At 37.8% G+C, this 576,716-nt stretch overlaps 1 protein-coding gene across 1 annotated transcript; it reads left to right on the forward strand.

The window, feature by feature from the left end:
- The first annotated feature begins 39,448 nt into the window (after positions 1-39,448).
- On the forward strand, positions 39,449-442,017 carry smid (nuclear valosin-containing protein-like smid). The gene is made up of 20 exons (XM_090375537.1): positions 39,449-39,596; positions 59,944-60,067; positions 70,058-70,170; positions 90,013-90,249; positions 127,324-127,378; positions 140,848-140,912; positions 161,069-161,203; positions 211,008-211,227; positions 245,659-245,803; positions 271,705-271,842; positions 278,564-278,760; positions 298,027-298,106; positions 331,806-331,928; positions 346,343-346,447; positions 357,097-357,159; positions 394,937-395,059; positions 411,956-412,162; positions 431,698-431,774; positions 436,817-436,991; positions 441,924-442,017. The coding sequence occupies exons 1-20, from the start codon at positions 39,453-39,455 to the stop codon at positions 441,963-441,965; spliced, it is 2,568 nt and encodes an 855-aa protein (XP_090231663.1). The 5' UTR covers positions 39,449-39,452; the 3' UTR covers positions 441,966-442,017.
- The last annotated feature ends 134,699 nt before the right edge of the window (positions 442,018-576,716 follow it).

Raw genomic sequence — 576,716 nt, forward strand, 5'->3', positions numbered from 1 at the left:
AACTTAGCTTCAGAAACGGATGTTACACTTTCAGCTAACAATGAACATTCACAATAACACCAGATGTTTTACATTATGCACCACCCATTTCAGCTTAATGGAAAGGAATATAGGCTTGATTCTTATTTAATGGACTTCTGTGAAAATTTTGTTCTGTACCTGCAAACTTAGCAAGAGCTGTACACTGAATGTAATTACGCCACATTAAGTGCACAGCATGGCCTGGATGCATTGTAACAAAAGGTGCCAGAGGGTATCTACAAGTGTGGTAATCAAATTTAATGTAACCTGCTGACAACCTATTAGATGATGCCCCACATGTTTGGTTGGCCTGAAATGTCTGTACGGTGGTGTTCTGAGGACAGAACTCTCATGAATGCCTGTCAGAGTCTAACACCATTTCAGCTCTGTGACGTATAGCACTTCCTTATTGAAAGGTATCTTGGTGCTCCAGAAGACTATCAGCACCACAGACAGGTGCATTTGGTCAGAAATGATAAACCTGCATAAGTCACCAGTGAGAAGAGGTGATCAGTAGATAATCAGGGTCTCCCATCTGAACATATTCCCAGTTGCACTCCACTTCATACAGCAGGACTTAAATTAAGTACACAACCCCCAGATTTCCAGTCATCCATTGGATCCCTTCATGTCTCCACTGTGGGCACAGTTTACTTGTGGTAAACTTTCAGCAGGTGATGGTCCAACTGCACTAGCACCTGTTGCATAGTCATTCGTTGGAATGAGTCATGTAACCCCCTGTTGGGTTTCACAGTGTCAATAGCAACAGATTCTATGCAGTATGCCACATGCATTCCCACAAAATACAAGGTTCTCTCTCTCTCTCTGTCTGTTAAATATAATGTAAGAATGTGATTGCTGAAGTGTTTAGGTAAACATATAATTGATAACTGGCAGGCAAAACATTATGCAAATTCATGCATGCTAAAAGTCTGTTTAAACATACTTTAGGTTAGGTTTAAGGTGGTTAAAGCTAATCTGACACACAGTAAATTCCTATTATGGTGCTTTTGAAGAGACCAGCCTCAAAGAACACTTAGTGGAAAAACATAAATGCTGCACAGCTTCACTGGATTGATTATGGGAGTGTATTAACTGATCATGGGACAGAAGAAAAGTGTACTAAAATCAGGATGTAGTTTCTCATTTCAAGTGGTGAAGAAACGTGTAAGCATATGTGCAGTGTATGGAAAGAAATGCAGAAAAAAGAATAGGTAGCATTTCAAAATGAAGATAATGCTGTCATGTGTGCCGATTGTTTATTCATTTATCATAGAATATAATATTTCTCTGGACTATGTTCAGAAATATGTTTTCCACTAGTGAAATGGGAAAAAAAAAGAGGATATAGAAGAACAAAAACAGCAAGAATTGTTGTGACATTGAACTGTAGAGAGGGACTAAAGAGATGGTGACTTTGAAAAATGTGTCATTCTAAATTAGTGCATATGCAGTAATCAAACTAATTTCAAGCTATATCCCATTGGTGATAAACCTTCCAAATTTAACAAAAAAAAAAAAAAAAAAAAATTGAAAGTGGCTTTCTGTCATTACCAATATGATTATACAGGGTGCAATATTGAGCATCTTCTGAACAATGAAAGTACAGTAATATGGATTAAATGGGGGGGAGGTCATCCAGATTAAGTGATAATCTAGATTATTGAACCATAAGATAGCATTAAAAGAACAAAAACTTAGAACACAAATAAATGGAAAATATAATAAATAGCTGATGAAAATAAATAAAAAAAAATCACTGTAGAGCCTTTATTTAAAAGCTATAAAAAAGACAATACATTTATCCATCTATTGATGGATAAATATAGTGTATTTTTATACATTTATCAGGTGGCGTTGGCGTCTCATGCCACTTGACCATTGCTGCAAATACCACTTAAATACAGCTTCTTCCAGCAACACTTCTTTTGACTTTTTTAATGTCTGTCTATTTGGTTTTTTTTTTTTTTTTTTTTATGGACTGCTTTTATCACTTCTCACATTGAATTTTAAAGAAAACGTCTTTATAGATTCTTTTTGTTTTTTAATATCGACAGTCTATTGGCCGATACAAAATTCTTCAGCTTTTTTTTTTTTTTTTTTTTTTTTTCCCAGGAACACCATTTTCAAGTTGTTCTATCACTTTCAGCTTGTTAATGATATTTAGAGTAACATGTTTTCTTTTTATTTTATTTTCAATTCTTTAGAACCCATAATTATATAAAATATGTTAACTTATGTACATATAAAGAAGTACACAGGTGAAGCGATATAAGCAACAATATCCTTCCGACTCGCAGTCAACAACGATACTGAACAACACGCAAGACAATGTAATGTTTGTTCCGTCTCTCTCTGCAAAGTCAGTGACTCATCTGCCTTCCTAAATCCAGTGTCTTTCAAAGTACTCAACTGTGAACAGAATTTTTCATATTTCGATCCAGGTTAATTGTAACCAGATTAGCGAGAGTTTACTGTATGTGGAAAACTTGAGAAAACTCATGTACTCTACTCTGTTATCGTAAGCTTTTTTCCATGTATTATAGAATCTGGATGTGACTTTTCATTTTAAATTGGTGTGGAATACACTGGATACACGCTTGACAAACCTTGTTCATTTGGTATATTTCACTGATAGCCAATCCTTTGGTTCTTATCTTAACCTGTTCACAAGTACATATATATAGATTTTTGTTTTTCAGTGTCACTTCAAGTATAGTTGAACTAGTTCAGTGCTTTTGTCTTATGAATTGTCTTTGGATTTGTTCAGTACATGCTGCCATCTGTGTGTCCAAGAAACAGATGACATGGTTTTAATATATGGCAGCACAAAAATATCTTTGATATTCAAAGGATATTGCACCTGTCAACCATTCTTCCCCAATTTTGGCATACAAAAGCCAAAATTTAAGAAATTTTTTGGAATTCAGATTCAGAAGTAAATAAAATCCAATTATGCAACATGTAAATAGATGTGAAAAATTGTTTCAAAAGGGGGGTAATTATGAGGTGTGTGTGTGTTTTTTTTTTTTTTTTTTTTTAGTTTGATCTATGACTGGCTTTACTCCAATACTCAAAAATCAAGTCAAAAAAGAAGGGAATATTTAAAGGCATATGTATGTAATGAATTTTTCATCATCATGAACTTGATCCGGATATGGTCTTTTAAGGCTGGTTCTGCTGTAGCTCTTGAAGGTGGTCTTGTTTTCACCATCCTTGTTTTAGTCTGCCCACATCTCTCTTGCCTGTAGGTGTATAGTTAAATGCTAATTTTGAGATCCAGTTTGGGTTCATTCTTTCTGTGACTGATTCATTTTTTGGATACCTTTTTACGTAATCTTATTATCTTATCTACTTTTAATTTCTCACGAATACCTGAATTTCTTTGATGGTCTAGCCTTGTAAAGCCTAATAATGATCTTAAAAATCTCATTTGTGCTGCTTCTAGCTTTTGTGCATCTTTCTTATTTATTACCCAAATCACAACTGTAAAAGAGGGCTGATTTTGAAGTAATGTTGTTGCAATCTTAGTTTTGTAGTTTAGTGTGGATGTCTTTCCCTTCACTTGATATTAAACTTCCCAAATTGGTGAAATCCGATATTTGTTCTATTATTTTGTCATCAATAACAATTTACTGTTTGTATGTTTTTTCCACATATCCCATTGAATTTGTTTTTGAGGTGGAGATCTTCATCTCATATTTTTTTTGCCTATTTTATTTAGTTCATTAACTGCTGTCTGTAGTTCATCTTCCAATTTTGCAATTATAACTTGATCCTCAGCATATAATATGGTTTGGATTTTCTTCCAAGATAACTCTTTTATCACTCAAAGTTTTTACTGACACCACTCTGGTATCTTTAAGAACTATCCTTACAGACATCAGCAACTCTTGTTTGACTTTGTTGCTGGAACTGCTTGAGCCTTAATGATTAAAGTCTGAGTCTTAGGATGTTCATCCAGTTCCACCAAATGAACCAGTTCAGCAAAGGATCTGCCCAGAGGAGTGTCTCTACCCAGAGTAACCTACTTAAGCTGCCCCTTTAATATCTGGTTCTTCCAGTACATCTTCAAAGTTAAATGTTCGAGCTTATCCTAGTAGGACAGGATTTTCACATATTTCTAAAGTCTAAGGACTGTGCTTCTGCCACCACGTTTTCTTGTACCGAACCTTCACTTGGTTCAAAAGCAGTCAGTGACCCCTTGTGACTCTGAATGCATCTGCAGCTTGAGCCATAGTCCTTTGCTGCACATTAGGTCCAGTGTCAAATGTATTAGGATCCTTAGACTTTGTCTTGGTCCTTGTTTTCTGTATCCTCATCTTCTTAGAGCCAAACCTAGCAGTTCCATAATACTCCATCACTTAACTCCTCTGTCTTCTCTCTCTCTGCTGCCGTGAGCCGGAACTCTTCCTGTTTTGGAGAAACTCTTCTTCTTCTTCTTCTTGCATCAACCCCACAACGTTTTGCCTAATCAAACTCTCTGCTCAAGAGAGATAAAAGGTTCTTCCTCATATTGAGAGAGAGAGAGAGAGAGAGAGAGAGGGATTCTCGACATTTTACTAAATCTGCTGCTTAATATGACTGAAGTACTTAGCACAAAATCAGTAAATTAGTCTACAGAAGAATGCTAGGACAAAATACCAAAATTATGCAGAATTTAGACAAATTTTGCAAAAACAGCTCTCTCTCTGTCTGCTGGGGGAATCACCCCCCCCCCCAGTCCAGACCACATGAAGGCAGAGCTCTTCAGCAGGCTGATCCCATAGGGGAAAGGCAAAAATATTCGAGTTTTAATCAAAACTCGAATAATCAAAAAGACCTGTTATTCACAAAAATCAACCTCAGTGACATTGGCACTTGGGCCAATGCTAGGGAAAAAAAAGTTAATTGGCCTAATCTGTGTACGTGAAGGTATGGTTATTTATTCAGCAACCCACTTTTTTGCTGAATGCCATGACTAATGATATCCATAAGTGTAACTTCTAGCAATTTACAATGTTTGTCAACTTCACTGCCAGTTCTTCCATGAATCTTAAAGGAAAACCTTTTGTAAAGGTTATAAATATTATTTTATTAATCTTACAATGAAACCTCTCCCCATAATTATGAGGAGATGGTGTTTGGAATGTTAAAAAAATGTAGTTTTCCTGATGAGTTATTCTGTAATTTCAGCCCACAGAACATGCATATTGGCCTCCAAACACACTTGCATAATAAAGACAATGCATGATAATATGCAGACCATGCAGATAATACACAATAAAGACATGTTAACCAATGATCATATGGGCAGGTGCAAAGAAACCAGTGTACCAGAAGCCCCTACGTATACAACTGTAATACTCCCATTCAAGTGTCATTTTTTAGAATGACACTTGAATGGGAGTATAAATTTTTACAATGAAAAAAATGTTAAGTTATATAACAATTGTTAAATGTAATTGTTATATAACATGAATTCTATCACTAAATCCCACTTGTAACATTTTTCTGACAACTCCCTGCCACTTTCATTACGTAATTTGTGAATGGCCTCTAAGATGGTACAGTAGTTTCATTTGCCATCAGTGTTAGAATGGTATTTTTTTCACAAGCTACAGGGGATTTTCCACTCCCTTTTCTTTAAGCAATATAGCATCAATTTTAGACAACTTTTAAAATATGTTAAATGAAACATTAATACATTCAGGAATAATAATTATTAAAATGTCTTCCTCTCTCTCATTTCATATATTCATCATCACTTAGAGATTATATTAAGAGGTCAAGGTTTTGTTCAAATGTCATCAGTTTACACCTTTTCGGGGGAAGGATACAAAGGTAATCTTTAAAGTTTTTCACATAAAATACACATTGTATTACATTACTTTCTAACCAAAAATTGTTAAATGTTATTTATTAGGAAAATTTTAACAAATGGATTTTTGTGATAACTGTTTACCCGTATGGATTTCTAATTTCCATTATAGAACCTTATCAATGCCATTGTTTAAAATGGATTAGCAAATTCTATTGCTGTGCATAAAAATATATAATTTTATGAAGCCCGTTAATGCCAGAGATCTCTAATTATTCATCTGGTTTAGTTTTTATTTGACTTCAAGTTTATGTATCTGCTTGCGTAATGAGTCTTTTTAATAATAATGCTACAACTTGCACATTATATTTAAAATAATGTATGCTTATAAAAAAATTGTGCAAGGTCAATCTTGATGACTTTTTGAAGTAGCTGATATCATTGTAATACATGATAGAAATATTATATGCCTTACAAAGTCTCACAAATTATACATCTTATAAAAAAATAAAACATGTAACATATAATATCACACTCTCATCATAATGGAGTGGAACTTTTATTTTTCCTCTGCCATTCTATACCCCACAAATTACAAATAAGAAAGAAAAAAAAAAAACAGCTTTGTCTGCTGTGAATTTTTCAATTTAAAAAAAAAAAAAAAACTTGTCTTCAAGAAATTACTAAATTGAAAGTATGGCTTCAATAAACAAATCAGCTACTGAAATGAATAATTGTCTCAAATTCCTATATAAATGGTTTGAGCTATCACAGTGGCATAATTCCTTGCTAGACTGATTAATTTGACTTCCTGTTTGTGTGCACTTCCAGGAAATAGAGAAATATTTGAAAACTTAAGAAAAATTTTTGAAAAATATTTGAAAATATTTGTTTTAAACTTAAGAAAAATTTAGTTCATTACATATATTTATCTGTTTCAGGATGTAAGCAAAAATGATCAGTCTTTTTAATAAATAAATAAAAAATTTATTTTTTAACCTCTGTTATAATTTCTTTCCAGGAAAAATATAAAGCAATACTACAAACCTATAAATAATTTTTGTAAGCTGTTCTAACATGTGAACTCATCCTGAATTGATCTAAATTCTCTTTCTCATATGTGAAGTCTTGTGTGTGTTGATTTTTGAGAAAAATAATCCTGTAGAAATGCATTTGATGGATGTAACGTCTATTAAATTTAAATACTTCACTGAAGGATGGTGTGATGCTCTGCTGCATTTTGTAGCTGACATAAATGGAATGCTGCCAGGTATTCTTATGGGGCATGCTTTATTGTCAATAGTCTCGCATCTCGCCACTTTAGAACAATTCCATTTTTTTTCTTCCTTGGTCCATCCTCCCCTTTATCTAGTTTTGATTGTGTGACTTCTTTAGGCATAAATTTTTTGCTGACTCATAACATACTAGTAGCGTGAGTTTTTTGGTGAAGAAATGGTAATGCCAGATTGTAGCTTGTATAAAAATTCTGTGTACAGGGTGTGAGCTTTATTTAGAAGTCCTTGTGATAATTCTTCACAGACCTTTACAACTCAACTCACAGATTTGCTATAAATTTCAGATTTACCTGAATAAATCTTGCTGAACTTGGTATATCCTTCAGTGGAACAAAAGTTGGAGTTGATTCCATATCTACAAGCTTTATTTGGTATATATTGTAAGAATATTAGCCCGCAAGGAATGAGTTTTTGTCAATGACGTATCTTGGCCAGGGAAAAACATTTTCCCTGGTTCTATCCAGTGGCATTTTAATTTTTTTTTTAATTATTTTGTGATATAGTAATGATCTAATTAGCATTATTTATACCCCATTTAGTTATTAGTAGTGGCAAATAATGCAAGAAAGCAAGCTTATAAGGCATCAGACCACCTTCCACAACAGCAGATGCAAGTTTGTCCCAACAATCAGACACCCACTGGTTGAAGGCAAACTTTACATACTGCACATTAGCATTAGCAAGGGCACATGATGCAAAAAGCAAGCTTATATAGCATCAGCCAAAAAAAAAAAAAAAAAAAAAACACACACACACACCCTTCTCATTTCACCCATCCACTTGCTCCAAATGTTTGTCTAGTTCTGCCTTGAATCTGTTTAAGCTATCAACTTCTAAAACGACAAATGGAAGTTTGTTCCAGCAATCAACCATCCGCTGGCTAAAGGCAAACTTCCACAAAAACTTCTGCACATCTATCCTACAACTGTCTTTCCCGTCTATTGTGCAACCATCATTCCTCAACTTGAATTTGTCCCCATGAAAGCCCTACTAAATTTTATTCTGATTAGTAGTTTACCACATGAAGATGATCTGGAAAATATGCATTTGTTATGCTGTATTGCTACACCAAATTGTCCATATACATTTTATACTTGTATCTCTAGGCGCCTCTGTAGCCAGGTGGGAAGGAGCAGCAGTGCATAGCACACGCTTCTTGATTAGACCGGGGTTCGAGCCCGTCACCACCAAATACGGAGGATGCGGAAAGGTCAGGGAATGACCACCGCATATTCCCTGAGCAATATGGCCTTAGTTGCTAATGCTCCTAAAAACCAAATAACAAACAAACAAACTTGTATCTCTTCAGTTATCTTTACCTCATTATATATTGCATTTTTCAACTTGCTTTCCCACACTGACATCTGTTGCATTTTTTTCCCTTACCCTAAGCTACCATTGCATATTGTCATGTGCATATAGAATCAGCAGCAGTGGTGAATATTGGACATATGTTGCATAAATTTAATTTGTGTAAATATTAATGAAATTAAGAATATTATCTCTCACAATAATTTTTCTTAAAGTTATTAAAAAACTATTTACTTAGTCATACCTGTATCCATATAAACCTAATTTTTGACAAAAAAAAAATAGATTGTGTAACTTGTACATGAGATCTGAATATATGTTTATTTCAAGTTGGAAATTATATATAGATGGGAATCAGATGTTTTTTAGCATTAGTAGAGGCATATGATGCAAGAAAGCAAGCTTATGCAGCATCAGCCAAAAAAAAAAAAAAAAAAAACACTTCCATTACACCCCTCCATTCGTTTGAAATACCTGTCCAGCTGAGCCTTAAATTTATTTAGGCTATCAACTTCCACAACAAGGGATGGAAGTCTGTTCCACCAACCAACTACCTGCTGGCCAAAGGCAAATTTCTGCACATCTATCCTACATCTTTCTTTCCTCAATCTGAATTTATGCCCTATCAGGTGATTATTCTGAGCAAAAGGAAGAATCCCATCAGCACTGAACATGCTCAAACCATTCAAGGCTTTATACACCTCTATCAGATCACCTCACCAGTGCCTACTCTCCAGACACTGTAATTTGCAAAACTTAAGCCTTTCTTCGTAAGAGCAACCCTTTGTTCCATTCACTAATCTTGTTGCCCTTCCCTGCACTTGTTCCAGTAGCTCTACATCCTTCTTGAAATGAGACCTCCAGACCTGTATACAGTACTTAAGGTGTGGCTGACCATTGCCTTATACAAGTGAATAATCACCTCCTTATCCCTGCTAGAAAAAATTCCTCTATATCATTGACAAGACACCATGAGCTACTCTTGCAGCCCATCTTCACTGCTCAGAGAACTTCGTATTTACCTGCACAATTACTCCCAGGTCCTTTTCATTCTTTACCACTGTCAGTGTAGTACCACAGTGTTGATACGTTGCTCTGGGGTTGCTGTTTCCCATATGTAGTACTTTACATTTGTTAATGTTAAACTTCATTTGCCACCTCTCAGCCCATCTGCTCAACCTTTCCAGATCCTGTTGCAGCAGCATAGCATCAGTAGTGTCCTTAACAACCCTGCCAACCTTTCAATCAGATGAGTGACTGCAAAGACAGCATATAAAAGGAGAAAATAAGAGTTACTTCCTTTCTGACGATGAAATCTATTTGATATCACACTTTAAAAAACTAGATATCTCCAAAATCTCATTTCTAGAATAGTAAAATTTATGAAAAATTCTCCAGCACTTCTCCTTATAATCTTCCAGAATATGGTAAACAATTCACAGCCATTCCCTATGCACTTCAAATTAGCAAAGAAATTGCATAAATTGTAAAAAAAAAAAAAGTAATTTTGTCTAATTTTCAAAACTTTAAGCAACACCAAAAACATTTAGAAATGTACTCTAAAAATATACGAAAATAAAAAAATAATAAAAAAATACACTTTGTAAGAGTTAAAAGAACATAAATAAAGGCATTAATAATTGTTTTGTATCCAAATCAGATCTAGCCTTTCACACTTGGTTAAAAATCATAAGTGGTTCTTTAGAAAACCTTAGTCCTATCAACAGACAGATATCACCACTGAAGACTATAAAGAAGCATTTTTAATAAGAGCCATGGATAACAGTATTAATTGTAAAGGACCAATCAAAAATAGTCATTTTCACATTTTTGTGAATAGTGTTATCCCAAATTAAAAATAGGTATCTGTTTGACAGATACGTTGACCACAACAACTTCTCCAACTAATTAAAACTCAAAAACTTAAGTTTTTGGGTTTTAATTAGTTGGTTGCTAAAGTGCTGAACTTGAGCAACGAACTTGAAAGCAGATCTAAACTGAATGGTGACTAATACTTAACCAAACCTTATCTACAGTACTATTATAAAATCAATGTAGCTATTATTATTTGACAAACCTCTCATTAAAAAGTAAAGTGCAGCCATTATCAACCCACTGCAGGGTGGAAGCCTCCTCAACAATTCATGCTGAGGGAAATGGACCATAATCTGCCACGCTGGTCCAGTGCGGGTTGGCAGATCGACCGTATTCAGCAGTCAGGGGCTTGAACCCCGGTCTACTCAAAGAGCGTGTGCTACTGCACTCCCGCTCCTGCCCACTCGGCTACGGAGACCTCTCATTATGAAGTATAAAATGATTAATTCTCTGGAACAACCTGGTAATGAGATTAAAAATTCACTGTAGTTATGCCTTCCAAAATCCATGTTAAATTAGACAATGTAAGTCAAACCTTTGGCCATTCTGGTCTTTTTAACAGTGAAATAGTAATGGCAACAGGTAAGTAATATATTTTCTCAAGTTCCTAAATTTAATTCAGATTTAATCATAAGACTGATAATATTATCCTACGTAACTTAAAGTAATTTAATGTAGTAGCTTTTTAACAATTTAACTATATTCTCTTTTCTTTGCTGTCACTGATGAAATGGTATGAACATACCATGAACATCTGATTTCTATCTGCATGTAATTTCGAAATAGAAATAAACAGATAAAACTTCATTCCTCTTTTAATATATTTACATTATTACCTATGCACCATACCACTAAAGCAACATATATGATCTAATTGCATTTAGCTAATTTTTCCCTCCAGAACTATACCTATACCAAATGCTGCTTTTGGTGTTTCTGTTATAAATTTTATATGACAAATGTAGTAGTCAACCACTAAAGGATTTTAAAATGCCTAACTAAATATGGCAGATCATAATAAAGGGAAGCTAGGACTGTTTTCTGAGAAACAAGAAAATGGACAGTTCTGTATAATATCTTATACTTATTATTTTGTTTATTTCCACTTTTTTTAATCATGTAAAATCTGTAATAAATTGGAGCTGATTTTGAAAAGGACATTAACCTGTAAATGATTTTTCAAAGTCAGATTCTTTGTCTGAAAAATTTCCTGTTTAAGTTGTAAGATTTGTTTTGTTCAAGTTGTAACATTTGCTGCTACTTTTTAATTTTATATATTTTGGTGGTCTGCTTATGTATTTATTCAGTTCATTCATGAATATTGTAAAATCATGTTAAAACAAAATCCTCCACGATCTGTAAATTTTTGTAATTGTGAGGTGAGAGAAGTTATAACCAAATAGTGTAACATAGGATGATTTTCATTTTATTTTTACAGGTGCAATCTTTTTTTGTATTAATTAGAATATTTTAGTGTATTGTCAAATAATTCCTGTTTTTTTGTAGTAAAATTTTCCAGTTCATTTTGTACTGCTGCCCTTTTTTCATTAGTATGCCACAATCAGTTATTGATCTGCCTTTTCTTGGTATGATTTATTGTGGTCATGTATAATATGACATTTTTTAATGCTGTGTTATAAATAGTTGTAACATACAGTTTGGTGTATTTATTTTGTTTATAATGCTTAATTTTCATAATTTGCATGACATCAAACACAGAAATAGCCAACAGAAGAATACAAATGTGTTGTAATTCTGGTTTGTTATTTACCAAAAATACAGTGAAACACACATTCTTATTTCTCTTTAACTTAAATAGCATAATAAATTTAACTTAAATTGTAGCTGGGAATAAAAAAAAAACACCTGGTCCATGAATAAATAATACTTAATACTGTTTCCTTTTAAGGGGAATGACTCTTCCCAACCCAAAAAAAAAATTTTGAAAATTGAGAGAATGTTCATATATTTAAACATTTCCTTCAAAGTTAGTCTCCAATAAGCAGCAATTTGTATTATTACTAATTACAAAGTTTTTGGAAACAATCCATGAAACTGTGTAATGTGAGTGATTAAGTTTGTTTTTTAGCAACTTTCAACTATTTAACAAATGTTTTAAAGTTGGAAAAAGGAAGATGTATAGAGCAATATCATGTTTACTAAGGCATTATTAACCCAAAAGGGCATGTGTACAGGTGCAGTGTCAGCCAGCAAAATCTATCCCCTCCCCACCTTGAACCTACTCCTTCAGTCTTCTGATTGGCCCTTTGAAATGAAGCACTTCACTGTGCATCTCTCTTTTTTTTTTTTTTTTTTTTTTCCATGCCTTCTTTTATGAATGTGAAATATACTATTGATTGACGACCAAAAACAATTCCAACATCATTTTGCTTTTATCTGTCCATTCAGAATGTATTACCTTGTAATGTTCTTAACTTCGGCTCTTGAGATTTAACATTTTTGTTAGTAGATCTCTCACACTGTTTTTTTTTTTGTTGCAGCATGTTAGGGTATGCCCATACCTGTATCGGCAGGATGACACTCCATGTTAACATTTGCATTGTGATGAACTGGTTTGAGGATGTAACCGTTGAAAAGTTGGACTTAGCATTAGTAGGGGCATACGATGCAAGAAAGCAAGCTTATGCAACATCAGCCAAAAAAGAAACCCCATTTCACCCCTCCATTTGTTCCAAATGACTATCCAGCTCAGCCTTAAATTTGATTAGGCTATCAACTTCTACAACAAAAAATGGGTCTATCCCACCACCCGCTGGCAAAAGGCAAACTTCCGCACATACATTCTACAACTGTGTTTCCTCAATTTGAATCTAGGCCACCTCACGTTCTTAATCAGAGCAAGAGGAAGAATTCCATCAGCATGCAGCTTGCTCAACCCATTCAAGGCCTTATACAACTCAATCAGATCACCTTGCAGGTGCTTACTCTCCAGGTGCTGCAATTTGCAGAACTTATGCCTTTCTTGGTAAGAGCATCCATTTGTTTCCCTGACCAATCTTGTTGTCCATCTTTATACTTGTTCTAGCAACTCTACATCCTTCCTAAAATGAGGCCTCTAGACCTGTACACAGTACTCTAGGTGTGGCCTGACTATTGCTTTGCACAATGTGATAATCACCTCCCTAGCCCTGCTAGCAAAATTCCTATATATCATTGACAAGACTCAATGACCTGCCCTGGCAGCCAGTCTGCACTGCTTAGCAAATTTCATATTTGACTGCACAATTACCCTCAGGTATTTTCCACTTCCCTGAGTGTAGTACAACACAGTTGGTACGTTTTTCTTGGGCTATCGCTACCCATATGCAGTACTTTGAATTTGGAACGTTAAACTTCAGTTGCCACTTCTCAGCCCATTTGCCCAACTTAACTAGATCCAGTTGAGTAGCATACTGTTTTTACTAACCTTAACAACCCTGCCAACCTTTGTATCATCTGCAAACTTGGACATTAATCCTGATTAATTCCTTTCTAACATAATAATCTGTTTATTATGTTAGAAGGGATCAGTGTATAATACAAGGGAAATGAAGGAATGAGTAATAAAGAGAAAGAGTCCAAATAAAATAGATTAAAGAGATAGAAAATAGGATAGGTACTGGGTTAAGAAATGTGTTAGTGGGAAAGTGATAGAAATATTGTGTATAGGGGAACATTGAGAGAGTTGTGAATGTATATAATGTATTAGAAGGGAAATAAAGGGTTTAAAGAAAGATTTTGAATATGTTTAAATGATAGATAAATAAGGGCCTCCGTAGCCAGGTGGGAAGGAGCAGCAGTGCGTAGCACACGCTTCTTAATTAGACCTGGGTTCGAGCCCATCACCACCAAATACGAGGGATGTGGAAAGGTCAGGGAATGACCACCACATATCACGGGGCAATATGGCCTTAGTTGCTAATGCTCCTAAAAAAAGATAAGGTATATGAGCAAAGCGGAATATAGTGTTTTAATTAGTGTAAAGGCAGTTTATCTGAACTATTAGTAACAAGAATGGAAATTAGGACAATGAAGATTTGTGTACAAATATATTGTAACAGTGTAGAGTGAATAAAGATGAATATAGCATTTTGAATATTGCTGTATGAAACAGTATTGTATCAAGCAGTGAAGAAAATATGTATAAGTATTAGGAGTTAATTAGGAAATAACACAAGAAGAATGAATCATTTTTTATTTAATTGTCTAATCAGATTAACTTTCATTTCAAATAATTCCTATAATAAAGACACAACCCAGGGGAATGCATCTGGTTATCCCCTGGGTTTTGTCTTTATTATTATCTTATATTATTTCTCCCTGCTTGGGGGTTCTACTTCGTGATGGGTATTGCAACCAAGTACACACGGTGGTTATGTCTGGAGTTACTGTTGGTCGAGGAACTCTCCGACTATCCTACAGGTGTTCATGATTTCGACTTTCTCGGGTTCCTTGTAGGTGTTCGCTGGGAGACCTACTGCTGCTAGGCTGTTATGTAGGGTCTCTGGCACCATACATGTGGTAGACGGGATGGTCGTTACTCGTTGATATGCCACATGGATTTTCTGCAGGTAGCCAGTGTTGGGTACTGCTGTGTCAATCAGATATGTAGCCTTTTCCTTCTTGTCCACAAGGGTGTTGTCTGGTCTGTTGTGTGGGATTCTCCTATCCGTTATTATGGCGCAGTCCCAGTACAGCTTGTGGGTTGGGGTCTCTAGTACTGCCCGGGGTTCGTGCTTGTAGTACGGTACACTTTCTATGACCAACTGGTATTTCCTTGCTAGCTTCTGATGTATTATCCAGGCTACCTGGTCATGTCTATGTGTGTACTCAGTCTGGATCACCTTGCATCCCATGGATGTGTTGGATCGTTTCTGAGAGCAGGTGGCATCGTCGCCATGTGTCATCTTACACTCCAGTCTCCTTGGCAATATATTTTCCATTGTTCCTGGTGTAGATTACCTGGTCTTGAATGGCGAGCATAAATCTTTCAGTCTCAGGGAAGAGCGTCCTGCTTGTGAGCCATGCATTGGAAGCAATTTTATCTATGTAACCCTGATGGAGATCATTGTAGCGTCTGCCGTGGAGTGTCTTCTCTGCCCATCTTTCTTGCTTCGTTTGTACCTCCTGTTTGGGGGGAGGAATCCTCGCTTAGGTTGAGTGAGGTATACCGCTTGTCTATCTTCCTTATGGCCTGGTGGAGGGCTGCTGTGTGTTTCTGGAAGTAATCCTTTAGGTTAAGTGTCGCTGTCTTCTGTTCAATGAGGTCTATCATGCCCCTTCCCGGGCAATTGTCAGTCTCTCCATGGCAGCTCTCGGGTGGTGTTGGCCACTCTTGGTCATCATTGTTCTTGTCTTTCTCATAATATATCCTCCAGCTCGGTGTTAGTCCAATCTATGATCCCGAAGGAGTATGTTAGCACTGGGACTGCATAGGTGTTTATGGCTTTAACTGTGTTCCCTCTTCAGCTTTGCTTCCGGCAGGCTCTGAGTATCTAACGATATTTTCACACCTTAATTTCCTTGAACTGTAACTGCTGAGCCTGCATCATCCCCAAGTATTTGTAGGCTTCTCCCTCTGCCATGGCTTCGATCTCTTTACCACTCTGCAGCTGGTAGTTTTGGTTGACTAATTTTCCCTGATGCAATCTGTTGGTCTTGCATTTGTCTAGACCAAATTCCATCCTAATTTCCTTGCTGAATTCTTCTGTGATCTGGAGTAGTTGCTGAAGGTGCTTCTCAGTTCCCGCATTGAACTTGATATCATCCATATACATCAGGTGGGTGAGGGTGTACAGATTCTTTCTTCCTTTGAGGTTATATCCCTACTTGCTACTGTTGAGCATGGTAGATAGCGGGTTAAGTGCTAGACAACCACAATGGGCTCAGGGCATCTTCCTGAAAGATTCCTCTCCTGATGGGGATTGACCTGGTTATGATGTTTTCGACCTTAATGGTGGTACTCCGTTTCTCCTAGGAAGTTTGTCACTATCGAATTGACTAGATTTTCAGCGCCTATTAGCCAGCTATGAGGCACCGAGTCGAAGGCTTTGTGGTAATCGATGTAGGCTGGGTACACGTTGCGGCGCTTCTTGCATGCTTGTTCCATAACCGCATCATGTATGGTTAATTGCTCCTTGCATCCTTTCTGCTGTTCGGCCCTTATGCTGTGGCTCTCCAAGTGATTTGTTATCTTCCTGGTTATGCAGCTGGTCAGGATCTTGTACATTGTTGGGAGGCAGGTGATTGGCCTATATTTCGGCGGGTTTCTTGTATCTTCGTCTTTATGCTTCAAATATGTGATTCCTTGAGTGAGAAATTTTGGGATTGTCTCTGGATGCCTTATCATTTGGGTGAACTGCTCTGTCAGGTGCATGTGTGTGCAAGTGAGCTTCTAGTACAAGTAGTTGTGGATGTTATCTATTCCTGGAGTTCACTAGTTGTGAGAGTTCTTGATCGTCTGTTTTACTTCCCAAATCTCTCATTTCTTGTACGTCCTTGGTTTTCTTGCATTCTAGGTCCAGGTGGTTCGGCTGTTATGTTTTACTTCCCTGCTCCATGTTTCCCCAGAAATCGTCTTCTCGGGTGGTCTGTTCCCTTGTTTCCCATCTTCTCCGAGATTCCTGTAGAAACCTCTTTGGTCCTCATCAATGATTCAGTTGTTTATTTTCATCTGGGAGCTCTTTGCATCAGCTGAGTGCAAGGAGGTTGTTTCAATGTGTCCAAGTACTCTCCTATTCTCTGATTTTTTTGTCTCATATTTGTTGTGGACACTGTCTCTTGAGGATCCTCTTCACTTTTCTATTTAATTTCTTACTCCTATTGCCCCCGTTGGTACTGGATCAATTGGCCTATCTTGACTTAATTCTATCTTCTGCTAAAATCTTTCCCAAGTTGGTAGTTCCTTCTGTTTTCGGTTCTTCTGCTGCTGGCCTCTTGCTTCTCTTCCATTAATCCTCGTGAATGCTACCGCAGCACAATACACAGCTATGTTGGCCTCCAGTGTTGCACCATTGCTGTCTAGATAATGTGGTATTATGTGCCAATTCAGGTGGTTGTGAATCCACAAGGTTCCATATTCTTTATCCTTTTTAGTTACTCAAGTCCTTGATTTTTTCCAAGATTGCAGGGACTATTAGGTTCTTCATGAGGTTGGTCCTTCTCTGGTCCACTTCACTATTCGGTAACCTGAATATCTGGGAATTGTTCCAGGTGTAGTCTCGCTCTGTAAGTTGTCATATCGGACTCCAGCTTCATTATTTCGTAGTATGCTTGCATGGTGTACGTATTCATTTCGATGCTCCACTTCATGCGTTGGCGTTTTCCCTCTTCCTTGGTGGTCACTAGCACAGTTGTGCAGGAAGCACTTCCAGTTGGTGGGGCTGAATGGTCTTGCCATACAGGGGACCTCCACTGTCTTCTTCGGGAGACCGTCTGATTTTTCGAAACCACCCCTCTGCCTAAGGCAGGAACATGAGTGACTATCCTGTACCACACTTAATGCAGTATGATTAATATATCTCTGTGTTATCATCCATTAATTTATTCTAATTTATTACTATTATTATTATACTCATCTCCCATCATGATGGAGCCGCGTTCACTCCCGCAAAGGCGCTACTCGAACCTGGGTCCATCAGGCTCGTAGTCCTCTATCATAACCACTGGTCCATCGTGCCCCTTGTTATTATTAATAATAATAATAGTAACAAGAAATGAGGATGTGAGATTTGGGAAGAAGTAAAAGAGACGGTCAAGAACTCTCACAACTGGCGAACCCCAGGAACAGATAACGTCCACAACTACTGGTATAAGAAGCTTGCACACACAACACCTGGCAGAGAAGTTCACCAGAATGATAAGGCACCCAGAGACAATCCCAAAGTTTCTCACTCAAAAAATCACATCTGAAGCCTAAAGACGAAGATACAAGAAATCCAGTGAAATATAGGCTAATCACCTTCCTCCCAACAATGTACAAGATCCTGACCAGCTGCATAACCAGGAAGATAACAGATCACTTGGAGAACCAGAGCATAATGGCCGAACAGCAGAAAGGCTGCAAGCGGCTGAGCAAAGGATACAAGGAGCAATTAACCATGCATGCTGCGGTTATGGAACAAGCATACAAGAAGCGGCGCAACATGTACACAGCCTACATTGTTTATGTAAGGATTCGACTCGGTGCTTCAGCTAGCTAATAGAGGCGCTGAACATCTGCAAAGTTAATCTGATAGCGATAAACTTCCTAGGAGAAACGATGGCGAAATGGAGTACCACCATTAAGGTCGAAAACATCACAACCAGGCCAATCCCCATCAAGAGAGGAATCTTTGAGGGAGATGCCCTGAGCCCATTGTGGTTCTGTCTAGCACTACTTACCATGCTCAACAGTAGCAAGTACAGATATAACCTCAAGGAAGGAAGAACCTGTACACCCTCACCCACCTGATGTATATGGATGACATCAAACTCTACGTGGAAACCAGAAGCACCTTCAGCAACTACTCCAGATCACCGAATAATTCCACAAGGATATCAGGATGGAATTTGGTCTAGACAAATGCAAGATCCACGGATTGTGTCAGGGAAAATTAGTCAACCGAAACTACCAGCTGAAGAGCGGTAAAGAGATCGAAGCTGTGGCAAAGGGAGAGACCTACAAATTCCTAGGAATGATGTAGGCTGAGCAGTTGGAAGACAAGAAAATAAAGAATTGCCTCGAAAAATGCCATCAGAGACTCAGAAGCCTGCTGAAACAAAGCTGAATGGAGGGAATACAGTTAAAGTATTCCCTCCATTGAAACGTTAGAGGATATCTTGAGAAATACAAGGACAATGAAAACCAAGGGCCTCAAACACCACCTGAGAGCTGCCGTGGAGAGACTAACAATTGCCCGGGGAGAAGAAGGAAGGGGCCTGATAGACCTCGAGCAACAGAAGACAGCGATAGTTAACCTGGAGGATTACTTCCAGAAACACAGCAGCACTCCACTAGGCCATAAAGAAGATAGAAAAGCGGTATACCCCACTCAACTTAAATGAGGAGTTTCCCCCCAAACCAGGAGGTATAAACGAAGCTAGAAAGATGGACAGAGAAGACACTACAATAACCTCCATCAGGGTCACAAATAAAACTGCTTGTTCTCTAAGACTGAAAGATTCATGCTTGCCATCCAAGACCAGGTAATCAACACCAGGAACTATTGAATTGTTGAGGAGGCCTCCATCCTGCAGTCGGTTGATAATAGCTGCACTTTACTTTTTTACTATAGAAAATACATTGCCAAGGAACCTGGAGTGTCAGATGACACATGTCAATGAGGCCATCTGGTCTCAGGAACGATACAACACTTCACTGCGGGATGGAAGGTGATCACCCAGACTGAGTACACTCAGAGACACAACCAGGTAGGCAGAATAATACATCAGAAGTTAGCAAGAAAATATCAGTTGATCGAAAAAAGTGTATCACACTGCAAGCACGAACCCCAGGCAGTACTAGGGAACTGGGACCGCGGCATAATAACAGGACAGTCCCACACATCAGGCCGGACATAACACTTGTGGACAAGAAGGAATAAGCTACCTATCTGATTGACATAGCGGTAGCCAACTGGTCTGCGCGGGTAGCACAGTGGTATCGTCACCGTCCTCCCCACACCTGTTGGAAAAGGCCTGGGTTCGAATCCCGTCGATGACGCGAGGAACTTTAATGGGCTTTTTTCACTCCGTGGCTGAGTTAGTTGGTCTCAGGCGTAGATAGCAAGGTTTTTCTCCCCAGTAAATGGGTTTTTTTCGTCCAGCAAAACAGGCAAATCGACCATAGAACATACGCAATTTACAAACACAAATACGGATTAATGTATTTAATTACGGGAAACCCTAAAAAATAATAAAAATAATTTAAAAAAAAATAGCGTTAGCCAACACTGGAAACCTGCAGTAAATCCATTGGGAAAAAATCAGGAAGTACACAAACCTAAGACAGGAGATCAAAGAGATGTAGCATATACAACAAGTAACGATCATGGAGTCAACCACAGGTATGGTGCCAAAGACCCTCCATAACAGCCAAGCAGCAATAGGTCACCCAGCGAACCCCTACAAGGAACCCCAAAAAGTCGCACACATCTAAATTTCTCTAGAAAACACCGTCGATTGAAGTACAGTAAGAAACGTTCCTGAGAAATGTTGCGAATACCGAAAACGCGAATACTGAGTTATGGCTCCCATCGTAATAAAGGGGTTCTGTTCCAAAGTATGAAATATATAAGAAAAACTAGTCTAAAATTTTGTCTATGTATGTACTATATGTACTTTCATAATATGACTATGTACATAGACAGTACATAGTGAAATGCAAGTATATGGCATCGAAATGAAAATAAGAAACTATTTAATATTAAATGTAATATTTATTAGAAATATCAAGCAAATCTTTCAAACCAGCGTCGTTGCTAGCTAAAAAACTTATCCTGCCAGTGCTATCACCAGTTTCGCTAAAGTGTTGATAAAGGAGTTTTGCCTTTTCACGAATGATGAGTGAATATGGTTAACGGAATTTTATTTTGAGTTCGGTCTTCTATCCACAGATTTAAAGCTTTTTCCATTTTTTTCCAATTTAACATCACGAGTTACTGAGCAAATTTTTGAAGCAATTAACGCGTTTTCACGGACACTACGGAGGATTTTTTCTTCCGATTTTTTGATTGATCGTACCGTTGACTCATTGATTTTATGTTTTGCCACTGAGGAGACACTTTCACCATTAGAAATTTTATCTAATAACTCAATTTTATTCGTTAATGTCATCACCTTCTTTGATATTTTCACATTTCTCTTGTTATTCGTAGCCATATTTTTGTAGGGGTTAGAAAGAACTTGTCCACAATAAAGTCACTTTCTTCCGTTAACACACTCGAAAAAAGTCTGTTTTACACTGCAAAACGGTAGATTTATCACTTTTGTAAGCATATCAATTTATAAATTGATAAATTTATTCAATTTATAAGCGTATAAAAACAAACGACGAAACCTCCCATGGCAAGCGCATAACACATACTGAATAAGGATTAGAAAGAAACATCCACGCTCGTGATATTGTCACCCCCCCCCCCCCCACTGTGAGCTGTTTTGACCGGGAAAGATAATTTTAGCCACGCCCATGCTTTTTTATGGCGGAAAATGTTCACGGCGCTTTAAAATTCACATTTTTTTAGATTTCATTTTATATTAAATCGGCGATGGCGAATACACGAAACCGCAAATACAGATACCGCGAATAGCGGGGGTTTACTGTACTGATCTTGTAGTTGAAACGACATACGCAGCTGTTAGGGCCACCTAACAATGGAATGTAACGAAAATGCGAGACGAAAAAAAGAAATTGTTAACAAATATTTGTATCGTTGCAATCATATAATAAACACTTGTATTCTCACAGTCATATGACAAATGCTTGTAATGTTGTAATCATACTTACTGCAGTAGTAACTTCAGAAAGTACGAGTGTGACGTCATATTATTCAAAAATTCTAAAAAGAACTCCAGATTCTATCCAATACAGGTATTATCGTAAGGGGAGGCATGACGACCAGACTTTTACGGGGTTTTTTAGATAGACCTTATACACATACACTTATACGCATTGTTAAGGGGGTAACAAGCTCCATCTATCCATCCCCACCCCGGAATCCGCTCCTGACTCGAGATCTCATCATACCGGCAGCACGAAAAATACGTCACGTGCACTAATCGCACTACTAGAAGTGCAAGCGTGGGAGGCGCGTCTGGTGCAAACTGTGGATGACGTCACTTCCGTGGCCAATCAATTTACTCGGTAGAAAGTCGGAAAAACTGCGAGCCTATTATTAAAATATTCACAGCTCCCCACTGCACAGAACGGAATAGAATATATGTCAGAAATATAAATGAATCACAATTTTACTGTAAAAAGACAAATGGTACAAAGGAGAAACGAGAATGGCTATTTTTTTCGGAAACGAGCAAATCAATTTGCCTCCGTAGCCGAGTGGTCAGAGCGGGACTGCAGTAGCACACGCTCTTTGAGTAAACCGGGGTTCAAGACCCTGACTGCTGAATACGGTCGATCTGCCAACTCGCACTGGACCAGCGTGGCAGATTATGGTCAATTTCCCTCAGCATGAATTGTTGAGGAGGCTTCCATCCTGCAGTTGGTTGATAATGGCTGCACTTTTTTGCAAATTATTTTCTAAGTCAAATAATAACTTAATGAACGGTTTTTAATGACTGGAGAAATATAACGCAAACTTTATGTGATCACGAGCGTTCTACTGAGCACATACGAGCGATGTGCACATATCGCAAAAAAAAGTCAAGTTCTTCAAATAGTCGTATTATGAATTGATGATGATAATGAATTGATGAAAAATACAATCTGAAGAAAATTATTGGAGAGAGGTTTTAAAAGGAATAATAGCTACCGTTAAGTTACTGAGTAAATTGGGACTATCGTTTAGAGGCAATAAAAATGATATTTTTTTCTGATTCTTGCAGAAATTATTTATCGTGTCTACATTATTTCAGTGAATTTGATGATTTTTTTTAAAACATCACATTAAAATGTACTGTGGTTCTGGCGGATCAAATTATCTTTCTTTACCAAACGTATGATGAATTCATAGAGTTAACAGCTAATAAAACAAGAGAAATATTAATATCAGAAATTAACGAAGCTGCTTATTTTGCAATAATACTCGACTCAACACCAGACGTTGCCCATATTAACCAATAGTTATTATAATTAGGTACGAAACAGCAAATTCTCACATTAGAGAAACTTTTATTGGGTATATCAGTATTACACAACATAATTCATTATATTTAGAAGAGGAAGTATTAAAAAATTTAGAAGAATTATCTTTGGATATAAAAATATGCAGGATGCAAAGCTATCATAACGCTGCCAATATGAGAGCTTGAAGAACAGGGTGGATGCCCTCGAAGGATTAAAAGTGAGGGCCCATCAAGCTCTCAGCTGCCCACACCAATGCCAGAGCTTGCACTTGGTCATCGCGCAATACAGCGCAGCCCCCAAGACTGAATGCGCTTGTCCCAAAGGAACTAGTAGTTGTTGGTGACTCTATTGTCAGGGAAACGGGAAACATGCTTTGTGAAAAGGATAGGTGGAAGAGGACCAGGGTATGTCTACCAGGGGCAACGGTTGATGACGTTGTAGAGCGGATATCATCTTTTAAGGGCACAAAAGGTGATATAGTTGTACAAGTTGGCACTCATAATATTATCAGTAGGAGATCCGCGTAATTACTTAACAAGTACAGGTCACTGTTGAAAAAAAGCCGTGAATTCGGGTTGAATTTGAAAGTGTCTGCAATTCTGCCCAGACACGATAGGAGGGAGTATATGATGAGAGCCCTGTCGATCAATTCGGTCCTGGAAAGATTGTGAAAGGCTCAAGGGATAGAATTTTTTCAGCCTGGTCTATACTTTTAACAGGAGAGACTGCTTCTACAGGGATGGGATACACTTAAATAGAAAGGGTGCAAGAATGTTTGCTGATGCCATCGAGGCAGTGTTAGGTGGGTCGGAAAACTGCTAGATTAAGGGGATACAAGGACTAATAGATTAACAGTAGCCACTGGCAGAGGTGAAAGTGATTCTAGCACTGCTTCTATTGGAATGAGCAGCGGCCTGGAAAATAAGATGCAGGATATTTCAGAGACTGCTGGGAATCATTGGGGTACAAGTAAACACATGGGTTGTGCTAGGGTAGCTAAGAATAGGAACAGGGGCATGTATACTTGCGTGCACACCAATGCTAGGAGTTTAGTGAATCAATTTGATGAATTTGAGGTATTGCTCAAAACATCAAAGGCATATATTGTTGGGATTTCAGAGACGTGGTGTCACACAGATATAAGGAATGCAGAACTGGAATTGGGGGGAGTACAATGTCTACAGAAAGGATAGACAGGATAGGAAGGGAGGAGGGGTTATGCTATTAGTTAAGAAATACATAAAATCCAATGAAGTGAAGCCAGTCGACATCGCTGGACAGTGCAGTGTCGAGTCAGTTTGGTGTGACATAAGCATTGGGAGATCAAAATTGAGAGTAGGAGTGTGCTATAGGCCTAATGACTCTGATATGTATAATTAGAAACTGTACAGGGAAATAGAGTGAGCCAGTAAATCAGAGAGCCTTATCATGGGGGATTTTAATTTCCCAGATATTGGCTGGAATTTGTGGTTTGGTCACTCACACACTAGCAAGGCTTTTGTGGATTTATTGGATGATTGCTTTCTACATTAGCAACGGGAGGCAACTAGAGGGAGTAATACTCTTGATTTGATTATCACTAGTGATTCTTCATACATTAAGAATCTGCAGATAAAGAAACCACTAGGTTGCAGTGATCACAGTGTGCTGAAGTGGTATTTACTCAAAGAGGTAACTACCATTAGGGGTAAAGGGAAGGGTTATTGCTTTCGTAAAGGCGACTACGATGGACTGAGACAGTATTTAAATTCTATACAGGGGGACCAACTGATGATGTTACCAACAGCAAATTCAAAATGGGAAGCATTCAAAGAACTTTTCTTGGAAGCTACAAGGCTTTACATACCAACTAAGAAATATTTTTCAAAGTTTAGGCCTAAATGGATGTCAGATGAACTAATGAGACATATGGCACAGAAGAAAAATGCATGGGATAGATACAAATTAACACGTGACACAGAAGACTATGATAGATACAAGTTGATCTGTAACCAAGTTACAAAGGAGGTTAGGCAGGCGAAGGCAGATTATGAGATATCTTTCGAAAGGGATGTAAAGAAAAACAGCAAACAGTTCTTTACTTATGTAAACTCTAGAAGGAAGGGGATGAATCACATTGGTCCACTTGATATCGATGGGTCAACTGTTGATGATCCTGCTCAGGTAGCTAACAAACTAAATGAATATTTTGCATCGACATTCACACATGAGGAGTTATTCAGCGAGGGGAATGCCAGAGGTGTATTCAACTCTGGCAGTAAGCTAGAGAACCTTGTAATCTCTGAGAGTAAAGTGGAGGAGAAATTGTTGAAGATAAGCACAAGAAAGGCATCTGGGGTGGATGGGATATCCAGTTATATTAAACGAGGCAGCAATGGAAGTAAGCAAACCCTTAGCCATAATTATGAGAGCTTCCTTGGACTCAGGGGAAGTACCCATGGACTGGACATCTGCAAATGTGACCCCAATTCACAAAGGAGGATCAATGGCTGACACAAGTAATTATAGACCTGTGAGTTTAACTTCTGTTCCCGGAAAATTAATGGAGGCACTGGTTAAAGAAGCACTGCAGTATCATCTAGACAAGACTTCAGTTATAGCTCGGACACAGCAGAGTTTTGTTAAGGGGAAGTCTTGACTGACCAATTTGATTGGATACTTTGATGCAGTCAGAAAAGAACTGGATGCAGGGAATAACTTTGATATTATATACTTAGATCTTAGAATGGCTTTTGATACTGTTGCACTTGGAAGACTGCTGCACAATTTGGAGCAGTGTGGCTTTGGAGGCAAATTGCTGCTATGGATAAAGGAGTTGTTGAGGGGGAGAAGACAGAGAGTGGTAATCAATGGACACTGCTCATCGTGGACTAATGTTATTAGTGGTGTCCCTCAGGGTTCAGTATTGGGTCCATTATTGTTTTCTGTATTTATAAATGATATTGATGATGGTATATCAAGCTGACTGTCCAAGTTTGCAGACGACACGAAGGTTGGCAGGGTTGTCAAGGACACTACTGACACTGTGCTGCTGTAACAGGATCTGAAAAGATTGAGCAGATGAGCTGAGAGGTGGCAAATGGAGTTTAACCTTGACAAATGTAAAGTACTACATATGGGAAACAGCAACCCCAGAGCAACGTATGAACACTGTGGTACTACACTGACAGTGGTAGAGAATGAAAAGGACCTGGGGGTTGGTTGTGCAGGTAGATATGAAGTTCTCTGAGCAGTACAGACGGGCTGCAAGAGTAGCTCATGGTGTATTGTCAATGATATATAATAATTTTTCTAACAGGGATAAGGAGGTGATTATTCCCTTGTATAAGGCAATGGTCAGACCACACCAAGAGTACTGTATACAGGACTGGAAGCCTCATTTCAAGAAGGATGTAGAGCTGCTGGAACGAGTACAGAGAAGGCCAACAAGAATAGGGAATGGAACAAAGGGGTGCTCTTACGAAGAAAGGCTGAAATTTTGCAAATTGCAGTGTCTGGAGACTAGGCACCAGCGAGGTGATCTGATAGAGGTGTATAAAGCCTTGAATGGTTTGAGCATGCTCAATGCTGATGGGATTCTTCCTCTTGCTCAGAATAATCACCTTAGAGGGCATAAATTCAAATTCAGGAAAGGCACATGTAGGATAGACGTGCGGAAATTTGCGTTTAGCCAGCGGGTGGTTGGTTGGTGGAACAGACTTCCATCTCTTGTCGTGGAAATTGATAGCCTGAATAAGTTTAAGGCTCAGCTGGACAGGTATTTCGAACGAACAGAGGGGTGAAATGGAAGTGGTTATTTTTTATTTATTTATTTATTTTATTTTATTATTATTATTTTTTTTTGGCTAATGCTGCATAAGCTTGCTTTCTTACATCAATACTCCACGAGGAGGGTTCCAAGTTGGATGAATAGTGAAGTTGCCACATTACTTGAGCAGAAAAAGGAAGCATGGAAAGGTTACAGAGCAATAAAGAGTACTGAAGCCTATAACAGCTACAAGGTGATGTGTAATAAAGCCACAGAAAATGTTCGACATGCAAGGTCAGTTTATCAGAAATCACTAGCAAACAGAGTAAAGAGGGGGATAAAGAATTCTTCACATATATAAATGCCAAGAAGAGCAGGACAAACCAGATCGGACCTTTAAGTAAGGGAAAGGGGATAGTATTAAGTACACCAGCTGCCGTTGCAGATGAACTCAACAGTTATTTTGCACGATATTTACCGAAGAAAACCTTTTGAGGCAATTGGGAATTGTGGGACCGAAGGTGAAAAATATGTAATTAATGATATTGAAATTTCGCAAGATTATTTAATTGAGAAAACTTTCGAGACTACAGGCCAGTAATACTCCTGGAGTTGATGGCCTATAATCTTAAGAGAGGTGGCAAGTGAGTGCATTGAACCATTGAGGCTAATTATGCGAGCATCACTGGACCCTGGAGAGATTCCATTGAATTGGAAAAGTGCCAATGTATCTCCCATACATAAGAGGGAAGTGTGAAATTATCGACCTGTCAGTCTGACTTCAGTGGTAGGAAAAATCATTGAGGCAATGATCAAGAGTGGAATTCAGGATCATTTGGATAGAATTGAAATTCTCGAGGATACTCATCATGGTTCTGTAAAGGGAAAATCATGTTTAACAAATCTGGTTTGCAATTTTGAATGGGTCACTCATGAACTGGATTTAGGGAATAATTTCGATATTTTTTATTTAGATTTCTGCAATGCTTTTGACTCAGTTCCGCATGAGCGGTTGCTTTATAAGCTGGAACAGGTTGGAATCTCTGGGAAATTCCTTAGATGGATATCAGGATGGCTTCAGGGCAGGAGGCAGAGGGTTGTGATAAATGGCGATTCTCAGATAGGGTTGATCTAAGTGGTGGGGTTCCCCAAGGATCAGTATTAGGACCATTGTTGTTTTTAATTTTCGTAAACGACATTGATGAAGGGACAGACGGCGTGATGTCTAAATTTGCAGTTGACGTTAATATTGGTAGAATAGTAAATGATCAATGTCAAGCTGAGCTTCTTCAGAGAGACCTCGACTTCAGGAACGCTTAGAAAATGGCAGCTATGCTTTCATCGAGCAAAGTGTAAGGTATTATATCTAGAAAACAGTAATTCCAAAATAACTTATTCACTTGGTGGAGTTCAACTAAACCCAGTACTGGAGGCAAGGGACTCGGGTGTTACGATACAGTCAGACATAAAATTTTCCTTGCAATCTGTTTACAGGTTGCAAGGAAAGCCCGTGGTGTCCTATTGATGATCTATCTAACTTTTGCAAGGTAGAGATAGGGACGTGATAATTACATTACATAACACTTTTGTTAGACCACACTTGGAATACTGTGTTCAAGTATGGAGACCGCACTTAAAGAAAGACATCAAGCTTCTTGAAAGGGTGCAAAGACGGGTAACTCGCCTGGTGAGATCGGCAAAATGGCGTTCTTATGAAGATAGACTTCGAATATGTGGGTTCCAGAGTTTGGAAACTATACATCTTAGAGGAGATTTGATTGAGGTGTTTAAGGCTCTGAGAGGCATCAGTAAAATGAATGAGGACGAAATTTTCAATATTATAAATGATGCTAGAACTAGGGGACATAAATTCAAGTTCTGGGGGAAATGTTTAGATTGGACTGCAGGAAGTTTTATTTTAGCCAGCGAGTTGTAAATTACTGGAATAACTTGCCTTCATGGGTGGTAGGGGCTGATAGTTTGGGGAAAGTCAAAGGTCATCTGGATAGTGCCTTCGGGTGAGGGAAACGTATAGGATGATAGGTTTAATTTCCTTTTCTTTTATTAATTATTATTATTTTTTTAATAATAGTTTTATACCGTTTTTTTTTTTTTTTTTTTTTTTTTGACTGGTGCAGCATAAGCCATAGGCTTTCTTGCATTACTAATACTAATACGGCGATTACTAATACTAATACGGCCATTACTAATACTAAAACTAATACTAATACTCTGTTACTACAAAATCACTCATCTCCCTTTTAGAGTTTGATTAACTTCTGTCATTCTTCTCCTTGAGTAACTCCAGATGTGTGAATGTAGATGCAAAATACGCATTCATTTTATCAGCTACTTGAGCAGCATCATCAACAGTCGATCCATCTATGTTAAGTGTACCAATCTGATTCTTCTCCTTCCTTCTAGAGTTTACATAAGTAAAGACTTTACATACGTTGATTGGTTATTATGTTGTGGTTACAAAGGAACTGGATGCAAGAAATAATTTTGATATCATATATTTGGATTTCAGGAAAGCTTTTGACACTGTTGCGCATGGAAGACTATTGTACAAATTGGAGCAGAATGGTATTAAGGGTAATTTGCTACAATGGATAAAAGGATGGTTAAGTGGGAGAAGACAGAGGATGGTTAAGTGGGAGAAGACAGAGGATGGTTAAGTGGGAGAAGACAGAGGATGGTTAAGTGGGAGAAGACAGAGGATGGTTAAGTGAGAGAAGACAGAGGATGGTAATAATGGGTGCTGCTCTTCGTGGGCTAATGTTATTAGTGGAATCCCACAGGGTTCTGTGTTGGGTCCACTGTTGTTTTGTATATTTATCAATGATATTGATGAAGGTAATCAGGCTTAATGTCGAAGTTTGCAGATGACACAAAGGTTGGCAGGGTTGTTAATGACAGTAATGGTAGTGTGCTACTGCAACAGGATCTAGATATTTTGGGCAGATGGGCTAAGAAGTGGCAACTGAAGTTTAACCTTGACAAATGCAAAGTACTGTATATGGGTAGAAGTAACCCCAGAAAATGTACCACATGTGTGGTACTACACTTAAGGTGTTAGAAAATGAAAAAGACCTGGGAGGAATTGTGCAGTCAGATATGAAGTTTTCTGAACAATGCAGACAGGTTGCCATGGGGTTTGTGTCAATGATATATAGGAATTTTGCTAGCAGGGAAAAGGAGGTGATTGTCCCTCTGTATAAAGCAATGTTCAGGCCACGCTTTGAGTATTGCGTACAGGTCTGGAGGCCTCATTTTAGGAAGGATGTAGATTTGCTTGAGCCTGGAGTGAGAAGGGCAACAAGACTGGTGAGGGAAATGAAGGGATCCTCTTTCCAAGAGAGGCTTAAATTTTTGAAATTGCAGTTGTTGGAGACTAGGCACCTGCGCGGTGATCTGATTGAGGTGTATAAGGCCTTGAACGATTCAGCACGCTGAATTCTGATGGGAACCTTCCACTTGTTCAGATTACCAAACTAACGGGGCATAAATTCAAATTAAGAGAGGACAGATGTAGAATCTATGTGAGGAAATTTGCCTTTAGCCAGCGGGTCGTTAATTGCTGGAACAAACTTCCATCTGTCGTTGTGGAAGTTGATAGTTTGAATAAATTTAAGGAGGAACTGGACAGGCATTTGGAGGGAATGGTGTGATTTTTTATTGGCTGATGCTGCATAAGCTCATACACTTGCTTTCTTGCATCACATGCCACTACTGCTACTACCACTACTAGAACTCTTTGATGTTTTTCTTTCCATCGCTTTAAAAAGATTTCTGTTAATCTGCCTCCGCATGCCTAACCTCCTCTGTGCTTTATTAGAGACTAGCTTATATCTGCCGTTGGCTTCTGTGTCGGTTGATAAATTATATGTAACACATGGATTTTTCTTTTTGCCAAGTGCCTCATTAATTCATCCGAAAACCATTTATGCCTGAAACTTGAACAGTATTTCTTAGATGGTATGTAAAGCCTAGTAACCTCCAAGATTAAGTTTCTGAAGGCTTCCCATTTAGAATTGAACGCTGGTAACATCATTAGTTGATCCCACTGTATAGAATTTAAAAACTGCCTGAGACCACTGAGACCTGACACCACCTTTACGAAAAAAAAAAAAATCCCCTCCCTTTATTTAACCTTGATAGTAGTTACATCTTGAAGTAAACCTTACATCAGTACACTGTGATCACTGTCACCTAGTGGTTTCTTTATCCGCAAATTCTTAATGCATGTATGATCACAGCTGATAATCAGATCCAGGGTATTACACCCTTTGGTTTCCCCTCGAACATGGTTCGGTAGAAAACAGTCATCCAATAAATCCACAAAAGTCTTGATAGCATGCGTGTGCCCAATCCACAAGTTCCAGTCGATATCTGGAAAGTTAAAATCCCCCATTACCAAACATTCTGATCCATTTTATTCTCTGCTCAACTGTTCGCTGTACTCATCACAGTCATTAGGCCTATAACATACTCTTACTATCATTTTTCCTTTCTAGCGTTTATGTCCCACCAAACATACTCAAAATTTCGCTATCCACCCGTGTCAACTGGATGCACCTAATTAGATTTTATGTTTCTTAATTTTATGTTTCTTAATTTTATGTTTCTTAGATTTTATGTTTTTCATAGGCAGCCATCAGAACGCTGAGTTGGCGCCTAATTTCTTGACACTCTAGGCATATAGCACACACAAAGATATCCTCCTTGATTAGATCATATCTTGTTCTAGAAAGGTCTGGAATCATTTCACATTTCACGCATTGTTTTAGACTGTAATGCGTTGGAGAATCGTCCCTTTCGGTTCCCCTGCAAGCCACAGCACTCTGGCTATTCTGTGAACGCTGCTTTGCTGCACTTGTCTGGGTTATGAATCCGTTAAGTATAATTTAATTAACAATGAACGTTAATAAGATTAATAAATTTTACTGATTAATTGATAATACTATATTAATCGAACAGATTTCTAATACAGTGCTACGTTTTTCGCTAAGTTTTACGTTAACCTAATGCTATTCCGTATTGTATAACAATGACGGCAAGTTACGAACGTAAAATCGTAGCTTTTACGTTACGATTTTACTAAGTATTAACTTTGAAAATCGCTATCTAATTTAAAAAATAAACCACAGAGCTTGGCTAGAACTAAAAAGCTACTTTTAGAAAATTATTTTGTATAACAATTAAGGAAATAAAACGACTAAATATGAATGAAAACAGCGTTCGTCGGAGCTGCAAAAATCTTGGTGAACGTGGTAATAACTTCGTACCCAATTCTTGAAGAGTCATCAGTACATTGAACGGTCATCAGGAACATGGGGCTCCCGGTTATAGTGGATGCGAAATTTGAATATATTGAGTACAATGCAGGGAACACTATTACACTACACTTATGATTTACAAAACATGGATTTTTTTTACTGTTTGTGATGAACAAAAGCTTAAATTCCTAGAAGCACTGCTTTACACCACTTTAGAAATTTCGGACCGCATTTGGTACAATGTGTATATAGAGAACAGAAAGGATATTGTTATCATTATAAGCCATGTGGTGCAAGGAAGCCTGGGGCTTATGTTGCACCAGCCAAAACAAAATTCCCGATTTACCCTGAGAGAGAGAGAGAGAGAGAGAGAGAGAGAGAGAGAGAGAGAGAGAGAGAGAGAGAGAGAGAGAAGATATCCAGCTGAGGACCCTGGGTGTACCAAGCCCATACTCACCAGACATGAGCCCCTGGGGTGTGAATTTTCTATAAATGTTAATAAGCACAGAAGAGACGTGGAAGTTGATTCATTTGAAGTACATTGGCAATTTGCTATTCAGTCCGTCGGTCAGTTTGATGTGACACGAGCTCTGCTAAACGATGCAATTGCATCGTTTGCAATTGCACCCCAAAAGAGACCAATTACCCACCTCGTCTGTCAATCCCTTCTAATTATTTCTCTAATACTTCCTTAAAATTTTTAATGGGTCAGATAATGAATTACTCCTACCTAAAAGCGAAATTTTTGTACATCAATCCTACAGCCATCGTTTGTCAATTTAAGTTTCTCTTGCTTTATGCGTGTTGTCTCACAACGAGTAAGGATACTATTAGCACTTAGTTTTTAATTTACGAGTATTTAAAACCTTAAACACTTGAATATAGTACTCCTTGCAGTTTCCTAATTCCCAATCGCTGCAGTTTGCTTATCTGAAGTCATTCATGGTAAGGGTACCCTTTTGTGTCTTTGCTCATTTCTGTACCAGTTCCAGGAATTCCACGATCTTCATAAAATAAGACATGTATTCATTGTTCACGTTGTCACCTAGCCACTGCTTTATTCCATGGGATAATTACCTCCTAACAGACCTACCCGATATCATTTACAAAAATTCCTGAGCTATTCAGCAGACTACATGCAGTTCTCTTTCGTTCTCCAAAAGCTTGAATGTAGCACCACCTAAGTGATAAATTATTTCAGGATTAACACTGCCGATTTATAGTACCTAGCAATTATCAATGTTAAACTTCTATTGCCTGAAGGATTCCACTAATAACATTAGTCCAAGAAGAAGAAATAAAAATTAACTGTCATATTAAGGATTTAATTTGTATGCCCACGTAAATTAAGTTCATAAATTGCCTGTGTTTTCTGGTCGATAAGCCTTTTTTTTTTTCTAGACTAAAAACCTGGTTTTCGGGGAAAACATCTTGCTATCTACACCTGAGATCGACTTATTCAGCCTTTTAATTAGAAAATCCCATGAAACTTTCTAGCATCATTGACGGTGTTCCAACCGTGCCTTTCCCACCAGGTGTGGGGAGGTCGATTATATAACCACTGTACTACCGCGCACAGTCCAGGAAGGAAAGTGTCTATTTATAATCACAATCTCTTTTCTGCACATACACTGTCCCTTTATCCGTAGCAGTTACTTGTCCCTAGTGCCAAACTGCTTAAAAGTTAGAAATGTAACATGTGGAAGTGTGCAGAAGCTTCACTGAAATCTAAGTATACGATGTGAAATTTTTTTGTTGAATTTAGTTTATTGGTTACTAAAATATTGTCTGTACTCAGATTGACCTGAAAAGGATCTCCCAATCACAAAACCTAAATATGATTTCCATATAACTCCATTCATGTTAAGATGATCCTACTCATCCATCATTTGACCAACGTTCCTTCGGTGAGGTCTACCGGCAGCTCATAAAAGACCATATGCACCAAGGAGCGCTGCATTTTTTCCCAGACCGAAACGAGATATCCCAGGAGAATAATTTCCCCGTGTCATCAGGCCCGCACCATTCACTAATGGTTCGAGGAACACAGTGAAAATATCATCCAACTAGATTGACCGCAAAATTCATTTGAACTGAATCCAACTGAACACCTGTAAAATGTTTTAGAATGGAAAGTGAAGCGTATGGACATGCAACCGTCATATATTCCGTCACTTTTGAAAGCATTGCAGCAGCACGGCTGCAGATTCCTACGGATGTGTTCAGTCATCCAGTACTGTACAGCCAATGCTTAGGCGAAGAGTTGTTGTTATCCATGCTAACTGTGGCCGGTATTAGGGAGGTGGTAATAATCGATTGATCAATGATGGTACATCTTAATAAAGTGCTCTCTCGAGTAGTACAGCTGTTACTCGCTGTCCTCATTATACACGGCTGAAAGATACCCGACTTCGATTCCTGTTTATGACGTCAGGAATTTTTGTTTTTTTTCAACGTGGCTGAAGTAGTTGGTCTCAGCAGAGTAAGTTTGTTAGTTGGGATCAGGCACACTCATGCCTGAAAGTTTGCAATCAGCATATAGCAGCAGTTTTCGTTAATGCTTTGGAAATTAACTATCAAAATGTAAAGTTCAATAGAAAACAATAATCCACTACAAAATATTTAACGATTTTTTATTAAGCACTGAAAAATTTACAACAAAAAATAGTGAAATGGTTAACATTACCAACTACACTAGATTTTTCTACCAAAAGTCCTCCACGATATTTTATCATTGCCTTACACAGACTTGGCATTATGGCGATTAATCTGATAATATTATCTTGACTAACATTATTCCAAGTGATCTGCAAGGTTTCCTATAAATTTTGAGTAGACAGTCAGATCTGATGTTCTAGCTGATCCATAAAACTCTATTGAGGTTAAGTCAGGATTAGAGTGGCCACATGATAATTTGCAATTTCGCCTGCTGTGGCTTGAGAGTACCTGCTTAGCATTTCCTCTGGTAGGTACGGGACTTCCCCCTCTTCAGTTTAAACAAAGATTGTAATGGTCTATCTCCACTTGGCTAGGGACATATCTAGTTGTGGCCCACCTCCTTGTGGTGTAGACGGGCACCAGGCACGCTTACCAGGAGATCGCCTGCCCAGTGGCAAAGGGTCAGAAACAAGTAAACAACACAACAACACATAATAATAATAATTATTATTATTAGCCGTATGGTGCAAGGAAGCCTGAGACTTCCTGAGCCTGAAGAAACCTTCACCAGCCAAAAAAATTCCCAAGTTACCCTGAGAGAGAGAGAGAGAGAGAGAGAGAGAGAGAGAGAGAGAGAGAGAGAGAGAGAGAGAGAGAAGAATCACCAAGAAAGAGAAGAATGATGATATCCAGCTGAGGACCCTCGGAATGCCAAGCCCATACCCACCAAATGTGAGCCCCTGGGGTTAAATAATATATACAAAAATTAAAACTACACATTTATGTCCGTTCTACAGAGATTTGTATCATCACCGAGTAACATGAGGAGATGAACTGATGTTCCGGGTGCCGCTGTGCAGAAGATGCTATTATCTTCTGCACAGATACTATTATCTTTTTCCAATATTTAATTGCTAAATCCAATGTTGAGGTTAGCCCAAGTCGTAGTGGTTTTGAAACACTACATTGCCATGAAATCCTGCTTGATCAAGATTAAGTTTAAATATACACGGCAGTTTCTCCGTTCCTATGAATTCAATAAGGTTCAGTAAGTGGCTCAACATTCAGTTTCAATAAGGTTCAATATTTCAGGTTCAATAAGGTTCAATTGCGTTTTGAAATCAGTATTATCTTGTGCTTCCGTTGCTACTCGTGATTCTCCTGAACGTCGTTTGTCTTTTAAACTACCAGTTTCCTTGAATTTTCGAATTATAGTTTGTATTGCTATAAATGTAAGGCCCAATTTTTTTTCCCAATACTTCTCATGGAATAACTTTGTTTATACAGAGTTATAAAGTAGAATTTTTATTTTTAACACTCAGTTTCTTATTTCTCGCACCAAAACTTTCATTAAACACTCATTTTGAGAATCGGATATTCATTTTTTTATAGTACAGCTCTTACTACTCAATTTGCATTATTGCAAAATACTCCAGAATCTACTACAATCTTCTATAACATTGAAACACTCCCACTTTCTAGAACAGTATTATTATTATTCTTAGTAGTAGTAGTGGTGGCAAAAGATGCAAGAAAGCAAGCTTAAATAGCATCAACAAAAAAAAAAAAAAAAAAAAAACCACCACCCTTCTCCCGTCCATATCCTTCAAGAAATTTGTCTAGTTTTTCCTTGAATTTATTCAAAGCATCCTCGTCTACAGCAGCGTATGGAAGTCTGTTCTGACAAGCAATCCCCTGCTGGCTGAAGGCAAACTCCCGTACATTTAATCTGCAATTCTTCCTCAAATTGAATATAGATCCCCCTCATGTGTGTGTAGGCTCGGCAGGAGGAAGAATGCCGTTAATATTAAGCCTACACAATTCATTCTAGGCCATAAACAACGCAATGAGATATCCCTTTAGGTGGTGTCTAGTCTCGAAATGCAGCATTTTGTAGAACAAGCCTTTCTACATATGAGGACCCTTCTGTTACCTTCACCAATCTGTTTGCCTTTATCTGCACCCATAATAGTAGATCTATATCCTTCCTAAAACGAGTTCTCCAGATCTGTATACCTTACTCAAGATACGGCCTAATCATGGCCCTGCTCACAGGTGTAATCACCTCCATTTCTCTGCTGGCAAAGTTTCTGTACATCATTGACAAAATCCTATGAGCTGTCGGGGCAGCATGTCTGCACATTCCTATCGAATTTCATATCTGACTGCACAATAATCCCCAGATCTTTTTCATTTTTCCTTATCCTGAGTGTACCACACAGTTGATTGGTTACTCTGGGATTACTGATACCCATATGCAGTACATTGCATTTTTTAAATTGTAGTAGTAGTAATGCAAATAATTAGCATTAGCATTAGTAGAGGCAGATGATGCAAGAAAGCAAGCTTATGCAACATCGGCCAAAAAAAAAAAAAAAAAAGAAAGAAAAAAAAAAAACACTTCCACTTCACCCCTCCTTTTGTTCGAAATACCTGTCCAGCTGAGCCTTAAATTTATTTAGGCTATCAACTTCCACAACAAGGGGTGGAAGTCTGTTCCACCAATCAACTACCCACTGGCTAAAGGCAAATTTCCGCACATCCATCCTACATGTGTCTTTCCTCAATTTGAATTTATGCCCTCTCAGGTGATTATTCGGAACAACAGGAAGAATCCCATCGGCATTGAGCACGCTCAAATCATTCAACGCTTTATACACCTCTATCAGATTACCTCGCCAGTGCCTAGTCTCCAGACACTGTAATTTGCAGAACTTAAGCCTTTCTTAGTAAGAGCAACCCTTTGTTCCATTCACTAATCTTTTTGCCCTTCTCTCTACACGTTCTAGCAGCTCTACATCCTTCTTGAAATGAGGCATCCAGACCTGTATACAGTACTCAAAGTGTGGCCTGACCATTGTCTTATACAAGGAAGTATAAGGCAATGGTCCCTTATCCCTGCTAGAAAAATTCCTGTATATCATTGACAAGACACCATGAGCTACTCTTGCAGCTCGTCTGCATTGCTCAGAGAACTTCATATCTGCCTACACAATTACCCCCAGGTCCTTTTCATTCTCTATCACTGTCAGTGTAGTATCACAGAGTTGACACTTTGCCCTGGGGTTGCTGTTTCCCATATGTAGTACTTTACATTTGTCAATGTTAAAATTCATTTGCCACCTCTCAGCCCATCTGCTCAACCATTCCAGATCCTGTTGCAGCAGCATAGCATCAGTAGAGTCCTTAACAACCCTGCCAACCTTTGTATCTTCTGCGAACTTGGACATTAAGCTTGATATATCATCATCAATATTATTTATAAATACAGTTGAATACACCTCTGGCATTCCCTCGCTGAATAACTCCTCATGTGTGAATGTCGATGCAAAATATTCATTTAGTTTGTTAGCTACCTGAGCAGGATCATCAACATTTGAACCATCGATATCAAGTGGACCAATCTGATTCATCCCCTTCCTTCTAGAGTTTACATAAGTAAAGAATTCTTTGTTGTTTTTCTTTGCATCCTTTGCCAAAGATTTCTCGTGATCTGCCTTCGCCTGCCTAACGTCCTTTGTAACTGGGTTACAGGTCAACTTATATCTGTCATAGGCTTCTGTGTCACATATTAATTTATACGTATCCCATGCATTTTTCTTCTCTGCCATATGTCTCATTAGTTCATCTGGCATCCATTTAGGCATAAACCTTGAACAGTATTTCTTAGTTGGTATGTAAAGCCTAGTAGCTTCCAAAATAAGTTCTTTGAATGCTTCCCATTTTGAATTTGTTGTTGGTAACATCATCAGTTGGTCTCACTGTATAGAATTAAAAACTGTCTCAGACCATCGTAGTCGCCTTTACGAAAGCAAAAATGCAAGAAAGCAAGCTTGTATAGCCTCAGTCAAAAAAAAAAAAAAAAAAAAAAAAAATACCCGCAGTCAATGTTAAACTTCAGATGCTTTTTCTCAACCCATCCACCTAATTTTTTTAGATCTTGTTGTCAGAGTGTACCATCATTCTGTAATGTCTACTGCATTCAGGAGACTTTATACCTTTATGGGATATTCTTCTAATATTCTTAAATATTATTTAAGTTTTTTGATTTTTATACATAATAGAAAATATTTCAATAAAAATTTGTACCCAATTTGGTTCTATTTTAAAAAAATTTGAAAATGAAAATAAATTAAAAGCCATTCTAAACTTTTAAGCTGTTGTGTATATTGGACTACGGAGAGGGTAGCTTGGTTTCTTCTTCTGGAAATTTGATTTTCGTCCAGCAAATAGGCAAAATTGATCACACAACCCCCATTTTATAGACATGATATGTATGGTGTAATATGGTAAAGTTGAGGATGCGCCTAAAACATTCATTCAACAACGAAAACCAATGTTCTATGATACATTTATAGCCTAACCTACGTTTTTTGCCATTTTTATTTTATCTAATTTTGCTAATCTGTCACGTTGCTATAAGAAAAGCGCTCTCTCGGCCACCTATTTCCAAAATAATTTAGTTATATATTATAAAGAAAATACTGAAAGTGCATATTTATGTATAAAATTGCTGGGTTTGCTATAATATTTGGGTATTTGTAAATTAATTCATTGTGTACTTATCTTATACCTCTCTCATTGTATTTTATGTATATCTTTATATTGGATTGTAATAAATCGAAAACCACGTGTGCGGCAGTTGTGTTATAATAATATTGCTTATTTTTTATTATGAAACCAAATGGATTATATTCCATTGAAACACGGTCGTTGTAAACGGCCACTATTATGTGAGGAGAGCAAGAAGTTTAGATTAAAAAAGCAAAAGATGTCCAGACGACCGGTGTTTATTGGAGATTCAAGGCTGCTGTTCAGAATTAAAGAGGTATGTTTCGTTTTCCTAAATCTGGAATATTCAACTATAAATAACACTGGTCAGAAAAATTAAAATTTTTTTTTTTTCCATTAAAGATGAGAATACACTTTTGTAAACTAGTTTTGTGCACCAATTTCAAATGTATTCTCTGCCATCAAAGGCAGATATTGTTGAGATATCAAAGGCATGGTGTCACACAGATATAAGCAGTGCAGAATTGGAATTTGAGGAGTACAATGTGTACAGAAAGGACAGACAGGGTAGGAAGGGTAATGCTGTTAGTTAAGAAACATAAAATCTAAGGAAGTGCATCCAGTTGATATGGGTGGATAGTGCAATGTTGAGTCTGTTTGGTGTGACAAACATTGGGAAAGGGAAAATGAGAGTAGGAGTATGTTAAAGGCCTAATGACTCTAATGTGTACAGTGAACAGTTGTGCAGAGAAATAAAATGGGCCAATAAGTCAGAATGTGTTGTAATGGGAGGTTTTAACTTTCCCGATATCGATCAGAACTCGTGAGTTGGTCACTTGCACGATAGCAAGACTTTTGTGGATTTATTGGAGGATTGTTTTCTACAGTAACATGTTTGAAGAGCAACCAGAGGGAGTAATTGATCTGATCTGATTATCAGTAGTGATTAATCATGCATTAAGAATTTGCAGATAAAGGAACTACTAGTTGGCAGTGATCACAGTGTACCGATGTGGGATTTACTTAAAGATGTAACTACCATCAAGGGTAAAGGGAAGGGTTTTTGTTTTCATAAAGGTGACTACAGTGGTCTCAGACAGTTTTTAAATTCTATACAGTGGGATTAACTGATGATGTTACCAATGGAGAATTTTAAATGGGGAGCCTTCAGGGACTTAATCTTGGAGGCTACTAGGCTTTTCATACCAACTAAGAAATACTGTTGAAGTTTCAGGCCTAAATGGTTGTCGGATGAATTAATGAGGCTCGTGGCAGAGAAGTAAAATGTATGGACTGCATATAAATTATCAGGCTGCACATAAATTATCAGAAGCCTATGGCAGATATAAGCCAGTCTGTAATCAAGTCACATAGGTGGTAATGCAGACAAAGACAGATTATGAGAAATCTTTGGCAAAGGACACAAAGGAAAAATAGCAAAGAGTTCTTTACTTATGTAAACTCTAGAAGGAAAGGGATGATTGGTCCACTTAACATAGATGGTTTGACTGCTGATAATCCTGCTCAAGTAGCCGATAAACTGAATGAGTATTTCAAGGAGGAGAATGACAGAAGTTTATGAAAATTTTAATGGAGATAAGTGGTTTTGTAATAACCAAGAGCAAAGTGGAGGAGAAATTGTTGAAGTTAAACATAAAAAAGGCACCTGGGGCAGATGGAATCTATCCAGTTATAATGAAGAAGGCAGCAAGGGAAGCAAGCAAGCCCTTAGCCATAATTATGAGAGCATCCTTAGAGTCAGGGAAGGGTCCCCATGGACAGGAGATGTGCAAATGTAGACCTAATTCACAAAGGTGGTTCATAAATAATTATAGACCTGTTAGTTTAACACTGTTCTGGGGAAAATATTGAAGTCACTGGTTAAAGAGGGGATACAGAATCACCTAAGGAAGACAGCAGTAATAGCTCAGACACAGCATGGGTTTGTTAAGGGGAAGTCTTGTGTGACCAATTTGATTGGATACTAAAATGTGGTCAAAAAGGAACTGGATGCTAAAAACAATTTTGATATCATATACTTTTATTTCAGGAAACCTTTTGATACTGTTGCACATGGAAGGCTGCTGTACAAATTGGAGCTGTATGGCATTAGGGGCAAGTTACTGCAATGGATAAAGGGATGGTTGAGATGGCAGAGAGTGGTAATAAATGGCTACTGCTGTACATGGACTAATGTTATTAGTGGAGTCCCCCAGGGATCGGTGCTTGGCCCATTGTTGTTTTGTGTATTTACCAATGATATCGATGAAGGTATATCAGGTTTAATGTCCACATTTGCAGATGATACAAAGGTTGGCAGGGTTGTTAATGACAGTATGCTACTGCAACAGGATCTAGAAAAGTTAGGCAGATGGGCTGAGAAGTTTAACATTGACAAATGCAAAGTACCCCATATGGGTAGCTGTAACCCAAGAGAAAGAAACGTACCAACTGTGTGGTACTACTCTCAGGGAGGTATAGAATGAAAAAGACCTGGGGGGGGATAATTGTGCAGTCAGATATGAAGTCTCTGAGCAGTACAGACGTGCTGCCAGAGTAGGTCATGGAGTTTTATCAATGATATATAGGAATTTTGCAAGCAGAGACAAGGAGGTAATTATCCCTTTGTAAAGGCAAAGGTCTGGCCACACCTTGAGTACTATATACACTCAATGAGGACTAGAGGCCTTATTTTAGGAAGGATGGAGAGTTGCCATAAAGAGTACAGAGAAGGGCAACAAGTAGGGTGGGGTAAAATGTAATAGTATGAAGTGATGACATTTTTGGATATGGTGTACACATGATAAGAATATACCCAGATCCCAGACATAACATGGCCTCAACAATGACTCATGCATACACACTACTCAGACTCCCTCCAGTCACTATCTGGGGCAGAGTAGAGGTAGCACGATTTTCACTAGCTGATCTGGAAGCCTCCTAAAGAGTTACCAATACCTTTGGTCCAGTGTACTAACTAGCGGCTGGTCTGCGAACACCGTTTTTAGAGCTGTACCCTCTAAATGTAAGGAAGAATGGATCTCGCCATGATGTCCATCATAACCCTAAAAGTCGTCAGTCATACTGCATGATGGAAGAGATGGGAAAGGTTGACCGGAACTTAGCTGTGGAGACTAAACATGGGTTCCACACTTCAGGCCTCCAATAAGCAAAGTGGTGGTATTGCATCGGTTGATGAGAGTCATCTACCACCTAGTATTGCCTGGTAACACAGAGGGATAGCATTCCTTCATGTGGTGTGGGTGCCACACCTCGACACTTGCTTACTTAGGTTCACACCTACGTGGTTACCCACAGTGTGCTTTTGCATGGGGGTTATACCCAGGATTACTAACAGTTCCACCATTGTGAAGGTGCAAGCAGAGGATTTAGCTGTCACAAACTGTGTGGACTTTGCCAAAATTGGGTCCACTTGACTTGAGTGTCACCCAAATATTAAAGGCAAGATGCCTTTGATTGTTATAGTGCTAGTGTTTTTAAATTGGAGGGTGCATTATGAACACAAAAATGTTACTGAAAATTATGCTGTATTGTAATGATAGGTTTGCTTCCTAAAAATCACTGATGAGATATTATGTTGAATGCTCTATGATCATTTATAAGCTGAGCTTCCTAGAAAGTTGCATAATTTTACTAAAAGCAGAAACACTGATGAAATATGCTATTTATTTCTGACAGGCCCAACAGACAAGCAAAGGGAAGAAGAAAGAAGAATGAAATACAGAGATGAACTAGTAGTTCATCTTTTGAAATGGAGGTCTACATGGACCAAAAATTTTGAATTCTATCCTGCTCAGTTTGATGACTCTTTGGTCTGACCCAGGTTGAGGATGATGAATGCAGTGTTATCCATACTCAACTGAAACTCAACCGTTTTTTTTTTTTCCTCCACAATACCTGGCGAAAGTAAAGAAAGCCAACACGAGAACCACGGGAAACTTCCAGAAAACTTATTTCCCCACTACTGCAGTTTCTCCCAGCATTCTCAGTAAACAGATGGTACGTGCTATCAGTTGTAGAAGACGATAATGATGTATTGATTAGTTTTTTCTCATTGATTCTTGGTGAGTGAATTGACAAATTTTGATTTGTGATATTGTTGATTATTCACATTTCTGCTTCACTTACTAATTTTGTTGCACGAGTTTGCGCTAATCAGCTGAACCGGTCAGCTGCCCGACTTCCTCGGAGTCTAGGGCAGTTAGGGTGAAACACTAAACATGTAGTTGGAGCAGAGGGCTGAAATTTACTTACCTGTACACCCTTCAGACTGTCTCAGTCCTAGGGTGTTTAACCCCACTTCTTTGGTGCCTCCGTAGCCAGGTGGGAAGGAGCAGCAGTGCATAGCACATGCTTCTTGATTAGACCGGGGTTCGAGCCCGTCACCACCAAATACGGAGGATGCGGAAAGGTCAGGGAATGACCACCGCATATCCTGGAGCAGTATGGCCTTAGTTGCTAATGCTCCTAAAAACCAAATAACAACAACAACCCCCACTTCTCACTGTTTTTTTAAAATAGGAAAGCGCTTCTACAGACGGTGCGTGTTATTGGTAGTAGCAGTAAAAGTTCATTTCTTATTGGAAAAACAGCGGGGAGGGGGAGATGAACACCCTAAGACTGAGGCAGTCTGGAGGGTGTACCCGTAAGTAAATTTCAGCCCACTCATGAACTCTGCTTATAATAACGAGAAAAAGACTAATCAATCGTTATCGACTTCTACTGCCACTACTGATAACATGCACCATCTGTTTACCGAGATTGCAGGGAGAAACGAGTTTTGCTAGTAAGTTAAGCAAAGTTTCCCGTGGTCTTACTCAGGTCCATTTTTTGATGGGGGGGGGCAGTTTTGAGTTTCTTCCCAGACAACTAAGGTCATGAAGCATTCATATATTGTTAATATAAATCATGTATTATGTGGTCCATTTTCCTATTTCTTTGGATGAAAAATTCAACTATCAGGAAAGTGGGGGGCATGCAGCCTTCCCCCGAGACTAACTAACTTGGCAGTAAAATGAATAAATAAGCAATCTTTGTGACACAGAAAATTCAGCAGCCATTATGGAAATAGACTCCAAATCAGGCATTACTATAAGCAAGCACACATCAGAAAATTTCATCTTTAACCACGGTGATGTCATCATTAATTAGGTTGACCATATTTTTTTAATATTAATTTGGAGACTTATGTTATAACAGATATGATACTGCTACATGCTATGGCAAACTTTGCTTCTTGCTGTGTGCTCATCAGAGAGAGTCACTTTCATTGTAATAAACTTACCTGTCCATCACTTTTACAGGTCAGGGTTTTATTTTTCTGGAATTTTAGCTGCAAAGAAATTATATTTTTGAGTTTGTTAGGCAATTTTCATTGAAAAAAAAAAAAAAAAAAAAAAATATATATATATATATACACAGGGTGTCTCAAAAATATTGGTACAAATGTTTAGGGGAGGTAGGTAACATCTAAAGGAATGTGAATCGCATAGGAACCCATAACCGGAAACGTCACCCTAAGTCAGTACACGGCACTGTTCATCAGTTAGTGAGAGGGAAAATTTCTGGTTTTCTCATTCAAGCAGTAATCACCGCACACAGTTCATGCATTGATATACGAACTGTGAGCTGGCAGACATGCACCTAGTGTATGGATTAGTAGAGGGCCCACACGTTGTGTGCCCCCATGCGTCACAACATCACTTCGCAATAAATGTGTGGGTAGGTATAGTCAGTGACTGCTTAGTCAGCCCATACCTGTTACCATCCCGCATGAACTCTGCTAAATATCGGATCTTTCTTGAACAAGTTCTACCAGGGTTACTTGACGATGTTCCAGCAAATGTGAGAAGTAACATTTGGTTTCAGCATGACGGGGCACTTCCCATTATGGAAGGCATGTTTGTGACCATTTGAACAGACGTTTTGGGCGTCGATGGATTGGCCGTGGTGGACCCATTGCCTGGCCCCCCATGCTCACCTGATTTATCGATCCTTGATTTCTTTCTGTGGGGGCCCTCAAATCTATCGTGTATGAATCGCCTGTGGAGACGGAAATAGATCTTGTGGCGAGACTTGTCTGCGCTGCTGCTACTGTCAAAGGAACTCCAGGTGTGTTCGACCATGTCTGCCAGTCCATGCTGCGTCGGTGTCATGCATGCATCGTGTCTCATGGTGGAACCTTCGAGCATCTGTTGTAACCTCATGAAATGCATCCATCTTGTACTCCATTGTTAATATTATGTCAAATAAATGTTTGCCGCTAATTACTGTCTTGTGTCATTTCTGCTTCTTGTGCCTCTGCTACTACTTTCCCATGATGTTTCCGGTTACGGGTTCCTATGCGATTCACATTCTTTTAGATGTTACCTACCTCCCCTAAATGTTTGTACCAATATTTTTGAGACACGTGTGTGTTATTGGTAGTAGCAGTAGTTTATATATATATATTAACCCAGTTTTGAGTGAAAAAGGCCGAATTTATTTAGCTATGTATTGCTCTTGGGCCAAAAGTCATCATGACAGTGTCATTATATCAACCACTGACAAATGGTTCAACTTTTAGATAAGAAACAGCTTCTGTTAAATTACAAGCTGTTATGCTGTAGCTAAGAAGAAATTACCACCTGTCACAATGACAGCTTGGTAATATCACTCAACTGCAAGCATGCCTGACTTTTATGTAAAACACTTCTGATTGATATTACACTTGGAAATTTTTAAACAGTGGCTCAAGAGGATACTTTGCATAGAGGAACTGAAGTCAAAAGCTATTCTTGTGATATTGGTAAATAATTGGCTGTGTTCAGAGTGTCTATCAGTTTTCCATTGCTGATGAGCATGGTGAGTTGAAAACAATTTTCTGTGAAACACTGCCATAACATATGTGACAGGAAAAGCAACTCCATTAACAAGTATGCAGAACTTGCAGCTTTTGCATGTAAAGCAGTTCAAATCGAAATTATAATCATGTATTGCTTGTAAATTTTTTTTTGCAACAGCAGCCCAAAGGGATACCCCATATCAATGAACAAAAGAAAGACGCTAGGTAACTTTTTGTGTTATTGATAAAAGTTTGATGATGTTCACCCTCACTTTGCCATTACTGATGAGTATAGTGGGCTACAAAACACTGTGAAACACATCCAATGGCATGACAAAGTGCTGCTCCTAACTTTTGCATGCAAAGTAGCCGCAATCAGAATTCCTAAGTCAAGTATTAGAAATTTTTTACACAACGAAAGAGTTGACATGGTTATGCGTCCCGAAAGAGCATAGACACTGATGATGATATTGAAGTGTCAAATGAAGAAAATTTTAGTTGACAAATGCAGTACTTTAAAGCTGAAAAATTTATTAAGGGATTGTGAAAAAGTGTCATTTTCAAGCATCATATTATATGATTGTATAAAATTGAAGGGGTTTGCAAAATATAGCCTAAATACATGAAATAGTTAACTTTACAGGATATGTTTAATAAAATTATGGAACAAACTGCTGACAAAAGTGGTAATTCTGGCTCTTATTGGTCAGCATCAAGCAAGGTGTAATCTTGCTTGATGCTGACTTTTGTAATATAATAATAATAATCAGACTTTTTTATATAAAGTTGCATTGCATATCGTAAAGCACCTGAAAACATTCAAATTTGCATTTTGTAACACTTTTTTTAGATAATGCAAATTTTAATGTATGCCTTTAAGTATTTATTTCGCAAGTGTTCACAAGTGTTCTAATTTTGCTTGCTGAGAACCTGAAATCCAGATAGCCTTTGGTTCCAAGTTTTATGGATAAGAGGTCCAGTACTATACCTATAATTCAGCAGACAAATACTCATTATTATAAGTTAATACAACATTATCCACATTATATTTATGTTATTCATCTATGATGAAAGTGTTAGAGAGTTTTTTTAAAACACTTGTGTTTCTTTGAAGAACTCAGCTTATATAATAGCTCAGTGTTCATTTTCTAAAACATTTTGTGGTAGGTCTCTGAGTAATTCATGGTTTTGTTAAGGGAACACAGCATGGTTTTGTTAAGGGAAAGTCTTGCCTGACCAATTTGATTGGACACTAGGATGCAGTCACAAAAGAACTGGATGCAGGGGATAACTTTGATATTATATATTTGGATCTTAGAAAGGCTTTTGATACTGTTGCACATGGAAGACTGCTGCACAAATTGGAGCAGTGTGGCATTGGAGGCAAATTGTTGCTGTGGATAAACGGGTGGTTGAGGGGGAGAAGACAGAGAGTGGTAATCAATGGACACTGCTCATCGTGGACTAATGTTATTAGTGGAGTCACTCAGGGTTCACTGTTGGGTCCATTATTGTTTTCTGTATTTATAAATGATACTGATGATGGTGTATCAAGCTTAATGTCCAAGTTTGCAGACAATACAAAGGTTGGCAGGGTTGTTAAGGACACTACTGACGCTATGCTGCTGCAACAGGATCTGGAAAGGTTGAGTATATGGGCTGAGAGGTGGCAAATGAAGTTTAACATTGACAAATGTAAAACAGCATGACAAATATGGGAAACAGCAACCCCAGGGCAACGTATCAACTCTGTGGTACTACACTGACAGTGGTAGAGAATGAAAGGGACCTGGGGGTAATTGTGTAGGCAGATATGAAGTTCTCTGATTGAAGTTCAGATTGGCTGCAAGAGTAGCTCATGGTGTCTTGTCAATGATATACAGGAATTTTTCTAGCAGGGATAAGGAGGTGATTATTCCCTTGTATAAGGCAATGGTCAGGCCACACCTTGAGTACTGTATACAGGTCTGGAGGCCTCATTTCAAGAAGGATGTAGAGCTGCTGGAACGAGTACAGAGAATGGCAACAAGATTAGTGAATGGAACAAAGGGTTGCTCTTACGAAGAAAGGCTTCAGTTCTGCAAATTACAATGTCTGGAGACTAGGCACCGGCAAGGTGATCTGATAGAGGTGTATAAAGCGTTGAATGGTTTGATCTGATAGAGGTGTATAAAGCCTTGAATGGTTTAAGCATGCTCAATGCTGATGGGATTCTTCCTCTAGCTCAGAAAAATCACCTGAGAGGGCATAAATTCAAATTGAGGAAAGATATGCAGGATGGATGTGCGGAAATTTGCCTTTAGCCAGCGGGTGGTTGGTTGATGGAACAGACTTCCATCCCTTGTGGTGGAAGTTGATAGCCTAAATAAGTTTAAGGCTCAGCTGGACAGGTATTTTGAACGAACAGAGGGGTGAAGTGGAAGTGGGGTTTTTTTTTTTTTTTGGCTGATGCTGCATAAGCTTGCTTTCTTGCATCAAATGCCTCTACTAATGCTAATCCATTCAAGACCTTAAACACCTCAATCAGATATGCTTGCAGGTGCCTAGTCTTAGACGATGCAATTTGCAAAACCCTTTTCTGATAAGTGCACCCATTTGTTACATATGTTACATTATCAGAGATGACTGAACGCCCAGTCCTTGAAGATTTCTATCTTCAAGGACTGTGCATTCAATCATTTCATCCTCTCTGGCAGACACAAATATTAAACAATGTCATTTTCACTTATTATCAATTTTTGGAGAACATCATAAGTGATAACAATTGAAACTAAACTCTCTATTGATACTCTGAAATTCAGGACTGTCAAACTAGCAATTAGTTTTGTGTACCCCTCAAAAGCCTTTCATTTCCCAAAACGTGTTAATATTTTCTTCCTCTTTAAAAATAACAGCAAATCTTGTGGAAAACACTGTCTTACTAAATTTTGTGTGTAATTTTTCAATTAATTTCATTTGACACATAAAATAACTTTTTATCAGAAGCAAATTCATTAAATTTTTCTCATTTTAGTATGTAACATTACATTTTATTAAATTTAAATAAAGAGTTTTGAACCTTCTGTTAATTCTTATTTATGTGTGTGCAATTCATCAAGCTAATCATTGCAAGATAAATATTTGTATCAATATATTGGAATAAAATTGTTTTATAAAATGTTTCCTCAAGTGAATGAGTTGGTAGCAAAAGGCACTACGTGGTCCTCAAAGTGACTCGAATTTGGACAGGCCTAATCCAAATGAATTTGCATTAGCATTAGTAGAGGCATATGATGCAAGAAAGCAAGCTTATGCAGCATCAGCCAAAAAAAAAAAAAAAAACTTCCACTTCACCCCTCCGTTTGTTCGAAATACCTGTCCAGCTGAGCCTTAAATTTATTTAGGCTATCAACTTCCACAACAAGGGGTGGAAGTCTGTTCCACCAACCAATTACCCACTGGCTAAAGGCAAATTTCCGCACATCCATCCTGCATGTCTTTCCTCAATTTGAATTTATGCCCTCTCAGGTGATTATTCTGAACAAGAGGAAGAATCCCATCAGCATTGAGCATGCTTAAACCATTCAAGGCTTTATACACCTCTATCAGATCACCTCGCTGGTGCCTAGTCTCCAGACACTGTAATTTGCAAAACTTAAGCCTTTCTTCGTAAGAGCACCCCTTTGTTCCATTCACTAATCTTGTTGCCCTTCTCTGTACTCGTTCCAGCAGCTCTACATCCTTCTTGAAATGAGGCCTCCAGACCTGTATACAGTACTCTAGGTGTGGCCTGACCATTGCCTTATACAATGGAATAATCACCTCCTTATCCCTGCTGGAAAAATTCCTGTATATCATTGACAATACTCCATGAGCTACTCTTGCAGCCCATCTGCACTGCTCAGAGAACTTCATATCTGCCTGCACAACCACCCCCAAGTCCCTTTCATTCTCTACCACTGTCAGTGTAGTACCACAGAGTTGATACGTTGCTCTGGGGTTGCTGTTTCCCATGTGTAGTACTTTACATTTGTCAATGTTAAACTTCATTTGCCACCTCTCAGCCCATCTGCTCAACCTTTCTAGATCCTGTTGCAGCAGCATAGTGTCAGTAGTGTCCTTGACAACCCTGCCAAACTTTTTTATCGTCTGCAAACTTGGACATTAAGCTTGATATACCATTATCAATATCATTTATAAATACAGAAAACAATAATGGACCCAACACTGAGCCCTGAGGGACTCCACTAATAACATTAGTCCACGATGAGCAGTGTCCATTGATTACCACTCTCTGTCTTCTTCCCCTCAACCACCCCTTTATCCATAGCAGCAATTTGCCTCCAATGTCACACTGCTCCAATTTGTGTAGCAGTCTTCCAACAACAGTATCAAAAGCAACAGTATATGCAATATGTGCAACAGTATCAAAAGCCTTTCTAAGATCCAAGTATATAATATCAAAGTTATTCCCTGCATCCAGTTCTTTTGTGACTGCATCATAGTATCCAATCAAGTTGGTCAGGCAAGACTTCCCCTTAACGAAACCATGCTGTGTCTGAGCTATAACTGAAGTCTTGTCTAAATGATCCTGCAGTGCTTCTTTAACCAGTGCCTCCATTAATTTTCCTGGAACAGAAGTTAAGCTCACAGGTCTATAATTACTTGTGTCAGCCTTTGATCCTCCTTTGTGAATTGGGGTCACATTTACACATTTCCAGTCTATGGGTACCTCCCCTGAGTCCAAGGAAGCTCTCATAATTATGGCTAAGGGTTTGCTTACTTCCTTTGCTGCCTCCTTTAATATAACTGGATATATCCCATCCACCCATCAAGCCCATCATATAAGCCCATCAAGCTCTCAGCTGCCCACACCAATGCCAGAGCTTGCACTTGGTCATCGCGGAACACAGCGGCAACCCCCAAGGCAGAATGCGCTGGTCCCAAAGGAACTAGTAGTTGTTGGTGACTCTATTGTCAGGGAAACGGGAAACATGCTTTGTAAAAAGGATAGGTGGAATAGGACCAGGGTATGTCTGCCAGGGGCAAAAGTTGATGACGTTGTAGAGCGGATATCATCTTTTAAGGGCACAAAAGGTGATATAGTTGTACACGTTGGCACTAATGACATTAAGAGTAGGAGACCGGCGGAATTACTTGACAAGTACAGGTCACTGATGAAAAAAAGCCGTGAATTAGGGTTGAAATTGAAAGTGTCTGCAATTCTGCCCAGACACGATAGGAGGGAGTATATGATGAGAGCCCTGTCAATCAATTCAGCCCTGGAAAGATTGTGCAGGGCTCAAGGGGTAAAATTTTTTTCAGCCTGGTCTGTACTTGTTAACAGGAGAGACTGCTTCTACAGGGATGGGATACACTTAAATAGAAAGGGTGCAAGAATGTTTGCTGATGCTATCGAGGCAATGTTAGGTGGGTCGGAAAACTGCTAGATATTGGGGGGATACAAGGACTAATAGATTAACAGTAGCCACTGGCAGAGGTGAAAGTGATTCTTGCACTGCTTCTATTGGAATGAGCCGCAGCCTGGAAAATAAGATGCAGGATATTTCAGAGACTGCTGGAAATCATTGGGGTACAAGTAAACACATGGGTTGTGTTAGGGTAGCTAAGAAAAAGAACAGGTGCATGTATACTTGTGTGTACACCAATGCTAGGAGTTTAGTAAATAAATTTGATGAATTTGAGGTATTGCTCAAAACATCAAAGGCAGATATTGTGGGGATTTCAGAGACGTGGTGTCACACAGATATAAGAAATGCAGAACTGGAATTTGGGGAGTACAATGTCTACAGAAAGGATAGACAGGATAGGAAGGGAGGAGGGGTTATGCTATTAGTTAAAAAACACATAAAATCCAAGGAAGTGAAGCCAGTCGACATCGCTGGACAGTGCAGTGTCGAGTCAGTTTGGTGTGACATAAGCATTGGGAGATCAAAATTGAGAGTAGGAGTGTGCTATAGGCCTAATGACTCTGATGAGTATAATAAGAAACTGTTCGGAGAAATAGAGTGGGCCAGTAAATCAGAGAGTCTTATAATGGGGGATTTTAATTTCCCAGATATTGACTGGAATTTGGGGGCTGGTCACTCACACAGTAGCAAGGCTTTTGTGGATTTATTGGATGATTGTTTTCTACATCAGCATGTTCGGGAGGCAACTAGAGGGAGTAATACTCTTGATTTGATTATCAGTAGTGATTCTTCATGCATTAAGAATCTGCAGATAAATGAACCACTTGGTGGCAGTGATCACAGTGTGCTGAAGTGGGAGTTACTCAAAGAGGTAACTACCATTAGGGGTAAAGGGAAGGGGTATTGCTTTCGTAAAGGCGACTACAATGGACTGAGACAGTATTTAAATTCTATACAGTGGGATCAACTGATGATATTGCCAACAGCAAATTCAAAATGGGAAGCATTCAAAGAACTTATCGTGGAAGCTACTAGGCTTTACATACCAACTAAGAAATATTGTTCAAGGTTTAGGCCTAAATGGTTGTCAGATGAACTAATGAGGCATATGGCAGAGAAGAAAAATGCATGGGATACATACAAATTAACACGTGACACGGACGCCTATGATAGATACAAGTTGATATGCAACCAAGTTACAAAGGAGGTTAGGCAGGTGAAGGCAGATTACGAGAAATCCTTGGCAAGGGATGCAAAGAAAAACAGCAAAGAGTTCTTTACTTATGTAAACTCTAGAAGGAAGGGGATGAATCAGATTGGTCCACTTGAGATCGATGGGTCAACTGTTGATGACCCTGCTCGGGTAGCTAACAAACTAAATGAATATTTTGCATCGACATTCACACATGAGGAGTTATTCAGCGAGGGGAATGCCAGAGGTGTATTCAACTCTAGCAGTAAGCTAGAGAATCTTGTAATAACTGAGAGCAAAGTGGAGGAGAAATTGTTGAAGATAAACACAAGAAAGGCACCTGGGGTGGATGGGATCTATCCAGTTATATTAAAGGAGGCAGCAAAGGAGGTAAGCAAACCCTTAGCCATAATTATGAGAGCTTCCTTGGACTCAGGGGAGGTACCCATTGACTGGAGATGTGCAAATGTGACCCCAATTCACAAAGGGGGATCAAAGGCTGACACAAGTAATTATAGACCTGTGAGTTTAACTTCTGTTCCCGGAAAATTAATGGAGGCACTGGTGAAAGAAGCACTGCAGGATCATCTAGACAAGACTTCAGTTATAGCTAGGACACAGCATGGTTTTGTTAAGGGGAAGTCTTGCCTGACCAATTTGATTGGATACTATGATGCAGTCACAAAAGAACTGGATGCAGGGAATAACTTTGATATTATATACTTGGATCTTAGAAAGGCTTTTGATACTGTTGCACATGGAAGACTGCTGCACAAATTGGAGCAGTGTGGCATTGGAGGCAAGTTGCTGCTATGGATAAAGGGGTGGTTGAGGGGGAGAAGACAGAGAGTGGTAATCAATGGACACTGCTCATCGTGGACTAATGTTATTAGTGGAGTCCCTCAGGGTTCAGTATTGGGGCCTTTATTGTTTTCTGTATTTATAAATGATATTGATGATGGTATATCAGGCTTAATGTCCAAGTTTGCAGACGATACGAAGGTTGGCAGGGTTGTCAAGGACACTACTGACACTATGCTGCTGCAACAGGATTTGGAAAGGTTGAGCAGATGGGCTTCGAGGTGGCAAATGAAGTTTAACATTGACAAATGTAAAGTACTACATATGGGAAACAGCAACCCCAGAGCAACGTATCAACTCTGTGGTACTACACTGACAGTGGTAGAGAATGAAAGGGACCTGGGGGTGGTGGTGCAGGCAGATATGAAGTTCTCTGAGCAGTGCAGACGAGCTGCAAGAGTAGCTCATGGTGTATTGTCAATGATATATAGGAATTTTTCTAGCAGGGATAAGGAGGTGATTATTCCCTTGTATAAGGCAATGGTCAGGCCACACCTAGAGTACTGTATACAGGCCTGGAGGCCTCATTTCAGGAAGGATGTAGAGCTGCTGGAACGAGTACAGAGAAGGGCAACTAGATTGGTGAATGGGACAAAGGGGTTCTCTTACGAAGAAAGGCTTAAGTTTTGCAAATTACAGTGTCTGGAAACTAGGCACCAGCGGGGTGATCTGATAGAGGTGTACAAAGCCTTGAATGGTTTGAGCATGCTCAATGCTGATGGGATTCTTCCTCTAGCTCAGAAAAATCACCTGAGAGGGCATAAATTCAAATTGAGGAAAGACAGATGTAGGATAGATGTGCGGAAGTTTGCCTTTAGCCAGCGGGTGGTTGGTGGGTGGAACAGACTTCCATCCCTTGTCGTGGAAGTTGATAGCCTAAATAAGTTTAAGGCTCAGCTGGACAGGTATTTCGAACGAACAGAGGGGTGAAGTGGAAGTGGTTATTTTTATTTATTTATGTTACTTTTTTTTTTTTTTTTTTTTTTTTTTGGCTGTTGCTGCATAAGCTTGCTTTCTTGCATCAAATGCCTCTACTAATGCTAATGCTAATTAGTTAAAAACCCCGGGTGCCTTTCTTGTGTTTATCTTCAACAGTTTCTCCTCCACTTTACTCCCAGTTATTTCAAGATTCTGTAGCTTACTGCTAGAGTTGAATACACCTCTGGCATTCCCCTTGCTGAATAACTCCTCATGTGTGAATGTCGATGCAAAATATTCATTTAGTTTGTTAGCTACCCGAGCAGGATCATCAACAGTTGACCCATCAATATCAAGTGGACCAATCTGTTTCATCCCCTTCCTTCTAGAGTTTACATAAGTAAAGAACTCTTTGCTGTTTTCTTTGCATCCCTTGCCAAGGATTTCTCGTAATCTGCCTTCGCCTGCCTAACCTCCTTTGTAACTTGGTTGCATATGAACTTGTATCTATCATAGGCTTCTGTGTCATGTGTTAATTTGTAAGTATCCCATGCATTTTTCTTCTCTGCCATATGCCTCATTAGTTCATCTGACATCCATTTTGTCCTAAACCTTGAACAATATTTCTTAGTTGGTATGTAAAGCCTAGTAGCTTCCAAGATAAGTTCTTTGAATGCTTCCCATTTTGAATTTGCTGTTGGTAACATCATCAGTTGGTCCCACTGTATAGAATTTAAATACTGTCTCAGTCCATCGTAGTCGCCTTTACGAAAGCAATAACCCTTCCCTTTACCCCTAATGGTAGTTACCTCTTTGAGTAAATCCCACTTCAGCACACTGTGATCACTGCCACCTAGTGGTTCATTTATCTGCAGATTCTTAATGCATGAAGAATCACTGCTGATAATCAAATCATGAGTATTACTCCCTCTAGTTGCCTCCCGAACATGCTGATGTAGAAAACAATCATCCAATAAATCCACAAAAGCCCTGCTAGTGTGTGAGTAACCAGCCCCCAAATTCCAGTCAATATCTGAGAAATTAAAATCTCCCATTATAAGACTCTCTGATTTACTGGCCCACTCTATTTCCCTGTACAGTTCCTTATTATACTCATCAGAGTCATTAGGCCTATAGCACACTCCTACCCTCAATTTTGATCTCCCAATGCTTATGTCACACCAAACTGACTCGACACTGCACTGTCCAGCGATGTCGACTGGCTTCACTTCCTTGGTTTTTATGTGTTTCTTAACTAATAGCATAACCCCTCCCCCCTTCCTATCCTGTCTATCCTTTCTGTAGACGTTGTACTCCCCAAATTGCAGTTCTGCATCGCTTATATCTGTGTGACACCACGTCTCTGATATCCCAACAATATCTGTCTTTGATGTTTTGAGCAATACTTCAAATTCATCAAATTTATTTACTAAACTCCTAGCACTGGTGTACACGCAAGTATACCTGCACCTGTTTCTATTCTTAGCTACCCTAACACAACCCATGTGTTTACTTGTACCGCAATGGCTCCCAGCAGTCTCTGAAATATCATGCATCTTGTTTTTCAGGCTTCTGCTCATTCTAATAGAAGCAGTGCAAGAATCTCTTTCACCTCTGCCAGTGGCTACTGTCAATCTATTGGTCTTTGTCTCCCCCTAAGCTAGCAGTTTTCCGACCCACCTAACACTGCCTCGATAGCATCAGCAAATATTCTTGCACCCTTTCTATTTAAGTGTATCCCATCCCTGCAGAAGCAATCTCTCCTGTTAACAAGTACAGTCCAGGGTGAAAAAAATTCTTCCCCTTGAGCCTTGCACAATCTTTCCAGGGCCGAATTGATCGACAAGGCTCTCATCATATACTCCCTCCTATCGTAAGTAAGTAAGATTGAGTAAGCTCAATGTTGATAGAATCCTTCGTGCTCAGACTACACACAAGGGGGAATAAATTCAAATTGAGGAAGGATGATTGTAGGTTGAATGTGCAGAAATTTTTCCTTCAGCCAGAGAGTAGGTGATTGTTGGAACAAACTCCCATCTGGTGTTGTAGAGGTGGGTAGTGTGAATAAATTCAAAGAACTAGATAAATCATTAGAGGGGACGGACAGGTGAAATGGGAAGTGTAGACTTTTTTTTTTTTTTTGCTGTTGCTATATAAGCTTACTTTCTAGCATCATATGCTACTACTAATAATATCGGAGATAAATAATTTCTTCTTCTTGTCCCATTTGACTATAAAGCTCTCATTAATATATGCATTCAGGTAAATAAAAAAGAAAAAAAAAAAGAACTCAATAAAAAAAGATCTTCCTTATGACAAAGTAGGAAAATCATTATGACAACTTAGGAAAAGCAGTGAAATGTTCCTGAAATATTCTGAAATTAAGTAGAATGTCAGGATATTTCATTGATGTATGGAAAACAACAGGTGAATTCTCAAAATCTGGACTCTCCAAAAAAAATTTGGGACTGTTGGTCCTTACATCAATAATAAATATAGTATTTATTATTGATGTAATGACCAACAGTCCCAAATTTTTTACTTGCTTAGAATAACTATTATAGTTTATTCCTAAATTTGACTTGGGATTTCCTTTTGTGGCCATAGCTGCAGATAATAACACAATAATAATAAGCTTTCAGCAAAAAAATATTGTTTTTACTAAATAATATTACAATTTTCATCTTAAAATAAGTTTGAAATTTTGTAATAATATTTAATTAATATAATCTGAACCAAATCCAACCTGAGCCTGAATGTTAGTTTTTCCCAGCCTCTGAGCTAAGCTAAGCCCTGTCCCATGCATACCACTAATTTGTAATATACATTATACAACTTACTGAAATTCCATACATTTATTCCTGTTTTTTTGATAAGTTGGATTGCTGTATCAAGTTTGTTGGGTTTAAAAGTGAATTTTTTTTATGTCATAAATGATGATATTCATTAAGGATATTTGAAAATAATTGTGTCATGTAATTCATTTGTGAAAGTAAAACTTCTTGAATGAACACAGTAACACAGGATAAGTGTAATGTCAGTAATATGTTTAAAAAAAGAAATTCTCTATACTTCTGTTGTACCATATTTTTAATTAGTCTTTTGTTTTTTTTTTTATAAAAGAAAGTGGCTATTTAAAACAGGGCCCGGCAAACTATGGTCTGCAGGCCAAATCCGGCCCTTTGCCTGTTTTTTTACTGCCTGCAAGCTAAGGATGGTTTTTACATTTTTAAATGGTTGAACAAAAATCAAAAGAAGAATAATATTTCATGACAATGTCAAAATTTTATGAAATTCAAATTTCAGTGTCCATGAATAAAGTTTTATTGGAACACAGTCATGCTCATTCGTTTACATATTGTCTATGGCTGCTTTTGTGCTACAACGGCAAAGTTGAGTAGTTTCAACAGACACCGTATGTGGTGCTCGTCACTTTGCTATGCTGCTCGATGCACTACAAATCGCAGTGATAACTTGACAGCGTTTCGAGTGCCACACATTTTGCCATACCACAACATTTTATTTTTATTTTATTACCAGTGCGTACCCATCATGTCAAAACAAGAAAAGAAGAGAAAAGTGGACTTTATATGAATGTCTCACTTTTATGCTCTGTGGAGTGTGGATTATTTTGTTATCAAATTAAATGCCAAAGCATTATGCAATGACACTATAGTGGTGCTAAAAGAATACAATATACGTCAACATTACCAAACTAAGCACTCATCACAATATTCCTAACTTGCAGGAAAGCAACAATAAGAGAATGAATGTAGTCAACAAAAAATGAGGAAATTTATTTTCTCTCTTAGTGTATAAGTACCTACATAATATCCTTGACTTTGCTATTGGCCCACAAAGCTTAAAATATTTACAATCTGGCCCTTTACAGAAAACGTTTGCCGACCCGATTGAAAATATTATGTTTAAATTTTCTAAAAGTAATTTTTAATTAAATTGATTGAGTGATGAGTGGAACAAAGTCACAGCTTGATATCTAAAATTTGCTAATTTGAAGTAAAAATATGAGGGTCTTTCTATAAATTATCTACCTAAGATAGTTCCCATAGTTATATTTCAATGATTCAGGATTTATCATGTTCCGGCATATCTCAACTTGAATCATACTAATTTTAATCCCACTATGTTCTTAGGTTGTGCTGCACTAGTAGAAAAAGAAGGAAGACACCTATATCAAATTATGGATTTGCCAAAATTGGAGCATCGTTCAGTTGTCATGTTTCTCACCAAAGAAGGAAATGGGTCAAAGGCCATTCATGAAAGTATGGTGGCTGTGTATGGCAACAATGCAGGTGAAATACCAAGCGAAATTCTGGTCAAAACAATTCAAGTGGGGGTAGAGAGTCCATCGAAGATAATCTGTGTCCAGGAAGGCCTATGACAAAAAAACCACTCCAGAAATGTGTCAAGCTGTGGAAACCCCTGTGTTGAATGACAGACATTTAAAGGTGTCCCAAATCTCTAGGAGACAGTTATAACCATCTGAGGGAACAGTTATAACCATCCTCCATGAACATTTGGTGGATGACTAAGGTCAGTGCAAGGTGGGTACCCAGGTTTCTGACCCCCGTGCAGAAGCAATTCAGTTGGTGTTGTGAGGAGAATTTAGAGCTTTATGGAAGGTATCCTGAAACTTTCATCTCCAGAATTGTTACTGGTGATGAAACATGGGTTCATCACTGAGATCCTGAGACCAAGCAAGAATCAATGCAATTTCCATTGCATTGATTCTTGCTTGGTCTCGGGATCTCCCCCAAGCACAAAGATTCTCCCCCACCCAAAAAATTTAGGACACAACCTTCAGCTGGCAAGATTATGGCCATCATTTTTTGGGATGCTGAGGTGAATTTTGTACATTCACTACTTGGAACACAAGCGGAGAGTCACTGGGGAGTCATATGCATCTGTATTGTACAACCTAAAGATGTGATAAAGGAAAAATGCCCTGGGAAACTTTCCAGAGGTGTGCTGCTTCCTCAGGAGAATGCACCAGTGCACACAGGTCACATGCTGTTGCTGCTGCTTTGAGAGACTGTGAGTTTACAGAACTTATTCATCCACCTTACACTTCGGGTCTGGCCCCCCAGTGACTATTTCCTGTTTCGACACCTCAAGAAAAATGTAAGTGAACATCGCTTTGTTGATGATAATGAACTGAAGTTTGCTGTTTCTACATTCATTGCTGGACAGGACAGAGAATTTTATTTGTCTAGTTGGTCTCATTGCCAACAAAATGGAACAAGTGTATTGAAGTTCAGTGGAGTTACATTGAAAAATAAAACCAGATTTTTTGCCTCAATCTCATTTCCTTCATAGGTAGGTAGATAATTTATTGAAAAACCCTCATTTTAATTTGAACTTTATGATGTATGTTTCTTAAAAATATATTTAATGATACTGTTGATGTTTAATATAGCTTCTTGGTGTGAGAAAGATTACTTCTGTAGTGGATGTCGAACAGCTGCTGCTGGATTTACAACAAACTTATCCTGAATACAGTCGCAGAAAGAAAACAGCTTTTAAACGTTTTGTTTACAAAGGTATAAATCATTTCCATCATTAAAACTATATACATAAGTTAAAATAAAATTGCTTTAGAACTTCAAAGCCCAGAAGAGCTTTAAAAAGTGAATCTTATCAAAACCTGCATTCTTTCATTATACTGGAGTGAATATAAATCAGAGATTCCCATGGGTTGATATAACTGTTCAAGATATTACATGGGAGACTAAGGGTTTAATAGGGAGGAACACAGACTATACAGTGTTTGCATTTTTATGAGCCTGAGCTACAAAATTGTAATATTATAGCTAGTGTTTATTTTCTGCTTAATGTTTTAGTATTTATTATTTAACAGTCTCATCAAAACTGTAATGTTTCACTTTTCCTCAATATAAGTAGTTCCTTGCTACTGATAGATATATAGCAAGCAATAATACACACCACAATTTAGAGATTATACTCATTATATAATTTTGGTTTTAATATGTGCTTTCTATATAGCTATGAACTGTTATATTGTGATTTATTTTTATTAGTATTTATGGTTGAATGTTTTCAGCAAAAATAAGTTAGTTTTGTTTACTTGGGATACACTGAGTTAGCTTTGCATTAGCAACACAAACCTAATACCTTGTGAGGCCACCTTTTGCTCATAATACCACCTGTGCATGCCTTGGTATGAACTTCACAAGGTATTGCAGGGTGTCCTGTGGTACCCACACATTGCACAATATGTCCAGCAATACCTGCATAATGTCAGGTGGATGGTCATAGCATTGAATATCTTTTCCAGTAGGTCCCAAACCTGCTCAGTTGGGTTGAGATCAGGTGAGTTGAGTGGCCAGCCAGCCAGCCATTGGAAGACAGAGAATTCATTGTCATGGTTCTTAAACCAGTTATCAACCTGCCAGGCCTTTGGCATGGTGTGTCTTGTTCATAGATGCTGGAGTTGTCTGGATACGCTGTCATCAGGAAGAGGTGTATTTGGTCACCAAGGATAGAAACATTTCCCAGCAAGCCATTGATTAACAGTGATCAGAGGACCCAGGACATGCCATGAAAACAGTCTCCAAACCATAAAACTTCCAACTTGCTGAACCCCAATAGTGCATCCAGGTGGCATGGCCTAGTGTTGCATTTTTTAAATGCTAATAAACCCATCAGCACGATAGCGTTGGAAATAGGATTCATCAGACCAGGCAGCAGATTTCTACATGTTGGTGAGCCATTATTGATGCTGTCATGCCCATGCAAGTTGCAGTTTCTTGTGTCTCACAGTGAGCACGGGTACTTGTTACCGCTGACTGTCATAGCCTCTATGAGCTAATGTCTGGCACATAGTCCATGTGTATTGGTCTTGCTATTTGTATTTTGTTCTAGGTGGTTGGCCACCATGCTGCATCACTCCTGTGTTATGAGACGAGAATCAACACTCACCGTGGATGTCAGCTGCACGTGACAACCCCACGTGTGATGTTTGGCTGGTCATTTGGTCGCTGTTGAGTTAGTCACAGTAGACTCACAACACCACAGAACAGGAACACTTAACCATGTTCACTGCTATTGAGGTACTGGTGCCTATACATCTTGCTCCAACAATCATTCCACATTCAAAGTTGGAATGATCTTGACATAGACTCATTCTTCCTTACAGACAAAAACTGATTGCTCTGTGTGTGAATTACAACCTTATATCACCCATTCCCAACTTTGAGCTTTCATGAGTTCATTCCTATATAAGGCAGTGTTATCAGTGCAAAAAAATTTCGGTGTAAATGGAACTATAGGTTACTGGATTAGCCACTGCTGCTTCATGTTGCCGATCAGGCTTGTTCTGTTGGATTAGATAAACTTTTTATGGGTTATTTTCCAAAAACAGATCAGTTAGTGTCTCTGGTGAAGATTGCAGGGTTTTCTCTATAAATTCAGGATTTTTATCCTGATTTTTAATGGCTGCCCATTGGATACATGCAGTTTACATGAAAAACATTTATGTAGGATGACATGATACTCTTGTAGTTAGCACAGTTGTTGTGACTGCTGTTCTTCCATACTATGTTGGAGCATTTTGGCTCAATTCAGATTTTCATGGAGGAACTTTTGTGGTCTTTTTTCTTGCTTGAATAGGCTAGATAGTCTTTGTTGGTAGATACAGGTTTTTTCCCTATATTGAAATCTGATTTTTTATCTACAACCTAGGCATACTTACCAGTGGTGGCAGTTAGATATACCAAAGCTGAATTGCCCTGTAGACTTGGTATTCCTAAATTGCTTTGTGACACATTGACAACTTAGGTAGCCACCCATCCCACTTGCTCTTAATTCTGACTCACTCCTAATCCAACTGCAGATTACAAGCAATTTATAGCAGTGTCTCATGGCTTCAGCTACTTTGAGACTTATTTTAACCTTTGATTTGGCATGTAAGGCATATGGTATCAACCAACACAGAAAATGGCACTTCCGTAGCCAGGAGGGCAGGAGCAGCAGTGCATAGCACACGCTTCTTGATTAGACCGTGGTTCGAGCCCGTGACCACCAAATATGGAAAGGTCAGGGAATGACCACCACATATCCCCGGAGCAATATGGCCTTAGTTGCTAATGCTCCTAAAAACCAAATAACAAACAACACAGAAAATTGTCAGTTTTTAAAAAAAAAAAAATGAAAATTTCAGTTCCTCAAGTATAGCAAAATCTCTCCATTTGCGCAATTAATTATTTTCTTTATTGGAGATGTAAAATTCTTTAAGCTCATTTTTGGAGAAAATATTTAAGCTTAATAAGATAATAGTATTAAATTTCCATAGATTTGTCAGCTATCCATTAGGAAGTGAGTGAAAACTGTCTTGAGGCAGTTATAGGAAATAATTTGTTTGGATCACTATAATTATATTAAATCACTGTAGTAAATTGAATTCACTTTCTGAATTCCTCTAACTATTTCTGCGTAATTCTGGTGCATCCTCTTGGAAGAATGCATTTGCAGATAGATACACTACAGCCATAAAGGAATGTGCCTAGTCAGAAACAATTCCCAGCTAACATGTGGCATCCAGTGTTGCTCCACTGGTATCATGGGGGGGGCCCCACTGTGTGTCACAAAATCACATACCATTATACCATCACCAACCTGTTGTTGATATGGACTTGTACCTGTCAGTACGAGTCCATATTTTAGTGCAGGCATAATTGTAAACTTTTCTTCTATAAACTACTTAGCCGCTTCACAGACCAGCATATATTGACTAATAGAAGTCACACACCCTCTGAGGAGAGGCCAGTAAGTCCAGAAACAGCTACCATATATTATCACAATAGCATTAAATTGATCTAATACCTTGCAGGCTATTATATCAGTTGACTGCAGGTTGCCTTAACCTTACATTACAGATAACCACCATTTATTTGAAAAAAAAAAAAACCAGGATTATTACAAGACTTTACAAATTAAAAATTTATCGAAGCAATTGCATGTAATAGAATAGTGTTTTACATATCAGTGTTAAAGAAACATCTTAAAATTTTACTTATCTACTTATTTTACTTATTAACTAACTACAGATTTAGGTTTTGTTTTTAACTCTGCAGGCATACATCTGATATTCCAACTCCTTCCACATTTTATTTTGTTGTGTGTGTCTTAGTATCAGTAGTGGTAAATGATGCAAGGAAGTAAGCTTATACAGTATCAGCCAGGAAAAAAAAAAAAAAAAAAACACTGATCAAGTCATCTGTCCGTTCCCTCTAATAATTTGCTTAATTCTTAACTAAATTTATTCAAACTACACACCTCCACAACACTAAGAGGAAGTTTGTTCCAGTCACACTATTGCCGAAAAAAAATTTTCAGCATATCCAGCCTACAGCCATCCCTTTTCAATTTAAATTTATGTTCCCTTATGTGGGTCATCTGAGTTTACTTAATCTTTTGAAAGCCTTAAAAAAAAAAATAAACACTTCAATTGGGTATCTTTGCAGGTTCTTAGTTTCCGAGTGCTACAATTTGTGGAACTGAAGTCTTACTTGGTAAGGGTACAATTTTGTGTCCTTGACTAAACTTGTTACTCTTTCTGTGCCCATTCCAATAGATCCACATTCTTCTTCTTCTTCTTCTTCTTATTTCTAAAATGAAGTTTCTACTATATGCAGTACTCAGGATGCAGCCTAACCTTTGCTTATACAATAGGACACGCGCCTCCTTGTCCCAATTGTCAAAATTCCTGTATATGATTGGCCTAAATCTTACTAAATTTATGTCAGAGTTCCCCATTATAACACATTCTAATCGATTGGTCTACTCTATTTGTCTGTATAGCTCTTCATTTTACTAATCACAACCCTATGACTTGCCACTACTTTTCTTTACTCTAATTTTTTGTTTTTCCAGTGCTTATGTCAACAAGATGCACTGTTGCACTGTCTTGGAGTCTATATGCTTTCTAGCCAAGAGCATAACTCCTCCCACCCCATCCTCTCTGAACTCTTCAGTAAAAGTACTCTACATATGCAAATTTTGAATCCCATACAAGGTGTGGCTATTAAATAATGAGACGGTTGCAACAAAATAAATATAATGAAATATTTCATACCTTACAAGTTTCACTTTAAAATAATTGCCTTCGGCTTGCACACACTGCTCCACATGTTTCTTCCAAGCACAGAAGCATTTGTGGAAGTCATCTTCTGTAAGTCCTTTTAACATTTCAGTCATTTTTTTTCTGAATGTCTTCAGTGGACTGAAAATGGATTCCCTTAAATACATTTTCAGTTTAGGGAAGGGAAAAAAGTTACAAGGGGCTAGGTCTGGCAAGTAGGGTGCATGTTCATACACAGGGATTTGTGTTTTGTCAGAAACTGGCAAAATTTTGTGTAGTGAGTAGACTTAAATAATTCAGTAACCCTAGATTTTGTTGTAAATTCACACATTTCCAGTTTAAACTGAGCCTCATCTATTTCAAACCATTTTTTTTATTTCCTGCATCAAATCAGACGTGATTTCTACTAATAGACGATTGGTAGCAAAATGTAGCACACTGTTTTCTTTCTAGATTTTTGAATCTATGATCAAACTCACTTTTCAGTTTACTTAAGAATTCTAATATTATATCAGTTTCATACATATTTGTTACTTCATCTTGAAAATTTTTAACAGTGGGGCTAGAAAATACAGGCACTCCTTCACTTACATACAAACGACTTACGTACAACTCGCAGATATGTACAAAGTACAAAGCTGTTGTTCTGTTCGGTTATAAGAATCAATTTTGAACACCTTCGTGATATTTTTCTAAAGCAGATATCTGGAGGTCACCACCATAAAACAATAAAAACAATTAGCAGTTTCCGGTTTATTGGGCTTATCTGTTAGTGCAATCTATTAAAAACAGGTAGTAAACTCGATCTTATTGCATCTGCAATGATACCAATAGCTGGAATTCTGTGGAATTATGTGTTATTATTATTAATTCTAAATAAATTTTCAGAATCTTCTCTTCATTCCTATTTTTTGAGCTTCATAAAGTTGTTACTCCATATCTCACTTGCCCTTATCGTGTTAGTTGCAGTTTGTGCGTGCCGTGTTCTTTTTTTATTGATTGCTCATCTTTTTTACTGTTTTAAATTTTAAACCATCCCTAAAATGTCAGTGAACAGAAACATCAACTGTTACTATGTACATATTACAGTACGTACTAATTAAGCTATGCACATAAGCGTAAATTTATTTTTATTTTGCTAACCTGTGGGAAATATTCTTCCGATTTTAATGCATTATTTAATTTTGTTAATTGGAGGAAGTAAAGTGTAAATTTGTGCTCTATCTTTACTTTTATAGCCTGTGGATAATATTTCTCCTATTTTTGCTTATTAGAATAGCCTTTTAATACAATTAAAATTCAGTTCTTAATCGTGTTCACAATGACTGCCGCTTACTACTATCGTATACAATAGTGAATGGTATTTTATTTTGGAGAGTCCATCATAAAGTGATTTGATCGTAGATTAAATTAAATTATGTATCGTATTTAGATTAAATTAAATTATGTATCGTATTTAGATTAAATTAGTTTTGAATAAATACTGTACTCTGAATTATTATTCATTGTATGTTTTTTCAGCCTCATTTAACTCGGTTACAAATCGTAACATGCTGTACATGGTAAAGTTTGTTGGAGGTTATAATCGTAGTGCATTGTACTGTACTGTACATGTATTTTGTATCTACAAGACCGAAGTTGGACTTACCTACAAAACAGATTTATGTACATGAAAAAATACCGATTAAGTGCGTAAGTCGAGGAGTGCCTGTAAATTCATTACTTCTTGAATGAAAAGCTCAAGTTTCTTTTTGAAACTTAAGATAGACTCATAGAGTTCAATTATGTTTTTATCTTTTCCTTGTAGGCAAATGTTTAGATCATTAATGTAAGAAAAAAATATCAACTAAAAATGCTAGACTTGAAAGATGGTGGGTGTCCTTCAAAATGTCAGCAAAAATATTTAGTTTTATCACTCTCTTCAATCTACTGCAAAAAACTCATAATTTCATTTCTTAAATCCCATATCTTTTTCAGCATTCTTCCCTTGCTTAACCACCTCATGTTGTAACCAGCTAGGTCAGGAAACTCAGCATCAACATCTTTTAAAAACTGTTTTAGTTGCCCGTGTGACAGTGCTGATTTTCATTGCATAAAATTAAATTATTTGGTCATTGAGTTTGGAGAAAGTGAAAGGCTCCACTCAGTTTTGAACACAGTGTTGCAGTATGTATAATACAGTGATAGGAAATTTTTTTTTTTTTTGTTCTTTAAGCCTGCCAGCTTTCACCTATCATGGCTGGAGCTCCATCTGTTGTAATGGAAAGCAAATCTTCAGTTTTAAGTTCTTTGAAAGTTAATAAGTTAATAATTTTAAAACTTCATTACAAGATTATTTCTCTTGTTGTCTGTCAGTGTAGAACTAGTAGTCCCAATAAATCTTTGACAAACATATTACCATATACAGAACTCACAAAAACTGCAAGCTGGGCTGTATCTGTGCAATCCAAAGTTTTATCCATGGCTAAAGAAAAGTATTTGTATGTAGACAGTTCAGCAAGTAATTAAGCTACATTGCAAATTCATAACAGTGTCAGAAACATCAGCAGTTCATGTAGCCATATAATTTTACAGAGATACTCTAGTGTTGAAAATTTTTAACTGTTTCTTCTCTCTCTAATATTTTTACTGTTTCTGGTATTCATTGTTTCACCACTTCAGCATGAGTGAAGGGTAGCATTTTCTTAGCTAGAATCCATGATACTCTCAAAGAGGCTTATGTACTTTTTTTTTCTGTGATGCAGAAAAAAAAACATATGCCTGCTTGTATGATGCTTTTAGGTTATCTATTTTACTTTCTCTGGATTTTGAGTGTGGGGGAAATTTTACTTGAAAATCATTAAGCTTGGTCTCTCATAATGTCTTTTCAGATTACGTACTTTAACAACTGACAGGACTTAATTATAGATTAAACACAAGGGTAAATTATTATTAAGTATTATGAAACAAAATTCATTTGTCCATTCTGCTTTAAACTGATGGTTTTCACTGTCAACTTTTCTTTGTTTGGGGAAAGACATTTTTGGCTAAAATCATATAATAAAAACAATGTTAAAAAAAGAATAAAGGAAGTACATAATTAAATTGGAAATTTCATGTAAAATGCATCTCAGTCACAGCTTGTTGAAACACAATGTCACCATCTGATAAAGTTAAAAAAAAAAAAAAAAAAAAAAAATAGGCTTAATTCATTCTTTTCCATTTATATGAACAGTTATTTTTAAAAGCAGCTACCATGTAAATGATACAAATTCAGTTATTCTAAAACAGATTTTCCATTTTTTTTACAGAGATACTCTAGTGTTGAAAAACAGTTGGTAATAATATGCTCTAGTGATAATATCAGTAATAACAGTAACTTAGCTGTTCTCAGCTTGGTGGTAGATTCAAAATAACTGCTATGAAAACAGATTCATATTTATTCAACTTGTACTGATTTTTTTCTGCAATTTCCACACTCTTCAGCTACTAATTGGGGGGCTAGTTTAAACATACTGGTGGGCTGGAAGTGGCCCACGTGCTGCCATTTGAGAAGTCCAGGTCTAGAGGATTATTTTGTCTCCCATTGAATTGACTGTCTTTTAGTTTCTGGGTTGTACTGGAACAGTCAACTTTCATCGAAAGTCTGGATCTTCAATTTTTTTCAAAACATCTCTACAAACCTGGAGTATTCCCAATCTTTGATCATTCAAAATTTTTGGTGCCATCTTGGCACAACTTTTCTCATTCCTAAATTTTCATTTAAAATTTGTGTAACTGTTTCTTTGTCCATGTTGAATTCTGATACAACCATTCTAATGCTTAAATGATGATTACTTCTAATAAATGAATTTGTGGTCCACATTTTCATCAGTTTTCTTGGATACTGGATGTCCTGGTCATTCATCATCTTCCATATTCTCCCTTCTTTCTAAAAATCTCTTATGCCATTCAAACATGCAAGTTCTTGACAGTATCTTTTTATTTTAATTATCTTTTTATTTTAAGTTGGTGTTTTCTTTAGTTTTGTTAAAAATTCGAGGTTGATTCTTTTGTCTGTCATTTTTCGGGCAAATTGCAAAAACACAAGGTAATGAAAACCTGTCTCACTACGAAGTGAATGAACATGTTGGAATGTGACTTAGCACATAACTAGGGAAGGGATCAAGATCAACTATGCTTTTATTTTACAGTTGGCATGGGTGTGTAGTTCAATCTCAATATTTAATAATCGCATCTCATATGTCTGAGTGGCACCATGTTTCTGATATCCCTACGATGTGCACATTTGATGATCCAATAAATGCTTGAAGTTCCTCAAATTTATTTACTGTACTCAGCATTAGTGTACATGCAAGTGTACACTAAATTTCTAATATCCTAATATGTACCAGTATTGCTAATCCAATGATGGCCACCAGTAGAGTAGGCCTTGTAACCTCCTTGTTTTCTAAGTTGCATGTATCCCAATAGAAGCAACACAAGAATCAATTTCATTTCTGCCTATGGCTGCTGTTAAACTATCAATTTTATCCCCCCCACCCCCCCAAGTGTGCAGTTTTATGTTTAATTTTGTCTCCATATAACATCAGCAGATATATTTGAACCCCTTTTAAGTGTATCCTATCCCTGTAACAATAGCTCTTCTGTTATCTATCACAGACCTTGCTTAGAAAATTCTACCCCATGAGCATTGCACAGTCTCAACAGGGCTGAATTCATTATCTCTAGCATCTGCTTGACAAATGCACTCAAAAAGAATAATCTGAATATTTCAATCATTGATTTTGTATGAGAGAGTGAGTTATATGAGCCTTGTGAAGAACCTACATGATTATTTCAGTGGTTAGGGAGCTTCTCATATAGCATGTTTTTCATACCATCCTTATGGAAGTGTAGATAGTTGCTACCCTGTGTAAATGCCATATAAGGTCATCCCTAAGTTCTGGCATCAAGTAGCTGTCTAACAGAACCAGATGAGTGACACTGTCTTCATTGAATCAGCACAAAATGCATGACCTTAGGACTGTTTCAAGTAGTCAATATTTAGAAATATTCAGTATTTAGTCATAGTTGATATTTAGGACTTAGGAATTTAAAGAGCACTAGTGAAAATTCTTCTCTTTTTTTTTGCTTGTTGAGAATATCTGGTTTCTTCTGCTAGTCCCTTTCATCCACTAATGGTTTTGGTAACTGACATAATGGAAAACTACTTGAAATCTGCTTTGTAAATATTTTGAGAATTTATTTTTAACCCACATTCAGGTTTTTGATTTTGGAAGTTTATTTTTCAGATTTTTGTACTTTGCATGGTTGGCAGAAGAGACAGGATAGTCTCAGTGAGCAAAAGTGACATGTCATGGTACTTCTGAATTCCTTTCAGAATAGTGCTGTGCTAAAAAATTTTTTTGATAAAAAATATAATTTATTTTTATACTTATTTGATATATAGCTCTCAATTATTTGGAGAGAGATGAAAAGAAGGCCAAGGTTGCTGTTGCAAGTGATGTGATAGATATCGATAGTGATATTTCTTCTGACGTGGAGAGTTACATTGCATATGAGGTATGAAACTTTCACTTATTATTTGTGTTCCTGTTGTAAATTTCTGAAATAAAATAAATAAATTTTCTGTTTTATACTTTGGGATGATCACACAATAGAGGGGGGCGGGTTCTCAGAATAGAATACAAGAAACAGCACCCTATTTAGCAGTCACATGGGCTTGAGCCACAGGCACTCAGAGCATGTGTACATGCACACTTGTGCATGTCCATTTGACTACACAGCCTATTTATTTATACAAAGTTAAGTAGGTCTTTTTTTTTAAATATTATTACACAAGGAATTTATACTATAAAGCGTTTAGGGTGTAAGCCTCAAGCTATGGAAAAGTCTAGACTATGTATAAGTATAGTGCGAAAGCATCAATAATACATAGCCAAATCTGAATGAACAGAATATTAGCAAAGCGGCATTGTTTTAAGTTATATTTCATATTTAGGCACCTCCAAGGCGATCTGATTGAGGTGTATAAGGCCTTGAATGGATTGAGCAGGCTTAATGATGAGGGAATTCTTCCTCTTACTCAGATTACAAACCTGAGGTGGCATAGATTCAAACTGAGGAAAGACAGTTGTAGAATAATGTGTGGAAGTTTGCCTTTAGCCAGTGGGTAGTTGATTGGCTGGAACAAACTTCCATCTGTTGTTGTGGAAGTTGACAGCTTAAATAAATTCAAGGTGGAACTAGACAAACATTTGGAATAAATGGGTCAGTGAAATGGAAAGGGATTTTTTTTTTTTTTTTTTTTTTTGGCTGATGCTGTATAAGCTTGTTTTCTTGCATCATGTGCCTCTACTAATGCTAATGCTATTGTGAATACCTTCACAACGAGTTGCCATGATATTGCACTACTTTGAATAAGTAACGCTTCACCTGAGGAGAAGACTAATGTTACTTATTCTCAGATGGATACCACCACCACCCAGATGGAACCGTTACAGGACTATTTGGCCCTTCTTTGGTGGGTGGGTGGGTAGGTACCCGAGTGATGCAATGATGGCAAAACAGTTATGAAGTATAACTCCACAATATGAGAGATGCCTGATGGTGTATGATGTATTTAGACTATAAAGCGTTTAGGGCGTAAGCCTCAAGCTATGGAAAAGTCTAGACTATGTATAAGTATAGTGCGAAAGCATTAGCATTAGTAGAGGCATATGATGCAAGAAAGCAAGCTTATGCAGCATCAGCCAAAAAAAAAAAAAAAACCACTCCCATTTCACCCCTCTGTTTGTTCGAAATACCTGTCCAGCTGAGCCTTAAATTTATTTAGACTATCAACTTCTACAGTTGGTTGGTTGGTTGGTGGAAGTATGTTCCACCAACCAACTACCCGCTGACTAATTGCAAATTTCCACACATCTATCCTATATCTGTCTTTCCTCAATTTGAATTTTTGCCCAGCATTGAGCATGCTCAAACCATTCAAGACTTTATACACCTCTATCAGATCACCTCGCCGGTGCCTAGTTTCCAGACACTGTAATTTGCAAAACTTAAGCCTTTCTTCGTAAGAGCAACCCTTTGTTCCATTCACTAATCTTGTTGCCCTTCTCTGTACTCGTTCCAGCAGCTCTACATCCTTCTTGAAATGAGGCCTCCAGACCTGTATACAGTACTCAAGGTGTGGCCTGACCATTGCCTTATACAAGGGAATAATCACCTCCTTATCCCTTCTAGAAAAATTCCTGTATATCATTGACAAGACACCATGAGCTACTCTTGCAGCTTGTCTGCACTGCTCAGAGAACTTCATATCTGCCTGCACAATTACCCCCAGGTCCTTTTCATTCTCTACCACTGTCAGTGTAGTACCACAGAGTTGATACATTGCTCTGTGGTTATTGTTTCCCATATGTAGTACTTTACAGCCACATCTTAGCCCATCTGCTCAACCTTTCCAGATCCTGTTGCAGCAGAATAGCACCAGTGGTGTCCTTAACAACCCTGCCAAACTTTGTATCGTCTGCAAACTTGGACATTAAACTTGATATACCATCATCAATATCATATATAAATACAGAAAACAACAATGGACCCAACACTGAACCTTGAGGAACTCCACTAATAACATTAGTCCACGATGAGCAGTGTCCATTGATTACCACTCTCTGTCTTCTCCCCCTCAACCATCCCTTTATCCCTATCAGCAATTTGCCTCCATTACCACACTGCTCTAATTTGTGCAGCAGTCTTCCCTGTGCAACAGTATCAAAAGCCTTTCTAAGATCCAAATATATAATATCAAAGTTATTCCCTGCATCCAGTTCTTTTGTGACTGCATCATAGTATCCAATCAAATTGGTCAGGTAAGACTTTCCCTTAACAAAACCATGCTGTGTCCGAGCTATAGCTGTAGTCTTGTCTAGATGATCCTGCAGTGCTTCTTTAACCAGTGCCTCCATTAATTTTCCTGGAACAGAAGTTAAACAGGTCTATAATTACTTGTACAAAGTCAGTGTTAGTTGTGTCAGCCTTTGATCCTCCTTTGTGAATTGGGGTCCCATTTGCACATCTCCTGTCTATGGGTACCTCCCCTGAGTCCAAAAAAGCTCTCATAATTATGTCTAAGGGTTTGCTTACTTCATTTGCTGCATCCTTTAATATAACTGGATAGATCTCATCCACCCCGGGTGCCTTTTTTTATGTTTATCCTCAACAATTTTTCCTCCACGTTCCTCTCAGTTATTACAAAATCATCTAGCTCACTTCCAGAGTTTACTTCACCTCCGGCATTCCCCTTCCTGAATAACTCCTCATGTGTGAATGTAGATGCAAAATACTCGTTTAGTTTGTTAGCCACATGAGTGGGATCCTCAACTGTTGAACCATCAATATCCAGTGGACCAATCTGATTCATCCCTTTCCTTCTAGAGTTTACATAGGTAAAGAACTCTTTTCTATTTTTCTTTGCATCCTTTACCAAGGATTTCTCATTACCTGCCTTTGCCTGCCTAATCTCCTTCATGACTGGGTTAGAGACCAGCTTATATCTATCATAGGCTTCCATGTCACCCATAAAAAATACATGTATCCCATGCATTTTTCTTCTCTGCCATATGTCTCATTAGTTCATCTGACATCCATATAGGCCTAAACCTTGAACAATATTTCTTAGTTGGTATGTAAAGCCTAGTAGCTTCCAAGATAAGTTCTTTGAATGCTTCCCATTTTGAATTTGCTGTTGGTAACATCATCAGTTGGTCCCACTGTATAGAATTTAAATACTGTCTCACACCTCCGTAGTCGCCTTTGCGAAAGCAAAAACCATTCCCTTTATCTGCAGATTCTTAATGCATGAAGAATCACTACTGATAATCAGATCAAGAGTATTGCTCCCTCTAATTGCCTCCCTAACATGCTGATGTAGAAAACAATCATCCAATAAATCTACAAAAGCCTTGCTAGTGTGTGAGTGACCAATCCACAAATCCCAGTCAATATCTGGGAAATTAAAATCCCCCATTATAAGACTCTCTAATTTACTGACCCACTCTATTTCCCTGTACAGTTTTTTATTATACTCATCAGAGTCATTAGGCCTATAGCACACTCCTACTCTCAATTTTGATCTCCCACTGCTTATGCCACACAAAACTGACTCGACACTGCACTGTCCAGCCATGTCAATTGGCTTCACTTCCTTGGATTTTGTGTTTCTTAACTAATAGCATAACCCCATCCTCCCTTCCTGTCCTGTCCTGTCTATCCTTTCTGTATACATTGTACTCCCCAAATTACAGTTCTGCATTCCTTATATCTGTGTGATACCACGTCTCTGATATCCCAACAATATCTGCCTTTGATGTTTTGAGCAATACCTGAAATTCATCAGATTTATTTAACAAACTCCTAGCATTGGTGTACACGCAAGTATATATGCACCTGTTCCTATTCTTAGCTACCCTGACAGAAACCATGTGTTTACTTGTAACGCAATGACTCTAAGCAGTCTCTGAAATATCCTGCTTCTTGTTTTCCAGGCTGCTGCTCATTCCAATAGAAGCAGTGCAAAAATCACTTTCACCTCTGCCAGTGACTGCTGTTAATCCATTAGTCGTTTTATTTCCCCAAGCTAGCAGTTTTCTGACCCACCTAATACTGCCTCGATATCATCAGCAAATATTTTTGCATCCTTTCTATTTAAGTGTATCCCATCCCCGTAGAATCAGTCTCTCCTGTTAACAAGTACAGATCAGGCTGAAAAAAAATTCTGCCCTTGAGCCTTGCCCAGTCTTTCCAGGGCCGAATTGATCGACAAGGCTCCCATTATATACTTCCTCCTATCGTGTATGAATTGCAGACACTTTCAAATTCAACCCTAATTCAGGGTTTTTTTTTTTCAACAGTGACCTGTACTTGTTAAGTAATTCCGCCGGTCTCCTACTCTTAATATCATTGGTGCCAACATGTACAACTATATCACCTTTTGAGCCCTTAAAAGATGATATCCGCTCTACATCATCAACCTTTGCCCCTGGCTGACATACCCTGGTTTTCCACCTATTGTTTTTACAAAGCATGTTCCCTGTTTCCCTGAAAATAGAGTCACCAGTAACTACTAGTTCCGTTTAACATTCTGCCATGGGGGTTGCCGCTGTGTGGCGTGATGTCCAAGTGCAAGCTCTGGCATTGATGGGACCCTCAATTTAGATCCTTCGAGGGCATCCACCCTGTCCTTCAAGCTCTCATATAGGCCCATAACAATGCTGAGTTGTCGTCTGATTTCCTTACACTCCTTACATCGCGCACATACAAAGACACCCCCCATGGCAATATAATGTTCCGTACCCGATTGCTCCACAAACATCAAGCAAGCAGTGCATTTTAAAAGGCTGTGATTCAGAGGGCAACTGCGCCCCTCAGTTCTCCCCTGAGCCATAGCACTCCCATTAGTTGTAGTCTTTTGCTTTGTTGCTCTGGTCTGAGTCATGATTTTGATTTAATTTCAATATAATTTCAATTTCAGTACAAAATTATAACCCTAAACTTGAATCTCAACACAGTTATAATGCTATATATATTTTTCAGTATTGAGTATTATCTACGAGTTCCGTTTATATAACTTCCGTTTCAAGTTATGTATTAATTAATTATGTTATGTTTGTAATCTAAGTCGTTATATACGTATTTAGTTAAAAAGTACAATTCAATTGACAGTGAAGTTTAATAGATTTTACTGATTAATTGACAATATTACATAATCTATGGACACTTAATTATTAATTAACTTCCAAATCTCGCTGTCTCAATTCAGAATAAACTACGGATCCTGACTAGGTCTATAAGGTACTTATAGAAAATAATTTAATATAACAATTGGTCAATAAAGCGGCTAAATAACTTCTCGTTCAGCGGAGCTGCAACTTGTAACACGTGGATTTGATACCCTTACCGATACTAAGTAATACTTACAAAATCTCTATCTAAGTTAAACTTAAACTAAGTATCGTAACTAGGAATATAAAGCTACTCTAGAAAGTAAGTTAATATGCCAATTTAAGCTAATAAAACAGAAAAAACTTCTCTATTCCAGGAGCAGTAAAAACTTCTTCTGCACAAGTCTACTCTCGTTCTCCCCTCTCATCAATAATACATAGCCAAATCTGAATGAACAGAATATTAGCAAAGCGGCATTGTTTTAAGTTATATCTCATATTGTAAATACCTTCACGAGTTGTCATGATATTGCATTACTTCGAATAAGTAACTCTTCTCCCGAGGAGAAGACTAATGTTACTTATTCTCAGATGGATACCACCACCCAGATGGCACCGTTTCAGGGCTATTTGGCCCTTTTTTGGTGAGTGGGTAGGTACCCGAGTGATGCAGTGATGGCAAAACAGTTATGAAGTATAACTCCACAATATGAGAGATGCCTGATGGTGTATGATGTATTTTTGACTATAAAGCATTTAGGGCGTAAGCCTCAAGCTATGGAAAAGTCTAGACTATGTATAAGTATAGTGCGAAAGCATCAATAATACATAGCCAAATCTGAATGAACAGAATATTAGCAAAGCGGCATTACTCGGGTACCCACCCACCCACCCACCGAAGAAAGGCCAAATAGCTGCGAAACAGTGCCCGTCTGGGTGGTGGTATCCATCTGAGAATAAGTAACATTAGTCTTCTCCTCAGGTGAAGCGTTACTTATTCGAAGTAGTGCAATATCATGGCAACTTGTTGTGAAGGTATTCACAATATGAGATATAACTTAAAACGACGCCGCTTTGCTAATATTCTGTTCATTCAGATTTGGCAATGTATTATTGATGTTTCGCACTATACTTATACATAGTCTAGACTTTTCCATAGCTTGAGGCTTATGCTCTAAACGCTTTATAGTCTAAATACATCATACACCATCAGGCATCTCTCATATTGTGGAGTTATACTTCATAACTGTTTTGCCATCATTGCATCACTCGGGTACTTATCCGCCCACCGAAGAAGGGCCAGATAGCCCTGAAACGGCACCATGGGGAGCCTGATGATGTCCGGAGTTTCTAAGAACAGGTAACAAGTCTTCCCCACTGGGGAAGCACCTATTCAAGGAGTTTTGAGTTTTTGAGTGGTGTGAGTTGAAGGAGTTACTGTCCCTTTCATTCTTCTACACTGTTTCTTTTCCTTTTCCACTCTTACTATTACTTTCCCTCTACCTTTTTGCTTTTCTAAGTCTAATAGGGACAAGTGGTCCTGAGCTGGATATTATCATTCTTCTCTTTCTTGGTGATTTCCTTCTACTTCTCTCTCTCTCTCTCTCTCTCTCTCTCTCTCTCTCTCTCAGGGTTACTCGGGAATGAATTTTTTTTTGGCTGGTGCAGCATAAGCCTCAGTCTTCTTTGCAACATTCTTCTCTTGAACAGCCTTAGCACATTTATTGGAAAACCAAGGTTTAGATAAAGGACGAGATTTTAAAGTGGAGTGTGGGATAAAGGATTCCATTCCTGCAAGAATAATTTCACTGACATGATCTGAGCAAACATTGACATCAGAAGTTTTGAAACAATAATCCAACCAAGGGAAAGAAGAAAAGAAGTCTCGCAGGTCATCCCATTTTGCATTCTTGTAATGCCAAACAATACGAGGTTGGGAATAGCCATGAGATAAAGGTTCCATTGGAGAAGAGACAATCACCAAGTTGTGATCTGAAGTGCCTAAAGGACCTCTCACTTCGACTGTGTACTTGGAAGGGTTGTTTGTGAGAAAAAGATCAAGCGTATTGGCTGTATGATTAGGATTGTCCAGTATTCTTGTAGGTTAATGAACAATCTGTGCTTGGTCATTAGTAATTGCAAAAGCCTTAGCATCTCGACCTGCTGGGTCGGTGTGACTAGGAAACGGAAGCCAGCTGGAGTTGTGAACATTAAAATCACCAAGGAAAATTACCTCACTGTTAGGAAAGTTGGACTGGAGAAAGTCAAGTTTCAAAGAGAGGAAGTCAAAGAGCTCCAAGTGATTAGTGGAGTTGGGAGAACGGTAGAGACAACAGATGAATTTGACACAATGAGGTAGAGAGATTTTAAGCTAGAGAAGATCAAAGAGAGGAGATTCCAAATTGCCAAGACTCTGACAGGGAATATCAGGAAGGACATATGCACAAGTACCACCTTTGAGGCAAAAGGGATCGTACAGCGAATAATTTGGGCATCTGAGATGAGCAGTAGTTGAATCAACCGATAACTGAGATTCTGTCAGAAAAAGTACATGGGGTTTGGCAGACTGCAAGTGGAAATGGACATCGTTGAGATTAGAATTGAGACCACGTATATTTGTGAAATGAATTAGGAAATGCTTGGGAGGTTTAGATCTTTTCGCAGATAAGCTTGCTCTATTAGTTTGACAATTCATGGTGTATTCAATAGTAAGAAAAAGTGGGTTGGACATGCTGTATGAAGTAATGAAATTTTTGGATATGGCGTACACGTGGTAAGAATATATCCAGATCCTTGACATAACGTGGCCTCGACAATGCTCCCCGCATACACACTACTCGGACTCCCTCCAGTCACTATCTGGCAGAGTAGAAGTAGCAAGATTATACACCAACTGATCCGGAAGCCTCCTAGAGAGTTACCAATAGGTTCGATCCGGTGTACTAACTAGCAGCCAGCCTGCGAACACCATTTTAGCCTAGAAACTGTTGGAAACTGATCACTGCAACAAGATAAGTACATGAAAACAAAATATCTTGTGAACTGAGAAAAAAATAAGACACTAGATAAAAATAGGCTGCACATTCTAAATCAGCATTAAAAATATGTGAAGTCCACCATATTTCTATCGAAAAAGATTGTTCATTATTTTTAGTTATCCATGTCACTTCTTTATAAAATCAAACACACTGATGTGATGCATAAATGCATTGCTAAAATAAAATAATAAAATGTGTATAATAAATTGAATATTGCATCATTTTTATATTCAGTAATTTATGTAATGATGAATTTGTAGGTCTTTCTTTTTCTATAAATGAAGGTTTTACACATTATATCATGTGGTTGTATTGCACAGAAGTAAAGTGGATGAAATTTACTTTCTTTGTTTCATTCATAATTCTGTTTTACATGCAGATGGAATAGGCAAAGCAAGCGTGAATGTCTTAATGTGAGTGATTTCAAATTTCCCCCTTTTGATTGGATCAAGTGGGAGAGATGCTCACTGAGGGGACAGAATTTTTAAATATACTACATAATTATTATTTGTATCACCACGTTAGAGAAAATATTAGGGGTAAGAATATTCTAGACTCAATTATCATCCAAGGACAAGATGACTTCATAGTATAGGAATCGTTATCAGGAAGTGAATATGCAGTTATAAGTTGGAAGATAGTATTAGTAACGGCCGCATGGTGCAAGAAAGCCTATGGCTTATGCTGCACCAGCCAAAAAAAAAAAAAAAAAAAATCCGAACAAAACAATGATAAAAACAAAAAAAAAAATAAATAAATGAAATAAATAACTAAATAATAATAATTAAAAAAAAATAAAATAAAATATAAATAAAAAGGAAATTAAACCTATCATCCTATGCGCTTCCCTTACCCGAAAGTACTATCCAGATGACCTTTGAATTTCCCCAAACTGTCGGCCTCTACCACCCGTGAAGGCAACTTATTCCAGTAATTTATAACTCGCTGGCTAAAATAAAACTTCCTGCAGTCCAATCTAAACATTTCCCCCCCGTAACTTGAATTTATGTCCCCTAGTTCTAGCATCATTTATAATCTTGAAAATTTGGTCCTCATTCATTTTACTGATGCCTCTCAGAGCCTTAAACACTTCAATCAAATCTCCTCTAAGGTGTCTAGTTTTCAAGCTCTGCAACCCACATACTCGAAGTCTTTCTTCATAAGGACGCCCTTTTGCCGATCTCACCATGCGAGTTACCCTTCTTTGCACCCTTTCAAGAAGCTCGATGTCTTTCTTTAGGTGCGGTCTCCATACTTGAACACAGTATTCCAGGTGTGGTCTAACATAAGCCTTATATAATGGGATTATCATGTCTCTATCTCTACTTGCAAAAGTTCGATAGATCATCGATAGGACATCATGGGCCTTCCTTGCAACCTGTTTACAATGCTCAGAGAATTTCATGTCTGACCGTATCATAACACCCAAGTACCTTTCCTCCAGTAATGGGTTTAGTTGAACTCCACCAAGTGAATAAGTTATTTTGGGATTACTGTTTCCCAGGTGTAATACCTTACACTTTGTTGGATTAAAGCATAGCTCCCATTTTTCTGACCATTCCTGAAGTCTATCTAGGTCTCTCTGAAGAAGCTCAGCTTGACAGTGATCATTAACTACTCTACCAATTTTAACATCATCTGCAAATTTAGACATCACACCTTCTATCCCTTCATCAATGTCGTTTATGAAAATTAAAAACAACAGTGGTCCTAATACTGATCCTTGGGGAACCCCACTTCTTACATCAACCCAATCTGAGGAATAGCCATTTATCACAACCCTCTGCCTCCTGCCCTGGAGCCATCCTTCTATCCAGCTAAGGATTTTCCCAGTGATTCCAACCTGTTCCAGCTTATAAAGCAACCGCTCATGTAGGACTGATTCAAAAGCTTTGCTGAAATCTAAATAAACAATGTTGAAATTATTCCCTAAATCCAGCTCGTGAGTGATCCTTTCGAAATAGCGAACCAGATTTCTTAAACATGATTTTCCCTTTACAAAACCATGCTGAGTATCCTTGAGAATTTCAATTCGATCCAAATGATCCTGAATTCCACCCTTGATCATTGCCTCCGTGATTTTCCCTACTACTGAAGTCAGACTGACAGGTCGATAATTTCCAACTTCACTTTTAGAGCCACCCTTATGTATGGGAGATACATTTGCACTTTTCCAATCCAAGGGAATCTCCCCAGAGTCTAGTGATGCTCGCATAATTAGCCTCAATGGTTCAATGCACTCGCTTGGCGCCTCTCTTAAGATTATAGGGTATATTCCATCAACTCCAGGAGCCTTACTGGTCTGTAGGCTCGAAAGTTTTTTCATTAAATAATCTTGCGAAATTTCAATATCATTAATTACATATTTTTTAACTTCGCTCCCACAATTTCCCATTGCCACAAAAGGCTTTTCATTTGTAAATATCGATGCAAAATAACTGTTGAGTTCATCTGCAACGGCAGCTGGTGTATTTATTACTATCCCCTTTCCCTTACGTAAAGGTTCGATCTGGTTTGTCCTGCTCTTCTTGGTATTTATATAAGTGAAGAATTCTTTATCCCCCCTCTTTGCTCTGTTTGCTAGTGATTTCTCATAAACTGCCTTTGCCTGTCGAACCTTTTCTGTGGCTCTATTACACATCACCTTGTAGCTGTTATAGGCTTCAGTACTTTTTATTGCTCTGTAACCTTTCCATGCCACCTTTTTCTGCTCAAGTAATGCGGCAACTTCACTATTCATCCAACTTGGAACCCTTCTCATGGAGTATTTTTTTAATGGTATATACGCATTCAAGGCATCTGTGATTAATGTTTTAAAAGCGTACCACAGTTCAATTGTATTCATTCTCAGCGCGATATCTACCCAGTTAATAGAGGCCATGGCATCGTACCTTAATAGTACCTTAAGGGTTAATAGTACCTTAAGGCATCGTAATTTCCTTTTCTGAAATTAAAACCCATTCCTTTGCCTTTTACTTCTGCTACCTCTCTCGTCATCATCCACCATAGAACTCCGTGATCACTTCCTGCTACTGATTCCTCTACTGTCAGCCCTGTTATGTCATCTGATTCATATGTGATGATGAGGTCTAGGATATTCTTTTCTCTAGTACTTTCCCTGACATGTTGATAGAAATAACAGTCATCTAGTTGATTTAAAAATTTTGTTCCCCATGTCGAGTTTCCTTCCCATTTACTCCAATCAGTTAGAGGCAAATTGAAATCACCCATAATAAGGAATTGACGCTTACTTGCCCATTCCATTTGCATGTAGAGGCTTTTGTCATAATCTTCACAATCACCTGGTCTGTAGATTACTCCTGCTCGCATTATACCTTTGTTTCCAACTATCTCACACCATACAGACTCTATACTAGCATGTGAAATGTCTGAATCCGGGAAAGCTATCATCGCACTCAGGCTGCTTCTGATAAGAAGCAATACCCCACCACCCCTTCTATCTACTGTATCTTTCCTAAATACATTATACAAGCCGTACCGGAACTCATCATCCCCAATTTCCGGGTGGCACCACGTCTCTGTAAACCCTATTATGTCCGCGTTACTTGTTTTAACCAGCAGTTCGAATTCGCTCATTTTATTGACGACACTTCTAACGTTACTGTATAAACAATTAAGATTTACTGTTCTTGTATATTTAACAACCCTCACACAACCCTTGAAGTTTTTTAGGCTCTTTTCCCTGATATTAGCTACCCGCTCACGTGAAACGTCTTTTCCCCTAGAACATCTAGATAATAGCATTAGTAGAGTCATTTGATGCAAGAAAGCAAGCTAATGCAGCATCAGCCAAAAAAAAAAAAAAAACCCACTGCTACTTCACCCCTCTGTTCGTTCAAAATACCTGTCCAGCTGAGCCTTAAACTTATTTAGGCTATCAACCTCCACCACAAGGGATGGAAGTCTGTTCCACCAACCAACCACCCGCTGGCTAAAGGCAAATTTCCGCACGTCTATCCTACATCTGTCTTTCCTCAATTTGAATTTATGCCCTCTCAGGTGATTTTTCTGAGCTAGAGGAAGAATCCCATCAGCATTGAGCATGCTTGAGCCGTCTCTTTCTTCATTGAGATGAAGAAAGAGACGGCCGGTTGTTAAAGTTAAATGCTTGGTTTTAATTTCAGGAACGGGGACTGACAGTTTAAGATGCTGCATAGCCTCTCTCAACTGGGCAGTTAGCACAAGGAGGGTGAGTACATTAGAATTATGGAATATCTTTAAAGCAATAATCACAGAAGATATGAATGCATATTACCATTTAGAAAATATAACATGAGAAGGATACTGAGATGGATAGATACAATGTTAGCCAGTCTAATATAGCATAAAAAGATGGTGTGAGACAGTTACAGAGCAATGAAAAGTACTGAAGCCTATGACAGTTACAAGTTAATCAGGTAGCACAGAAAATGTGAAGTTGGCAATGGCTCAATATGAGAAATTAGTGGCTAAGAGGGCAAAGAATGGAGACAAGGAGTTTTTCATGTATGTAAATATGATGAAGAGGATGATGAATCAGAACAGACCCTTGCATAATGAGTGTGGAAAAGGTTTAGATAACCCAGCTGACTTAATATCAGTCTTTACAGACAAAAGAATCTCCCCCTGTCCGCAGTAAGGACAGGCTGTGCAACTGAGCAGTATATGAAGGCAGAGTTGTATGAAATTAGTACTATTGAAATTACAGAAGATTGTTGTTTATTAGAACTTTCCAGCCTAAAGGCAAGTAAGCCTCCTAGGGTTGATGGTATATACTTAGTAATTTTGATGGCGGTAACAAAAGAGTGCATCAAATCTTTAAGATTAATTATATGACATCATTGGACTCGGGAGAGATTTATTAGGGACTTGGGAGAGATTTATTAGAGATTTATTAGCGACTTGGGAGAGATTTATTAGGGACTTGGGAGAGATTTATTAGGGACTTGGGAGAGATTTATTAGAGAAATGCCAGTACATCAATGTAGACATTTGCAAAGGCAAAATGGGTAACTATAGGCTGGCTACTCTGACTTCAGTGGTAGGGAAAATCATTGAGACAGCATTAAAATGTGCAGGTACAAGTTACACAAACACGGTTTTGTTAGGAAAAAATCACATTTAATTAATTATATTTGGTTAGGTGTTTTGACACACTTGCCCATGAGCTGAATGTAGGAAATAAGTTTTGACATTGTTTATTTGTAATTTAGCAAAGCAGTTGACTCAGTCAATGTATAATGATTCAGTTAGTATATAAGCTGGAACATATTGGAATCACAAGTAAGATTCTAAGATTGATCACAGGATGGCTGTAGGCAGAGGGTTATGATAAATGGTTACTCTGTGGATTGGATTAACATTAGCATTGGGATTCCCCCTCAAGGATAGCTTTTGGATTCTGGGACCACTTTTGTTTCATAAGTGACATTGACAAATAGAAAGAGGGTGTGATGTCAAAATTTGCAGATGTGAAGATTGCGAGAAAAACACAAAGTTGTTAATGATCATTCCCAAATAGCTTTCCTTCAGGTTGACTTGGATAGACTTCAGGGACGGTCAGAAAAGTGGCAGCTATATTTTAATACAGCAAAGTGAAGGTCTTCCATTTGGGGAATAGTATCCTGAAAATAACTTATTATACTTAGTGGGTTTGAATCAAAAACAGTAGAAGAAACCAGTGTTTTGGGAGTCGTAGGATGAGCATCCTGCTTGGTGAGAAGGGGTACCCATATGAGAAAAGTTCTGGACATTTTGAAAATAAATGAAGACAAAATTTTCACTGTTGTAAATGATTCCAGAACTAGTGACCATAAATGTTGATTATATGGAAAGAGGATTAGAAAGGATTGTGGGAAGTTTTCTTTAAGTTGCTGAGCTGTTAATTAATGGAATATGTTACCTCCATGAGTAGTTGAGGCCGATTGCTTAGGGAAGTTATTATTATTAGTAGTCATCATCATCAGCCATTTTCAATCCACTGCAGGATGAAGGCCTCTCCAGCAACTTTCCAGTTCCTTCTGTTTTGAGCACTGGCCATCCATTTACTACTCAAAAACTCATGAATTTCATCTATCGATCTCCGCCTTTGTCTTCCAGGTTTTCTTCTAGCTCCTCTTGGGTACCATTCTGTTATTTTCTTAGTCCATCTGTCATCATGTCTTCGAGCTATGTGTCCTGCCCAAGACCATTTTAGTTCTTTAGTTTTGATAAGAATGTCCTTTACTTGAGTTTGCTGCCTAATCCATGTGTTTCTCTTCTTATCTAACAGTCTGATTCCCAATATAATTCGTTCCATTCTTCGCTGTGTAGTTCTTAGCTTCTCTTCCATTCTTTTGGTGAGTGCCCAAGTTTCACTTCCATAAGTCATGGTGGGGAGTATACATTGATTCATTATTTTACGTTTCAGACAAACTGGGATATTGCTCTTCAGTATGTAACTATATTTCCTGAATGCTATCCATCCAAAATTTATTCTTCTCTTGACTTCCAGCCATTTATCATTATTACAGCTAATAACTTGTCCCAGATAAGTATATGACTCCACCTTTTCAATTACTGCTCCTTCAATCATTATTTCCCTTTCCGTGGCATACTTGTTCATCATTACTTTTGTTTTAGCCATATTCATCTTTAGTCCAAAATCCTTACTAACTGTGCATAACTGATTAAGATTTTCCTCTAATTCTTTGGGATCGTGGCTTATGACACAATGTCATCTGCAAATCGTAAATGGTTTAGGTACTCTCCGTTCACATTGACTCCTTTCTGCGACCAGTCTAATCTTCTGAAAGCTTCCTCAAGGGCAGCAGTAAACAGCTTCGGAGATATTGTGTCTCCTTGTCGAACTCCTTTCTCAATTTTAAATTTCCTACTGTCTTTGTCTAGTCTAATAAAGGATGTAGCACTCTCATATATTTTCTTCAAAATCATAATATATGGAGTATCTATGCCTTGTCTTTCCAGTGCCCGAAACATTGCCTTATGCTGTATGGAGTCAAATTCCTTTTCATAATCCACAAATGCCAGGCACAATGGTGTTTTATATTCATTTGCTTTCTCCATTATCTGTGATATTACGTGAAGGTGATCCATAGTTGAGAATCCTGTCCTAAAGCCAGCTTGCTCTTTCGGTTGATTCTCATCAAGTATTCTTTCTAATCTGTTAGTAATGACCCTTGTGAACAACTTGTAGATATGGGATAACAAGCTAATTGGTTTATAATTTCCAATTTCTGATTTATCTCCTTTCTTATGCAGCAAAACTATGATTGCATTATTCCACTGCTTAGGCATCACATCTTTTCTAATGCACTTTGTGAAGAGCCTTGCCAGTTTTTGTGTTATGTCTCTTCCTCCCAATTTTAACAACTCTACAGTAACTTCATCTTCCCCCGGGGCTTTCCGATTCTTCATTTTCTTCAATGCATGTTCTACCTCATCGGGAAGAATATCGGGTATGTCGTATGTGTTGCTACTTTGCAATCCATCTTCCCCACTGCTGGTATCATTCCCTCGCTCCTTGTATAATTCTCTATAGTAGTCTTCTGCTATTTGAATTATGCCTTCTCTGCTGTTTATAAGTACACCATCGCTATTCTTCAGTTTCAGTATCATTTGTCTTCCTGTATTACTGCTCATGGCTGCTGATTTAAATCCTTTGTTTTCCCTTAATGCTTGTTCTACTTTTCTTGTGTTAAATCTTCTTATGTCCTCTCTGAGTCTCTTTCTAATGGCTTTGCATAACTCAGTATACTCAATTTTCTCCCTGTCAGTGTTTTTCTTGCTCTTCATTTGTCATCTTTGGTTCATCATGACAAGTGTTTCTTGACTAATTTTTTCTTCTTTGGATTTCTGTTTCCCTATAGGTTTCTTGGGCTTTATCACTTTCAGAAAGTTGTAATATTCCTCGTCCATATTCTTGGTCCTGAGAAGTCTGTAAAAGCTCAAACTTGTTCTTAAGTTCCAGTACATACTGCTTTTTCTCCTCCTCTGCTATTTCAAAGACCTTTTGTATTATTTACTCGAGTCAGTTTTTTCCTTTCCTTTCCTACATCTATATCAAGTGTACATCTTACCATTCTGTGATCACTTCCAACATTTACCTTATTCAGGACGGTAACATCATTCACAATATATCTTCTGTTAGTGAGGATGAAGTCGATTTCATTAGTTGTTAATCCATTTGGACTCTTCCATGTCCACTTTCTGTTCACCCTTTTCTTGAAAAAAGTGTTCATTATTAGTAGTAGCGACATATAATACAAGAAAGCAAGCTTCAAAAAAAGAGAAAAAAACATCCTCTCACATTACCTGTCCATCCTGCCAATAATTTATCTAGTTCTTCCTTGAACTTATTCCAATTACCCAGTTCCACAGCAACTAATGAGACTTGTGGCAGAGAAGAAAAATTCATGGGATGCCTATAAATTATCATACCACACAGAAGCCTATGGTAGATATAAGTCTATAAAGTCTGTAAACAAGTCACAAAGGAGATTAGACCAAATGAAGGCAGATTACATGAAATCATTGCAAAGGATGAAAAGAAAAACAGCAAAGACTTCTTTACTTATATAAACTCTAGAAGGAAGGGGATGAATCAGGTTAGTCCACTTGATATCGATGGTTCAACTGTTGATGATCCTGTTCAGATAGCTGACAAACTGAATGGGTATTTTGATTTTTACATTCACACATGTCTGTAGGGTAGTGGAGGACAGAAGCTTATTAAACTCTAACAGGGAGCTAGATGATTTTGTAATAACTGAGAGCAAAGTGGAGGAGAAATTGTTGAAGATAAAGATAAGAAAGGCACCTGGGGTGGATGGGATCTATCCAGTTATATTAAAGGAGGCGGCAAAGGAAATAAGCAAACCCTTATCCATAATTATGAGAGCATCCTTGGACTCAAGGGAGATCCCCATGGACTGGAGTTGGCAAATGTATCCCCAATTCACAAATGGTGACACAAATAATTTCAGACCTGTTAGTTTTACTTCTGTTGTGGGAAAAATAATGGATTCACTGGTTAAAGAAGCATTGGGATCATTTAGACAAGATTGCAGTAATAATTCAGAGACAGCATGGGTTTGTTAGGGGGAAGGCTTTAGGCCAGTTTGATTGGATACTGCGATGTGGTCACAAAGGAACTGGATGCAAAAAATAATTTTGATATCATATACTTGGATTGCAGGAAAGCTTTTGGTACTGTTGCACATTGGTTGAGTGGGAGAAGACAGAGTGGTAGTCAATGGACACTGCTGTTCATGGACCATTGTTATTAATAACTAATGTTATTAATTTCGTTGTTAGACCCATTGTTGTTTTGTACATTTATCAATTATATTGATGAAGGTATGTCAGGCTTATTGCCTAAGTTTGCAGATGATATGAAGGTTGGCAGGGTTGTTAATGACAGGATTCATGCTGTTCATGCTGTTCAATCTTGCAGGATCTAGAAAAGTTGGTGGACAGATGGGCCGAGAAGTGGCAACTAAAGTTTTACATTGACTGATGCAGAGTACTGCATATGGGTAGCAGTAATCCCAGAGAAATGTTCCAACTGTGTGGTGCTACACTCAGGGCAGTGTAGAATGAAAATGACCTGGGGGTAATTGTGCAGTCAGATGTGAAGTTTTCAGAGCAGTTCAGTAGGTCATGGGGTCTTGTCAATGATACATAGTAATTTTGCAAGCAGGGATAAGGAGGTGATTGTCCCCCTTGTATAAGTCAGTGATCAGGCCACACCTTGAGTAATGCATACAGGTCTTTAGGCCTCGTTTTAGGAAAGATGTAGAGTTGCTGGAACAAGTACAGAGAAGGGCACCAAGATTGGTGAGGGAAACGAATGGGGTCCTCTTACCAAGAAAGGCTTAAGTTCTGTAAATTGCAGTGTCTGGAGACTAGGCACCTGTGAATTGATCTGATTGAGGTATATAAGGCCTTGAATAGTTTGAGGAGGCTCAATGCTGATGGGATTCTTCTGCTTGCTCAGATTACGAACCTGAGGGGGCATAAATTCAAATTGAAGAAAGTCAGTTGTAGAATAGATGTGTGGAAATTTGCCTTTAGATAGTGGGTAGTTGATTGCTGGAACAAACTTCCATCTGTTGTTGTTGTGGAAGCTAATAGCTTAAATAAATTCAAGGCAGAATTAAACGAATGGATGAGTGAAATGAGATTTTTTTTTTTTTTTTTTTTTTTTTGGCTGATGCTGTATAAGCTTGCTTTCTTGCATCACATGCTTCTACTAATGCTAACAGATAGAAGTTTGTTCCAATAATCAACCACCCACTAGCTGAAGGAAAACCTCCACACATCTATTCCTGCAACCACCCTTCCTCAATTTGAAATTATGCTCCCTTGCATGTTAGTCTGAGCAAGAGAAAGAATGCCATCATTGAGCTTGCTCAATCCATTCAAAGCCTTAAATACCTCAATCAGTTTGTCTCACAATTACCTAGTCTCTAGAAGTTACAGTTTTCAAAACTGAAGTCTTTCTTGGTAAGTCCACCCTTCGGTTTTTTTCACCAGTATTGTTGTCCTTCTCTGCGCCTGTTCCAACAGATCTATGTCCTTCCAAAAATGAGGCTTCCAGACCTGTATGCAATACTCAAGATGTGGCCTTATTGAATTGTTGCATTAGCATATAATGTACTTAATACTATGCAGGCTATTTTTACCTCTTCATAAACCATCATTATAAATTAGGATGAACTGTAAGTTTTAGCAGATCATCTCAGCAAGTATTTTGAGTTTTTTCACACTTACATCATTTGTAATTTCTTCTTGGCAGTCTATTTTTGTTGATAATAGTCTGCATTAACTGAACACAGACAAATAAAAAAGTTTTCAGCATTTTTTTTTTTTTTTTTTCTTATCCAAGTGGTCATGAGTGGGAGTGCTGTAGGACCCACTTTTTGAGTAGATCGGGGTTCAAGCCCCTGACTGCTAAATACAGTTGAACTGCCAATCCACAGTGGACCAGCAATGCAGATTATGGTTCATTTCCCTCAACATCAACCATTGAGGAGGCTTCAATCCTGCTGTATATTGATGACTGCAGTTTACCCATTTTTTATCTTTTATGTCTAAATTGTAAGTTAACTCACTGACTCCATTAGTTTCTTTATTTTGGTTTATTTCAATGTTTTGAAGTAATGAAATAGTGATTTTGCAGTATTTTATTTTGTTATAAATAAGAGGGAAATCTTGTAGCATATTATTTGATTATAAATTGTGATATACCCACCTAATAATAGCTTCATAGTAAATACATTATGGAGTAAAGCCCAGGATTATCCGCATCCAAACTGAAGAGGCTTCTGTTTTTTAACCCTAGACACCATGACTGATTTGGCCAAGGGATTGCACAATATTTTTTCCTGTAAACACTGCTTTTTCATCCCACAGAATATGCAAATAAACCATAGAATTCATAACCTACAGACTTTATATACTGATGCCTTTAGCTACCTAAGCACTTATTCCAATAACTCAGCCCAAGTTATTAGTAGACTACCCATTGGAATAATTTTGTGGCTTTCACTTGAGCTTTAATGCAAATAATAAAAGGTAATTTCTTTAGGATAGAGTTTTATATTATCACCTGTGAGATCTTAATGTCCAAATATATTTTGTAGGATACAAACATGGTTAATAACTCGATTGCAGATCTTTATGCAAAAATTCCAGTTACCAGTGAAAGGGGTAAACACAGTTTGGGAAACAGCAAATCAAGAGAAGTCATCCATTGTGAATCTGGAGTTAGCCAGGGAAACGCACAAGTAACACATTTGGTTCAAAAACAAGATGTTTCTATCCAAAAGGAGAAAAGGCTTTCTCTGTTACAAGATAGTGAGTCACCACTTCCAAAACAGGTAAGAAAACAGTTGAAATTTATTTTTGCCAACATGGAGTGAAATATCATATTTTTCTTCATTTGTTTGCTGGAAGTAATACAGGGTGAGTAATACAGGGTCTTTCCCTGATTAAGAAAAAGTATAACTTAAAAACTATGCTAGATAGAAACTTGCACTTTGTGTCGTAATGAAGGCTAATGCTTAGTTTTTTTCGCACTGTATAGTTGCACAATCTGTAGACGATCTAGGTACCGCTGCAATCGCAGCGGTACCTAGATTTGTGACAGTGATCACAATGTACTGATATGGGAATTACTTAAAGAAGTAACTACCATCAAGGCTAAAGGGAAAGGCTTTTGCTTTCGTAAAGGTGACTGCAGAGGTCTGAGACAGTTTTTAAATTCTGTACAGTGGGACCAACTGATGATGTTACCCATGTTGAATTCTAAATGGGAAACTTTCAAGGTTATAATCTTGGAGGCTACTAGGCTTTTCATTCCAAATAAGAAATACTGTTCAAGGTTCAGGCCTAAATGGTGGGACTGTTAGTAATCCTGGGTATAACTTGCACAAGCACACAGAGTGTGAACCCATGTGTGAACCAACGTAAGCAGGGGTTGAGGTGTGGCGCCCACACCACATGGAGGAATGCCATCCCTCTGTGTTACCAGGCAGTACTAGGTGGTAGATGACTCATCAACCGGTGCAGTACCATCACTTTGCTTATTAGAGGCTTGAAGTGGTGGAACCCATGTTTAGTCTCCAGAGCTAAGTTCCGGTAACCCTCCCCATCTCTTCCATCATGCAGTATGATTGATGACTTTTGAGGTTATGATGAACATTGTGGTGAGATCGAATCTTCCTTACATTTCGAGGGTACAGCTCTAAAACGGTGTACGCAGGCCTGCCGCTAGTTAGTACACCGGACCGAACCTATTCGTAACTCTCTAGGAAGCTTCCGGATCAGGCTAGTGTATAATCTTGCTACCTCTACTCTGCCAGAGAGTGACTGGAGGGAGTACGAGTAGTGTGTATGCGGAGGCTCAGCACCAAATGAGGGACTCTGCTAATAACATTAGTTCAAGAGCAGTGCCCATTAATAACCACTCTGTGTCTTCTTCCACTCCATCCCTTTGTCTATAGCAATTAACTTATCCCTGATGCCACACTGCTCCAATTTGTACAACAATCTTATGTGGAACAGTTACTCTTATTACTTCTACTGAAATCAGAGTATATGATAAAATTATTTTTTACATCCAGTCCCTTTTGTTATTGTATTATAATAGCTAATCAGATTAGCTAGACAAGATCTCCCATTAACAAGTCCATGCTGTGATTGCAATATAAGTGCATTCCTGATAAGATAATCCTGCATTACTACTTTAACCATTGACTCCATTATTTTTCCTGGAACAGAAGTCACGCTTACAGATCCCTAATTGCTCACTTTACTCTGATTCCCTTTTGTGAATAGGGGATACACTTCTACATTTCCAATTTGTGGGGATCTCCCCTGAACTCGATACTCTCAGTGTCTATATTTATACGAGGTGTGACCTTGAAAGTGAACTAACTCAGCGAAGAAAATCACTAAACTTGAGTGGGTGTGATCACCTTTAAAGTATTCTCCTTCTGATTCTGTATGATTAATAAAGGTTCACTTACCTCTTTTGATGGGCTTATACTGTAATTGGATAGATTCCATCAGTCCCAGATGCCTTATTTCACTTTTAGCTTCAATAATCTCTTCCATTTTCCTTTCAGTTATAACATGGTATATTTCTGGTTTCCCCATCTTTAAAAACATTCACACATGAATGTGGATGCAATATATTTATTCATTTTGTCAGCAGCTTGAACAGGATCATCAATTGTTATTCCATTCATATCTAGTGGACCAATCTGGTTCATCCCTTTCCTTCCAATGTTGCCTCTAATAACATTATAGCTTTGTCTCACTGAAAAGAATTTAAAAATGAAGACTTGTATAAGGGTGATTTGAAAAGTTTATAGCCTGAGTATGAGAGGGTAGTGTTAAAAATTTCTCTACTTAGTGTATAACACAAATAGTAACCCACCAAGTTTCATGCAGTTTCACTAATGTCTTTTTTTAATAATAGTTCCTGATGTCAACAAAGTTGTGTGAAGAGGAAAGATGGAAGAATTGCTCACCATGCAGTCATTCAGTGTTTGGGAAAAAATTAACTAACACCAAAGGCAATTTGTTAGGATATGGTTATGTCATTAGGGGAGGATGCTCCATCCTATTCCATGGTTAAGAAATGGGCAGCAGAAATTAAACAATGGAGAGGGAGCGTGGGAGATGGCCTATGCTGTGGAAGACCTACAATGTCCATCACGCCAGAAGTTGTAGACAGTGTGCATGATCTGGTGATAAGAAATTGACAAATGACAGATATGCCAGCACCATGGGCATCATTTGAACATGTGCACCATATAATAACAGAGGTTCTTGCCATGAAAAGGTGTCAGCACGATGAGTCCCAAAGTTATTGACAGCAGATCAAAAATGCACAAGAATTGTTGAGTCAAGTGAATTTTTGCATGGTTTTCAAGCATATCTAGCAAATTTCCTTGCAAGGTTTGTGACCATAGATGAGATCTTTTGTTTCTGACTGAAAGTAGTATCCATCACTGTCAGCCAAAAACAAAAGAGCAGCCCAAACAGTGGAAACACAGCAATTTTCTCTATCACCAAGGACAATTTTTATTAATGACATGGTCTTGGCGCATTATAGCCCTAGTAGCTAATGCGCCAATAAAACCAAAACCAAACCAAATCTATCACCAAGGAATGCCAAGTTCCTTAATTCCTTCTGCTGGCAAGGTTTTTGGGATGCCAGTGGAGTGTTGCTAGTGGATTACCTTCAGAAAGGCCAGACAGTCACAGGGGTATATTATGCAGACTTTGTGAGGCATTTGGATGACAACATCAAAGACAAATTTTGAGAAAAACTCAGCAGAGCAGTCTTGTTTCACTAGGACAACATGCCTGCTTACAAGTCTATCATTGCCGTGGCTGTACTGCGTGAGTGAGTTTGGCTCTGAAATCTTGGACCATCTCCCATATTCACCTGATATAGCACTATTGGACTTTCACCTATATCCTAATTTGAAAAACACCTTGCTGGCATCCATTTTTCCACCAACGTCGTTGCTGTTATGGATGCATTCCTGGATGCCCAAGAGAAAACTCTTTGCAGCTGGAATCAGTGCATTGCAGCATTGGTTTAAAAAGTGTATTTCCAAGTGGACTATGTTGAAAAGTAATGCATTACTGGTTTTGCTCTAACATGGTTAGAGAATTTTGGTAAACCTCGCATAACAGGGTGTTTTTCAGCTTTTGTGCGAGGAAATCCTGCTATTATGTTGGATGTAATTTTTCAACATTTCCACTCTTTTTGAATCCCCGCTGTTGACTCGCTAGTCAAAAAAAAAATTATTCGGAAATCCCTGTATTTTATTTTTTGGGAAATTCCCTTATGTTCTGTGCTTGAACTTATACTTGTTGAACTTGTGGTATATATCTAGATTTCAAAGTTTTATTACTATTGGATGGCACACCAGGCCATCCTAACGTTGAAGTTATGTTCCTACTGCCACAACTTGAAGTTATGTTTCTACAGCCTCAGTTGTACTGGTTAATACAACTTCTTTCATTCAGCAATTAGATAAATTCATTTTATCCACCTTTAAAACTCATTACATCAGAAAATCGTTACAACAGATTTTTCAAAAAAATTGATTCCGAATCTATTGAAGTAATGGAGACATGGAAACATATCTCAATTGTGGACTGTATCAGAATCATATAGCTTTATCGCTGAAATAAGTAAAACCATCAACATCAAGTGTGGAAAAATGTATGGCCAGAGTAAGTTCATTCAGGAAATATGATCAAACGGGCAGAAAACAGAATCGGTGTGATAGTAGACCTTACTACATCGGTAAGAGGGGAAGATTTGAGGATACGACTACCGAAGCCCTTGTGGGTAGCACAGTTGATAGAATCGCCCTCCCCCCCACACCAGGTGGAAACGACCTGAATTCAAATCCCATCGATGACGGGAGGAATTTTTATTGGTCTTTTTCACAACGTGGCTGAGTTAGTCGGGCTCAGGCGAGGGTAGTATGGGTTTTTCATCCAGCAAAACAGAAAATCGACCTGAGGACACACGCAATTTTTCGACAGTATACACCGAGTAACATGGCCTTAGTTGCCGATGCTCCTAAAAAAAATAAAAAAGATATGATTACTGAAGACATTCAAGAATTGCTGGTAGAAAAAGAGGCTGGCATAGCAGATTTGGTGCAAATGGCATTGGAGGTAAAACCAAATCAATTCAGATGATGATAGCAAAGATGAAAATTCTAAACTTCCAAATTTTACACTAAAAAGCATAGGAGAAGGCATAAAATTACTTGAGCAATTAGAATCTTATTTTTTTGAATGAGATTCTTGAATGAAAGGAGCTCAAAGTTCAAAAGGGAGCTTCAAAAATGCTTAGTTCCATATGATGAAATTCACAAAGATTTATCAAGCAGAAGCAAACAAACCCAGATTACTGATTTTTTTAAAGAGAGCAGAAGATACACAAAATCTAGAATGGTGTAATTTTGTTAGTTTTGTTTATGAAATAGTGTATTTTTGTTAGCTTTTGGAATGTAACCTCCCTTTTTATACTTTTTCTTAGTCCCGTATAACATGATTTCGCACAACACATCATTTTATAGGAATGTAATAACCGTGTTATACGAGGGTTACCTGTAATTGAAAATAAACTTCACAAGGGAAGTAACACTACTAGAGAAAAACACTAATTCAGTAACAAAATGTGGATGAAAACAGGCATGCAAACAGATAGTGAACACAGAACAAAATTCTCCCACCTGCCATGAGCTGAGACTATGTTGGTAAATGAAACTGCTGGTATAACTGTGCAGCATGTAGAAGAAAAAGTAATTACTTCAGCTGATAAAATAGCCAACTGTAAGTAAGAAGTTAAAAAATTGTCTATTTGAAAGATCCTAAGGGGAGTCACAAAATTGTGCCGAAAACAATATATTAAAATTATGGATTTTATTGGAAGGATCCTCACAAAAATGATAGTGAAAAATGTGTGGTTTTAGGTGAAAAATGCAAAAATGGAAAACAGAATAAAATTTTTGCAGAACTTCATAAAATCAGGTAACATTCAGTAATGTGAGGCTGCCAAAAAAAATTCCCTACTAATTCTGCTTCTAGTACATAGCCTATCAGTGCTGTTACAAATACTAAAGTAAATAATATTATAATTCTAAAAGCTAATAATACTAGAAACCAACCAAATCTGGCAGAAATGGGATTCTCCTTATTCTGGAAGTTTTTTCCAGAATAAGGAGGATACTAACAGCTGAGGGCAACATTTTTATCAGTTGGGCCTTCTACCGATGCAGGGAATTTTGTGCTCATTGCAAAATGTTATACTTGTTTGGGATATGGACACACTGCACCAAACTACTCCAAAAAATAAAAAGTTTGTGGTAATGGCATACAGACTGGTCACTACTACCAGGACTTCAGAAACAAGGAACAACTACCAAAATGTGCTAACTGTAGGTTTAAAAAGAATGGCAGCCACTCTATGAGAGAGAGAGAGAGAGAGAGAGAAAGAGAGAGAGAGAGAGAGAGAGAGAGAGAGCGCTTCCCAGAGTATCAGCATGCTCTAGAGCAGCCTGATTGTTTAAGATTACTGGCTACTCCATTCCCTCTCCTCAAAGATAATTTACACTGTAAGCTACGATGGAAGGACAGCTATTTGGACTTTGTTTCTTAACTAAAATTAATTTTTTATGTCATCATAAGGCCATCTGTGTCAATGTCACATGCCCCTTTAGTATCCTTTTCATTATTTACCTGTATTCTCAACCAGGCATGGATATAGAACAATATCTTAATTATATGGGACAGGCAATGGATCTTTACTGCTCCAACTAATATAATAATAACTTTGGATACAAATGCAAATCTGCAGTCTAGTACAATATCAGGGCAATGGCTGAAAACTGGAAGAATTCATAACTGCAAAAAAAGTCTCATAATACTGATCCTGCTTAACAGCCCTAAGACATAAGCTGTGTGCATGGTGAATCAAATATTGATATCACCATCATTTCTTCATTTTTAAAATGGTGGATAGAAAGCGTGAATGCATAAGTAGGGCTGGCCAGTCAGTGATCATAGCTCCGTTTTTCTAACACTTAGCACTGATTACTAACCCCCCTCTACCCAATAGCATGCTCAGATTTTCATTGACAATCATTAATTGGGATAAATTTGAAGAAAAGACTTCTTATAAGCAAACTGATACAATTACAGCAGAAACCAGCCCTATGTTACGGCTCAATATGTACAAAACTCCTTCTACAAAGCTTCCAACCTGTCATGAAGAAAAAGAAAGATGTGTACATGAGACATTTCTATGATGGATGACTGAAATAGCCAGTCTCAGAAAACAAATTGCATAAATATTGTAGGAAATATCAAAGGAAAAGACAAAGCTGGTGCACTAAAGAAATTGAACAACTAAAAAATAATTTACTCAGGAACCAGGTTAAAATATGCCAAAGCAATAGAGCTACAAAAACAAAAAGCCTAAAGAGAACTAGTCACGATGGCAGAGAATGATGAACCGTTTTTTTTTTTTTTTTATGAAAACCCCAAACATGAAAAGGTATCAAAACCTATAGTACTTAGTACAGTGCATGGGTTGAAGAGAAGTATGGGCGGGGGATGCCGGAAACTTTGCTCTAGAGACTAAACATGGGTTTCACCACTTCAAGCCTCCAATAAGCAAAGTGGTGGTATTTCACCAGTTGATGAAAGTCATCTACCACCTGGTACTGTTCTAATGTCATGCAGTTGTATGGAATAGTGAAAAGGTTGGTTATACGGAAGGAGGAGAGGCAGTTTGGAAGTTAATAGGATGCTGTTCTGTTTTTAATTTTTTGAAATTTAGTGAATAAGCTGATGCTGACTTTAGCAAAAGCACTACTCAAAGCACTGGCTATAAGCAAGGGGCTTGGGATAGAGCCTGTGTTTTTATGAAAGCCATATTGGTTATGAGTCATTAAATGTTGTGAATCAGTGAACCAGAAAAGTCTGCTATGGACAATATTTTCAAGGATCTTTCAAGGATTCGAGGCATTCTTGCCCATTATCCAGGAGATTAATGGAAACTTGTCAGAATGCTGTTTAATTTTTTTTCATATTATTCTGGAGTCAGTGTTTCTTTTGGAATAAAATGGATCCATGATTCCTTCTTGGCTTGCCTTCCAGGTCTGACATGCTATTGCCTGTAACTTCTTATAGTTGATGAGATTTAACTGTGGTTAATTTCATCACACGAAACAAATTCCATATGTTATTTTTCATCTTTGCTTGTGCATTTTTCATTCCACCAATAATTATAAGGTATCTGGTGCAAGAGATTTGATAATGGAATTTAGCCTTTTGCCACATTTATGAGGTGCAATATGATGTAATCTGTGACATTATTAATAATGTCACGAGATGGCTGCAGGTGATTATGTTCTCATCAAGGGAGATAGATGATTGAACACCTTGGTCAGTTAGCTAGGAAAATTTCCATTTCCTGCAAAATTGAACTAAATGAGGCTGTGCAATCAACAGGTTATAAACAATAGGAAGGCATATCACTGACCATGGGATCATTTATAATGGACCACTCTATGATTGGAAAAGTACTGGAGACAAATCAAAAGGATATATTGCAGAGATATGTCCAGTTGAAAGTGTGTGTGCACCAGTATTGAGCATGGTGAGGTTTTGCATCTCTAGAAGGCTTTCAATTAGTCGGCCACATCTAGTTTTGGCCCTATAAAGGGTGGTGTCCATTAAAATCCCCTAATACACAGAAAGGTAGAAGTAGCTGCAGGGGTCTGGTATACAAATTTTCCACCAACAAGATTCAGCATCGAGAAATATTTAGTTCCATACAACATGCAACCTCCCAGGAAACCACCACTTGGAAAGCCTCTGTAGATAAAATATTAAGTAGAATCATAGCCATGGATGAGAAAGAAAACTAAACTGGTCAATATAAATTTATTCATTGAGGGAATCAGAATTAAAAAACACCTTCCAGACAGAACCAGAAATGGACAAAGCAGTTGGGAAAATTAAAAACACCTGTTCAGATGAAGAGCTAATTAGCATTAGCATTAGTAGAGGCATTTGATGCAAGAAAGCAAGCTTATGCAGCATCAGCCAAAAAAAACCCACTTCCACTTCACCCCTCTGTTCGTTCAAAATACCTGTCCAGCTGAGCCTTAAACTTATTTAGGCTATCAACCTCCACCACAAGGGATGGAAGTCTGTTCCACCAACCAACCACCCGCTGGCTAAAGGCAAATTTCCGCACGTCTATCCTACATCTGTCTTTCCTCAATTTGAATTTATGCCCTCTCGGGTGATTTTTCTGAGCTAGAGGAAGAATCCCATCAGCATTGAGCATGCTTAAACCATTCAAGGCTTTATACACCTCTATCAGATCACCTCGCTGGTGCCTAGTCTCCAGACACTGTAATTTGCAAAACTTAAGCCTTTCTTCGTAAGAGCACCCCTTTGTTCCATTCACTAATCTTGTTGCCCTTCTCTGTACTCGTTCCAGCAGCTCTACATCCTTCTTGAAATGAGGTCTCCAGACCTGTATACAGTACTCTAGGTGTGGCCTGACCATCGCCTTATACAATGGAATAATCACCTCCTTATCCCTGCTGGAAAAATTCCTGTATATCATTGACAATACTCCATGAGCTACTCTTGCAGCCCGTCTGCACTGCTCAGAGAACTTCATATCTGCCTGCACAACCACCCCCAAGTCCCTTTCATTCTCTACCACTGTCAGTGTAGTACCACAGAGTTGATACGTTGCTCTGGGGTTGCTGTTTCCCATGTGTAGTACTTTACATTTATCAATGTTAAACTTCATTTGCCACATCTCAGCCCATCTGCTCAGCCTTTCCAGATCCGGTTGCAGCAGCATAGTGTCAGTAGTGTCCTTGACAACCCTGCCAACCTTTGTATCGTCTGCAAACTTGGACATTAAGCCCGATATACCATCATCAATATCATTTATAAATACAGAAAACAATAATGGACCCAACACTGAGCCCTGAGGGACTCCACTAATAACATCAGTCCACGATGAGCAGTGTCCATTGATTACCACTCTCTGTCTTCTCCCCCTCAACCACCCCTTTATCCATAGCAGCAGTTTGCCTCCAATGTCACACTGCTCCAATTTGTGTAGCAGTCTTCCATGTGCAACAGTATCAAAAGCCTTTCTAAGATCCAAGTATATAATATCAAAGTTATTCCCTGCATCCAGTTCTTTTGTGACTGCATCATAGTATCCAATCAAGTTGGTCAGGCAAGACTTCCCCTTAACAAAACCATGCTGTGTCTGAGCTATAACTGAAGTCTTGTCTAAATGATCCTGCAGTGCTTCTTTAACCAGTGCCTCCATTAATTTTCCTGGAACAGAAGTTAAGCTCACAGGTCTATAATTACTTGTGTCAGCCTTTGATCCCCCTTTGTGAATTGGGGTCACATTTGCACATTTCCAGTCTATGGGTACCTCCCCTGAGTCCAAGGAAGCTCTCATAATTATGGCTAAAGGTTTGCTTACTTCCTTTGCTGCCTCCTTTAATATAACTGGATAGATCCCATCCACCCCGGGTGCCTTTCTTGTGTTTATCTTCAACAGTTTATCCTCCACTTTACTCCCAGTTATTTCAAGATTCTGTAGCTTACTGCTAGAGTTGAATACACCTCTGGCATTCCCCTCGCTGAATAACTCCTCATGTGTGAATGTCGATGCAAAATATTCATTTAGTTTGTTAGCTACCTGAGCAGGATCATCAACAGTTGACCCATCAATATCAAGTGGACCAATCTGATTCATCCCCTTCCTTCTAGAGTTTACATAAGTAAAGAACTCTTTGCTGTTTTTCTTTGCATCCCTTGCCAAGGATTTCTCGTAATCTGCCTTCGCCTGCCTAACCTCCTTTGTAACTTGGTTGCATATGAACTTGTATCTATCATAGGCTTCTGTGTCATGTGTTAATTTGTATGTATCCCATGCATTTTTCTTCTCTGCCATATGCCTCATTAGTTCATCTGACATCCATTTTGGCCTAAACCTTGAACAATATTTCTTAGTTGGTATGTAAAGCCTAGTAGCTTCCAAGATAAGTTCTTTGAATGCTTCCCATTTTGAATTTGCTGTTGGTAACATCATCAGTTGGTCCCACTGTATAGAATTTAAATACTGTCTCAGTCCATCGTAGTCGCCTTTACGGAAGCAATAACCCTTCCCTTTACCCCTAATGGTAGTTACCTCTTTGAGTAAATCCCACTTTAGCACACTGTGATCACTGCCACCTAGTGGTTCATTTATCTGCAGATTCTTAATGCATGAAGAATCACTGCTGATAATCAAATCAAGAGTATTACTCCCTCTAGTTGCCTCCCGAACATGCTGATGTAGAAAACAATCATCCAATAAATCCACAAAAGTCCTGCTAGTGTGTGAGTAACCAGCCCCCAAATTCCAGTCAATATCTGGGAAATTAAAATCTCCCATTATAAGACACTCTGATTTACTGGCCCACTCTATTTCCCTGTACAGTTCCTTATTATACTCATCAGAGTCATTAGGCCTATAGCACACTCCTACTCTCAATTTTGATCTCCCAATGTTTATGTCACACCAAACTGACTCGACACTGCACTGTCCAGCGATGTCGACTGGCTTCACTTCCTTGGTTTTTATGTGTTTCTTAACTAATAACATAACTCCTCCTCCCTTCCTATCCTGTCTATCCTTTCTGTAGACGTTGTACTCCCCAAATTGCAGTTCTGCATCCCTTATATCTGTGTGACACCACGTCTCTGATATCCCAACAATATCTGCCTTCGATGTTTTGAGCAATACCTCAAATTCATCAAATTTATTTACTAAACTCCTAGCATTGGTGTACACGCAAGTATATCTGCACCTGTTTCTATACTTAGCTACCCTAACACAACCCATGTGTTTACTTGTACCGCAATGGCTCCCAGCAGTCTCTGAAATACCATGCATCTTGTTTTTCAGGCTTCTGCTCATTCTAATAGAAGCAGTGCAAGAATCTCTTTCACCTCTGCCAGTGGCTACTGTCAATCTATTGGTCTTTGTTTTCCCCCAGGCTAGCAGTTTTCCGAGCCACCTAACACTGCCTCGATAGCATCAGCAAATATTCTTGCACGCTTTCTATTTAAGTGTATCCCATCCCTTTAGAAGCAATCTCTCCTGTTAACAAGTACAGTCCAGGGTGAAAAAAATTCTACCCCTTGAGCCTTGCACAATCTTTCCAGGGCCGAATTGATCGACAAGGCTCTCATCATATACTCCCTCCTATCGTGTCTGGGCAGAATTGCAGACACTTTCAAATTCAACCCTAATTCTCGGCTTTTGTTCAACAGTGACCTGTACTTGTTAAGTAATTCTGCCGGTCTCCTACTCTTAATATTATTAGTGCCAACGTGTACAACTATATCACCTTTTGTGCCCTTAAAAGATGATATTCGCTCTACAACGTCATCAACCTTTGCCCCTGGCAGACATACCCTGGTCCTGTTCCACCTATCTTTTTTACAAAGCATGTTCCCCGTTTCCCTGACAATAGAGTCACCAACAACTACTAGTTCCTTCGGGACCAGCGCATTCTGCCTTAGGGGTTGTCTCTGTGTCACGCGATGCCCAAGTGCAAGTTCTGGCGTTGATGTGGGCAGCTGAGAGCTTGATGGGCCCCTCAATTTAGTTTCTTCGAGGGCATCCACCCTGTCCTTCAAGCTCTCATATAGGCCCATTCTCATAATTGAATATGAGGTGGTCAAAAGTTTACACAAATTACTTCTCCCCTCCCCAACATCGACAACTTTTTATAAATATGTCTCTGAGAGCACCTTCCCAAAAATCTGGTGCAAAACACTACTCAAAATTATGCATAAAGCATGATAAACCAGAAACTGACCTCTACTGGTATTGACCAATTGCTCTTCTTCCAGTGTGCAGAAAAATATATGAAAGAATAATAGCCCAAAGAACAACAGAAACTGTTGAGCAGGGTGGGATCACGCACTGAAGATGCCCTCTACAGGATCTGAGGAATGGTCTGCAATACACAACAGAAATATGCGCTAGGCATTTTAAAAACCATTCAGGAATATTTTACTGCTCAGTAATTGTGAAAAATATTTACCATAGCATTGAAAGAACTACCATCAGTGTGCTCTGTTTTGGATTCCCCTTTCCTTCAGAATCTGGCACTTGATGAATGGCTTAATGAAAACTTTGCTAATAGCAGTATGGTTGCATATGCAGATGATTTGATACTCCTTGTTGCTGGGAATTCCACAAGAGAAATAGCAAAAGCCTCAAATGAAGTTTTAAAATAATTCATGATATGATGTGTGATATACATAAAATAACAGCTTCCCATGACAAAACTAAAGCCATGTTAATTAAAGGTAATCTGAACCCAATCCCCAGTAATAAAGTATCGTAATCACTCTGTACCTAAAGTTCTAAAGCACTTTGGTATTATATTAGATCATAAACTATTCTTCAGCTGCCCAACTTAACTCATTCAGCAGATAAAGTTAAAAAAATTCACAGGTGTAATACCAAAATCGCACATACTGATTAGGGCATCAAGGGTAAAGCATTGCTGCTTATTTAGAAATGTGCTTTCATCTCTATTGCATATGCAACTATCTGCTACCATAGAGCCCCCTTGTGCAATGAACAAGACAAGCTGGGCTCCATATAAAGGTAGACGCTACTTCTCATCACCTATTCCTATTACACTCTCCCCACACCAGAACTTTTAAGTGCTTGCTGGACCTTATGGTTATAGTTCATGGGCTTGGTTTCTATCCCCATAGGCTAGCACCTACTTGAATTCTTGGCATTGAGTTGAACTTAGCCACTGATATCAAAAAGGAAAGAGTAATGAATGGCCTAATAAATATTTGGCAATGAGAGTAATGATGTCATAACCAAAATATTTATTCCAAATGTGTACAGAGTCCAAAATCAGAAGTGGTTTCAACTTGGTACTTAGGTTACATTCCTGTTGACTGACCATGGCTCCTTTAAAGCAAAATTGAATGCTGTTGGCATCACTGATAAAAAAAAAAAAAAAAAAAAAAACTTGCCACTGTGAGAAACTGTAGACCTTTTTTCATGTATATACTCCTGCTCCCTATATGCAGTACACGGGCATGAGCTAACAGTTCAGCTGGGCACATTTGTTGCTAACCATGAAGGTTTTCTTCGTGATCAGCAGCAAATAAAAATCATAAGGTGATCCTGCATTGCTTCTCTAACCATTGACTCCCCGTTATTTTTCCTGTTATTATTATTTTTTTCCATTATCCATTCTCTATTTTTTTCTACTTACCATCTACTATTCAAGACATATCGAAGGAAAAGAGGCATGTGATGCATTCAAAAATTTGCCAGTGCTATATTTAACAAATGTAAAACAATAGGCACAACATTGGAGATAACCAGAAGAACTGAAATAATACTGTCCCATTGCTGACTCATCATCCAACTGATCCAAATTAGAATCTCTCCTCGTTCTGATGGTGCCATCCCTTTGCAAGTTGTCACCTGTCTATTGCCACCATGAGACTTTGAATGCCCCAATATTTTGTTCCTTGCATCATGACTAAACCCCCCCCCCATCAGGTGGGGTAGCTCATTTGGCATAGTTACCCTACATTTTGCTTTGTGCTGCTGGTGATAACCTTTTGAGGTTTGCTGCCAGGGGTGACTAGTGGTCTCTGTTCGCATCCTCTGTACACTAGGACCATATGTCTATAGATGATCAGATGCAGCTCTTGCTGCCCTATATTCTGCGCTATCCTAACTACTACTGTGACAGTTCCATTGCAAACCCTGTCAAATTTGGGTGCAACCAAATTTGACAGGGCTAGCATGGACAAAACCATTAACTAAGATGACTGACACCCTTTAGGGTGTGGGATTATGGAAATGTCTTCTAGTTTCATTTTGACTAACCAAAACACCCTAAACCAGTATCCTGCACTAACACCTTATGTGGAAATAACCAAATCCTTTGACATGTCCTATGTATGGTATAATTAAAAAAAAAAAAAAAATCCTACCACTCTTCTCTTCCACTCCTACTACTCTCAAGGAAGTAGCCTGTTTTCCCAAAATATAATAAATAAAAAAATAAATAATAATAAAAATATATAATGCGTATCCCTTTTCTTGTTAACTCCTGTCCTGCAGATTTGGGTTGTAAAGAACGCGTGCTGTCTAAGCTCTGGGCAAACTGGGTTGGTTGCAGCCTTTCCTGAACATGGAACAGCCTCAATGATGTAGACATGCTTGACCTGGTGATCTGGACAGCATACACAACACTTGGCATATCCAGTAAACAGTATTGCACTGCTTATACCTTCATAGCAGCGACTGTTAAACATGGTGCCTGCTGAAACGCTTGCCCTACAGTCCTTTCCTGACTGGAGATGCTACATCCATCATCCCATGATACTACTCACCCCCCTTGCCGACCGGGCTAGCCGAGTGGGTAAAAGTACCTGCCCGGCAACCCAAAGGTCGCGGGTTCGATTCCCGCCTCGGGCTTGGATCAAAGTACTGCAAAAACCTTGGGAGGTGCAATATGGCCACAGAAGCCGATGCGCCAACAACTACCAAATCAAATAAATAAAATAAAACTACTCACCCCATACCATTAAATTCAATTCATGTCCCCCGAAATATCTTTCCTATTCCAGTCTTTCATTTTATATTACATTTTATTCAATTTTTTATACAGGTAACCCTCATATAACACAGTTATTAGGATCCTCTAAAATGTCATGTTGTGTGAAACTGTGTTATATGGGTCTAAGAAAAAGTACAAAGAGGGTGGGGGGTTACAATCCAAAAGCTAACAAAAATACACCATTCTAGATTTCGTTTATATCTTCTGCTCTCTTTAAAAAATCAGTAATCTGTGTTTATTTACTTTTGCTTGATAAATCTTTGTGAATTTCATCGTATGAAACTAAGTATTTTTGAAGCACCCTTTTGAATTTTGGGCTCCTTTCATTCAAGAATCTCATTCAAAAAATAAGATTCTAATTGCTGTGCTAACTTTATGCCTTACCCTATGCTTTTTAGTGTAAAATTTGGAAGTTTAGAATTTTCATCTGCATTTATCATCATCTGAATTGATTTGATTTTACCTCCGATGCCATTTGCACCAAATCCGCTACGCCAGCCTCTTTTTCTACCAGTAATTCTTGAACGTCTTCAGTAATCATATTTTTTTTAATTTTTTTAGGAGCATTGGCGACTAAGGCCATGTTACTTTGTGTATATTGTCTATAAATTGCGTGTCCTGAGGTCGATTTTCTGTTTTTCTGGGAGAAAAACCCATGCTACCCTCACCCGAGCCCGAAACCTAAAAAATTCCACCCATCATCAACAGGATTCGAACTCAGGTCTTTTCCACCTGGTGTGGGGAGGAGGGCGATTCTATCAACTGTGCTACCCATGAGGGCTTCATTAGTCATATCATCAAAACCTTACCCCTCCTACTGACATAGCAAGTTCTACTATTGCACCGATTCCGTTTTCTGTCGGTTCGACCATATTTCCTGAATGAACTGACTATGGCCATACATTTTTCCACATGCATTTAACATTGACGGTTTTACCTCTTTCAGCAATAAAGCTACGATTCTGATACAGTCAATAATTGAGAAATGTTTCCATGCCTCCATTACTTCAATAGATTCGCAAAATCCATTCTAACAATTTTTCTGATGTAATGAGTTTTAAAGGTGTATATAATGCCTTTATCTAACGGTGAATGAAAGAAGTTGTATTAACCCAGTACAACTGTGGTGGTAGGAACATAACTTTGATGTTTGGATGACTTAAATATTTTGGATGACCTGATCTGCTATCCAGTAGTAATAAAACTTTGAAATCTAGATTTTTCCATAAGTTCAACAAGCACAAGTTCAATATCATAGAACATAACAAGGAAATTTCCTAAAAAAAAAAAAAAAAAAATTCAGAACTTTCTCAATTTTTTTTTTGACTAGTGAGTCAACAGCTGGGATTCAAAAAGAGTGGAAATGTTGAAATATTACATCCAACATAATAGCGGGGTTCCCCCTGCACAAAAGCTCAAAAATACCGTGTTATGTGAGGTTTACTGAAATTCTCTAACCTGTTTGAGCGAAACCGTGCTGTGTGAGGATTGCTGCAATTTATCAATCATATTAGAGTAAAACCATGTTGTAGAAGTACCATGTTATACGGGTTTGCCTGTATTTAATTTTTTTCATTATATTTTATTTTTTCAATTTAATTTTTTTTCATTTTATTTTATTTTTTCAATTTAATTTTTTATTTATATATTATTATCTCTCTCTCTCTCTCTTTCTGCTTTGATGTACCTGTCTGCCATCCCTTCCTTTCCTTTATGGACTCTCTCACTGCAAACCCAGAGTTGTGACAAGAGACCCAAAAACAGTGATATTTTGTTCAGCAGATGGTTAACCTCTTCATGGCAAGAGTGAGAGTCGGCCAACAGATTTCCTGACAACTTTTGCTGGCTGCTTGCTAAGATGCCAGTCATACAACACAACATAAATTACTGGCTTTGCAGAGATGCTCAACACAGAGAAGACACAAGGTGGATTTAAGTGAATTTTGGAACTGAGAAACATAATACAAAGCAGTATATACATGTTTCTGTACAAATTGTATTCACCATATGCAAATTCTGTATCTATGTCTAAGTGGCACCATGTTTCTGATAGCTCTACGATGTCTGTATTTGATGGCGTAGCCAGTTTTTCAAATTTATTTATTATTCTCCTAGCATTAGTGTATGAGCAAGTATATGTGTGTCTGATTTTCTCTTAGTAATCATAACACAGCCCATATATTTGCTTGTCCCATTAGGAATCCCAGCAGGATATTTATTTATTTATTATTTCTGTGCATCACCTGCTAAGCAGTGGCATCTTCACCAAGCAGGCATTGTAATCCTTTGAACTTTGCTTTTCAGGTTGCTGCATGTTCAAGTAGAAGCAGTTCAAGAATCAGTTTTGTCTTTGCTTGCAGCTGTTGCTAAACTATGTCTGTCCTCCCCACCTCCCAAACTAGTAATTTTTGAAACTGTCTCAATAGCATTAGCAAATATTTTTGCACCCCTTCTATTTAAATGTATCCCATACCTTAGAAAACAGTCTCCCCTGGAACTTATTATGATGAAATGTGATGGTAATATGTGATAAACTTTATGCATGTGATAAAGCTAGAATAACGTTTGTGGACTGATGACATAAAAAGAATGTGGACTACAGGGCACATTTGCTGTAGTAGATTTTGTAAAGAGCATAATACATTTATGTGAGTGGATTAGATAATCTTCCACTCACATAAATGTGAGTGGAAGATTATCTAATCCAATTTTTAAAAATTTTTTTTTACATTTAAGTTGTATATGCTTGTGTTATATTTTAATTTTAATTGTGTTTTAAATAAATTATGCTTATTTTAACTTTCACACACACACACACATATATATATATATATATATATATATATATATATATATATATATATATATATAATTATTGATAAAAATAAAGAAAGAAAGTTAAAACGACAATAACTGTAACTAATATGTAAATAAAATTTATGAGTCAATGCAGTTGCAAGCAATCATGCAATACACCCATAATGTCTATAATATTAAGGATAATATAAAGAACCATTGGAATAAGTAAATCAATCCAATAATAATACCATCAGGGATCTAAGAAAACGCAAAAAAAAAAAAAAAAAAAATATTATATATATATATTATTGCTTTTTACCGACAATCTAGATGACTTCAACTGGGGCCAACCACCCAGAATGAAGGCAAAAAATGACAAGAAGTTCTCTGTTTCTGTGATGATCAATATATGCAAAGTAATTTAAATCTAACCAAATATAAGCCAGTATAGGCCGGATGTAAATCGAATATAAATAAATCGAAAGAAGATAATAAAAGTTAAAAAAAAAAAAATTTAGAAATATTAGAATCAAAGGTAAGAAATATAAGTAAAATATAAATGTAAGCATATATTAATCATCGTTGACCCGGCAGAGAATGTAATTTAATGAGTACAATAAGATTAAATATATAATACATACTACATATTGACCGTATCTAGGACATATTGTAATAGTCGTCAAAATAATATGTGGTGCCCCCCTATGTGATGGATACGGTAAAAATAAATAATTAAATTAACGCATAGAGAAACATGCAGATAGTAAGAAGAAAAACTAAAGGAGTAGGAATAATAGAACCTGAACTCCATAAAGGCAAAAAATAGTAGTATAGATAAGAAATAGTTTCTCCAACGTCCTCGGATTGCCCTAATAATTTCGGAGAAATAAAAGTAAAGAGTGTAGGACAGTTTATAGACATTACAAGATATAAGTTGTGGCTCGGGTATGCCTGGGATCGCAAACCCGTTCCTATAGTAGGACCATGAGCTGAATTTGCATGTTATCTCAGCGTGAACTTAAGTAAATTTAAATGAATTTAACTATATATATTAAAAAAAAAAAGAAGTTTTCTACAAGTTTTCTACACCGTAAGACACCAAGAATGCAAAGTGTATCCTATTTACATATATACATGGCACTAAATATAACAATTATATTGAAAATTATATTAAAACAATAGGTTCAGAAAACAAATTTTTGAAATTAATTATGTTTATCGCTTTCCTGAAATGATATTTCAGGTAAGCGATAGGGAAATTATTATTGATCAACCTGCCGTACAACGCTGTTAAGCCAGCTGAACAATTTTTATTGCTATTGCAGATATAAGCAATCCTTAGACATTGCGATAAAATTATATTAGCATGCACTGATTTTGATATATTAGATTTCCAGTTTGTAAGGCTGACTACGTTAAAATTAAATGCATCTCTTTTATTATATATGTTTACGTCTATATTATTATTATGGAATATTTCTATATGAAGATCCAGATAATTTGCTATAGTATCGGAATTATTAGTTTTTTCCAATACTAGTTCTAGTGGATATAATTTACTGTAATCCTGGACAAAATGTGGACAATTAAAAACACATATATCATCTACGTATCTATATATAAGTAGGTTATCTTGGAATTCTCTTTCTGTATAATGTAGATAAAGGTTTGCGATTATGCTTGATGCTGGACTTCCCATAGGGGTGCCAGTCACTTGTAGGTATAATGATGTTCCGTCATATACATAATTATTAAAGATGCATAATTTTATTGGAGAATCCCAATAGGTTAATTTTTTTTTTTTTTTTTTTTTATGAAAACCCCAAACATGAAAGGTATCAAAACCTATAGTACTTAGTACCGTGCATGGGTTGAAGGAGAAGTATGGGGGGGGGGATGCCGGAAACTTTGCTCTAGAGACTAAACATGGGTTTCACCACTTCAAGCCTCCAATAAGCAAAGTGGTGGTATTTCACCGGTTGATGAAAGTCATCTACCACCTGAATCAACCTTTATAGCATTTTTATTTTCTAAATATAGTTTCTGGAGGACGACTTTTAAGTTATCAAGATTAATGCTCGTAAATAGACTGTTAAAGTCAAATGTTTGTATTTGATGAATATTGTTATTTTTTAGAGCATTTATAATAGGTAAGTTATTATTTATTATAATAGTTTTATTTAAGTTATTTAATATAATTTTAAGTAACTTTTCTAACATTTTTCCGGGAAATTTAGCATAACTATCTCTACATGATGTTATGAATCTAAAAGCAATCGGTGTTTTATGAAATTTGGGTATGCCATATATAAATGGATATTTTAGGTTATTATACTTTAACTTTAATTTTTTATGTAATGCAATTAATTTTTTGATTATTATATTAGAAGAAGATGTTATCTGTTTATATGTATGGCTAGACTGTAGTTCATTTTTTAAAATTTCTATATAATATGATTTACATATTATATTCTGTATTTACTGTATGTGTATATATATACAGTAAACCCCCACTATTCGCGGTTTCACGTATTCGCGGTCGCTGATTTAATATAAAATGAAACATAAAAAAATGTGAATTTTAAAGCTCCGTGGACATTTTCCGCCATAAAAAAACATGAGCGTGGCTAAAATTATCTTTCCCAGTCAAAACAGCGCTCAGTGGGTGGGGGGAGAGGGGTGACAAAATCGCAAGCATGGATGGTTCTCGCTAATCCTTGTTCAGTATGTGTTATGCGCTTGTCATGGAAGGTTTCGTCGTTTACTTTTAATTTATATGCTTATAAATTGAATAAATTTATCAATTTATAAATTGATATGCTTATAAAAGTGATAAATCTACCGTTTTGCAATATAAAACAGACTTTTTTTGAGTGTGTTAACGGAAGAAAGTGACTTTATTGTGGACAAATTCTTTCTAACCCGTACGAAAATTTGGCTACAAATAACAAGGGAAATGTGAAAAGATCAAAGAAGGTGATGACATTAGCGAATAAAATTTTTAATTTCTAATTGTGAAAAAATTTCTAATTGTGAAAGTGTCTCCTCAGTGGCAAAACATTATAAAATCAATGAGTCAATGGTACGATCAATCAAGAAATCGGAAGAAAAAATCCGCTGTAGTGTCCGTGAAAACACGCTAATTGCTTCAAAAATTTGCTCTGTAACTCATGATGTTAAATTAGATAAAATGGAAAAAGCTTTAAATCTGTGGATAGAAGACCGAACTCAAAATAAAATTCCGTTAATCGTATTCACTCATCATTCGTGAAAAGGCAAAACTCCTTTATCAACACTTTAGCGAAACAGGTGATAGCGCTGATGGGATAAGTTTTTTAGTTAGCAAAGGCGCTGGTTTGAAAGATTTGTTTGAAATTTCTAATAAATATTACATTTAATATTAAATCGTTTCTTATTTTCATTTCGATACCATATGCTTGCATTTCACTATGTACATAGTCATATTATGAAGGTACATATAATACATACATAGACAAAATTTTAGACTAGTTTTTCTTATATATTTCATACTTCGGAACGGAACCCCTTTATTACTATGGGAGCCATAACTCAGTATTCGCGTTTTCGGTATTCGCGGCATTTCTCAGGAATGTAACCCCCGCGAATAGCGGGGGTTTACTGTATTTAGATGTAAGTGATATTTTGTATTAAAACTGTTTTTCCAATTTGCTTTGTATTCATTTTTTTTTATTCTGTCCACAACATAATTCTTTGAAATGATTGTCTTCTGCATTTGTAACAGTAGCATGCGTCAGTTTTTGTCACATGCTCTCCCTGTGGTATTTGCACAAGTATGTCTCTTATGTAGCTATAAGCGTAATATAAACAACTGAAACAGTTGGTTTATGCTTGGTTGCTGCACATACATCGTTACTACCAAGGTAGCATGAATGCATCATTTAATTATATCTCATATCACGAATACCTTCACAATGAGTGGCCGAGCACTGCTTTAAATAAGTAATGCTTCACCGGTGGAGAAGATTGTTACTTATTCTCGTCGGATATCAATGATGTATGTGCATTAACTATGCATAAACCAACTGTTTCATATCTTAGGCATTTAGGCAAGAAATATTTTTTGATTAAACTATGCACAACCATCAAGCATCTTTCATATTGTGGACTTATACTTCATAACTGGATTGTCACTATTGCAACAACAGGGTACCTGCCCACCCATCAATGGGTAACCCAACAAGCATCGAAACGGTGCTGTCTGGGTGATGGTATCCGCTGAGAATAAGTAATATTAGTCTTCTCCACTGGTGAAGAGTTACTTATTCAAAGCAGTGCAATACCTCAGCCACTCGTTGTGAAGGTTGATTCACAATATGAGATATAATTAAACAATGCACTCATATACTACCTTGGTAGCAGAAATGATATTTGTGCAGTAACCATGCATAAACCAACTCTTTCATACTCTTAGGCATTTAGCCAAGAATTATTTTTGTATTAAGAACTGATGTAGATTTGCTAAAGCTCCATAAGCATATAAGTTTCAGCAGACGGATGTACCACCAGTGGAACATAATACCTTAAGAACAATATGAAAATATACCACACGTGGCACATATCATCAAGAACATGTTCAGTATGACAGTAAACTTGCTAATACGTACAACAGAATACAGAGTTTTCTATAAAACAGTCAATTTTAAATAAACACTTTTTACTAGGCTAACAAACTCTGACAGCAGTGCAGTTAGTATTAGTAATGGCCGCATGGTGCAAGAAAGCCTATGGCTTATGCTGCACCAGCCAAAAAAAAAAAAAAAAAAAAAAAAAATCCGAACAAAACAATGATAAAAACAAAAAAAAAAAATAAATAATAATTAATAAAAAAAAAGGAAATTAAACCTATCATCCTATGCGCTTCCCTTACCCGAAAGTACTATCCAGATGACCTTTGAATTTCCCCAAACTGTCGGCCTCTACCATCCATGAAGACAACTTATTCCAGTAATTTATAACTCGCTGGCTAAAATAAAACTTCCTGCAGGCCAATCTAAACATTTCCCCCCGTAACTTGAATTTACGTCCCCTAGTTCTAGCATCATTTATAATCTTGAAAATATCGTCCTCATTCATTTTACTGATGCCTCTCAGAGCCTTAAACACCTCAATCAAATCTCCTCTAAGGTGTCTAGTTTCCAAACTCAGCAACCCACATATTCGAAGTCTTTCTTCATAAGGACGTCCTTTTGCCGATCTCACCAGGCGAGTTACCCGTCTTTGCACCCTTTCAAGAAGCTCGATGTCTTTCTTTAGGTGCGGTCTCCATACTTGAACACAGTATTCCAAGTGTGGTCTAACATAAGCCTTATATAATGGGTTTATCACGTCCCTATCTCTACTTGCAAAAGTTCGATAGATCATCGATAGGACACCATGGGCCTTCCTTGCAACCTGTTTACAATGCTCAGAGAATTTCATGTCTGACCGTATCGTAATACCCAAGTCCCTTTCCTCTAGTACTGGGTTTAGTTGAACTCCACCAAGTGAATAAGTTATTTTGGGATTACTGTTTCCCAGGTGTAATACCTTTGTTGGATTAAAGCATAGCTGCCATTTTTTTGACCATTCCTGAAGTCTATCTAGGTTTCTTTGAAGAAGCTCAGCTTGACAGTGATCATTAACTATTCTACCAATTTTAACATCATCTGCAAATTTAGACATCACGGCCTCTATCCCTTCATCAATGTTGTTTATGAAAATTAAAAACAACAGTGGTCCTAATACTGATCCTTGGGGAACCCCACTTCTTACATCAACCCAATCTGAGAATAGCCATTTATCACAACCCTCTGCCTCCTGCCCTGAAGCCATCCTTCTATCCATCTAAGGATTTTCCCAGTGATTCCAACCTGTTCCAGCTTGTAAAGCAACCACTCATGTGGGACTGAGTCAAAAGCTTTGCTGAAATCTAAATAAACAATGTTGAAATTATTCCCTAAATCCAGCTCGTGAGTGACCCTTTCGAAATAGCGAACCAGATTTCTTAAACATGATTTTCCCTTTACAAAACCAATGCTGAGTATCCTTGAGAATTTCAATTCGATCCAAATGATCCTGAATTCCACCCTTGATCATTGCCTCCATGATTTTCTCTACTACTGAAGTCAGACTGACAGGTCGATAATTTCCAACTTCACTTTTAGAGCCACCCTTATGTATGGGAGATACATTTGCACTTTTCCAATCCGAGGGAATCCCCTCCCCCAGAGTCTAGTGATGCTCGCATAATTAGCCTCAATGGTTCAATGCACTCGCTTGCCGCCTCCCTTAAGATTATAGGGTATATTCCATCAACTCCAGGAGCCTTACTGGTCTGTAGGCTCGAAAGTTTTTTCATTAAATAATCTTGCGAAATTTCAATATCATTAATTACATATTTTTTAACTTCGCTCCCACAATTTCCCATTGCCACAAAAGGTTTTTCATTTGTAAATATCGATGCAAAATAACTGTTGAGTTCACCTGCAATGGCAGCTGGTGTATTTAATACTATCCCCTTTCCCTTATGTAAAGGTCTGATCTGGTTTGTCCTGCTCTTCTTGGCATTTATATATGTGAGAATTCTTTATCCCCCCTCTTTGCTCTGTTTGCTAGTGATTTCTCATAAACTGACCTTGCCTGTCGAACCTTTTCTGTGGCTCTATTACACATCACCTTGTAGCTGTTATAGGCTTCAGTACTTTTTATTGCTCTGTAACTTTTCCAGCCACCTTTTTCTGCTCAAGTAATGTGGCAACTTCACTATTCATCCAACTTGGAATCCTCCTCGTGGAGTATTTTTTTTAATGGTATATACGCATTCAAGGCATCTGTGATTAATGTTTTAAAAGCGTACCACAGTTCAGATGTATTCATTTTCTGCACGATATCTACCCAGTTAATAGAGGCCATGTAGTACCTTAAGGCATCGTAATTTTCTTTTCTGAAATTAAAACCCATTCCTTTGCCTTTTACTTCTGCTACCTCTCTTGTCATCATCCACCGTAGAACTCCGTGATCACTTCCTGCTACTGGTTCCTCTACTGTCAGCCCTGTTATGTCATCTGATTCATGTGATGATGAGGTCTAGGATATTCTTTTCTCTGGTACTTTCCCTGACATGTTGATACAAATAACAGCCATCTAGTTGATTTAAAAATTTTGTTCCCCATGTGGAGTTTCCTTCCCATTTACTCCAATCAATTAGAGGCAAATTGAAATCACCCATAATAAGACATTGACGCTTACTTTCCCAGTCTATTTGCATGTAGAGGCTTTTGTCATAATCTTCACAATCACCTGGTCTGTAGATTACTCCTGCTCACATTATACCTTTGTTTCCAACTATCTCACACCATACAGACTCTATACTAGCATGTGAAATGTCTGAATCCGGGAAAGCTATCGTCGCATTCGGGCTACTTCTGATAAGAAGCATTACCCCACCACCCCTTCTATCTACCCTATCCTTCCTAAATACATTATACAAGCCGTACTTAAACTCATCATCCCCAATTTCCGGGTGGCACCACGTCTCTGTAAACCCTATTATGTCCGCCTTACTTGTTTTAACCAGCAGTTCGAATTTGCTCATTTTCTTGACGACACTTCTAATGTTACTGTATAAACAAAAGATTTACTGTTCTTGTATTTTTAACAACCCTAACACAACCCTTGAAGTTTTTTAGACTCTCTTCCCTAATATTAGCTACGCTCACATGAAACGTTTCCGCCCCCAGAACATCTAGATAATACGTCCAGTTGGGGTAACAGATAAGAACTCTTAAGGTATGTGCAAGAGTTACTTTGACCAATATTATCAGATAAACACGTGTCAGTATTACCCACATCTCCCCTAACTAGCAGTTTCCCTGAACCTTTAAGGTGTCCTCAATAATACTGGCAAAAACCTTTGCACCACCTTTGTTTAAGTGTATCCCGTCTCTACAAAACAAATTTCTTCTACCTACAAGTGTGGGCCATGCTGATAGAAATTTCCCCCTAAAGCCTTGCAGATTCCTTCAAGTCTTGAGTTAATCCACAAGGCTCTTAACATATAATCCCTCCTATCGTGTCTGGGCAGAATTGCAGACACATAGACATTGTGGCCTAGCTCGTGGCATTTCCTCAGTATGGTCCTGTATTTTTCCAACAAATCGTCAGATTGTGTACGTTTAATATCATTAGTCCCCACATGAATAATAATATTCTCTTTACCCCCTTTAAAATCTGACAATCTGTTGGTGACATCATCAATAGTTGCTCCCGGTAGACATACCCTGGTTCTACTCCACCTATCCTTATTACAAAAAATATTCCCTGTTTCCCTGACAGTGGATTCTCCTAATAAAACAATGTCCTTTTTAACCAGAGTAGTTTGCACTTGGTTTTTCTGTTTTGAGGCTCGAATCGGGTGTGCATCACTTGGTAGATTGCTGAAGTGTTGAGTCCCTGACAAGCTGCTAGATGCATTATTCTCGAGGGCAAGCACCCATTTTTTCAGGGACTCAAATTGTTCCATCAGTGCACCAAATTGTAATTTATGATCGGTGCACTCCTTACATCGATCACAAAGAAAAGAATCCCCAGGTGAGGTAGGATTAGTCACCAGGTCAACGTTGGAAAACATTCCACAGGTTCCACAATGGATTAAATCATTACTCACCCGTAAATCGCCATCGGCTATTTCCGTGTGAGTCACGATACCCTGTGACGTGTTTAAGGCAGATCTCGTAACTACCATTATAAAATTAAATAAATATCAATGAAAGTTAACTTTAAAAAATTATGTCTATAATATTATTAAAATCGAACTGTTACAGGAAAACCTATAACAAAATAATCCAACAATATCTAATTAAATCAAATATTTAAAAGCACTATCCAAAAGTAAACCACTTAACTGAGGAGCCCTGACTAAGCACGTCCGCTCACCTCGAATGCCAACACTGAACAGTTAGGTTGACTCTCAAGATAAGATAACTTGGAGATGCAAGCAATGAAGAAAGCGATAGCAAGTTTCACTATCCTACATCTATTAGTAAAATAATAAGAGGAGTTTACCTCAATATAGTACGTAGAACACTTCCATGTTCTACGCACGGAAGTGTTCTACGCACTATATTGAGGTAAACTCCTCTTATTATTTTACTAATATTATTATCAACGTAGAACATATTGAGTAGTACAGCTCTGATTCATACTTTCTAATTAATTTTTAAACTCTTATTGACTTTTTCATTCACTTCCTGTCTCTCCAGCAGTAAACAGTCGATACACACACAACTATGGGAGATTTTTTGAATGGCTTGGTACAAAATTACATTAAATCTACACTGAGGTGCTCGGCCCAAAGTTACCATATTTCTTTTCTAAAATATTGCCTTCAAAACAACATCGTTCCGAAGTTTGCCAGGGTGAATTTAAATCAAAAAATTTCAGGCATAAAACAACTAACACTGGCAACATCGCATAATATTGTAAAGCTTGCCTTAAAATCTCGATATTCGAATAAACAAAAATACCTTTCTCAGGTTAGGAAGCTTCGCGATAAATTAAAAAATTATCTACATCCGAATGTGGAAGTGTTCTACGCACTATATTGAGGTAAACTCCTCTTATTATTTTGCTAATATTATTATCAACGTAGAACATATTGAGTAGTACAGCTCTGATTCATACTTTCTAACTATCCTACATCATACCATCTGGTTCCAAACTCTGCATTTTCCGTTATGGTATAGTACCCTCATTACTCATCTTCACTTGGAAAGGGTCTCTTTGCTTTTTGTTGCTAAATAAATGAATAAATATATATATATATAATAGTAATATTAAACTGTTAAGAAGCAAAATAAGCAGTAAATAAAAAAATTAACATGTCTAATGCTCCAAAATGCACAGCGCAGCAATAAAGGAAGCAAAAGGATATAAATGTGTGGTTTGTAAACATAAATAGTATCTATGGAAATGAAAAATACACAGTGCCTGAACTAAGAGAAGTTTAAGGGATAGTAGAAATTGGAAGTGAAGTGGTGAAAAAGTGAAAGAATTTGAAAAACCTAGTGTAAAAATGAACTCGGACTGAGGAAGCAAACAATATACAAAAATAATTTTATACAAATAAATAAAAAATAATAAATAACAAATAAATAAATAACACTGTATTCAGATATGGGAGGGCAATTTTAGCAAGAGGTCAAATCAAGGGATGGCAAATATGCAAAATCTGAATACAGTAAATGAAAAGATGATACATAGCCAGGAATTTCATCAGGAGACTATTCCTGACCATGTATCAGGCACTGCGTTTCCAAACTTGTGTATAGTATTAGAAAACGGTTGGGAGCAAATATGTGGCCTTTATTGTAATACTAACAGAACAAAGTAGTCCCTACGCGGTGTAAAAAGTAAGTTAATAATGTAATTTTTAAATTTAATACAAATTTACAAAAGTGTAATGTGAAATATAATACAAATGTTTGTACCATGTGGAAGAGGTAAAAAGTAATTAAATTAACATGGTTAAAAAATGTAAAAATTCAAATATACAGCAGAGAAATTTGATCAAAAAGAAGCAAATAGTATAGGGAATGGTAGAATTCTTGGGGGTGGGGAAGGGGAGAAAAAGATAGGCAAAAGAAGGTGAAAATAGCGATAGGATGCAGGATAGGTGGATCGTTTGTATCACCCTCGTATTACACTAATAGTTTTAAGAACGGCAAAAAAAATAGAAAAAGACAGTATAAAGATAAAAAGTGTAGAAAAAGTTATTAAAAATACTGAACTTACTGGGTGTGTAAGGCCCAACCTTATAGAAAGGGTTCTGGTATAAGCAAGCATTAGTAAAAATTGGTGTTAATACCATAGGCTTGTAAAGAAGGAGGGAAGTCAAAACTAAAAGTGGGTGTTACCTGGAGTCATTAAGTTAAGCCGAGGAGAGATGTACATAGCCAAGATGCAAAAGGGGAAACAATGTCAAGTCACTGAGTTATATAGATTTAGAGATATAGATAGTGATGACCTCTATCGTAAAAAAAAAATGTGGGAAAGATGGCTTAAAAACATGAAATGCCAGAAATGCCATGAAATAAATATGTAAAGGAACGTGTGAAACAGAAAGTAAAACAAGAATAATTGCAATCTACAGGGCGCCTCTGTAGCCAGGTGGGAAGGAGCAACAGTGCATAACACACGCTTCTTGATTAGACCAGGGTTCGAGCCCGTCACCACCAAATACGGAGGATGCGGAAAGGTCAGGGAATAACCACCGCATATCCCGGAGCAATATGGCCTTAGTTGCTAATGCTCCTAAAAACCAAATAACAAACAAACAACAAACAGCAATCTACAGGAGAAGAAAATCTAGGAGATGAAATTCTGGTGAAATTTTAGATGATCAAGGAAAAGGATCTATAGATCACAGTTCCAAACTTCCAAGTTAACAAGCTGCTGGAAGTTTGGAGCCGTGATCTATAGACCCTGTTCTCTGATCATCTAAAATTTCACCAGAATTTCATCTCCTAGATTTTCTTCTCCTGTAGATTGGAATTATTCTTGTTTTACTTTCTGTTTCACATGTTCCTTTACATATTTATGTCTGGTGTTTCATGTTTTTAGGCCATCGTTCCAACATTTTTTTTTTTTATGATAGAGGTCACCACTATCTGTATTTCTAAATCTATATAACTCGGTGACATCATTGTTTCCCCTTATGCATCTTGGCTGTGTATGTCTCTCCTCCGCTTGACTTAATGACTCCAGGTAACACCCACTTTTAGTTTTGGTTTTGATTTCCCTTCTTCTCTACAAGCTTATGGTATTAACACCCATTTTTACTTACGCTTGCTTATACCAAAACCCTTTGTATAAGGTTGGGCCTTACACACCCAGTAAGTCCAGTATTTTTAATGACTATTTCTACACTTTTCATCTTTATACTGTCTTTTTCTAGTTTTTTTCCCGTTCGTAAAACTATTAGTGTAATATGAGGTTATAGTGTCATTAGTGTCATACGAACACACCACCTACCCTGATCCTATCACTATTTTCGCCTTCTTTTGACCTCTTTTGCTCCTCTTCCCCACCCAAGAATTTTACCATTCCCTATACTATTTGCTTGTCTACACTTTTTGATCAAATTTCTCTGCTGTATATTTGAATTTTTACATTTTTTAACCATGTTAATTTAATTACTTTTTACCTCTTCCGCACGATACAAACATTTATATTATATTTCATATTACACTTTTGTAAATTTGTATTAAATTTAAAAATTACATTATTAACTTACTTTTTACACCGCGTAGGGACTACTTTGTTCTGTTAGTATTACAATAAAGGCCACATATTTGCTCCCACCCTTTTTTTAATACAATAGACAAGTTTGGAAATGCAGTGCCTGATAAATGGTTAGGAGTAGTCCCCTGATGAAATTAGCATTAGCATTAGTAGAGGCATATGATGCAAGAAAGCAAGCTTATTCAGCATCAGCCAAAAAAAAAAAAAAAAACCCACTCCCATTTCACCCCTCCGTTCGTTCGAAATACCTGTCCAGTTGAGCTTTAAATTTGTTTAGGCTATCAACTTCAACAACAAGTGATGGAAGTCGGTTCCACCAACCAACCACCCGCTGGCCAAAGGCAAATTTCCGCACATCTATCCGACATCCGTCCTTCCTCAATTTGAATTTATGCCCTCTGAGGTGATTATTCTGAGCAAGATGAAGAATCCCATTGGCATTGAGAATGCTCAAACCATTCAAAGCCTTATACACCTCTATCAGATCACCTCGCCTGTAGGCGCCTCCGTAGCCAGGTGGGAAGGAGCAGCAGTGCATAGCACACGCTTCTTGATAGACCGGGGTTCGAGCCCGTCACCACCAAATACGGAGAATGCGGAAAGGTCAGGGAATGACCACCGCATATCCCGGAGCAATATGGCCTTAGTTGCTAATGCTCCTAAAAACCAAATAACAAACAACAACAACAACCTCGCCGGTGCCTAGTCTCCAGACTCTGTAATTTGCAAAACTTAATCCTTTCTTCGTAAGAGCAACCCTTTGTTCCATTCACTAATCTTGTTGCCCTTCTCTGTACCCGTTCCAGCAGCTCTACATCCTTCTTGAAATTATTCCTCCAGACCTGTATACAGTACTCAAGATGTGGCCTAACCATTGCCTTATACAAGGGAATAATCACCTCCTTATCCCTGCTAGAAAAATTCCTGTATATCATTGACAAGACACCATGAGCTACTCTTGCAGCTCGTCTGCACTGCTCAGAGAACTTCATATCTGCCATCATCATCAGGAATTTATGAAGATATCTTCATATCTTCATAAATTCCTGGCATTTACTGTATTCAGATTTTGCATATTTGCCGTCCCTTGATTTGACTTGACCTCTTGCTAAAATTGTTCTCCCATATCTGAATACAGTGTTATTTATTATTTTTTATTTTTTTGTATAAAATTATTTTTGTATATTGTTTGCTTCCTCAGTCCCAGTTCATTTTTGTACTAGATTTTTCAAATACTTTCACTTTTTCACCACTACTTAAATTCCAGTTTCTACTATCCCTTAAACTTCTCTTAGTTCAGGCACTTTGTGAATTTTTCATTTCCATTTTCACAGACACTATGTTACAAACCACTCATTATTTATATATGTATATATATAAAGTGCATCACCTAGAAATTTCACATTTCTAACCCTTTTTTGCAATGGTATGTTACATTAATGACTAGCATCACAAATAGAAATATAAACAAAAGATATTTATTAATAGTTAAGGCAGTAATATTTGACAGATGCTCTCAAAATATTCCAAAATGAGCATTTGCAACCTTTACACAACGGTTTTGGTAAATATGACAATTACGGCTGAAATGTTATTAGAAGCCCTCAGTTTGCTTCAGTTTATCATTTTAAATGGAAAACAAAATGAAAAGTTCACCTGATGCAAACTAATATTTAATTGAACTGCCTCTGGCCCCTGATGACAGCAGCGCACCGTCGAGGCATTGACAAGATCAATTTCTGAAGATAATCAACTGATAGTTCATGGATCCAAACACGAGTTATGGCTTCCTGAATTTCACGATGGGTCTTTAGTTTCTTTCTGTCACAGCAGATTCCACACTATACCAACAGTTCTCTATAAGATTCAGGTTCGAGATGTTTCCTGGCCAGCTAAGAGTTGTACTGAATCATTCTTCCAACCATTTTTTCACCTTTAACAAATGTAAACACATTACTGTCGAACCTCTAATGCAGAAATGAAGCTAAAGTAACTACAGAAGTGCCTACTTACGCTTTTCACCCGATGACAAGCAGCAGAGTCGTCCTTAAAGATGTAGTTACTTGGCAGGTTGAAATAGTATCTAATGGTTGCCTTCCATTAGAGACCATTTGCCTTCCAATATAGCCAGGTATCCATTGGCATTTATGGAACCTTTTATAAACTGCAGGTGACCTACACCATGATACAAAATGCAACCCTATATCATTTGGCTGGTAGGGAATTTTACTGTAGACACCATACAGTCTGAATGGTATTCTTAACGTCTACAGCGGATCATTTGTCTCCCATCAGAGCCATGCAGGTTGAATTTCTTCTCATTCGAGAAAATAACTGACTTTCACTGCTCGGGGCCCATTTGACATGCTCCTTACAACAAATTAATCGGGCCTTTTTCATTTTTTGTGTGAGGAGGAGCTTCTTCTTAGGATGACGGGCTACAAGTCCATTTTTGAAGAGGCGTCTTTTGACTATTACTGCACTTGCTACCACTCCTGTATGTTCTTCCCATTCTCTTTTCAGCTCAGACGTAGTAGCTTTACAGTTTTTAAGGCATATGTGCTTCAAAACGTGGCCCTGTTTTGGCGTAGAGACTGGTTTGTGTCCGGTTCCTTTTTTCCTATCAGCAGAACCAGTATTCTTGTGTTCGGAAAGAAATCTACTCACTCTCGACTGATTTCAAGACAACACTCTATAAGCAATATGACGGGAAGAACATCCTTGCTTATATAAAGCAACAATAGCACTCTTTCTTCGTGGAATTAACTGCATGTAACTCGCCATTCTGACACAAGCAAGGAATGACTGCAGCTCTTGCAGATCATGCTTATATAGCTGAAAGTAACAGCTGATGCAATATTATGTAATAACCTACGCGTGTTAGTCTTATCTGATGCAATCTGTAAGAAATATTGCCATATACTTATGTTATTCAGACGACAATTTCAATTTTAAGGAGTGATGCACTTTCTTTGAACACTTGTCTATATATATTATAGTATTTATTGAACCATATACCAAGAGAATCAAATGACAAATGAAATTTAATAATATGGAATATACAGTGGCAGACAAAAAAACTGCATCACCTTTAAAAAAGTAATGTGTTTTCATTGTAATGAAACGTATAAGATATTTTGATTAGTCATTTTGTTTGTCGCAAAGCAAAGGTATTGGGTCAGATAATGCTCTCTTTCATCAGACAGTAATTGCAAGGTATTGCATTAGCTGTTTCCATAAATACGGCTTTGGAAGGGTATACACGCTCGTTAGGATCCTGTTTTGTGGAATTGTAAGCATGGCTCCATATTTTCAGTTGACACCAAGAAAAAGTGTAGCTGTTGTTCTGTCCCAGGAAGGGACAGAGCAACAGCTACACGTCCTATCGCTGATAAAATAAGCTGCCACCAGTCAACAGTGTTCCGGGTGCTGAAATTAAAGCGTGAAACCAGTGATGTGAAGAGAAGACCTGGATCGGGCTATAAGAGAGTGACTACGCCTTCCCATGATCAATATTTGAAATGGCTATGCCTTCGTAATCGCCATGCTAGTGCTCCTGATCTAAAACTGGACTTTGAGATGGCCTCTGGTGTTGAACAAGTGTGAAAACAAGTGTGAACTATCCAAAGATAGCTTTTGGAAGGTGGTGTACATGCCTATCGGCCCAAGAAGCAGCCTTTGTTGACCCACAAATGAGGAAGAAGCAACTTGCTTAGCTAAAACGCATGTTTCATGGACAAAACAGCAATGGGACACTGTCATCTTTTCTGACAAATTGAAATTTAACCTGCATGGCTCGGATGGGAAGCGATCTGTCAGAAGATGAAAATGGGACGCATACCATCCTGACTGCATAACACTGACTGTAAAGTTCTGCGCCGGTTAGAGGGTCTGGTGATGCATAACAAGCAAAGGGGTGGGGTGAATTCTGTTTATTAACGGAACGGTGAATGCAGAAATCTACACTGCTATCTTGGAGGAGTGCCTGAAACCCGTTATTAGAGATCACCACACAGACGTCTAAAAATGCATTTTTCAACAGGACTCAGCACCTTGCCATACAGCAAAATTGGTAAGTTTTATGCTATTTAGATTTAATGATGAGGTTGTCTTGTCTCACAAGGCTTAAAACATACTTACACCAATGTTTTCCCTCATTTTTCTCCCTTAAAGTGCAGGCATACCACAAAAATGCTGGCATTACAGTGTTGAACTGGCCCGGCAACAGTCCAGATTTGAACCCTATTAAAAATTGCTGATGTATAATGTCATTTAAAATTGCTCAGAAGAAGCCAACAAGTAAGATTCAGCTGCAGGAGAGCATTGTAAGGGTGTGGTACCACGAAATTGGGCAACCGTATATCCAGAAGTTGATTAACTCTATGCTAGATCGTTGGAAGGCTGTTATTGCAGCTCGAGGAGGTTCAACAGAATATTAAGGATGTATTTTGCTGATTTACAGTACTTAATACAGGTCGACCATCACTAATCTGGCCACCATTAATTCGGTTCCACCGCTAATTCGGACATAATTTCCACGAACGTAATTGCAAATTTCCCAGGTCGGCACACTGACCTGCCGATACTGTTTTGGTGGCATTGGTTGCAGCATCAACTGTTGGTGCGAACTTGTAAAAACTGGCAAGCCATTTCTACTTGTTTTTCTGCATTCATTATTATAATCTGCTCATATTTAGCCCCAGCCATGGTTCCAATGCATAAAGGAAGTCCTTCTCATGGTGTAAAGTGCAAACACCGTACATTGTCCATAACAGATAAAGATGAACCTCTGAAAAAACTCGATAGTGGTGTGTATGTGAGAAGTTTAACTTTGCTTAGTTGTAAATTCCAGCAATTTCTCTCAGTTTCTCTTATTTTAGTAATTTTCTTTTAGCCATTCCTTTTTAGCTTTTTTTTTTTTTTTTTTTTTCTTTTTTTTTCTTTCTTTTTTTTTTTTTCACAACACACTTGAACAAACTTGCGGAAAAACACAACACAATATGATGGATAATACAGTGTGCTAACTAACTTGTTTTCACAGAATCTCTAACAATACTGACAAAAGATTTGGCAGTGTAGACTCTACACTGTCAAATCTTCGACCCTTCAGCTTGATTTTCATTCTTGGGAAGAGGAAGGAATCGCAGGGGGGTTAAGTCTGATAAATAAGGGAGTGGGGGATGATTGTCATGTTTTTGGATGCCAAAAACTGTGCCACAGTGAGAGATGTGTGGGCTGGCGCATTGTCATGATGAAGGACCCAGTTCTTTAGTTTTTTGTGTGCCATTTCTCTCCTGACGGCTTCCCTTAACTACCTTGGGACGTCACAGTAGAACTTTGCATTGACGGTCTGGCCAGGAGGGATGAATTCCTTATGGATAATCCCATCAACATCCAAAAAAGCAGATCAGGGTGGACTTTACATTGCTCTTCACTTGTTGGGCTTTCTTCGGTCGGGGCAAAGATGGGCTCTTCCACTGGGATGATCGTTGCTTGGTTTCTGGGTCATATCCAACTCTCTAGTAACCAGTAATAACAATAGAAAGGAAGTTTTGATCCCTCCTGGTCCATTCTTGAAGATCTCTGCTAACTTCCATGTGATTCTACTTTTGGTCTTCACTCAGTAACCATGGCACGAACTTAGCTGCAATCCTTCTCATATTCAACTCATCTGACAAAATCCACTGACACGTACTTTACGATAGTCCTACAATGCCATAAATTTTGTGGATGGTCCACCTGTGGTCTTCATGGATTGGCGCCCAAACTTTTTTGACATTTTCCGAGGTGGTGCTCGACAGTGGGTTGCCCAAAGCGATTGTCATCATTAACTGACATTCAACTGTTTTTAAAACGGTTAAACCAGTAGTAAGTCTGCATCTGGCCTAAAGCATTGTCACTAAAAGCTTGTTTCAACTTATGGGTTTCTGCTGCTGTATCGTTAAGAAGGAAACAAAACTTGACTGATGATGTAAGCACGTTGCTCTTTCACATCAGCCATTGCAACAGTTGCAAACTACGCGAAACACACCCCCAAAGAACTGCGCATAAATATTCAATCACTCTATCCAGCCTGATGCCACGTGGCACACTGATTCACAAAGGATGCATGCAGTGTTACCTAGTGTCACACGTCTGTACTAGACAGGTCCTGTACAACATTGAAATTTGGGAACATTTGGGTAGCACCTTGTATATAGAAGTATTATGAGAAAATAAAAATTTTTTTTGTTCCTTGCTTTGTTTGTCCTATATCTATTTTTCTTTGGGTTTATTGTCTTATTTTAGTGATATTTCATACTTTTTTTGGCCTCTGTGTGGTCAGGTGGTGCCAGTCTAAATTTATTATTTATTGGCTTATATCTTTGACTGATTTGCCCCAAACTTAAAATAATTTTCAAAATTTTTAGATACATAATCCTTCCACTTTTTTTTCCCATTTCTACTTCTGTCTTTATTATTTATTTGTTTCTTCGCTCATTTTCCACCTTTTTTTCCCTCTCATATTGCTTCTAACAAACTTCATATTTACATGAGTTTTTTGGTATATTATGTTAGTATTAGTATCAGCAAAATGATGAGGCATGTTGTTGGATATCGGTTATGCTGCCACTTATTCCCAGTCATCTCTTTCTTTCTGCTATTAAACATATTTTTATAGTTTTACATATATATTTAGAGTTTTTTTTTCCTTTTGTAGTCTGCATAGTTGCTTTAAGTATTCTCTGAGTGGTTTACCACTATGGGCTACTAAGTGACTCGAGACTGTTACATTGTTATATTTGAAAATAAAATAACTAAAGGAAATTGGAAATATAAAATGTATTGGGGTATAGACCTCTGAGAAGCAGTGTATGCCACAGTGGAGAATTAAGGAATGGATTGCAAATTGAAAAAATTTGGAGTGAGGGAGAGTGAGTGAGTGTTGGTAGCTTCTACCATTTTTTAAAATTGTGATGCTAAACTAAACATATTAAATTACTAAATTCTTTTGATTGATGTGTTCTGTAAGTTCAATTTGCAAATTTAATTACTTACAAAAATTAATTAAAACTTAATTTGTTTCACCATCAGAAAAGAAAGAAAGAGACTGTAATAGCAGAGGAAAAGAAACGAGTCAGGAGAAAAGGTAATTTTATAAATAATTCCAAAATTTTAAAATAACTGTTGCTATTTTGCCTATTCAAAATGATTAAAGTACAAAGATTTTGCTTTTTACAGCCAGAAAAGAAATTTAAATGCCCATTAAATGTAGTGTTTTTAATTTAAAGCTCATAGTAGAACAAACTTTGTATTTACATGAGTTTCTTGGTATATTACATTAGTATTAGTATCATTAAAATGATGCATGGAAGCAAACTTATCTTGTTCCTTCCAAAATATATATAAATTAAAATAAAAATATATCAGTGAATTAAATTTAAAAAAAAGTAACCAGTGTCATCTACTCTCCTTTGATTTACATATTTCTTTCAAGTATTTGTTCAATCCCTCCTTAAGTTTAAATAAAATTTCAACCTCCACAAGAAGTTTAAATAAAATTTCAACCTCCACAAGAATAATGGGAGTTCATTCCAACAATTATTATTCACTTTTTACTGAAAGGAAAATTTTCCGTAATACAGTCTGTGATTATCTCCTCTCATTTTAAATGTATGTTCCTTTGTGTAAGTCACCTGATTGAGCACAAAAATTCCCATGGCATTTAGATTACTGAAACCTTTCAAGGCCTTAACCACTTCAATTAGGTTACCTCACAGAAGCCTGGTTTCCAAACACACTAGTCCACAAGCTCGTCTTTCTTGATAAGAATATCTATTTGTGCCCTTTAACAAACCTTGTTGTTCTTGTCTATACAATTTCCAAGAGATACATCTGTTTTCTGAATTGGAGTCTCCAAACCTGTATGCAGTATTCAAGATTTATATAATGTAATAATTACATCTTTATCTCTACTTGAAAAGTTTATGTATATCATTGAAATACATAAATTTGGATACTACCAGGACCCATAAGCTGTCCTGGTAGTGAGGATTAGTGAAGAGATGAAAGGGTGCCCTTTCCTGCTAAACCACCCTTTTTTGCAAAAAAAAAAAAAAAAAAAAAAAAAGCTTCATTTCTACCAATTGTAGTGTCTGGAGACTAGGCACCTGCAAGTAGATCTGATTGAGGTGCTTAAGGCTTTGAATGGATTGAGTAAGCTCAGTAATGATGGAATCCTCCCTCTTGCTCAGACCATAAACATGAGGGGAGTAAATTCAAATTGAGGAAGGATGGTTGCAGGACAGATGTGTCAAAATTTGCCTTCGGCCAGCAGGTAGTTGGCTGTTAGAATGAACTTCCATCTGGTGCTGTAGAAGTGGGTAGTTTGAATAAATCCACGGAAGAACTATTAGAGGAGATGGATGGGTGATGCAAGTTTTATTTTTATTTTTTATTATTATTATTGTTACTGTTATAAGCATGCTTTATTGCCTCGTTTGCCACTACTAATATCTCCAGATATAGGAACCATTAAGTGGCAGCAATAATAATATTTTTATGCAATTTACTTAAAGCTATAACTATTGTCAATGATAAAACAAAAGGATTTGCTTTCTTAAGGATGACTGCAATGGCCTTAGTTTTAAATTCTTTTCATTGGGATAAACTGATGATATTACCAACTGAAAGAGCATTAATGGAAGTAATCATTGAAGTCACTAAGCTTTTTATACCATGGTATAGTGTTCAAGTTTTAGATCCAACTGGATGCCAGTTGAACTGTTAAGACTAGTAGCAGAGAAGAACAATGCACAGGATGATTATAAATTAGCAGATGGCTATAAACTTACAGTAAGTACAACTGTTCTGCAGTTGAGTCACTAAAGGGGTTAGGCAAGCTAATGCAGATAATGAGAAATCTTTGACTAAGTATACAAAGAAAAGTAGCAAATAATTCTTTGCTAATGCTAGAAGGAAATGGATGAACCACAAATGACCCACAATTTTTTTGCTGTTGCTCACTCAATCACTCACCCACCCACCGCATGAGTGATATCCATTAATGTTATTATGATATTAAAACCACTTTTGTACCACGAAAATTGAAAATTAATAATATAGTTTATTAGGCTGTTCACCTACGTTACTATCCATTAAGGTGACATTTCGGATATCTTACTGATACACATTATCATTGGGAAACAAAAAATAGAAAGGGTTACAAATTTGAAGATTTTAGAATATTGCAATTACCAAATTACAATTGTAATTGTAAATTGCTAATTGTAATTGTATTATTGGTAATTGTATTATTCTAAAATATTCAAATTTGTAACCCTTTCTATTTTTTGTTCTCCCAACAGCTTGGTCTGATGATGGGTATCAGTAAGTTACCTGAAACGTCACCTTCATATATAGTAATGTAGGTGAACAGCCTAATAAACTATATTATTAATTTTCACGTGGTATAAGAGTGATTTTAATATACTAATAACTTTAATGGAAAACAACCACATAGCATCCTTCTTTAGCTATATTGGATCTAGGTACGGACCAAGCACAGTCCATCTTATTCACTACTCCTTCCCACTACTTCTTCACAAAAATGATCGGGACCTCAGCAAGCAATAGGAAACAGCGAATTCAAATAGAAGAGTATGAATGAAAACCAGGGGGAAAAAGAAAATAGACCAGATACATCTACCTCCAGTCCATCTGAACCAGTAGCATGGTCTGATGATGGTATCAGCAAGATCTCAAACCAGCCTGCACACCAGTCCTTATGTTTAGAGTATGGGAACAAAGGTCACCCAAGGCTTCCACTACAATCTTGGATCCAGGATAAAAACTTGGCACCAGCAGCACGGTCTGATGATAGTATCGGTAAGATCTCAAACCAGCCTGCACACCAGTCCTTATGTTTAGAGTATGGGAACAAAGGTCACCCAAGGCTTCCACTACAATCTTGGATCCAGGATAAAAACTTGGCACCAGCAGCATGGTCTGATGATAGTATCGGTAAGATCCTGAACCAGTCTGCACACCAACCCTAATGTAAAGAGTATGGGAGCAAAGGTCACCCCAGGCTTCTAAGAACCCTGGATACAGGACTATCCTATTGGCTAATAGAGTCAACCCTCTCTCCTATAAATTAACTGCTGGCAGTGCCTCTTGCCTGTATGCACATCAGGTCTGGAAGCATTGGCAAGAGGAGTCTTTCAGAAGGTAAGAATAGAATTTAATCCCTTTTAATTACCTTTAATTTCCTGTTTTCCATTGTAATGGCAATTCAAAACAATACTTTAGATCCATAATTTGCAAATTGTAATTGTAATATTGTAAATTGGTAATTGTGATTGTATTATTGGTAATTGTAATATTCTAAAATATTCAAATCTGTAACCCTTTCTATTTTTGTGTCCCCAACAGCTTGGTTGGGTATCGGTAAAATACTCGAAACGTCACCTTAATGTATAGTAATGTAGGCGAACAGCCTAATAAAATATATATTATTAATTTTCACGTGGTATAGGAGTGGTTTTAATATAATAATAACCTTAATGAAAAACAACCACATAGTTTCCTTCCCTAACTATATTAGCATAAGTGATAGTTTTTAATGATCTGTAAAAATGATAAAAGTATTATTATTTTATAATAATAAATTTAATTATCTGTAAAAATTATAAAAATAATCTGTATTAATTAAAAACTAAGTGCTCACTTAGTTTGTGCACACCTTGATACACTGCAGACCATTATTTGCTGTACATGACCCTGCATTACTATGGTACCTTCCATTGTTTAAACATAGACAGTTTGTCTACACATTCCACGGAAGAAATGGTATCCAGCTAATTGTTGGTGGTATTTGCCAATATAACATAGTGCAGAGGTTCCCAAACTTTCTCGGTTCACAGCGTCCTTAGTGCCTCAGTAATTTTCTCACGGTGCCACTAGGCCAAAAGAAATACTTAACTGTTAGGTATTTCTTTTACTACTTATTTTTCTTAGGTGCTATTTAGTAAACGGAACTCAGTTCTTGTTAGGTCCTAACAGTTCCATTTATTAAGTAGTTAGGTCCGAACGACTTAATAAGTATTTGTCTTAACAACTTAGTAGCCATTTTAAAAAAATAATAGAATAACCACACTATAATAATAACAAATAATACAGTACACATAAATAATAGCATAACCTACAATAGAATAACCACAATTACTTACTAATGGGGTGCCTCCGTAGCCAGGTGGGCAGGAGCAGCAGTGCGTAGCACACGCTTCTTGATTAGATCAGGGTTCGAGCCCCTGACCACGAAATATGGAGGATGTGGAAAGGTTAGGGAATGACCACCGCATATCCCCGGAGCAATATGGCCTTAGTTGCTAATGCTCCTAAAAACCAAAACAACAACAACTTACTAATGGGATGTGTATGCCTGTTGGGCACTACACAACTTTTCAAACCTTGTAATAAGATTGGACACCACTACCCTCATTTCCTGTTCCACATTGATTTTTGTGCGGTACTTGCTTTTTATCACAGCAACTGCTGAAAGACCAGCTTTGCAAAGATATGAAGTCACAAATGAAATTAGGATTCACTGAGCTTTTGGACTTAGCTGCAGATATTCATCTTTTGTTGATTTTTTTGTTGATATCCAAAACTCAGTTCCATGCTGCCAAATTTTGTTTTTAAAATTTTGTCACAAGAAAGTTCAATAAAATTTTCTCCTTCAGAGGTAAATTTCAGATGGGGCCTTAGCCTTGAATGGGTCTTAAATTCATGCAAACTTATCCATATCTTCTGGAAATTATTTTTCAAACCAGTCACTGAGCTGTGTTAGATGCTCTTCAAAAACAGATTTAAGTTTGTGGGTCAAATAAACATTATTGGATGCAACAAACTGCGGCAACATGGGGAAACAGTCTTTGCAACCATCTTCATTTAATTTTCTTCTCCCTAGTAGTAACTTTAGTAACTTTTTTCCGAAGGCTGAAACCTTCTCTGCAAGTTTCAGAATGTGCATGTTGCTACCCTGCAGCAAGAGATTCAACACATTCAGTTTTTTGAAGAGTTTTTTAAAAAACCTTGCCTTCTGTTGCCAAGTTTTTATAAAGTTCACCACTTTCAACACACTTTTCCTGACAAGGTTCAGTGGAGAACTCAGTTGCTTTAATGCAAGGGCTTCCCTGTGGATTATGCAGTGGGTCCACAGTGGATCAATAGCTTTGCTTCGTATGAGTGCCCGCAGTTCTCCATAACAGCCAGACATAGAACAACCACCATCAGTATAGATGGTGGTTGTTCTATATACCTGCAGTGATACTTTTACAAAAGAGAAGGTCTTCCACAATTTTGTCACTATCTACGAACTGTGGGTAGCAAATCAAATGAGCATCATTGTTACTGTCCGTCTAAATTCGTTCCAATTTATTTTTTCAATTAGCTGATCGTTGAGGTCTTCGGTCACATGTTGGATTCTACAACTGATAGTATTGTTGGATAAAGGTACCTTTGAAAGCAGTCTTTCCACAGATTCACAAACCATAATGTTGACCGCATCCACTGCAGCCGGTAAAACTCAGTTCTTGTGTGATGGTGCGAAGCTTTTTACACTTCACAACTCTATATGCCATCTTGTAGGATGCTAGCAAAGCATTGCTTGGTATAGTGTTCAAGGTCTAACGGCACCAGGGGTTTCCCCCATCTCTACATAGTTTACATTGTTGTGTGATACAGTACATTGTTAAAGGCCAGAGATTTAAAAGTGTATGGATATTGTGGTGCGTAGTATCGTGTACCGTTGTTCTTCTGGCCATTTAGCCGCTGTGACCCTGGTGGGTCCCAATGTTGCCCACACTAAGCTCCGTGGAGGCAGACCAGGTATGCCAGTAATTTGTTTTACTCTGGCAGGCCCTACCACCCAATTTCCTGAGATTTCAGTGGCTAGGGCCTAAAAAAAAAAAATTGGGGAGATAATGCAAGAACTGGAAAAGCCAAGTGAATGCGGTTTAATTTTGTCAAATTTAAATATGGATGTGTGGGACATGCACTAGTGTACAGACAGAGTAGGGGAGAGAGACTTAAGTCTGGGAGGAAAAGTCAGAAGCATGGAGACGAAAGAGAAGATGACTCCAATGATATCCATTGGGGCATGCCCCTGCCCCACCAGGAGAAAGTGGGGGGGAAGGAAGGAGAAAACAGAACGTCCTCTCCTCTCCCCCCACCAGGATAGGGAAAGAAAGTGGGTGAGGCTAGGTGCCCTACCCAGATCGCCAATTGGCAAGGTGGCAGCTTAGCTGCATTCAAAGTCTTGGTTTTCACAATGTGTCCAGCCAGGGCTGCTCAGGCTGAGTTTCAGTGCAGGGTTCTTAGTGATGAGGTTGTTCTGGTCATGCTAAGTGGTTGCGAAGTTTCTTGGTTGCGGTAGGGTTCTACGCCTTGTGAACAAGTCTTGGGCAAACTTTGTGAATGGTTTGTAGTTCTGTTCGTCATCAAGTAAGCAGTGTTCCTGGTTCCATACTGGAGCTGAGTGATGCGAAGGGCTCGGAGATCTTCGTACAGATGGCAGTCGAACATCAAGTGGTCCCAGGTTTCTTGGGAGCCACATGCACATAGGGGGTTGTTTTCGATGCCTAGCATGGTGAGTTTGCTGCAGATGGTGCCATGTCCAGTTAGAAGATAGGTAGTTTGTAGTCTTGGTGAAAATCAGGTCGAGGACTGGGGAAATACTCTGTCGATGCCCAGTGTAAATTTGCATTGCTTGGTATTGATGCTTGTGTTAAAAATGTACCTTTTTGTTCTTTCAGTTCTTTTAACTTTCTAGTAAAATGATCACAGGATTTACTTACTAGCCATGTTAGGATGATTAGTCTCTGTGGCATTTTAGTTTACTTGGAAGCATGCCCTCTGGAGCCAAACTTTCAGACATAATACACCCTGTGGAACCTCTTCATGCATAAGGATTAAAAATTAACAAAATAATTCACTGAATTTTTCTAGACCTCACAGACACTTGATCAAAATACCCTTCAGTTATTTCAATTACTGAAGGATTCGGAGCATCAACAGGTATTTATATACAAAATCCAAGAAACAAGAAAGTACGAGAAGTTATTAGTGTAGCCAAAAGTACAAGTAAACAAATACATATCTCAAACATTCAAGAATGTCATCGAAAGGAATGTAGTGCAATCTGATGTTGAAACTATGAACTAACTCGAGCAAGTAGTTCGTGCAGTGTCCGACAGATTTTGGGTATTGCTGTTTCCCTCGAAAATATCCCATGTCACCCCTGTGAGTTTGCTGTGGTGCAGTGCCCCGGTGCACCACACAGTTTGGGAACCACTGACATAGTGTGTTAATGTGTTGTAAATTTTAATAACTCTGCAAAAAGATTTGATATCTCAAAAAAAGCAAAAACTTGTAAAAAAGTGAGCCAAGTTCTTTTGCAAGCTTTTCAAAAATCTTCACTGTGAAAAGGTTTGTCATCATAACCTCAGCCATGAAAAACATTGATATCAAAACGATTTGCCAAATTTGTTATAGGCTCATCTGTGAAAAGCAGTGTGATGAAAAAGTTATGCTAAGTTTGCTATTGGCCAACCAGATTAAAAGTTTGTCATACAGTTGTCAGATGTCAGGATCAGTAGAGTAAATAACCAGTGCCAAGCATACCTTTTTCAGGACAGCTTAGATAGACTTCAATGATAATCAAAAAAAGTAGCAGTTATGTTTTAATGAAGCAAAATGCAAATTTTTAAATATGTCAAATCATCATCATCAGCCGTTTTCAATCCACTGCAGGATGAAGGCCTCTTCACCAACTTTCCAGTTCCTTCTGTTTCATGCAATGACCATTCATTTACTACCCACAAAATCGTTAATTTCATCTGTCCATCTCCGTCATTGTCTTCCAGATTTTCTTCTAGCTCCTCTTGGGTACCAATGATATACAGGAATTTTGTGAGCAGGGATAAGGAGGTGATTATCCCCTTGTGTAAGGCAATGGTCATGCATGCCACACCTTGAGTACTGCGTACAGGTCTGTTAGAATCATTTTAGGAAGGATGTTGAGTTTTTTTTTTTTTTTAAATGAAACTCCCAAACACGAGAGGTATTAGAACCTATAGTACTCAGTACCATGCTTGGGTTGGAGGTTGAGAAGATGAAAGAAGATATTTGTTGACATTAGACTTGAACTCCTGTAGACTGTAATTTTCAGAAAATACTTATGAAGGAAGGTTGTTCCCGAAAACGGCAGTTGAAGGAATAAACGAGGAAGATTAAAAGTTGGCTCTCTGAGTTTGAAGTTGAACAGTAAATGGATGTTGGCTTCTGCTGGCATGCATTCAGACCGCTTTGAAAGAGAGAGCAGGAATTATAGAAACCAGTTCAGAAGAACAGTGCCCATGGAAGTATCTGTAAAAAAGGCATGCAGCAGAAACAGTACGCTTATGAGACAGTGAGTGGAGAGATTCTGTTAGAGAGGAGTCATTAATTAACCTAACTGCCATCTTCTGAATGGAATCTAGAAGCCTGAGAAAAGTTTTGGGGGCACCACCCCAGATGTGGGAACAATATTCTATGGTAGGGCAGATTTGTGATTTGTACAGAGTGAACAGCTGTTTGGAAGAAAAGTAACGTTCGAGAGCAAAAGAGAAAACCAAGTTTTTTAGATGCAGAGAAGCAATATTTGTAATGTGCTTGTGCCAAGAGAGATTAGAAGTCAGGGTAATCCCCAAAAGAGATGTATCATTTTGCCTAGAAATCGGAGTGTCACCAAAGATAAGCATAGGAGCAGAAGAATCCTTTTTGCGAGATATAAGACAAGACTGAGTTTTAGAAGGATTGAAATCAACTTAGTTGTCTTTGCCCCACTGAAGAATTACCTGGAGATTTAAGGAATTGGCAGCAGATATTCGAGAAGTTGAAGCTGATTGAGCAGGGCAAGGTTTCTCAAAATGGAAAGTGGAATGCAATGTGCTATCATCGGCAAAACTGTGGATAGGATTTCCAGTCAATGGAAGAAGATCATTAATATACAAGAGGAAAAGAGTGTGAGGGAAACCTTGGGGAACACCAGCATTGTTGGGAAGTTAGAAGACAGAGCCATCTACCATCACCCTCAGTGAGTGATCAGAGAGAAAACTGGATAACCGATTACAAAAAACAGTTGGCAAACCATAAGATGGAAGCTTCTTTAGAAGACCTTTATGCCAAAGACGATCAAAAGCTTTTGAGATGTCAAGAGAAGCTGCTTGTATTTCACTGAACTTTTCCATTGAATTAGTCCACAAATGGGTAACATAAGCCAGAATATCACCAGCGGATCGACAGTGACGGAATCCATACTGGCAATCGTTGATCAGACGGAAGGTTTCTAGGTAGTTTAAGAGTTGGCGGTTAATTGATTTCTCCATTACTTTAGAAAAAGTAGAAGAAATTGCAGTTGGATAATTTGATGGGAGGGATTTGTCACCCCCTTTTTAGGAACTGGCTGGATATGAGCAAATTTCCAAGCAGAAGCAAAAACAACTTTGGAATATGAAAATGAAAAAAGGCAGCAAAGAACAGGAGTAAGTTCAGGACACAGGTTTTGAGAAAAAGTGGAGAAATACCATCAGGACCTGGAGCTTTCTTAGCATCAAGATTTGTCAAAATCCTTCTGACATCCATTTGATGGAAGACCACAGGAGGCATTGAATGGATCCTGTTGGAAATAGTGGGAGATGTTTTACCAAGGTCATTAATACACAAGTTGGAAGGAAAATGGGATGCTAGCAGGTCAGCTTTATCCTTGGCTGAAGTGACAATAGAACCATCTGGTTTTGAGAGAGGTGGGAGCAGAGAAAAGCAAAATTTGTGACCAAATGGCAAGAGACCAGAATGCTCTGCTACCATTAGGGCAAGAAGCAAGTTTTCTACTCTTAGCCTGTTCAAAATCTAGTTTGGACTGATTAATAACTGCTTTACAATTGTTACGAGCTTTGGTGTAAGCAGAAAATGAAACTGAAGAATTGGAAACAAGCCAATTACGATATGCAACGTTCTTCTCTTGAACAGCCTTAGCACATTTATTAGAAAACCAAGGTTTAGATAAATGACGAGATTTTAAAGTGGAGTGTGGAATAAAGGATTCCATTCCTACCAGAATAATTTCACTGACTCGATCTAAGCAAACGTTGACATCAGTAGTTTTGAAACAGTAATTCGACCAAGGAAAAGAAGAAAACAAATCTCGCAGGTCATCCCATTTTGCCTTCTTGTAATGCCAAACAATATTAGGTTGGGAATAGCCTTGAGATAAAGGCTCCATTGTGATCACCAAGTTGTGATCTGAGGTGCCTAAAGGACCACTCACTTTGACCGTGTACTTAGAAGGGCTGTTTGTGAGAAAAAGATCAAGCGTGTTGGCTGTATGGTTAGGATTGTTCAGTATTCTTGTAGGTAAATGAACTATGTGTGAGGTCATTAGTAATTGCAAAAACCTCAGCATCTCGAGCATCTGGGTCGGTGTGACTAGAATATGGAATCCAGCTAAAGTTGTGAACATTAAAATCACCAAGGAAAATTACCTCACTGTTAGGAAAGTTGGATTGAAGAAAGTGAAGTTGCAAAGACAGGAAGTCAAAGAGCTCCAAGTGATTAAATGGATTTGGGAGAACGGTAGAGACAACAGATGAATTTGACACAATGAGGTAGAGAGATTTTAAGCTAGAGGAGATTCCAAATTACCAAGTCTCTGACAGGGAATATCGGAATGAACATATGCACAAGTACCACCTTTAAGGCGAAAGGAATCATACAGCGAATAATTTGGGTAACTGGATGAGCAGTAGTTGAATCAACCAATAACTGAGATTCTGTAAGAAAAAGTACATGAGGTTTGGCAGACTGCATGTGGATATGGACATCGTTGAGATTAGAATGGAGACCACGTATATTTATGAAATTAACTAGGAAGTGTTTGGGAGGTTTAGATCTTTTCGCAGATAGGCTTAATCTACTAGTTTGACAATTTGTGGTGTATTCAATAGTAAGAAAAGGAGGGGATGGACATGCTGTATGAAGTAATGAAATTTTTGGATATGGCGTACACATGGTAAGAATATACCCAGATCCTCGACATAATATGACTCCCTCCAGTCTGAGGGAGTCCAAGTAGTGTGTACGTGACAGTACTCCTGATACTCGGGTGTCCGTGTATCTGGCAGAGAAGAGGTAGCAAGATTATACACAAGCTGATCCGAAAGCCTCCTAAAGAGTTATCAATAGGTTCGGTCCGGTGTACTAACTAGCGGCTGGCCTGTGAACACCGTTTTAGAGCTGTAACCTCGAAATGTAAGGAAGATATTGGATCTTGTCATGATGTTCATCATAGCCTCAAAAGTCATCAGTCATACTGCATGATGGAAGAAATGGGGGAGGGTTACTGGAACTTAGCTCTAGAGACTAAACATGGGTTCCACCACTTCAAGCCTCCAATAAGCAAAGTGGTGGTTTTGCACCGTTTGATGAGAGTCATCTACCACCTAGTATTACTTGGTAACACAGAGGGGCGGCATTCCTCCATGTGGTTTGGGCGGCACACCTTGACCCCCTGCTTACGTTGGTTGGTTACGTTGGTCACCCACCAGGTTATTACCCAGAATTAAGGTGCAAGTGGAGGATTTGGCTGTCACAGACCTTCCGGACTTCTCCGAAATTAGTTCCACTTGACTTGAATGTCACCCGAATATCAGTTCCATCAGCGTTTTAGACTCCCAAGTACAAGTACAGCTTGTCTGGTATATCTGAGAGAATGTCTGTAACAACCTCAAGCACCAAAGTAGTTGCTAGAATGAGTACAGAGAAAGGGAACAAAGGGGGATGCTCTTAGAAGAAAGGCTTCAGTTCTGCTAATTGCAGCTTCTGGAGACTAGGCACCTGCGAGGTAATCTAATTAAGGTGTATAAGGCCTTGAAAGAATTGAGCAGGCTCAGTGCTGATGGGATTCTTCCTCTTGCTCAGATTATAAACCTGAGGGGCCATAGATTCAAACTGAGGATAGACAGTTGTAGAATAGGTTTGTGGAAGTTTTCCTTTAGCCAGCAGGTAGTTGATTGCTGGAACAAACTTCCATCTGTTTTTGTGGAAACTGATAGCGTAAATAAATTCAAGGCAGAACTAGACAAACATTTGGAATGAATGGATTAGTGAAATGGGAAGGGTGTTTTTTTGGCTGGTCCTGTATAAGCTTGCCTCCTTGCATCATGTGCTAATATGCCATTAAGGGCAAGTTATTTCTGTGCATAAAGGGATAATTGAGTAGGAGAAAACAGTGAGTAGTTATCAGTGGGTACTGCTCTTTCTTCATGGACTAATATTATTAGCGATGTTTCACAGAGTTTAATACTAAATCCATTGCTGTTTTCTGTGTTTATTAATAATATCATGAAGGCATATCATGTTTGATCTAGGTTTGAAGATGACACGAAGGTTGGCAGTAATCAGGAAATGCTACTGCAACAAGGTCTACTAAAATTAGGCAGATGGATTGAGAAGTGACAATTGAACTTTAACATTGACAAATGCAAGGGATTGCATATAGTTAGCAGTAACCCCAGATTAACATACTAGTGATGTGGTACTATATTGAATGAAAGAATGAAAAAGACCTGGGCATAATTGTGTAGTCAGATATGTTCTCTGAGCAATGCAGATTGGCTACCAGAACACCTCATGGGGTTTTTTCAATGATATATAGAAATTTTGTCAGCTGGAATAAGGAGATTGTTATCCTGTTTTACAGGGCAGAGTGGTTAGGCCACATCTAGAGTACTGCATACAGGTCTGGAGTCTCCTCATTTTAGGAAGGATGTGGATCTGTTGGAACAGGTGCAGAGAAAGGCAACTATATTAGTGAGAGTATCAAAATGGTGCCCTTACTAGGAAAGGCTTCAGTTCTGCAGATTGCAGTGTCTGGAGACTATGCACCTGTGTAGAGTGATTGAGGTGTTTAAGGGTTTGAAGGGATTGAGTAAGCACAATGCTGATGGCATCCTTTGTTTGTCGAGGCTACATAAATGCATGAGGAGGCATAAATTCAAATTGAAGAAGGATGGTTGCAGGACAGATGTGTGGAAATTTGCCTTTGGCCAGTGGGTGATTGATTGTTGGAACAAACCTTAGGTGTTGTGCAAGTAGGAACAACCAGACAAGCTGTTGAATTGGGGTGGATAGGTGATATAGGAAAGTTTTTTTTTTTTTTTTTTTTCTCTGATGTTGTATAAGAATATGCTCTTGTATCATTTGCCATTACTAATACTAATTATTAAATTTTATTTTTTATAATTTCATTTTAAAGTTGAACATTCAACATAAAATATTTAAAAGCATTTATTTACAAAGTTTTCATTTAAAAAAAAAAAAAAAAAAAAGACTCTTTCATTAGAAAATTAGGTACAAAATAAAATGAATGTCTTTTTCACATAAATACAATGCTCCTTTTAATCCGTATTGGTTATAATTTCATGTAATATCTTTTCTGATGTTTATTCTTTATTCTCTCATTCATTTTTTGCTCCTTACTAAGTGCAGTTTTGTTTTTTACTTATCTTCATTTACTAGATATACCCTTGCAACAGTCTAATGTCACTTTTAATGATATAGGTGGTATTGAGAAAACTCTTGATGTAAGTATATTTGTATTCTGGTTTACTACTAAAGAATTCCTTTCAGAATATTAAGTTAAATATATGTTAAAAGTTAAATTTGTATACCTGTCCTCATCAGATCTTTCTACTGATAGATACCTGAAACAAATGAGAAAGAATATTTCCACTTACAGAGCTGTAAAGGGCCAAAATGTTAATTACAGTAGCAATTGTGCCCTGTTCAAACACAGTGTTTGTCACATAGTTATGGAAGGCAGCTTCATCATGTGAAAGAGTGATTGGAATTGATCACTGCTCACTCCTGATTAACTGTGTTTGGCAGTCAGACAGGTGGTGAGAATGATTTTACAAAATGTGATCACAAACCTTTTTGTTATACCTAATGGAAATAAAACTTTTCCATCACAGTGGAAATTTTATTCATTAAATAAATTAATATTAACTTGTTGTTAATTAAAAAAAAAAATTCTAAATGTGCAGAAATGCTTACGCTCTGAATTGAACACTTGCAGTTCTTCAGTATGGTGAACTTCTGGAACCTATGGAAAAGACCTGGGGGGTAATGGTGCAGTCAGATATTAAGTTCTCTGAGCGCAAGGCTGCCAGGACAGCGCATGTGGTTTTGTCTGTGATATACAGCAACTTTGCTAGCAGGGATAAGCAGGTGATTATCCCATTGTATAAAGCAATGAGATAATCACCTTAGGCTGCATACATATCTGAAAGCCTCATTTTAGGAAGAATGTAGATCTGCTGAAATGGGAGTAGAGAAGGGCAATGAGATTGGTGAAGGGGACAAAAGGGTGGCCTTACCAAGAAAAGCTTCAGTTCTGGAGACTAGGTACCTGTGAGGTGATCCGATTGAGGTGTTTGTCTTTGAATGAATGGATTGAGCAAGCTCAGTGCCAATGACATTCTTCCTCTTGCTCAGACTGCATACATAAGGTGGCATAAATTCAAATTGAGAAAGGATGGTTACAGGATAGATGTGCAGAGGCTTTCTTTCATCCAGCAGGTAGCTGATTGTTGGGAAAAACTTCCATCTGTTGTTGTTGTGGAAGTGAGTAGTTTGAATATATTCAAATAAGTAGACAAATTACTGTGACATGGGAGGTTTTTTTTTTTTTTTTTTTTTTCCCCTGATGCTTTATAAGCTTGCTTTCTTGCATTATATGCTGCTGCTAATAATAATCTTAAAATTCCTGAAATGAGGTGAATAGGATTGTAGTCCGACAGGAATTTCATGCCAGTGGTTGTATTGCTGGACTCTGATATCACAGATTAAAATCCTATTGTCTGGTGACAAGAGATTGAGATCATTTTTATAAATGCTCTCTGTTTTGTGTGCTTTTATTTTGACGACATAATTTTTTCTTTAAACATGTTCATCCATGCTGAGTTAGTTTGGAAGCAGAGATTTTTACTTATGGTGGATTCATAATATGATGGAATTAAAATACCTTCTTTAACTTGGCAATGGTGGTGGCTCACGTGACAGGTGAGCTGCCACCACTCAAAAGTAACTTTAACTGTTAATGAATGATTACAAATCTGAAATTTTTTACCTTCCTAAATATGGTCATACTTTTGCTGCAGTAGTTTATGAAGTGATTTTTTTTTTTTTTTTTTTTTGTCGTTTTTGTACAAAAATTGTGTGCAGTAGTCTCAGGTAACCTTCCACCATCTTTGCAACTGTTTAACTTTTTGGTCGAAGAGTGTTGTGGTATTGGAAAAGTGCCAAGGATGTGTTTGTTTATAGATTCAAGGTACTTGCTTTTCTTTTTTCCATTGGTTAGGTAAACTTTTGCTGCAGTAGTTTATGAAGTGATTTTTTTTTTGTCATTTTTGTACAAAAATTGTGTGCAGTAGTCTCAGGTAACCTTCCATCATCTTTGCAACTGTTTAACTTTTTGGTCGAAGAGTGTCGTGGTCTAGAGTCTTACCCTAGTTGTTTTTGAAAGATTTATTATTCTTTTCAAAAAGTGAAAATAACAATAAATGAAACCTGAATAAACAATGAAACCCAATATTCTCTCAAGATGGCAACTGCATTGCAGGAAGTAGGATGTAGTTTCAAATTTTGAAATAAACCTGAAAATGGTTGTCTTAACATGCTTTATATTATGGTAATTTTGTAAGTAATTAACAGTATCAAATACATGTAATTTTTTTTTTAATAATATTTATATACAAAATAAACAGAAATATATGCACCTGCACATGTTTGAAATTCATACAATTAAATAGTCTTTTAAAACCTGGCAAATGGAAGAGCATAAGAGGCTGATATTTCTATTTTCAGTATAAAACAATTTTTTTTCAGGTTTCACCAGAATTATTTTATTATTGTTGTTGTTGTTATTATTTTTAATAAAATGTGTAGAACACAGCATGTTTTAAACTCCTTAATTTTTTATATTAAAACTTAAAAAGTACATACAGCAAGGCCCTGCAGTCCATTAATAATTAATACTCTTTTAAGGCACATCAACCTTTTTGATGCAGTTTATTTAAAAGTGGTGCAATCCATGGTAAAGGCAAAGTTTGTACTGCCATGAGCTTTAAGACAATTCCATTTACTAGACAGCTTAAGTCCTGCTGGTCACAAAAACATGAGAGCCCAAGATAGTCCTACTTTTCAGTTCTTTGAAAACCAAAATAATTATATTATCTATTTTATAGATAATAGCCTATGACAGTTGTTGCTGTATGGTTTAGGGTGCAACAGTGACTTAGACCATATTACACCATTGTATATTATGTCTATACATAGTATGTGTTCATAGGCCAATTTGCATGTTGCACCAGCTGATAAAACTGGAATAATTAATGGGGGGGGGAGCTCTACTCCCTCAGCCTGAGATCAGCTAATTGCAGCCTCAATTAAAGAGGATTTAAGAAATTCCTCCAGTCATGGGTGGAAGTATTGAACCTAGACCTCTCTAAATAACTAAAAAGTGGCAAAATCCCTATACTGTCACAGAGGATCCTACTACAGTGACTTCTGGCTTAATGTAATGTTAGGTTGTTATTAGCCACATTCATATATATAATGCATAAACATCTATTTATTGTCTTCATCATGTCCATCAATCTTTCTCCATAAAATAATTTATGGCCACTGTGCAATGTAGCCTCAGTTGCTTTTGCACCAGAAAAACAGAAACCAAACCAAACCATAAAATAATGTGACTTCCAGTGGTTAGATTTTCATGAAATTTTAAAATTGGCTCTTTTAAAAATATTTGTTGATCCACCTAATTTCAATAAAATCGAAAAAATAAAAATTCAGCAATAATTCTTTCTTTTTTTCATTTAAGAAATCAAATCTGCCTGAATTGTAATGCAATATGTATATTGCCTAATTTTTCATATATTTGTTTGCAGCATTTTCAGAAACATCAATGTTTTGAATGGATAACAATACTATATCATGCCTCATTGGTTCATGTGAGATGTGCCAGCACACATTGGCCACCATTATTAGCCCATGATTTGTTATCTTATTTCCCTGTAATAGTTGGTGTTGTTACTTCTTGCATCACACACACACACACACACACACACACACACACACACACACACACACACAATGATATAGTAATTTTGTGAGTATAGTCACTTGTTTGCCAATATTAGATGGTGGTACTTAAGATTGTGAGTGTTCTACTAGTGCTTTAGTGCTTGAACATTCTTTTGTATTTCTGTTGACTGTGAATAATATCAGTTTGTGTTTTAGTTGTGTATGCTATGGAAATGACTGACTGAATGGAATTAATTAAAATAACTGAATCAAAAAATCAACTTGTGTCTTTGCAGGATGTCTTATAAGTGTACCATTACTCCTGAATCAAGTGTGAAAAATTTAATTGAGAAGAAAATCAAAAACAAATATTGTCTGGTCAAAAAGGCATGTGAATTGTATTTTTGATGCAAATTTGCAGCTCAGTAACAATTGCTCATTTTAAATATGAGATGAAACATAAAGAACCTTCTTCAAAACGTACTAATTCAGACTGACAGATAAACAAGTGATTCATACATTGCTATGCCTAGATGAGCCACTGAACAAGTTTCAGCAATGAGCAACTTGCTGTGACACCACAATTTCAAGACACAGGCTCTAAACTTTTTTATCACACCTCATGTATAGGTGCCTCCATAGCCAGGTGGACAGGAGCAGCAGTGCGTAGCACATGCTTCTTGATTAGACCGGGGTTCAAGCCCGTCACCACCAAATACGGAGGATGCGGAAAGGTCAGGGAATGACCACCACATATCCCCGGAGCAATATGGCCTTAGTTGCTAATGCTCCTAAAAACCAAATAACAATAACAACAACAACCTCACGTATGTATAACATTCTTCTTGACAATAACAAAACAGAGAAACAACACTGGAAAAGTAAACCAAGGTGATATATCTCTGTATGCTGAGAGATTTTAACTCCTGAATGTGCATTTAAAGAAATAATATAGTCTGTATATATATAAACTACTAAAGTATAAAGGATGACTGGAAGGAATTTTTAAAAGTGAAAAACTGCAGACTGTTGGTGAGATGGTATGTTTCCTTTACCAGCTTAAACAGAAGAAATTTCAGTGGTAGAAAAAACAGAAGAAATTTCATTGGCGAAAAACTGCAAGATGTCAATAAGACAGCAGGCCTTCTTTCTCATCTACAACAACCAGTGGTTAATATATTCCTGACCAGTGAAACATATGAAGCCATGAGCCAAAAAATACGAGCCCAAATACGCACACTGGCAAAAAAAATACAAACATTTATTTTTCTATTGAATCAGGCCACCATAGTTTTAAATAACAAGTGTGGCATGGATTCTGTAAGGTGTTTTAGTGCATTTTGGTCTAATTGTAACCATTCTTCCAACAAAATATTGCACAACCATGACAGTGTTGAAGGAAGAGAACTTCGTTGCTGAATAGTTCTTTTTGGGTTAGGCCATCTTCGGGTTAAAAATGTAACATAACATTGTAGGGTGTAGTAGATATGAAACAAAATCCAGTTACTCCCCGGATAACATTCGACCTTATGCCCATGTTGTGGATCCAGTCTGTGCCAACAAAATATTCCCCACACCACGAGACCACTTCCAGATGCTTGGGTTGTCTTAACAAGGTGAGCAGGGTCTATCGCTTCATGAGGTTTTTGCCACACTCTACCTACCAAAACAAAATGTATCATGATTCGGCTGACCACATGATTTTCTTTCATTGTTCCACTGTCCAATCACAATGTTCTCAGCACCACTGCAAGAGGATTGTTCTGTTTTTCTCTGAAACAGGTGACTTACGAATAGACAGGTGACCCAATACCCAATTTATTCAATTCTCTGCCCATGGTGTGGGTTGAAAATGGGCAGTTCTAGGCTTAGTTTAAGTCAGATGTTATTTGATGTCCTGTCTTTTCTGTACAGTCCTACTTAGAGTAAGACAACTTCATTCTCGAAGTATTGTTTTTCTGCCAAGTTTATGCCTTTGAGATGTGGATGAAATGCTTGTGTTCCAGTCATTAAAAACCTTTGAGATGGATGCTTTTCAGAAATTGATTGTCTTTTGTTTCTTGAATCATGGCTTCTGCTAAGCATGCACCCAAAGTAAGACCTTTTATAAAGTCTAATACGTCATGTGTATTCTCCATTCTGGTTTCAGATTTCTGCAGTCAAACAGCCTTTATACTCAATGAGGTGACATGTCATCACCCCATGACACAGTTTCCTTTGCATTTATTCACCTTTGTTTGCATTTCTTCTGACTGTGACTGTCTTAATACAAAGGTTCGTATTTTTTTTGCCAATGTATGTATGTGTATAAATAGTTGCAAACATTGCCTTTTGTGAGGACAAAATATATCATAATTCAGCTTCAAGTTTATGGTAAATATTAGAATCTAAATTGGCTAAAATTATGTAAAATTTTACAAGAAAGAAAAATCAAGAATGTGAAATTTTGAATGCAATAAAATATCAGAAGAAAAGCACACTAGGCTGTTGTTGTTTTTGGTTTTTAGGAGCATTAGCAACTAAGGCCATATTGCTCCAGGGATATGCGGTGGTCATTCCCTGACCTTTCTGCATCCTCCGTATTTGGTGGGTCACGGGCTCGAACCCCGGTCTAATCAAGAAGCATGTGCTACGCACTGCTGCTCCTGCCCACGTGGCTATGGAGGCGCCTAGCACACTAGGCAGCAGGAAACAGCTAGGCAAGAAGCAACGAGGTTCTGAAAAATAAGATTACAATCACATGGTAACTTGGAAAAAAGCAAGATGACTAGGCTAGAAGACCATTATACTGAAATGAAATACTATCAGACTTACTAAATTTAAACAAGGCAGTCCTTTTAAACCTATTTCCATTTTTTACTGGTTATTCTTATTATTATTTGAAAGTTAAAATCCTTCCCATTTTGTTTATCCTGGCATGTTTTTGCCACTTCTCCTACCATACCACTGCATTCATTAACAAAGCCTGTTTTTCTCTAGTTTTTGGGATTTTAACTTAAATCTTCTTCACACTTTTTGTGATATCATGTGTTAGAGTTTACATCTTTTCTGTCTTGTTTTATTTGATTTCACCATTGTCTATTCTTATTCTTCTAGTATTCTCTTCCCTTGTATTTTCCTAGTTTAAGTTTAGTCATGTTAGAATATTAAGAGTATATCAGTGGACTGACTTAAAAAGGCAGTTCTGAGAAAAAGTTGCAAGTTAGGATTAAATTTGCAAGTGTCGGCAGTTGTGTCCAGACATAATAGGAGTGAGTATATGTTGAGAGCCTTCTCAATCAGTTTGGCTGTGGAGAGATTGTGGGTCAGGGGTAGAATTTTTTCTAAGCATGGTTTGTGCTTGTTAACAGAAGAAACTTTTTACAGGGCTGAGAAGGGATGTAAGGATATTTGCTGATGCTGTCAAGGCAGTGTTAGGTGGGTCAGAAAACTGCTAGCTTAAGGGGATACACAGGTTAATAGATTAACTAGAGCTGTAGACAGAGATGAAAGTGATTCTTTCACTGCCTCTATTGGAAAATGCAGCAGCCTGGAGAGCAAGGTATTGAGGATTTCAAGCACTGCTGTGGATCGCCATGGAACAAGTAAATACATGGGCTATGTTAGCATTAAAACAGGTGCTTGTATACTTGTGCTACACTAATGCTAGGAGCATAGTAAATAAATATGATGATTTTGAAGTACTGATTAAGTCATCAAATGCAGACATTGTGGGGATATTGGAAATGTATCACTCAGACATAAGGGATGCAGAAATTGAATATGGGAAGTACAATGTGTACAGAAAGGACAGACTGAACAGGATTGGATTGCTTAAAAAGCATATTAAATCTAAGGCAGTGCATCCAGTTTCCATGGGTGGCCAGTTCAACATTGAGTTCGTTTCATATCACATAAGCACTGGTCTAACAGAAATGAAAGTTGGAGTTTGTCATAGATCTAATAACTGTGATGAGTACAATGAACAGCTGTACAGAGAAATAGAGTGGCCAGTAAATCAGAATGTCTTATAATGGAGGATTTTAACTTTCCAGATATTGACTAGCACAGACCAGCAAGACTTTTGTGAATTTATTGGATGACTCTTTTCTATAACAGCATGTTAGAGAGGTAACAAGAGGAATCAATATTCTTGATCTGATTATCAGCAACAATATTTTCATGCATTAAAGTCAGCAGATAAAAGGTACACTGAGTGACTGATCACAGTGTGCTGATGTGGGATTTATTTAGACATAACCACTGTCAGCAGTAAAGGGAAGGGCTTTCGTAATGATAATTTCGTGACTACAGTGGTCTCAGATAATTTTTAAATTCAATACAGTTGGACCAGCTGATGATGTTACCTACAGCAAATTCTAAATGGAAACCATTCAGGGAAGTAATCTTAGAAGTTACTAAGCTTTTAATGCCAACTAAGAAACTGTTCAGCAGATAAAAGGTACACTGAGTGACAGTGATCACAGTGTGTTGATGTGGGATTTATTTAGACATAACCACTGTCAATAGTAAAGGGAAGGGCTTTCGTAATGATAATTTTGTGACTACAGTGGTCTCAGATAATTTTTAAATTCAATACAGTTGGACCAGCTGATGATGTTACCTACAGCAAATTCTAAATGAAAACCATTCAGGGAAGTAATCTTAGAAGTTTCTAAGCTTTTCATGCCAACTAAGAAACTGTTCAAGGCTTAGACTTAAATGAATGTCAGATGATCTGATGAGCTTGTGACAGAGAAGAAAAATGCATTTGATGCATACAAATCACCAGGTGATACTGACGCCTGTTGTAGATATAAACTAGTATGTAATGAAGTTGCAAAGGTGGTTAGGTAAGCTAAGGCAAACTATGAGAAATCTCTGGCAAAGGATGGCAAGAAAGCAACAGACTTCTTTTTTATATTAACAGTAGAAGGAAGGGTTTGAGTCACATTGGTCCACTTGATGTTGATGGTTTAACCATTGATGATCCTGTTCAGGTTGCTGACAAACTAAATAGATATTTTGTATCTACATTCACATATGAGGAATTCTTTAGATGGTGCCAGAAGTTCATTAAAATCTAACAGGGAGCTAAATGATGTTGTGATAACTGAGAGGAAAATGGAAGAGAAATTGTTGAAGTTAAAGATATAAAAGGCACATGCTGTGAATGGATCTATCCAATTGTATTGAGGTAGACAGCCAAGGAGGTAAGAAAACCCTTAGCTATAATTATGAGTAGGGTTCTGATTTTTATGACCTTAAAAATGTCAAAACATGATGAAAATATGTCATTAAATTTAACCAAATATGACCTTAAATATGACAAAATAATTTACCTTTACATACCGTATAAATGATATTATTTACTTTATTTATTCTTTTAAAGTTGTACAACGACTTGTTATACAAATTTCTTACAAGTAATATAATGAAAATATCACAATTTGCAAGTTTTTTTTTTAAATATAAACATTAAAATAAAATTTTTTAAACATACAAAAACCAAAATGTATAGGCTAAGGTACTAGGCTACTAACACTTAAATTGCTAAGTACTTTCCATAGCATTGCAATTCTTGTATCCACTCCAAATGTTTTGGAGTTAATCACCTTCTATCATCTGCTGATATTCGCTTGCGAGCAGAGAAGGACCTCTCAACATCACAAGATGTGATCGGGGCAAAATTAAACACCTTAATGACACCGGGAGCTAGAGGAAGTTCCTCAATGGCCCTATCCTCTGAAACTTGGAAAATTTTGCATATGGTGGGATAAGCCAGGTTTATAGCGAAAACTGCATCTAATTTATTAACAGTTTTCTCTACGATCTCCCCGGAACTTTTGTCTTGTCCTCTGGATCTCCCCAGAACTTGTTTTTTCATCTTGTCCTCTGGTTTTCGAATGATCTCTATAGCCTTAATTAGAGGCATATCTTTCGCCTCCAGTTTAGTAATCGAAGAAGATAGGGAAGAGAAATTACTGTCAATATAAGCGATATCGTGGGATACCTTCTCCTTAGCAAAAATTTCCTGTGCTTCAGATATAGATTTAGCTTCCTCGGGTACCAAGTTGTCAATTACCTGCAATTAAAATAAAATTATTTATGGCTTTAAATACCATGTGTTTATAAATTTTATTTAAAATGGTAACTAACCTTGATTGCTGTAAAATGTTGGCCGTAATACAACACAGCATTGAGCCAGGTCCCCCACTTGCTCTGGTGGAAGTGGCAGATCAGGGTGTATTTCTTTTATGGGCTGTACTCTTGAGGGTGCCTTAAAGAAGACCTTTTTATTCAGTGATATCAGCTTGTCAACATCTTTAAATTCTGAATGCACTTGTTCTGCTATATGGTGGAGACCGTGGTCCAAACAAATAAGATGTATCATGTTCGGAAAAAATATCTACAATGCTTTCCCGGCTTTGAGCATGTAGGCTGCTGAATCTGTTAATAAAAGAAGAAAACAATCAGCTTTTACACCATCCAGCCACAGAATATCTGAAACAAATAAGTAATTGTATAAATTATAAATTATAAATGTATAATTTATCATTTTATAAATTATACATTTATAATTTTAAATAATTAAATAATAAGTAAAAATACAAAAAATGTTATTTTTTAGTTTAATTTTAACCGCATAGACTCCCATTTCAATGTAGCAGCAATCAGTCGATCACAGAGATACTGTACTTACCGAGAGAATCATTAAGAAATCTAGCAAAAGTTCATTATTAGTTTTATCCAGACCCTTTGATGCAAGGATATACGATTTAGATGGTCCATCTGATTCAAGCATTCTGACAGTAAAATTAGCTACATATCTGCCTTCACAATCCGTGGTTTCATCAACTGAACCCCACACACAGCTGCTTCCAATATCTTCTCGAATATTGTTTAGACACTGCAAGTAAGTAAATAAATAAACTAATTAAAATATTGTCTACACAGAATTTTGTGGTCATATAATTTAATAAAATCATTGAGAGCATACTGATTTATTGCAGTCCTCAAGGTAATTTTTCCGTAACGTTGATTCGTCAGGAATTTTTCAGGAGCAGTATTTTTCCAAGAAGCTTTTGAAGACCGGATTGTTCACTTTGTTCCAAGGAATGTTTGCAGCAACCATTGCTTGGCATAAATCAGCAAATAATGGATCTGGTGTTTTTTGGTTTTCTGCAGTAAGCAGTTGCTGTGTAGTACACACCCCTGAAATTCTCCTTCTCCTTACATTTGCTTCATGCAAAGCAGTAACATTATGCTGTTGTAATTGGGATACTTTCATGCACGGAACCTTAAAAAAGTATTTATATATTTATTTAAGATTATTTATAAAAATTATTATTATTTTCTGATTTATATGAAAAAACTAATATGCATGAGCATTAAATTTGGAATGTCCATATATCGAAGCATCCAAAAATAAAAATTATGATAGATCTTTTACCAGGTAATTAATTAATTTACATACCTCTTTATTGCACATGTTACAGTATATTATTTTTCCATCTGTTTGGTATGTGTCTTTAGACTTCTTTAACCACAGAAGAAATCTGTTTTCTAAAAAGCTCAATTTTGGCTTCATTTCACCAACAGCTGAAGTTTCTACTGTATAAAATAAGTTAAACGAATAATTCGTTGAACTCAGTATAAGGCTAACTACTGTAAAGTTTTAAATTATAGCTAAAATTACGCTAATATGTCATTGTGAGTGACTAACCAGCCAATCAAAAAAACTTTGGGATATAGCCGCTCCTGCCCGCCCACGCTGGAATGTGAAATGATTAAATATAAATTCCCATGGTTTTTTAGAAATATATTTTAAATCACTTTGATAAATAATTTGTCGATTATCGTAAGATGAAATATGAAAATTATGTCGACAAGTATAAAATATGCTATTAAATATGATACTTCATATTTTTTTGAAATTATTACCTAATGTGTAAAATATGATGAAATATGAAATTATGAACATGCTTCTTTAGGATTCTCAGACCATGTAACATCAACGCACTAAGTTTCTTGCCTTTATCTAAACGAAAAATGAATATGATAATACATAAAAACCTGAACCCTAATTATGAGAATATCTTTGAATTCAGAGACGATCCCTATGGACTGGAGATGTGCGAATGTGTCTTCAATTCACTAAGAGGAATCACAAGGTAACATAAGTAATTGCAGACCTGTTAGCTTAATTTCTGTTCCAGGGAAGATAATGAAATCACTGGTAAAAAAAATAGTGCAAGACCAACTAGACAGAAATTCAATTATGCTGCAGTCAGCATGAATTTGTTAAGGGGCAATGTTGTCTGACTAATTGGATTGGATACTGCAATGCAGTAACAAAGGTACTGGATGCAAAAAAATAATTTTGATATCATATACAGTAATACCCCGAATTACGCTAACTCAGAGTTACGCGGTTCTTGATTTTTTTCGATTGGTGTATATTTAAAATTAGCTTACCAGTGATTTGGAAGTCAAATCATAAAGCTTGGATGACAGCTTCCATTTTTGAGGACTGGTTTGGTCACCACTTCATACCTGAAGTCGAATGTTATTGCAAGTCTAAACAGATTCCATTTAAAGTGATGCTTCTTATTGACAATGCACCCTGTCACCCTCCTACCACCCTAATTAATTTCGACCCACGTGTGAAAGTTGTGTTTTTGCCTCCAAACAACCAGCTTGCTTCAACCGATGGACCAGGGAGTCATCAAAACATTCAAGGCTTACTACATGAGGCGTTCGTTTGCACGTCTGAATGAAACTATGAGACAAAATAGTGAGATATCTGTTAAAGACTTTTGGAAGCAATTCAATGTTTTAGATGCCGTAAGAATCATTGAAGAATCTTGGGATGAAATTCACAAAAAAACATTGAATGGTGTCTGGAAGTAACTTTGTCCATTTTTTTTTTTTTTTCAAAACCGATATGAAAACAACGCCAGAAAATGATCATGTCGCTCATGTGATAGAAGAAGTTGTTAATCTTGCCAGGCAATTAGATTTGCAAGTCAATGGTGATGATGTCAATGAGCTGTTGGATTCCCATAGTCAGGAGCTGACAATGAATGAGCTCATAGAGATGCGTGAGCAAAACGTCACTGAAGTATCTGACACTTCAGGCCCAGTTCCACCAGAAAAGCACATGACAATTGACAGAAGGTCTCAGCTGAATTGAAAAGGGCTTAAAAATTTTAGAAAACAAGACTCCAACGAAGAACGCGTTATAGCTACAGAGCAAGGAATAAAAAAATTATTAGCTTGCTACGAAGAAATTCTGCGTGAAAAAAAGAAGGCGCTGTGTCGTCAGACGAATTTGTTAGATTTTATGAAGCCATCGAAATAACTTTTTTACGTAACTCATTTATTTTTTAATACATATTTTGTATTAATATGTATAAAGAACTGCAATTTTATTAAATATTTTTCTTCGAAACTAGTGTTTTTGTTAGTCCTTGGGTCCCAATTAAACAAAATATATATGTATTTATATGTAAAGTTGTACCCCGACTTACGCAAATTCAACTTAAGCGATTTTTGTCGGACCCACCTATCACGTAACTTTGGGGTATTACTGTACTTGGATTTCAGGAAAGCTTTTGATACTGTTGTACATAAAAGGCTGCTATATAAATTGGAGCTGTGTGGCACTAAGGCCAAATTACTGCAATGGATAAAGGGATGGTTGAGTGGGAGATGACAGAGGGTAGTTATTAATGGACACTGTTCTTCATGGACTAATGTTATTAATGGAGTCCCCAGTGTTCAGTACTGTGTTGTTTTCTCTATTTATTAATGATATTGATGAAAGTATATCAGGCTTAATGTTTAAATTTGCAGATGATACAAAGTTTTGTATCATCTGCGAAAGACGGAGAAAAATTAGGCAGATGGGCAGAGAAATAGCAGTTGAGGTTTAACGTTAACAAATGCAAAGTATTGTAATATGGGTAGCAGTAATTGCAGATTAGGCCCCAGGTGCCAAGCGATTTTGTGATCAAGTGTCTTTGCCAGTGAACTGCGCTCTCTTGAATAAGTAAAATCGTCTTCTTTATTTACAGCGTTACCCTAACAATCAATTAAATAAGCTTCAGTAAAGAAATCACTTTACTTGAACAGGAGGAAAAGTAACCTTCTTTCTTTTTTTCCCCTTTTTTCTTTGCATATTACTGCTAACCTACTACCGCTTGGTCACAAAGATGGCACTGCTCCTGCCTCCACGTGGCGGGGCCGGTAACCTGGAGGGGAAAAGGTCTCCCTTCCAGGGCGAAATGGAGCAAGAAGTCCATAAAACCCAGAAAAACACTGGGTACACAGAAGAAACTCTGACAAGGCAAGAAAAAGAGGAGTCTGGTTCTGTCGCAGCAAAACGTCAAAAGACTGACGTAGGCAGAATCCGAACCCCAACCTTTTTGGTTATACATTCAACTCAAGAAGAACCAGTTGGAAAACTCTCCCCTTTCCTAGTGCAAAAATGCCTAGAAAGCTTAATAGGTACTCCCAAGACAGTTCGTCGATTAAGATCTGGAGACCTACTGGTTGAAGTTGTCACTGCCAGACAATCTGAACAACTACAAAAATTACAATCCTTTGGTGGAATTTCGGTCAGCGTTTCACCGCACGTTTCCTTGAACACATCAAGAGGTGTCATCACTGAGTGGGACCTTCTCAATTTGTCAGATGAAGAACTCAAACAAGAATTATGAGAAGAAGGAGTCATCAATGTAAGGCGAATTCTCACGAAGAAGGATAATGTACTAGTTCCTACCCAGAATATAATCCTTACTTTTGATAATCCTAAACCACCAACATTGATCAAAGCCGGTTACCTTAACTGCCGAGTTAAACCATACATACCAAATCCATTACGCTGCTATAAGTGCCAGAAATTTGGGCACTCACAGACGGTCTGCAGAGGAGCAGCTGCCTGTGCCACATGTGGATCCAATGAACATTCTACAAATGACTGCACTAACACAACTCCAAACTGCATTAACTGTAAAGAAGCCCATCCGGCGTATTCAAAGGAGTGTCCCTTTGGAAACGCGAAAAACAGATACAGCGATACAAAACCGAACATAATGTAACCTACCAAGAAGCTAAAAAATCCTTACCAGTTCCAAATACTAACAAGCCAAGTTATGCCCAAATAACCAAAAATCACGTATCAATTGCTACCCAAACAGAGGTAACCATACCACCAACAAAGTCACTAGCTGAATGGGCAAAGTCAGTATTGTCCTCAGTGCCAACACCCCAAACAAAAAGCAAACAAAGCAAAGCAATAAATACGCCGATCACAATACAACCAGATGCCACTCAACAGCAAAATACTACAGTGTCTACCACTCCCGACTCAAACCAAACAGACTACATGGAGTCAGAAGATAATTCAAACCAAGATGGACAGATCTTAGAACTGTTTACTGAAGAGGAGATGGATACAGCGAAACCTTATTTCCCAAAGAAGGGAAAAGGTAAACTTGAGTGATCTAAACCTTCTGCACCTCGAAAACAAATCGAGGGCTCCACTAAACCAAAATAATGCTTACTTTCTTACAATGGAACTGCAGAGGCTATCGCAGTAATTTGGCTGACATCCGAGATCTCCTTTCGCAGTATGATCCTATTGCCTTCTGTCTACAAGAAACCAATCTAACACCAAATATAATTGTTTCCCTTCAGAAATACATAATACATCGGCAAGATTGTGTTGCCCACAATCTGAACAATGTTGCACATGGAGGAGTAGCGCTGATCATCAACTCCCAGATACCCTCAAAAGCAATCCCACTAAAGACAAATCTTGAAGCAGTTGCTGCACGAATCAATGTCAACTTTGATTTAACCACAGTCTCATTATACTTACCACCTAACCAAAACATAAGCTACGCTGAATTAGAAGAACTAGTGATCCAGCTTCCCAAACCCTACTGTATCCTAGGAGACCTGAACAGTCACCATCCGCTATGGGGAAACCACAACCTGGACAAGTGTGGAAAAACTATCGAAAAATTACTTGATCAACACAATCTGATAACTCTCAATAATGGAGCTCACACTTATACGCATCTTCCTACAGGATCTACCTCAGCTATTGATGTCTCTTTATGCTCAGCAACCATATACCCTCTGTTCGGATGGACTATTCACAGCAACCCACTGGGCAGTGGTCATTACCCTGTGATATGCCGCATTGATACAAGCGTTCCCCATATTTTTTACCGAATTCCAAAATGGATATTCTCCAAAGCTGAATGGGATATGTACAAGCAGCTAGCTACACTAGAAGAAAAACAAGTTCAACAAACACCCATAAACTTGGCAGTAGAACATATATCTAACAAAATACTGCAAGCAGCGGACAAAGCAATTCCGAAACGATCCACTAAAATATCGGCCCGCTCTAAAGTGTGGTGGAATAATGAATGTAGTGCCGCAAAAAAAGAGAAGAACAGAGCATGGAACATCTTCAGAAAGTTCCCAACAACAGAAAACCTCATCTGCTTTAAAAGGGCAAGGGCAAAAGCAAAACGAGTTAGACAGACCAGCAAAAGGGAAGCATGGAGGCGTTTCGCTTCCACAATTACAAAAACGACAAAAACTCAAAACAGTTTGGGCTAAAATACAGCGTATGTATGCAAAACATCCAAGTGTCAACTGTCCCATGCTCAATGTAAATGGCTCTGATATTTCAAAACCAGAGGAGATTGCAAACGCTCTAAGTAGATCTTTCAAGGAAATATCAACTGTGACATCATACTCGCCACAATTCCAGACACTCAAAGCACAAGCTGAAAAACACTCAATTAATTTTGAATCAACATCCAGTGCTGCATACAATCTCCCTTTCACAATGTCAGAATTGCATCATGCTCTAGCCTCTACTAAACTCAGTGCAGCAGGTCCAGATGGAATACATTACATAATGATAGCAAAACTCACTGAATCTGCACTCAAGACACTATTATTGCTCTTCAACAGAATATTCAAAGAAAACACTTTCCCTGACAAATGGCGGCATGCTTATGTTTTGGCTTTTCCAAAACCTGGAAAAGATTCTTCAAATCCGCAGCATTATCGACCTATTGCACTCACCAGCTGTCTATGCAAGGTAATGGAAAAAATGATCAACGCTCGGCTATCCTGGTTTCTAGGTCGAAATAACCTTATGAATCCAGTGCAGTGTGGCTTTCGTGAAGGTAGATCCACTCTTGACCTTTTGATTAAGACAGAATCCGTGACGCCTTCGTACGCAAAGAACATCTTGCGATGGTCCTATTTGACATTGAAAAAGCGTTTGACACTGCTTGGAGATACGGTATAATGCGAAATCTATACGATCTGGGATTACGCGGACACCTACCACAGTTTATAAGAAACTTCCTACAACACCGCTCATTTCAAGTTCGATTTCACAACCACTTATCTTCAAAATTCATACAGGAAGAAGGAGTGCCACAAGGATCAGTGCTAAGTGCCACCCTCTTTAATATAAAAATGAATTCAATAACACAGGACCTGCCACAAACAATATCCACTACCCTGTATGCCGATGACTTTAGTATCGCCTGCCATTCTCCTAATATGCGAATGGTAGAGAGACAGCTGCAATGTGCAATCAACAAAATAGCAAAATGGGCCCAAAACAATGGTTTTCCCCTGTCAAACCAAAAGACTGTCGGTATACACTTTTGCAGGAAGCGTAACGTACACCCACACCCAGAACTTCGACTAGAAAATCAAATCATACCAGTTGTCCCTAGTGTCCGCTTTCTTGGTGTGATACTTGACCAAAAGCTCACCTTCCTGGAACATATAAAAACACTCAGGATCACCTGTCTTAAAAAGCTAAATGTCTTAAGAGTTCTATCAGGCACAACATGGGGAGCTGACCGATACACACTATTACAGTTGTACCATGCGCTAATACGTTCACGTCTAGACTATGGTTCTGTAGTTTATAGCTCTGCTAGACAAAGTGCTTTATGCTGGCTTGATCCTGTGCACCACAGTGCTCTACGTCTTGCACTGGGGGCGTACCGAACATCACCTGTCCATAGCCTATATGCTGAAGCACATGAAACCTCCCTGCAGCTACGCAGACAAATGCTTCTATTACAATATGCAGTAAAACTCAAAGGGCATCCAAACCATCCCACTTGGAACGGACTTTTCTCCCCTAAATGGATAAACCTATACCGAGCCTATCCATCAATAAATCCACCAACTGGGATACGTCTTTGCTCATTGCAGGCCGATTGGCAAATCGACTTTAGTAAGATACAGCCCACTGCCTCTCATACAGTCCCACCTTGGACATACTATATACCACCGTGTGACTTTTCATTGACAGCCTGGGGAAAACACACCTTATCCCAACAGAATGTACTGCAAATGTACGCCGCACTGAGAACCCAGCACGGCCAGTACACACCAATTTACACAGACGGGTCTAAAACTAACAATCATGTTGGCGGAGCAGCAGTATTTCCCAACACAACTATATCCAAGAAACTCCCTGCAGAACTTTGTGCTATCCACATAGCCTTAAACTATGCACTCTCAAAAACCATATTGCACAGTGTTATATATACAGACTCCATTAGTGCTATCCAAGCCATACAACGCAATACAAAAAATGATAACCCCTTACTTAGACAGATCTGGAATACTCTGACTAAGTTAAACCAGAAGAAACAACAAGTTCTGTTATGTTGGATCCCTGGTCATGCTGGAATTTCTGGAAATGAACAGGCCGACCTAGCTGCCAAAACTGCTACCGACCCTATAGCCCAAGCCTTTACTACACCTGCATCTGACTACAAGTACATTATAAAGAAACAATGTATGGAACAATGGCAACGCATCTGGCAGAGTCAGGCCAATAACAAATTACTCGGCATTAAAAAAGATCTCAAACCATGGAAGTCTAGTATTCGTGAGAACCGTCATGAAGAAGTTGTATTAGCCCGATTACGAATAGGTCACACACACCTGACACATCTCTATCTACTTACAGCTGCTGATCCACCACATTGCACAAACTGCAAAGCCCAACTTACAGTCCAACACATACTCATTGACTGCCCGATTTATAAAAATGAGCGTCAAACTCTATTTGCCTCTTTTTCAGCAACGAATCCTCCGAGCATTGCCCATCTTTTAGCAGATACGCCACATGTAGACAAAATCTCCACTTTCCTTAAAGAGATAGAACTGTATAACACACTGTAAACGTTAACTGCAATAAAAAAAAAAAAAAAAAAGCACTAAACTTTACCAGAGTTAGGCGCATTATGGCCATGTTGCTCTTGCGCCGTAAAGCCCACACTCAAACAAACAAACAAACAAACAATTGCAGATTAATGTACTAATTGTGCAGTACTATACTCAGGGTAGAGAAAAATAAAGATAAAAGACCTGTGAGTAAGATGAACCTGAATTCCAGTTACAAAATGGCAAACTGTTGAAGCTATAGCCGTCCCGAGGAGAGTCTCGGAAGAAACTGGTGCAAGTGACCATGAATATAGACTGTTATGCAATATTAAAAAATCTATAGACTTTGTAGTGATCATTTAAAGCAATCTAAAATAAATGATTATTTAAATTATAATCATATTACAAAATGCTATGTTAATTAAACTATGTATGTAAGTATAAATTTATTTTTATTTTGCTAACCTGTAGAAATTCAATTTTCATGTATCATTTAATTGGCAATAAACTTTTGGTAATAAAGTATGATTTATATCTCTATTTTTATGGTCTGTGGATAATATTCATCGATTTTCGCTTATCAGAATTGCCCTTTATTAGAATCAAAATTCAATTTGCAAATGTGATCAGTGTAACCGCCACTTACTGTATTTGTTTATTGAAAAATAAATAATATTTTAAAATTTGTAACAACAGCATCCATCTTCAAAACAGAACAGTGCATTATGCACATTTAAAAACATGATAAGAAATGTTTGATTGAATTCTTCTGGTGAAAACAGGAATACATAAAATAATTTAAGTCCAGCCCTGGGGCTGGACTTAAATTATTTTATGTTTCATTTATCATTTATCATTCATAAAATTATTTTATGAATGATAAATGCTCCCTCAGCTTAGACAAGTGAAATTTTGCCATATTGTATTACTCACAAGTGTTTAATAAAAATAAAATAAATTTTCTGTTTATACTCTGGCACGACAACCAAGTCAGTAGAGTTTACAATAAATCGCCAATACAAATATTTATCGTATTTAGTAGTCACGGGCTTGAACCCCGCTCCACTCAAGGAACGCGTGCTATGCACTCTCGCTCCTGACCACTGGGCTACGTCAGGCCTTATCTTGTTTGATTCCCCAGCTTGTCACTATGTCATTCAGAACTCTCACTTGAAAGTGAGTATGGAAAGACACAGTGATGATAATAAATTTTTATGAAAGTATATTTCAATAGTAATAAATATGCTTACAGTAACACGAGCATGATATTTCATATTTTACCACTGAAAATTTGCCCAGAAAAGGTTGACCGATATTTGAATCAATACAATAATTTTAATGTAAGCATATTATTTACCTGTAGATAATTTGGATATTTAAACATTTTATTTACCTTTAGATAATTTGGATAAAAGAAATATTTTTATACTTATAGGAAATTTGTAAACTTTTGATTCATATGAAACATCCTGAGGTGTATCAACAGTTAGGAGTTATACCACCGAGAGGTTTTCTTCTCCATGGACCTCCTGGATGTGGTAAAACGTTATTAGCACACGCAATTGCTGGGGTAAGTGAACAGTATTCTGAATTCTATCTACTTTTATGATGCAAAATATATTTTTCCTCTATTTTTTTTTTTTAATTATAATGCTGTCCTACAAATCTTAAAAAAATATTTCATAATTTTTATTCCAACATGTTATCTTTCAGTATTCTGAAATGTTGATTTCAAAAACATGCATTTTGTTCCTTCACATCAGGACTTATTTTTGAACTGAAATTTATTCATTCATGTAAGTAAAAGTGATAAAGTAGCAGTTATGGGATATAATGAAGATATCACAGCATTTCAAAAGGGCACTATTGTGGAGCTTGTGTGTCGGGTGCTCCCATACTGTTGGGATCTAACAATAATCGAAAAATAAGTTATAGCTACACTAAAAGAGTTGAATATATACACTATCCTCCCATGTGTTAAGATATCTCACCCTGGGAAGTAATGGATAATTTCATCAGTATCACATAACATATAGATGGCAGTAAGAGTTGACATGTGTGCCCTTAAATGTTAGTTCATCTCTGCCATGGTTCTCTGTGATGATATACAAAACTGCACAATGGCCAGAAATGAGTGTAGTGCTGTGTGTGTGTGTGTGTGTGTGTGTGTGTGTGTGTGTGTGTGTGTGTGTGTGTGTGTGTGTGTGTGTGTGTGTGTGTGTGTGTGTGTGTGTGTGTGTGTTGTTTCTGACCACTTTGCTACCAGAAGCAGCACTCACCAGGAATGCTGCTTCCCAGTACCATACATGCCCCAAGGAGGCGGGCCCAACTATACATGTACTAAACTAAATTTAATATTTCCAGCACCCATAGGAAGAAGCACAAGTCCTATGGTTGCAGCAGTCTTCTATAATCATGTACGGTGGTGAATACCACAAAGAATCCTGCATCCACTGGAGGAAGTGTAATAGCAGTGGGTGCCAGCAATTCACATACCCAGGAAGCCCAATTCTGGGCACATGCAGGTGAAAATCCTGTTTCTAATAAACTGGAGACCAATGAATCCTGCCTCTGAAGGGGCCAGCATTAAAAAAAAAAAAAAAAACTGTTCCCAAAGGGACTAGCATAATTAACAATTTTAGAAAAAGAAAAAAAATTTTTTTAATAGACAAGTTCAAAAAGAAAAAAATAAAATAAATAAATTTAATTGGATAAAATGTTAAAAAATAATAATTATTATTAAAGAAAAAGAAATAAAATAATTAAGGAGGAAAAAAAAAAAGAGAGACAGAGAGAGTAATAAAGGTTAACACTATCCTAGGGAAATAGTTTTGTTGAATACAGTAATCCGTGTCATCTGTTAAAAACCTGTGTAGCAAATTCCTGTAGAACTGAGAAGGCATTTTGATTTGCAATAAGTTATCTTTCATTTCCTGGAGAGAAATTATGTACTGTTCTAGCTAATATTTGTCTTAAATCTTGGTAAACTGGTCAAAAGAATAAGACATGACTCCAGTCTTCAAAGGCACTGCAGAAACAGGTATCTGACATAGCTAGATTGAATTGAAGAAGACGAGCATTCAAAAGCCGTGGCCAGTTAGAATGCATGATGTAAGAAGGCTTGGATAGAACCAAAGCTGATTACTTTTTGAGGAAGTGAATTTAATATCAGGTATAAAACATCTGGTCACTGCTCCTTTGGCCGACTGGGCTAGCCGGGTGGGTAAAGTGCCTGCCTGGCAACCCAAAGGTCGCGGGTTCGAATCCCGCCTCACACTTTGATCAGAGTAGAAAATGCAAAAACCTTGGAAGGTGCAATATGGCCACAGAAGCCGATGCGCCAACAACAACAAAAAAAAAAAAAAAAAACTGCTCCTTTGGTTGAGAAATTCCATTTCACGTGGCATCTTTTATGAAGCTCTGTCCAACATTTCAATTTTTCATTTTTTGGTTTGGCTGTGGGTCATAGGTCAAATCGGAAATAGTTAGAGGTTATCCTTTACGAATATAGTAAGCAAAGCCTTTGTACGTAACATACAGATACAGAGGTAACAACAGCCTGCAATAGCTTGCAAAGCTGCAGTTGAAACTGTTCTACAAGTTCTCAGGAAAGCTAGCAAAATGGTCCGTTGGACACTGTGTAGTTTGGTTTGAATTGTAATAAGTTTGGTTCTGTGGAACCATATGCTGGCTGCATATGTAATGATTGGAATAAACACTGTGTATTATAGAATTCTGAGGGTTCCCTTTTTTAAACCCCAGTCCTGCCGAGAGATTTTGAATAAAATAACATGGCTATAAAAGTTTTCACTTTTTTGGAAAGATTCTGGATGTGTGGTAAGAATGACAATTTTTTATCAAAAATGATACCAAAATGCTTATGAGTGGTAACAAGTGGCAGAGATACTCCATTAAACTCGACAACCAGAGGTCTGTTTTGGTCTAGTTTTCCATGAAATATCATCTTGGTTTTAGATGGTGACACTCTTAATTTATTTTTCAGAGTCCAGTTCAGCAAGTTATCTGGTATAGAGTTAGCCTGTTGTTCCAATTGGGACCTGGAGTTACCATGTACTAAGATGGAGAGATTGTCGGCAAAGGCAATCATTTGTGTATCAGCCACATCGGAGGGAGTAACCAGTCATCAAGGATGAGGTTTCACACAAGGGGGCCAAGAATGGACCCCTGGGGACACCCTCGAGAAACAACTTTAGATGCTGACTGACGTTTGGTTTGGATGTAGAGAGTATGTTCAGCAAAGATAACTTTTGAACAGAAGGAAGAGATGTCTAGAACAACGAGCGATTCTAAGGCACTGTAGGACACTCTCCCACCAAACATTGCCAAGGCACCTTTGAAATCAAAAACTGCCAGTGTATATTTGTAAGTAGAGCTATCAATTAACTTTTTCAATTCAAAAAGTTCCTTTACAACTACAACCAGGCTTAAATTCATACTGAAAAGAGGAAATAGATTACTTTCCAAAAGAAGTCGATTACATCTGTATGCCATGAGTTTTTTTAACTTGCCTAAGTTGGATGATAAAGCGATAGGCCTGTATGATTGAGGATCACTTGGTGGTGTTCCTGGTTTTTGGATTATTTTAATGAGAGCTGACTTCCAAATAACAGGGAAATTCCCAGCTTCAAGACACTTGTTGTAGAGCTTCAAAAGATGGTTTGTCTTAATAGAGAAGAATCTTTTTATGAAAATGGTTTCCAGTAGATCAGTTCCTGGGCATTTGTTATTACTCATAGAAGAAACTTCATTTTTAAGCTCTTACATAGAAAATAAAGGAGTAGAAAAGGGAGAATCATATTGCTCATTTTCTTTCTTAACTCCAGAATGGTAGGCAGAATCAAGAGTTCTGTCATCATTGGGAAAAAAAGTCTCTCAAGTATTTGATTGGCAGTTTGCATCCAGTTCAGAGTTTCAGTATTATTGCATTAAAGATATCACTAGGAGTTAATTTATTTCTACTGATTTTATATATAAGACCCCACAGATCTTGGTTTCCAGTTGTATGTACAAAATTCTGCCAAGATTTCAACTTGCTATTATATATTGCTTTAGTATATTCCTCTTCTCATTTTTATAATTTCAATGTAACCTACTGACCTCAAGTAAAGACTGTCTATTTTGTTTTGCTCTTTGATAAAGGTGCCTAAGCGTGGTGAACCTTGCGACGTTGAATTGTTAGCTCATTTGTCCACCACAGGGTACATTTTGTATGGATTTTGTGATAGCTGTAAAGATAGTGTTTTTAACAAAATTTGCCAAATGATTATCGTCAGGATGGTCCACAGAGTCTGTAGAATCAGACTGAAGATCTTTAAAGATTGATTCATCAAAGTTTTCCCAAATTATATTTTGTAGAGAAAATCTGATCAGATCATTAGGGGGAGCTGTAGTAGTTTTAGAAGAACATAGGTCAAAAGATATGTCAATGGTCGGAAACTGTCAAATCTGTATGTACATCCCACTCAGAAATTAGAGAAGAGATATTGCACGTTGCCAGAATGACGTTGATGTTAGACTGCCCCAGGGTGCTAAGAAAGGTAGAAGGCTTATTTGGGAGATTAAGAATATGCAATTGATGAGCAAAAATTAAATCTTCTAATAACTGCCCTGTATGGTCGGTAGTTGCGCTATGCCACAGAGAGGATTTGGAATTCTCATCCATTAGCATAATAATAGGTTCTGGTAAAAGTTTAAGAAGAGCAGTTCCTAGGTATTCCAGAAATGATTTATATCTGAAGGTGGCAGACAGTATAAAGAAATCAAGTAGAAGGACATAATTTTATTAGTGGCTTGTATACAGTTAGCATGCTGTGAGCAGAGAGAAGTGACAGTGAGAATGTCCAGAGATTTCTATTGAATACAATAATAGCTGTTTTTGGAACTTCATGAGGGGATCTTTTTATTCTGATGGATAAAGGATAATCTGTGATAGCGATACAGTTCATGTAAATAAACAATATCTGAAGAAAGGATATCTGCAGGTCTTCGAATTTCATCAGTTACTGTCTTATATCTATGGGCATTTAATTGGCTGATTTTCAATTTGGTGGTCAAGAGTATAGATTCTTCAGCCTCATCACTATTAGCATTAGTAGAGGCATATGCTGCAAGAAAGCAAGCTTATGAAGCATCAGCCAATGAAAAAAAAAAAAAAAAAAAAAACCCATTTCATCTCTCCGTTCATTCAAAACACCTGTCCAGCTGAGCCATAAATTTATTTAGGCTATCAATTTCCACTAAAAGGGATGGAAGTCTGTTCCACCAACCAAATACCCATTGGCTAAAGGCAAATTTCCGCACTTCCATCCTACATCTGTCTTTCCTCAATTTGAATTTATGCCCTCTCAGGTGTTTATTCTGAGCAAGAGGAAGAATCCCATCAGCATTGAGCATGCTCAAACCATTCAAACCTTTATACACCTCTATCAGATCACCTCGCCGATGCCTAGTCTCCAGACACAGTAACTTGCAAAACTTAAGCTTTTCTTTGTAAGAGCAACCCTTTGTTCCATTCACTAATCTTGTTGCCCTTCTCTGTACTTGTTCCAGCAGCTCTACATCCTTCTTGATGTGACGCCTCCAGACCTTATACAGTACTCAAGGTGTGGCTTGAACATTGCCTTATACAAGGGAATAATCACCTCCTTATCCCTGCTAGAAAAATTCATGTATATCATTGACAAGACACCATGAGCTACCCTTGCAGCCCATCTGCACTGCTCAGAGAACTTCGTATCTGCCTGCACAATTATCCCCAGATCCTTTTCAATCTCTACCACTGTCAGTGTAGTACCACAGAGTTGATACGTTGCTCTGGAGTTACTGTTTCCCATATCTAGTACTTTACATTTGTCAATGTTAAACTTCATTTCCCACCTCTCAGCCCATCTGCTCAACCTTTCCAGATCCTATTGCAGCAGCATAGCATCAGTTGTGTCCTTAACAACCCTGCCAACTTTTGTATCGTCTACAAACTTAGACATTAAGCTTGATATACCATCATCAATATCATTTATAAATACAGAAAACTATAATGGACCCAACACTGAACCCCGAGGGCCTCCACTAATAACATTAGGCCACGATGAGCAGTGTCCATTGATTACCATTCTCTGTCTTCTCCCCCTCAACCATCCCTTTATCCATAGCAGCAATTTGCCTCCAATGCTGGTATTCCATGTCCACCATGTGTGACATGGAAGAGCAGCAGTCTTCCATGTCACACATGGAAGACTGCTGCTCCAATTTGTGCAGCAGTCTTCCATGTGTGACAGTATCAAAAGCCTTTCTAAGATCCAAATATATAATATCAAAGTTATTCCTTGCATCCAGTTCTTTTGTGATTGCATCATAGTATCCAATCAAATTGGTCAGGCAAGACTTTCATTTAACAAAACCATGCTGTGTCCGAGCTATAACTGAAGTCTTGTCTAGATGATCCTGCAGTGCTTCTTTAACCAGTTCCTCCATTAATTTTCCTGGAACAGAAGTTAAACTCATGGGTCTATAATTACTTGTGTTAGCCTTTGATCCTCCTTTGTGAATTGGGGTCACATTTGCACATCTCCAGTTTATGTGTACCTCCCCTGAGTCCAAAGAAGCTCTCATAATTATGGCTAAGGGTTTGCTTACTTCCTTTGCTGCTTCCTTTAATATAACTGGATAGATCCCATCCACCCCAGGTGCCTTTTTTAAGTTTATCCTCAACAATTTTTTCCTCCACTTTCCTCTCGGTTATTACAAAATCATCTAACTCACTGCCAGAGTTTACTTCACCTCTGGCATACCCCTTCCTGAATAACTCCTCGTGTGTGAATGTAGATGCAAAATACTTGTTTAGTTTGTTAGCCACCTGAGCAGAATCCTCAACTGTTGAACCATCAATATCCAGTGGACCAATCTGATTCATCCCTTTCCTTCTAGAATTTACATAAGTAAAGAACTCTTTTCTATTTTTCTTTGCATCCATTGCCAAGGATTTCTCATAATCTGCATTTGCCTGCCTAATCTCTTTTGTGACTTGGTTACAGACCAACTTATATCTATCATAGCTTTCCATGTCACCCATTAATTTATATGTATCCCATGCATTTTTCTTCTCTGCCATATGTCTCATTAGTTCTTCTGACATCCATTTAGGCCTAAACCTTGAACAATATTTCTTAGTTGGTATGTAAAGCCTAGTAGCTTCCAAGATAAGTTCTTTGAATGCTTCCCATTTTGAATTTGCTGTTGGTAACATCATGAGTTGGTCCCACTGTATAGAATTTAAATACTGTCTCAGACCCCCATAGTCACCTTTATGAAAGCAAAAACCCTTTCCTTTTACCCTTGATGGTAGTTACCTCTTTGAGTAAATCCCACTATAGCAGCACACTGTGATCACTGCCACCCAGTGGTTCCTTTATCTGCAGATTCCTAATGCATGAAGAATCACTACTGATAATCAGATCAAGAATATTACTCCCTCTAGTTGCCTCCCGAACATGCTGATGTAGAAAACAATCATCCAATAAATCCACAAAAGCCTTGCTAGTGTGTGAGTGAACAACCCAATCAAGTGAACAACACAAATTCCAATCAATATCTGGGAAATTAAAATTCCAAATTAGCATTAGCATTAGCATTAGTAGAGGCATTTGATGCAAGAAACCAAGCTTATGCAGCATCAGCCAAAAAAAAAAAAAAAAAAAAAAAAGTAACATAAATAAATAAAAATAACCACTTCCACTTCACCCCTCTGTTCGTTCGAAATACCTGTCCAGCTGAGCCTTAAACTTATTTAGGCTATCAACTTCCACGACAAGGGATGGAAGTCTGTTCCACCCACCAACCACCCGCTGGCTAAAGGCAAATTTCCGCACATCTATCCTACATCTGTCTTTCCTCAATTTGAATTTATGCCCTCTCAGGTGATTTTTCTGAGCTAGAGGAAGAATCCCATCAGCATTGAGCATGCTCAAACCATTCAAGGCTTTGTACACCTCTATCAGATCACCCCGCTGGTGCCTAGTTTCCAGACACTGTAATTTGCAAAACTTAAGCCTTTCTTCATAAGAGAACCCCCTTTGTCCCATTCACCAATCTAGTTGCCCTTCTCTGTACTCGTTCCAGCAGCTCTACATCCTTCCTGAAATGAGGCCTCCAGGCCTGTATACAGTACTCTAGGTGTGGCCTGACCATTGCCTTATACAAGGGAATAATCATCTCCTTATCCCTGCTAGAAAAATTCCTATATATCATTGACAATACACCATGAGCTACTCTTGCAGCTCGTCTGCACTGCTCAGAGAACTTCATATCTGCCTGCACCACCACCCCCAGGTCCCTTTCATTCTCTACCATTGTCAGTGTAGTACCACAGAGTTGATACGTTGCTCTGGGGTTGCTGTTTCCCATATGTAGTACTTTACATTTGTCAATGTTAAACTTCATTTGCCACCTCGAAGCCCATCTGCTCAACCTTTCCAAATCCTGTTGCAGCAGCATAGTGTCAGTAGTGTCCTTGACAACCCTGCCAGCCTTCGTATCGTCTGCAAACTTGGACATTAAGCCTGATATACCATCATCAATATCATTTATAAATACAGAAAACAATAAAGGCCCCAATACTGAACCCTGAGGGACTCCACTAATAACATTAGTCCACGATGAACAGTGTCCATTGATTACCACTCTCTGTCTTCTCCCCCTCAACCACCCCTTTATCCATAGCAGCAACTTGCCTCCAATGCCACACTGCTCCAATTTGTGCAGCAGTCTTCCATGTGCAACAGTATCAAAAGCCTTTCTAAGATCCAAGTATATAATATCAAAGTTATTCCCTGCATCCAGTTCTTTTGTGACTGCATCATAGTATCCAATCAAATTGGTCAGGCAAGACTTCCCCTTAACAAAACCATGCTGTGTCCTAGCTATAACTGAAGTCTTGTCTAGATGATCCTGCAGTGCTTCTTTCACCAGTGCCTCCATTAATTTTCCGGGAACAGAAGTTAAACTCACAGGTCTATAATTACTTGTGTCAGCCTTTGATCCCCCTTTGTGAATTGGGGTCACATTTGCACATCTCCAGTCAATGGGTACCTCCCCTGAGTCAAAGGAAGCTCTCATAATTATGGCTAAGGGTTTGCTTACCTCCTTTGCTGCCTCCTTTAATATAACTGGATAGATCCCATCCACCCCAGGTGCCTTTCTTGTGTTTATCTTCAACAATTTCTCCTCCACTTTGCTCTCAGTTATTACAAGATTCTCTAGCTTACTGCTAGAGTTGAATACACCTCTGGCATTCCCCTCGCTGAATAACTCCTCATGTGTGAATGTCGATGCAAAATATTCATTTAGTTTGTTAGCTACCCGAGCAGGGTCATCAACAGTTGACCCATCGATCTCAAGTGGACCAATCTGATTCATCCCCTTCCTTCTAGAGTTTACATAAGTAAAGAACTCTTTGCTGTTTTTCTTCGCATCCCTTGCCAAGGATCTCTCGTAATCTGCCTTCGCCTGCCTAACCTCCTTTGTAACTTGGTTACAGATCAACTTGTATCTATCATAGGCGTCCGTGTCACGTGTTAATTTGTATGTATCCCATGCATTTTTCTTCTCTGCCATATGCCTCATTAGTTCATCTGACAACCATTTAGGCCTAAACCTTGAACAATATTTCTTAGTTGGTATGTAAAGCCTAGTAGCTTCCACGATAAGTTCTTTGAATGCTTCCCATTTTGAATTTGCTGTTGGCAATATCATCAGTTGATCCCACTGTATAGAATTTAAATACTGTCTCAGTCCATTGTAGTCGCCTTTACGAAAGCAATACCCCTTCCCTTTACCCCTAATGGTAGTTACCTCTTTGAGTAACTCCCACTTCAGCACACTGTGATCACTGCCACCAAGTGGTTCATTTATCTGCAGATTCTTAATGCATGAAGAATCACTACTGATAATCAAATCAAGAGTATTACTCCCTCTAGTTGCCTCCCGAACATGCAGATGTAGAAAACAATCATCCAATAAATCCACAAAAGCCTTGCTACTGTGTGAGTGACCAGCCCCCAAATTCCAGTCAATATCTGGGAAATTAAAATCCCCCATTATAAGACTCTCTGATTTACTGGCCCACTCTATTTCTCCGAACAGTTTCTTATTATACTCGTCAGAGTCATTAGGCCTATAGCACACTCCTACTCTCAATTTTGATCTCCCAATGCTTATGTCACACCAAACTGACTCGACACTGCACTGTCCAGCGATGTCGACTGGCTTCACTTCCTTGGATTTTATGTGTTTTTTAACTAATAGCCTAACCCTTCCTCCCTTCCTATCCTGTCTATCCTTTCTGTAGACATTGTACTCCCCAAATTCCAGTTCTGCATTTCTTATATCTGTGTGACACCACGTCTCTGAAATCCCCACAATATCTGCCTTTGATGTTTTGAGCAATACCTCAAATTCATCAAATTTATTTACTAAACTCCTAGCATTGGTGTACACACAAGTATACATGCACCTGTTCTTTTTCTTAGCTACCCTAACACAACCCATGTGTTTACTTGTACCCCAATGATTCCCAGCAGTCTCTGAAATATCCTGCATCTTATTTTCCAGGCTGCGGCTCATTCCAATAGAAGCAGTGCAAGAATCACTTTCACCTCTGCCAGTGGCTACTGTTAATCTATTAGTCCTTGTATCCCCCCAATCTAGCAGTTTTCCGACCCACCTAACATTGCCTCGATAGCATCAGCAAACATTCTTGCACCCTTTCTATTTAAGTGTATCCCATCCCTGTAGAAGCAGTCTCTCCTGTTAACAAGTACAGACCAGGCTGAAAAAAATTCTACCCCTTGAGCCCTGCACAATCTTTCCAGGGCCGAATTGATTGACAGGGCTCTCATCATATACTCCCTCCTATCGTGTCTGGGCAGAATTGCAGACACTTTCAATGTCAACCCTAATTCACGGCTTTTTTTCATCAGTGACCTGTACTTGTCAAGTAATTCCGCCGGTCTCCTACTCTTAATGTCATTAGTGCCATTATAAGGCTCTCTGATTTACTGGCCCACTCTATTTCCCTGTACAGTTTCTTATTATACTCATCAGAGTCATTAGGCCTATAGCACACTCCTACTCTCAATTTTGATCTCCCAATGCTTATGTCACACCAAACTGACTCGTCACTGCACTGTCCAGTGATGTCGACTGGCTTCACTTCCTTGGATTTTATGTGTTTCTTAACTAATAGCATAACCCCTGCTCCCTTCCTATTCTGTCTATCCTTTCTGTACACATTGTACTCCCCAAATTCCAGTTCTGCATTCCTTATAGCTGTGTGACACCACGTCTCTGATATCCCAACAATATCTGCCTTTGATGTTTTGAGCAATACCTCAAATTCATCAAATTTATTTACCAAACTAGCATTGGTGTACATGCAAGTATGCATGCACCTGTTCCTATTCTTTGCTACCCTATCCCAACCCATGTGTTTACTTTTACCGCAATGACTCCCAGCAGTCTCTGAAATATCCTGCATCTTGTTTTCCAGCTGCTGCTTATTCCAATATAAGCAGTGCAAGAATCACTTTCACCTCTGCCAGTGGCTACCGTTAATCTATTAGTCCTTGTATCCCCCCACGCTAGCAATTTTCCGGCCCGCCCACCTAACACTGCCTTGATAGTATCAGCAAATATTCTTGCACCCTTTCTATTTAAGTGTATCTCATCCCTGTAGAAGCAGTCTCTCCTGTTAACAAGTACAGTCCAGGCTGAAAAATATTCTAACCCTTGAGCTTTGCACAGTCTTTCCTGGGCCGAATTGATCGACAAGGCTCTCTCATCATATACTCCCTCCTATCGTGTCTGGGCAGAATTGCAGACACTTTCAAATTCAACCCTAATTCACGGCTTTTTTTCAACAGTGACCTGTACTTGTTAAGTAATTCCGCCGGTCTCCTACTCTTAATATCATTAGTGCCAACATGTGCAACTATATCACCTTTTGTGCCCTTAAAAGATGATATCCCCTCTGCAATGTCATCAACCTTTGCCCCTGTCAGACATACCCTGGTCCTATTCCATCTATCCTTTTTACAAAGTATGTTCCCTGTTTCCCTGACAATAGAGTCACTAACGACTACTAGTTCCTGTGGGACCAACGCATTCTGCCTTAGCGGTTGCCACTGTGTTGTGTGATGACCAAGTGCAAGCTCTATCATTGACATGGGCAGCTGAGAGCTTGATGTACCCCTCAATTTAGATCCTTCGAGGGCATCCACCCTGTCCTTCAAGCTCTCATATAGGCCCATAACAATGCTGAGTTGTCGCCTGATTTCCTTACACTCCTTACATTGCGTGCCCACATACAAAGAAATCCCCCATGGCAATATCATGTCCTGTACCCAATTGCTCCAGAAACATCAAGCAAGCAGTGCATTTTAAAAGGCTGTGATTCAGAAGGCAACTGCCCCTTTCAGTTCTCCCCTGAGCCACAGCACTCCCATCAGCTGAGTCACGATTTCGATTTAATTTCAATAAAATTTCAATTTCAGTATTATAACCCTAAACTTGTATCCCAACACAGTTATAACGCTATATATATTTTTCAGTAACGAGTATTATCTACGAGTTCCGTTTATATAACTTCCGTATCAAGTTATGTATTAATTAATTATGTTACGTTTGTAATCTAGGTCGTTATATGTATTTAGTTAAAAAGTACAATTTAATTGACAATGAAGTTTAACAAGATTAATAGATTTTACTGAATAATTGACAATATTATATTATATACTATACTATACCAAGCTTACGCTATCGAGGTCGGGATATAACGTATTGTATAACAGTGGCGGCAAGTTGCGAACGGTAAATCTACAGACACTTAAGTATTAATTAACTTCCAAATCTCGCTGTCTCAATTCAGAATAAACTAAGGATCCTGACTGTTATGATCATTAGAACTGGATGGGAATAGTTCTTCGTCTTACTGTTTCCACAGCTCTCTGGTATTCTGGACACAAGACATCTTTAACAGATTGATTGGCTGTCTTCTTTCGTTTACAATTTGCACATACTGGAGGGTCACTTTTGTTGGGACACTCCAAAAATATGTGCCCCGAATGAGCACAATGTCCGCAAGTCAGTACTTCATTTTTGTAAGAGTTAGACGTGTCTGTATGATAAATAACAAAAGCATTTGGTAACTATTGTAAAGGCCCTAAATTTTTGAGACATTAACCCTATATATATCATATCTAGAGTGGAGATTTGTGAATAAATACGTGGGGAAAGAGCAAGCACCCAGTTTGATTTCATTTTGAATTTAAATACAGTCTCATTTCTTATCTGGTCACATGTAAACCCGAGGTCTTTTAAATTTTTGAAATACAAATCATCCAAAACTTCTTCCTTAGTTAAATTGTTATCTAGATCATAAAAAGTATTGTAGGATTTAGTTCCTTCTGTGCCTCTGAAGACAGACCATATTCAGAAATAAATTTAGAGGATGCAATAGCGTTTATATCCTCCTTAGAGTTTGTCTCTATTATTATCCCATTGTTCTTGATAACTCAAAGTGCCTTGATTTTAACCTCCTTCAGATCACTTTTTAATAACATGTTCCCTAATCACTTGTTTAGTAGTGAGTTGCGAACCTTAGGTAGCCTTTACAATAATGAGGTTCTGAGGCCTCTTTGTAAGCTGTGTTTCAACAGGCACTGAACTTGAAGAACTGGAAAAGGAACACGTATATTGTCTGTGTTAGTTACTGTTTCATTTTTAAAAATAGAAGTAGGTGTGACTGTATTATCAGGTAAGGAGTCCATTAGAACACTGATATAAGACATTTTTTCGGGGATGTTTTGTACTTTTAGTTCTTCAACATTTTTATTTTTTTAAATCTATTCAAACCTTCAGCATTTTAATTTCTACAATAAGTGACTGAGCAACTGGTTCCAAGCCACTCCAGGACTTTAGAATGATCTTGGTCTGCTTTTTCGGTTACCTTTGCATTGTCATTGAGCAGGTACCTCTCTAATTCTTTGCGTAGTAAAATAACAGCATCTTGAGGTGGAAGTTCGTTCAGCATCACAGTATCCTTCCTATCTGAAGATATAGTTGCAGAAGGCCTAATTAGATAAATAATAATTTTGAAAATTAACTTAGAAGAAGCAGAAGAATTTTTAGAAGAAGCAGAAGGCGATAACAATATATCAGCAAGCAAAGAGGTATATAACTCGTAAATTCGAAAATAGCTCCCTAATCCTCCTAAATGTAGGTTCTGGTAGTGGAGCAGGTGTTACACTAATTATAGATATTTATAGAACCACTGGACAATAAAGATCGGGGAGCAACGCTCATGCGTATAACTGAGGGCGATGAGTTGTGTGGCAGTAAGAGTTATAAGTAGTATATAAAAGGCACATAGTGGGCGTTTGTCATATAGCAGGAGGGAAAACACCCAAAATTAACTGCTAAAATATTGTGCGCTGATGGAAAACAAGGTAATGCAACCATTCATCCCCAAGTGATGTAGACTTCATTAAAGACACCCACCCAGCCAACACAGAGAATGACAACAATGAAATGGATAGTGAGAGGAAATTGTAAAATAACATGCTTAATGAGCTGACTCAAAAGATAGCTAGCAGAACTGGGATAAGTGTGGAGCAGCATTTCCCAAACTGTGTTCCATGAGATGTGAAAAAGTATTCTGCAAAAATTCATAATTAATAATTAAAAAAAAAATTTTCCATATTTGTAGCATACACTACTTTTGTATCATTATAATTTTTAACATTTTTTTTTTTTTTTTTTTTTTAAATTTTCGGTTATTAATATACTGGCATAGACTAATAATCAATTAGACTGCGGAACACTTTATTTTGGCAGGCTTTGCGTAGCAAAATATGCAGAGTTAATGGCATCTACGAAAAAGTAGCAATGTAGTGGTCTAATATGCCATTTGTATGCACTTTAGCCTGGAGTACATGGATTGAAGGACGGGGGAAGCGAATCAATATCTTAACTAAACTGGCTTCCTTGTATAAACCTTTTTTGATAATTTCAGTATTTTTTGATAATCAGTATTTCTAAATATTATTATTAAAATAATATTTTAATAATAATAATGCTAAACATGGATTTGTGATTGAAAAAGGAACTTTAAAATGAGAAACATTTTAGTATTGTATTGCAACTGTAGTCAAAGAAAACAAACACAATATTGTCACACTTCAAAGTGAGGATGAACAATCAAAATATTATTATTAAAATAAATGACAATGGATTTGTGGTTGAAAAAAAGGAACTTTAAAATGTGAAGCAAGTACTTATAGTATTGCAACTGTAGTCAATGAAAACACAATATTGTCACACTTCAAAGTGAGGATGAGTAATCGCAGCCTTTTGTTCCCCAAAAATCCGAAGTAAAAAAAAAAACAGGAACCAACTAGTAAAAGACGAAAACGAAAGTATGATGACAGTTATTTGAATTTTGGCTTTACATATGTTGGAAATAAAGATGCTCCTGATGCATAGTGCATCGTATGTAATAAAATATTAGCAAATAGTTCTTTGGCACTTCCGCTAAACTTTTGTTTCGTAAGTGTTCCATAAATATATTTTGAGATGAAAAGTGTTCCGTGACTAAAAAAGTTTGGGAAACGCTGGTGTTGAGGAACAAACAGTAATCTGAAAAACATTTTGTAAAATGGATTTCCATATGGTTATGAATGAAAATTACTATTTATAGGCCAGAGCCATCTCTCGTCAGTTCACATCACTGGCTAAACTGGTGCAGGAATCGGAAGTGCTAGACATCACAGTAGTGACAGAACATGATGTTTTGCGATGAATCATACTACACTGACATCTGATGGGCTTACCTGGGCATGGCATATGTTCAAAGAATAGTGTGACTCATGTTGCATCAACAGTGCAGTTCAGTAACAGTAGTGTGATGATATATGCCTATTTTGTATGGTTTATGCCTGGTCTACTGGTTGTCTTAATAAATTATGAATGCAGCTATTTGAGTTGTGGCATTGTTTGGAGAGGCGGGGCCATATTTTTATCAGCATGACAGTAATGATAAAATATGGCCCATGCTCCATGTTACAAAGCTCAATCAGTACAACAGTGGTTTCAGAAGAATAATGTAGTGAACCTGCCACTTATAGCTGAGAACTCAGCACTGACTTAATTTGAACACCTTTAGTATGTTTCAGATTGACATTTGAGAGCCAGGACAGGACATCGTAATTTGGGCAGAGAACTAGTTGAAGCCATACAAGAGAAGTGGATCAAGATTACATGTTTTTGGTATGTGGATCAGTCTCCACATACCAAAAACAAAAACATGTGTAAATTATCATTAAAGCCCATGGGATCTTTTCTAACCAGATATTTTTCATTTAGTGTTCTAATAGATGTTGAATGAGGGAGGGATATGTGTTTTTTTTTTTATTTAAGACAACTTCGCCAAACCTAGGCCGAAGCCTATCCATGGTTATGGTCAAAGTATTAACTAATTACAGAGCTTCAAGTTCAAATTTGGTTAATATAAAAGCGTTAATATAACACAACACATAATTTAAACAAACAAATATTTCAGCCACTTAGCCTCTAAGTAAAATCAGGTCTTAAAGATTCTGCTTCCATCAATCTTAGTGAGAAGAGTTAGTTCCACTACCTACTTGAATCGAGGTACGTCTTCTAAAAGCTGCGACATAATTATTAAAATAAGTAAATAGCCTTCTTTCGGTGAACATGATCCAAAGTCTCTCCCTCACCAGAGGGCCTACAGACAACTCCAAATTCATTCTTAAATCAAGATATTGATTGCAATCTAACATAACATGTTCCGCGGTCTCATCTTCACCACAACTGCAGATACTTTGGTCCAAGAGTCCAAACTGGCCTTTTATTAAAAAGGTAGCATTCAACCCAAATTGCAATCAAGTTCTTTTCGGAGTATCTACTATAACCACATTTGGAAAGAACATATAGGTTTTCCTACCTTTTTCAGGTTCTTGCCAGTTTATATGCCACTTAACTTTGAGCTCCTCACATATTCGTTTTTTTCCTCTTACTTTATATCAGCTCTGGTGTAAAGCCTTCCTTCCATAAAGAAAACCATTATGGGCAAGATGTCATGCCCATAATGGTTTTCTTTATATTCTTTTTTGTATAATACATAAATCCAGACAGTAAAACTTTATACTGAACTGGCAGCCTACAGATATAATTTGCATGGCCTCTGTCCAGACAGTTTGGCAAGCACGAGTAATACTAAGCAGGGCAAATCTTTGTGCATGTAATAAATACTTATTAATAATCACCTTATCAATTCAATGCATCCGTGCTCCGGAGGCATAAGTTATGATCGGGACAAATAGGCACTTATAAAGTAAATTTAGGGCGCAGCCTTTAATGCCGCAGTCCCTTCTTACAACCCGCCTGAGCTTGACATAAAGTGTCCTAATTTTTGTCTTTAAATATGTTGCATGTTCCATGAAGAACAATCGTTCTTCAAGAATTAGGCCTAAATATTTTGTCACTCTAACATACCAAACTGAATTGCCCAGGGCCTCACAGTCGGTGCTTTGTTCATACTTAAACGGCCTTTCAGCAACATCTGGACTGTCTTGTCCTGAGATATCTGCGCTTGTAGAGTCTGTTCCAATTTTCCAATTCAGTTAGAATTTCTTCAGATCGTTTCTCCAATACAGAACGAGAATTACCAAATACTAAAATTGCTAAATCATCACCATTTGCAATCTTTTTTATTCCTTCTTTCTCCCAAAGTAAGAACTCATCAAGAACTATGTTCCATGCAAAGGGACTGATAACCAAACCCTGAGGACAACCTCTTTGTACCACTTTTTCAACTTTTGTATACATAGTTTCTACTCTAACTTTCTATCATTAAAATAGTCTCTAAATATTTTATATAACATAACAAAGCACTCTGTTGCTCTTATACAAGCAAGAATGCTGTCCCACCACAACCTTTCAAAGGCACCCTAGAAATCTATAAAAATTCCTAGCACATACCGATCCCCACAGCTCTCCACTGCCCGAATCAAGCTATATATGGCATGCTCTGTTCCATAACCTTTTTTGAAACCAAACTGGTTTTCCGAGAACATAGCCTTCTTATTATAACTAATCATTAAGCGATTGTAATGATTGTTACAATGATACACAATCGTTCATAAGTCTTTCCCAGTACAGATAGCAGAGCAATGGGGCGATATGAACCAGTTTCATTTAAAAGTTTGTCAACTCCTTTCAAAATCAACTTCACATGTGCCTCCTTCCAGGCCTGCGGGAAGACACCCTCCACCAAACACTTGTTATATGTATCTAAATATATTCTTGTCATAAGTTAAGACTTCTTAAGGACATCAGCTTCAATTTAACAGGGCCTGGCAACTAGCCTGTCTTTGCACAGTCTACAGCCCTGGTAACTTCCTCCAAAGTAAATATTTCTTCTCTGCTTACCATATTATATATAGCGTTTTCTTGCTTCATAACAAGTTGTTCCAGTGTGTCCATAGTATTTATATCCCCTGGAAAGAGATCATTCAAGACCATGTTCATGGAATCAGCCCAATTTAAGGTAGCATTATTTTCATTGAAGATGCGTTGAAGAAAATGAAGAATCAGAAAGCTGAGGGGGAAAGATGAAGTTACTGTAGAGTTGTTAAAATTGGGAGGAAGAGACATGAAACAAAAAAGACATGACACATCAATGCTAAGGTTGGAAAGAGACAAAACAGAAATGTACACCAAAATTGAGTCTTCTAGATGAACAGAAAACTCACTACATTATCATTATGGGGGACTTCAATGCTAAGGTTGGAAAGAGATAAAACAGTGCAAAAAGGGGAACTATAGGAAATTTTGGAATTGGTGAAAGAAATGAAAGAGGTGAAAGACTTGTGGAATTTGCAGAATCTAGAGGAATGTCAGTAATGAACCCTTTTTCAAGAAAAGGGTGAACAGAAAGTGGACAAGGAAGAGCCCAAATGGATTAACGACTAAATAAAATCGACTTCATCCTCACTAACAGAAGATATATTGTGAATGATGTTACTGTTCTGAACAAGGTAAATGTTGGAAGTGATCACAGAATGGTAAGATGCACACTTGATATAGATGTAAGAAAAGAAAGGAAAAAACTGACTCGAGTAAATAATACGAAGGTCTTTGTGATAACAGAACAGGAGAAAAAGCAGTATGTACTGGAACTTAAGAACAAGTTTGAGCTTCTGCAGACTGTTCAGGACCAAGATATTGACGAGGAATATTACAACTTTCTGAAAGTGATAAAGCCTAAGAAACCTATAGGTAAAAAGAAATCCAAAGAAGAAAAGATCAGTCAAGAAACACTTGTCATGATGAACCGAAGACAACAAATGAAGAGCAAGAAAAACACTGACAGGTAGAAATTTGAGTATACTGAGTTATGCAAAGCCATTAGAAAGACTCAGAGAGGACATAACAAAATTTAACACAAGAAAAGTAGAACAAGCATTAAGGGAAAACAAAGGATTTAAATAAGCAGTCATGAGCAGTAATACAGGAAGACAAATGATACTGAAACTGAAGAATAGCGATGGTGTACTTATGAATAGCAGAGAAAGCATTATTCAAATAGCAGAAGACTATTATAAAGAGTTATACAAGGAGCGAGGGAATGGTGCCAGCAGTGGGGAAGATGGATCACAAATTAGTAACACTTACGACATACCCGATATCCTTCCTGATGAGGTAGAACATGCATTGAAGAAAATGAAGAATCATAAAGCTCCAGAGGGAAGATGAAGTTACTGTAGAGTTGTTAAAATTGGGAGGAAGAGACATAACACAAAAACTGGCAAGGCTCTTCACAAAGTGCATTAGAAAAGGTGCGATGCCTAAGCAGTGGAATAATGCAATCATAGTTTTGCTGCATAAGAAAGGAGATAAATCAGAAATTGGAAATTATAGACCAATTAGCTTGTTATCCCATATCTACAAGTTGTTCACAAGGGTCATTACTAACAGATTAGAAAGAATACTTGATGAGAATCAACCGAAATAGCAAGCTGGCTTTAGGACAGGATTCTCAACTACGGATCACCTTCGTGTAATTTCACAGCTAATGGAGAAGGAAAATGAATATAAAACACCATTATTTGTGGATTATGAAAAGGAGGCATTTGACTCCATACAGCATAAGGCAATGTTTCGGGTATACTGGAAAGACATGGCATAGATACCCCATATATTATGATTTTGAAGAAAATATATGAGAATGCTACCTCCTTTATTAGACTAAGACAAAGACAGTAATAAATTTAAAATTGAGTAAGCAGTTCGACAAGGAGACATAAAAACCTCCGAAGTTGTTTACTGCTGCCCTTGGGGAAGCTTTCAGAAGATTAGACTGGTCGCAGAAAGGAGTCAATGTGAATGGAGAGTACCTAAAGCATTTACGATTTGCAGATGGCATTGTGGTCTTAAGCCACGATCCCAAAGAATTAAGAGGAAAATCTTAATCAGTTATGCAGTAAGGATTTTTGGTTGAAGATGAATATGGCTAAAACAAAAGTAATGATGAACAAGTATGCCACAGAAAGTGATATAATGATTGAAGGAGTAGTAATTGAAAAGGTGGATTAATATACTTATCTGGGACAGATCGTTAGCTGTAATAATGATAAATGGATGGAAGTCAAGAGAAGAATAAATTTTGGATGGATAGCATTCAGGAAATATAGTCACATACTGAGGAGTAATATCCCAATTTGTCTGAAATGTAAAATAATGAACCAATGTATACTCCCCACCATGACTTATGGAAGTGAAACCTGGGCACTCACCAAAAGAATGGAAAAGAAGCTGAGAACTACACAGCAAAGAATGGAATGAATTATATTGGGAATCAGACTGTTAGATAAGAAGAGAAACACATGGATTAGGCAGCAAACTCAAGTAAAGGACATTCTTATCCAAACTAAAGAACTAAAATGGTCTTGGGTTGGGCAGGACACATAGCTCGAAGACATGATGACAGATGGACTAAGAAAATAACAGAATGGTACCCAAGAGGAGCTAAGAGAAAACCTGGAAGACAACAACTGGGATGGACAGATGAAATTCATGAGTTTGTGAGTAGTAAATGGATGGCCATTGCACAAAACAGAACGAACTGGAAAGTTGCCATTTTCAATCCACTTCATCCTGCAGTGGATTGAAAATGGCTGATGCTGATGATATTTTCATTACCTATAGTACAAGAAACATTGGCTAAGTACTTCTTGTTAGTGAAAATTTTAAACACCGAGCTCCATGGATCTCAAGATCCTTGCTCCTCAACAAAAAGTTTCCAGCTACTTATCTTAGCATTACTGACAGTATCAACATATAACTTCATGTGCTGCCTGTACAAATTGCCATAGCAGTTTACAAGTTCTAAATCACCTAACCTCCTGCATATTTGATATTTTCTTCTTAAACTTAGTCTCTTTACGCATTCGAGTTAATTCTTCATTCCACCAGAAAACAGGTCTTGTTACAAACCACTTTTTCTTCAGGGACACTTTTCACGATTTTATTAATATATCAGTTAAAGTCTTTACAATATTCACATGAGTTCAATTTAAGCCAATCATCACAAGATATTAAATCTAAGTATTTTTCATTAAATTTACTCCACATACATTTTTAACAAGAAATCTACTTATATTATGCACGTCTCGAATTCCATCTTGTGCACATATCTTGAAGGAGTTGCTGTGATGGTCACTGGTCATATATCCCTCTAACACTTTCCAATTCCTAATGTTATTCTTAACTGCACCAGTAGCTATAGTTAAGTCTATATAAGTGGGCGGATGTCCTTCTTTATTAATCACTTCCATTGTGGAAGCAGCAAGAAAATCCCTAGTAACATTCCTGTCATCAGATACCTCGTTGCCCCACAACAGAGATTTAGCATTAGAGTCTAAAGCAACCACCACCTCACAAGAGCCAAATGCCTGCTGCAGCCTCTCAAGATATTTCACGTAAGGATCCATTTCTTCGGAATATTGACAATACATTGTCACGAGATATACTCTGCCAGAGCTGTCAATTATTTCACAACATATAATGTTCTTACTACAAAATGTCATCACATTTGTAACAACTAAATCTTGAGAGCATACAATAATGGCAGCCATTGGCTTATCTCCTTCTGATATTATCCTATATCCTTGTGGATATCCTCTAACTTATCCATAGACTACATAAGGCTCCTGCAAGAGGGCAACCACTGTATTATCTCTCTCCATTAAGTAATTTAGTTGAGATGTGACATTTTTTGCATGTTGAGCATTCAACTGCAAAACTCTAAGCTCACTAGCTATAATTAATTTTTTTCTTATAGTTCTCTAACGCTTTCTTATATTCAGGATATATCTTATCAACTGGTGCATGAGCAGCCTCAACTTTATTCCTCTTACAATTACAGCACACTGGTTGTTGATTACAATTTGGGCATTCTTTATAGGAATGCCCTTCTTTGGCACAGTGGCCTTCTTTGGTCTCTCCCTCTTACAAAATGTTGCTGTGTCCAAATGGTAAACATTTGTAACATTGAGTTACAGGATATATTTCTCTAAATCTAAATGCTTTTACCAGCCTGTAAATAATCTTGACATATTCTTTATCTTCAACCACAATACTGCAGCCAACTGTACGACCCAGTTCTCTGCCTGTGAGTTATTGGTCTTATTTACTGATAATATTTCAATACTGTCCATATACTTCTTCTCTATCACATTAATGTCCTTAAAATTCTTCAACCACAGTTGTTTTAAAAAGTCATCTTTTGTGGATTTCCTTCTGTACATCAAATATGTAGAGAAGGGAATAACTTTAGGCATAATAGGCTTAGGCACAGTATATCTTAACCCTATACTCTGTATTTTTGAACATCCTTTTAGTTTTGCAATGTCGTCATCAGTCTCAGCCTTCACAATCACACCACGGTCTCTTATAAGCCTAATATTTCTTACATGCACTGATGACAACATAAGTCCCACTTCCTTAAGGATATCAGCCTTGATCTCCTCACTAGGTTTATATTGATCAGTCGTTGCCTTTATTATCATCACCTTTGGAATTTTCGGAACCACTACACCAGATTCAAGTTCTTTTCGAGTTACTGCTGCATAAGTTTCTTGACACACTTTTTCTGACTTTTTCTTCACCTTTTCTTTTAACATTATATTCTCCACTTGTACATCTTGTGTTTTGGATTCCAACTTGTCCCAAAAATCAAGAATGAGTCATATAGCTGCAGTTGGAACCTTACCGTTAATGTCCCATAAAAAACTTCTTAAACGACTTTTTTGCTTCTCTTATATATTCAAAACCTTCAACTTCAAGTTTATTTGTAACACTATCATCTTTTCTTTGTCTTTTCAGATTATTTTCTTTCTTGCCTTGAACATTTGAATCAGAATTCACTTCCTTTGGCTGATATATTAGCTTATTTCTTTTTAGAACCTTTCTCCTGTGTGCCTTGAGAAGGACCTGAAAGTGACAACGACCTGCCCTTAACAGGAGTTCTTGGTATACCTTTACCAGAAAATACTTCTAATTCAGTCAGTTCTTGGACCTGACTTAAAATTTCCATATGTTCATTCTCGGTTACTTCACTGGTAGCCACCATCAATTCTTCATCCCACAGAAAGTCAGCTTCACTAGAGGAAGACATATTTGTATAAATCAAATTAGTATATATACAATTAAAAACCAAGGATCAATAACATTGATAACTGGTTACAAGATGTTAACGAGCTCTCTAGCTCAATCGTAAATAGAACAATTAAAATAACCAACATCTATTATACGGGCTGGCGGTCCCAGGGGCTAATGCCACAGAGGCACGGAATTGAAAAGACTAAAAATCACCTGAGTCCAATTTGGCCCGTTTAGCTGAGCAGGAATCTCCTGCTCGCCCACCCTAGACTACATGGAAGTAGGGCCGGCTGCTTTCAGGCGATATAACTCTGTACAATAAGAGAAAAATATAAATCTGGTTAGGCAACTTGTCTTGCTAAGTTCACACTTATTTCACAAACTATCAGCCCTAGATAGCCCCTAGGGCAGGGATATGTGTTAGGAATAATTACGACATACCAAAACAAAACAAACGGCGCATTATAGCCTTAGTAGCTAATGCGCCAATAAAACCAAAACAAAACAAACCAAAACAAATTTAAAAAATAAAGCAAAAAAAAGTTCATGCCCAGAAATTCTTTCTTTCTGAGTTACAGCCCATATGTGTTTGAAAAATGATTGTCAAAAGTCCATTAATAGGTGTGCTTTGAGGAAGCTCAAAGTGATGGCTCAACCTTGGATAACAAAACTTGCATTGACGTATTATTGACTAGCACACATTAAAAATTCTCAAGCTTGCTCTGAATTGAATTACAGGCATCTTGAATGTGGGCAATAAGGTATTCCTTACATTCCAGATTTTTTTTACACTACAATCCTACCATATGCCCCATAAAAAGAAATCAAGTGTATTTGGATCAGATGATGATTGTCGGCCCTGTCAGAGGACCACCAGTCCATTTCCCCTGGTAGAATGTTTTACTTAGAAGTTATATGGCACCATGCTGAAATGAGTCAGAATACCATTATGCTGTAACTAGGCCCCCGGGTGCCAAGTGTTTCCGTGGCCAAGCGATTCTTGCGTGTTTATAAAGCGTTTTTCCTCCAAGTGACAGAGTTTTCCTTGTTTTTCTCTTAGAATTAAAATTTTCTGTTAAGTAGCTCTACTTACTTAAAAACACTAAGAAGAGAGCCCAGAAGAAGGCAAGTACCTTTTTCTTTAATTTAGCTATCCGTACTAACTTACTAACTCTACACTTGGCCACCAAGCGGCACTGCTCTTGCCTCCCCGTGGCGGGGCCGGTAACCTGGGTGGTAAAGGCAAACCCCCAGGGCAAAAAGGAGCGATCATGGATAAAAATCATTATCCAAATTTAGAGCCTTGGAGCTCAAGAGCGAAAGATTCTAACACTGACCATGACTCAAGTCAACCTAAAAGACTGCGAAGAGAAGCAGAATGTCATGACGATTGCCCAAACTTCCTGGTGATTCATTCCCTATCTGCCCAACCTGTGGGTAAGTTATCACCATTCTTAATTCAGAAAATCTTGGAGTCAATTGCTGGATCACCAAAAATGGTTAAAAGACTGCAATTCAGAGACGTTCTGATAGAAACAGCCACCTCAAAACATTCTGAGCGGCTGTTAAAAACAACAACATTTTGTGGGTTGACAGTAGAAATTACTCCCCACAAAACACTAAATTCATCAAAAGGTGTCATCAGCGAGTGGGACCTAATTACAGTCTCCGAAAAAAGAACTACTGCAAGAACTCAGCAGTCAGAAAGTAGTAAATGTAAAACGGGTCATGACGAAAAAAGATGGAAATCTTACTCCAACAAGATCCATCATTCTGACATTTAGCACTCCAGACTTACCATCCTCTATTAAAGCTGGTTATTTAAACTGTCGGATTCGACCATACATCCCAAATCCTGTTTGTTGCTTTAAATGTCAGAAATACGGCCATTCCCAGCAGGCTTGTTGAGATGAAGCCATATGTCCCATCTGTGGCTCTAAAGATCACACCCAAGCGGATTGTTCAGTCAAAACTCCTCTTTGTCCAAACTGCAAAGGAAGCCATCCAGCCTTTTCCAAAGCTTGTGAGCTATGGATAACAGGAAAGAAAATTCAAAAATACAAAATTGAAAATAAAGTCACGTTTCCTGAGGCACGTAAACAAGTTATGTCGACCATGCCTAGTGGTCGTTCTTATGCAGCTCGAACTAGAAACTTTGTTTCTACTGCAGCTCAAACAGATGTATCAGTTCTGCCTAACACTTCTCTAGCGAATTGGCTTAAATTTACACTTTCAACCTCTAAAAAAGATAATCCTCATAATCCTCCAAAAAAAACTAGCGAAGCCACAAATACTCCAATCAGTATCCCTACTCATACCCCATTGGTCTCAATTGAAAAAGAACAATTAAAATCTCACTCAGTCTCTAAAAAAAATGGAAGCGCCTACCAATAATATGGATGTAGATGAGCTGCTAAGTAACGAGGAGCCCATTCTAGAACTCCATGCAGATGACACCATGGATATTGGATTCCCCAAAAAAAGACCGAAAAAAATGTCCCATGATCAAAAAACAGTCAGACGAATCATCCTCAGCTAAATCTAAATAATGTATAACATCATACAATGGAACTGCAGAGGAATAAGTAGTCATTCTGATGACTTAAGGGATTTAATAACTCAATTCAATCCCATAGGTGTATGCCTACAGGAAACTTTCTTGTCACCCCAAATTTCACCAAAATTCTCAAATTATGTGATATACAGACGAGATAGGAGTTCAAACTCTCCTGCCCGTGGCGGAGTAGCTATTCTTGTTAACTCTGACATTCCATCCAGGCCGATCCAATTGAGAACCACTCTAGAAGTTGTTGCAGCTCGTATTGCAGTTGGTATTTCAGTTACCATTGTTTCCATCTATATTTCACCATCTATACCACTTCCGCATTCAGAACTTGACAGCCTGATTTCACAACTCCCAACTCCAATTTGTCTCTTTGGTGACTTTAATAGACATCATCCATTGTGGGGGTCTGCTACAATGGATAGAAGAGGCAAATTGATGGAGGAATTCATGAACAATAATGATCTTAATTTATTAAATTCTGGATCTCCTACTTACATACATCTAGCAACAGGATCTGTTTCTGCAATAGACTTGTCAGTTTGTTCACCATCTATCTTTCCAATCATGACATGGTCAGTATTAACCGATCCTTTTAACAGTGATCACTTTCCTATTATTTGCTCACTACAAACAAGAGTAACTCCGAATCCTGTTCAACGATCCGACTGGCAGTTTAAAAAGGCAAACTGGGAAGGCTATTCTGCCTAAATACTCTTAGACAGATGTTATGTTCAAAGACAACATATTGATGCAGTAAATACTTATATAACCAATCAGATTCTCACTGCAGCTAATGCTTCCATTCCAAAATCAACAGCTTATCACAAACACAGAAATAACTGGTGGAATACAGATTGTTTAATTGCCAAACAGGAAAAAAACCGTTCTTGGAATAATTTCCTCAAGTATCCCAACACTACTAACCTAATTTCTTATAAAAGACTCAAAGCGAAAGCTAGACAAGTTAGGCGGAAAGTGAAACGGGATTCATGGATTGCTTTTGCCTCAACCATTACCAAAGACACGGATACACGGGTCATCTGGAAAAGAATATAGGCATTAAATGGCAAATTTGCTCGACTGCCCTCTCCGATATTTCATTGGAGAGGGAAAGACATTTCTACTCCTGAAGAAGTTGCAAATGCATTAGCAAAATCATTTGCAAAAATCTCAGCTTCTGCCACCTATGCGTCCACCTTTCAGAACATCAAAGCAGGTGCAGAATGGTATAAAATCAACTTCTTCACACGCCGCTCACTGTCGTACAACCAACCATTTACATTAATAGAACATCAAGAATCATTAAACAGATCTTCCAATAGCACTGTAGGTCCGGATGGAGTTCATTACATTATGCTAAAGCATTTACTTGATGAAGACTTGAGAACTCTATTAATTTTTTATAATCAGATCTTCACTGAAAATGCCTATCCTTCTTCATGGCACCATTCGTTCGTTATCGCCTTACCAAAACCAGGAAAAGATCCTTCCTGTGTTGAAAATTACAGGCCAATATCTCTTACGAGCTGCATGGGAAAAATTTTCAAAAGGATGGTTCATACTAGACTCACCTACATCCTGGAGTCAGAGAATCTCCTTCCAGAACAACAATATGGCTTTCGGAAAAATAGATCAACGCTGGACGTGCTTATCAAAGCCGAATCTCATATCCGCAATGCCTTTGTCACGAAACAACATCTAGTCATGGTCAATTTAGATCTTGAAAAGGCATTTGATACAACATGGCATCATGGTATTATTAGGGACCTTTACCATCTGGGGCTTCGGGGCCATTTGCCGGAAATAATTCAAAATTTCCTGCACTTGCGCTCTTTTCAAGTCCGATACAAAAACATCCTCTCTACATCTCACATTCAGGAAGAGGGAATCCCACAGGGATCAATACTCAGTCCAACACTGTTTTCAATCCGAGTTAGCAGCACGACACGAGATATCCCAAAAACTGTTCAAGCGTATATGTATGCAGATGATCTTACCATTTCCTGTCAATCTCAAAGTATGAATACCATTGAACGGCAGCTACAACTTGCCATAACCAAAATAGAATCCTGGACTTCACTGAACAGTTACAGACTGTCAGAAAAGAAATGCACTGTCACTCACTTTTGCAAGAAGCGAGCTCTCCATTCCGAACCTGAACTGCAAATAAACAATACTCCAATCCTGCTTGTTAATACCATTAAATTTCTTGGACTACTATTAGACCGCAAACTAAATTTCCAAGCTCACATCACTTATTTGAGAACTACTTGTTTAAAGCATTTGAATATACAGGCATACCTCGGTTAACGTTACTTCTGATAACGAAGCCTCGATATAACGAAGTCCGCAATTTCAAGCCCCATTTAACATAAAAAAATATTCCATTTTTGTTTAATCACCTGAAATCTAAACAAACTGAAGAAATTACGGAAACGTTTGGGGCTTCTCGTGGTTGGTTCGAGAAATTTAAAAAACGGGCCAGGATTCATAGTGTAAAATTAACAGGAGAAGCTGCAAGTGCAGATGTTGAAGCTGCAAATAAGTTTCCAGAAAAACTAAAGGAAATAATTAAACGTGAAAATTTTCCACCAAATTTGGTGTTCAATGTTGACGAAAGCGGTTTGTTCTGGAAACGGCTACCAACAAAAAGCTTCATTTCTATTGAAGAAAAATCAGCTGCTGGGTTCAAAGCAGCCAAAGACCGTTTAACGTTACTCTTTGGATCAAATGCCTCTGGCGATTATAAATTAAAATTGTTATTAGTTTACCATTCAGAAAATCCGAGGGCGTTAAAAGGTAACATAAAAATGAATTTACCTGTAATATGGAAAGCAAATAGAAAAGCGTGGGTTACCAAGGAGTTATTTACTGATTGGTTTGTTAACCACTTTTGTCCCGAAGTAAAACGGTATTGTCAAAAAAACAACTTTGAAGAAAAAGCTCTTTTGTTGTTAGACAATGCTCCGAGACATCCTACTGATCTTAACACGTTGGACACATGCATTCCTGTCAAAGTTGTGTTTCTTCCAGCAAACACAACTTCCCTGATTCAACCATTGGATCAGGGAGTAATAGCATCATTTAAAGCTTATTATCTGCGTCGAACTTTAAGCAATTTAACTGAACTAGAGGATAAAGAGGAAATGACAGTTAAAACTTTTTGGAAAAACTACACCATTAAAAACGCAATAGAAAGCATTGATAGTCCTTGGAAAGAAGTCACTAAGAAATGCTTAAATGGAGTTTGGCGCAAAATATGGCCAGAAGTTGTACTAGAAGAAGAAAATAACATCCAAGAATTAGAAATGAAGTTATCCAGATGGCTCAATCAAATAGGTTTCGAAAATGTCGATGAAGAGGATGTTAGAAATTTATTGAATGCAGAAGATGATGGTTTTTCAGTGGAAGATTTAGAAAGCTTTGTTAGCAACGAAGACAAAGATAGTGAAGGCGAAGTTAAAGAAGTACCTGCCGAAAAAGTGTTAACAACCAAAGATTTAAAAAGGTGCTTAAATGATATTGAAAACGTTTTAAATTTTTTTAGTGAAAATGATCCTGACTTAGGAAGAAGTGTTATAGTTAAGCGATCAGTGTTAAATGCAATAACTCCGTATAGGCAATTGTTAAATGAAAGAGGAAAAAAGCATAAACAATCAACTTTAACCTCATATTTTAAAATGTGATTTCACTTTGTATGTAAGTTGACTGTTTATTTAATAAAACTTTTCTTTGTTCGAAAAAAAGCTTTTCATTTTCTTTACGTAGGAACGTATCCCTATTCTGGCCATAGTATTTTTACCTCTGAAAACGAAGTTTCGCTTAACGAAGTAATTTCGTGGAACGCATCCTATTCGTTATTCGAGGTATGCCTGTACTTCGTTCTGTCTCATCTATGTCATGGGGAGCTGATCGGTGTACTTTGCTGCATCTCTATAGAAGTTTAATCCGTTCACGACTAGATTATGGTTGTCCAGTGTATCACTCTGCCTTTGTATCGTCTGCAAACTTGGACATTAAGCTTGATATACCATCATCAATATCATTTATAAATACAGAAAACAACAATGGACCCAATACTGAACCCTGAGGGACTCCACTAATAACATTAGTCCACAATGAGCGGTGTCCGTTGATTATCACTCTCTGTCTGCTCCCACTCAACCATCCCTTTATCCATAGCAGCAATTTGCCTCCAATGCCACACTGCTCCAATTTGTGCAGCAGTCTTCCATGTGCAACAGTATCAAAAGCCTTTCTAAGATCCAAATATATGATATCAAAGTTATTCCCTGCATCCAGTTCATTTGTGACTACATCATAGTATCCAATCAAATTGGTCAGGCAGACTTTCCCTTAACAAAACCATGCTGTGTCCGAGCTATAACTGAAGTCTTGTCTAGATGATCATGCAGTGCTTCTTTAATCAGTGCCTCCATTAATTTTCCTGGAACAGAAATTAAACTCACAGGTCTAAAATTACTTGTACAAAGTCAGTGTTAGTTGTGTCAGCCTTTGATCCTCCTTTGTGAATTGGGGTCACATTTGCACATCTCCAGTCCATGGGTACCTCCCCTGAGTCCAAAGAAGCTTGCATAATTATGGCTAAGGGTTTGCTTACTTCCTTTGCTACCTCCTTTAATATAACTGGATAGATCCTATCCACCCCAGGTGCCTTTCTTGTGTTTATCTTCAACAATTTCTCCTCCACTTTACTCTCAGTTATTACAAGATTATCTAGCTTACTACCAGAGTTTAATACACCTCTGGCATTCCCCTCGCTGAATAACTCCTCATGTGTGAATGTCGATGCAAAATATTAATTTAGTTTGTTAGCTACCTGAGCAGGATCATCAACAGTTGAACCATCGATATCAAGTGGACCAATCTGATTCATCCCCTTCCTTCTAGAGTTTACATAGTAAAGAACTCTTTGATGTTTTTCTTTGCATCCTTTGCCAATGATTTCTCGTATCTTTATCTGCAGATTCTTAATGCATGAAATATCACTACTGATAATCAAATCAAGAGTATTACTCCCTCTAGTTGCCTCCCGAACATGCTGATGTAGAAATGAATCATCCAGTAATTCACAAAAGCCTTGCTAGTGTGTGAGTGACCAAACCACAAATTCCAGTCAATATCTGGGAAATTAAAATCTCCCATTATAAGACTCACTGATTTACTGGCCCACTGTATTTCCCTGTACAGTTTCTTTTTATACTCATCAGAATCATTAGTCCTATAGTACACTCCTACTCTCAATTTTGATCTCCCAATGCTTATGTCATACCAAACTGACTCGACACTGCACTGTCCAGCAATGTCGACTGGTTTCACTTCCTTGGATTTTGTATGTTTCTTAATTAATAGCATAACCCCTCCTCCCTTCCTATCCTCTCAATTCTTTCTGTACATAATGTACTCCCCATCCTTGTCACTAAACATTAATAGATAGGCGCAATATGGCCAAAGTTGCTTTTGCGCCAAAAAACCCAACAACAACATGTACTCCCCAAATTCCAGTTCTGCATTCCTTATATCTGTGTGACACCACGTCTCTGATATCCCAACAATATCTGCCTTTGATGTTTTGAGCAATACCTCAAATTCATCAAATTTATTTAACAAACTCCTAGCATTGGTGTACATGCAAGTACACATGCACCTGTTCCTATTCTTAGCTACCCTAACACAACCCATGTGTTTACTTGTACCACAATGACTCCCAGCAGTCTGAAATATCCTGCATCTTGTTTTCCAGCTGCTGCTGCTCATTCCAATAGAAGCAGTGCAAGAATCACTTTCATCTCTGCCAGTGGCTACTGTTAATCTATTATTCCTTGTATCTCCCCCAAGCTAGCAGTTTTCCGACCCACCTAACACTACCTCGATAGCATCAGCAAATATTCTTGCACCCTTTCTATTTAAGTGTATCCCATCCCTGTAGAAGCAGTCTCTCCTGTTAACAAGTACAGACCAGGCTAAAAAAAATTCTACCCCTTGAGCCTTGCACAATCTTTCCAGGGCCGAATTGATCGACAAGGCTCTCCTCATATACTCCCTCCTATCGTGTCTGGGCTGAATTGCAGACACTTTCAAATTCAACCCTAATTCAAGGCTTTCTTTCAGCAGTGACCTGTACTTGTTAAGTAATTCCACCAGTCTCCTACTGTTAATATCATTAGTGCCAACGTGTACAACAATATCACCCTTTGTGCCATTAAAAGATAATATCCGCTCTACAACGTCATCAATCTTTGCCCCTGGCAGATATGGAAGCATCCAAAGAAGAACTCCCACAATCATTCCCTTTATAAACTCCATGATGTCCTATAACTGTTACTTTATCACTTTGACTTGCACAACCATATGCAGATTATCACTGCTCTAGTGTATGAAACTGTTCAGCTTTTTATACTACAAGCTATGCAGCATAGGCCATTATGGATGTAGGGTGGTCACAATTCAGGGATCAATGAGTGTAAATTGTTGTGATATAAAAGCTTGGTTAATCCACATCCCCTATGGCAATAAGGTTTCACTTGTTACTCATTTGGAGAGGTCAGAGTTCAAATTCTAGTGGAGAGTGAAAATTGCTGAGGATTTTGGTAGACCAGTTAATGATTTTTCTGTTTGTTGTTTAATAATTGTAATGCACTATGTCATAGACACTAAAGTATTTTCAAAAAGTTATATGGAAATCATGGAATATTAATATAAAGAAGTATAATAAATAAAAAAGTAATAATATTTTTTTGCAATCCAACTTGTATTTTGAATTACCTTAATCAAGTTCTTGGATTCACTTGTGGTTCAAAGACCTCACTTTGGGATCCTCTGAATTAGCATACCATGATAACTGCTGCAATGTGGCCTGAGTTGGCATATCTAAAATTTAGCAAGGACAGGGGTAGGTCACATTTTTGAGGACTTTAAATATTTAGAACTGCTGTTTCTGGAGGGTTATGTGTTTTTGGAAAAGGTGCAGTAAAATAAGTTATTGTATAAATAAGTATTTTTTGGGGGGAGGGGAGGAGAGAGAGAGAGAGAGAGAGAGAGACACTTCAGTTTAGTGGATTGGAAAATCCTTGTGATTAAATGTCCATGTCAATATGCGATTGAGGCATTAACATTGTTGAAAGTTTGAATAAATTTAATGAAGTTGAGGATCTCTTATGGGTGCATAAACTAGAATATACATACAGGCAGTTCTCGATTTTACGAGTTAATTCGTTCCTAGTGCGCGCTCGTAAAGCGCGAATTTATTTCCCATAGACATAAGGTTAAAAATAGGGGTTACGTTCTCAACAATGAAATTAGTTAGCTAATTAGTTTATGTTTAAACAATGATTGATCTATCAAAAGAAATGAAAATGTAACCTGTAAAATCAAGCAAATTATAATAATAGAAAAATTATTTACGACTTACAACATTAAAGAATGTTTATTCTTCATCATCATCAACTAAATGCATACTCGTTGATCACTCATTATTGGCTCAGCACTTGTTGGTTTGTTGCACAAGGAGTCGTCTTCAGAAATTCAACAGGCATTTTTTTCCAAGATAATCTTCTCTTTTTATTATAAATTTCATGATTGCATGCATAAGCAATTTTGGCACACAAATTGCAACTAACACGATTCGTGAGGAGTAACAAGTTTATGAAGCAAAAAAAAAAAAAAAAAGGAATGAAGAGTAAAATTCTGAAAATTTATTTATGTTTTTTATATGATTGAAGATTTCAGTAAAGAGGAAACACATTTCACCATAATAACGTAAAAAACCACTTTGGTATTTTCGCAAATGCAAGAAGATCAAGTTTACTACCCATTCATAATTGCTTGCAGTTACAGAAAAGCCCAATAAAGTGGAAAGTGGAAATCATTTTTATCGTTTTATGGTCGTGACCTCCAGAAATGTGCTTTAGAAAAATATCACAAAGGCGCGTTTAAAATTCTTATAACAGAACATATGATAACGATGAAAGTGTAGTGCATTTTAATGATTTGAATTGGTAACTAATACAATTTACAAACCACGCTCATGACCTCTTATATGGCTTTAAGGTCATGCTCATGACCTTTTAAATGACATATTAGAGAGATAAATAGCTTAGTTATACAGAGAAAATTTCAACTTCCGAGATCTTGAAACGAATTACCAAAAAACAATGTGTTATTGGGTTCACATTATGATATTTTAGCGATGCGATGGTGTCTCTGGAACTGATTAATATCGTAAAGTGGGGTACAGTATATTGTATAGCTATGCACATGGTTTGGAATGCGGTATTTATGAATGTTTAACGTTCATTTTTTTGTAATTAATGTTCATATTTTCGATTTTGTTGATTTTATTCTTGGGGAAAAAAAACTTATAAACCCATGAACTCATAAAGTGAGAACCGCCTTTAAATGTTAAGGAAAGATGGTTGTAGACTAGATATAAAAATATTTTCTTTTAACTTAAGTGTCATTTACTGTTGGAATTTACAAACTAATTTTAGAACTGAAGAACTTAAGTAATTTAAGGCATGTTTGAACAGATAACTGGATGAAACCTGATGATTTTTTTTAAAGAATAATGAAAAATTAACCTGAGAAAGAGGGTAGCTTACAGCATTGGCTAAAAAAATATATCCACTGCATTTGCCTGTTTCTTCTAATAATTTGTTCAGTCCTCCTTTAAATTTATTTAACCTACCCAATAATCAGTTACTCTCTGGCTGAAAACAAAATTTCACACACTTACCTTGCAACCATCTTTTTCCAATTTTAAATTATGTTCTTTTGCGTATCATCAGAGAAAGAGTAAGGATGCCATCATCATCATTTAGCTTACTCAACTCATTTAAAGTCTTAAACATCTTAAACTTTCATCTGTCGTTGTGGTGGAAGTTGATAGCTTAAATAAATTTAAGGAGGAACTGGACAAACATTTAGAGGGAATGGTTGTGTGAAATTTTTTTTTTTTTTTTGGGCTGATATTACGTAAGCTCATATGCTTGCTTTCTTGCATCACATGCCTCTATTACTAATAGAGTCATCAACAATAACTACTTCTTGTGGGATTAACGCATTCTGCCTTGGAGATTGCTGCTGTGTTGCCTGATGCACAGGACTAAGCTCTGGTGTTGAGTTGGGCAGCTGAGAGCTTGATAGACTCCTCATATTAATTTCTTCGAGGGCATGTACCCTACACCTCAAACTCTCATAGATGCCCATCAGAATGCTGAGTTGGTGCTAATTTCTTCACAGTCTCTGCACCTAGCATTCATCACACACAAAAACATCCTGCTTGGCTAGATCATGTCCTGTTCTAGACAGGTCTGCAAAAATTTTGCATTTTGCACATTTTTTTTAGACTGTGATGCATTGGAGAATTGTCCCCTTCAGTTTTCCTGAGAGTCACAGTACTACCGCTGCTTTGTGCTCGTTGCTTTGCTGCTCTAGGTACAAATGATTCTGTTTAATTAACAATGAATTTAATAAGATTAATAAATTTCACATATTAATTGATAATACTATACTAGGCTAACAGAGTTCTAATACAGTGCTATATATTTTGCTATTTAGTTTTACATTAAATCTTATGCTATCAAGTTCGGGATATAGGTCACACTATTCCGTATCGTATAACAGCAAGGGGTGCATCCGTAGCCAGGTGGGCAGGAGCAGCAGTGCGTATCACATGCTTCTTGATTAGACTGCGGTTTGAGCCTGTGACCACCAAATACGGAGGATGCAGAAAGGTCAGGGAATGACCACCGCATACCCTCGGAGAAATATGAGCTTAGTTGCTAATGCTCCTAAAAACCAAATAACAACAACATAACAGCAAGGGCAATATATAATGACGTTAAAATCTACGGACACTAAGTATTAACTTTCAAAATTTCTATCTAAATTCAAAATAAACTATGGAGCTTGACTAGAACTATAAACCTACTTACAGAAAATAATTTAGTATAACAATTAAATCAATAAAATGACTAATTATAAATAAAAACTTAAAAGTGTTTGCCGGAGCTGCAAAAATCTTGGCCAACACGTGGATGATTTAATGATTAGAAACTTAAGCCTTTATTGTTAAGAGGACCCTTTTGTTTCCCTCACCAATCTTGTTGCCTGTCTCTGTACTCACTCAAGCAACTCTACATCCTTCCTAAAATGAGGCCTCCAGACCTGTACGCAGTACTCAATGCTTGGCCTGACCATTGCCTTATACAAAGGGATAATCATCTCCTTTTTTTCTACTAATGAATTCCTGTATATCATTGACAATACTCCCATGACCTGATCTGGCAGCCTGTCTGCACTGCTTAGAAAATTTCATATCTGACTGCACAACAATTTCTCCCAGGTCTTTTTCATTTTCTACCACCCTAAGTGTAGTACCACATAGTTGGTACAATTTTCTGGGGTTACTTCTACCCATATGCACTACTTTGCAGTTATCAATGTTAAACTTCAGTTGCCACTTCTCAGCCCATCTGCTCAAATTTTCGAGATCTTGTTGCAGTAGCACACTGACAGTTGGGGAAACATTCGTAATCCAATCCATAGCGATCCTCACACCCTTTTCAAAACCTGGGGATGCACTCATAATGATGGCTAAAGGCTTGCTTACCTCTTTTGGTACATTTTTTAAAAATTTTTTTATTTCTAATATATTTGGATAGATTCCATCATCCCTAGTTATAACTTAGTATAATTCTGGTATTCCCATCCCTAAAAACTTTACCACCCACAAATGTAGATGCATTTCATGTTCAATTTGTCAGCGATCTGAACCAGATCATCAATAGTTATGCCATTCATATCCAGTGGGCCAATGTGGTTCATCCCTTGCTTTTTAGCGTTAATAAAGCACAGATTTCTTTACTACTTTTCTTTTGCATTCCTTCCAAAGACTTCTCTCATAACTACCTTAAGGACCTGATTGCAGTCAAGTTTCTGTGTTCCTTGTTAATTTATAATTATCCTATATGCATTTTTCTTCTCTTGTACTAGTCTCATCATTTGATATAAAAAAAGCATAGTAGCTCCCCTGATTACTTGCCTGAATTCGTCTTTCCGTTTAGAATTTGCATTTGGTAACATTATCAACTGGTCCCTCTGAAAAGAATTTAAAATTTATCTAAGACCATTATAGCCACATTACTTTTGCAAAAGCAAAATTCTTTCCCTTTTCCCTTGACACTAGTTCTGTCTTTAAATAAAAAGTAAAGTGCAGCCATTATCAACCCACTGTAGGATGGAAGCCTCCTCAACAATTCATGCTGAGGGAAATGGACCGAAATCTGCCACGCTGGTCCAGTGCGGGTTGGCAGATCGACCGTATTCAGTAGTCAGGGGCTTGAATCCCGGTCTACTCAAAGAGCATGTGCTACTGCACTCCCGCTCCTGACCACTGGGCTACATCTTTAAATAAATCCGCCATCAAAACACAATGATGCCTGCCACCTAGTGGATTAGTTTTAGTTGAAGTTTCTTAATGCATGAAAAGTCACAGCTGATAATCAGCTCAGGAGTATTATTTTACGTTGCTGAATCTGCAGTGTGCTGCACAGAACACAGTCAGCAGAATATTTCTGGATTTACAAGTAAATCCAGAAATATTCTGCTGCTGAGCGAGTGACTAATCTGCTAGGAGTAGTCAATAGGTGGAAAGTTAAAATCTCCCATGATAAGACATTCTGATGTAAATCACTGTCATTTGTCATATAACATATTCCTACATTAATTTTTTTATCTGGTTCTTATATCACTCCTATTAATACTAAAGTGTCCAGTGGTTCCTCCGAAATACAACGCTTTCTTATAAGAAACAGCTGCAATTTGATTATATTAATGCTGTAAGACAGTTTCCTTATGAGTTGTAACTTTTGAAGCTTCTATATAGAGAAAATCTCCAGTTGAATGCATTTACTTCACCAGTTGTGGCTTTAGTGAGTGGCACAATATTTTGCAAGATAAGGGTTACGTGGCAAGAGACAGGAGTGCATATCACCTTATATAATTATATTCTCCAAAGTATATTAGCATATTGGTTAATATAACTTTCATTGCTTTTGACTGTTGTTCAGACTTCCTGTTTATATTTCTAATTACTGTTAACAGATAAATGTAGCTAGAGATGTTTGCCTGTGTGTAACCTGTGGATTTTTTTTTTTTTTTTTTTGTGGTCCAAAGATCAACAGCTATTTCATTGTATTCTAATAAAGTAACTCCCCGGCTTACGTAATACTCGACTTATGGAAATTCAACTTTACGTAAGTTTTTGCCGGCCAGTGCAAACTTAAAAAAATCATGGTAAGTATTATGGATGTATTGTGAAAGTATCATAATGTGAACCCAATAACACTTTTTTTTTTTTTTTTTTTGGTAATTTGTTCCAAGGCCTTGGAAGTTGAAATTTTTGCTATATAACTAAACTATTTATCTCTCTAAAAGGTAATTTTTATAATGGAAATTGCAGTACACTTTCATCGTTATCATATGTTCTGTTATAAGAATCAGTTTTGAACATCTTTGTGATATTTTTCTAAAATACAATTCTGGAGGTCACTACCATAAAATAATAAAAACAATTTGCACTTTTCAGTTTATTGGGCTTTTCTGTTAGTGGAATCTATTATAAACGGGTAGTAAACTCGATCTTATTGCAGTTACGATAATGCCGATAACTGGAATTGTGTGGGTTTTTACGTCGCGGTATTATGGTGAAATGAGTTCCCCTTCACTGAAATCTTCAGTCATATAAAAAACAAATTTTCAGAATCTTCTCTTCATTCCTATATACTTATTACAATGGTGAAGGGAAAAAGACCAACGGAAAGTTGGCAGTGCTAGGAAATGAAACAAAATTGATTTAGAAATGAAGATGATTAATTAAGAATTACAAAGCAGGACAAAGTTTGTCATCTATTTCACAGAATTAGGTCTCGCTGTTTCAACAGTGAATACTATTTTAAGGGACAGTGTGCATATAAAAGAACATGTTAAAGGATCAATGCATTTAAGATCAAGTGTTCACATGCTATATCAAAGATGGAACAGCTATTAGTAATATGAATGGAAAATCAGATTCAGAAGCAAGTGCCCCCGAGTCCAATGGCCATTCAAGCAAAAGCAAGAAGTATTTATAAAGATATTAAGGATAAGTACAGCAAACCCCAAGCCAAGTTCGTGGCAAGCAACAGGTGGTTTAATAGGTTCAAACATCGCGCTGGTTTCCAAAACATTAAAATATGCAGTGAAGTTGCCAGTGCCGGTTCTGCAGCTGCAAAGAAATTTTGTGATGTGTTGGAAAAAAAAACCCTTCTAAATCTCCACAGCCCTCAACTTCCACAGCGGCATGCTTCTGAACTGGAGTGTTAATCCTGGCAACAATGCTCGAAAGGTAAAACTTTCTGACATTATCAGTGTCTGTTTCCTATCTCTTTTTGTAATTTTGAAATTTTTGTAATTTTGTATACTTTTGTAATTTTTCCTGCACATGAGAAAAAAATTGAATAAATAATTCTATTTACACGTTCACCGAACATTTCTTTTTTGCCACAATCAAATTCAGCACTCATAGTTCTGAGTGCTTCACAAGCTTTTTAGGGAAATTCCGACTTATGTAGTCTGCGGAACACAACCCTTACTTAAGTTCGGGAGTTGCTGTATAGTAAAACCTATCTAAAGTGGATAATTGTGTCAGAAGACAGTATCTACTATGCAGAGGTGTCTCCTTTGAAGAGTTGAGTGTGATTAGTTTCAATAATTTGGAAGAACAAAATTCACTGTAACTGGTTGCTTACACAGTCTTTTTTTTTAATTAATTGTCATTCTTCTTATTTGCATTTCAATTAATTAACTTTTAGTAAATTATGTCAAAATGAAATTCTCTGTTTAGAGCATTTCATTTTGAGAGTTTTATTTTCTTTATGATTAATTAGATCATTCACTAGTTTTAGTCCATGTTCATTCATTGTGACATATTTTTTTTTAATGTAATAGTCAGAACCTCCTCTCCTCACCATTAGGTCCCATTGTAAATTTCTACCTATGGACTTACCACATACAGCAGGAAATTTCCTTTCCTAAAAAGTCAACACACAGGAAAATATCAACCAGTATTCCAGGAGGAATGCTGGTTGATATTTTCTTGCTTACACAAACTTCGATAAAACCTTCATATGTAATAATGACTGACATTTCTCACTGTCAAGTGAAAGTGGTACACGTAGTTCCTGACTTCACGAGTTAATTCGTTCCTAGCGCCTGCTCGTAAAGTGAAAACTCGTAAAGCGGGAATATATTTCCCAAACACATGAACAACAGTTGTTCATGTGTTTAAATGGAAGTTTTAACTTCATAGTGCTTGGTTGTTCATTTAGACAAAATACATTTTTACAGTTCAGCATAGGTTTGCTAATAGAGGCTACCCACCAGCTGATGAGAAGCCAGTAGCTGCAAAAATCAATCGTGGTAGTGTCTCAGATTTTTTTAAGTGTATAGTAGGTTTAAGTGATACTGTATAGTTTAAAAGATTGACAGCTTAGGCAGAACCATAGATAAGGGTATTTGTTTCCAAGACATTTTGCTGAGCACTCAGCACTAAGCTCACGTTTTAGTGCTGAGTGCTCAGCCTCATCCTTAAGTGGGAGCAGAATGATCTCCATGATCCAAAATCAAATGCGGTAAAGCATACAAACTTTATTTGATTTCAGCTAATGCTTTTAAATATCCTAGGCGCCTCTGTAGCCAGGTGGGAAGGAGCAGCAGTGCATAGCACACGCTTCTTGATTAGACTAGACCGGGATTTGAGCCCGTCACCACCAAATACGGAGAATGCGGAAAGGTCAGGAAATGACAACCGCATATCCCCGGAGCAATATGGCCTTAGTTGCTAATGCTCCAAATAGCAAACAAACAGGCTTTTAAATATCCATTCATTGTATTGTACCATTGTATTTTCGTTTAAAAGTAAGATTCAGTATCCAAGGCTACCTTCCACAATATGGCTAGTGGCTCATTCTGATAATATGCCAATCTATAAACCCACTCAAATGTGGACTTTCAATGAAGATATGTCATCTTGTGAAGATAATTAACAAATGGAAATATCTAATAAAGAATATGTACTAAGAGAAGTACATATTTAATAATTCAACTCAATTATTCAAGCGGATAATTAAATGAGTTGAATATTCAGGTAACTTAAATTGAATAATTATTCAATTTAAGTTACCTGATTCAAGACTTAAATCTTTCTAAAATGAAGCTGACTTCTTGTGTTCCAGATTACAGGGATGTAACTTACTTGCACAACACACAACATCTGGATATCACAGTTGCCAAGACTTTAATAGAGTTTTTTTTTATCTTTGTGACAGAAAATCTCATGTTATACAGTATTTATGGCTTAATGGATGCTCTAGGTTAAAGTATAGCTTTAAAGCCTTGAGGCTATTATAGGCTTGTAAAAATGTAATTTAAAGGCCTTGGTGTTGCAAAATTGAGAGCATTTCATTTTTGGAGTTTTATTTTATAATTTTCAACAGGACAGCAGATCCAAACAAATTGAATTTGTTGTCCTTTTGAAGGAAACTTATGAAATTATGGAATTCCTTCCCAAAATAATTAAGTTGCACAAGATGTAACTAAAAAATTTGTTAATTTTAAAGTGGTTTTGAATTTGGTTTCACAAAATTTTATGTTTATTGCAAGTGGGACAGCAAGCAAGGAGTTTCCATTATATTGAGAGAAAAGTTTGTGGATTTTTGGCTGCTGTAAAGGGATAAGTATTTTTGATATTTTTACTGTATTCTTCGTTAATTGACCTACTACATTGTGTTTTACAAAGATATTAAATAGGTTTAGTAGCGTTCGATAACTTCTTATTTTGAATTTAACTAGTGATTTTTAGAAGTTTCGACTCTCGGTGTTGGTGCCAACATTTTGAACTAGCTGCCATATTGTAGTCGATAAGAAATAGCGTAACATATATATCTCAAACTGATAGTGTAATGTATAATGTAAAACTAGATAGCGTAATACAAAGCACTGTATTAGGAATCTGTTAGCTTATTATAGTATTATAAATTAATCAAAAATATTATTAATCTTATTAAATATTATTAAATTTCATTATTAATTAAATTGTATTTAAACAGAAATCATGACCCAGACTAGAGCTGTGAAGCAAAGATCACAGATTAGCAAGAGTGCTGTGACTCAGGGAAGAAATGAAGGGGGCGATGCTCAAAAAATGTGCAAAATGTGAAATGTTTGCTGACCTTTCTAAAACAGGACATGATCTAGCCAAGGAGGATGTCTTTGTGTGTGCTAGATGCCTAGACTGTCAAGAAATTAGGCACCAACTCAGCGTTTGTGATGGGTGTCTATGAGAGCTTGAAATGTAGGATAAATGCCCTCGAAGAAATTAATATGAGGAGCCCATCAAGCTCTCAGCTACCTAGCTGAACAGCAGAGCTCACTCCTGTGCATTAGGCAACACAGAGGCAATCTGCAAGGCAGAATGCGCTGGTCCCACAGGAACTAGTTATTGTTGATGACTCTATTGTCAGGGAGACTGGGAATATATTATACAAGAATAGGTGGAACAGGACCAGGGTGTGTCTGCCAGGGGCAAAAGTTGAAGATGTAGAGCAGATATTATCTTTTAAGGGCACAAAAGGTGATATTGTTCTGCATCTTGGAACTAATGACATTAAGAGTAAAAGATCTGCAGATTTACTGAACAAGTACAGGTCAATGTTGAAAAAAAAGTCACAAATGTCTGTAATACTGCCCAGATACAATAGGAGGCATATATGACGAGACCCTTGTTGATCAATTCTGCCCTGGAGAGATTGAGAAAAGCTCACAGGATAGAATTTTTGTCAGCCTGGTCTGTGCTTGTTGACAGGAGAGACTGTTTCTACAGGGATGGGATACACTTAAATAGAAAGGGTGCAAGAATATTTGCTGATGCTATTGAGGCAGTGCTAAGTGGGTCGGAAAACTGCTAGCTTGGGGAGGGGACATACAGACAAAAAGGTTGACAGTGCCTGCAGGCAGAAGCAAAAGTGATTCTTGCACTGCTTATTAGAATGAACAGCAGCCTGGAAAGCAAGGCAAGGGTGATATCCAGGACTGATGGGAGTCATAGTGGAACAAGTAAAGACATGGGCTGTGTTAGGGTAAATAAGAGGAACCGGCGCATGTATACTTGCATGTACACCAATCCTAGGAGTATAGTGTTAATAAATTTGATGAGCTTGAAGGGTTGTCAAGACATCAAAGGCAGATATTGTCGGGATATCAGAGACATGGTGTCACACAGACGTAAGCAGTGCAGAATTGATATTTGGGGAGTACAATGTGTACAGAAAGGATAGACAGGACAGGACAGGACAGGGAGGAGCGGATTATGCTGTTTGTTAAGAAACATAAAATCTAAAGAGGTGCATCTAACTGATGGTGGTGGATAATGCAATGTTGAGTCAGTTTGGTGTGACATAAGCACTGAGAAAAAGAAAAATGAGAGTATGTATGTATTATAGTATGTATGTAATGAATCTGATGAGTATAATGAGCAATTGTGCAGAGAAATAGAGTGGGCCAGTAAATCAGAATGTCTTATAATGGGGATTTTAACATTTCAGATATTGACTGGAACTTGTGAATTGGTCACTCGCACACTAGCAAGACTTTGGTGGATTTATTGGATGACTTTTCTACAACAACAGCAACATGTTCGAGAGGCAACCAGAGGGAGTAATACTCTTGATCTGATTATCAGCAGTGATTATTCATGCATTAAGAATTTGCAGATAAAGGAACCACTGGGTGACAGTGATCACAATGTACTGATGTGGGTATTACTTAAAGATGTAAATACCACCAAGGCTAAAGGGAAGGGCTTTTGCTTTCCTAAATGTGACTACAGGGGTCTCACATAGTTTTTAAATTCTGTACAGTGGGATCAACTGATGAAGTTACCAACGTTGAATTCTAAATGGGAAGCCTTCAGGGACTTAATTTTGGAGGTTGGTGAGGGGAACAAAGGGTGCTCTTACCAAGAAAGGCTTATGTTTTGCAAATTGCAGCACCTGGAGAGTAGGCACCTGCAAGATCTGATTGAGATGTTTAAGGCCTTGAATGGGTTGAGCAAGCTGAATGGTGATGGGATTCTTTCTTTTTCTCAGATTAAGAACTTGAGGGGGCATAGATTCAAATTGAGGAAAGACAGTTGTAGAATAGATGAATGGAATAGAAAGGATGCAGGTAGTTGATTGGTGGAACGGACTTCCTTCTTTTGTTGCGGAAGTTGATAGCCTAAAAAAATTTAATGCTGAGCTGGATAGACATTTGGAATGAATGGAGGGGTGAAATGGGAATTGTTTTTTTTGGCTGATGCTCCATAGCTTGCTTTCTTGCATCGTATGCCTATATTAATGCTAATGTCTAGAATTGATCAACAGTCCATACTCCTTTACAAAAAAATTCACCATCTGCCACTAGTTGAGAGGGGAAAAGATTTTATTGCCCCAATGTAAAGAACAAAGGACTATTTTCCAGTACTTCAAACAAAAAAATTCATGGAATTAGTGATGCAAAAAGATGTTAATAAAAGAGAGCGCTTTCTGTTATGTTTTTAGTGTATATAAAAAGCAGTATAGAATTCTTTCAAGGCATTCAGAGAAGAGCTTGTTGACAAACTCCTAAAGTATACAAAGAATTGAATTTTAATGCTACTTTTAAGTTTTAAGCTACATTTGTAGCTTAAAACTTAAAGAAAGTTTTAAGCTACAAATTGCATTTTCTAGAAAATTGCATTTTTATTTCATCCTCCTTAATTTGGATGATATCGGTGATAAATGCAGAGAAAGATTCCAGTTTGTTTCTTGCATATAAAAATGGTATGAAGGCAAGTGGAGTTAAAGAATAGCAGACTATAAGGAGCTTGACCAACTCCAGAATTGTACGAAGTACTGGGTTTTAGTGCTACATTTGGGATTTAAACTACATGTCTAGCTTAAAATTCATTTTCTATATTTGAATCTTTTCCTCCTCCTGAATTTGGTATTATCAGTGATTAACATTAGGAAGGATTTCACACCAGGATGGTTCTTGCATAGAAAAGACAATTGGAGTCCCAATGTGCTTTGCTAATTGCTGTTTGACACTTTTGAGAAAACGCTGGGGAGAGGCATACAAGCGGGAACAGTGGTTCAAAACATTTTTAGCCCACAGAAATTCACATTTTGTTAAAGCTTGTTAAATTATTTACTAAGAAACTAATAAATCAAAATTGCTGATTTTTCTTAAAACCAGACAAAAACCACAATATGTCCTTAAAAGCAAACTTTTAAAGACATTATTTCCAGTAGTGCCAGATACATATAGAAAACATTTTATTATGAGGGGAACAAAAAGTTTAAATTTGTTGTCTTATTTTATTTATTTATTTTGTTATTATCCACTTTAAATTTGTAATAGTAAGCCATTAACAAATTGTTTTTATTTTTAATATTCTATGTAGTTTTTTGCTAACCAGTTTTGAAAATTCATGTTTTTCATAATGAATATGTGGTAATACTCTTCTTTTCCTTGGTCGGATTACTGTTTCGAAACTTCTGATGTCAATGTTTGCTCAGATCGTGTCAGTGAAATTATTCTTGCAGGAATGGAATCCTTTATCCCACACTCCACTTCAAAATCTCATCCTTTATCTAAACCTTGGTTTTCCAATAAATGTGCTAAGACTGTCCAAGAGAAGAATGTTGCATATAGTAATTGGCTTGTTTCTAATTCTTCAGTTTCATTTTCTGCCTACACCAAAGCTCACAACAATTGTAAAGCAGTTATTAATCAGTCCAAACTAGGGTTTGAACAGGCTAAGAGTAGAAAACTTGCTTCTTGCCCTAATGGTAGCCGAGCATTCTGGTCTCTTGCCAAAGCTATTGGCCGCAACTTTTGCCCATCTCTGCTCCCACCTCTGTCCAAACCAGATGGTTCTGTTGTCACTTCAGCCAAGGATAAAGCTGACCTGCTAGCATCCCATTTTTCTTCCAGCTCATGTATTAATGATCTTGGTAAAACACCTCCCACCATTCCCAACACGCTCTATTCAATGCCTCCTGTGGTCTTCCGTCAAAAGGATATCAGAAGGATTTTGATGAATCTTGATGCTAAGAAAGCTCCAGGTCCTGATGGTATTTCTCCACTGTTCTCAAAACCTGTGCTCCTGAACTTAATCCTATTCTTTGCCGCCTTTTTTTCACTTTCTTATTCCAAAGGTGTTTTTCCTTCTGCTTGGAAATTTGCTCATATCCAGCCAGTTCCTAAAAAGGGTGACAAATCCCTCCCATCCAGTTATCGTCCCATTGCAGTTACTTCTACGTTTTCTAAAGTAATGGAGAAATCAATTAACCGCCAACTCTTAAACTACCTAGAAACCTTCCATCTGATCAACGAACGCCAGTATGGATTCCGTCAGTGTCAATCCACTGCTGATATTCTGGTTTATGTTACCCATTTATGGACTAATTCAATGGAAAGGTTCGGTGAAACACAAGTAGTTGCTCTTGACATCTCAAAGGCTTTTGATCGTGTTTGGCATAAAGGTCTTCTAAACAAGCTTCCACCTTATGGTTTGCCAACTGTTTTTAGTAATTGGTTATCCAGTTTTCTCTCTGATCACTCACTGAGGGTGATGGTAGATGGCTCTCTGTCTTCTAACTTCTCCACTAATGCCGGTGCCCCCCAAGGTTCAGTTCTTTCCCCCACTCTTTTCCTCTTGTATGTCAATGACCTTCTTCCATTGACTGGAAATCCTATCCATAGTTTTGCCGATGATAGCACATTGCATTCAACTTTCCATTTTGAGAAACCTTGTCCTGCTCAATCAGCTTCAGCTTCTCGAAAATCTGCTACCAATTCCTTAAATGCCGATCTCCAGGTAATTCTCCAGTGGGGCAAAGACAACTTAGTTGATTTCAACCCTTCTAAAACTCAGTCTTGTCTTATATCTCGCAAAAAGGATTCTTCTGCTCCTATGCTTATCTTTAGTGACACTCCAATTTCTAGGAAAAATGATATATCTCTTTTGGGGATTACCCTGACTTCTAATCTCTCTTGGCACAAGCACATTACAAATATTGCTTCCTCTGCATCTAAAAAACTTGGTCTTCTCTTTTGCTCTCGGCGTTACTTTTCTTCCAAACAGCTGCTCACGATTCATCTCTAACAGAGTCTCTCAACTTGCTTTCTCCCTGACGTACTGTTTCTGCTGCATGCCTCTTCTACAGATATTTCCATGGGCACTGTTCTTCTGAATTGGCTTCTATAATTCCCGCTCTCTCTTTCAAAACAGTCCGAACACGTGCCGCCACCAGCCAACATCCATTCACTGTCCTACTTCAAACCCAGAGAATCAACTTTTCATCTTCCTCATTTATTCATTCAACTGCCGTTTTCTGGAACAACCTTCCTTCATAATTATTTCCTGAAAATTACAATCTACGGAAGTTCAAGTCCAATGTCAACAAATATCTTCTTTCGTCTTCTCAACCTCCAACCCAAGCACGATACTAAGTACTATAGGTTCTAATACCTCTCGTGTTTGGGGTTCACATAAAAAAAAAAAAAAAAAAAAAAAATTTCCCAAATAGAGAAAAATTGTAGAAAGATATCCAGATATAGAAAAATACACATTTTCTAAAGATTTGGTTACAGTGATTTCTTAGTTTATGCGTGTTTAAATTACACAAATTTAAAATAACATGCAACAGCCATATTTACGAAACGTGCCACGAGATCGGGAGTACATACCCAAACAGATATTGAACTTCAACGAAACAGATTTATTTTGGAAAAAAATACCTAGTTTCATTTTTATTTCCATTGCTGAAAAGACTGTGCCTGGCTTTAAGGTGGCAAAATATTGGCTAACACTTCTGTTTGGTGCAACCTGTGTGCAGTTACCATTATCAAACCACGATGCCCTTAAAAATCATGGCAGGTCGTAAATGGCCATTTACCAGTAGCCAAACCCTAGAGAGTGGATGACTGCTGTTATTTTCAGAAGTTATCTTGGATCTCAGTTACGATCAGAATTGGAAGTGTATTACAAGGCAGAAGGAAATTTCCTTCAACATCTTAATCATTCTTGATAATGTCACAAGCCACCCACTTGGTATTGTTGATGTCTGTTCCAGTATCAAGATTGGTTTTTTTCCCCGCAAATACAACCTCAATACTGTAGCCTATGGACCAACATGTGATTAAATCTTTTAAGGCTCAGTATTTAAAGTGCATTCTGATGCAATTAGATCAGCATCTAATTGACAAAACCAACCATGAACAATTCAGTATGCTGCAATATCGGCGAGTCTTCAATATAAAAGATGCATTAAAATTAATTGATGCTGCATGATGTGAAGTTCCACATAACTGTATTCAAATTTCATGGCATAAATTATGTCCAGATCATAGCAAATCCTTCAAAGGCTCTGATACTGATGAAGATTATGCACAAACTAAAGACAAATGCATGAAACTCTCTAAAAAAGATAGGGTTCACTGAAGCGGAGGCAACTGATGTTGATGATTTAATTGATTCACGTCATCAAGAATTGTCAAATGAAGATCTGTTTGCACTGGAGCAGCATCACATTCAAGAGGAGGAGTAGCAGCAGCAAGTGAAAGCCCAGAGGTTAAAGAAGAACAGAGCCTGACAGTGAAAGGAATATTGAAAGCATTAAATCTTATAGATTAAGGACTAAATCTGTTAGCTGATGAAGACCCTAATGTTGAAGGAAGCTCTAAAGTGCAATGTAAAGTTATGCTAGAACGTGATTGCTACTACAAGTTGTTGCATGAGAAGAGGCAACGTGCAAAGCAACTAACTCTGGATTCCTTTTTCAAGTGCTCAGAGGAGCAGTCAAGTGTACTCTCCACCTCCTGGATTAGTGTAACACCACCAACCTATCTGTTCCGAATTCGAGGGAATGGAATCTGACCACGATGATCTCTCTCATCAATCTGCCTTCACCTTATTCACTTATTCTTAGCAGATACCACCACACAGATGGCACCGTTTCAAAGCTTGTTAGCTTCTCAGTGGGTGGCCAGGTACCCTGGTGTTGCAATAGCGGCAACCCAGTTATGAAGTATAACTTCATAATATCATAATATGAGAGATGCCTAATGGTGTGCAGTGATATAGACTATAAAATAGCATTAGGCTTTGCTCTTAAATATTTTATAGTCTATATCACTCCACACCATCAGGCATCTCTCATATTGTGAAGTTATACTTCATAACTGGGTTGTCCTTATTGCAACACCAGGGTACCTGCCCACCCACCGAGAAGAAGCCAACAAGCTTTGAAACGGTGCCATCTAGGTGGTGGTATCCGCTGAGAATAAGTAACAATAGTCTTCTCCACTGGTGAAGTGTTACTTATTCGAGGTAGTACAGTACCATGGCAACTTGTTGTGAAGGCATTCACAATATGAGATATAATCAAAACTATGCCAATTTAATTAATTAATTTAACTACTTTGGTTTGTTTGTTTGTTTGTTTTTAGTTAGTTGTTGGCGCATTGGCTTCTGTGGTCATAATGCACCTCCCAAGGATTTTGCAGTACTCTGATCCAAGCCCTAGGCGGGATTTGAACCCGCGACCTTTGGGTTGCCAGACAAGCACTTTACCCGCCCGGCTAGCCCGGTCGGCTACTACTTTGGTAGATGGCTACGTTAAAATGATGCTTTTGCTCTAACCTAAATGATAGTCTCATAGGTCTATTATTGCATTTTTTGGTGATTATTTACATTATGCATGGATTTAAATTACTCAAGAGTTCTGGAACATAACCCTCGTGTAAATTTAGAAGTCACTGTATATAACAAAGTATGCTTCCTTTTTGTTTGATAAAGTGTTTTCTTTAGCTTAATCCTGGGGTAAGTTTTTATCAGTCTTTTTAATAAAACTGATGCAATTTTTACCAAAAAATTTAAATAATATTAATTTCAAGAAATTCTCTCTAGGAACTGGAACTGCCTTTTATTAAAATAGCAGCACCAGAGATTGTGTCAGGTGTGTCTGGAGAATCTGAAAGTAAAATAAGAGATTTATTTGAAAAAGCAATTTCTAATGCACCTTGTATTCTTTTTATTGATGAAATTGATTCTATTACACCAAAAAGAGAAACTGCACAAAGGGAAATGGAAAGGAGGATTGTTGCCCAGCTTTTAGCATGTATGGATGGTAAGTTTCTGTTTGTTACTAGATGTTGCTGTGAGGTTTTCATTCAAATTTGTTTTAATTATTCTTTCAATTCATAGAAAGTTATTAGCTTGCTTTTACACTTTGAACTTGCTAAACCTTAACTTCCTTTTATCCACATGGATTGAGCATTTTTCTTATAAATCATACACCTATGAGCCAAAACATTATGACCATCTACCTAATATGATGTTGGTCCTCCACGTGCAGCCAAAACAGCTTGTACCCGGCGAAGCATAGACACTACAAGATTTCTAAATGTGTCTTGTGGTATCTGGTACCAACATGTAACCAGAAGATCCTTTAACTCCTGTAAGGTCCGTGATTGAGACCCTGCAGATCGGAGTTGCTATTCCAACACAAACCACAGATGCTCGATGGGATTGATGTCTGGGGAATTTGGAGGCTGGGGCAATACCTGGAAGTCTTCTTCATGTTCCATGAACCAGTCTCGAACAATTAGGTAGGTAGTAGACATCACAGTGCCCAGCACATGGATGACTAGACCCAGGGTATCCCAGCAGAACATCACCCAAAGCATGACACTGCCACCACCAGTTTGTGTTCGTCCTACGGTGCATCCAGGTGCCATCACTTCCCCAGGTAAACAATGCACATGTACTCAGCCGTCTACATGGTGCAACGGAAACATGATTCATTGGACCAGACGACCTTTTTCCAATCGCTCAAGGTCCAGTTTCAATGCTCGCATGCTCAGTGTAGGCGCTGTCGCTGGTGAACCCTGGTTAGCACGGGCACTCGGAGCAGTGTGCGGCTACGCAACCTCATTTTCAGCAGGGTTCAATGTACAGTGTGTGACACATTACTTCCATCACCAGCATTCTAATTACCAGCAAGTTGCGCCATAGTTGCCCTTCTGTTGCCAATTGCCATCCAGAAGAGCCTTCGCTCACCTCGATGAGCCATGTTTGTTCAACATCTCACTGCCGGTTCGTGTGTTTTCCCTCCTCGGACCACTTTCGGTAGGTACTGACCACAGCTGACCATGAGCACCCCACCAGCTGTGCTGTTTTGGATATGCTCTGACCAAGCCATCTGGCTGTTACAGTTTAGCCTTTGTCAAATTCGCTTAAGTCTACTGCCTTTGCTATCTGAAGAACAAGAGTAACAGTGATTAATGGAGCTCAGTATCAGGTGTTTTTTATACCATGTCCCGACCCGCGCACACACCATAATTCACCTGCAGTTGCTTCGATTTGCATAATGACTCACTGGTCATAATGCTTTGCCTCATTGGTTTATTACTTAATTAAAACTCCATGTAATGTCCTTTGTGCAGTGCATTAGAGATCTCTAATCTTTTTTATGAGTGACCTAAAGGCCAACTGTGCCCGTTCAAAAATCAAACTGACAGCAGTTACAACACTGAAAATCACTTCTTTAAATTTATAACTGATATTTGGACTCGCATAATTTGCAGTCTTCAAAAAAAAAAAATCAGTATTATAAATGAAAAAAGGCACTAGTCATGTTTCGATAAAATTCCTTCCTAATGAAATTTTTTATTGTAAATAAAAAATTTCATTAGGAAGAAACACACATAAAGAAATTTCATGTGTAAAGTCTAGAATTTAGAAACTGATACTTGCTATAATTAACGTGCCTTTCTAAGAATAATATTGATGAATAATTTAAGTTTTGCCATGAATTTTGAACCAAGAAAACAAAATAGCAGAGAACTAATATTTCTCCTTAATTTCAACTAGAATTCAAAAAGTTAGCAGTCTTATATGAAAAGTTGTAACCAGTAGTAAAATATGGGTATTTCAATGTCATTCAAAAACAGAAAGTCAAAGTAATCATTGGAAAACTCTTAAACTCACCCCTCCCCCAAATCAAAAAAACATATAAGATAGGCAAGCCATACAAAGCCCAGCTCTAAGTGGCCACAGGTACACTGAATCTCACATTACAAATTACAAAGTTAAAGATATTTTACAAAGTTTGTTGCAGACATTCTCTCAGATATGCCAAGCTCTGCTTGCTACCTGGGAGTCCAAAATGCTGATGGAACTGATATTCAGGTGACACTCAAGTGAACTCGATTTCAGCAATATTCCAGTTAGTCTGTGACAGCCAAATCCTCTGCTTGCACCTTCACGATGGTGGGACGTTAGTAACCCTGGGTATACCCCCATGTGTAAGTCCTGAAATATGGCACCAAGCATACTATAGATGACTACCCAGGTGTGAACCAATGTAAACAGGTTTGAGGTTGGTGTTCACACCACATGGAGGAATGCCATCCCTCTGTGTTACCAGGAAATACTAGGTAGATGACACCCATCAACCGCTGCAATACCACCACTTTGCTTATTGGAGGCTTGAAGTGGTGCAACCCATGTTTAATCTCCAGCAACCCCCCACTCTTTCATCATGCAGTATGACATGTCTTTTGAGGTTATGATAGACATCATGGCAAGATCCAATCTTCTTTACATTTCGAGGGTACAGCTCTAAACGATGTTTGCCGGTTGCTAGATAGTGCACTGAACCGACCCTATTGGAAGCTCTTTGGAAGGCTTCCAGATCAGCTAATGTATAATCTTGCTGTCTATACTCTGCCAGATAGTGACTGGAGGGAGTCCGAGTTGTGTGCGTGTGCGTGCATGCGTGCAGAGGGCATTGTCAAGGCCACATTATCAGGAAGCTGGGTATATTCTTGCCATGTGTATGCCATATCCAAAAATTTAATTACTTCATACAGCATGTCTCACCTCTCCACCCACCTTTTCTTACTATTAAATAAACCATGAATTGTCAAACCAATAGAATAAACTTATCAGTGAAAAGATCTAAACCTCCCAAACACTTCCTCATTTATTTCACAAATATACATGGTCTGAATTTCGATCTCAGTGATGTCCATTTCCACTTAATCTGCCAAACCCTATGTACTTCTTCTGACAGAATCCCAGTTATCAAATTATTCAACCACTGCTCATCTCAATTGTCCAAACATTTCGCTGTATGATACCTTTCGCTTCAAAGGTGGTACTTGTGCATCTGTCCGTTCTGATATATCCTCTCAGTGACTTAGTAATTTGGAATCTCCACTTTTCCGTCTTCTCAGGCACCTCCGTAGCCAGGTGGGAAGGAGCAACAGTGCGTAGCACACGCTTCTTGATTAGACCGGGGTTCGAGCCCGTCACCACCAAATACGGAGGATGCGGAAAGGTCAGGGAATGACCACCGCATATCCCCGGAGCAATATGGCCTTAATTGCTAATGCTCCTAAAAACCAAACAACAATATGAACAACAATTTTCCATCTTCTCTGTCTTAAAATCTCCCAACCACATTTTGTCAAATTCATCTGTTGCCTCTATCGTTCTTCCAACTTCACTAATCACTTGGAACTCTTTGACTTCCTCCCTTTGAAACTTGACTTTCTCCGGTCAAATTTTTTTAACAGTGAGGTAATTTTCTTTGGTAATTTTAATGTTCACAACTCCATCTGGCTTCTGTTTTCTAGTCACATGAACCAAAATGGTTGAGATGCTCAGGCTTTTGCAGTTAATAATGACCTCGCAGAGATTGTTCATTTACCACCAGAATACCAGACAATCCTGACCATGCAGCCAACATTCTTGATCTTTCTCTCACAAATAACCCTTCTAAGTACGGTCGAGGTGAGTGGTCCTCTAGACACCTCAGATCACAATTGGTGATGGTCTCTTCTCCAACTCTCGGCCACTCTCAATCTTGTGTTGTTTGGCATTATATGACTACTGAATACAGTGCTGTTTCTTGTATTCAGTTTATCATGCGAACTCCTCTGACCATTTGGTCGTCCCGGAGTATAAACAGAAAATTTATTTATTTATTTATTATTTATAAGAATGCAAAATGGGATTATCTGTGAGACTTTTTCTTTTCCTTGGTCAGATTACCATTTCGGATCTTGATGGCAATGTTTGCTCAGATCACGTCAATGATATTATTCTTGTAGGGATGAAATCCTTTATTCCACACTCGACCTTACAATCTCATCCCTTATCTGAACCTTGGTTTTCCGGTAAATTTGCTAAGGCTGTTCAAGAGAAGAATGTTGCATATCATAATTGGCCTGTATCCTCTGCCTACACCAAAGCTCACAACAATTGTAAAGCATTAGCATTAGCATTAGTAGAGGCATTTGATGCAAGAAAGCAAGCTTATGCAGCATCAGCCAAAAAAAAAACACTTCCACTTCACCCCTCTGTTCGTTCAAAATACCTGTCCAGCTGAGCCTTAAACTTATTTAGGCTATCAACTTCCATGACAGGGGATGGAGGTCTGTTCCACCAACCAACCACAAAAGCAGTTATTAATCAGTCCAAACTAGATTTTGAACAGGCTAAGAGTAGAAATTTGTTTCTTGTCCAAGTGGTAGTCGGGCATTCTGGTCTCTTGCCAGAGCTGTTGGCTGCATCCTTTTTACATCTCTGTTAAAATCAGATGATTCTATTGCCGCTTCAGCCAAAGGTAAAGCTGACCTGCTAACTTCCTACCTTTCTCCTAATTTGTGTATTGATGATATTGGTTAACCATCTCCTACCATTCCCAGTACAATCCATTCAATGCCTCCTGTGGTCTTTGATTAAAAGGAGTCAGAAACATTTTGAATAATCATGATGCTAAGAAAGCTTTAGGTCCCAATGGTATTTTTCTTCTTGTTCTCAAAACCTGTGTTCCTGAGCTTACTCCTTTTCTGTATTCCTTTTTTCACTTTCTAATTCCAAAGATGTTTTCCTTCTGTTTGTAAATTTGCTCATATCCAGCCAGTCCCTATAAAGGGTGACAAATCCCTCCCATCCAATTATCATCTCATTGTTCTTACTTTTACTCTTTCTAAAGTAATGGAGAAATCAATTAACTGCCAACTCTTAAACTATCATCAAATCTTCCATTCAATCAACGATCATCAGTATGGATTTCATCAGTGTGTCCGCTGGTGATATTCTTGCTTCTTTTACCCATCTATGAACAAATTCAATGGAAAAGTTTAGTGAAACTCAAGAAATTGCTCTTGACATTTCAAAGGCTTGAGATCGTGTTTGGCAACGTGTTTGAGAACGTTTTTTCCAACTGTTTTTTGTAATTGAGTATCCAGTTTTCTCTTAACTGCTCACTGCAGATGATGGTAGATGGCTCTCTGTTTTCTATCTTCTCCATTAACGCTGGTGTTCAGGTTCAGTTCTCTCACCCTCTCTTTTCCTCTTGTATATTAATAACCTTCTTCCACTGACTAGAAATCCTATCCATAGTTTTGCCGATGATAGCACATTGCATTCCACCTTTCAGTTTGAGAAACTTTGCCCTGCACTAACAGCTTCAACTTTTGGAATATCCACTGTCAATTCACTGCCTAAATGCTGATCTCCAGGTAATTCTCCAATGGGGCAAAGATAACTTTGTTAATTTTTTAATTCTTCTAAAATCAGACTTTTATATCTTGCAAGGATTCTTCTGCTCCTATGCTTATTTTCTACAATGCTCCAATTTCTAGGCAATATCATATATCTCTGTTGGAAATTATCCTGACTTCTAACCTCTCTTGGCATAAGCACATTACAAATATTGCTTCGTCTTCATCTAAAAAACTTGGTTTTCTCTTTCACTCTTGGCGTTACTTTTCTTCCAAACAGCTGTTCACTCTCTGTACAAATCACAAATCTGCCCTACCATGGAATATTGTTCCTCCAAAACTCTGTCTTCTAGATTCCATTCAAAAGAGAGCACTTAAGTTAATTAATGACTCATCTCTAACAGAATCTTTCCACTCTCTGTCTCACGGACATTCTGTTTCTGCTGCTTGCTTCTTCTATAGATTCTTCCTTGGGTACTGTTCTTCTGAATTGGCTTCTTTAATTCCCACTGTTTCTTGCAAAGCTGTCTTAACATGTGCCTTAACCAGTCAACATCCTTTTACCATCCAACTTCGAACTAACAGAACTAACTTTTCTTCTTCCTCATATATTCAGTTAACTTCCTTTCTCTGGAAGAACCTTCCTTCTTACGTATTTCCTGAAAATTACAATCTACAGAAGTTCAAGTCTAATGTCAACAAGTATCTTCTTTCATCTTCTAAACCTTCAGCCCATGCACGGTATATAGATTCTAATACCTCTTGTTTTTGGGGGTTTCATTAAAAAGAAATACAACAACATTGTAGCTGAAAGCTTAATAGCTTGAGCTATTAAGCATCAACCTGGAAAGCTCTTTGTATGAATAACACTGAATGAAGCAGATATTGCTCTTCTTTTAAACAAAGGTTTTTTGTGTACTTAGTAAAAGAAATACTTTCTCCTCTCATTTTATACCATCTAAACAATAAAATACAGAAATACTGATATTTCACTTGTGTCATCATCACATTGTGATTGTTAAGCAGATGTCTTTCCCTTGTGAGATGAAATTTAAAAAAATCTATAACAGTTCACAGTGCTAAATTGAGTTTTGACTGTAAATTGAGAGCTTAAAATAAATTCTCTTGGTATGAAATATTATACTTCGATTCAGAATTACATGAGGTTTTTATCTCATTTCAGCAACTGGAATAAAATTTGGAATTTAATAATAAAAATTTTTCCTGTATAGACTATGAAAATTATGTGGAAACCTACATCACAAAAATCTAAGGGTACTTTGACACTGAGAAGAAAAAAAGAAAGATGATAAATCATAGATTAAGATTATTTGATTAATTCTTGAAAAAGTTATGTTATATCAGTATTTTTAAAAATCATTTTTAGTAGTTTTTCAAATTTCTGTATATATGATAGTATTAGCTGTTTTATAGTTATACTATTCATAACCATGAAATAATATCAGACTGTTTTGACTGCTGTTATTCTCTTTGTCTACATTTATTTCATGACAGTGAACCTTTGAAGACATTCTCTGATTCAGAATCTGTTTTTCAGAAACTTAATTTCAGACTTGCAGCTTACAGAGGCCACAGTGTTATATTGATTTGAAATGTGTAACAAATGTAACATTTGAATAATATTTTTGATATATAAAGAACAATATACACTCACAAAATTTGATTTTATTAAATGTACAAAATGAGCCAGGGCAGTCAATTTTAAAAACTCCTTGACTAAGTAAAGAATTTGAATTTGCCAAATTACAAATAGGCCATCTTAATGAACATAGTAGCTTGCCATTTATTTTTTGAAGATAATATCCTTGAAGTGCCTTTAGCCAGCGGGTGGTTGATTGCTGGAACAGACTTCCATCTGTTGTTGTTGTGGAAGTTGATAGTTTAAATAAATTTAAGGCTGAACTAGACAAACATTTGGAGTGACTGGATGGGCAAAATGGAAAGGTGTGTTTTTTTTTTTTTTTGCCTGATGCTGTATAAGCTTGCTTTCTTGCATCATATGCCTCAACTAATGCTAAGTGACCTCGGTCGCTGCACAGGCATTCTAATTTTCCATGATGCAGCATAGCATCTCCGAAGGAATTATAGCAGTTTCTTCACAAATTCTTTCTTTCAGCTCTTCAGTATTGTGTGGGCAATGAGAATGCACCGGCTTTTAAGTGCACCCCCATTACAAAAAAAAGTCACATGTTCACAGGTCTAGGAACGTTGGGGGCCAAGAAATATCGCTATTCCTGGAGATGATATGATTATGAAAAAGCAGTCATATAGTATCTATTGACACCCAGTGCTATGAGACATCATGCCATCTTGTTGAAACAAACTAGCCTCATTAACTTGAGGAAACCTAGTACTAGTTCATCATTCAAAAAAGCTGGGATTATGTTACATAACAGCCTGATGTCACACAACCCTTCTATTATCATCTCAAAAAAAAAAAAAAAAAAAAAAATTGGCCAATAATGCCATGAGATGAAATTGCACATTGTACTTACTCATTCACAATGCAATGATTTTTGGTGGAATTTGCAAGAATTTTCTTCCAACCAATAACAAAAGTTTTGTTTATTCACAAAACTATTTAGATGAAAATGAGATATTCATAGATTGTGAATAAAATCTTTATCATGATCTGTTTGAGTCAGCATTGCTTGATAAAAATTTTTACAGGTAAGGAGATCGTGAGGCTTTAATTCAGTGGTTTTCAATCAGGGTGCAACAACATTCCAGGAGTGGCACATAATTTGGGTTTAAGTTACTTAAACTTATTATTTTTTTTAACTTTATATATTTATTTCATTATAAAAAGGTATCTGATTAATTTGGTAGTGATCTATAATTGATGTTTATTTTGTACCTCTATATAAAGAATAAAATTATTATATATAATTTGTATTATGAATTGTAATTTTGTTTATACCGTAGTCATATTACTGTAATAACTATCATATAACATATTTTTTATTATTGTGTGCGTGCACACACTCACGCACAGATCTAACAGGCAGAAAATTGAGTAGGGGTGCCACAAAATAAAATAAATTACTAGGGGTGCCATTATTAAAAAAGGTCGGAAACCACTGCTTTAATTCTTGCAGTACCTTGTAAGGATGGAATTTAAGTTCCAGTACATATTTGTCTTACATTCCTATTGGATAAGTTCAGTGACAGTGCATGCCGACGTGCAGAACTTTGGACTCCATATGAGAGCAGTCCTGACATTTGTGATGTTTTCTGGTGTGTGAGCACCTCTTATTCTACCGGAGGATTCTTTTCGAGAGAACCAGTTTCTTTAAAACTACTTATGTGTTTTAATGGCATCAACAGACAGTACAGTATCTTGACACTTAAGCTTAAAGGGAATGCAAAATAAATCAAGAGGCCTTGAACAGTTTTTCAACAAATATTACTTATGCATAATTAAACCCTGATAAAATGTGTCTCTGTAGGTGATATGCCCAATTACCTTGCAGAAAATAAAAATCAGGTAGTCATAGCTTAAGCTTAAAGGGAATGCAAAATAAATCAAATAGCCTTATAATTATCTTTGTTTTTGTAAAATGCCTTGACTGCGAAAGCATGTTGTGCACCACTCCACTGTTCTGTGATTACTAAACGGCATGATGTGAAAAATAGTATGTGAGGTGATGCAATCCTCCCAACTGGTACCAGAAACCTGGTTTTTAAAATTGTCCATTTCCAAAGTTATGCTATTAGTCCATTGTCCAAAGTTATGCTGAAATGTTTCTGAAACATCTCTGTCAATTGTGCTAGTATGACTAATTGAATTGTTAAGAACCATATAAGAGATTTGATATTTTTGTAATTTAGTGTATATTATATTTCTATAAATAGTTCATCAATCAATATAATGCAGACCAATATAATCATAGTGAGACAGATTTTTATTTTCTGTATGATGATTGGGCATGTTGCCTGCAGAAACACAGGGTTTTATTATGCATTAGTAATATTCATTGAAGAATTAGATTACCCTGTTAGTAGCTACTGGAGTGGAAAGTGGTGTACGTTTTTTTTCTTTGTGCTTTATAAATGAGTGATAATTTTTAAGAACAAAATTTATGTAAACTTTTGCATGAAATAAGACATTGCAAGTGAGACAATTCAGATGTGAAACAAGTTTATGGTGATGTGCTTATGTTCCTAGAAGATGTTTTCACTGGGTTTACCAGCATTAAAGAAGGCAGGGAAAAGGTAGGTATTCTGTGGTGATGAGTGAAGTGGGCAATGTAACACTTCACACAACTGATGAAAATGTTCAGATAGTGAAAAGTTAGTCTTTCATATAAGTAATTAACTTTATACTTAATTGTTGAAACTTGTTGAAGTGTAAAAGTTAACAGAATAAATAAATATGTTTTGATTTTAAGTTTTATCATGAATTTTGAACCAAGAAAACAAAAATAGCAGAAAACTAAAATTTCTCCTTATATTTCAACTAGAATTCAAAAAGATAGCAGTTTTTTTTTTAAAAAGTTGTAACTAGCAGTAAAATACAGGTATTTCTGTATCATCCAAAAATGGAAGGTCAAAGTAAAGTATTCAGTTTTCCACTCTTAAATCCTCACTCCCAAAAGTCAAAAAAGCATATAAAATAGGCAAACTACTCATATGCAGTACTTTTCGTTTGTCAGTAAGGTGTAAGGTATGTTAGTGTCTACCGGCTCCTGGGATTTCTCCCATCTCTGGCCCGATACATTGTATTGGGCCAGAGATTTGAAGTATGTGGGGGTCATGTGCTGTATATTGTGTTGTGCCCTTTGTTCCTCCGGTCTATTAGCCACCGAGCCCCTAGTGGGACCTGACGTTACCACACCGTGCCACGGGGAGGCTGACCAGGTGCACCACTGATGCTAGAGAACTCTGGCGGGTCCTGCCACCTACTTTCCTGGGATTTCAGTGGCTAGGACCAGATTTGAGAATAAGATGATCGCTGTTTCTTGAGCAATGGCTGTAATTAGTATTAGTAATGGCCGCATGGTGCAAGAAAGCCTATGGCTTATGCTGCATCAGCCAAAAAAAAATAAAAAAAATATCCGAACAAAACAATGATAAAAATAAAAAATAAAATAAATAGATAATAATAATTAATATAAAAAAAGATAATTAAACCTATCATCCTATGTGCTTCCCTTACCCGAAAGTACTATCCAGATGACCTTTGAATTTCCCCAAACTGTCGGCCTCTACCACCCATGAAGGCAACGTATTCCAATAATTTATAACTCGCTGGCTAAAATAAAACTTCCTGCAGTCCAATCTAAACATTTCCCCCCGTAACTTGAATTTATGTCCCCTAGTTCTAGCATTATTTATAATCTTGAAAATTTCGTCCTCATTCATTTTACTGATGCCTCTCAGAGCCTTAAACACCTCAATCAAATCTCCTCTAAGGTGTCTAGTTTCCAAACTCTGCAACCCACATATTTGAAGTCTTTCTTCATAGGGACGCCCTTTTGCTGATCTCACCAGGCGAGTTACCCATCTTTGCACCCTTTCATGAAGCTCGATGTCTTTCTTTAGGTGCGGTCTCCATACTTGAACAAAGTATTCTAAGTGTGGTCTAACATAAGCCTTATATAATGGGATTATCACGTCCCTATCTCTACTTGCAAAAGTTCGATAGATCATCGATAGGACACCATGGGCCTTCCTTGCAACCTGTTTACAATGCTCAGAGAATTTCATGTCTGACCGTATCGTAACACCCAAGTCCCTTTCCTCCAGTACTGGGTTTAGTTGAACTCCACCAAGTGAATAAGTTATTTTGGGATTACTGTTTCCCAGGTGTAATACCTTTGTTGGATTAAAGCATAGCTGCCATTTTTCTGACCATTCCTGAAGTCTATCTAGGTCTCTCTGAAGAAGCTCAGCTTGACAGTGATCATTAACTACTCTACCAATTTTAACATCATCTGCAAATTTAGACATCACTCCCTCTATCCCTTCATCAATGTCATTTATGAAAATTAAAAACAACAGTGGTCCTAATACTGATCCTTGGGGAACCCCACTTCTTACATCAACCCAATCTGAGGAATAGCCATTTATCACAACCCTCTGCCTCCTGCCCTGAAGCCATCCTTCTATCCATCTAAGGATTTTCCCAGTGATTCCAACCTGTTCCAGCTTATAAAGCAAGCACTCATGTGGGACTGAGTCAAAAGCTTTGCTGAAATCTAAATAAACAATGTCGAAATTATTCCCTAAATCCAGCTCGTGAGTGACCCTTTCGAAATAGCGAACCAGATTTGTTAAACATGATTTTCTCTTAAAAAAACCATGCTGAGAATCCTTGAGAATTTCAATTTGATCCAAATGATCCTGAATTCCACCCTTGATCATTGCCTCCTTGATTTTCCCTACTACTGAAGTCAGACTGACAGGTCGATAATTTCCAACTTCACTTTTAGAGCCACCCTTATGTATGGGAGATACATTGGCACTTTTCCAATCCGAGGGAATCCCCCCCCCCCCAGAGTCTAGTGATGCTCGCATAATTAGCCTCAATGGTTCAATGCACTCGCTAGCCACCTCCCTTAAGATTATAGGGTATATTCCATCAACTCCAGGAGCCTTACTGGTCTGTAGGCTCGAAAGTTTTTTCATTAAATAATCTTGCGAAATTTCAATATCATTAATTACATATTTTTTAACTTCGCTCCCACAATTTCCTATTGCCACAAAAGGTTTTTCATTTGTAAATATCGATGCAAAATAACTGTTGAGTTCACCTGCAATGGCAGCTGGTGTATTTAATACTATCCCCTTTCCCTTATGTAAAGGTCCGATCTGGTTTGTCCTGCTCTTCTTGGCATTTATTCCCCCTCTTTGCTCTGTTTGCTAGTGATTTCTCATAAACTGCCTTTGCCTGTCGGACCTTTTCTGTGGCTCTATTACATATCACCTTGTAGCTCTTATAGGCTTCAGTACTTTTTATTGCTCTTTAACCTTTCCATGCTACCTTTTTTTGCTCAAGTAATGTGGCAACTTCAGTATTGATCCAACTTGGAACCCTCCTCGTGGAGTAGTTTTTTAATGGTATATACGCATTCGAGGCACCTGTGATTAATGTTTTAAAAGTGTACCACAGTTCAAATGTTTTCATTTTCTGCACGATATTTACCCAGTTAATAGAGGCCATGTAGTACCTTAAGGCATCGTAATTTCCTTTTCTGAAATTAAAACCCATTCCTTTGCCTTTTACTTCTGCTACCTCTCTCATCATCATCCAACATAGAACTCCGTGATCACTTCCTGCTACTGGTTCCTCTACTGTCAACCCTGTTATGTCATCTGATTCATGTGTGATGATGAGGTCTAGGATATTCTTTTCTCTAGTACTTTCCATGACATGTTGATACAAATAACAGTCATCTAGTTGATTTAAAAATTTTGTTCCCCATAATTTTAACAGACCGTAGGGTTGTTCGCTGATAACTTGTTCTAGGACCAAATAGGTCGGGCAATGATTTTGATGTATTTAGATGTAGACCTGTGGGGCCTATATACACACACACACACACACACACACACACACACACATACATATAAAAAAAAAAAAAACACGTTGTGTAAGAGAAAAGTAAGGGAGGTAGGCAGAAGACTGGAGGGTAGGATATGGAAGAAGAGGGCTGACAGGGAAGATGGCCCCTGGTGACAGTGTGGCATGCCCAGTGCCTCACTAGAGAGGAGTGGGGTGGACAAAAAAAAATCATTGTGTAAGAGAAAAATGGGGGGGGGGGGGGTAAAAGGACAGATGGAAGGAAACAGAAGAAAGAAGCCACAAAAAACAAAAAAGAGAGAGAGAGAGAAAGAGAGATACCCCGCAGGTGCAGGGTAGGTACAGCTAACACATCCAGTCAGTTGGAGCCGACACTTGGTGGAAATCCAGCAGTGTGAGTGCTGATATGGTGGATGGGTCATGTTCAGGAAGGTCTAGTCCAGGTGTCGTCATTGGAACTCCATTTGGTGAGTCTGTGTTGCATCCAGACTGAAGGCTGGTCCAGTAGTCCATGATAACGAATAGTGGGGTGGTCAAAACCAGCAGTCCAAGATATGATGGTCAAGTCCAGGGATCAATGGTAGGTCTATTCTTGATGATGTGTCACGTCTGGTCAGGAGAAGTTGGTCCAAGAATCAATGATGTGGAATTTGTCAAGGTATGTGTGGACCCTGTCTTTGATTGCACTGCTAGTATTGTCCCAACCAAGTGGGGAGACCAGTTGACTACTTGAGATGTGAGGGATCAAGTTGGGTTCTGTACTCCGGATGGTTTGTTGGCCAAGTCATGTGTAAGTTGGTCCAAGGCATTAGCATCCATGGCTCAGTGATGTGCAGCAACAGTTGGCAGTCATGGTTGTTATGACCTATTGATTCGGATGCTAAGGTGGTGGTAGAGCTTTCTGCCTGGTAAATAGGTCCATTGCAAATTGAGTCAGGGCTCTGTAAGTTTCTTCATTCTGTAGGGTGAGGTGTTCTTGATTTTGGTAGTTGAAGCGTAGTCTCGTTATTAGGATCCTCCTGAAGTCCTCATAGATTTCACAGCTGTGGGCAAGGGGCTCCCACGTCTGATCCTCTCCACAGTGACAGTGGGGTGAGTCTGAAATTCTGAAGTCATGTAGTTTTTTCTGGAAGGAGCCATGTCCAGTGAGGAGGTAGGTAGCATAGAGTCCCGGTGAAAACCAGACAGGTGTGAGGGGGTAGGAGGCCCTGACATCCAGAAGGAATCTTTTGGTGACAGCGCCTTTAGTTGAGGTCTGCCATCTTTCTTGCCAGGTGTCTGTTAGATGTTCATTAAGTCTCTTCTTTTCAGCGTTTCTATTATTTGCTGGGTCAGTGGTGAAACCTGCGCAGGTAACTGCTCTTCCTTTGGCTATCTGATAGAGCAACCCATGACGAACAATCTCCAGGTCCAGTGGAAGAGATCCAGTGAGGACCTGGAGCACATGGGTGCTGACGTGCTGACAGTGCGACAGGCACGCGAGGACAGAAGGAGAAGAGAGCGCTGGATAGTTCCTAGGCGAGACCTGTTTACTACTGTATTGGCCTTTTTGTACCAGACTCCAGAAGCATAGGTGATAACCGGGATGAAAACTGCCTTATAGAAGAGGGACAGCGTTCTCTTCTTTAAGCCCCAGTCCTTCCGGGCAACTCTTGAGACTTGGGTAGCATACTTCCTGATCTTAATCCTGAGTTGATCTAGATGAGGAGTGAAGGAAGGGTTTTTGTCTAAGATCAAACCTAGATATTTAAGCTCTGTTTTTAGTTTTACTGTAACACCATTGACCTTGATTTGGGGTGGTCTTCTCAAATTAAGGGTACCTTTTAATAGGATCGAATTGGTTTTCTCTGGGGAGATCTTTAGGTTGTTATGCTCTGCCCAATCTTGAAGGGTGGAGATGGCCTGGTTGGCAGTTGCTTCTAGTTGGGCTCTGTTATTGGCAGAAAAGAGCATGACCAGGTCATCTGCATAGGCCTGGGTCTGTACATTGTTGAGTTTGGTGTTCAAGAAATCATCCAGCACCAGATTCCAGAGGAGAGGCCCCAGGACAGATCCCTGAGGGCATCCTCTGAAGACTGGTCTGGAGACACTGCAGTGGGGAGTGGACACGACAACTCGCTGGTCCTGGAGATAGCTCTTGATGCATCTATATAAGTTTTCTGGGACTTGCACCCTCTGGAGCCTGCCGAGGACGCTGGGCCACCAGAGGGTATCGAAGGCACCAGCAAAGTCGAAGGAGGTTAGAAGAAAGTATTTGGAGTTGCAGTTGGTAGCAGCTTCAGTGATTGTTTCCAGTGCATCTACCGTGGAGTGTCCTTTCTGGAAACCGTACTGGTTAAGTGAGGAGAGACCAGCGTCATTGTAGTGGGCTTCTATTCTATGGAAGATCATCCTTTCGAGAAGTTTGCTGAAGACTGGCAGCAGTGCAATGGGCTGGTAGGATTGTGGCAGATCATGTGGTTTGGTTGCATTCTTCAATATAAGTCTAACAGTTGCAGTCCTCCACTGTGTGGGGAAGAATCCTTGGTGAAGACAGTGGTTTAACAGGTTGAATATGGTAGTGGGAATAAGTTCAATGGCTTTCTGGACGATTTCTGGATCGAGCATGTCTCTGCCCGGAGCCTTCTTGTTTCTGATTCTAGATGCAGCTAAGTTGAGCTCGGTTGGGATGAAAGGTTCTTCAATTGCAGTTGTGTGATATGTTTCATTTTCCGTGCAGAGCTTTAGCTGTTCCATTGTGTGTGGGTCAGCAGGCTGCTGGAATGTAGCATCTAGAATATTATTGATAGTGTCTTGCCACAATCTGGTGTAGAGTCCATTCGGTAATTTTGTGGTTGATACGACCTCGCCTCTGGGGAGCTTGTTAGTGGTCACTTTGTACACAACCCCCCCAGGGATTGGCGTTCCCTTCAGTGCTTACCAGGGCTTCTCATGAGTGCCTTTTGCGCTGTTTTATTGTTGTGGTATACTGGTTCCTGGTCACTCGATATTGCTGCAGTAAAGCCTCTGTTTCTTCTGGAGGACATGTTCTTCTTGCACGTTGATAGCGTTTTCGTCAGTAAATGGCTTCGCATCTAAGAGCCTGGAGTTCTGGTGACCACCAGGGGACAGCACCAGGTGTGAATCTCTTCTTTTTGATAGCCTTGTTTGCAGCATTAGTGACAAGCTGTGTAATTGCGCATCGATGCTGGTCTGGGCTGAGGCCGCTAGGATTGAAGTGGCTAGCTGCACTGGTCAATTCCTCCTTAAAAAGATTCCAGTCAGCCTTATTCAGGGCATATCTTCTTTGTTGAGTTCGGTTGGTTGGTTGAGTTACTAGTGAACGGCGTAGTTGGAAGGTTAGTACCCTGTGGCCAGAGGTGGTCCAGTCCTCACGGACTGTCCAGGAAGCAAGGTGCTGAGCAATGGAGCTTGAGTCTAAGGTGACATCTATGGTAGCTTCCCACAGGGTATTGGAGAAAGCTGACAGGCAGTTAGGTTTGTTTAGAATGACCAGGTTGCTGTTAGAGAAGTAGTCCTCAAGACGTTGGCCATTTCTATTTCCTCTGTGATTTTGAGTTCGGCTGTGCCAGGCTGGGGACCTGCAGTTAACATCAGTCCCTATAATGAGTTTTGCATTTGGCATTTGTAGCTGGATGGTCTGTAGATATCAGGTGGCAGGAAGAATATCTTCCCCCAGTCGACAGTATATCGAGACTAAGTAGAATTGCCCCAGTGGTGAAATTACATGGGCGCACACAGCCCAGCTAGTAAACAGATCAATGATTTTGGTGACAGTCAGTTCGGGATTGCGAACGACGATCGCGGCCCAGGGTGTGTCACCATCAACCTGGACCATTTTAAATCTCAAGGGGGTAGCCTTTTACCTCCTTATTATGAGTGTATGGTTCCTGAAGAAGCAGCACATCTAAGTTCTCTTCATCTGCCTTTTTGACCAGTTGTGCAGCAACAGCCTTGGACCTCTGAGCGTTATGTTGTCCTATTTTCACAGTGTGGATATTTACATTTGGTCTGTTACTCCCCATAATCTATTCTTGACTGTTGAGCACGTATGGCTTTGAGATAAACTGGGCAATTGCTGTCACGGAGTGAATGGTTGGCTGGCACCTTTAGGGCCTTGCAATTGGCACATGTGGGAGGTTGAGACTTTTTGGGGCATGTAGCGTACTCATGCCCCATTTCGGCACAGTGGCCACAGGTGGGCAGATTTTGCCTGCATGTGTGCGTGGTGTGGCCGAAACGGCAGCACCTGAAACATTTGGGGACGGTTACATGCTCCCTAAAGCGGTGGCTGCCCCAGTTGATGTAAATTCTTGTTTGCTGGGAGAGGATCTTCCAAGCCTTGGGTGATAGTTCAGAGACCCAGTTAATGGTATGCCCAGCTCTGGTTTTTGTTTGGAATTTAGGGATTATGTGAGAAGTCAGTTCTTCATCTGGGAGTTGAAGAACCGACTTCTCACAAATGGAGGGAGATCCTTGTCCACGTCTAGTACCTACAAGGGCCCTTTTGTCTAGGGGACTCGGCCAGGAGTCCCAGAGATGGTATTTTAGGGTTCTTAATAATCAGTTCAGCATCCTCTTTTGTGGCTGTTTCTATAATTACTCCTGTATTTCGCATTTTGCGAATTGACTTGATTTTAGTGTTCTTTAAGTCATCGGTCAAGGAGTCCATGACGGTCTTCTTGACCTCCTCACTGGACATACAACCTTCATTGGTTTCATTTGTCAGTGTTAAACTTCAGTTTGCCATTTCTCAGCCGATCTGTCCCACTTTTCTAGATCTTGTTGTAGCAGCTTACTGTCATTAACAACCCTGCCAACCTTTGTATCATCTGCAAACTTGGAAATTAAACATAATATACCTTCATCATGTCATTGATAAATGCAGAAAACAACAATTGTCGCAAAACTGAACCGTGGGGACTCCACTAACAACATTAGTCCACGTAGAACAGTTTCATTAATTACCACTCTGTCTTCTTGCACTCCACCATCCTTTATCCATAGCAGCAACTTGCCCTTAATGCCATACTGCCATAATTTGTACAGCAGTCTTTTATGTGCAACTGTATCAAAAGCTTTCCTAAATCCAAGTATATGATAACAAAATTATTTTTTGAATTCAGTTCCTTTATGACCATGTTCGACTGTTAGCATTCTTAGCATTCTTTATATTGCACCGAGGAAGTGCAGAGAGGGCATAGATAAAGACTAAGGGGGTTATATAATTGCTTTTAAATAATTTATTTTATATATTGTAAAATTTATTTTGATATAATTTTTTTTCCTGTAATAGTTTGTAAATTTAATTTTTAAAATATTATAAATATTAGGTGAATTAAAGGCAAAGGAATGGGTTATAATTTCAGGAAAGGAAATTACAAAAAAAAAAAAAAAAAAAAAAACATTAATCTTTAAAACATTAATCACAGAAGCCTTGAATATACCATTAAAAAAAATACTCCATGAAGAGGATTCCAAGTTGGATTCCATTAAATAATCACATGATTATTTAATGAAAATACTTTTGAGCGAGTAAAGCTCCTGGAGTTGATGGCCTATACCCTATAATTTTAAGGGAGTTGGCAAGTGAGTGCATCGAACCATTAAGACTAATTATGAGAGCATCACTGGACTCAAAAGAGATTCCATTCGATTGGAAAAGTGCCAATGTATCTCCGGTACATAAGGGTGGTTCTAAGAGTAGTGGGAAATTACACTGGTCAGTCTAATTTCAGTAATAGGGAAAATTATGGAGACAATGATTAAGGGTGGAATTCTGAAGGATCCACAGCATGGTTTTGTAAAGGAAAAATCATGTTTAACCAATCTGGTTAGCTATTTTTACAGAGTCACCCATGCCCCAAATTTAGGGAATAATTTCGACATTATTTATTTAGATTTCAGCAAAGCATTTAACTCAGTCCCACATGGGCGGTTACTTTCTAAGCTGGAACAAGTTGGAATCACAGGGGAAATCTTTAAATGGATAGCAGAATGGTTTCAGGGCACGAGGCAGAGGGTTGTGATAAATGGTTATTCCTCAGATTGGGTTAATGTAAGAAATATTTAAATGGGGTTACCCAGGGATCAGTATTGGGACCACTGTTGTTTTTGATTTTCTTAAATGACATCAATGAAGGGATAGAGGGCGTAATGTCTAAATTTGCAGATGATGTAAAGATTGGTAAAGTAGGTAATGATCACTGCCAAGCGGAGCTTCTTCAGGGATGATCAGAAAAGTGGACAGCTGTGCTTTAATCCAGCAGAGTGCAGGATCTTACACCTGGGGATCAGTAACCCCAAAATAACTTATACACTTGGTGTAGTTGAACTAAAGTCAGTAGTAGACTTTAGAGTTATTATACAGTCAGACATGAAGTTCTCTGAGCATTGTAAACAGGTTGCAAGGAAGGCCCATAGTGTCCTATCGATAATTTATCAAGCATTTGCTAGTAGAGATAAGGATATCAGAATCTCATTATATAAGGCTAATGTTAAACAGACTACACTTGGAATACCGTGTTCAAATATGGAGGCTGCACCTTAAAAAAGACATTGAGCTTCTTGAGAGGGTCCAAAGACAGGTAAATTGCCTAGTGAGATCGGTAAAAGGGCATCCATATGAGGAAAGGCTTTGAATGTGTGAGTTGCACATCTTGGAAACTAAGCACCTTAGAGCAGACTTGATTGAGGTGTTTAAGGTTCTGAGAGGCAAAAGTAAAATGAATAAGGACGAAATTTTCACGGATATAAATGAGTCTAAACTAAGGGCCATAAATTCAAGTTACGGGGAGACATGATTAAACTGGATTGTAGGAAGTAGCCATCAAGTTATAAATTACTGGCATAAGTTACCTACTTAGGTGGTAGAAGCTGATTTGGGGAAATTGAAAGGTCAGCTGGATAGTTACCCACAGGAGAAGGGAAACGCATACATTGTTTATTTCCTTTTCTTTTCTTATTTATTAATTGTTTAATAATTTTATTTTTCATTATTATTAGTTTATTCTTTTTTTCTTTTTTTGGCTGGTGCAGCATTATTAAGCCTTAGGCTTCATTGCACAATATGGCCATTACTAATGCTAATACATTGTAGTAACTAATGAAATTGGTCACACAAGATTTACTCTGAACAAACCCATTCTGTGTTTGAACTATTAACTGCAGCCTTGTATAGGTGATCCTGCATTGTTTCTTTAACCAGCGACTTTTCCCCAGAACAGAATTTAAACTAAAAGTCTGTAATTACTTGTGTCACCCTTTGATCCCCTTTGTGAATTGAGGATGCATTTGCACATCTCCAGTCCATGGGGACCTCCCCTGAATCCAAGGATGCTCTCATAATTATGGCTAAGGCTTTGCTTATCCTTTGCTGCCTCCCTTCATATAACTGGGTAGATCAGGTCCACCCAGGTGCCTTTCTTATGTTTAACTTCAACAATTTTTCCTCCACTTTCTTCCCAGTTATTATATCATTTAACTCCCTGTTAGAGTTTGATAAATTTCTGGTCTCCACTTCCCTCCAGAAATCCTCATCTATGAATGTGGATGCAGAATACTCATTTGGTTTGTCAGATACCTGAGCAGGATCAACAACAACAGTTGGACCATCGATATCAAGTGGACCAATCTGATCCATCCCTTTCCTTCTAGAGTTTACCTAAGTAAAGAACTCTTTACTGTTTTTCTTTGCATTTTTTGCCAAAGATTTCTCGTAATCTGCCTTTGCCTGCCTATCATCCTTTGTGACTTGATTATAGACTATCTTATATTTACCATAGGCATTTCTGTTTCCTGATAATTTATATGCATCCCATGCATTTTTCTTCCCGTACCACAAGTCTCATTAGTTTATCTGACATCCATTTAGGCCCAAACCTGGAACAGTATTTCTTCATTGGTATGAAAAGCCTAGCAGCTTCCATGATTAATTTCTTGAATGTTTCTCATTTAGAATTTGCAGTTGGTAACATGATCAGTTGGTCCCACTGTATAGAATTTAAAAACTGTCTCAGACCACTGTAGTCACCTTTACGAAAGCAAAAACCCTTCCCTTTACCAGTGATGGTAATTATATCTTTAAGTAAATCTCATATAGTACACTGATCACTGCCACGTAGTGGTTCCTTTATCTGCAGATTCTTAATGCATGAAGTATCACTACTGATAATCAGATCGAGAGTATTACTCCCTCAGGTTGCCTCTTGAACATGCTGCTGTAGAAAACAGTCATCTAATAAATTTAGTTTTCTGGGTGCATTACACAGTGGAGTCTGTTAGCAGCATGGTCTGATGGTGGCTATTGTTAAAATAACTTAATCTAAAAATATATTCTTGGCTAAATGATGAGTATGAAGGAGATGGTTTATGCATGGGTACTGCACATACATCATTTCTGCACCCAGGCAGTATGAATGCATTGTTTAATTATATCTCATATTGTGAATCAACCCTCACAACGAGTGGCCGACTTATTGCACTGTTTTAATAAGTAAAGCTTCACCAGTGGAGAAGACTAATGTTACTTATTCTCGGCAGATACCACCACCCGGATGGCACTGGGTGGTGGTATCCGCCGAGAATAAGTAAAATTAGCCTTTTCCACTGGTGAAGCATTACTTATTCAAAGCAGTGCAATATCTTGGCCACTCGTTGTGAAGATTGATTCACAATCTGAGATATAATTAAACAATGCATTCATACTACTACCTTGGTAGCAGAAATGATGTATGTGCAGTACCCATGCAGAAATCATCTCTTTCATACTCTTAGCATTTAGCCAAGAATATATTTTTAGATTACTTCTTGTTGATTATAATAAATATCTATGAGTTGTTATTCACAAGTTATCTCTCCTACTACATATTAAGAACCTTCAGAACAAAGTTAAAAACTTCTTTGCAATGATCTTCTGTATCTCAAGACAAGACTGGGTTCTCAATAATTAACTTTAAGATTGTTTTTTCATATTGTTTTTATACCTGTCATTTCTTATGCTGCAAATATTTGGTATCATAGAGTAAAACTTGTAGCTTTTCAGTCTAAGCTAGACACTGTTTGATGTTGCTTTCTCCTTGCGTTAATGGTACTTGTAGGCTTCCCAGCATTCATATTCTATCCATTAACTTTCATCGCAGGCCTTGCATAAGTGTATTGCTTATTATCAGCGGCATTCTATTCACAATATAGCATAACTGGCACAGTATTCACTCTTAACTATATGAATGCTGGTGTTCTGTAATATAATCAGTACTGTATTAATTACATTAATAAAATTTTTAATATTTTTTACATTCTGTCAGTCTTTTTATTTTCGCTCCACTTTCCTTTCGCTTTTCTTTTAGGTTGGCATCTTGCAGATTGAACATTCCATCCCATTAATTTGACTTGATGTTTTTATGTTTATTATTTATATATATATGTATATATAAAAGAGGTGCAACCCAAAACTTTCTGGAATAACTATGTGGAGTGGTAGCTACATGTAGTATAGTGATGTAATGTAGTAACATAGTACAGGTACCGGGCCATTTATCCGGCAAGCTTGGAACCAGAGGTGACCTGGATTTTCTGGTTTTCTGGACCAAGGTTTAATATATACTTCAAATATAAAATAAACAATGAAAAAATAACAGATACTAATTAATAAACTTCTAAAGCAGGGTCTGTTTAATCAATATTAATCCACTAATCTGTATCTGAAGACATTTCAACATTTGTTGACAAGTACAGGAACAGAAGAAGCACAGGTACTGAAGGTTGAGGCTCAGGCTGAACTTCCCTTGAAAGGTTTGTGGCAGATTCTGTTGTTTCATATACTTTGGATTTTCTTTAATGATAACCTCTAGTATTTTATACATTCACATTATATGCTGCTCACTGATGAATCTCTTTTGCTCCATTTCCCAAATCAGTTCCTCAGTCAGGCTGATGCACCTATCTATAGACACTTTCTCTTCTTCTTTCAGTGCACTGTCATCACCATCGTCATCGTCATCATCACACTCATCTGATTTATTCTAATCAGCATTCAATCCCATATCTATAATTCCACTGTCAGTGAGTTCGAGCACAACTGGAGCATCACCATCAATGTTTATACACTCTTGTATAGCCCCTTCATCAAGGGACTTGGCTACTTCACATGACAAACATTTTGTATATTTCAATAAATTCTTCACTATTTCTTCCTCACCAGACATATGAAAACGTGTTCATTCTCAACTTTCGAGAATGAGGTTAGCCTTGTGCAGGCGAAGTTTTTACTGCTCCTTGAATAGAGAAGTTTTATTAGCTTAAATTGGCATATTAACTTATTTTCTAGAGTAGCTTTATATTCCTAGTTACGATATTCAGTTTAAAGTTTAACTTAGATAGAGATTTTGTAGGTATTAGCATTAGTAGAGGCATATGATGCAAGAAAGCAAGCTTATGCAGCATCAGCCAGAAAAAAAAAAAAAAATTCCACTTCACCCCTCCGTTCGTTCGAAATACCTGTCCAGCTGAGACTTAAATTTATTTAGGCTATCAACTTCCACAACAAGGGATCGAAGTCTGTTTCACCAACAACTACCCGCTAGCTAAAGGCAAATTTCCAGACATCTATCCTACATCTGTCTTTCCTCAATTTGAATTTATGCCCTCTCAGGTGATTATTCTGAGCAAGAGAAAGAATCCCATCAGCATTGAGCATGCTCAAACCATTCAAGGCTTTATACACATCTATCAGATCACCTCACTGGTGCCTAGTCTCCAGACACTGTAATTTGCAAAACTTAAGCCTTTCTTCGTAAGAGCAACCCTTTGTACCATTCAATAACCTTGTTGCCCTTCTCTGTACTCGTTTCAGCAACTCTATATCCTTCTTGAAATGAGGCCTTCACACCTGTATACAGTACTCAAGGTGTGGCCTGACCATTGCCTTATACAAGGGAATAATCAGCTCCTTATCCCTGCTAGAAAAATTCCTGTATATCATTGATAAGACACCATGAGCTAATCTTGCAGCCTGTCTGCACTGACAGGCTGCAAGATTCATATCTTGCACCTTGTCAAGGCTGCAAGATATGAACTTCATATCTGCCTGCACAATTACCCCCAGGTCCTTTTCATTCTCTAACACTGTCAGTGTAGTACCACAGAGTTGATACGTTGCTCTGGGGTTGCTGTTTCCCACATGTAGTACTTTACATTTGTCAATGTTAAATTTCATTTGCCACCTCTCAGGCCATCTGCTCAACCTTTCCAGATACTGTTGCAGCAGCATAGCGTCAGTAGTGTCCTTAACAACCCTGTCAACTTTTGTATCATCTGCAAACTTGGACTAAGCTTGATATACCATCATCAGTATTATTTATAAACACAGAAAACAATATTGGACCCAACACTGAACCCTGAAGGACTCCACTAATGACATTAGACCACGATGGGCAGTGTCCATTGATTACCACTCTCTGTCTTCTACCCCTCAACCATCCCTTTATCCATAGCAGCAATTTGCCTCCAATGCCACACTGCTCCAATTTGTGCAGCAGTCTTCCATATAACAGTATCAAAAGCCTTTCTAAGATCCAAGTATATAATATCAAAGTTATTCCCTGCATCCAGTTCTTTTGTGACTGCATTATAGTATCCAATCAAATTGGTCAGGCAAGACTTCCCCTTAGCAAAACCATGTTGTGTCCGAGCTATAACTGAAGTCTTGTCTAGATGATCCTGCAGTGCTTCTTTAACCAGTTCCTCCATTAATTTTTCAGGAAAAGAAGTTAAACTCACAGGTCTATAATTACTTATGTCAGCCGTTGATCCTCGTCTGTGAATTGGGGTCACATTTGCACATCTCCAGTCTATGGGTACCTCCCCTGAGTCCAAGGAAGCTCTGATAATTATGGCTAAGGGTTTGCTTACTTCCTTTGCTGCCTCCTTTAATATAACTGGATAGATCCCACCCACCCCAGGTGCCTTTCTTGTGTTTATCTTCAACAATTTCTCCTCCACTTTACTCTCATTTATTACAAGATTATCTAGCTTACTGCCAGAGTTGAATACACCTCTGGCATTCCCCTTGCTGAATAACTCCTCATGGGTGAAAGTTGATGCAAAATATTAATTTAGTTTGTTAGCTACCTGAGCAGGATCATCAACAGTTGAACTATCAATATCAAGTGGACCAATCTGATTCATCCCCTTCCTTCTAGAGTTTACATAAGTAAATAACTCTTTGCTGTTTTTCTTTGCATCCCTTGCCAAAGATTTCTCGTAATTTGCCTTCGCCTGGCTAACCTCTTTTGTAACTTGGTTACAGATCAACTTATATTTATCATAGGCTTCTGTGTCACATGTTAATTTATATGTATCCCATGCATTTTTCTTCTCTGCCATATGTCTCATTAGTTCATCTGACATCCATTTAGGCCTAGTTGGTATGTAAAGCCTAGTAGCTTCCAAGATATGTTCTTTGAATGCTTCCCATTTTGAATTTGCTGTTGGTAACATCATCAGTTGCTGTTGGTAACATCATCAGTGCGTATAGAATTTAAATACTGTCTCAGACCATTGTAGTCGCCTTTACGAAAGCAATAACCCTTCCCTTTACCCCCGATGGTAGTTACCTCTTTGATGAATTTGAGGTATTGCTCAAAGCATCAAAGGCGGATATAAGGAATGCAGAACTGGAATTTGGGGAGTACAACATCTATGGATAGGAAGAGAGGAGGAGAAGGGAGGATCACAGTGTGCTGAAGTGGGAAATCCCACCTCAGCACATTGATCACTGCCACTTAGCGGTTCATCTATCTGCAGATTCTTAATGCATGAAGAATCGCTACTGATAATCAAATCAAGAGTATTATTCCCTCTAGTCACCTCCCGAACATGCTGATGTAGAAAACAATCATGCAATAAATCCACAAAAGCTTTGCTAATGTGTGAGTGACCAACCCACAAATTCCAGTCAATATCTGGGAAATTAATGTCCTCCATTATAAGACTCTGATTTACTGGCCCACTCTATTTCCCTGTACAGTTTCTTATTATACTTATCAGTGTCATTAGCCCTATAGCACCCTCCTACTCTCAATTTTGATATCACAGTGCTTATATCACACCGAACTGACTCGACACTGCACTGTCTAGCAATGTCGACTGGCTTCACTTCCTTGGATTTTATGTGTTTCTTTACTAATAGCATAACCGCTCCTCCCTTCCTATCCTGTCTATCCTTTCTGTAGACATTATACTCCCCAAATTCCAGTTGTGCATTCCTTATGTCCGTGTGACACCATGTCTCTGATATCCCAACAATATCCGCCTTTGATGCTTTGAGCAATACCTCAAATTCATCAAATTTATTTAGCATTGGTGTCCACGCAAGTATACATGCACCTGTTCTTTTTTTAACTACTCTAACACAACCCAAGTGTTTACTTGTACTGCAATGACTCCCAGCAGTCTCTCAGCAGTCTCCAATAGAAGCAGTGCAAGAATCACTTTCACATCTGCCAGTGGCTACTGGTAATCTATTAGTCCTTTTATTCCCCCAAGCTAGCAGTTTCCTGACCCACCTCACACTGCCTTGATAGCATCAGCAAATATTCTTGCACCCTTTCTATTTAAGTGTATCCCATCCCTGTAGAAGCAGTCTCTCCTGTTAAAAAGTACAGACCAGGCTGAAAAAAAATTCTACCTCTTGAACCTTGCACAATCTTTCCAGGGCCGAATTGATCGACAAGGTTCTTATCATATACTCCCTCGTATCATGTCTGGGCAGAGTTGCAGACACTTTCAAATTCAACCCTAATTCACGGCTTTTTTTCAAAAGTGACATGTACTTGTTAAGTAATTCTGCCGGTCTCCTTGGTAAGGGTATCAAATCCACGTGTTTCAAGTTGCAGTTCCGCTGAACGAGACGTTTTTTAGCCATATTTAGTCGCTTTATTGACCAATTGTTATATTAAATTATTTTCTATAAGTAGTTTATAGACCTAGTCAGGATCCTTAGTTTATTCTTAATTGAGACAGCGAGATTTGGAAGTTAATTAATATTTAAGTATCTGTAAATTTACTGTTCGTAACTTGCCGCCATTGTTATACTTACAACTTTATATCCCGAACTAGATAGCTTACTCTTAGTATAGTATAGTATATAATATAATATTGTCAATTAATCAGTAAAATCTATTAATCTTGTTAAACTTCATTGTCAATTAAATTGTCCTTTTAACTAAATACATATAATGACTTAGAATACAAACATAACATAATTAATTAATACATAACTTGATACAGAAGTTACATAAATGGAACTCATAGATAATATTCGATACTGAAAAATATATATAGCATTATAACTGTGTTGGGATACAAGTTTAGGTCTATAATTTTGTACTGAAATTGAAATTTTATTGAAATTAAATCGAAATCGAAATCATGACTCAGACTAGAGCAGCAAAGCAAAAGGCTCAAACTAATGGGAGTGCTGTGGCTCATGGGAGAACTGAGGGGGACAGTTGCCCTCTGAATCACAGCCTTTTAAAATGAACTGCTTACTCGATGTTTGTGGAGCAATCAGTTACGGGACATGATATTGTCCTGTCGATGTCTTTGTGTGTGCGCGCGATGTAAGGAAATCAGGCGACAACTCAGTGCTGTTATGGGCCTATATGAGAGCTTGAAGGACAGAGTGGATGCCCTCGAAGGATCTAAATTGAGGGGCCCATCAAGTTCTCAGCTTTTTTTTTTTTTTTTTTTTTTTTTGTAGTTGTTGGCGCATCGGCTTCTGTGGCCATAGTGCACCTCCCAAGGTTTTTGCAGTACTTTGATCCAAGCCCGAGGCGGGATTCGAACCCGCGACCTTTGGGTTGCTAGGCAGGCACCTTACCCACCTGGCTAGCCCGGTCGGCAGTTCTCAGCTGCCCACATCAAAGTCAGAGCATGCACTTGGTCATCACGCAACACAGCTGCAACCCCCAAGGCAGAATGCGCTTGTCCCACAGGAATTAGTAGTTGTTGGTGACTCTATTGTCAGGGAAACGGCGAACCTATTTTGTATTGTAATAAGGATAGGTGGAACAGGACCAGGGTATGTCTGCCAGGGGTAAAGGTTGATGACATTGTAGAGTGGATATCATCTTTTAAGGGCACAAAAGGTGATATAGTTGCACACGTTGGCACACATGATATTACGAGTAGGAGACCGGGAGAATTACTTAACAAGTACAGGTCACTGTTGAAAAAAAAAAGCCGTGAATTAGGGTTGAATTTGAAAGTGTATGGAATTCTGCCCAGACATGATAGGAGGGAGTATATGATAAAAACCTTATCGATCAATTCGCCCCTAGAAAGATTATGCAAGGCTCAAGGGGTAGAATTTTTTTCAGCCTGGTCTGTACTTGTTAACAGGAGAGACTGCTTCTACGGGGATGGGATGCACTTAAATAGAAAGGGTGCAAGAATATTTGCTGATGCTGTCGAGGCAGTGTTAGATAGGTTGGAAAACTGCTAGACTGGGGGGATACAAGGACTAATAGATTAACAGTAGCCACTGGCAGAGGTGAAAGTGATTCTTGCACTGCTTCTATTGGAATGAGCAGCAGCAGCTAGAAAACAAGATGCAGGATATTTCAGAGACTACTGGGAGTCATTGTGGTACAAGTAAACACATTTGGTTGTGTTAGGGTAGCTAAGAATAGGAACAGGTGCATGTATATTTGCATGTACACCAATGCTAGGAGTTTGGTAAATAAATTTGATGAATTTGAGGTATTGCTCAAAACATCAGAGACAGATATTGTTGGGATATCAGAGACGTGGTGTCACACAGATATAAGGAATGCAGAACTAGAATTTGGGGAGTACAATGTGTACAGAATGGATAGACAGGGTAGGAAGGGAAGAGGGGTTATGCTATTAGTAAAGAAACAAAATCCAAGGAAGTGAAGCAAGTCGACATCACTGGACAGTGCAGTGACGAGTCAGTTTGGTGTGACATAAGCATTGAGAGATCAAAATTGAGAGTAGGAGGGTGCTATAGGCCTAATGACTCTGATAAGTATAATAAGAAACTGTAGAGGGAAATAGTGGGCCAGTAAATCAGAGAGTCTTATAATGGAGGATTTTAATTTCCCAGATATTGACCGGAATTTGTGGATTGGTCACTCACACACTAGAAGGCTTTTGTGGATTTATTAGATGATTGTTTTCAAATCAGCATGTTTGGGGGGCAACTAGAGAGAGATACTCTTGATCTCATTATCAGTAGTGATTCTTCATGCATTAAGAATCTGAAGATAAAGGAACCACTAGGTGGCAGTGATCACAGTGTGCTGAAGTGGGATATACTCAAAGAGGTAACTACCATCAGGGGTAAAGGGACGGGATTTTGCTTTCATAAAGGCAACTAAGATGGTCTGAGACAGTATTTAAATTCTATACAGTGGGACTAACTGATGATGTTACCAACAGCAAATTCAAAATGGGAAGCATTCAAAGAACTTATCTTGGAAGCTACTAGGCTTTACATACCAACTAAGAAATACTGTTCAAGGTTTAGGCCTATATGGATATCAGATGTACTAATGAGACATATGGCAGAGAAGAAAAATGCATAGGATACATATAAATTAATGTGTGACATGGAAGGCTATGATAGATAAAAGCTGGTCTGTAACCAAGTCATAAAGGTGATTAGGCAGGCAAAGGCAGATTATGAGAAATCCTTGGCAAAGGATGCAAAGAAAAATTGAAAAGTGTTCTTTACCTATGTAAACTCTAGAAGGAAAGGGATGAATCAGATGGATATTGATGGTTCAACAGTTGAGGATCCTGCTCAGGTGGCTAACAAACTAAACGAGTATTTTGCATCTACATTCACACATGAGGAGTTATTCAGGAAGGGGAATGTCGTAGGGGAAGTAAACATTGGCAGTGAGCTAGATAATTTTGTAATAACTGAGAGGAAAGTGGGGGAGAAATTGTTGAGGATAAACATAAAAAAGCACCTGGGGTGGATAGGATCTATTCAGTTATATTCAAGGAGGTTGCAAAGGAAGTAAGCAAACCCTTAGCCATAATTATGAGAGCTTCTTTGAACTCAGGGGAGGTACCCATAGACTGGAGATGTGTAAATGTGACCCCAGTTCACCAAGGAGGATCAAAGACTGACACAAGTAATTATAGACCTGTGAGTTTAACTCCTGTTCCAGGAAAATTAATGGAGTCACTGGTTAAAGAAGCACTGCAGGATCATCTAGACAAGACTTCAGTTATAGTTCGGACACGGCACGGTTTTGTTAAGGGAAAGTCTTGCCTGACCAATTTGAATGGATACTATGATGCAGTCACAAAAGAACTGGATGCAGGGAATAACTTTGATATTATATATTTGGATCTTAGAAAGGCTTTTGATACTGTGTTGCACATGCAAGACTGCTGCACAAATTGGAGCAGTGTGGCATTGGAGACAAATTGCTGCTAGGGATAAAGAGATGGTTGAGGGAGAGAAGACAGAGAGAGTGGTAAACAATGGACACTGCTCATCGTGGTTTAATGTTATTAGTGGAGTTCCTCAGGGTTCAGTGTTGTGTCCATTGTTGTTTTCTGTATTTATAAATGATATTGATGATAGTATATCAAGACTAATGTCCAAGTTTGCGGAAGATACAAAGTTGGCAGGGTTGTTAAGGACACTACTGATGCTATGCTGCTGCAACAGGATCTGGAAAGGTTGAGCAGATGGGCTGAGAGGTGGCAAATGAAGTACTACCTATGGGAAACAGTAACCCCAGAGCAACGTATCAACTCTGTGGTACTACGCTGACAGTGGTAGAGAATAAAAAGGACCTGGGGGTAATTGTGCAGGCAGATATGAAGTTCTCTGAGCAGTGCAGATGGGCTGCAAGAGTAGCTCCTGGTGTCTGTCAATGATATACAAGAATTTTTCTAGCACGGATAAGGAGGTGATTATTCCCGTGTATAAAGTAATGGTCAGGCCACACCTTGAGTGCTGTATACAGGTCTGGAGGCCTCATTTCAAGAACGATGTAGAACTGCTGGAACGAGTACAGAGAAGGGCAACAAGATTAGTGAATGGAACAAAGGGTTGCTCTTACGAAGAAAGGCTGAAGTTTTGCAAATTACAGTGTCTGGAGACTAGGCACCGGCGAGGTGATCTGATAGAGGGTTATTAAGCCCAGAATGGTTTGAGCATGCTCAATGCCAATGGGATTCTACCTGTTGCTCAGAATAATCACCTGAGAGGGCATAAATTCAAATTGAGGAAAGATGGATGTAGCATAGATGTGCGGAAATTTGCCTTTAGCCAGCAGGTAGTTGGTTGGTGGAACAGACTTACATCCCTTGTTGTGGAAGTTGATAGCCTAAATAAATTTAAGGCTCAACTGGACAGGTATTTCGAACGAATGGATGGGTGAAATGGGAGTGGTTTTTTTTTTGTTTTTTTTTTTTCAGCTGATGCTACATAAGCTTGCTTTCTTGCATCATATGCTTCTACTAATGCCAATGCTAACAAAAAAATAATCAGGTTCATGATCACCGCCAAGAAATAAGTTAGATGGCCATAGTTTATGTCAGCTATTTATCAAAGTATCCTTGTGTACATTGTCCCAGGACTTTTCTGCACTCCAAAGTGCATCTTTAACATTAAATGCTCTCTGAAATTCCTTTATTCCTGTACCTTTGTTGCAAGTGCCTGGCATTTTCCGCAGAAATACATCCCTGTACCTGCACTTGAACGCATGAAGAATGCCTTGATCTAAACCCTGATTTAGTGAAGTACAATTGGGATGCAAGTAAACAGCACATACATTGTCCTTGACTAGAACTTCAGCAGGCGGGTGTGCAGAACAGTTATCAAGCACTAAAATAATTTTGCAGTCATCAGGTAGTCCCACAGATTTACAATGAGCCTTGGCATCGGGCACAAATGTTTTTAGAAACCGATCCCTGAAAATCTGTGTTGTAATCCAAGCTCACTTATTTGCCTTATAAATCACAGGAAACACCCTGACTCCCTTAAATGTCCTAGGATTCTGACTTTTCCCAACAGTGAATAATTTGCACTTATGGGTGCCGGCTGCGTTGGAACATGCAAGAATCATACGTCGTTCCCTGGAATCCTCATACCCTGCTGGTGCTGACTCATCTGGTGTTACATATGATTTCCTTGGTATGTAACTCTAGAATGAAGAAGTTTCACCTGCATTGTACACCTGTTCAGCTGATAGTCCCTCATCAGAAACCGACTTTGCAAATTCATCTAAATTTGCCTCTGCAGCATCGTGGTCTCCAGAAGCCTTTTCTCCACAAACTTTCAGCTTGCGAATGCCGTGCCTTTGTTTAAATCTGTTGAACCACCCAAATGAATATTCCCATTGAGTTGTCAAATTTAATTCCTCATGAAAAAGCTTAGCTTGGGCCATTATAATGGAACAATCAAGTGGAAACTTTTCACTCCGATGCTGCCTAATCCATTCAGGCAACACTCTGTCCACGTCTACACTTTTCAACTGTCACCGTAGAATTTAAGTATCTGTTTCTTAATATCATAGATTGCGGATGTACCAACACCATACTCCTCACTCAAATGCCGCACTGAAGCACCTTTATCGAGTCTCATTAGTAACTCTACTTTCTTTGATATACTGAGCTTAAAATGTTTCCTTTTAGACATGGCATTTAAATGAAAATTATAATAAATTGGGACAAATAATCACATAAATATAGAGGGGCAGGTGTACACAGCAGCTGTCATACTGAAATTGACGTGCAATTGATTGCTATGATTCACGCTTGCTATATTCCGCACCTGCACGTTGTCAGAAAAAAAGCCCACCAGATTCGAAACTAACTAGTTTCAAAAATAGCTGGTTTTCTGGAAGCCAGATAAATGGTCCGGTACCTGTATTACATTACTACATGTAGTAATGTGAGCCATTAGCTACCACTGAACTAATTCAGTGTGAGTCAGCAGATGTTGTGCTTTTGGTGTTTAAGTGTGTTTCTGTTGTATGTGTCTTACAATTTTTGTAGCCAAGCATAAAATTTTGTTGTTGTTGAAGTTTTGTTGGATGAAATTTTGTCATAAATTTGGGAAGACAGCTTCAGAGACTTATGAAATGCTTAAACAAGTGTTCGATGATGATGCTATGGGTAGAACACAAACTTTTCAGTGGTATTGATATTTCCAAGATGGCAGCCAAAGTTCAGATTGTTTTATTTTGTTTGAGAATTTTGAGTGATCAAGTTACCCACCATCACATTAGACTGATGAAAATATTGAAAAAGTGCATCAAGTCATCCATGTAGACAGCATACAGCATACAAATAACATTCTAGGCTTATTGCACAGTACACGTCAATGCATTTTAACTGAAAATTGAAACTTGAGGTGGATTGCTGCAAAATTTGTGCCCTGTCTGCTGAGTGACGAAGAGAAACGGAATTGGCTTTCTGTGTGTAGGGACCTGCAACCACAGGTGACAAAGGACAGAAACTTCCTTTCCAAGGTCATAACTAAAGATAAAAGCTGGATTTATGGTTATTATAACCTAGAAACAATGTGACAGTCCTTTGGAAAAATCCATCACCTCCAAAAAAAGCAAGTCAGGTAAGATCAAGCATAAAGAGCATGCTGATTATTTTCTTCTACAATGAGGGACTTGTTCATCAGGAGTTCCTTCTGCCCAGCCAAACTGTAAATAGCTCTATATTGTGGTCTCTTAAGACCACAATATAGAGCTAAGGTTTTTGCAGGAGGATGTCAGGAGTAAACACCCAAACAAATGGCTCACTCAGGATTGGCTTCTGCATCATGACAGTGTGCCAGTCCACACTGTTTTGTTGATTCAGCAGCTTTTAGCAAAGAACATAATGACAATGGGCCCATACCCTCCCTATTCTCACAACCTGGCCTACTGCAATTTCGTTTTATTTCCCAAAATGAAAATACAATTAAAATGACAACATTTTGAAGACATTGCAGAGATTCAAGCTGAATCACAGAAAGTGTTAGGCAGCATCACAAAACAAAAGTTCCAGAGATGCTTCAAACAGTGGTAGAATCACTAGGATTGGTTTATAAAATCTGGAGGGGACTACTTTGAAGATGATAATGCTAACGTATAATTAATGTAGGTCTAAATTAATTTTACTGCCTAAGTCCAGAAACTTTTATTTTTCATCTCGTGTGCATGTGTGTGTAATTTTATCTTAATGTAAACTTACAACCACTTATTCTACGTACAGAGGTATGCGGTGTTGCTACTGATATGGTTTTCTAAGAATTGCATATGGTTACCAAAATGAGAGAAATCGCTGTTTCATTTTGAGTTGCACAAATTTTGAATTACTGTATATAATGTGAGTAGTAATGTTTAAATGAATGAAATAATAAATAATATCAGTGAAACATTATTTTCGTGGAAGATATTGTGTAAATGAAAATAATAATATTTCAAAACACCTAAATATTTTGCAGAACTAAATCAAAAAGATACTTCAACTCAGGTAATGGTAATTGGAGCAACTAACCGTCCTGATTCACTTGATTCTGCATTGAGGCGTGCCGGAAGATTTGACAGAGAAATTAGTTTAGGTATTCCAGATGAGGCAGCTAGAGTAAAGTATGTTTTAAATTTTTAACGTGATTTAAAATTATTTAGTAGCATTTTCTAATGATTTAATTATTTAATAGCATTATCTAGCCAGTTTAGTTATCAAAATTAATTCGATTTCCATCCTAAGTTTCACTGCATAATGGAATCTCTTGTAACATAGCATTTAAAGTTTATTTCTATTTACTGTACAGGATAATAAAAGAAATATGAGGGCAAAATAGAAATTTGAGGCTTTAACAAAAGAATAAAATAAAATAATGTAAAAAAATTAATTGGAAGTGAATACAGTGCACCTGCTAAAGTTAGACTTTTAATATGAGTGAGTCTAGAAGTCGGTTTCTATACATGTTTTCATAAAACGTGATGTTGATGAATGAAGAATCAGATCTGTTTATTCTGGAAAGTTTTGACTGGAGTAATAGAGTGGTTCTTGGGTGGAACTCATCATCGAAGGTTCCAGATATTCAGGAAATCACTTTGGTCAATGATTAGGGATGCAAAACAAAAATACTGAATAACTTTGCTTCAGTTTGTAAAGTTGATATCTAGGTGACATGATAGGAAGTCCAAATGTGGCATTTAACCACATTGAAAATTTAACCACTGAGAAAATATTCAGTTTACGTGATAGGCTAAAGGGCAGTTTGCAAATTGAAGGATCGAAATGCTGTTAGTACAGTGAATGGTACAGTGAAACTTTGTGCAGTGAACTGAGAAGTTTAGGATTGAGGTGTCCATCTAAAAATTTAATAGGTTTTACAGAAGAAATTACTTTAGCTTGAATTCTAACTTGTAGGAAAAAGGAAGTTGTCAAGCCACACATGGACTGGAAAAGCTGATATTATTGGATGTGGCTGGTACAGCTCAAAAGATATCATCAGCATAAGAGCTGAAGTTGGGTGATTTCGAAGAAAAGGAAGGAGTATGGCCAAGAACAATGCCAAGGGAGCCCCCTCTGAGCACAGTCCCAAGCATATGTGCCAAATGCATATTGTGCATTTGTTAGAAGATGAAAGTGCAATGATAAAGCACTAATTGAATTATAATCAGCAGCAATCCTGAGATGTACAAATAGTTCTGGGGTAAAGATATCACAGGACCAACAGCAAATGAATTCTGTACTTGCTAACAAGAGAGACCGTTTCACAGGAATGGGATGCACTTAAATCAAGAAGTGCAAGAATATTTGCTGTTTAGAACTCTTCAGTGACATCTGATTGGATGTTAGCATTAGCATTAGTAGAGGCATTTGATGCAAGAAAGCAAGCTTATGCAGCATCAGCCAAAAAAAAAAAAAAAAATCAATAAATAAAAAATAACCACTTCCACTTCACCCCTCTGTTCGTTCGAAATACCTGTCCAGCTGAGCCTTAAACCTATTTAGGCTATCAACTTCCACAACGAGGGATGAAAGTCTGTTCCACCAACCAACCACCCGCTGGCTAAAGGCAAATTTCCGCACGTCTATCCTACATCCGTCTTTCCTCAATTTGAATTTATGCATTCTGAGGTGATTATTTGAGCAAGAGGAAGAATCCAATCAGCATTGAGCATGGTCAAACCATTCAAGGCTTTATACACCTCTATCAGATCACCTCGCTGGTGCCTAGTCTCCAGACACTGTAATTTGCAAAACTTAAGCCTTTCTTTGTAAGAGCACCCCTTTGTTCCATTCACTAATCTTGTTGCCCTTCTCTGTACTCGTTCCAGCATCTCTACATCCTTTTTGAAATGAGGCCTCCAGACCTGTATACAGTACTCTAGGTTTGGCCTGACCATGGCCTTATACAAGGGAATAATCACCTCCTTATCCCTGCTAGAAAAATTCCTATATATCATCGACAATACACTATGAGCTACTCTTGCAGCCCGTCTGCACTACTCAGAAAACTTCATATCTGCCTGCACAACCACCCCCAGATCCCTTTCATTCTCTACCACTGTCAGTGTAGTACCATAGAGTTGATACATTGCTCTGGGGTTGCTGTTTCCCATAAGTAGTACTTTACATTTGTCAATGTTAAACTTCATTTGCCACCTCTCAGCCCATCTGCCCAACCTCTCCAGATCCTGTTGCAGTAGCATAGTGTCAGTAGTGTCCTTGACAACCCTGCCAGCCTTCGTATCATCTGCAAACTTGGACATTAAGCTTGATATACCATCATCAATATCATTTATAAATACAGAAAACAATAATGGACCCAATACTGAACCCTGAGGGACTCCACTAATAAGATTAGTGCACGATGATCAGTGTCCATTGATTACCACTCTCTGTCTTCTACCCCTCAACCACCCCTTTATCCATAGCAGCAATTTGCCTCCAATGCCACACTGCTCCAATTTGTGCAGCAGTCTTCCATGTGCAACAGTATCAAAAGTCTTTCTAAGATCCAAGTATATAATATCAAAGTTATTCCCTGCATCCAGTTCTTTTGTGACTGCATCATAGTATCCAATCAAATTGGTCAAGCAAGATTTCCCCTTAACAAAACCATGCTGTGTCTGAGCTATAACTGAAGTCTTGTCTAGATGATCCTGCAGTGCTTCTTTAACCAGTGCCTCCGTTAATTTTCCGGCAACAGAAGTTAAACTAACAGGTCTATAATTACTTGTGTCGCCCTTTGATCCTCCTTTGTGAATTGGGGTCACATTTGCACATCTCCAGTCCAGGTACTTCCCCTGAGTCCAAGGAAGCTCTCATAATTATGGCTAAGGGTTTGCTTACTTCCTTTGCTGCCTCCTTTAATATAACTGGATAGATCCCATCCACCTCAGGTGCCTTTCTTGTATTTATTTTCAACAATTTCTCCTCCACTTTATTCTCAGTTAATACAAGATTCTCTAGCTTACTGCCAGAGTTGAATACACCTCTGGCATTCCCCTCGCTGAATAACTCCTCATGTGTGAATGTCGATGCAAAATATTAATTTAGTTTGTTAGCTACCTGAGCAGGATCATCAACAGTTGACCCATCGATATCAAGTGGACCAATCTGATTCATCCCCTTCCTTCTAGAGTTTACATAAGTAAAGAATTCTTTGCTGTTTTCCTTTGCATCCCTTGCCAAAGATTTCTCGTAATTTGCCTTCGCCTGGCTAACCTCTTTTGTAACTTGGTTACAGATCAACTTGTATCTATCATAGGCTCCTGTGTCACGTGTTAATTTGTATGTATCCATGCATTTTTCTTCTCTGCCATATGTCTAATTAGTTCATCTGACAATGAACTAAGGCCTAAACCTTGAACAATATTTCTTAGTTGGTATGTAAAGCCTAGTAGCTTCCAAGATAAGTTCTTTGAATGCTTCCCATTTTGAATTTGCTGTTGGTAACATCATCAGTCCCACTGTATAGAATTTATACAGAATAGAGTTGGTAACATCATTGGTTCCACTGTATAGAATTTAAATACTGTCTCAGTCCATCGTAGTCGCCTTTACGAAAGCAATAACCCTTCCCTTTACCCCTAATGGTAGTTACCTCTTTGAGTAAATCCCACTTCAGCACACTGTGATCACTGCCACCTAGTGGTTCATTTACCTGCAAATTCTTGATGCATGAAGAATCACTACTGATAATCAAATCAAGAGTATTACTCCCTCTAGTTGCCCCCCGAACATGCTGATGTAGAAAACAATCATCCAATAAATCCACAAAAGCCTTGCTAGTGTGTGAGTGACCAGCCCCCAAATTCCGTTCAATATCTGGGAAATTAAAATCCCCCATTATAAGACTCTCTGATTTACTGGCCCACTCTATTTCCCTGTACAGTTTCTTATTATACTCATCAGAGTCATTAGGCCTATAGCATACTCCTACTCTCAATTTTGATCTCCCAATGCTTATGTCACACCAAACTGACTCGACACTGCACTGTCCAGCAATGTCGACTGGCTTCACTTCCTTGGATTTTATGTATTTCTTAACTAATAGCATAACCCCTCCTCCCTTCCTATCCTGTCTATCCTTTCTGTAGTCATTGTACTCCCCAAACTCCAGTTCTGCATTCCTTATATCTGTGTGACACCACGTCTCTGAAATCCCCACAATATCTGCCTTTGATGTTTTGAGCAATACCTCAAATTCATCAAATTTATTTACTAAACTCCTAGCATTGGTGTACACGCAAGTATACATGCATCTGTTCTTTTTCTTAGCTACTCTAACACAACCCATGTGTTTACTTGTACCTCAATGATTCCCAGCAGTCTCTGAAATATCCTGCATCTTATTTTCCAGGCTGCGGCTCATTCCAATAGAAGCAGTGCAAGAATCACTTTCACCTCTGCCAGTGGCTACTGTTAATCTGTTAGTCCTTGTATCCCCCCCCAATCTAGCAGTTTTCCGACCCACCTAACACTGCCTCGATAGCATCAAGAAAGATTCTTGCACCCTTTCTATTTAAGTGTATCCCATCCCTGTAGAAGCAGTCTCTCCTGTTAACAAGTACAGACCAGGCTGAAAAAAATTCTACCCCTTGAGTCTTGCACAATCTTTCCAGGGCCGAATTGATCGACAGGGCTCTCATCATATACTCCCTCCTATCGTGTCTGGGCAGAATTGCAGACACTTTCAAATTCAACCCTCATTCACGGCTTTTTTTCTACAGTACCTGTACTTGTTAAGTAATTCCGCCGGTCTCCTACTCTTAATATCATTAGTGCCAACGTGTACAACTATATCACCTTTTGTGCCCTTAAAAGATGATATCTTGCTCTACAACGTCATCAACCTTTGCCCCTGGCAGACATACCCTGGTCCTGTTCCACCTATCATGTTAATGAGGAGTTCTACATTTGGAGATATTTTTCAGTAAATATTTTCATTTGTTTTTCTTCTCTGTCACTAGTTACACAGCAGAAAAACACATGGGATGATTATAAGTGATCAGGAGACATGGAAGCCAACAGTAAGTATAAATTAGTTTGCAGTCAAATCACAAAGAGGGTTAGCCAGATTGTGAGAAGTCTTTCCTAAGAATTCACATTCTTAAGAAAGACTAATTAACTCATAAACTAATTAAGAGTTTTTTGCTTATTAACATTAGAAGGAAAGGAAGAAACTACATTGGTCCACTATTTATGATTGGTATAGCTAGTGATAATCCTGTTTTGGATGCTAACAAACTGAATAAATATTTTCTGTGTACACGATGCATGAAGAAGTGTTTAGGGATGGTCATACCAGATGTACACCTAATTTTAATTGGGGAATAAATGATTTTGTGATATATGAGAGTAAAGTGGAAGAGAAGTTGTAGTTAAAAGTAAATGCAGTTTCAGCATGGATGTGTTAAGGGGCAATATTGTCTAACCAATCTGATTGGGTACTGTGATGAGGTAACAAAGGAACTGGATGCGAAAAAAATAATTTTGGTATTGTATACTTAGATTTCAGGAAATATTTTGATACTATTACACATAAAAGACTGCTATACAAATTGGAGCAGTGTGGCATTAAGGGCAAGTTATTGCTATAGATAAGGGGTGGTTGAGTGGGAGAAGACAGGGACTTGTTATCATTGGGCACTACTTTTCTTGGACAAACAGTGTTCAGTGCTAAGTACATAATTAGTGGAGTTCCCTAGGATTCAGTGCTAAGCACATTGTTGTTTTCTTTTTTATCAGTGATATTGATGAAGGCACATTACGCTTAGGATCTAAGTTTGCAGATGATACGAGGGGTGGCATGTTAGTTAATGACAGCAATCAGAGTATGCTAGTGCAACAAGATCTAGACAAATTAGGCCGATGGGCTGAAGTGGCAGTTGAACATATTGACAAATGCAAGGAACTTCATGGTGAACAGTAATGCCAGATTAATGTACCAGCTGTGTGGTATCACACTCAGGGCAGTGGAGAATGAAAAAGACCTAGGGAGTAATTGTGCAGTCAGATATGAAGTTCTCTGAACAGTGCAGGCAGACTACCAGGATAGATCATTGGGATTTTGTCTATGATATATAAGAATTTTGCCAGCAGGAATAAGGAACTGATTATCCATTTGTATAAGGTGATGGTTGGCCACATCTCAAGTACAGGTTTGGAAGCCTCATTTTAGGGAGGATGCGGAGCTGTTGAAATGTCTGCAAAGAATAATAGTGAGATTAGTGAGAGGAACAAAAGCATGATTTACAAGAAAAGGCTTTAGTTCTGCAAATTGTAACATCTGGAGACTAGGAAAAGCTTTTGATACTTTGCTGTCACAGCTTCTTGTACAAGAAAAGGCTTCAATTCTGAAAAGTGCAGCATATGGAGACTAGGCACCTGTCAGGAGACCTGATTGAGGTGTTTAAGGCTTTCAATGGATTGTAGGTGCATCTTTCTTATCCACAAAGGGTAGTCAGTGGGTGAGGTGACTAATTGTGTGCACCAAGAGTATTCCTAGATTCAAAACTAATGTATGCAGTATTAAGGATGTGAAGTGTGAAGCAAAGAGAAAATAAAAGTGAAGATTGATACATTTGTTTTTCTGCTGAAAGTTTCTCTAAGCAGATGGAAAGGTAATAACTATTATGGGTCTTATTATTGGAGATTTTAAGCTCCCCTTTATTGATCGGCAAATAGGAGAGAAACTCACTGTGGAGAGGAAAATTTCAAAATCAACTAGATCAGGAGCATTTGACTTTTTTGGCTAAGGGGCCAGAACAGATAAAATGTTGAATATTATGGACCACAAGATTTCTATACCACTACTTGTTTTGTGAAATAGAATATAATTTCTGTTATGAATATTTATATTCTTGGTTAATTTTTTTTATTTTTACATTTAATAATTAAAGATGAAAATCCAACAATTCTTTCATAAAACTGATACCATTCTTAGCATGGTATATTTGCATTAACATTATCAATGGCAAATGATGCAAGAAAGTAAGCTTATATAGCACAGCCATCCATATGCTAGTCAAAGAATTTTCAGCTCCAAGAGACAATAAGTTTTTGAAGAATTTTGCTGTTTTATTGACATAATTTTCATATTAAATTGTACTCTATAAGTAGCTTATAGTCCTAGTCATGCTTGTTATTTTTTTTTTTTTTTCATTTAGCTAGATTTTGTAGGTTATCACTTGATATAAGTAGAACCTTTTGTATCATTCGAATCTTGCCACCATTGTTACTGTTATGGAGTGAGTGGTAGAGGAATTAAAATTTTTTAATTGTAGTAAATAGATAGCTCTAAAGTTCAAATCACTTAGGTTGGCATTGGTTGGATAATTTTGTTATATGTTATAATTAACGTTTAACTTTCAAGTGTAACGGTATAGCCTGATACATATAACACAAACTTGGTAGTATGGTAGTATTATTGCTGCATAATAGATATATCAATAAGAACATTTGAGTTTTAATTATATGTATAATTAGTAACGTAAAATTCATAGCATAACTGGTGCATAGTGTTATTACTGCATTAGCTATATTTGTTTAGTAAAGTATTTTAATTATATTGAATTTAATGAAAATCATGCCTCAGAGCAGAGCAGCAAGGCAAAGGGCTCAAGCTAGTGGGAGTGGTGTTGGCTCTGGGGAGAACCAAGGAGGAAGTTGTCCTCCGAATCACGGCCTTTGAGATGAATGCCGTGTTTGATGTTTGCAGAGAGCTATAAGGAATGGGCAGATGAAGGGCACCTTCATGGCGAAGAGAAACTTTTCTAGAATCCAGGCATTATGAAGTCATCAAAATGGAAATTATGGAAGATTATTTACTAGAGAAACTTAGTGTTTTTAGAGTTTGAATGCAAGTAAAGCCTCTAGATTAAAATGCATATATATTCAGTTACTTTGGAGGAAGCAGTAAAGGAGTTCATACCATTAAGGTTAATTTTGAAATCTTCATTGGATTCGGGTGATTCTGTTTGAATTGGAGAAACGTCAGCATATCACAAATCCATTAATTAAAAGTACCATATAGGGTTATCTAGATAGAAATGTATTTTCAAGTGAACACAGTTTTTCAAATAGAAAATCTTGTTTTTCTAACCTGGTTTGCTATTTTGACATTCACTAGTGAGTTGGGGTCAGGAAATAACTTTGACATTATTTATTTGGACTTCAGCAAAGCATTTACTTGGTCTTGCATGAGAGATAGCTATATAAGCTAGAACGTATTGAGACCACCAGTTAAAATTCTTAGATGGATTGCATGATGGCTACATGTAGGAGCAAAGGGTTTGTAATTTATAGTTACCCTTCAGAATGGAGGTGGGTAAGAAGTGGGATACTCGGGGATAAGTGATGGGGCTAGTCATGTTTTCTGATATTCTTAAATAATATTGACAAAGTGATACAGGGTTTGATGTCTTATAATGGAGGATTTTAATTTTCCAGATATTGACTGGAATTTTTGACATTCGCTAGTAAGTTGGGGTCTCTCACCGCTTGGCAGAGAGTCTCTCCTCTGCCAAGCAGTGCACTTTCAGGATGATCAAATGGTTTTGGAGATGGTTAATTAAGTGGTAACTGTGTTGTATTTATTAATGAAAAATGCAAGATTTTACATATGGAAAATAACTTATTCATTAGGAGAGATTGAATTAAAAACAGTACTGTTTTTAATTCAACACTTTCAGGGATTTGGGGGATATGATTCTAGCAGACATTAAGCAAAATGAAATATTGAAAAAAGAGAGTAGACTTGCTGAACTTTGCACCCACTCCACTTTTTGTCTTTTAGAATTGATAGGTAAATGTTCAAGTTGATGCAAGGTTTGTTTGTTTGTTTTTTGGTTTTTAAGAGCATTAGCAACTAAGGCCACATTGCTCCAGGATATGCGGTGGTCATTCCCCGACCTTTCCGCATCCTCCGTATTTGGTGGTGATGGGCTCGAACCCTGGTCTAATCAAGAAGCGTGCTGTGATGCAAGGTACCAAAATACCCAATAAACCTGAAGCAGCTGTCATAACAGTGCCTCAATTTTTTTTTTTTTAAACAAATGGTAGATTTGCATTTTTATGATGCTATTTCTTTAAAAGATATTAGAAGAATATGAATGAATGTCATCTGTATGAACTTACAGATGAATGTCATCTGTATGAACTTATGGATGAATGTCATCTGTACTGTAAGCCTAAGTTTATCATGCTCTTTAATGCATACTATGCTTCACTGTAGGAAGCATAGGACCCAACTATCCTCAAAAATGGATGTTACAGTTGAAAAAAAAAAAAAAAAAACATATTTTGTTTCTGCTTCCCTCCCAATCCTTGGCTTACTCCCACCCCTCCTTCCTTAAAAATGTTTTATTGGAAAAAGTCAGTCATTAATATCCAACCAGTGATATACACTCGCAACTTGAATCAATGCTCACACATTTCTCACCGGAACTAAATTCATTGACTTAGGCAGGCTCTAAATCACCTCTGTGCACTTTTTTATCCTCATAATCATATATACAAACAAGAAGAGTTTCAGTATGATATTGCCCCCTTTCACCCTTCCTTTACAGAGGTTTATATGAATAACCTTGAGTCAATTGACTCCCCCCCCCTCATCACCACCATATGTATATATAAGTTGTGGGTACAGTACATACAGTAAAGTCTGTGAAATCCAGAACTTTACAATCTGGAATTCTTTAAAATCTAGCACACTTAACAAAAATGGAAAGAAAAAAAAAAATTAAAAAAATCCAGAAATATTAAGAAAGGGTGACATTTCTCGCTTTCTAAGATGCAGAACTTCCTTGTCCTTTAAAGTGTTTTTGTAGCCAACAGGATTTAAACGGCATACATAATACAAGAGTCGTTAATATTCGCAATCGAACTACCATGTCAACATGTCTCAGGACTAACTGGTCCCTCATCAGATACCAGGCAATCTCCAGTGGCAACATCCAGGCAAAATAGTTGTGAAGTAGTTGTCTGATGTGAGCTACAGTGCAATATACAAAATCAGAGTTTCAAAGTCATAATATAGCTAAGGCTATCTGTTTTATCTGAGTGTTGTCACTACAGACCACCTGATAGCTGATGAGAGATTGGTTGTCCTGAAATAGACTGTCATAGCAGCCTCATCTTTTAAACAAATAGACAGTTAAACTTTTAGGAATTTCATCTATTTAAAAGTGCAATACCAGGACAACTCATTACAAAGGCATGTTTGTTCAACTGTGAGAATTCAGACCATTACATTATCTATGTCGTTTAAATCCTACTGGCAGATAAAAAGCAGATGGAAGGACAAAATAGTGCAAACAACTTAATTTCTCTGAGACCGTGTAGCTTTAGCTATATTAATACATTGAATTTCTCTCTTTTGTGCTATATCCTATTCAATAAACTTCTTAACTTAATGCAAACTGCTCTTGCAAATTACTGCTATATGACTAGTCATACCACAGTTGTGGTAAACTTGGAGCACTTGGATGAGTTTTCTATATAGTTGGACTCTGATGGATTTTGTCTGTACTACTAATAAGCGTTATGCTTTGCCTTAAATAAGGTGGATAGGTTTAGATACTACTGTTGTTTAAGGATTTTAAAATTGCTGCACTAGAAGCAGTGGGAGATCCAAAGGTATCCACAGGGGAGGGGATGGAAAATAAATATTTAATGAGTTTCTGGTTGAGAAATTTTGAATAGATAAGTGAACATATTCTTTTGATTACTCATTCATGTTAGAGACAATAAAATGATTTTATAGTGGGAAATGATCAGATTTATTTTGGAGTTTTGACACCTCGCAAGGTTATTTGAAAACCAAAGCTGTTTGGAAATTTTTTACACAGAGAGTATAAAAGAATGTTGAATGTTGTTCTGGAGAAAAGCCTGTTGTTCTGGAGAAAAGTCTGTCAAGAGGTTCAGGGATTCAGGAGGTGGTGATGAAAAGTTGAAGTTTCCAAAAAAAAAAATTACATAATACTTATAGAGACAGACAGAAACTAGCTGCTAAGCTCTTTGAACAAATGAAGCAACAGAGAAAGGCAAGGAAAGTACAGGCACTCCTTGATTTACATACTTAATTTTTTTTTTTTTTTTTTTTTTTTTTACATAAGTCTGTTTTGTATATAAGTCCAACTTTTGGCCTTGTAGATACAAAATACATGTACAGTACAGTACAGTACAACGCACCAAGATTATAACCCCCAACAAAATTCATCATGTACAGCATTTTAAGATTTGTAATTGAGTTAAATGAGGCTGAAAAAACATACAATGAATAATAATGTAGAGTACGGTATTTATTCAAAACTAATTTAATCTACGATCAAATCACTTTACGATGGACTCTCCAAAATAAAATACCGTTCACTATACGATATGTAGTAAGCGCCGGTCATTGTGATTACGTTTGCGAACTGAATTTTAATTCTATTAAACAACTATTCTAATAAGCGAAAATAGGAGAAATATTATCCACAGGCTATAAAAGTAAAGCTATCGAGCACAAATTTCACTTTACTTCCTCCAATTAACAAAATTAAATGATGTGTGAAAATCGGAAGAATATTTCCCACAGGTTAGCAAAATAAAAATAAATTTACGCTTACATACATAGCTTAATTAATAGTGTAACTAATTGATATTTCTGTTCACTGACTTTTTTTTTCTTTTTAAAACAGTAAAAAAATATGCAATAAATAACAAAGACCATGGAATGCACAAATTGCAACTAACACGATACACAGAAGTGAGATACGGAGTAACAACTTTATGAAGCTCAAAAAATAGGAATGAAGAGAAGATTCTGAAAATTTATTAATGTTCTTTTTATATGATTGAAGATTTCAGTGAAGGGAACTCATTTCACCATAATACCATAACGTAAAAACCCACAGAATTCCAGTTATCAGTATCATCACAAATGCAATAAGATCGAGTTTACTACCCATTTTTAGGTGCCTCTGTAGCCAGGTGGGCAGAAGCAGCACACGCTTCTTGATTAGACCAGGGTTCGAGCCCATGACCACCAAATATGGAGGATGCTGAAAGGTCGAGAATGACCACCGCATATCCCCGGACCAATATGGCCTTAGTTGCTAATGCTCCTAAAAACCAAACAACAATAACAACTACCCGTTTTTAATAGAAAAGCGCAATAAACCAGAAACTGCTAATTGTTTTTATTGTTTTATGGTAGTGACCTCCACAAATCTGCTTAAGAAAAATATCACGAAGGAATTCAGAGTGATTCTTATAACCAAACATTGCAACAGCTTTGCTTTGTACATATCTCTGAGTTGTACGTTGTCGTTTGTACATAAGTAGAGGAGTGCCTGTATACTAATATATATATATATATATATATATATATATATATAGACAAATGTTTATATTCAGTGTATAGGGAAGGGATGTTGACCTGTCAATTGTAATTACCATGGAAAAATTGAGAAGGCCTGTAAGGTGAAATAAATTGATTAACATAAAAATAGAAATAATGAAGATAACAATGTTACCTAAAGTAGTGGGTCCTAAAGCTTTAACTACTTCTTCATAGGGCGGCAGCTAAAACCATTGGAGCCACAACAATAAGCAGGGTCTCTGTTTCTGTTATGATGTATACATGCGAAATGTATAAATCATAGCCGACCTGACAGAGACCAAAAAGAAAAGAGTAAAATTTAAAAAAAAAAAAAAATTGCCAATAGAACTTTAAGGGAAAAAAAATTTTAAGTCAAAAGGATAGATACATTACAAAAATTATCTCAACTTACTGTGTTTGGAATGCAATCTGTGAAATAGTTGCCTGTGATGTTTACAAAGTAACATTGGAGAACCAAGGATAAAGCCGATAGATCGCTGTCCAGAGTGTTTATATCAGTTGAAGCAACCACGTATGAGGGGAAGGAAGTGGAGTCGTCAAAGTGAAATGTCCCGTGTTACGAAGAAGTAAGTAAACAAACAAATGAGGCACGGTGCCAGCAGAGGGAAATTATTAATGACTGACAAAGTAGTATAGAAAGACAAAACTTTGTATCAGAGTCAAAAAAGGAACGATAGCAGAGTAATAGCATCTTGATATTGCTTTCGGCCAGACTAATTCTGCACTAGAAATAAAACGTGGTTATTAAGGAAAGCAGAATGTAATTTGAAGAAGAGTAATATAGTTGTGCTCGGGTTGTCCAGAGTTGCTGAACTCGTACCATAGTTGGTTCCTGGACAGATGTCTGGACAAATGCCTCATATGTTATATGACCTCATATAAGAGTACCTTATATGAGGTCATAAAAGTTACTACGTATGAGGCATTTGTCCAGACATCTATCCAGGGACCAACAATTGTACGGGTATGTGGGGTGGAGCCCTACTAGCCCCACTGTAGTTTCCGCTCTGGATACTACAGTGGGGCTAGCAATAATTGCATTCAGGATTTCATTTGCAAAGTAAATGATTGTCTCAACAATGGGCTTTCAAATTTTCAAAAAAAAATAACAATTGGCTCTTGCGAGCCCACTATAGCTCATCACTGTGCTTGAACTTTGAAGCCAACACAGTATAACAGATTCACCTTCTTGTCATTAGACCGGGGTTCGAGCTCGTCACCACCAAATACGGAGGATGCGGAAAGGTCAGGGAATGACCATCGCATATCCCCGGAGCAATATGGCCTTAGTTGCTAATGCTCCTAAAAACCAAATAACAACAACCTTCTTGTCAATGCTATTCAGTTAGAAATAATTCTAGTAACTTTAGGTTAACTTATGGCTAACATCATTTCTAAATTCATAATAGCTCAAGCTCTGTTGTCCAGCAAAGACTTGAGGGACAGTAGTGACCACCAGACAGTGAAAAACAGAAAAATATAATCAGCATTAGGAGGGGCATATAATGCAAGAAAGAAAACTTATACAGCATCAGGCAAAAAAAAAGAGAAAAGAAAAGAAAAAAAAAAAATTCTCATTTCACTCATCCATTTGCTCTAAAAGTTTATCCATTTCTTCCTTGAGTTAATTTAAGCTATCAGTTTCCACATCGAAAGATGGAAGTTTTTCCAGCAATCAACTACCCGCTGGCTGAAGGCAAATTTCCACACATCTATTCTACAACTGTCTTTCCTCAGTTTGAATTTATGACCCCTCAGGTTCATAATCTGAGCAAGAGGAAGAATCCCATCAACATTAAGCTTGCTCATACTGTTCAAGGTCTTATACAACTCAATCAGATCACCTTGCAGGTGCCTAGTGTCCAGATGCTGCAATTTGCAGAACTTAAACCTTTCTTGGTAAGAGCAACAATTTGTTCCTCCCACCATTCTCGTTGCCCTTCTCTGTACTCGTTCCAGCAGCTTGATATCCTTCCTAAAATCAGGCCTGCAGACCCGTATGCAGTATTCAAGGCATGGCCTAACCATTTCTTTATACAAAGGGATAATCACCTCCTTATCCCTCTATCAAAATTTGTTTATATCATTGACAAATCCCATGACCTGCCATGACATGACATGGTTTTTTCATTCTCTACCGAGAATAAAAAAAAAAATGGGGGTAATTGTGCATTCTCTACCACTATGGTACATTTTTTTTGGGTTACTGCTAGCCATATGCAGTACTTTGCATTTGTCAATGTTGAACTTCAGTTGTCACTTCTCAGCCCATCTGCCCAACTTTTATAGATCCTGTTGCAGTAATGTACTGTCATTATTATTATTAACAACCTACCAACCTTCGTATCATCTGCAAACTTGAACATTAAGCCTGATATACCTTCATCAGTGTCATTGATAAATATATAAAACAACAATTTGCCCAACACCAAACTATGGGGGATTCCACTTTGTTTACCACTCTGTCTTCTCCCACTCATGCAGAGTAGCACTTTTTCTCAAACTATTAGAATATGTATTTTTTTATTTTATTATAGAAAGTAATAGCTAGATAAGACACAAAATAAATAGCATACAAACACACTAAAATATTGATTACTTGGAGGTTTTCTAAGTATTTTTAGATAAATGCCACTGTGGCCAAGTGGTTGGGTATGAGGGTGCATAAGTAGACGTGCTTTGAGTGACTAGGGTTCAAGCCCACAACTGCTAACTATGGTGCTGTTTCTTCTGTTCTTTCTATCTTGTAAACTCTTCTGGCTGTGTGGTCATGATAGAGTGTTAACAAAGAATTTATTATTATTTTTTTAATCTGGAATATCTAATAAACTGAAACAGCTGCAGTTCCATGGATGCCAGCTTATTGGATTTTTACTGCACTTCATTTGAAATTAAGCTAAATCAGATGCATAATAAAGGCAGCCATACGGAACTAGTACCATTTCATGTTACAAGATATGAGCCAAAAGTTTCTGGACCTGGGCAGTAAAATTTATTTAGACTTATGTTAGTTACATGTTGGCATTGTGCCCTTCAAAGTAGCCCCTTCTCCTCCAAAGTTTATACATCGATCCCAGTGATTTTTCCACTGTTTGAAAAATCTGTGGGACTCCAGTTTCATGATTCTGTGATTCAGCTTGAATCTGCATGATGTCTTTGAATCTTTCTTTTAATTAGATTTTCATTTGGGGGAACAGGAAGAAGTCACATCGGACCAGGTCGGTAGAATAGGCCGGTGTGGGACCATCTCCATTTTGTTCTTGGCTGAAAACTGCTGAACTGACAAAATAGTGTTCCCTGATGCATTGTCAGGATGCAGTAGCCAATCTGAGTGCTCATTTGTTTGGGTGTTTACCCCTGACATCCACCCTCAGTGCATTAGGACCGTGATGCAGAACTGGTGGTTTACAGTTTGGCCTGGCAGAAGTAAATCCCAATGAACAATTTCCTCATAGTTGAAGAACACAATCAGCATACTACTCTTGATGTTTGATCTTATTTGCCTTTGCTTTTTTGGAGGCAAAGATGGTGGACTTTTCCACTGGGAGGACTGTTGCTTTGTTTCTGGGTCATAACCATAAACTGAGCTTTCATCCTTATGACCTTAGAAAGGAAGTTTTAATTCTTTCTGGTCTCTGCTTACAGGTACCTGCATGCAGAAAGCCAGTTTTATTTCTGTTTTTCACTCAGCAGGCAAGGGGGGTACAAATTTTGCAGTAATCTGCCTCATTTCAATTTCAGTTAAAATACAAAGGGTACTAGGAAAGTTTTGCAATATGACGCAACAATGAATCACAGGAAGCTGCTTGTTGCTGCATGTTGAGACATGTTCATACGTGCATAGTAGCCGCCGCGCCAAGTCGATGGGCTCAGTTATTCATTAGTAGTGAGAGTGTAAAGTGCTTGCGATGGCATCGTGGTCACGAAATGGGATAAGGACAGTTTTGCGGTATAATTTCGTGCGTGGTTTAACCATAGACCAGTGCTTAGAAGAAATGACTCTTGCACTAGATGATGATTGTCCACATCGTACAACGATATTCAGGTGGTATAGAGAATTCCAAACGGGAAATTTCACTCTGGAGGATTCTGAGAGGCCGGGAAGGCCACGAACGTCAGTTACGGAGGAAAACGTTACTGCTGTGAGGAAAATGCTTGACGAAAACAGGCGAGTGACCTACCAACAGATAGAGGATACTTTGGGCCTAAATGCACCAGCAATTCGTTCGATTCTGCAAGATCATTTGCACGTGAAGAAACTTTGTTCTCTCTGGGTGCCGCATCAACTGACTGAAGAGCAGATGACACGACGTGTGACTTGGTGCCGGGAGATGTTAAAAAAGTTTGATAAGGGACAATCTCGGTATGTGAACAACATCGTGACAGGTGACGAGACTTGGCTGTACTATTACGATCTGCCGACCAAGGCTCAAAACAAAGTTTGGGTCCTTGATGATGACGACACACCCGTAATTGTCAGAAAATCCCAATCTGTAAAGCAGAAAATGAAAGCTGTATTTTTCAAATCGAGTGGAATTGTGGAACGTGTCGTTTTGGACACGCAGAAGACAGTCACAGCTAAGTGGTATACTGAACAATGCCTGCCTAAAGTCATTGGATCTATGAAGAACCTGCGGCCAAAGTCAAGAATGGACACCTGGTACCTCCATCACGAAAATGCTCCAGCTCACCGCGCCAAAGCCTGCACCGAATATTTGACCACGACAGGACTGAAACTTCTCGAGCACCCTCCCTACAGTCCAGACCTTGCTCCCTGCGACTTTGCACTGTTCCCGCATGTGAAAATGAAGCTAAAAGGGAGGCGGTTTTCCAGTGATGAGGACCTTCTACGGGCTTGGGACAATGAGTGTGCTTTACTCCCTAGTGAAACTTGGCAGAACTGGTTTAAAGATTGGTTTCGGAGGATGGAGAGGTGTATTGAATGTAGAGGAAATTACTTTGAAAAAATTAAATAAAGCTGTATTGCAAAACTTTCCTAGTACCCTTTGTATAATGACATGTGCATTTTAATACATTTAAAATGTAATGACATGTACACTTTAATACAGTTAAAATGTATTGCCATGATTGTATGCCTAGAATATCACAAATATCCTTAATCATATGATGTCTATCTCATCAATAACCTGATGCACTTTATATTCTTCTTGTGTCTGTTTCTATCCTAATTATTTACCTAATTTTGCCTTCTGTTTGCTAAACCACACTTGCGTATAATCTATACCCGTGGTGGCGAACCTATGACACGTGGGTCAGATACTGACCCACGAAGGCTTTGTAAGTAACCCACGCGCACGCGTTTATTGTAATATTGGCCTACTTTTTTTAATTAGAACAGAGAGAAAAGATAATCGAAAATATTAAACAATTATAAAATATAAATATGTAATGACAGATTTATAAAAAAAAAATAAATAATTAAAGTTATTAACTTTATAAACGCAAGAGGTCTTAATAAGCGAGAATTTGCACAATTATTAGAGGAAATTAAGTGCCAATATTCTGGAATTTTCACATACAACAATGTTCGATGGCTCAGTTGCAGCAAGTTCTTATTCGGTTTGTCATTTTATTAGACGAAATAAAGCTCTTTTTGAATGAAAAAAAGAATAGTTATGACAAATTTTCAAATATAAATTGGCTAAATGATTTAATGTTCTTATGTGATATCACTCAGCATTTCAATGAACCGAATAAAATCTTCAGGGATATGGACAAATTGCATTAATGATGTTTGAAAATATCAAAATATTTATGAAAAAACTTGACATCTTTACTAAAGATTTGAAAATGAGCACCATGAAATATTTTCCTCAATTACAAAAACATTTTCAAAACACTAAAGATTTTGAAAATATTCTTGACATTCAAGAAAATGCAATTAAAAAATATTTAACCATTTTGCAAGAAATAAAACAAGCTTTCCATGAGAGATATAATCAATTTAAAAGTTTGGAAAATACATTTCGCTTTATTTTATGCCCACATAAAGCAGAGTATGATACAATGCAACTAAACGATTTTATGTGGCTAGGTATCACTAACTTAGAAATGGAATTAATTGAATTCCAAAGCAGCATAGTGTGGAAAAATAAATTTGAAAACTTGATTTTCGAAGTAGAAGGAAAAATTTCAGAAAGTAATGCAGATAGGCCTAATGAAGATCCCACACTAAAAGTTGAAAATATTATATTAAACGCATGGTATTCTTTACCGAACAATTTTACACGTATGAGGAAACTGGCTAACGCTCTTCTCACAATTTTCGGGTCCACATATTCATGTGAAAAATTGTTTTCCTCAATGAATTTTGTTAAATCTTCCAACACGAATAAACTTGGAAATGAATTGACTGCAAAATGTATTAAAGTAATGAACACGAAGTATGTACCTAATATTAAGAAACTGTCTGAAAGTAAGCAACAACAAATTTCGCATTAAATATACTTTTATCAACTTTATTACACATACTGTATCTGTAATTATGTTAATTATTAATGAAAAATATTTCAAATTATGAGTTAATTATTAATGAAGAATATTTCAAAATAAAGGTGTTTTCTTTTATTCCTTGCTCATTCAAATACTTTGTGCGGAGGCAATACCTGGTGCAGTACAAGGTATCAAATCAAGCTTTTTTAGCTCTTCACTTGCAAATGTTAAAGTTATAAATGAAAAAGGAAACTAAAACCTTTTTTGGATTATTTCAAAAGTGAGAACCAAAAAGATTCAACTATCAACTTGATCTCTTAACAAATTGTTGGTTGTTTCCAAATAATTGGCATCCTTTTTACCCCCCCCCCCTTTCTAATTGAGACCACTAACTTATGACTCACGGGCTAGTATTTAAAAAAGAAATAAAAATAATTGACCCACTCTTCAGAAAGGTTCGCCATCACTGATCTATACAATTGCCTATAACTACAAAACACAAGTACACAAATATATATATATATATATACTAACTAGCTCTGTCTTTGCAGCCAGTCTCGAGATAGGCGAGTAGATATACTGAAATACAGAAAGCATATACAGAAACCCCATAAATAACATATATATTTATATGTATATGGGATATTATGCTTTGCTTAATATTGCTTTTTGCACACCTGATGCTGTTTGTTTGTTGTTTGTTATTTGGTTTTTAGGAGCATTAGCAACTAAGGCCATATTGCTCCAGGATATGCGATGGTCATTCCCTGACCTTTCCGCATCCTCCGTATTTGGTGTTGACGGGCTCGAACCCCGGTCTAATCAAGAAGAGTGTGCTACGCACTGCTGCTCCTTCCCACCTGGCTACGGAGGCGCCTTACACCTGATGCAAATAAATTTACTTCCCCACAGATTCCCCAGTTCAGATGCTTGAGCTAATTCCAATGAAACACTTTTTGGAAGGCACTTTGCAATTTTAAACAATCTGATTTAATTCTCTGTTGTGCCTAGTTAATCTTTATACAAAATTTAAATATAACTAAATAGAACAAGAGTGACAAAATTCAGAAATTAAACACATTAACTGAAACTTCATAAATAGCGTCAGTATCCGAGTAAAAAATTAAATCAGACATAACTATTCATCCACATGTACTACTCCTTTCCTGTAACTCTACATCAAAAATTTGCACATAAAAAAATTGTGCTCTCCTGTCAGTTTAAAGACAAAGGAATTGGTCAAAAGTTTGTAATTTAAGCTCCAGTACTCTGCGATTAAACTCTGTCTTCCTTAAGTTCTTACCCATTCATGCCTGGAGCAAAACATCTCTTTTGAATGTATAGAACCCATCTGAAGGCTTGCAGATGAGAAACAGAAATAGAAAAGCTTTACATACCTCAAATTGTTCTTAGTTGACATTGCAGTGTATGTTGTCAGGTTTTAGACGCATCAGTAACTTAGACTACCATATATTGTGGCTGTCGTGTATTATGTCTCTGTATGGATGTGTGTTCACAGGCTGATTTTCATGTTCTGTAGGCTGTAAAATCCAGAATAACTTATGGGGAAAGTCATATCCCCTCCAGCTGAGATCAGCTAACTGCATACCCTACTGAAGAAGCTTTCAGAATTTCCTCCAGTTTGGAGAGCTTCTCTCCAAATGAGTAAAATTGGCAAACTACTATACTGTTATGGAGAATATAATGTATATATTAATGTTTAATTGGCTATTTACGTCTTTATGTACTGCTTTCAAAATTCTGCTTCACAGGAATTGTGGACCTTTTCATATTCTGATCTTTTTCAACTGAATAGTTAACCTTTTTTAGTTGCAACTACTCTCGGATACATTACACACCATTGAACCAATATCTGTAACTTTTAAATTCATCACTGTAACCATATAAAAAATTTGTTCTCCTTTCTTTCTCAAGAATCAGCTGTTGTAATCAACAGTGATACATCAGTTGGTGATGCATGCTACTTGCATCACATGAATTTATGTAGCTAACTGGAAAACATAGTCATGCACTCCAGTTATGATTAACTGTGTTTTGTGACTGAGGCAGGAAATGGGTAATTTATTTTATTCTTTATATTTACTTTTAAAACATGAAGCTTGCAATTCATTAATTTCAAAGAAGTCATGAGAATTACAAGAAATGTTAATTCTCAGTAAGTATGACATTTTTATTTAGTTTTAACATTGGTAATCTTAAACAATTTAACTTCCTAAATTTGCATATAATTATTACATATACCTTAATGAATGCCTGTGTATGTTACTGTATGCTGTTTATTTACTAGTTACAGTACACTGTTTGTTTATTAAAGAAATTAATTAGTTTAATCTTTTTCTCTGTGCTTTCCAGCATTCTAACCCAATATTAAAACACGGTATTACTACATTCTAGATAAATAGTACATCTTGCAAGAGAAGTATAATGCTTTATATTTATATTGTAGTATCACCCAGATTGCAGTAACCATCAAAAACAGCTGTTTTAGTATTGGTTATTAATGAAAAATGCTGTTTATTGGTGTTGTATTACTAAGGAAATAAGCTGCCTTAGTAATACAACACTAAGGTAACTTATTGATATGGTATCACAATATAAGAATTTAAGAATTTAGTAATGTAAAAAAAAAAGTGCCAGCACATTGTAGGTTTATTGTAGTCTTTTTTTTTTTTTTTTTTTTTTTCAATCACAAGAATAGAAGTCCTGTTTTTAAAGGTGAAACTACCAAGCATTCAAAATGCTGCATGTAATATGTGTGTTCTGTTGGACCATTGTGTGAAGCTAGATGGATGCATCTGAGACATAGCATATAACATGCTGCCTCTGTAGCCATGTGGTTAGGAGCAGCAGTGCATAGCACACGCTTCTTGATGCGGAAAGGTCAGAGAATGACCACTGCATATCCCCAGAGCAATGTGGCCTTAGTTGCTAATGCTCCTAAAAACCAGATAACAAACAAACAACAACAGACAGCATATAGCATGACATACTAATTACATGGATGTTTTTGTAAGTCTTGGAATGAACTTCATTCAGACTGGTTGTGTTTTAGCACTCTGAAACACAGCTCTCTCTCCCCCATATATGAAATTTACTAATTGCAAAGTATCCAAAAAAATTCTTTTCATATTACCATTGCTCACATGCAGCTTTGATAAGCTGTTGCCATTTCTGACTGAGAAAATTGTGAAAACAAATATGTTATTATTTTGTTTATTGTCTCCTGTAAGCATAATACATTTTCACTGTGCTAGCCAGATGTAAACTACCTAGTTAATGCATTGCTCACAAGAGAAATAACTTTGCTTTCACAATGAAGTTTCCCTGTTATTGCACTACTTTCAGACAAATGGTAGCCAAAAATTTAACCGTCATTTATTTAAAAGAGACCATGCAATATCTTATGAGGGACAAGCAAGGCCTGAAACAATCTGTCATAGTAGCTTCTCGTCTTTTAAATAAATGGCAGATTAGTCATTTATTTAAAAGTAGTGCAATGCAACTCATTGTGAAGACAAAGTTTGTTCTGCTGTGAGTGATAAAACCATTGCATTAACCAGGCAGTTTAAATCTTGCTTACTGCAAAAACACGTGAAAGGGCAAGACTTCCCAACTCCTTGAGGTGTGATAAAAATAAAAATTTTATTTAGTTCAGTCCCCAAATAAAAATTTGGAGACAACTAATATTTGGAAAATAAAGAAGCTTAATAGCTATTTGGATGGATCTTCTTTGAAGTAGTCACCAATTCCAGCGCTTCTGCAACTTCTGGAAGCATTCCTGACAGGCTTATTTTGGAATTGCTATTAGTTTCTGTGTTGTATTCTGAAGAATTAACAAAGCCATTGCAAATCTGTGACTTTTTAAGGGCAAACAAAAAACAAAGAATCACAGAGAGCTAAATCTATTAAGTATAGTACACTGGTGTGCAAAACTTAAGGACCATTCAAGTTTTCACCTGTAGCTTTTCATAGGAGTGGCCTGGATATGGGAAAAGCATACCAAAGGAACCTTGTGAGGTACAAAAATGATGAAGGAAACGACACTGACACAACAACAGAAACAAAACGGTACAGAGGCTATTTATTAAAAAATGACAACATTGCACTGGCTGCCATGATACAGATGGATCACTGCCAAAGATGGAACAAAGGGAAGAGGTGGTCCTCAGTAGCAGATATGGCAACCCCTAATGTCGATGCAGGCTTTGCACCGTCTGTCCATAATTAGAATGTTGTTGTTGATAAGTTCTTGTGGTAACATCGTCCATTCCTCTGTCAGCGCCATCTTCAGCTGGCGAACATTTTCTGGTGGTGTGGACGTGCTGATAGGCGTCTCCCCAGAGCGTCCCATATGTGTTCGATGGAATTTAGATCGTGGAATGGGCAGGCCAATCCATACGGACAATGTCCTCACTTTCCAAAAAAATATTAACAGCTGCAGTGCGCATTATCATCCATAAACACGAACTCGTGGCCAATGGCACCTCGAAACAGATGTACATGGGAAAGGATTACTTCAGTACAGTAGCATGCGCCCGTTATACTACCGCCTTCCGGTATCTGGAGTTGTGTACATCCATCCAAGATACCACCTCCCCAGACGAGAACACCCCTGACTGCCATATCGATCCCTTTCAGTTATGTTTGCTGGATGATATCGTGTGCCAACCTCTCGCCAGATTAGCTGACGTCCAGAACTGCTGCTGAGACTGAATCTACTCTCATCAGTAAAGAGTATCTTACCCCATTGTGCTGCTGTCCAGTCCTTGTGTTCGATGCACCACTGTAAACAGTGTCTCCGATTGGCATGTGTTAAAGGGACACAGCGTACTGGCCTTCGGGCAAACAATCCACCTTTGTGGGCACCTCCGTAGCCAGGTGGACAGGAGCAGCAGTGCGTAGCACACGCTTCTTGGTTAGACCGGGGTTCGAGCCCGTGACCACCAAATACGGAGGATGTGGAAAGGTCAGGGAATGACCACCGCATATCCCCGGAGAAATATGGCCTTAGTTGTTAATGGTCCTAAAAACCAAATAACAACAACAACAACAACCACCACCTTTGTGGAGTCGCCTGGCCACAGTAAACCGCAATATCCTGCGTCCTGTGCAGCTGGTTTACAGTGAATCCCACTGTCTGGTATCAGTCCCTCTTGGCCTCTAGGAGTATATAGCGGTCATCATTGGGCGTTGTTTTTCGGTGATGACCACCACTGGTCCTTCAAATAGCTGTACCTGTCGTTCTGATGGCCGACCACGCACGTGAGACGATGCTGTGGGCAATACCGAACTCTGCAGCCACACTCCTCGAACTTTAACCTTCCTTGAGCTTCCGAATTATTCAACCCAGGGTAAAGTCATCCAGACGTTGTCTGTAGCACTGTATGGAATCAATCGAACATCTGTAAAAATCATGCTCACCATTTGGTAATTTGCCCATAACTGCTGCCTTTATCTGTTTATGTGAGCCTTCTCACCACAATTCAAATTTTTGCATATGCACCAGCTTTCTACTGAATGGCCACAGTTATGCAAATTGCCACAGGCTGTTTCATTTGATTTTGTGGTTGTAACCTTTAGAAATAGTGTTGGTCCTTAAGTTTTACACACCAGTGTAGATGGAGACTACAGCGACAGAGTGCTTCACAAAAAATTCTTGAATGGAAAGTGCCAAGTGTGCAGTGGTCTTGTCATGATGCAAGTGGCAAGTTCCTGAAGCCACTTTTCAAGAACAACGTTGTGCAATTGCCTTAGAACTGTTTTGTAGTATTCGTGGTTACCATGCAGGACAAATTCATAATGAATATCCTCCGAATCACAGAATACAATAAGCACATACACCGGGTCATGTGCCAGGTCATAGTTATACACCCATGATTCATTACCAGTAATTATCATCTAATTTCATCATTATATAGAAGAAACAAAGTGTGGACCAACTGCAGCATGTTGGTGAAGACCTTTCATGTGAAAGGTCTTCACCAACATGCTTTCGAAATGTTTTGTTAAAATTGTTATGTACCATAAGAAATACCAATTTAAGAGCAGCTTAATGAATACTTAAAAATTCAATCACCTCCTGATCAAATCCAGAACATGAGCAATTGAGTCATTAATTTTTTACCTTGAAGAGTGGTCCAGAGCGAGAATCACCTTTGGTGGATTTTCTCTCTGATCTTTGTAAACTACTGAAAAGTGATTTACAAACATGAAACAAAATTTGATTCACTACTCAGTAAAACCACTCATTTTAAAATATGATGGAACATATAAAAAAAAACTTTTAGTTCAATCTGCAGTCATTGTTTGCTAATTCAGACTGAATGACTGCAGCTAAATGGGCAATTCATTCATCACTCGAGATGAGTCACCAAATATGTGACAAGTTGCAACTTGCTACAACACTGCAATTTCAACATACAGTCAGTTCCTAAACTTTTTGATCCCACCTTGTATAATTTCAGTAAGGCAAATAAATTAACTAATATTATTAGCTATTTTATAACTTAAGCTCTAACTCTGCATAGTTAATTTTAAAAATAAAGTGACTCTGGACTTTACAGTTTTATGTATTTTTATTTTATAGCATAAAATAATATCTATTATTTTTTAAGTAACCAAAATAATAATTTGGGTTACTTAATAAATTTTTCAGTTAAGTTTTCTAGTTAGGAAAGCATGCTGACCAATCACCTAAATTCAAAAATGTATCATTGTATGTAGACAGAACATTCATAGGCAGCATTCCACCTGTTCATACTGAAAGTACTGTCCACTGTGACTTTTTTTCAGTACCTGTTTAGTGTGCTGGTTAGAAATACACTGCTTGCACTCCAGCTTGTATAATTCTCTGTTACATGCAGAATTTTGAATTCTTTTGTAATTTTGCCCTAATAATTTTGAGTGGTATGTAGATAATTTAGGTTTTTGTCCAGAACGGCTGATCAAATGAAATGCACATATCCTGAAAAGCATATATTGAAATCTAGTTTCAGAAATGCAGTTTCTTGCTCTCTCTCTCTCTCTCTCTCTCTCTCTCTCTCTCTCTCTCTCATCAGCTAAATTTAGATTTGTCATAACAATAGATAATTTTCCATTGTTTTTATTAATGAATGTGTTATGATGCTGTTTGTTAATAAGTATCTGAATGTTATCTTTTTCAAGAATTTTGCAAGTTTTGTGCAGTAAGTTACGACTGAGTCCACAATTTGATTTTCATTGGTTGGCTAGAAATTCTCCAGGATATGTTGGAGCTGATTTAATGGCTCTGACCAGAGAAGCAGCTGTATGTGCTATCAACAGGTATGCAAGTTTTTCTCCTTTTTTGTATTGCATTGTTTGATGCATAAAGTATCAAAGTATCAATATATAAAGTATCAATAAATATGCTATGTTGCCAAAAGGAACTGGTATGTTTCCTCTTATTAATACATTATTCAATAATATGCCTGCCAACTTTCATCTTAATTATGTGCTATATCCTTGTCAATAAAATCTCAATTTTTTATCCATTCCGCTGTCAACACAGTGATCAATTCAGCTGCTGATTGTTGGCCTGGACTCAAAGCCAACATTCTGTTTCACCCAAAGGTGTTCAGTGAGGTTAAGTTTTGGCTCTGAGCATTCCTATGTCTTTAAACCAAATTGCTACAGACTCTATAGTATGACATGGTGCACTCTCCTGCTGTTGCCATAGTGTAAAAAGGCAGAATTCTCCAGAATGTGCCAACTTTGAAGTTTGACCAATAGTGCAAACCAAAACCACGAGAAACAACTGCAGACACTTTGTCAAACTTCACTGTGGGGATGATATGCTTTTGTAAATAATGTTCTGTAGGCATTTGTCAAACCCAAACATAGTCATCACATCAGGAAACTGTGCAACATGATTTATTACTTCATAACACAGCTTTCAACATTCCGGGTACCAATTACAACAGGTTATGCATCAAGCGAGTCAGTGCTGTGCATGCTATTTGATTTGTGTGCATGCTTGAGCCCCTTTATAAATTCTGATAATATACAGATTCTACATATCATCCCTGTTACAGCCTGATATTAGTTTCTGTGCTCCCTCTATTAATCCAGTGCCTTATGTAGCAGGAGAGCCACTCTTATTCTGCCCCCTCTCCAAAGTGCCTGAATAAAATGGAGCAGTATAGGTGTGATATTAAGTTTTAGTATGGTTACTATTCATGTTGTATGTGTACTGTAATAAAGGTTGGTTAAAAATTCCAGATTCAAGCTAAATTCAAGTTTAATTTTCAATTACTGTCAATCACATATTATCACTATTATATTATTTCCTCTAGAAAAAATTGTCTGGATCTGTCCTGCTGAACTCCTGATTGTCAGTGCTCAATGAAGGCTGGTAGGATCTACATAAACACTCTTCTGAGTGCCCTTCAGTCTCTTTCTGTCAATTTCTGCAGGCCATTCAAACATTTCCTAGCTGTAGTATCGCCATAACATTTCCATATGCTGATTATATTAGCTGCTGTTGAACTAGGGTGTTACAATTTTGTTACAGTGGCACAAATTGATTGCTGATATGACATCCTTTGATGATTTGGTATTGGAAGGCAGCAAGCTCAATGCTTCATCTCATCTGTTTTATTTTGTTGATCTGGTTAATTCTAGAGTGAATGCAGTTACTTTTAGATATGTTATTTATGATTGAATGGTGGGTGTGATTCATTTTTCCCAAATCTCAGAGTGGTCTGAATACTTTTGGCAACATATACAAAGGGTACTAGGAAAGTTTTGCAATACAGCTTTGTTTATTTAATTTTTTCAAAGTAATTTCCTCTACATTCAATACACCTCTCCATCCTCCGAAACCAATCTTTAAACCAGTTCTGCCAAGTTTCACTAGGGAGTAAAGCACACTCGTTGTCCCAAGCCCGTAGAAGGTCCTCATCACTGGAAAACCGCCTCCCTTTTAGCTTCATTTTCACATGCGGGAACAGTGCAAAGTCGCAGGGAGCAAGGACTGGACTGTAGGGAGGGTGCTCGAGAAGTTTCAGTCCTGTTGTGGTCAAATATTCGGTGCAGGCTTTGGCGCGGTGAGCTGGAGCATTTTCGTGATGGAGGTACCAGGTGTCCATTCTTGACTTTGGCCGCAGGTTCTTCATAGATCCAATGACTTTAGGCAGGCATTGTTCAGTATACCACTTAGCTGTGACTGTCTTCTGCGTGTCCAAAACGACACGTTCCACAATTCCACTCGATTTGAAAAATACAGCTATCATTTTCTTCTTTACAGATCGGGATTTTCTGACAATTACGGGTGTGTCGTCATCATCAAAGACCCAAACTTTGTTTTGAGCCTTGGTCAGCAGATCGTAATAGTACAGCCAAGTCTCGTTGGGCGCCTCCGTAGCCAGGTGGGAAGGAGCAGCAGTGCGTAGCATATGCTTCTTGATTAGACCGGGGTTCGAGCCCGTCACCACCAAATACGGAGTATGCGGAAAGGTCAAGGAATGACCACCGCATATCCCGGAGCAATATGGCCTTAGTTGCTAATGCTCCTAAAAACCAAATAACAAACAAACCAAGTCTCGTCACCTGTCACGATGTTGTTCACATACCGAGATTGTCCCTTATCAAACTTTTTTAACATCTCCCGGCACCAAGTCACACATTGTGTCATCTGCTCTTCAGTCAGTTGATGCGGCACCCAGAGAGAACAAAGTTTCTTCACGTGCAAATGATCTTGCAGAATCGAACGAATTGCTGGTGCATTTAGGCCCAAAGTATCCTCTATCTGTTGGTAGGTCACTCGCCTGTTTTCGTCAAGCATTTTCCTCACAGCAGTAACGTTTTCCTCCGTAACTGACGTTCGTGGCCTTCCCGGCCTCTCAGAATCCTCCAGAGTGAAATTTCCCCTTTGGAATTCTCTATACCACCTGAATATTGTTGTACGATGTGGACAATCATCATCTAGTGCAAGAGTCATTTCTTCTAAGCACTGGTCTATGGTTAAACCACGCACGAAATTATACAGCAAAACTGTCCTTATCTCATTTCGTGACCACGATGCCATCGCAAGCACTTTACACTCTCACTACTAATGAATAACTGAGCCCATCGACTTGGCGCGGCGGCTACTATGCACGTATGAACATGTCTCAACATGCAGCAACAAGCAGCTTCCTGTGATTCATTGTTGCGTCATATTGCAAAACTTTCCTAGTACCCTTTGTGTATATATATATATATATATATATATATATATACACACAAATATATATACACATATACAGATGACTCTCTCATTTCAGCAGATGATTCCACTGAAAAACGTTTACTTTTTTAGTGTGTTCTTTGTATAGCAAAGATTCTCCTTCAAAAATCTCCTATTTTTTGATAGTTGGACAACTTTGAGAAACACAGTTCTTGATTACCAAAGGCATAGAAAAAGATGTGGTCATTATTCCAAATCTATTATTACCCACTAGGTGTGAAGGTAACTGTAGTAGTAGAAATCAGTACATCTAGACTGTCAATCTTGTTCATGAAATGTTTGAAAGAAGATCTGTGAATTCAGGGATTGTGCATTCAGAATTCAGAAATTCCAATTTTAAAACAATCCCATTTTTTGGACATTTATTTTATTTACTCATTCTTATTGATTTCATGAAATTTTAATAATTGCTGTGTTATGTGTTGTGGAAAGGCTATTACATAGAATCTAAGTAAAATTTTATATGAGGAAATACACCGAATCCACATGATATTCAATTTTTTTTTTGTTTTTCTAGTATACTGTACCTTTGGTTTGTTTTAAAGGAAGAGGGTCCTTTTTATGTTTCTGTTACCTGTGTAGAAATCTCTACATTTAATTCTCTCTACATTGGTTTGAATTATTAAATTGGCAGGCTATTTAGAGTAAATTTTTAAGTTTGTTGAATAATTTCTATATAATTTTTACACCGTACTGTCACTGACAAATGCCCTTGTAAATATATTATTCACAGTATGGCATGGCCTCAGTTATGTTAGAGATTATTCATTATTTTCAATAAATAATAAATATTAATTAGTATAAGGCAGAGCTACAATGCTCAATATGTTCTATGTTGTATTTCAATATGTGTAGAAGAATAAGAGAAATTTACTTCAAAATAATACGTAGAACCCTTCCTAATGACACTCTCCAGCAAATAACCGAAAATAAAATTAATTCAAATAAATACAGTAATAAAATTAATTAAAAAACAATTAACAAATTAAAACAAGTTCAATGCAAATTTTGAAGGAAAAAAAAACTTCTCGTCCATTCTTTAGGAAAGGAAGAAATTTGAGAAAAAAGATTGTAAAAGAAATTTGAAAGGATTATAAAAGAAATTTGAAAGGATTGTAAAAGAAAAAAAGACTTCCCTTCCTTAGGAAGGAAAGTTTTTTTTTTCAAAATTTGCATTGAACTTGTTTTAATTTGTTAATTGTTTTTTAATTATTTTATTATTTGCTGGAGAGGGTCATTAGAAAGTGTTCTACATAACATATTGAGGTAAATTTCTCTTATTCTTCTACAAATAATAAATATTAAATAATTAATAAATATTCATAATTTTTTCAACAAAAAAAAAGAAAAAAAATTTATTATGAAAAGGTTTAAAACATAGTTGTACTTACCTTGTCATTGTCCAGTGCTAATTAATAGTGCTAATTAACAGTGTCCTTAATAAATATTTGGTATGATTATTATACTACAAAAAAAAAAAAAAAACTTATATGTCTTGGTATTTTCATTACATGTTGCAAATGAAGAGGGGGTGGGGGAAGGCTATCTCTACACCACACCTTAATAACTTCACTTCTAATATTTTCCTGTTAGGTTAAAAAAAGGCCAAATAAAAGGTTACATTAGTGTCTGTCTCAGCTTTATAAAGTATTACATGGCATACAAAAAAAAAAAAAAAAAAATTTAATAACCTCCTTAACTCAACATACATTCTCTCTATAAATATATGCTTCCTCTTCTGAAACAAGGGTGAATCTTTTAATTTTTTTCCCCAATTCTTGGGGACACTGATTTGCTCATGGTTAGGCCTTTTTTTTTGTTTTATTTTAATGAATTGGGTGTGATTGGATTGAAAGTGGAGCATCATTGTGGTATCTGTAGGATTCCTCTAGATCAGGGGTTGTCAACCTTTTAATTCCTACTGCTCACTTTTGTGTAAGGAAATTTTAACACCAACAAAGGTTTTGCAGTAACTCAATTTACCCCCTCGTCCACGAGTATACTTCGAGAAGTGTCCGGTGAATTATTATCTATATTCAAAGTTTAGAGATGGAATTCAAAAGTAAATTGCAAAAGCATATTTTAAAAAGTCAAAGTTGCGAAGTTGTTAGCAATGTATTCGATATATGGAGGAAGAACAAAATTTGTAACAACTGACAAAAACCCCCACCACCCACCATGAAAGCTTGAATCACCCACTAGCGGGTGGTAGGGACTAGGTTGACAACCAGTGCTGTAGATGATAGTTTTAACTTTTTTTTTTTGAGACGTTGAGCATGACATCAAAAAATGCAAATGGGAGGGAGTGATTCTATTCAAATTCAAGGGTAAAAGAGATATCATTACATATATTGTGTAAATCTCCTTTGCTGTAGTTCTGAATTACTAGAATATCATCAATATAAGCATTCATGAGACTGAATAGGATGGCTGACTTGAAATTGGCCCCAATTTCTGCTAGATAGGGAGTCTTGGAGGTTGTCCATAATGAACCCTTTCTTTTCCAAATAGAATTTCCCTTGAAATTTCCAGCCAACAGCCCAACTACAGGTCTCCATTTCAGTTTAAGCGAGTAAGAGAACCACTACTACAAAATAATAGCTTTTTCTTGTAATTTGTTGGTAGCAAATATTAACTGAATTATGGTAATCTAAATATTCTATGTGTATTTTAATTTAAATCATGGTTATCTTTATTGTATTAATACCTTTTGACAGTGCCGTATCCAAATATCATCGTGGGGGGGACATGACGACCAAGTTTTTGAGTTGTTTTTTTTTTAGATAGCCCTAGGAACACATATGCACGGGTAAGGGGGAATATGCCCCCTTTGCTCCTCTTGAATATGCCTCTGCCCTCTGATGAAAGGACAGAAACACTTTGAAACATCTGGAATTTATGTAAAGAACTACATTTTTAATGGTAGTACGTGTGATATGAGGTGTCTGAGAATTGCTTGAAGGTTGCTGCAGCTTCTCTCAGGGGCCTGCAGACCACTATTGTTAGCACAGCACACACACACACACACACACACACACACACACACACACACACACACACACACACACACACACACACACACACACCACTTGCATTGGAGCAACAGTACGTAGCACACGCTTCTTGATTAGACCGGGGTTTGAGCCCATAACCACCAAATACGGAGAATGCGGAAAGGTCAGGGAATGACCACCACATATCCCCGGAGCAATATGGCCTTAGTTACTAATGCTCCTAAAAACCAAATAACGAACAAACACCACTTGCATTATTGAAATATATGAAATATTTTCATACATTATTCCTTGCACAAAAGCACATGATCTCCCATAACAACACTTATGAAGATTAACATAAATTATGAACATTATTAAAATTTTATAAAATTTACTATATCTCCTTTAAAGTATCACAGTTGCCATTATTTTCTTAAAGGTTTTAATCTTATGAACAATTAAAAAACTGACAGCTTGCACAGCAAATGTTTGAGGCCTGTCCGAGGACTACCTCTTTCATCAAAATTTCCGAAGACATTGTTCTTCAATGTCTTCATAAATTCAAAAGCTAAAAAATGATTGATTTCAGATGAAGTGCCTGAAGTTTTTTTTTTTTTTTTTCATTTGAAAGTATTTTGAGTAAAGGGGGAAGAGAGAAAAAACAATTAGAAGTATCTAAATGAAAATAATTTGCTTAAAACACAAAAATATTATCATTAAGTAAGCTTAGATATCTGTCCTTATTAGTTTTGATATTTAATATCTTTATGAATTTTTCTAGAGTGTTTGCTTCATTACAAGATAGTGTTAGAAGTGATAAGGTTATGGTTTCAACCCAAGATCACGAAATTACAGAAAACAGCATACGTCAAGGTATGGAGAGATCTAGATCACAAAAAGGAATAAAGAGTTCCTCTTCTTACTTGCAACAAGAATTTCAGAACAGTGGAATATCTGATGTCCAGAATATTAAATCACGTAAATTCTTCTGCCTTTTCTCCATTGTGTATTCAATTTAAACACATTCAATTAAAAATTCTATTTTATTATTGAAAAATATTTAAAATGTCAGTTTTAGCATTTAGACATATTGTTAACAGAACTTTTGGCCATTTTATTTCAGCATCTGAATTGGGAAAATGCTCTTTTAATGCTTCTTTCAATGGACCAAATGCATGAAAGTTATGTGGCAACAAACCTGAACTGTGTGCAAGCTGTTTTAGTGCCTCCAAATGCATCTTTTATTAAGTCAGTTTTAGCATTTAGATATGCTGTTGACAGAATCATTCTTTGACTGTTGTTTTGATTTCAAAATCTGATTGAAACAATATCTTTTTAATGTTTCTTTTAATGGACCATAAACATGAAGGTCATGGTTAACAGATCTGAACCGTACACAGGCTGTTTGAGTGCCTCCCAATGATTCTTTTGAACAAAGTCCTGAACTGGGTTGACAATGTGTAGGCATAGATTATCATGAAGCATGAGGAATCTCTTATTTTTTCAGTTGTCTAGATCACTTGTCTCTGATGCTGAGGCACAGGTTTAAAGTTACATAGCATTCCAAATTAATGTTGGCATCGGTTCTTTAAAGTCTAACAGCAAGAGACCACTGCAGTTGAAGAAAACAGTCTGTAACTTGTTTGGCAGGAATTGGAGTTCAGAGTTTTTTAATTTTGGAGAGTTGAAGATACTTTCACTTTATATAGTGGTTTTTGAGTAGCAGCCTTCTTACACTACATTCTGAATAACCGTAACACAACGTTCATAATATTTTGTTATGAATTTGAATTTCTTGTGTTTCTTTCCACAAGAAATTTGGCTTTTTACATGATATCTCTCTCTCCACGTTTCCTTTCATTGATCACAGAATCATTTACCTTGCACATAATTAGTATAATTATCTGCAGTGTTCTGGATACTAATTATTACCATAATTAGTATCCAGAACACTGAAAAATTAACAATTTTTCAGTGTTTTGGATACTGTGAAAAATTAATTTCTTCGGGCATCTCTTTAGATTTGTTGATAATGTCACCTACTGATAGCATGATGTGGGGATGCCGTATTTCTGAGGGGTCACAGGTAAAAGTCTTAAAATTGGGGGCCATGGAAACTGTTAAGTGGGCCACGAAATGGTCAGTACATATAATAACACAACTCAATATCCTTGTTTTTATATACCTTACTTAGAAGGGATAGAACTTATTGTACTTAAACGATAACCTTATATCTGGGAATTCCAAGTACTGGTAATTAGGTACTCATGGCTCAGAGTGGGCAAAGCCCTAATGAAATGATTAACTGGATTCCTGGAAAAATGATTCCTTATTTTTCTAAATATCTCCCACTCCTCTCATGAGTTTTACTGCCACCTTTTCAGTAAATTTCAGGTATTCTTCAGTTCAGTGTTTGGAGGAAGATATTTTTCTGCACAGGTTCTATTATTGTTGAAGTTCCCTACTTTGGATGTAAGTTACAAACTCTAGTTACCATTTTTCAACAACTAAGCATTACGTTTCATAATAATTATGAACTTTCATTACAAATAAATTATTAGCTTTCAGTAGAATTTGAATACCCTCTCTCTCTACAAAAAAAAATGTTGTGAATTGATCACAGCAGTTTTGTATTTATTTTGAGTAGAATGGCTTCCAAAGTGATTCTTATGAATATTGACTTTCAAAATTTTCCACATCTTTAAAAAATTTAGAAATAGGGCATTCATAAATTTAAAAAATTCAAACTGCCAAAAATTGTTTGTTCCCATGGACCAATTTGCTTGGTTTATATTCAAAGGTATAAGTACACTTTCATATAGATATCCATATTTTGTTCTGCTTTTTATTTTAATTGTCCACTCCTGGAATTGTAAAATTCTTTAATTCAAAGATTATTATTTTTTCATAATTTTTAATTATTTTTTCATTTTTAATATGGCAGATTAAAAATCATAAATTAAACACAGTGTAATAAATGGTGAAAAATTTTAATGATTATTGGCAATAATGATAAATACTCTGCTCCACATAATTATCTCATCACCCGCCACTCTCTTGCCTTGGACACATGTTAACTTGCATTGTTAGTGCTCTGTATGTTTCCGTATTATGAATGTGAATTGACCCATTTCTACCTGTTTACATCAATATGTTGTTATAGATGTGAATTTTGTAGGCATTTTCAATAAGGCAAGGGGTGAAAATTATAATTTCTTTTTTTACATTTTTTTATTTTATTTATTTTTATTATTGTTGTGAAAATAAATTGTAAAATACTTTTTTAAGTTATTTTAAGTTTATTTAACCATGTGATAAACCCAGAAAATGATATTTTCTGGATTAATTTTTCTGGGTTTAGTTAATCGTGGGTTTTCTGGGTTTAGTTAATAGTGTGATTAACCAAAAAATATCATTTTGCATTCATGTATAAAATATATTAAATTTAAACATTATTGAGTAAGGTGATGCAATAATTCTGTTGAGCAGTTTATGTATTGTAATTTTATAATAGTAAATATAATTTTATAAATGTCCTCGTTTTTAAAACCCAAAACATCCCAGGTTTTTCCTATTTTGTACTATCTTTTAAATTTTATATCTGGTAACCCTAAGTTTACCAAATAGGACCGAATTTAAAACTAGTCAAATAATAAGTTATTTTAAATGAACTATAAACATAATGCTGTCCACAAATAATTTTTTAGAAACTGAAAATAATAAAACCGTGCACATTCATTGGTAGTTTTTTTTGTCTTGGTTAGTATACTAACTGCTAGTGTATACTGAAATAAAAATTTGTAATGTTAGTATGTTTCGGCTTTTTCACTATTGTTGTGTACTACTTTTTAAATAATTGATTCAGTTTTTAAGTATGTCTTACAATGAGAGTTTTATAATTTTACTAACGTATTTTTTTATTTGTATTATTTCGTATTTCTTCTTTTATATTTGTTTTTTATTTTAATATCAGATTACCCATGGCTACTATGACGAAGAAAAATGTTGGCAATATTCCATTGAGTATCTTGCGCATGGTTTTATTCCATCACCACAGAACAAAAGGATGCCACTGTGTTTAATATGTATGACTACACTTTCAAATGAAAGCATTCGGTCATGTAAGCTGCGGGTGCACTTGGAGACAACCTACAAGGACCCAAAGGATAAATCACTGGATTACTTCAAAAAACTCTGTGATAATTTCCAAACAAGGCCAACAGTAAAACCAATGTTTAGTGAAAGAGCATCCAAAGTTGATAAAGGTTTACTTGCATCCTATGAGATTTCCAAGCTAATTGCAAAAGCTGAAAAGCTAAATAATATTGGGGAATCATTGATTTTGCCTGAAGTGTCTGTTGTAATTTCAACTGTAATGAACCAGTGTACATGAAATTACTCAGACCATCCCTTTGAGAAACTCGTCAGTATCGAGGCATATTGATGAAATGGCAGATGATGTGGAAAAACAATTAGTTGCACAACTACAAGTTAAGAGGTTTGCCCTGCAAATTGATGAATTCACTCTACACGATAATGAAGCTCTTCCAATGACACATGTTAGGTTTTTGAATGAGACTCAGCTTAATAAGGAAATGCTTTTTGCCTGAAAGCTCAAGACAGACACCAAGGGTGAGACAATATTTGAAGAAGTTGAGTTATTTCAAGGAAAACAATATTCCACCACAAAATTTAATAGCTTGTGCAACTGGTGGTGGTGCTGCTTCGATGGTAGGTAGATACAGAGGATTCATTGCTCATTAAAAAAATGCTGTGCCTGAAGTTTTTTGTATACACTGTGTGTATGCAAAAAAACATTTAAGATAAATGCAGTTGATGTTGACAATCGTATTACAAGAATGTCTCATTGAATTGCAAAGTGATATAACAGCCCAAGTTAAGATTCAAAAACGACAAACAACATTTCTGGATAAGCAGCAAAATTGCATATAACTTTCCACAGTTTTGGGAGAAGGCAAAATTGTTTTTTATCAGATTTCCCGCTTCATATCTTGTTGAATATGGATTTAGTTGAGTTCTTCATCTGCTATCAAAAGCTCGTAAGTTTTTTGATATTGTGAAGAGAGGTGATCTTCGATTATCTCTAACAATGCTGCAACTATAATATACAAAAAACTTGCGTGTTCTCATCAGCCGTTTGGATCTCTGAACTAAGGGACAAGAATATTATTGGAATATTTTTTTGTTAGGAGCATAATTATATATTGTAAATAAACAAAATATTATATGAGTAAATATTATATTATAAATAAAGATTGTAGTTAATAAACCCCTTTTTATTATTAATATTCCTTATATTATAAACAAATATACATGTTATAAATAAAAAGCGCAGTTGATAATGTACATATTTATTATAAATATTACATTTATTATAATTAAACAATATGAGGGGTGGGGCTGAAGAGGTGAATGAAACTCAGAAGTGGACCACAAGCAAAAAAAAAAAAAAGGTTGAGAACCACTGATCTAGACCTATTTGATTTCTGCTCTTACTTCTGGCATTCACATACACAAAGAATTCTGTTACTGTTATTAGACCTTATTGCTATAAACTTCATAACTTGCATTGTATTTCTTACCCCTTGAGTTACTTTGTTCTAGGTCTTTGCAATGGGGGGGGGGAATCTTTTTTTTTTTTTTTACCATTTCTTGATAACTTTGGATATGTTGATTATGAATATGACATTAGTTTTTTTTCTTTGCATCCCTGATTTATCCATAAATTAAAGAAAAATTAAATTTAGTAAAAAAATTAACATTTGAATGTTATTTTGTTTTGTGATCAAATCAATTAATATATATGTATATGTCACTCATCATATATATCCTTTCTTCAAATGACTGCTTAACTTGCAGTCCATAATGCATATTTTACTTCAGGCTATTTTAAAAACATTAAGTGTACACGCTGAACATCTTCACATGGTTTATTGAAGTTTTGTCAAATCCTTCCCTATCTCTAGCTTAATGTGAAGTGGTTGTAAAAGATACCGTGTCTGATATTCCATCATTTTGTTTTGATGTATAAGTATAAATTGGCCTGTTGTACTGGGATCCATGGTACAATGAAATAAGATAAGTGTAAATCTAGGAAAAGTATTCATAATTAAAGATATTTACTGGATTTGCACTTATCTTATTTCATTGTTTTGATGTATTATAGACCAACTGCTCTGCTATCCCATTGACAGAAGAAGCAAGGAACCACCTTATTGTTATTGTTATTTTTGGTTTTTAGGAGCATTAGCAACTAAGGCCATATTGCTCCGGGATATGCAGTGGTCATTCTGTGACCTTTCCACATCCTCCGTATTTGGTGGTGACGGGCTCGAACCCCGGTCTAATCAAGAAGCGTGTGCTACGCACTGCTGCTCCTTCCCACCTGGCCCCAAACCACCTTATAAACTGTTAACAGGAGAGACTGCTTCTACAGGGATGGGATACTCTTAAACAGAAAGGGTGCAAGAATATTTGCTGATGCTATCGAGGCAGTGTTAGGTGGGTCGGAAAACTGCTAGCTTGGGGGGATACAAGGACTAATAGATTAACAGTAGCCACTGGCAGAGGTGAAAGTGATTCTTGCACTGCTTCTATTGGAATGAGCAGCAGCCTGGAAAACAAGGTGCAAGGTATTTCAAAGACTGCTGGAAGTCATTGCAGTACAAGTAAACACATGAGTTGTGTTAGGGTAGCTAAGAATAGGAACAGGTGCATGTATACTTGCGTGTACATCAGTGTTAGGAGTTTGGTAAATAAATTTGATGAATTTGAGGTATTGCTCAAAACATCAAAGGCAGATATTGTTGGGATATCTGTGTGACACCACGTCTCTGATATCCCAACAATATCTGCCTTTGATGTTTTGAGCAATACCTCAAATTCATCAAATTTATTTATCAAACTCCTAACATTGGTGTACACGCAAGTATACATGCACAAGGAATGCAGGACTGGAAGCGAGGAGGGGTTATGCTGTTAGTTAAGAAACACATAAAACCTAAGGAAATGCATCCAGCTGACATGGGTGGACAGTGCAATGTCGAGTCAGTTTGGTGTGACATAAGCATTGGGAGATCAAAATTGAGAGTAGGAGTATGCCATAGGCCTAATGACTCTGATGACTATAATAAGAAACTGTACAGGGAAATAGAGTAGGCCACTAAATCAGAGAGTCTTATAATGGGGGATTTTAATTTCCCAGATATTGACTGGAATTTGTGGGTTGATCACTCACACACTAGCAAGGGTTTTGTGAATTTATTGGATGATTGTTTTCTACATCAGCATGTTCAGGAGGCAGCTAGAGGGAGTAATACTCTTGATCTGATTATCAGTAATGATTCTTCATACATTAAGAATCTGTAGATAAAGGAACCACTAGGTGGCAGTGATCACAGTGTGCTGAAGTGGGATTTACTCAAAGAGGTAACTACTATCAGGGGTAAAGGGAAGGGTTTTTGCTTTCGTAAAGGTGACTACGATGGCCTGAGATAGTATTTAAATTCTATACAGTGGGACCAACTGATGATGTTACCAGCAGCAAATTCAAAATGGGAAGCATACAAAGAACTTATCTTGGAAGCTATTAGGCTTTACATACCAACTAAGAAATATTCTTCAAGGTGTAGGCCTAAATGAATATTATTAGATGAACTAATGAGATATATGGCAGAGAAGAAAACTGCATGGGATACATATAAATTAATTGGTGACATGGAAGCCTATGATAGATATAAGCTGGTCTGTTACCAAGTCACAAAGGTGATTAGGCAGGCAAAGGCAGATTATGAGAAATCCTTGGCAAAGGATTCAAAGAAAACCAACAAAGAGTTCTTTACCTATGTAAACTCTAGAAGGAAAGGGATGAATCAGATTGGTCCACTGGGTATTGACGTTTCAACAGTTGAGGATCCTGCTCAGGTGGCTAACAAACTAAACGAGTATTTTGCATCTACATTCACACATGAGGAGTTATTCAGGAAGGGGAATGTCGTAGGGGAAGTAAACATTGGCAGTGAGCTAGATAATTTTGTAATAACTGAGAGGAAAGTGGAAGAGAAATTGTTGAGGATAAACATAAAAAAGGCACCCGGGGTGGATGGGATCTATCCAGTTATATTAAAGGAGGTAGCAAAGGAAGTAAGCAAACCCTTAGCCATAATTATGAGAGCTTCTTTGGACTCAGGGGACGTATCCATAGGCTGGAGATGTGCAAATGTGACCCTAATTCACAGAGGAGGATCAAAGACTAACACAAGTAATTATAGACCTGTGAGTTTAACTTCTGTTCCAGGAAAATTAATGGAGGCACTGCTTAAAGAAGCACTGTAGGATAATCTAGACAAGACTTCAGTTATAGCTCGGACACGGCATGGTTTTGTTAAGGGAAAGTCTTGTGTGACAAGTTTGATTGGATACTATGATGTGGTCACAAAGGGACTGGATGCAAAGAATAATTTTGATATCATATATTTGAATCTTTGAAAGGCTTTTGATACTGTTGCACATGGAAGACTGCTGCACAAATTGGAGCAGTGTGACATTGGAGGGAAATTGCTGCTATGGATAAGGGGGTGGTTGAGGGGTAGAAGACAGAGAGTGGTAATCAATGGACACTGATCATCGTGCACTAATGTTATTAGTAGAGTCCCTTGGGGATTCTGTGTTGGGTCTATTGTTGTTTTCTGTATTTATAAATGATATTGATGATGGTATATCAAGCTTAATGTCCAAGTTTGCAGATGATACAAAGGTTGGCAGGATTGTTAAGGACACTACTGATGCTATGCTGCTGCAACAGGATCTTGAAAGGTTGAGCAGATGGGCTGAGAGGTGGCAAATGAAGTTTAACATTGACAAATGTAAAGTACTACATATGGGAAACAGTAACCCCAGAGCAATATATCAACTCTATGGTACTACAATGACAGTGGTAGAGAATGAAAAGGACCTGGGGGTAATTGTGCAGGCAGATATGAAGTTCTCTGAGCAGTGCAGACGGGCTGCAAGAGTAGCTCATGGTGTCTTGTCAATGATATACAGGAATATTTCTAGCAGGGATAAGGAGGTGATTATTCCCTTCTATAAGGCAATGGTCAGGCCACACCTTGAGTACTGTATACAGGTCTGGAGGTCTCATTTCAAGAAGGATGTAGAGCTGCTGGAACGAGTACAGAGAAGGGCAACAAGATTAGTGAATGGAACAAAGGGTTGCTCTTACGAAGAAAGGCTTAAGTTTTGCAAATTACAGTGTCTGGGGACTATGCACGGGCAAGGTGATCTGATAGAGGTGTATAAAGCTTTGAATGGTTTGAGCAAGCTCAATGCCGATGGGATTCTTTCTCTTGCTCAGAATAATCACCTGAGAGGGCATAAATTCAAATTGAGGAAAGACAGATGTAGGATAGATGTGCAGAAATTTCCCTTTAGCCAGCGGGTAGTTGGTTGGTGGAACAGACTTCCTTCCCTTGTTGTGGAAGTTGATAGCCTAAATAAATTTAAGGCTCAGCTGGACAGGTATTTTGAATTAGTAAATTGATAAGAGGAGTTTACCTCAAGTTTGCAGATGATACAAAGGTTGGCAGGATTGTTAAGGACACTACTGATGCTATGCTGCTGCAACAGGATAAACAAAAATACCTTTCCCAGGTTAGGAAGCTTCGCGATAAATTAAAAAATTATCTACATCCGAACGATTGGTCTGTATTGAAGACTTCCATAGATTTGCGACGGGAAGCACAAGCCTCAGAAATAAAAAACAGACACGTTAATAAGTTGCAAACATTATCGAATAGTTCAAGACACGTTCATACGAATTCTAACACATTGTCGCGAGCCTGCGACCAAGTTCACACGAGTTGGGTGACATCCCCCCCACAGACACATAACGCACTACCACAGAATATGTCGGCTAGTTCACGAACACCCCCTCACCCAGTATCCAACGAACCGACATATCAACAGGTTACAAATCTTTCCTCGTGTACACTATCGCAGGACCAGATTTCACTTTTATCCAAAGGATTAAATTATAATTTACCACCTCGAAAGCTGCCAAAAAAACAATGCGTAATTGATTTTGAATTTGGACTTCGTAGTGTTCCACAAAAAGATGTATTTATTCAACAAGTTAACCAAGTAGTGAATAACATAAAAGAAACACGACTTCCTAAATTGAATACACATGACAGTTCAGCTTTACGAGAACTTCGAGAAAATAAGGACATTATTATACAGAGGGCAGATAAAGGAGATACAGTGGTAATACTAGATAAACATGATTATATTAATAAGTTAGATTCAGTTGTATCTGATAGCTCCACTTATTGTGAAGTGGACCCGACACTGTTTACCAATTTGGTAAATCAATACAATAAAACGTTAACCACATATCGTAAAAACGACTACATTACTATGGTTCAGTTGAAGGAATTGAAGTCCAGAACATACAATATTCCTGCACTTTTTGGTCAGGTAAAATTACACAAGCCTGGATTTCCGATTCGACCTATTGTTTCCTACAGGAACTCGGCATTTTCAGCCTTAGCCACACATGTATATAACATTATAAAACCTTTTAGACAGGTTATACAATTTGGGATTAAGAATTACGATACATTATTTAATAATCTTAAAGACTGTAAACTCGGCGACAATGACAATTTATTCTCATTAGATGTTACATCATTATATACGAATGTAAACGTTGAATACACATTAGATATTATTTGGGATATGTTAAATAAAAACTCGACACCGATTAATTATACGAAGCTGCCTATAAAGGAGATTTTTCACTTAATTAAACTATTAGTTGAGGCTAACTACATCACCTTTCGAGACAAGGTGTACAAACAAATTTTTGGATTACCAATGGGTTTGAGCCTGAGTGGCTTAATGTCAGAGATCTATCTCTCAACGATTGAGCAGATACATTTGACACCTTTTCGTCCCCGTATCACATACTATGGGAGGTATTTAGACGATGTTCTAGTTATTACCGATAGTAGTACTATCCAAGATATTTTACATTCGTTTAACAATATTCATTCTAGACTCAAATTTACATTGGAAAGGGAAGATACGGATACTAAGTCATTAAACTTTCTAAATTTCACGCTTACCCGGGACTCGAACAAAATACAATTTAGCATCTATCGAAAACCCACTAACACCGGTATGCTTCTACATTATAATAGCTACCACCCGTTCACCTACAAAAGATCGATTATCTTTAATCAATTTCTAAATGCCTATAAATATTCAACGACGGATTCTGCTTTAGACTCAGAAATACAAATATTAACTAGCAGATTCTTGAACAGGGGTTATCCCATTAACACAATAAATCGAATTATGGTACAAGCTAAGGATAGGATACAAAATACTGCACCAATCAACAATAGTAATATCAAAAAATACTTTATTTCTGTCCCATATGTTGAACAGTGGCACAAACAGCTTAACAGATTCTTTAAAGATACCGAATTTAAAATTATAGCTAGGCCTATACGGAAGTTACACACTATACTGAACAATCGCTCGGTTCTTTCGGCGTTCGCAACACAAATTAATGATCTAGTATACAACATTTCTTGCGGTGATTGCGACTCGTCTTATCAGGGTTCCACGCGGTTTTCTCTTAATATCCGTGTAAATCAACACGAAGCCTCTGTTCGTGCTTCTCGTTCAGCAGCGTCAGAATTAGCCTTTCATGCCATTAACGAAAAACATACTTTTTTATTTAACGAGGCCAAAATACTTAACGTTCAACGTAATTATACGCGACTATTAATTGCAGAAACCGTTGAAATTAAATTACACGAGAATTCTGTTAATGTTCGGCGGCCATATTTGATCTCCGATGCGTGGACCTTCACGCGCATGCGCGAAGACACATAATCACTATTTAAGTTGCAGGTTTAGCCTGATTCGATAATTTTCATTCCTGTGATCACGACAGTCGGTCGAAAAGCATTGTCAGCTTCAGGAAGGAAAATCGTTTTGAATATTTTCGTTAGATTCTTTTAATTGCGTTAATTTGAATTTTAATTGTTTTGAATTGATTTTGAATTGTGTTAAATTGATTATTTAATTATTTATATTTCACTTTAATTATTTATATTTTACTTTAATGTACCGGTAAGTTGTCGATTTTTCGTTTTTTCCGTTTTAATTTCTGGAGGGTATCATACGGAAGTGTTCCACGTACTATATTGAGGTAAACTCCTCTTATCAATTTACTAATATTATTACCAACGTAGAACATATTGAGTATTACAGCTCTGATTCATACTATCTAAGGTATTTTGAATGAACGGAGGGGTGAAATGGGAGTGTTTTTTTTTTTTTTTTTTTTTTTTTTGGCTGATGCTATATAAGCTTGCTTTCTTGCATCATATGCCTCTACGAATGCTAAAAACAAACCTTAGAATCTTTAAGTTCTCACAGGCATCTGTTTGTATCTCTCATATTTGTATCTTTTCCAACAAATAGCTTTAATTTTCATAGTTTTCCTTCACATTAAGTGAGTATCTACAGGAATTAGTGGAAATTTATTCCTGTTACAAAGAATAACAGGCCTTCACACTTTTAATTTAATTGGGCTGTCAATGAACAGTCACCATCCTGCAGACTGTGAACAGTGCCAACTTCTTCAAAAAGACTATTCACATCTGAATAGTAGCACAAAGAAGCAGCAACTACATAATAAGATACAATACTAGAAAACATACATTGCAATATATTTCAGGTACATTCAGCATATTTTCTTAGATGAAATTTTTCCATTTTTTATGAATAATAAAAGTGAAAAGTGGCTGATTAATACATTAATCAATGATACTAAACAGTTGTTATTTTCCGAAATATAATTATACTATGACTTATCCAAAAAAAAAAAAAAAAATTTATTTGAAACCAAAAAATTTGGGTCTACCAAATTTATTTTGTGTTAATGAATACTGCCTGTGATGTAGAATCCCATTGCTTAAACAATAAAGTGAATTGTGGCATAAATTGTGTCACCAGCCTATTTAAAAGAATGTGAGACCACACACTCTGCCTTATAGCAATTAACATATTAATTAACTAATAATAAAAGTAATTTGCATTTCTTTGCATGTAACTCAACTTTTTTTGTAATATTTTGTTAATATTCATTCAAATTTTTGAATTACTCTAGTTATTTGAAATATCTCCTGGATTTTTATAAAAATTGAAATGTAACACATATTTCATGAGTCATCTCTGATTTAATACAATAATCAAATACCAACGCTATCTCACAGCATAATACGCAGTTAATATTTTTGTAATGTACTTTACTTATATACTTTTAATACATGTGAAAATTGAATTTATGACAAAAGAATTATAACGTGTATTTTGCATATTCTTCACAATTAATAGAATAAACAGATAGTAATATTTCTTTATTTATCTATTAATAAGTTGATAACAAAATGAGTTCCTCAAAAAAAAATAAAGCAACCACATTATGCACAATACTTAAACTCAGAATTTTTCTTTTCTACATATTCATGAAAAAAAAAAAAAAAATGCAGAAATGGATTTTTTTTGCAAAAATGCATATGCAGAAAAAAAAAAAAAAAAAAACACTAACAACTCTGGAGTCATTCTTTATTCGTACAACTGAAAAATAGTGTAAATTCAGTAAACTTTACTTAACCGTACATTGTACAACATATTATAATACAGGTAGTTCCCCACTGTATGAGTTAATTCGTTCCTAGTGCACGCTCGTAAAGCCAAAACTCATAAAGCGGGAATTTATTTTCCACAGACATAATATTAGAAATATGGGTTACGTTCTCAACAATGTAATTAGTTTATGTTTAAACAATGATTGATTTATCCAGAGAGATGACAATGTAGCATGTAAAATCAAGCAAATTATAATAATAAAGAAATTATTTATTTACAAATGTTAAAGAATGTTAATTCTTCATCATCATCATCAACTAAATGCACACTGGTTGATTACTCATTATTGGCTCGGCACTCGTTGGGTTTGTTGCACAAGGAGTAGTCTTTAGAAATGCTTCAAGAGGCATTTGTTTCCAAGATAATCTTCTCTTTTCTTTATAAATTTCAATAGCATGCATAAGCATTTTTTAACAGCATGAACAAATTGCAACTAACAAGTTTAGGAAGCTTAAAAAAAAAGGAATGAAGAGAAGATTCTGAAAATTTATTTATGCTTTTTATGTGATTGAAGATTTCAGTAAAGTGGAAACACATTTCACCATAATAGTATAAAAAACCGCAGAAATCAGCTATCAGTATTTTCAAAAATGCAATAACACAGAGTTTACTACCCGTTTATAATTGCTTGCAGTAACAGAAAAGCCATAAACCGGAAAGTGCAAATTGTTTTTATTGTTTTATGGTCGTGACCTCCAGAAATGTACTTTAGAACAATATCACAAAGGCATTCAAAATTGATTCTTATAACGGAACATAAGAGAACGATGAAAGTGTAGCGCAATTTCCATTATAAATGTGACCTATTGCAGAGATAAATAGCTTAGTTATGTAGCAAAAATTTCATCAACTCCCGATGTCATGGAACGAATTACCAAAAATCAATATGTTATTGGGTTCACATTATGATATTTTCACAATACGATGGTGTCTCTGGAATGGATTAATATTGTAAAGTAGGGTACATTGTATTGTATAGCTATGTGTGGTTTGAAATGCTGTATTTATGAATATTTAACATCATTTTTGCAATTAATGTTCATATTTTCAATTTTGTTGATATTGGAAAAAAAAAAACCTTGTAAACCCTTGAACTCGTAAAGTGGGAACTGCCTGTACAAAATGTCTAATAAAATAATTTTCTCATTTTTCAGTTCCTTCATCCATTTTTTACTATGTACAAGTATATAATAAACATTACTATATAATATCGGTGTAGATACACAAATATTATATAGTAATGTTTTGCTATATATTGCCATGTCTTGCACCCTCGAATAAGTAATGCTTCACTAACAGAGAAGACTTGTTACTTTTTCTTGGTGGGCACCACCACCCAGACAGCACTGCTTGCAAAATGGTATGGGCTAAGAAACTGTGTTATCCACATACTATTCCTATTAGACTTAGGAAAGCAAAAAGATATAGGAAAGTGATAGTAGGCGAGGAAGAGGAAGAATTGCCGTCGAAAGAAGAGTGGGACAGTTATCCCACTCACTCACTGAACTATAAATCACTCACAAATCCCCTGAATAAGCAACGCTTTCCTATCCTTCACAACGAGTTATCATGTATTGCAGTACCTCGAATAAGTAACGTTTTACTAATAGAAAAGACTACTGTTACTTATTCTCGGTGGGCACCACCATCCAGACAGCACTGTTTCAAAGCTAGTTGGCTTTTCATTGGCTTTTCACCCACTGATGAAAAGTCGATTAGCTTTGAAATAGTGCCATCTAGTTGGTGTTGCCCACTGAGAATAAGTAACAATAGTCTTCTTTATTAGTGAAGCATTACTTATTCAAGGTAGTGCAATATATAGGCAACTCGTTGTTGAAGGATGAGCACAATATGAGATACAGATGAAATGATGCCTTTCACACCACTACTGTAGTTTTTCTTTAAGAGTTGTCTATGGTATATCTACCCCAATATTATATAGATATAGAATCTTAAAATATTATGCTTAGTTGCATTTAGTTATTATTTAAATAATAAACTGCGAAAATTTGGTCCCCGTTTTAAGAGGAATTTTCTGGAAACAATTATCCTTGGATAACAAGGATCCTCTGTATGTGATTCTGGAGGAAATAAATGTGCTGATTCCAAAAATCACCATAAAAGTTTCTATCACGTCTACATCAAAAGATGTATCAACATTTAATGTTAAAATAAAGGGATATATACTTATAATTCAAGATTGTAATACAAGTGTAAAAAAATTATATGTTCTTTATAACTCATTTAAATTCAGAAAAACTATCATCAATCATAGCAAAATAGTTATATTATAATAATATATAATCAGCATACCTGTGATTGTTCTTAAAAATGTTTGCTACTAAGGGATTTTCTCTTGTATTCCTTAATTGCTCGTCATTACAGGATCCCAGCGACCTTGGTACCCCTTTTCCATCACAGAAATATCTTGATGAAACTGCTCTCCTTGTTCATCACTCACATCTCACAGATTTTTGGGGGAAAATTCGAGATGGGAATGGAGTAAACGAATTTTAAACGACATTTGACAGCCCATGTTTTTGTAGCACTTGAGTAAATTAGACACAAACATTTCAGCCGACTGGGCTAGCCAGGTGGATAAAGTGCCTGCCTGGCAACCCAAAGGTCGTGGGTTTGAATCCCGCCTTGGGCTTGGATATTACGATGGTGCCGTACTCCCCGGTTGGACCTCGTGGCCACAATACACGAAGGTAGCAGGGAAAAACTGGTTCCTTCGTGTATTGCTCACATCATACAATAAAAAAAAAAAAAAAACATTTCATAGTTTTCTTCTTTCCTGTTACCCAGGAAAAGGATTACCAAGCTACCAATTCAACCATTAGATTCCATTCAGAAGAGGGCAGTTAGGTTAATTAATGACTCATCTCTAACAGAGTCTCTCCACTTGCTGTCTCTTAGACATAATGTTTCTGCTGCATGCCTTTTCTACAGATACTTCCATGGGCACTGTTCTTCTGAATTGGCTTCTATAATTCCCGCTCACTCTTTCAAAATGGTCAGAACACATGCCGCCACCAGCCAACATTCATTTACCGTCCAACTTCAAACTCACAGAACCAACTTTTCATCTTCCTCGTGTATTCATTCAACTGCATTTTCTGGAACAACCTTCCTTCATATGTCTTTCCTGAAAATTCCAGTCTACAGAAGTTCAAGTCTAATGTCAACAAATATCTTCTCTTGTCTTCTCAACCTCCAACCCAAGCATGGTACTAAGTACTATAGGTTCTAATACCTCGCGTGTTTAGGGTTTTCATAAAAAAAAAACAAAAAAAAAAAAAACGTCCTTTAACTGGGTTTCAAACACATCATCTTTCAGGAGTTTCCTAATTTGGGGTGCTACGAAAATTCCTTCTTTAAGTTTGGTATATATTAAATTAGGAAACACATTTCTCAAGTATGCAAATAAATCCCTTACCTTCTTTATCTAGTCAAGTTTTATGCATAGGGGTGGAAGAAGAACCTTGTTTGATTGCACTAAAGGAATATATTTTACATTACATTCTCCTGGCATGAACTCTTCCTGCTTGTCCCAGTGTTGCACAACATAATGTTCTTCTGTCACACTAGGCGCCTCCGTAGCCAGGTGAGCAGGAGCTGCAGTCTGTAGCACACGCTTCTTGATTAGACTGGGGTTCGAGCCCTTGACTACCAAATACAGAGGATGCAGAAGGTTGGAATGACCACCGCATATCCCCGGAGCAATATGGCCTTAGTTGCTAATGCTCCTAAAAACCAAATAACGACAACAATCTGTCACACCATTGTCCCACAAACACAAAAAACAATATTTTGTGAAAATCCCCTGAAAACCAATAACCTTAAGATCACTGCATATGTTCCAACCATAATCCTGGTATTTTATAGCATGCAGAACCTTAGATATGCTTTCACAACTTTCTTTAAGTCCAACTGAATAAAATACAGGAGCTGATGGAAATTCATTGCCATTATATGTAAAACTGCTTTTAAACTTAATTTTGGGGCATCTATGAATAAATGCCATTCATCAGACTTATGCACGACACCTAGTTCTTTCAGAAATCCAATAATGTCTTTGCAAAAACACATACTGTCCTCCATAGCAAAATATTTCAAAAACTTTTCATATCTTTTTCGAAACACAAATCTTTGTTTCTGCTGTGAGTATATTCCACTGCTGTAACCTAGAACCTTGTTCAGCTTGTTCTTTCAGTAAATTTAAGTTTCGAACCAAATCATTCAACTCATCTTGTTTGATTAAATGTACCTCACTACCTGACCTTACTGGCTGATAGTTGATATCTTGTGAAATGGAGGCTTCCGAGGAATCCTCAAATTGAACTTGAACACTGTTATCTTCCCCACTACTGTTGTCCCAAGTTTTTTTTTGGTGGGGCACTGGTACTGGCAAATTGTCACTGTGTGGAATGGGCCAAATTGCAGAAGGTATATTTGGATATATTATAGTATGTTTTCTTATTTTTTAGACATGCCAGATATATTTGTCATGCAAAAGTAGCAATCACTGATGTGGTTAGATAGTTCTCGCCAAACCATAGGGACTGCAAAAGGTAATGCTTTGAGTTTGATATGTAACCGCTCCCTAAGATTTGCCGTACAGGTAATACAACGTTGTGAGGCACTCAAGGTTTGTCTTGATCACCAATTTGATATTCGAAATAAAAAGAATATGAAAGTTTTGTCATAGATATTTTTTTCCTTTGAGTCTTTGTCTTTGGGGTAAACTGTCCACAAACATAACAAAAATTATCTGGATAATTGATACACTTCCTATATGTCTGCTTATTCATTGTAGCACTAAATGAATTTCTGAAAATGTAAATTCAGTTTTGAACACTATCATATAAAAATAACACATTCAATTTTTATCGTTTTTATCACTACACAGTACACAGATGTGGCAACTTACTAGTTCTACTCATGCGAAAACACTGAAAGGAAAAAATATTTGTGAATCAGCAGGTAGAACCAGTAATTATTTTACTGCTACTGCAAGGGTTCTGGGCTGCCTCTCCTACTCTCGAGGGGCTGTTTATGTTTGTAAGATAGATTTAGAACCCTGAGAACATGTCACGATCAGTTAATACTTGGAAAACCTTGGCACAGCCTACAAAAATCCTCACCATAAATTCTAAGTGTATTGTCTTCAAATTGTAAATTGTTGCATCAGAATTTGAACCTAAGAACCGCAGGTAGAAGCCTGATTATGTTTATCACAAGAAAACGAGGTCAGAATTGATTGCTAAAATTAAGAGAATTAGCTTATATCTAATAAAATAAATCAGTATGTCATACATTACTGGCTAGATTATGTGATATTGACATATTTTGGTATTTAATAACTGGCGTGATGTGAAACTATCATTTTCGAAATCTATGCATAAAAATTGGTTAAAAACAGCATTTAAGTTCTTGGAGGTAAAAATTGTGTTGACTAGCATAATTAACAATAATATTAACATTAAAAGATCTTACATTTCACAGTATGACTTCTGAGATAAAAACTTTGTTAAGCTTGTGGGTAATGTAGTCTATCCACTACATTATTTAGTAAACATAAAAACAGACACACTCCTGAGTACAAACTGATGATGGGAACACCTGGTGGTAGTGTGGTGCTGACTCCTCATTTCTCTTTATGTTGGCTGTTTGCATATTGGGCAGTTGCTGTAGGTTGGCCAGATTGTTTCTCCTTGGTGACTATCCTACCTGCTTTTCTAGGCCAGTGAAGTTAGGTGAGCACTGGTGGTCTGTGTTTGATGTTGAAGGACTGCAGACTGACAGGTGGACTGTAGTCTGCTCAGATGTTCAGGCACTTGGGGGAGGAGGGGGATGACCATGGTGCACTGTCAATTAATGGAGAATGGAGAGAACCCCAAATTGAGTTGGAGAAAGGATTATTACTGTTTATGTTGATATTGGAGGTCAACTTGATGATGAAGACTTTCTTGTAGTCTCTTCTTTTTGGGTGTGGTTTCCTGTGTAGTACTGGTGATTTTTCTGATTCTGTGGAATGCTATATCACCACCTCTTACTATCTTAAGAATAGCACAATACTACTACTGTGGTATTTACTGTGTCTTTGTTTTTTTTACCTTAGCTTCACTATTCCTTGATAGAAAAAAAATCATGAATCTGTTTGCAACCCATAAGTTGAAGCTTTGCAATTTATTTCTGCTGACATTTTTACTACTGAGTAATCTGTAACAGAAGAGCAATACACAGTAACAAATAATTAAATTGTCTTGATTAACACAGCAGAATTAGACAAAAACTGATTGCCACTAACTTTTCTGTTGCTTATTGTATCCTCCTACCAGTGGCTAGACATTAAGATTATTCTTAAATTTTACTGTTGGAATGTACTTTAGTAATACCCTGTATAGATAGCTATTATTAGGCTATTTTTAATTATGCCTTTTCTTATCCCTTAATTTCCTTATGCTGATATAAATGTGGTTATGTTTTTAGTAATATCATGGCTTAGAGAAGAGTCACCTTTAACTGATGAACAACTACAGCAGCTATATGTTGAAATGGGAGATTTTGAGGTATGTTGACAGATTTCTTAAAACTCTACTTTATGATTACAAAGAAAGTAGTATTGTGTTTATCCAAAACATTTGGAACTGAGGGTATTTCAAATAATTGATTTTTTTTGGATGATCAATTTTATGGGCACTAGAGCTATAGTATAAAATGGAATCATAAAATTACAGTAATTTGAATTTATTATTTTCACAATTTTTTTTGTCTACTGTGTATGCTTATACAGTAATTGTCATTGTTTTACTGCTTGAAACGTGTCAGTATTTTTTTAAGCTGCAAAATTCTGTATTTTTTTAAAATGTGCCAATTTGTTTTTATTTAAATATTGTGATTTAGCCCATTGAGTAGCAATCAGCAGGGCATTAAATCATAATTCATCTTCTTAAGTTTATGTCCAATTTAGATTTGTATTTAATGATGAAGCTATTTCTTCATTTGTCAAAAATATTGTTAATCTGGATCATTATGAAAATAATCTTCAGCTAATGCATGCTTCATTTCTAGTTTTGTGCATTGTTGCTAAAAAGTTCAAGGTATTAATTATTACAGAGTTCATTGAGTTTATTGTCCAAAGACCATGTTAATGGAAAGTAAATTGAGCGAGAGAGAGAGAGAGAGAGAGAGACCCTCTTCAATTAAAAATTTAAAGAACAAAGCACATAAAAAGAAAACTAAGAAGTTTGATATGTTCCTAGCATTCTGTGTAGATTTTACACGCTACCTCCATATAACATCCACCACACTGGTGTGATGAATAAAAATTCTGAAAAAATAAAATGTATAAAAACTGATCATTACATATATTTTTATTTGCAGTAATTTATATAGTTATGAATATATAGCCTTTTTTTAAACATCATGTATGGTTGGTATTATACAGAAGTGATATAGATGAAATTTACTATTCTTTGCTTCATTTGTAATGCTTGGCAAGTGGAATCATAATTTTATTATATCCAGGTGATGATTTTGTTTTTTAAATATTAAATGTGTCAATTTCTTCTAGTAAAATTAGGAAAAAAAAATAAAAGCAAAAAAAAAAATTGGATAACTGTAATTCTACTGTATTATAAATTTAATAACTGAACAGAATATTTTAAATTATTTTACCAAAGTTGTCCATTGAAATACAGATGTATTGAAATTTTGCTGTTTGCCATTAAAATACAGATACAGTATATTGAAATCTTAAAATCTGTTTTCTTATACTCAGCAAACAAATATTTTTAAAATTTATAAAAAAGATATATTTATGTATGTCATTCATTACAGACTGTGTAAGTTATATGAATATGGTACCCTTATTACTGCAATGATGATTATATACAATACTGGAATTGTTATTTAATCCTTTCTGACTCTGTGAAATGAGTTTTTTTCATTAAATTTTGTGAAAGCGAAAACTGTTCAAAAAAACTTTAAAATATTAATGTATTCTTATTTTGACTTTATTGCCCAACACTAAAGCAAAATTGTCAGAAATCAAATTGAAATTTCTTAAAAAATGCTTGCAAATAAAACCTGTCATTGCTGTTTTTTTTTTTTTTAATGTAATAATATCCTCTGCATCTATTTATATAACACCTCATTAGATAGTATGAATCAGAGCTGTACTACTCAATATGTTCTACGTTGATAATAATATTAGTAAAATAATAAGAGGAGTTTACCTCATCAATATAGTGCGTAGAACACTTCCGTATGATACCCTCCAGAAATTAAAACGGAAAAAACGAAGTTGGCGGTTTTTTCGTTTTTTCCGTTTTAATTTCTGGAGGGTATCATACGGAAGTGTTCTACGCACTATATTGAGGTAAACTCCTCTTATTATTTTACTAATAACACCTCATTGAATTTTATTCAGTTCTGTATCTGAATTTGCAGAAATGCTTTGATTTCAGCTTTTGTAAACCAATGTCGGACAGCTGAGATCAACAGGAGTGATCCTCTTCTCTGATTTCCTAAACTATTTTTGTGCTGGCAGTTATCATAAATTGTCTAAGTTATCACAAACATAGATAAAAGATGGCAGCAAATACCAGAAAAACTTAATAATACCCTGCATAGATAGTTATTAGGTTATTTAATTAGGATAGTTAGTTAATTATTAGGTTCTTATCCTTTAATTTCCTTATGCTGATATAAATATAGTTATATTTAAATAATGTATGAATTTATTCAGTTCATACATTAATGGACACATCATTTGAAGAAAGCTTCAAAACTTAGACTGGATTGAAAGGATTAAAAAGTTTCAGTTGTGCATATGTTTTTGTTAATTATAAAATGGAAAATTAAGAAAAAAAATTATGAAATTCCAAGTGCACATTCATGAAACAAAATTGTTTGTTGATGTGCAATTTTTTGTATCACAAATTCAGTAGCAAAAAAAGAAAGTAATTGCAATATTGAGGTTTCTTCATGATTGAGAAAATACGTGAACTCCCCAACTTACGTAATACTCGACTTGCGCAAATTGAACTTTACGTAAGTTTTTGCTGGCCAGTGCAAACTGAAAGAAATATGGAAACGTATTTTGCATCTGTAGGGATAAATGGAAGTATTGTGAAAATATCATAATGTTGAACCCAATAACATATTGTTTCTTTTTGATTTTTTTTTTTTTTTTTTTGTAATTCATTCCACGTCCTTGGAAGTTGAAAATTTTGCTGTATTACTGAGCTACTTATCTCTCTAAAAGGTCATATTTATAATGGAAATTGCACTATACTTTCATCGTTATCATATGTTCCTGTATAAGAATCAATTTTGAATGCCTTTGTGATATTTTTCTAAAGCACGTTTCTGGAGTTCACGACCAAAAAACAATTTACACTTTCTGGTTTACTGGGCTTTTCTGTTAGCACAATCTATTATAAACGGGTAGTAAACTTGATCTTATTGCATTTGCAATATCCCGATAACTGGAATTCTGTGGGTTTTTATGTTATGCCATTATGGTGAGAGTTCCCCTTCACTGAAATCTTCAATCATATAAAAAACAAATTTTCAGAAACTTCTCTTTATTCCTATTTACTTATTACAATGATGAAGGGAAAGGGACCAATGGAAAGTGCAAGTGCTGGCAGTGCAAGGAAACGAAACAAAATTGATTGATGAAGATGAAAATGATTAAGAAGTAAGATGCAAGACAAAGTTTATCTATTGCACGGGAATTAGGTCTCGCTGCTTAGACGGTCATCTATAGGGATAAATGGATCCATTACATCCATTAATATGTTCTTTCATAAGGTTGAGCAGCCAACCCCTTCTAAATCTCCACAGCTCTCAACCTCCGCAGTGGCGTACTTATCAGCTGAAGATGTTTATTCTGGCAATGATGCTCGAGAAGTAAACCTTACTGATGTTATGCCCACCTCCTCTCTTTTTTTTTTTTTTTTAATTTTATAATTTTGAAATATTTTAAATTGCATGCTTTTTTAATTTTTCCTGCGCATGAGATAAAAAATTGAATAAATACAATAAATATTCTATTCACATGTTCATCGAACATTTCTTTTTTGATTCAATTAATTCAGCGAGCACAATTGCAAGTGCTGCACAAGCACGAGGGAAATTCTGACACATAAAATCCGACTTACATAGAGTTCTGCAGAATGCAACCCTTATGTTAATTAGGAAGTGGCTGTACTTCCGTAAAAGACTATTTCTACCATAGCTTTTACTTTTCATTAATATGAATTAGTGTAGCTTATATCCATACAGAACTTACCTCATGATTGTATGGGTACAGCCTCAGCCAGAAAAATTACCCACCTCATCCATCTGTCCCATCTAATAATTTGTTTAATCCTTCCTTAAATTTATTCAAACTATCCACTTCCACAAAACCAGATGTAAGTTTGTTCCAACAATCAGTTACTCTCTGGCCGAAAGAAAATTTACACACAACTATATTGCAACCATACTTTTCAATTAAAATTTACCCCTTAAGTGGATGTCTGAGAAAGGGTACAGATGCTATTAGCATTCAGTTTACTTAATCCATTGAAAGCCTTAACGCATTAACTGCATGTTGATGCTAATGTGTGATCATGGGGTTTTTAATGCACTTGAAAAACCACGACTTTAACAGTAATTTTTTTCAAATTGACAGAAGAAAAACTTTATATTTTTTCAAGAAACCTTCACCAGCAGCTGACTAATTCAGCCATAGTGAGAAGAAAGCCCAAATGTGTCACTATCCTCCCAAGTCCAGATTTACTCAATCCTTTTTTTTTTTTTAATTCAGTTAATAAAGTTATATCTTTGCCAGCAGCAAAGATGATAAACACTTCAATTACGTCTCCTCACTGGTGCCTAGTTTGAGGGTGGTGCAATTTGCAGAACTGAAGTCTTTCTTGGAAAGAGTACTCTTTTTGTCTCTTTTGTTGCTCTTCTCTGCATCCATTCCAGCAGATCCACGTCCTTTCTAAAATAAGGACGTGGATACAGGTTTGGAAACCTGTATCTGCAACCTAAGGTTGTTTCCTTATACAACAAGATAATTGCCTTGTACCTGCTGGTGAAAGTCTTGTATACAGCAGAACCCCATTAGTTGGCCTATAGCAGCCTGACTGCACTGCTCAGAGAGCTTCACTTCCTGTACAATTAACCACACAGCTGCCAACTCCCCAGATCTACAACAGAGAATCCATTTTCACATGATTTGACCTTTCCCCATCTCAATGTTGTAATATAGTTGGTGTCAAAGAGTTTCTCTGTCTTTTTTGTAAAAAATTGTTTTTCTCCATTAATGAAAATAAGCATTTTCATTAATGGAGAAGGGTGCTGTTGGCCACCAATTCAACACGTACAAACCAACAGTCATGCCTGCTTTCGAGGTTAACTTGTTAGTGGCAGGCTGTTACATATGGCAGAAACTGATTAGTATAAGACCGAGCTACAATGCTCAATACATTCTATATTGTATTTCAATATTTGTAGAAGAATAAGAATAATTACCTCAATATGATATGTAGAACAGTTCCTAATGACACTCTCCAGCAAATAAATGAAAATAAAATTAATGCAAATTAATACAAGTTTAATACAAATTTTGAAAAAAAAATTTGAAAAAAGACTTCCCTTCCTCAAATGTTGAAAAATTAAATTCTGCCATGTTACCTGAAGAAGTTACCTGACACTGAATTCTGTAGTGGCTGGAAATTAGAGATGGCAAAAAATAAAATAAAATAACAATAATAAATCAATATATCAATATATTGAAAATTTATTTATTATGCTGGCCAAGTTGTACTACTCATACTTTAGCAGTGATGATATAAAGTACAATATAAGAATTTCGTTTATATCATGTATCCAAACCCACAGATTGATTTTAGCAATATATTGTTGCTAATATAATGATGTTCTGTGCAGAATATATCAGTATACAAAATATAATAATTTTTTATTCTGTTTGTTAATTGCACCAAATGAACAATTAAATTTGAAATGTGTCCACATGAGTAATGTTCCATAACTTTAAAGTACTTTTTATCCATTTAAAACTGTTGCCATAAAGGTCAAATTAACATCTTGCAAAGAAGTCCATTTTGATCATTATGAAGTGACATTTTGCCCTTGTATTATTACCAGCACTGGTTTGGCAGGGGCGGGGGGGGGGATTTCGGTAAAAGTGGAAGAACACAACAATTACAGAGTTTCTATGAATTGGTATGAGAAAACATTTTCAAATAACAGTATCAATTTTATTGTTTTTAATCAGTCAACATTGCCAAATGAAGTCCTCAAATTTCTTGATACCAGTTTGGGTAGAACTTCCTGGAATATACCAAGAGAAATGTCAGAAGGCCTTGGCCACCGAGAAGCCTTTCTGCAATTCTAAACAACAATACAATTATTTTCTCTGGAGCAAATTTCTCATTTCCATAGATATTTTATGAACAGCAGTTGAATATCTGTTATTGATATGAACACCTATATTCATCAAAATGTAGGATGAGATATGTTAGCATTCTTGACTGACAGCCAAGTTCACTTAACTGGTTCATCGGCAGAAAGATGTTAACTGCAGTCTTGAACATTAAGGTTTGTAGATGTAGGGTGACCTTAAGATGCCAAAGAAATACAACGTAAAATTTAAGAAAACATATGCACAATATTTTCTATGTATTATAAAATCTGAAACAGGTAACATGTTTACATTGTGTACTGGAGATGTGATTTTTCAATTTCAAGCAGGAGGAAATGCAGTGGACTCAGACATTTGCAAACAAATTAGCATAATGACAGTGTGCAGAAAGAAATGTAAATATCGATGTTGCATATCTTGGCGGTGACAGTGATGTCATTCGTGCCGAATAGTTATTTGCATCTTTTATCACAGAACATAAACATCCTTTGAGTTGTGTGCCAATCATGTAGGCACATTTTTGAGGAATAGGTTTCCCAATAGTGAAATAGCAAAAAAAAAAAAAAAAAAACAGTTATGGAAGACCAAAAATAATATGCATTGTTAGTGAAATTGCAAGGATAGGGAAAGGAGGATTAGTGAAAGCTGTGAAAATTGGATCATCTTTGCTTGGTACAGATAGCAGTAATCAGAGCGATTCCAAGTTATATCCCATTGTAGCGATTGCCACAATGTAAAAAAAAAAAACTGAAATCAAAAGCAGCTTGCTTTCAGTGGAAAGTGACTCTACAGCGTATAACATTGGACATCTTCTAAATAACCTGAAAGCACGTGGAATTCCTTCAAAAAAAAAAACTGGCACTTAGTGTTGGTAACGTGCCTGTTATGGTAGGTTAAAAAACTTGAGTAGCATGGATGTTAAATTAAAAGAGAACATGAGCAGCTGGTGGTAATAGGCCATCCTTGTTATCTTATTTAATTGTGTGCTGAAAAGGGAGCTGCATGCTGTACTGTAGCTAGAGCTTTTGCCACCCCTCTCAATACACACCAAAAATACTACAAAAAGTCAAAACGACGTATAGGGAAATAAATTAAAACACTATGTTTATTTTTGAAGTAAAACTTTAATTCCAACATTCTAAAATATTATTTTTCTTGCTTTTCTGTTAGCAAATTCGTCAATAACGTTGTCGAAGTCTATTTCATCACTCGGTTGCTGTTCTATAGACAGTATGGCAAGATTTCTTAAATGCAAGGTACTCATTGTAGATCTTAGGTAATTCTTAATCAATTTTAATTTAAAAAAACTCCTCTCACAACTAACAACACTTTCAGCAATTGTGAGGAAAATTCGCAGTAGTATTACAATATTTGGAACTGAGTTCTCGAGACTGTATTTTAGAATAAACTGCAAAAGTTCAAGGGTACGTCTTCGTTTCGTCTTGCGTAGCATCAACAGAAATAAAACTGAAGTATTTTTCTCTCAACGAGGAACTCTTCCTTATTAATGTCATCGTGATCATGATTTATTTGACATTCATATTTATCATTCAAAAGATTTGATGGAGTAAGGAAGGCATATTTTTCAGCAAGAACATGAAGCTGTTGAAATCTTGTGGTGATTTCTTGGATCACTCTGTCCAGTGAAAAAAACATTTCTCTCCTCAACTCAGTTTCGTATGACAATTCAGCATCTTGTGATTCTTCACCTGCCATCAGTTTCTTCTTCTTTCTACACCAACGATCCATGACTATCCCCAGATCATCACAAAATTCTTTGGTGTAAGCTACTGAATTGTTAACTAATTTGTCTGTATTTTCAGTTAAAAATGCTTTTAAAGCCTCAAGTTTTATGTCACATTGTTATATATTGAATCCTTTGGTTTGGAGGTAGATCTGTGTGTCATTAATTTCTAGAAGGACGGATTCCCACAGGCCAAGAAAGCACAGGAAGGAAAACGATTGTAACACGACAAGCAGCACGCCATCATCTGACCTGGTAACTCTATTTTCTTCTTCACCAGTTAAACGTTCTACAGCACTTAAGATTTTCGAGTAATTTTTTTTTACAACACTCACAGCATCTCCCTGTGCACTCCACCGAGTTTCTACTACACGCTTGACACTTTGACCAGTGACTGAAGTCAAAATATCCCAGCGATGGGTTGAAGAAGAAACCACAGCTCCACAGTTCCAAAAAAGGTAACAGAATTCACATTAACATGCTTGTCCTCTACAATTTTGAATATCAATTCCATCGTTTTTGAATTTTTGCAAAATCATAGTTGAAATATTCTCGGCGGTTTTACCTTTTGTTTCAATGAAATCAGCAAATGATTCCACAACCTTCACTTTATTTCGTTGATCATAACGTAGCATAAAAAATGGCTCATTTGATCCTTATGAGAAATATCAGGGGTTCTGTCGAATATCATAGAAAAATACTTTGCTTCTTACTTTTTCTCCCATATTTTTCTCTCTATAGAAATTTAAACTCGTTCTGAATAGTAGGTGACATAGGATTTAGCAAACTTTTTTCCCAGCTTGATTCTTAGAATATGTTCACTTAGCACTGGATCTTATTTCGCCAACAAATGAACTAAATCTAAAAAATTTCCTCTATTTCCCGTTGATTCAGGTTCATCATCAGTCTTGTAGTGAATTCCTTCTCGGTGACCCCGTAAAGCCAAATTTTGTTTAGCTAGGAATCTAACGATATCCAACAATCTTGAAAGTATCTCCCTCCACTTCTTCACTTCGTTTTCAACTTGTTGTTCCTTTTTATCAGTTGTTGCTCCATGTCAGATTCTGATTTCCAACTCCTTCCATTGTGTGAAAGATCGAACACGAGCCACACTAGATTCATGATCGAATATTTTAGGATTAAGTTTCCACCACATGTTGAATCCATATGTAGAATCAAAATTTGAATGACTTCTGTCTGCAAATAGTCTGCAACAAAAGCAGTAAAGAGCTTTCTTGGAAGGAGAGTACACCAACCACGACCAACATTTTTTCATTATTTGGTAGAGTTCGAAAAAACCACTTGCATGTAAGTTTTCTGTTTCGTCCTTTGATTGATGCACCCTCATGAATCACTTCACCAAAATCAGAATCTAGAGGTTGAACCACAGATGCATCTTGACATGCCAGTAAGATCAATGTGTCATCATTAATCTTACTTGGCCAAAGACCAACATCTTTTAAGTGAACAGCTGGAATTTTTTGTTCGTTACACTCCTTATCACTTGTTGAAGTAGAAGAATCACTTGACTTTGGACGATGGTTTGAATTCAGAAATTGCTTCGGCAACAGTAGTAGTTTCGTGACTGAGGTATTTCAGTAGTGCACCTTCATTCTTTTTTAATTCTTCCTCCCTAGCTTTTTTCTAAAGGCTGCACCACATTCTTTTATGCGCTTCATCTTAAGTAAGACTGAAAGAATAATAAGAAAAAGAAAGATATTCATAATAACTAATAATTAAATAAATAAGAAATAACAAGGACAAATAAATCCCTTTTAAAATGTTAGTTTGTGTAGTCTGCACACCTAAAAAACTGTGATTCTCTAACTCACCTCAGAAAAACAAAGAAGAACGATGTAAAATCACAAAGCTATTACATGCACTTAATGAGATCAAATTATAACAATCTGAGGCTTCGTCACCGTCACCACTCGTCAGACTGGCGGGCATTTTCGCCGCAGCTCCCTAATCACCGCAAACGTGCAGCAGTATGAAAGATTTGTTTAAATCCAGACTCTAGACTAAACATACATAAACAATGCAATAAATATTTGTTCAACGATTTCGATAATGACCCAATGGATATAAATGTGTAACAGATTAAAAAAGCTAATGATGAATCAGGAATTTAAAATTTTTTAGAGTAAAAATGGAATCATGCTTGTTAATTTTTATACACTGCATAAATGCATCGAAAAGGTTAAACAAAAACCCTAATATATTAGGGGTTGCAGAAATATTATTACTGGAGCCCTAAAATCCTGTCAATGGCCTTAATTATGCACAAAATTAGAAGGAAAAAAAAAATGTTTTCGCAAATGTGTACTGACTATTTGGTGTCGCTGCTCAGACGCAGCCGCCGCGGTATAAGCAATAAACCAATAAAGTAATCACCATGCCATGCATTTTATTGTTTTATTTTTAAGAATTTGAATTATAGTATGATAGGGAAATGTAACGCTTTTGTTATATTTATATTTTATTTATTTTAGTTGTAAGTGTAGTTGTTAAAAACTAATTATTAATTAAGTAATAAAAATTACTAAGTTAACATAAATAAAAGAATCGTCGAAAAATAAAATTGTGTCTCTCGTGAAAAGTACAGCCCGGGGTGGACCACCCCTCTGCCCTCCACCCTGCTATGCAACTGTCTGCATGCCTTCCCCAGTAAAACGAAGGGGATGAATCGGATTGGTCCACTTGATATTCATGGTTTGACTGTAGATGATCATTCTCAGATATCTGCCAAACCAAATGAGTATTTTGCATGTACGTTTACACATCAGGAAGGCGCCTCCATAGCCAGGTGGGAAGGAGCAGCAGTGCATAGCACACACTTCTTGATTAGACCGGGGTTCGAGCTTGTCACCACCAAATACGGAGGATGCAGAAAGGTCAGGGAATGACCACCACATATCCCAGACCAATATGGCCTTAGTTGCTAATGCTCCTAAAATCCAAATAACAAACAAACAAAACAAACACATCAGGAGTTATTCAAGGAGGAGAGGGCCAGATATTTTACCAAATTCTAACAGGGAGTTAAATGATTTTGTAATAACTGAGATCAAAGTGGAGGAGAAATTGTTGAAGTTAAATATAAGAAAATTACCTGTGGTGGATACGATCTATCCAGTTATATTAAAGAAGGCAGCAAAGGAAGTAAGCAAACCCTTAGCCATAATTATGAGAGCATCTTTGGACTCAGGAGAAATCCCTAGAGACTGGAGATATGTCTGCAAGGGGCAAAGGTGGTAGATGACTCTCATCAACTGGTGCAATACCACTACTTTGCTTATTGGAGGCTTGAAGTGGTGGAACCCATGTTTAGTCTCTAGAACTAAGTTCCAGTCAACCCTTTCCTATCTCTTCCATCATGCAGTATGATTGATGACTTTTAAGGTTATTGATCTCTGCTTGGGATGATCCATCACTTTGTAAGATTGATCCCAAATATTTGAATTTATCGACTTGTTTGATTTTAAAACCTGCAATATTTAGAACGTGTCCTGGGCCTGAAGACAACATTTCAGTCTTGCTAAAACTAATTTTTAGACCCCATTTTTTATATTCCTCAAACAATTGATGACATGCACACTTTGCATCTTCTAAGTCTTGTGCTATCACCACCTGATCATCTGCAAAAAGTAAATTGTAAATACAGTAAACCCCCGCTATTCGCGGTATCTGTATTCGCGGTCGCTGATTTAATATAAAATGAAACCTAAAAAAATGTGAATTTTAAAGCGCCGTGAACATTTTCCGCCATAAAAAACATGGCCGTGGCTAAAATTATCTTTCCCGGTCAAAACAGCGCCCAGTGGGTGGGTGAGAGAGATGACAAAATCGCGAGCGTGGTTGTTTCTCGCTAATCCTTCTTTGGTATGTGTTATGCGCTTGTCATGGAAGGTTTCGTCGTTTGTTTTTAGTTTATATGCTTTTAAAATTGAATAAATTTTTCAATTTATAAATTGATATACTTACAAAATTGATAAATCTACCATTTTGCAGTGTAAAACAGACTTTTTCGAGTATGTTAATGGAAGAAAGTGACTTTATTGTGGACAAGTTCTTTCTAACCCGTACAAAAATATGGCTACGAATAACAAGGGAAATGTGAATGTGAAATTATCAGAGAAGGTGATGACACTGGCAAATAAAATTGAATTATTAGACAAAATTTCTAATGGTGAAAGTGTCTTCTCAGTGGCAAAACATTATAAAATCGATGAGTCAACGATACGATCAATCAAGAAATCAGAAGAAAAAATCTGCCATAGAGTCTGTGAAAATGCGCTAATTGCTTCAAAAATTTGCTCTGTAACTCGTGATGTTAAATTAGAAAAAATGGAAAAGGCTTTAAATCTGTGGATAGAAGACCGCACTCAAAATAAAATTCCGTTAAGTTCACTTATTATTCGCGAAAAGGCAAAACTCCTTTATCAACACTTTAGCGAAACTGGTGATAGCACTGGCGGGATAAGTTTTTTAGCTATAACAAAGGCGCTGGATTGAAAGATTTGTTTGAAATTTCTAATAAATATTACATTTAATATTAAATTGTTTCTTATTTCCATTTTGATGCCTTTTGCTTGCATTTCACTACGTACTGTCTATGTACATAGTCATATTGTGAAGGTACATAGACAAAATTTTAGACTAGTTTTTCTTATATATTTCATACTTTGGAACGGAACCCCTTTATTACTATGGGAGCCATAACTCGGTATTCGCGGCATTTCTCAGGAACATAACCCCCGCTATTCGCGGGGGTTTACTGTATAGGTGTTCTTATTAATCGGCAATCCCATATTATTACATTTTTTTGACCAGTATCTTAGGCAGATGTCGATATAAATTTTGAAAAGTGTTGGTGACATGCAACAACCTTGTAATAAGCCTTTTGAAGTGTGGAATTCAGGTGACAAAATTGATCCCACTTTAATTCTGCATCTATTATTCCTGTAAATTGCCTTAATAATGTTAATCAGTTGTCCATCAGTATTTGCCTCTTTCAGTGCTTCCCATGGTGCCTCCGCCAGGTGGGAAGGAGCAGCAGTGTGTAGCACACGCCTCTTGATTACACCGGAGTTCGAGCACATGCCCACCAAATATGGAAGATACGGAAAGGTCAGGGAATGACCACCGCATATCCCCGGAGCAATATGGCCTTAGTTGCTATTGCTCCTAAAAACAAAATAACAAACAAACAGTGCTTCCCATAAGAGTTTTCTTGGAACACTGTCATATGCCTTTTCAAGGTCAATGAAAATCATAAAGATTTTTTTTCCCTTTTGATTGGCATTTTTCAAGGATATGTTGTACTGTTGAGATATGATCTATACATGACCTCCCAGCTGAAAAACCACTTTGTTCTTCTGATACCGCGATTCGGGCTTCTAAATGGTTCCTGATCCATTTTCCAAGGATCTTTAACAGTGGGTTCAGGACGCATATTCCTCTGTAATTTGAACAGCTTTTCCGATCGCCCTTCTTATAAATTGATGTAATATATTCTGTTGTTATTTCTTTCGGTATTTCTTCTCCTCTCAGTATACTATTTAACAGTTTTTGTATCAGAACAGCCACTCTTCCTCTATATTTCAGAAGTTCCATGTAAACTCCTCCAGGTCCAGATGATTTGTCATTCCTTCCTTCCTTCAGCAGGAGTTCCACTTCCCTAACAGAAACTTTTAAGCCCACGTCTTCTACACCAAAATCCTCCATCGTCTTGAACTCTTCCCGGTCTTCTTTTAAAAGTCCTTCATAGTACTCCGTCCAGTCTTTCAAAGGTATTAATTGCAAACCAGCATTGTGTTTATTCTGTTTTCTCAAGTCTTTAAGTACCTTCCATGATTCCGCTGATTGCTTGAAGCCCAATTTGCTATTAATAGTTGCACATTTCCTTTCCCATTCTTCATTTCTCACTTCTACTACCAACCGATTGGCTATTTTCTTTTTTTCAACATAAATGTTCCTATATGCATCATTCCTATCACCCAGCCATTTCTGATATGCAAGTTTCTTTTCCTCTACAGCAGCTCTTACTTTCTCTGTAATTCAGGTCTTTTTTGGTCCTTGGCTGTTCTTTTTGCCTAGGATTTCATGAGCTATTTTTTTAACAGTATTTTTTAAATATTTGTAGATTTCTTCAGTATTACCTTTTAATAGAACACTTAATAAAACTGTAAATTTTTCATTCTCTAAACTTAATTCTTCTGTTGCATAATATTTATTAGTCTCTCCCATATACTTTTAAGTCTCTTTTCTCTCGGTATATATATATATATATATATATATATCTGATAATTAAAATAAATGTGATATTTAAAATAAAAACATCAGCCAGTAGTACGGCAATAATGCAGAGCGAAACGAAATGCAAAATAATATAAAATAAACAAACAGGGAAGGGAAAGTAGAGATAATAGGTAGTCGATAATCCCCTGTAGAATTTAGTCAGTTAAGTCATTAATCCCAATTAATAAAAAAAATGTAAATTTAAAATAATGCCAATTATAAATAATTTAGCGGTACCCCCCTCGAAGGTACCAGTTCCAAAAAACGTGAAATATCACCCAAAAAGGGTTAAAGAAACTACCAAAAAACTAAAATATCAAAATGATAGACTGACCATCATGCCCCATATCGACAGAGGACCACGAGGCCAATAATGGTCATGGAATCGCTGCATTTCAATCGCCATACAAATCACCGCAAAGGCAGAAATATCGAAGAACCAAACCACCCTTCCATTCTCCGATAGATCAACCAATGCAGAGGATTTGCATGGCGGTGGTCCTTATGCAGCGAAAAATAAACTATAGAACAGAGAACACTCTTGATCAGAGCCACACCACTGACATAATGCAAGCTTAATCAGCTTATATAATAGAAAGGAAAAGAATAGATGGCGGCACAGGTGCTGCTTATTTAGCATATCAACCCACTACTACCACTAATTTATATTATGTGAGGTAAAAGTTAGGCAAAAGTAATAAAAATAAATAAGGCTATGTAGCTATCATTAGAGGCAGCAAATGCACATCCTCCACATGATGCCTAAATAAATATGATATTTAAAATAAAAACATCAGCCAGTAGTACGGCAATAATGCAGAGCGAAACGAAACGCAAAATAATATAAAATAAACAAACAGGGAAGGGAAAGTAGAGATAATAGGTAGTCGATAATCCCCTGTAGAATTTAGTCAATTAAGTCATTAATCCCAATTAATAAAAAATGTAAATTTAAAATAATGCCAATTATAAATAATTTAGCGGTACCCCTCTCGAAGGTACCAGTTCCAAAAAACGTGAAATATCACCCAAAAAGGGTTAAAGAAACTACCAAAAAACTAAAATATCAAAATGATAGACTGACCATCATGCCCCATATCGACAGAGGACCACGAGGCCAATAATGGTCATGGAATCACTGCATTTCATTTCAATGGAAGGGTGGTTTGGTTCTTCGATATTTCTGCCTTTGCGGTGATTTGTATGGCGATTGAAATGCAGCGATTCCATGACCATTATTGGCCTCGTGGTCCTCTGTCGATATGGGGCATGATGGTCAGTCTATCATTTTGATATTTTAGTTTTTTGGTAGTTTCTTTAACCCTTTTTGGGTGATATTTCACGTTTTTTGGAACTGGTACCTTCGAGGGGGGTACCGCTAAATTATTTATAATTGGCATTATTTTAAATTTACAATTTTTTATTAATTGGGATTAATGACTTAATTGACTAAATTCTACAGGGGATTATCGACTACCTATTATCTCTACTTTCCCTTCTCTGTTTGTTTATTTTATATTATTTTGCGTTTCGTTTCGCTCTGCATTATTGCCGTACTACTGGCTGATGTTTTTATTTTAAATATCATATTTATTTTAATTATCAGATATAATTAGGCATCATGTGGAGGATGTGCATTTGCTGCCTCTAATGATAGCTACATAGCCTTATTTATTTTTATTACTTTTGCCTAACTTTTACCTCACATAATATATATATATATATATATATATATATATATATATATTCACGACACCATATTCATGAGTCTAAATTAACAATACATAAAAAGCATGCATGAACTGTCTAACACTAACAATACTGTATTGATCTATGAATTTCTTTTTTCCATATAGTTTCTGGGGGGGAAAAAAAAGAACTATTAATTACTGGATTTCTATTGGTCAGATTTTAATGAACTTCAGAATGGCTTAACAAATGTTTTTAAAAGGCTCAAATATAAAGTTTCCTGAAATGCTGTCCACTGGGGTCCCTATGTTACATGTGAATTGATGGATGGATAGATAGTTGAACAGATGGACATGGTGAAGACAATACGTGCATATATATATATATATATATATATGTGCAAATATGCCTAAAAATAGGTTAAATAATCCCCCACTTCTTTGTATTAAAGCAGTCTACCTCACAAAATATTAAGTTCTTCCATATCATTCAGCCCGTCAACTTAATTTTTTTTTTTTTTTTTCCTGGTACAGAAATTCAGATTTTTCTCCCCATATCTTAAACCAGTGTATAAATTAATAATTAAAAAGTTACTTTTGAATTTAGCATTCAGAATAACAATAGTATAGTCTAATTAATCCACCGTCAGTAAGATTATAATGCTTATAATACAGTGGTGGACAAAAAAACTGTATCACCTTAAAAAAAACCAACATTTGTAGTCAAATGTATAAGATATTGTTTGATTACAGTCATTTTGTTGCAAAGCAAAAGTATTGCATCAGATAACACTTCTATTGCATCAGACAGTAATTGCAAGGTATTGCATAAGCTGTTTCTATAAATACGGCATTGGAAGGGTACACACGCTTATTAGTATCCTGTTTTGTGGAGGTGTAAGCATGGCTCCATACGTTCAGTTGGCACCAAGGGAAAAAAGTGTAGCTGTTGCTCTGTCCCAGGAAGGGCTTTCTATGTGTGCTATTGCTGATAAAGTAGACTGCCACAAATCAACAGTATCCCGGGTGCTGAAATTAAAACGTGAAACTAGTGATGTGAAGAGAAGACCTGGATCAGGCTGTAAGAGAGTGACTACGCCTTCCCAAGATCGATATTTGAAAATGCTGTGCCTTCGTAATTTCCATGCTAATGCTCCTAATCTAAAACTGGACTTTGAGATGGCCTCTGGTGTGTTGAAAAAAACTATCCGAAGAAGGCTTTCGGAATGTGGTCTGCATGCCTATTGGCCCAAGAAGAAGCCTTTTTTGACCCAACAAATGAGGAAAAATCGACTTGCTTGGGCTAAAGCGCATGTTTCATGGACAAAAGAGCAATGTGACACTGTCATCTTTTCTGATGAATCAAAATTCAGCCTGCAAGGCTTGGATGGGAAGTGATATGTCAGAAGACGAAAATCAGAGGCATACCATCCTGACTGCATAACACTGACTGTAAAGTTCCCTGCCAGTCAGATGGTCTGGGGGATGCATAACGAGCAAAGGGATGGGGCAAATTAAGTTTATTAACCGAACGGTGAATGAAGAAACCTACACTGCTATCTTAGAGGAGTGCCTGTGACCTGTTATTAGGGATCACCACGCAGACCTCCAAAACTGCATTTTTCAACAGGACTCAGCACCTTGCCACATAGCAAAATTGGTAAGTTTTATTCTATTTAGATTTAATGATGAGTTTGTCTTCTTGTATCACAAGGCTTAAAACATACATACACCTATGTTTTTCTCCCTTAAGGCACAGGCATACCTGAGATGCTGGCATTACAGTGTTGGACTGGCCCAGAAGGCACCTTTGTAGCCAGGTGGGCACGAGCAGCAGTGCATAGCACACGCTTCTTGATTAGACCGGGGTTCGAGCTCATGAGCCACCAAATACGGAGGATGCGGAAAGGTCAGGGAATTACCACCGTATATCCCCAGAGCAATATGGCCTTAGTTGCTAATGCTCCTAAAAACCAAATAACAACAACTGGCCCAGAAACAGTCCAAATTTGAATCCTATTGAAAATTGCTGGTACATAATGTCGTCTAAAATTTCCCAGAAGAAGCCAAGTAAGATTCAGCTGCAGGATAGCATTGTAAGGTGTGGTACCACAAAATTGGGCAACTATATATCCAGAAGTTGATTAACTCTGTGACAGATCATTACAAGGCTGTAATTGCAGCTCGAGGAGGAATAATAAAATATTGAGGACTTATTTTGTTGACTTAGAGTACATAATACTATTACATTAACTTATAATTTCAGTTTGTACACATAAATGCAATAAAATGTAATTGTTTTTTTTTTATTATTTTTTATTTTTTTAATGACAACCCCAAACACGAGAAGTATTAGAACCTATAGTACTTAGTACCTTGCTTGGGTTCGAAGTTGAGAAGATGAAAGAAGATATTTGTTGATATTCAACTTGAACTTCTGTTGAATGTAATTTTCAGGAAATACATACGAAGGATGGTTGTTCCAGAAAACGGCAGTTGAATGAATAAACGAGGAAGATGAAAGGTTAGTTCCATGAGTTTGAAGTTGGACAGTAAATGGATGTTGGCTGGTGGCAGCACGTGTTCAGACCATTTTGAAAGAGAGAGCGGGAATTATAGAAGCCAATTCAGAAGAACAGTGCCCATGGAAGTATCTGTAGAAAAGCCATGCAGCAGAAACAGTACGTCTATGGGACAGCGAGTGGAGAGACTCTGTTAGAGATGAATCATTATTTAACCTAACTGCCCTCTTCTGAATGGAATCAAGAGGCCTGAGAGAGGTTTTGAGGGCACCACCCCAGATGTGGGAACAATATTCAAGGGCAGGGTGGATTTGCGATTTATACAGCGTGAGCAGCTGTTTGGAAGAAAAGTAACGCTGAGAGTGAAAGAGAAAATCGAGTTTTTTAGATGCAGAGGAAGCAAGATTTGTAATGTGCTTGTGCCAAGAGATATTAGAAGTCAGTTTAATCCCCAAAAGATATATATCAATTTGCCTAGAAATCAGTGTCACTAAAGATAAGCATAGAAGCAGAAGAATCCTTTTTGCGAGATATAAGACAAGACTGAGTTTTAGAAGGATTGAAATCAACTGAGTTGTCTTTCTACGCCACTGGAGAATTACCTGGAGATTGGCATTTAAGGAATTGGTAGCATATATTCGAGAAGTTAAAGCTGATTGAGTAGGGCAAGGTTTCTCAAACTGGAAAGTGAAATGTAATGTATTATCATCGGCAAAACTATGGACAGGATTTTCAGTCAATGGAAGAAGGTCATTAATATACAAGAGGAAAAGAGTGGGGGAAAGAATTGAACCTTGGGGGATACCTGCATTAGTGGAGAAGCTAGAAGACAGAGAGCCATCTGCCATCACCCTCAGTGAGCGATCAGAGAGAAAACTGAATAACCGATTACAAAAAACACAGTTGGCAAACCATAAGATGGAAGCTTATTTAGAAGACCTTTATGCCAAACACGATCGAAAACCTTTCAGATGTCAAGAGTAACTGCTTGTGTTTCACTGAACTTTTCCATTGAATTTGTCCATAAATGGGTAACATAAGCCAAAATATCACCAGTGGATTGACACTGACAGAATCCATACTGGCAATCGTTGATCAGATGGGAGGTTTCTAGAAAGTTTAAGGGTTGGCAGTTAATTCATTTCTCCATTACTTTAGAAAGAGCAGAAGTAATTGCAGTGGGATGGTAATTGGATGGGAGGGATTTGTCACCCTTTTTAGGAACTGGCTGGATATGAGCAAATTTCCAAGCAGAAGGAAAAACACCTTTGGAATTTGAAAGTGAACAAAGGCGCCAAAGAACAGGAGTAAGTTCAGAAGCACAGGTTTTGAGAATAAGTAGAGAAATACCATCAGGAGCTGGAGCTTTCTGAGCATCAAGTTTCGTCAAAATCCTTCTGACATCCTTTTGATGGAAGACCACAGGAGGAATTGAATGGAGCGTGTTAGGAATGGTGGGAGGTGTTTTACCAAGATCGTTATGGCGGCGGGTGCGAAGTGATTCCAAGTGAGCTCTATGCTGCGCATACAAAGCGAATAAATTTCTTTTGATTTTAAATAGTTTTTACATTATTTAGTTGTATAACGTAACTTCTGCACTACAAGAACTAGGCAGAGTTCCAGAAAGGAAACTCACCTTTCTGTTTCTTTAATAGTACTAGCCAAACTCAGCCGCTTGGTTATCCTTGTAGCACTGCTCCTGCCTCCCTATGGTGGGACCGGTAACCTGGAAAGAAAAGTTATCTTTCCAGGGCGAAAAGGAGCAAAATGATCTCTCCTACAGGACCTAAATATCCAAACATTGCTACTTATGTGATAGAAGACTCTAACTCATGCAGTGCCAAAATACCAAAAACTGATACTATTAAGAGAAGAGCTACAATGCACCTTGTATTGCACTCTATTCAAGAATTCTCTAGGTTGTCTCTCACCTTTTAAAATACAGAAACACCTATAAAACTTAATAGGAATGCCAAAAACAATCCAGCATCTTACATCTGGTGACCTGCTTGTTGTTGTCTCAGACAAATGGCAATCACAACAGCTCCAAAAACTAACATCCTTTGGAGGATTGTCCATCACTGTTTCCCCTCATGCTACTCTAAACACTTCTAGGGGCATGGTAGCTGAGTGGGACCTCATAAATCTCTCAGAAGAAGAGCTGAAAAATTAATTACCAGACCAAGGAATTGTGTATGTAAAGCGCATATATGCCAAACAAGACAATGCTCTAGTTCCGACTCGGAACATAATATTAACATTTGATAGCCTGAAACCTCCAACATCCATCAAAGCAGGGTATCTCAATTGTCAAATAAAACTGTATGTTCCTAACCCAGCATGCTGGTTCAAATGCCAAAAATTTGGGCATTCCCAAAACGTGTGCAGAGTTTTAGCCACTTGTGCTAATTGCAGTTCACACGAGCACATTCGCTCAGAATGTAAATCAGAACAGCACAAGTGCTCAAATTGTAATGGCCCACATACTGCCTATTCCAGAGATTGTCCTCTTTGTGAAAAATAAAAAAAACATTCAACGGTTCAAAGCCGAACAAAACATCACATACCAAGAAGCCAAAAAGTCGGTACAGGCTCAATTCAGTTCAACTACTTTCACTCAAGTAGTTCAAAAGCCAACTGCAGTAAGTAGTACTGTGCAAAGAGTATCAATGACTGGTACTCAAACAGAAGTTAAATTTCCCCCAAACACATCAATGTCAGGCTGGGCTCGGTCAGTTTTGGCAGCTGTGCCCTTATCTAGCAAACCATCTAAGACAAGCAGGGCTATTAATACACCAGTCACTGTTCTGCATACTAATAATAACCCACAATACTCAAAAAGTGATGATTCTACTAAAATGGGCTCAAAGAAATGGAAAGAAACACTGACCAAGAAGAACCAGTTCTCAACCTCTTCCCAGAAGAAGAGATGGAGACAGGAAGACAGTACTTTACGAAAAGAAAATCTGTTCACCATAAGCCAACAGCTCCTCGGACAGAAACTGAGGACCCCACTACATCCAAATAATTCCCAGTTTCCTTCAATGGAATTGTAGAGGATATCACAGTAACCTCAATGACATTCAGGATCTCCTTCTTCAGTATAACCCAGTTGCCTTTTGCCTTCAAGAAACTAATTTAACCGCTTCTGTTACTACCTTACTTAAACATCACATTACCTACGGAAAAGATCGAGTTTCTCATGTAATCAATTCGGCTCATGGAGGAGTTGCAATTGTAGTCAGCTCCAATATCCCTACCCGGCCATTAATGCTACAAACAAATCTTGAAGCAGTAGCCGTGATCTTCAAACTGTGATCTTCAAACCCTTGTATCTCAGCTCCCTCCCCCTTTTGCATCATAGGGGATTTTAACCCACATAATCCTTTATGGGGTGATAAGATATATGATAAACGGGGGAAAATATTAAAAACGTTTCTTAAATGATGATTAAGTGTTAGCCAGTAAAATAATTTAATTACAATAGATACCGAATATCTTTGATTACAAATAGATACTGTAGCTTTTGAGACAAATTGTGCCTCTTTTCAACAGAAAAATTGAAACTTAATAATTCTAACGGACACAGTTATGCATGCAGTGAAGTGTGCGACGGCACAAGGTAGGTCATTCAATCATTAAACTGGCGTTCATTGTTGCTGCATGGACGTGTGCAGTTTTTATCTCCAGCACTTGTCTAGACATAAAACGGTTGTCTCTAAGATGGGGTGTAGTCTCATGCCTTTGCAGCAGTTCATGGCTCTCGAATTGCCCAATATATTGAGTGACTAACCAGAGGTGGTGGCGAAAGTTTCGGGAGTGGTCAATTATTTCATAGTCCCGCTTGGGATTGAGGTCGTGGTGGGTGGACCAGAAGTGTTCTGCGATTGCGGACTGGTCGGTTTCGGCAAGGCGAATCGCTCTGTCGTGTTCTGTAAGGTGGGGTCTTAAAGATGTCTCGAAGTCTCTCCTATGTAGCAGCTGTCACAGTCTTTGCAGGCTATGCGGTATATTACACTGCTGCATAAGAGAGGGGTGACAGGGGCCTTTACACTGGAAACTAGGGCACCTCCGTAGCCGGGTGGACAGGAGCAGCAGTGCATAGCACACGCTTCTTGATTAGACCGGGGTTCGAGCCCATGACCACCAAATACGGAGGATGTGGAAAGGTCAGGGAATGACCACTGCATATCCCGGAGCAATATGGCCTTAGTTGCTAATGCTCCTAAATAACAAACAAACAACTGGAAACTAGAGAACATAAGCTTCTACCATGCAATTGCACACATCTTATGCGGTATTCTCTGAGGATTTTCGAGATCTGGCCCGACATGCCTGGATAGTACGGAATCTTGGCAGTAGGTATATTGGCCTGAGTTGGTGGTGGTCTCAGGTGGACTGTGAGCTCCTGTGCTTGCAATAAGCACTTGTCTAATAAAAATAAATAAATTTTCTGTTTATACTCCGGGACGACCAAACGGTCAGAGGAGTTTTTTACAAGATACTCAGAATACAAGAAACAGCACCGTATTCAGCAGTCACGGGCTAGAACCCCGGTTACTCAAGGCACGTGTACTTATGCACCCGCGCGCCTGACCACTAGGCTACGGTGTGTTGGGTAGCTACAATTGATTGTCTGTCCTCACTCTAGAAATCTTGTTGTGCCTAGCTTTATCTGTGCTGGAATGGCTCCAAGCTCTGGAGAATAGAGTGCGAGCAGTGCTGTTGAGATGGCCGGATCTGTAGTTTGTGAACTTTCCACACCACATAGGCTTACGGTATACTGAAGTTTCTAATATGGGCCCACGTGTTTTACTAGGACATCCAGGAATGGGAGAGATCCATTAACCTCTAACTCTAGAGTGAACTGGATGCAGACAGCGAATTGAGATATTCTAGCAACGTTGTTTCAGAGCCACGTGGGATGACGATGAAGATATCATTAACGTATCTGCACCATGTTGTAATAGGTACTGGTGGGTTCAGGAATATCTGTTCTTCCAGTTCTTCCATGACGTTGTTGGCTACTACGGAACTAACACCTATAATATTTACTAACAAGGTTAGTAAATATTATAGGTGAGATCCTACCTTGTAGTTCCTGTAAGAGTCTGAATTTATTGTAGTCAGCTCTCTTGATGTTCATTTCACCATGATGTTCACCTTGTTCATACCATCTGTCTCCAAGCTAACCGTATCTCTGATACTTATCGTTCGCGACAACAACGAAAATTTGTTAATTTAGAAAGAGAGGCCAACTCCTCAAGAACGAACACCCATTCAACTAATACGGCTTCCTTCGTTCTAAATCTGAGCAGCAAACAACTAACCATGGAGCAGCTCAACGTCTTGATCGCTGGTATGAAGTTTGCCATCGAAACCACCGATCACACAGCTCACTATGGGAGTAGAAGCAAGCATTACCAACCTCCCTGAAAAAACTGCTAATGAAATCCATTTCAAAACAGCCGCCGTCCTCCGAAGCACACAGCCCACCTACTCAAACCTTAATCACTGTCATCACGCCGCTCTTTCCTCTATAAGAAAGGACAACATCATCGTCGTGCTTCCCACTGACAAGGGACGTCGCACTGTCGTATTAGACCGGTCAGCCTACTGAGAGAAAGCCCTGGTCCTCCTACAAGACCCCAACGTATATGAACTTGTGACAGATCTGCCCATTAAAGTCTTAAGATGTCTGGAGTCATGCATCAATAAACTTGTCTATGCATGGTTTAAAGCAAAGAAAATTTCTGCTCTGATTTGGCGGCTTCTTCATGCCACAGGCTGCCAACTGCCACAGTTTTATGGGTTACCAAAAATCCATAAGTCAGGTGTTCCTCTCCGGCCCATAGTGTCCTGCTGCAATGAACCTACATATGAACTGTCCAAATATATTGCACGACTCCTCACACCTCTTGTAGGAAATACCACCCACACTGTCAATAACAGCGGCGAATTCATTCGCCTTATTAAAAAGCTCTCAATTTCTGACAACGCTGTTATGGCATCATTTGATGTAGTGCTGCTATTTACATCAATCCCTGTCCACACTGTCAATAACTTTGGCGAATTCATTCGCCTTATTAAAGAGCTCTCAATTTCTGACAACGCTGTTATGGCATCATTTGATGTAGTGCCGCTATTTACATCAATCCCTGTCCAACAGGCCGTACACTGCACCAAGAGGCTCCTTGAGAATGACTCAAAACTTCCAAAGAGAACATCACTGTCTACTGACGACATCTGTACCGCCCTCAACCTGTGCTTGTCAGGCAGCATCTTTATCTTTGAGGATTCCGTATACCAGCAAGTACATGGCACTGCTATGGCCGCCCCTGTTAGTTCCGTAGTAGCCAACATCGCCATGGAAGAATTGGAAGAACAGATATTCCTGAACCCACCAGTACCTATTACAACATGGTGCAGATTCGTTGATGACATCTTCACCGTCATCCCACGTGAAACAACATTGCTAGAATATCTCAATTCCCTGTCTATGTTCATTCAGTTCACTCTAGAGTTAGAAGTTAACAGATCTCTTCCATTCCTGGATGTCCTAGTAAAATGCGTGGGCCCATATCTGAAACCTCAGTATACTGTAAGCCTATGTGGTGCAGACAGTTCACAAACTACAGATTTGGCCATGCTCCCAGTCATCTCAACAGCACTGCCTGCACTGTATTCTCCAGAGCTTGGAGCCATTCCAGCACAGATGAAGCTAGGCACAACAAGATTTCTAGAGTGAGGACAGACTTAATCAATTGTGGCTACCTAACTCACGTATTAGACAAGTGCTTATTGCAAGCACAGGAGCTCACAGTCCACCCGAGACCACCACCAACTTAGGCCAATATACCTACTGCCTACATTCCCTACTATCCAGGCATGCCTGGCCGGATCTCAAAAATCCTCAGAGAATACCGCATAAGATGCGTGCAGTTGCCTGGTAGAAGCTTATGTTCTCTAGTTTCCAGTGTAAAGACCCCTGTCACCCCTCTCTTACGCAGCAGTGTAATACACCGCATAGCCTGCAATGACTGTGACAGCTGCTACATAGGAGAGATTTCGAGACGTCTTCAAGACCGCTTTGCAGAACATGACAGAGCTATTCGCCTTGCTGAGACCGACCAGTCCGCAATCGCGGAACACTTCTGGTCCACCCACCACGACCTCAATCCCAAGCGGGACTATGAAATAATTGACCACTCCCAACACTTTTGCTACCGCCTCTGGTTAGAGTCACTCAATATATTGGGCAATTCGAGAGCCATGAACCGCTGCAAAGGCATGAGACTACACCCCATCTTAGAGCCAACCATTTTATGTCTAGACAAGCACTGGAGAAAAACTGTGCACGTTCAGCAACAACGAACACCAGTTTAATGATTGAATGACCTACCTCATGCCCTCACACGCATAACTGTGTCCGTTAGAATAATTAAGTTTAATTTTTCTGTTGAAAAAGAGGCACAATTTGTTTCGAAAGCTACCGTATCTATTTGTAATCAAAGATATTCAGTATCTATTTGTAATTAAATTATTATTTTACTGGCTAACACTTAATCATCATTTACCATGGATCCCAGTACAACAGGCCCATTTGTCCAGAAACGTTTCTTGATAAATTAAATCTGATCCTACTGAATACTGGACTACCCACTTATTTTTTTACCTTATTAACTTATTTACCTGCCTACTGGGTCAAGCTCAGCACTTGACCTCTCCATATACTCACTAGCCCTTTTTCCACTGTTTGAATGATCTGCTCATGATAGTTTACTGGGTAGTGACCACTACCCAATAGTCTGTCACACAGAAGCAAATTTACCACCCTGCCATAATCAGACAGCCAAATGGAACTTTGCAATAGCTGATTGGGAAAAATATACGCAGCTAGCAATCCTAGAAAAAAACAGTTGTTTCAAATGTGTCAATAAATGATGCTGTTGATTACATAACAAACAAAATCCTGCAGGCCACAGAAGCAGCAATACCAAGAGTTTCCATAAGTCAACGAATAAAACCAAAACAGTGGTGGAACAATGAATGCAACCAAGCCAAACGAGAGAAAAATAAAGCCTGGTATAACTTTTGCAGGAATCCTACCACTGCTAATCTAGTCCAGTTTAAAAAATCCAGAGTCAATGCTAGGCGCATTCAACGGTCAAGCAAAGGAGAATCATGGAAACATTTCACTTCCACGATTATGAGGACCACCAAAACACAAACCATCTGGAAAAATATTAGGAAAATGTATAACAAATATCCTCCTTCACATCTGTCAATACTGAATGTAAATTGTAATGACGTTTCACTGCCTCTGGACATAGCTAACACTCTCGGAGAGTCTTTTTCTCAAACCTCTGCCGTATCCTCATACTCACTAGAATTCCAGAATTCCAGAAATTAAAGTCCCTTGCTGAAAAGCAGAAGTTAAATTTTGGCCACTAACCACCATCAATTATACAACTGTCCCTTTACCATAATTGAAATAAGGCTTGCTCTTAAAGCAAGACCTAGTGCTGCTGGACCTGATGGAGTTCCCTATTCCATGTTAAAAGAGCTGAGCGAAGAGTCGCTTTGTGTCTTACTTCTTCTGTATAACCGAATTTTTACAGAAAATGCTTTCCCCATTACCTGGAGACATGCATATGTCATAGCATTATTAAAACCTGGCAAAGACTCAACGAATCCACATGATTACCTGCCTATTGCCCTCACCAGCTGTATGGAAAAAATAATGGTATACTCTTCTCTCACCTGCTTGCTGAACAAATATAACCCTATCAGTCCTTCGCAGTGTGGATTTCATACAGGTAGATCAGCTTTAGACCTCTTGACTCAAATGGAAAACCAGATTCACAATGCTTTCGTAAGGAAGGAACATCTGACTACAGTTTATTTAGACATTGAGAAAGCTTTTGATACAGCTTGGTGATATGAAATTTTTCATAATCTCTACACTTTAGGTTTCAGTGGCAATATGCCACAATTCATACAGAAATTTCTGAAAAAAGCGGTTGTTCCAGGTGCGCATTCAATCCACCCTCTCTTGTAACTTCTCACTTCTGGTGAGTATGGGCTTGGCACACCCAAGGTCCTGAGCTGGATATCATCATTTTTCTCTTTTTGGTGATTCCCTTCTACTTCTCTCTCTCTCTCTCTCTCTCTCTCTCTCTCTCTCTCTCTCTCTCTCTCTCTCTCTCTCTCTCAGGGTAACCCGGGAATTTTTTTTTTCCCTGGTGCAGCATAAGCCTCAGGCTTCCTTGCACCATATGGCTATTAATAATAATAAAAACTTCATCCAAGGTGTTCCACAGGGTTCAGTTTTACGTGCCACGCTATTCATTATAAAAATCAACTCTGTATCAAAGATCATTCCACCCACTCTGTTTACTACCCTATATGCAGATGACTTTTGTATATCTTGTCACTCCCAAAACATGAGCATGATTGAGAGTGAACTTCAAGGTGCTCTTAACAGGATTACGTTATGAGCTGCAGATAACGGTTTTGCATATCACTTGAAAAATCTGCCGCAGTTCACTTCTGTAGAAGACGTAATCTCCATCCTGACCCAATGCTGAGCAACTACAACATACCTGTTGTGCCTACTATCCGATTTCTTGGCTTAACCTTAGATAAAAAATTTACCTTTAATGACTATATCAAACAACTTAGAATCACCTGTTTCAAGAAATGAAACATATTGAGAGTATTATCATCTACATCATAGGGTGCTGACCGTCATACACTTCATTTATATCACGCTATCGTAAGATCATAATTAGACTATGCATCTCCAGTTTACAACTCTGCTAGACCCAGCATCTTAAGGTTTTTGGACCCTATTCACCACAGTGGCCTGCGCTTTGCTCTTGGAGCCTACTGCACATCTCCAGTCCAAAGCCTTTGCGCTGAAGCTCATGATCCTCCACTCTCTCTATGAAGACAAATTTTTCTGTTAAATTATGCTGTCAAAATCAAAAGTCAATCCCTTCATCCAGCATGGAAACATTTATTTACTCCAGATTGGGAGAATTTGTATACCATTTATCCTAATAAATCGACCTGCTGGCAAACAACTTCGCTCATTACTCGATAATTGGCAGCTAGACCTTTTTAAAATAGCCACAACTAGTTTCACTGCTCCTCCATGGGCTTTGTCCCTGCAAGAATGAGAGAAAGTACTCTTTCTCCACAGAATATAAAACAGCTTAACAAATCTCTAATTGAAAAATATGGATATTATTCCCAGATATACACTGAATGCTCCAAAACTGACCATGTTGGTGCTGCTGCTGCTGTTCTTTCATCGTCCACAATCTCCAGTCAGTTACCTTTAGAATGCTGCATTTTTACTGCTGAACTACATGCCATACAAATGGCCCTGGAAACTATAAAATTGCATCAGTTTACCCATAGCATTATTTTTACTGACTCCCTCAGTGCCCTTCTCACTTTACAGCAACCAAGAAAATATCACAACTACCTACTTGGTAATATTCATAACTTGCTGACTAACCTAGCTAAGGACATGAAAGTAATAAAATTCTGTTGGGTCGCTAGCCATGTTGGCATATCTGGCAATGAGAGTGCTGACCACACAGCCAAATCTACTGTGGTACCAGTTGATGCTTCTTTCAAAATCCCTTTCACTGACTATGACTTTTGTATATTTGTCTTATAATAAGGCAAAATATGGACCACTGGCAAACCATCTGGCAAAACCAAGAAGGCAGCAAACTGCTTCAGATTAAACCGAATCTCCAGTCTTGGCCATCTAGCTTCCACTTGAACCAAAAGAAAGAAGTCACGCTTGCAAGACTTCAAATAGGACATACACACCTTACTCACTTTTATCTTCTTTCTTCCTCAGATCCACCTTTCTGTTCGAACTGCCAAGTGCAAATCAAAGTCCAGCATATCATAGTTGACTGCCTTCTCTATAATGGAGTACGGCAAATCACCTTCTTATCAAGCCCAAATCATACCTACTTTGCAACAAATTTTAGATAACAGGTCTGACATTGATGCAGTTTTCACTTTTCTAAAAAAGATAAAATGCTGCAACAGAATATAGTGTTTAAATCCGACAAAATACACATCTCACTTTTAAAGACACCTGGTAACTCCTGCCATTGTTTGGCGCATAATGGCTTTTAGCTGCCGTTGCGCCATAAAATCTCCAACAACTACCACCAAGATCATTAATACATGAGTTGGAAGAAAAATGGGATTCTAGCAGGTCAGCTTTAAACTTGGCTTAAGTGACAACAGAACCATCTGGTTTTGACAGAGGTGGGAGCAGAGATGGGCAAAGGTTGTGGCCAATAGCTTTGGCAAGAGACCAGAATGCTGGGCTACCATTAGGGCAAGAAGCAAGTTTTCTATTCTTAGCCTGTTCAAACTCTAGATCACCAAGTTGTGATCTGAGGTGCCTAAAGGACCATTCACTTCGACCGTATACTTAGAAGGGTTGTTTGTGAGAATCTTTGCGAGGTCATTAGTAATTGCAAAAGCCTCAGCATCTCGACCAGCTGGGTCGGTGGGGCTAGGAAACAGAAGCCAGCTGGAGTTGTCAACATTTTAATCACCAAGGAAAGTTGGACTGGAAAAAGTCAAGTTGCAGAGAGAGGAAGTCAAAGAGCTCCAAGTGATTAGTGGAGTTGGGAGATGGGTAGAGACAACAGATGAATTTGACAGAATGAGGTAGAGAGATTTTAAGCCAGAGAAGATTGAAAAGAGGACATTCCAAATTACTAAGTCTCTGACAGAAAATATCGGAACAGACATATGCACAAGTACCACCTTTGAGGCAAAAAGAATCATACAGTGAATAATTTGGGCAACTGAGATGAGCAGTAGTTGAATCAACCGATAACTGAGATTCTGTCAGAAAAAGTACATGGGGTTTGCAGACTGCAGGTGGAAATGGATATCATTGAGATTAGAAATTAGACCATATATATTTGTGAAACGAAGTAGGAAGTGTTTGGGAGGTTTAGATCTTTTTGCAGATAAGCTTACTCTATTAGTTTGACAATTTGTGGTGTATTCAATAGTAAGAAAAAGTGGGGGGGGGGACATGCTGTACAAACTAATGAAATTTTTGGATATGGTGTACACATGATAAGAATATACCCAGATCCTTGATATAACGTGGGCTCGACAATGTCCCCCTACATACACACTACTCGGACTCCCTCCAGTCACTATCTGGCAGAGTAGAGGTAGCAAGATTATACACTAGCTGATCCAGAAGCCTCCTAGAGAGTTACCAATTGGTTCAGTCTGGTGTACTAACTAGCAGTAGGCCTGTGAACACAGTTTTAGAGCTGTACCCTGAAATGTAAGGAAGATTGGATCTCCCCATGATGTCCATCATAACCTCAAAAGGCATCAGTCATACTGCATGATGGAAGAGATGGGAAGGGTTGACCAGAACTTAGCTCTGGAGACTAAACATGGGTTCCACCACTTCAAGCCTCCAATAAGCAAAGGGGTGGTATGCTTGGTTTTCATGATTTCTCATATATTTCCATTAACTATGCATTTTACCCTTTGGGAAGATATTTATGGCAATTAGGTATATCAGATGGAGTCTTTTTATTGGATTTCATTCACAGAGATATATATATATATATATCCCATCTAACAAATATATTTTGAACATTTCTGCCACCCACAATGCAGCACAAAACACATTATTTGCAAAATTCACAGGAGATGCAGTTTTTTGTCCGGCGCTGTATTACCAGACCTTGTTACCACCAATTCAGTTTTTCTTACAAGTTGTTCTTGCACTGAACTTAGCCAACATATACATTCCTATTCTCATTTCCTCTTAGTTGATTCTGCCATGATCAAAATGAAATCAAAATAAAATGAAATTTAAATCAAACATTACTGATATGAGACTTTAGCTATTGAATGGTTTGAACAGAACTTTCTATATAATGTTCTTAATACTACTTTTCACAACTATAGCAATTGAATGACTTTAAATTTTGAATGCATGCACTAGATATGCATCTTGGAAGTTAAACTCATCTCAAATAATGTTTTTGTCACGTTCACACATTTGAACCAATTGTGGTGATGCTTATGAAAGTCCAGTACCAAGACTCTTGGTTCTTTTAAGTTTCCATGTGTTGTAATAGGTTTTAGATTTTATCGTCAAACCATCAAGAGAAAGGTGCAGGCACTTTTTTTTGAGTGGGTTGGAGTTTAAGCTCTTTATTTTCTTCGTGTATTTTTAATTTTTTGTTCAACTTTCCAGTACTTTAACCATACAGTCAGGAAGTATCAACTCTGTGATGGCATTTTTTATTGCAGTAATAAGTTAAATAAATACTGTGTCAATTTTGTTATCCCACAAAATATTGGGAAATAATTTTAAACATTATTCTCAAATGCACTAGTGTTTTCTTTTTGTTCAGTTTGTCACTGGGATCTTAATAGCACATAGTAGAATAGATGATTTTGGATTGTATCACAATATACCACTTGCAATCATGCAACAATGTCATCATTAGTAGAAAGCAAGTATCATTCTTTTATTCAAAAATTCAATAAAGATGGTATAGAATACTATTCAGTGTCTTTAAGTGGCATTTCCAGTATTAATATTGGCCATATGGTTCAAGAAAGCCAGATTTTTGCCGCACCAGAAAACTGCATGCAGTGTTTGCATTTGTGTGTGTTGTAAAAGAATATATCTAGGAGATGAAGTAGTTGTTAAATTTCCAAGTAAAAATATTTTACTACTTTTAGAACCTTCATGTAATGGAGAAACTGTGCAAGTGAAGCTGGAGAGCATGAAGTTAGGTACATTGAAATTTCAGAAGATTATTTATTAGAAAAACTTTCAAGCCTGAAAGCGAGTAAGGCTTGTGGAATTGATGGCATATGCCCAGTAATTTTGAGGGAGGTAGCAACAGAATGCATTGAAGTTAATTATGAAGTTATCACTAGACTCAGGAGTTATTTTCTTGGACTGAAGGGAATAACCAATACATTCCCTCCAATATATCGCCAATACATAAAGGTAGCTCTATGGTGTAGTGGGTGACACCTATCAGTCAGTCTGACTTTGGTGGTACTAAAAATCATGGCGACGATGATAAAGAGTGCATTACAAGATCATTTAGATTGAGATTGAATTGTGAAAGAAACACAGCATGGTTTTTAAAGGGAAAATCATGTTATTAGCTATTTTGACGTCACTCATGAGCTGAATGTAGGAAATAAATTTGACATTTTTCCTTAGATGTTAGCACAGTGTTTAATTCTACATTTATGATTACTGTATAGGCTGGAACATGTTGAAACACTGCATCTACCTGAGGGAAAATCCTTAGATAGCTTGCAGGGGTAGGTAGAGGGTTGTGATTATCGGTTTTTCTTCAGATTGATCTAACACAAGAAGCAGGTTCCTCAAGTTTCGGTACTGAACCACTCGTGTTTTTTGATTTTTTTTAAATGACATCAGTGAATGGACAGAGGGCATGATGTCAAAATTTGCAGATGATATCAAGATTGGTAAATTAGTTAATGATCAGCACCAGGCACAGCTTCTTCATTACAACTTAGATAAAATTCAGAGATTGTGAGAAAAGTGGCATCTATCTTTGAAAGCAACAAAATGCAATACCTTACACTGGGGGAATCACCACTCCAAAATAACTTACAAACTTCATGGGGTTTGAAATAAAAACAGTAGAGGAAGAAAGATATTTGTAAGTTACAATATGGTTGGATATGAAATTCTCTAAGCAATGTAGACAAGTGGCAAGGAGGGGCCATGGTGTCCTATCAATGATTTATAGATGATTTGTTTGTAGAAAAGGGAAGAAATAAGAAATAGAAATTTCTTGTTGAAATAAGAAATATAAATACATAATACTACTGTATAAAGCAATTGGAAGATCACTTGGAATACTGTATCCATGTATGGCGACTGCACCTAAAAATAGACATTGAGCCTCTTAAAAGGGTCCAAAATGGGCAATGTACGTGTTGAGATTAGCAAAAGGCATCCATATGAGAAAAGACTTAGAATATGTGGACTGCAAAGTGTAGAAACTAGACACCTTAAAGGAGATTTGATTGAGGTGTAAAATAAAATGAACAATGGTAAAAGTTTCACTGTTATAAATGATTCCAAAACTTCAAATAAATTCAAATTATGGGAAAAATGTTTAGACTGGGTTGAAAATTTGATTTTAGCCAGCAAGTTATTTATTGGAATAAGTTGCCTCCATGGGTAATGAGGAAATTCAAAGTTCAATTGGATAGCTACTTACGTGAGGAGGGATCAAATAGTTGGTTTTTTATTTTATTTTATTTTTTTGGTTAGTGCAGCAAAAGACTGAGGCTTCCTTTCTCAAAACAACTAATATTAAATAATAAATAACACAACTGCAAAATGTAATTTTTATTTGTGTAATTTACTTGTGTAGTTATATCATATTGATGTACAGTGGGCAGGTATACATTTGCCTTGTTCCCAATAATTATGCATTTTTTGAACTTATTGAAATTAATTTTATTTCTGCATATAGGTAGCTTTGAAATATGTACAGCCATCGGCCAAGAGAGAAGGCTTTGCCACTGTGCCTGATGTGACATGGAATGATATAGGAGCCTTAAAAGATATCCAGGAAGAGCTTCAGTTGACAATTTTGGTAGGTTTTTAGATATGGTCATGCTAAGAAAGGTTAAAAGTTTAAGTTAATTCAAGTAATGAAATACCACACCACCACCACCAGCTGAAAAACATACTACCATGGAGGACCTGGTCATATTAAAGAACTTGTAGACACACAGGTGCAAACAAGTTCTGAAAAAATAACTAAATTAAAAGATACAGTAAATAAAGTAAATAGACTGGTATACTTGAATGTCAGAATACTAATAAAAAAAAAAGTGATTAAATCCATTTGCAAAACAGTAAAAATTGGAAAATCTGTCAGATTTCAGTAGCAGATTTCAGGTTGATCCTTAATCAACTGAGATCTAAAAGAAATATTGTCATCTTTAATGGATGGAATTTGACTAGAATGCATGCATGCACGTTTTTCTTTATATTTCAGCTGATATAAGGTTCGCACACGAATTTTTTTTAGTATTTTAAAGTAGATTGGCTGGCTTATTTATTAACAGTATATTTTAGTATAATAAAGTGTTTTGAACGTCAGTGTATTCGAGTTCATTTGCACAAGTATTCCTGTGATTATGGTCTCTTGAAAAGTAAGCCCTGTTCTCTCATGTTAAGGAACTGGCCATTCAGTATTAGTACAGATCAACCATTACTAATCCGGAAGCGTTGGGACCTGTGGGGTGCCATATTAGTGAATTTGCTGGATCGCCGGTGGTTATTTTAGCACATACATTTTACCCAACAGCTAACCACCTCCTTCTACCTTTAACACATTGACCACCATGCTAGTTTAAGAAAAAAAAAAAAAAAAAATTCGCCGACCGGGCTAGCCGAGTGGGTAAAGTACCTTCCCGGCAACCCAAAGGTCGCGGGTTCGATTCCCACCTCGGGCTTGGATCAAAGTACTACAAAAACCTTGGGAGGTGCAATATGGCCACAGAAGCCGATGCGCCAACAACTACCAAATCAAAAAAAAAAAGAAAAAAATTCCCCAGGAGCCAAAAAATATTTGGGAAATAATTTGATTAGTAATTCTAAAATAAATATTGTAATGTCAGTGTTGTCGTTTTTTCACTTAAAAAAATACTTTTTTAAATATATTTTATGTCGCATATATGTTTTTGCAGCTAAAGTATGTTGGTTACTTTATTTCTTGAGAAGCCTTGTCGACCACATACATGTGACGCTATTATGGCATACATACGAAGGTCGTTTGTGATTAGTTTATTGCACGCGCGGTGAGCACTGCAATAAAACTAATTACGATAAAATAAACTCTCAAATGTTGCGATAAGTTTGTCAGTATTGTTAGAGATTTTGTGAAAATAAGTTCATTAGCGCACTGTATTATCCATCATATTGCGTTGTGTTTTTCTGCAAGTTTGTATGAGTGTGTTGTAAATAAAGAAAAATCTAAAAAGGAATGGCTAAAAGAAAATTACTAAGATAAGAGGAACTGAGAGAAATTGCTGGGATTTACAGCAGAGTTAAACTTCTCACAGACACACCGCTGTCGAGTTTATTCAGAAGTTCAACCTTATCTGTTATGGACAATGTACGGTGTTTGCGCTTTACACCACAAGAGGCACTTCCTTTATGCATTGGAACTGTGGCTTGGGCTAAATGTGAGCAGGTAATGATAATAAATGCAGAAAAACAAGTGGGAAAGGCTTGCCAGTGTTTGCGAGTTCATACCAACAGCTGATGCTGCAACCAACGCCACCAAAACAGTACCAGCAGGTCGATGCGCTGACCCGGAAAATTTGAAATTACGTTCGTGGAAATTATGTCCGAATTAGTGATGGAACCGGATTACCATTGGCTGGATTAGCGATGGTCGACCTGTATTAGTATCGACATAATGATGCAAGGAAGCAAAGCTTTATACACCACCAGCCTAAAAAGAGAGGGAAAAAAAAAAACTTCTCTATTCTTTCCAATAATTTGTCCAAACCTATTATTATTATTATTTCTGATTTCCTTCTCTAGGATGCGAGAAGTAGCCTTAAAGTGTGCCCTGAATGAGCAACATGATGGAGCATTACTCCATAGAGGTCATTCTTTGATGAATCCTGAAGCAGGTGTGGGTTCCCGGCAAGACCCATATCACCATGATCTTAAGGTTGGAGGCAGATATGCCAAGGGTCTGGAGATAAGAGACAGAGGCGGGGCTCCAAACTCCTCTATATGATATGTTGGTTGCTGATACAAACAGGTTGAACCCTGTTAAATCGCTGATTTGATCTTTGAGATTGTTATTGGTATCATAGTATCTTGCTTTTAATCTGTGAGATACATCTAGGTTGTGGCCATGTCCTACAACCTACACATCAATAATATGAGCACTCTGTGCATTAAAGCACACAATGTCGGCTTTCCTCATTCCTTGGTCAGTTTGATAATGTGGCTCCTTCAACACGATCCATGCCTTTTGAGATAGTCAGTTTTCTAATGTTTTCTATGGCATCGTACCTCTTAACCCTCATTCTATGGGTCCTGTAACACCTTAGTGTCACATGATTCAGTTGCCTGGCATCCTGCCCTACAGTCAGTACTTTCATTCCTCCCTCTGGAAGTCCTAGTCAGGGTCGGAAGAGTATTGATTACATCAATGTATTCATGCCCTGTTAGGAGACAGGTGCCGTCGTTCACCCATCGGTGTTGGGACTTCACCTTGTGAGAGGTTTTGAAAGCATTACCATTGCAGGAACCATGATGAAGGTCCCACCATTTGTGTTTGACTTTACCCGTACTGTGTCCATGATTAGGTGCTGGTCTTTGATCAAGTTACTGCAAGACCGCAACTCTTTCTTGACAAGACTAGACTTGGCTACTTTCCGTATAATATGGGAAGCTGTTTCAAGTCCTAGTAGCCGGTTTTGTTTAAATATTGGAATTAACCATCTCATGGAGGGAACGCCAAGTCCTCCATCCACCACATCAGCATGAAAGTAAGCTGTCGACACATCTTTGGGCAGGCACATCCATGTCCGGATGGCCGCCCTGACTTGAATGTCAAGCTTGTTCAATTGTCCAGCTGGAATGCACCCCATCATTAGTTTATGGTAAAGCCTCTAAGAATGAATAACTGCTGTTGTGGCTTTGAGGGGCTTTCCTGAGTTTAGTTAAGGTAACACTCAGGTTGCATCCCACACTGGTCCTAGTGAGAAATCCACCCCCAGATACCTCCACACTGTCTCTACTGAAACAGATGGAAGTTCAGTTCTGCTTAATAGAAATTTAACGTCCTGGACCTTGATCTTCTTTTCTCCTCCGGAATAAGGGACATCGTCCAGCTTTTAAAGAGGTTAATCGCCAGGCCTCGCTTCTTGAAGAAGTTGAAGGCCTGGTCAAGAATGCTCTGTAGGCTACCTTTGGTTGACCCTATCAAAGTCAGGTCATCGGCAAAGGCCATTGCATTAATTCCCTGCTCCTGCAGGATAAAGCCAATATGGGAAGGGAGCTCTTTTAAGAGCAAATCCACTACCATATTAAAGAATAGGGAAGATAGGGTGTCCCCTTGTCACACACCCTAGTAGGCCTAATGAGGTGCTCCTTACCTATGACAGGCTTGTGATGAAATTCTCCTGCAGGGAGATAATATAATTCATAAAGGAAATTGGAAAGCCTTTACTTTGCAATGCCTTTTTGTATATCTATTGATGCCAAGTACAATGGTCGTAAGTCCTGTCTGGCCCACGATGGCAGAGAGAAGGTAAACATTCTCGGCACAGCCATCGGTGGGTATGAAGGCTCATTGACAGTGGTCAAAACTAATCAACTTCAAAACCCTCTTGTTCGGGATCTTGCGACTCACCACCAAAGACGCTACAGTTATAGAGCAGTAATCACCGGGCAGGGCGGGGTCACCCTTCTTAGGGATGAAGATCGTATACGCCTTAAGAAGAGTTTCAGGTACTGTATCCAATAATAGAAATATATGCAACAAGTCAATTAGGACTTGTAGAGGAATACTTTTAAGTTGTTTAGGACATCCCATCGGGACTAGAACTAGCTGACAGAGCAGGGTAAGCCTCCTGGAGCTCTGAGGGACTGATGGCGGGGCCGGTAACCTGGAAAGAAAAGCTATCTTTCTGGGGCTAAAAGGAGCAAAATTATCTCTCCTACAGGACATGGATCCTAATATGGCTACTCATGAGATAGAAGACTCTAATTCATGCAGTGCTAAATGTCAAAACACTGACAGTGTACAAAGAAAGTATCCAATGCACCTTGTATTACATTCGACTCAAGAACAGTCTCTAGGTAATCTCTCGCCTTTTAAAATTCAGAAATACCTAGAAAATCTAATAGGATCTCTGAAAACAACTAGGCGTCTGAGATCGGGCAACTTGCTCGTTGAGGTCTCAGACGAACGACAATCACAACGGCTCCAAAAACTAACATCCTTTGGAGGATTATCGATTACTGTCTCCCCTAATGCTACTCTAAACACCTCCAAGGGTGTGATAGCTGAGTGGAATCTCATAAATCTCTCAGAAGAAGAAGAGTTGAAAAATGAGTTGCAAGACCAGGGAATTGTGCATGTAAAGCGCGTATACACAAAACGAGACAATGCTGTAGTTCCAACTCGGAATATAATACTAACATTTGATAGCCCCAAACCTCCAGCATCCATCAAAGCAGGCTATCTGAATTGTCAGATAAAATTGTACATTCCTAACCCAACACGCTGTTTTAAATACCAGAAATTTGGGCATTCCTAAAACGTGTGTAGAGGTTCAGCCACTTGTGCTAATTGCGGTTCATGCAAGCACAATCACTCTGACTGCAAAGTAGAGCAGCACAAATGCTCAAATTGTAATGGTCCACATACTGCCTACTCCAGAGATTGCCCCTATGGAAAAAGGAAAAAAAAACATTCAACGGGTCAAAGCCGAACTCGTACAAAGAAGCTAAAAAATCTGTACAGGCTCAATTTAACACTCGACCCAGCTTCACTGAAGTAGTCCAAAAGTCAACTGCGGTAACCAGTACTGTGCAAAGAACAATAACGACTGGTACTCAAACTGAGATAACGTTTCCCCCAGACAGATCAGTGTCAGATTGGGCTTGGTCAATTTTGGAAGCTGTGCCCCTTTCTGGTAAACCATATAAATCAAACAAGCCTGTTAACACACCAATCACTGTTCCGCATTCTACCATTAACCCAATGTACTCAAAACGTGGTGACACTACTAAAACTGATTCGATAGAAATGGAAGGAAACACTGACCGCGAAGAACCCGTTCTCGATCTATTCCCAGAAGAAGAGCTGGAAACAGGAAGACCGTACTTCCCGAAAAGAAAATCTGGTCAGCATAAGCCAACAGTACCTTGGACAGAAACACCCAAATAATGCCCAGTTTTCTTCAATGGAATTGTAGAGGGTATCGCACCAACCTTGATGACATTCGGGATCTCCTTCTCCAGTATAACCCAGTTATCTTCTGCCTCCAAGAAACTAATTTAACACCTTCTGTTGCAACTTCACTTAAACATCATATTATCTACAGAAAAGATCCAGTTTCTCGTGTAAGCAATTCGGCTCACGGAGGGGTTGCACTTGTAGTCAGCTCCAATATCCCTTCCTGACCATTAATGTTACAAACAAATCTGGAAGCAGTAGCTGAGGCGCCTCCATAGCCAGGTGGAAAGGAGCAGCAGTGCGTAGCACGCGCTTCTTGATTAGACTGGGGTTCGAGCCTGTCACCACCAAATACGGAGGATGCGGAAAGGTCAGGGAATGACCACCGCATATTCCCATAGCAATATGGCCTTAGTTGCTAATGCTCCTAAAAAAAACCAAATAACAAATAACAAGCAGCAGCTGCTCGAATATCCTTTCGTTTTTCTTTTACCATTGTCTCCTTATATCTTTCCCCTAACCAAGATATTTCTTACACTGATCTTGAAACTGTTGTATCTCAGCTCCTGCCTCCGTTTTGCATCATGAGAGATTTTAACGCACGTAATCCTCTATGGGGTGATAAAATACACGATAAACGAGGAAAAATACTGGAAAAGCCTTTAGATAAATTTAATCTGACACTACTGAATACTGGTTTACCCACTTATTTTCATCTACCTTCTGGGTCAAGCTCAGCAATTGATCTCTCCATATGCTCACCAGTCCTTTTTCCGCTGTTTGATTGGTCTGTTCATGACAGACCAATCAAATGGGTAATGACCATTATCCAGTAGTCTGTCATATAGGATCAAATTCATCATCTTGTCATAATCAAACAGCCAAATGGAACTTTGCCAAAGCTGATTGGGTAAAATATAGGCAACTAGCCATCCTGTAAAAAACATCTGTTTCAAATGTGTCAATAAATAATGCTGTTGATTATGTAACAAATCAAATATTGCTAGCCACCGAAGCAGCAATACCAAGAGTGTTCACAAGTCATAGAATAAGATCAAAACCCTGGTGGATCAATGAATGCAATCAAGCCAAACGAGAGAAAAATAAAGCCTGAAATAATCTCGCAAAATCCCTACTGCTGCTGCTGCTGCTGCTAATCTAGTATACTTTGAGAAAGCCAGAGCCAATACTAGATGCATTCAGCGTGCAAGTAAAAGAGAGTAATGGAAACGGTTTGCTTCAACTATTACGCAGTCCACCAAAACACAAACCATCTGGAAAAATATTAGAAAAATGTATAATAAATATCCTTCTATGCATCTATCAATACTGAATGTAAACGGGAATGATGTTTCACTACCTCAAGACATAGCAAAGGATTCTCGGAGAATCCTTTGCTCAAACCTCTGCCTTATCCTCATACTCGCCGAACTTTCAGAAATTAAAGCCCCTTGCTGAAAAGCAGACCCTAAATTTTAACACAGACCACCATCAAATGTACAACTGTCCCTTTACCATAATTGAACTATGGCTTGCTCTTAACCGCTCGAAACACAGTGCTGCTGGACCTGACGGAATTCACTATGTCCTGTTAAAAGAGCTGAGCGAAAAGTCGCTTCATGTCTTACTCCAGCTATATAACTGGGTTTTCACAGAAAATACTTTCCCTGATAGCTGGCGACACTCGTATGTCATAGCATTATTAAATCCTGGCAAGGATCCAATCAATCCGCGTCACTATCGACCTATTGTCCTCACCAGCTGTATGGGAAAAATGGTAAACTCTCGTCTCACCTAGGTGTTGAGCAAATACAACCTCATCAATACATCGCACTGTGGATTTCATACAGGTAGATCAACTTTAGACCTCTTGATACAAATGGAAAACCAGATTTGCAATGCCTTCTTAAGGAAGGAACATTTGACTACAGTTTATTTAGACGTTGAGAAAGCTTTTGACACAGCTTGGCGATACGAAATTCTCAGTGATCTATATGCATTAGGCTTCAGGGGTAATATGCCAAGATTTATACAGAACTTTTTGAAGCATCGATCCTTTCGGGTCCGCATTCAATCCACTCTTTCCCGAAAATTCATCCAAGAAGAAGGTGTTCCACAGGGCTCAGTTTTAAGTGCCACTCTATTCATTATAAAAATCACCTCAATTACCAAGGTCAGTTCCAGCCACTGTATTTACTACTTTATATGCAGATGATTTCTGTCACTCACAGAACATGAGAATGATTGAGAGACAACTGCAAGGAACTCTTAATAAGATTACAACGTGGACTATAGACAACGGGTTTCGCATATCACCTGAAAAAAACTGCTGCAGTTCATTTCTGCAGGAGACATAATCTCCATCCTGACCCACTTCTAAAGCTGGGGAACCATGATATCCCTGTTGTGCCTACCATTCGATTCCTTGGGTTAACCTTAGATAAAAAATTAACCTTTCTTGACCATATTAAACAACTTAGAAACCTGTTTGAAGAAACTAAACATTTTGAGAGTATTATCAGCTACAACATGGGGTGCTGACCGTCATACACTCCTTCATTTATATCATGCTATTGTAAGATCAAGATTAGACTATGCGTCACCAGTTTACAACTCTGCTAGACCTAGCATTTTGAGGGCTTTGGACCCTATTCACCATAGTGGCCTACGCATTGCTCTTGGAGCCTACCGCACAACTCCTGTGCAGAGTCTGCACGCTGAAGCTCACAGTCCTCCACTCTCTCTACGAAGACAAATTTTACTGCTAAATTATGCTGTCAAAATAAAAAGCCAATCCCTGCATCCATCGTGGAAACATCTATTTACACCAGATTGGGAGAACTTGTATGCCGTTTATCCATCAATAAATCGACCCGCTGGCATACGTCTTTGCTCACTACTTGATAATTGGCAGCTTGACCTTTCTAAAATAGCCACCACTAGTTTCACGACTTCTCCATGGGCTTTTTCCCTGCCACCTGTGATCTGTCCCTTCAAGAATGGGAGAAAGGTACTCTTTCTTCACAACTGGTTGTAAACCAGTTTCATAAATCTCTATTTGAGAAATATGAATCTTATACCAGGATATACACACAGACGATTCCAAAACTGATCACAATGTCGGTGCTGCTGTTCTTCCATCATCTATAATCTCTAATCAGTTATCTTTAGAATGCAGTATCTTTACTGCTGAACTGCATTCCATACAAATGGCACTAGAAACTATAAAATTGCATCAGTTTACCCATAGTATTATATTTACCGACTCTCTCAGTGCCCTTCTCGCTTTACAGCAACCAAAAAAGCATCATAACTACCTACTTGGTAATATTCAAAACTTGCTGGCTCATCTAGCTAAGAACACGAAAGTAGTAAAATGTTGTTGGGTCGCTAGCCATGTTGGCATACCTGGCAACGAGAGTGCTGATGACGCAGCCAAATCTACTGTGCAACCAATTGATGACTCTATCAAAATTCCTTTCACCGACTATAAAAGTCTTATAATAAAGCAAAGTATGAATTACTGGCAAAACCAAGAAGGCAACAAACTCCTTCGGATTAAACCGATACTCCAGTCTTGGCCATCTAGTTTCTGCTCGAACTGAAAGGAAGAAGTTACACTTGCAAGATTACGAATAGGACATACACACCTTACTCACTTTTATCTTCTTTCTTCCTCAGACCTGCCTTCTTGTCCAAACTGACATACTCAAATCACAGTCCAACACATCATTGTTGACTGCCCTCTCTATAATGGAGTACGGCAAGCCACCTTCTTGTCAAACTATGCAGCCCAAATCACACCTACTTTGCAACAAATATTAGACAACAGATCTGATATTGATGCAGTTTCCACTTTCCTAAAAAGGATAAAATGCTATGACAGAATATAATGCTTAAATCTCACATAATGCACATATCTCACTTTTAATAACTCCTGTTAGCTCCTACCATTGTTTGGCGCATAATGGCCTTTAGTTGCCATTGCGCCGTAAAACATACAACAACAACAACAACTGCTTGTTGACTTTGAATTGGGTGGGAAGGGTTATTTGTTTAGCAAATGTGTCATTCAAAATTCAGTGTTACTTTATTTAATGATCTTGAGTGACTGGCAGCTGATTTCTTCTTTCAAAATGTGAATGGCAAGCCTGAGGGTTTAATTTGTCAAGAGCATGTAGCAACTTTTGAAGTGTGCACATTGCATTTTTTAATTTGATCTAGCTGTAGGGCTAACAAAGCTCAAAGTGCAATAAGATTCATTATTTACCGATATAATTTCTCCAAAAAAGGCCACTTATGCGAGCTATGAAGTAGCTCTCTTGATTTCTATGTATAGTAAGTAATTTTCAGAAGAATTTTTAAGATGTGTATTTTAAAAGTTATGGAGGTCCTATGTTCTGAAAAAAAAAAAAAAAAAAAAGTCAATTCTAAACTATGGATGTATCACATACAATCATCACAAGACAAGACATATTGAAGAGTTGCCTGGTCATCTTCATGACAAACTTTGGACCTTTAAACATATGTTACTTTGATATCATATTCCATCACAGACATCACATAAAAATCAGCACAGCTGCTGATTTTTATTCAGGGTGTGGATGAAAACTTTGAGCTTTCATAGTACAACTTTAGGGAAAGAGTTATTTTAAGTTTCCTAATGGTTGGAAGGTTGTTGGTTTCCTAAGAGAAAATTGATAGGATGCAAATGGTGTGTTAGAAATGCATGGCTGTCATACTAGACTCACTGGTTTTGTGGCAAGAAAAATGGAGTGGTATTGCAACTTTTCGATTACTCTCAATTTCTTAATTCACCAAGAACTACCTACACTCATCTGCTGGGCTGAAGTACTATCAGTTCAGATAGTTCCTAGCTGCATTCCTTTGTGCCTTACCATACAGTTATTCATTGGCTGAATCATGGCAAATTTTGTTCAGCCCAGAACAAAATTAAAATGTTCCTGGAGGAAAAGGAAAATCTTTTGATTGATTTGTCAGATCCAGTGTGGCTGGTCAATGTGGCTTTTCTGGGGTTTGGAAAATTTATCGCCAGCAATTTACTGCCGCGTCAGTTTATTGCATTTTACCATCTAGAAGCAATGAGATGTGTTTGGTCAAATCATAAAAAGTTATTTTTTTATTTAAGTTTCTGCCTTAACTATGATTAGCATATTTTTGGAATTCTATGAACTGTGAGGGAATAGTACAGAAATAAAAAAAAACACATGTATGGAAATATGTAATTTAATAGATAGATTATGTATTTTAATAGTTACATGTATCACAAAAATAGTAAAAAATCCATTATTTGAACAATATAACAACTGGTTAATTTTAAACTAATCATAAAAAGTTATTTTTTATTTAAGTTTCTGCCTTAAGCTATGATTAGCATATTTTTGGAATTCTATCAACTATGAGGGAATAGTACGGAAATAAAAAAAAACACACATGTATGTAAATATGTAATTTAATAGGTAGATTATGTATTTTAATAGTTACACGTATCACAAATAGTAAAAAATCCATTATTTGAACAATATAACAATTGGTTAATTTTAAACTAAACTAATTATAACATTAGGTATGTCATAGTACACTGCAAAAATTCAAAATAAATGTTGAATTATCAACATTCACGTTGGGATAATTAATTTGAATGTTGAATTATCAACATTCAAAAGTCACATTAGGATAATTAATTACTAAGAAACTGTAATATTTACAACACAGTATGTAAATTATTAATAAGAAATATTATGCTCTATACCTATTAGATAATCAACAATATCACCCCATTCATCGTATGCATTAACAAGCCTTTTAATTCGTTCATCACAACCACGATACTTCTTTTTTTTTGTTGCCCGGATCACTTCCACTTAAATATTGTTCAATGCGCATTTTGTTAATACTTTGTTCTTTTTTAATGCAATTGATAAATTTCCAAATGTTGGGATGATAAGCAGTGATTTGTTCCTCAATTCCTCTATGCCACCCTTCAACAGAATTATTCGTTCTTGGTAATCCTTCAAGAACAAGCTGGCATACGTTCCACATTTCATGGGAATACTTTGATGGTCGATGAAGATGTCGTCTGGTTGAGCATCCAATCCATGTATCCTCAAAATAATTAACAACTTCTTGCAATTCTGGAGGAAAAACACCATTTTCCCCCAAATGTTCAAAAACGACTGTCACAATTGGAGTGGGCACAAATGCAATTGCTGCCAAAATTCGCATATTTAAAGCAAAATTGGCATCAGTTTCATAATGTTTCAATCCATTATTCTGAATGGAACGAAAAATACATTGTGAAAATTGGAAAAAACAACCCTGTTGCGAAGCATCAGGAAAAACTCTTCTGCAAGCATTCATCATCGCTGTCTCAAAATCTATAGTTATTGATTGCGGAGACATAGCCGGTTCCAGTACTTTCAGCTGCTGTAGTAGAGATACATACGTTTCCTCAGACTTGTTAGGCAATAATGCATAAACTAATGGAAGCGATATTTTGTCCTTGAATCCATGTATCGTATACAGCTGATAAAAAAGTCAGGGAACAGTTCTGAAAGTCTAATTGGCATACCAGTGTTCACTTCTCGCTAACAACTGCAAATTTCTTTTCGTACTGAAAATTAACATACAATTGTCCTCGGGTCCAGAATCAAATTGTAGAAACAATTCTCCATTGCATGACGTTTTATATTCTTCTGTAAAAACGATGTCTCTACGACGCGTTGGAATAACTGGGCCATCAAAATTTCGATTTCTTATATTTCAGATCGTTTGTTTCATTGTATGCTGCTGCTTGGCTACAGATTCTCGAAACATTTGAAATAATACTATGAGGCGTATTATTTGTTGTTTCTGCATAAGTTCAAATGGTATCAAGAAGTTGTGCTGCCTCAACTCCTGCTGCGTCTCCACAATGATTGTGCTCTTTCCATGTTTTAACGATGGTGTTATCTACTGTAGTAACTCGAGTGGCACATTTGGTTTTTCGGTAATTTTGACACTTCCAATGAATTTGTTTTTGTATATAAAACAAATGTCCACTAAAGCACAGTTTCGGTTTTCCTTTTTCTGATTTCAAAAATTCCACCAACATGATGTGTTCACAAACTCAAAAGGATGAAAAATAAACTCAAAATAAGAAAATGTTGTGATTGTAAGAGATTATAAATATATAAGTACCTCCCTGATCAGCATGCCCTACTCCCACTCCCCTAAAACATGCTACTTAAGTTAAAGGAATTAAGTAGGTACCTACCTAATTCCAATTTTGGAAAATAACAGGCAATTAAATTAAAGAACCTGCAATGGTATGTATTTCTAGGAAATGTATACCTAGCATATAACTTCAATTTTTAACTGCACTTAATTCTTAAATAACACTAATTTCGGCGATAAACTTTCCTAGACTAAGTCTAGGAAAGTTTATCACCCACAATTCACCACCAGCAATTAATTGCTAGCAGTTTACCGCCACATCAGTTTATCGCATAAACAATTTATAGCCTACAAATATCGCCAGGCAATACATATAATTTATATAAATTTATTTTTAACTTAAGTAGCTGTTTTAGGGGAGTTGGGGGTAGGGCATGCCGATTAGGGAGGTACTTATATATTTATACTCTCTTACAATCAAACATTTTCATATATTGAGTTTATTTTTCATCCCTTTGAGTTTGTGAACGCATCATGTCGGTGGAATTTTTGAAATCAGAAAAAGGAAAACCGAAATTGTGCTTTAGTGGACAATTTCGTGGGCTGCAACATGAGTGTCAAGGTACATTTTTCACACTCCCACGTCGATTACTTCCCAGAAAATCTAGGAAGTGTTAGTGAAGAACAGGGTGAGAGGTTTCACCAGGACATTAAAGACATGGGGATGAGGTACCAGGGGAAGTGGAATGTCAGCATGATGGCTAACTATTTCTGGATGTTGAAGAGGGACTGTAAAGTATAAGGATCTGCAAGAAAATCAAAGAAATGAAAATTTGAGACCCATCTTAGATCAATTTTTAAAATGAGAGGTAAGTGTTTAGTGGACTTTTTACCACACTGCCCCTTTAAAGTGTTTTTAACATGTATTTAAATATAAATGTGTAGTAAAATTGGATTTTATAATAATTAATTTGCGTAAATTCTGCCAAAAGCAATAAAAATTGTCATAATTTTTAAGTATATAGCTGTCTTAGAAAACTTAAGTTTCCTATGGAAACCCATCACACACTTCAACCTGTGAATCATCACAACAAGTTGCCTCATTCTTGAACTTCAAATAAGTAGCAATTCCTCAAAGATAATCATTCTGTTATTTATTTGTGATGAGTGCTATTACCCAGATGGACTGTTTTTGGGATCACTGACCTTTCTTCATTGTTTTTAGGTAACTAAGTGCTGAGATTAATGGTGCAAAAGAGTTAAATGAGTTAACTCTTTTGCACCAAGGATGGCTATTACCACTAATGAAGGGATTATAATCCCAGAAATGGCCCATCTGGGTATTGGTACTCGCTACAAATGAATAGCAATGTACTTTTCTGTGTGGAGAAATGCTATTTGTTCAAAGTGCAAGAATGAGTTAACTCACTGTGAATTACAGATACATAGCAATATGGAATGTGTGATGCTTTTGTAGCAAACTTTTGTAGCTTGCATTTGATAATATTACTGCTTATGCAAAAATGATATATTTATCATAGGAATCTGTTGGGAATGGTGAATGGTTTAATAATTTTTTGCATTGAAAACTGTACTGATTTTTTGATATAATTTTTATTTCAGTGTTAATTTTACTTCAAAATTCCTGAAAGGAGTTATTTCTGTTCAGAAACTTTATCTGAACAGTTTTGCATATTAGACTGTTTGTGTGACTAAAATGATGACTCCTTGGAGATAATTAATCTGTACTTTGGTATAACTCTTTTTTTTTTTTTTTTTGCCATAGAAGATGTACATGATAATTTATTCAAAGATAAAGTTTTTGAGATGTCATTAATATTTTGCACCTGAACAGTTTTGCATTGCTTTTAATATGTTTATTTTAACAAATTTAGGCACCTATTAGGCACAGAGAAAAATATGAATCCTTGGGCCTTACAAATCCAGCAGGAATTTTACTTTGTGGACCTCCTGGTTGTGGAAAGACATTGTTAGCCAAGGTATATCTTTTTCAGATAAAATAGTTTGTCAGGTGTTATAGATTGATAACAAAATAATAAAAGGAAAATATTCACCTTTGTTTGTTTGTTGTTGTTATTTGGTTTTTAGGAGCAATAGCAACTAAGGCCATATTGCTCCGGGGATATGCAGTGGTCATTCTCTGACCTTTCCGCATCCTCCGTATTTGGTGGGCACGGGCTCGAACCACGGTAGAAGCGTGTGTTACGCACTGCTGCTCCTACTCACCTGGCTACGGAGACGCCTACCTTTGTATAATATAAGTTTGGTAGAACAATTTTTCAGAAAATTTTTTCTGAAAGATCAGTTTGAAAACAACAGATTTATGTCATTGATGATTGCATGTTCCATGAAATAGATCTATGAAAATAGGTAACATATCAGGTCTCATTTTATCACTCGTGTTCTCATTTAAAGAGAGATTTGTTCTAAACAAGTCTCTCGCTTCAGATCATTAAGTTAGACATAGCATCAAAGTATCATGTGTTATTATATATAATTATCCACATACATATTGGGTATCTAAAAATTCATGCACTATAGGAACAATGAGGGTTTTTGTTGTTAGTGTAGGTTCTGAACACATAGTTAAGCATAGAGTTAAATGAGCAAGGTAAAGTGGAATTAGTGTTTTTCTTCATATCTAGACTCAGTGCAGAACCAAACAAAGTCTATGATGAGAATCATCATGGAAAGAGTGCTTGCAGAAGTGTAGTGTCCTTGGCAGTGTGTGCATAAAACTAGCTAATAAGAGTTCAGCTGACCAATTGCTGCAGTCAAAATTATGACCCTACCAAAGTCTCTTGGTTTAAGAGCTTCATACAGGTGAATAGAATATTTTGTACAATATATGAATGTAAATATTGTAAATTCAGTATACCAAAATGAGACTTAAATCTGCAACTTAAAAAAAAAATTATATATATATATATATATATATATATATATATATATATATAATCAAATGCTTATAAAAACCTTAATTCCATTTTAGGGTTCTTGTAAATTTTGTTAAAGTCGGAGGATCTAGATCAGTTAGTGCATGTTGAACAAATTACATACCAGTTCCAAATACAAAATTCATCTTCAGACATACAAGCCATTGTGTGGGACATATTTGGGTGGTAAAAATCAGTTACCTGGCAGAATCTTGCTTGATGTGGATGGTGAGATATATATATTTTTTTATTTTATTTTTTATGACCTCGGCAAACCACTAAGGAGGTCAAACATACTGTAGCAAGTACCCACAACACATGGAATTTTTCCATAGGTGAGTCACATAAGCCAAAGGATCCACATGGATCAACAGTCATGAAATCCACATCAAAGCACTCTTTATTAGAAGTGAAAGAATGATGCAACAACTCAATACTTCAAAGTGGGCTAATTCAGAATGGATTTTCTTCAGGGTGGACTGATGTAGCAATTGGGGCTCCCCTCTTGTTTCTGATTTTCCTCTGTGATAGTGATGAGGGTAATGCAGGAAAAGCTGTTAATTTGCTGATGATTTTAAGGTAGATAGGATGGTAAACGATGGAGACCATGCTATACTATGTCAGAATGACTTAGATCAGTTACACATATGATCTGAAACATGGCAACTGAATTTTAATTCTGCCGAATATAAGATTTTGCATTTGGGGAGAAAAAATTGGGGTTGCTGTATAGACTAGGGGAGATAAAATTAAAGGTGGTACATGATGAGAAAGATTTAGGGCTTATGATACAAGCATTATGATATGAAGCTTTCCTTGCAGTAAGCAAACATACAGGAAGGCTCAGGGTGTATTGTCAATGATCAGTAGGATCTTTGCCAGCTTGGGAGAAGAGTGTTATTATTCCTCATAAAATGATAGTGAGATCTCATTTGAAATATTGTGTTGATGTTTTTGAAGGTCATGCCTGAAAAAAAAATTTAAAAGAGTCTGGAGGGTTTAAAGAATGGCAGCTAGATTGACTACGGAGCCCGTGAACACCAAATACGGAGGATGTGGAAAGGTCAGTGAATGACCACCGCATATCCCCGAAGCAGTATGGCCTTAGTTGCTAATGCTCCTAAAAACCAAATAACAAAATAACCTCGTTGATGACTTGATAAAGGTATTTAAATTCCTTAAAGGAATAAGCAGAATGATAAGCAGAATGAATGAGGGAGGTATTTTCACATTGGCAGGTGAAACAAGAAGGAGAGGACACAAAAATAAAATTTTGGGAAACAGTAGAAGATTATATTGCACTAAGTTCACCTTTGGGCAGCATGTCACTGATCACTGAAATAAGTTGCCTCCTATGTAGTTAAATAGAATCTGACAAGGTTTATAACATGGAATTAGATTATTACTTTTTAACCTGGCGATAGTATTGCATTGCCTGACAGGTCCAGTGAGAAAATATTTAATCCCACTGACTCACTGCTTGGGGATTAGCAGTTGTTACTTTATGTGCCTCTTTAATAGTGTCTTTAGTATTGATATTCCACTTTTTTTTCCCCCATTTATATTGTTCATTTTGTGTAAGCTGAGTGTTCCTGTGAAGCAGTGTGATGCAATGTCATTTATGTTACTCCATTGCATCTGGCCAAGTACAGTTCATTATGTAGTGAAATACTGCTTTTCATAATAATGGCATTTTTGTCACTATCTGAAAGCCTCTCAAAGTTCACCGCTCGACTGTGTGAGTATTATTGCAGAAAATAAGAGAAATTCTGGTATAATTTGTGGCTACAACAGTAAATCAGCTAAGCCCAGTGAATTTTATTGTAGTGAATGCAGAAAGATTTCATGTTTATGATATTCATTACATACACGGGCAGAATTAGAATTTTTTTTTTGGTCAAAATATGTTAATTTCAAAGTGTTTTTCGTAAATATTGGTGTAATTTGTTGTTTTTGAGCATTGTTGAAGTTATGTGCAATTAGTGCCTCCACAAACTCAAACATGGCAGAAATTAAATGTTTCATGGTTCAATTTTATGAACATCTAAATTAATTGATAAATATACTCTTTTTTTTTTTTTTTTTTTTTTCATTAAAACAGTATTTTAGTATTTTATTCAATTATTTAAAAAATAAGAAATAAAATTACTGTATTTCTTTGAGTCTAAGATGCACTTTTTTTCCCCCCTATAAACATCTCTAAAAATGGGGTGTGTCTTAGAATCGATGCAGCCTTACAATCACAGTTTTTTTTGTTTTTTTTTTTTTTTTTTGTTTTTTTTCCCGAATTTTCCCACGTTTGCACAGCACCATATGTTTTGTTTTTACGTGGAAACCCCACCTCCAAGTTTGACCATTATCGCATTCTTCAATTCCATTGGAGAATAAAGTGGCATGGGTGATTTCATGTGCTTTCTAAATGTGAAGCCACCGTTATTTCATTATAGTGGAGTTCACTCAGCGAAAACTAGGAAGTTTTGTTTGTATCTTCAAAAGTACGTATTTGAGGTATCAGTGAATGATGTTTACAGTGTTGAAAATTAATATCAGGTGTTGCGCTCTGTGCTTGAATACAAGTGCTGACCCTGGTATGCATTCAATCAAAGAGGTTGGTTGTTATTTTCTAGTATGTCATTCCAGGCCTGTTCCAATTAAATTCTCATTTGAAGTATTGAAAGTGCAGTCAAACACTCACATATAGTCATATTCAAACTATAAAAACAATCTTTAAGAACTGGAGTTACTGTATTTCGTTAATTTTGATCCCTTATTGCACATTAAAATGTCAAAAAGATTGCACAATGAAGCCGCATTGAAACGAAAAGTTATTGTGTATGCAAAAGAACATGGAAATAGAGCTGCGGGTCGACATTTTGACATTAGTGAAGTAAATGTTCGTCGTTGGAGGAATGATCGAAATTCCATATTTTTATGCAAAGCAACAACCAAGTGCTTTACAGGGCTTAAGAAAGGAAGATTTCCACAAGTCGTTGAAGCTGTGATACGTTTTGTAACGGAGAAATGCGCAAAAGGATTACCCGTCACTTGACAAGCCATGCAATTGAAAGCCAGAGAAATTGCCAAGTCCTTCGGAATCTATCCCCCAGGGGAGGTACCCACAGACCGGAGATGTGCAAATGTGACCCCAATTCACAAAGGAGGATCAAAGGCTGACACAAGTAATTAGAGACCTGTGAGTTTAACTTCTGTTCCAGGAAAATTAATGGAGGTACTGGTTAAAGAAACACTGCAGGATCATCTAGACACAGTTATAGCTCAGACACAGCAGGTTTTGTTAATGGGAAGTCATTAATGGGATAATCACTTCAGAAGGAAGTGATTATCTCCTTGTATAAGGCGATAGTCAGGCCACATCTGGAGTACTACATACAGGTCTGGAAGCCTCATTTTAAGAAGGATGTAGAGCTACTGGAACAAGTATAGAGAAGGGCAATGAGATTAATGAGAAGAATGAAGGGGTGCCAGTGTTCTCCCTGGTACCTATCAAATTGGCACACATCCCGGTTTATTTAACTGACCGCCTGGCTAAAATTTAAGTGATTTTTGCAGTACCATATGGTACTGCTCACTGATCTCGATCAATATTAATTTGAACAACCGTGCAATCGAGGTCAATGCGACAGGAGCATATAATGTTAAATTATGCAATTAATTTTTGATTGAATCGCTTAAGTCACATTTATAAATAACAGAAAATTTTATAATATTGCGAAGTGTTAAACTTTCCTACCTGGCTAATTCATAATGCCACCCAGCTGGCAAAATTTTCTGGGGAGAACACTGGTTGCCCTTACCAAAAAGGGCTAAAGTTCTGAAAATTGCAGTGTCTGGAGACTAGGCACCTGCGAGGTGTATAAGGCCTTGAATGGTTTGAGCAAGCTGAATGCTGATGGGATTCTTCCTCTTGATGAGATTGAAAGAAAACAAGCTCCACACAGTTGGACAAATTTTAGTAAAACCATGTAACCTTGAAACGGACAATTTGCCTTTAGCCACTGGGTGGTTGATTGCTGTAACAAACTTCCATCGGTTACTGTGGAAGTTGATAGCTTAAATAAATTCAAAGAAGAACTGGAAAAACTTTTAGAGCAAATGGGTGAAATGGGAAGGGGTTTTTTTTTTTTTTTTTTTGTATAAGCTTCCTTTCTTGCATCATATGCCTCTACTAATGCTAATCATTTGACAAAGCACTTCTTCAATGTTTTCCCTCTGCTCTTATCCACAAGCCAGCTTGTTCATTTCCAGGTTACATGGTTTTACTAAAATATGTCCAATTTTGTGGAGCTTCTTTTGTTTGCCAAAGCAGTAAGCAACTTTATAAGATGCTTCAAGAAAAGGCTTTTGTGTTATGGCAAATCCAAGTTTTGGGAAACAATTTCAAACAGCTTTTTTTGCATGAAAAAAATTACATTTTCAGATGAATTTTCAGGACGGACAGACATGAGGTACTCCTTCAGCTTTGTTGGCTTCATGCTTCCATTGACAACAGTTTTGCTGCACAAAAAACACTGTGGCTTTTCTGTCCCATCACATTCAATAATACAAGTAAAGGGCCATATTATATGTAGGATTCATCGTACTTCCTTTTCTTAGACATTTCCAACTTAAAAAGGGTCTGGAAAAAAGAATAAAATAAATATGTTTTGTATAAATTATATTAACAAAAGAAATTTGTGAGAAGAGCGCAGTTTCTCTGAAATAGAACATCTAGTTATCTTAGTATTACTTCATAAACGACAGTTACAAACTAATAGTACAAAAGAATCAATGACAGACAGTGATATCATAAAACATGAAAGAATCCACAATGAAAGTAACAAATATATAATATATTCTAAGCAGTTCTACGTAATATATTCTAAATACTACATCTATATGCTAAAACTTTCATTTGTTTTAAATTGTAGCCACTCCTCCAGAGAGGGAGTACTGTTTTACACAGTACATCCAAAAAATGCCAGGCTAATTTTGATGAAAATGCTGTTTTCAGGAAAATATTCTTACTTGAGTTATTATTAACATTTTGGAGTCAATTTTTTATCAACCCTTTACTTATTTATATATGGATTATAAAATGGAAATAAAAATGTAATTGTAATTCCACACACACACACTTGCCGGTATTAGCCACTGCCCTTGTGTTCTGGGAAACACTGATCGTGGCAACCCCTCTCACACCTTTTGTCACACATATACTTGGTACATATACCAAGCAGTACAAAATAACTGTATATACAGAACACTAATTATTGTATGGATTGTAAAGTAAAAATATATGAAGACATATAATGTAACAACTTTTTTTACAAAAAAGGCCCTGGAAAGATTGTGCAAGGCTCAAAGGGTAGAATTTTTTTCAGCCTGGACTGTACTTGTTAACAGGAGAGACTGCTTTTACAGGGATGGGATACACTTAAATAGAAAGGGTGCAAGAATGTTTGCTGATGCTATCGAGTCAGTGTTAGGTGGGTCGGAAAACTGCTAGATTGGGGGGATACAAAGACTAATAGATTAACAGTAGCCACTGGCAGAGGTGAAAGTGATTCTTGCACTGCTTCTATTGGAACGAGCAGAAGCCTGAAAAACAAGATGCAGGATATTTCAGAGACTGCTGGGAGTCATTGCGGTACAAGTAATCACATGGGTTGTGTTAGGATAGCTAAGAAAAAGAACAGGTGCATGTATACTTGCGTGTACACCAATGCTAGGAGTTTGGTAAATAAATTTGATGAATTTGAGGTATTGCTCAAAGCATCAAAGGCGGATATTGTTGGGATATCAGAGACGTGGTGTCACATAGATATAAGGAATGCAGAACTGGAATTTGGGGAGTACAACTTCTACAGACAGGATAGGAAGGGAGGAGGGGTTATGCTATTAGTTAAGAAACACATAAAATCCAAGGAAGTGATGCCAGTCGACATCGCTGGACAGTGCAGTGTTGAGTCAGTTTGGTGTGACATAAGCATTGGGAGATCAAAATTGAGAGTAGGAGTGTGCTATAGGCCTAATGACTCTGATGAGTATAATAAGAAACTGTACAGGGAAATAGAGTAGGCCAGTAAACCAGAGAGTCTTATGATGGGGGATTTTAATTTCCCAGATATTGACTGGAATTTGTGGGTTGGTCACTCACACACTAGCAAGGCTTTGGTGGATTTATTGGATGACTGTTTTCTACATCAGCATGTTCAGGAACCACTAGGTGGCAGTGATCACAGTGTGCTGAAGTGGGATTTACTCAAAGAGGTAACTACCATCAGGGGTAAAGGGAAGGGTTATTGCTTTCGTAAAGGCAACTACGATGGTCTGAGACAATATTTAAATTCTATACAGTGGGACCAACTGAAGATGTTACCAACAGCAAATTCAAAATGGGAAGCATTCCAAGAACTTATCTTGGAAGCTACTAGGCTTTACATACCAACTAAGAAATATTGTTCAAGGTTCAGACCTAAATGGATGTCAGATGAACTAATGAGACATATAACAGAGAAGAAAAATGCATGGGATACATATAAATTAACACGTGACACAGAAGCCTATGATAGATACAAGTTGATCTGTAACCAAGTTACAAAGGAGGTTAGGCAGACAAAGGGAGATTACGAGAAATCTTTGGCGAAGGATGCAAATAAAAACAGCAAAGAGTTCTTTACTTATGTAAACTCTAGATGGAAGGGGATGAATCAGTTTGGTCCACTTGATATCGATGGGTCAACTGTTGATGATCCTGCCTAGGTAGCTAACAAACTAAATGAATATTTTGCATCGACATTCACACATGAGGAGTTATTCAGCGAGGGGAATGCCAGAGGTGTATTCAACTCTGGCAGTAATCGAGAGAATCTTGTAATAACTGAGAGTAAAGTGGAGTAGAAATTATTGAAGATTTCTCCTCCACAAGAAAGGCACCTGGGGTGGAAAGGATCTATCCAGTTATATTAAAGGAAGCAGCAAAGGAAGTAAGCAAAACCTTAGGTACCCTCAGACTCGAGATGTGTAAATGTGACCCCAATTCACAAAGGAGGATCAAATGCCGACACAAGTAATTATAGACCTGTGAGTTTAACTTCTGTTCCAGGAAAACTAATGGAGGCACTGGTTAAAGAAACACTGCAGGATCATCTAGACAAGACTTCAGTTATAGCTCAGACACAGCATGGTTTTGTTAAGGGGAATAATTGACTGACCAATTTGATTGGATACTATGATGCAGTCACAAAAGAACTGAATGCGGGGAATAACTTTGATATTATATACTTGGATCTTAGAAAGGCTTTTGATACTGTTGCACATGGAAGACTGCTGCACAAATTGCTGCTATGGATAAAGAGATCGTTGAGGGGAGAAGACAGAGAGTGGTAATCAATGGACACTGCTCATCATGGACTAATGTTATTAGTGAAGTCCCTCAGGGTTCAGTCTTGGGTCCATTATTGTTTTCTGTATTTATAAATGATATTGATGATGGTATATCAAGCTTAATGTCTAAGTTTGCAGACGATACAAAGGTTGGCAGGGTTGTCAAGGACACTATGCTTTTGCAACAGGATCTTGAAAGGTTGAGCAGATGGGCTGAGAGGTGGCAAATGAAGTTTAACATTGACAAATGTAAAGTACTACATATGGGAAACAGCAATCCCTGAGCAACGTATCAACTCTGTGGTACTACACTTACAGTGGTAGAGAATGAAAAGGACCTGGGGGGTAATTGTGCAGGCAGATATGAAGTTCTCTGAGCAGTGAAGACAGGCTGCAAGAGTAGCTCATGATGTCTTGTCAATGATATACAGGAATTTTTCTAGCAGGGATAAGGAGGTGATTATTCCCTTGTATAAGGCAATGGTCAGGCCACACCTTTAGTACTGTATACAGGTCTGGAGGCCTCATTTCAAGAAGGATGTAGAGCTGCTGGAACGAGTACAGAGAAGGGCAACAAGATTAGTGAATGGAACAAAGGGGTACTCTTATGAAGAAAAGTTTTGCAAATTACAGTGTCTGGAGACTAGGCACCAACGAGGTGATCTGACAGAGGTGTATAAAGCCTTGAATGGTTTGAGCATGCTCAATGCTGATGGGATTCTTTCTCTTGCTCAGAATAATCACCTGAGAGGGCATAAATTCAAATTGAGGAAAGACAGATGTAGGATAGACGTGCGGAAATTTGCCTTTAGCCAGCAGGTAGTTGGTTGGTGGAAAAGACTTCCATCCCTTGTTGTGGAAGTTGATAGCCTAAATAAATTTAAGGCTCAGCTGGACAGGTATTTCGAACGCACAGAGGGGTGAAGTGGAAGTGCATTTTTTTTTTTTTTTTTTTTTTTGTGGCTGATGCTGCATAAGCTTGCTTTCTTGCATCATATGCCTCTACTAATGCTAAAGATGTATGCATTATCTTAGTATTAGTATTAGCAATGGCCACATGATGCAAGGAAGCCTATGGCTTATGCTGCACTAGCCAAATAAAAAAAATAATAATAATACTTATTTTATTATTCTTGAATAATAATGATATAATGACCTTTGAGTTTCCCCAAACTGTCAGCCTCTACCACTCATGTAGGTAACTTATTCTAGTAATTTATAACTCTCTGGTTAAAATAAACTTCCTACAATGCAATCTAAACATCCCCCCCCCTTAACTTGAAATTACGTCCCCTAGTTCTAGGGGTCATAATTTTAAGAATCATTTATAACTGAAAATTTAGTCCTTATTCATTTTACTTATGCCTCTCAGTGCCTTAAACACCTCAATCAAGTCTCCTTCAAGGTGCCAAGTTTCCAAGCTCTGCAATCCACATATTTGAAGTCTTTCCTCATATAGATGCCTTATCTTAGATAACAGTAGATGAAGCCACTGCCTACTTATGTAAAAAAACTGGCAAATAAGTCAGCAAAAATGAAAACAACCGCTACTACGATGCATGCTGTATACCACCTGACTAGTTACTTATGAAAAAATGTTCAAGGACCTTATAATAATGATAATAAAGGTCATATTTTTTTTCAGTTAAATTCGCAGACCCCAAGAGGGCCATGAATTTAATAGGTAAAGAACCCCTGTATTAGTTATACTATTAATTACTTCTATTAGTTACTTCTGGTTTTTAGGTTTTTTTCAAAATTTATCTCAAATTTTTGCACACTTCACAGTATGTGAAATTTCAAATTATGTAGGTTGCTTCCCGCATCCACCTTGAGAGAATATTGAGTTTCATATCCTTGTCTTTACTATGTGAAAAAATAACACATCTTTCAAAAACAGCTGAAGACCTTGCATATTGAACCACTGAAAGAAATAAAACAAGTCACGTGGAACTGCAAACAAAGAGTGTCAGTTCTTGTCTAGTACCATACTATGCCCCTTCAAAAAAAAAAAAAGGCAAAATAATTACAAAAATGATGGCACATTACATGACAGGTTAACTGCCAGTTTTCTACAGATTTGTGTGAAGGCATGCAGTTTCTGTATGAAAACTGTAAAAAAAAATAACTTCAGAAACTATTGCAGTAAAAGTTTGATATATTTATGAGGTGGAAAAAATCTCAGATTTTCAATCACTTGGTTAGTGGTTAAGCTGAAACATTATTTTTGAGGGTCACCCTTCAGGTTACTTGCTGTCATATAGTACATAAAATGTATTAAAATATTTACTTTTTTTTTTTAATAGGCTGTTGCTAATGAATCTGGGATTAGTTTCATATCTGTTAAAGGCCCGGAACTCTTGAATATGGTAAGGTTTTTTTTTTCCCCCCCCCCCTAGGTTATTAAACATAACATGCTCATACTGAAACAAGGTATCCAGTTAGCAAGATTTGCTGCTTTAACCCATCAACATATTAGTTTTTTTTTTTTGTTTTTTTTTGCCACAAATTTTAAATACTCTAACATGACCAATTATGAATATTTGTCGTTAATTTTTTTCTAGTCAGTGATTCTGTAATTACAAGTACACTGGTGTTCAAAGAAAGTGATTAACCTAGTAATTTCACATTTCTAAACCTTTTTCATGATGGTATGTTACATTAGTGACTAGCATCACAAATAGAAATATAAGCAAAAGATATTTATTAATAGTTAAGGCAAAGCTAAGTAATATTTGACAGGTGCTCTCAAAATATTCCAAAATGAGCATTTACAACCTTTATACGACAGTTTTGGTAAACACGACAATTATGGCTGAAATGTTATTAGAAGCCCTCAGTATGATTCAGTTTATCATTTTAAATGGAAAACAAAATAAAAAGTTCACCAGGTGCAAACTAATATTTAGTTGAACCGCCTCTGGCCTTGATGACAGCAGCACACCATTGAGGCATTGACAAGATCAATTTCTGAAGATAATCAACTTACACTTTGTGGTTCCAAACATGAATTATGGCTTCCTGAAGTTCACGAAGGGTCATTGGTTTCTTTCTGGCAACTGCAGATTCCACACGTTGCAAACAGTTTTCTATAAGATTCAGGTCCCGGCTGTTTCCTGGCCAGTTAAGAGTTGTAATGGCCCGTTTTTCCATATTTTCACCTGTAACGATTATAAGCATATTACTGTCGAACCTCTAATGCAGAAATGAAGCTAAAGTAACTACAGAAATGCCTACTTACACTTTTTGCCCGATGACAAGGAGCAAAGTCATCCTGAAAGATGCAGTTACTTGGCAGGTTGAAATGGTCTCTAATGGTTGGCAGAAATTTGCCTTCCAATAGAGCCAGGTATCCATTGGCATTTACAGAACCTTTTATAAATTGCAGGTGACCTACTCCGCAATACAAAATGCACCCACCCATATCATTTGGCTGGTAGGGAATTTCACTGTAGACACTATACAGTCTGGATGGTATTCTTCACCACATCTATGGTAAATCATTTGTCTCCCATCAGAGAGCCATGCAGGTTGAATTTATTCTCATCCGAGAAAATAACTGACTTCCACTGCTCAAGGGATCCATTTGACATCCTCCTTACGGCAAATTAATCGGGCCTTTTTCACTTTTTGTGTGAGGAGGGGCTTCTTCTGAGGACGACGGACTAAAAGTCCATTTTTGAAGAGGCATCTTCTGACTGTTACAGCACTTGCTACCTTTCCTGTGTGTTCTTCCCATTCTCTTTTCAGCTCAGACGAAGAAGCTTTACAGTTTTTAAAGCATAAGTGCTTCAAAACACAGTTCTGCTTTGGCGTAGAGACTCATTCGGGTCAGATTCTTTTTTTCCTATCAGTAGAACCAGTACTGTTGAGTTTGTAAAGAAATCTACTCACTGTCAATTGATTACAAGGCACTCTATAAGCAATATGATGGGAAGAGCATTCTTCCTCACGTAAAGCAACAATAGCACTCTTTCTTCGTTGCTTCAACTGCATGTAACTTGCCATCCCGATACAAGCAAGGAATGGTGTTGTTGTTATTTGGTTTTTAGGAGCATTAGCAACTAAGGCCATATTGCTCCGTGGATATGCAGCGGCCATTCCATGACCTTTCCGCATCCTCTGTATTTGGTGGTCACGGGCTCGAACCCCGGTCTAATCAAGAAGCGTGTGCTACGCACTGCTGCTCCTGTTCACCTGGCTATGGAAGCGCCAAGCAAGGAATGACTGCAGCTCTTGCAGAGTGTGCTTATATAGCTGAAAGTAACAGCTGATGCAATATTACGTCATCACCTAAGCGTGTCAATTTTTATCTGATGCAATCTGTAAGAAATATTGCCATATACTTACGTTATTCGGACACGTACAATTTTAAGGGGTGATGCACTTTCTTTGAACACCAGTGTAAATGTAACATCACATTCATAACAGTAATAATATTTTTTTAAATACTTTCATTGCTGAACTCTATGCCCAGAGGTTACATTTGCATACTAAATTTAGAAGCTGACAATGGGTCATGAATAAATATTTCTCCTCTTTTTTTACTTATTAATAATACGATAAATACCAAAAATAAATAAAATATTGTGTTAATGATGTGAGCATTTTTTTATTTAAAATATTGTTGTAATATGAAAAATTAAATTTATTTAGTAAAATAAAGACACTAAAAGTAAGCATTTTAGTAAGTGTTTGGGGACTGTGAAAGTGAACACACAATCAAGACCATTCAGAAACTAGCTTGGCCTTTAATTTTACCTTCAGCCATATATATATATATATATATATATATATATAAATAAAACTGCAGTCATTATTGAAGAACCTCATTCTAACAGGAAACATGAAATGAAAACATTTTTTCCAGGCTACAAATCAACAAAAAATAACTGTTTAAACAGTGGGATAAAGAGTTCTGGTGAAAAAACATCTGTCGTTCTCTAGTGGTAAGCCTTCTCTAAAGCGGAACCTATGAATATGAACAGAGTGAATAACCTATGATTTCTTAGAATTTCTTGCAAGATCCACCATTCATTAAAACAGATTTGTGCCTATGCAATGGCACTATACAACACAGATTATGAACAGTTGTATGATACTGATGTATGATAACACTGTATGATAAAGTTGGGTGATTGTAGTATATTTTTATACCCTAATTACAAAAATGTTACTGAAACTTACCTCACCCAACTTTTTTTTGGAAACATACCTTTTATTTAAAAAAAAGAAAAACATTTAACAAATATTTGGCTTAGAGCATGTGAAGTGTGCAGCTGTCAATTAATATGACACCAAATGTTACTCAATCATTGGTCAGGAGATTTTCATGTTATGTCCTGATTTGTCAAAAAACTACCATATTATGTTCAGCCAACTGTCTTACCGCCTATGCAACTGTTCCTGATGTACTGCAGAAACAGCTATTTAAAGTTGCACAAAGCACAAAAAAAAAGGTGTTTTAATAATTCCGATTCATCTTATTATATGTGAAAATTGGCTTTGAAAACCAAAAAAAAAATAATAATAAATCAGAAGTTTTACTCAATCAATAAGGTTTATGCATTTATACTTCAGATGCAAGGTTGGACATCCTTAAATACTTTAAAAACTATTTATTGACTATAGTAAATATTTATGGAATATATGCGGTGCATACCTACATTCCAGAGGAATGGCACTTTTTGGGATGCAACTGAAGTACTCAAAATATTAGCATTAGTAGAGGCATATGATGCAAGAAAGCAAGCTTATGCAGCATCAGCCACAAAAAAAAAAAAAAAAAAAAAAAATGCACTTCCACTTCACCCCTCTGTTCGTTCGAAATACCTGTCCAGCTAAGCCTTAAATTTATTTAAGCTATCAACTTCCACAACAAGGGATGGAAGTCTGTTCCACCAACCAACTACAGGCTGGTTAAAGGCAAATTTCCGCACGTCTATCCTACATCTGTCTTTCCTCAATTTGAATTTATGCCCTCTCAGGTGATTATTCTGAGCAAGAGAAAGAATCCCATCAGCATTGAGCATTCTCAAACCATTCAAGGCTTTATACACCTCTATCAGATCACCTCGCCGGTGCCTAGTCTCCAGACATTGTAATTTGCAAAACTTAAGCCTTTCTTCGTAACAGTACCCTTTGTTCCATTCACTAATCTTGTTGCCCTTCTCTTTACTCGTTCCAGCAGCTCTACATCCTTCTTGAAATGAGGCCTCCAGACCTGTATACAGTACTCAAGCAATGTGTGGCCTGACCATTTCCTCATCCAAGAGAATAATCACCTCCTTATCCCTGCTAGAAAAATTCCTGTATATCATTGACAAGACACCATGAGCTACTCTTGCAGCCTGTCTGCACTGCTCAGAAAACTTCAGAAAATTGCACAATTACCCACAGAGTTGATACTTTGCTCTGGGGTTACTGTTTCCCATATGTAGTACTTTATATTTGTCAATGTTAAACATCATTTGCCACCTCTCAGCCCATCTGCTCAACCTTTCCAGATCTTGTTGCAGCTACATAGAGTCAGTAGTGTCCTTAACAACCCTGACAACCTTTGTATCGTCTGCAAACTTGGACATTAAGCCTGATGTACCATCATCAATATCATTTATAAATACAGAAAACAACAATGGACCCAACACTAAACCCTGAGGGACTCCACTAATAACATTAGTCCATGATGAGCAGTATCCATTGATTACCACTCTCTGTCTTCTCCCCTCAACTCTTTATCCATAGCAGCAATTTGCCTCCAATGCCACACTGCTTCAATTTGTGCAGCAGTCTTCCATGTGCAACAGTATCAAAAACCTTTCTAAGATCCAAATATATGATATCAAAGTTATTCCCTGCATACAGTTCTTTTGTGACTGCATCATAGTATTCAATCAAATTGGTCAGGCAAGACTTTCCCTTAACAAAACCATGCTGTGTCCAAGCTATAACTGAAGTCTTGTCTAGATGATTCTGCAGTGCTTCTTTAACCAGTGCCTCCATTAATTTTCCTGGAACAGAAGTTAAACTCACAGGTCTATAATTACTTGTGTCAGTCTTTGATCCTCCTTTGTGAATTGGGGTCACATTTACACATCTCCAGTCTATGGGTACCTCCCCTGAGTCCAAAGAGGCTCTCATATTTATGGCTAAGGGTTTGCTTACTTTCTTTGCTGCCTCCTTTAATATAACTGGATAGATCCCATCCGCCCCGGGTGCCTTTTTTATGTTTATCCTCAACAATTTTCTCCTCCACTTTCCTCTAAGTTATTACAAAATCATCTAGCTCACTGCCAGAGTTTACTTCACCTCTGGCATTCCCCTTCCTGAATAACTTCTCATGTGTGAATGTAGATGCAAAATACTCATTTAGTTTGTTAGCCACCTGAGCAGGATCCTCAACTGTTGAACCTTCAATATTCAGTGGACCAATCTGATTCATCCCTTTCCTTCTAGAGTTTACATAGGTAAATAACTCTTTTCTGTTTTTCTTTGCATCCTTTGCCAAGGATTTCTCATAATCTGCCTTTGCCTGCCTAAACTCCTTTGTGACTTGGTTACAGACCACCTTATATCTATCATAGGCTTCCATGTCACCCATTAATTTATATATATCCCATGTATTTTTCTTCTCTGCCACATATCTCATTAGTTCATCTGACATCCATTTAGGCCTAAACCTGGAACAATATTTCTTAGTTGGTATGTAAAGCCTAGTAGCTTCCAAGATAAGTTCTTTGAATGCTTCCCATTTTGAATTTACTGTTGGTAACATTATCAGTTTGTCCCACTGTATAGAACTTAAATACTGTCTCAGACCATCGTAGTCGCCTTTACGAAAGCAAAAACACTTCCCATTACCCCTGATGGTAGTTACCTCTTTGAGTAAATCCCACTTCAGCACACTGTGATTACTGCCACCTAGTGGTTCCTTTATCTGCAGATTCCTAATGCATGAAGAATCACTAATGATAATCAGATCAAGAGTATTACTCCCTCTAGTTGTCCCCCGAACATGCTGATGTAGAAAACTCATCCAATAAATCCACAAAAGCCTTGCTAGTGTGTGAGTGACCAACCCACAAATTCCAGTCAATATCTGGGAAATTAAAATCCCCCATTATAAGACTCTCTGATTTATTGGCCCACTCCATTTCCCTGTACAGTTTCTTATTATACTCATCAGAGTCATTAGGCCTATAGCACACTCCTACTCTCAATTTTGATCTCCCAATGCTTATGTCACACCAAACTGACTCGACACTGCACTGTCCAGCGATGTCGACTGGCTTCACTTCCTTGGATTTTGTGTTTCTTAACTAATAGCAGAACTCCTCCTCCCTTCCTATCCTGTCTATCCCTTCTGTAGATGTTGTACTCCCCAAATTCCAGTTCTGCATTCCTTATATATGTGTGACACCACGTCTCTGATATTCCAACAATATCTGCCTTCAGTGTTTTGACCAACACCTCAAATTCATCAAATTTATTTACCAAACTCCTAGCATTGGTGTACATGCAAGTATACATGCACCTGTTCCTATTCTTAGCTACCCTAGCACAACCCATGTGTTTACTTGTACTGCAATGATTCCCAGCAGTCTCAGAAATACCCTGCATCTTGTTTTCCAGGCTGCTGCTCATTCCAATAGAAGCAGTGCAAGAATCACTTTCACCTCTGCCAGTGGCTACTGTTAATCTATTAGTCCTTGTATCCCCCCCAATCTAACAGTTTTCTGACCCACCTAACACTGCCTCGATAGCATCAGCAAATATTCTTGCACCCTTTCTATTTAAGTGTATCCCATCCCTGTAGAAGCAGTCTCTCCTGTTAACAAGTACAGACCAGGCTGAAAAAAATTCTATCCCTTGAGCCTTGCACAATCTTTCCAGGGCTGAATTGATCGACAAGGCTCTCATCATAAATATTTCTGCTTTTTTTGCGTGCCAGTTGAACAAAAGACAGACATTATATAGCTCAACAATAGGTATTAAACAGAACTTAGTTTCAAAACAGAAAAATATATTGTGTCAGCCTCTGACAAATGGAGAAATAGTTATTTTTACTTCCCCTACATATTAACCCAGCACCGGATGCATGCAGACCCTGTCAGGTGCCTTGTGAGAAAATTCTATGCATGTTAATTGTTGGTTCAAGTTTAATGACTGAAACTCTCTCTCTCTAAATATAGATCTAGTTTCTGTCAAGTTGTTTTTGAAGTAATATTTTTATGTTTTTCTCAGAGTAATAGCGAAAGAACCTGAGTCCCACATCCCCATTTTTGTAACTTTTGTGCTTCATAGGTGCATGGCACTTCACAGATCCTGCTCATGTTCCATGTTTATATTTCAAGTGCACGTCAAATGAGCATCATTCTAGTTCAAGGTCATCCACCAATTACACTATCTAAATTTGAAAATGTAGCATTGTCTCAGCCTTGTAAGGAATGTTTCAAGATTTCTGAAGAGTAATTAGCTGAAAACACGTGAGAATTTTCAATAGGGCTTATTCCCTTCATCTCTCTTATTTTTTTTTTGTCTTCAGTTTTGTGAAGTGAATAAGTACTCTTCTTTTTCTTTTTTTTATCCCGAACTACAGAATATTCTGATATATTCAGTTCGATTCTATTCATTTTATGTTTGATTTATTATATAAAAAATAGTTTTGTTGTCTTGATTATTATTATTGATGATATCTTTAGTCACATGTGAGTATTGAGGTTTTTTTTTATATATGAGAACCCCAAGCACAAGAGGTATTAAAACCTGTAGTACTTAGTTCCATGCATGGGTTGGAATTCAATTTTATTGGGCCAAAAGTGACTAAGGCTATGGTGCGCCACTACTATGCCATAAAAATACCAATGAATAAAAGATATATTGCAACCTTACAGGAAGGTTACAACTCAAAAATGGTAACAGTGCATGGGTTGAAGGTTGAGAAGATGAAACAAGATACTTGTTGACATTAGACTGAATTTCTGTAGATTGTAATTTTCAAGAAATACATATGAAGGAAGGTAGTTCCAGAAAACAGAAGTTGAATGAATAAATGAGGAAGAAGAAAAGTTGGTTCTGTGAGTTTGAAGTTGGATAATAGAAGGATGATGACTGCTTGTGGCAAGTGTTCGGACTGCTTTGGAAGGGAGAGGGGGAGTGTTACTTCTGAATTGGGTCATTAGAACCCAGTTCAGAAGAACAGTGCCCATGGAAGTATCTATAGCAGCGGTTCCCAACCTCTTTTTGACTCTTGAACCCCTTTCATTGTAATATTTTTTATCGTGAACCCCTTTCAACAATATTTTTATTGCAAATCACTGAGCCTATATTCTTTGAAATCGTATAATAGTTCTGAATTTTTATTCTAAAATATTTCTAGTGCTATGTTTTTATAAGCGATATTGCACAATAATAAAAATTATTATTAAATACCTATACATAATAATGGTCTTTGAGAATTAAAAAAAAAATTTAGTATGAAAAACATATTTATTTAACACGATATACTGTAAGATACAAAACTAATTATAAGGAATTGTGGGAGATGTTGTTTCTTTCATTGGCAATTCTTTACTTTCTATTTAATTTTATTTTATTTTCCATTTAATTTTATTTTATTTTACTTTATTGTTTATTTTTAGTTATATTTTGTAGTTTACAAAAATATACCTATGTAAATCTAAGCCAATGCCATTACAAAATTTTTAGTGTGGAACCCCCAGGGGTTTGGGAACCACTGATCTATAGCAAAGGCTTGCAGCAAAAACAGAATGTCTATGAGACAGAGAGTGGAGAGACTGATAGAGATGACTCATTAAATTAACCTAACTGCCTTCTACTAAATGGAATCTACAAGCCTGAGAGAGGTTTTGGGGGCATCACCTCCATATGCAGGAACAATATTCCATGTTGGGGTACATTTGTGATTTGTACAGAGTGAACAGCTGCCTGTAAGAAAAGTAATGCCAAGAGCGAAAGAGAAAATCCAATTTTTTAGTGCAGAGAAAGCAATATTTGTAATGTGATTATGCCAATAGAGAATAGAAGTCAGAGTAATCGCCAATAGAGATATATTATCTAGCATATATAGAATTCAGTGTCATCGAAGATAACCATAGGAGCAGAAGAATCCTTTTTGCAAGATATAAGACAGTACTGAATTTAAGAAGAATTGAAATCAACTAAGTTATCTTTGCCTCTCTGGAGAATTACCTGTGGATCAGCATTTAAGGAATTGGTAGGAAATATTCGAGAATTTGAACTGTTTGTGCAGGGCAAGGTTTCTCAAACTGGAAGATGAATGCAATGTGCTATCATCAGCAAAACTATGGATAGGATTCTGGTCTGGAAGAAGGTCATTAATATACAAGCAGAAAATAGTGGGAGAAAGAACTGAACCTTGGGGAACACCAGCATTAGTAGGAAAGTTAGAAGACAGAGAGAAAACTGGATACCCGATTACAAAAAACAATGATGGAAGCTTATTTAGAAGACTTTTATGCCAAACACTATCTCAAGCCTTTGAAATGTCAAGAGCAACTGCTTGAGTTTCACAAACTTTTCCATTGACTTTGTTCATAGATAGGTAAAATCAGCCAGAATATGGATTCCACCATGGATAGACACTAGTGGAATCCATACTGGCGATCGTTGAACAAATGGATTTCTAGATAGTTTAAAGTTGGCAGTTAATTGATTTCTCCATTACTTTAGAAAGAGAAGAAGTAAGCGCAGTGCTACAATAATTCGATGGGAGCGATTTATCACCCTTTATAGGAACTGGCTCAATATGAACAAATTTACCTTTGGAATTAGAAAGTGAAAAAAAAGCAATACAGAACAGGAGTAAGCTCAGGAACACAGGTGTTGAGAACAGGTGGAGATATACCATCAGTACCTAGAGGTTTCTTAGCATCAAGATTATTCAAAATGTTTCTGACATCCTTTTAACTGAAGACCACAGGAGGCACTGAATAAAGTGTACTAAGAATGGTAGGAGGTGGTTTACAAAGATCTTCAATACACAAATTAGAAGAAAAGTAGGAAGCCAGCTGGCCAGCATTATCTCTGGCTGAAGTGACAGTAGAATCATCTGGTTTTGACTGTGATGGGAACAGAGATGGACAAAAGTTGCAACCATTGGCTTTGGTAAGAGACTACAATTTGGACAAGAAATTTTCTACTCTTAGCCTGTTCAAAATCTAGTTTGCACAGATTAATACAATTGTTGCGAGCTTTGGTGTAGGCAGAAGATGAACATGGAGATTTGGATACAAGCCAATTATGATAGGCAACATTCTTCTCTTGAACAGCCTTAGCACATTTATTCGAAAACCAAGGTTTGGATAAAGAACAAGTTTTTAACGTGGAGTGTGGAATAAAGGATTTCATCCCTACAAGAATAATTTCATTGACATCTAGATTTGTAACAGTAATCTGACCAAGGAAAAGAAAGGCCCCGAGTGCCAAGCGTTTTCCGAGTGATCAAGTGATTTAAAGTGATTCTAGAGTGCGCTTCTCAATTATACTTAGTTTACTATATTTATAGCGATCTTAATTTTTTAGTACTCCGTAAGTAAGTTTTGCTAAAAGGATCTAGCAAACTAACAGAAAGGAAAGTCACCTTTCTTTTTTCTCTTATCTCAAACTAACCACCAACCCTACTAACTTATAGCAGCTGCTTGGTCACTTGGTGGCACTGCTCTTGCCTCCTCGTGGCGGGGCTGGAAACCTGGGAGTTGGAAGGTACGCTCCCACGGCTAAAAGAGCAAATCATGAGTAGTAAAGTCACTACTTCCCAAGGGACTTCAGAAAAGATCCCACCAAATCGGCTTGATGAAGAACCAGAAAATACTGCCAAAAGGCAAAGAACAGACAGCTCCAAACCATCACCGATTCCTTTGTTCCTAATCATCCACTCCACTGGAGAGGAGACACTAGGAAAGAAATCCCCATTTTTCATCCAAAAAGTCTTGGAAGGACTAGCCGGAACACCAAAAACGGTCAGGCGACTCCGATCTGGGGATTTATTAGTCGAAACGTCTAGTACTAGACATTCAGAAAAGCTACTGAATGTATCAAACTTTGGAGGTATACCAGTAGTGGTCACCCCCCATAACACTTTAAACTCTTCGCGGGGAGTAATCTCCGAATGGGACCTCTTACACGTTACTGAAGAGGAAATCAGCAAAGAACTCCAAAATCAAGGAGTGACAAATGTAAGACGGATTTCTATTCGGAGAGATGGAAATGTAATACCTACCAAAACCTTAATCCTGACATTTAACACACCAAAAATCCCATGCACTGTAAAAGCAGGATATTTGAACTGCCAAGTAAAAGTATATATTCCAAATCCTTTGCGCTGTTTCAAGTGTCAACAATTTGGACACTCGCAAACAGCATGTAGAAACACACCGACATGCGCTAAATGTGGATCCAAAGAACATCAGATTGATGAGTGCCCAGCCACAGCCCCAAAGTGTCCAAATTGTAAAGGAGAACATCCCGCATACTCCAGAGCATGTGATAGATGGAAAAAAGAAAAAGAAATACAGAAATACAAAACAGAGCACAATATTACATACCAAGAAGCAAGAAAAATGATACAGCCAACCATAACCAATAGACCAACGTACGCACAAGTAACAACTAAATTTAAATCAGTGGAATGTCAAACTGAAATCTCAGTTCCTCCAAATGAATCTTTTTCTCCACAAGTCAAACACTTACTCCAAGCAAAGCAACAAGATAAACAAGAGAAAACAGTAAACACACCCATCTCAATCCCCTCAGATTCTCCAACCTTGCAACAGTGTAAGAGTAATAGCAGACCACAAAATCACGAACCTAACTCAGAATTTATGGAATTTGAGAAACCGGGAAAGATAGATGACGATACGTTGTAAATCCATGCCGATGAATCAGAAGAAGATATGGATACCGGAAAACCGATATTTCCCAAAAGAGACAGAGTAAGGACAGAAAAACAAAAGACAGTCACCCAATGAAAACAGCTCGAGGGGCTGAGCAAATATAAATAATGGATAAAATTATCCAGTGGAACTGTCGTGGATTACGTACTAATTTTGATGACGTACAGTATCTGATCACCCATTATACACCAATCTGTATATGTCTCCAGGAAACGTACCTCAAACAACAAGATACCCTGAATATCAGGAACTACTCAATGTACAGAAGAGACCGAATAACTCAAAGTATAACACATGGAGGAGTTGCTATATTAGTAAATGACAGAATACCAACACAACAGGTGCATTTAAATAGCCCATTAGAAGCGGTAGCAATTCGTACAATAGCAAGGTCCCTATTAACCATATGTTCATTATACATTCCACCAGGAGATGATGTCTCTTATGAAGACCTAGACGCATTACTACACCAACTACCACCCCCAATTTGTCTGATGGGAGATATGAATGGACATAACCCTTTGTGGGGATGCTCCGACTACAACAGAAGAGGACGCATCATTGAACAACTGCTAGATAATCATAACCTCTTGCTTCTTAACAGGGGTGACCACACCTACTTCCACTTTCCAACTCGGACCACCACAGCTATAGATCTTACCATATGTACCCCTACACTTTACACAGCATTTAATTGGGAAGTTTTTGAGGATCCTCTTGGGAGTGATCATTATCCAGTAATTTCCACACTGGTCAGTGAATATCCATATCATACCAGCAGGACTCCTCGTTGGAAAATAGAAAAAGCTAATTGGGAAGCATTCAGGAGGAAAGCAGTTTTCAACACCAATATCATTGAGCAGGAAACAGTAGTTGTTGCACTAGCACATGTCACAGAAACCATACAAAACGCAGGCAAGCTAACAATCCCTAAGACTTCATCACGTTTTCCAAACTGTCCGAAAACATGGTGGAATGATGACTGCACTGAAACAAGAAAACAACAGAATAGGGCATGGAACCGTTTTCGCAGGTATCCCACAACAGAAAATCTGATTCAGTTCAAAAGAATGCGTGCCATAGCGCGATTTACCAGGAAGCAGAGTCGAAAAGCAGCATGGATAAAATTCACATCTACAATAAACAAAAAAACAAATGCACATATAGTCTGGAATAAAATAAGAAAAATGACAGGTAAATATAGAAATAGGCCATCACCAATACTGATCTGCAATGGAAATAGTTTGACTGAACCTACAGTTATTGCAAACACATTAGGCGAGACCTTCGCCAAAGTATCAGCGAAAGATTCATACCGTCCGGAATTTCTGATCCAAAAAGAAAAAGCAGAAAAGTATAAGATCAAATTTAAATCAAAAGGTAATGAACCCTACAATCAACCATTCACAATAAACGAACTACACGAAGTTTTGTTCACAGCCAGGCCAAGTGCAGTAGGCCCAGACGATATACATTACGACATGATCAAGTACCTTAACAAGACTGAATTAGAAAATTTATTGAAACTGTATAACAGAATATTCCAAGAAAATGTATTTCCAAACACATGGTGCCATGCAATAGTACTAGCTTTCCCGAAACCTGACAAAGACCTGACAAATCCATGCAACTGTCGACCAATAGCCCTCACCAGCTGTTTAGGAAAACTATTAGAAAAAATGATAAACAAAAGACTGATTTGGTATCTAGAGGAAAATAACATCTACACAAACACGCAATGTGGTTTTAGACATCAAAGATCTACTCTGGATCATCTAGTCAGGATAGAAGCCAACATCAGAAATGCATTTATCAGATCACAACATATGGTTACAGTATTTTTTGACATCGAAAAAGCTTACGATACCACTTGGAGATATGGGATCCTGCGAGATATGCACCATGCTGGACTGAGAGGCAATCTCCCTGTGTTTATCCAGAACTTCCTTATGAACAGAACCTTCCAAGTCAAAGTACAAACTTCTTTCTCTAAAATCTACCAACAAGAAGGTGTTCCACAGGGCTCAGTCTTGAGTGCCACTTTGTTTGCCATAAAGATTAATTCGATCACAAATCAACTCCCTCCTTCGGTTTCACATGCACTTTATGTTGATGACTTTAGTATCTCTAGTCAGGCACAGAACATGAGAACTGTCGAGAGACAATTGCAATGCGCAATCAACAATATAAGTAAGTGGGCACTAGATAACGGTTTCAGACTGTCAACACAAAAAACAATATGTGTACATTTTTGTCGCAAAAGAAATCTCCATCCTGATCCCGAACTAAAATTAGAAGGCAAAAATATACCAAGGCAGCCGAAGGCAAAATTTCTCGGACTAATCTTAGATAAGAAACTCACATTCGTGGAGCATATCCGAGAGCTGCGTAAAAGCTGTACAAAACACATGAACATACTTAAAATCCTTTCATCAACAGCATGGGGAGCAGACAGATATTCCTTACTAAACCTATACAAAGCACTAATTAGATCAAAATTGGACTATGGAGCCCCAGTTTACGATTCAGCACGGAAAACAGCTCTGAAATGGCTGGATCCAATTCATCACAATGCACTGCGCATAGCTACTGGCGCTTATCGTACCTCTCCCATATATAGTCTCTATGCTGAAGCCAACGAACCACCTTTAACTCTTAGGCGACAGCAACTCGTATTGTATTATACATTTAAAATAAAATCTATGCAAGGACACCCTACTTGGGAGACCCTCTTTGATCCACAATGCAGAAACATATATCAGAATCGCCAACAAGCAAACCGACCCCTGGGAATTAGAATGCAAGACTTTCTGGCAGTACATAACCTTAATATAGACAAAATAGCACACATGCCAGTTCATACTCCTCCACCATGGGATTCGCATATCCCGATATGCGACTTCTCCTTTCAGAAATGGAATAAAAAAGCGATACCGTCAACAATATTCCAACAGTTACATGCAGAGCACAGAATTCAATTTCCTGACTATATTCCAATATACACAGATGGTTCAAAAACAGACACTTTAGTGGGAGCAGCAGCTGTATTCCCAGATATAACTTTAACACAACAGCTACCGAAAGAGTGCAGTGTATACACAGCAGAATTATACGCAATAAAAATAGCCTTAACTCATGTACAAGATAAGCATTACACGAGAAGTGCAATATATACAGATTCCTTGAGTTCCTTACAATCCATGCAAAACACAGGTACATCCAAACACCCAATCCTTTGGCACATACGGCAAATATTAACTGACTGCGCCAAAAATGAACAGGATATTTTTTTCTGCTGGATCCCAGGACACACAGGGATTGCGGGAAACGAAGCAGCAGACAAGTCAGCCAAAGAAGCCGAACTACAGATCGGAGAGGATATATCAGTCCCGTATTCCGATTACAAGCCTGCAATATGGCGTATTTGCCAGTTGAAATGGCAAGAAACCTGGAATCAGCAAACTGCAAACAAATTATACCAAATAAAGCCGAATATTGAAAACTGGATTTCTAGCAGTCGAAGGTCGAGAAAAGAACAAACAGCACTCACCAGGCTAAGAATCGGCCATACCCATCTTACGCACTCATTTTTGTTGCGAGCAGAGGAACCACCACGATGCCAGACTTGTGACACCGTTCAATCAGTAAAACACATATTAATAGACTGTCCTACATATACAAATGAACGTAAACAAGTCTTCAAAGATATTTATGAGACACATGACGCCATTACACTAACAGATCTCTTGAAAAATAAACATGACTGCACAGATGTCTTCAACTTTCTTAAAGCTATCAATTTATACCACCTCCTCTAAGGAAGTGAATATAAGCAACAGACTAAACAAGAACGTATAAATCAGGTTAAAATGAACAATGGAAATCGAAAGTAAACACCCTTGAAACACATCACACCGTATGAACTGGTGCATTATGACCCCCCTAGTCCATGCGCCATTAAACCTCAATACAAACAAACAAACAAACAAAAGGAAAAGAAAAAGTCTCTCAGATCATCCCATTTTGCATTCTTGTAATGACAAACAACACAGGGTTGAGAATGGCCAAAAGTGATAGGCTCTATTGGAGAAGAGACCATCGCGAAGTTGTGATCTGAAGTGCCTAGAGGACCAGTCACATTGACTGTGTACTTAGACTGCTAGTTTCTGAGAAAAAGATCAAGCATGTTGGCTGCATTGTCAGGATTGTCTGGTATTCTGGTAGATAAATGAACAATATGTATGAGGTCATTATTAATTGCAAACGTCTCAGCATCTCAACCAGTTTGGTGCATGTGACTAGAAAATGGAAGCCAGCTGAAGTTGTGAACATTAAAATCACCAAGAAAAATTACCACACTGTTAGGAAAGTTGGACTGGAGAAATTCAAGTTTCAAAGAGTGAAAGTTAAAGAGTTCCAAGTGAGATTAGTGCAGTTCGAGAGTGATACAGGCAACAGATGAATTTTACAGAATGTAGTAGAGAGATTTTAAGCCAGAGAAGATGTGAAAGAGGAGATTCAAAATTACTGTCTGACAGGGAATATCAGAACGCTCATATGCACAAGTACTACTTTTGTAGAGAGAGGAATCATACAGTGAATAATTAAAACAACTGAGATGAGCAGTGGTTCTTTCAACCATTAACCGAGATTCTCTCAGAAAAAGTACATGAGTTTTGGCAGACTGTAATTGGAAATGGACATCATTGAGATCACGTATATTTCTTAAATGAACAAGGAAGTGTTTTGGAGGTTTAGATCTTTTTGCAGATAAGTTTGTTCTGTTAGTTTGGCAATTCATGATGTATTCAGTAGTAAGAAAAGGTGATGAGGACATGCTGTGTGAAGTAATGAAATTCTTGGATATGGCATACACATGGCAAGAATATATCCAGCTCCTTGACATAATGTGGCCTCAACAATGTCCCTGCATATACACTACTCAGACTTTCTCCAGTCACTAACTGGCTGAGTAGGGGCAGCAAGATTATACACTAAATGATCTGGAACCCTCCTAGAGAGTTACCAATACATTCATTCCAGTGGACTAACTAGTGGACGGCTAGCAAGCATCGTTTTAAAGCTGCTTGCTCGAAATGTAAAGAAGATTGGATCTCAACAGAGTGTCCATCACAACCTCAAAAGACAATCAATCATATTTATTGTATGATGGAAGAGGTGGGTGGTTTGCCAGAGCTTTCCTCTGTAGACTATGAGAGTTTGAAGGACAGGGTGGATGCCCTCGAAAAATCTAAATTGAGGGGCCCATCAAGCTCTCAGCTGCCCACATCAATGCCAGAGCTTGCACTTGGTCATCACGCAACACAGCAGCAACCCCCAAGGCAGAATGCACTGGTCCCACAGGAACTAGTAGTTGTTGGTGACTCTATTGTCAGGGAAACGGGTAACATGCTTTGAAAAAAGGATAGGTGGAACAAGACCAGGGTATGTCTGCCAGAGGCAAAGGTTGATGACGTTTTGGGAAGCATTCAAGGAACTAATCTTGGTGGCTACCAGGCTTTACATACCAACTAAGAACTATTGTTCAAGGTTTAGGCCTAAATGGTTGTCAGATGGACTAATGAGACATGTGGCAGAGAAGAAAAATGCATGGGATACATACAAATTAATGGGTGACATGGAAGCCTATGATAGATATAAGTTGGTCTGTAACCAAGTCACAAAGGAGATTAGGCAGGCAAAGGCAGACTACGAAAAATCCTTGGCAAAGGATGCAAAGAAAAACAGAAAGGAGTTCTTTACATACTTGAACTCGAGAAGGAAAGGGATGAATCAGATTGGTCCACTGGATATTGATGGTTCAACAGTTGAGGATCCTGCTCAGGTGGCTAACAATCTAAACGAGTATTTTGCATCTACATTCACGCATGAGGAGTTATTCAGGAAGGAGAATGATGTAGGTAAAGTAAACATTGGCAGTGAGCTGGATAATTTTGTAATAACTGAGAGGAAAGTGGAGGAGAGATTGTTGAGGATAAACATAAAAAAGGCACCTGGGGTGGATGGGATCTATCCAGTTATATTAAAGGAGGCAGCAAAGGAAGTATGCAAACCCCTAGCCATAATTATGAGAGCTTCTTTGGACTCAGGGGAGGTACCCATAGACTGGAGATGTGCAAATGTAACCCCAATTCACAAAGGAGGATCAAAGGCTGACACAAGTAATTATAGACCTGTTAGTTTAACTTCTGTTCCAGGTAAATTAATGGAGGCACTGGTTAAAGAAGCACTGCAGGATCATCTAGACAAGAATTCAGTTATAGCTCAGACGCAGCATGGTTTTGTTAAGGGCAGGTCTTGCCTGACCAATTTGATTGGATATTATGATGTAGTCACAAAAGAACTGGATGCAGGGAATAACTTTGATATTATATATTTGGATCTTAGAAAGGCTTTTGATACTGTTGCACATGGAAGACTGCTGCACAAATTGGAGCAGTGTGGCATTGGAGGCAAATTGCTGCTATGGATAAGGGGATGGTTGAGTGGTAGAAGACAGAGAGTGGTAATCAATGGACACTGCTCAACGTGGACTAATGTTATTAGTGGAGTTCCTCAAGGTTCAGTGTTGGGTCCATTGTTGTTTTCGGTGTTTATGAATGATATTGATGATGGGATATCAAGTTTAATGTCTAAGTTTGCAGATGATACAAAGGTTGGCAGGGTCGTTAAGGACACTACTGACGCTATGCTGCTGCAACAGGATCTGGAAAGGTTGAACAGATGGGCTGAGAGGTGGCAAATGAAGTTTAACATTGACAAATGTAAAGTACTACATATGGGTAACAGTAACCCCAGAGCAATGTATCAACTCTGCGGTACTACACTGACAGTGGTGGAGAATGGAAAGGACCTGGGGGTAATTGTGCAGGCAGATATGAAGTTCTCTGAGCAGTGCAGACGAGCTGCAAGAGTAGCTCATGGTGTCTTGTCAATGATATACAGGAATTTTTCTAGCAGGGATAAGGAGGTGATTATTCCCTTGTATAAGGCAATGGTTAGGCCACATCTTGAGTACTGTATACAGGTCTGGAGGCCTCATTTCAAGAAGGATGTAGAGCTGCTGGAACGGGTACAGAGAAGGGCAACAAGATTAATAAATGGAACAAAGGGTTGCTCTTACGAAGAAAGTCCTAAGTTTTGCAAATTACAGAGTCTGGAGACTAGGCACCGGCGAGGTGATCTGATAGAGGTGTATAAGGCTTTGAATGGTTTGAGCATGCTCAATGCCAATGGGATTCTTCATCTTTCTCAGAATAATCACCTCAGAGGGCATAAATTCAAATTGAGGAAGGACGGATGTCGGATAGATGTGCGGAAATTTGCCTTTGGCCAGCGGGTGGTTGGTTGGTGGAACTGACTTCCATCACTTGTTGTTGAAGTTGATAGCCTAAACAAATTTAAAGCTCAACTGGACAGGTATTTCGAACGAACGGAGGGTTGAAATGGGAGAGGGTTTTTTTTTTGGCTGATGCTGAATAAGCTTGCTTTCTTGCATCATATGCCTCTACTAATGCTGATGCTAACGTTGTAGAGCGGATATCATCTTTTAAGGGCGCAAAAGGTGATATAGTTGTACACGTTGGCACTAATGATATTAAGAGTAGGAGACTGGCAGAATTACTTAACAAGTACAGGTCACTGTTGAACAAAAGCCAAGAATTAGGGTTGAATTTGAAAGTGTCTGCAATTCTGCCCAGACAAGATAGGAGGGAGTATATGATGATAGCCTTGTCGATCAATTCGGCCCTGGAAAGATTGTGCAAGGCTCAAGGGATAGAATTTTTTTCAGCCTGGTCTTTACTTGTTAACAGGAGAGACTGCTTCTACAGGGATGGGATACACTTAAATAGAAAGGGTGCAAGAATATTTGCTGATGCTATCGAGGCAGTGTTAGGTGGGTCGGAAAACTTATAGCTTGGGGGGGATACAAGGACTAAAAGTTTAACAATAGCCTTAGGCAGAGGTTAAGGTGATTTTTGCACAACTTCTATTAGAATAAGTAGCGACCTGAAGCGAGGGGTGTTGGGGGTTTCAGGGACGGATGGCAGTCATCCTGAAATAGGTGGGTATATGGGATGTGTTAGGGTAACTAGGAATAGAGGCATGTATACCAATGCTAGAAGTATAGCAAATAAATTTGATGAATTTGAAGTGTTGGTCAAGACATCAAAGGCGGATATTGTTGGGATAGCAGAGACGTGGTGTCACACAGATATAAGGAATGCAGAACTGGAATTTGGGGAGTACAATGTGTACAGAAAGGATAGACAGGATAGAAAGGGAGGAGGTGTTATGCTGTTAATTAAGAAAAACATAAAATCAAAAGAAGTGCACCCAGTTGATATAGATGAACAGTGCACTGTTGAGTCAGTTTGGTGTGACATAAGCACTGCGAAAGAAAAAATAAGAGTAGGAGTGTGTTATTGGCCTAATGACTCGAATGAGTACAATGAACAATTATACAGAGAAATAGAGTGGGTAGTAAATCAGAATGTCTTATAATGGGGGATTTTAACTTCCCAGATATTGACTGGAACTTGTGGGTTGGTCACTCACACACTAGTCAGACTTTTGTTGATTTATTGGATGATTGTTTTCTGCAGCAGCATGTTCGAGAGGCAACCAGAGAGAGTAATACTCTTGATCTGGTTATCAGCAGTGATCATTCGTGTATTAAAAATTTGCAGATAAAGGAACCACTAGGTGGCAGTGATCACAGTGTACTGATGTGGGATTTACTTAAAGATATAATTACCATCAGGGGTAAAGGAAAGGGTTTTTGCTTCCGTAAAGGCGACTACGATGGTCTCAGAAAGTTTTTAAATTCTGAACAGTGGGATAAACTGACGATGTTACCAACAGTAAATTCTAAGTGGGAAGCATTCAAGGAATTAATCGTGGATGCTACTAAAAGTTTCATACCTATTAAGAAATATTGTTCAAGGTTTAGGCCTAAATGGTTATCTAATGAACTAATGAGACTCGTAACAGAGAAGAAAAATGCATGGGATCGATATAAATTATCAAGCGACTCAGAAGCCTATGGCAGATATAAGCTAGTCTGTAATCTGGTCACAAAGGAGGTTAGGCAGGCGAAGGCAGATTACGAGAAATCCTTGGCAAAAGATGCTAAGAAAAACATCAAGGATTTCTTTACTTATATAAAGTCTAAAAGGAAGGGGATGAATCTGATTGGTCCACTTGACATCGATGGTTTGACTGTTGATGATCCTGCTCAGATAGCAAACAAACTGAATGAGTATTTTGCATCTACATTCACATATGAGGAATTCTTAAGGTTTGAAAATGGCAGAAGGTTATCAAATTGTAGCAGGATACTTAATGATTTTGTAATAACTGAGAGCAAAGTGGAGGAGAAATTGTTTAATTTAAATATAACAAAAACACCTGGGGTGGATGGGATCTATCCAGTTATATTAAAGGAGGTGGTAAAGCAACTAAGCAAACCCTTAGCCATAATTATGAGAGCATCCTTGGACTCGGGAGGTTCCCACGGACTGGAGATGTGCAAATGTATCCCCAATTCACAAAGGGGGATCGAAGGGTGACACGAGTAATTACAGACCAGTTAGTTTAACTTCTGTTCCGGGTAAAATAATGGAGTCACTGGTTAAAGATGCATTGCAGGATCATCTAGACAAGACTGCAGCAATAATTCAGACACAGCATGGGTTTGTTAAGGGAAAGTCTTGTCTGACAAATTTGATAGGATATTATGATGTGGTTACAAAGGAACTGGATGCAAAATATAATTTTGATATATGTTTGGATTTCAGGAAAGCTTTTGACACTGTTGCGCATGAAACACTATTGTACAAATTGGAGCAGAATGGTATTAAGGGTAAGTTGCTACAATGGATAAAAGGATGGTTAAGTGGGAGAAGACAGAGGGTGGTAGTCAGTGGGAGAAGACAGAGGGTGGTAATCAGTGGGTGCTGCTCTTCGTGGACTAATGTTATTAGTGGAGTCCCACAGGGTTCAGTGTTGGATCCACTGTTGTTTTGTATATTTATCAATGATATTGATGAAGGTATATCAGGCTTAATGTCGAAGTTTGCAGATGATACAAAGGTTGGCAGGGTTGTTAATGACAGTAATGGCAGTGTGTTACTGCAACAGGATCTAGATAATTTGGGCAGATGGGCTAAGAAGTGGCAACTGAAGTTTAACCTTGGCAAACGCAAAGTACTGCATATGGGTAGAAGTAACCCCAGAGAAACGTACCAACTGTGTGGTACTACACTTAAGGTGGTAGAAAATGAAAAAGACCTGGGAGTAATTGTGCTGGCAGATATGAAGTTTTCTGAGCAATGCAGACAGGCTGCTAGGGCAGGTCATGGGGTTTTGTCAATAATATATAGGAATTTTGCTAGCAGGGAAAAGGAGGTGATTATTCTTCTGTATAAGGCAATGGTCAGGCCACGCCTTGAGTACTGCATACAGGTCTGGAGGCCTCATTTTAGGAAGGATGTAGATTTACTTGAGCGTGTACAGAGAAGGGCAACAAGATTGGTGAGGGGAATGAAGGGATCCTCTTACCAAGAGAGGCTTAAGTTCTGCAAATTGCAGTGGCCGGAGACTAGGTACCTGCACGGTGATCTGATTGAGGTGTATAAGGCCTTGAATGGGTTGAGCACACTGAATTCTGATGGGATCCTTCCACTTGTTCAGATTACAAACCTAAGGGGGCATAAATTCAAATTAAGAAAAGACAGATGTAGAATAGATGTGCGGAAATTTGCCTTTAGCAGCGGGTGGTTAATTGCTGGAACAAACTTCCATCTGTCATTGTGGAAGTTGATAGGTTGAATAAATTTAAGGAGGAACTGGACAGGCATGTGGAGGGAATGGTGTGATTTTTTATTTTTTTTTTGGCTGATGCTGCATAAGCTCATACACATGCTTTCTTGCATCACATGCCACTACTACTACTACTACTAAATGTTGGTTCCACCACTAGAAGCCTCCAGTAAGCAAAGTGGTGGTATTGCACAAGTTTATGAGAATCATCTACCACCTAGTACTGGCTGGAACACACAGAGGCGGGCTGCATTCCTTCGTGTGGTGTGGGCGCCCACACCTTGACCACTGCTAACGGTGGTTCACACCTGGGTGGCCACCTCCAGTATTTCAGGACTTGTAATTGGGGTTTATACCCAGGGTTACTAACAGTCCTACTATCATGAAGGTGAAAGTGGAGGATTTGGCTGTTGCAGACCGACCGGACTTCACCAAAAATTAGGTCCCCTTGATTTTTGTGTATCACCCAAATATGGGTTCCATCAGCATTTTAGACCCAGATAGCAAACCCAGCTCGATATAGAGAATTTCTTTGACAGCCTCAAGGACCAGTTTTGGAACCTGTAAGAACAAAGGAAATATAGTAATGCAAGAAATTAGTTTGTGAACACAAAGAATAGAACAGAGATTTCCAGCCTCTTTGGATTCAGGAAAATATTACCACTGTATTATATGCATACCAAAAGGAAAAAGAAAAGTATTATTCCTTACGAAATGAGGGGTAGACATACTAGATGAATTATGTACAACCTATAATGTTACGGAAACACCAGATGATAGTCTTTGGTGGTTTTCTACTCTATGCTAAATGTAGCAGGAATAAATGTGCAAATATTGGTATTCCAAACAATACAAAGGAAAGTACTAAATTAGTAAGAAGACTTTTTTTTTTTTTTTTTTGCCAATGTTAGTGCTAGATACTAAAAATGAAGTGAAAAGGCAATCACTAATGACAAATATTTGTCATTAGTGAAGGAAAAGAGATAGGAAGCAGCCAGAAGAAGCAGTGAAATTACTGCAAACTGAAACAAGGCACAGAAGAATGTGCCGTTTCTGTGGTTAAAAAAAAAAAACGAAAAAAAACTAGATTTTATTGCTAGATTTTATTTTATTTGCATTGCAAACTTTTATGCCTGGATGATATAAAAATGTATGCTGGGTACTTCCAAAAACCTCAGAGGGGAAACTGTTACTGTTGTATATATTTATATTGAATTTTTTTATATATTTTTCAGCACAGTCTTTTTTCGATAATTGGTAAAATATAAATAATAATAAGTACAATCAGATGCCTGTTTAATGCCTGTTTGCTATAAAGAAGTTTAAAACTTCTTTATAGCAAATTTTTCTATTTAGTGAATTTTTTTAAATTCTCCTTGGTAATTACATTTAAAATAGTTTCTGTAGAATGAAGAAAATATTCCATATAACAAATGGATTATGAGAGACTTAACTGGGTTTGCATTAGAACTTCAGTTAGTGGCCTTCAAGAAATTTAGGCAATTGTGTTGTTACTAAGCATCAATGAAGATCTAAAGAGACAGCTCTTAATTGGTTATCTGCAACATAGTGGTATCCATAAACTCTATACAACTACCTGTCCCACATACCAAGAAGTCAAGCTGGTCAACTACTTTCTATGTATCCATAGCCAGTGGGCAAATCATGGCATATTCCACATTTGGACAATAGGCTTTGCTCATCCTTCTACTGTAAACAGCCTGTTAGAGATTTAGGAGAGAATGGTTTCCTTTGCCCCAACAAGTGGTCATCTGTTGTATCGCGGTAGTGAATCATCCACACTTTGCCGTAAATTTCCCCTATTTCTGTATACATGGTCATAGTAGTTGAATATCCCCGTGACTCCGACATTTTGGATAGTTTCAAAAAGAAAAAAAAAATTTCAAATATAAGAACTAGTTTAAAGAACTAGTGACAATACCGATGACAAGAGGAAGAAAATGATTGCAACAAAGATATTAAACCTTCTAAACATGAAATATTGGCAACTTTTGAAACTTTGTTGAGGCCCAGGACCGTATTGCAATATAAGAGATCTGTTTTTTTCTATATTAAACTTTCATATTTGTTTCATCCTCATTTGAATTATGTTCATTTTCATTGTCACTTGCAGGTTTGGAGTGGCTTATTGTAAGCCAGTTTTGTAAATAGCAGATTTTTTTTTTTAATTCCATTTCTACTTTGCAGTCTTTCTATGCAGTATTGATATCTGCTTTTTTTCTTTGGTGGCATGTCTAAAATTAATTTGTCTTTTGTTGTTTTACTTAAATTATAAATCACAATCACACAAACACTATACACACCTTATTTATAACTTCTGCGTTATTCAGTATTGGAGAACGTACACAATGTGTGAATTGCAAACTGCTATGTGTCTGCTGATGAAGTGGTCACCTGATTGGTCCCTTCAGAGTTACGTTCTGGACGGCAAATGGATCTATGCAGTATGTACTCAGATTTAAGGATGCATGCAGTCTTGAATTACCCTCTGAAAACACGCCATTTGGCGAAAATTAATTTTCACCCCACCCTCTGCTCTCATCTTGATGCAACATCATCTAGGGATGCTGTTTCGTCTGCTTGGCACTGAACTGATGTGCATGAATTGTCTATTGTTCGAAATGCAATAATTTCCTGACTGGGCCTTGCGGTCCTCGGTCAATATGGGGCATAATAGTCAGTCTATTTTATTTATTTATTTTTATTTTGTTGGTCAACTGTTGTAGTAAGTCTTAGTCTCTGTTTCTAGTGATATTTCACATAATTCTTCAGGGCACTGCTAAATTTCAACTACATTAGAACTTCAGTTATCCGGAATAATCTGAAAGGCTATCTTTCTTCATTAGCATTAGTAGAGGCATATGATGCAAGAAAGCAAGCTTATTCAGCATCAGCCAAAAAAAAAAAAAAAAAAAAAAAAAAACCACTACTCCCATTTCACCCCTCCGTTCGTTCGAAATACCTGTCCAGCTGAGCCTTAAATTTATTTAGGCTATCAACTTCAACAACAAGCGATGGGAGTCTATTCCACAAACCAACTGCCCGCTGGCTAAAGGCAAATTTCCGCACATCTATCCGACATCCGTCCTTCCTCAATTTGAATTTATGCCCTCTCAGGTGATTATTCTGAGCAAGAGGAAGAATCCCATCGGCATTGAGCATGCTCAAGCCATTCAAAGCCTTATACACCTCTATCAGATCACCTCGCCGATGCCTAGTCTCCAGGCTCTGTAATTTGCAAAACTTAAGCCTTTCTTCGTAAGAGCAACCCTTTGTTCCATTCACTAATCTTGTTGCCCTTCTCTGTACTCGTTTGAGCAGCTCTACATCCTTCTTGAAATGAGGCCTCCAGACCTGTATACAGTACTCAAGGTGTGGCCTGACCAATGCCTTATACAAGGGAATAATCACATCCTTATCCCTGCTAGAAAAATTCCTGTATATCATTGACAAGACACCATGAGCTACTCTTGCAGCTCGTCTGCACTGCTCAGAGAACTTCATATCTGCCTGCACAATTACCTCCAGGTTCTTTTCATTCTCTACCACTGTCAGCGTAGTACCACAGATTTGATACGTTGATACTGTTTCTGGGTTTACTGTTTCCCATATGTAGTACTTTACATTTGTCAATGTTAAACTTCATTTGCCACCTCTCAGCCCATCTGCTCAACCTTTCCAGATCCTGTTGCAGCAGCATAGTATCAGTAGTGTCCTTAACAATCCTGCCAACCTTGGTATCGTCTGCAAACTTGGACATTAAGCCTGATACACCATCATCAATATCATTTATAAATACAGAAAACAACAATGGACCCAACACTGAACCCTGAGGAACTCCACTAATAACATTAGTCCACGTTGAGCAGTGTCCATTGATTAGCACTCTCTGTCTTCTGCCACTCAACCATCCCTTTATCCATAGCATCAATTTGCCTCCAATGCCACACTTCTCCAATTTGTGCAGCAGTCTTCCATGCGCAACAGTATCAAAAGCCTTTCTAAGATCCAAATATATAATATCAAAGTTATTCCCTGCATCCAGTTCTTTTGTGACTACATCATAGTATCCAATCAAATTGGTCAGACAAGACCTGCCCTTAACAAAACCATGCTGTGTCTGAGCTATAACTGAATTCTTGTCCAGATGATCCTGCAGTGCTTCTTTAACAAGTGCCTCCATTAATTTTCCTGGAACCGAAGTTAAACTAACAGGTCTATAATTACTTGTGTCAGCCTTTGATCCTCCTTTGTGAATTGGGGTTACATTTGCACATCTCCAGTCCATAGTTACCTCCCCTGAGTCCAAAGAAGCTCTCATAATTATGGCTAGGGGTTTGCTTACTTCCTTTGCTGCCTCCTTTAATATAACTGGATAGATCCCATCCACCCCTGGTGCCTTTTTTATGTTTATCCTCAGCAATTTCTCCTCCACTTTCCTCTCAGTTATTAGAAAATAATCTAGCTCACTGCCAATGTTTACTTCACCTACGACATTCCCCTTCCTGAATAACTCCTCATGTGTGAATGTAGATGCAAAATACTCATTTAGATTGTTAGCCACCTGAGCAGGATCCTCAACTGTTGAACCATCAACATCCAGTGGACCAATCTGATTCATCCCTTTCCTTCTTGAGTTTAAATAGGTAAAGAACTCTTTTCTGTTTTTCTTTGCGTCCTTTGCCAAGGATTTCTCATAATCTGCCTTTGCCTGCCTAATCTCCTTTGTGACTTGGTTACAGACCAACTTATATCTATCATAGGCTTCCATGTCACCCATTAATTTGTATGTATCCCATGCATTTTTCTTCTCTGCCCTATGTCTCATTAGTTTATCTGACAACCATTTAGGCCTGAACCTTGAACAATATTTCTTGGTTGGTATGTAAAGCCTGGTAGCTTCCAAGATTAGTTCCTTGAATGCTTCCCATTTTGAATTTGCTGTTGGTAACATCATCAGTTGGTCCCACTGTATAGAATTTAAATACTGTCTCAGACCATCATAGTCGCCTTTACGAAAGCAAAAACCCTTCCCTTTGCCTCTGATGGTAGTTACCTCCTTGAGTAAATCCCACTTCAGCACACTGTGATCACTGCCACCCAGTGGTTCCTTTATCTGCAGATTCCTAATGCATGAAGAATCACTACTGATAATCAGATCAAGAGTATTACTCCCTCTAGTTGCCTCCCGAACATGCTGGTGTAGAAAACAATCATCCAATAAATCCACAAAAGCCCTGCTAGTGTGTGAGTGACCAACCCACAAATTCCAGTCAATATCTGGGAAATTAAAATCCCCCTTATAAGACTCTCTGATTTACTGGCCCATTCTATTTCCCTGTACAGTATCTTATTATACTCATCAGAGTCATTAGGCCTATAGCACACTCCTACTCTCAATTTTGATTTACCTATGTTTATGGCACGCCAAACTGACTCGACACTGCCCTGTCCATCAATGTCGACTGGCTTCACTTCCTTGGATTTTATGTGTTTTTTAACTAATAGCATAACCCCACCTCCCCTCCTGTCCTGTCTATCCTTTCTATACACATTGTACTCCCCAAATTCCAGTTCTGCATTCCTTATATCTGTGTGACACCACGTCTCTGATATCCCAACAATATCTGCCTTTGATGTTTTGAGCAATACCTCAAATTCATCAAATTTATTTACTAAACTCCTAGCATTGGTGTACACGCAAGTATACCTGCACTTGTTTCTATTCTTAGCTACCCTAACACAACCCATGTGTTTACTTGTATCACAATGACTTCCAGCAGTCTCTGAAATATCCTGCATCTTGTTTTTCAGGCTTCTGCTCATTCCAATAGAAGCAGTGCAAGAATCTCTTTCACCTCTGCCAGTGGCTACTGTTAATCCATTAGTCTTTGTCTCCCCCCAAGCTAGCAGTTTTCCGACCCACCTAACACTGCCTCGATAGCATCAGCAAATATTCTTGCACCCTTTCTATTTAAGTGTATCCCATCCCTGTAGAAGCAATCTCTCCTGTTAACAAGTACATTCCAGGCTGAAAAAAATTCTACCCCTTGAGCCTTGCACAATCTCTCCAGGGCCGAATTGATCGACAAGGCTCTCATCATATACTCCCTCCTATCGTGTCTGGGCAGAATTGCAGACACTTTCAAATTTAACCCTACTTCACGGCTTTTTTTCAACAGTGACCTGTACTTGTTAAGTAATTCCGCTGGTCTCCTACTCTTAATGTCATTAGTGCCAACGTGTACAACTATATCACCTTTTGTGCCCTTAAAAGATGATATCTGCTCTACAACGTCATCAACCCTTGCCCCTGGCAGACATACCCTGGTCCTGTTCCACCTATCCTTTTTACAAAGCATGTTCCCCGTTTCCCTGACAATAGAGTCACCAACAACTACTAGTTCCTGTGGGACCAGCGCATTCTGCCTTGGGGGCTGCCTCTGTGTTGCAAGATGACCAAGTGCAAGCTCTGGCGTTGATGTGGGCAGCTGAGAGCTTGATGGGCCCCTCAATTTATTTCCTTCGAGGGCATCCACCCTGTCCTTCAAGGTCTCATATAGGCCCATAACAACGCCGAGTTGTCGCCTAATTTCCTTGCACTCCTTGCATCGTGCACACACAAAGACATCCCCCATGGCAGTATCATGTCCCGTACCCGATTGCTCCGCAAACATCAAGCAAACAGTGCATCTTAAAAGGCTGTGATTCAGAGGGCAACTGCCCCCCTCAGTTCTCCCCTGAGTCACAGCACTCCCATTAGCTTGAGCCTTTTGCTTTGCTGCTCTGGTCAGAGTCATGATTTCGATTTAAATGTCAGTAAAATTACAATTTCAGAACAAAATTAAAACCTTAAACTTGTATCTTAACACAGTTATAACGCTATATTTATTTTTCAGTATCGAGTGTTATCTACGAGTTCCCTTTATATAACTTCCGTATCAAGTATGTATTAATTATTTGTTACGTTTGTACTCTCGTTATATATATATATAGTTAAAAGAACAATTTAATTGACAGTGAAGTTTAACAAGATTAATAGATCTACTGATTAATTGACAATATTATATTATGCACTATACTATATAAAGCTAATGCTATCAAATTCCGGATATGCTGTATCGCGTTTCAGTAACGAGTGTTATCTATGAAGTCCCTTTATATAACTTCCGTATCAAGTTATGTAGTAATTATTTATTTTTACTAATTATTTATGTTCCGTAACCTAAGTGGTTATATGTATAGTTAAAAGTACAATTTAATTGCCAATGAAGTTCGACAAGATTAATAGATTTACTGATTAATTTTCACGTAACAATGGCGGCTGTTTATGAACGGTAAACACGTGTATTTGATACCCTTTCCGATACTAAGTAATACCTACAAATCTCTATCTAAGTTACTTTAACTTTAAGTACCGTAAATAGGAATATAAAGCTACTCTAGAAATAAGTTAATATGTCAATTTGAACTAATAAAGCAGAAAATAAATCAGAAAAAACTTCTCTGTTCCAGTAGCGGCAGAAAGGCACGTCCGCACAGGGACGTGCGTCTTTTTTTATTAACGGTAGTTATAGTAAGTGCCAGTTATAGTGATCACATTTGCAAATTGAATTTTGATTATAATAAACAAAAGATCAAGTTTACTACCCATTTATAACAGATTGTACAAACAAAAAGCCCAGTAAACCAAAAACTGCAAATTGTTTTATGGTTGTGACCTTCAGAAATGTGCTTTAGAAAAATATCACAGAGACTACTGGATTTTCTCAGAAACTATGAGTGAATTTCAGATTAGTTTAGCTCCAGATTCGGTAAGAATAAAATCGGCCCGAAACTTATTATTTTTCTCAGTTTTTTATGGTAAAATGTGAACAAAAAGAAAATGTGTAGTTTTAACATTTCAACAAAAAATGGAAATTATTAATAGAATTAGAAAAGGTCAAAATTTAGGAGTTTAAGAGTTTAATGTGGAGACTTCAACAATTTACAACATCAAGAAAAACTCCAATGCTGTAATAGAATTTATGCCAATTATGGATGATGAAGGAGGATGCAGCAGGAAAAAGCCGATGTCAAAACCCGAAAATGCCACTTTAGAGAGTGCACTTTATTTTTTTTGTTTTCTTCAGAAGCACAGTTTAGGTGAACCAGTGTCTGGCCCAATGTTGTGTGAAAAAACATTGGATTTTAATCGAAAATTAAGAGGTAATGAAGATTTTAAGGCTAGCACAGGTTGGCTGAAAAATTTTAAACTGAGACATGGTATACGTGAACTAGACATTCAAGGCGAGAAACTTTCTGCAGACGAATTGCAGCAGTGTCCTTTAAAAGTAAACTCAATTCAGTTTAAGCAAATTAAGAGAAAGAAAATGTTTATAATGTTGATGAGACAGGCTTATTATGGAAAGCATTACCGAGAAAAACCCTATCTGCTAAAAGAGAAATGCCAGCACCAAGTTTTAAGATGAGAAAATAGCAGGTTACAATTGCTATGTGTGAAATGTCACTGGAACGCACAGATTGGCCATGCTTGTTATTGGTAAGTTCAAAAAACCGAGAGCATTTAAGAATTTTCATATTTTGTATAAAAATGCCTGAGTGGATGTTTCTGTTTTCTGAGATTTGTTTATAATTTTTTTTTTTTAATTTAATTTAATTGTAAGGACCACCAAATACGGAGGATGCGGAAAGGTTAAGGAATGACCGCCGCATATCCTGGAGCAATATGGCCTTAGTTGCTAATGCTCCTAAAAACCAAAACAACAACATTAATTGTAAGGTAAGATTAAATTTATTTAATCTTATTTAATTAAATAATTAGATTACGTTTATTTAATCTTACCAGAAAAATTATCCGGAAAATTTGGATATCCAGAAGAGGTCTGACCTCAATTATTCCAGAAAACTGACACTGTACTGTAATTAGCATAATCTAAAATTTCAAGTATTTTTGGCTTTCTCTAAATTATTTTAGGAGCATTCCTTTTGCAATACCTTGTGTCTTGATCCCCCTTCCCCTTTTATGTATGGGTGTATTTTTATTATTTTTTGCTCTATGGGGTCGCCATACTACTGGTAATTGTTTTATTTATTTTCCTGTTAATTAATTTATATTATATATATAAATATATTAGTTTTCAAGGCAGAAGAATAAAGATGAAAGAGTGGAGAGAAGTGAAAGAATAACAAGAGGATAGATGAGTGAAAAAAGGGAAAAGATTAGTTAAGAACTCATTAGGTGGAGAAGAGCTGGTAAAAGAGAAAGATAATGGGGGAAGGGGTGTTGAGAGAGATAGTGTAAGGGAGTAGATTAGTGAAAAGTAGTAATCAAAAGAGAGTAAGAAAAATAGAAGGAAGATAAAGAAGATGAGAGAAGAGATGGGGTGAGAATGGTAATTGTAATAAAGCAACATCATGATTAAAAATAAAAATAATACTAAATGATATAATATCTTAAGAAAAGTGGATACTGTTATACAACATACAATCTCAGCATTTTCAAGAACCAATTACTGAAATTTTATGTAAAAAATAACAGTATCAACCTCGTCTGTTTCTGATGTAAAATATATGCCAAAAAAGGTATTAGCAACTTTATGATAATTTTGATAAAAAAAAAATTTTGAAAAAAGTTTAACTGAAAGTAGTGAAGGCGGTGGGGTTAATGCACTGCAAATATTTTATAATTGGTTCTACAGAAAACACAAGATGAAATAGAAAAGTAACTTGACATCAATGAAAAGCGTGCAAAGATGGAGCTTGGTGAAAGTGGAGTAGCTATACAAAAGTAAAAGGTGTAAGCAAGGTCACTAAAGGAATGTAAGCAAAGTGCAACCAAAATATATAGTAATCATACAGTGACATCTGGTAGAACAACAAAGGATGGGGATATGAAAGTTGTTAAAATTGAATGATACATACGTCCAGCACACTTAGTGGAAATTACTGACAGAGTTGCGATAATGGATGCAAAAACTTTGTAAAGGTTAAAAAAAAAGTATGAGGAAATTAAGTAAAATAGATTTGATAAAATTATTTAAATTTTTGTTTCTCTATATCTATAAAAATAATATCCAGTTGAAGTCTTTCATATGTGGCTCACTGTTGTCTTTTCAGATCAATTTTCTAATGTCTACTCCACATATCTAAGTCATGAACCTTTGAAGCATTATAATTTGGCTAAAATTAAAACTCAGTTGAAAGAGCTACATGAGCGTTTTATTATTACTCTGGTTGATAAAGCTACCAACAATTTCGCTTTTATCTGTAAATCCTTTTATGCAGATTTTTTAAAAAAAGAACTGCAATCTAGCGATACTTATAAACTTGTTCCTTCATCACCTACTATCATTACTAAAAAAATTACTGGCCATTAGTAAGAAATTGAAATTGAACATCAGTAATTACAGTTTTCCTTATATATATATATTTCATAAAATTTCACTTCTTGTGAAAACAGCTATGTTCAATTATTAAGAAAAAAATTACAGCTTACTAAAACCTATCATGGACATTCTGCCAAACAGTAAAATTATTCTCAATAATTCACCTGTTTTAGATGCCTTAGTACAAATAAGATTATAGACATTCAAACCATTGATTTTCACAGTCTCTTTACTCATTGTTATAAATCTCTCAAACTTAAAAAATGGGCTAAAAGAAATATATTAGAAGTACAAACCTGTAATTAATTGCATCTTAGCATTTTGGAATAATTTCTGTATCTTTAATTTTGTTTTTGATGGCAACTCTGTTTACCAGAAAATTAAAGGAACACCCATGGACAGTTCTGTGTCAAGCATTATTGCAAACTTATAATCTCCTTTTTGAAATCTCCCTCCCATGAGACACATTACTTTTTAGATATGTAGATGATCTGTGTGTACTCAGTTATTCTAATTTTATCCAAGATTTTGGTTGTGTGTATCCACAGGAACTCGCCCTTGAAAAGATTAATTCTTGCAATCCAATTGCCAATTATTTGGACCTCAGTATTCATATTGATGGACATCCTACTATTAATCTTTACAATAAATGTCGTGCTTTTACTTTTGAGGTGATCAATTTCTCTTATTGGTTTTCTAATATCTGTAAAAATGTTCGCATTAATATCTTCTACCAGTGTATTAGTATTGCGGCCATTTGCAACGATTATAATTTGGATGTTTCAAACTTGAGAATATTCTATATTAAATGCATTGGCAACTTTATTCCTCAATTATATTTCAGGTTTTATTTTTCTTAAAGCTCTTAATATCATTAATTATATAAAAATATAAAAAAAAGTTTCCAGGTGGGCAGAAGCAGCAGTGTGTAGCACACGCTTCTTGATTAGACCAGGGTTCGAGCCCGTGATTACCAAATACAGAGAATGTGGAAAGGTCAGGGAATGACCACCGCATATCCCGGAGCAATATGGCCTTAGTTGCTAATGCTCCTAAAAAAAAACAAATAACAAGCAGTAGCTGCTCGAATATCCTTTCGTTTTTCTTTTACGATTGTCTCCTTATATCTTTAATTCTGTAGATCTCCTACTCTTAATGTCATTAGTGCTAAATGTACAAGGATATCATCTTTTGTGCCCTTAAAAGATATCTGCTTTACAGCGTCATCAACTTTTGTAGACATAACCTGGTCCTATTCCATCTATCCTTTTTTGCACAATATATTTCTGTGTTTCCCTGATAATAGTCACCAACGACAACTGGTTCCTCTGGAACAAGTGCATTCTGTTTTGGGGATTGCCACTGTGTTACATGATGATTAACCCCTTCATGGATTGGCGCCTCCGTAGCCAGGTGGGCAGGAGCAGCAGTGTGTAGCACATGCTTCTTTATTAGACCGGGGTTCGAGCCCGTGACCACCAAATACAGAGGATGCGAAAAGATCAGGGAGCAATATGGCCTTAGTTGCTAATGCTCCTAAAAACCAAATAACAAACAAACAAACTTACTCTTAGTTGTCACAATCCGTGCTTGAAGTCATGTGAATCATTACTGATGAATAAACATTGTGCCATATACCATCGAGCAGTGTGGTTTTTTGGTGGGGGGGGGAATCTTACTTGTAAATGGAGTCTTACAGTGAATGTGAACAAAAATTAGTTGAAAAATTCCCTAATGCTACTGTTGACTAATAATATTTAACCATCTATGAAAGGCAACAATTTTCAAGGTAATAAAGAAATTTTGTGAGTGTTATATCAGTTTGCAGTAAGGAATATGAAAGGAATGGTTACACACATGATACTCTAGGCGATATTATACAAATGATTTTACAATCTCCAAACTAATCTCTACAGAAACTGAGCATTCAAACGGAGTGCTGAGTTTTTGTAGAGATTAGTTTGGAGATTACAAAAAATCAGTAATGATCTTGAGAAAAATATGGGATGAAGTCTTTCTGTACCCATAAAATGATATTCCAAGGAAAGCAAGTTCTTGATGTGAATCTAGATTCCGAAATCTTTGTAAGATCCTCCAGAAGTTCCAATCAAAACACCCAGTTCTCTTCATTCAATTTTTTAAAAGTGACTATTTTAAGAGTTCAGTGCTACTGATTTTTCATTTATTTGTAATACAGCTTCCAGTGTGCTGACTTGTATAAATTTTTCTAGTATAAAACAGAGTTACAATGCTCAATACATTCTAGATTGTATTTTAATATTTGTAGAAGAATAAGAGAAATTTACCTCAATATGGTACATAGAACACTTCCGTATGACACTTTCCAGAAATTAAAACAAATGTAAAATTAACACAGAATGATTACAGTAATAAATTAAAAACAACTAAAAACAATTTAAAAAGTTTAATGTAAATTTTGCAAAAATGATTTTCCTTCCTGAAGCTGACAGTGCTTTTCGACCATATGTCTTTTGACATATGGTCAAAAAGCAGTTCCTTCCTTCCGTTTGACCATATGTCAAAAGACATATGGTCAAAAGGAAGTTGTTTTTAATTTATTACTGTAATCATTTTGTGATAATTTTACATTTGTTTTAATTTCTAGAGAGTGTCATACAGAAGTGTTCTACGTACTATATTGAGGTAAATTTCATCTACAAATAAATTTTTCTAATCTGTGGGCCGAAAAAAATTCCCTCTGATTTTCATTTCCCTTTTTCTTGGTAATTTATCCTTTAAATATTTCTGTTTTAACTCATGCTTTTACAAAGTTTTCTCATGGAAAACTTTCTGGTTTTTAAAATTCTTCTTGCAGTATACCAGTGACTGGCATTTTATGTATAGATTAACATAAAATTTATTTTATTATTATATGCAACTTTTTATTTTCTGTAATTATAAATTTTTTAAATTTCACAGTCTTGTGTCTTTTTGCATATTATTTTCAATTAAACAAAACTTTTATTAGTTATATTGCTAATAAAAGTGTTGCTGGGTTAGTAATCTACTTACATAGTTTCTATATTTTTTGTGTGAATAAGATAGTGGAGTATGAAGTGAACACTGAATATAGAAGCAGTAGTTGCACAGTCAGCCTGATGCCAGATTGCAGAAACATTGAACATGGAAGTATGGTTCTGTTACCTCCACTTCACATAAATTTGGGGTTTGATGAATTATTTTGTAAAATCCTTGAACAAAGATGAAGACTAATTCACTTATCTGTGTGGTAAATTTCCAACTCTTCCAGAAACAAAACTTAAGAAATTTCTGTGGGTCTTTAGATAAGGAAATCAATGTTGGATGAGCAGTTCAAAAGAACAGTAAAGACTGTTGAAAATGAAGTGTGGATGCCTTGAAAGATGACTAGTGACTTTCACGAAATAATGAAGATCAAAATTATCAACACATGACCAGCATGATCAGCAAAAGCAGATAGGTATATAATTAGCTTGAAATTTCAGAGACTAATTTCTTGAAATTCTTACAGCCTTTTGGCTGTGAGGAGGAGGATTTCATAAAGATATCAAGGAAATTGGGGGGGGACATGTTTTATAGCAGTTAACCATCATTTTCATGATGGCTGTTTGCTATATAATATGTAGTAACAAAAGATGTATATTCCACAAAGAAAGTTAAGATAAATTAAGATAGATATTAATTTCACATCGGTATACTTCTTTTGTAAGGTTTTTTAAATATTAACTTGTTCCCATTCTGACTCAATTTCCCAACATTTGAACAAAATTATTGTCAACAATCAAATCAGAAATTAATTCCTGATAAAAGTGATATGAGGTAAGTTGCTTGAAAAAAAGCACTTGCTGTTTTTAATATTAGATTAATTGCTGATTTGATATTTGATAAATTTAAATTACTGAAAAATTGCTTTTCAGAAATTTAAAACTTGCAAACACAGATACAAGATATAGAGCAGTTATTGAAATATTTCTAGACAATAAAAAATATCAAAATGATTACAATGAAAGAAACTTATGGAATTTTTTAATGAAAAATTCAGCAATATATAAAAATGTGCTTTTTTTTTTCTGCTTGTTATTTTCAATGAACAAAACTTTTAAAAAGTCCTTTTAAAGCTTTTAAAATTTTAAAACTGCTGTAAAAAAGAAAATGTTATTATCATGAAACTACAATATCTTCCATTTTCAAATTTATAAAACTAATAAGTGCAACCATCAAATGATATGATGTAAACCATTTCTTCAAAGCTTTAAACAATTTCAATAACAGTGGCACCTCCTCAGTCAGCATATTCCATGAAATATGTAACTCTGCATTAAGCAACCATGCCAGTTTCAAAATTTCAGGTAAGGCTTTAGAAGGGCAAACATCAAAGCCACTAATCTCGAACAGGAGATTAACTATCCAGTTAGTAAATAATTGTAGCATAGCCAGATGCTAAAGATGCAAGCAATCAAAACGTATACTTCATATTGTTTAAGGATTTTCTTTTTACAAAGTTCATTATTCGTTCTATAATTCATCTTAATTCAGCAACCATAATTCACCCACCCACCCTTCAGGGTGGGTGGGTGAATTATGGTTGCTGAATGAGGAGGACTTGTAGACTGCAGCTAATTCAAAAAAAAAAAAAAAAAAAAAAAGACAAAGTAACGTGTGTGGCAACCAGCTAATCAGTAAAGATTTAAAATGGATTTCTAACATTTACAAATAATAATATCTTATTATTTAACAGAAATGCAAAACTCTTATCATAATAGGATATTTAGAAATTCCAGTATTACTTTGCACTGTTATTCACTAATTAATTGAAATGATTCTAAAGTATTTTAGCAGATAATTTTAAGTTCAGTTAATTGCTAAAAAAAAAAATAAAATAAATATATATATATATATATATATATATATATATATATATATATATACACACACACACACTTCTGAAATCTTTTCAGTATGTTGGTGAGAGCGAAAGAGGAGTACGCCAGTGTTTTCAAAGAGCCAGAAACTCTGCACCTTGTGTAATTTTTTTTGATGAACTTGATGCTTTATGTCCCCGTCGTTCTGATGCATTTGAGGTAAAATATTGAAATAGCATATGCCAGTTTGTACAGTCAACAAATACTAAAAAATGCATGATTGTGAAAATACTTATACAAATTATTTAATTATAATTTAAATTAAGATTGCTTTAGCCATTTGGCTGTTGTATGCTGTTTTACTGTATAATGATTCTGGGATGTTTTTTTAAATTGATTTTTTATTTATTATTTATTTTTAAAAGTTTTTCTGTTTTGATGCCAGTGACTAAAATTGTAAGGAAGCATTCTTTATTAGTATTAGTAATGGCCACATGGTGCAAGAAAGCCTATGGCTTATGCTGCACCAGCCAAAAAATAATAAGAATAATAATAATAACAAAATAAAATAACAAAAAATACATAAAATAAAATAATAAGAATAAAAACAAAATAATAATAAGAAGAAAATTAAAAATAATAAGAAAAATTAATAAGAAAAAAAGAAATGGACAACCTATGCATTTCCCTCCTCCCTTAGGTAATCATCCAGCTGACCATTGAATTTCCCTAGACTGTCAGCCTCTACCACCCATGTAGGTAATTTATTCCAGTAATTTAAAACTCGCTGGCTAAAATAAAACAAAACTTCCTGCAATCCAGTCTAACAACTCCTCCCGTAACTTGAGATTATGGCCTCTAGTTCTAGAATCATTTATAACCGTGAAAATTTCGTCCTTATTCCTTTTGCTTATGCCTCTCAGAGCCTTAAACACCTCAGTCAAGTCCCCTCTAAGGTGCCTAGTTTCCAAGCTCTGCAACCCACATATTTGAAGTCTTTCCTCATATGGACGCCCTTTTGCCAATCTCACCAGGCAAGTTACCCATCTTTGGATCTTTTCAAGAAGAACAATGTCTTTCTTTAGGTGCAGTCTCCATACTTGAACACAATATTCCAAGTGTGGTTTAACAGTAGCTTATATAATGGGATTATGACATCCTTATCCCTACTAGCGATTGTTCGCTAAATCATCGATAGGACACCATGGACCCTCCTTGCAACCTGTCTACAATGCTCGGAGAACTTTATATCTGACTGTATCGTAATACCCAAGTCCCTTTCCTCCACTACTGGCTTTAGTTCAACTCCGCCAAATGTATAAGTTATTTTAGGGTTAATGTTTCCCAGGTGTGCAATACCTTACACTTTGCTGGATTAAAGCAGAGCTGCCATTTTTCTGACCATCTCTGAAGTCTATCTAGGTCATTCTGAAGAAGCTCTGCTTGGCAGCAATCATTAACTACTCTACCAATCTTTACATCATCTACAAATTCAGATTTTACGCCCTCTATCCCTTCATTGATGTCATTTATGAAAATAAAAAACAACAATGGTCCTAAAACTGATCCTTAGGAACCCCACTTCTAATATCAATCCAATCTGAGGAATAACCATTTATCACAACTCTCTGCCTCCTGTCCTGAAGCCGCCCTGCTATCCATCTAAGGATTTTTCCTGTGATTTCAACCTGTTCCAGCGCTTATAAAGTAACTGCTCATGTTGGACTGAGTCAAATGCTTTGCTGAAATCCAAATAAACAACATTCAAATTATTCCCTAAGTCCAGCTCTTGATTGACCCTGTCAAAATTGCTAACCAGATTAGTTAAACATGATTTGCCCTTTACAAAACTATGCTGAGTATCCTTCAGAAGTCCATTTCTATATAAGTGATCCTGAATTCCACCCTTGATCATAGTCTCCATGATTTTTCCTACTACTGAAGTTAGACCAACCAACCAGTAATTTCGCACTTCACTCTTAGAACCGCCCTTATGCATTGGAGATACATTGGCACTTTTCCAATCCAATGGAATCACTCCCAAGTCTAGTGATGCTCTCATAATTAGCCTCAATAGTTCAATGCACTCACTTGTCCCCTCCCTTAAGACTATAGGGTAAATGCTATGAACCCCAGGAGCCTTACTGGCCTGTAAGCCCAAAAGTTTTTTCATTAAATAAACATGTGAAATTTCAACATCATTAATTACATTTTTTTTTCAACTTCACTCCCAGAATTTCTCATTGACATGAAGGGTTTTTCTTCTGTAAATATCGATGCAAAGTAACTGTTGAGTTCATCTGCAACTTCAGCTGAGGTATCTGATACTATCCCACGTCCATTACATACGGGTCCAATCTGGTTTGTCTTTCTCTTCTTTGCATTTATATATATGTGAAAAATTCCTTATCCTGCCCCCTCTTTTCTCTCTTTGCCAGCCTAACCTTTTCAATGGCATTATTACAGATCAATTTGTAGCTGTTACAGGCTTCAGTACTTTTTATTGTGCTGTAACTTTTCCATGACATCTTTTTCGGCTCAAGTAATTTGGCAACTTCATTATTCATCCAACTGGAATCCTCCTCACGGAGTATTTTTTTAATGGTATATAAGCATTCAAGGCTTCTGTGATTAATGTTTTAAAGGTATATCATAATTCAATTATATTCGCTCCCTGTAAGATATCTACCCAGTTAATAGAGGCCATGTAGCACCTTAAGGCATCATAATAGTAGTAGTGGCATGTGATGCAAGAAAGCAAATGTATGAGCTTATGCAGCGTCAGCCAAAAAAAAAAAAAAAATCACACCATTCCCTCCAAATGCTTGTCCAGTTCCTCCTTAAATTTATTCAACCTATCAACTTCCATAACAACAGATGGAAGTTTGTTCCAGCAATTAACCACCCGCTGGCTAAAGGCAAATTTCCGCACATCTATTCTACCTCTGTCTTTTCTTAATTTGAATTTATGCCCCCTTAGGTTTGTAATCTGAACAAGTGGAAGGATCCCATCAGAATTCAGCGTGCTCAACCCATTCAAGGCCTTATATACCTCAATCAGATCACCGTGCAGGTGCCTAGTCTCCAGCCACTGCAATTTGCAGAACTTAAGCCTCTCTTGGTAAGTTCTGCAAATTGCAGTGGCTGGAGACTAGGCACCTGCGCGGTGAAATTTCCTTTTCTGAAATTAATAACCCATTCCTTTGCCTTTAACTACTACTACCTCTCTCTCTTCATTGTCCACCATAGAACTCTGTGATCACTTCCTGCTACTGGTTCCTGTACTGTCAGCTCCAGATGTCATGAACCAGATGACATAATAATGTCATCTGGTTCATGATTGATGATGAGGTCTAGGGTATTCTTTTCCCTAGTAATTTCCTGACATGTTTATGCAAATAACAATCATCTAGTTGATTTAAAAATTTTGTCCCCCATGTGGAGTTTCTTTCCCATTTGCTCCAGTCAATTAGAGGCAAATTGAAATCACCCATAATAAGACATTCACACTTACTTGCCCATTCCATTTGCATGTAGAGGCTCTCATCATAATCTTCACAATCACCTGGCCTGTAGATTACTCCTACTCTTATTATACCTTTGCTTCCAACTATTTCACACCATACAGATTCTATACTAGCATGCGAAACGTCTGAATCCCGGAAAGCTTTCGTCGCACTCAGGCTAAGAAGCATGACCCCCACCGCCCCTTCTATCTTCCCTGTCCTTCCTAAATACTTTATACATACCTTACTGAAACTCATCATCTCTTATCTCCTTGTGGCACCACGTTCCTGTAAGCCCTGTTATGTCAGCGTTACTTATCCTAACCAGCAGTTTGAATCTACTCATTTTATTTATGACACTTCTGACATTATAGTAAAGTGTTCTTGTCACTAAGTCTTAATTGTTTATACATCACAGATTTTGATTGGATAAATGTTATAATTTGTTGAGGATGATGTCTTAGTCCTGATTAATTATTATATTGGCTGATAGAGAGTTTTGACTGAGAACAGAAAGTGATATCATAAATGCTTTCCACATTATATCATAGAAATGATGTCTTTAATCCAAAAATGCCCCAGAGTATTTCAGCCTTATTATTGTCCAAACATTCAGCCTATTAGGAGTTCATATGCCATTTACCGTACACTCTCTATGTATTAGATTCTATTAGTCATTTCTATTTTCAACTATATAAACCTGTTAAGCATGCAAAATTTCAAAATTACTTATGCACACATACTTCTCGTATATCATGCATTTAAATACAGTGAAACTCATTTATATTGAGATCAGTGAATCATGCTTATTATAATCAATATAAAATAGATATACAGTCGGACCTCTCTTCAACAAACTTCCTATAGTGAATTTTTCTATGTAGTGAACTTTTTTTTATAATTTCCCTTTGGTCATTACATTGAAAATAGTTTCTGTATAACAAAGAAAATTTCTATATAATGAACTAATTTTGAGAGACCTGGGTGCGCATAGTTTGCACCTCTGGCCTTCGGGCAATAGAGCTGATGCTGTAGAAAGCATGAATTAAGAGCTAAAAGGATTAAGAATTATTCATTTAATTTTTAATAGCTAAAAGCTTTAATTCTTAACAGCATTCCAAAATTTAATGTTGCCCGTAAAGCATTTACTGTACCGATAAGTCGTGCTGGGAAACTGTTATCTATGTGTCCACAGCCATTGGCAAAGATTAAGGAATATTCCCGACATGGACATTGGCTCTGGTCAACCTGTTTTCTATTTCAAGCACCCTATTAGAGAATTGTGAGAGAGTGATTTTCCTTTATCCCGGAAATTCACCTGCTGTTTTGCAGAAATGAGTCATCCACACTTTCACTAAATTTCACTTGTCTCTGTATGGTAGGTACAAGTGGTCCGTAAATCAGTTTTATTTTAGCTGCTGTATAAGTAACCTTACAGTGTCTAAGAGGAAATCCTTGAGTATAGTGGAAAAAGTGGAAGTGCTTAATAGTGTAGATTGGGGCATTAAAAAAAAAGAAATTGCTTTAAAATTGGATATCCCTGCCAGTAGTGTGTGAACCATTCTGAGAAACTGTGTTTTGATTCTCAAACTGTTTGAGGAAATGGGACCCAGTCGGAGGCTTGTGAAATTATGCATGTGAAGATGTGGGTGAAGTTGATTCGAGACCAAAACATGCCGATATCAGAGCCATTAATAAAAGAAAAGGCTACGGATCTTTTCTTTTATTAATGCTTAATCTAAAGGAGTATGCATCTTTTCTGGGGCATAAAACTTTCCAAGCCAGTTCTGGTTGGCTGAACAAATTTAAAAAGTGCCATGGCTTACTCGAAAAAGTTGTTTCTGGTGAAAGTGGGGTTGTAATTGAAGAACACTGTATCCATTGGAAAGAAACAGTTTTGAAAAAAATTATGGAGGACTATGAGCCCAAAGACATTCAACGTTGATGAAACAGGTCTATTTTTTTTTTTTTTGTAAATGTTTGCCGAACAGGACACTGAATTTTAAAGATGACAAATGTTTAAGTGGTAAAAATAGTAAGGAAAGAATTACAGTCTTGGTTGGTGCAAATATGGCTGGTAATGAAAAACTGAAGCTTTTAGTAATAGACAAAATAAACAACTCCGATGTTTCAAAGGAGTAAAGTCGTTAGATTTGGACTACAACTACAACCAAAAATTTGGATTACAAGTGAAATTTTTGAACAGTGGATTTTAAATTTCGATTGAAAGATGACGAAAGAAAACAGAAAATCGCTTTGATTGCCAACAACTGCCCTCCACACCTTCACTTGGTAATTTCGAAATTTACAAGTGTGAAGCTTGTTTTCTTCCCTCTGAATACCTCGTCTAAACTGCAGTCAATGGACCAAGGCATTATCAAGAATTTGAAAATGCACTACCAAAGGTGCATACTGAAAAAAATTATACTGAGAATAGAAATGAACCAACTAACTTATAGATTTGCGGACATGCATATCAGAGTTGGCAAAAATGTGGAGTCAAGATGTGATGGAAACAACAATTAAGAATTGTTTCGCAAAAGAAGGTTTTGCTAAAACGCCAATTAACAGTGATGAGAGGGATGAACTGCTACAAGATATTGAGCAATCGTGGGACGAACTCCAAGCGAGAGATTTGATCACTGTTGAAACTGTTCTTGAAGAATTTTTAGGAATTGATAATGATGTCATAGTAGCTGAATATCCGAGTGACTCCCAACATTTTGGAGAGTATTCAAAGAACTAGTGACAACATCAATGAAGAGATGGATGAAAATGGGGGCAACGAAGGCAACATTAAACCTTCCAAACATGAAATGTTGGCAGCTTTGAAACTTTGTGTAGAGGCCTTCAGTGTGAAGAAAATGTGCCAGAAAATATATTTGAGTGCACAAACATTGTTATGAACGATGTACAGTAAAATCCAGTGAACAACAAAAAATAACCAAATATTTTACGACATGATTCTTAAAAGTATACTAATATATTGTGCACATCATGTAAGTAGTCATTTCTTAATGCGTGTATTAATAAATTAATTGTTTTAAAATGTTAGAAAATTTATTCATTCCCACTTATCTCTGATTTATTTCTCATATTTTACTGCATTTGTGAATGTTGAATTACAGTATTTTTCATTGTTGAAAAAGTCATTCTGTATAACGATTTTTTTAAAGCGAACGATCAATTTTGTTATATATGTAGGTCCGACTGTACATTGCAATATGTACTTTTAAAAATTAAAATTCTCCCTTTTGGATTGCATTATTTTACAGTATATTGGATTTTAATTGTGCATTATTAAAAGTACTTTAAAATCACTTTGTTATGGTACAGTATTTAAAAGTCAATGCCACACCAGTATTTTTACAACTTAAAAAGTATGTAATTTATTTTCATGAAATTTATAAATGATATCCTTTATTTTATTAAGATTAACCTGAAATTTAGTTGATGCTATTGATTTCTTAAAATAATGATACATTTTTAAAACAGATGGCATCTTTGTATTAGGTACTACTTAGACCAAACATTCATTACCTTCTTCTTCCTCACTGTTATCTTTGATAATTTCTGGTTATTTAAAGATATCAGTAATGCCCTCATCTGTTAGAGGTTCAGTTGTCACAACTTTTTCATTCACATTTGTATAGTTGTCAACTTATGGCACATCAGTAACTGAGTTATAATGCTTCAACCACGTAACAATGGAATATCATCATTTTCTTCAGGTTCTTTTTCTAAAGCTGTTTTTGATGTTCTAAGATTAACTTCATTCCATTGTCATTCATATAGCAGACAGCATCAAGCTGGATATTTGATATGTCTCGCTTTTCAACTGAATGTATGAATTTTCAGGAGTAATAGTTTCTAAAATGGCACTTAAAGCTTCTTATAATGCCTTGATACATGGGTTGAGTTTGAGTTTAGTGGTAAAAATATAAAAATTGATGTTGTAAAGTTGGAAAGATTTGAATATGATGAGTGTATATATATATATATATATATATACAAAGTTCAGTGTCCCACTTATATATTTCTTCTTCAAAAATTAGAATGTCATCCAGCCTTTTTTATTCTGTTGGTTGGTAGTTGACTGGATGCTTTTTACCTTTAAAAGCACCTAGGATTCTTCAATTTGCCTATCACTAGAAGCTGTCTTTTTTCAGTTCCAACATTTGAACAAAGTAGGACTACTTATTGATCTTTAGTTAGTTTTTCACCTTTAAACTCATGGGTTATGTCTGGGAGGACTCTATAAAACACACCAGCTTCATCAGCATTAAATATGTTACTCTTGGTGTAACTTTTCTTAATTTGGGCAAACACATTTTCAACCCAGTCATAAGGCACTTCTTTGTTTACATTGCTGGCTTCACTGCTTATGTTACACTAAAAAGTATGATTTCTCCTCTTAAATCTATCAACCCACCCATTGTTATGCACAAAATCTGAATGTCCTAATTGATGAGTATATTTCTGTTCACTTTAAAGCAACTAAGAAGAGCATCCTTTCCATCATACCCATTTATTTTATTTTTTTTTCAAAGGTCTACGCAAGGACCAGTAAACAAGTAAGGTTTTAACTAAATTAAGTTTGCTCGATGTTGCATTAAAAAAAATAATAATAATAAAAAATGGCTTCAAATGGATGTTGCATTAAAAAAATAATAATAATAATAAAAAATGGCTTCAGCCATTTTTTATTATTATTATTATTGAACACTGTAGCACAAGTTTTCTCCAATAACCTAATTTATTTTTGTGCACCTTCTTGCATCTCATATACAGGAACTCCCCGTCTTACATAAGAGTTGCATTCCACAGAAAGCTGCATAAGTCGGATTTTACTTAAGTCGGAATTTCCCCCGTGCTTGCAGAATTGATTGACTCAAAAAAGAAACGTTCGATGAACATATAAATAGATTGTATTTATTCAATTTTTTTATCTCATGCACAGGAAAATTACAAAAGCGTGCAATTTAAAAAAATTCAAAATTATAAAATTACAAAAAAAAAGAGAGGAGACAGGCATAACATCAGTAAGTTTTACCCCTCGAGCATCGTTGCCAGAATCGACGTTTTCGGCTAATAAGTATGCTGCTGCAGAGGTTGTGGGTTGTGGAGATTTAGAAGGGGTCAGCCACTCAACTTTACGAAAGAACATATTAATGGATGACTGGAGGGTGCTTTTTTTCTTTTCATCGTAGATTTCTTTGTAGCAGTCAAGCATATCATTCACCCCTCTGTTAACTTTTAAGGATCGTTCACTGTCAGGATCCATCTTCTCAAACCTCGCCATTGCCAATGCAATTTCATGGAATGCCATTGCCATCTCTCTGGTGATGAAGCGTCTCAGCTCCTCATTTGGTTCATCTTGAGCTTCGTCAGATTTTCTTCTTTCACTATTGCCGCCTGCAAGTCAATAAGTTCTTCGTTAGATAATTCCTTCTCTTCTTCCTCTATTAACACCTCCATGTCTTTGACAACAACCTCCAACTGAAGTAGCTCTGCAACCTTTACAATATTATCTGTAACCTCTTCGTATGATTCATCTTTTTCAAATCCTTCGAAGCCTTTTACGTGCCGTGGGCATATTTTCTTCCATGTGCGATTTAAACAACTTTTCTACCCAGGCCTTATTAATGTTTAAGATGGCGTGGTAAATATTGTAAGATTTCCAAAAGTCTTTTAACGTAAAATTTTTCTCACTGTCTACTGCAGACAATGCCTGAGCAAATGTTGTGCATAAATAGTATGCTTTTAAATTCAAAGTAACATCCTGATCCATAGGTTGGATGAGTGAAGTCGTGTTTGGCAGTAGAAATATGACTCTCACGTTCGAGTTGAAATCATCTAGTGCGTAGGATGTCCAGGAGCATTATCTAATAGAAGCAAAATCTTGAAAGGAATATCATTGATTTTACAATATTTTTCAACCTCGGGGAATGAAGCAGCATTTAAACCAATCCTCAAAGAGAGATATTGTTATCCATGCTCTCTGGTTCGATAGAAAAATGCACATAGGGTGGCTTTATTGATGTCCTTAAATACACAAGGATTTCCAGAATGGTACATAAGCAGTGGTTTTAATCTGTAATCTCCCACTGCATTAGCTCCAAGCAAGAGCATGGCCCTATCTTTTGATGCCTTGAAACCTGGCATGTGTTTTCCTCTATGGCAATGTAAGTTCGATCCGGCATGTTTTTTTCCATACAGAGCAGTTTCGTCAATGTTAAAAATTTGCTGCATTGAATAGCTGCCTTCATCAATAATTTTTTCCAACACATCACAAAATTTTTCTGCAGCTGCAGAATCGGCACTGGCAACTTCACTGCATACTTTAACATTGTGGAAACCAACATGATGCTTGAACCTATTAAACCACCCGTTGCTTGCCACAAACTTGGGTTGGGGTCTGCTGTACTTATCCTTAATATCTTTATAAATACTTGTTGCCTTTGCTTGAATAGTCATTGGACTCAGGGGCACTCACTTCTGAATCTGATTTTCCAGCCATATTATTAACAGCAGTTCCATCTTCAATATAGCACCTGAACACTGTTTTGTGATCACTGTTGATCCTTTGACATGTCCTTTAAAATAGTATTCACTATTGAAGCAGCACGACCTAATTCCTTTGCAATAGATGACAAACTTTGTCCTGCTTCATACTTCTTAATTATTCATCTTCATTTCTAAATGAATTTTATTTTGTTTCCTGGCACTACCAGCACTTGCACTTTCCGTTGGTCCCTTTCCCTTCATCATTGTAATACTTAAATAGAAATGAAGAGAAGTTTCTGAAAGTTTGTTTTTTATATGATTGAAGATTTCAGTGAAGGGGAACACAATTTCACCATAAAAGCGTAAAAGGTATAAAAGGCATTCCAGGTATCGGTATTATTGCAAATGCAATAAGATTGAGTTTACTACCTGTTTATAATAGATTGCACTTACAGAATAGCCCAATAAACTGGGAAGTGCAAATTATTTTTATTGTTTTATGGTAGTGACCTCCAGAAATGTGTTTTAGAAAAATATCACGAAGCCGTTCAAAATTGATTCTTATAATGGAACAAATCAAGACGATGAATGTGTAGTGCAATTTCCATCATAAAAATGACCTTTTGCAAAGATAAATAGCTTAGTTATACAGCGAAAATTTCAACTTCCGAGGTCTTGGAATGAATTATCAAAAAAAAAAAAAAAAAAATGTGTTATTGGGTTCACATTACGATATATTACTACGGGATGCAAAATACATTTCCACAATTTTTTTAAGTTTGCACCAGCCGGCAAAAACTTATGTAAAGCTGAATTTCCATAATTCAAGTATTATATAAGTCTGGGAGTTCCTGTATTGTGGATATTTTGAAAGGTCCACACATTGCCTACCTGCTCACCAATGAGATCCCAAATACAGTCAAAATGACTCCAAACATCCTTGAGTCTGGACAGTGGGAAACATTAAATAAACAGCAATATATATGTCCACTAGAGCAGTAAGTTTTATTTAGAGTAGTGGAATACTAAGGTGCTCATTGCAAAGGTGCCTCTGCAATATGAGATCAGTGCACTGAGTAGGAAACTTGGTTTGTTCAGCACTCTAAGAAAAATGACTTTCCGGTGCAATTAATAAAAAAACTTATACAGTGTGAAAATTCTTAATAAATAAGTTTTATTAAATTCATATACAATACAAGCTCAATACTACACTAATTTGTTAGCACTTGTTGTTTGAGGATTCTTTCTGAACCCTATCTTCAGACCATAAATGCTATGGGGATATAAAAACATCTTCATAACATGAAAATTACTATGAAATTAATTAAGAAATTACAACTAACATTAAATTAAGGAATGTATACGCTTGCATTGATATAATGTTAAGAATACAGAAGATTTAGAATTTTATAGGCAAGTTAAATATTAAACAGAAACATGGCAATTATACCTACATACACTTTGGAGGACCCGGACTTCTCACTTCCTACATTGTAATACAAACAATGAAAACCTGCCTCGAGCAGGGCTATATGAAGAGAACCTGGCGAGATACAGTTCAGGGTCATCAAGGCCAGATGGACAAATGTCAAATACAGCCATAGGGCAAAGGTTGAATATTGCAAACTGGTTCCAGCTAAAGGCTTGAGCTGGGGATTCTGTTCAAGTTCCAGATGTCTGGGTAGCATACCGTCTCAAAGGGCCTGATGCTGTGCTGCTATTCACCAGGTAGTATTACATGTTATGTGAGGGGGGTATGGAACGTAACAGTTTCTTCGTTTCCTTTTCTACTGTTTTGAAGATGTCAGAATACAGGCTGTCAAATTTTGATCCGTTTTTTTTTTTTTTTTTAATGGAAAGGTTACTGAACAGTTTAATAAAATTGCTTCCTTAAAGGTTTTGTAATTTTGATCTGTGGGAAAGTACAGATGTGTCCTCAGAGATTGCTGCATGGAAAGCTGTATCCGATTCGTCGGACCTCCCATACTGCACATCCTTCCTGTGTTCTTCAAGTGTTGACTGAAGATGACTGTAGGATTCGCCCATGTATATTGGCCCTCTTGGATTACCTTCTGGTAATTAGAGTCTTTGTTTAAGGGAAGATTAACTGCTGAAGAAGGTGGCTGCTCCGTGTATTCTGGCCACTTTCACTATCTTTTCACTGATGCCCCTGGAACATATGAGATACATATGTGGGAGATTGTTCATTTTTCTTCTGGATTCATTGACTTCTTTTTTAGTCTGGTGTGTTACTTTGTTTATCATGTGGAGCGGGTAACTTGTTGAGCCCAAATAACCCAAATAGCTCTCAACAAGCATACTTGTTGAGAGTTCTTTTTGCAGCTCTCAACGATGGTTGCCCACTCCACATGATAAACAAAGTAATAGACCAGACCAAAAAAGAAGTCAATGAATCCAGAAGAAAAATGAAAGATCTTCCCCATATATGTATCCCATATGCCCCAGGCATCAGTAAAAGATAGCGAAAGCAGGCAGCACACAAGGAGTAGCTACCTTCTTCAGCAGCTCATCTTCCTTTAATCAAAGGCTCAGATTTCTAGAAGATAATCCAAGAGGGCTAAGATATGTGCTAAAGAAAAACTTTGGAAATATTTTGAGAAAGATTTGGAAAACAAGTATCGAGAAAGTTAAAATGTTTGGATTTTAATTAGAAATCTCAGAGCATAAGAAAAATCATAACTAAGGTAATCAAAGATGAAAGCATGCAGTTAAAACAAAAAAGAAATGAAGGAGCTGAGGATATCACTGAAGAAGAGAAAAAGGGTTAAAAATGGAAAAAAATTTGGATAGTGTTTATGTTATTGAAGTAGAAGAGACCATGTAAACTATCAAGTATGAAAAAGCATACATACTTGATATTTTCAAGCATACAGTGTACAAGAAATTAGACTTAAAAGCTGGAAGTCACTCTCTGAAAGAGACTCCAGGAGCTTGGAACAGGGCATTTAATACCTTTGTTGGCATCTTTTAATGATGACCTTTTTGGGCTTTCTTCTCACTATGACTGAATTAATCTGCCTCTGGTGAAGGTTATATGACAAAAATATCCAGTTTTTCTCCTGTTGAATTGGAAGAAAAGTTCTAAAAGTAGGGTGGTTCCCCTTCCAAAATCATATATTTGTGTGAGGAAGTGGTGAACATGTTAATTGTATAAATATATAAAAAGGAAAATAACACGCACTGAATATGGAAATTACAGAATTTTACTCCTTAGTATTGATAAAATCTGTGCAAATACCATAGAGAAGAAACTGGAAAAGTCCTATGTTCTCAGAGTTCATAATGTCAATAAGTTTAGCTTTTCTGAGAAATAAAGAATACAGGTTTATTAAATTCCTTTGATAGGAAGACAGATAAAAACAAGTTATAATAAACATACATCGATAGCTTTCGGGCATAGGTTGCCCTTCTTCAGTCAAAAAACGTTGATACAAAATAAATAATAAAGAATGGCCAGTATAGTGGACATGCGAGGTGAACCACATAAGCAGGTGCTGACAATAATTAACAGTTGGAAGGAGAGGCTTTTTGCTGCAATTGCAAAGCTTGGGTTTGCTGTGCATGCCAATGTCCATCATTCAGGAGGATGGCTGCTTAAGTGATGGGATGGACATGATCTCCTTTGTTCTGGTTAAAAGAATCACCACAAGTTGTAATGTGTAGTGATTCTAACCGGATGCGATGGTGGTACTGACATGAATGGTCGATAATCTTGATGTTACTTCAGGGGTAAATGTGTTACTGTGTTGACCAGAAGTCGACTGAGTGCTCGTACCTGGTCGTACCCAGAGATTCTTAGCACCCTCCGCTTCCACTCTGATCCTCTCGCTGCCGTAAGAGGGGGGCGCCTCCGTAGCCAGGTGGGAAGGAGCAGCAGTGCGTAACACACGCTTCTTGATTAGACCGGGGTTCGAGCCCGTCACCACCAAATACGGAGGATGCGGAAAGGTCATTCAGGGAATAACCACCGCATATCCCGGAGCAATATGGCCTTAGTTGCTAATGCTCCTAAAAAAAAAAACCAAATAACAAACAAATAACCGTAAGAGGGAGAGTGAAAGCTGCTGGGGACTGAGGGCCATTTGTATTGTTGTGCTCTCATATGCTGGAGGGTTTGGTCTTTTCCTCTTCACGCTGACCAGGCGTCTTGAAGAGAACCACTCTACACGTTCGTTGTCACCTAAGTGACGTAACAGGGCTTACCATCGAGAAGGTGTGCATGAGTAGATTTTAGGGAGGCAGGCCAACTGGACTTCTCCTAAATCTTCTGTAATAGAGAGATATTGGATCCATCAGTGTTTTAGGCTGAGTGTCTGATAACACACAAGATACCTGTTCCCCCACTAAGCTGGAGCTTCAGCCATCTTCAAAATATTTTTATGGTATGTTTACAATTCAGTAGTTAGCGAAATCCATTTGTAGACTAGTATGACGTCATAACCAAAAACTACTGCAGCAAGTAGTTTTTTTTTTTTTTTTTTTGTTGAAGTGATTGTTTTATTGTTGCATTCTTGAATCAAAGCTGCTTAAATTTTAAGCAATGAAATAGTCTTGTGTGAAAGAATATTCTTTTTATAAAATCTGCAGATTTCATTAAAGTGCATTTTTTTTGTTCTCCATGTTTTTGAACTCCCTCCTTTTTGACACGAGAGGCTTCTTCGGTGCTTCAAAGCTTTTATTCTTGCACAATATTACTACCCACTGCTTACTCTACCGAATCAACGTCAGTGACTGAGTTATTGGCCTTTAGGAAGTGATGTTATTTCCGTATCTTAGTATGAACTTTCTCTACTGAATCAACTTTAGTGACTTAGTTAGCATCGTTAGCCCCATTTAGGAAGTGACGTTATTTGCGTCGTTTAAAATCTAAACGGTCAGCTTTCTTCGTTACCAATCAGTTCATTTCCATTACCAATCGATTCCCACCATATATGTTTTCACATCAAAAATCTAACCACCTATCCTTTTTGCATAAATATGAGCCTTGTGCAATCTCTCCAGGGCTGAATTGATTGACAAGGCTCTCATCATATACTCCCTCCTATCGTGTCTGGCAGAATTGCAGACACTCAAATTTAACCCTAACTCGCGACTTTTTTTCAACATTGACCTGTACTTGTTAAATAAATTTTTGATCTCTTACTCTTAAGGTCATTAGTGCCAACATGAACAACAATATCACCTTTTGTGCCCTTAAAAGATGATATCTGCTCTACATCATCAACTTTTGTCCCTGGCAGACATGCCCTGGTCCTGTACCACCTATCCTTTTTGCATAATATATTCCCCATCTCCCTGACAATAGTCACCTATAGAGGTCTCAATAAATTGGGGATGTGAAAAAGGAGGATCAAAGAGCAAAGTGAGCATTTACATAGTTATTAGCTTGACTTTTGTTCCTAGGAAAATAATGGGTCAGTAGTTGAAGTATTACAGGATCATCTTGAAAAGAATGCAGCTATACAGAAATCACAGCATGGATTTGTTAAAGGGAAATATGGTTGACCAGTCTGATTAGCTATTATGACACAGTAACAATGGAACTGGGTTTAAAAAATAACTGGCATCACGTACTTAGACTCCAGTAAAGCTTTTGACACATCTGCCTGAAAGACTGGAGTACAAATTGGAGTAGCGTGGCACAGGGGTGTCTCTGGTGCCACCATGCTCCAATTTGTATAAGGTACTGCTATGGATAAAGGAATGGTTGTGTGACAGAAGGTGGTTAGAAATGGGCACTGCTTGCCTTGGACTAATGTTATTAGTCCCTCAGGGTTTAGGGATGAGCCATACTGTTTTCAGTATTTATTAACAATAGTGATGAAGGCTTATTGACTAAGTTTGCAGATGATACAAAGGTCTGCAAGGTACTGAATGACATGAATCGAGGTATACTACTATAACAAGACCTAGAAAAATTATCCGATGGGCTAAGAAATGGCAGTTTAGATTTAACATTGATAAATGCAAGTTACTCTACATGGGCAGCAATAATCTCAAAATCATATAGCAGTTGAATGGCACTGCATTCAAGATGGTGAAGAATGAAAGACTATTGGTAATTGTACAGTCCAACAAAGTTTTCTGAGCAGTGCAGATAAGCTGGTAGGATAACTCATGAGGATTCTCTCAATGATATATAGGAATTTTGCCAGAAGGGATAAGGAGGTAATTTTCCCCATTGTATAAAGCATGCAATTTCCTTTATGCAATGGGGTTCGGGTGCAAAGAAGAGCAACGAGATTAGTCAGACACAGAATGTTACTCTTACTATAAAAGACTTCATTCTGCAAATTGCACTGCAGAATGAAGATATTAGGTTTATATATGAAGATATTAAGAAACTAGGCATCTGAGAAGACCTGATTGAAGTGTTTGTCTTTAAATGGATTGAGGAAACCAAATGTTGATGCTATCCTTATCCTTTCTTGGACAACACATGTTATATGAGACCATAAATTTATATTGAAAAAGGATGGTTTTAGGATATATGAGTAAAAATTTGTATTTGGCTAGAGAGTGATTGATTTTTGGAACAAACTTCCAACTGGCATTGTGAAAGTGGGTAGTTTGAATAAATTTAAGTAAGAATTGGACATATCACTAGAGGGGATGAAAAGATGAGTTGGTTTTTTTTTTTTTTTTTTAATGCTGTATAAGCTTGCTTCTTTGAATTATTTTATAAGAATAATAAACTGTCTCAGCATTTTGAACCCTCATTTAAACACACACACATTCCTATGATTTTGATTACTTTCCTTTACAGCACACATTGCTATTCTTTTTGACTTATTATATAGCAAAACACTTTCTTTGATTGATTATCAACATTACTTAACTATGCCACTCAATTTTCACAACTTTGACTTTCTAATTTGCAAAAATTAATTACATTGACTAACTTTTCAACCATTTCAGGTAAATTGTAAACAGGATTAAAATCCTGAGAGTACAGAAGAGCCTTTTCAGCTATCTAAATCAAACAAGTTTAACTATTAGATAAATGTTTACCATTTGTCTTACCACACTACACATTGGTTTCCATTTTTAAGTATTCACAGTATCATAATTGATATTGCAGGGTGGTGCTAGTTCAAGAGTGGTAAATCAGCTTTTAACAGAGATGGATGGACTAGAATCAAGGCAACAAGTGTTTGTCATTGGTGCAACAAATCGACCAGATATAATTGATCCTGCTATGTTAAGGCCAGGTCGTTTGGATAAAACACTTTTTGTCAACTTACCAGAAGCTAAAGACAGAAGTGACATCCTTAGAACTATCACAAAGGTTTGTTTAATATATTTTTATTACAAACACACATTCTTATAAACTGTATAAGAATGTAAAGTATGCAAAAACAATATTTCTTTTTATTTAGTTAGAGCTTCAATCTGGTAATATATGATTGAGATGGATGGTGTCGTATCCATAGATGCTGTTAATATATGATATCACATGGTTAATATATGATATCACATGGATAACAAAACCTAGAATTATTTCAGGAAATATCACACTACATTGGTAATTCTTTTTTAAATGCACTACTTCTATATTGTGCAAGTGTGTGGCTGTGATGTAATACCAGGAAAAACATTATGGTAAATGCATTAATTTTTCTTTACTTACTTTGCTTTACTCATTTTAACAAGAACTAACTTAGTGTAGTGTCTGTTCAGGGTTTCCTTAATCATTCAAACTTCAATGTAAATATCAGCATGCAAAAAAAAAATATCTTTTCATCTTCATATATTGTTAAACTCTGCTTTCTGGTCATAAGAAAGTTTTGGCCAGAATGTTAAATTATAGATAATTACAATATTTTGACTAGCAGACAAGTATTGAAACATGAAAATAAATGGACATGAGTCACATGAATTTTTTCTTTACATAGCTAGAACATCAAACTTTTCAACTGTATTTATACAAAATTCTACAAGTACAGTATCCTTAAGCTCATTTGCAATGATTTTCCATATTCCATTCTTAATGTTATTTATTAAATTATCACTTGCTCTTACTTTATTTTAATACACCTTCACAGTAGCAGAATTTTAATAATATATTGAATGGCAGTTTCTGTTCTGTGAAGTATGTGCTGAATAATAGCACAAAAATATATACAGTTAAGTAAACTAAACTTAAATAAAATAGAGTAAAGTAAACAGTAAAAGGCTACTTACCAGGTGCAGTATCTAAGAGACCCCAAGGATTTTTTTCCCCAGGATTAAAAAATTATTATAAGGAATGTTTAAAATAGTGAATAAAATTTGTTTTACTTTAAAGAACCATTCTTTTGGCCCATCCTTTCTCATAACAGTTCTTCTAATTGCACTTGATTAAGGGTTACAGTTATTTTCAAATAGCCTAAAAACCCAAAAACCACCATTGAAAGTTTTGAGTCTTCAGCCATAATGTACAATAATTCCCTCTCCCCACACACATTTTCTTTTTTTACTTTATTTCAGCTTAGAGTACTTATCTGTATATAGTTTTGTGTTGTTCTTTTTCCTGTGCTTCGAAAGAGCAACAATTGCCAATCAATAAATTTTGATTGGCAATTGTTGAATACCCCTCAATCAGATCACCGCGCAGGTGCCAACTCTCCAGGTGCAATTTGCAGAACTTAAGCCTTTCTTGGTAAGAGCACCCCTTTGTTTCCCTCACCAATCTTGTTGCCCTTCTTTGTACTCATTCTAGCAACTCTACATCCTTCCTAAAATGAGACGTCCAGACCTGTACACAGTACTCTAGGTGTGGCCTGACCTTTGCCTTGTATAACGGGATAATCGCCTCCCTGTCTCTTTTAGTAAAATTCCTATATATCATTGACAAGACTCCGTGACCTGTCCTGGCAGCCCGTCTGCACTGCTCAACAAACTTCAAATTTGACTGCACAATTACTCCCAGGCCTTCTTCACTTTCCACTTCCCTGAGTATAGTACTTGGTACATTTCTCTTCGGTTATTGCTACCCATATGCAGTACTTTGCATTTGTAAATGTTAAACTTCAATTGCCACTTCTCAGCCCATTTTCCCAACTTATCTAGATCCAGTTGGAGTAACTTACTGTCTTTACTGTCATTAACACCCCTGCCAACCTTTGTATCATCTGCAAACTTGACATTAAACCTGATATACCTTCATCAATATCATTGATAAATATACAAAACAACAATGGGCCCAACACCAAACACTGAGGGACACCACTAATAACATTAGTCCACGTAGAGCAGTACCCATTGACCACCACTCTGTCTTCTCCCATTCAACCATCCTTTTATCCATTGTAATAACTTGCCCTTAATGCCATACTGCTCCAATTTGTTCAGTAGTCTTCCATGTGCAACAGTATCAAAAGCTTTCCTGAAATCAAAGTATATGATATTAAAATTATTTTTGGCATTCAGTTCCTCTGTGACCACATCATAATATCCAATCAAATTGGTCAGACAAGACCTCCCTTTAACAAACCCATGGTGTGTCTTAACTATTACTGCAATCTTGTCTATACCGGGGTTCAAGCCCATGACCACCACATACGGAGAATGCGGAAAGGTCAGGGAATGACCACCACATATCCCCGGAGCAACATGGCCTTAGTTGCTAATGCTCCCAAAAAACCAAACAATAACTGCAGTCTTGTCTGGATGGTCCTGCAATGCTTCTTTAACCAGTGATTCCATTATTTTCCCCGGAACCCAAGTTAAACTATCATGTTACCTACATGTTGTGAAGGTACTCTTCAACTTCTATAATCATGTATTTCAAAACCAAAATGGAATGCTGCTGATAACCTTCATGTTTATAAGAATACATTTCATACAAACATAAGTTATTAACAGGACTCTTTACAAACCTGCTGATTTTCATCAGTGTACAGTTTAGTCTTATCTGCATCACTGATTGTGGTATAATTTGGAGAAGTATTGTCATTTAAAGTCAGATATAGTAGATCGTCTAATTTTATATTGGATTATTCCAGCTACATTGCATTTTGAAGTCTCTGTCATTCCCTAACCAGTAATGTAGAATTTTATATGTATTTTAGTATGGATTATTTGAAATGTGCTTACAATAAAATTCAAAGTCTGAATTGGATCTGGCATCTTGTGAATAGTTTATATGATTCAAAAAGACTGCTGAAACCCTACAGGCAAATGTTATAATAAAAATTTGCTAATGTATTACATAATAGTATTGTTATGTGGTATTTAATTCTATTCACTTCTTTAAGAACTGTGTGTGGAATCACAGATAATTCAAGTGTCACATGACAGGTACACTTGTAATCCATTTTGTTTGTACTGGCAGGGCAGGGGGGGGGGGAGAGCTGACTGCTAAAAGGTACAAAATTGTGCAGTTTCCCAACATAGGTGCTATGTGTCTTCAAGTATCAACATCTATGTGTTCAATTTGAGAGAAAATAATAAATATGCTTCCACAAAAAAAAATACTTTCACAATTTTGTTAAGGAATTTACAATAAGGTATGAGAAATCTTTTTCAATTTCCATAATATCAAAGGCTGCCAAGTTTTGTTTTTGCTTCCATAATAGTCATGCAGCTTGACATATATGAATTGTACATTTAAACAAACACTGTATTGTATATCATGTATAATTGCACATTCCTTCCAAAGAAAGTATATCCTTATTTTGGAGTGTAGTTTGCTGTTTAAGATATGTAATCCAAAAAAGGGTGAAACTTCTCTCTTCTTGCACTGCCGCTAGTTCGGACAATTGGTAACATAGATACAAAAGCCAGTCACAAAGAACCTGCATGAACTGTTGACCATTGTGATGTTATTTTAGGGCAGCTGAGAGAGAGAGAGAGAGAGAGAGAGAGAGAGAGAGCCCAGTGTGTGGGTAGGTAGAGCTTTAAAAATTATATTTGATTAGTTGTGAAATTGTACCTTTGCTTGGGTGGAATTAATCAGTTGTGCTTTTGTGCATAAATTAAGTTGCTATTTACAGAACAGATTAACCATGCAGCTGCTTCAGGAGCTTTTCTCTCATTTTCAATATTACTTTGCAAGCCAAGTAAAAAGACGAAAGATATAAAACCACCACTTTCAAACTGAACAGTTCTGACATCCTGAAAATCGGCACTTTTTTTTTTTTTTCCTCCCTTCATTATGCATCACATATTTTAGTATATATTCATATGTATTATTTTCTGTTCATTGCAGCTTCTGTGGGTTATTTCTTTTCAAAAAGAGATGGAAAAAACTGATTTAATTTAACAATTGAGGTAAAATTTTGAAACTGTAATCAAATGTATTTTGTAACTATACTTAAGATACTGGGCATTTTTTTTTTTTTTTTCTGTCAATCTCAGCTGCTCTAAAATGACATCAACTGGTCAGTGTCTCACATAGCAGGAGCAATTTGTGCTTAGTTATGAAGTTTACTCAAAGAGATAACACAAAAAGAGAGAAAATGTCATCCATTTTTTTCTTGGATTAGAAGTATTGAATATCAAATAATATTCAAATATTCTCTGTCCTTTTTTAGAAGTTATGTACAATTATACACAATGTAAGCACTTATTTTTTTAGATATAGATTGTATACACTGAACCGTATAAGGCAGCAAAAATGCAACTTGCCTTGTTATCATATGCGAGACAGTTACGGAATTTCTTCACAGCACAATTGTGATCTTTCTTCTATTGACTAAATTTACTCATTAATTGTATATTTACAAATGTCTGCCACAACAAATCTAAAAGATTTTAATAATTTAAATGAGAATTACAAAACTTCTGCACAGTGTTAATAAGAGTGAATAAAAATTTATGTCGGTTACTTTTAATACTAACGTGTTCTGAACTTACACGTATACTTTGAAGCTGTTTAATTCAAAACTGGTTTATATTGGTCTCCTCCACTTCAAATTAACAAGGTTTCACTGTAACAAGTATGCACTGATTATTGCATTTTATAGACTGTGCTTTCACACTTACTTTGAGTAATGTTAAAATGAAGATTAACATTACAAAGTGTGCAGTTGCCTCTATTTCAGAAATAAGGGCTGTTCAAAAAAAATAGTGATCATATTTTTTCAATCATTTGTCTAAATACAATGTACATCTAAATTTTTATAATTTTTTTTGAAATTGTTTCCAACAATGTAATGCACCTATCTCAATGTTGTGTGTGTGGGGGGGGGGGGATCATTATATTTGATATGGCCTTCATTGTTCTGAAAAGGTGAAGTTATGTTGAAGAAATAATAAATATTTCCCAATGTCAGCTGTACTGTGTAGTGTAGTTTGATTGGTATGCATTGCTGTCAAGGTGAAAAACAAGATGGTGTTGCCAGAATTGAGATAAAAAAATATGCAAGATATAGATATCCTTGCATTTAAAAAAAAAAAAAAAAAAAAAAAAACGAAGACTGTATTTTAGATTTTCTTTTTTTTTACATTAAAAAAAATAAATACCTTTGTATTTGGATTATTCCTTTGGACCGTTGATGATAGTTTTCTGTGCAGTAACTTAAGTCGATACCCAAAATACAAGAAATAAATAAATAAATAAACTCTAAAGTGTGATTTGCCACCAGAGTTCTTATGGGGGATCTATTGCAACTGTAGTACCCAACTTTCCTGCTGCCAGTCATACATTTGGAAGCATACTATGGTGAAAGATAACATTATCTCCAATGGCATTATGAAAGGATTTAAACCAAGTGAACATGAAGCCTATAATGCAATTTATTTATATAATTATTGACCAAATTAATGATTTCTTGCAGATATTTTTCCTAGGATATTCTAAAATGTGGAATCAAAAGATCGGTGAACCCTCTCTCCAGAGAAATTGGGTTCTTTTATGTTAGTAAAGTTTCATACAGGTTCTCAGAATGGCTCTGCACACTATTTAAGTCCTTAGCATAGAAAGAATATGGTCACTTTATAAGCCTTAATATAGTGCTGTGTGTGTGGAAGTTAGTTTTACAGTGCATCACATCTCAGGCCATATCACAAGTCTACTGGCATGTGTTCATCAGCCAGTTTGCATGGTGTGTATGGGGTTTGGAGGGACCTTTATTCCTGCTTGAGATTGGCTAACTACAGTCATAATTGAAGACACCTTTAAGAATTCCTCTGGTCTCTGATGGGATTTGAACCCAGACCTCTTCTAATGAGTGAAAACACCACTGCAGTGTCAGAGGACATGTAAGCTGCTCTATAAATCCTAACCTTACAGCATAAAATTATTAGTTCTGTAGTTTATAGATTAACTCAAAAGGACTCTACTAGAAATTGTATTCTTGATGTTGCCTTGTGACTAAATGTTTTCTTGGAATTTCAGTAGATTTTCCCATTTTTGTTACTGGAAGAAACTTTCTTTTCAGTCAGCAGTTCATTTCATTTATCTTCTTACTTGTTTCCCGTTACATGAGTGTTGGTGCTGTTTCTTCCAGGCCAACTCTGGTCTCTTGACTATCAGTTTGGGATATCCCTGCTCAGGATTTTCTGTCTCAGTGATCTGTTGGATGTAGTATAACTTATATTATTTAACCTTTTTTTCTAATATACTGGGCTTTCACCAGTTTCCAATACTGTTGGGTATGTGCAACCAATGTGAATTTTGTTTCCTTCTTTTTCAGATTCTGTTCATGCAAAACCACCAAATGTTTTTTGTATGGGTCCCATCTCACACATCACTCTTGTAGTGTGTGTTTTCCACGTCTTGCTAACTGCAAGATATGGAAAACATTTGTTCCCTTTGGTTTGAAATCAAGATATAGGCTTTTTTACATCTGGCAAGAGTAATCTCAATCAAGGGTTGCACAGTTTTTCCCCATAGTGAACACAATAAAATCATGTGAACACGAAAAAATATGCCTCAGAATGTTTGTTGCTCTAGCACACGAAATGCAAACATCTCTCACTTTTACTACTGTGTTAATCCAAAGCAAGCTTTGAATTCCAGCTACTGGCCTTGCAAATTTCACATAACAAAGAAAACTTCTTTATTCAAACAATACTATTTCCAAACTCTTGTATCTTTTTGTAAATTACTAAAAATATTGCAGGGAAAAAAATCTAATCCCTTTATTTTTTATTATTAATAAAATTCCTAGTCAGTATCTATTTCTCAATACATGATCATGATTTTCCCCTCTTAACATCTGGAGTGCCTGCCCTCTGTCAGGCCTTAATGATCTTGAACTGGAACTGTTCATGATAAATTACTAACTCTGATCTTTCCAGCCATTTTTAATTGATTATCTTACAACAGCACAATTAACTACATACAGTCCCCCCCCCCCTCTCTCTCTCTCTCAGATGGACAAACATTCTTCATTCCCTGGCTTCAGTTGGATTCTACAGCAGGCTATCTGTATAAATTGTTATTTGGAGCATTAGCAACTAAGGCCATATTGCTCGGGGGGGGGGGAGATATGTGGTGGTCATTACCTGACCTTTCCGCATCCTCTGTATTTGGTGGGCACGGGCTCAAACCCCTGTCTAATCAAGAAGCGTGTGCCACGCACTGCTGCTCCTGCCCACCTGGCTATGGAGGCGGCCTTGCAGACAGCAGCATTATGGATGGAGTAAGAGATTAAACATTTTCTGGAAAGAATTTTCTTTAATCTAAAAGTATGAATTATAAATATCTTTCTTTATGATATAATAGCCACTCTGTTAAGTATGTTATCTTATTCTCTTTTAAGTAAAACCTAGATATGAGGCAAGATATGAATATAGCACTCCTTATATTATTATTTATGAAGCAAAATATCAATATGGTACCCCTCATATATTATTTATAATTAAATGTTAACCTGGTCATCCTGAGGCACCTCTCCATCTTACCTGTCTGCCCAGTGCTTCCCATGATTGCAATATTAGTACACAACTGCTTATAATACTTCAGATTTATTTTATTTTGTAAATTTTGGAATAAAATTAATTATTAATACCTTCACTTAAATTCTTAATTTTTTTCCCCCACTTGTAAAAAAGTTTTATAGTAGATTTGATTATCCTTTCAGAAATGAGTATACCACCAGAATGTTTTTCATCTATGAAACTTGCATTCCTTTTAAATTTATTTGCAAGTACAGTCAGTCCTCGTATAACACATGTTTACACCACACAAATTCGATCATACACGATTTATAAATAGGAGAACGGTATCATGTATAACACGAACTGAATTTGCTTATGCATGATTCGCCTATGTTTACAAAAAATGGCAGTCGAACACGGAATTACCCCAACTGAACGCAACACGATAGGAATGAAGATAAGATTCTGAAAATGTATTTGTTTTTTATATCAGTGAAGGGGAAACACATTTCACCCTAATAATGTAAAAACCCCCACAATTCCAGGTATCGGTATTATCACAAATGCAATTAGGTTGAGTTTACTACCCGTTTATAACAGATTCCACTAGCAGAAACGCAACTGGAAATTTTTGTTTTTATTGTTTTATGGAAATTAAAAATTGAGGTATTAATAGTTTGTCTCTGCCTTTACAGTGTTGTTTATTCAGTTGCTACATGCTCCAGCTTTGTTTATGTGTCAAGCGTGCCTCCTCATTTTGTAATTGTGCTTTATTCCCTAAAAATGAGTAAAATACTTAAAAGGTGTGAAAAGGAAGCATCCTGGTGAAGATACTACAGATTCAGAGAAACAGAAAAGCAATGTCGATAGACAGAGGCGGACCCGGGAAAATTTGTAGCGGCCTCATACTAGCGTTTATGGCCAAGATCACACTGGCCTCCAGCCCACCGGGGTTTCCATAATAAGGCTTATGGCCAGTCCGTCTCTGTCAATAGAGAAAAAATATGAAATTTTGAAACACTTTGAGTTAAATGAAAGACCATGTGATATTTCATGTGCTACAGGCCTAAATGAGGCAATGCCGAGAATTACAAAGGATGCAGAGAAAATAAAAACAACTTTCATAGCAGGAACAACTCTGTAATTAAAATCTATTAGATCAAAACACAAAGAATTGGAAGAGATGGGACGGCTGTCATCTGTTTGGATAGAAAAATCAAACAAAGAACAAGTTTGCTTACGATAGAAGCAAAAGCTTTAGCAATATTTTATTACGTAATAGTTGTAATAAAATACTTAGGTATTTTATTACAATTATTTATTGTGTTTGGTAAAGTTTTGTTTACAAATGTGTGTTCAATCTTGGGTGGTCGGCACCTAACCCTATTTTTCCCATAGGGCCTGTTATTTATATTGCACGAACTTGCATTGCACGAGGGTTTCTAGGAACACAACTATCGTGCTATACGAGGACTGACTGTATGCGGATGTTTTTATCTGCTGATTCAAGTTTTGTAAGTGTAACCGTATAACCTCAATGTCCTTTATGTCACTTGTTTAGAGAGGTCCTGGTTTGAATCTTAGACTTTTTCAATTACAGCTGTAGTTAGCCATCTCATGTGAAAAGGGTAGGATATTCCTTTGAGTTAATCCATGTTTTTCAGCTCAAATTCTTGGATGCATCCTTTTATACACATAATACATGATAAATCATATGAATTGGTGCTCTGTGACAACATTAATTGATGCACAAAAAGATCCTCCAAAAAATTAATAGCATAATCTCAATTCTTTCCTCCAGAGTAAGCAGATTTTCCAAATTACTGTACTGAAAATAAAAGCATTGTTTATTTATTTATTTTTTAAGAAAACCCCAAACACTAGAGGTATTAGAACGGATAGTACTTAGTACCGTGCTTGGGTTGGAGGTTGAGAAGACGAAAGAAGATATTTGTTGACATTAGACTTGAACATCTGTAGACTGTAATTTTCAGGAAATACATATGAAGGAAGGTTGATCCAGAAAACGGTGCTTGAATGAATAAACGAGGAAGATGTAAAGTTGGTTCTGTGAGTCTGACGTTAGACAGTAAATGGATGTTGGTTGGTGGCGGCACGTATTTGGACTGTTTTGAAAGAGAGTAGGAGTTATAGAAGCCAATTCAGCAGAACAGTGCCCATGGAAGTATCTGTAGAAAAGGCATACAGCAGAAACGGTACACCTATGAGACAGTGAGTGGAGAGATTCTGTTAGAGAGGAGTCATTAATTAACCTAACTGGCCTCTTCTGAATGGAATCTAGAAGCCTGAGAGAAGTTCTTGGGGGCACCGCCCAGATGTGGGAACAATATTCCATAGTAGGGTGGATTTGCGATTTGTACAGAGTGAACAGCTGTTTGGAAGAAAAGTAACGCCGAGAGTGAAAGAGAAAACCAAGTTTTTTAGATGCAGAGGAAGCAACATTTGTAATATGCTTGTGCCAAGAGAGATTAGAAATCAGAGTAATCCCCAAGAGAGATTAGAAATCAGAGTAATCCCCAAGAGAGATATATCATTTTGCCTAGAAATTGGGGTGTCACCAAAGATAAGCATGGGAGGAGAAGAATCCTTTTTGCTAGATATAAGACAAGACTGAGTTTTAGAAGGATTGAAATCAAATAAGTTGTCTTTGCCCCACTGGAGAATTACCTAGAGATCGGCATTTAAGGAATTGGTAGCAGATTTTCGAGAAGTTGAAGCTGATTGAGCAGGGCAAGGTTTCTGAAAATGGAAAGCGGAATGCAATGTGCTATCATCGGCAAAACGATGGATAGAATTTCCAGTCAATGGAAGATAGTCATTAATATACAAGAGGAAAAGAGTGGGGGAAAGAACTGAACCTTGGGGGACACCGGCATTAGTGGAGAAGTTAGAAGACAGAGAGCCATCTACCATCACCCTCAGTGAGCGATCAGAGAGAAAACTGGATAACCAATTACAAAAAACAGTTGGCAAACAATAAGATGGAAGCTTGTTTAGAAGACCTTTATGCTAAACACGATCAAAAGCCTTTGAGATGTCAACAGCAACTGCTTGTGTTTCCCCAAACTTTTCCATTGAATTTGTCCATAAATGGGTAACATAAGCCAGAATATTACCAGTGGAATCCATACTGGCGATCGTTATCAGACGGAAGGTTTCTACGCCATTTAAGAGTTGGCGGTTAATTGATTTCTCCATTACTTTAGAAAGAGTAGAAGTAATTTCAATGGAAGATAATTGGATGGGAGGGATTTGTCACCCTTTTTAGGAACTCTACTTATGAGCAAATTTCCAAGCAGAAGGAAAAACACCTTTGGAATAAGAAAGTGAAAAAAGCGGCAAAAAACAGGAGTAAGTTCAGGAGCACAGGTTTTGAGAACAAGTGGAGAAATACCATCAGGACCTTGAGCTTTCTTAGCATCGAGATTCGTCAAAATCCTTCTGACATCCTTTTGACAGAAGACCACAAGGAGCATTGAATGGAATGTGTTGGGAATGGTAGGAGGTGTTTTACCAATATCATTAATACAAGAGTTGGAAAAAAAATGGGAAGTAGCAGGTCAGCTTTATCCTTGGCTGAAGTGACAAAAGAACCATCTGGTTTTGACAGAGGTGGGAGCAGAGATGGGCAAAAGTTGCAGCCAATAGCTTTGGCAAGAGACCAGAATGCTCGGCTACTATTAGGGCAAGAAGCAAGTTTTCTACTTTTAGCCTGTTCAAAATCTAGTTTGGACTGATTAATGACTGCTTTACAATTGTTGCGAGCTTTGGTGTAGGCAGAAAATATAACTGAAGAATTGGAAACAAGCCAGTTACAATATGCAACACTTATCTCTTGAACAGACTTAGCGCATTTATTGGAAAACCAAGGTTTAGATAAAGGATGAGATTTTAATGTGGAATAAAGGATTCCATTCCTACAAGAATAATTTCACGACACGATCAGAGCAAACGTTGACAGGTTTTGAAACACTAGTCCGACCAAGGAAAAGAAGAAAAGAAATCTCGCAGGTCATCCCATTTTGCATTCTTGTAATGCCAAACAATACAAGGTTGGGAATAGCCATGAGAAAAAAAAGCTCCATTAGAGAAGAGACAATCACCAAGTTGTCATCTGAGGTACCTAAAGGACCACTCGCTTCGACCATGTACCTAGAAGGGTTGTTTGTGAGAAAAAAGATCAAGCATATTGGCTGTATTGTTAGGATTGTACGGTATTCTTCTAGGTAAATGTACAATCTGTGCGAGTTCATTAGAAATTGCAAAAGCATCAGCTTCTCGATCAGCTGGGTCGGTGTGTCTAGAAAACGGAAGCCAGCTGGAGTTGTGAATGTTAAAATCACCAAGGAAAATTACCTCACTGTTAGAAAAGTTGGACTGCAGGAAGTCAAGTTGCAAAAAGAGGAAGTCAAAGAGTTCCAAGTGATTAGTAGAGTTGGGAGAATGGTAGAGACAGCAGATGAATTTGACACAATGAGGTAGTGAGATTTTAAGCCAGAGAAGATCAAAAGAGGAGATTCCACATTACCAATTCTCTGACAGGGAAGATCGGAATGGACATATGCACAAGTGCCATCTTTGATCCGAAAGGAATCATAGAGCGAATAATTTGAGATGAGCAGTATTTGAATCAACCAATAACTGAGATTCTGTCAGAAAAAGTACATGGGTTTTGGCAGACTGCAAGTGGAAATGGACATTGTTGAGATTAGAATTGAGACCACGTATATTTGTGAAATGAACAAGGAAGTGTTTGGGAGGTTTAGATCTTTTCGCAGATAAGCTTACTCTATTAGTTTGAGAACTCATAGTGTATTCAATGGTATGAAAAAGTTGGGGGGGGGACATGCTGTATGAAGTAATGAAAATTTTAGATATCGCATACATATGGTAAGAATATACCCAGATCCTTGACGTAACGTTGCCTCGACAATGCCCCATGCATACACACTACTCGGACTCCCTCCAGTCACTATCTGGCAGAGTAGAGGTAGCAAGATTATACACTAGCCGATCTGGAAGCCTCCTAAAGAGTTACCAATTGGTTTGGTCCAGTGTACTAACTAGCGGCCAACCAGTGAACACAGTTTTAGATCTGTACCCTTGAAATGTAAGGAAGATTGGATCTCTCTATGACATTCACTTTATATATACTAACAAACATTTACTAACCACACAAACACTGTATTCTCCCCTGGCCTGCAAAAAACGTGCGACTAGGCCTGCACCACAACTGAAGAATTACAGTAAGTTGAGGTGCCCAGAGAGTGCAGTGCAGAAAGCAGGAGTCGAATAAATGAAATGAAAGTTTAAGTGTGTGAGAAAAAGAACACAAACCGTAAATGCTACAGTTAAGTACACACTAATCCTAGTTTTAATTAGTATTTAAATTTACATTGCACATCATTGCATCCCTCCTGGTGTGTGAGAAAAAGATGAATAAGCGTGAGTGAGAAAAAAAAATGTGTATATATATATATATATATATATATACACACAGGGTATCTCAAAAATACGCAGCATAACGTCAGGAATGAGTTCCTCATACGCAGACAATAAAAATATTTTATATCAACAGTTCCAGAAATGCTTGGTTTCCGAGTTTTGAAGGTCTGTCTATGACACTACTGTTCACATTACCTTATAGTAATTGTTCAAAATGTCCACCTTCTGCCTGAATACAGGCCTCACATCGACGTCTCATGGACTCGCGAAGACGATGCCAAATCCTTGGCATGTTTCGTATTGTCTCAAAATCAGATAGTTTCCACATCAGCTACTGGAGTCGAATACACCAATGACTTTAAATGGCCCCACAAGAAGAAATCTAGTTGGTTTAAATCAGTTAGAGCATGGAGGCCAGGCAGTTGGTCCACCTCTACCTATCCACCGACCAGGAAACCTTCGATTCAGATAATTGCAGGCTAGGTGGCTGAAATGTGCGGGAGCGCCATTGTGCATGAAGTGTGCTTGTTGAAAAATGATCAGTGGCGTGTCATCCAAGAAATCAGGCATGTTCTTTTCCAGAAAGTTTCTGTACGCCTGCCCTGTGAGTTTGTTTGGAAGTACATGGGGCCCAAATAACTTATCACCAAAAACACCCGCCCAGATGTTGAGGCAGAACCGCTGTTGGTGATGTGATGGAAGAATTGCATGTGGGTTTTCCTAAGCCATACGTGCTGATTGTGAAAGTTTTGGATTCCGTCTCGTGTGAACTGCTTCATCTGTGAATATCACTAAGGCAGGAAAGTGAGGAGTTGTACCACACTGCTGCAAGAACCACTGGCAGAACATTACTTGCACAGGGTAATCTGCTTGTGACAAGGCCTGTACCTGTTGCAGATGGTAAGGATACAGTTGGTGTTCTCGTAACACTCTCCAATTAGTCGAAAGTTGAACAGCCAGTTGCATTGCTATTCTGCATGTGCTGATTCCAGGAGTGGCATGCACAACATCCAAAATCTCCTCCTCTACTTCAGGAGTCGTAGATTTTGGTCGTCCTCTGTCGGCAGCATGAGGTATAAAGGTCCCATGTTCACAAAGGCGGCAATGGATACCTTCAAACGTTTTCCCGTTTGGACATCTTCGTTCTGGAAACCTGTCGTGGTACAAATGACAAGTCTCCAGCACATTGTCGTCCGCCAAACCATACATAAAGTGCTTGCTCGCGATTTGAGTACATGGTCAGAATGGAAAACCACCAGATTCTGTCAGTACCTTGTGATGAAGGAAATCAGCTGCGGGAGAGAAGACATTCCGGTTAATAACTCAGAAACCAAGCATTTCCGGAACTACGTTGATATAAAATATTTTTATTGTCTAAATATGAGGAACTCATTCCTGAAGTTATGCTGTGTATTTTTGAGACACCCTGTATATATATACAAAACTTCGGGGAAAAAAAATTATAAAATATAAGAAAAAAAATTATATAAAAAAAATGAATGCATTTAGAGCGAGAATGCAGATTATGAATAAAGTAAATGTGTATCTCTCCCAGAGCAGAATGAGCAGCTTGACCTTTTTACCGGATTCGACACTACATGGACATGACAACCATCACCGACGCAAACATACTGCAGCTTTGATACCGATACACCATTTGGCAATCCGAACTGGGTACTCTAACCCGGTTCTCTTTAAAACCCCATTCCCAGGCAGGGTGGGAGGAGACAGAGACCTGTCTCCTCTCTCTCCCCATACTTAGCCTGGTGTGCCTCGTCTCCACTGTCCTCTTTGGTGATGCCTACTCTATCATCCCTATTCTTCCATCTGTTTTCCCACCCAGTCTTCAGTCTCCCCCTCTCTCACTAAACTGACCGAGTACATCCCTTAACAATGCTGCCAAATTCTAATCAACATCTAAATTCTACCGCTTTCAAAAAAAATGAATGCAAGTAGAGCGAGAATGCAGATTATGAATAAAGTAAATGTGTATCTCTCCCAGAGCAGAATGAGCAGCTTGACCTTTTTACCGGATTCGACACTACATGGACATGACAACCATCACCGACGCCAAATTCTAGTGTACTCCCCCCTTTATTATTTTTTTTTATCTACTGAGTGCCTGACCTGCCTCTTTGTGGCAAAGTGTGGGCAATGGCGGGCCCCAATAGGGGACAACTAACACTATTATCTTTCATCTAGTGTATAGCCTCACGTCTAAAATTTTGCCCGACCTATTAGGCCTTTTAACACATCTCTCTAGCATTCAACCCCAACCAGCAATTTCCAAACAGCAATCCCATTAAGCATTAATGTCAAACGCATGATTTTTTTTTTTTTTTTTTTTTAAGGTCCTTAGCCACTGAAATCCCAGGAAACTAGGTGGTAGCACCTGCCAGAGCAACTTGTGATACTGGACACACCCAGCTTGCCTCCACATGGGGATGTATGGGCAACATCGGGCCCAGCGGCCAATAAGCCAGACAAACAATGGGCACAACACATCACACTGCACAGACATGGCCCACACACTTTCAAGTCTCTGGCTTGACAGTGTACTGTCCTCGATACAGCGAACACACACAGAGATGGGAGAAAGGTGCTGTCTGACAGGAACATACCTTATAATGTTCATCATAACCTCAAAAGTCATCAGTCATACTGCATGATGGAAGAGATGGGGAAGAGTTGGTCGGAACTTAGCTCTGGAAACTAAACATGGGTTCCACCACTTCAAGCCTCCAATAAGCAAAGTGGTGGTATTTCACCAGTTGATGAGAGTCATCGACCACCTAGTATTGCCTGGTAACACAGAGGGGCAGCATTCCTCCATGTGGTGTGGGTGCCACACCTCGACCCCTGCTTACGTTGGTTCATACCTGGGTGGTCACCCACAGTGTGCTTGTGCATGGAGATTATACCCAGGATTACTAACAGTCCCACCATTGTGAAGGTGGAAGCAGAGAATTTGGCTGTCAGGACTTCACCGAAATTGGGTCTATTTGACTTGAATGTCACCCGAATATCAGTTCCATCAGCGTTTTAGACTCCCAGGTAGCCAGTACAGCTTGTCTGGCATATCTGAGAGAATGTCTGTGACATTCTCTCAGATATGCCAGACCGTTGTTTATTACCTTATTAATCATATCACACTCATTCATGCAATCTATGGCTTCAGCTTTTCAAGGCAAGAGATTGAGACCTGTTATTGAATTTATTTAATAATAATAATAATATACAAGGTGTGGCAATAAAGTTCCCGGATTGGTGCTCTTGCAGTCATATTCGAAGAGTTTGAAACTAAACGGAAGTGCTATGTCGTAGTTCAGACTTCTTCCAACATATGGGGGTATAGAGATTGTCCAGCAGGCTGACAGGTTGCAAGTAACAACCAATTTCATTAATAGTCCTAACATTCCATGTCACAAATTTGCAATGGAGCAAATTGCACAAATTTTGTGCTGCACAGCCTCACAGATGAGCAGAAGCAACAAAGAGTGATATTATGCAAAGATTTCATCCAGACTTGTCAAGACAGAATCTATTTCCTCAACTATTGTCACTGGTGATGTGTTGGTTGTTTTAGTATGACCTAAAGACAAAATGTCAGATCATGCAGTGGACTTAAAAATCATCACCAAGGCCAAAACAGTTTTGTTTACAGAAACTTGGATCAAAATTATGCTGATCATGTTTTTTCGAAAACAGGGTGTGATTCACAAAGAATTTGAACCTGAAGGAGAGAGAGAGTTAGTGCTGCATTCTATGTACAGGCGCTTCAAAGACTACTGAAGTGTATTTCTCAGGTGAGGCCACAATTTCAAGAGAAAGGCAGCTGGTGTTCTTGTTGCACAACGATGCCCTACCCATATGTAGTACTTTGCATTTGTCTATGTTAAACCTCAATTGCCATTTCCCAGCCCAACTGTCTAAATCTTGTTGCAGTAGCATATCATTATTATAGTCATTAATCACCCTGCCAACTTTCATTCATCTGCAAACCTTGTGGGACTCCAGTAATAACATTAGTCCATGAAGAGCAGTGTCCATTGATAACCACTCTGTCTTCTCCCACTCAACCATCCCTTTGTCCATAGCAGTAACTTGTCCTTAATGTCACATTGCTCCAGTTTGTACAGCAGTCTTTATGTGCAACAGTATCAAAAGGCTTTCCTGAAATCCAATTATATGATATCAAAATAATTTTTTTCATCCAGTTCCTTGTCTCTGCATCATAGTATCCAATCAGATTGGTCAGACACCTCTCCCCTTAAATAAACCATGTTGCGACAGAAGTATAACTGCTGTCCCATTTAGATGGTTCAACATTACATAACCACTGAGACTAGTATTTTCCCAGGAACAGAAGTTAAGCTAACAGATCTGTAATTACTCATGTCACCTTTTGATCCCCTTTGTGAATTGGGGATACATTTGCACATGTTCAGTCAAAAGGGACCTCTCCTGAAGCTAAAGTTGCTCTCATAATTATGACCAAGGGTTTGTTTACCACCTTTGCTGCCTTCCTTAATATAATTGGATAGATCCCATCCACACAAGGTGTCTTTTTTATGTTTAACTTGAACAATTACTCTTCCACTTTCCTCTCGATTATCATCAAAATAATTCAGTTTCCTGTTAGAGTTTGATAAACTCCTGGCACCCCTCCTAAAGATGAATTAGACAATGAAAGGAAAACACATCATGCAAAATGATTTTTCTAAATAAATTAATAAAACCTTTGTTCTCACCTCTCATGCTCGGGGCTCCATTGGTCATGATACAAATTATTTTGTTCGTATTAATTCTCTTATTTTTGAAGCATTCGATAATTGCAGTTTCTATATCCTCTCCACACATTTTTCCTGTAAGTGGCAGTAAATCAAGAAATTCTTGGGGTCCTTGAGAATTTATATATTTACAAACGAAGACAATTGCACGATATCACCAATGTCACATGATTCATCACAGGCATGGAAAATCCTGATGCTGACTTGGGGTCCATAATCTGCTGATTGATTACATCTTCAGCCATTAGTAAAGCTCTGTCACTCAGTTTTTTTAGATATTGGCATTTCTTTAATTTTCATAATTATTTCTTTTTGTTTTGAAAATTGCTGAAAAGTTTTCCAACATTTTAATAAAACATTTTTTTTTTTTTTTTATGTATTTGACGTCCGTAAATGGTTTCCCCCATGTTAATTCACTCACATGCAACTACAAAACTAGCAGCATTTGTATTTCTCGATGATTTAATCCACTTTGATAATGAATTCTTTATTAACGATATTTTCTGTTGTAACTCATTCACAGCTTTTTTTCTTGGCTCACTGGCTGGATATGTTTTGGCAAATGGAATGCATCATGTTTAGTCAAAAAATGTCTTTCTAAGTTTGTGTTTTTATATTGTGTGAAAGTTTTTCACTACATATTAAACACACAGGAAGTCCTGTAGAATTTGCCACAAATGCATAAGGCTCAGTCCATTCCTTCTTAAATTCATGGTTTTCTTGCTCAACTCTTTTGAATTGGCATTTTAAAATGATAGCAATTTTAATATCCTCTTATTTCACTTTTTTAAAAAGTGAAGTGATTTATAATATGAATTTACGTACCTATCACAAACACTAGGTACACAGATATTATTTTGTTCCTGTTTTAACTATTTTATATTCGCCATCCCCGCAATGATTAATCTCCAACACCTTGCAGTATGTGTGGTCTGCTTGCGATGTGCAGGAAAACTAAACTGAGAAGTGTTTACAGCTTGTGCTGAAACTAATGCTATATTAACTTCGCCGCTTGTGCCCACTGCACTTGTACATGTGGGCTAAAAGTTAAAGAGCTGCAGGTTTCTGACCCTTGGTCTAAACCTGGAACAGCATTTCTTCGTTAGTGCGAAAAGTTTAGTAGCTTCTATGAATGCTTGAATGCTTCCCGTTTAGAATTTGCCAATGGTAACATGATCAGTTGGTCCCACTATATTCTCCTTTAAAAAGCAAAAATCCTTCCCTTTACCCTTGATAATACCTACATCTTTGAGTAAATTCCATATCAGTGCACTGTGATCACTACAATCTAATGATTCTTTTATCTGCAGATTCTTAATGCATGAATGATCAAGTGTATTACTCTCTCTTGTTGCCTCTCTATTAGAAAACAGTCATCCAGTAAATCCACAAAAGTCTTGCCCGTGTATGAGCAACCAACCCACAAGTTCCAGTCAAGATCTGGAAAGTTAAAATCCCCCATTCTAAAACATTCTGATTTACTGGCCCACTATTTCTCTGTACAGTTGTTAATTTTACTCATCACAGTCATTTGGCCTATAACACACTGCTACTCTAATTTTCGTTTTTCCAGTGCTTATGTCACACCAAACTGGTTCGCTGGACACCCATGTCAACTGGATGATGATAACTTATTATTATTGAATATGTTGAAATACTGGCCCACTGTGACCCATAAAATACTTATTGGTTCATTTTATTGCTTATATGTGATTTAATTATTTTTATTTATTAAATACAATTTTTTTTTTTAATATAGAATGGGAAAAAACCACATCTGAGAGATGATGTTGATATAAATGTTATAGGGTCCGATGTACGGTGTGAAGGTTTTACGTAAGTGCATTTAAACATTTTGGAGTCTGTTTTCTTGAAATATAAGCTTGATTAAATAATTTTATTTCAAAATTAATAGCAGTTATCCTTCACTTCATTGTTAACTCATAATATAAAAGAAAGTGATAAACATAGTAAAAGAGAAAAAAGTTATAGCTAGGACAAGAGACATAATTTGCAGTTGTATTGATGTGGTGCTGGACTGCCATTTTGTTGTATAACAAAATGTATTTTCCCACTGGAAATTTGTGATAACTGAGAGGAATTAAGAGCAGTAACTTGCTCTTAATGCCACATGGCTCCAATTTATACACAGCAATCTTTTACGTGCAACAATATCAGAAGCTTTCCTGAAATCCAAGTGTATGACATCAAAATAATTTTTTGCTATCCGGTTCTTTTGTTACTGCAGTATAATTGCATTATTTCTTTGACCAGTGACTTCATTATTTTCCCAGGAATTGTAAGTTAAGCTAACAGGTCTATAATTATTGATATCACATTATGAAAATGTCTTTCTGATTCAGGGGAAATCACTATTGACTGGAGAATGTATCCCCAGTTCACACAGGAAGATCAAAATGTGATCAATAATTACAGACCTATTAGCTTAACTTACATTCCTGGGAAAATAATGAAGTCACTGGTGAAAGAAGTAATGCAGGAAAAAAAATTATTTTGATATCATATACTTTAATTTCAGGAAAGCTTTTGATATTGTTGCACATAAAAGATTGCTGTGTATAAATTGGAGCAGTGTGGCATTAAGAGAAGTTACTGCTATGGATAAGGGGCCGGTTGAGTGGGAGAAGCCAGAGTGGTTATAAATGGACAGTACTCTTCATGTTAATGGTAGAGTCCCCCAGAGTACAGTCCTGAGCCCATTGTTTTCTGTATTTATTAATGAAGGTATATCAGGCGTAATGCCTTCTAAGTTTACAGATGATACAAAGGTTCATAGGGTAATTAATGGCAGTAATCAAGGTATGCTATTGTGCAGCAAGATCTAGAAGAATTAGGCAGATGAGCTGAGAAATTGCAATTGAAGTTTAAAATTAACAAATGGTAGGTACTTCATATGAGTAGCAGTAATCATAGAGTAACATATTAACTGTGTGGTACTACACTCAGGTTAGTGGGAAATGAAAACAACCTGGGGATAATTATGCAGTCACATGTGAAGTTCTCTGAACAATGCAGATGGTCTACCACGGCAGACTACGGGGTTTGTCGATGATATAGAGCAACTTTGCTAGCAGGGATAAGGAGGTGATTATCCCATTGTACAACGCAATGGTTAGGCCCTATGTGGGAGGTGTCATTTTAGGAAGGATGTAGCTGTGCTGGAGAAGGTTAACGAGATTGGTGAAGGAAACAAAAGGGTGGTCTTACTAAGAAAGTATTAGTATTAGTAACGGCCGTATGGTGCAAGAAAGCCTATGGCTTATGCTGCACCAGCCAAAAAAAAAAAAAAAAAAAAATCCGAACAAAACAATGATAAAAACAAAAATTAAATAAATAAATAATAATAATTAATAAATAAATAAAAATAATAAAATGAAATTAAAAATTAAATAAAAAGGAAATTAATCCTATCATCCTATGCGCTTCCCTTACCCGAAAGTACTATCCAGATGACCTTTGAATTTCCCCAAACTGTCGGCCTCTACCACCCTTGAAGGCAACTTATTCCAGTAATTTATAACTCGCTGGCTAAAATAAAACTTCCTGCAGTCCAATCTAAACATTTCCCCGCGTAACTTGAATTTATGTCCCCTAGTTCTAGCATCATTTATAATCTTGAAAATTTTGTCCTCATTCATTTTACTGATGCCTCTCAGAGCCTTAAACACCTCAATCAAATCTCCTCTAAGGTGTCTAGTTTCCAAACTCTGCAACCCACATATTCGAAGTCTTTCTTCATAAGAACGCCCTTTTGCCGATCTCACCAGGCGAGTTACCCTTCTTTGCACCCTTTCAAGAAGCTCGATGTCTTTCTTTAGGTGCGGTCTCCATACTTGAACACAGTATTCCAAGTGTGGTCTAACATAGGCCTGATATAATGGGATTATCACGTCCCTATCTCTACTTGCAAAAGTTCGATAGATCATCGATAGGACACCATGGGCCTTCCTTGCAACCTGTTTACAATGCTCAGAGAATTTCATGTCTGACTGTATCGTAACACCCAAGTCCCTTTCCTCCAGTACTGGGTTTAGTTGAACTCCACCAAGTGAATAAGTTATTTTGGGATTACTGTTTCCCAGGTGTAATACCTTACACTTTGTTGGATTAAAGCACAGCTGCCATTTTTCTGACCATTCTTGAAGTCTATCTAGGTCTCTCTGAAGAAGCTCAGCTTGACAGTGATCATTAACTACTCTACCAATTTTAACATCATCTGCAAATTTAGACATCACGCCCTCTATCCCTTCATCAATGTCGTTTATGAAAATTAAAAACAACAGTGGTCCTAATACTGATCCTTGGGGAACCCCACTTCTTACATCAACCCAATCTGAGGAATAGCCATTTATCACAACCCTCTGCCTCCTGCCCTGAAGCCATCCTTCTATCCATCTAAGGATTTTCCCAGTGATTCCAACCTGTTCCAGCTTATAAAGCAACCGCTCATGTGGGACTGAGTCAAAAGCTTTGCTGAAATCTAAATAAACAATGTCGAAATTATTCCCTAAATCCAGCTCGTGAGTGACCCTTTCGAAATAGCGAACCAGATTTGTTAAACATGATTTTCCCTTTACAAAACCATGCTGAGTATCCTTGAGAATTTCAATTCGATCCAAATGATCCTGAATTCCACCCTTGATCAATGCCTCCATGATTTTCCCTACTACTGAAGTCAGACTGACAGGTCGATAATTTCCCACTTCACTTTTAGAGCCACCCTTATGTATGGGCGATACATTTGCACTTTTCCAATCCAAGGAAATCTCCCCAGAGTCTAGTGATGCTCGCATAACCAGCCTCAGTGGTTCAATGCACTCGCTTGCCGCCTCTCTCAAGAAAGAGTTCAGTTCAGCAAATTGCGGTCTCTGGAGACTAATTACTTGTAAGGTGATCTGATTGAGGTGTTTATGGCTTTGAATGGATTGAACAAGCTCAGCGCTGATGGCATCTTACAGAAAAGGCCTCGAGCATTGGGGTTAAACATACTAAAGCAATATTGCCTCAACCTACAACTAATAAAATAAACGAAAAACCAAAAGTTTATTGAAATAAAAATATGTAATTAAAAATTAGATTGCTAAAAATAAAACTAAAACAAATTAATTTAAAACATTAAAATACAAAGTTGGATTAAAAATAAAATCAAACAATTGAGGCAAGTAGCATTTGAGGCAAAGAGCCTCTTTATCAACCTACTGAAACCTACGACTGCAGGTTAACTATAATATAGAAAGGTAGTCTTGCACATGCATACAGATAACCAGCTGCTGACTGTGCTTGGCGAAGAAAAGAAATGACAGAAGGGAGGGCAGGAATAACAGAAGAGAATATTAACTGCCAGACTCAGCATTATTCCTATGACATCCTTTAGGCAAGTTATTAGGTCACTACCTCTAATCACGTAAAATGACTGCCTCTATAATAGGATGTACGTTGGTTCCAGCATTACCGATTGGTGGTGAAACTCTCCACAGCTATATAGTGGGCCTTTAACCACAAGAGATGGTGATAATTATTAGCCTGATCTATTATTTCAACGCTAGAACAGGGATTACAGTTAAAATGTTGCTCACACCAGTAATGCTCAGAGATGGCTGAGTTGCCAATATCAGAATGATGAATCCTCATGTTCATTAGTATGATTGCCCAGTCTGTGTTTGGCTTGACCAAGATAACACACGCACCCCACAATCTGGGCAAGTAATCCGATATACAACATTCTCAGTATATAAAAGTGGAATAGTCAGTTTAACCTTGGATAAATAAAACCTATTCTGCCAGGGAACTGCATGCACACTTTCAGTGCAGCACCCTGGCAACTCATGCAGACACACCTAGATAGTAGGGGAATGTAGACAGTGGCAACTAGATCATTACCCTGATTAACATGACAAACAGACTCATTATCAACTATCTGGAGTCTGTCCAGAACATGAGTAGTGTAACGACATTTAAATAAGTCAGTCCCAATTCTGACAAACTCAGCCTTCCTTTCTATAGGATTACTACAGTGTGATCATGTCCAATTAAATGATGTCTCACCGTACTGTGCAGATGCCCCAGTGCAGACTCAACTTACTTATTCTTGTATAAGTTGAGTCCAATTTGACAGCTGCTGATGATTTGGGAGATGCTATGGATGAATTTTCAAATTAAAAATCAAGGGGGGGGGAATTAAAGTTCAGAGGGACATTATGTAGAAATACTACTAAGTCAACATGCCATCACAGTTGCAAAGTTATTTCCACAATGTGAGAGATGCCAAATGGTGTATAAATAATAATGTATTAGAAGATGAAATGCACAAGGCATAATTTCTTATGGGTTTAGGTAATTAACTATATAATATCGGTATAGATACTACATATGTAGTTCAAATTTATGGGTAAACTGTGGTATATCTACACCGATATTATATAGTTATATTTTTATATACATTAAAAGGAATTATGTTATGCCCTATATTAGTGATATGATTAGGTGGAGGATTCCATGAGATCACTTCTGCTTTGTTGCCAGTGACCTTCAAGTTCATGAACCAGTTTGTTCCTTTTTACCCAGTAAGTTGATAAAAGCAATGCTCTTTTTTTTTTAGGTTGTCTTACGTATTTGTAACATATGAAATCTCAAATACCTGAAGTTCTTAACTGTTGTTCATTAATGATAATTTTATAGGTGACTACTAGTTGCACATAGGATTATATTCTGTACAATAAAGGTCTAAAAAAAAAAACTTGAATATACATTTACAGTCAAACAGTAAGCATTAATTCCTATTTAAAGATAAAAACTTTTTCACTATAATGGAAAGATTAATTAATATGTACTTAAATTCATTCTCTGTTGCTCTTTAGGGGAGCTGATTTAGCAGCTTTGGTAAGAGAAGCTTCAGTTGCAGCCTTAAGGGAGTGCTTATCATTGTCTGGTTTACAGAAAGAATTTGAAAATGGAGATAACCAGCCAGTAGTAGTCGAGAATAAACACTTTGAAACAGCTTTTCTAAAAGTAAAACCATCAGTTTCTTCCAAAGTAAGATTTCAGTTTTGAAAATCGAATACTAATTATCTTAAACACCAAAATACACATCAACATTAAAAGTAGAAACTTGAGTTATCATGTAATACTGAAAATTTGTGACTTTGTTTGCTAATCAAAACAAAACCATGGGCTGTATGTTCCCTTTCATATTTCTTATTTTCATCATGAGTAGTTTATAATTTTGGTGTGTTCCATTTCTAAACTTACTGAAGCACTGTTAAGGTTGGTGCATTCAGTCCAGAATAGATATAGTATTATTATTACAGTAAAGAACTAGCCTATGAAGTAAGTTTTTGAAATAACAGTAATATGTAAATATCAACTTATTGGTCAGTACATGATGGTTATAAGTGTTCACCATGCATAATGCTGCATCTGAATTACATCACAAGATTTTGGATTTATTCATACAAAAGAAGTAAGGTACAAACACATAAAAGCAGGTTGGTCAGTGCCAGTTGTCAATACTGGGAGCTTGCATTTACTAGAAAGTAATTAAAGTGGTAAAATATATATTTATCAATTCGAGGGGAACATACATGTACATATCTTCAAGTTCTGATTCTTTATATGAAGAATAATCCTCATGAAAAATAGTTTTTTTTAAAGTTAATAGAACCAAGAACTGTTCAAATTCACTTTACATCCTTTGTAGTACACAAAAATTTGGTGAATATCATAATTTATTTAATGAATGAAAATACCATTATATGCAGAGGGATTTTTTTTTTAAATATATTAGATTGAATAGAGAAACCTCTAAATATATTTTAAAAAAGAAGAGAAGAAAAATGCATGGGATGCATATAAATTATCAGGTGACACAGAAGCTTGTGGTAGATATAAGCTAGTCTGTAATCAAGTCTCAATGGAGGTTAGGCAAGCAAAGGCAGATTACAAGAAAACTTGGCGCCTCCGTAGCCAGAGGCAGCAGTGCATAGCACACGCTTCTTAATTAGACCGGGGTTCGAGCCTGTGACCACCAAATACGGAGGATGTGGAAAGGTCAGGGAACCCCAGAGAAATATGGCCTTAGTTGCTAATGCCCCTAAAAACCAAATAATAACAACAACAAATCTTTGGCAAGGGATGCAAAGAAAAACAGCAAAGACTTCTTTGCTTATGTAAACTCTAGAATGAAGGGAGATGAATCAGATTGGTCCACTTGATATATCGATGGTTCGATTGTTAATGATCGGGTTGCTGACAAACTGAATGAGTATTTTTCCCTCTACAGAATTCCTCACTTATGAATGTAGATGCCAGCTTGTCAGCTTAAATGATTTTGTAATAACTGAGAGCAAAGTGGAGGCGAAATGTTGAAGTTAAACATAAGAAAGGGTGAATGAGAACTATCCAGTTATATTAAAGGAGGCAGCAAAGGAAGTAAGCAAACCCTTAGCCATAATTATGAGAATATCCTTGAATTTGGGGAAAGCCCCATGGACTGGAGATGTGAAAATATATACTCCCAATTCACAAAGGAGGATCAAAGGGTGACATAAGTAATTACAGACCTGTTAGTTTAACTTCTGTTTCGGAAAAAATAATGGAATCACTGGTTAAAGAAGCATTGCAGGACCATCTTGACAAAACTGAAGTTATAATTCAGACAGCATGGGTCTGTTAAGGGGAAGTCTTCTCTGACCAATTTGATTGGATACTATGATGTGGTTGCAAAAAATAATTTTGATATCATATACTTGGTTTTCTGGAAAGCTTTTGATACTGTTGCACATGTCAGTGTTATACAAATTGGAGAAGTGTGGCATTAAGGGCAATTTGCTGCTATGGATAACGGGATGGTTGAGTGGGAGAAGGCAGAGTGGTAATCAATGGACACTGCTCTTCGTGAACTAATGTTATTAGTCGAGTCCCAAAGGGTTCAGTGTTGGGCCAATTGTTGTTTTCTCCATTTATTGATGAGGTCATGTCAGGCTTAAATGTCAAGATTGGCAGGGTTGTTAATGATAGTATGCTACTGCAGCAGGATCTAGGAAAGTTGGGCAGATGGGCTGAGGGGTGTCAAACTGAAGTCTAACAGTGACAAATGCAAAATACTTCGTATGGGTAGCAGTAACTCCAGAGTAATGTGCAGTACTAAACTCAGGGCAGTTGAGAATGAAAAAGGCCTGTGGGTAATTGTGCAGTCAGATATGAAGTTTTAGGAGCACTGGAAACAGACTGCCAGAGCAGCTCGTGGGGTCTTGTCAATGATATACAAGAATTTTGCCAGCAGGATAAGGGGTTGATTATCCCCTTGTATAAGGCAATGGTCAGACCACACTTTGAGTACTGTATAAAAAGGTCTGGAGGCCTCATTTTGAGAAGGATGTAGAGCTGTTGGATCGAGTACAGAGAAGGGCAACAAGATTAATGAATGGAACAAAAGGGGTGCTCTTACGAAGAAAGGCTTAAGTTTTGCAAATTACAGCACTTGCGAGGTGATCCAGTTGAGGTTTATATAAGGCCTTGAATGGTTTGAGCAAGCTCAATGCTGAAGGGATTCTGCCTCTTGCTCAGATTACACTTGAGGGGGCATAAATGCAAATTGAGAAAAGACAGTTGTAGAATAGATGTGCAGAAATTTGCCTTTAGCCAGCAAGTGGTTGATTGCTTGAACATTAAAGCAGCCGCTTGTTAAAAGTTGGTCATTGTGGAAGTTATAGCTTAAACAAATGCTTTGGAGCAAATGGATGGGTGAAATGGGAACCCCATTGTTTTTTGTTTTTTGTTTTTTTTGCTGATGCTGTATAAGCTTGCCTTCTTCCATCATATGCTAATGCTAAAATGGAGTAACTAGCATAAGCAACCAGTACTTGTTACTTTGAACAAATATTTTTTTTTTTGCCAGCATAGTTAAAAGATGGGATACAGAAAGAATAAGAACAACAAAACATTATGTAGGTGAAATTAAGGGAAAGAGATGGTAAATGGTTAAGTATAAAGAAAAGTTACTAAAGAGGAAATAGGATTTTGGCAAGGATTAAGATCTAGGAAACCATGGGTGACATAGGATATGATAAAAGAAATGGAGAAAAGAAGAAAATGGGAAAAATACTAATACTGAAGTTGGCAATGGGTATAGAGAGATTAACAATAGCAAGCAACCTTCACCAGAAGCTGATTAATTCCGTCAGTGAGGAAAAAAAGCCCAAAAATGTCTCTGACCATTTCAGTCCAGATTGACTTGTTACCATGGTTTTCATTCCCAGGTCAAAAAGGTTGTCAGAAAAGTTGGCAGTGAAAGTATTTAGAACTGACTAAATATAAAGGGGGTAAAAGCAATAAAACACCCAAAATCAGGCTAGCATTAGAGACAGCTTCTTTCTTTCTCAACTCACAATTTCAATTTAGGTAACATATCACCATGCGATGGATAACAGAAATCACAATATATCTGAAAATCATGCACAACAGAGGAAAAAAAAAAAAAGAAAGAAAGAAAGAAAAGGTAGTTAGGTAGAGAGAGTGAAATGAAACAGGGAAAAAATCAAAATCTAGTGACACTAGATGTGTATTAATTGAAATAGCCGAGCATTACTGACATGAGCAGCATAGAAATTTGTCTCCCTGATCTTCAAATTATTAACTGTTTGCACAATTTCCAACTATGCTTGTGATGAGAAGCTCCACATACTTGTACTTTTAGCCCCAATATCAATTGCAGTAAAGGAGCTTGTATCCAGCCCATCATGGAATCTGTTATTTTGCAGTATGATGGCAAGCAGAATAGCTCCCACCCTCCTCTACGTCTGCTGGGGAAGGTGGGTTCTGCACATTTTACCACCACAGAGTTGCAAGATTGGGTAAACATTTGTGCTTAACTGTGTTCTTGTGAACTGGCATGTGCCATTTTCAAACCATTTCATTACTGGCAATGAAAAAGGGTGCTGTGTGATAATGTTAAACATGATCAGCAGTGGAAAAACCAAAATATACAACAGCCAAGAGATGGTGTTCACCCCAGGAAAGTTTTGCTTTGATATTTTTGGCATGGTGTATTTTGAATCTTTGCAGCCTATTAAAACATTAGTAGCTAGAGATGTTGAATAATGCATTGTAAGAGAAATAGCCATTCGTGAACCATAAGTGTTTTGGATTTCATCAGAACAGTGTGGCATGTTCTCATATTACTTGAATTAAGCATGGAAAAATTGAGAACCTTGGTTGGAAGAAAGATATTCACTAGACCACGTACCATCAGCATACCACACCTAATCAGAAGTCTAAAATGCTATCCTTGCTTGTCAAGAACAAGCTAAAATTTTTGGGCTGTCAAAAATGCATTACCTTCATTGACAAAACAGTTTTGTAAACAGTACTGAAAGAAAGTGGAAAAGTCGAACAATGGAGGAAAATATATACTTGCTTAAATTTCAATTTAATATAGTGTTTTGTATTTTTAAATGAGGGGGAAAAAATTACATAACTTAAGAGGTAACTTGATAAGTTGAGGTTAACCAACCTTACAGAAACTTAAGTTCACAATCTGTCTTTAGATTGCTTCATTTATTTAAAACGATTAATAATTGTGAATATACTAATAAATGAAAATTTAGTAGTATATTCACAATTAGAGAGAGAGCACTGCTAAAATTTTAATTAAAGTAGTTCTCTATCTCTCCCCCCTCCCAAAAAGCACCAGATAACTCAAACTTGCTTAATTTAAATTTATTTTCTGGCCCCTTACATTTTAAATTGAGATTTCACTAAGCATGTATTTATGAGGCATCTGTTCTCAAATATATATGCATAATTATCTTGCCCACTTCTTGGGGTGGGGATTCAACAACAAAGATCTATAAGATTATTCATTTTTTAGTTAAATAGAAATAAATGAATTTTAGAGATTGACTATCTTATTTCAGTTATAAATATTACTTAATATATTGTTTTAGTTGCTCTTTAACTTTCTTACAGGACAGAATGCTATATGAGAAAATGAGAAGTCTCCATGGCTGATACCCATAAGTGAAACGAGCAGTAAAAATGTTCTCTGTAAATAATAACTAATAAGTAATTTTGGCTGGGTGTAATTAAGTGATAATAAAATCTCATTCAAGTAAAACGAGCAGTAAAAATGTTCTCTGTAAATAATAACTAATAAGTAATTTTGGCTGGGTGTAATTAAGTGATAATAAAATCTCATTCAAGTAAAGACATCTAGGAGAAACATCAGACAACTTCAATTATGTTAAAAACTGTACTGTATCCAGAAGTTTATTCTTATACTGTAACAGTAATTCTTATACAAAAAGATCTGAAAAAAGCTTCTATGCAAATTTTTACTTGAAATATATAAATGATTTGGCATGCTGGCATGACCCTTGCATGCACTGCATTAGAATGCCTTTTTTCCATTATTCTTTTTCAAATTAACACAATCACTGCTGGTCAAAGCTTATATGTATGAAGGGGCTTAACCCACCTGGATGAAAACCACCCAATTTCTAGAACCCTTTTCTTCTGATTAGCAGGAAGCAAAACTGGATATTTTTGTCAAGCAACCTTTGTCAGAGGCCAACTAATTTAGCCATAGTGATATGAAAGCCCAGAAATATCTCTACCTACAAAAAAATCACAGGATTAACTCAGTCGTGTGATTTTATTCACTGTGTTAAGGTTGGAGCCAGTAGCAAATGTGTTAAGCTTCAAGCAGTTCACTGTGAATTTCCAAAAAGAGTTGTTCCCAAAATATTGAAATTGCCATTGTCGATTCAGCCATGGTGATACAAAAGCATATTTTTCAATTAATTGCGACGTCAAAACCAAGAAGACAGGGTGTATAATGCTACATCGCAAATTAAAACATTCAGTAAGACTTATGAAAAAGGAAAACACTAAACAATGTAAGTACAGAAAATTACCATTGTAGTTACGTTGAATTTGGCATTTCTGCTTCTGTGTACCAAGCCACTTAATATTCAAAATAAAATAAAAAAAGACAATACAGCACTCACATTCAGCAGTGCAAATGCATAACTCTTTCCCCACCCAAGGAGTGTATGTCCACACTCACCAAAGAATGAGTGCCATTTTTATAATAAATAGACAATTAGAAACTAAAGCTCACAAGCACCACTTCATCAAAGAGATATCAGTGCTCATGAACTCCAAAATGGATTTTATATCGGTCATTTGCTGCTAATACAGAAAAATGTTAATGGATGTCCCTGTACAATTGGACCAGACAGAAAATAATGAACACGACTCAAAATTATAAAGTATGTCATAGCTGCCACCTCCCTCTATAGATTAAATGACCAAATATAACAGACAAAATGCAAATTTAAACATTGAACTAAATCGTAATAAACGGATTTAACATAAACTAAATTAAAATCAAATGATTAATTAACAAAAACCAAACCAGTTGCTATGGCCTTATTGTACCAATAAAGAAATAGGTCATTAAAGATCATTCAGTATACCCATGACCAATGTTGACTTTTCCCTGATTTTTAATAAATAGAAAACAAAAGTCAAGAGAAGCATGAGCACAAGATGATGAATAGTGATTTTTCCTGATTATTTGCTGTTCCCCCCCCCCACACGATACAAATAGTTTTTGACACTGATAAAACAAAAGATTAATAATAAATAACAATTTAAAATAAATAAACCACATACTTAAGTACTGTTCTCTTTCATCCAATATTTCCTGCATGATGAAATCTATTTACAATAATTGGGTAAAGTGGGATTTTTTTTTTTTTGTAGTTGCGGAATAACAAAAATCCTGCCAATCTATCTTGCCTCACAATACTTCTTAAATACCCTTTAATTAACAATTTTGTAATACTTGTTATTGCTGAAACAGACCAGAGCTGTTGAACCTCAAGACTGAGTGTATCTATGGTACTGTCAGGACAAGAGGCTGTTTCTTTCAAAACTAGGTCCAGAAGTTAAATTCATCTCTGACTACCTTTTCTGACTGATGTTTTCACCATAAAATTTTATTGCTTCATTTGGAATAATAAACTGAAATCTAAAACCCTTCAAAAGCTGAATTTCACACTACAAAATCCAAAAATGAGATGGTAGGGTGGGGACACATTCTCTTTGTGCCCATGGCTGGATACCTTCTGGACTGGTCTACTGATGTTGGTCATGGTCAGTATACAGGGCATTTCATAACATGCGAAATAATTCAGACAGCATGGGTTTGTTAAGGGAAAGTCTTGTCTGAAAAATTTGATTGGATACTATGATGTGCTTACAAAGGAACTGGATGCAAAAAATAATTTTGATGTCATATATTTGGATTTCAGAAAGCTTTTGACACTGTTGTGCATGGAACACTACTGTACAAATTGAAGCAGACTGGTATTAAGGGTAAGTTGCTACAATGGATAAAAGAGTGGTTGAGTGGGAGAAGATAGAGAGTGATGATCAATGGATGCTGCTCTTCATGGACTAATGTTATTAGTGGAGTCCCCCAGGGTTCGGTGTTGAGCCCACTGTTGTTTTGTATATTTACCAACTATATTGATGAAGATATATCAGGCTTAATGTTGACGTTTGCAGATGATACAAAAGGTTCGCAGGGTTGTTAACAGTAATGGCAGTGTGCTACTGCAATAGGATCTATAAAATTTGGGCAGATGGGCTGAGACGTGGCAACTGAAGTTTAACATTGCATTTGTCAAAGTATTGCATATGGGTAGAAATAACCAAAGAGAAGTGTATCAACTGTGTGGTACTGCACTTGGGGTGATAGAAAATGAAAAATCTGGGAGTGATTGTGCAGTCAAATATGAAGTTTTCTGAGCAATGCAGACAGGCTGCAGATCAGGTCATGGGGTATTGTCAGGAATACAGGAATTTTGCTAGTAGGTGAAAAGGAGGTGATTATCCCTTGAGTACTACATACAGGTCTCATTTTAGAAAAGATGTAGAGTTGCTTGAGTGTGTACAGAGAAGAGCAACAAGATTGTTGAGGGGAACGAAGGGATCCTTTTACCAAGAAAGGCTTCTTAAGTTCTGCAAATTGCAGTGATTGGAAACTAGGCACCTGTGAGGTGATCTAATTGAGGTGTATAAGGCCTTGAATGGGTTAAGCATGCTGAATTCTGATGGGATTCTTCCACTTACTCAGATTATGAACCTGAGAGGGCATAAATTCAAACTGAGGAAAGACAGATGTGTGGAAATTTGCCTTTATCCAGGGGTGGTTAATTGCTGGAACAAGCGTCCATCTTTTTGTTGTGGAAGTTGATAGCTTAAATAAATTCAAGGAGGAACTGGAAAAGAGACTGGAATGGATGTGTGAATTTTTTTTTTTTTTTTTTTTTTTTTCCTTTCTTTTTGGCTGATGCTACATAAGCTCATACACTTGCTTTCTTGCATCACATGCCTCCATTACTACTACATGCGAGTCATACTTCCAGCACCTGAAAAAAAATTTATACATGTCTGATTATTATTATTAGCCGTTTGATGCTGCACCAGCTAAAAAAAAAAAATCCCAAGTTACCCTGAGAGAGAGAGAGAGAGAGAGAGAGAGAGAGAGAGAGAGAGAGAGAGAGAGAGAGAGAAGTAGAAAGGAGTCATCAAGAAAGAGAAGAATGATGATATCCAGCTCAGGATCCTGGGTTTGCCAAGCCCATACTCACCAGATATGAGCCCCTGGGGTAACTCTGAACAATTATGAAACTCTGGCTGTTAGCATTTTTTAGAAATGCTTATGAAGTTTTCACTGGTAATAAATAATAAAATAAGAGTAAGTAGACAATAACTAGTAAAGTGTTTATTCATACTGGGTACATGTTTGTTTAATATTATTTATTTTACCAAAGAAAGCTCATTTTTAGGCACATTCACGAGTGCAGGTAATACTTGAATTTAAAATAAATATTATGGTGAAGATTACAGACACATATATACAAGTAGCCATCGATTTACACTAGGGTTAGGTTCCTGGGGGGACAGACGCAAATGGAACCCTTTATATATTGGAGTCAATCGGAAATCACAGGATTAGGTTCCGGGCATCAAAAATTTTACCTACCACTTTGCATCGATTGTTTTATTTTATTAGCATTCTTCATAGCTGTAGTAATAGTCGATGTAATAATTCATAGCCCTACACACATTAGGGCGGCTTTCATCAGATTCTATCCTCCGAATATTGCACTAGGATTCAATTAACTACTTTTACCAGATATGGCATGTCATTATTCTATTAAATTAAAAACTTTATAACACGATTGGAAAAACTGCACACGGTTATCACTATTATTATTTAATTTAGTAACAGCACAATTAATAAAAAATATTAGCGTAATAAATTTCCAACACGTGTAAATAGTGTAAACAACAACCAACTGAATGCTTCACCGCATGGACCTTTACTACCCGCATCCACGAGTGGTTACTTTGAGGGTGGGAATCTTTCTCATCTCTGATACAAATGCGCTATTTGCTGATTGGCTCAGATTGTCCTAAATCACGTAAACAGTTCACAATACATAGCACAGTATGATACCGATAAATTTTGTCTGATGATTTTAAACTTTCCATTTATAAATAAAAATGGCATTGTGGTTAGTGATCGGTGCTATTGCGAATCGGTGTAAATCGGACCAGTGCAAAACAAGGGCTACCTATATATACGTGCCTATTTTCTTCACCATGTCCATCCATCTGTCCATAACAGAGATGGATTTTCGTGAAATTCTATATTTGAGCAATTTAAAAAAAAAAAGCTTTGTTGAGCTATTCCAGATTTCATTAAAATTGGACCGATACAAAGACGGCAATTAATATTTATTTTTCCATACAATTTGTAACAAAAAAAGAAATTCATAGATTAAATGTAGCTTGGACAGTCCATGCACGTTTCACATTTATTTTTACGTAAAATGCATGAACATGGTGATGCTTGTGAAGAGATACACATATATACAGAGTTCTCTGCAAGTTTTTTTTTTAATGTAAAACTATGAAATTTTATTAAGTGTTGTATAAAGTTCGTAGTAATTAATTGATAAGGAGATAACCAAGTTGCTGTAGTGTGAAAATCAAAGCAAGACTTTTGGAATAATTACTCTCACCAATTACAACATGACTTTTACAGTATGCAGAAACAAATGTAGAGATTATTCACAAATCAAAGAAAAGAAATTAATGAATATATTAACTTGGCCCATGTATCAATATTAGAATGGGGAACATATTTTCAGAATCTTTATGCAGCGGATAGGAATATAACACAGTATGTGGAACAAAGTAAAAATTCAAAAAAAAAAAATTCAAAAAGTCAACTTGGTGCATTATGGCCTTAGATGCCAATGCACCATAAAACAAAAAAAAAAAAAGTAAAAAAAAAAAAAACTTCTTAAATATGGGGCCCTAGATTATTAGGGGAAACAGAAACTTTTTACAGTTATATTTAGCAGATACAGAAAATATACCTACTGAATGGAAAAAGAGTATCACAACACCAATTCTTAAAAAAAGGATAAAAAAAATAAGGCTGAAAATCTTAGAGGAATAAATTTATTATGTACCATATTGAAATTATACACAAAAATAGTGTAAAACTTATCTTATGAATAATTTGAATTTCAAAATGAACAATAAGGCTTTAGTAAAGAACAATCATGTACTAATTCAGTATTTATATTGAAATATTATAAGAAAGGTAAATGAATTTAATCTTCTAATATTCTTATACTTTTTTGATCTGGAAAAGCATTTGCTAGAGTACAATTAGAAGATTAAATATATTATAAAGAAGAAATATACTTAATTTTATTAGAATAGTGAAAATTTATACCAAAAATCAAACACTAATCAAAACCGAATCACATTATCTATTACAGAAGTACCAATTAGAAAAAGTATAAGACAAGGTTGAGTCAAAAAATTCTTTGAGTCAAACCCTTTTCACTCTTATTATGGGCGAAATTATTAAAGAAATAAATTTAAAAGTTAAAGGTTAAAATTGGATATAAACAATTAAAAATGATAAACTATGCAGATGACATGGTACTTCTTGCACAAACAAGATGATTTACAAATACTGTTGCATAGATTTAAACAATATATGCAACAGTTTCTAAGGATCCTGTAAGAGTTAAATTGATATTAGAATGGATAATGACTTGAACATTTGCACAATGAAGTTAATGACAGTAATAGAATAGTGTATGAAGTCATAAACCAGACAAACAGTGCTAACAAAGTGGCTAGATGCTTAAATAGAACAAGTTGAAACAATAAGAATCTGAGAAAAGAAACAAAAACATAAAGCGGTTAAGACCTATTTTGACATATGAATGCAAAAGTAGAGCCAAAACACAAAAAACAACTAAGCAAATAAATGAAACCACAGAAATAAAGATACTATGTAAGATTTGGCAAAGGTTTTCCAAACTGTACTTGCTACTGAGCCCAAAACAGTGATGGAACTGATATTCGGGTAACACTCAAGTCAAGTGGACCTAATTTTGTTAAAGTCTGGTCAATCTATGACAGCCAAATCCTCTGCTTGGATCCTGACAGTGGTGGAACTGCCCTGGCTATAACCCCCATGTGCAAGTCCTGAAATATGGCACCTAGCATACAGGAGGTGACCATTGTGGTGCAAACCAATGTAACAGAGGTCAAGGTGTGGTGCCCACACCTCGACCCCTGCATTCCTCCTTAATATAACGAATGCCACCACTCTGTGTTACCAGGCAATGCTAGGTGGTAGATAACTCATCAACTGGTGCAATACCACCACTTTGCTTATTGGACTCTTGTAGTAGTGGAACCCATATTTAGTCTCCAGAGCAAAGCTCCAGAAACTTCCTCCAATCTTCCATCACACAGTATGATCGATGCCTTTTGAAGTTATGGACATTCTTCCTTACGTTTTGAGGGTACAGCTCTAAAAAACGGTGTTCACAAGCTGGCTGCTAGATAGAACACTGGACCAAGCCTACTGTAACGTTCTGGGAGGCTTCCAGATCAGCAAATGTATAATCTCGCTGCCTCTACTCTGCCAGATAGTGACTGGAGGTAGTCTGCGTAGTGTGTATGCGAGGCCATGTTATATCAAGGAGCTGGATATATTCTTGCCATGTGTATGCCATATTCAAAAATTTCATTATTTCATACAGCATGTCCTTGCCACCTTTTCTTACTTCTGAATGCACCATGAATTATCGAACTAAAAGAACAAACTTATCTACAAAAAAAATCTAAACCTCCCCAAAACTTCATTCCTTTCAAAAATATACATGGTGTCAATGATGCCCATTTCCACTTACAGTCTGCCAAACCCAGTGTATTTTTTCTGACAGAATCTCAGTTATCGGTTGATTCAACCACTGCTCATCTCAGTTGTCTGAATTATTCGATGTATTAGCATTAGCATTAGTAGAGGCATTTGATGCAAGAAAGCAAGCTTATGCAGCATCAGCCAAAAAAAAAAAAAAAAAACCCACTTCCACTTCACCCCTCTGTTCGTTCAAAATACCTGTCCAGCTGAGCCTTAAACTTATTTAGGCTATCAACCTCCACCACAAGGGATGGCAGTCTGTTCCACCAACCAACCACCCGCTGGCTAAAGGCAAATTTCCGCACGTCTATCCTACATCTGTCTTTCCTCAATTTGAATTTATGCCCTGTCAGGTGATTTTTCTGAGCTAGAGGAAGAATCCCATCAGCATTGAGCATGCTTAAACCATTCAAGGCTTTATACACCTCTATCAGATCACCTCGCTGGTGCCTAGTCTCCAGACACTGTAATTTGCAAAACTTAAGCCTTTCTTCGTAAGAGCACCCCTTTGTTCCATTCACTAATCTTGTTGCCCTTCTCTGTACTCGTTCCAGCAGCTCTACATCCTTCTTGAAATGAGGCCTCCAGACCTGTATACAGTACTCTAGGTGTGGCCTGACCATTGCCTTATACAATGGAATAATCACCTCCTTATCCCTGCTGGAAAAATTCCTGTATATCATTGACAATACTCCATGAGCTACTCTTGCAGCCCGTCTGCACTGCTCAGAGAACTTCATATCTGCCTGCACAATCACCCCCAAGTCCCTTTCATTCTCTACCACTGTCAGTGTAGTACCACAGAGTTGATACGTTGCTCTGGGGTTGCTGTTTCCCATGTGTAGTACTTTACATTTGTCAATGTTAAACTTCATTTGCCACCTCTCAGCCCATCTGCTCAACCTTTCCAGATCCTGTTGCAGCAGCATAGTGTCAGTAGTGTCCTTGACAACCCTGCCAACCTTTGTATCATCTGCAAACTTGGACATTAAGCTTGATATACCATCATCAATATCATTTATAAATACAGAAAACAATAATGGACCCAACACTGAGCCCTGAGGGACTCCACTAATAACATTAGTCCACGATGAGCAGTGTCCATTGATTACCACTCTCTGTCTTCTCCCCCTCAACCACCCCTTTATCCATAGCAGCAATTTGCCTCCAATGTCACACTGCTCCAATTTGTGTAGCAGTCTTCCATGTGCAACAATATCAAAAGCCTTTCTAAGAGCCAAGTATATAATATCAAAGTTATTCCCTGCATCCAGTTCTTTTGTGACTGCATCATAGTATCCAATCAAGTTGGTCAGGCAAGACTTCCCCTTAACAAAACCATGCTGTGTCTGAGCTATAACTGAAGTCTTGTCCAAATGATCCTGCAGTGCTTCTTTAACCAGTGCCTCCATTAATTTTCCTGGAACAGAAGTTAAGCTCACAGGTCTATAATTACTTGTGTCAGCCTTTGATCCTCCTTTGTGAATTGGGGTCACATTTGCACATTTCCAGTCTATGGGTACCTCCCCTGAGTCCAAGGAAGCTCTCATAATTATGGCTAAGGGTTTGCTTACTTTCTTGTGTTTATCTTCAACAGTTTCTCCTCCACTTTACTCCCAGTTATTTCAAGATTCTGTAGCTTATTGCTAGAGTTGAATACACCTCTGGCATTCCCCTTGCTGAATAACTCCTCATGTGTGAATGTCGATGCAAAATATTCATTTAGTTTGTTAGCTACCTGAGCAGGATCATCGACAGTTGACCCATCAATATCAAGTGGACCAATCAAGGAATGTATGATTCCTTTCGCCTCAAAGGTGGTACTTGTTCATATGTCTGTTCCGATATTCCCTGTCAGAGACTTAGTAATTTGGAATGTCCTCTTTTCGATCTTATCTAGCTTAAAATCTCTCTACCACATTCTGTCAAATTCATCTGTCGCTGCTGTCATTCTCCCAACTCCACTAATCACTTGGAACTCTGACTTTCTCTTTTTGGAACATGACTTTCTCCAGTTCAACTTTCCTATCAGTGAGGTAATTTTTCTTGGTGATTTTAATGTTCACAACTCCAGCTAGCTTCCGTTTTCTAGTCACACGTACCCAGCTGATCGAGAGGCTGAGGCTTTTGCAATTACAAATTGTTCATTCACCTACCAGAATACGAGACAATCCTAACCACACACTTGATCATTTTCTCAGAGTAAACGTTCAAGGTGACCGGTCCTCTAGGCACCTCAGATCAAAACTTGGTGATGGTCTCCAATGGAGGCTTTTCTCTCATGGCCATTCCCAACCTCATGTTGTTTGGCATTACAAGAACACAAAATGGGATGATCTGCAAAATTTATTTTCCTTGGATTACTGTTTCAAATCTGATGTTAACATTGCTCAGATCGTGTCAGTGAAATTATTCTTGTAGGGATGAAATCATTTATTCCACACTTCCCTTTAAAATCACATCCTTTATCTAAATCTTGGTTTTTCTAATAAATATGCTAAGGCTGTTCAAGAGAACAATGTTGCATATCGTAATTGGCTGGGATCCAAATCTCCAGGTTCATTTTCTGCCTACACTAAAGCTCAACAATTGTAAAGCAATTATTAATAGACCAAACTAGATTTAAAACAGGCTAAGAGTAAAAAACTTGCTTCTTATCCAAATGGTAGTCGAGCATTCTGATCTCTTGCCAAAACTATTGGCCCCCACTTCTCAAAACCAGATGGTTCTATTGCCACTTCTGTCAAAGGTAAAGCTGACCTGCTAGCATCTTACTTTTCTTCTAACTCATGTATCAAAGACCTTAACAACCCACCTCTTTAATATTCTCAGTGCCTACTGTGGTCTTCAGTTAAAAGGATGTCAGAAAGATTATTCATAACCTTGATTATTCCAGGTCCTGATAGTATGTTATCACTTGTTCTCAAAACCTGTGCTCCTGCATTTACTTCTGTTTTGCCTTTTTTTTTTTTTTTTCATTTTCTTATTCCAAAGGCATTTTCCCTTCTGCTTGGAAATTTGCTCATATCCAGCCAATTTCTGAAAAGGGTGACAAATCCCTCCCAGTGCACTTACTTCCACGCTTAATAAAGTAATGGAGAAATCAATTAATCGCCAGCTCTTAAACTATCTAGAAATCTATCTGATCAACAATCACCTCCACTCTGTCTGATGGAATCCATACTGGATTCCATCAGTGTCAATTCACTGGTGATATTCTGGCTTATGTTACCCATCTGTGGACAAATTCAATGGAAAAGTTCGGTGAAACCCAAGTAGTTGCTCGTGATATGTCAAAGGCTTTGATCACATTAGGCATAAAGGTGTTCTAAATAAGCTTCCATCTTATGGTTTGCCATCTGTTTTTTGTAATTGGGTAACCAGTTTTCTCTCTGGCCACTCACTGCAGATGATAGTAGATGGCTCATCTTAACTTCTCTGCCAATGCTTATGTTCCTTAAGGTTTTCTCCCACTCTTTTCCTCTTGTATATTAATGACCTTCCACTGACTGAAAATCCTACCCATTGTTTTGCTGATGATAGTACATTGCATTCCACCTTTCAGTTTGAGAAATATTGCCCTGTACTAACAGCTTCAACTTCTGGCATATCCACTGCCAATTCCTTAAATGCTGATCTCCAAATAATTTTCCAGCGGGGCAAAGATAACTTAGTTTCAATAATTTCAATTCTTCTAAAATTCGGTGCTGTCATATCTTGCAAAAAGATTCTTCTGCTCCTATGCTTATCTTCAATGACACTCTGATTTGTAGGCTGGATCATATATCTCTATTATTAGATTACTCTGACTTCTAATCTGTATTGGCATAAGCACATTACAAATATTGCTTCTTCTTCTGCATCTAAAACACTGGGTTTTCTCTTTCGTTCTCAGCAGAACTTTCTTCCAAATAGCTGTTCACTCTGTACATATCACAGATCTGCCCTACCATGGAATACTGTTCTCACATCTGCGGCAGTGCCCCCCAAACCTCTCTCAGGTTTCTAGATTCCATTCAAATGAGGGCAGTTAAGTTAATTAATCACTCATCTCTAATAGAGTGGAGGTTCTCAACTGTGTCTCATAGACATTCTGTTTCTGCCACATGGGCAAATTATAGAAGCCCATGGATACTTCCATGGGCACCGTTCTTCTGAATTGGCTTCTATAATTTGCTCGCTCACTCTTTCAAAGCAGTCAAGCAGTCCGAACGCATGCTGCAACCAGTCAACATCCTCTTACCATCTAACTTCAAACTAACAGATCTTTTCTTTTTCCTCATTCAACTTCCATTTTCTTGATTAACCTTTATTCATGTGTATTTCCTGAAACTTACAATCTGCAGAAGTTCAAGTCTAATGTCAACAAATATATTCTTTCATCTTCTGAACCTTCAACCCAAGCAGGGTACTAAGCACTATAGGTTCTAATACCTCTTGTGCTTGGGGTTTTCGTTAAAAAAAAAAAAAAAAAAAAAATCATTAATAGACGAAATAGGAGCTCTGTGATAAGAGATGAATGCAAAATTGAACCCCTAAACAACTGGATAAAAAAAGGCGCGTGTGCTTTACGTGGTAGATTGCTTTACGTGAAACCTTCACGTTTCTTTTAGGTATTTTGTTTGGTATACATTAACTATGAAATACAATGGAATGGAATGAAATGCGAGACAAAAAAAGCAATTGTTGACAAATATTTGTATTTTTGCAGTCATATGACAAATACTTGTATTGTTGCAATCATACTGTTCAACAAATGACTACAATCAAATAGGTAATTAGGCTACTGGATTGGATTTTGTGCCTCTTGCGGAAGCTGCCACGGATGACGTCACTTCGGTGATGCAGTTTTCATGACCAATCAGATTTACTCGGCTGTAGGTGCTCCTCCCATGGATATTTCACATCAAATATAGCAGATTAAAATGGAATGAGTGCATCAGCCAAATGGAAAACAAGATTAATAAAGGGGGCATAGCAAGAGGCCTAGGAAGACCAAATTTAAGGTGGAAGGATGCAATCAGACTAGAAGACTTCAGTTATAGCTCAGACACAGCATGGTTTTGTTAAGGGGAAGTCTTGCCTGACCAACTTGATTGGATACTATGATGCAGTCACAAAAGAACTGGATGCAGGGAATAACTTTGATATTATATACTTGGATCTTAGAAAGGCTTTTGATACTGTTGCACATGGAAGACTGCTACACAAATTGGAGCAGTGTGACATTGGAGGCAAATTGCTGCTATGGATAAAGGGGTGGTTGAGGGGGAGAAGACAGAGAGTGGTAATCAATGGACACTGCTCATCGTGGACTGATGTTATTAGTGGAGTCCCTCAGGGCTCAGTGTTGGGTCCATTATTGTTTTCTGTATTTATAAATGATATTGATGATGGTATATCGGGATTAATGTCCAAGTTTGCAGACGATACAAAGGTTGGCAGGGTTGTCAAGGACACTACTGACACTATGCTGCTGCAACAGGATCTGGAAAGGTTGAGCAGATGGGCTGAGAGGTGGCAAATGAAGTTTAACATTGACAAATGTAAAGTACTACACATGGGAAACAGCAACCCCAGAGCAACGTATCAACTCTGTGGTACAACACTGACAGTGGTAGAGAATGAAAGGGACTTGGGGGTGGTTGTGCAGGCAGATATGAAGTTCTCTGAGCAGTGCAGACAGGCTGCAAGAGTAGCTCATGGAGTATTGTCAATGATATACAGGAATTTTTCCAGCAGGGATAAGGAGGTGATTATTCCATTGTATAAGGCGATGGTCAGGCCACACCTAGAGTACTGTATACAGGTCTGGAGGCCTCATTTCAAGAAGGATGTAGAGCTGCTGGAACGAGTACAGAGAAGGGCAACAAGATTAGTGAATGGAACAAAGGGGTGCTCTTACGAAGAAAGGCTTAAGTTTTGCAAATTACAGTGTCTGGAGACTAGGCACCAGCGAGGTGATCTGATAGAGGTGTATAAAGCCTTGAATGGTTTAAGCATGCTCAGTGCTGATGGGATTCTTCCTCTAGCTCAGAATAATCACCTGAGAGGGCATAAATTCAAATTGAGGAAAGACAGATGTAGGATAGATGTGCGGAAATTTGCCTTTAGCCAGCGGGTGGTTGGTTGGTGGAACAGACTTCCATCCCTTGTGGTGGAGGTTGATAGCCTAAATAAGTTTAAGGCTCAGCTGGACAGGTATTTTGAACGAACAGAGGGGTGAAGTGGAAGTGGTTTTTTTTTTTTTTTTTTGGCTGATGCTGCATAAGCTTGCTTTCTTGCATCAAATGCCTATACTAATGCTAATGCTAAAACTGAACAGATGTTGCAAGCTTAACCTGGAAAGAAAGAAGAAAAAGAGAACTATCTTTAATTTTCACTTCTATTAATCACAGAAAAATAAGAAGGAAAAAAAAAGAGCAAACACACCTGAAATGTAAATCACTGTGTGTATTAACTGACCTGTTTAAAATTCAAATGACCATACCTCTATAATGTTCAGAATCACTCATGTTTATATGAACTATTTTCAGATCCTGAATGACCATACCTCTCTAATGTTCAGAATCACTCATGTTTATATGAACTATTTTCAGATCCTGAACTAATCGTAAAAGTATTGCCCACATTATGAAATACACTATGTACATATACAGGATGATTCAGGAGGAATAGTAAATATTTTGGGAGGTTATGGTATCAATTATTCCAAGTAAAAAAGTTGATATAAACTTATCCAATTCTCAATGGAGATACATTTGTTTTAAACTGGTGCACAGAGCTCCCTGAATCAGATATGACCAAGAAGCAGTTATAATTTATGCTGTTTGGTGTTAGAAGTGTTGTTAAGAATGCCAGACATCTTACCACATGCTGAATATGCTGATACAGTGTTTGTCTATGGTTTTTGTGATGGAAGTGCTACTGCTGCTTGTAGGGAATACCATCAACAGTTTCCTAACTGCAGAAAACCGGATTCAAGAGCGGTTACTAGTGTTTAACACCAAACTGCGTGAGACTGGTACAGTTCCCAGCGCTCATATTTCTTCTGAATGTGCGGATGAAATAGAACGCATTCTTCAGTCGGTAGAACATAGTCCTACTATTAGCACATGAATTTCTATGCGTATTGGTGTTCCACAGACAGGAGTATCGAACATTACGTGAGCTAAATCGCCGATTAATTCCATTAACACTGTTCAGCGATGAAGCTACTTTCACCCATGACAGCATCAACAACACCTGATAACTCTCATAGGTGGTCAGACAAAAATCCACATGCCACTGTAGAAACAAAATTTTCAACATTGCTTCTCTAAACATGTGCAGTATCGTTGAAATCAGTTGATTGGGCCTGTTGTGTTACAAAATCATCTTCATCAGCCATTTTCAATCCACTGCAGAATGAAGGCCTCTCCAGAAACTTTCCAGTTCCTTCTGTTTTGTGCAATGGCCATCCATTTACTACCCACAAACTCATGAATTTCATCTGTCCATCCCCATTGTTGTCTTCCAGGTTTTCTCTTAGCTCCTCTTGGGTACTATTCTGTTATTTTCTTAGTCCATCTGTCATCATGTCTTTGAGCTATGTGTCCTGCCCAAGACCATTTTAGTTCTTTAGTTTTGATAAGAATGTCCTTTACTTGAGTTTGCTGCCTAATCCATGTATTTCTCTTCTTATCTAACAGTCTGATTCCCAATATAATTCATTCCATTCTTCGCTGTGTAGTCCGTAGCTTCTCTTACATTTTTTTGGTGAGTGCCCAAGTTTCACTTCCATAAGTCATGGTGGGGAGTATGCATTGGTTCATTATTTTGGGATATTGCTCCTCAGTATGTGACTATTTCCTGAATGCTATCCATCCAAAATTTATTCTTCTCTTGACTTCCATCCATTTATCATTATTACAGCTAATGACTTGTCCCAGATAAGTATATGACTCCACCTTTTCAATTCCTGCTCCTTCAATCATTATATCCCTTTCTGTGGCATACTTGTCCGTCATTACTTTTGTTTTAGCCATATTAATCTTTAGTCCAAAATCCTTACTAACTCTACATAACTGATTAAGATTTTCCTCTAATTCTTTGGGGCTGACCGGGCCAGCCGGGTGGGTAAAATGCCTACCTGGCAACCCAAAGGTTGCGGGTTCAAATCCGGCCTCGGGCTTGGATCAAAGTACTGCAAAAACCTTGGGAGGTGCATTATGGTCACAGAAGCCGATGCGCCAACTACCAAAAAAAAAAATTCTTTGGGATCGTGGCTTATGACAACAATGTCATCTGTAAATGATTTAGGTACTCTCCATTCACATTGACTCCATTCTGGGACCAATATAAGCTTCTGAAAGCTTCCTCAAGGGCAGCAATAAACAACTTTGGAGATATTGTGTCTCCTTGTCGAACTCCTTTATCAATTTTATATTTATTACAGTCTGTCTAGTTTAATAAAGGACGTAGCATTCTCATATATTTTCTTCAAAATCATAATATATGGGGTATATATGCCTTGTCTTTCCAGTGCCCGAAACATTGCCTTATGCTGTATGCAGTCAAATGCCAAGCATAATGGTGTTTTATATTCATTTGCTTTCTCCATTAGCTGTGACATTAGATGTGATTCTAATAAACAAAAGTTGTAGTGCAATTTATTGATTTGAATCAGTTTTTTGAAGCAGCTACTAACCGTATTAAACTTTTTTGAACAGTCTAATAACCAGTGATCACTATTAATGGTGCTTACTGTAAATATAAATTTAGAAAAGTTGCTGTGCATTCAAGTAATGGAATGGTAAATTTCTGAAGACAGCGATCATCATCAGCCATTTTCAATCCATTGCAGGATGAAGGCCTCTCCAGCAACTTTCCAGTTCCTTCTGTTTCGAGCACTGGCCATCCATTTACTACCCAAAAACTCATGAATTTCATCTATCCGCCTTTGTCTTCCAGGTTTTCTTCTAGCTCCTCTTGGGTACCATTCTGTTATTTTCTTAGTCCATCTGTCATCATGTCTTCGAGCTATGTGTCCTGCCCAAGACCATTTTAGTTCTTTAGTTTTGATAAGAATGTCCTTTACTTGAGTTTGTTGCCTAATCCATGTGTTTCTCTTCTTATCTAACAGTCTGATTCCCAATATAATTCGTTCCATTCTTCGCTGTGTAGTTCTCAGTTTCTCTTCCATAAGTCATTGTGGGGAGTATACATTGGTTCATTATTTTATGTTTCAGAGAAACTGGGATATTGCTCTTCAGTATGTAACTATATTTCCTGAATGCTATCCATCCAAAATTTATTCTTCTCTTGACTTCCAGCCATTTATCATTATTACAGCTAATAACTTGTCCCAGATAAGTATATGACTCCACCTTTTCAATTACTGCTCGTTCAATCATTATTTCCCTTTCCGTGGCATACTTGTTCATCGTTACTTTTGTTTTAGCCATATTCATCTTTAGTCCAAAATCCTTACTAACTGTGCATAACTGATTAAGATTTTCCTCTAATTCTTTGGGATTGTGGTTTATAACCACAATGTCATCTGCAAATTGTAAATGGTTTAGGTACTCTCCGTTCACATTGACTCCTTTCTGCCACCAGTCTAATCTTCTGAAAGCTTCCTCAAGGGCAGCAGTAAACAGATTCGGAGATATGGTGTCTCCTTGTCGAACTCCTTTCTCGATTTTAAATTTGCTACTGTCTTTGTCTAGTCTAATAAAGGAGGTAACACTCTCATATATTTTCTTCAAAATCATAATATATGGGGTATCTATGCCTTGTCTTTCCAGTGCCCGAAACATTGCCTTATGCTGTATGGAGTCAAATGCCTTTTCATAATCCACAAATGCCAGGCATAATGGTGTTTTATATTCATTTGCTTTCTCCATTAGCTGTGATATTACGTGAAGGTGATCCATAGTTGAGAATCCTGTCCTAAAGCCAGCTTGCTCTTTCGGTTGATTCTCAAAGTATTCTTTCTAATCTGTTAGTAATGACCCTTCTGAACAACTTATAGATGTGGGATAACAAGCTAATTGGTCTATAATTTCCAATTTATCTCCTTTCTTATGCAGTAAAACTATGATTGCATTATTCCACTCCTTAGGTGCCACACCTTTTCTAATGCATTTTGGAAAGAATCTTGCCAGTTTTTGTGTCATGTCTCTTCCTTCCAATTTTAACAACTGTACAGTAACTTCATCTTCCCCCAGAGCTTTCTGATTCTTCAATGCATGCTCTACCTCATCAGGAAGGGTATTATCAGGTATGTTGTATGTGTTAATAATTTGTGATCTATCTTCTCCACTGCTGGCATCATTCCCTCGCTCCTTGTATAACTCTTTATAGTAGTCTTCTGCTATTTGAAAAATGTCTTCTCTGTTATTCATAAGTAACACCATCACTTTTCTTCAGTTTCAATATCATTTGTCTTTCTGTATTAATGCTCATGATGGCTGATTTAAATACAGTAAACCCCCGCTATTCGCGGTCGCTGATTTAATATAAAATGAAACCTAAAAAAATTTGAATTTTAAAGGGCTGTGAACATTTTCCGTCATAAAAAAACATGGGCGTGGCTAAAATTATCTTTCCCAGTCAAAACAGCGCTCAGTGGGTGGGGGAGAGGGGTGACAAAATCGCAAGCGTGGATGTTTCTCGCCAATCCTTGTTCAGTATGTGTTATGCACTTGTCATGGAAGGTTTCGTCGTTTGCTTTTAATTTATATGCTTATAAATTAATATGCTTCCAAAATGATAAATCTACCTTTTTGCAGTGTAAAACAGACTTTTTCGAGTGTAATGGAAGAAAGTGACTTTATTGTGGACAAGTTCTTTCTAACCCGTACAAAAATATGGCTACGAATAACGAGAGGAATGTTAAAAAATCAAAGAAGGTGATGACTAGCGAATAAAATTGAGTTATCAGATAAAATTTCTAATGGTGAAAGTGTCTCCTCAGTGGCAAAACATAAAATCAATGAGTCAACGGTACGATCAATTAAGAAATCGGAAGAAAACTAATCCGCCATATGTCCGTGAAAACGCGCTAATTGCTTCAAAAATTTGCTCTGTAACTTGTGATGCTAAATTAGAAAAAATGGAAAAAGCTTTAAATCTGTGGATAGAAGACCGAACTCAAAATAAAATTCCATTAAGTTCACTCATCATTCGTGAAAAGGCAAAACTCCTTTATCAACACTTTAGCGAAACTGCTGATAGCACTGGCGTGATAAGTTTTTTAGCTAGCAAAGGCGCTAGTTTGAAATTTCTAATAAATATTACATTTAATATTAAATTGTTTCTTATTTTCATTTCGATGCCATATGCTTGCATTTCACTATGTCAGTCTATGTACATAGTCATATTATGAAGGTACATATAATACATACATAGACAAAATTTTAGACTAGTTTTTCTTATATATTTCATACTTTGGAACGGAACCCCTTTATTACTGTGGGAGCCATAACTCAGTATTCGCGTTTTCGGTATTTGCGGCATTTCTCAGGAACGTAACCCCTGCAAATAGCGGGGGGTTACCTGTACTTTGTTTTCCCTCAATGCTTGTTCTACTTTTCTTGTGTTAAAATTTTCTTATGTCCTCTCTGAGTCTCTTTTTAATGGTTTTGCATAACTCAGTATACTCAATTTTCTTCCTGTTAGTGTTTTTCTTGCTCTTCATTTGTTGTCTTTGGTTCACCACAACAAGTGTTTCTTTACTGATTTTTCTTCTTTGGGCTTTATCACTTTCAGAAAGTTGTAATATTCCTCATCGATATCTTGGTTCTGAACAGTCTGCAGAAGCTCAAACTTGTTCTTAAGTTCCGGTACATACTGCTTTTTTTCCTCTTCTGTTATCTCAAAGACCTTTGTATAATTTACTCGAGTCAGTTTTTTTCTTTCTTTTCTTACATCTATATCAAGTGTGCATCTTACCATTCTGTGATCACTTCCAACATTTACCTTGTTCGGGCCAGTAACATGATTCACTATATATCTTCTGTTAATGAGGACAAAGTCGATTTCATTTAGTTGTTAATCCATTTTGGCTCTTCCATGTTCACTTTCTGTTCACCCTTTTCTTGAAAAAAGGGCCCATTACTGTCATTTCTCTAGATTCTGCAAATTCCACAAGTCTTTCATTTCTTTCACCAATTCCAAAATTTCCTATAGTTCCCCTTTCTGTGGAAGGGGAACTATAGGAAATATCTCTTTCCAACCTTAGCATTAAAGTCCCCCATAATGATAAGGTAGTGAGTTTTCTGTTCATCTAGAAGACTCAATTTCGGTGTACATTTCTTCAATCTCTTCATCATCGTGGCTCAATGTTGGTGCATAAATCTTTATAACCTTTAGCTTATACCTCTTAGACATCCTGAGTAGTAGTCTTGACACCTTTGGTGATGTACTTTTGCATTCCAAAATTTAGTTTTTTATATCTTTACGGACCAGAAAGCCATCTCCACCTTCACTCCTTTCACTGTTTCCATTGGTATACAGCAGATTAGATTTCCACTTGATAAACTTATAAGTGATTCATTTCTTCTTCTTCTTGTTTCAGCCTAACCGATGATATTCCTATTTACATTTTCTAATTCCTTTTCCAGCTCTAGTATCCTGTCTTCACCAATGAGTGATCTTACGTTGCGACAGGCCAAGTTCAGTTTCCGTGCATAGCAGCCTGATTGTACCCAGAGATTCTTAGCACCCTCTGATCCTCTCGCTGCTGTAAGAGGGGGAGTGAAAGCCGCTGAGGACTGAGGCCCATTTGTTTCGTTGTGCTGTCATGTGCTGGAGGGTTTGGTCTTTTCCTCTTCATGCTAACCAAGTGCCTTGAAGAGAACCACTCTACATGTTTGTTGCCACCTAAGTGACGTAACAGGGCTTACCATCGAGGTATGCATGAGTGGATTTTAGGGAGGCAGGCCAACTGATCTTTTCCTAACCCTTCTGAAATAGAAAGATATTGGATCCATCAGTGTTTTAGACTGAGTGTCTGATAACACACAGAATGCCTGTTCCCCCTCTAGGCAAATTGTCTTACAGGGCCATTTACCTAGAATTTCTGCAAAACAAACTTCCACTACTATTGAAGGAAGTTCCCTTGGCTACAAGGATTGGTATGTACTTTCAGCATGACAGAGCTCCTGCACATTATACCCATCTGGTGATACAATATCTAAATCAAACTTTCCCTGAACAATGGATCAGCTGCAGTAGTCCCATTCATTGGCCACCACGACCTCACTCCGTTGGATTTTTGTTTGTGGGGTTGGATGAAAAGTGCAATATAGAAAGAAAAGGTGAATATAAGAAACGAATTGCTCACATTTTGGATACTGCTGCTCTCAAAGAAACACCAAGTTTACCTCAGAATAACACATATTACCAATAGAGTTGCAAAGTGCATTGAGGTTGGCAGTGGGATTTTCGAACATTTATTGTGAACTGTAAAAAATTTGTTTTGTATCATTCAAAAAGTCAAATTCTAAATAATTTATTGTTCTTTAATACCTCTCATGATGGCCTTTCATGTGCCAGTTTCAAACAGCTGTATCTCCATATCCACTGAGAATTGGACATGTTTATATGAACTTTTTTTACTCGAATAATCGATCTTCCAAGATATTTACTATTCCTCCTGAATCACTCTGTATATAAATACACATCAGTTACAAACTATGATGCTGTTTAATGCAATTGCATAACTATAGTTGGATAAACCAAAGTTTGAACATTAGGCACCATTATTATAACATCTCACATTGTGAAATCCCTCACAACAGAAGGGAAAAAAAATAATACAGTATATATCAAGTAATTAGAATTTTAATGGCAAAGAATGAAGCTTTCAGGGCAAATAGGCCCCTTTCTCAGCAAACGTATATAGATTATAACAATATGGACATTATAGATAAAATTTCAATAAATATAAGAGTTGTGCGTGCTGTGATGCATACATGGCCGCGGGATTGACACTCATCTACTAGATTGGTGTTCGTTGTTGGTACGCTGACTTGTGTGGATTTGCTGCCAGCATTTATCAAGCTTCAAGACTGTTGATTTCAAGATAGGGTGTAGCCTCATGCGCTTGAAGGTTTTTGAATTGCATGATTTGTTCAACAATTCCAGCCAAAGGCGGTGGCGGAAATGTCGGGATTGGTCGATCACTTTGTAATCGCATTTAGGGTTAAGGTTGTGGTGGATCGACCAGAAATGTTCATTGATTGCACAATGGTCAGTGTGACTGATGAATCTGGGTAGCCAAGCGGTCAGACAACAGAACACACACACTACTTATTTCTGGCCCTTCTACAGTGGTATTGTTCTTCACAGAGATAAGAGGCGGAGATGAACTGACGTTTAGGTGCCGCCCATTACAAAAAAAAAAAAAAAGTGGTCAGTGTGACCAATGAAAACTGATCTGTCATGCTCTGCAAGGCAGTCTTGAAGGCATCTCGAGCTCTCCCCTACATACCAACTGCCACAATCTTTGCAAGTTACGCGATATACCACTCTGCTTTGCAAAAAGGGGGCGATTGGAGTTTTCACATTGGAAACCAGAGAACGTGAGCTCCTACCACAACTATATGCATTTTATGCAGTATTCCCAGAGGACTTAGAGATCTGGTCCGACATGCCCACGTAGGCAGTAGGCATATTGCCATGTGGGGATGACAGCCTCAGGCGGGTCATAAGCACTTGCGCTTGTAGCAAGCACTTGTCTAATATGTGGATTAGGTAACCACAATTAACCAGATCAGTTTTTACTCTGGAAATCTCTGTGCACCTAGCTTCCTCTGAGCTGGAATGGCTCCAAGCTGAGGAGAATAGAGTGCGTGCAATGCTGTTGAGATGGCAAAAGGACGTGGCCAGATCTGTAAATGGATGTTGGCTGGTGGCTGCACATGTTCGGACTATTTTGAAAGAGAGAGCACGGGAATTATAGAAGCCAATTCAGAAGAATCATTTTGCCTAGAAATCGGAGTGCCACCAAAGATAAGCATAGGAGCAGAAGAATCCTTTTTGCGAGATATAAGACAGGACAGTTTTAGAAGGATTGAAATCAACTAAGTTGTCGTTGCCCCACTGGAGAATTACCTGGAGATCGGCATTTAAGGAATTGGTAGCAGATTTTCGAGAAGTTGAAGCTGATTGAACAGGGCAAGATTTCTCAAAATGAAAAGTGGAATGTAATGTGCTATTATTGGCAAAACTATGGATAGGATTTCCAGTCAATGGAAGAAGGTCATTAATATACAAGAGGAAAAGAGTGGGGGAAAGAACTGAACCTTGGGGGACACCGGCATTAGTGGAGAAGTTTGAAGACAGAGAGCCATCACCCTCACTGATGGTAGATGACAGTTGGCAAACCATAAGATGGAAGTTTGTTTAGAAGACCTTTATGCCAAACACGATCGACAGCCTTTGAGATGTCAAGAGCAATTACTTGTGTTTCACCGAATCTTTCCATTGAGTTAGTCCATAAATGGGTAACATAAGCCAGAGTATCACCAGTGGATCGACACTGACGGAATCCATACTGGCGATTGTTGATTAGACGGAAGGTTTCTAGGTAATTTAAGAGTTGGTGGTTAATTGATTTCTCCATTACTTTAGAAAGAGTAGAAGTAATTGCAATGTGACAATAATTGGATGGGAGGAATTTTTCATCCTTTTTAGGAACTAGCTGGATATGAGCAAATTTCCAAGCAGAAGGAAAAACACCTTTGGAGTAAGAAAGTGAAAAAAGGCGGCAAAGAATAGGAATACATTCAGGAGCACAGGGTTTGAGAACAAGTGGAGAAATACCAGTGGGACCCGGAGTTTTCTTAGCATCAAGGTTCGTCAAAATCCTTCTGACATACTTTTGACGGAAGACCACAGGAGGCATTGAATGGAGCGTGTTGGGAATGGTGGGAGGTGTTTTACCAAGATCATTAATACATGAGTTGGAAGAAAAATGGGATGCTAGCAGGTCAGCTTTATCCTTGGCTGAAGTGACAACAGAACCATCTAGTTTGGACAGAGGTGGGAGCAGAGATGTGCAAAAGTTGCAGCCAATAGCTTTGGCAAGAGACCAGAATACTCGGCTACCATTAGGGCAAGAAGCAAGTTTTCTACTCTTAGCCTGTTCAAACTCTAGTTTGGACTGATTAATAACTGCTTTACAATTGTTGCGAGCTTTGGTGTAGGCAGAAAATGAAACTGAAGAATTAGAAACAAGCCAATTACGATATGCAACATTCTTCTCTTGAACAGCCTTAGCACATTTATTGGAAAAATCAAGGTTTAGATAAAGGACGAGATTTTAATGTGGAGTGTGGTATAAAGGATTCCATTTCTACAAGAATAATTTCACTGACACGATCTGAGCAAACGTTGACATCAGAAGTTTTGAAACAGTAATCCGACCAAGGAAAAGAAGTAAAGAAATCTCGAAGGTCATCATATCATTTTGCATTCTTGTAATGCCAAACAACAAGAGGTTGGGAATAGCCATGAAATAAAGGCTCCATTGGACAAGAGATAATCACCAAGTTATAATCTGAAGTGCGTAAAGGACCTCTCACTTCAACCGTGTACTAAGGGTTGTTTGTAAGAAAAAGATGAAGCGTGTATGATTAGGATTGTCTAGTATTCTTGTAGGTAAATGAACAATCTGTGCAAAGATTGTGACATATAAGGTAGAGCTCGAGATGCCTTCAAGACCGCCTTCCAGAGCATGACAGATCAATTTGCCTTGGTGAAGCTGACCACTCCGCAATCACGGTACATTTCTGGTCGATCCACCATGACCTTTACTCTAAATGTGATGAAAAAGTGAAAGACCAATCTTGACACCGCCTTTGGCTGGAATCATTGAACATATTGTGCAATTCAAAAACCTTGAATTGCTGCAAGGGCACGAGACCAGACCCTATCTTAGAATCAACAGTCTTGAAGCTTGATAAATGCTAGCAGCCAACCCACACAAGTCCGTGTACCAACAATGAACACCAATCTAGTAGATTGTTGTCAATCCCGCAGCCATGTACGCATCAGAGCATGCACAGCTCTTATCTATTGAAATTTTATCTATAATGTCCATATTGTTATAATCTGTATACGTTTGCTGAGAAAGGGGCCCATTTGACTAGAAAGCTTCATTCCTTGTCATTAAAATTCTAATTACTGGAAATATACTGTATTATTTATTTGATTTTTTTCTTCTTTAAGCCATGAAATCCAGCACCCCAGGTCCATTTGCATTTATTCCTTTACAACAGGTTGCCTTCCTCTTATACTTCGAATAAATAACTTTCTCATTAAAAAGAAAAGTCTGCTTTTACTTATTCTCATTTGAGTACTGCCACCCAGACTGCTGTTTTGTAGCTAATTGGCCTCTCATCAGTGGGTGGGTAGGTACCCAGAGTGAGTTGTGTTCCTATGAATTTCCAATAAGCTTGATAATTTTTCTTATAACTTAATTTTTTTTAGACACCTAACTCAGCTACTTCCTTCAAGACATACTATACCAGCAACCTGATAATGATCATCCTTAATGCTTGCTAGGTGACACTTCCCACCTCATTTTGATAAATGCTTTACTGAAACAAAGCATTTTCTTGAAAAATTTCCTCCATGCAGAATACCAAAAATATACAAATAATTTAAATTTCAAAGAAGAGAGCTGCCCTAACAGAAGATTCTGCTGTATCGCACCTAGAATTAAATTCTGACTGCAGCAGGGAGTGTAAAATACTCTTGAATTTTTTTTTCAAGAATCAAAGCTTGAACCCCAACCTAAATTCTTTTCATATCAGCTCCTTTTTTATAGCCTTATCCCCAGTACTTTCCAGTTTTATGTGTAACTTTAATATAAGGCATCCAACTTTAATATAAGGCATATGGCATTAAAAGTCCTTTACTTATTGTATTACGAATTTTAAGAAAACCAACAAACTGCTTGCCTATTTTAATTCCTGAATATTCTACATTAAACTATATAATACAAGACCTTGATAGTTTGTAATGGGAGGGGGAGGGAAGGAGGCAGTTAAGGAAAAGTACCTAGCCTTTCTACTGAGTCTACAAAGATTTCTGTAACTCTCAGATATAATCTGAATAATTTCATTCCATATGTGGTGAGAGAAATAATGAAAATGATCATGAAAATTTAAATTAAGCATAATGTAATCAAATAATGATCTATGTAGTTAAACACTACTGTACCATGTTGTGAATTCCTACAAAATGCAATGAATAATATCAGAAGTACAAACTGCTACCTGTATATAAAGCAACAAATTAAAAAATATATATCAAACTACCTAATGAAAAAATAAATGAATATTAAAAAAAAAAAAAAAAAACTACTTGAACAAACAAGCAAGCAAGGATCTGCACTCGTCCAAGGAGCACAATGACCTGATATCCTGTATAGAGGATGTTCTAACTGCTGCCTAGAAACATACAAGGAATTCCCCACGGCACCAATAACTGATACTGTTTACTATAGGCAAATAACAGACTCCCCTGGTATAAATATAACACAAAAAGAAAATGTAGAAGAACCATAGTGATCACTTCTGCAAGGAGGCACCAACTTTGTGGAGATTCCCAATAACCCTGATTTGTCTTTATTCTGCTTACATATTCTTGCGTAATTATTTGCCTATGTCAGGGATTATAAGGCCTGATAGGAGGTCCTCATAAGACAAGCAAAAAAATATATCGGCTGTGTTAGGATTATTAATAGCAGAAATAGGTGCATGCCTGCTTGCATGTACAGTAAAGCCAGGATTATAATAAACAAATATGATGAATTTGAAGTACTGGTTAGGTAATCAAAAGAGCACATGATGCCACCTAGATACACGGTATCCAGAATTTGAATATGGTGAGTATAGTATGTACAGAAAGGATGGTGCAGTTATGCTCTTGGTTAAGAAACTGGGTGTACTATTTAGAATCTAAATAGTAGATTCTAAAGAATTAGATTCTATTTAGAATCTAAATAGTAGATTCTAAAAAATCTACTATTTAGAATCTAAATAGTACACCGTTGATATAAATGGTTTGTGCAATTAGTTTGGTATGATAGAAGCATTGGGGAAATATAAATAACAGTAGGAATGTGTTATAAGCATCAAAATGACATGAGTATCACAATCAAATATACAGAAAAATAACCCACTAACTCAAATGTCTTATAATGGGAGATCTTAACTTTCCAGATATTGGCTAAAACTTGTGGATTGGTCACTCACATAATAGGGAGGCTTTTCTGAATTTTTCAGATGACTGATTTCTACATCAGCATGTTAGGCAATGAGAGAAAGCTCTTGATCTGATTATCAGCAGTAACTCATCATGCATCAAGAATATCCAGATAAAGGAAGCACTAGTTGGCAGTGAACATAATATATTGATGTAGGATCTACTTAAAATGTAACTACTGTCAAGGGTAAAGGGAAGGGATTTTGCTTTCATAAAGGCAACTATAGTGATCTTTGACAATGTTTAAACTTTCTTCAGTGGAACCAATGATTATGTTACCAAGAGCAAATTCTAAATGGATGGCATTCAGAGAAGTAATCATAGAAGCTACATTTTTTTTTAATTACCTACTAAAAAAATAGCAAGTAAAAAAAAAAAATTAGCAGAGAACACAGAAAGCTACAGTAAATATAAATTTAACTATAATAAAGCCACTACGGAGGTTAGGTAAGCTAAGTAGATTATGAGAAGTCTTTGGGTAAGACTGCAAAGAAAAGTAGAAGTAATTCTTTGCTTCTGTTAACAATAGATGCAAAAGGATGAACCGCATCCTTTTACTTCTATTGATAACTTTTATATATGACCCACTAAATATGAATAGCTTAACTATTGATCCTGTTCAGGTTGCTGACAAGCTAAATATATATTTTAGCATCTACATTCACCTGTGAAGGTCTTAGGGATGGGAATATCAGAAATATAGGGGTGCTAAATGAACTTATAACTGAGAAGAAAATGAAAGAGAAATTGTTGAAGCTAAAAGTGAATAAGGCATCTGTAGCTCCAGGTTACAGCTGTTGCTGACAATTTGACAATTATCAGTAGTCGATCTAAATTGAAACTCGAAAAAACATGCAGCTACTGTCCTTTTAGATCTGTGCTTGTAGTCAAATAATAATACATTAAAAAATTAGTCCATCTAAAACTAAAATGATGGTTTTTAAATCTTCATTGGATTTTGGTCGTCCAACTCAAGTCAGAATTAATGGGATACAGCTGCCTTTTGTCAAGAAAAACAGATATTTGGATTAATCATAGATCACAGGCTTACTTTTGTTTCCAACACCTTACTTATCTAATAGATAAAGTTAAATAGTTTATAAGTTCAATAGTCAGAATTTCTAGATCAGTATGGTTTGTCCAGGAGGTCACTATTTACTTTAATATAGTTTTTATTCTTATTGTAACACATGCTGCTGCTGTATGGTGCCATAGGGCAGGTACAGTCCGATTTATAAATAAATTAAATTTGTTAATGTTCAATGTTACTTGTAGTTAGCTTATAGGAACTTAGGTGCAGGTATTAGGTGGAACTCGTCCTTTAGATTTACATCTTACATTGGGGGGGAGAGAAAAACAGAGAGAGAGAGAGAGAGAGAGAATCCATAATAAATTAGTAGTAGCACGCTGGAAAGATTACAAAACACCAGATCTCATAAAAATGGATAACTATCTATTCTCTCTGTACTGTGATGTTTGAATTACTGATATGCTTTCCTTTAACATTTTGAAAGCACTTATTAAGGCAATTTGCATTTAACAAATTGCTATTTTTATCGTTTACTGTTAGTTGCATTTAGATGAAATGAAAAATTTTAGTTTTGTTTTCTGACAGGTGCTTCAAAAAAAAAAAAAAAAAAAAAGAATCAAATTATATGCATTTATTGTAAGCAAAACAGCACTACATTACACAATAGACATCAGTAACAAAAAATAATCATGAAATCAATTCAGCATGGACAAATCAATTGTTAACTAATGCTTCAAAAATCATTATGCACATGAACCAAAACGTTTACCAAACTTTTTAGTTTACAATTTCTCTTCAGATTACTTTTTCTTCTTATCGTCCTCTTCGCTAACTTCTAGTTTTGGTGGTTCTTCTATAAAGTCATCCTGAGTTCCCAGCTCATTAATAATAATGCTACATAAAATTTGGCTCATTAGTTTTTTTTTTTTTTTTTGTCTGATATAAAAGTATAAACAGGAAATTATTCATGGTACAGTTTAATGAGTTCACCACAATGTCATCAGATCATTCAACAATGATTATTTGGCGGCTAAAAGTCCTTTTTGTATAAATAGCCTGCTTAGTCTTGGGAGGGTGGCAAGTTTATATCTCAAAGATCAGGATCAAGATTTTCTACTTGAACCAATTGGTAAGACTTCAGTACAAGGCTTAACCATGGAACTTTGCAACACTGGGTGATAGGCAGGTCTTATTCCTACCCACTGCTTCACAGTGATTGGCTGCTTATCACCACAATTTTGCATTAGGGTGCTTACACATAGAACGCAAGCAGCCGCTTACCGGAAACCAGCAGTGACATGCAGCTGAAGCTTCTCACTGGCTATGAACACAGAAAGCAGTTGACCAGTGCAAAACTTGATCCTATCACATAATTAGAAGTGACACTGGCCACTTGCTTCAGTTGCTTTCCTAAGGTATGTGGTGCCCAGGTGCCAATTGAAATTTGGCACCCCCTTTAAAATTTTCTTCATATGTGTTTAAGTTTCAGGTACCCCGTGAATATTGGTGCCTGGGTGCAGTGCACCCCTTTCACCCTCAGGACAACCCACCCCTAAACTGCTTTCTACGTGTTCATAACCAGTGAGGCGCTTCAACTACATATCGCTACTTGTTTCCAGTAAGCGTTCTACGTGTACGCATCCTAGAGCAAATGCCGCTTTGCAAGTACAGCTGGCAAGAATACAATGTACAAGCCTGGAAATCTAATGTTCATAATAGTTACAACAATAAAAAAAAGGTTGTTAGTTTACACCACCAATTCAGGGCAGATGCACTAGTTAAACTGTTATTGTAATCTATAGTATACAAGATTATGGACACGCTGTTTTTTGGCTTGAATCCATCCCAAATTAGTGGCATAAACTAACAATATTTTTTAGTTCAAAATGAAAGTGTACTAAAAAACTACACCTTAATAATAACCTATAAAACAACCATATAGATAAATTCCTCACAGGACTATATCTTCCAATCAATGTGAAGTAGTGGGTGGAGCACATGGGATCTTACCCATATGCTACCAAGTGATGGACAGGTTCCATCACTTGGTAGCACATGGATAAGAGCCTCTTCCTGAATACTAACCAACCAATTTTATCACTTGACTGATAAATTTGATTAATTTATAATCTGAAAGCTATTTGCATTAAATGGATTCACTAATTGTTACCGATTTAGAAATGACTTGGTTCATACCCAGTCGGAAACTAAATTAGTTTTTAAAGGCCTCAATCAGAGATGTAATTAGCAATCTCAGGCGGAGAGAGCAAGATTTTCTTCTGGGAATTATTCAGCATGAGTAAACCTTCCACATGCTGGTTTCTGAACCAGCATATGGAAATCGACCCATGAACTCACACTTACAGACAATATTAATGTCTGTATTTGTAAAATAAGAGAAATTTACCTCAATATGATACATACAATACTTCCATACAAAGTGTTCTACTTCTAATAAGAAATTAAAACGAATAAAAGATTAACCCAAAAAGATTACAATAAAAACTCAATTGAAAACAATTCCAAAATGGTCGAGATTCAGAAACGGGTACCCCTTCCAGACTGCTAGCGATATGGCCGTGACTGACGAGTGCTGTCTCTGCCTATTGTCACATGATCCCCTTAATAGACGGAAACAGCTGGCATGGGTGACATTGCGTGCTAGTCGTGTCACCAGCTGGCCACGTACCTACCGGCACTGGAAACACGAGGCACGCTGAGGTTTTTCTGGGTTATGAAACAGAAATATAAAAAAATGAACTATTATTTATTGGTATTGTTCTCGGCTGAATAATTCCAGGAGGCTGGGGGCAGTAGACCCCAGAAAAAAAAAAGGAAAAAAAAAAAAAAATTTAAATTAAAAAAAAAAAATGAAGTAACTTAACTCTGATTGGCTGATTACGAAATCGCATTTTGGTCAGTTCTTCATTTGTGCGGGTCCCTGTTGCTTGCTGCTGTGAAATCTCCTTTGTCACAGGAAACAGGGGCAAACACTAACAAAATCGAGGGGACATGGAGTGCTATTAAACGGCAACTGTCATTAAGCAAAGTAAATGATCAGTTCGACTCCTACCTCGGAGAGTATATGTGGCGAAGGAAGCATTCCGGCAGCAGTGATTTAACTATGGAATATTTAAAAGCTGTGAGCTTAGTGTATAAACCTGAAACAGAGGTCTGAAAGAGGACACCCGACCGATGAGGGGAGTGATTTTTCTTTGTCTCAGTTCAATCTGATTGTTTTTCATGTAAATAGCATAGAAAAACGTGCATTTTTGTCTCTTTTTTGTAAAATTTCCCCTTAAAATTACATTTTCTTTTTTTCGTCCTCATTGTTAATGCTCATAAAGTAGCATAGAAAAACGTGCATTTATGTTTTTTCCAAATGTTGATCTGCTGTTGCTTTTCGTTCGTTCTATTTACCCTTAAATTACCTTTTCCCCTTTTCTTTTTCAGCTCCAATTTTGTGGGGGGAAAACAGCGGGAGTTAGCGGACGGCATCCCCCACCAAAATTTTTTTTAAAAAAAAGAAACGTGTTCACTCGCATCAGAAATTATCGTTGTTAATGCTCGCGAAATAGTCTAGTTATGTATGGGTGAGAAGAATCAGTGATTGCATTTTGTGTAAATTTTTGTTTCTTGGTTTTTTAAAAATTGCCTTTTCTTTTTCTTCATTTCAGCTCCGCTTTTGTGATGTCTCGTGACATGCTGCGATCTCCGAAAATTTTTCCTTTTCTGCTTTTGTTTGTTCTATTTTTAAAATGAGTTGATTTGCCGTTTCTTTTCTTTCGCGAAATTTCCTTTTAAATTACCTTCTCCCCTTTTCAGCTATACCCGACTTATTCAAATGTCACGTGACATTTTGTGATCACGAAAAACGTGCATTTTTGTAACTTGAACTTTTAAATTTATTGGATTTATCCTTTATTTTCAGCCGCCATATTTGTTGCTGTGCCACGTGTCACTCGAAATCTACCGGGCAAGGAGAGGAGGGGGGAATGCGGAGTCACAACCCGTCAATCATTGCTTTCCCCTCCTCTCCTTGCCGCCATTTTGAAAGGGGTACCCGTTTCTGAACTCTACCCGAAAATTAATTAAAACTTCAAAAAATAATTAAATAAAATTAATTTAAAAAGTTTTCCTTCCTGAAGGAGACAGTACTTTTCGATTATGTCGTGTGATCACAGGAATGGAAATTGAGTATGTGGGATAGAATATTAAATAGAGGGATTATTTATTGTCGGACATGCGCATGAAAGACCACAAATCAGAGATTAGATATGGATGGCGAACATTAATAGAATTCTCATGTAATTTAATTTAAATAGTTTCTGCAATTAATATTCTCGTATAATTACGTCGGACACGAAGTGTTTTAGCCTCGATAAATAAAAATCTATGGTTTTCGTTAACGGCATGAAAGGCTAATTTTGACACTGCAGCACGAGAAGCATGTTATTCTACTGAGGATGCATGTCGTTTTAAATATTCAACGGAAATTACGTAGATCCTTGGTAAGACGAGTTGCAATCACTGCAAAAAAATGTTTACCAGTCATTTATTTGTGTCGCGAAAGAGAAAAGGTCTGATTCAGTATAGTGTGTAATTATTGTATTGGTCTGGCCAATCTTAAATTCGGTACCTTTAACAAGCGTTCACGTGTATTAGATAACAGCCTTTCCTGCCAAATATGGAAATGTGCTTGACTTTTGGGTAGCCATCAGGACAATGCTGGATGTGTTGTCAAATGCTCGAGACATAAGCCCTCACTTGGGAGCCCAATGAGAAGCCAAAAGAGGGAGAAACTTCGGGTTTAAAAGCAGGCCCTCAGAGGACCCAAGGAGGAGGATGATGATTTTGATTTTAGTGGCACGAAAACGACTAAGGCTATTCTGCGCCAAGAAAAGATTAAAATATCAACAAAGATAAATTCCGTTAACCTTTAAAAAGGTTACCTCGTCAAATTGTTTATATATATAAGGCAGTATGTTTAAAAGTAAGTTATCCAATTTATATATGTGTATATATATTTATAGCTTGTAAAAACTTAAACTGCTGACACGTGGTCGTTTTCTGATAAAATCTGACTGAGTGTATACGGCTCAGTCGGATGAATAAAAGCGGTCAAATATATATTGCGAACATGCCCAAGGAGGAGAGGAGTCGTCGGGAAGCAATTGGTGCAATGCGCGAAAATGTCGTGAATGATTTCCATGGTGATTTTGTGCTTATGTTGTTGCAGAGGAAGATGCCAGTGCCCAAACGCGACCGAATGAATTCGCCAGTGGGAGGCCAGCAGGAAACCGAAGAGAAGAATGGGGTAAGTCGAAATTCCTTTCCCATAAGTGTATAAGGAGATTGTTTGTGAATGATTATAACTGAACAGAAATTATTCATGAAAATTCTTACCACTAAGGAATGATAATGATAAAATGGTTTCTTCCTAATATTTTGGTTTCCCAGTATTTTTTGACTTGAGAGATATCGATATTTCTTTGTTTGAATTGTTTTTCCTTGTTTGAATTAATAATGATGGCTACTTATGTGTAACTACTATAATATGGGCCACAAGCGGGTAACCATTACAATTAATTAACTACTATGTTAGCTTATTCTCATAAATGTCATATTGGAACGCTCGTGCTTTTTAATCTTTTCAATCATGTTGGATTGTAAGTGTGATGCATAATTGTTTCGTAACCTTTTATTCTTCTAATAAATATGTTATGTTTGAAATGATAGTCTCTCTTTGCTAAATTCTCATTCACGCAAGAGAAAACCCAGAAGTAGAAATAAGAAAGGTTTTTGCGGCATTGAAGATTAAACTATCAAATATCTTGGATGAAATCACAACGTTCGATCCAAATTGCGGGCATAAGAAGGGTACGTTTTCAATTATTTAATACTAAAGACATACGAGGTACAGTGCTACCTCACCACTAAGCATTGACAGAAGATCAAAAATGTGGAATGCTGTCAGATTATAGCAGAAATGGCAAACATCCAACTGGAAATTGTGTATCAGATGGCGTTCAGTGATGAAGTCACTTTTCACATTAGCGGTCATGTGAACCGACACAACACAATCTTTTGGGTACCGAAAATCCACGAGTACTTCGTGAGCACGAACGTGCCTCCCCAAAAGTGAATGTCTGGTGTGCTGTTACCGCTGCTAGTGTCATTGGACCTTATTTTCTTGACACCGCAACAGTAAATTTCGAATCCTACTTACATATATTGCAGTCCTACGCCATCGATGAACTTCCACTGATAATACACTCAGCAGGGTATTTTCAACAGGAAGGTGCACCTGCGCATTTTGGTCGTATTGTTCGTGATTTCCTAGATAACACATTTCCACGAAGATGGATAGGAAGATGTGGGTCTTTGCAATGGTCTCCCCATTCCCCTGATCTGACGGCCTGCGACTTCTGGTTGTGGGGTATGGTGAAAGAGAGAGTGTACAGCACCAAAGTTAGGAACATCAATGAACTCAAGAAAAGAATTAAGAATGTGGTATTATTTTGAACTCACCTAATTGTTTTTCATGGTTTCAACTAGAAAAACAGAATTTTTTTTACATAAACAGAAATAAACAAACTCCAGCAATTGCATACAAATAAGAGTACAGTATAATGAATCTTGGGGAGGTTTATTTTTTAAAACATAAAATCTTGAATTTTTCTTTGAATCATGCGAGATTGTCTTTTTTTTTCATGGTGAGGTCTCTCGTCCTCTTTAATAGCAATATCTCCGTAGAACTGCATTCAGACAGTTGCTCATGCCATGCCATTACAGTTTCTAGCCAGTGAAGGCCTCCGCGTGAGTGGGCCTGCTCCCTCTTCTTCTTTGTCATCAGAATCACCTTGGTTAAAAGTCAGCACGTTCTTCATCCTGGAATAATGCAACAATTTCTTCTTCGGTTAAAATATGGATAACCAGAATCATCAGCATCCTTGTTTAACCTGACTCTGCATCATCTTGCCCACACTCTGAAAACCCAGCAACCCCTTGAAATAAAGTTACAATCTCACCTACGTCTTCATTCAAATCTTGCACGTGTGACCATCTCTTTGGCACACCCCAAAGTTTATATGCCATGCCTTTTTCAGATTTCTCTCCGACATGTTCCAGGCATCTGATGACACGCAGCAACAATCATTAATTTTGAGATTCTTTGAAAACTCAATCGCACTCTCTTCATCTCCCTCTGGTAGCAGCATGCAATGCAAGACTTGTTTTTTGTACATCTTTTTTAGTTTTTTCTATAACACCTTGATCCATTGGCTGCAACATTTGGCAGTAAAAACCTGACAATGAAATTCATTTTTTCAAGTAGAGGGTGGGATTCGATAATAAACAGAACTTTACCACCTTTACCCTAATTTTCTTGCTGCCTTTTCCACTTGGAATAAAATCTTGGCTAAACCAATCCAAAAAAAAACGTTGGAATTCATCCAAGCATTTTTCTGTCCTTTATATCATACTGGTAGGCACTTTACACCTTTAAAGAATCTTGGATTTCCCAATCACCAATAATGGTAAAACATGCTGTAAACTTGCATTTGCACACACCATAACTGTAACATGCTCTTTGTCAGCTTTGAAATGAGGAGCAGCCAATTTAACGTCATGATGCAAGTGATTTACAAGGGAGTGACTTCCAATTAAGACCAGTTTCATCTGCACTGAAAACGTCATCCTCGGAAAACCTTCCTTCGTCATTTCAGAAAAGGACTTTAAAAGCTTCTGCTTCCCAGACACCACCCGATAAAGCTTCTCCTTGAATTTCAAGCTCCTTATACCGTGGCAAGATTTGAAAAATTTTACCCATCCTGTACTGGTTTTAAATTCAGATGAGCTTTTGAAATTTTGATTCAGTTGTAATGCTTTTTCGCATAACAGAGGTCCAGAAATAGGTTCATCATGACTTCTCTTTTGTAGAAACCATAAATAAACAGTCTTCTAATTTCTGATCACTAGCTTTTTTCAAAATTTTAAAGTAATTGTCAAATTTTAAAGTAAACTTCAAAATTTCATTTTTTTCTGTTTCTTTATGTCAGATATGGTTTCTTTACCAACATTAAAAATCTCAGCAAGATATACACCGGTTTCGCCCTTTTCCAGCCTATTAATTGATATCTTATCTTCTTTTGACACATTGCGTTTCTTTTGCCTGTAGATGCCATTATTAACATAAAGGGGCTGCAGTATTAAAATTAAGAAGCAAAATGGCACAATATTTCACTTTAAAATAGCCATGAACAAAAACTCTAACATTGAGAGATTAGAAACAAAACGCCTGAAATAACTTCAAACTGCAGTGGCTTGCAGCAGACTGAGTGAAAGCTAATGCCCACCCCACCATACTTTAGTTTTTTTTTGCGCCACCTTTCAAATATTCTGCCAGTGCCCATGCAACTAACAATAATAACATCAAAAAATACTCTTTTTCTGTCCCATACGTTGAACAATGGCACAAGCAGTTTAACAGATTCTTTAAAGATACCAAATTTAAGATTGTGGCCACACCAATATAGAAATTACATGCAATAAATGACTTGGTATAGAGTATTTCCTGCAGCGACTGCAATTCGTCTTACCAAGGATCTACGCGATTTCCCTTGAATATTGGCATTAAACAGCATGCATCCTCGGGAGATGCTTCTCGTGCAGCAGCGTCAGAATTAGCCTTTCATGCCGTTAACGAAAACCATACATTTTTATTTAACGAGGCCAAAATACTTGGTGTCCACCATAATTATAAGAGAATATTGATTGCAGAAACCATCGAAATTAAATTACATGAAAATTCTATTAACTTCAGCGTCCATATCTAATCTCCACGTGATCTTTATATCCAATTCGTGATCTTTGGGCGCATGCACGAAGACAAATAATCGCGACCTTTCACGTGGGCCCCAGGTGTCAAGCATTCTGTGACCAGGCGATTTCTGTGCGTTCCAAAAAGTCTTATATCCAAAGAGCCTTTGAATAGATTATATCTTGTTCCAACTACCGTTTTCGTTATTTATAAATTACTGTAGCAGTTTCGCACTACAAGAAGTAGGCAAAGGCCCAGAAAGGAAGGCCACCTTTCTGTTTCTATTTCTAACAGTATTAACCAAATAACTCAGCCACTTGGTCACCTAATGGCACTGCTCCTGCCTCCCCGTGGCAGGGATGGAAGCCTGTGTGGTAAAGCAAACCCACAGGGTTTGCTTTACCACACAGATTTTTGCCTAAAGGAGCAAAACATGGAATGACAATTCCCCTCCACTCCCATTAAGACTGCAAATCCGAATCAAATGGATTTGCATAAACCTGATATTCACTCCTCTAATCCAAAGAGACTGAGGATGGATGCTCCTCGAATTGAACACCCAAGTTTTCTGATTTTGTATTCACTAACAAACCAGCCCTTAGGAGGCAAAATATCTCCATTTCTCATTCAAAAATGCCTTGAGAACGTAGCTGGTTCCCCGAAAATGGTGAGACGACTAAAATCTGGCGACCTGCTTGAGTCTCTATTCAGACTCAACTCATTTGGTAGAGTTCTAGCCAAGGTAGTAGTAGTAGTGGCATGCGACGCAAGAAAGCAAGTGTATGAGCTTATGCAGCATCAGCCAAAAAAAAAAAAAAAAACACCATTTCCTCCAAATGCCTGTCCAGTTCCTCCTTAAATTTATTTAACCTATCAACTTCCACAACGACAGATGGAAGTTTATTCCAGCAATTAACCACCCCACCCACTGGCTAAAGGCAAATTTCTGCACATCTATTCTACATGAATTTATGCCCCCTTAGGTTCGTAATCTGAAGAAGTGGAAGGATCCCATCAGAATTCAGCGTGCTCAACCCAAGGCCTTATACACCTCAATCAGATCATCGCGCAGGTGCCTAGTCTCCAGCCACTGCAATTTGCAGAACTTAAGCCTCTCTTGGTAATAGGATCCCTTTCATTCCCCTCACCAATCTTGTTGCCCTTCTCTGTACACACTCAAGCAAATCTACATCCTTCCTAAAATGAGGCCCCACATGCCATACTTAATACATCCTAAGGCGTAATTTCAGAAAGGGACCTAATGAATATCTCAGAGGAAGAAATTGTTCAGGAACTGGGATCAGAAAGCCACAAAGGCCAAAAGAATTATGACGAATAATGATAGCTAGCTAATTCTGACTCGGAGCTTCATACTAACATTCAGCTCACCCTACCTACCTTCGTCAGTGTTGTTGTTGTAGTTATTTGGTTTTTAGGAGCATTAGCAACTAAGGCCATATTGCTCCGGTGTGGTGGTCATTCCCTGACCTTTCCGCATGTTCCGTATTTGGTGGTGACGGGCTCGAACCCCGGTCTAATCAAGAAGCGTGTGCTACGCACTGCTGCTCCTTCCCACCTGGCTACGGAGGCGCCCCTTCGTCAGTGAAAGCAGGGTATTTGCATTGTCACATTCGCCCATATATTCCGGACCCAATAAGATGTTATAAGTGTCAGACATTTGGACACTCACAAACGAGCTGTTTTGGCTGCACGTGAAGGACCAACATCATATTAGGCAACTGGTCATAATGTTTTGGCTCATCGGTGTATATTCTTCATAACACAAATCTTTTTGCGAACAGTTTTTTTTTTTTTTTTAAATGTAGTTAATTATGATATCGTATATTAATATTAATAAGAAATATTTTTCGGATGAAAACGCTTACCTTAAATCGACTCTGCCATTTTCATCGACGTAAAACGTTGATGTTTCTTCTGCTAGTTCATCAGGAATACCAAGAGGAGGTTTCTATAAGAAAAATTCGGTATATACTATTATTGTCATCAGATTATATATACTGTTAATGTCAAATTCTCTAAAATCATACAGGCGTATAGTTTTTGAGTTTGACTACGAGGTGTAGCAATAAAGTTCCCTGACTGGTGCTCTTGCGGTCATATTCCATGAGTTTGAAAATAAACGAATGTGGTATGTTTCAGTTGCAGGTCAAACTTCCTCCAACAAATAGTGGTGCAGAGATTACCCAGCTGGCTGACAGTTTGGAAGTAATAACCAGCTTCGTTAGTAGCATTAACGTTCCTTGTCAAGATTTTGCTATGGTGCAACGAACGAATGTCAAATTTTGCTTAAAATTAGGAAAATCTGCAACAGAAAAGAAAGAAATGTTAAAAACTGTTTATGGTGAAATGTTAAATTGTACTTCTCTGTTTGAATGGTATAAGCAGTTCAAACACGGAAGTGAGGATGTTTGCAAAGGTCCAATAAGTGGACATCCGTCAACCTCTCAAAATGAGAAGAGTTGTAAAAGTTTAGGAAATTGTGGCAAGAGATCGTCGTTTAAATGATGAGTTAGAAATGAATAAGGAGACGACTCGTCAAATTCTGCATCAAGATTTAGGGAAAAGGAAGGTCTGTGCAAAATTTATACTACACAGCCTCATGGATGAGCAGAAGGAACAAAGAGTGTCATCATGCGAATACTTCATCTAGACTTGTCAAGAGAATCCTAATTTCTTCGACTGTATTGTCACCGGAAATGAGGATTGGCTACTTCAGTACGACCCAGACACGAAGCATCAGAACATACAGTGAACATCAAAATCATCATCAAGGCTAAAAGTTTCGTTCACATAAGTCCGGGATCAAGACGATGCTAATCGTGATTTTCAACAAACAGGGCGTGAAGGGGAAAGAGTCAATGCTTCGTTCTACGTACAGTTGCTTTAAAAACTATTGAAGCGCATTTCCCGGGTGAGGCTGCAATTTCGAGAGAAAGGCAGTTGGTTCTCGTTGCTCAACACTGCAACCACCTATTCCGCACTTGTGAAGACATTTCGGACGAAACATGGCATTGTACCGAACCTACTTTCCCGATCTTAAAACAGCAAACTTCTTCTTCTTTCCCAAGGTGAAAACTGCCCTCACAGGAAAAAGATTTCAGTATGTTAGGGTCATAAAGAAAAACATAACCGCCGAACTGAACATAACATCTTTGGACAGTGGCGTATCCAGGTATCATCGTAAGGGGGACATTGCGACCAGGTCTAGGTATCATCGTAAGGGGGGGGGGGGCATGGCAAACAAGGCTTTTGCTTTGAACGTGCCCTGCGTTCTTTTTCTTCAATTTCAAATTTTTGGTTAAGGGAGCCTCTCTGCCTTCCCCTGAATACGCCCGTCTTTGGAAGCCCTCGCTGACTGTTTTCAGAACGTTGTAATAAGTGCATTCAATCAAATGGTGATTGCTTTAAATAAAAAAAAAAAAAAACATTTTTGCACTCCTTTATTTTTGTTCTTTTTAGTGCATCACTCCAGGAACTTTATTGCAACACCTCGTATAAATAGGTATGTTCTCTTAATATAATGTTTATATCACTATGAAAATATATATACAGACAGAATTTAATAAAGTCTTTGTGTGTATATATGTATATTATTTCCGGACGAGCCTACATGTCAGTATATGCAACCCACTGTGCCCCATAGTACCTTGTAATCTAGAACATAAACACCGTCCTGGTGTTTATGTTCTAGGAGTAACCAGGGATGGTTCCTCCGTGGAAATGGATGATGAGGATGAAAACAATATTAAAGGGGCGCGATTACCCAGTGGTTACGACGCCGGACCACAAATATTTGGGTTCGAACCCATGGACCTGGGTTCGAATCCAGCCACGAAAAAAAAAAAGAAATATATATATATATATATACAGGGTGTCTCAAAAATATTGGTACAAACGCTTAGGGGAGGTAGGTAACATCTAAAGGAATGTTAATCGCATAGGAACCCATAACCGGAAACGTCACCGTAAGTCGGTACACGGCGCTGTTCATCAGTTCACGAGAGGAAAAATTTCTGGTTTACTCATTCAAGCAGTAGCCGCCGCACGAAGAGCATGCATCGATACACGAACTGTGAGCTGGCAGACATGCATCTAGAGTATAGATTAGCAGAGGACAATGGACGAGCCGCTCAACGAATTCATGGAGAACGCTTCCCAGACAGACATGTACCGGACCACCGTTTGTTGGCGCGTGTGCATCAAAATTTGTGCGATCATGGGTCATTTAGATTTTTTTTTTTTTTTTTTTTGATTTGGTAGTTGTTGGCGCATCGGCTTCTGTGGCCACATTGCACCTCCCAAGGTTTTTGCAGTACTTTGATCCAAGCCCGAGGCGGGAATCGAACCCGCGACTTTTGGGTTGCCGGGCAGATACTTTACCCACTCGGCTAGCCCGGTCGGCCCAGGGTCATTTAGAGGTAAGAGGAGTAGTGGGGGCGGACCACGTTCGACGCGAACTCCTGCCATGGAAGAAAGTGTGTTGAATGCCGTCCAGAATAATCCTACTACCAGCACACGTGCCATTGCCTCTGCCTTAGGAGTGTCTCGCACGACGATTCCTTACACCCCTTTCATCTCCAAAGGGTTCAGTTACCATATCTGAATGTGATTGCTCGATGGTCACTATTAATTAGATACGGATTGATGTCCCAATCTTGCACCCTATCCACCAGATTAATGGAGGTTAAAATAGCATCTATATTAGATTCACCATTTGTCGTCGAGAATGTATACGGTTTACTAGGTAAGTTCTTTACACAGAGATTATGATCCAAGATCAGATCAACCAACTGCTCACCTCAAGCATCAGAAAAGCCGCTGTTCCAAAGTGTAGACTTAGAGTTGAGATCAGCTGTAATTAGTAAGTTGTTAGCTGAAAATCTGTTACATACCCTGTCAAGTCTGTGTAAGGCTGGCTGAATATCTTCCGAGGGAGGAAAATACTGGGAAACCAGCTAAAACGACTGGTCACTGGAGGAAACCAGGTACAAACTGTGGTAGCAGAACATTTACTTGAGATAGTTGTTATTACTAGTTCACTGTTAAAGATAATTATGGCGGCCTTGGGTCGATCGTCACTTAAGGCAATAATCCTTGCCGAAATTGGATATCCTATTACTTTATATGCTGAACCCCTGAGAAGAGTAATACGGATCATCAGCAGCTTTCCTAATCTCGTCCGCTGCTGCACGAGATCTCTGCCCATTAATTTGAAGAATTTTTATTTCCCCGTATTGCAGGTTAACACTTGTTGAATCAATTACCGCCGTTGTATTATTCATGTCTGGTTCTGCTGTCTGTTAATTCAACAGCTTTAAGATACTCAGGGCATTTATTATTCCTAACCGAGTGATTACAATCCCTACCTCTACGTTTACAATTAATGAACCGAGGTGGTTCCTCCTTGTGGATACAGTCAGCAAAAACATGGCCTCCATCCGCGCAGTAGCCACAAGATACAGCTTTATGGGAACAGAACTGCGCACTGTGACCATATCCCAAACATCTGAAGCATTTACTTACAACTGTAAACATATGAAATCTATGTGACGTAAAACCTAGATAAATTTTGTCACTCTGAATCACGTATCCCATAAGGCGTGGACTCAAACCAATAACCCAATTGGTCACTCTGGTCCCGGTGTAATCTCATTCTTAATTTCCTCCTGGCTAAAATCAGTCTTTTAAATTTTTATTAATCAAATCCTCCAAAATATCCTCCTTTGAGTAGTCCTTCGGGACACCGTAGATCAAAACTGTAGGATCGGGCAATCTGGGTTTTTCCATTGACAATCCTGCTTCTTTTAATGCAGAAGCACTTGAGATCTTCTTGGCATCATCAGGATTTGCTGTCTCTAACAACACACCCTTTTTTCTTAAAAGACGTACACCCTTGATTTTCATGTCCTTGTGATCTTTTTTAATCACTTCAGTAACTGCCTTCCTGACATCCTGACTAGACGCCAGAGACGATTCTGCTGAGGGCCTAAGTATCAGTATGTTTTCGGAATCAGAGACCCCACTTCCGGAATCCATCCTATCTTCACCAGCAATTGATCTGCCCGAAGAAGCCGCCACCTCCAATGAAGAAGTCGGCAGTGGAATCTCTGTTATTTCAGGAGTCTGTCTATTTCGCCTTGAACTGCCACGAACAGCTTCCGCAAAAGTCTTATGAGGATGTAGATCACGTTGCATCTGTATCATCTTGTCCAAAAGACCTGCCCTGATTTCCAATTCAGATGCTTTGGTTTTAAGTCGTTCATTTTCAATTAAGATTGCGGTGGTTAACTGCCTCTAGATCAGCCCATAGGCTATGAACGCAGTTAGAGGCAGACTTAGTTATCTTGCTAGAATCCTTTGATAAAACTCTCCCAGAGGTTTTCCTGATTTTGGCAGCTGTGGCGTATACAATTGAAGAATTCAAAGACTCACCCAGGTCCAATCCCTCTGTTAGAGAAAGATCTTCAGATGATTCTGTTGGAACCGAGTTACTTTCGACAATGACCATCTGAGGCTCAGAAGCCAACGAAACAGAGGGACTCTGCACCACCACAAGGTTTTTATCTCTTCGAGCTTGAGTAATTCTAGGAGTTTTGGGAGTTTTCTTCCCCCTGCACCCCTTCCTTTTCTTAGATGAATCCGCAGACTCTGATCCAGAAGAATTCTCTATGTCAATATCTTGTGTCAGTATCCTAACTTGGTCATGGTCCATGTCAGATAAGTGTAGGTAAAAAAAAAAAAAAAAAAAAAAACTATTGTCTATCCTCTTGTTCTAAACTTGTCTTCTCAATCCTAATAGGATATTCACTAGTACCCTAAAGACAAAGTTATGTCAATATGTCTATGTTTAGTATGTATTCACACTTTTCCAGCTGGATGGAAAGTTCTGAAATCTTCGAAAAGTAGTGTCTAGATCTCGGTTCCTAATAGCCTGAGGGCGCCAGAAAATTTCTTGAAATTAAGTATTTTCTTAAGATCCTCCCCTACCAATAGTGGGGTCCCTAGGACCAATAGATAAGGAGAAATATCAAATTTAAGATTGAAAAATGATAGCCCAAACAAGCCCACAATGTTATCCAACAGAAAGCTTAAGTAAACTAACGAATGTATGGTATTAAGTCAAAATACTGAGATGGCGCTAGTGAATGTTTTCCGTCTAAATGACTAACTACAAAAAATCGAATATTTCAAGTCGCCATTATCACCCATACATAGTCTAAGGGATAATGGTATCTCTATGAGAGATTTCAGTGATATATGTATTAGCACTATGCAATGCAATGTACAACTATGAAATCAATTACTCAGTTGGTAATATAATCTCACGCAAATAATTCCACAACCCCACGGTCCCAACAACCAAAAAATCACCTATGAACTCACCACAACTTTAACTCCTAGGAACACATATTTACATATAAGGGAGTTGTCAATGAACACATTACATATCTCAAAAAGCAGGAGTACGTTCACTACACAAGTTCCACACTGGATGACACAGCGCCCTCTCCATCACAAGGTACTTTTTTATTTTATTTTATTTTTATTTATTAACACACAACTGTATATACATTCTCAAGATATCTTAATCAATTTATATACAATATTTATATACAGATTTTATATACTGTACAAGCTCTTATATATACTGTAGTCTTTCTGTACATTGATTGTGTGTGTCCTGATATGAAGGGTGGCTCCTAGACACAAGCCCATCTCCACCTTTTACTCCTGAGAAAGCTCAGAACGTCTGCAAAACAGGCCTGAAAAAAAAAGAGCATTATGTCAGGCCATTTCGCCACCAGGGATTAACTAACACCTGGATCCACCATTCTCTATGTGTGCTGTAATGCACAAATCCTGCACCTACCGGAAGTAGTGCTATACTGGTAGGTGCCAGCAATCCCGCCCCCAAGGCTGCCCAAACTTGGAGGCCAGCGAAAAAAAAAAAAAAAAAAAGAAATAAAAATTTTCCAACTAAGAACAATGTACACTTGTTGAACAAAAGCAACATTATACGATTATTTACATGTAAATAGCAAATACATACACTTAGAATGACATTTTAACACTTAGAAACATTAACATTATCTCCACTTTAGAGTCCATCCACAAATGCAAGCCTGCAATTGGGTGTCCAGGAGCAGAAGATCATCTCGCTGTAAACAAGAAACATCCTATAAAGATGACATTACACGAAGTGTTCTGTCGTCAAATGTGCAGCACTTCCCTTAATTGGTATCCTGCAATAGATTTCTTAGCTCCTGTCTTCTTTTAAAAACTTTGGCCGAGAATTCCTGAAGCAAAGCAAAGATGTCCCACCTCTGACCCAAGAGAGGTAAATTATTCTCCGTGAGGTTTGGCAACCTATTTAGTAATTCCTGCCTGTCTGAAGTATACAGTCCGCATTCAAGGATGACATGTCTCCAAGATTCCACCTCACCGCACGAACAGTAGGGGTCAGGTTCTAATCCTCTTTCAAACAGTTTGGCCCTTAAGCCATGTCCAGTGATTAAGTAACTCGTGGTCATGGTGGGAGCAAACCAAGACGACACCCTCCTGTCCATTGCAAAGCTTACGGCTGGAATGAAGCCTCTTGTAATGGTTCCATACTCACTGAAATCCCAACGTTGCTGCCAGCAATTCACAAGCTCGCCCCAAATTCTACGTTTTTCCTCCTTCATGTTGTTATTTGGATTAGAGGTGATATTCAATATTTGTAACGCCCTTCCCTTCTTTAAGTTATATACAATACCTCGGAAAATAATGTGTAAATCCAAGGGGATGGTACCTGCAATAACCTGTAAGGCATTTGTCGACACTGTCCTTGGAGCGCGTATAACTGTAAGCAACATTGTACGTTGCAGGGACAGAAGCTTGGCTTTAGTTGTAACCTTGGTAGCAGCCGCAAACCAAATACCAGCACCATAATCTACAATGGGAAGAAATATCGTCTTGTAGTACAATACCAGAGTTTTTTTGGATAAACCCCATTTCCTTGCGGGAAATTCTAACAACTGCAGCTATGAACTTTTTGATTGTACTGACAGAATCTGGTTGTTTTCCATTCCGACCATGTAATCAGGGATCAAATCAGGAGCAAGCGGATATGCACTTTATGTACGGTTTGGCGGACGGCTATGCTCTGGTGGCTCGTCATTTGTACCACGAAAGGTTCCCAGAATGAAGAAGTCCAGTCAGAAAAACGTTTGAAGGTATCCATCGCCGCCTTTGTGAACATGGGACCTTTACACCTCGTACTGCCGACAGAGGACAACCAAGATCTATGACTCCTGAAGAAGAGGTGATTTTGGATGTTGTGGATGCCACTCCTGGAATCAGCACATGCAGAATAGCAATGCAACTGGCTGTTCAACGTTCGACTATTTGGAGAATGTTGCGAGAACACGAACTGTATCCTTACCATCTGCAACGAGTACAGGCCTTGGCACCAGCAGATTACCCTGCAAGAGTAATGTTCTGCCAGTGGTTCTTGCAGCAGCACTCCTCACTTTCCTGCCTTAGTGATATTCACAGATGAAGCAAAGTTCACATGATACGGAATCCAAAACTTTCACAATCAGCATGTATGGGCTGAGGAAAACCCACATGCAATTCTTCCATCACATCACAACAGCGGTTCAGCCTCAACATCTGGGCGGGTGTTTTTAGTGATAAGTTATTTGGGCCCCATGTACTTCTAAACAAACTCACAGGGCAGGCGTACAGAAACTTTCTGGAAAACAACATGCCTGATTTCTTGGACGACACGCCACTGATCATTTTTCAAGAATCATACTTCATGCACGATGGTGCTCCCGCACATTTCAGCCACCTAGCCCGGAATTACCTGAATCGAAGGTTTCCTGGTCGGTAGATAGGTAGAGGTGGATCAACTGTCTGGCCTCTCCGCTCACTGATTTAAACCCACTAGATTTCTTCTTGTGGGGGCCATTTAAATTCTTTGGTGTATTCGACTCCGGTAGCTGATGTGGAAACTCTCCGCAATCGAATTGTGGCAGGTTGTGAGACAATACGAAACATGCCAGGAATTTGGCATCGTCCTCGCGAGTCCATGAGACGTCGATGTGAGGGCTGTATTCAGGCAGAAGGTGGACATTTTTAACAATTACTATAAGGTGATGTGAACAGTTAAGTGTCATAGACAGATCTTCAAAACTCAGAAACCAAGCATTTCCGGAACTATGTTGATATGAAATACAGTAAACCCCCGCTATTCGCGGTATCTGTATTCGTGGTTTCGCGATCGCCGATTTAATATAAAATGAAACCTAAAAAATGTGAATTTTAAAGCGCCGTGAATATTTTCCGCCATAAAAAACATGAGGCTGGCTAAAATTATCTTTCCCGGTCAAAACAGCGCTCAGTGGGTGGGGGGAGAGGGGTGACAAAATCGCGAGCGTGGACGTTTCTCGCTAATCCTTGTTCGGTATGTGTTATGCGCTTGGCATGGAAGGTTTCGTCGTTTGTTTTTAATTTATATGCTTTTAAAATTGAATAAATTTATCAATTTATAAATTGATATGCTTACAAAAATGATAAATCTACCGTTTTGCAGTGTAAAACAGACTTTTTCGAGTGTGTTAACGGAAGAAAGTGATTTTATTGTGGACAAGTTCTTTCTAACCCGTACAAAAATATGGCTACGAATAAAAAGAGAAGTGCGAAAAAATATCAAAGAAGGTGATGACATTAGCGAATAAAATTGAGTTATTAGACAAAATTTCTAATGGTGAAAGTGTCTCCTCAGTGGCAAAACATAAAATCAATGAGTCAACGGTACGATCAATCAAGAAATCGGAAGAAAAAATCCCCCGTAGTGTCCGTGAAAACGCGCTCATTGCTTCAAAAATTTCCTCTGTAACTCGTGATGTTAAATTATAAAAAATGGAAAAAGCTTTAAATCTGTGGATAGAAGACCGAACTCAAAATAAAATTCCGTTAAGTTCACTTATCATTCGCGAAAAGGCAAAACTCCTTTATCAACACTTTAGCGAAACTGGTGATAGCACTGGCAGGATGTTTTTTTTTGCTAGCAAGCAAAGGCGCTGGTTTGAAAGATTTGTTTGAAATTTCTAATAAATATTACATTTAATATTAAATTGTTTCTTATTTTCATTTCGATGCCATATGCTTGCATTTCACTATGTACTGGCTATGCACATAGTCATATTATGAAGGTACATGATAATACATACATAGACAAAATTTTAGACTAGTTTTTCTTATATATTTCATACTTTGGAACGGAACCCCTTTATTACTATGGGAGCCATAACTCAGTATTCGCGTTTTCGGTATTCGCGACATTTCTCAGGAACATTACTGTATTTTTTTTTTTTTTTTTTTTTTTATGAGAACCCCAAACACGAAAGGTATCAAAACCTATAGTACTTAACTCATTCCTGAAGTTATGCCGTGTATTTGAGACACCCTGTATATATCAAGGGGAAAAAAATCGCGAAAGTCGTTTAATTCAGACCTACCTACCTATCCCAATGTCGAAATGACGGCTAAAGCAGAGAGCGGCGCCATCTGGTGTCCACCCACCACTGGATGCAAAAGCCAAAACTATAATAGGTCCACCTCCATAGCTGAATGAAGATGAAAATTGAACAGACTACATCGAGTCGAGTGTGGTGCAGGATAAAAAAATCAAATTATTAAATTATCACATTAGGGTTACCCGTAATTGATTACATAAACCCGTATTTGTGTCTGTAAATTGCGTGTGTTCTCTGGTAGATTTGCCTGTGTTGCTGAACGAAAAAACTACAGTTTATGGGAGAAAAAACCTTGCCATCTACGCCTGATACCGACTAACTCAGCCACGGAGTGAAAAAAAGTTCATTAGCGTTCCTAGTGTCATCGACGGGATTTGAACCCGAGCCTTTTCCACCTGGTGTGGGGAGGAAGGTGACAATACCACTGTACTACGGCACAGTGGCGCAGGATAAAGTTACTGACATGACATTCAGGTCTTAGGCAGAAGGATCGGTTCGAAAAGTCGGAGACAGTCTTCTGCATGGCTACCACAACTGAAAGGCAAGTCCGCCCAGCCCAATCAACTGGAAGTGAGTCCTGCACAACTGCGCTATTGACCACTCAAGAAGGAAGGAAGGAAAAGCCATCGCATGAAATGGAGCATCGAAATGAATACATTCATCATGTGAGCATACTACGAAGTAATGAAGTTAGAGACAGACATGACAATGTACTGAACGAAACTACAAGTGGCCGAAATGGTTCACAACCGTTCAGGTCACCAAACAGCGAATAGCACACCAGAACAGGACATAATAGCCCCTGCAATAGGACACAATTGAACCAGAACAGGAGGAGGAACAGCAAGCACAAGAACTACAATCTAGAGCAGCCGAAGTGGAAACAACCGAAATCATGATATCCAGAATAGAAGGAGAGTGGAAGAAAGCTCTAGCAAAATTCGAGGGAATGTACCGAAGCAGAGACCGAATATGATACCGAAGCAGAGACCCAACAGAATCCTATGGCGAAACAGACCACATCAATAGCCGAATAATACCAGATTATCTCAATAATAACGAAGTAACAATGGACACCATCCGCACAGCCATTTACTGCGCCGCTGTAGCAGCCACCAGAATGAACGGAAGGGAAACCAGAGGACATAACACAAAATGCAAAGACAAGGAACCACCAACCTGGGAAAGAAGGCTACAGCAGAAGATAAAAGAGATAGGAGCGAAGATAGGCTAACCGACCCAGTACCAATAGGGTAACAGAAGAAGCTGAGCAGAAAAGCGAAGACCACTTTCAAGAAAGACAACGTCCACAGCAAATACGAGACCTATAATGACAGGATCGAAGAATACCTCGACATCTTCAAGCAGAAACTCCTGGCACTCAGGAAAAGACTTCGCTGTTACAGGGAGAGTGCCCAGAGGAAAACAGACAACAGGATATTTGATAAAAACCTGAGAGCCTTCTACAGGAAAATCGGACAAGCCGAGAAGGAAGGCAACGGATCCCCAACCAAAAAGCAATAGATGAGTTCTTGGGAGAAATCTGTGGAGCAGTTAAGTTAGCCATAAAAGCCATTCTGCCTGGAGAGATCTAGAATGGAAGAAAACCAAGACCGTACAAGAGATGACAGAATGGAAGACTTGGGAGGCAAAAGTACAACAGTCGATCAGGAAATCCCACAATTGGCGAACCCAAGGAATAGATAACATCCACAACTACTGGTACAAGAAGTTCAACTGCGCACGCGCGCGCACACACACACGCACGCACACACACACACACACACACACGAGCAGTTCACCCAGATAATAAGGCACCCTGACATACTCCCAGTCTATATGAAGGCTAAGAACAAAGACACCATCAACATTGCAAAGTAAAGACCAATAAATTTGTCTCCCAATAATTTACAAGATACTGACCAGCTGCACAACTAAGATATCAGACCACTTGAAGAGTAGAAACATCATGGCCTGAGAAGCAGAAGGGATGTAAGCAGATGAGCAAAGGACGCACGGAGAAATTGACAATCGACGCTGCAGTTATGGATCAAGTCTACAAGAAACACCGCAACCTGTACACGGCCTACATCAACTACCTCAAGGCCTTCAACCCGTGCCCCATAACTGGCCAACAGAGACGCCGGAGATCTACAAAGCTAACCCGAAAGTGACGCACTTCTTAGAAGCAACCATCACAAAATGGAAGACCACCATTAAGATCGAGAACATCACAACCAGACTGATACCTATTAGAAGAAAAGTCTTCCAGGGCAATGCACTAAGCTCACTATGGTTCTGTTTAGAACTCAACCCACTGTCCACCATGCTCAATAACAGCAATTACGGATATAGCCTAAAAAAAGAAGGGAGGAAGAACTTGTACAGCCTCTCTCACTTAATGTATATGGATGACATCAAACTCTATTCCGCAACTGAGAATGAACTTCAACAACTATTCCAGGTCACCAAACAGTTTAGCACTGGAATCAGGATGCAATTTGGCCTAGGCAAATGCAAGATCAATGGACTGCATCACGGACATCCAGTGAGACCAAACTACCAGCTGAAGACCGGTGAACAGAAAGGAAGGCTCTTTCCTGAGACCAAAGGATTCATGCTCACCATCCAAGATGAAATAATCAACACTAGGAACTACAGGATATACATCGGACAAGAGATGGCACATGGCAATGGCCCTCGTGGGTAGCACAGTTGTTCGGATTGCTGTTCTCCCCCACACCGGGTGGAAAAGACCCGAATTCGAATCCCGTCGATGATTGGAGGAATTTTTATGGGTCTTTTTCACAACGTGGCTGATCTAGTCGGTCTCAGGCAAGGGTAGCATGGTTTTTCTCCCGGAAACTGATTTTTTGTCCAGAAAACAGAAGATTGACCAGACGCAATTTAGAGCCGATGCTTCTAAAAGCCCAACAACAATGACGTGCCAATGATGGCACCTGGCTCCAGAAACAATCTAGCACTTCACCGCGGCATGCGGGGTGATGACCCAGATGAAGTACACTCACAGACATGACCAGGTGGCCAAGATAGAAACTAGCCATCAGAAACTAGCCGAAAATATCACCTGATCAAAGAAAGTTTACCGTATTACAAGAACGTGCCTCGGGCCGTATTAAAGCCTCTAATCACAGACTATACTGGAGCTTGTCCGATAATAATGCCATAATAACGGACAAGACAATCGCGCACAACAGACCAGACACAATTCTCATCGACAAGAAGGAAAAGACTGCCTACCTGATTGACATAGCTGTGCCCAACACCAGCAATCTACAGTAAACACAAGAGGGAAAATATCAGGAAGTACTCAGACCTAAGACAGAAAATTAAGAGGCATACGGAACAAGTACTGACCATCCAGATCACCGTGTCAACTACCGGAATGATGCCAAAGTGCCTCCATAAGCACCTAGCAACAATAGACCTCCTCTCAGAGAATCCTGAATACCTGTAGCTTAGTAAGAGAGTTCCTCGACTAACAGTAATAACCGGACACAACCAACCACCCCATGCACTTGGTACCGGTCATCATTTATTTCTCTCTCTCTCTCTCTCTCTCTCTCTCTCTCTCGGTAATTCAGAACTTTTTTTTTTTTTTGACTAGTGCAGCATAAGCCTCAGGTTTTCTTGCACCACATGGCTAATAATAATTTCCACATTTTGTCAGATTTGTACGTTTTACAATCATGAGAATTATTGTATTTAACGAAGAATTTGTGCAAACTATATTTCTTACACCCATTCACCCAAATCGAAGATCTTTAAAACTGGAGAATGAGTTTGATTTCATAGCTCTCGGGTAACCAGAAATACTCACGAAATAGACGGCAAGCATTATTGGCTAAAGTTTAGCCAACGGAGGTTCCCAAAACTTTCTCGTTTCACAGCGCCCTTAGTGTCTCAGTAATTTTTTTCACGGTGACCCTAGACTACAAGAAATACTTAGCAGTTCCGTTTATTAAGTAGTTAGGTCCAAACAACTTAATAAGTAATGTTATCACAATGTTGAAACTGTGAACTACCTCGAACTGGTAGTTCGCGCGGTGTCTAAGAGATGTCGAGTACCCCGAGTATCCCTTGAAAATATTAAACATCCCGTGGTGCCCCTGTGAGTTCGCGGCGCACAGTTTGGGAATCGCGGGGCTAAATTATTCATAAGAGAACATGGACATTCACAGTATTAAAGGTTCAGTATTATTGTTCACAGTATTATTGTTGAATGCCACGTAATATCATATGATAATACACTGTTCATCACGTTACATAGAATTCATGAATTGTATCATAAATGTTATGCAACACTGAATTGCAATTCACTGCAACTCCCAGTTGGAAGTTGAGATAACTGGTCATGGACTTCTTAGGGTGTTACACTGTGCACTTTTGTTATGGCAGTACAATGATCCCATACATCTGGAATAATAATACTGTTCTTGATATAACTTTCAATTTATATTTGATTAGCTTATACACTGAGTGATCACTGAATTATGACCACCCCTATGAAAACTGAATGCGACCCGTTGACCACGTGAGGTACGAGAGTGCGGAGTTAGTCGACCTATGTAGCATATATAAGGTGTCAGTTCAGTAGGTAGTAAAATTCCGAGCATGATGGATAAAAGGAAGGATTTATCGGACTTTGATAAGGGACAGAGTGTGGGAGCTCGACGAGCTGGTTCTTCCATTTCCCAAACGGCTGAATTGGTGGGGTGTTCGAGAGCCACCGTTGTTAAAGTATACCAGGACTGGCATCAAAAATGGTCAAACAACGACTAGACGGCAAAACTGCAGTCAGCGAAAGGTTGATGTTAGAGGTGAGCGCCGGGTTCGACAACTAGTACAGGCGAACAGGTGCAGCGCTGTTGAAGAGTTGACTACCAATACAACATGGCCAACCCAGAACAATATCTGGCATGACCATGCGTCGCACGCTCGCACATATGGGCTATACCAGCAGGCGACCTCTACGGCATCCTCTTCTAACCAAGGTTCATCGGCGTAAAAGACTCGCCTAGTGCAAAGAGCATGCAAGTTGGACGTTAGAAGACTGGAAGAAGGTGTGCTAATCTGATGAGTCACGTTATTTACTCTATGCCATGGATGGTTGTGTACGGATTTGGCGTCAACAACATGAGGCTCTTCATCAATCATGCTTGGTATCAAAAGTGCAGGCCGATGGAAGCGTTTGTATGGTGTGGGGCAATTTCACTGGCAGGAACTTGGACCCCGGGTGCACGTGGAACAACATATCAGTGGTCTCCGCTATCGCCAACTGCTTGCTGACTGTGTACACTCGGCTATGTTACACTTTTTCCCGAATAGCGATGGTGTCTTCCAAGCGCCGATGACAATTCGCCAAGCCATCGGGCACTTGATGTTCAGGAATGGTTTGAGGATCACAGTTCTGAATTCCAGCATATCGACTGGCCTCCGAACTCCACCGATACAATCCCATAGAGCACTTGTGGGACACTATGAAAAGGCATATCAGGCATCTGGATACACCAATCACCTCCATACCTGCATTGCTAGCCGGATTACACACAGCTTGGTTGGCCATACCTCCCGAACGCTTCCGACATCTTGTTGGACCAATGCCACGTGGGATAGTTAGTGTACTGAGAGCAAAAGGAGGACCTACGAAGTATTAGATAGCTGGTCATACTTCAGTGATCACTCAGTGTATATAGCCTAATAAGATGTATGTAACGTCCATGCTGGAAGCACATAGTCGGTAACGAAATGTGTCGAAAAGAACAATTTTACTTTCAACAATTACGCTTATAATTTATATTTTGATGAACTGTAAAATATTACAGAACAGTAAACATCTTACCGTTAATAACGTCACAAACTCTTCTTGGTCGAAAATAGAATCCATCTCCTTAGGTTGACCTTCTTCAGCCTCAGGTGGTGGTTCTTCAGCTGGTTCTTCGCCCTCTCCTGGAGGTTTGGGTTCTAGAAGCCCTCTAAGCATGTTTTTCAAATCGATACCTTTGTCATTGGCCAGTTTTTCAACAGTTTCTAGTGGATGTTCTAAATATGTTGTAAAAATAAGCATGATATTAATAAGAGAAAAGAGGCAGCAGCAAATGCAGTTGAATAACAGATAATACACATACACAAAAGAGACATGCATATGTTGTTCTCCAAATGTTGTTTTTTGTTTTAATGTCAATGCAACTGCAGTTGCATTGACATTAAAGTGTATGTGTCTGTAAATTGCTGGTGTTCTATGATAGGTTCGCCTGTTTTGTTGGATGAAAAACCATACAAACTTCGCCTGTGACTAATTAATCGGCTGCGTTGCGAAAAAAGACAAAAATTTCTCCTTTCTTGATGGTATTCCATCCTAGGCCTTTTCTGTACGCAGAAATTTTAATTAGTGTGCTGAGCCACCCTACATATCTACTGTTACTCTACTTGTGACATGAAACATTATCCAATGGAATAATTTTCATTGCCAGAATTGTATATAACTAGTTCCAAGAACATGAGATTAAACTCAGCTTACTGCAGTGGTTACCCCAGTCACCAAATTCAATCTAACTGAGTACTTGTCTGATGTGGTGAAAGAACTCTTCGAAGTAGAAATCCAATTTTGCAAAAATTGCTGGAAGCAGTTGAATCAACATAGACCAGCATTTACACTGTCGAGTCACAATATTATGTATGTATTTGTGTAGGGCGGCACCTGGAACGTTAGTTCATCTCTGCCTCGTTTCACTTTTAAGTTACAGGATTCTGCAGAAATGAACTGGCTGTTTGGCTACCTGAAATCAGGAGGTTGGAAATGAGGCAAAACCACCACCACGGGAAAGTAGTCCAGGGGCTACCAGCAAGCAACAGCAGAAGGGAGGGAGGGACACCGAGAGCCCAACAAAGTTCGAGCCAAAGACTCTAGCCAAAAATTGTTAAAAAAAAAAAAAAAAAAAGTATCTTAACAACTATACAAAAATTAAATACTGTACACACGTTTAACCTCAATATATTGAGGATAAACAAATGATGCTTTCAGGTTTTCAAAGTAAACAAAGCAAGTAATCTCGTTAAATTTTAAAAATTAACATAAATATCAAAGATAATTATTTTCTTTGATATTATATATAAAGGATAGTAATCCCCCCGCCAAAAAAAAACCAGGCCAGTACCATTTAATCGACAAAACTTTACACAAGCATTTTAGCACAGAAGCAGGCACAAACCTTATAAACAACTTAGGTTAAATGTGACATCCAGCAAGTCCTGAAATCATCAGTAGCAAAATCACAGCCAGTAAATCGTCAATAACAAAATCGCAGTCGGTTAACAGCCAGCCGAGCAATTTCAGGAGCACAGGAATTTTCATCGTTAAACTGGGTTGTAGTTGTAGGACACTTGTAGAGTTGTAAAAAAAAAACACAGCACAAGTCCAAAATTGTAGATCTTGTTGAGAAAATGGACGTCATTGTAGTGAAGGTGAAGGTTCTTGAGATGAATTTGAAGCATTCACAGGTGTAGTCATTGCAGAAAGAATTGCAAGCCTTTTATTAAAGACTGCGTTAGCAAAATCCTGAAGGGCGTGGTAACTGGTGGCATTTGATATAAAATTAAGTTCCAATCCTGATGAAAAGTTCGGAATTGCATTCTGCAGAGTACTCGAAATTCATTGTACGAGGGACAATGAGTACAATATGTGCTGCCAATCTTCCAAACCGCCGCAATGACAGAGTTCCGTAAGAGACATGCCAAATTTAAACAGTTTCTGATTTAATGATCCATGTCCTGATAACAAATAGGAGGTAAACAAGTCAAGACTAAACCAAACAAACCAGACTGTAGTTTTTTTTATCCATAAGAGTGTCGACTTCAGGAAAAAAACTTACGAGTTACACTGCCCAGTGTTGTGCTATCCCGCGTACTCTGCCACAAATTGATCAACTCTTGCCAATTATTTGTCGTTCAGCTTTAACATCGACTTGAGTATTAATAGAAATTCAAAGGATCTGAGTGGGAATCTACGTTTCAGGCGATAACATAAGCCTCTGAAAATTACATAAAGATCGAGTGGTAATGTCCCATATAAAACCTGCAAAGCAGGTGTTGAAACCGTTCGACAAATCTTCAAAATGCAAAGTAATATTGTACACTGGATTGACATCAATTTTGATTGAAATTGTACAGTCCGCACCCTATGGAACCAAGCGCCAGCAGCATGTGCATAGTGTGCATAGTGTTAGGGTCAGGTGCCACCTGTGATTTCTCACATCTGCGCCATATGTACGCTGTGAAGAAATACAGAACTACTGTAAATGCCAGAAAAGTGTTGTCTGTTGTATATGACATATTGCGTTAGGTTCTGTTGGGTGTCCTGGCATTTGGCCGCAGGGCCCCTGGTGGGACCTCACGTTGCCCGCACACACCGCTAGGAGGTAGCCAGGCTGCCCATTATTCTCTGGCTGGTCTCCGCCAGGGTCGCCTGAGCGTCCTGGATGAAGACCAGCAGCATAGGCAACCATAGGGAGAAACAGAGTTACAGTAAATTCTTAAAGATCTTCTAGAAAGACTCCACTCAATTCTAGAAACTCTGACAAGAGCGCCGGTGAAATTTCTGATCTTAATTCGCAGATTGGATAAATGGAGAAAATTTACCCTGCTGTCAATAGTTATTCCCAAAAGTTTAATATCCGTTACTAGAGGCATTTGTGTATTGTTTATTTTAACTCTTGGTGGTTGACGAACGTCCAGTTTAGAGCCAAGAACCATAATTTTTGGTAGAACAATAATTTTTAAAAAAAATAATTTTTAACTTATTTTCAACTATCCACTGTTGAAGATCAGATAAAACTTTCTCAGCAGATATTTCAATTGAAGATCTTGAATTGCCACTAACAAGGACCGTCAAATCATCCGCATATGCGATGAACTTCACGGTGTCAAAGGTTCGGGTAATCCAACCTTGTAAAACCAAGTTCCAAAAAAGTGGTCTGAAAATGGAGCCTTGAGGACACCCTCGAAAGACCTGACGCAAAATTTGTCTATACCTAGATCTGACGGTGATAAATCTGTTAGACAAATAGCTCTTAATTAGAAAATAAAGTTGCTGGAAATATTCGGCATGACGTAAACGTTCGAGGGCAGTTTCCCACCAAAGGGAATCAAAAGCACCCTCGAAGTCAATAAAAATAGCAAGAGTATACTTAAAATTGGAGTGTACAACAGAAGAAATTAAGTCAACAAGAGCGTCTTCGCAGGACCATCCAGGAGTGAATCCGTATTGATTAAGCGAAATTAGTCCCCGTTCCAATAACAAGTTGTTTAATCGCAGGGCTATTAAACGTTCTAGTAGCTTACCAAGGCTGGCCAATTAGACCTCGGTTCCTGAGGGGGCTTGTCTGGTTTCCTAATCAGCTTGATAAGAGCAGTCTTCCACAGATACGGGAAAGTTCCAGCATCTAAACATTTATTGAAAAGTTGTAAAAGTATACTGGCTTAATCTTGGCGAGACGCACATACTATCCAGCATGTCCATTCCTGGGCATGTCTTAACTTTCACTTGCTTGACCGCTGTGTCCAACTCGATGGCACTAAAAGGCTCAGTCTTAATTGAAGAAACATACAGAGTATTGGCAGAACGAATATTAGTTGTGAAAATCAGAATCAGAGCACACATTGTCCTGTAGAAAAAGATTATCTAGAATAATGTTTACATAATTGGTCCAGTTAGAGGTCTCCAAATCATTAAATACCATCTACAAATCGATCCATACACTTCTTGTGTAAATAATTTATTTCTTACAATTTTATAAAGTAGCCCCCACGGGTCTGCATTAACAAAGTTGTGCACAAATTCTGTCCATGTTTCCTTCTTTCTGGTAGCAATCGCTTTCGCATACCGTTTCTTGAAACCAATGTAACTATTATAAAGGTGCGAACATCAGCCTGAGACAAATGACGATTAAGTTGATATGTGCGTCAAGCGTGGTGGACCTGTTTCCGAAGCGAAGATAATTCTGACGACCACTAGGACATTAGAAGTTCTGGAACTTCTAACCAGTAACTGTTCTGGAACTGACACGTTTTTTTTCCTTGATGATTTATATGATGCATTCATCAGAATTTTTTGAATCTGTGTCGCAGCTTCGGTCACAGACATTGCGTCAAAATGAGAGTCAGTTTGGAGAAATCAGCATTTAGAGAATATTCTAATATGTCCCAATTAATATTATTAATTGAGAAGCGAACAAAATCAGGCACACATACTCGAAATTGAGGGACGAGAAGGTATGGAGACCGAGAAAGAAAATGCCCGATGGTGACTAGTGTCCAGTTAGGGTGTACAGTCCAATCGTTGATAGCTAAATTACAGAAGAAATTTGAGAAAGTAATATCAATGTTGGATTCGCCGGAAAACGTAGTAAACTCTTGAGGTCTGTTAAAAATCTTCATGTTATTGTTAATAATAAATTCTTCCAGTAACTGTCCTCGAGCATCAGAGCGTGCACTAAACCAAAACTTAGACTTGGCGTTTACATCCGCTGAAATAAGGAACATTATGAGGACCAAGAAAATTCAATGTGGATTTTAGATAATTTAACGAATTATTTAAGTCTTCAGATGGAGGGCAGTATATTGAGATGATATAAAAGGTCATGGTAGAATACGTGACAAGGATACAAGTTGCAGTTTGGTGACAGACCATTAATGACAATTGTCCTTATTGTTACCTGAGTTGACACCTGCAGATGTAAAAGAGTCCTAGGAGGACAAACACTCCAGATCTGTTTTAGAGGCCGCTTCCAGCAAGACTGCCTTGTTCCTCACTAGCCTAAGAGACTTGATCTTAACATTTTTTAAATCAGATTTAAGTTTTGGCCACCAACATCTTAACATTAGCACTTGACTTACAATCACTGTTTTCAGAAGTTCTAAGAATTAAGACATTGTCAGGTCTCACCTTAGGAACATTTGCAGCGGAACGGGCAACATCAACAAAGGTCCTGACAGGAGAAGTATCAGTAGCTATGTCTTCCTGCAAAGTTGAATCATCCATGATAATCGGCGGGGGGAGGGACACCATGTCTTAATGTAGGTTTGTCTGTAGAGGAACTATCACGAACAGATTGTTTGGCCAAACAAGACATTTGTTGTTAGACTGGAAAATTTATTTATAACTCTTTCCAAAATATTGGTATTTATTTCTATATTTAGGGTCTTTAGCTTTTCGTTCTCTACGAGGAGATAAGTCGCAACCGTCTCCAAATTGAGCCATTATAGTGTTATCTGATTACTTGGTAATCTTGTTGCCTTCGTAGGAAATGAAACTAAAAAGATCCCGTCTCATTTTTGCAATTCTGTCGTATAAAGTAAGAATATTCTGTTCCAGATCGCTTTCCTGAGCATATGTTAAATTATTTTTCTCATTGCGCCTGCAATTCCAAGTTTATTACTCGAGGGGAGATCCTTCTGAGTTTCTTTGTCAAGAATAGATTTTGAAAGAGAATCACTAGCACCTTTTGAAGATGAACTTTCCTGAGAGGCAATAGTTGGTTCCGGTGATTGTGTCAATGGCACTTGAGGGGTCAGAAGTGTTGAGATCTCCGTTGCCATCTTGGCAGAAGATGGCAACGGAGGAAAGTTATCAGCTGCAGAGGGTTGTTTATCATCAATGTTAACCAAAATCAAAGTATATGCGTAATGCCAATTTAATGTCTAAAAGTAATGAGACTGAAACAAAAGAAGAGTTTACCTTGAAACAAACCTCTTCAGTCTTCGAGGAGTCCAGGAGAACTGGCAGTAGTAGATTCTTCAGGTCAGATCCTTGCAGTCTAGTAGCTAATCTTGGCAGAATGTCAGTCACAACATTATGTCTACCTCTGTCTTGTAGCAAGCGGCCGTCCCTCTCCGACTAGTGGCACACATGTTGCGATAAAAACCGGCAAATGTGATATCGCACGTTAATAGCATGCTGTCCATACTTGATCGACATTTTTAAAGTCCGTCAGATGCGATCTGACAGACTTCGAAAATGGGCGAAACTTGCGGGCTGTTCGCAGAGTGCTGTAGTTAAGGTGTTCCAAGAAAGATGGTTGTTGCTATTGGGTTTTAGGAGCATCGGCGACTAAGGCCATGTTGCTCCGTGTATATTGGCTGTAAATTGCTTGTGTTCTGCGGTCGATTTTCTGTTTTGCTGGACAAAAAAAACCCGAGTTTACGGGAGAAAAAACCCATGGAAAGACCGACTAACTCAGCCACATTTTGAAAAATACCCATAAAACTTCCTCCTGTCATCGACAGAATTCGAACTCAGGTCGTTTCCACCCGGTGTGGGGAGGATGGCGATCCTACTAACTGTGCTACCCACGAGGGCAGGCAGAGTGGACGGATAGAGGACAGCGCAACAGCTGTCGGCCAATGAAAAGTGCCCATGCCTCACCGATTGTCGTCATTAATGTAGACTGTCACGCCTTATGAGAACGAACAGATGGGAAACGATGGAATGGCTGACCATGGACTTTATCTAGTTAATACAGTAATTAAGTATTATACAGTATATGAATTCATTCAAAGTAATTTACCTTTTGTAACATCTGCAGTTTTGGCATTGAAGTAAATTTTAGGAAATGCTATTTTTCGAACAATTCTTCCGATAATCACTTCTATTGTTCGGCTTTGTTTCATTGTCGCCAAAATTTTTAAGAATTCTCTGCTCACACGAATATTCTGCAGTAGAAACAGCAAGGAATTTAACATCCATTTCAAGCTAGACATTATAAAGTTTGAAATGATTATAAATTTTATTATTAAAGATTACATGAAAAGATAATTTGAATAATATGAAATTCTATTGATTTTTAAAGAAAGATAACAATATTCGGAACCAAAGAACTAGGAATGCCGGTACATAACCTACTCCACCACATTGTAACAAATCTCAACCGAGTAAACGGATACACTGTGAAAAAAAGAAAAAAAAGGCGATTAAAGTTCCTTCCATCGAGAGCGCGGAGGGGGGGGGATTCAAATCTAGTTCTTAAAAGTTAGATACTGTGGCTGGAACTGTCATCGTTGAGCGGAGGATACAACTGCATCTTTGTGGCTTTTAAATCTTTAGGATGATGACTGAATCATAAAATTATTGATAGGAATGGTTCAAAAGAAATGAATTCGTAAGGATTCTGCCAACCGAACTCATTATAGAACAAAATAAATAAATCCCCTGACTTTCTATCATGCTGCATACTAGACATGAGAAAATGCTAACTTAAAAGTATTCAATGAGGATATAGTAACGGTCAAACAACATGTAGCTTACTAACTTCAAGCATCGGGATTCTAACTGTCAAAATGTAAGGAAGTTCTACTTTTCCACTCACTGAATTGGCCATTTTGTCAGACTATGGGTTTCCGGCTTTTCTCCTAGTACTCTGGTTATCTTTGGTATATAAAACACTTCTTTAAATGTCATCTTCTATGAATTACTTACCGTTAAATCTAAGAGAGATATCGGATTAGTTGTTCTATTAATCGCTTTCAACACAGCAACAGCCCCTTCTGGTCCCAAATTATTATCACCCAACTGAAATGGGGGAAAAAAAAAAAAAAAAAAAAAAACATACAATTAGCCTAACTTAAAATTTGTTTGCATTAATCCTTATTTAATTTCCGGTGATTCCTAACTTTATTAATTATTATTAGAATACGCACAAGAGGTGGAAACACTCCGGTTCATTCTCGGACAGAATTGCCTTCTCCCGAGCTAGGGCGATTTTTATTAGGAACAAGAAGGAGCGATAAAACTTCACCTAGAGGCTACCATAAATAAGGGACAAAAATCTTTGGAAGGGGAAACCCTTCCATAGAAGTAAATCAGAGGACGCCATTGACTCACTCAATCTGAGCAGTTGGCTCGACCATATAACTAGGTTCACCGCTCAGCCAGAATCCACTACACCAATGGAATTCCCAATCAATCCGATTTCAACCCAATAAAGATAATAATAATCCAATTCAATCCAAATTCAGTTCAACTCATCAAATATCAGCTGATCGATGCAATAAATAGTTTAGCACCTACGGCCGCATCCGGCGCCGACGAGATTCCTCAGTTTATGCTGAAATGCCTGAGTACGTTTATTGTTGGTCTCATTCTGTTGTTATTTAACAAAATCTTTCATCAAAATTTCTTCCCTCCTATATGGCATGTCTATCTGGTAAGACCGCTGCCAAAAATACGCTCTGCTTCTCAGCCCTGTCACTTCCGTCCGATTTCTTTTGCATCAAGTCTATTAAAGCTCTTTGAGAAATCTCTTCTGAAAACGTTAACCACCAAAATAATGCCACAGCAGCCACCGCATATCCACTATGTCACCCGGTCAAGATCCATCGCTACAAATCTAGTCACCACCACTACTAAGATCCTCGAGGCATTTGGGCACGGTTCGGAAATCATTGTTACGTATATCGACGTCCAGGGGGAATTTGATTCCGTATCCGTTCACGCGTTGGCAAGGCTACGACATGACTATTACCTCATTGGCGGAGACATGCTCTGGTTTATTCAGCCTGTTTGAGAACAGGACTATCATTGTTCGCGATGCCAATCGGTGCTACACCAGAACTATTACAGCTGGAGTCCCACAAGGTGGGGTCCTCTCTGGTATCTTGTTCTCAGCTGTCTTTCGAGACGGGCCGAACTGATATTATCACCTTTGCTGATGATATAAAACTGTTCACTGCTATCAACCCTGGAGACATTGTTAACAACACAAATGCCTTAATCCTACAGAAAATCCAGAATCTTGAGCCTTTCTCTTCGGTTTTGGCCTTCACATCAATTCTGAAAAGTCGAAACAGTTGACTTTCTCGCCCAAACGGAACCCAACAATGGTGTAACCCAATATACGAGGATCCGCGATTTCTGCTGATCAGTAACACACCGATCTGGGCGTTATTTTTGAACGGAAGCTCTCCTTTGTACAGCACATAGACCATCTGCAAATAAAGTTCTGTCGACTCCGGTGGATGATTAAGCAACAATTTATGCATGTCCATGACCAGACTGTTGGGTGCAGATATAGTGGGCATAGTGTGTACCTGTCAGCAGTGCCAGTGGTTCCCCACAAACCCGCGTAAATGTGTCACTGTGAAGAAGCAAAATCTGCCAAGGCCAGATGAGCGTGTGAGTAGTGCATGTACCGTGGATTTCTGACAGGACATGGGTCATTCAAAAGCGACTTCAGGACTCTGGGCTTGTAAACTATGCCCACTGTGTTTGTGGAGAACTGCAGGATTGGCACCACGTAATGCACTCGTGTAACATCTGCCTGGACCTACGTAATCAACTGTTACTGGATATAAATTTAACCACACTCAGTCCAGAAAGCAACCTGTTAAAATCAAAACAAGCGTTTTTAGCCTTTAGCAGGTATGCGCCTCAGCTGTCTTCAAAAGTGGCTTGTATCATCTCTGCACGTCTGATCCCACAACACAGACATCCACACTGGACGTTCCTGAAACCGCTATGATCTCTCCTCGTACATGCTCTACTCTCATCACCGGCCACTATCAGAACTGAATGAACACCTAACTGGAAATCTTCACGTTGGAATGACGGCACTGAACTGATATATATCAAACCCAGACACTTCCCGTTGCACCAACCCAACTTTGCAACCCTCCCTTGTTCTGCAAGCTGTCCTCTTTTCCCTGGCCTTCGGTGGGCTCCCAGACTAGGGGTGATTCCTACTGCTTCCTTCCCACCTCTTCTTTCCGCTGGAGGATGCCTTCTTTCCTCCTCCTCCTCTTGTCTACTTTGATTCCACCACTTCTACTATCTTCCCCACTCTCTTCTCCTCTCTCTTTTTTTTTTTTTTTTTTGTTTGGTCTCCGTCCAGAAAGCTCGGGCCAACCTAGCGGAGATCAGCCAGAGTATGAAGGCAGCCTGGCTCACCCCCCAGTGGTGGTGGCGGGCAACGTTGGGTTCCACTAGGAGGCCCTGCGGTCAAATAGCCAGAGACACAACAACAGAACATAACACTGCATAAACAAGACACTACACTTTTTTCTGACTTATGCAGTAGTTCTGCATTCCATCACAGAGAACATACGGCGAGATGTGGGAAATCACAGGTGGCGCTTAATCCTAAATACTATGCCACTATGCATGTATCTTGGATATAGTGTTTTTCATGTTGTTTACCTGGCCTCTCAGTTACTGGAAGGCCCCATCATCAGGAAGAGGCATTCCAGCATTCGTCGACGGCACGAGGAGCTGGACCAGGTCAGCAGAGGGACACCTGTTAGAGTTCAGTACCTCCAGCAGAGCAAGGAAGGAGAAAACTCAAGAAATGAAATGGGACAAAGGGAAAGAGGTAAGAAAGGGAAGAGGAAAAGCTGGGACCTCGAGGAAGGGAGGTCCTAATATAGAAATAAAAACAAAATAAAAATTTTAAAAAATAATAATAATAATAAAAATAATTATAGAAATAAATAAATCATTAAATTTTTTTTTTCTATTTTTCTCTCTCATTTTTTTAACTCCTACCCCTAAGGGTTAGCAGACCACCATAGGAGAACCTCGGTGGAAGGATCGTGCATAGCAGTGCGAGCATCAGTAGGAATGTTAGAAACTCCTACCCCAGGTCTGGGTTTTTGCATGCGGTTGGTCCCAAGTTCGAAGAGAGAGCAGGGACAACCAGGAGGTTGCACACAAGAAAAACCTAGTCAGGTTCCAGTGGGACAGCAGGAGTAGCAGTAGTCATAAGGTGTCTCCTCCTCCTCTTGAAAAGGGCAGTACAGTAGAGTGTGAAGATATTAAAGATTTCACTAGTTTCAATCAAAACGTGTAGGACTGGAGAGCAGGCAAGTTGCTTTGGGGCAGGAGTTGTCTCAGATCCAAATATACCACACAGTCCAGCAAAAGGTGATTCCAGTTCTCCTTTTCACCACAGATGCGAGTGTCTTCATCCACCGAACCAAATTGACGAAGACGAGCTTTGAAGAATCCGAGCCTAGTGAGCATAAAGATGGTCTCTAAGTTGCGGGCGAGCCAAAACAGGATACTTTTATTGAGGAAAGCAATATACGGAATGAATTTTTTGGAGGTCTCGCCCTTGAGCCCTGCGGACCAGCAAGACTGCCAGACGTTGGAAACTTCAGATCAGAGCCTTTTCTTCTCGGTTGCAAGGTTGGTGCTGTAGTAGCAGAAATGCCGATGAAGGTACACTGCCGTGCGAAATTTAAGGACCATTCTCATAGGAGTGGCCTCGATATGGGAAAAGCATACCAAAGGAACCTCGTGAGGTACATAAATGACGAAGGACACAACACCGACACAACAACGGAAACAAAACGGTACAGAGGGACTTTATTCAAAAATGGCAACATTGCACTGGTTGCCATGACACAGATGCATCTCTGCCAAAGATGGAACAAAAGGTAAGAGGTGGTTCTCAGTAGGAGATATGGCCACCCCTAATGTCGGTGCAGGTTTTTCACCGCCTGTCCATACTTAGAACAATGTTCTTGATAAGTTCTCGCGGTAACATCGTCCATTCCTCTGTCAGCGCCATCTTCAGCTGGTGAACATTTTCTGGTGGGTGTGGACATGCCGCTAGGCATCTCCCCAGAGCGTCCCATATGTGTTCGATGGGAGTTAGATCAATGTCCTCACTTTCCAAATGCATATTAACAGCTGCAGTGCGATAGGGTGTGGCGTTATCATCCATAAACATGAACTCGGGGCCAATGGCACCTTGGAACAAATGCACATGGGGAACGGTGTGCGTCTGTTCCAAGGATGGACATACACAATTCCAGTATCTGGAGTTGTGTATGTCCATCCAAAATAACGCCTCCACAGACGAGAACACCTCGACGGCCATATCGATCCCTTTCAATGATGTTTGCGGGGTGATACCGTGTGCCAACCTCTCGCCAGATTATCTGATGTCCAGAATCGATGCTGAGACTGAATCTACTCTCATCAGTAAAGAGTACCTTAAGTAAAGATTTTGTCGTTGTAATCTTTAGAAATAGTGTTGGTCTTTAAGTTCCTTATGGAGCAGTGCAAGACGCAGCAATAAGCAATATAGAGGTCTAAAGGTAGATTTCCAGAAATGACCCACAGTGCTGGGGTGGAGGTAGTTCTGCAGGCTCTTGTGTTTCGGAGAAGAAAGGTACGTTGAATACCATTTAGTTTGTTGGCGTAGGTGATTTTCTCAACCCTGTGAAACCAGGCAGGAGCACCATATGAAACAATCGGGAGGAAGACTGCAGAATATAAGAGCTTGAGAGTTCTGCCCTTAAGTCCCCAATTTGTTCTGGTCACACGGCCCAGCATGGCCGTGCATCTCTTGATCTTATCCTTGATATAATCGAGATGTGGCATGAAGGGCCATTTATGATCGAGGAAGACACCAAGGTATTTTAAGTTGTGTGCATATTGACGGATGTGCCTTGGAGTCGGATGACAGGTGGCCTACAGATATGGAAGGTACCTTTAATCAGCAACATTTTGGTTTTGGTTGAGGATATGGTAAGTTTGTGAGTTTCAGCCCATTCAGTAAGAGCATTCAAAACAGAGTTGGCTTGCAGCTCCAGAGCAGCCTGGGAGGGACCTTCGATGACTAGAAGGTCGTCTGCATACGACAGTATGGTAGTCCTATCGAAATGGTTGGAGAGCCACTCATCCAAAATCATGTTCCAAACAGCTGGGCCCAAGATAGAATCTTGGGACAGCCTCTAGACATTGGTCTGGTGATTTTATGATAAAGGGTCTTGATGTTAATCTTCTTGTTGATGAAGTAGCTATTGATACATTTATAGATTTCGGGTGAGCATTCTGCTTGTCTTACCCGCCTGATGACGCTAGCCACCAGACTGAGTCAAATGCTGCTTTAAAATCAATAAAGATAGACAGGATATATTTAGAGTTGGAACCTTCTCTAGCCGCGCATAGTTGCAGCAGGACATTGGTGATGGAACATACTGGTTTAAAAACATACTGACTGGAAGTTGTAAAACCTTTTTATTTTGGTAGTCGGCTTGGAGTCTGGTGAGGAGTCTTTCAAGCACTTTCCCAAGAGTGGGCAGGAGTGCAATGGGTCGGTAAGAAATCATGTGGTTAGCTGAAGACTTAGGGATAAGGCGAAGATTTGCATGCTTCCAGCCGTCTGGGAAGCAACCCTCATGGAGACAGATGTTAAACGCTTGCTGAGCAGGTTGGGGACCAGTGATCAGACTCTGTTGACCACTTCACCCTCGATGAGGTCAAGACCAGGGGCTTTCGCGTCCTTGATCTTAGCAATGGCCTCTGCAATTTCAGGGACGGTGAAGTTATCCACTTTTCCAGCAGGGGAGTAGGAGTTATTCTCATCAATAATCTTGGTGTGTTTTCCTTCGTTCAGATTGGGATGGTCCTCAATGATCAGCTGGTCAAGAATTTTATGCATCGTGTTCTAACCAGGTGGTTGTTTCCATGGTGCTATATGAAGTAATGAAGTCAAAGATATCTGATGTAGAAAGCTTTGGCGGATAATCTTGTGGATGAGACTCCAAGGATCATTGTTGATTTCTGTCCGAACAAGATTCTGCCAGGTGGATTGTTTCTGGTGGTAGATGGTGTTAACATAACTGACCATAGTGGCATAGTGTTTTGTGAAAGGCGCCACCTGTGGTTTCTCACATCTGCACCATGGTGCTTTGTGAAGTACAGAATCTCTGTAAAAGCCAGAAAAATGTAATGTCTGGTTTCTGTCAGAGTAGTGTTATGTTTTGTTGTTGTGTCTCTGGCTGATTGGCCGCAGAGCCCCTAGTGGGACCCCACGTTACCCGCCACCACCACTGGGAGGTGAGCCAGGTTGCCCATTATACTCTGGCTGGCCTTTGCCAGGGTTGCCTGAGCTTCCTGACAAAGGCCAAGTGAAAAAAAGGGGGGGGGGGACAGAACAGGGGTACATGTTAGAAAGAACAGAAAGAGGGAAAAGGAGGACTGACTGAAGTTGAGGAGCAGTCCGCTCTTTGTGAGGTGAAAATAGGGGTCTGGGAGTGGGAGTTAGAGTAGCAGGAGACAGGTGCCCCTGCATGATCACCAGAGGCCAGTGGACTCTGTATCCCGCACTCAGGAGTTCTCCAGAGTGCCAGCAATCCCGCACCAGAATGGTGCCAGCGGTGTTCCTACCCTTAAAGGATTAGCAAGTTGCCAGGGCAGTGTCCTCTAGCAGAGAAGGAGCTAACCCACGCCAATCTGATTCAGCCCTTGGTCAGAGAGAGAGGTTCAGCTTGGTGAAGGAGGCGCCTCCTGAGAGCTCTCTGAAGGCGCCGTCTTGCCGACTTCTGCTAGGATCGGAGTTGTGACAGCTCTGCAGTCCACCAAGGGACACTCTTAGGAAGTTTCTTCAGCTTTGTCATTGACCTGTTACAGGCAGACGTGATTGTGTTAGTCACCAGGTTAGATAGATGAGTTGCAGACAGCTCCTCAAGACCGCTCAGGGGTTGCTTTTGGGGAAAAGATCTGAAGGCCGCATCGAATGCATCCCAGTTTGCAGACTTGGTATTGGTAGCATATCTAAATGAATCGTTACGATAGGGTCTAACACCATTCAGGGCATCTGAGATGTCAAAAGTAATAACTCTGTGGTCACTAGTAGAGAGAAACTCGTGCACCTTCCAGTTGGAAATTCTTCTGGCAGTAGCGGGGGGGGGGGGACGTTAACATCAATGTTCGATTAACCAGTGGAGGCCGAAAAGGTAGAAGGCTGATTGGGAACATTAATTTCAAGATCGTGAGAGGCCAAAAAATCTTCAACAAGAGTACCTCTAGCATCAGTGGTGGAGCTGAACCAGAGTGGAGACTTGGCATTGGTATCAGCAGCCAGAATGATGTTTCTATTCCCTAGAAGTTACCACTTCTAGGAAATAGAAACATTGGATCGAGCCATTCCCTAGAGTGGCTCGATCCAACTCAACCAGATGCAGGCGAATATCAAGAGAGAACTGTAAATAGGCTGAGAGGAAAGTGATGACACCAAAATCACCTTCCAAGGTGGCAGCAGCAAGGTGAGGAGAGCAAAAGAAATGAAGACGGGTGACGACGATGTTTGGGTTCCTGACGATGACTGCAGCAAAACAGTTCCCATCAGAAAATGAATCTTACGGAAGCAGTGCGGGTAGTCAAGAACTGTTCCACCAGAACAATAGGGTTCTTAAGGAGCACGTCAATGTTGCGCTCTTCCATTGTTTGGCGCAGTTGATTTGCCACTGAGGAAGACTCAGTGGCAAAGACTTATGCATTGACTTGTGCTATTGATAAGCTGTGGTAAGTCGTGGTACGTTGGCTATTCATAATTGATTGACTGTGATTATTTCTGCTGCTCGGCGATAAATGGGGCATTCACCTTCTCTAACTGAGTCATTGGACTGCTTCTTTACGAATTTGCAATTTCCACATTGAGGGGGAAGTAGTTTTATCTTTGCAATCTTTAAACATGTGCCCCTCTTCGCCACAGTGTCCGCAGACCCGCTTACTGCGGATACAGTGAGAAGAGGTGTGCCCATAACCCAGGCAGTTATAACATTTCATGACAGGCACACGAAGTCCCTAAATCTGTGGGAGCCCCCATTCAATGAAAATCCTGTCTTCAGCAAAGAAAATCCTCCGAATAGCAGAGGTGACTTCAATGACCCAGTTCAGTGTACTGGAGGCCCTGGACTTTGTAGAGAAGAGTACCCTAACTCGCTCATTTATATCCTGTTGGTCAAAGTAGTCAGAAAGGTTCCTAGCACAATTCCTTGACGAGATCTTGCTTATTACCAAGATCCACATGGTAGATGAGAAGAGCTGGTCCACCTGTTTAGGGCTCTCCGCGGTTAAGCACAGATCGGTGACCCCATCACAATTCCTGATAGAATCGACGTAATCTTTAAAGGCAGCCTCAATAACAATTCCCTTATCTCTAATAGTCCTTACGAATTTTATCTTGATGGTAGGTAGCTGCGATTTAATTGAGGATAAGACTTTGCATTTCACCTGTTCACTATTACTAAAGAGGACAGTTCTGACTGGTCTTTATGAGAACAACGTGCTTATGATCCTGGGCAGGAGGAGATGACGGTTGTTTCAGTGCAGTGGCATATGAAATGTTAGGAGTGGTCGTGTTGTCTGAGGTGGTAAATGTCATGGCATAATGGGACTGAGACTCTGGGAAAGCTGTCAGCAATCTTATGAAAGATGGAATTTTGTGCTTTTAGTTGTTCGTTCTCCAACAGGAGTGTGTGCATCATTTTCTCCACGGTACTCCAGGCTTTAGAGAGCTTGAGAAAGGAGTCCGTGGAGAGACTGGCTTACTCGCTAGCGAGTGTAAGCTCGACCCTTCGACACACACGTGGTATTATATCAAAATACGATCTAGCTGTCAAGGGGGATGGTGAAGATGATACAGGTTCCGAAGTAACTCTGTCTCTTTGTTGGTGGAGTAGGCTTACTGAACTTTAAGAAGTTTACCGATCTTGGCCTTTTATTGAGAGAGAACAGTTTGGACCTTACCGTGGTGTCCCGCAGGGGAAACACCCACGTCAGAAGTGACAGGATCGTCCATAGAAGCAGATCCAAGTGGGTCAAAGCAGCAGGATCCACTTGTGATGCATTCTTTAGTTTTCGCTATATGTTTGCTCAGCGGGGGGGGGGGCTGAGGGCTTTCATCGCGAAGATCTGCAGTTGGTTCAGTGTTGGTCGCGGTGCAGTCGGCCTAAGACGTATCTATACGGTCATACTTTATGGCGCAGAAGTCTGGACCTGAACTGCCACAACGCATCTGAGACGGATTTTGGCTACTGGAAATTTCGGCTTCCCCTGCATTAAGAACCACCCAGATGGAGGCAGCTCTAAACACCAGACGTCTTCCTGCCATTATCCATGAGAGAAGACTCGTCTTTGCTGTAAAAATGATGGTTGGCATTATTTTGTAACCAGACTTCTGGGCTAACTGCGGATGGAGGATCCCAGTACAAAGCCTTAGGGCCAATCTAGTCCTTCAGGCCACCCCAAACCGGTTAAAGTCAACCGATCGGTTCTTACCCGTGCAAATATTGCAGTACATACATGTCCTTAGACGGCGACCTCTACAAATTCGCAGTCGATAAAAAATATAGGCGGAACTTACTTCATCAACTTCCTTCTCAGGAGTACGTCACAGGAAAATTAGAACCTGCTCCCCAAGACCTGTCAATCACTGCCATGGATCCATCACTACATTTTTCCTTTCTGCGCCTGCTCGGATGACTCCAGCACTGTAAAAGGACTGCTTCCTAGAGAATAATCTAACTTGATAACATGCTGTTGTATATATATTTTCATATATAAATTTGCAATTTTTTCTCCAATGTTTAATCCTACACTTGTATAATTAGTAATATATATATATATTTTTTTTTTCCTCCTATCTCATCCTTGTTTATTACATTTTACTGTATTTATACTCTACTGTAAATCTCTGGTTTCTAGCCGTGAAGGGTATTGTGTACGGCGTGTGCTTTTTGTATACAATAAAGGTTCTTCTATTCCCAAAGAGTTCTTCTAATTCTGCATGTACAGAATTAGAAGATGCATTCTGTTTATTTTTCAATGCATTAAAGTAGTTTTTCTCTCTTAATGACAAACTTGATCTATATCAAACTTAGTATTGCATCAGACATGCATGTAAAAAATTTTCACTGATTGCAATAAAGATATTATACGTATAATTTCTTTCCCTGAGAGTGCCGTGTGTAATACCAAAAATTATAAAAGGAACTATGAAGGCCATTGATAACAGAAATCGTACGCAACAGAAATTTTGCTGTAAGGCAGATCATAATAAGATATGATTTAGCAAATGTTACATTTAACAAAGCTTCAATTTAAACCAAACCTTTAAAATCTGAATGCTATCATTTGATTTCAGACCCCTTGAAAACTGGATGGCTCCGTTACTTGTAAAGCTGTTATGGCTGAGATTCAGTTCTGTAAGACTACTATTAGCTCTAAGAGAAGATGCCAAAAGACCTGCAGACTCATCATCGAAGCCATTCCACGATAAATCTAACACTTTCAAAGTTTGGTTCATCTGTTCAAAAAAAGAAAAAGTCTAATTAAAATAAAGAAAATAAGCCAAATAAAAGAAAAATACAAAGCTCACATTGGCATAAAAAATTTCGCCTCAGCTACTTTTGTAATAAAGCAAAATGAAAACTGATAGGTATGAACTAAAAGTTAGCTAACACTGATCATGTAGAAGTTTCATTAACGACCTACTTCTTTAACAGTGAATGTAAAGCCATGACATTAGCTTTTATTCATTACATGTTTTTACTTCAATTAAATGTAAATTGCTCTGATTTCTCATTCGTACTATATGTATCGGACAGATTTACACTGCGATAGCTTTTGCTTTAGGAACACCTACAGTGGCGGACAAAAAAACTGCATCACTTGTAAATTTTGCAAATAATGTGCATTGTGATTTTCAGAAATGTTCGAAATGCATTTGTTAGATGGGATATATATATATCTCTATGAATGAAATCTAATAAAAAGACTTCACCTGATATACGTAATTGTCATAAATATCTTCCCAAAGGGTAAAATGCGTAATTAATGGAAATATGAGAAATCATGCAAAAGGCAATCATGATAACCAAACATACATTTTATTGCATTTACGTGTACAAACTGAAATGACAAGTTAACGTAATAGTATTATGTACTGTAAATCAGCAAATTAAGTCCTCAATATTTTGTTGTTCCTCCTCGGACTGCAATTACAGCCTTACAACGATCTGACATAGAGTTAATCAACTTCTGGATATACGGTTGCCCAATTTTGTGGTACCACACCCTTACAATGTTCTCCTGCAGCTGAATCTTACTTGTTGGCTTCTGAGCAATTTTAGACGACATTATGTACCAGCAAGTTTCAATAGGGTTCAAATCTGACTGTTTTCGGGCCAGGCAAACACTGTAATGCTAGCATTTCTTATGGGCTTGGCACACCCAGGGTCCTGAGCTGGATATCATCATTCTTCTCTTTCTTGGTGATTCCTTGCGTCTCTCTCTCTCTCTCTCTCTCTCTCTCTCTCTCTCTCTCTCTCTCTCTCTCTCTCTCTCTCTCTCTCAGGGAATTTTTTTTTTTTTTTTTTTTTTGGCTGGTGCAGCATAAGCCTCAGGCTTCCTTGCACCATATGGCTAATAAAAAAAAATAATAATAAATAGCATAAAACTTACCAATTTTGCTGTGTGGCAAGGTGCCGAGTCCTGTTTAAAAAATGCAGTTTTGGATGTCTGTGTGGTGATCCCTAATAACGGGTTTTAGGCACTCCTCCAAGATAGCAGTGTAGGTTTCTGCATTCACCATTCCGTTAATAAACTTAATTTGCCCCATCCCTTTGCTTATTATGCATCCCCGGACCATCTGACCAGCGGGGAACTTTACAGTCGGTGTTATGCAGTCAGGATGGTATGCCTTTGATTTTCGTCTTCTGACATATCGCTTCCATCCTAGCCTTGCAGGCTGAATTTTGATTCATCAGAAAAGATGACGATGTCCCATTGCTCTTTTGTCCACGAAACTTGTTTTAGCCCAAGCAAGTCGATTCTTCCTCATTTGTTGGGTCAACAAAGGCTTCTTCTTGAGCCGATAGGCATGCAGACCACATTCCGAAAGCCGTCTTTGGATAGTTCGTACACTTTTTTTTAACACCAAAGGCCATCTCAAAGTCCAGTTTTAGATCACGAGCACTAGCATGACGATTACGAAGGCATAGTCGTTTCAAATATCGATCTTGGGAAGGCGAAGTCGCTCTCTTACAGCCTGATCCAGGTCTTCTCTTCACATCACCGGTTTCACCCTTTAATTTCGGCATCCAGGATACTGTTGACTGGTGGCAGCCTATTTTATCAGCGACAGCACGCGTGGAAAGCCCTTCCTAGGGCAAAGCAACAGCTACACTTTTTTTTCTTGGTGTCAACTGAACATACGGAGCCATGCTTACACCTCCGCAGAACAGGATACCGATGAACATGTATACCTTCCAACGCCGTATTTACAGAACCGGATGATTCGATACTTTGCAATCACTGTCTGATGCAATAGAAGTGTTATCTATCGCAATACCTTTGCTTTCCGACAAAAAAAAAAAAAAAAAAAAAAAAAATGATATTAGGGTACCCTGTAAATGATTACATCTACCCATCTATATTTATTTGTCTCTAAATTGCGTGTTCTCTGTATAGATTTGTCTGTTTGCTGGACGAAAAAACCCCAATTTCTGGGTGTAAAAAACCTTACTATCTACGCCTGGGATCGACTAACTCAGCCACGGAGTGAAAAAAGCCTACTAAAGTTCCTCGCGTCATCGACGAAATTCGAACCCGGGCCTTTTCCACCCGGTGTGGGGAGAACGGTGACGATACCACTGTGCTACACGCGCAGACTTTGCTTTGCGACAAACAAAATGACTGCAATCAAACAATATCTTATACGTTTCATCACTACGAATGTTACTTTTTTCTACGTTGATGCAGTTTTTTTGTCCGCCACTGTATTTGGTACCTGGTAGCACTACCTTTAGCGCGCAGCACAGCCAAGATACATCACGGCATGGAATTCATGAGGTGCTGGAGGTTGCTCACAAATATGGCAACCCATGCCGATTACACCGCACCCCAGAGTTGTCGGATATTAGATGGAATTCGGAGCCAGGCGTCGAATGAGCCACCACGATGTTACACACATTTTCAATTGGGCTGAGTTCGGGTGAATCTGTTGGCTATGAGATGATTGTGACCGCCGAAACCCTAAGATACTGAGCCTTGTCTTGGACCATGAAGACCATCCTTAGTAGTCCAGGAAGGCGGTCACCATAAACGGGTGCACATGGTCATAAATTATGGATCTGTACAAGTTACCAGTGATCCGCCTCTCGCCCACTCAAACATGCTTTAGACAATTATGTGTCGGCGCAGTAGTACCGTCACCGTCCTCCTCACACAGGATGGAAAAGGTCCGGGTTCGAATCCTGTCGATGACGCGAGAAACTTTAATGGGCTTTTTTCACTCCGCGGCTGGTTTTTTCCCCATAAACTGGAGCTTTTCGTCCAGTAAAACAGACAAATAATATTGTCTGTTTTACTATGTTTGTCTATGGACAAATAATATTGTCCATAGAATACACGCAATTAACAGACATAAGACCCTGCACGGCAGATGAATTTAATTATTCGGGTGGCCTGAAAACAACAGTTTTTTTTTTTTTTTAAACAATTATGTTAGTCCCCTCGGCAAGTTAGTCCCCTCGTCAGAAATTTTTGAAACTGTGGTGGTGAATTCAATTGAAACTTCATCTTGAACTGAGACAGTAAATGCAATATTGGATAATCTCTTTCTTGAGGACGATCCTACATTGGACCTTGTTTTGCATAGAAACATGCGTGGAGCGAATCTAATGTATAATGTTGGAGTCGAAACTTTGCCCTTTACTAGTAACTGAATTATTCTCAGTTAGAGAGAATATAAATGTTAATAAATGCCCTGGAATATACCAGATTGAGAATATATTCATTACTCTTATGGTAAAACTTAAGAGCCAAGGATTATTCTTCAAACTGATGAATAGATGTCTTCAAAAGGGAATTTTTTCCAAATGTTGGAAAAATGCGTTAGTAAAACTTATTTCAAAATCAAATATACCTGTCAGTGACCTAGATTGCATTATTACGCAATTTTGTAAAGTTGTTAGAGAGAATGGTGTCACTTCGTTTAAATGAAATATTAGACGAGAAGAAACTCCGATCCCAGTGCCAGTATGGATTCACCCACGGTGGATCATATGAGGACTCTTCGGTGAACCGTGTTCGTACTTTTGAAAAAAAACACCAGCAAATATGACTTCGAGGGCGCATTCGACTCTTTCTGGTGGAAGAGCGCCCTGGAATGTCTTCGTCTAGCAGATTGTCCGATACAGTTTTATTGTCTTTTTAGGATTTATTTCTCTGATCGTTCGGGTAAGGTGAAATCTAAATTTAGTTCTGTGGAAAGGAAAGTTTATCGAGTATGCCCTCAGTGATCTATGTATATTGGGCCTAAGATGTGGAAGCATACCAAAGGAATCATGAGGTACAGAAATTATGAATGAAACAATACCGACACAACAACGGAAACAAACCGGTACAGAGGGACTTTATTCAAAAATGGCAACATAGCACTGGCTGCCATGACACAGATGCATCACTGCCAAAGATGGAACAAAGGGAAGAAGTGGTCCTCGGTAGGAGATATGGCCACCCCTAATATTGATGCAGGCTTTGCACCGCCTGTCCATAATCTCTAGAAGGTTCAAGCATACAACAATAATAGCATATGCCGATGATCTTACAATTCTAGTGTCGGGTTACTCTCGGGATATATTAGAAACACGAGCAAATACAGCATTGATCATTCTTACTCATTGGGCTGAAGTAACAGATAAATTAAAGATCAGTAATACTAAGACCAAGATCATGATTTTGGGGGGTAATTTAGATCAAAACAGACCATCTGTGGTTAAGATAAACAATATTTGAATTCCATTAGTAACCGAAACTAAAGCGCTTGGTTTGCTAGTTGATAGAAAGCTTAACTTCCTTTCCCATCTTTTGCTGGAAGAGTTAGTTATTTCGCAGCGGTAATGAGAATATCTCGAACAGTTTGTGGGCTTTCGAGGAGAACACGGCATTTGTATTATACTGCTATCCTTCTGTGGCAACCTATGCATCAGCATCACAGTTTCATAGGGTGGACGGACTTAAATAACAAAAGAAATTGCATCAATTCAACGCCCTATGTTCTTAGGTATATTAAGTAGGACAGGTGTAGGACAGTTTCAACCGTAGCATTGCAAGTGATTGCTGGAGTGACACCCTTGGATTTGTTTGTTGCATACAGAAGTTTTTGTTATAATTTAAAGAAAGGGATCCCAACAGACTTCTTGGGAATAACATTGAACTTGCAGGCAACTATTAAGAATGAGCGCGCTAAGTATTGGAATGAATGCATGAACATCTGGCAAACCAGATGGGTTACAACTGTTTCAGGTCAAATGACTAGAAATGTTTTTTCCGAAGTGACTTTCCTTCAAGATAAAATCATTAAAAACTGATTTTCTCTAAATATATTTATTTTTTGTAGCCACTCCTATATATGTTATATTTTAACAGGTCCTGGTTCTTTGAATTATAAATTCTGTCAATTGGGCTTATCAGTAATGGATCGCTGTGGATGTGGCAGCACTGAATGCAGGAGTCATGTACACTGGTGTGCAAAACTTAAGGACCAGTCAGGTTTTCACCTATAGCTTCTCATAGGAGTAGCCTCGATATGGGAAAAGCATACCAAAAGAACTTTGTGAGGTACAGAAATGACGAAGGAAACAATACCGACACAACGGAAACAAAACAGTACAGAGGGACTTTATTCAAAAATGGCAACATAGCACTGGCTGCCATGACACAGATGCATCACTGCCAAAGATGGAACAAAGGGAAGAAGTGTTCCTCAGTAGGAGATATGGCCACCCCTAATATCGATGCAAGCTTTGCACCGTCTGTCTATAATTAGAACAATGTTGTTGATAAGTTCTTGCGGTAACATCGTCCATTCCTCTGTCAGCGCCATCTTCAGCTGGCGAACATTTTCTGGTGGACGCTGATAGGCGTCTCCCCAGAGGTCCCATATGTGTTCGATGGAATTTAGATCGTGGAACGGGCAGGCCAATCCATACGAACTATGTCCTCACTTTCCAAAAGCATATTAACAGCTGCAGTGCGATGGGGTGTGGCGTTATCATCCATAAACACGAACTCGTGGCCAATGGCACCTCGAAACAGACGTACATGGGAAAGGATTACCTCAGTACAGTAGCATGCACCGGTTACAGTACCGCCTTCCAGTATCTGGAGTTGTGTACGTCCATCCAAGATAACACCTCCCCAGACGAGAACACCTCGACCGCCATATCGATTCCTTTCAGTGATGTTTGCGGGGTGATACTGTGTGCCAACCTCTCGCCAGATTGGCTGACGTCCAGAATCGCTGCTGAGACTGAATCTATTCTCATCAGTAAAGAGTACCTTACCCCCACTGCGCTGCTGTCCAGTCCTTGTGTTCGATACACCACTGTAAACGGTGTCTCCGATGGCCAGGTTTTAAAGGGACACAGCGTACTGGCCGTCGGGCAAACAGTCCGCCTTTGTGAAGTCGCCTGGTCACAGTAAACCGCGACATCCTGCGCAGCTGGTTTGCAATGGATCCCGCTGTCTGTCTGGTGTTGGTCAATGATGACCAACACCAGACAGACCGACAGACATCAGTAATCATTGGGTGTTGTACATCATTTGGTGTTGTTTTTCGTGGACGACCACCACTGGTCCTTCGAACAGCTGTACCTGTCGTTCTGAATGTCGACCACGCACGCGAGACGTGCCATGGGCGATACCGAACTCTGCAGCCACACTCCTCGCACTTCGAACTTCCCAATTATTATATCCCTGGTAAAGTCATCCAGATGTTGTCTGGCCATTTCGTTGTCTGCAGCAATGTATGAAACCAATGGAATGCCTGTAACAATCGTGCTCACCATTCGGTAATGTGCATATAATTGCTGAACTGTTGCTTTTATCTGTTTATGTACGCCCTCTCATCACGATTCAAATTTTTTCATGTGCGCCAGCTTTCTACTAAACGACCACAGTTATTCAAATCGCCACAGGCTGTTTCGTTGATTTTGGTTGTAACCTTTAGAAATAATGTTGGCCCTTAAGTTTTGCACACTAGTGTATTACAACGAACTTAAGAAGACCTTAAAATCTTCCATTGACTATTTTGTACCTGGAAATCATTTTATATTAAATGATCAGGTGTCTTTTCCGCCTTTAAGCTTTTTGCTCGGAAAGCCTTTTAGAGAAGACGAGCTATCATGGATGGTATGAATGGCAGAGAAATGAGAACCGACGCTTGAATTTGGTCTCATGCAAGGAACAGTGAAAGTGGTATTTCTAATAAAGGAAATTTATTTATTTTTTTATTATAATAATTGGCAGACGCTTTTGGCTTGAACTTTGTTCGGCCAATAAAGTGATATTCTCTACTGCTGCTACAGGGTAGTAGCCCCTGGCGATAGACAAGTACAGTACTCAGAATCAGCGGTCCAAGTGATTGCTGATTCTGGGTAGCCAAACGGTACCACACACACCATTTTACTCGCACGTCTCACATTTTACAGAGATTTGAAATGTGACTGAGTTGAACTAGAGTTCCGGGTACTACCCTACATAAAAACATACAAAAATATATAGTACACATTCGTATTATTTGCTGCAGTTATTTCATTTCATGTACTACAAAAATAATGGTGCTGACCTTTATTCCTATGCAAATACCTGCAGCACCAGAGGAAAGCAGTCGATTCCAGCTTAAATTCAGTTTCAATAGCGTTCCATTTTTCCCTGCGTGAAATGAAACAAATTGTTGGTTATTGAACTATCGTCAGAGTAAGTAACAGAAAGAAAAAAAATTTGGGTGGGATTTAACATATGGGAGGGAAACAAAAAAGAATACAATTATAATCATATAAAACGGCATTTCAAGGCATTAAAACGTAGCATAATAACACCTTAAATAATTGTTGTGTAGTTTAAAATTCTGACTAGTTTTCATTTGAAATATTTGGTTATGGTCAGCCAATGATTTTTACATTTTTTTTTTTTCTTAGTTACAACAGAGGCTATATCAGACGATGGCTATGTCATTTACCACTCAGAAAAGACAAGAATCATACTTAGGCCTTTTCAAGGATTTGTTGTTGTTATTTGGTTTTTAGGAGCATTAGCAACTAAGGCCATATTGCTCCGTGAATATGCAGTGGTCATTCCCTGACCTTTCCGCATCCCCCATATATGGTGGTGACGGGCTCGAACCCAGGTCTAATCAAGAAGCGTGTGCTACGCACTGCTGCTCCTTCCCACCTGGCGCCTCCGTAGGCTACGGAGGCGCCTCCTTTTCAAGGAGAGCTCAGTTGGTCTCAGGTGCAGGGTTTTTGATCCTGCGAACTACGGAATTGCCTTAGAACCTTTAGTGAGGAGCAGAAGAGGAAAAGCGGAAATATGATGGGAATGTTCTACAGTACAGTTTCTTGGATGAAATTTGCTTCACAACCTAGGATATTTATTTCAATATTCAATTGAAATAAATATTCAATTTATCCATATTGCTACTAACCATAGAATACAATAACGCCTAATGACGTTTGCTGTCTTTAATGAAAACGTGGAGATAAAGTGCTTTGATTCCATTATTTCTATATACATATACAAAAGAATGTCAAGTATATGGTATTAATAGAATGGCAATGTGGGAACGCATGCACATTAACCGCTGCCAAAACCGTTACTCAGAAACCCAAAAGCTAACAGAAAATAAAACCTTTAATCAGTTCGCAATGTTCGTTTATTTGAGCTAATTCTTAGAATTTTAAACAATAATCTCGCGTATACAAAACACGAGAGTCTATATGGCTGAGGAAGATAAATTATTTGGAATATCTAAGTTATGACAACAGTCCGAAACAGCGCTAAAACTATATAATCTGGTTTATTTACATGTATGATAAAAATAAATAATATATTAAAATGCTCGGACTATTCTGTTCACCGATTTTTTTTTTTTTTTTTGGCCAGTTTTTTTTCCGGGCTATTGCACTACTTTCAAACAAACGAAATTACAGAAAGGTTAGTCTGCCATTTATTTAAAAGATGAGAAGGTGTCGTTTCAGCAGTGATGGGACACTTCCAGAGAGCAATACCTCATATTTTAAATAAATGGCAAATTATAGTTGCAGCGATATCATTTATTTCAAAGCGGCAAATTACCTAAGCAGCTCTTAGTATAGGAGTTTGTTCTCGATTGTGAAATCATTCGATGACATTGCAACGTCCTATCTACTTGCTGAGCATTGCTTTATCCAACTAAGAAAGTACTACATTTGCGAAATGGGCTCTTTCCGTGTTCTGTTGCAGGAAATCTCCAATCAATATAATTGGGGAAGTCTAGATTCCGTGGAAAACTAGAATTCTTAGCCAAAGCTTATCACCCAAATACAGTAAAGAGTACTAAAACATTCTATAGCACGGTAGGTGTCGTCATTCGTTGTCTTCAAAGTCATGAAATTCTTTTACTATGTATTGCATAACAAATCATGTCTGGGATCGTTATTTAAATGAGTTTTTCAATCCAGTGAAGTGTGAATCAGTCCAATTTCAAAAATGGTATCGATTTAAGAAGTCAATAAGATGGAAAGTTGCCTTAGCACTAAAGATGTTGGTTTTGTTTTCACTTCAAGGTAACCAAAGCTATTGGAAATCAACGTACTTTTTCAGTAAATTGAGCGTATTTTATCATTGATTTGATAGTTTTGTTGGGTGATAAACAACTTAATTGGGAAAAAAACCCGTCAGACTCTCCCCGAGATCGACTAACTCTGTCGCAGTGTGAAAAGAGTCCATAAAAAGAGGTCGATCTTTTTTAACTATAGTTTAGTTTTTAATAACTAACCTAGCGCTAATCCGAGTGGCTTTCCTCCACCTTCCGAAAAATGATTATGGCTTAAATCGAGTTCATACAGTCCGTTGTTCGTCTAGAAACAAATGAAAAAGAAATACTGAATTTTTCATTTTTATCTAAAAGGTATAATAATCATTTAAAAGCTTTTTTTAATCAAAGAAATGCGAATGCATAATTCATTTTAGAATATTCTTACCTCAATGCCTGTAGCGATTCGATGAGCTTGCAAATCTCGAAAATTATTCCCTATTCAATGTGTACAAATTTCAATATTAATTACATATATTAAAAGAACTATCACAGTTTACAAATATTTTATTGCTTTGTGGTTTTTGTAATCAATGGGCTAAATTCAAAATTGAATTTCTGGTAGAATTATAATAATTTACTTATTAAAAGAAATATATCCTCTGATCATCCTGGAGTATAAACATAAAATTATTATTATTTAATTCAACACTACAGAAATCATAAGATTCTGGAACATATTTCGCTGAAGATGACCAGTCTTCTCATTAAATCTATTGAGCCAGAGAGCAACGTTGTTATATGCATGTACAAACGGGCAGACATGATGAAACTGATTGGCACTATCATATTGTATTGTGAGAAGTACATGACATACCGAAATCAAGAGCTTTTCATGGTACCTTGATATTTATAACGTTCCAAAAGCCAGACCTCATCAAATTCGAAACTAATATATATCATTAGAAGATAGCTTCCTGATGGATCATGTTTCATTTACTGAATTAAGGAAGAGATATGTAACTAATGGCACTAAAACAAAGTATAAGCAATGTTTTGATTTTCCTCGAGTTACATGAATTCTTGATAACTGGTTTTTTTTTTTTGTTTTACATAAAAATATTAAGAAATACACGATACACTTCGAGGGATATGCAAATTTGCAGTCAACATTTCAGAGTAACCTTTTTAGGGTAATTTTAGAAATGCGCAACCTATACTATACAGGGTGTCTCAAAAATATTGGTACAAACGTTTAAGGGGGGGGGGGAGGTAACATTTAAAGGAATGTTATTTTATTTTATTATTATTATTTATTTTTTTTTTTTTTTTGTTATTTAGGAGCATTAGCAACTAAGGCCATATTGCTCCAGGATATGTGGTGGTCATTCCCTGACCTTTCCGCATCCTCCGTATTTGGTGGTGACGGGCTCGAACCCCGGTCTAATCAAGAAGCGTGTGCTACGCACTGCTGCGCCTTCCCACCTGGCTACGGAGGCGCCTGTAAAGGAATGTGAATCGCATAGGAACCCATAACCGGAAACGTCACGGGAAAGTAGTAGCAGAGGCACAAGAAGTTGAAATGACACAAGATAGTAATTAGTGGCAAACATTTATTTGACATAATATTAACAATGGAGTATGAGATGGATGCATTTCATGATGTTACAACAGATGCTCGAAGGTTCCAACCATGAGACGTGATGCATGCGTGACACCGACGCAGCATGGATTGGTGGACACGGTCGAACACACCTGGAATTTCTTTGACAGTAGCAGCAGCGCAGACGAGTCTCGCCACGAGATCCATTTCCGTCTTCACAGGCGATTCATACACGATAGATTTGAGGGCCCCCACAGAAAGAAATCAAGGCTCGATTAATCAGGTGAGAGTGGGGGCCAGGCAACGGGTCCACCACGGCCAATCCATCGACGCCCAAAACGCCTGTTCAAATCGTAACGAACACACATTATGGAAGGTGTGTTCGTGACCATTTGAACACGAACACACCTTCCATAATGGGCAGGCGCCCCGTCATGTTGAAACCAAATGTTGCGTCTCGCATTTGCTGGAACATCATCAAGTAACCCTGGTAGAACTTGTTCAAGAAAGATCCGATATTTAGCGGAGTTCATGCGGTAACAGGTATGGGCCGACTAAGCAGTCACCGACCATACCTGCCCGCACATTTATTGCGAAGCGATGTTGTGCCGCATGGGGGCGCAAACCATGTGGGCCCTCTGCTAATCCATACACTAGGTGCATATCTGCCAGCTCTCAGGTCGTATATCAATGCATGCTCTTCGTGCGGCTACTACTGCTTGAATGAGTAAACAAGAAATTTTCCCTGTCGCGAACTGATGAACACCGCCGTGTACCGACTTACGGTGACATTTCCGGTTATGGGTTCCTATGCGATTCACATTCCTTTAGATGTTACCTACCTCCCCTAAACGTTTGTATCAATATTTTTGAGACACTCTGTATATATTCAAATAAAAACATATGGAACTGCTCATACATTTTGTATTGCTATGCGTTTTCCTAGAATTACATGTTAAAAATAAAACCCTACCCGCTACAAAGTAGCTTCGTGTTATTATCATGTGATCAACAGCTCATCCTTATAATAGCTCCTTGGGCATGTGCAGACAGTCCAGTTTTCGCCAATGTGGAATGTACACTGGTGTGTTCAAAGAAAGTGCATCACCCCTTAAAATTGTAATTTTCGTCCGAATAACGTAAGTACACAGCAATATTTCTTACAGATTTCATCAGATAAGATTGACACGCGTTGGTGATGACGTAATATTGCATCAGCTGTTACTTTCAGCTATATAAGCACGCTCTGCAAGAGTTGCAGTGATTCCTTGTTTGTGTCAGGATGGCGAGTTACGTGCAGTTGACGCCACGAAAAAAGAGTGCTATTGTTACCTTACGTGAAGAAGGATGTTCTTCCCGTTATATTCCTTATAGTGTGTCTTGTAATCAGTCGACAGTTTGTTTGTTGTTTGGTTTTTAGGAGCATTAGCAACTAAGGCCATATTGCTCCGGAATATGCGGTGGTCATTCCCTGACCTTTCCGCATCCTCCATATTTGGTGGCGACGGGCTCGAACCCCGGTCTAATCAAGAAGCGTGTGCTATGCACTGCTGCTCCTTCCCACCTGGCTACGGAGGCGCCTAAGTCGACAGTGAGTAGATTTATTTCCAAACTCAAGAATACTGGTTCTGCTGATAGGAAAAAAGAAACAGGACGCAAATGAGCCTCTACGCCAAAACAGGACCGCGTTTTGAAGTGCTTATGCCTTAAAAACCGTGAAACTTCTTCGTCTGAGCTGAAAAGAGAATGGAAAGAACATACAGAAGTGCTGGCAAGTGCAGTAACAGTCAGAAGACACATCTTCAAAAATGGACTTGTAGCCCGTCGTCCTAAGAAGCACCTCCTCACACAAAAAATTAAAAGGGCCCGATTAATTTAGGTTATTGGGACCCCCCAGCAGTGGAAGTTAGTTATTTTCTGGATGAGAAGAAATTCAACCTGCATGGCTCTGATGGGAGACAAACGATTCGCCGTGGGCGTGGTGAAGAATACCATTCAGACTGTACGGTGTCTACAGTGAAATTCCCTACCAGTCAAATGATATGGGGGTGCATTTCGTATCGCGGAGTAGGTCAGCTGCAGTTTATCAAAGGTTCCGTAAATGCCAATGGATACCTGACTATATTGGAAGGTAAATTGTTGCCAACCATTAGAAACCATTTCAACCTGCCAAGTAACTGCATCTTTCAGGACGACTCTGCTCCTTGTCATCGGGGGAAAAGTGTAAGTAGGCATTTCTGTAGTTACTTTAGCTTCATTTCTGCATTAGAGGTTCGACAGTAATGTGTTTACATTTGTTACAGGTGAAAAAAATGGTTCGAAGAACGGTCCATTACAACTCTTAGCTGGCCAGGAAACAGTCAGCCAGACCTGAATCCTATAGAGAACCGTTGGCATCGTGTGGAATTTGCAGTTGCCAGAAAGAAACCAAAGCCCCTTCGTGAAATTCAGGAAGCCATAATTCGTGTTTGGAACCACGAACTATCTGTCGATTATCTTCAATGCCTCGACGGTGTGCTGCTGTCATCAGGACCAGTGGCGCTTCAACTAAATATTAATTTGCACCTGGTGAACTTTTCATTTTGTTTTCCATTTAAAATGATAAACTGAAGCAAATTGAGGGCTTCTGATAACATGTCAACCATAATTGTCGTGTTTACCAAAACTGTTGTATAACGGTTGCAAATGCTCATTTTGGAATATTTGGAGAGCACCTGTCAAATATTACTTAGTTTTGCCTTAACTATTAATAAATATCTTTTGTTTATATTTCTATTTGTGATGCTAGTCATTAATGTAACATACCTCGCGAAAAGGAGATAGAAATGTGAAATTTCTAGGTTATGCACTTTCTTTGAACGCCAGTGCACATACGAGGGAGATTTAAAAAAAATTGTAATCACCCAGAAGTAGTCGTGATAGAAACATTTTTTTTTTTGTTTGATACCTTGATCTCTCTATAGCAATCACACAAATTTTGGTTTCGATCTGATATTTTTTTTTTCTTTGCAATGCTGGATGAAGTGAAGTGTCACAATGGATAAAGTGGAATACAAATTATTATATTAGGGTTTTCCGTAATTGACTAAATAAACCCGTATTTGTGTCTGTAAATTGCGTGTGTTCTCTGTTCGATTTGCTGGACGAAAAAACCCCAGTTTCTGTGGGAAAAAAATCTTGCTATCTACGCCAGAGACCGACTAACTCGGACACGGAGTGAAAAAAGTCCATTAAATTCCTTGCGTCATCGACGGTATTCGATCCCGGGCCTTTTCCACTCGGTGTTGGGGAGGACGGTGACGATACCACTGTGCTTCCCCCCCCCCCCCGCAGACAAAGTAGAATAGAGATCAGTGATTTGGTTCCTCTAGTGTTGCTAGTCATTAATGTAACATATCATCGCGAAAAAAGGGTTAGAAATTCCTAGGTGATGCACTTTCTTCGAACACCAGTGTATATTCACTCGTAGTTTATTATTTATTTTATATATTCTTAATTTGTATTGATAAATTATAACTTCAGTAGCTAATGCGCCTAAAATCTGACAACCAAATAAACCTAGTATGCTGTATATACTTTACGTTATTCATAAAATTTAAGCGTTAAAAGTCCTTTAATTATTTTCGTTTAAAGTATAAATATTATTATATAGTGGAAAATGACGCAAGGAAGCTAGCTTATACAGCATCAGTTACAAAAAAAAAAAAAAAAAAAAAAAAAGTAATAATAAATTAAATAAAATCCCAACATCACCTGTACATTCTGTCTAAAAGTTGCCTAGTTTTTTTTTTTTTTTAATTTATTCAAACTATCTATTTCCGCAACTCCAGATGGAAGTTTGTTCCAATAATCAACTATCCTCTGGCTAAAAGCATATTCCGCATATATATCCTATAACCATCCCTCCACAATTTAAATTTGTGTCCCCCCTTATGCGTATTGTTTGAGCTACAGTAAGTATGCCACAGAAGAGCCTTCGAGACCTCAATTAGATCTCCTCGCTGGAGCCTAGTTTCCAGCTTAGCAGAACTGGTCTTTCTCGGAAAGGGTACCCTTTAGTTTCCCTCACTAATTTCCTTGCACTTCTCTGCACTCATTCCAACAGATCCATATCCTCTCTAAAATGAAGCTTCCAGACCTGTATGCAATACTCAAGATGTGGCCTTACCATTGCCTTATGTGCGGAATAATCACCTCCTTATCCCTACTGGCGAAATTCCTGTATATCATTGAGAAAAAAAAAAAAAAAAACACTCAGTGTACCAATAATCAGCAAGCCCATCTTTCCTGCTCAGAGAGCATCACGAATGACTGCAAAATTATCCCAAGGTCTTTTTCGTTCCCTACTACCCTTACAGAGTGGTACCACACTGTTGATATGCTAATCTGGAATTTGCTACACATATGCAGTAACTACATTCGTTAATGTTAATTAACAAATGCAAGGCCATATGTCTAATTTTCCATATCTTGTTGCAGTAGCATACCTTGAGTACTGTCATTTACCACCCTGACAGCCTTTGTATCTTCAGGCGCCTCCGTAGCCAGGTGGGAAGGAGCAGCAGAGCAGTGCACACGCTTCTTGATTAGACCAGGGTTCGAGCCCGTCACTCCAAATACGGAGGATGCGGAAAGGTCAGGGAATGACCACCGCATATCCCCGGAGCAATATGGCCTTAGTTGCTAATGCTCCTAAAAACCAAATAACAAACAAACCTTGTATCTTCTGCAAACTTAAACCATTAAACCAATATCATTAATAAATATTGCAAACAACAATGGCCCGAGCACTGAACCCTGGGACACTCCACTAATAATATTAGTTCAAGAAGAGCAGCGTCCATTGATAACCAGTTGATAAACTCTGCCTTCTGCTCAACCATCTCTTTATCCATAGCAGTAATTTGTCCAAAATACCACACTTCCAATTTGTACAGCAGTCTTATATGGAAGATCGTAAATTTTTTCTGTGATCAGTTATTACTTTCCACAGGAACATTTTTTTACACACTGTTCGTATTAAATACAGGGTGTAAATAACAAATTTTTAAATGAGTTTTGTATTCCAATTCAAAATGCTTATAAAATATTTATGCGAAGTAGACCCATAAAATCACAAAAACCCCGATAACCATCATCAGTAATTCAGTCTTGTGACTGGTCTGTTCCTCCAACGAGCCGTCTAAACCTTGATAAGCCAAACGGAAAACAGTCTAATTGCACTGTTTTCTATGTTAAAATAATTTCCGAGAAAACGTGTTTCCGTCTTACGCGGAAATTTACAGAAATTACCTGTGTAACTCGTTATAAAAAAAACTTTCACTTTTTATTTTATTAGGAATATTACCAAGGAACTTTGTGTAATTTTATGAATTTTTAGTCGTTTCAATTTTAGTTTCCATAATAAACAATCAAAACAAATTCATACACCAAGTTTAACTTGGTGAGTCAAAATAGTCTGACTTACTTGAAACATTTAGGACTCTTAGCGTATTATTTATCTGAAGAATTTCGCCTATTGATTTGGCTCCAGATATTCCCAGCTTATTCCTTGCTAAATTCTATAATGTAAGAGAAACTTTGATAAGAATTCAACAACCTGAAATGCAAATAAATTACTATGAACAATAGTTATATGATGGTCACCAAAAAAAAAACCTTCATTTTTCTAAAACAAAATTGTTTTAACAACTTATTTAAGAGTAGTATAGAACTCAATTCTTCCCTCCCCCTCCTTCGGCATAGAGAATTTAAAAATATTTTGATAAACAGTGATTAGCATACACGACATTTAGAATTTATTATTAATATTACGGTATTTTGTCTCTTAGACTGTCTTTACATTACAACGTAAATCAGGTTTTATAAAATCATTAAATTAAAATTAATAATTATTTTACCAAGTGAACGTATCAGATTTGGCTTAACCAGATTTGGTTACGTGAACGTTTCAGCAATATGTTCACATATTGCTGAAACGTGTATTGTCGGAAGTGTATTATCAGTTGCCTTGTTTAAAAAAAAAAAAAAAAACTTTAGTGCCAGAGATTAAACGGTCTCTAGCAAAACCGTTTAATCCAATCATTTTTTGGAAAACAGAATGGAGAAGAAACGCAACTACAGAAACAATATATTTACGTCGCATAGACAGAGGCCGATCGAACGATGCGGCAGCACACAATTTAGGGAGAGCAAAACTCCCCGCAAATTCACTGATTTGCTGCAAATCTCAAGTCGCGATATGAAGTCAATCTTACGTTCTGATTCAAGCAATTCGGATTTCAATTATCGTGCATTCGAACGAATAAACGTGCCACTCAACTCGCCAGAAACTCCCCACCAAGCGTTTTCCACGGGGCCCGTGACAATGCAGGCCACGGCCTTCAATTAATTTTTCAGTTAATAGTAAAAATATAATGCATAAACTTAATAGGAATTTGTAGAGGGGGCACCAAAAAATCTCGCACAGGGCGCTATCTGCGCCCTGTGCAGAACCGGCCCCAGTTCTATCTGACCTGGGGCCAGTTCTGCTCATAGATTCATTTGCTTTGGCGCTTAACACAAACCTAACCGAACAATAAAATAAAGCTCGTAATTAATTAGTTATTAATAAAAAAAAGAATATAATAGAAAATTTGAGGTCCTAACACACAAGAAGTACCCACAGAATTTCGCTATAATGGCATTACTGCTGTCTCCTTCCTTGTTAGTTGTTGGCGCATCAGCTTCTATGGCCATAATGCACCTCCCAAAGTTTTTGCATTTTACTGTGATCCAAGCTCGAGGCGGGAATCGAACTCGCGACCTTTGGGTTGCCAAGCAGGCACTTAACCTACCTGGCTAGCCAGGTCGGCTACTGCTGTCTGCATACAAGCATGAAAACCGTGAAGGACAACAGAAACCCCATAAAAGGAGAGTAATTAAAAAGCTAAAAGAAAACAGGTAATAAACCACAGAAGATTTAATCGGGGGGGGGGGGGGCAGCATCTGTAGAAGCCAAGAGATCGTATTTTTATACCGAACTGCTGGGCGTTTATTACGAAAATAAAATGTAGCCAAGCGTTCCCCAGTAACCATTATAGAACCTATGACATAGTATGCTATGGAAAACAAACGTAAGGTAAGCCCTCTACAGTGGAACATGAGAAAACGAAGTTAATGTGTAAATTCTGATATCGACCGATGACCAAGCAACTAAACCAAACTAAATGCGATCATGTAAAAGCATACTACTAAAGAAAACGTTAAATATAACTAGACCAGATCAGGATTAATAAACTGAATGACATGAATTAGGTTTAAAATTTTTAAGAAATTTAAAGATTAAATTGAATACTACTGGGGGCAAAATGTATTGCTCACCAGATGAGTAATGATGAGATTTTCTTGCAACAAAATAACTATTTCACGCATTCCTTCTGCTCCAAGTTCATTTTCTTCAAGATCTAAAGTCGTGATCGTTGCATTCAGCTGCAATAAAATTCCATACGCTTATTCACAAAATTCAATTATAGTAATACTATGTAATATAATATAAATAAGTTCACCGTTATAAGAAGGAATTGAACATAAGCCTTTCCCATAGTTGAGAACAGCAATGCTCACTACTGCATAATTCTAGGTAAACAGCAAAAATATTGTCGGGGGAGGCATATTGAGTCATGGAAAAAAGCTGCACGTTCAAAAGAAGAGAAAAAGTAAGGGTAATCATACAGCAGTAACATGAAATTGTAGATGTGGAGGCGCTGAACTCGAGCAACACCAGTCTAATATGCAGAGAAAGACAGATTGCAAGCGCAGCAGTTATTAATAAATGATGCATTGATAAATTCTATGATTTGAGATGGCAAGAAGTTGCAGAAAATCGAACAAAGCAGTAGGAATGTTTTATATTTCTTTGACATTATACAGCATTGTCTGCTCGCCTACTCCTGGAAACCAAATTATACCTAGTTCTGTCATGAACATCGTAAAAGACTATGATTAAATTTCTGTCATTTATGCGGACGCTGATAGGGAATTTTAAGATATTAACACCAGACATACAAATGTTTTATTGGCACGCAGTATTTTAATATGAAGTACGAATAACACTAATTAAACCATGCGAGTTGTTACCAGGGTGCAGAAAACCCACAACTCTAAATGCATTGACAAGTTCACTCTTGGTGACAAGAGTAAAGATCTATATCCAACCTGAGTCCATCGTAACTATAAACTCAATTATCCATAACAGAAATATAAAGATAAATAATTCATGGCATCAAAGCCTCTGACAAATTTTGCTTAGATTCCAAAATGACATTCTTACTACAACCTCTCATATTGTGAAATTCTTCATAAGGAGTTGCCTACGGTTGTCCTTCAAGTATAGCTTCTCGCATAGGGAAGATTATTGTTACTTATTCTCAGTTAAGTGCCACCACCCAGACAACACTATTTCAAGAATACTTGTCCTTCCATTGGTAGTCGGTAGGCATCAGACTGTAAGAGGTCATCAACCCAGTTGGGAATTATTTTTAAATATAAGAAATGCCAAGTTAGTAAGAATGTTTTGCAAGCGAAGTTTGCTATTTGACGATTGTAAAATTTCGCAGCCATCGGCTTTGATGCCATGAATTATTTTAAATTTGAAATACTGAAGCCCTTTGGCATCTTTCACGACTCCACCTTACTTTTCAAACAGCCTACATTAACTTTAAGTTCCATTTTCACAACTATTTCTCAATTTAGATTCATGTCTTGACGATCCACAACCTTTAACTCAGCCATCCGCACCAACGAACCCTTGCTTGCCTGAAATAAGACCGCCTTAAAGAAACTGAGAAAGTATTTAGCTGTTTAATTAGAAAAATAATGTACAAATGCAACAATTTGAGATTACGTGTGAATAATTCTAGAACACAGCTTAAATAGCGTAGGTTCGCTAATTTGCAAATGAAATCATCTTCTAAGAATTCTGAATTCTAAGAGCCTTTAATATGCTTCACATTTTATCTTCAGGTGTGCAACTATACCAAAAGAAAACATTCCTACCCTTGAAGAAATGAACATCAATTTGACAACAGGAAAGTTGAAATGAACTTTATATCGTCAGCTTTCACTTTTTCTGTGAGTGAACTGACGGCAGAAAACAAAATAAGTAAATAATTTCGCAATGAACTAAACCGGAAGCGTATGTATATTTTCCAATGAGTAAATAACCAAACAGAAAACTACGAAAATTTAAATTTGAAGTAATGAACTAATCTTTTAACTGCTAGGAGATTACTAATATTTAAACAAAGTATAAACGTATATGTGGACAAGTATATACACTGAGTGATCACTGAATTATGACCCCCCTATGAAAACTGAACGCGACTCGTTGACCACGTGAGGTACGAGAGTGCGGAATTAGTCGACCTACGTAGCATAGATAAGGTGTCAGTGGTTCGGTAGATAGTAAAATTCAGAGCGTGATGGGTAAAAGGAAGTATTTATCGGACTTTGATAAAGGACAGATTGTGGGAGTTCGACGAGCTGGTGCCTCGATTTCCTAAACGGCTGAACTGGTGGAGTGTTCGAGAGCCGCTGTTGTTAAAGTGTATAGTGTGTTCGTGTCTAATACACTATAAAGTGAACCAGGATTGGCGTCAAAATGGTCAAACAACGAGAAGACGACAAAACTGCAAAGGTCAGCGAATGGTTGATGTTAGCAGTGAGCGCTGGGTCCGACGACTCGTACAGGCGCAGCACTGTTGAAGAGTTGACTACCCAATACAACATGGCCCAACCCAGAACAATATCTGGCATGACCATGTTTGTTGTTTGTTTGTTTATTAGGAGCATTAGCAACTAAGGCCATATTGCTCCGAGATATGCGGTGGTCATTTCCTGACCTTTCCGCATCCTCTGTATTTGGTGACGGGCTCGAACCCCGGTCTATATCGAAGCGTGTGCTACGCACTGCTGCTCCTTCCCACCTGGCTACTGAGGCGCCTGGCATGACCATGCGTCGCACGCTCACACGTATAGGCTATACCAGCAGACGACCCCTACGGCATCCTCTCCTAACTAACTAAGGTTCATCGACGTAAAAGACTTGCCTGGTGCAAAGAGCATGCAAGTTGGACGTTAGAAGACTGGAAGAAGGTGTGCTGATATGATGAGTCACGTTATTTACTCTACACCGTGGATGGTCATGTGCGGATTTGGCGTCAACAACTTGAGGCTCTTCATCCATCATGCATGTTGGATGAAGAGCCTCAAGTTGTTCATCCATCATGCATGTTATCAAAAGTGCAGGCCGGTGGAGGCGGTTGTATGGTGTGGGGCATGTTTCACTGGCAGGAACTTGGACCCCTGGTGCATGTGGAACAATGTATCAATGGTCTCCGCTATCGTCAGCTTCTTGCTGACTGTGTACACCTCGCTATGTTACACTTTTTTCCCGAATTACGATGGTGTCTTCCAAAATGGCAATGCGCCGAGCCATCGGGCACTTGATGGGCAGGAATGGTTTGGTTAACACAGTTCTGACTTCTAGCATATCGAATGGCCTCCGCACTCCACCTATATCAATCCCATAGAGCCCTTGTGGGACACTAGAAAGGCATATCAGGCGTCTGGATACACCAATCACCTCCATTGCTAGCCGCATTACACACAGCTTGGTTGACCATACCTCCCGAACGCTTCCGATATCTTGTTGAATCAATGCCACGTCGGATAGCTGCTGTACTGAGGGCAAAAGGAGAACCTACGAAGTATTAGGTAGGTGGTCATAATTCAGTGATCACTCAGTGTATATTACACGAGAATTTATATTTTATGTGCTGCGCATAAATAGCAAAGTTAACATGTTTGGTTTTTTTCCTGATTTCCCTTCAGTATTCATGTAAATTGCATATAATTAAATCTTTCTGTATTTTACCAGCAAGGAACGACAAAGGGCTTTGACTCCTAAAGGTCCCAGTCTTCGTTGCTTAAGATCTAAAACTTCTCCATTCATATTTTGGAGGTATATGGTCAGAGGAACAACTCCCAGCTGTTTGCAGCTCTGGATATAGATGTCGGATTCTGGAATTTGAAATATCTTTCGAGCTACAAAAAAAGAAACAGAAACCACTCTGTATTTAGGAACATTATTTCATTCTATCCAAAAAAATCAAAAAATCCACTACGTGATTGTCATGCTCTCGATATCTTAAATGTTTCGTTTATAGATCAATCATATCTTAGATGTTTTCAGCAGTCTTTTCCAATATACGAGGTGTTCGAAAAAGTCACCACCAAATTGATAGGGTGGTTTCTATGATTAATAATGAGAAAAAAAGTTCTAATGAACAAATGCTTCCATCTGAAGTTATCGGGAAGTAAATATCATAAATGAAAGTAATTTAATGGCAGGAATGTTGCAAAAAAAAAAAAAAAAAAACCAATCCATTTTAAGAACATTTTATTGATAAAAATAATACAATAGATATTCAAAATGTAGTCTATTTGTTTCAATACATGCTTCGGCACGTCTTAGTAGTGAGGCTCGCATATTTCGTATATCATCGCATGCAGCAACTATTCTATTCCATAGCTCCCACCTGTTTACTTCAGTGAGATAACCAAAATTTTTAAGCGATCCCATGCATAAAAATCTAGTGGATTGATATCAGGAGATCACGGCGGCCAAAATACCGGACCACTATGACCAATCCAACGATTTGGATATGTTATTTAAACATTTCGTAACGTGCCGTGTAAAATGTGCAGGAGCACCATGTGCATAAATGACGTCTCAGGATTAAGCGGCAGGTCTTCTAAAAGTTGCAGCAAAGTGTTTCTAAGAACTGTAATTGGTGTTTGCATTTAATCTTGGCAGTTCACACGAACCTATTAAATGATCACCAGTAACTCCAAACCAAACATTAATAGAATATCTTCGCATGCTTCGCGTTAAATGGAGATTCTCTTCGGCCCACACGTGTGAATTATTATACTACTCCTACCAAATGTTATCTGTAATCAAAAGCAGCGAAACGAAATTTTGTGTGTTTTTATCCAGTAGCCAGCGACAAAAATTAATTCGTCGTACACTATTTTCTTGATGTAATTCTTGAACAAATTGGTAGTGGACTGGATACAGTTGGCTGCGTACAATGTTCTACATAGTAGAATTCCCACACCTACCCATAAAGCAACTCTTCGCGTGCTGATGTTCGGGTCAGTCTCTACAATATTAAGAACTTCTTCATCAATTATCTAAATTGTCTTGAGTTCTTCCAGCATCCCTTCGTGTGAGCAATGTACCCGTTTCTTACAAACGTCTGTGGACAGTTTCAAATGTACTTCGATATGGAATACGCCGTTGAGGAAATCGTCTCGCGTACAAACGTACAGTTTCCCGCGAATTACAATGTGCCATTCCGTAAATTAAATACAAATCTGCATACTCTTCGTTTGTAAACTACATTTTCAAATATAATCAAGCAGCTAACCAAAAATACGACAAAACATGAATAACGAAAAAAACCTCTGACTTTAAGCATACTAGTAGCCTCAGGTAATACGTCGTCAGAAGATTGGCAAGAGCGAAGAAAGGCGAGAAGTGCGAGTAAACAGTCTATATTGTGATGTTACTTCATACAAAAGCGAAGCGTTAAGAAGACGCGCGTTTCTAATAAATTTTACTTGGCCTACTAGCGAGGACGCTATCAAGTCTGCATAACAGATTATTATCGTCCTGAGAAGTTGAAAACAATGGCTGCTGTTGGTCTAACGGTATATGAATGTTCTACACAATGGAAAAGTACTGTTCCTATTATACTGTCTCTTGAATGTATAAAAGAAAGTTAAATACTCTAAAAATATGACTGACATTCGAAATTACATAATAATTTATTCTCTTGACGACATAAAGAAATAATTAGCGAAAATGCTCTCCACGCTATTGTGCAGGTATTTAATTATGTAGTATGAGTAAGATAAAAGAACATTAGGTAATCGGAATATACTTATATTCTTACACAGTATTTATAAAATTTATTGCTTGATTGTAATAAAACTAAAAAATACACTGTGACCACTTTAGTAGGTAAGCCTACTAATAGAGAAGAGGGGCCCCAATAGCCTTCAGAACAGTTTGAATTCGTCGTGGATTGGACTCAGCTAGGTGTTAAAAGTGTGTCACACAGATTTTTGTCCATGCTGGCCCGATTCCTGCAGTTATCGCAAATTGGATAGTTGAAGATCTCTAGTTCAAAGGGCTTGTTCCAACCCATCACGCAGGTGGTCAACTGAATATATACTTGGTGCTGGGGGAACTACCACATTAGCCTGAATTATTATAATTAATAGTAGTGGTGGTGTGGCAAATGACGCAAGAAAGCAAACTTATACAGCACCAACCAAAAAAGTCTAACACTTCCCATTTCACCTATCCATCCCATCTAAAAGTTTATCTAGTTTTCCCTTGGGTTTATTCAAACTAGACATCTCTACACCAAAGAGTTTGGTCTAACAGTCGACCACCAAAATTCCGCACATCCCACTTGCAGCTAGCTTTCCTCGATTTTAATTTATGCCCCTTCAAGTGTGTGCGTGTAGTCTGAGAAAAAAAAGAATACCATCAGCAGTGAGCTTACTCAATCCATTCAAAGATTGCGTAATCTCCTCTCAGGTGCTTGGTCTTCAGACCCTGCCATTTGCAAAACTGGAGTCTTTCCTAGTAAGAGTACCATTTCACTCCCCTCAGCAACTTGTCGCTCTGCTCTGCATCAGTTTCACATCTTGAGTACTGCATACAGGTTTAAAAGCCTAATTTTAGGAAGGATTGCCTTATACAATGGAATAATCACCTTATCCTTGTAGGAAAAATTCCTGTATATAATTGACAAAACCCCATGAGCTGTCTTGATAGCCTGTTTGTACTGCTCAGAGAATTTCATATCTGACTGTACAATTACCAAAAATATTTTTGTTTTCCCCTGCCCTGAGTGTGATATCACATAGCTGGTACATTAGAGACTACTGCTTCTTATATGAAGTACCTTACATTTGTCAATATTAATCTTCAATTGCCACTTCTCAATTCATCTGTCTAATTTGTCGATATTCTTGTTGCTACAGCATATCCTGATTCTTGTGATTAACTACCCTGCCAACCTTCATATCATCTACAAACGTAGATTTTAAGCATGATTTGCTTTCTGCAATATCATTAATAATTAAAGAAAACAACAATGGGCCTACTACTGAACCCTGGGGACTCCACTAATAACATTAGTCCAAGAAAAGCAGTACTCATTGATAACCACTCTGCTTTTTCCCACTCAACTTGCCCTTAATGCCACACTGCTCCACTCTGTACAGCAGTCTTTTATGTGCAACAGTATCAAAAGCTTTTCTGAAATCAACGTATGTCAAGATTACGTTTTGCATCCAGTTCCTTTATTACTGCATCACAGTATCCAGTTCGATTGTCAGACAACACCGCTCTTTAATAACTCTTAAATTAATATTTATTAATATCTTAAATTAATATTTATGATATTAATCATATATAATTGCATTCCTGTCTAGATGATTTTGCATTAGTTCTCTAACCAGTGACGCCATTATTTTTCCCTAGAACAGAAGTTAAACTAAAAGGTTGGTAATTACTTATGTCGCCCTTTGATTCTCCCCACTTTATCAACTGGGGATACATTTGCCCATCTGCAGTCCATAGTGATCTTCTCTGAATCCAAACATACTCTCATATATCTAAACGTTTGTCACCTCCTTTCCTGCCTCCCTTAATATAACTGGATAGATCTCATCCACCAGAGGTGCCTTTTTTTAACGTTTATCTTCAACAGTTTCTCCTCCATTTCCTCTCAGTTATCACAAAATCATTCAGCTCCTCGTCAGAATTTGACTCACTTCTGGCATCCCCATCCTTAAAAAAATGTCTCGTGTAAACGTAGATGGAAATATCCGTTCAGTTTGTCAGCTACCTCAGTAGGACCATCAGCAGTGGCCCTCGTTAGTACCACAGCTGGTATAATCACCATTCCCCCCCCCCAGCGGGTGGAAAAGACGAGTTCGAATTCTGTCAATCACGCGAGGAATTTTTATGGGTCTTTTTTCAGAACTTCGTTGAGTTCATCGGTCTCAGTCAAGGGTAACTCTATGCTGTGAGTGCAGTATAATTGCATTCCTGTCTAGATGATTTTGTATTACTTCTTTAACCTTCTTGACACCATTATTTTCCTTGGAACAGAAGTTAAGCTAAGAGGTGGGTAATTACTTATGTCGCCCTTCGATCCTCCCCACTTTATCAACTGGGGATACATTCGAATCCTGTCAATGACGCGAGAAATTTTTTATAGGTCTCATAAAAATTATCGGTCTTAATATGGTAAGATAACACAACATATATGGTACATTAAATGAACTGTTCCGTTATATTAATTGATATTCCTATACATCATTCAGTTAGAACAAGGATACTTAACGCTTTCCATGAATCTCCATTATTATAGCTTCTCTAATGTATAACCATTTAGGGATCACACTCAATTCCTTATTCAACATTCTTATACAATTTAATTTATAGCTGCACTAAACACAAAACCTTTTCTCTGGCTTAGTTACCATAATACAATTGGAACCATCTTATGTGCTAGTATTCACCTTAATTATCTCTTTGATTTAGTCCATCTAATATAACTACTTTACATCCGTTCATTCATATTTAATTTGACTATCTCCGTCTATTTCTCTGTTCTAATGACAATACTCAACTCATCTACATATATATCTTAGGGTATATTAATCATATGACCTTCATCTTTAATTTTCTTATTATCTCCCTATAGTCCTTCTAATAATCTATAGTGTGCTTATTCTAACTTGGCACTTACTTCTATATTCTGGCGGGTTGTTTTCGTAAGGGCCTTCTACTTCTTCCTCATTCAGGGCTGCTATCTCCGCCATCCAGAGCTATTTCTTACTGCTTCCAGGGCTGTTATTCTCTGCTTTTCAAGACTGCTGCTTTCTGATTCCAGGGCTATTTCTAGGATATTATCGCCTTCCTCGGTGGACTTAGTCATCTATGTAAATCTTCTTCTTTCATTCTTACTGTTTAACGAACTCCCTTTAACTACCCCTTTACACGTTCATCCTTTTTTCCTCACACCCTTACATATCCGATAAGCTCACTTCGACTATCTCTTCACTATATTTCCAATCAACTCTTTCCCTCCTTACATTTCCACTCAACTTTCTCCCCTCACTATATTTTTACTCAACTCCTTCTCTCCCCGCTTTTTCGCACACACTCTCTTCTTGTTCCCGAACTTTACACGTCCCTTCAAGTTTTGCACGCCTCCCCCAAGGACTCCAACCAACCTCCCCCTCTGTTTCAGTTTACGTTCCTTTCCATTTGCCAACACAATTCTCCCAAGCCTGTCTCCCTAGCGAACAAACCAACCCTTTTCTTATTTTTTTTTCACAGGCAGTATGACCCTTTCATGCCCACCGGCAACCTCCAAAAACACTCATTTTCGTTTCACACATTTCTCTCTAAAAGTATCAGAAAACTCAAATAGCAGTCAGTCTGATGCCGATATTATTCTGAAGCGAACACTGGACGTCCACTCACTTCCTGTTTTGGTTCTAACTGTGTCATAGATCAAAGGAGGCACTTCTATAATCCCGTTTCACGTCTTTTGTTCTCCCTTAATCAACCCCCTTCACGCCCGTTCTCAAATGACACCCCTGTACTTAGTCCTACTGTCCCTGTTTGCTCTCTGGTATTATTTGAATTACTTGTTTACCCCTTTGCTACTATAGTTAATTCTCACGCTTAAACTATCCCATCACTAAATCTAGCGTTCTTCAAATTTTAACATTATTCTAGCAAAACAATTATTTTTATTTTAAATTTGTACGATCAGTTTCTCCTTATAATTTTCAATCTCTCCTTATAATTTTATTTCATATTTTAATTTATTTAGGTTTTTTTTTTTTCAATATTTAGCACCAAGGAAACTAAAGCCACGTAAGTATATTCAGTGTGTAAATTACAGGTGTACTAGTATTCTACGGTCAGTTTGTCTGTTTTTGTTGTAAGAAAACTGTCAAAAACGTCTGTCCTTGACAGATCTTTTTGACAGTTTTCTCGGCTACAATAAACGCATGGTGTTTTCGTCTGTTAGTTATGTCCTTTGCTTCCTTAAAAGGAAGAAATAGGGAAGAAGCCAAGGAACAAATTATTGGCGTAAATAAATTGGGAAGTTACGTGATAGTTGAAACTGGGACACCAAGGCGAATACAAGCCCTCATTACAATCATCTCAATGACGCGAAGAATTTTTTCAAAGTCTTTTTTTCACATAGCAGCCGAGTTAGTCAGCCTCAGGCGAGAGTTGCAATGATTTTTTTTCTCCAGAAAACCGACTGAAGGATATACACAATTACAGACACAATATACCGATGCTTCAATTGCTTTGACACTTCACACCTAAAGTAAATGATTCGCTGGCTTGCTGCATAGAGATATTCATGGAAACTTGCTGGTAGTAAACAATTTTAATCAATAAAAATCATGAAACAAAAAAATATTAGGAAAAATCATTAAATTTTGGAAATGTCAGCAAATATAGCTTTTAAAAATCGAAACAAACTAAACCTAAAATTTGAGCACCAGTTTTAAAGTGCTGTAAAGATCCATTCAGTTCTTTTCCATAATAAATAAATAACTGAATGAAATATCTCTTCGTAAAAGAGAGGTTACACTGAAAGGGCAGAATTCACGGGATACCTGGTTCTTAGGCAACACGATCCTGTCACCCCACTCGCTAGTGAACGAACCCACCGCTTCGCAGCTATATAGGTACATTGCATCACTACATTCAAGTAGACGGTAATTCGATGTCATTATTATCATCAGTTTATTAATCAAACACCCATATACAGAAGTTATCAGGAGGGTAGCTCATACATACATAGAACATAACTTATTAGATAGGAACACATAGTTATATTAAATGAAATATCAGAATATATATAAATAAAGAATAACTATAGTCATTTTTCATCTGAATTGAATGTCAGTCATTTTGGTGAACGGAATATCTTGAGTCCTATAAGAGTCTTTGGAAGAATAAAGCGTTTCTTACATTTTTTATGAGTTCATTGGCTTTTAAAATCTTTTGCTATGAACAAAACTCATCTTTCTCGAAATGAATTCTTCATTACATATCATATTGTAGTGTAAGCTTTGGCTTACTAGTAACAAAAAAATAATAATAATTATAAAATAATATATACATTTAACATTGGAATATATTCTTACAAATTAGATTGATTCAGTAAACATTTAATTAAACACGCCAAAGAATGATTAAAATAGGATCAGGTATTAATCGTTAGGAAAGTGCTTAAGGGCGAGGCAAATTTCTCAGCAGGATGGTAAACTTCGACCTAAAAAAAGGAGATCAGGTCAGAATTCCCCGAAAAGGTCCGAGCCAGGAGAAAATTGGTCGTATTGAGAGTGAGTTGGTCGGGTTAGAGAGGCAAGTAGGTCGTTTAAGGGGCCAATTTGTTCATTTAGTGAGTGAGTAGGGCAGTGAGTTTTTTTTTTTTTTTTTTTTTTTTGAGGAAGTGCAGAACAAAGGAATCCCGAAAATCAAGACCATAATGGAAAGTCGTCCTAAAACCAAGAAGCTGGCTCAACCTGGAGAAGGGGACAATTAACTGTGAGTACTTTATTATTATACCTAGTCCAAGATACAGTTCGGGAGAGAAATTATGTAATGTTGGAACTAAAGAGAATGACAAAATAAGGCACTGTATTCCTGTCTGTGAATGACTTGATTAACTTGTAAGATGGAAAAAACACTCAACTGATTTCTTTAAAACTATTGAGAACAGTAATTATTCCTTGAGTAAATGAGATTTAATATAAACTTTGGTAACTGTGCATCCCTGAGGAGTTTATTTGTACTGGAAAATTAGTTTTTAAATTGCCCCTTATTTTTTTTTATTACAATAATGAATGTACATAAGTCGGACCCTTATATTAAACATGTTGCAATTAACTATGTGTATTTGTCAGTTTGTCTCACTCTATTCTAGCTAACCCAAAATCCCTGGACCTGTATACGCAGTCAGAGGCCCAAGGGTAACATATAGTTACCAAAATAAAATAACAGTAGGTGGTAAAAAAATATATATAAATTAATTAAATAATTATATATAGTACACAGAGAAAAAGTGTACCTCTACAAATGGCGAAGTTTCCAGCCAGGATAGCTAGAAAACAGTAGAGTGAGACAACGATAACAAGAAATTGATTAATAAATTTTGAAAGGGTTATATGGTTAGTAATGATTTATGGATTGATGTGGTTAATGGTTAGTATTGATTTATGAATGGATGTGGTTAATAAAAGAATTAGATATTGAGATAAAGAAGGTAAAGTAAAACTGTTAGAAAAAGAGTTGTTAATAGTAAAGGTAGGAATTGTAAATTGAAATGTTACCATAGTTGCTGGACTTACAAACCAGATGGCGAGCCAGAAAAATTTTATGTAATACATCGTACAATAAAAAAAAAAAAAAAAAAAATTGTAAAGGAAGACAGAATGCCTGGGGGTAATAGAAGGAACCGAAACGGGAGCCACGAAGGGTCGGCGCACCTTGACCAACTGTCCACAAGCGCCGGAAGCGAAATGGCAGAAGGGCCTCAAGCACTATACCGTGGGGAGGGAAAAGATGTTAACTTTAGAGGGAGAGATTACTTAAAAGCGTTCAGGGGGGGAAAACAGGAAAACGTAGAAATATTTTTAAATAAATTAGAGAAGATAGAGGGTAGACGATTTAAATGAAGAAGAGATATTGATTTTCGCAGAATTTAAATTGGAAGGCACAGCGTTAAATAAATATCAACAGGAAACTGTATGAAAAGGTAAATTCGCTTGGAGAATTTAGCAGTCACGAGAAAATTATTTGCAAAAAGAGAATCATTTCTCACGGCTGTTAGTAAACTAGGGAGAGGTATACACAGGCAAAGGGGAATCGGTAGCGGAATTCCTACAGAGACTAAAAGCGGTAAAAATTAACACGAAGATTGACGCCACGTAACAAATGGCATTTGAAAAGTTATTAACTGGGCAGTTTGTTAAGGGGTTAAACGATAAATTTAGAAAATAAGTTACGCGCAGGAAACCAGACAACCAGAACCAGGCCTTTTTGTATGCCGAAGAAGAGAAGAATTTGGAGATAGCATGTAAGAATGAAACCAGATGGGAAGCAAACACTATAAATGTGAGCTAGGGGGACGAAAGAAGGGGGAGGACCCACAGAATAGTGAAGGTAAATACGGGGAATGGGAAATCCGAGTAGGCCAGTGAGAACAAAAATTAGATGTGATGATTAATAAATTTATGGAACTAGAACTGAGACAGCTCCAACCACGGGGGGGTGAGTTCAAGGGGGAGAGAAGGGGAAAACAAGATGGCAGCACCTGACTGGCAACAAAGGAGAAAGTGGAGAAGAGAGAGTGGCTGCTTTATACGCAATAGCTTAAGCCCTTGGGCCAGGTTCTGCCCCAGAAATAAATGAAGGTCAGACGGGAGAGAGGAAATAGAAGGGCCATGGCGACAGGGGCCTCAACACAGACCAAGGGATACCCTACCACCGGTAAGCAGAGACCAGACTGACCCAAAGCAATATCTAGAGAGAAGCATGGAGATATCTGAAAGAAAAGAGGAGGTGGAAACCCTACAAGTAACCGTGGGTGACTATGCGTGAGTACTCCTCACGCATAGTAAGTGCTGCGGGGAGCGATAAATCTCGTGGGATGAGCCAGCAAGAATATCCAGAGAAAAGGAAATTGCGAAAGGAATTAAGAGATGAAAAAGGTGGAAGGAAAGAAAGGTCATCAGCCGGGCATTCACAGGGGATTAGAAATGATGGAAAAGCATGAAGTTAGAAATGAGAAAGCCAGAGATTTGGAAAGGGTACAAGGTGAGGCCATATAGTCAGAAACAGAGGAATAGGTTAAACATAGGGCAGAAACATGAGGGTTTCTCAAGGGATTGGGTATCCAATAAAAAGCACAATCAGAAAAAGTAGAGTTGGAAACGGGAAGCTAGGGGCCCGTATAGAATAATGGAAAGATTATCGGACGTTACGTTTAAAGTAAAGGAACTCGGGCGAAGTGGAGAAACTACAGTGGAACACGAGCACAGGTTAAAGAGCTATCTTTTCATGGGAGGAGGATACTTCAGGGACTTCATATTTAAGAGGAGAAACCCAGGAGGACTTAAGAATTAAGGAACGCACCAGAGAGGAAGAGGGAGCGAAGAGAATGAACCCCTGAATAGGCGCCGAGCGGTCGGACGGACCGACTATTTTAGATTGAATATCCCTTAGAAGGAATTTTCTACAGAGGTGGAGGGATTGTAAGCTTTGGCTTACTAGTAACAAAAAAAAAATAATAATAATAATAATAATAAAATAATATATACATTTAACATTGGAATATATTCTTACAAATTAGATTGATTCAGTAAACATTTAATTAAACACGCCAACGAAAGATTAAAATAGAATCAGGTATTAATCATTAGTAAAGCTTAAGAGCGAGGCAAAATTTCTCACAAGGATGGTAAACTTCGACCTACAGAAAGAAGGTCAGGTCAGAATTCCCCGAAAAGGTCCGAGCCAGGAGAAAATTGGTCGTATTGAGAGTGAGTTGGTCGGGTTACAGAGGCAAGTAGGCCGTTTAAGGGACAAATTTGGTCCTTTAGTGAGTGAGTAGGGCAGTGAGTTTTTTTGAGGAAGTACAGAACAAAGGAATCCTGAAAATCAAGACCATAATGGAAAGTCGTCCTAAAACCAAGGAGCTGGCCCAACCTGGAGAAGGGGACAATTAACTGTGAGTACTTTATTATTATACCTAGTCCAAGATACAGTTCGGGAGAGAAATTATGTAATGTTGGAACTAAAGAGAATGACAAAATAAGGCACTGTATTCCTGTCTGTGAATGACTTGATTAACTTGTAAGATGGAAAAAACACTCAACTGATTTCTTTAAAACTATTGAGAACAGTAATTATTCCTTGAGTAAATGAGATTTAATATAAACTTTGGTAACTGTGCATCCCTGAGGAGTTTATTTGTACTGGACAATTAGTTTCGAAATAACCCCTTATTTTTTTTTTATTACAATAATGAATGTACAAAGGGTACTAGGAAAGTTTTGCAATACAGCTTTGTTTATTTAATTTTTTCAAAGTAATTTCCTCTACATTCAATACACCTCTCCATCCTCCGAAACCAATCTTTAAACCAGTTCTGCCAAGTTTCACTAGGGAGTAAAGCACACTCGTTGTCCCAAGCCCGTAGAAGGTCCTCATCACTGGAAAACCGCCTCCCTTTTAGCTTCATTTTCACATGCGGGAACAGTGCAAAGTCGCAGGGAGCAAGGTCTAGACTGTAGGGAGGATGCTCGAGAAGTTTCAGTCCTGTCGTGGTCAAATATTCGGTGCAGGCTTTGGCGCGGTGAGCTGGAGCATTATCGTGATGGAGGTACCAGGTGTCCATTCTTGACTTTGGCCGCAGGTTCTTCATAGATCCAATGACTTTAGGCAGGCATTGTTCAGTATACCACTTAGCTGTGACTGTCTTCTGCGTGTCCAAAACGACACGTTCCACAATTCCACTCGATTTGAAAAATACAGCTATCATTTTCTTCTTTACAGATCGGGATTTTCTGACAATTACGGGTGTGTCGTCATCATCAAAGACCCAAACTTTGTTTTGAGCCTTGGTCGGCAGATCGTAATAGTACAGCCAAGTCTCGTCACCTGTCACGATGTTGTTCACATACCGAGATTGTCCCTTATCAAACTTTTTTAACATCTCCCGGCACCATACGTCGTGTCATCTGCTCTTCAGTCAGTTGATGTGGCACCCAGAGAGAACAAAGTTTCTTCACGTGCAAATGATTTGCAGAATCGAACGAATTGCTGGTGCATTTAGGCCCAAAGTATCCTCTATCTGTTGGTAGGTCACTCGCCTGTTTTCGTCAAGCATTTTCCTCACAGCAGTAACGTTTTCCTCTGTAACTGACGTTCATGGCCTTCCCGGCCTCTCAGAATCCTCCAGAGTGAAATTTCCCCTTTGGAATTCTCTATACCACCTGAATATCGTTGTACGATGTGGACAATCATCATCTAGTGCAAGAGTCATTTCTTCTAAGCACTGGTCTATGGTTAAACCACGCACGAAATTATAGCGCAAAACTGTCCTTATCTCATTTCGTGACCACGATGCCATCGCAAGCACTTTACACTCTCACTACTAATGAATAACTGAGCCCATCGACTTGGCGCGGCGGCTACTATGCACGTATGAACATGTCTCAACATGCAGCAACAAGCAGCTTCCTGTGATTCATTGTTGCGTCATATTGCAAAACTTTCCTAGTACCCTTTGTACATAAGTCGGACCCTTATATTGAACATGTTGCAATTAACTATGTGTATTTGTCAGTTTGTCTCACTCTATTCTAGCTAACCCAAAATCCCTGGACCTGTATACGCAGTCAGAGGCCCAAGGGTAACATATAGTTACCAAAATAAAATAACAGTAGGTGGTAAAAATATATATATAAATTAATTAAATAATTATATATATATATATATATATATATATATATATATATATATATATATCGTACACAGAGAAAAAGTGTACCTCTACAGTAGTTTAGTGTAGAGATCCTCTGCAAAGATCTTCCTGTAGGTTCTGTCATGGCAGTACCTGTATGGATAAACGTCGTGAATTAACCGACTTTGAACGAGGGCTGGGTCACTTTATCGCGGAGGTGGTACAGAAATTGCACTATCCCCGTTCGACAGTATCAAGAGTGTATCGCGAATACGCTATTTTCGAAATAACATCTCATTGTGGACAGCACTTTGAGCGGAGAAAGGTAGTGGTGAGTGTGGCCGTCGACGTCTGGTTCTCATTGTTTCAGCCAACTTTGAGAGCGACGTTGCACAAATCACAGCCGACTTCAACAAGGGAGTTGCCAGAAATGTCCCCACAAAGACCATCAGGCGAACATTAGCCGCAATAGATTATAGGAGCTGCCGACTCACAAGAATCCCACTGGTAACAACACCACGACACAGGACTCTACACCTCAACTGGGTGAAAGAACATTGGCACTGGACCTTGGATGATTGGAGACGGGTCTCCTGGTCCGATGAGTCGAGTTTCCAGTTATTTCGAGCGGACGAGAAGGTGCGTATCTGGCGGAAACCGCACGAAGCTATGCACCCGTCATATCAACAAGGAACTGTTCAGGCAGGTGGACTGTCGGTAATAGCCTGGGGCGTGTTCAATTGGCACACGTTGCGACCTCTGGTACGTCTAGACGCATCTCTGAACGGTCCAGGTTACGTGTCCATCCTTGCAAACCATCTGCATCCCTTCATGGTCATCGTGCATCCACAGGGCAATGGACTCTTCCAGCAGAACAATGCGCCTGCCCACAGAACCTTTCTACAGCATCCCAAAGCATCTTTGGGATGCTGTGGAAAGGTCCGTTCGGGCTTTGGATCCTCCACCCAGAATGCAAAGGAATTATGGACAGCAGTGCAGTAAGCATGGAAATACCTGTGGAACGCTTTCGTGAACTAGTGGACTCAATGCTTCGCCGTATGACATTGCCGATTGCTAACTCCAACATATTAATAATTAAACGTGGCATCATGTTAGCATGTAGAATCTTATTTTCGTTGCCAAATTTTAGCGTTCCGATTACAATTACTTTTTATAATTCGAGCATTGATTACATGCTTATTATTCAAAATATGCCTTTTGGGTTTCAATAGCCTTTAATTGCGGTTTCCGAGATGGCCATTGTCATATTTAAGTCGAATTATGATTTTTCAACTCTTCTTTACAAAATCATTTATAGTAATTTGCAATAATTTTGTTATTGAGCAAACCTGTTTAACTAAGATTATATACGTTACTGCGTTTAACTACCCATATATGCGATTCATTGCCGTCTGTTTTGCGATTTTACTAGGACCTTAATATTTGTAATTTTATTTTACGAAAACTATCTCTATATAAAAATGAAACCGTTTTCAGGATACCAGGGGTAGTTTTAAGCCCTGAGGAACATACTTAGCCCGAGGGTAGTGGTTGTTTACCACTGCTCCAGGACATTTACTGTATTTAATATGGCGTGGATTTTGGCTCGTTGAGATCTTCTTGCAGGAATCTGCCCATGTGAAAACAGCCAAAATTTGTCGTACCCTGAATAATGCATTATCATACTATGCCTCCCCCCACTTTTTTTTAAGTTAAAAAAAATATGGAAAAATACTGGGTTATGAATATTACAAACGGCAAAACCTTTGAATAATATTTATATATAGTTGCTTCTGTTATCTGCATTACTTCTCTTCTGAAATCCCACATCCTAATTTATCCTAGAATACTATTTGCGCATCTGGAAAAGAATGCCTAAATTTAATATAAATTTAGGCATTCTTTTCCAAAATGGAATAATAAGGATCTTCCAGCGTTCAAAATGAATCAAAATGATATAAAGATCTTACAGCTTACCTGTGGGTAATTTTGTATTGAATGTAAAGTTTAAAATGTTTGCAATTTCTTCCTCCATGAATATGTACTTTTTTATTTCTGTTTCGACGACTTCTGCATCAGAAATTGATGCGTCCTCTTCTAAATCATGTTCTAATTCATTATCAGTTTCATCCAAAGCAGCTTCCGAAGTATCTGGGCCAGTTACAAGAGTCTCATCAACAACTAGGTCTGCTATGGTAACCGGTTCTCGCGGCTCTCCATGAGAACTAGGCGATTCCTCTTCTTCAGACATTGATGTAAGTAATACTATAAATGCTATGCTGATCGAATCTGTAACTTGATTCAAGAGATCAATGTACCTGACAAAACTTACTTGTCATAAACTGAAGGAGAAATGCACACGGTATGTGGCACTTCCTCCTGCCATAACAGACAATATCATATAATGGCAAATATCTCATGTGCTTGAAATTAACAATTAAAATTTTGAATATAAGGTCGCTATTTGTAACAATGGAATATGTGGGATGCATTGTTCTTGTAACAATTACGAAAAATGGAACATATGACAACTGTTGCGATTTTCTTCTCTTTTTTTTTTGTTATTTAGTTAAATTCCAAAAAATAACTTCATTGAAGTCGGAATAGTGATACTAGCACTACGTTGATAACTTGAAAGCTTTTTAATTAGAAGGAATGTTTAAGTTATCTACGTAGTGTTTGTATCAAAACATTATGATTTTTTATCGGTTAGTTAGGGCAATTTCTGGCGAACGACTACTTTACTCTGAGGGCGCTGACTCTTTAAAAATTACAGCTGTGAATTACAGGCTCCGAAAAAGCGATAAGTGTTTGCCTTTTTATTTACCTAATTGTTATTTTATATTATACTTTATACGTAGTCTTATAGTTACGCTGGTTATTTTTATTTTAAATTTAGATAGTTTTTGTAGATGTATAAATTACTTAATATACGTAAAACCGTTATTTCGTTCAAATCTTGCAGCCATTGTTTTTGTATAGAGTGGTAGGGAATTAAAATTTTTAATTGCAGTAACTAGGTAGCTCTAACGTATAATTATATAGCGTAATACGCATCACTGTTTCTATTAGATAGCTTAGTATTGACATTTAATTAATTAAATTTATTGATCTTATTAATTTAAAATATCATGCCCCAGACTAGAGCAGCAAAGCGACGGGCAGAAAGTGGTAGGAGTGCTGTGACTCGGGGGGGGGGGGGGGCGATTCTCCAACGCATCACAGCCTAAAAAAAAATGTGCAACTTGTGAAATGTTTACCAAAACTCTCTGGAACAGAACATGATATTGCCATGGGGGATGTCTTTGTGTGTGCGGTAGAATGCGCTGGTCACACAGGAAATAGTAGTTGTTCGTGACTCTATTGTCAGGAAAACGGGGAACATGCTTTGTAAAAAGGATAGGTGGAACAGGACCAGGGTATGTCTGCCAGGGGGAAAGGATGATGACGTTGTAGAGCGGATATCATCTTTTAAGGGCACAAAAGGTGATATAGTTTACACGTTGGCACTAATGATATTATGAGTAGGAGACCGGCAGAATTACTTAACAAGTATAGGTCACTGTTGAACAAAAGCCGTGAATTGGGGTTGAATTTGAAAGTGTCTGCAATTCTGCCCAGACTATGATGAGGGCCTTATCGATCAATTCGGCCCTGGAAAGATTGTGCAAGGCTCAAGAGGTAGAATTTTTTTCAGCTTAGTCTGTACTTGTTAACAGGAGAGACTGCTTCTACCGTGATTGGATACACTTACATATAAAGGGTGCAATAATATTTGCTGATGCTATCGAGGCAGTGTTAGGTGGGTCGGAGAACTGCTAGCTTGAGGAGGATACAAGGACTAATTGTTTAACTGTAGCCGCAGGCAGAGGTGAAGGTGATTCTGCACAACTTCTATAAGAAGAAGTAGCGATCTGGGGCGAGGGGTGTTGGGGGTTTCAGGGACGGATGGCAGTCATCCTGAAATAGGTGGGTATATGGGATGTGTTAGGGTAACTAGGAATAGGTGCATGTATGCTTGCATGTATACCAATGCTAGAAGTATAGTAAATAAATTTGAAGTGTTGGTCAAGACATCAAAGGCAGATATTGTTGGGATAGCAGAGACGTGGTGTCACACAGATATAAGGAATGCAGAACTGGAATTTGGGAAGTACAACGTCTACAAAAAGGATAGACAGGTTGGGAAGGGCAGAGGTGTTATGCTGTTAATTAAGAAAAACAAAAAATCAAAAGAAGTGCACCCAGTTGATATAGATGAACAGTGCACTGTTAAGTCAGTTTGATGTGACATAAGCACTGCGAAAGCAAAAATAAGAGTAGGAGTGTGTTATAGGCCTAATGACTCCTCGAACGAGTACAATGAACAATTGTACAGAGAAATAGAGTGGGCTAGTAAATCAGAATGTCTTATAATGGGGGATTTTAACTTCCCAGATATTGACTGGAACTTGTGGGTTGGTCACTCACACACTAGTCAGACTTTTGCGGATTTATTGGATGATTGTTTTCTGCAGCAGCATGCTAGAGAGGCAACCAGAGAGAGTAATACTCTAGATCTGGTTATCAGCAGTGATCATTCGTGTATTAAGAATTTGCAAATAAAGGAACCACTAGGTGCAGTGAGCACAGTGTACTGATGTGGGATTTACTTAAAGATTTAATTACCATCAGGGGTAAAGGAAAGGGTTTTTGCTTCCGTAAAGGTGAGTACAGTTGTCTCAGACAGTTTTTAAATTCTGTACAGTGGGATCAACTGACGATGTTACCAAGTGGGAAGCATTCAAGGAATTAATCGTGGATGCTACTAAAAGTTTCCCTATTAAGAAATATTGTTCAAGGTTTAGGCCTAAATGGTTATCAAATGAACAAATGAGACTCGTCACAGAAAAGAAAAATGCATATAAATTATCAAGCGACTCAGAAGCATATGGCAGATATAAGCTAGTCCGTAATCAGGTCACCAAGGAGGTTAGGCAGGCGAAGGCAGATTACGAGAAATCCTTGGCAAAAGATGCTAAGAAAAACAGCAAGGATTTCTTTACTTATATAAACTCTAAAAGGAAGGGGATGAATCTGATTGGGCCACTTGATATCGATGGTTCGACTGTTGATGATCCTGCTCAAATAGCAAACAAACTGAATGAGTATTTTGCATCTACATTCACATATGAGGAATTATTAAGGTTTGAAAATGGCAGAAGGTTATCAAATTGTAGCAGGATACTTAATGATTTTGTAATAACTGAAAGCAAAGTGGAAGAGAAATTGTTGAAGTTAAACGTAAGAAAAGCACCTGGGGTGGATGGGATCTATCCAGTTATATTAAAGGAGGCAGCAAAGCAACTAAGCAAACCCTTAGCCCTAATTATGAGAGCATCCTTGAACTCAGGAGAGATCCCCACGGACTGGAGATGTGCAAATGTATCCCCAATTCACAAAGGGGGATCGAAGGGTGACACGAGTAATTACAGACCAGTTAGTTCCAGTTAGTTTAACTTCTGTTCCGGGTAAAATAATGGAGTCACTGGTTAAAGATGCATTGCAGGATCATCTAGACAAGACTGCAGCAATAATTCAGACACAGCATGAGTTTGTTAGGGAAACGTCTTGTCTGACAAATTTGATAGGATATTATGATGTGGTTACAAAGGAACTGGATGCAAAAAATAATTTTGATATCATATATTTGGATTTCAGGAAAGCTTTTGACACTGTTGCGAATGGAAGAGTATTGTACAAATTAGAGCAGAATGGTATTAAGGGTAAGTTGCTACAATGGATCAAAGGATGGTTGAGTGGGAGAAGACATAGGGTGAAATCAATGGATGCTGCTCTTTGTGGACTAATGTTATTAGTGGAGTCCCACAGGGTTCGGTATTGGGTCCACTGTTGGTTTGTATATTTATCAATGATATTGATGAAGGTATATCAGGCTTAGTGTCGAAGTTTGCAGATGATACAAAGGTTGGCATTGTTGTTAATGACAGTGTGCTACTGCAACAGGATCTGGTTAATTTGGGCAGATGGGCTAAGAAGTGGCAACTGAAGTTTAACCTTGACAAATGCAAAGTACTGCATATGGGTAGAAGTAACTCGAGAAAAAAGTACCAACTGTGTAGTACTACACTTAAAGTGGTAGAAAATGAATAAGACCTGGGAGTAATTGTGCAGTCAGATATGAAGTTTTCTGAGAAATGCAGACAGGCTGCCAGGGCAGGTCATGGGGTTTTGTCAATGATATATAGGAATTTTGCTATCAGGGAAAAGGAGGTGATTGTCCCTCTGTATAAAGCAATGGTCAGGTCATGCCTTGAGTACTGTGTATAGGTCTGGAGTCCTCATTTTAGAAAGGATGAGGATTTGCTTGAGCGTGTACAGAGAAGGGCAAAAGATTGGTGAGGGGAATGAAGGGATCCTCTTACCAAGAGAGGCTTAAGTTCTGCAAATTGCAGTGGCTGGAGACTAGGCACCTGCGAGGTGATCTGACTGAGGTGTATAAGGCCTTGAATGGGTTGAGCACGCTGAATTCTGATGGGATCCTTCCACTTGTTCAGATTACGAACCTAAGGGAGCATAAATTCAAATTAAGAAAAGACAGATGTAGAATAGATGTGCGGAAATTTGCCTTTGGCCAGCGGGTGGTTAATTGCTGGAAAAACTTTCATCTGTCGTTGTGGAAGTTGATAGGTTGAATAAATTTAAGGAGGAACTGGACAGGTATTTGGAGGGAATGGTGTGATTTTTTTTTTTTGGGATGATGCTGCATAAGCTCATACACTTGCTTTCTTGCATCACATGCTACTACTACTCACAGTACACTCGACTTTTTTTTTTTATTAACTTGCCATCCTTTAGCTTTGTGCCAACGCAATTAAGACCATAAGGCACTAGTATATTCTGTTATTGGTTTACCTGTTTGCTCCATGAAAAATCCAAGTTTTTGGTAGAAGAACTCATGCTCACCTAACTCGGTCACGGTTTGAAAAAAGTCCATACCAGGCCTTTTCTACAAGGTGTGTATAGTCGGCGATAAGGTAAAGCAGGATACTGGTACAGCTACCAGTCCTCCGTGGCTGGCTTAGTCTGCCACTCATTAGGAGTCTTGGGCTCGATTTCCATCGATAACTGGAGGAACTCTCAAGTCTTTCAATCTAGACCGTAGTTAGCTGATCTCTGGGGGAGGAGCGAGTAGAGCTTTTCCCCATGAGTTATTTCGGGTTTTTCAGACTGTACAACGTGCAAATCGGCCCAAACACTTGTACGTTGATAATTTAAAAAAAAAAGTAATTATATGGATATTAATAAAAGCGACATCCACATAAAATGAAAATATATGCGATATTATAATATTAAGTTATCACTATAAGGTGATTATATAATAATAATAAAGTTCTTTATTGCTGCTAAGTACGGTATATGTACTAGGAACAATAATTCTCATCACAGCGACATGGGCAGGAGTTTTATACTATATATGTGATTATTATAGACGGGTATAAAGCCTTATAATAGTAACAATTATATGATTGTGCTGACAGTCAGCGACATTTTATTAGAATGGAAATGTATGACTGATGTACTGTTAATTACATATGCACAGTAGATTATTAGAAAAATTTCAACAAATTAAACATTATGGGCTTATTTTATGAATAATGAATTTCTTCTCCTCAAGAACACAATTTCTGGTATAATGATTCAATTTATTGTACGATATAACGTTTTATAAAAATCGTAATAAAAAAAGAAGAAAAAACATGAAAATAAACACGTGTAATTTGCAATTTCTTAGTTCTTTTTCTTGCCCTTATCTTCGGGCGGTTTTTCTTCCGGAGGTTTTGGCGCTTCGTCTTCTATATCATCTCCAGTAACTACTTCATTAATAACAACCCTGTAATAAAGAAGTTGTTTAGACTGTAAAGTTATTTTATTGACTTAAAAATTGTAACGTCACTAATATTCAGCTTCAGTTTCAGACCGCACACACACACACATCGAAGGGTAGTCGCCAGAAAACCTGAACACTCCTCCTCCCCTACCCCAATATAACTTGATAACATCACTATCTCAATGTGTGATGTTAGTGTCTCACCGGTTTTACTGAGCATGACTGATAACTGTTGCCAATAAAATCATCATTAATAACAGCTACCGCAAATCAAACTTTGTGACAAACTTCCGAATTTTTAATTTAACCCGTTTAAGCATTTAGGAGACAATTTAAAAATATTGTGTCACCTAAATGCTTAAACACTAATCACTAGTAATCCTAAAATAGGATAATTAGTGCTTATTTTTCAGTTTAGCATTTAGACACCGAATTTTATTGAAGAACGTTATGTTACCTAAAAGGGGTTAAAAAAAATGGAAGCTTGTCATATAAAGATTACTTTTCAGTTTGACTGACACGGTTGTCAATCATGATCAGTAGAAAGCGATAAGAGACGAACATCATACAATGAGACTGACAAGCCACTGGTAGATCATATCGAAGGTAAGGACCAGTTGCTCGTAGCGTTAAAAAAAAGGCGCTTACTTAATTCTTGCCAAGTACACAAGAAAAGTTGAAGCTAAGAAAACGTCCTATTATTTTCCTTAGAACTTTCACTCTCACCAAATGGGTCAGAAGGCTGAAGAAAAGTTGGTGAAATTATTTACAAAAAATCAAATTGGCCTTATAAAATGCAGAATTGTATACTTGGCGTGTTCACTATAGGACGAGCTATTTTTAATTTTTATATATATATATATATATATATATATATATATATAAATCTCGCGAGCAACATGTATGTGCGGTCGGATCGGCTACCCATGGCACTGGGTTCCTCTAGCCGGATCGGCATCATAATTCAGGAGATTAACTGTCCCTAATTCCAATTTTTTTATTTTTTTTTATTTTTCCAAATTAACCATTGTCGGTAAGGTTCGATGATGTCATCTTAACAAAAATGTTTTTTGGAGTGAAAAAAAAAAAAAAAAAAAAAAAAAGACAGCAATATTTCTCAAATTCGAAACTTTTCATTTGATTTGACTTCTTTGTATTCTTAGTTCTGTGGGTGAGACAAAAAAAAAATCTGTAAGTTGGTCGCATAAAATATGTGGGCTGCGGGTTGCAAAGAAAACTGATATAGATGATACAGTAAGCAAAATACTTACGTGATGTCGATTTTCCCTTCGTTATCGACGTATCGTTCCGCCACTTGTTGAGCTAACGTAAGTGTAACACCAACCGGAGAATCCTGAATTAAAAAAAAATATATATACAAAAGAAATTTCCTATTTAGTTTCAAAATACACTAATTCTAAGTTATTTTACATGGTTCAAAAATGAACCATTTAGTATACAGTGTGTTGCGATTCTCTCCTTTGAGCTATCATTGCATTTGTACTTAAGGGTATGGTGGGGAAGGGATACGTGAACAGTTATTTATTTAGAACCAATGAACTTAAACTGTTAAGAAACGAAAAGTTAAATAATAAAAAATATTATTATCACTGCATGTGATTATTATTTTAAAAAAAATTATTCATACGAATGTCTATTTCACTTCTCTGTTTTTGATTCTAAAAGAACTATTTTACAATTTGGTATGCTCACAGCCCTACTCTTTTCAATGCCATTTATTTATAGGATAAAATGGGAAAATATTCACTACTATTTGTAAATTTTCCTAACGTCTATTCAATAAAATTTTACTTTTAGCCCTGTATTCTGCGCTTTCTTATAGCATAGAATATCATTTATATAAATTTATATCATTCGTTCACACACCATTTTTCCCCCTACATTTCAAGGCAACATTTTATAGTTTTTACATTTTACAACTTTTTTTATATATCATTCTCATTCATACAAGGGAAGGGGGTGACTTATTAAACAAGAAAAATTGACACCAAGCTGCCAATCCTGCCTGTCCAATTATTGCTTTTAATATAATTCAATGCTTGTTTAACCATTGCTTTAAAGGCAAAGCAACAACTTAAACAAGCAAATAATTTAAAGAAAGCTCACACAATTTAAATTACATACAAATAATCAAATTTAGGAGAATATTTATCTACATATCTAATTTAACAAAAAAAAAAAAAACACCATACACACATTTATATAACAATTATACTAATACTAATTTTTTTTTTTAAACAAACTTTCTGTCATACTTTTACATTCTGCCTTCGACATGTGTACATTCAACACTATTTTTCGCATTAATTCACTCATCCAACACTTTTTCACCCTAACATTCACACAGCCCATTTCACTCAGACTCCACAGTTATTTAGTTTTTTCCAGCTGACAGGTAACCCTGGCTGCATGTCTATACCAGTCTCTTTAAAGTGGTTTCCGTGAGCGTCGTCATGTTTGGGACTCAGTCTGTTTTGGTTGGACGTATGCTATGATGAGGGCAGTACCAGCCTGCCTTTATTCCTATCAGTCACATTTGGTTATTTCCTACCTCTATAGTCCCCTGGCAATGAGCCAAAGGAGTCCCCAGAGGCAGGGTGTCAAATCTGGCAGAGTCCGGTAATTTAAGTCAATTCAGGTACTTTTTTTTTTATTTTTTTTATTTATTTATTTTTTTTTTTTTTGTTAGTTGTTGGCGCATCGGCTCTGTGGCCATAATGCACCTTCCAAAGTGTTTGCAATTTACTCTGATCGACCTAGCTAGCCCGGTCGGCATTCAGGTACGTTCAGTCATGTAGAGATTTTGTCATTCACTGGGCATGGGGAAGGAAATGGGCTGGTTATATATTTGGTCTATTGGTTTGGTACAGGCTGAAGAGCCTGTCTCTGCAAGTTTCGGCGGATTTCAAAAATGTTTTGAGCATACTTGGTGAAGGCCTTGTAAAAGACCTCCATGATGAATTGGTGTTCTTGGCCCCTAGGAAGTGGTCCAATTTCTGTGATTAACTGTCTAGGATGATTTTCATAGATTACACAGTCATACGGAATGAGTGTCCAATCCTCACTTTCGCCACAAGTACAGTTTTTTTTTTTTTTTTTGGTTGTTGGTGCATCAGCTTCTGTGGCCATAATGCGCCTCCCGAAGGTTTTGCAGTTTTACTCTGATCCAAGCCCGAAGCGGGATTCGAACCCGCGACCTTTGGGTTGTCAGGCAGGCACTTTACCCACCTCGCTAGCCCGGTCGGCCACAAGTACAGTGAAATGTTTTCAGAGTGCATTCTGAAAATATTAAACTTTCATTATTAGACGTATTTTCGGATTACAAAAGGTAGCAATTAAATTTTACGCCTTTTGATTTTTTAGAAAGAAATGGCGTCCAAGAAATAGTACAAAAATATAGTGTAATACATACATATTATATCCAAAAGTATTTCGGTGCATTTCAATTGTATTTACACAAAAAATGCAGTTGTTTAGAAGTGGCGCATTCACTTTGAATGAGTCACTCCTTACAATTTCTACCTAACTGGAAACTTGTTCACGGACGTTTGTTTTTGGTAATGCAAATGACTTGTATGACTTTTTTCCACAATGAAGCATTATAACATCTTGGTTGATTCGTCAACCATGATAAAAGAGTTAATAAAATATGAATGTTTTAAGAAACTTTTCTCATTACAGAAATGACAAGAAAATTCTATTTACCACTAACATATTGATGAATTCTTCAAGATCAATACGTGGATCAACCTCGCTGGGTGGCAGTTCCTCAGGTGGCAGTTCTTCCATTCCTGGAGGAGGTTTCTTCGGTTCCAGACGCTTCTTAAACATATTCTTTAAATCAAAGCCTTTCTCATCAGCAAGTTTTGAAACAGTGTCTAATGGATGCTCTACAACATATTTCGAAGAAAATGACAAAATTTAAACAAACAATACGTTAAATTAAACATAAAACTAAACTTAAATTTCAGATCAATACAGTTAAAACCAAATAAGCTACAGTGGTCAGACCTTGTAAGACCACAAAATTAAATTACCATGAAAATTCCACGTGCATGTATTATAAGGCTGCACATTATTTAAAACCAACTACATGCACAAATTGCGCGACTTTGCATGTTTTGTAAGCCTATGAAACTTCTGCGTATATCATACTCGTATTAGTGCACACTCTCACACCAGAGGACTTGACAATTATTACTGCTTCCCCCCTTCTACCGCTAGTGGTAAACTATAGTTTACCACTAGCGGTAAACTATAGTTTACCACTAGCGGTAGAAGGGATAGCCTCCCCCTTCGAAAGAATTTTGGAGTTTTGTTATACATAGTTGCTTACCAATATACATAGTTGAAATCACATATAAGTTTAAACGAGGCAGAGTGTACAGGCAGTCTCCGAATTACGTCGGTTTTTTATTTAATTTAAAAATTTTAAATTCTAAATTTAAGAACTTTTGCTTCTTCTCTCCCTTCGTTACGAAGTACTGTAAGGAACAAAATCCCAAAGACAGGGCCTTGCTTATTTTTGATAAAGGTGCCTGGCCATCCTGTTAATAAAGCTGAAGACCTGGATGCTAGTCATTTTCATGCCAACAAAATGTCGGTTGCAACAACTTTGTTGTAACCGACGGCCTAAGAAGCGACAATGACAATCAAAGACTATTATCCCCGGCTATGCCATGCAACAATTGATCGTCGAGACGAATGGCAAAGACCGGCCATCAGTCGACGATGGTATGTGGTGGTATATATGGCTGGAGAGCATCCACGGTGTCCAAGAACTTGCCAATGTCCTCGAAATTCTGATGCTGAGCTGACCAACGAGAATCTGATTAAGCTGGGCGCAAAAAGTAGTAAGAGTGAAGGAGGAAAAGGAAATACGGCCAGCCCCGCTAGTAAAACAGCTCACAAGAAAACGGATAATTGATGCCGTCAATTTGCTCGAGAAAGAGATGTCTGTTCTCATTTAAGATGACCCAAGCATGAAGCAGAATGGCAAGTTCAGTCAGGAATGAGAGGTTGTTTAGGCAGCTGTAACTAACTGTATCAAGAGAAGAAGCAAAATTCCATGCAGACTTCTATCCATGGATGTTTAAAACGTGGATAATTTATCAAGGCTAATACAGTATGTAAATAATAAATGTTTATCATTTAATACATATTTATGTATTTTCACTGCTTTTGAGTTTTAATATTGATTTGCTTAATTTTTGCTTTAATCAGTAGTTAAATGTACAAGTTAGTACGCCTGCATGACTTCTACCTAATTATCTGCTTTACCTCTATTGCGAGTGATTGGGAAGCAGCATTGTATGCATGCTATTTAATATATTTTGCCATTAACAAATAACGTAACTTGAATTCGTGTGCTTCGTTACATCATAACAGGAAGGGGGAGCAAGTGGTTGAATGATTTGAGGGATTTTTAGCACAACGGCTACTTCGATCAAAGTGCGCCAATCTAAATGGTATGCTAGTTCATATTTTTTTTTTTTTTTTAGTTCATATTGTCTATAGTGTATTTTCTATACAAATATATGAGTATGTGTGTGTTCACGTGCCAATTTACATGCGCGGTCTTAAAAATCTAGAATAATTCGTGAAAGGAGAGCTACTTAATCTGACTTGAGCATTTTCACATGAAATTGAATACTTCTGCTAATCATAGAGTGGGCTTCCGTGTTTGAGAATGATCTCCGCTCCTTCTTCTGTTTCCGGCAGCCTACAGTACCTTCCGGCAACCCCGCACTCTTCTTGGTTGAGTGCTGAATGCATTTACAGCATTTATGTTGAACATTTTTCTCTCTTAGCCAACTGTGATTAATTTACTAAACTGAATCTCTGTATCTTTTATATTATCCAATAAATATATTGTTTTAATCTGTTATAATGGTGTTTATAATCCTAGCATTTGGATGCTGTCTAGGGGTTGCTGTAACATTTCCTTTACTTTAATAAATACTAATAATACAACATGAAAAAGTGGATGGAGAGCAACTTGAAAATTGTGAATATCATGTACACTGAGTGGGCAGAAATCATGAGATATCTAGCTAGTAAGGTAGGTACCCCATGCCCTTATAGCGAAAGGAAAGGTTCGCTTTCCTTTCGCCCGGATAAGGGCAGTCACACAGCGAGGCATTGAATCCACTAGTTCACGAAAGCGTTCCACAGGTATTTCCATTCATGCTTGCTGCACCGTTGTCCATAATTCCGTCGCATTTCTGGGTGGAGGATTCAAAGCTCGAACGGACCTTTTCACAGAATCCCAAAGATGCTCCACAGGGTTCATGTCCGATGAACGGGGATGCCATTCCATGGTGGTAAAATTTGCAGAATGGTCTTCGAGTCATGTTCTAGTCACCACAGCTCTGTGGGGTGGCGCATTGTTCTGCTGGAAAAGTCCACTGCCCCGTGGTTGAACGATGACCATGAAAGGATGTAGATGATCTGCAAGAATAGACGTAAACTGGACCATTCAGAAATGCATCTAGAGGTACCAGAGGTCCCAACCCCTGGTACCTCTAGATGCATTTCTAGGTACCAGAGGTGCCAGTTTGACACGCCCCAGACCATTACCGTCCACCTGCCTGAACAGTTCCTTGTTGACATGATGGGTGCATAGCTTCGTGAGGTTTCCGCCAGATACGTACCCTCCCATCCGCTCTAAATAACTGGAAACGGTGCTTATCGGACCAGGAGACCCAACTCCAATCACCAGGTCCAGTGCCAATGTTCTTTCGCCCAGTTGAGGCTTGTCGTGGTGTTAACAACGGGACTCTGGTGGTGCGACGGCTCCCATAACCTATTGTAGCTAATGTTCGCCTGATGGTCTTGGTGGGGACGTTTCTGGCACATCCCTCGTTGAAGTTGCTGGCTGTGATTTGTGTCAACATCGCTCTCCAGTTGGCTGAAACAATGCGAACCAGACGTCAACGGCCACGTTCGTCCACCACCTTTCTCCGCCCACAGCGCTGTCCATGAGATATTATTCCGGAAATGATGTATTCCCGATACACTCTTGATACTGTCGAACGGGGATTGTGCAATTTCTGTAGCAGCTCCGCAATAGAGTGACCCATGCGTCGGGCACCCACTATCATCCCTATTTAAAAGTCTGTTAACTCAACTTTTATCCATACCGACTTCGAATTACCGTCTATGTGAATGCAGTGTACCTGCCAAGCGGTAGGTTCATTCACTAGCGAAATGGGTGACAGCGTCGTGTTGCCCAGGAATCAGGTATCCCATGAATTCTGTCCTTTCAATGTATTTTTTCAGTATACAGCATATACCCTTAGTTTCCTTTATAACTATTTCATGTTTACAAGCACATTCGCTGTCGATGGTATTTACGTCCACTGCATTTACTGACAGCTTTTAAGTTAATATATACATAGTTTTGGATTGTAGTTTTCTGAATATACTATTCATGATTTTTTATTATCAAAACCACTCTTGTGAGCAGGGAAACAACTATTGCTTCCATCAGTGGTCACCTCCCCAATCTCACCCTTCTGGGCGACTCGTCGTAATACAAGTAAAGTTTTTTTTTCAACCTAATCAGGGGCCAATTCGTATGGTTGCATGGCTGGAAAGTCCTGCTCCCTTCACTATAGACAGGCTAACTAAGCCCAGGAGTTTCCAAAAGGATTTGAACCTAAACCTCTTCAAACAAATGACAAGTGGCAAATCTACTATACTGCCGGGAGGTGAACCCACTGAACATTTTCAGGTAGATCAAATATTCTTCTCTCTTTCTCTCTCTCTGTTTAGTAAATATCACTAGAAATAAACAATTTATTTTTAATGGTATTTGCTAAACAGTGAATAGTGAACTACAGATTTTTATTTATAATGAACTGATAAAAAAAAACATCTACGGGTATGTTAAAACGTTCGATAAAAAAAAACAGTCAGTCAATATAACTATTTATTACCTACTCAAATTTTTTTTTCTGAAAAAAAAAAAAAAAAAAAAAAACTAAGTAACTTTGGACGCTTTAGCTTAGGGATAATGTTCCTTTCAAAACTTACCTTTCGTAATATCTCGCACTTTGGCGAGGAAATAGCTTTTAGGGAAGATGCTCTTACGAACAATCCGACCGTACTTGACTGTTATTGGCCGGCTTTGTTTCATTCCTGCCAGGACTTGAAGAAACTCTCTGCTCACACGAATATTCTAAAAGATTAATTAAAAGTCGGGGGAACAGCGCAGCAAAATGTGATTTCTATAATTAAAAAATTATAGGTCTAAATTTTAGAAGTATAAATTGTTTTCACTTTGTATAATTTTATTTTTTAAAAGTATTATTCGCTTCTGAGATAATCTTTCGTGACCCCTATTCCTGGCTTCCCGTCATCAGGGCAGAATTTATGCATAAAGAAATTAGACCATTGTCTAGTGCCTATATGTGGCAGGGCCCGTGACAACAGGGTCAGATACTGTTGCATTAATTATATTATCTCTCGAAATTAGACAGGGGGTGCTTTTGAACCCCCGTCTAATTATTATACTAATTATTATAATATATAGTATACTAGACATTATACTATTTTTCAAATAAAAAAAAATCAATTGGTATTTACAGGATGATTATTTGAAAAAAAACTGTCCCTCTGGGTTTCCTATGTAGGGGTAACTCGTATACGGTGTTTTGTCCACGACCTACGTATTGATATTCTGTTTAGTTCTGTAATTTTATAAATGCGTCCATGGCCATTATATTTGTGTACGAGGCCATAATGAACGCATAGTTATTTTAAGAAGTAAAGGTTTTCGTTGAATAATAAAAGATCACCTAAAAAACTAATTGAGATTTTTATTGATACACGATATAATAAACAAGCCTATTTAATATAAACATTAACATTTTTAAAAATTCTTTCTTCTTGGGAATTCTGAACTTATATATACCGTTCACACGGGCAACAGCCGCTATTCGCCTAGGCCCCTAGGCATCCACTCGACTAGATGTCTGAAGATGTCCGTAGGGATCTGCAACCATGCAGCCTTTCAATACCATCAGAATAGATCACTTCCCGTTCCAAACAACCTCCCAGGTGTTCAATTCGAATGAGGTCAGTCGAATTTGGAGATTAAGATGGGTGATATCTTCACTGTTTTCCTCGAACCACTCCTGCACAGTGCGGGCCCGATGACACGGCACATTATCGTCTTAGAAAACCCTTTTCTGTCCGGGAAAAATTGCAACATGGCAAGGTGCATATGATCTCCTAAGGGTCGCCGGTAGACCTCACCAGTGAAACGTTGGTCCATATGTACTAGGGGGGTCCTAGTTCTTGCCAGCAAAACATGCTCCATATTAAGCAACCACTGCCACCTGCCTGGATAGTGGACACCACGCACGATGGGTACATGGGCTCGTATTGCTAGCACCACCCACGAAGACATCCGTCGGCGTGTTGCACCAGGTATTTGAACTCATCCGACCAGCACACTCGTTTCCAGTCCTCCAGTGTCCAATCAGAGTGTTGTTGACACTACAGCATTCGCAGTCGACAGCGATCAGCAATGAGGAAGGATGTCTCTGGGTCGTTTGATGTGGAACCGCATACGTCTGAGTGTGCAGCACATCGTAGTTTGGGGTATTGTCCTTGCATTCCCCACATTGTATTGCGATGTCAACTGTCTCACAGTGACCTGCCGTTCAGCCCGTTGCACCCTTCGCTCATCACGAATAGCCACCTTGCGTAATCCTTAACAGTTCTGTCGGCGGGAGGTGGTTTGAACCGTTCGACACCATTCTTTGTACAATTAGTAGGTATAATTAATTTTGCATAGATAGGTTGGTGATTTGATTTGTAGTGCGTTTCGGGTGGTTCTTCAATCATACATGTTAAGGAGGAAAACAGCAGGTCAAGGTGGTTTTCTCCTCTAGTAGGGCAATGATTCATTTGCTGTATATTTGCTGATTTGATGTAGTTAAAAGAACCTTCTTGTAGGCTGTGAGCTGTGGAGTGATGTTGAAATCCCCGATGACGACATGGTCAGCTAAAGGGTGCAAGTGGTTTATAGCCTAGTTGGCCGCTTCAGTTATATCAATCGTGGGTACAGGGGGGGGGGATATACATTATGCAGATAGCTACTTTGGATGCTTTTCTGAGCAGTGTGATGGCTAAGGCTTCGAAGTTCGGTGAGTTACTGGAGTTAGTGTTGATTAGTTTGAAGGCTGCCGCTTTGAAGAACCTAGCAACACAACCTCCCCTTCTGCTGGAGAGTAAACTCTGCACCATAGCCTGCTGGTGTAGCTATCGCTATATTCTGTTGCTAATACTCAAGCCATATTTCGGATATAGCTAGTATATCGAACTCGCCTGCTAGCAAGATTTGCTCCACAGTCTCTATTTTATTTCTTAAGCTCCTAACGTTCTGATACATTACAGTTACAGTGTCAGAGCGAGGCACTTCAATTAAATTTTTGAGTTTCAAGAGAGAAGAACTACATGAGGTCGTGGCTGTCTCATTGTGATCATCGTTGGGGTCGGCCAGCATAGCTTGTCTTGCTTGTTCGGATTATTTGCGCTATGGGGTAAAATGCGGGGCATTGTCTACGGCGATGGTGGTACCGACTACAGTATCTTGTTCTCTGTATGGCATAAAAGGTGTGACCACTGCTGAGCCTGGGTCTCGATCAGCTTCCATTTAGCCAGGCTGGTACGGGCTCTGCGATCTTCCTCCTTCTGATGCTGCGGCTTGGGTAGAACAGTCGGAAAATAACACCAATCAACCAGGAAGAGGACCAATGGCTTATTGATGACTTCGGCAGACGTTGCTTCACAGGATAAATTGAATGAAGCATAACTTGCTCTTGGTAGGTAGCTTAGTGATTGCTACACTGACGTTGAGGTCTTGTAGGAGGACGTTAGCTACTTGTTGGGCGCCTCCGTAGCCAGGTGGGAAGGAGCAGCAGTGCATAGCACACGCTTCTTGATTAGACCGGGGTTCGAGCCCGTCACCACCAAATATGGAGGATGCGGAAAGGTCAGGGAATGACCACCGCATATCCCGGAGCAATATGGCCTTAGTTGCTAATGCTCCTAAAAACCAAACAACAACAACAACAAGCTACTTGTTCAGTAGTTGTTATGGGATGCAACCTCTAAATGAAAAAAATTCTTAGAGGTTTTGCGATGCGGCATCATGACTCAGAGCCTAGAGGAATTTGATGTACCTGTTACACATGCCTATTTCATCCGAGCGCCTGGTCCGTATAACTGTTTGACTTTTGGTGATGGAGTGTTGTGAGTGGGACAGGGCCCCGTCCTTGCAACAGTGCCTGTCCACGTTGTGCTGACGACATTTTTATATGGCTGAATTTCAGTGTCGTGAACCAGCGACTCAGTATGATGGCTGAAAACACCTCTTGGTGCAATTCTCATGTGTACCAATTGCAGTTTCTGGAATTTCTTGAAGACTGGATGAATTGACTGCTTGGTTGTGCACATCGTTACGTTGTGAGGCACTTGTGATGGCAAGGCAAAGGCTGGTTGGAAGTGAAATGCTCAATCACTGGATTCTTTACCTCTTCATCTGATGTGTCACTCGAGGACTGAGTTTCAGGTATACTATTGCCTTTTGCATGGGAATGCGATATGTTTATGGTACGGTGATCGATTTCTGCAGCTTTTCCACACCGCTCTGAATCGAGAATAGGATGACCTATGCCCTTACTTCTGCGCTGATTTTGTGACTTGGATTGGTCATGAGGATTGCTGTGTTTCACGCCTTCACGAATTTTGCTAGAGAAGAGATCATAACACTTGTCGTAGAAGCTATCAAACTCCGATTGTACGCGTTTTAATAGCGATGCCATGAAGTCGCTCAGCATTGGAAATGGGAAATCAACAGGTATATGAGATTGGATAGAACGAACAGAAGAATGTTTATTTCGAAGTCGGACTGAATACTGCTAATTCGTCTCCGTTGTGACCTCTGCATCAGGATACGTGCTGACACTACTCAAAACAACAAGGTGCAGAGGTATCCGATTTGTGGGTCCATTCAGTCTGTGAGGCAGTACTGAAGTGGGAGGTAGATTTGAGATCCTTCTGTGTTTCGGTAGTGCGCTTAGTCATGGGGATCTTTTTAGAGTTACTGATTTCACTGTGAGTATCTCCCATGTTATTTAATGCAAGGCATGGATTGGCGCTTTCAGTATCAGTGGTCGATGTGGCTGGCTGTGTGTCCTCAGACTTCTGAGCTCGATACACGTCTAGAGACAGTGGAAACCTGAAACCTGTAATCAGGTGAGATTACAGGTTTCCTTTACGTTTGTGCCCACTGCCGGAGCAGTGGGCACAAACGTAAAGACAGATATGTGTTTTGCCTTTTTCAGGCAGGCATGACAAGTAAGTACAGAATCTTTCGCTGGCATATTGCTCATTTTACTAAAACTATTTGAAGGCAGCAGCTTTTAACGTTAATCAGAATACTTTTACAGTAGTTTACACATAGTTCTGTAAGGGCAGATACAAAGAAGGTCCCTATTGTTCATTGAGAAGTGGACAGGGGGACTTCCCTAAGTAGCTAAGCAATGCTAAGATCGCTTTAGGCTATGATTACTGTGGAACAATGCAGTTAACAGGGGCTATGCAGGACATGCGAGTACCAACAGCCATAGCGAACATTGAAACATGAAAATAATATTAAATATCTATTTACCTGAACAAACATTATTCGTGTTAGGGCTGTATCTAGAAGCATGATGGCACAAGGATTCCGACGGTATCAAATGGACATTATTTTTAACTTACGTAGGCCTGACGTAGCCCAGTGGTCAGGAGCGAGAGTGCATAGCACGCGTTCCTTGAGTGAATCAGGATTCAAGCCCCTGACTACTAAATACGATAAATATTTGTATCGATGATTTATTGTAAACTCTACTGACTTGGTTGTCGTGCCGGAGTATAAACAGAAAATTTATTTTATTTTATTTAAATGGAGCACAATGGGTGATGGCACATCGAGGCGCCATCACTTCCCTAGGTAAACGACGTACATGTACCCAGCCGTACACATGGTGCAACAGAAAATGTGATTCATCAGACCAGATGACCTTCTTCCAATCACTCAAGGTTCAGTTTCCATGCTCGCGTGCCCATTGTAGGCGCTGTGGCCGGTGAACCGTGGTCAGCATGGGCACTCGGAGCGGCCTGCGGCTACGCAGCCCCATTTTCAGCAGGGTTCGATGTATTGTGCGTGACACATTACTCCCATCACCAGCATTCCAATTACCAGCGAGTTGCGCCAGAGTTGCTCTTCTGTTGCCACGTACCATCCGGGAGAGCCTTCACTCACCTCAAGCATCGATGAGCCGTGGTCATCCAACACCTCGCCGGCAGTTTGTGGGTTTCCTCTCCTCGGACGGACCACTTTCAGTAGGTACTAACCACGGCTGACCGTGGGCATCCCGCTAGCCGTGCCGTTTCGGATATGCTCTGACCCAGTCGTCTAGCCATTACAATTTGGCCTTTGTCAAACTCGCTTAAGTCCGCTGCCTTTCCCATCTGAAGAACAAGAGTAATACTGATTAACGGAGCTGAGTATCAGGTGTTTATCATACGGTTTCCGACCCGCGCACGCGCCGTAGTTCATCTGCAGTTGCTTCGATTTGCATAACGATTCACTGGTCATAATGTTTTAGCTTATCAGTGTATATATTGAATATAATAACATACGGGATATGGATATAATCATATATATATAGGTAGATTACTTACCGTTAAATCTAAAAGAGTCATTGGATTGGTTGGCCTGTTAATAGACTTCAGCACAATGGTTGCTCCCTGTAAGCCTAAATTATTGCCAGACAACTGAAAGAAATAATGAAATCACTAATATAGTTTAGGCGCTATTAAAACAGACAAGTTATATGTTTCATCCTGGTTTTTCTTCAAGCAAACAGCAAAATCGACCACAGAACACATGTAATTTACAGACATATTATATACAAGGCAATATGGCTTAAGTTGCTGATGCGCCTGAAACCCTACAACAACCAACCAACCAACCTGAGACTTTCTTCAGTAGCAAATTCCACCCAAGATTACCAGAGCAACTCCGTCTTTTCAGTTTAAATTCTTCAGATGAATGAAGCTAATTCTTCATTCATCAGCAACTCAGTCAAGCTAGCCACCTGCTGTGATCTTGACCCTAATATTTGGATTTACGATGTACAGAAAAAGTATTTTAGATTCACTTATATCACACTTTCAACTTTTGTAGACTTCTTATCTCCAGTTTCATTGAGCTTGTTACATTTTTATTTTATACCTTTGTTAGAGCTACATTCTACTCTACACTCCACTACGCTGCTCGACAAAATTAACAAAACAAAATGTTTTTCGTGAACATTTTATTCTGAACAGTGTTTCCAAAGACAAATTATTCATGCCTATAAAAACACGGGTTGCGACCAAATCACCTCATTCCCGGTTTTTTTTTTTTTTTTTTTTGGCTTGCTCAGTGGGATAGCCACATCTCCAGTACTCAGGATGGCAAATCATCGTTCGTCATTTAGATGATTCTTTGAGATGGTGAGCCGTTGAACGATTTGAAGCGGAGCTGGAGCACTAAGGAAGCAGTTTCGGGAGAAAGGAATCATTGCAAGAAAAGCTGGCCAAGGTCGCCCGAGAGATATGTCAACTAGAACAGGGCATTATCTGGCTCTAACAGCAAGACGGAAAGGATCCCTACATTGTTCTGTCATCAACTGTCCCTTGAGATTGCTGCGGCCACAGGTGAAAACATTTCCAACCGGACTGTGTTAAGAAGGCCCAATTCAAATGGACTCTATTCAAGGAAGCCAGTCGTTTGTGTCCCATTAACCCCAAATCACCGCAGAGCTTATCGAAACTGGTGCCGTGAACATGAAAACTGAAGACCTGACAAATGGGGGTACAGTTCTGTTCTATGATGAGTCCCGTTTTAGCCTAAAAACAAATTCTATCGTTATTTCATATGGAGACAACGAGGAATGAGGTACCATCCTTCCAATACCAGAGAAACGGACAGTTACAATGGAGGCGGTGTTCTCGTGTGGGGCGGAATAATGATAAACGGCAGCATCTCCATTCGTGTTTTTGATATGGGTACCGAAACTGCGCAGAGGTACCAAGAACAGATCCTCTACCCTATATACACAGTACAACTTTTTAGGAGGGCGGTTATCCCCGATTTTCTTTCCATGTACGACAACGCCATTGCACAGAGTAAGTGGCGGAGGAATATCTTGATACTGAATATATCTTACTGTTGTAGCTAGCACGATCACCAGACTTAAAACAGATCGAACATGTGTGAAACACCCTTGGGCGTTGCATTGCACGTCTATAGCCGCTTCCTCGGTCACTTGGTGAGCTAAGGTCTGCGCTGGTGGAGAATGGGATTTTTTGCCACAGAATCGTATAGGCACCCTTATATTGAGGCACGATTCACTGCTGCCAGGACTACTTATCCGTTGGGGGGGGGGGGGGGAATGCGCCATACTGATGTCCTGTGACCATATTTCCGAGTACCTTGTGTCAACTTCTGTAATGTGACCTTTTTGGTAATTCTTAAATGTCCCGTATACATGCCCGAAGTTTCGCGCTGTCTCCTCATTTCGTTGTTATTCTATGGTACACCATACCAAAATTTTCCCGCGTCATCACAAGCTGAAAGAGTTACACCACGTTTTCTATGTGTCCCGTTAATTTTGTCGAGCAGTGTACAATTTCATATGTCACTATTACCACTTAATTACGTAAACCCATCTAGCTTGTCTGTACCAGGATACTTTACTGGATAGCAATAAGTGATTAAAATTATATATAATATCGAATATGTCCTTCTTTAGCCCTCAGAACAGACACGGACTCAACGAAGTGTCGAAAGCCTGCCACGGGGATTCTGGTCCATGTTGACTTAATTTCTTCCCGCAGCTGTTGAGAATTGGATGGTTGCGGATCTTCAGTCCGAGGAGTTCGTTCCATCCCCTCCTGCAGGTGCTCAGTTGAACTGAGATGTAGTAAGGGAGGTAAGCCCCTACCTGCCCCAAACCCCTTTATTCGGGTTAATCTACCAGCTAACCAGACATCACTTGATAAAATAGCCATCACAAAGGAACGCCTTACTGAGGTCATCAGTCTTCCCAACAAGTCTACCACTGGCAAGGATGGATTCCCTGTTTCATGATTAAACTATGCAGTGTATATATCATTGTCCTCTTGCTTAACGCAGTCAATTCCGTCCTCGTAACAGGAGTTTACCCTGCTATCTAGAACACATTATGTTTCTCCAGTTCCAAAAAAGTCTAACCCAAAATCGCCTAATGACTACAGACCCATTTCTGTAGGATGCACTTTCCTCAAAATCTTGGAAAAAGCCATACTTCCTGCTCTCACCCATCACATGTTCGGCCACAAACCTCCATACCTCCATAGTGTACTACCTGGACGATCCACGATTACCAACCTCTTGGACACACTGTTCAGAACTGAAAGTACCTTGAGCAACAAAGAGCAACTGGATATTGTGTTCCTCGACATTAAGGCGGCCTTTGACAATCTGTCCACTCATGCATTATGTACCATACTGTGCTACTTAAAAATCTCTGGCAACATCCTAGTTCTCCTTAGGAAACTCCTTCAGTCCAGGACCCTATGGAACAGAAATCAAAACCATAATCACCACATTCTCTGCTCCAGAGGCCTCCCCCAAGGGGACGTTCTCTCTGCCGCCCTCTTCGCCGCATCTTTAGAACCCTTCCTATCAAACCGTACTAATTTTACCACCTACGCAGATGATATTAAGTTCTTCATCATCACAAAATGACCCCAGTCTCTCCAGTCTATTACTGTGAGCTCCAACCGACAGCTACATGAACTGGAAAACTACCTTCACGCGATTGGGCTCTCCATTAATAAAGAGAAAACTTCACAACTCTATCACCAAGAAGAAAAATACCAATGATGTGAACATCATTATAGCGAACTCTCCAGTTAAAAAAGTCACCCAACATAAGGATTTGAATCTCACCTGGGACAAAGACCTCACCTTCTTGCCTCACTTTAATGCCACTCGAACGAAAACATATTCGGCTTTATGGGCAGTAAAACAAGAGATCCCCAACTTCCATAACCCGGATCTTATCATCAAATACATTCTTCATTGCATTTTCCCAATTCCTTTATATGCCTCGACTATATGGTCCTCAGCTCCCTCATCATACCAAGCCAGGTTCCTCTCCCTGGAATTCTGGATCTTGAAATGGCTAAATAGGGTTGCCGAGCTACCACCTACAATCTCAAAATCTGTTCTGGTCACCAATCTTAATACGCTTCCTTGGAGGTATCACATCATCTCTAGGAACCTTCTTACCCTCTCAGCTTCTATCCGGAAAACTAAGCTCACCTGATATATGGGATATCATCGCCAGACCGTCCGACAAGAGAAGATGCCAGTCCAACACCTCCCCATACAGATCCTACCACCTACAATCTCAAAATCTGTTCTGGTCACCAATCTTAATACGCTTCCTTGGAGGTATCACATCATCTCTAGGAACCTTCTTACCCTCTCAGCTTCTATCCGGAAAACTAAGCTCACCTGATATATGGGATATCATCGCCAGACCATCCGACAAGAGAAGATGCCAGTCCAACACCTCCCCATACAGATCGAAGTTGCGTAGCATGTCCTCCCTGGACAACATGTTTCCACATAACTCCTTCCAAATATTTAATAGATTAGCCATAGACGTTGAGAAACTTTGCAAGGACAGAACCTACAGATCTTCCATTCTTGCAGACATGTATGCCTTAGTCATGCTCTAGGTGGACTCTCTGTGATGCCGCACTATCCACGCTCCGATGTATCTATCCGTATGCACTTTTATTTGTTGTAACTTTATGTTTTTTGTATCTTCATCAGTGGCTGTTTAAGGCCGTATATTGTATCTGGCTCTGTAGACAATGCATTTGTCTGTATTTTATGTTTTATCTCTGTATGTAACTCATGTCCTCTAGCTGCATAGCTGTAAAGGGACATTTCTTCGAAAATAAAATTTTCGTTCTGCATCAATAAACAGCACTGAGTAGCTGCATTCTTGTTTCATCAGTTACTGTTATCAATTCAGCTCTGTCTCGAAGTAATCAAAATAAGCGGTTTCCAACTATACTCATACCATTATACCATCGCCAGCATCGTTCACACCTGCCAGAATGGGTGTCCATGGACTCAAGCTGTTTTCGCCAGATTCTGATCCTTCCATCGGCGTGAAACAGCAGAAACCCGGATTTGTCAGAAATTTTCGCGTTTCAGTGTTGGCGTTCTTCAGCCCACTGTAACCGCATCTCTTTGTTTTTTACTGGCTGTATGACTAAGGTGTTATTCATGCCAGAGTGGAACCAGGTTCAGTTGTCGGCTGCAGCAACCCCACCAGTGATAAGGTGATGACTATTCTGGTTGCTCTTTTCTGAACTCAGTTCAACAGATCCACATTCTTCCTAAAATGAAGCTTCCACAATTGTACCTCATACTCAGGATGCGGCGTAACCATTGCCTTATATAACGGTATAATCATCTCTTTGTCCCTGCTGTAAAAATTCCTGTATACCACTGACAAACCTCTATCGGCAGCCCTAGCAGCCTTTCTGCACTGCTCAGTGAATTTCACACGTAGAACTGTACAATTACCTCAAGGTCATTTTCGCTCTCCACTACCCTGAGTGTGGTACCGCTCAATTGTTATGTTACTCTAGGATTACAATACTTTGCATTTATCAATGTTAACTCTCAGAAAAAGTATTTTCCTGAGAGTTATCAGAAAAAGTATGTAGCTTTTATAGTAATTTATTAGATAACAGCAATTTTCGCCATATTTTTAAAATGAATAATGAGGCTTTTCTGAATAACTTTCGAATTATTCTGAGGCTTTTATTTAACTGCATTCGACGCTCGTGATGAATCGACGCCTATGGCCATGGCCACATTCGTACAACCCTATTTACGACTCTACTCATCATTCTGTTAAATGAAAGCAATAATGCATATTTTGAAAAAATAGGCGCTATTGTAACAATTGTTATTGATTGGGCAGTGACCAATACCTGCAGCTCCTTCATGATCATTGCATTCCAGTTCCTCATCGATTAGGCAATATATTTATTATAAATAAAAATATTTAGACAATATTTTGTATACTATAATAATAAATATTATGTGTAAATTCAGTGTACTTGTTTCTTTCAAGCGAATTTCTAATACTGTATAAAATACAGCTGATAATCTGGATTAGTTTGAATAGATGGATATTGGATATTCAACCAATTCTGATACTGTCGGCTATTTTCAGCGATTCCTAAAAAACGGTGTTTACCGAAATAACTTGCTTAAGGTCCAACAGTTGAGAACATAAACCGAACCTGTTGTGAGAAGTCCTGAAGAGACACTAATTTAAGTTTTGGAACCTCACGATGTAAACTACAGTTTGCTGAATTTCACTATTAGCTATCGAATATTCAAAATTAAGAAATTTACAAAACCAACCTTTAAAATTCGGAGAGTATCATTCATTTTAAGTCCTCTGGAAAGTAGAATCGCTCCTTCAGTTGAAAGAAGATTGTTGCTGAGGTCTAACTCCTGAAGGGTATTATTTTCCCTAAATGCAGGACCGAAATAATAAGCACTCTCATCGTCAAAACCATTCCAAGCTAAATTCAACACTTGGAGATTCTTGTTTGCCTAAATAAGATAACAAAAAAAAAAAAAAAAAAATCGTCATATTAGTATAATTAAACATATACTTGCTAATAATTTTCAAGCTAATATAGATAGACCATGATCTTTTTTACTCCTAAAAGAATATTCACAAAACCTTTAACGTAGTTTTAATACTTGCATTTCGAGAGCACATTAATATAATCATTAAAAAATACCTGTAAATATTTTTAAATTTGTACTGTAAACTATCTTCCCAAAAGTATCCGGACGCCACTGCTTTTATAATCCAATTCGACCTTTCCTGATAAACACATCACCTCAAACGAGCATATAAGGAAAGCCTACGAGCCACATAAGTTTGTTATTCCCGTTATGGTACATGAAGCCAAGGTGACTGATTTCGAGAGAGGTGTTGTTGTCGAATGTCGCACTGCTGGCTTGTGGACATCCATCGACCACCATGATGACATCATGAAATGGAAGCGTGACAGTACTAGCAACGCACAGGGAGACCAGGGA

Source organism: Mastigoproctus giganteus, chromosome 6, assembly GCF_048544385.1.
Source record: "Mastigoproctus giganteus isolate SK-2022 chromosome 6, ASM4854438v1, whole genome shotgun sequence".
Lineage (NCBI taxonomy): Eukaryota > Metazoa > Arthropoda > Arachnida > Uropygi > Thelyphonidae > Mastigoproctus > Mastigoproctus giganteus.

What these genes read in the sequence shown, in the direction of transcription:
- smid (XM_090375537.1), top strand. Translation starts at nt 39,453, where the DNA reads ATGGATTATATTCCATTGAAACACGGTCGTTGTAAACGGCCACTATTA. An exon ending in GATGAGGCAGCTAGAGTAAA is followed by an intron (nt 245,804 to 271,704) that starts GTATGTTTTAAA and finishes ATCTTTTTCAAG; the next exon opens with AATTTTGCAAGTTTTGTGCA. An exon ending in AACCATCAGTTTCTTCCAAA is followed by an intron (nt 436,992 to 441,923) that starts GTAAGATTTCAG and finishes ACTTTCTTACAG; the next exon opens with GACAGAATGCTATATGAGAA.